General features: G+C 53.6%; 5 protein-coding genes across 8 annotated transcripts; 3 read left to right on the top strand and 2 right to left on the bottom strand.

The window, feature by feature from the left end:
• Positions 1-15,656: 15,656 nt before the first annotated feature.
• Positions 15,657-43,229, bottom strand: CHST3 (carbohydrate sulfotransferase 3). The gene is made up of 3 exons (XM_040975906.1): positions 42,779-43,229; positions 20,676-20,875; positions 15,657-20,451 (listed from the first exon to the last, which is right to left on the bottom strand). The coding sequence occupies exons 2-3, from the start codon at positions 20,813-20,815 to the stop codon at positions 19,176-19,178; spliced, it is 1,416 nt and encodes a 471-aa protein (XP_040831840.1). The 5' UTR covers positions 20,816-20,875; positions 42,779-43,229; the 3' UTR covers positions 15,657-19,175.
• A 50,049-nt stretch (positions 43,230-93,278) lies between these two features.
• On the top strand, positions 93,279-119,353 carry LOC121153389 (prosaposin). Of its 2 annotated transcripts, XM_040975901.1 has the most exons (15): positions 93,279-93,381; positions 105,944-106,077; positions 107,486-107,560; positions 108,101-108,226; positions 109,249-109,449; positions 109,774-109,917; positions 111,184-111,240; positions 112,806-112,814; positions 115,360-115,488; positions 116,504-116,599; positions 116,781-116,979; positions 117,060-117,214; positions 117,397-117,477; positions 117,701-117,808; positions 118,604-119,353. In XM_040975901.1, the coding sequence occupies exons 1-15, from the start codon at positions 93,342-93,344 to the stop codon at positions 118,637-118,639; spliced, it is 1,590 nt and encodes a 529-aa protein (XP_040831835.1). In that variant the 5' UTR covers positions 93,279-93,341; the 3' UTR covers positions 118,640-119,353. The 2 variants fall into 2 exon arrangements, with proteins under 2 accessions (XP_040831835.1, XP_040831836.1); XM_040975902.1 differs by lacking the exon at positions 112,806-112,814.
• A 70-nt stretch (positions 119,354-119,423) lies between these two features.
• Positions 119,424-427,240, bottom strand: CDH23 (cadherin related 23). 2 transcript variants are annotated; one of them, XM_040975899.1, is made up of 69 exons: positions 427,174-427,240; positions 417,978-418,055; positions 368,368-368,510; positions 367,618-367,665; positions 367,390-367,482; positions 316,824-317,018; positions 313,474-313,602; positions 308,541-308,619; positions 273,845-273,957; positions 272,204-272,392; positions 253,989-253,994; positions 252,373-252,522; positions 251,763-251,921; positions 232,454-232,518; positions 229,648-229,885; positions 228,155-228,260; positions 226,573-226,700; positions 222,202-222,274; positions 220,378-220,494; positions 215,548-215,660; positions 214,373-214,480; positions 208,578-208,767; positions 208,204-208,349; positions 205,274-205,493; positions 204,015-204,167; positions 202,303-202,416; positions 199,941-200,089; positions 191,701-191,761; positions 190,908-191,056; positions 187,177-187,312; positions 185,449-185,837; positions 183,618-183,719; positions 183,338-183,340; positions 179,834-179,983; positions 178,847-178,975; positions 177,952-178,080; positions 177,062-177,289; positions 149,436-149,657; positions 149,145-149,264; positions 148,387-148,567; positions 146,341-146,474; positions 145,786-145,995; positions 144,920-145,027; positions 143,628-143,730; positions 142,509-142,634; positions 141,824-142,027; positions 138,390-138,848; positions 135,506-135,622; positions 134,417-134,641; positions 133,765-133,934; positions 133,401-133,538; positions 132,384-132,503; positions 130,597-130,774; positions 130,225-130,436; positions 128,414-128,605; positions 127,844-127,957; positions 127,111-127,240; positions 126,768-127,019; positions 126,528-126,689; positions 123,137-123,393; positions 122,732-122,829; positions 122,267-122,387; positions 122,110-122,189; positions 121,978-122,018; positions 121,819-121,879; positions 121,388-121,517; positions 121,141-121,263; positions 120,873-120,977; positions 119,424-120,357 (listed from the first exon to the last, which is right to left on the bottom strand). In XM_040975899.1, exons 1-69 carry the CDS (start codon positions 427,238-427,240, stop codon positions 120,031-120,033), a joined length of 10,065 nt encoding a protein of 3,354 aa, XP_040831833.1. In that variant the 3' UTR covers positions 119,424-120,030. The 2 variants fall into 2 exon arrangements, with proteins under 2 accessions (XP_040831833.1, XP_040831834.1); XM_040975900.1 differs by lacking the exon at positions 253,989-253,994.
• On the top strand, positions 151,961-173,963 carry VSIR (V-set immunoregulatory receptor). Of its 2 annotated transcripts, none has more exons than XM_040975903.1 (8): positions 151,961-152,448; positions 160,638-161,066; positions 161,705-161,761; positions 166,608-166,715; positions 168,770-168,797; positions 169,679-169,878; positions 170,024-170,669; positions 171,021-173,963. In XM_040975903.1, the coding sequence occupies exons 1-7, from the start codon at positions 152,367-152,369 to the stop codon at positions 170,059-170,061; spliced, it is 942 nt and encodes a 313-aa protein (XP_040831837.1). In that variant the 5' UTR covers positions 151,961-152,366; the 3' UTR covers positions 170,062-170,669; positions 171,021-173,963. The 2 variants fall into 2 exon arrangements, with proteins under 2 accessions (XP_040831837.1, XP_040831838.1); XM_040975904.1 differs by having other exon boundaries at positions 151,962-152,448; positions 169,682-169,878.
• CUNH10orf105 (chromosome unknown C10orf105 homolog) lies at positions 196,884-197,331 on the top strand. The gene has a single exon (XM_040976033.1). It carries the CDS (start codon positions 196,897-196,899, stop codon positions 197,329-197,331), a length of 435 nt encoding a protein of 144 aa, XP_040831967.1. The 5' UTR covers positions 196,884-196,896.
• Positions 427,241-479,850: the final 52,610 nt, after the last annotated feature.

Raw genomic sequence — 479,850 nt, 5'->3', positions numbered from 1 at the left:
GACAGCTTTGGCTCTGGGCTATCCAGTCAAGGACGTTTACATAGCAAATAGCAGAAGATGGGCACCGTGTGTTCTTCCAGGGCTGCCAGAGGTAGTGTCTTCCCTCCAGGGCAAACACTGGGCAGGTTGGCTGGGAATCCCCTTGTAAGACTGGGACTGTCCCAAGCCTAGAGTTGCTTGGCTGTGACAGATGCTGGCCAGGAGCACAGCCTCCGCCTGGGCCCATCTCCAGATCTGGCACAGGAGCCAAAGGGGAATGTGCTTGTGCTAACATCCTCCAAAGCCCTTTGTCTCAGACTCAGGGTTCCAGATCTTCTGCCAGCGTCTGTGCAGCGGTGTCAGGCAAGGAGGGAGTAGATACAGGCTCAGAGCCCTGCAAAGCTGGCAACACTCACCTCATGCTGTGTCTGGCCCCTGGAGGGCAGTTAGCAGAAGGAACTTCTAACAGTTTTATTGTCCTTGTCCGGGAAGCTGGTTATTTACAAGACCCTAAGAACTCCCACCCTGGCTGCTGGGTGGCACAGCCAGCCTTGGCCCTGGGAGGAGGAATTCCACTGCTGCTGGGAGCTGTGGGGACTGCAAAGACCTCCCAGGCTGGGATGAGGACACTAGGAGGGGAGATGGGAACTCTCCTTGGCCACCCTGTAGCCCCAGATTCAGAGGCAGCCATGATAGCCACTTTAAAATATGGTTGGGGGGCTTCAAAAAGCTTATGAAAAATGCTTATTACAAGTCAATATGCATACATTGTAATAATATTTGCACCAAAAAAAACCCTTAGTCTTTCATTCTATTTTCCTGGGAACCTCTGAAGCCACTTTGTATATTTCTAGAACTTCCTGAACCTATATGTTCAGAGGATATAAAATTTACTTTTATCTGAATGGTTCATCAGACTGTTTTGTACTTTTCATTTTTCATTTATAAATATGTCCTGGATACTTTTAAGATTGATTTAATTTATTTGAAAGGCAAAGGACAAAAATGAAGAGCGGGGAGGGATCTTTCATCCACTGGTGCACTCCTCAAATGGCTGCAGTAGCCAGAGCTGAGCTTGGCTAAAGCTATGAGCCAGGAGCTGCTTCTGTGTCTTCTATGTGGGTGCATGGGCCCAAGTGCTTGTTCCATACTCTGCTGCCTTTCCAAGGCTCATTAACAGGGAGCTGGATCAGAAAAACCAGTGGCCAGGTAGGATGTTGGCACAGCGGGTGACAGTTTAACCGGCTACACCATGTGCCAGTCCCTACTCAGGTTTTAAGGAGTGCTGCCTGTGATTTGGCATGTGACTGTCCACTGTCTGTCTGCCCTCCCTTCCCAATGGACAGCCTGCATTTTCCCTCAGTACAAAGATGTTCTTATTCATGTTAAAAAAGACCCTTGGGTTTGCAGCCTAGGGAGAGCTCCATGAAGACAGACACCGAGCTGCCCACCTGCGTGTTACTGTTGCAGAAATCTGCACCTGTGAACTTGCCTGAGGTCCTGTGAGGCTCATGGCTCCTGCTCCCAGACCCCAGAGCCTGCCCATGGCACATACCTCCTCCCCCACCCCACCAGCTAGGAGTCCCTGAGAAGACCCACCAGAGGCCACAGGGAGGCAAGGACACTTGGCCTCTTCACCCTGTCATACCAGCAGGCCCAGTGGGGACACCTGGGAGGACACCTCCCCACCCAGCCCAGGGAGCTAGTGCGTGGGAGTGGGGTAAGTGGGAGCCACACAGTGGTTTGAACAGGATTCAGCTCTCAACTTGTGTGGGTGCTAAATCCCAGAGTCCTAAACTGAGGGTGCTAGGAGCTTGGAAACAGTCCAGTTCAGTTAGGCTGCCTCAGGGGCAGGGTAGGGAAGGTCCATGGGTCGCCATCAGTGTGCTCTGGTAAGCAGTACTCACAAAAGGGTGGCTGTACAGCTCTCAACTCTACCTCTCCCTCTGTGTCTGGACTTGCCATGTGTGGTCCTCCCTGCACACACACGTGTGCTCCACTCTCCATCACCCGCTCCAGATGTCACCCCAACAGGGATGTCAAAACTAAGAGCCCAGGTAAACGTCCTCCTGTGTTAGTAGCTTTGCTTAAGCAGGTAGTGACAACATTGACTCCCATGGGCCACCAAGGGCCACCAAGGGCCACCAGGCCCCAGGACTCCCAAGAGCCCTCTCTTGGATGCCTTATGATACAGAGAGACTGTGTCCTGAGTGATCTTGGCCATGGACATTATGAGGTCCCCTTGAGGGCCCAGCCCCTTCTGACTGCAGCCTGCAGGCTTCTGCCCACCAGCCCCCAGGGCTCTGCAGTTGCTGCTGCCTGTTCCAAACTACTGTGTTGGGCCCAGTGGTCTGTTGGCCAAAGTCCTTGCCTTGAACACGCCAGGATCCCATATGGACACAGGTTCTAATCCCAGCAGCTCCACTTCCCATCCAGCTCCCTGCTTGTGGCCTGGGAAAGCAGTTGAGGACGGCCCAAAGCCTTGGGACCCTGCACCCGTGTGGGAGACCTGGAAGAAGTTCCTGGTTCCCGGCTTTGGATTGGCACAGTACTGGCCATTGTGGTCACTTGGGGAATGAATCATCGGATGAAAGATCTTCCTCTCTATCTCTCCACCTCTCTGTATATCTGACTTTGCAATAATAAATAAATAAATCTAAAAAAACCCACAACACTAAACAACTGTGTTCCAGGTAGCGTGGGTCACAGCAGTGAGGTCACACCCACAGGCAAGGCTCGAGAGGCTGGGCAGCCATGCCCCCCAGGCTCACGCCTTCTGACGTCAGGTCGGTTGTCAGAAACAGCAGCATATGTCCCCAGGTGCCCGGGATGACGAGACTCTTCAATGACCTCAGACAGAAGCAAGGGGTCAAGATCCAGTATCTCTTGGGCACTCTGCTGGTGGCGATAGGTCCTGCGTGAGAAACTATGTTACTACAACCCATTGTACAGATGAGGAAGGAACTGACCCAGAAGAAGGGGTCTGACTCAGATACCACAAGTGGTAAACAACACACTGTGTGCCCTAACCCAGGCTGCCACTTCAGTTCCTGGCCTTCTTCTCCTAAACTTAATCTTTGCGAAGTCACAGACCTCAGAGAGCCTTGTGAAAGCCAGAGCCCTCCACGCAGCGAAGTGCCCACGGTAGGCACCCACAGTGTATGTTGTATGTGTGGAGCCCGTGTCCTGGGCATGCTGGGCGGTGGCTCCGTGCTCATAGCTCGGAAAGCTTTGCATCCCCAGAGGCCTGGCACCTGCTTCAGTGCTCTGCCATTGCCCTCGGGGATCCTTAGTCATTTTTGCACAAGGAAGTCCACCTTGTATGTTGTACCAGGTCCCTGAGATTATGTACACACATGCCTGTACCTCACTCACATGTGTACACACACACACACATACACTTTAACATCACAAGTGACCTTAGCTATGTAGAACTCCCATGAAGCCGTTGATGAACTCATGAAATACCCATTTTTCCTTTTGCCTGTTTTTTTAGAGGATTGTGAATATATGTGTGTGTTTGTGCCTGTGTGTGCGTGTTCGCGTGTTCAGGTGTTCAGGTGGCAGGTGTTCAGGTGGGATTGGGTGCTTGGGCAGGGAGCAGCCAGGCTGGCCTGGGTGTCCACATTGTGGGGACAACACCTCCTCCTCTTCAGAGACAGGGAACATAGTCCTGGGAGTAAACAACCCTGGTCCTAAACCCATGTCCTTAAAACCCTGCCTGTCCCTGGACCAGACAAGGAGGCTTTGTTGGCGTGGCAGCCACAGGGTAAACATGGGCTCGCCATCCGGGCAGGGTTTTCTAAGCCAGGATTGGCATCTGCTCAGAAGCTTCCACCTGTGGCCAGCTGGAGGGCTCCATGTGCACCCTGGAACTTCTAACTAACCTCCAGGCAGGGATGGGCACAGAGATGGGTACCCCAGCCCTTGCAGAGGCACAGGAAGCCTGAGCAGGCAGGAGGTGGAACACAGGGGCTTTGTACAACCTTGGCCCAAGCTTGGAGGCCTTGGGTAAGTGCATATCTGCTCCTAGAGTTGGTTTCCCCATCTGTAAGTTGCAGACACTGACAGCCCTTGCTCCAGGGGTGGTGTGCTTGCTGATTTGTTATTATCCTCACCATTATCTAAAATAAGATCAGCAGGCAGAGCTTCCAGCACAACAGTGCTTTATAGTGTTAGGTTGGTTTGCTTATTTTCAGTCCTTTAAAGCTCAGATGAGAGACCATTTGAGGGGAGGAGGGGAGGATTGATGCCCTGGAGGGAGATGCTGGGCTGAGAGAGGGTGATATGCAGGGACAGAGTCTGGAAGCTGAAAAATCAGACCCTGGTGCCTGCATCATGGTGCAGCAGGTTAAAGTACCAGGTGGGACACTGGTGTCCCATGTGAGAGAATGGGGTTGAGTCCCAGCTGCTGTGTTTTTATTCAGTTCACAAAGACACCTGGGAAAACAGTCATTGATGGTCCAAGTGCTTAGACTCCTGCCACCCTAGTGGAGATCCAGATGGAGTGCTGGCTGCAGGTGTCCACCTGGCCCAGCCCTAGCTGTTGCACTCATTTAATGGGGAATAAACTAGCAGTTAGAAGAGCTTTCTCTCTGTCTCTCTGTCACTGTGAGCATCAAATAGATAAATCATTTAAAAAGAATTAGAGGGCCCAGTGGCATGGCCTAACAGCTAAAGTCCTTGCCTTGAACATGCCAGAATCCCATATGGACGCTGGTTCTAATCCCAGCAGCTCCACTTCCCATCCAGCTCCCTGCTTGTGGCCTGGGAAGGCAATCGAGGACGGCCAAGGCCTTGGGACCCTGCACCCATGTGGGAGACCTGGAAGAAGTTCCTGGCTCCTGGCTTCGCACTGGCACAGCACTGGCCATTGTGGTCACTTGGGGAATGAATCATTGGATGGAAGATCTTCCTCTCTATCTCTCCACCTCTCTGTATATCTGACTTTGCAATAAAAATAAGTAAATCTTAAAAAAAAAAAGGGGGGGGGGCCCGGCGCGGTGGCGCAGTGGTTAAGGTCCTCGCCTTGCACACCCAGGATCCCATATGGGCGCCGGTTCTATCCCGGCAGCCCCACTTCCCTTCCAGCAGCCCCACTTCCCTTCCAGCTCCCCGCCTGTGGCCTGGGAAAGAAGTCGAGGACGGCCCAAAGCTTTGGGACCCTGCACCCGCGTGGGAGACCTGGAAGAGGCTCCTGGCTTCGGATCGGCATAGCATCGGCCGTTGCGCTCACTTGGGGAGTGAATCATCGGATGAAAGATCTTCCTCTCTGTCTCTCCTCTCTGTATATCCGCCTTACCAATAAAAAAATAATAATAGTAATTTTAATAATAATAATAGTAATAATAATAATTTTTTTTTCTTAAAAAAAAAAAGATTAGAGGCCAGTGCCATGGCATTGTAGGCTAAGCCTCTGCCTGTGGTGCTGGCATCCCACACAGAACTGGTTCCTATCCAACTCCCTGCTTATGGCCTGGATAAGCAGTAGAGGATGGCTCAAGTCCTTGGGCCCCTGCACCCATGTGGGAGACCCAGAGGAAGCTCTTGGCTTTGGACTGGCTCAGCTCCATTGTGCCCATTTCAGGAATGAACCAGCAGATGAAAGAACTCTGTCCCTCCTCTCTGTTACTCTGCCTTTCAAACAAAATTTTCAAAATCTAAAATATTAAATACTGTATTGCAAGGGATGTAGGGAAGAGTATCGCTACAACATTAATGTAATATTTTGCATTTCATTTTTTGAAAGGTTTATTTGAATGGCAAAGTTACAGAAAGAGAGGGACAGACAGAAAGATCTTCTGTCCTCTGGTTCATCCCTCAGTTGACTGCAACAGCCAGGACTGTTCCAGATGGAAGCAAGTAGCTAGGAGCCCAAGCCCAGTCACGTGAGCAGGGAGCTGTTTGGGAAGTGGAACAGCTGGGTGGAAGCGGTGCCCATATGGGATGCTGGTGTTCCAGGAGGGGCCTAGCCGGCTATGTCACAGTGTCAGACCCTGAAGTTCACTTTAACTTTTCATTACAGAGAATTACTAATGTATGTGGAAGCAGAGAAATGATTTGAAAAACTGCCACTAACTAGATTCAAAAATTGTTGATTCATGGCCAATATAATTTTGTTTATCCTGTTCTTATGCACTAATGCAGAAGCGGATCCTCAACTTTGCATGATTTCATCGATGAATATTTTAGTAGATATCTAATGATCAATACTCTTGAAAAAAATCACAATGATAATATCACATTATCACATATAAATGTGACTATCAAATATCAAGTTGATATTATAATTTTTCTATTGTTTGCCATTGTGTCTACCATTTATGTAAATCAGGATACAAATGATGTCCATATATTTAATTTATGTGCAGTTTAGTTTATCAGTATTTTCTGTCTTATGCTTTCTTTTTTTTTAAATATTTATTTTTGTTGGAAAAGGCAGTTTTACAGAGAGAAACAAAAAGAAAGGTCTTCTGCCATCTGGTTCACTCCCCAAGTGGCCACAACAGCCGGAGTTGAGCTGATCTAAAGCCAGGAGTCTTGCAGGTCTCCCATGTGGATGCAAGGTCCCAAAGCTTTGGGCCATTCTCCACTGATTTTCTAGGCCACAAGCAAGAAGTTGGATAGAAGTGGAGCAGCCAGGATATGAACCAGCACCTGTATGAGATCCCAGTGCACACAAGGTGAAGTTTAGCCACTGAGCCATTGTGCTGGGCCCCGTCTTGTGCTTTCAATGTCAAGTGTAAGAAGATGCTGGTTACCCATGGATTCTTAAGGTTGTCTCCTGCACGGTTGGTAAAAGTCCTAGAGTGTTGTGTTTGACACTGAAGTCCACAACCTACTGTGAGTTCTTTGTGGGGTGAGATAACAGATCGAGGTTCATCTTTTGGTCTGCAGATGTCAGCCTTGGCAGCCACTGATTTAAAAGGCCATCTTCTCACCGAGCTGCTTTATAAAATGTTGGCTTGGCATATTCACATGGATCTATTTTTTTGAGTCTGGTGTTTTGTACATCTGTACCTGTTTATTGATAGATACATGTCTGTCCATTTGCTCATATCACACCATGTTTTTAAAGATCTGTCTATTTGGGCCCCGGCGCGGTGGCGCAAGTGGTTAAGGTCCTCACCTTCACGCCCGGGATCCCATATGGGCGCCGGTTCTAATCCTGGCAGCCCCGCTTCCCTTCCAGCTCCCTGCCTGTGGCCCAGGAAAGCAGTCGAGGACGGCCCAAAGCTTTGGGACCCTGCACCCGCGTGGGAGACCCGGAAGAGGCTCCTGGCTTCGGATCGGCATAGCATCGGCCATTGCGCTTACTTGGGAAGTGAATCATCGGACGGAAGATCTTCCTCTCTGTCTCTCCTCTCTGTATATCTGCCTTTCCAATGAGAAAATAATAAAAAATAAATCTTTAAAAAAAAAAAAGATCTATTTATTTGAAAGACAGAGTTACAGAGAAGGGAGGTAAAAATAGAGGTCTTCTCTCTACTGGCTCACTCCCCAGTGACCACAGCAGCCGGGGCTGAAGCCAGCAGCCTGGAACCTGTCCAGGTGTCCTGTGCCATCTCGTGCCACCCTGTTTTCATTTCTATAGATGGATTGGAAAGCCTAAGCCTTGGCAGAGTACTTCTTCCTACTTTATTCTTTGTCAAGACTATGTAAGTTATTTTTCTCAAAGATATTTATTTATTTGAAAGGCAGAGTTGGAGAGGGAGAAGCAGAGAGATCTTCTACCCACTGGTTCACTTCCCAAATGACTGCAATGGCTGGAAGCAGGCTAGAAGATTCTTCTGGGTTGTCCACATGCTTTCCCAGGCATATTAGCAGAGAGCTGGATCCCATGAAGAGCAGCTGAGACTCAAACTGTTGTCCATATAGGATGTCTGTGTTACAGGTGGCGGCTTTACCTGTTCAGCCACAATACTGTCCCTGTTTTAGCTATTCTGAAACCTAGGTTTGTTTTTTTAAAGATTTATTTTATTTTTATTGGAAATTCAGATATACAGAGAGGAGAGGAGGGGAGTGGATCAGCGGACAGAAGATCTTTCTCTCTGCCTCTCCTTCTGTCTGCAAATCTGCCTTTCCAGTAAAAATAAATAAATATTAAAAAAGGAAAGAAAGAATAAAGGAAGGAAGGAAAGAAAGAGAAAGTTGAATCCTCAGTTGATCTCCAAGAAGCAAGGACATACTTCTTTTAAAGTTTTTTTTAATATGCAATGAATTAATATTTTTAAAAACTTATGTATATTTATTTGAAAGGCAGAATGCGAGAGACAGGGAGGGAGAAAGAGAGAGATTTTCCATACTCTGGTCCACACCTCAAATGTCCATGCTAACCAGAGCTGGTCATCAGCCATCATGTCCCAACAGGTGGGATTTACATGTGCCGAGGGCCGAGCCGTGCACCCCAGATCCTTATGTGAGTGCCCCAGAGTGTGGCTGCATGGAAGCAGAGGCCATGTGCACATGTGGGTGAGATGAGCTCATCCTGACCTCTGACCCAGTATGACTGGGGTCCTCATGGGAGGAGGGTGTGTAGCAGATGCTATGCATGTGCAGTGCAGGGAGGAGCCCTGTCTTGGTGGAGGCTGGAACCAGAGGGGCACCCACCACGCTGGCAAACCCCAGAAGCAAGGAGACAGGCCTGGGAATCCATTGTGTCTCAGAACCCCAGGTGTCACACCATCCAATTTGTGGTTGTTGGTTATGACAGCCCAAGTTGCCACATTTCCCTGTCCTGATTTTCTTGTCTGTAAAATGGATATAATAAAAGGATTTACCTGTTGCTGAGATAGTCAGGACCCAAACATTCCATCTGTTCCCCCACATGTCCCCACCTCCTGCAACTGGACCATGTGACTAGCACTGGCCAAAGACCGGCAGGCTGAGCCCTTAGACCAAAGCTGCCCTGGCTCACTGCAAGAAGGGAAGTGGTTGTGGAATGCCCCTTGTATCCCCAGCCGACTTGTGCAGGTGAGGGATCAGCCTGAGACCAGGGAGTGTGCATTACCAAAGCACAGCCTGCTAGTGCCAACTACTTGATTACTTTGGGACACCCATATGTGTAAAGCAGTTAAAGTGGTACCTGGCATGCAGTAAGCACCCAGTACACATTAGCTGTCAAACCAGCTGTGTGACTTTAAGCAGGAGGCTTGACCTCTCTGAATTCCTTTCCTGGTCTCCCAATTAGGATCATTCATAGCGGAGTTGTTACAAGACAACTGCTTGTGTATCCTGGCTCAGCAGAGTGTGTGCTTGAAAGACAGTTATAGAGAGAGGGCAAGACACACACACAAAGAGAGAGGGAGAGGGAGAGAGACCTTCCCTCTGCTGGTTCACTGCCCAAATGGCCACATCAGCTAGTTCAAAGCCAGGAGCTTCAGCTGGGTCTCCCACACAGGAGAATGGGCCCAAGCACTTGGACCATCCTGCACTGTTTTCATAGACACATTAACAGGCAGTTTGATGGAAAGTGGCGCAGCCAGGACTAGAACTGATGCCCATATAGGACACTGGCTTTCCCTGCTGTGTCAGTGCCAGCTCCTATTTCTCATTTGAGGCTGCTCTGAGCAGGTCTGAGTCAACATCCACTGACCCTTCCCTTCTGCTGTGGATGTGCAGGAGGGTGGGAAGGGGCCTCTGCACTGAGGTTTTCATTTAATTGCCTGCCCTTTGTTTCATAAATCTTCCCATGGTGAGGCTGGGGGCCAGACTGCAGGGGGGAGGTGGCGCTCAGACATCCACCATGGCTTCCTTGTGACTGATACCCATGCAGACCCAGGGCCTGCCCCTCCCAGGCCAACGTCCCTCTGTCCAGACAAGAGCAACTTTCTTTGTGGTGGGACTTTGATGGGATGCATCCGATAAGGGGCCATTCCTCGCAGGACAAAAGGAAGGGGCAGAGAAAACTCAGACACGATGACAGTGGTCAGCAGGCACATGGAGGGCCAAGAGCTGGGACTGAGTGTTCATGACCCCAGTGTCCCAGAGCTCCACCTGGCCCTGGAGTGAGCAGGTACCTGAGACGGCCCCTGCACAACCGCAGATAGGCCCATCCAAGCTCTGTGTGGTGGCAGAGGAGAGGAGCATGACGAGGCAGTGCGGAGATCAGTGGGTGCTAGCCGACAGCTGGACACACCTGCACATGTTTGCCCAGTGTCTCTCACAGAGCATACCTCAGCTGGCCTAGGTGGTATCACCTGTGCCCCTCCCAGGATTACCTGAGTCCATTAGGCACCTAATACCCCAGGCCCCACTGCACACTGAGAATAGAGAGATGATTTCAGTGCTGGACATGGAACCAGCAGCATGGGCATCCTCATGGCACTTGCTCACATGTCCACCCTCAGTACCCTGAAGCAGAGACCTCTGAGGTAGAGCCCAAGCAGCTGTGTCTTGAGCAAGCCTCTTGGAAACACAGGCCCGTGAGAGAGTCTGACCCGTGTCCAAGGACGGCATTTGCTCTAGCCTTTCCTTTTCTTTTCTGCTCTTTTTCTTTCAGCTTACTTTGCTTGAAACTCAGAGTTGGGGAGATGTACAGAGATAAGGTCTTCTGTCTGTTGCTTTACTCCCCAAATGGCCATAACAGCCAGAGTTGAACCCATCCAAAGCCAAGAGCCAGGAGATTCTTCTGGGTCTCCCACATGGTGGGTGCAGGGGGCCCAAAGACTTGGGCCACGTGTGCTACTTTCCCAGGCCATAAGCAGGGAGCTGGATCAGAAGTGGAGCGGCCAGGACGTGATCAGATGCCCATATGGGATGCCAGTGCCTCAGGCAGAGGATGGTTAGCCTGCTATGTAGTAGCACCAGCCTGCTCCAGATTATTAAGATGTTCCCTGGGACACCCCATCCCAAATCAGAGCGCCTGGATTTGAGTTCCAGCTCTGCTCCCTGCTCCCTCTTCCTGCAGTGCACACTCTGGGAGGTAGCAAGCGATGGCTCAGGGGCCTGCCTCCCCTGAGTGCCTCCCACCCAGGGGGACCAGGATTGACTCCTGGCTTTGACTTTGCCTGGACCCAGCTGTTGGAGGCATTAGGTTTAGGAAGCAAACCAGCCAATGGAAGACGTCTGTCTTTCTCTGCCTCTCAAACCAAGTGAAATTTCTTGAAATGCTGTATTTTGGGAAGCACAGATGAATTGGCAGAATGCCTTTCACTGCTCTTGCTTTTGACTGAGCAGTGGAGGGTTGAGTGCTGTTAGTGTGTGGGGTGCCTGGCTCAGCATCCCAGATCTGTGCCCTTCAAGGCCCAGGGCTCAGCTAAGGAGAGCACGTGGGGAGAGTCAGCTGGTGGGAGCAGTAGCCCAGAATGAGGAGAATGGGCCTCTACTCCCTGCTCTGGCTAGAAGGCCACCTTCTTTCCATGCTTTCTACACACCTAAGTGAGAATAAGACCAAGCCATTGTCACAGTCCCTGCTCCTGACCACTTCCGTTCCTGCCTCGCACCAGGAACAGATGGGGCAGCCCCACCCTGATGGGTCTCTGTTCATGGAGCCCCCACTAAGCCAAGTCCATAGCCTGCAAACATAAAGCCATTTTTGGGGAGCTTAGTGGCATCTTTGTCATTCTGATCCTAGAGGGCTGAATTGCTTGATCGCTAGAAATAGCTGTGGGTGGGTGGGGTGGGAATTTCTAGGAATCACAGCTTTCTTTTCATTCATTTTTTTCTCTCATTTGCAATCTGCTGTTCCTGTCTTCCTGTCTTCCTTTCCTGGTGCTCTAGCTAGCTACCAGCAGCAATTCCTGGATCAATAGAATTTAACGTCTGCCTGTGGGGTGGTGGGGTGGAGCAGTGCTGTGGCACAGCAGGTGCAGCTGCCACCTGCAACACAAGCCTCCTATATGGGTGCTGGTTCATGTCCTGGCTGCTCCATTTCTGATCCAGCTCCCTGATGATAGCTTGGGAAAACCACCAGAGGGTGGGTGACCCAAGTGCTTGGGCCCCTGTACCCACATGGAAGACCGGGATGAAGTTCTGGGCTCCTGGTTTTGATCAGACCCAGCCCTGGCTGTCGCACGCATTTGGGGAATAGATCAGTGTATAGAAAATTTTCTCCCCCGCCCCCCGTGCTCCTTCTCTGTCTTCCCCTCTCTGTACTGTCCTTTCCTTCTCCCTCTCTCCCTTTCTCTTTCCTTTGATCTGTGTCTCCTCTGTCATTCTGTCTTTTACATAAATAAAAGACCAATAGATATATTTTTTAAAGTAAGACATGCATGCATGGGAGGTTTTCAAGCAGAGGGGCCAGGAACCAGAGAGAGGTGTCCATCGGACCCTCTACAGCTTCTCTGCCTTCCCAGGCTGGAGGAAGGGCAGCTCTGTGTGTGGAGAGGGGAGGGTATGTGCACACACCCGTGCGTGTGTCAGGAACAACTTCTGTGTGTCTTCTCTCACATCCAGAGGCATCTGGGACCCATACACGCCTAAGCTCCTGCCTAGTGAGGGGCAACAGGAAAGGAGAGAGACCAGGGACAGGCAGGTGGAGGTTTGCAAGGCTGCCAAGGTGTGCCCACCTTTGTTATTGAGGATGTGGGTCCTGCCCCAGCCATCCCCAAGGCAGGTCCTGTTGCTCCATGGTTACAAAGCTCCTTCCTCTTTCCTGTCCCCCTTCCTGCCTCTTGGGGATCCTGCTGGCACACCACAGGATTTCTCCTTGGCTTCTTCCAAGTCCGGCAGGGCTAAGAGGGGTGTCTTGGTTTTATTGAAATCAGCCCCATATTGGGACCAGATGTTCCACCACAGATGAAGTGATGGGGATGAGGTGAAGAGACAAAGTGGGAGGACCGGAGGTCCTGTGGTGAGTGAGTGCCTCCTGGCCTTGTGAAGAGTCCCTTTCTGTCCTGGCTTCTCCCAGGGCACCCCTGCCTGCGTCTCTCCTCCCAAATCAAACATTTGGTTTGGTGTTTTGTTAACTTCCTGGGGCCTTATTGGGGCGGGGGGGGGGGGGTTGGCAGGGAGAGCGCAGGGCGGTGGAGGGAGGGAGCGCCGTGGGGAGGGCAGCAGACCTGGCTTGTTGGGCTGCTTCTTCCAGACTGTCTCCAGGGAAAGAGAGAGGAGGTGAGGACTTGGCACCTGAGTGTGAATGGTGGCTGGCCTGGCAGCCTCCTGCGAGGCCAGGTGGGCAGAGGGTATGGGCACAGGCCTAGGCTTTCCTCTCTCCTGAGTGGTTGTGGCAGGGACAGCAGTGAGAGCAGCAACCAGCGGCTGTGCCACCTGGGTCCCTCTGCTAAGAGCCTGTCCGCTCCTCTCCAGCCTGGGCTCTCTGACTTTTCTCCCTTATTATTCCCATGCCGTGTTTGAAGACAGAAACCCAGAGAGGTCTCAACTGCCCCAGGGTTTGAACCAGAGCCATCTGATTTTAGAAGCTAAGTTCAAACATACCCACTACACAGTGACTGCAGAAAATACATACACGCTCTCTGCCTCTCTGTGGTTTCCTGCAGCTCTCAGGATCACATGATCCAAGCCATAGCATAGGCAGGCCCCAGTTCCCATCCCTACTCCTATTTTATCACTGCCCTAGCCACAGCAAACTGCTCCGTCTCAGAACTTCCCACGGCCCGTTCATCCCCCAGGTCTTTGCACATGCTGCCTGGTCTCTCTGCAGCTTTCTTGGTGGGGAGAGGATCAGGCACCAGACAGTGCCCAGTACCATGCTGAGCCCAGGAAGAGCAGGCTGGAAGCACAGGTGAGATCCCTGTTACGTGCACGGGGCAGCTCTGGCACGTGTGGGAGGCGCACCTGGCCCCACTTGCTCCCTAGGTTTCTGCTGCTCCTGTAGGAACTACCCCATCCCCCTACATCCACAGCATCAGGAGGAAGGCTCTGCCAAGGACTATGGCAGGTGAATTCAATCGGGCTGATGGTGGAGTAGGAGAGGGGTTGGTTTAAAAGGCAGAGCTCTGCGGCAAGCGGTCTTCTGCTCGTGAGTGCCTTGAAGACTCGGCAGCAGGGCCCTCACCCGAGGGAACCACGAGCTGAAGGTGTCCCCATCACGGGTGCTCCTTTACAGCCCCCCAAAACAGGGAGGCACTCGGCGCTCCCGGCAGCGACTCAGTGGCTGCCAAGGCAGCAGGTCTGGATGTTCAGACCAGGCAAGTCCAGGCAGCGCCCAATTCCTGAAACCTAAACGTTAAGGAGCCCAGGTGGGCCTTGTTGGGAAAGCCAAAGCACGGCCTCAACTTGGCTCCCCGGGCTTGAGGCTGCTGTGGCAGTGGCACAAGTTTTCTTGGAAGAGCCACAGGGTGCTCCTGGAACATCAGAGGGGGGGAAGGAGAAGAAGGAAGAGAGGAAGGAGAGGGAAGAAGAGAGGGGAGAGGTGGGGAGGGAAGAAGGAAGAGAAACAGGGGGTGTTCATACCGGTGCAGAGGAAGACTCCAAGTTACTGAAGAGCACCTGGGTGACATCCACAGCCAAGGTGCCCAGGAATACAGGGACACTGGGCTCAGGCCGAGTCCAAGCACTCACAGCACCGTGTTGCTGCTGGCCAGGAACACATCTGAGCGTGTGTGTGTGACACACAATGTTTGTTTATGTTCCCAGCAGTTGGCAGTAGAAGCCAACACTTGGGAAAATGAGGCTTTATACAAAATCTACATTTGAGTCCTTTTGAAAATTAGGTGTGGCTGTGACTTCAAACGCTGATGCTGGGGGGGTTTGAGGGTACGCGGCTCGGGAGGCAGGGGCAGGCAGCCCAGCCCAGGTGAGGAAGGGGGATGGAATGGTAGTGCCTGGCTAAGCTAGCAGCTGCCATGGGAGACGGGGCCGAGGCTACGAACCCCTGTTACTTTTGACTGTGGCTGGTTCCCCAGCTCACCCCAGAAGCAGATGGGTGGCTGCCAGTTTTCAGGACACAGTGGAAGGAAGAGAGCAAGGACGGGGAGGCAGTCGGACAGCCTCTGCTAGCTGGGGCAATGTGGTTATTTGTGCTCCTTCCCGCTGCCTGGCCTGCGGACGGTGGCTGTGGCCTACTGAGGTGTGCTTCTGTCCACGGACTCCTTATGGACATGGATTGCTCTGTAGGATTCCCAGGAGCTGGAGATACATGTGTCCCATTCAGGGCAGGTCTTCAGCCTAGCTGATGAGAGAGCCTGTGTTCCATACCCAACTGCTTGGGAGGCCGTGATGACGGCTCAGGTACTCAGGTCCCTGCTGAACACATGGCAGACCCGCAACAAGTTCCTGCTCCTAGTTCTGACCCCAGGCAGCTATTGTTAGGTGCATCTGCAGAGTGAACCAGCAAAGGAGAGCTTACTTGCTCTGTCTCCCAAGGAAGCAGGCTGCTCACAGCTGCTCCTGTGCCCACCACAGCACGTCCATACTTGCCAGGCAGCCTGCTGCAGGTGCTGGGGCCCAGAAACTGTCATTTGGCCACAGCCTGAGTGGGGAGTATGTCCAGCTGCTCCCCTGGGGCTAGGCAAATTGGGGTTAGCAGGGGATGATTCTGGAGCCCAGAGGGAGGAAGTGGCTTCTGACTTGTGTGGGTGGGTGATAGACGACGGGGTCTTGTGCCTCTGATTCACCCATGTTACTCTTGTGCCTGTCACCCCTTTGGACAGACAGGGCTTTGCCCTGTCCCCACTAGGTGCAGGATGTCCCATCTCCCACTGAGGCTAATGGGCTTTCAGCTCATTCTTAGCACCCAGTGCACTGAGAACAAAAGACAGACACAAGGCAGATTCTGCTTATTGCATCTTTCTGTGTTTAATTAAATAAGTAAGCCCTTAGGCGTGGGGTTCACATTCTATTTCTCAGGCAGCCCCGGGCCGCCAGTCCTCTGAGGGGCAGCCCCAGCATTTCCAGGACATGGCAGGTTGTGGCTACAGCAAGGACATCTGGGACAATAAGGGGGAGGCGGTGGGGAGCACCAGAGGGCAGGCAGAATGAGCTGTATGCTACACCAGCACGTGTGTAGACACACATGTACATGTCACACCCATGTGTGCCATGCAAAGGGTGTCCTGTTGCTTGTAGCCACAAACCCTGGCCTTGACAAAGAAGAGTCTGCAGGACCCAGAACGGAGTAGGGGGCCAGGCAGATGGCCTGGAGTATAGAGATGAGCTGGAGATGTCAGGGGTGCCTGAAGCCAGGCCAGTGTTAGGGGCAAGGATGAGCAGTGCCTGGCTCACAGGTGGTGCCATGCCTTGGACACACAGGAATTCACACCCCAGCCCTGCCCCCCGGCGATATACAGTCAGTCACAGAACTGAAGGATCAAGAAGCTCCTACAGCACATGCAGTTGCCAATTCTGCTTCTTTTGAGGTAAAGAGTAGCTTCTGCTATTTTGGAAACTTTGGCTCACACAGGAGCCCTCTGGGACACCTTCTCCCTGCCACCTAGCCAGACCTCTCACTGGGACTCTCCGTAAATGCTCCTCTCCCCATCCCCAGAGCACCTGACCTTGCCAGACATTTCTTGGTGTTTTTGTGTAGATCATGGACACCTCATGGCTTCCGCAGGCACCTGTACCTCTTCTCCTTTCTTGGAGATGTCCTTCACCTTGGGGGTAGGGTGGGGGGAAGCTGTGCTGGGGCCGCAGCTGTCTCGGCTTCTGCTCCTGTCCTCAAACTCCAGGGGGTCTTGAGGGACAAGCCCTGTGGTCAACCACAGTGGGCCCTGGGGTGGGGAGATCACCCAGGCCTGACAAAGAATTCTAGTTTTGGGGTCAGATTATGCTCTGGTCTTCTCTACAACCCAGGCTGTCAGTCCTCTGGGGTCAGGGGGTCTCACCATCTCTGGCCAGAGCCCCCTCCATGGCTACACAGATGGTAAGGGGAGGGGCAGGTGTCCCAGGGGGCTCCCTGGGTGCCCTCTACTCCGTGGAGTTTGGTTAACAGCTGCCCCATTGCACTGGTTTGGAGGTGGGGGAGGGGGCAGGGACCACCTCCTCCCTTCTGGCTCCATTCAGAGAGCCCCGAATGCATGCCTTGGTCAGGCTTGCAGTGAAGCCAGCTGGGCTGAGCCCCAGGGGGCACATGCCAACATCCTACTGCCTGCTTAGGCTATGCCTGCCTTAGACTCCCAGGCACCTGCTGGGGCTCCCAACTCCCCACACCGTGTTTGGCACTCCAGTCATCGCTTTCAGGTGTCCTTATAGGAACAGCTTCTATTCTTCGTCTTGGTATAGTTTGGGGTCCTCACAAATCAGAAGGTATTTTTTTGTCTCTTCGCAAAATAAATAAATAAAGTCCACTTGCAGCAGACACATTGTCAATGTCCTGAGAAGTCCCAAGGGTGGCAACTGTAGAGGGATGCAGGGTCCGTGCCCACGCCCAACACCCCCATGTAGGAGAGGGCAGCAGGTGAGGGTTCAGAGAAAAGGGGTCTGCACTTTTAGGCCTGCCTAAGACATCCTGACCCCATGGCCAGTGTCTGAAATGAGACCCCTGCTTAGAGCCAGTTCCCCACCACAACTTAGCTTTTCACTGTTAGACTAAGGTTCCTCCTGCAGGGCTCCAGCACCTGGTACTGGGGGTGGGGGCCCTTCGGGCAGCGCTCCTTGCCTTTTTCAAACTGCGGCTTCTTGCCTGGACATGCCTTTCTTCCCCACAGTCAGACACACTAGACTCGGATCCCATACTTCCCCAGTGCCCCCATTACACCGAGAGCAGGCCACCCCAAGGCTGCCCAGGAAACCAGGGGCAAAGCTGGGAAGCCTGTCCTGGGAGCACCAGGCAGACTGCAGTGCCCGCTCCTAGGATGGGGGCAGCAGCAGGGTCCCCAGGCCCCTGCCCCGCTGTGAGGCTGATCTTGTCTGGCTTTCTCAGGAAGGAGGGCAGAGGGGCCCTGGAGGTATGCTGCTTCTAGACAGGCAGCCAGAGCACCAGGGGCCCTGGACTCGGAGAGAAAGGGCTGCTGGGGCCATGGCTCGGATCCTGGGGTGAAGCCCCCCCTCCACCTCCTCCCTCCTCTGTGCTGCTTTTCCCAGCCTCCACCAGGCCCTGGCTGGGCTGCAGAAACAAACCCAAGACCCAGCCACAGAATACAAGGGCCAGCAAGCCATAAATAACTTCAAACATCCACATAAAACACGTCGCGGCCCATTCTAAGTTGAGCAATGTGCGTCTCAGAGCCTTAAAAGAAATTTCCTCTGGGCACTAACAATGTTTGCGGTGACCTGTGGCTGAACTCTGACCCAGAGTGGAAGGCAGACTGATGTGACTACCCGCCAGCCCCCTCTGCCACCTCACCCTCTCAACTTTCTTTTTGGCTCTGTACCACAGGAGGCTTGGCTGGAAGGGATGGGACTTGCAGGCTGCCTGGCCTCTTGCCTCCAGGGACCAAAGATGCTTCTGGTCGGGGCCCAGGCAGCTTCCAAATACGGACATGCTCTTTGGAAGCTAGTGAGCTGGATGGGCCGTGGAGCTGAGCTACAGGAGTATGGGGCACATCCTCTCGAGACATCCTGCCTGCCAGCTGCAAGGATGTAAAGGCCCAGAGGGGCTGGCGGGTTTGGCAGCTTTGCATCCACCACTCAGCCCCAGGTCTGGGTAGGTGGTCACGTCAGGCCTTGTGGCCCTGAGCAAGTCTTCTCCCCTCCCCACTCCCACCCATGCCAAGTGATCCCAAAGTAATTAGGGTGTGGGCAAACTGGCGTGACAGTTCATGTGAACACCTGTACCCTTACACCATTACATTTTTGTACGCATGTCTACACAGCCACTTGTGTGTTCTGGGCCAGGTCGACATTCCCCCCCACACAGCACAGTCCCCCACCTCCCAAGCTCCCAGTATTTGTGCACTGGCTGGGAAAGAGCCTGCCAAGACCCCAGACTTCTCTACACCCAGTGCAGAAATGCCAAGGTGAACCCTGAGTGGCACAGGAGGGCTGGCTGTGAGCGCTCACTGCCCAGGCCACCTTCTGCTCCTTCAGTGGCTGGACTCTAAACTGCAGCCCAGGCAGTAACTGACAGGAATCTCAAGTCTGTTCCTATGTGAGAGGGAGGGAGGGAGGCTGACGCTAGGCCTGTTCAGGGGGTGGTCCCTCTAGGGGACCACACGCTGTCCCCTGGCTTCCGCAGGGCTGCAGCGGCAGTGGGGAAGCTAGCTTGACTGCGGGGGGCCACTGCTACAGCAAGGGGCTGCCAGCTCCCACACCTGGAGCCAGAGCTGCGGCTCACCCCCGGTCTGTATGGGCAGAAAGGCAAGGCGGGCCTTACCACCAGGAGGCGTCCTTGGCGCCCCAGGTGCCGCCCTTCCCTACGTGACCCAGAAGGTTCCCCGGTCCTCCAGCAGGCTAATGGAGCGGTTGGCGAGGGCGGCGGCGTCAGGGGCCAGCTTGTAGCCGAAGAGGCGCATGGCAGGTTCGCAGGCGGTTTGCACCACCTGCGCCAGCTTGAAGGGCATGCTGAAGCGCCACTTGTTGAACTGCTCCGAGGAGTTTCTCTGCGTGGAGTAGATGCCGCTGCCGTGCGCCACCTGTGTGTTCTTCTGGATCCAGTCCTCCACCTGTGGCGTCAGGGGGATGCCGGCGAAGCGGTACATCTCACGCGCTTTCTGCAGCGGGCTACGCGCCACATCCTCGTAGCGCACGAGCATATAACGGCCACGCAGCCACGCAGGCTGCTGCAGGCCCAGCTCTGCCGACAGGCGGATGCTCTCACAGTTGCCCCGCAGCCGCTGCACCTCTTCCTCGTGCAGCTGGTCCTGGCCCGCTGCCAACCACTTATTCCAAGTCTCATACTTGCCTGCGAAGGCCACCATGCGCGAGGCCATCACAGCCCGTGGGTCGCGCACCAGCTGGATGACGCGCAGGTCCAGCCTGGGATCTTCTGCTAGCGGCTGCAGGAACTCGAGCTGGCGGATGCGCACGGCCTTGAGGGCCATGTGCTGCTTGCGGCGGCAGGCCTCGGCGGCCAGGGTCACGTTAAGCGGGCCGCAGCGGCGGTTCTTGCAGTGGTACTTCTCAAAGGCCTTCTTGACCAAGGGCGTGCACACAGGTTCCTCGCACAGCGAGCGGCTGGAGCCGCGGCGGAACATGGAGTCAGTCATGTGGTCCTCTGGCAGAGGCGTGATGAAGGGCTCCAGCACGTAGAGGTCGCACAGGAACAGCTGCTGGAGCACGTCGCGGTACACGAGTGCTGAGCCCGCCGCGTTGGCACCTCCAGGCTCGAAGGCCACCGTGCGCTCGATGTGCCACAGTGGCTCGAAGAGGTAGAAGATATTGCCCTGCTGGTTGAAGAACTCGCCCACGAACGACGAGCCCGTGCGCGTGGTGGCCATGAGCAGCACGTGGCGCCGTGGCCCCGCCCCGGCCGGCGAGAGTGGCACCTGGTCAGTGTGCGCCTCGGCCTCCCCGGGCTGCTCCACGCCCAGTTGCAGGCTGAGGTTATGCAGGCGGCTCCGCAGCTGCGAGAAGGCAGAATCGAGCTCGCTCAAAGACACGAGGGACGCGTTTTCCGCCAAGAGCAGCTCCGGGTCGGTGCTGTTGGCCTCTGCCAGGGCCTGCGGGATCTGCCTCAGCTTGTCCGAGACCCTGTTGAGGGGGCAGAGGGAGAGGGTGAGTGACTAGGCAAGGCCAAGCCATCTTGCAAGCGGTTCCCCCATGCCTGTCTGGGAGAGGTGGGCTCGGAGGTGAGGATGTGTGTGGAAAGGGTTCATGGGGAGCTGGGTGGACAGCTGTGGGCCCCTGGGGTGGGTGGAGTGGCACAGAGCCCCACAGGTGGGCCTTGGCCACAGTCACCCCGCCCCGCCCCTCACCTGGATATGATCTTATTCTCCTTCTCGATGAAGACGAACACCACCACCACAAATGCGAGAAACAAGGCATATCTGCTTCTCATCCTCAGGCTGTGCACGAAGTCCCGGCGCTCCTGGGGCAAGGCCAGGGCCGTCTCCATGAGCTCCCGGTAAGCCACAGCTGCTCAGCTCTGGGACTTCAGGTGGGGGACACCCTCATCCTGGGGGCAGGGCAGGAGAGAGGAATGGGCAGTCAGGACACCTCCACAGGACCCGCCAAGGGCCCCGTCCTGTGTCTCCAAACAGACCAGGCCCCAAAGCCACTGCAGGTCTTCCCCTTCCCCCATCGGTTTCTCTCCTGCCCTCCAGATGACAGGCATCCATGTATGCCCAGGCAAGAAGGTTCCTCCCAGTGACAAAACACCTGGTGGCAAGAAATTGAATACCTAAAGAAAAATCCGTGGTTGCTACATAGCAAGGGAGGGGGATTGGGCAGCTGGCACCTGTATCCATGCTTCAAGTCCCAGCTCCGCTTCCTGTTTGTGTATACCCGAGAGGCAGCAGGGGATGGTCCAAGTACTTAGCTCCCTGCCACCCATCCTGGTGACCTGGATTGAGTTTCCAGCTCCTGGTCCTGTGGTCATCTGGGGAGGGAACCAGTGGATGGCAGGTCTGTTGGGGCTGCTGCCTGGCAGGCCACTGGCATGGGCAGGACGAGTGACAGGCCATGTTTAAGCCTGCTGTCCCACCAATGGGGTCTAACCCAACATCCTGTCTTTGTCGCACAAGGTGCTGCACCCTGACTTCTCTCCTCCCACCTCCATTCCTGGGCGCTCGGATGCTGGAGATGCAGGAGATGGGACTGCAAGTTGCAGGTTCTGGCCCTTGCTGTGTCTCTTACCATGCAATGCAAACTTGTACAAGAGACTTCACCTCTCTGGGCTTGCTGCTTCCCCTATAGCATGGAAGGTCCCTCCCACATAAGGTTGCTAAGAGGAAATTACCTGATGTGTGGAGTTCAGTGTTCATTAACTGGGAGAGGAGAGCAGAAACCAGGGTGTGTGTGTGGGGTGGGAGCACAGCACCCTCCTTTGTGGGAGGGTCTAATGCCTTTGCTGAGTGGTGTTGCCTGGGCCACAAGTTCCTCCACCCTTCCCAAAATACCACCCACTATTTCTGCATTGCCGTGGCAGCCTCCCCACGATCAGAACCACACGGGGCTCCAGAGACTATGCCTAGCACTACCTTAAAAGGAAGCAGCCAGGCGCCAAGGCCCGGGGCCACCCCTCTGTTCAGCTCTGGAAGCCCCATGGATAACCCTCCCACCCCAAGTCAGAGAAAGGCTTAGAGGCTCTGCAGAAGATGGGGGAGGTGTCTGGGCCAGGGGAGGGTCATAGTGTTCGGGGTCAGAGGGTTGCAAAGGAGGGTCACAGGATCTGGATGAGGGTCGGCAGGAGGCCTCCCCTGCCCCCTACAGGACCTGACAAGGCCCCGTGCCCCCTCTGTCTCATGCCTTCCGGTGAAAGGGGCTGCTCCCACTTCCCCGGCCTGGCTCACCGAAGGAACCAAAAAGCCCTCCCCGTCCTCCTGCTCCCAGCTGCTGTGCCTCACCTTTCACCTCCCCCCACGCCCCACGCTCCAGCAACCACTCAGCAAAGCAGGAGGTGATGTTGCCACACATTGCACCCCCCACCCTGGCATTTTTTCCTGTCCTTGGTAGGCACGGGTCCACTTTTCCCCTTCCCGCCCCCCTCCCAGGCAGCACCAGGGAGCCCCTGGCCACAGCAGGCGTGGGGTCAATTCCTGCAGCTCGCACACCCCAAGGCATCACTCAGAGCAGAGCTCAGGCTACCCGGGCCCTCTGGACACAGACCCTGCTCCCTACTCCCCCACCCCTCCTCCAAACCCCATCCCATCCTACCCCTCCCTCCCCCAGCCATACCCCTTCAGCCCCACTTGGGGGCTCTGTGTGAGCTGGGTCCTTAGCCCAAGGCCCTTCTAGACCTTCTGTGGGCATTCAGGATTCAGCTTGGATGTCCCCTCCTCAGGCTTCCCCCAGACTCCAGTGTCCGTCCCCTTCCCTCTCAGCACCCCTGCATGTCCTCCTGGGTGAACCATGCCTTCTTCACGCACTGCAGTGGCAGCTCCATGCAAGGAGCTCCACCTTTGATCAAGACCACAACTGGACAGAGCAGGGGTTCCAGGAAACCTCGGGTGAATGACTGGCTAGGTACTGATTCCCGCTTAGTGGCCGCACATTAGGAAGCAGCGGCTGCTCTGTCTACAGGTGAGTCACCTGTGTGTTCATGCTGCAAGTATGCGCTGGGAACTGGCGCTAGGGACACAGGCATCACTGGGGACACGCCATGCAAGCACACCCCCGCTCCAGGGACCTCCCATACTGTGACTGCAAGTCTCCTAGCAATCCCAGCCGTCTTCCAGGACTAAGCCTCTCACAGCTGTGAGCAGACCTGGCAAGGGGCCTCACCAGAGAACCAGTTTACACTCTGATGGCCCCCAGCCAGGCCCCAAATGGACAGCAGCCCAGCCCTGCCTCCGCCTGGGGGGAGGTGGGGTCCAGCCAGCCCAGCCACGAACGGTGCTCTGATAAGGGAGGCTAGGGCCTTGCCAGACATTGCATCAGGCTGCAAAACTCCGTTCCCCTCATTTGTTGGGGCTGGGGCCTCAGTCAGCTGCTACAGGCCCCGCACACAGGCTATGCCAGGGCAGGAGGAGGGAGAGTGACAGCTGGTATGTGTGTGTGTGTGGGGGGGAGGGTGCTCTGTGGGAAGAAATGTGAGTATAACCCTGTACCCACTGCAGGACACGCAAGGAGCTCAGAGTCACCCATTGGAGGTCACCTGCCTCTGAGTCCCCAGGGAAGGGGACATGGAATGGGCAAGGAAGCCCCTAGGTCCCTGGCAGATAAGTTATGGTCTGGGGAAGCAGCAGCTAGGAGGGCAGCCTATCCAGGCTGGGGACATCTAGACATGGTGTGGGGAAGGTCGAGGATGCCCGGATCTGGAGCTTAGTGTGTGTGAGCCAATGAGCCACGGGAGAAGCGAAGCCATGGATGGGGTAGCAGAGGCGGCTGCAGCCGGGGTTCACACAGACAGCAAGGTAGCCATGCAGGATGAGTGCACAGGTCAGACGGAGCCGGCGATCTGGGAAAGGGCTGCACCCCGCCATCTGCATCCAGACTAGGGCTTTTATGGGCATGAGGAAGGGTCCCCTGCCTTTCTTCCCGCTCCTCCCTCCACTGGGAAGTTTCAGGTTGGAGTGTTCAGGATGTAGAATTCCCAGAAATCCTAGGAGGGTCTTATCTGTGGTTGTGGGGCCTGAACACCTCCTTGGCACAGGGCCGGGGCCTGCTGCACCACAGCAGTTGCTTTCAGAGCCTGCTTCTGATTTTCTCTAGAAATTCTATTTTGGGGCTGATTTTCTCTAGAAATTTCTATTTTGGAGCTCGGCACAACGGCTCAATGGTTAAATCCTCTCCCTGTAAGCACCAGGATCCCATATGGGTACCATTTCATGTCTCAGCTGCTCTGCTTCCGATCCAGCTTCCTGCTTGTGGCCTGAGAAAGCAATAGAGGATGGTCCAAAGCCTTGGGACCCTGCACATGTGTGGAAGACCCACAAGAAGCTTCTGGCTTCTGATTGGCTCAGCTCTGGCCATTGTAGTCATTTGGGGAGTGAACCAGCAGACAAAAGATCTTTCTGACTCTTCTTTCTGTAAATTTGATCTTTCCAATAAAAATAAATCTTAAAAAAAAAAAAAAAGAAAAGGATGGCCTAACGTGGTAGCCTAGTGGCTAAATCCTTTGCATGTTACCAGGATCCCATATGGGTGCTGGTTTGTGTCCCTGCTGCTCCACTTCCCTTCCAGCTCCCTGCTTGTGGCCTGGGAGAGCAGTCGAGGACGGCCCAAGGCCATGGGACCCTATGCCTGTGTGGAAGACCCGGAGTAGGCTGCTGGCTTTGGATCAGCTCAGCTCCATTCCAGACACTTGGGGAGTGAACCAGCAGGCAGATGATTTTTCTGTCTCCTCTGTGTAAATCTGACTTTCCAATAAAAATAAATAAATTAATCTAAAAAAAAACCCCTGTTTTCTTCAGCCCTCTCTTTTACACCTAGCTCATGTCTACTTAGCTACCTTATGGGGCTGGGGGGCAAGGCTACATACCCTTTCTCTCCTGAGCGACTTTCTCTCCTGAGCTTGGGCCCACCTAGCCTCAGCTCCCACAGCGCACAGGCATCCAAGCTGGTGGGGTTGGGGGGCGGGTTGCGGTCAACCAGCACCCCGGACATCCATTTATTTGCAGAGGGTCAGAGAGGCAGGACTAGGAATGCCACCGACCCCGCACTGGCCAGGACGCAGGCCCGTGTGAGGACACAGCACACTCTTCCTCCATCCCCCCAGGCCTGGGGTCAGAGGAGAGCGGACCTTCCCCCACCCCATCACAGCGCTTGCCCAGTTACTGGTTGCAGCAGGGATGGGGGCTGCCCAGGAGCACCCACCAGGCTGGCTCACTCAAAACTGACCTGAACATGACCCAGGAAGTGCACCCAGCCCTGGAAATTCCATGTGTGGCAAGTTCTCAAATGTCTTACCAGGAGCATGGACAGGTGAGCAGGTGGGAACTACATGACTAATACAGAGCTCAGCAAATAGACCAGCACGTGGGGACTCAGCGGACATCCTTGCCCACTGCTTGTCCTTGGCTGCAGCACTTCAGCACTCTTCCAAATCTCATCGGAGGTTTCAAAAGGGGGAAGCGCGCCCATCTGGGAAATGGTGCGAGCAGGGCACCAAACAGGGCAGGACCCAGGCTGGATCCAGCAGAGGAGGTGGCAGAGCAAGGAGGAGGCAGAGGAGTCAAGAGAGAGGGCAGAGTGTGTGAGGTGTTCTCAAGCCCGGCACCGCCTCCGAAACACCCACCGCGGGCGTCACGCTGGGAGCACAGACCGGTCACAGAAGCACAAGCTCCGTTATGAGTCAGCCCATGCATGCCGTGAGCAGTCACGGGCACAGAAGGCAGAGTGGGCGTGCGGGCGCTGAGGGAGTAGTTGCTTCAAGGGGGTAGGGAGGGGTTGTGTAAGGTGAGGTGGCAATAATCAGCAACATAGCCTGGGGGTTACAATATGCCCTGCACCCCCTCCTGGGGCAGACAGGGCGCAAAGACCGTCTACTTAGCTGGGATGGAACACACCGCCTGCTAATCGCGTATGCGCTCACAGCCGCGCTGGAGAATCAGCGGGAAGACGGCACGGAGGTCACGGTGGTTCTAGCCACAGCTAGCACTGCCCTTCCTGTCTCGGAGCCCCGAAACCTTCGCCAGGCACTTAAATCTTCTCTAAGCACAGTTGTGTCATCCGGGGGATGACGACATTTCCATGTCATCAGTGGGGTGAGGCCGGTGAGGTGCTGCCAAGGTCCCCCACTGTGGGCAGGGCACTTGAGGGTGGAGACTGCACCTGAGGGAGGGCACTGGGATGGGGACATCTCAGGTGCCCACCTCCCATACTCACCCAAAAATTCCAACTCTCCTCTCACTTAAGCCCTTCAGGTGGATGCTGGCGCACAGAGGGGTAAACCTCAGCTAGCAGGCCAGCAGCCCATACCATGATACTGATTCAAGTCCTGACTACTTCACTTCCAGTCCGGCTCCCTCTGAATACTTGTGGAAAAGCAACACAAACCCGCCTAAGGGTCTGGGTCCCTGCCACCCATGTGGGAGACCCAGAGGGTGTTTCAGGTTCCTGGCTTCAGGCAGGAGTAGTCCTAGCCATGGTGGCCACCTGGGGTGTGAAGCAGAGAAGAGGAGGTCTCCCTCTTTCTCGCTTAAAGGGCCAGCACTGTGGCTCAGCAGCTAAAGCCATTTTCTTTAAATCCCATATGAGCACCAGTTCAGTTCCTGCTGGCTTCACTTCCAATCCAGCTCCCTGCTGATGTGCCTGGGAAAAGCAGAGGAAGACAGCCCAAGTGCATGGGCCCCTGATATCCATGTGGGAGAACTGGAAGAAGCACCCTACTCCTGGCTCTGGTCTGATCCAGTCCTGGCTGGCAGCCATCTGGAGAGTGAACCAGTGGATAGATCTCTCTCACTCCCTCTTTCCCTTTCTCTGTAACTCTGACTTTCAAAATAAAAGAAATCTTAACAGACATACACACTCCCTCCATCCAAGCAGTATTGCTTGAGTGCGTTCAACCTTCAAGCCTTCAGCTCACAACATAACTCACAGGATGCATCAATTGTGAAGTTATTAAGAATGTCTAAAAACAAGGTTCACAGAAGACTTGCTTTTTTGCAAAGACCTAAGGTGGATGCAAGGGTCTCTTTGTAACTTCTCCTTTGCGCCCTACTTTTGCCATGTGTTTTCCTGAACGAGAGAGAAGCTGGAGATACTGTGAGCCCAGGAGACTGAGCAGAAGGCTGCGAATCTACACCGCTGGCAGGGAGCTTGACATGGCTAATTTTATACTATTACTCACCCGCCTTTATATGTTTTCATGAAAAAGAACCAACATTTAAAAATCAAGGGCATCCCCACAAAAGGTCTTTAGGTTTGGGGGAAAATCAGGGCAAGGCGACGGGAGCGTGCGCCCTGAGTGTGAACAGAACATGCTGATGGTGAGTGCATAGGAGAGTGAGTGAGGCAGGTCGGGAGCATATGCAGGAGCAAGCCGTGCCTGAATAAAGCTATGGTCTTCCTGTGTCCCCCTGAGGTCCACGGTCCCCCAAGGTGGCCATGCGAGAGGCCTGTTGCTTCTAAGAGATAGAAGGTAACTGTCCCTTGGCACCCCCGCCTTGGCTCTCTGTGTTGCCACCATCTCCTCGGCACACACACTTCCATGGCCGAGATGCCGTCAGCCACAAGGTGAGGCTGTGTCCTGGTGCCTTGGGACCAGAGCGTCACGTGAAGCCCTTTCCTTTCAGAAACACCCAGCAGCAGGTGCTTCCTTATTGCTAGGGACACACAGCAGAAGAGGTACTCAGCTGGACACACTCCTGGATGACTGCACAGCTGAGCCATGGCCCGGCCTCTTCCTCACACCCTGGGTTCACTGGCAGCCCGGTTGAGACTAGGGGAGGGGGGTGTGAAAGGGAGAAGCGTCTCAAGGCCTGGGCCTTGGAGGATCCGGGACCCTGCAAGGGACCTCCCTTCCCTTGCTATGGTGACCCTGCAGGCGGCAGGGTCCAGCTGGCTTAGCCCCAAGTAGAAGCAGCTGCATCCTGACATGCTCCTCGCCCAACCTGCCCCAGATACCACAGCCCCAAAGCCTGCCCCATCCTGTCTGGTCTTGCACACAGCACTCTCTCACATGTCAGGGGAGGAGATTTTTTAAAGTCACAGTCTGAACCATCACGATTTCCAATTTGCATTTTTCAACCCAGCAACTCTGCTTCTAGGAGTCAGAGTCACGGCTACGCGGTTGTCCCTCTACAGGTAACAAGACCTGCACGTGTGCAGGTCCCTCATGCCAAGGGGCACAAGGAGCCTTCACACATCCTCTGGCAGACTTCAAAGCATTTCTAGGTTAGTTATCATCTCTATTAAAATGTAAATGCTACGTAAATAGTCATTACCATATTGTTTAGGGAATATTGACCAGAAAAAGTCTGCACGCCTTCAGAACAGATGCACTTTTTTTGTGAATATTCTTTTGAGCATTGTACGAAGGGCAGCCAGGCTCTGCCCAGGCCAATGGCATCACATTCTTTGCCCCTCTCTCTCCCGGTATGGGTGCAGGATAACTTCAGAGGAGGGACTCCAGCTGAGTTGATTTGGCTTTTCCAAGGGAAGCAGTCCAGATGGGTCCAGGCTCCCTCCATGCCCATCACCCAGGGTCGGAGACTGGCCTTTCTGCCATCAGTTTTGGGGACATCCACCTAGTGCCAGGCCTCAGGCCAGCTCCAGACCTGGCCACAGACAAGCAGCTAGAAGCTTCTCAGCTAGCGGGGCATCTCTGGTGTCAACTGCACCTTGACAGCAGCGGAGAGGCCAGGAGGGGCAGAATCTGGGGTCAATGGACGCAGCAGGTACCGAGCCAGCATGGGACCTGGTGAGCATGCTGTACAGGTGCACAGCCCAGAAATCCCAGGAGACCTCGGCTTTGGAGGGAGAGTGTGCAGGCAGCCCAGCCCAATCGACAAACTTGCTGCTCAGTGCTGGGGACAGTCGAGAACTTTGACTTACCAAGACACTGAGCCAGCCTCTGCTGCCCCATGGCAAATCGGCAGCTCTCTGGTGGAAAGAAGAGAGGGGCTAGAAGAACAAAGGGAGGTATTTTGAAAGTGAAAGCAGTAGAGAGAGAGCAAATGTGGTGGTGCTAAATGATAAAAGCTCACTGGAGGCAAGCATAGGCATTTGCCTGCATGTGTGGTTCCCTGGCTCTGGCCAAGCATGGAACCAGAAACTGGAAGCAGGAGGAGGGGCTGGTATAGCTCCTGGGCAGGCTGATAACAACAGACCTAAGGCCAACTCCTGCATGGCATGCATCCACCCCTCTGGACACGCCAAGGTGAGAGGATATCACCATCCCGGGCTAAGGCAAGGAGAGGCAAACACCGTGCTCTCCTTTAATCAGTGAAGCTGGGAGTTAACCTTGATATGTGAACTTGACCATCATGCTCTATGGGTGGATCCAACCAAAGGTCAAGAGGTGGCCTTTAGGAGATCTGTCCCTAGTTCATTGAGAAACATCAGACTCTTTGCTTCTCACATTCCTTCTCTGATACATGGCCCCAAGAGCACGGAAAGGAAGCTGCTCCAGAGGCACCAGGTCATTGCTGACCTCCCAGGAGAGCAGAGCCTGCAGGCCATCCCAGAGGAGGGTCTGTTACCAGCTGGGTAACCAGGAAGGGAAAGCCACCAACCCCTGCCCAGCCCTGACTGGGAGCTGGGCTGCTACGCAGAACGGATCACAGTGACTGAGCAGGCCTGGAGGCACAACTAGTGGATGCAGCCGGGTGAGACCAGGATGGCGGCATTGGGGGACCCCTTGCCTGAAAAGTCAAGTCCAACTCTTCCTGGGGGAGACATCCTGGCTCTTGCTGGCTGGCCAGCTGGCTTCCCTGGGTACACAGCCCTCACCATTAGCCAAGGACATAGAGTAGAATTGAGCTGGAACATGAACCCGTACCTGTCTAGCTGCAAGGAGGGGCAAGTGTAGTGAGCCAGCAACACAGAACGGGCTCAGCCACTTATAGCTGTGTGACTCCAGAACCTCATCCACCCAGCTCACACACTGCCTCCGTTTCCTGAGACTGTATCAGCCATGCCCAAAAACATAAGGACTGAAATAACACCTGCCATCTTCCAGTTCTTAATGTCCTTAGTTCAGGTCAGGTGCATAACTTAGAATCAAGGAGGCTGCCAACTTGTATTTGTGGAAACCCAAAGCCAGCAAAGGCTAAATAAGCCTGACCCGACCCTCCTCTGGTCCTCCAGTACGTAGTTCATATATGCACCTTAGAGCATTGCTCCCTCCCCAAACCCGAGCCTGCATGCTGACGATGTGGTAGTGTGGCCTCTAAATGGTAGGACCTGGTGGAAGGGTGTCTGCTCTCACATGTGCACAGGATCGGTCTCCACAGTCGGACTTTCTGAGAGCTAATTGTTAGCCTGTGAGCTGCTGCCCCTTCGCCTCTCTGCTATGCTGGGAGGGAGCCCAGAGGCCCTCACGGGACGGGCCAGACGTGGACCTCTCCCTGAATTCCCCATCACCGGGTACCTTGCAGCCACATCAACACACACAACCCTCCCAGGCCAGTCTCCCACCCCATCTCAGACAGGCCCTAGTGACTGCAACCAGGGTTGTCTTAAACTCCTGAATGTGGGCGCTCCTCTGCAGGGCGGGAAGGTGGGGAGGAGCCGGAGAGGAGGGCAACATTCAGACTTCTGCAGGTTCCCGCTCCTTAAAGGAGGTGGTGACGGGGAGGCCAGGGTTGCCTGATCCCAGCTGGTATGAGAGCCACTTGTGGAGCTTAAAAAACACCAATGCCTGGCTCATCCCTTCAAGATTGGGAGGAGGGAATCTGTGCACAGGCGTGTCTCTGCACTCCCTGGGAACTGGAGTGGCGGCCAGGCACACTGAGATGAGTCCCCACTGGCTGCTCAGTGACAAGTCCCAGTGCCCAGGAGCTGCTCGACCCTGGAGAGGAGAGAGAGAGAGAGAGAGTGCTTGCTAATGCAGCAGGGCCTGAAGAATGAGGTCTGTGGGTATGCCGAGGGCCCGGAGTCCAGCGCACGGGGAGCCTGCTGCCTGGGAGGCTGTGGGTCCTTCTCCTCCCCGAAGTCCGGCCGGGAGCCCAGCCCAGGCAGAATCCAGCCATCAAGGGGCCATTGTTACTGGAACACAGGGGGCTCTGTGCCCCTCCACGCTGCCCCCCTCCTCAGCCCAGCCCCCGAAGCTGCAGGAGGGCTGCGAGGCTGAGGAGGGGGCTGCCCCAATCCTAGAGCGCAGAGAGGAGGGGTTGGGAGAGGGAGGCTGTCAGCCCCCGGGCTGGAGGGGCAGAGGCAGTGCGGGATAGAGGCCACTCTCTGAACTTGGCAGCAGGAGGAAAAGGCTCCAGTTCAAACTGGGGATCTAGGGGCAGCTGGTGAGAGCCCCCAGACTCCAATCAGAGACATGGGGACCATTTCGGGGAAGCGAGGGGGAGCAGTTATGCTCGACCTACCGTCTTCCCTGTATAAACACAGAAAGTTGCAATCAGCGTGGTAAATGGCGCCTTTCATTGCCTTTCAGAACAACTCAAAAGGGCTGGAGGTTTTATGCTGTGTGAGTTTGGGATTTGAGAGGCAGGTCATTCAACTAGGGCTGGGCATAAATGTCCCTTTGCTTAGTAGATCCTTGCTGCGTGTAGCCTTTCACACACACACACACACACACACACACACACACACGGTCGTAGCTGGAGGTCTGGAGGGTAGTACTAAATCTCACAATGACAGCGCCTTCCCGGCACCCTCAGGAGCCTCATGCCTGCACCCCACATCAGTCCTGGCTCCAAGTTCCAGCTTCCTGCCAGTGCAGACCCTGGCACGCAGCAGTGATGGCTCAAGAAGCTAGGTTCTTGTCACCTACGTGGGAGACCTGGATTGAGTTCCTAGCTCCTGGCTCTGGCCCCAGCCTGATCTCTATTGTTTTGGGCATTTAAAAAGTAAAAACTAGGGTTTAGCGCAGTAGCCTACAGACTAAAGTCCTCACCTTGCATGCACTGGGATACCATATGTGTGCTGGTTCTAATCCCAGTGGCCCTCACTTCCCATCCAGCTCCCTACCTGTGGCCTGGGAAAGCAGTCGAGAACAGCCCAAAGCTTTGGGACCCTGCACCTCTGTGAGAGATCCAGAAGAGGCTCCTGGCTCCTGTCTTTGGATCAGCTCAGCTCCAGCCATTGTGGCTGCTTGGTGAGTAAAGATCTTCCTCTGTCTCTCCTTCTCTCTGTATGTCTGACTTTCCAATAAAAATAAATCTTAAAAATAGAGTGAAAACTAGAGGATAAGAACGATAGTTTCTAAATAAATAAAATTAAATTAAAACGAGCATAAAGCCCTCCAGAGGACCACAGGAGCAAAAGTATTGAAGGAAGGTGGAACCAGACGTGGGGTTCCCAGGCCAGCAACCTCCATTTCTGCCGAGAACTTGGTGGCATTGCACAGTCTCAGGTCACCCCTGCCCAGATGGAGTGGGAACCTGGGGAGGGCAGGGCAGCAAGTGTTTCAGCAGTGCGGGAGGTGGGTCCCATGCACCCCAGCTGTGGAACTTCGCTGTGTGAGTGACAGTATTTCCAAGTTCCTTCAGCAACAGCACAGCAAACCCCGTGTCACAGTGACAAAAGTGGCTTCCAGAAAGCTTCTGTTTCAGAATGCTTGTGTGTGTCTGGGGTTTTGGTCCAAAAAAAAAAGTGCAAAAACCACTGTCTGAGGCTAACCCCCAGGCTGGGAGCATCACTGTAACCACGTCCCTGGCAAGCGGTGACCACACAGCCGTGCTCTTCTCAGGCAGACACCTCTCCCTGGTGCCTGTCTGAAGGTTAAGAAAGTGGGTAGGCACCTTCCCGCCACCAGCAAGGCGGCTGCCGGGCTGTGTACCGAGTCCCCAAACAGCCACCCTGGGTGACGGATCCCAGGCTGATCTGGTGCCTTCTCTTGTGTGTTGATTCACAGTACTAAGTGTCTACTGCCATCACATAAACAAGACAGAGAGGCGGGGGTCCCTCCCTGCCTGCAATTTGAGAAAAGGGGCCGGCATAGCTAGCCCATCCAGCAGTCCCAACCTGCTCTCAGTCAAATCCCACACAGCCTACAAGACCAAGCCAAGGCCCCAGACACCCCCCCACCCAGAGCACCCCTTGGTCCTGCCCCACACCATGGCCCACTTGTCACCCCCCCTCCTGGGCCTGCTCAACACTCTCCCAACATCACCCCTCCCTGCCCCCATCACCTGTCTCCTCACAAAGCCCTCTTGTGCCTCCCCAGTCTCGTGCCAGGGGACAGGCAGGCTGGATCCTTGCCACCACCCCGCCTCCATCATCCCCCTCAGAAGCCAAGTGGCCGGCCTCAGGTGCCCAGCTGAGGGGACAGGGTCTCCTTGCCTGCACACCTGCTCCACCCACCTCTGCCCCACACCTCTGCACACATCCCACCTTACACAAGAAGTGACGTGTGCATATTGTCACTGCTCCACACTGGAAAAACCCACATGCAGAGAAGGCAGGGAGGATGGGCATGGCGGGGGGCAACAAAGGAAGAGAAGAAACCTCTTCCAGGGCCAAGGGCCAACCCAGATGCTGTGAATTTCCCCTTGACACTGGGTCCCTGAGGTCAGAGGCAGTCACCTGTCACTGAGCTGAGCCTGACACTCCTGCTTGTGGTACAGGACGCTATGCTGTACAGCAGCTGGTCTGGCCTGGTGCCCAAGGCTGGCGGGCCTTTGGGCGCAGACAGAGCTTTTCGCACTCCTCGGTCACAGCCTGCTCGCCACACAGGCCCTCATGCCTCAATCTTTTCATCTGTACACAGCACTCAGTGACAGCACTGGCTACACAGGAGCACTGAGAACCGAACACCCAGCACGGAAGCTCCATGCACACAGGAGGGATGCAGAGGGCACCATGCCATGCTTACTGGTCTTGTGCCTAGGGCAGCTGTGGGCAAGGAGCTCACTTGTTGCTTGCTGAGCCTTAGGGTATGCTGTTCCCAGCCCGCCGGGGCCAGGCGTGTGTGTGTGTGTGTGTGTGTGTGTGTGTGTATGTGTGTGTGTGTTCCAGTCAAGGACAGACCCCTCGCTCTGTCAAAGGGGGCAGCAACACAACATGGAGCTCCAGTGTCTTTAAGACCCAGTGGGATGAGGCCTATGGGTGCAGGCACTGGGCAAGTGGTGGTGTCACTGCTGGCTAACAGGTGGCTCGGGGCTTGGAGGATAAAAAAAAAAATCAAGCGAAGGGGACTCTGCAGAAACACAGGTTGGCCCAAGGCAGCACGGTCTGGTCAGACTCCCCACAGCCAAGCCTGAGTCCCAGCTGGGGTCCCCTCCCCTGCAGGGCAAGAGGAGGAAACAGAGAAGGGACAGGTGGAGAGTGAGGCACAGAGGGAGGCTGAGGTCTCCATGTGTGCCACAGAGGCAGTCAGGAGGACTACCTGGGGCTGGGAGCCAGGACTGTGGGCAGCCCAGGCAGCTCAGGGAAGAGCGGCCATTGGCCAAGACTCCAAACAGCAATCCCCTGGCGGAGCTGGACTCCGCAGGGGGTCCCGGGATATTTCCAGAGCTGGTTAATAGCCTGGGTTGTGGCTTAGCTTACCCAAGGATAGAACAGGGAGTCTAGCTGGGTAAGGATTTCAATTGCTTTATAAGTAGACAACTGGGGCAGGCATTTGGCCAAGTAGTTGACACTGGTTGGGCTGGCTACCACATCCCTTAGCAGAGAGTCTGGGTGTAAGTTCCAACCTCCACTCGCATCCCAGAAGTTCTGATGCACATCCTGGGAGGCAGAGGGGGTCGGGAGGAGAGGATGGGTATGGCTCATGTCCCTACCTATTGCCTGTCCACCGGTGTGGGAAAGGCCTTAAGCTGCCTGGACCTGGGGAGGGCGGAACCAGGAGGAGCTGCCCTGCCTGTGGGCTGAGAACTTAGCTGTATGCCTGGGGGCTTCCCAGAAATCCTTAGGGGAGGAGGGAAAAGGGGAAGCTGGTTTTGTCCAAACCACCCAGGATTGGAGGGCCTGAGGTTCGGAGACCTGGGCCTTAAAAGGAAAGGAAACCCTGTGGGCTGCAGATTGAGTCTTTTGGGTGTTTGTGCGGCACCTGTCAGTTGGTGGGCAGCGCCAACAGTGCTGGCTCTGAGATGGAGTGGGGCACCTGCCCTGGATGCTGGAGGAGAGACCCAGGGCTTCAGACATGTCCCAGGGAAAGGGGTTGACTCACTGTCCCCAGGAAATGACATCTCCCACCCCAGCCAATAACGCAGACACTGGGTAACTATGGAGTGAATCAGACTAGATCAGCCAGGAAGGAAGTGGCCAGGCGGTGCTGCTCAGGGTCAGGGGGCAGGCTGGCTCCTCCTCCAGCAAGTCTGCTCCACGACCTAAGCAACCTAAGTGTCTAGGCCTCCTCTGGCTGGTGGGGAATGCTCCTTGAAGCATCAATATGCTCACCTGGCAAAACCAGACTAACGTTGCCTTCTTTGCGAAGCTCCGGGCAGGCTGGGAGGGCAGCACTCTCCTGTCCACCAGCCTGGCTATGGGCAGCCCTGGCACTGGAACCGGGCAGCAGCTACAGCAGCCTGGGCCGAGGAAGCTGGCATGTAGCTCCCAGCCTGACTCACACTCCCTTTCTGGGACTGGCCCAGCAGAACCAGGCAGACCGCCCTTGGGTCTCCATGCTCCACCCAGGGCAGAGTCTCTGGGGCTTAGAGAAACCTCTCACCCTCAGGGTGTCTCCTGCCAAAAGGGTTGGACACTCTCTGGCACCTCCAAGTGGACAAACAAGCTTCACCCAGCTCTGAGGAACATCCCTTATGGGCAGCTGGCGAAGGCCCTGGCACTTCTTGCCAGTAGTGTCCAATTTCTTGGGCATATCTCACATCCCATGGGTTTCCGATGGCTGCATTTGGGGCTGATGGCACGGTAGGTTAGCTAGGAGCACACCAGGACATGGGGCAGCTCTAAGTTTACCTCCTGGCTACATAGCCCCACAGTGACAGTATCTGTAGGATGAATGAGGCTGCCTGTGCAGTCGGCTCGACACAAGCAAAGCCCTGAGTGGGGATGCAAAGTTCCTAAACCAGTGGAATACTTACCACCTGCGCCCTCGAGGGGCCTGGGTTTCAGTCTGTGACACTGCTCAGGACAGGGCACAGCCTGGGCACACAGCTGTCCCAAGGCCCCACTTTTCAAACATCAATTTCCAATTGATTAAGCAGGCGCCTCTTGAAGGAAATTCAAGTCTAAAAATGACCGTCTCCACCAGAATTCCAAACGAGGGCTGGGCACAGAGGCACACCCCCCCCTCCCCAAGCACATCCTCATTTCCAGAATCTTCTGCCTAGACAGTACACACGCCTGTGGGAGAGGGTGAAGGGTGCTCTCTGGGGCAGGAAGCAGGGGAGAGGATCTCAGGCAGAGTCCCATCACGAGGGCCTGCGAGCAGAGGTCACCGGAGAACCACAGCAGCAGGCAGTGGCAGACCAGCAGAGCAGCAGGTGGGCGGCAGGCGCCTGCGGGTGAAGTCATGTTTTCCCCCAGCGGCTCCAGGGCCGCCCCAGGGCTATGAATGCAAAGCTGTGTGCTGCGGCCTCCCCTCCAGTCACCTCTCCCCTGTCAGCTCCAGTCCTCCCTGCCCCAGGGACCACGCTCAGCTCCTGGCTGCAGCCCCAGGCCAGCACACAGCTTTAAGCTTCCCTTGCTACTTTCCCTAGCCCCCCACCCCTTTGAGGAATGACCAAGTGCCAGGCAGACCTGGCTGATGCTATGTCCTCCAGCCAGCCCCTTCCTCCAGCTGAGTAACTGTGGGGAGGTTACCCTACTTCCTTGATGCAAGATCTCTCTCTCTGTGTCTCTCAAGTCAAATGAAGACACATTACAAATTTTTGAAGTCAGTGCTAAAGAAACCAAAAACAAAACACATCTTCTCAGGCCTGGTATAATAGTGTAGTGGTTAAAGTCCTCGCCTTGCAAGCACTGGGATCCCATATGGTCGCCGGTTCTAATCCCGGCAGCCCTATTTCCCTTCCAACTCCCTGTTTGTGGCCTGGGAAAGCAGTCGAGGACAGCCCAAAGCTTTGGGACCCTGCACCTGTGTGGGAGACCTGGAAGATGTTCCTGGATCCTGGCTTCGGATCGGCACAGCACCGATCGGCCGTTGTGCTCACTTGGGGAGTGAATCCTCAGACGGAAGATCTTCCTCTCTGTCTCTCCTCCTCTCTGTATATCTGACTTTCCAATAAATAAAATAAATCTTAAAACAAAACAAAACAAAAAAACCACATCTTCTCTCATCACCCGCAGGTGTCCTGTTCTCCACCACCCACACGTAGCATCAGGCACAAGCAGGTGTGCTGCACCTGCACAGGTGATGCAGCACTCGGAGGCCCACTTCTAGGCAGACAATCTAAGCAGCCAGAATTGGCACTGCAGGGGACCCCACCTGTGCCCATGGCTCCTTCTCTGTTCAAGGCCAGCGAGTCAGCCACAGGGGGTGTCTCTGGCCCTGGGTGTCAGAACTGGATCATGGAGAGAAGTTAAATGACATCTCCAAAGAGGACAAGAATAGGAACCACTTAAGGGTGGAACTTGGTAGTGGACCCCAAATGCAACTGTCCGCATAGCCCATAACTCAAAGGGATACCTGTGGGCAGGTGGGGCAGCAAGGCTTCTAGAACAGTCTCAGGCACAAGTTCAGGGTCCCAGCCTGATGCCCACAGGGTAATAATTTCCACAGGCCATGCCCTTCCCCTGGGACTCGCGCCACTCTCCCCAGCACTGACTGCTTCCTCACAGCACAGTTCTCTCCTCCCAGCCAGCAGCTCCTCACATGCCCTGTATCACGTTTGTCACTCATTGACGCCACAGGTAAGGGATGGCCACTTAGTGCACACCGTGGAAGGCGCAATGGGAAGCAAGGAGGACGTGGTGCTGCCTGGCAGAGCTCAGCACACAGTGGGGACCACAGGAGCAAGTATCAATCCCCAAGCGGTGAGCTCACTTGCAGATAGGCCCTTACCCAGTACCAGGAGTGATGAAGGGAAAGGCTGCACAAGGCAGGGTGGGGGGGCATCCAGGAAGCCAGGGCCCGTGAAATACGTGTTCTGGAAGCTCGCAGGGCCTGGGGAAGCCAGCATTGTGCTCAGGCAGCTCCAAGCTACCTCCTGGAGGGGACGGGGAAACGGCAAGGGGGAAAGAGGACGAAGTCTCCCTGGAACATCCATGGAGCAGAGACCCCCAATCTGCCAGTCCACCCTACCCCATGGCTGCCCCCTGCCACCACATCTTGAGACCAGGACCCAGAGGCAGGGGACAGCTGAACAGAAAGCTGGGCCTTGCCAAGGGGGCTGCTCATGGCACTGTGCATGCCAGGGTCAGACCTAGGGTGGGTCCCAAGGTACATATGTCCTCATGTGGCCTCCCCAGTGGCCCACCCAGCCATGGCTAGGTGACAATGCTCTTGCGGGCCCAGCAGGACACACACACACAGGTGGTTTCCAGGCTGGCTGCACTCAAACCCACTTCTGCTGCAGCCACTGTAGAGGGACGCAACGTATCCTGTCTTGGTGCTCCCATCTGTGAAATGGTCAGCAACCCAGCAGCCCACAGGGCACACAAGCTGTCTGTCCTGTGTGCCCTCCCCCCGACAGGGTGGCAAGAAGAGGGAAAGAGAAGGAGCATCTCAGACTGCGCCCAGCACTGGTCACAGGTCTGTTAGTGAGAACACCCCCTTGTGACTCACAGGTTCTCATCTCCAGACCTCTTCAGCCCCGTCTGTCCCTGGGCCTCCCCTCTGTCTCCCAAAGAAGGCTCTGCATGTCTCCAGAAGAGAGTTGGGGCCTGGGCCAGTGTGACCAGAGTTGTGAAATTCTTTGCTGAAAACTAGTACAGTCTTAGGCAGGGGGTGGCCCAAGTTCGTTTGCAAAATATTTCCCCAGATAGTGCTGCTTTGGACTCAGACACGTTAGCACTTTCCAGAAGCCTGCAAATGGTGAGGCAGCCGGAGAGGAAGGGAGAAGAGGGGACAAGGGGGAGAGCAGAGGGCCCGGGCCAAATCCCAGGTAGCTGAGTGAGCTGGCACAGGCACCAAGTGGCAGCGTGGCACGTCAGAGGCTCACAGCTAAGCTCTTGGAGCCTTCTTGTGAACCAGAATTTTCCTTGGAAGCCCAGTAACGTGGAGCAGATCAGAGAAAGGTGAGCCCCAGCCACCCCTCCTATCAGGTTTCTAAGTGCCCGCTGGGACTCTAGGCCTCCAGGGAACCTAGTTTGAAAACCCCTGTTGCCAAAGGGGAACAGGGACACATGGCTTCTGGACAATGCACTCTGGAGAGGAGCTAGTTCAACAGGGAGACAGAGAGAAACTCGCTGGGATCGCAAACTGCAGTGTAAGGGCGCAGGTTTTAAAGCCAAGAACCGTTTTTCTTGCTGGGCTGTCGACATCCCGTAGCTGAGCCCCACCTGCTCTGCTTCCAGTCCTGCTTCCTGCTGACATCCTGGGCCCCACCGTTCTGGACCAATAAAGTCAGACTCACCCAACTACCAAGAGAGCCGCGTTCAGCTATGAGTCCCCGGGGCGGGGTGTAGAGAAAGGCAGCTCTTTCCTCACACAGGATCCTCCTGCGCCAGCCTCCTGCATCCTGCAATGGCTGGTGAAGGGCTTGCTTCCTGGCTTTTGAGGCTCCCGAAGCTGAGAGGGCGTGGCGGGCGGGGTGGGAGGGGCAGGTGTAACCACAGGAAGCCAAATAAGACCCTGGAAGCTTGCCTCCCCGGGGCGGGTGTGGTTGGCCCGTGGCATCAGGACAGGCCTGAGTTAGGAACCAGCTTGTTTGCTTTCCACACCTTCCCTCCGGATGCCTCTCAGAGTCCTCCCAGTCAGTCCCCAGTGGATGTATTTTCTCAACACAAAGCCATCTTTGCGAGCAGGCGGGGACACAGAAGGGATGGAGGGCAGGGGCAGACAGAGCCTGGCAGCGACCCCCTCCCTCCACGCTGGCAGCCAGATTTGGGATGTTGGAGACAGATGCCCAAAGTGTATCCAGCCTGCCAGGGCAGGCCCACACCCGTCTCAGGACACAACAGAGAGATAAGGTGGCAGCTCCTGCTTCTGCCCCAGGACTATGTCCTGCTACGTACTACCTCAGAGTCTTCCTGGAGGGCCTCCTCCCATCCAAGACATCCTGGGCTGCCCTATGTGGGGACAGTGGCTTCCTGCACTGCACCTGACAACCTCCCCAAGCATATCTGTGTGACAGGCAGTGAGCCAGAGTCGGGGTACAATGGTCTGGGCCCCTCAGGTATGACAGCTCCTGGGTGCCACTGGCCCAGGCAGAGCAGTCCAGCAGCTCTGTGGCTTGGTGCTGCAAGAGCTCTGGGACTCACGCAGGTTGGCTTCCCATGAGAGAGGAGCAGAGGTGAGCTGGGCAGTGCTCATCCAATACCCCTAGTTTCCCCATCCAAGAGACACCTGCACCGCAGGCTCCAGTGCTGGATTGAGCCAGCAGACCTCTTAGCCCCAGAAGGAAATGGCAGCTAGACTGCGCATTCAGTCGCCCCAGGCATGGCTGCTCCTAGCTCCAGGTCCTGGTACAGGCACCACAGTTCTCCCAGCCTCAGCTCATCTGCAAGGTGGGGCCGACAGAGAGCTTTCGTCCCTCCTCGGGGCGTGTGTGAACACACAAGCCAGGGACCAGGTTACCACACTGTCACCCCCTTCCCGACTGCCCAGCTTGGTCTGATCCATCTCGTCTGGTGACCCAACTTTGCCACAGAGTTCAGCTTCCCTCCACATAATAGGTGGTCTGTGAGGACCAATTTCCCAGGTAACAGACAACTCCACTTTAGGCCACAGGGGACAGGAACATGTGAACCCACCAGAATCGGAACCACAGTCATTCGTACAACCAGGCTTCCCCTCACCTGGCCATTTCTTCCCTAACGTATGGTCACATATGGCAGCACTGTCCCCAGTTCTCAGATAAGCAGCGAATCATTTCTTCGCGGAATTACTGCCTGCTCCGCCTGCCAAATCCACCCCCAAGCCCCTGACCATCCCAGCAGCCTGGGACCACCCGGCCTTTGATTCCCATAGTCCACGGTCTAGCCCAGGCCTGGCAGAGGATGTCTGGAAAGAGGGCCACCTTAGCAAGCAGCCTCAACTTGGTTTCCTGGTTGTCATGGAGAACCAGTAGAAATCTACAAACAGCCCAGCCCAGTGGACGTGGCACCAGTTCTGGAGTCAGACTTTCCAGGTTCAAATCCTGACTTTGCTTTTCACCAGCTGGGTAACCCACCTCTTCTGAGTCCGTTTCCTAACCTGCACAAAATGGGGTGAGATGTTATTGCAGAGCGCTGTAACGGCTTCAGCAGACCCTAACAGGTGCACAGCACCTCAATGACAAGGTGGAACGGTAACGGTGTGACCGGATGCAGTCTTACAGTGCCATGTGAAATCAGGGCTGGCCAAGCACACCTCGCCTTCTCTCTCCTTCAGGACTGGTGTCACCCACACAGCTTACTAATTCCAGCCTCGGGGAGGGAAGCCCTCACGCACAGCCAAGGCACAGTGCTGCCCTAGGGGGTGCAAATGACAGGCCTCTGTGGTGACCTGTCCTGGCTCCATCCCAGAGGCAGGCACAAGAGATGTGTCTGCTCCTCTGGAAGCTTGCACCAGCTGGCCAGCGAACCCAATGGACACCCGGTGCAAGCACGGCCACTGCCCTGCCACCCTGGAGCCAAATCACTGCCATAGGAGGATTGAGCCCCTTGCACTTCATGAGACCCACCTCCAGCCAGGTTGTGGAGAGCTGGGTCTGAGCGCAGACACCAGTGCGGTTCCAGGGGTCCCTCTGCCTCCCCCCACCACCCGTAGCCTGGCACTTACCTAGGCCCTGCTTCACTCCTTCCTCTGCTACAAACTGAAAACCATCTCCTCCTACTGAGACCCCCCAGTGAACCTGCAAAACCGCACACTACTCCCACTGCACCAGCCATGGTCACAAAAGTCCCTGCTGCCCTCTTGGGCCACTTGAGTCCATATCAAATACTAATTACTGGCATCACGGCTTCTCAGTGGAACATCCACCAGGTTGGGCACTAGCCCCGGAAAACCCTTAGAATATTCTCAGGCCCCAGGTCCCTGCGCACCAGACCCCAAAGGCAATCTCAGGTGCAAGGAAAAGCAGCCCTCCTAACAGGGCCGGCCTCTTGCTGACCTTCCAGTCTTCATCTTCCCACAGGCTCTTTACACACACTACCCAGGGCCGGAATCTCCTAGACCCTTCCCCGTGAAAGCCCTGGGAGGAAGTACATCCGCTGGGGGAAGGGTCTCCACTTCCCTCTGGAGCCTGTCACCGCCGGAGTCCAGCTGGCCCAAAGCAGGGGCCCCGTCTGCTTTCCCCACGCGGCTCCCCAGGCCTGAGTTTCTGAATCACTTGCTCCTGTCCCCGAGCCTCGCCCCCGGAAGGGCTGCGCACGCCCAGACACATCACCCAGAGTTACAGTCCAAGCCCGCTCCTGTGGAGCCCAAGGACCGCCCGCAACGTCGATTTCCTCTGGGGAACCCCCAACTCCTTGGGCCCTGGCTCTCCTTGGGGACTGCGCGTTCACGAAGTAGCCAGAGGATGTGTCTGGTTTAAAAGTCCAGACTCCGCGCTTGCAGGAACTTGCTCTGAGTCCCGCGACACGCGTGGTGCGTGCGCCCAGAGCGGTGAGGATCCAGGGGTACCCGGTGAATGGCACCCGGTGCCGCAGCTGGGGACAGCCTCATGGGTTTCGCCCCGCGCCAGGAGTTTTCTCCTCTCCCATCCTCTGCATCTTGAAAAGTTTGGCGCTTGCGGGACACGAAAGGTTGGAGGCGCTTGTCTAGGCGGCCTCCCCGCTCCGGCTGGCGGTTCCCGGACCCTGGCGCCCCACTTACCGCGGCTGCCCCGCCGCCTCTGGCGCGGGCGGATCGGTGTCTCCGCGGCTGCGGTCCGGGGCGGGCAGCATCCGTTCACAACTTCTCCGTTCTCTCGGAAGATCGCAGCCGGAGGGGCCTCGGCGCCCGCAGCGCCGGGGTCCTGCGCCTCCCCGCAGAGGGCGACGGCGGGCTGCGAACGAGGGCCGGTCCGCAAGCCCGGCGGGAAGCGGCGCCAGGCGGGCGCCGTCCCGCGCAGCAAGCGGGCGAGCGAGTGGTCCTGCCCCGAACCCTCCCGGCTCCGGCCACGGCGGCGGTAGCGGCGGATTCCTGAACCACGTCCAAGGCGTCCGGGAGCCCTCCTCCTCCTCTTCTTCCTCACCCCACCCAGCTCCCACCCCTGCACGCCCGACTACTTGGAAATCGTTGGAGTAGTTGACGCTGCCGGGGCTGCGCGCGGGCCTGGCCTCTCCGGGGAGGAAGAGGAGGCGAGGGAGGAGCTGGCGGAGAGGGGACCCGCCCCTGCCCCGGCCCCCGGGGAGCCGCCTCTCCCGGACCCCTCTGCGGGCCTTTGTTCCGGGCACGGTGCCTGGGCCCCGCGTCCCTGGGGATTGGCCTGGGGGCCTCTCGGATCCCCCCCACGCCTCCCGGCGAGGCTGGGAGGAGCTCAGGGCCCGGGCGGCCGCGGCTTCCCGCCGCCCAAGCCGCCTCCCCAGGGACCCACGGGCTGCGCGGCTGGTCTGCGCTCTTTACGCCGGCCAGGATTTCCCCGAGCCGCCCCCATCCCGGGGACAGGAGTACATATGACGGACTTCCCTGCCCCTCCTGGCTTCCAGACACTTTAGGAGACAACAGGTCACCCCAAAACCCTTTCGTGGTTTTTTGCTACATCAGCACAGGGCTCTCCGAATGACAAGACCCAGGGAGCGGGAAGGCAGTGGAGTCCACTTGATGTTCCCTTGGGACCCTCCAGGCAGCTGTGGCCCGGGCTGGCTGCGGTCCTGGCTGCTCCCCGTGTGTGAGGCAGCAACCCCTGGGCACAAACGGTGTTCTGTTGGGACACAGTGCAGGGCTCAGGATTGGGACGCAAACCTGGCCTCCTTCTGTGGCTGATCCTAGAAGGTCTGATGCTAGGCACGTCTCCGCCAGAACTTCCTATTATGGGGCCTCCTGGAAACAGCATTCTGACTTAGTGGAGTGGCATAAATTTTGTTAGACACAATAAGTTAACTCCTGGGAAAGAGAATTAGGATCTTCCAGAGAAGAAAAAAACCTGGCCATCCTGCTTAGCCTGCCCCTGCCACTTGCAGAAGGAGGTAATGGGGAGAACTGAGCATCAGGGTCCATGCTGGGCATCAGAGGTCCCTTCCTACCTGGTCTACCAAGGCAGCCTGGGCCAAGCACATGACCGGAGAGCTGAGAATCCTCCTCTAGCAGAAAAACCCGATGGGATGCCTTGGTTCTATTAGTAGCAGTTCTGTGACCTGTTATGGAGAACTGGAGACCAGGAGAATCCATGCCCAGGCTGACCTCCCGGCTGCTGGAAGCAGCACCTTTCCGTGTTGCCTCTAGGCTCCTGCAGGTATTTCTGCCTCTTCTGGAGGGGGGCAGTGCAGGAGCCACTATTTCTGCCCTACAGGGCTGTAGAGGGGCTGTCCCAGAGTGCACCTGCTGGCCTGCCAGGGAGGCCTTCCCACTGGGACTCAGGAACAAGCAGTTGGATTTTATTGCTGCTGCTTTGTGGTGCACTGCGGGGGGGATAAAAGGCCACAAACTAAAACCACGTGACTCTCAAGTCACAGACAGTGGGACTGTGTGCGGCTGGGCAGTGAGGTTTCACAGAGAGGTTCCTGCATTCTCTCAACCCTTACTGAGCATGCATAGGGTGCTGGAGTCCAAAGAGGTGAGCTAGTGGCAGTCCCACCTTCTGTCTAGTGAAGATGGATGGCAGGGACTTGGGGAGCTGGCTGAGGAGAGGGGCTGCAGATGTTCAGTCTGTGGGCCTTGGAGATGCAGCTGGAGCTTGTCCCTAGTGGAGAAATAGCCCTGCAGAGGTGAGCGAGTGTGTGCTCGGGCACTCACATGGAGAGCTGGACATGGAGGACACCTGTGGTGCCAACGGGAGTTCCAGGGAAGGTCTGAGCCAGGGCGTCCCAAAGTTGCATCCTAAAGGAGATTTCAGGTTCAACATCTTCCCTCAATTTCTGAGCCAAACCAATCAGTTCCTTTTTAAAATTTTATTCTAAATTTGATTTTTAAAAATTAGTTAATAAAAAAGTAATTTGATTTTACCGATTTTCATCTCATTTGAAAATCAGGATGACACAGAGAGAAGAGAGATCTTCCATCCTCTGATTTACTCCCCAGATGCTCCAGGAATCCAGGAGTCTCCCACATGGATGGCAGGGATCCACGTACTTGAGCCATCCATCCTGCACATCAGCAAGCAGCTGGAGCCAAAGCAGAGCAGCCAGGACTTAGGTTAGGCGTTCTGCTATGAGCTGCTAGCACATCCCAACTGGTGACTTTAACGTCCAGCCACAGGTGTAATTTTTCCCTGTTTGAAAGAACTTTCCAGGCCCAGGTAGAACTGCAGAGCGGTGAGAGTGCAGTGCACGCATGCCACTAGTCACCTGGTGAATGTCATCCTTGACAAAGGGGACAGCCCCCTCACAGAGGCACCTTGAGGTCCCAAGGCTGAGCATGAGCGTGCCTGCTGAAAAATACATCCCCTGGGTTTATGAGGACACAGCCCACAGACCCAAACCAAATACTTACATGTTGAAACCAAGAATAAGGCCTGTTCTACACAGAAGGCATGGGAAAGACGAATTCGCTTCACTGCTGGGTACCATTTATGGGATCTAAAGACCTGAATCTTGCTCGGGTTCTCTCTGTGGTCCACCTCAGCTTGTGAGCTGGTGAGCAAGCAAAGGAGAGGCCTGGCTTCTGGGAACCCAGGCAAGCCTCTCAGGGCCAAAGGGCAACAAAGAGCCACGGCTGCAAGCCCGGGGACCAGTGGTGGCCAGCCTCCCCTGGAGCTGAGTGACAGCTGACACCAGACTCCCTCCACTCAGGAGCTCAGGGGAAGAGTATCACTTTTTAAAAAAGGGTTTTAGGGCCTTTTGCAATGGCTCAGTGGCTAAACCTTGCCTTGCACATGCCGGAATCCCATATGGGTGCCAATTCGTGTCTCAGCTACTTCATTTCCCATCCAGCTCCCTGCTTGTGGCCTGGGAAAGCAGTTGAGGACGGCCCAAAGCCTTGGGACCCTGCACCCGCATGGGAGACCCAGAAGAAGCTCCAGGCCCCTGGCTTCAGATCAACTCAGCTCTGGCTTTGTGGCCACTTAGGAAGCGATCCAACAGACAGAAGATCTTTCTCTCTGTCTCTTCTTCCTTTTCAATAAAAATAAATAAATCTGTAAAAAGTTTTAAATTTATCTTCATTTTATTTGAGAGACAAAGACACAGAGAGATCTTCCATCCATGGCTTCACTCCAAGTGCCTGCAGCAACCAGGCCCCAGCTTTAGCTGCCACATGGGTGCAGGGACCCAAGCACTCCTGCCTCCCAGGGCGTGCGCTGGCCGGAGCCAGGAGCAGAACCCAGATCCACCTGGCATCCTAACCCCTACTTGGAGCACCCAGCACCTAAGTACTATTTTAAGTCTCTGAGCCTGGGGGCACTTGTTACATAATGTTTGAAACTCATATACCCACCTCAGGGAGAGTGTCTTCCTCAACTGGATCCTGAAACTGGAGAAGAAAGAAAGGAAGAAAGAAAGAGAAAAGGAAAGAAAAAGAACAGAAAAGAAAGATTGTTAGGTTCCATCTCCAGGGTTATAACTGCACCGTGGTGGTGTGAAAGGCTCTTCCACTCATTTGAGCCACATGCTCACTGTCCCTGTCCACTCCCTCTCAAACTGTTCAAGAATAAAAATAATAATTAATAACAATCATACACTTGACATATTTATAAAGAGTTTCATTGATATAGTGGTTTATCTTGTATGACAAGCCACCTGCACAACTGAATGACTTAAGACAAATGCATCATTTCCTCACGAGACTGACTTGGTTCAGCTAGAACATTCTTTTGTGCATTCAGGCATCAGCTAAGATAACTTAGGCTGTTGCATGCAGCCGGCAGCAGGGCTGGCTGCGCAGCTCCATCCCCTCCTCCATGTGGCACATTTGTGACTGCATGTGACCTTCCTCCCAGCAAGGCGGTTTCACGGAGAGGGACTCGCCCACACAGCAACAAACCTCCAAGGGTCCCCCACCAGCCCGGCTCCACATGGGCCAGGAAGCCAGTGAGCTGTGGACCAGAGATTTCACAGCCTAAATTTGCATTTCCTCTCCGTGCCGGTCCCATCTCAACTTCCTTTTCCTCTAACCATTTTAGCAGAGCTTTGACACAGTGCACCCAGGAGGGCAGATGCATGCTGTCCATGGGTTGGTTCAAAGACTTGACTTGCATCCTTGGCGTTCCACCCAAGCCAGCGGCAAGCTTGGGAGCACAGGGATGAAGGAGGTCTTAGCTGTCATGGCAGGGCACTACCTAACAAGCATGCTCCTCAGCTTGGTGGCTTATAAAGCCAAGGAAAATGTCTGCTTTCCTCATTCAAAATGGGGGTTTTCAGGTGAATTCATATCAGGCCATAAGGGTTGGCAGCACCAAGGACCAGGGTGGGTTATTGTCTAGACCCGAGGGCTCTACCGTTTCCTTTCCTTGGACCAGTGCTACCCTGGGATATGTTCCTCTGAGGGTAAGTCACATGCACCCAAGGAGACAAGCCAAGCCACACAAGCACATTGAAAACTTCTGCCTCTGTCACCAGCCAAAGTAAACCCCATGCCCAAACTCAAAGTCACTGAGGCAAAGAAATGTGTTCTGCCTGCTGTGAAGCAAAGGGGAGGGTGCTGACGGAAACAGAGCAGTGGGCTGGGGAATGAGGGCCTGAGAGCCGCCACGCAGTGCACTGAAGCTGATGGCCCCCACGGGCCTCCTTGGCTACTGAGAGACTCCTGCAGTAGATGCAAGCAGGAGGTGTGGGTGGGTGGCATGATGGTATCTGTGGGTGTTGCATGCACACGTGTGTACGGCGCATCCCACCGGTCAGCCATCCCATGTGGGAAAACTTTCTAGAGCAAGTATGAAAGGATAAAATAAACAAGCAAGCTTGACAGAAATAGAGAGAAACAGCATTCATTACAAGACACTACAGGCAGTCGGAGCTGTGTGTGCCAAAGCACGGAGGCCAGAGACAGTGTGGTGTGTACAGAGGAAAGAAGGAGCTGTATGCTGTTCCTGGGCCATGAAGGAGGAGGCAGCAGGTGTGACAGTAGAAGCAGGGCAGACGTGGGGGCAGAACAGGCACTGGGTACCCTCCTTTCGGCCTCCCAGAGCTCGCATCGCTCGCTGCCTGCATCCCAGATCAGCTGACCTGGGTGGACTGTGGCCATCACCTCCCTTGTTGGCAGAATGTTCTTGTTATTCCATTCAGACTCCCCTGTACAGAGAAAGTTGTGCCCCTGATGACCTCAACTCAAATGGCGCAGCCCAAACGACCCCATACTCCCCACAGCCTGATGAGGCCTGGGGGGGGTCTGCCTCATGGAGGAGGTATGAGAAGCCCCCAAGGGCTGCGGGCTCCTCCACATTTCCGTCATGTGCTACCCACTGGGCACCTTGCTGCTCACAGTAAACTGCACACGTCAGGACCTGCTCTCAGCAGCTCAGCTGGTCACGCCCTTTTATTCTGGAGCTCACTAAAACTACCGGAGGCCAAACGGCAGTCCCCTAAACCAACAAGGGCGGTGTCCCTTGTGAAAGACGCACCGGCCAGCTCAGAGGACTGGCCAGGAGGAGCCACGACCACCGCGTGATCTAACGTCTGTGGGCCAGACAGGCCTGGTTTGTCAGAGATCAGCCTCACAGGCCTCTGGGCTCAGACTTCCAGCCACCAGAGCTATGATCTGGTTTAGGTTTCTGTTGTTTGGGGGCCATTGCGAGGCCTGTGGCATTCTGATTTTGCCTTGACCGAGTAGAACAATACACATCCAGTGATAACAGAACCAGGAAGGGGGGAAAAAAAAAAAACAAAACAAAACTCCACCAGAAGAGCTACTGCAAAACTAGATGACGAGTTAAACCCACAAGGCTGAAACACAGCTTCAGGGGGATGAAGCCCCATGGTTAGACGCCTCATGTGATGCCGAGCCATGTAGGGAGGTAGTCCTGGGCAGTTCAGAGCCAGATGAGGCAGTAAGGGAGCCTCCAGGTCATTTTACTTAGTCTTGCAGTCTTGCAGGCATCGTGGGTGGGGACTTGCTATCCTCTCACCACCACGCTGAACCCTTTGCTGAATTCCTGACCCAGGCAACATAGGCTTGTGATAGGAATGGCAGCTGTCTCATGTACCAAGTTCCCTGCGGTTCTTTACGCAGCAACAGCAACTGTAATGACCATATGTGCATGCCTTAGGACAAGAGGCTCAGGAGCCATGACAGTGTGGGCTCGTGTGGGAGTGAGTCCCCAGAGGCTTCATGTGCTGGAAGCTGTGTCCCCAGGAGAATAACGTTGGGTGATGGAGCCTTTAAGAGGCGGGGCTGGGGGAGATGATTAAGATGGCTGGACACCAATCTCGGAGCAGGCCAGTGCTGGTCTTGCGCAGAGGGTGGGGGCTCTTAGGAGGGGATTAGTTTCCATGGGAGTGAGTTGTTAGAAAACAGCAGGCCTGGCCCTGCCTAGGTCTCTTGCTTGCTTCCCCTCTCTTGCCCTTTGAAAGTCCTGCTGGCCATTTTTGTGAGCCGTCCCACCCACGGAGACCCCAGCAAGGAGGCTCTAGCAGAGGCCGTATGATGGCGGGACTGAAGGGGGAACGGGCACCTGGCCTGCAGTGTGAACTAATCCCTCTCTTTTCTCCATAACTCACCCAGCACACGTGTTCTATTACAGCACACACTGCTTGCTAGGAGCATAGGCACACACGTTTGATGTAGCGCTTAGCTTGGGATGCCCACATCTCCCCTTGGAGCTGGGGGGCAAGTCCTGGCTCTGCTCTGGACTCCAGCTGCCTGCTAATGTCCACCCTGGGAAGCAGTAATGATGGCTCGGGTGGTCGGCTTCCTGCCACTCACAGGGGAGACCTGGATTGAGTTCTGGGCTCCCAGCTTCTGCCTGGCCCAAATTCTGCTATTGTAGGGAGTAAACAGCACATGAAAGATCTCTTTCACACTCTGTCTTTCAAAGGAATAAAAGAAATAATGAAAAACTTTTTTAGGGGCCAGTGTGATAACTGGCTAATCCTCTGATAGCAAGAATCAGCATCCCATATGCACTGGGATGTCCCAGCTGTTCCACCTCCCACCCAGCTCCCTGTTTATGGCCTGGGAAAGCAGTTAAAGATGACCAAAGCCTTGGAACCCTGTATTCACATGGGAGACCTGCAAGAAGCTCCTGGCTTCTCATCAGCTCAGCTCTGGCTGTTGCAGCCATTTAGGGAGTGAATCAGTGGATGAAGAACTTCTGTCTCTGTCTCTACTCTCTATAAATATGCCTTTCCAATAAAAATAAATAAGTCTTAAAAAAAGAAAAGCTTTTTTAAAAAGGAGAACCAAGGAACTATCCAGAGAACACAAAGTTAAAAAAAATGAAAATTCATTTTTCTTAAAAAAATATAGTATTAGAAAATCAAGATTGAATCCCTTGTAAAATAAAAATAACTAATAACATGTCTACAAATAAACACATGTCAGAAAAGCCAGATGAAGATCCTAACCCAGCACTGCAACATGAAGTTTTTGAATGGCAGAATTTTTGAAATCACCTAAATCAAAACTAGATAAGAAACTAGATAAGCTCAGAAGTGAGGTGATTGGGGCAGAGGGGCGGGTGGAGAGGAGATTTTGAAAAGAATCATGATAAAGGTCAGAAAATAACTACATAGAAAAGGACCAACAATCACTTCAGAAAAACGTAAGCAAGAACAACCACAACAGGTAACACTTTAGTTGAAAAAGAAGAAAAAGGAAGGCATTTGAAAATAAAATACCTAAAAGGGGTTGTACAGATGTGAGGCAGTTTTCAGAGCTCACAGAAAACGCATAAGAAGACGGTCCCACAATTACAACAGATATGTTTCCCATGAAGATTATTTTTTCATTTCTTCATGGAAAATAATTTTTGAATGTAAGAAGCAGAAGGAGAGACACAGGTAGAGAGAGGAAGAGCTCTCCCCTGCGGGGTCACCCTCTAAATTCCCACAGCACTCAGGGCTGGGCCAGGCGGAAGCCAGGAGCTGGGGACTCCAGCCGGGGCTCCCATGTGCATGGCAGGTTCCTAGGCATCGCGCCACCACTGCTTGCTCCCAGGGGCTGGGAGACACCCAGTAGGTACGTGCAAGGTTGGCATACTACCTGCTTCATGGCTTCTGTGCCAGACACCCACCCCTCCATGAGCTTTCTGAGGTATGTGCCTACAGCAAGCAGGAAAAGAAGCTTCAACACACCCAGGACAGGTGCCCAGGAAGAGGCCAGCAGAAAGCCAAACCAGTAAGACGAGCAAAACCCCACAACTATAATTTCAGTTGAAAGGACATATCGAAGAATTACTCTGAGATTTATGTCTAAGAAAACAACTGGGCTTTAAAGAAGAAAGAAAAAGATGGGTGGGATCCTAGCAAAAAGCCCAAGGCACTTAGGAGAAAAGAAAAGTCAACCTTTGGGGCTGACAATGTAGAATGAAGAGTTAAGCTGCTGCGGGGACACCAGCATCCCATATCAAAGTGCCCGTTTCGGGCCTGCTGTTCTGCTCCCCGGTTATCCACCTGGGAAAGCAGAAGAGAGCCCACACGCTTGGGTCCCTACCACCCACAGGACACACCGGATGGAGTTCCTGGATCCTGGCTTCAACCTGGCCCAGCCCTTGCTTTTGTGGCCATTTGGGGTAGTGAAGCAGCAGATGGAAGATCTCTCTATCTTTTGTGTGTCTCCCCATACACTCCATAACTCTGTCTTTCAAATAATAAATCTTTATAGAAGACAACTGTCATCTGACTTGTCCACATGATTTGTGGCAGAAGGAGATCGGCCACATCTTCAGGAAATGCAAACTCCAGGATATGGTACTAGTGACCTTGGGCTTCAGTATAAAAGCTGCTTAGCAGCTGTCTTGACAATAAATGCCCTAAGGACTGTTACTCCCTGGGACCCTCTGGATCAGCAGATGGCCAAGTTGGCAATGCTTTCCAGAAAATCTCGGGAGGACTCCAGAACACAGAGGGAATCCTGGGATCAGGACATCACCACATCCTGGTGCCCCAGGAGTCACAGGACCACGGGAAGATCAGCAGTGGCTGCCAACAACACAGGACAGGGAGATCTTGGAAAGGAGAAGGGAGAATAGAGAAAGCTGACATTTAGCCCACTGGATGGCTCACTGAAGCAGACAGCCAGGGCTCCTGCCAAGTCCTGGGCTTGGGGTCCGGCTCTGTTTCAGGACTCCAGGTTCATGTCAGTGCAGAATCTGGGAGGTGGCAAGAGGAGGCAGCTGCTCTGGTAGCTGGGCCCCTGCTACCCAAGTGGGAAGCCTGGGCTGGCCCTATCCATTGTGGATGTTTGTGGGGTGAATGAACCAATGGAGGGGAGATTTGTTTCACTATTTTTGTGCATTATGTATTTTTATTGGAAAGGCAGATTTACAGAGCGAAGGAGAGATAGAAAGATGTTCCATCTGCTAATTTACTCCATAAATGGTCACACTAGTCGGGGATGAGCTCATCCAAAGCCTGGAAGTTCTTCTGGATCTGCCATGTGGGTGCAGCGTCCCAAGGCTTTGGGCCATCCTCCGTTGCTTTCCCAGGCCATCAACAGGGAGCTGGATGGGAAGTGGAGTAGCTGGGACCTGAACCAGCACCCATATGGGGTGCTAGCCATGGCATCAGTCCCCCAGCACATTCGTTCTTGCTCTATCTTTATTATTTCTTTCTCTGATACAGATACTTTTTTTAATGTTAAAGAAATTGGCATGAGAAAGCTTCACAAACTTGCAACAGAAGAAGGAAGAGGGCGAAAAAAGGGGAAGAAAAGGAGGGAGAACACTGAAGGTGAATCCTACGGCACCTGTAGCCCAGCTTTAGGAAACACTAGGGCTGGGGCAGATTAAAATGGTGCCATCCAGCACACCATCAGACCTGAGCATGAGAAGGTCTACAGAGAAATAACCCGAATTGTCAGTAACAACTATCAAAACGTGCAAGGGAAAACAACAAGCATAAGGGAAATTATAGACTCAGCATTTGAAGGCAAAAAAGGAAACTTGAAAGAAACCGCTGTAAATTTGAGAAACTTCTGGTTTCCATGAGTCCGAGACGCATCTCTCCAGGCGAGCAGGTGCGCTGCGTGACAAGCTGCTTCCTGCTGCAGAGTTCCCTGTCTTGCCCCATCCCCAGCTCACCCTGGCTGTGACCTACTGCCGGCCGCTACACTCAGGTTTCTCCCTTGATCCCTCAGTCCCACCTGCTAAGGAGACCCCCGGGGAATACCTCAGCCCTCTGCTGTCCCTGGACTCAGAGGGTATAACAACTCCTTTTAGCTCCCCAGCCTGTCTCAATGTGACTTCCTAGTTCAGAAAGACCCCCATAGATTCAGCAGGAGGGGTTTGCTCCCCATGCATGATAGAAGCTCGGGCAAACGGATTTTATCAAATCTTTACCCTAGCCAACAGCCATCTTTTTAGAAGAATTAGACAACTATTTGGCAAGGGGTGAACTTGGATATCATGTGCGGTATTGGTTCAGTCCCACAGTGGTGCTGGTGGCCATGCATTAGGCATTTCTCTTACTGAGCAACAGGCTACCAAGCATATGTGACTGAGGCAAGCAAGGTGTGTGCGAGGCTGGGGCACAGGCGGGAGGGTGGATGTGTCTACCACTGAGCAGTGGCAGTTGTGGAAGCGGGTGAGGCTGGATGAGGTGGGTTCTCACTGTGCCGTTGGTTAAAAACCGCCTTTAGTAAACAGGCAAAGGCTCCCTGTGCTGACACTTGAAATCAGCCAGATGACGATGTCCGGGGTATGCTCCCCTGGGGGAGAGTGAGCCAGGTGCAGGCTGCAGTGGAGCACCCATGGGAGGCTGGGTGTGGCTAGACAATCAGGCCTCGTTCCTGGGGAGCCATGAAGGAAGTTAGAGCAGAGTGGGGTGCATCCTTAGAAGGCTGCTGTGACTGCAGAGCCGGGCGGTGGGGAGAGGCTGGCAAGAAGAGCTGGAGTGAGGACCCAGTTCGGGTCTGGGGAGGAGCTGCCGCGACATGGGCAAGGCAGTGGCAGTGGGTGAGGGGGGCTTGGGTGGAGATGTCCTTTTGGTTAGCTCAGGATGTGGTGAGGTCAGCATGGGGGGAGGGGGAGAAACTGGGGCCCTGACCCAGGCCCTCTGTTCTCATAACCCTAGCTCCCTTCTTCCAGAGCCTTCGAGAATGTGCCTGCTTGTCTTGATCCAGAGGAAAGAAAACAAGGGAGGAGGCGAGGGAGCCCTCCTGCCACCCTGGGAAGGAGTAGATGGCCAAGGAGTAGGGGCTGGGGACAGCAGGAAAGCATGGCCTCCCAGTGGCTCTGTCCCATGGGACAGCCTTCAAGAAAGAATGCTGGGTCAGGGGAGCCGCAGCAAAAACGGATCTGACAACTCCTGCTTCCCACAGCCCCGAGTTCAGCCCAGGGCTCAGAGTCCCAGGCTCAGTGACAACGGCTGTGCAGGAAATCACATCAGAAAAGACCCAGGTCAGAAGGTGTATGGCCAGCGCGGCAGGCGGCACCTAACAAGACTGCCCATAGTTCCTGTAGAGTTCATCACCATGCAAGGGGGCAGAAACGGATGTTCTTAACCCACCTCCACCCAGAGCCAGTGTCTGGCCCAATGGTTAAGACACTGATGGAAACAGCCACACCCAGTCCCAAGGGCCTGGGTCAGCTCTCTCGGTTCCAGCTTCCTGTCATGCACTCACAGGAGGCAGTGGTAGTGGGTCCCTGACTCCCACACAGGAGACCTGGACTGTGTTCCCCGCTCCTGGCTTCGGCCTCGCCCTGTGCAGGTTCTTGTGTGTGTCTGAGGAGTAGCATTACAAGCTTACACTTTCTGTTCATGGTCTCCATCCTGCCAGACGCCGATTCTGTGTCCAGCTCTGTACCAGGAGCTGGAGAGACACAGGTAAGATTACCACATTGCCCCTGCCGCCAGGACACTGGCAGGCCGGCAAGCAAGAGATGGACAGTTAGTGTGCAGGTCAAAGCAACGGGCCCATCACAGGAGCTGGGAACTTGGGCTCCAGGACAGGCAACCACTTCTGCCACCTGCTGGCTAAACCCTATTTGAGTCCAAGTTTTTTAGGATCGCAGCACAGGTACTTAGTGCAGTGCCCAGCATAGACAATGCTTACACTATCCTTGGTGTGTGAGAGACAGGGAAGGGAACACCTTTGTGCCCCCTGTCACCCCACAAAAGACTCTGCAGGGGAAAGGCGGTTGACTAGGCGCCCACTGACCCCATCCACACTCCTCATTGGCTCCCAGGGTGCACACCTTTACAGACTGCGCCACCTTCACCCTTGCCCCCACCCCACTCCCAGCAGGGGGTCTCTCTTCAAATTCCTCAGGCCTGGAAGATTCCTGCCCAGTGCGACTTGGATGTTTCCTATCCAAAGTGGCACACCCCTAACTGGCCCAGATGTCTGCCCCCTGTCCTCCCACAACAGCCTTTTCGGTGAGAGGTATCCTGGGGGTGAGGCATATAAGACACAGAGGCATTCATTCATTCATTCATTCATTCATTCATCGGAGACTGGCTGGGTCTTTGGTGGCGCTTCGGGACAAACTCTGAGTGCAGGTGCGGGTCCAGGCAATGGCAGCCAAGACTAACTCAAGCGAGGTACCCTATGGAGCCCCGGGGCATTGGACCGCTGCACGCTCAGGAAATTGGTCCAGCATTCATTTGCTGTTGGATGAGGGTCCCCTGCCTGTCCAGTGCTGGACTGGGTAACTGGGAATAGCCTGGAAACAGGACAGACAAGATCAGGGACCTTGGAGCTGGCAGCCTGGTAAGCAGTAAAGCAATACTACTGGGCAAACTCTAATAAGAGTTTTGGGGAGAGCAGAATATAAGGTGTGAGATGGCCCAAGAGACAGAGCCTGGGTGCTCTAGGGAGACACACACCCTAAAGGAGCCTGTACGGTATTAACCTACCCCACCCCCAGGGTGGGGAGGGAGGCAACACGGGCAATTGTGTGGGCAGTGATGTGGAGGACTCGAGGACCCTCAGGACTCTGCGACGCTCCTGAAGGAAGATGGAGAAAGCTTGAGCAAAGCCAGGCAGAAAAGGGAGAGACATGGGTCATATTCAATTAGAGAACTACTCAGCAGGTGTGTGACCTGGGAACCGAGGGGAAGGGGAACCACACAGGATGTCACAGACCAGGCTCTGCCTCTGTCACCATCAGTGATAGTCTTGGATGTTGATGACCTTTCTTTTTTAATTGGACAATCAGATTTACAGAGAGAAAGATGATCCATCCACTGGTTCACTCCCCAAATGGCTGCAATGGTCGGAGCTGAACTGATCTGAAGCTAAGAGCCAGGAGTCTCCTCTGGGTCTCCCACGCGGGTGCAGGGAGTCCCAAGGCTTTAGGCCATCCTCAACTGCTTTCCCAGGCCACAAGCAAAGAGTTAGAAGGGAAGTGGAGCAGCCTGGATATGAACCTGTGCTCATATGGCATCCCAGCACATGCAAAGTGAGGACTTTAGTCATTAGGCTACCACATTGGGCCCTGCTCATGAACTCTTAAGCCTCAGTTTCCCTTTCCACAGACCAGTGCATGGGTGCCATGCCCCACTCACCCTCCCAGCGCTGGGAGTCTAAAGCCAGGAGCAACACCCCTTACTCTGGGCTCCGTTCCTGCGACTGCCTCTGCGACTTCAATGCATCAGTCTGTGGATCCAGAAAAGACCCATGTCCACCCACATCCAGCCCACATGCAGTCCACATCTTCCCACGTTCTCTGAGTGTTTCTGGGGTCTGTCTCAACTGCAAGCCGCTGAGGGTTTGTAGCCCAAAGTGCCGATGGCTTATCTAGGCCCTGCCCGGCTCCTCCTGGCTTCCCAGTCTCCCCTTCCCACCTTCTTGTCTGGAGGCCTTGTTTCCAGCACGTGATGAGCAACAGATGAGTCAAGTGGGGACTTGGTTGGACTTGGAGCCAGGCCGGTGGGTCCCGGTCCTGCCAGGGACTGGCTGTGTGGCTGGAGCAGGCTACTTGGCTCTTCTGTGTGATGAGGAGGATCTGGTTGTCTTTGCAGCAGATCGTTAATGCCACTGCCCTCCTTGGTCATTCCTGGAGGACTCCCCTCGGGCCACCCTCCGCTTAGCCACACTTGGTAACAGAACCTGCTGGCCTAGGCTCACTAGGGCCCTGGAAGTGCCCAGGGCTTCACTGTCCACCGGAGAGACCCCTCATCAGCATCCAATGGCCCCTTGTCACCCAGCTGGAGCAGCTCTGAGATGAGCTTCTGACAGGGTTCCCACCCCACCAAGGGAACTTGGCGACCTCACCTCCTTTTTTAGTGCCTGTGCCCCTCCACACCACCCTGACCACCCATTTCCCCACTCCCTACCCGGCAGACCCAAATAATTGCTTTCACAGAAGCGGCAGGCCCAGCTTGAGGCATCAGAAATGCTGGGAGATGGAGGACAATGCCATGCTTAGGGCACAGAATAGAGGGGCTTCTGGAGGGAGTAGGGGGTTCCTTATCTGCATCTCAGAGTAAACAGTGCTTACTTCTCAACCATGCTGTGAGGGAGGACTGACTTGTATCCTAGAGCCCTAACTTGCCAGAGTAAATGACATCCATAGAAGTGGCCATTTGGTGGGCAGGTGCAGGGCCTAGTGGTTAAGTGGCCGTTTGAGACACCTGCAGCCCATGTTGGACTGCCTGCCCACCTGGGTCCCAGTTCTGCTTCAGACTCCAGCTTCCTGCCCATGCTCACCCTGGAAGGCGGCAGGTGGTACCCAGGCCTCTGCTACACGCAGAGGTTGATCAGTTGCTGGCTTTGGAGTGGCCCAGCTGCAGCTGTTGTGGGTATCTGAGGGGTGAGCCAGGAGATGGGAGGTGTGTCTATATCTATTCCTGTCTTTCAAATAATCTATTTTTAAAATTTATTTAAATTATTTAAATAAATCTTTGGTGGGAGACCTACTATCACGGAGTATGACATTGTAGCCAGTCCATCCAGTTCCTGATTTCATTTTATGAAGATTTCTTCTTTTTCTTTTGTTAAAGTTTTCTGCATGTTACACAGTCATACACCTAAAACAGATGAAAATATTGATATTGAAACAAAATAGTATGAATGTTCAATAATGAAAACAACTTCATCAAAAGTTAAGCCACTTTTAAGTAAAAAGGGAATTTAAAATACTGAACTCAATTCATTGCAGGAAATAAATGAAAATCTACAAAAGTGACACCCAAAGCCCCTGCCCCACAGCAGTCCCCCTGGGAGCACAGCTGAGGGCCCCAGTGGAGGGCAGGAACAACAGGAGGTGAAACAGCCCTGGCTGCGGGAGGCCTGGAAAGTCCCCTGGGGGCTCTGGTGCACTCCCCAAGGCAGGCTGCAGCATCCACAGCTGCTGTACATGAGGCAGCAGGGGTCACGGATGCCCTTGTCCACCCCCCTGCCCCGAGCAGCCCTACCTGCACCACTGCAGCCTCACAGTCCCCTTCTGCTTGGCGCACCTGTCCCCTTGCAGAAGCCATGGCGGCATGCTCCTGTCACCAAGACCACGTGCAATCTGATGGTGGAGGTGAAGGGGCATGCTGCTTTGAGAGCCAACGTGAGCTTGGAGTGTCTGCAAGGAATTACAATGCGGGGTCCCAAATGACAGGGCTGCCCAGGTCACTGGAGGTTGGCATAGACAGAAATAACCCCCAGCCAAGAGGAGGAAGTGAGGGCAGTGGTGTTGCCTTGAAGAGCTGGACCAGCAACAGATGTGGCCTGGGCCGGGGCCTGGGGACACATCTGGGCTTCCTTCTGCACCAGCCTGCCAGGAGGTTACAAAGCTACTCCCTGTGCCTGAAGATCCTGCCACATGACAGCCACTGTCCCAGCACCCACGGAGCAAGAAAGACGGTGTCAACCCTTGAGTGTGGCTGCTCTCCTGTGTGGGGCCTGCTTTAGATAAACACAAAGTGGATCTGGGGAGAACAGCTGGCAGCCCGTGCATAAGGCTCACAGTGCTGTGTTTCATTTTTCCTCGAGGATTTTTGCTTTTACAGCATGCTAAAGGGACAGAAAGTATACATAATCAACTATCAAGAATTCTCTAGAAACCAATCATGTTAGCTGCTTCCAGAAGGGAGCTGGGTGCCTGGGCCCCCAGGTGGTTAAAGAACCTGTATGTTTTTTTCTTACGCTTGGTATCGTAGGACTCAGAAGACAACAAGCATGAGAAAGCGGATGCCACGAAGCAGGCCTGGTACCCAACAATTCCAGTGCTAGGAATTTGTTCCGAGAAATAAGTGGTGATGTGACAGTCTTGTCTGCACAAGGGTTTCACAGAGAACTCAGTGTGTGCTGAGCCGGGACTGGGGCATAGCGCACTCTGGGAGACCATGTGGCTGCTGAAAGGACAGTGTGGACATCGACCTGGGAAGACGGCCATGAGACCCAGGAGGGGAAAGGCCCCTTGGGTCTCAGCTTGAGGCAAGCTGGGAAAGCAGCAGAGAATGGCTCCAAGCCTTGGGACCCTCTTGTGCATGGGAGACCTGAAGGAAGCTCCTGTCTTCAGATCAGCTCTGCTTGCTGCAGCTGTTGGGGAGTGAACTTGCTCCTCTTGTTTCTATCTCTCCTCTCTGTAAATCCACCTTTCCAGTAAAAATAAAGAGATCTTAACAGCGGTCGTTCTGGTGGCCTAGCAAGTGGCTAAATCCCTCGCCTTGAACTGACAGGATCCCAGATGGGCGCTGGTTCTAATCCTGGCAGACCTGGTTCCCATCCAGCTCCTTGTTTGTGGCCTGGGAAAGCAACCGAGGACGGCCTAAAGTCTTGGGATCCTGCTCCTGCATGGGAGACCCGGGGGAGACTCCTGGTTCCTGGCTTCAGATTGGCTCAGCTATGGTTGTTGCGGTTACTTGGGGAAGATCTTCCTCTCCGTATATCTGACTTTGCAATAAAAATAAATAAATGTCTAAAAAATTAAAAATAAACAAGTCTTTAAAACAACAGCAACAACAACAAAAAGAGAACTGCTAAGAAATATATTTCACAATTCTTCTAGGGTTCTCTCTCTAGAATGAGGCCGAGGCCAGCGACATTTCCTCATTTCCTTCTCTGGTTTCTCAACCACCTGATCTCAACAGCCACTGGGCTGTCGCGCTGGGAAACCTTGCGAGGAGCTTGTGGACAGGAGGTGGAAAGGCTAATGCGGGGTAACGGCCACGCGCTGCAGCCTGCGCTCACATGGCCTCGAAGCAGCCGCTGCAGCGGCAAATGAGGAAACAGCTGCCAGGGCGTTGGAAGGGTTTGCCAGGGCAGTTGTTGGAGTCCTGGGGGAACTTGGGGTATCTGAGTTCAAGCCCTGGCACATCTCCTGATTCCAGCCCCCCGCTGCTGCTGAGCAGCCTTGGGAGCCCTGGAGGATGGCTCAAGTATGCGGGTCTCCACCACCCCTGCCGGAGACCTGGGCTGAGGTCCTGGCCCCTAGCTTTGGCCAGGACCTCAGCCCCAGCTGTTGTGAGCATCTGGGGCAGGAACCAGTGGATGCAAGATGTATCCACTGTATTCCCTCCCTCCTTCCCTGTCTTGCTGCCTATTAAAGAAATTGAATAGATAACAAAATTTTATCTTATTTTTTAAACAGACCCCAAAGTTTCTTGTATAAGGATACTCCTTTTTAAAAAAAGATTGCTACTTTTATTGGAAAGACAGATTTACAGAGAGGAGAGACAGATCTTCCATCTGCTGATTCACTCTCTAAGTGGCTGCAACAGCAGAGCTGAGCCGATCCAAAGCCAGGAGCTAGGAGCTTTTTTGGAGGGGAGGGGTCGCCCACGCACGTGCAGGGTCCCAAGGCTTTGCTCTGTACTCTGCTACTTTCCCAGGCCACAAGCAGGGAGCTGGACGGGAAGTAGTGTAGCTGGGATATGAACTGGCTCACATACGGAATCCTGGCAATGCAAGGCGAGAATTTAGCCACTAGGCTATGGTGCAGGGCCCATAAAATTTAATTTTAAAAAGAGAAATTGGTAACCAGGGACAGAAGGTATCTGGTCTCTTCTCTGCCCAGGCCAGCCCTGCCCACCCAGCACTCCGAGCCCTGCAGCCACAGCAGGCAAGGGCCGCGAGCCATGGCAGCCAGGGTGTGGGTAGGGCTGAGTCCCCTGCAGCTTGGCTTGCATGCAAGTTCAGGTCCTCCGAGAACATCAGGGGCCCTGCTTCAACCTCAGATCTGAGCGTGCATCTGGAGGCAGCAGGCTGCTGTCCCTGCAGGTGCACAAGCCAGGGTGTGCTCTGTAGTGAAACGGATGAACGCGTGGGTCTTGCCTATAGCCAGCAGGACCTACCCCCACTGTAGGAGCGGGCAGCACAGCTGTCAGCTGCACTGCGGCTCAGCCATCTCCTGCCTCTCCATGCCCCTGGGGACCTTCATGACCTCTCCTTGCCTCCCCCCGCCCCATCCCTGCCTCCATCTGCCCCCACCTTCAACGCCGTCCATGTTGGATCCAGCAGTCCCACCCCAGGGTCTGCGTTCACAGCAGAGGAGAGCAGCACGTGGTAGACACCTGCCGTCCCTGGTGACCGCAGTGCAGGTGTCCTGGTGTGGACAGGCGTGTCCCAAGCCTGGATCACGAATGCCTGGGCTACGATTCAGTCATGCAGCAAAATCTGCCTTCCGAGCTGGCCCATGGGCCTGGAGGGGGTGAAGTGTGCGGGGGTGGCTAATGGGCTGGGAGGAATGGGGGGAAGGAGGGCAGAGGCTGACCACCAGGTGGGTAGTGCCCGTGATGTGGGAGGATTGGGTTCTGCTGATGTGTGGTGTGGCAGGGCAACCGCAGGGAGCCTGTATGGCTGGTGAGTTTCAAAACAGCCAAAGGGTTTGGGACATTTAGCCATGGAGTTGTGAGAAATGGTCATGGCGACACTCGTGCCCTAACTCGCTCCCCACATGTTCCTAAGCACCCCGTGTCCCCATGCCTGCAAAGACGCATGCTCAGGAGCTGCTGAAGCATCCCCTCCCAGCCCTGGAACGGGGCATCGCTAAATTCCACACTCCGAGTTCTTGCTTTCCTGCAGAGAAAGGTCACATCGATTGATCACTACTCTTTTTCTTCTTCTTTATATAATACGTATGTAGTACGTAATATATAATACATATATATTACTTTCTTTCTTTATTGGAAAGTTAGATTTACAGAGAGAAGGAGTGACAGAAAGAAAGGTCTTCCATCTGCTAGTTCACTCCCCAAGTGGCCGCAATGGCCAGAGCTGAGCTGACCCAAAGCCAGGAGCCAGGAGCTTCTTCCAGGTCTCCCACGCGGGTGCAGGGTTCCAAGGCTTAGGGACGTACTCGACTGCCTTCCCAGGCCACAAGCAGGGAGCTGGATGGGAAGTGGGGCTGCCAGGATTAGAACCGGCGCCTATATGGGATCCCAGCGTGTACCAGGCGGGGACTTCAGCCCTACTGCACTGAGCCCAGTCACTGCTCTTTTTAAGGAGAAAAGTTTCTTGCCTTCATTGATCAGTTTGAAGAGCAGAGAGAAGAGGAAGTGCCGCCCCCCACCCACAGTGGGCAGCTCAGAGCTCCATCTGGGTCTCCCACGTGGGTGTCAGGGACCCAAACACCGATCCGTCACCTGCTGCCCCCCGGGGTGTACTCCCCCTGGAAGCTGCTCCAGGGTTAAATGAACGCAATCTGTCACCTACAGTTCAACAGCGTCTTACACAGTCAGTGGTGTGCCACCATCACCTCCGCTTCTGGCTTCTCCACCCTGAAAGGAAACCCCAGTCCCCCACCCCACTGCCCTGCTTCGCCCACTGCCCTGCCCCTGGTGCACCCCGGCCCCACCCCCAGCGCTGGCAGCTCCCAGCCAGCATTCTGTCTCCAGGCACTTGCTTCTACATGTTTCTGGCTCCTTTTGTCTGCTGCTCTGCATGCCGGTCCATGTTCATGGTCACAACCCCCTCTCCATCTCCATTGCCAAAGGAGCCCCACCCACCTCAGCTCGATCAGCGCCCAGCAGGTACCAGGCTTGTCCCTCCCTGGCACTGGCTCAGGCTGTCCTTGACCCCCAGTGTCCCCAGCTGTCACCTGATGAACCTTCCTCGCCTGCTGCTGGACTCCCAGGGACAAAGAGAGTTCCTGTCACGGGGCAGGAGTCTTTGAACCCGTATCTCCCTGCACAGCCACACTAAACTCTCCTTTTTTGGAAATAATCGTCCAGGCCTGTGGAGGGCCTGGGTCCCCGTCCCCACATCATATCCTCAGAGACTGCAGCACACGAACGAGTAAACAGTGCGTCTAGGAATCACATCTACCTAGTCACATCTTCGCAGTGCCGGGAGCCGGCATTGAGCCTAGCCGAGAAAACGCCCACAACCCACGTCCAAGTGCTTGGGCTTGCTCCCTGCCTCCTGCCCCTGACGCCAGCTTTCTACTGGTGCGGATGTCAGGAGGAAGTAGGGAGGGTGAGCAGTGGGGTCTCTGCCACCCACGTGGGAGACCTTGACTGAGTTCCAGCTGACAGTGTTGGCCTGGGCCAGCCTTGGCTGCTGCGGATATTTGGGCAGCAAACCAGCACAGTGGAGAATTCTGAGTTCGCTCTCTTACCACCTGCCTCCAAGAAAGGAACAACGAAGAAAAAAATACAAGTTTTTCCAGAGCCCCAGAATGGTCATGACTGGTGTTGGTGCCCAGATCTGCCTCCTCTGCCACTGTGGGTTTAAGGCTCAGGGGCAGCTGCTGCAGCCAGTCCTGCCACAGCCTGGCTCTTTTTCACTCCTTCCTCAGTCTCTGGACGCCTACACCTGCACCTGCGTGGATGTGAAGGGAATGAGGACCAGTCAGCGTTTCGTCCCCAGAGGGTGGCCGAACTCAAGGAACAGCGTAAGGAACTCCTGTGTTGTTCTGCCCTCTTGTGGAAAGTGCTGGGATAGCAAGGCACCGGCTTCCTCGGCTGCCTACTGCTATATTGAGAATAACCACCAGAGGGCGGTGTTCCCAACACTTTTCAGCCCAGCAAGATTTCCTCCACCTACGCTCTGTAGGTTATTATTATTATTATTTTTAAATAAATTCCTTTGCTGGGATATATTTCATATACTAAGCCCTTCACGCACTTAAAATGCATATTCAGCGTTTTAGTGTATTAGCAGAGTTGTGCAACCATCACCACAACCTAGTATTAACACAGTCGCATCATTCCATCATTTGTTAACCCCCTTGCCACGCTCCAAGCCCCAGCCCTTGGCTAGTGTGGCTCTTCGCCTTCTGCTGCGGGTCTGTCCTTCAACTGCGTTGCATTCAGGTTTGGGCAGATCATGTAACAAAATCGCACACTATGTGGCAAATCTGCCTAGGCCACCTGGCCTCCTGCTGTCAGCAGTTCCTCCCCCTTGCCATTGCAAAGGCAAACCCTGCTGGATGGATGAAAACCACATGGGATTTGTGCATGCATGAGCTGATGGACATTCAAGTTGCTTCTAGTTTTTTTTTTCAAGATTTATTTATTTATTCATTGCAAAGTCAGATATACAGAGAGGAAGATCTTTGGTCTGATGGTTCACTCCCCAAGTGACCGCAATGGTCGGTGCTGCACCAATCCAAAGCCAGGAGTCTGGAGCCTCTTCCAGGTCTCCCACGCGGGTGCAGGGTCCCAAGGCTTAGGGCTGTGCTGGACTGCTTTCCCAGGCCATAAGCAGGGAGCTGGGTGGGAAGTGGAGCTGCCGGGATTAGAACCAGCGCCCATATGGGATTCAGGCGCTAAAGGTGAGGACTTTAGCTGCTTAGGCCATCGTGCCGGGCCCAAGTTGCTTCTACTTTTAACTATCTTAAACTGTGCTGCTTTGAACACTTAGATATGTCTTCTTGTTGGATTATAGGGCTTTTAAAAAGATTTATTTATTTGAAAGGCAGAACATACAGAGAGATCCTCCACATGCTGGTTCACTCCCTGAATGCCTGCAGATCTCGGCCAGGCGAAGCCGCGAGCCTAGCACGTCATCCAAGTCTCCCACGTGGGTGGCAGGGCCCACGCGTAGGGCTGTCTTCTGCTTCCAGGTACATGAGCAGGGAGCTGGGCCTCGAACCCAGGCACTGTGCTGTGGGAATGTGGGCAGTGTGACTGCTGGCTGTCACAGGCCCACTCCGGAGTCATTGTTCCTCCTTCTTCAAGGCCACGGTCCCATGGCACATGTTGTCCTTGTAGTAATAGTATGGAAACAAAGCACAGCGTGCTCACTGTTCCCTTCCGTTGTCAAAGCGAGACTGAAGGTATGTAAGAATAAACAGGATGCCCAGGTGGGAGACGGCTTGGGTTTTTACTAACATGAATTTCTGAAGAGACATTTGGGAATCAGGATAGGATACTTGGACATTTATTTCCTTTCTTTCTTGCTCTTTCTTTTTCAGCTTTATTCATTTTTGTTAAAAAGCAGAGTTACATAGAAAAGATGAGGTCTTTGAACCATTGGTTCACTTCCCAAATGGCTGCAATGGTCAGAGTTGAACCAACTGGAAGGCAGGAGCCAGGAGCATCCTCTGGGTCTCCCACGTGGGTACAGGGTCCCAAGGCTTTGCACCATCTATCACTGCTTTCCCAGGCCACAAGCAGGGAGCTGGAAGGGAAGTGGAGCAGCTGGGCTATGAACCGATGTCCATATGGGATCCTAGCATGTGCAAGGTGAGGACTTTAATTACTAGGCTACCATATTGGGCCTCCCAAATGGTTTCAATGGCCACAGCTGGCCAGGCTGAAGCCAGGAGCCTGGAAGTGAATCCAGGTATCCCACATGGGTGACAGGGCCCCAGGCTATTTTCAGCTATCCCCTGCTGCCCCCCAGGGTGTGCGTTAGCAGGAAGCTGGGCTCAGCACAGACCCAGGACTGAAGCCCTGCACTCCCATGGGGGCTGGGATGCCCCCTGCTGTGGCATCTTCATTGCTGTCACAGATGCCTGCCCTTGACAGTGACCCCCACGGCAGCCCGCAGCCCCAGTGGAGGTGCAGCCTCTAACCCTGATGCCCCAGGTAGCCCCCATGAGTCCAGAGGGCCCCAAGAGGCTGCTCTGCCTGGGGGAGCTCCACAGACCCAACCTCTCTGCACCCCAGGACTTCTCGGGGGTGGGGCAGAAGGCTGGGAGCAGGGCAGGGCAGCCACCCTTGTGATCCTGGCTGTGTCAGCGGCCTGGCTAGGAGGGGACTGGCCTAGAGCTGGGCACCAGCTGACAACACCTGACATGTTCTGTAAGGTCTGTCTTCAGGAAGCTGTGGAAGGCCGGGGTCTGGTTCCTGCCTCCAGGGCCCTGGGCGCTGGCGATTTCCCCTCTCCAGGGCCTTCGCACAAGGTGTTCCCTAGTCTGGAACCTTCCCCCAGCCACTGTGTTCACTGGGTCAAGCCTCACCCAGCTTCTCAAGGGAGACACTCCTTCCTCCAGGGTCGCCCTGCCCCGGACTCATTAAGGCTGAGTTCTGAGCCCTTGCAGACTCCTCAGCCACCCACCAGGGCATCCACTACCCTCTGGTTTTCCTCCCAGGGGTGTCCACAGGGAACAGGCCAGTCCTAGTTCTCTCCAAGTCCCCCGAGGCAGGGCACCTGGCTGGTGGGAGATGTGGGAGGTATGGGTGGCTTGGAGAACAGCTCCAGGGGGTGGGGAAGCTGTGGGATGCTAGGGGGATGCACTCATTATGAAGAAAGAGGAAGAGTGTAAAGAAAAAAAAAAAACGTGTCCCGTGGGGAAGGTGTTCAGGGAAGTGGGATTCCTGGGGGTGGGTGCCGGGCATGCAGAGGAAGGAGCTGCCCCTGGAAGGGGATCTGAGCCAGAAGAAGCAGGCCTGGCATCCTGCAGGGGTTCCAGGGGTGGGGAGGGGTGCAGTCAGGGCAGGGTTAGCCCCCAGGGCTCCAGGGCCACGCCTGCACCACTGGCTTGAGGGCACGGATGCTGCCTCCTGCGGGCAGGCCCAGCAGCGACAAGATGTGGTGCAGAGCCGCAGGGCATCCACCCAGGGCCCACAGACACCTCCAAGGCCGCCAGGTGTGGCTGCCCGTTGTCTGGATGGGGAAGCCAAGGCCCTAAATGCCACCCGAAACCCTTCCAGCGGTCCATGGAGGTAACATTTCTTCAGCATTAAGCCCTTGAAAACCAGGTCTCCCAAGGCCAAAGTGACTCCTGGGGCGGAGGCGGGGAGGGTGGAAGCGGAGAGGGCAGGGAAGGGCAGGGAAGGGCAGGGAAGGGCAGGGAAGGGCGGGACCCAGCCCCACTCCCCAGCCCCACTCCCCAGCCCCACTCCCCAGCGGGAAGCAGCCGCCATTTCTCCAAGACATCATTGACAAAAGTCGTTTCTGAATCCCGCATGCCCCGGACCGTGCGCACAACCCAGATGCCTCCGGGGACGCACGCTGAGGTGGACATGTCCCCCTGCCCTGTAGCCCCCCACGCCTCGGGAACATCATGGGAGTGGTCCTCTAGGAGAGGCGCTCACAGGCAGCAGGTGGGGTAAGGGCTGCTCCCTTCTAACGAGGTTGTTAACATTCTTAACAGAAAACCCCTGAACTTCGCCACACCTGACTCGCCCTCCGGCCGGTGGCGAATGAGCGGGCTGGGCGTGGGGGCGTGGGGGCGGCGCCTGCCCGGGACCCACCCTGCCTGGGGCGCAGGGGGCGAGGGAATCCTCTTTCTGCACGGCCAGAGGTAGAGTACGCCTATAGTCCCAGGCAAGGAGCCCGAGGCCCCAAAAGGAACTCCTCCAAGGTACGCAGTCTGGCTCACGCAGAGGCCGCCCGGGGAGGGGGCGCATTTCGGGAAGGTGGTCCCAGCCTGCGGGCAGCGTGGGCGTGTGTGTGTGAGGTGGTCACACTCGGAAAAGATGCAAAGTTGCAGCCCCCCTGGGCAGGCGCCCTGCAAGGCGCGCAGGTGTGGATGTGTCGTCCGCACCACCCACACCCCTGCTTCCCCAACTGGGGGTGCTTTCCCTGCGTTGTGTCCAACCTCTGGCTCTCCACCAGGCCCTGACCCCCCACGCGCTCCGCTGGGCCAGTCGGGACCTCCCCTCCGCCCCCGCTCCTGAAATCACTCAGCTTGTGGTTCCTCATCCTTTTTTCGTTTCTCTGTCTTGCGATTGTAAGGCTCAGCCTGCTGGGGTTGCAAAAATGACTTTTCAAAAAAAGCGGATGAAGTTGTGAGCCCACAGTTCCTTGTGCAACTCAGGGACTGGGAAGAGGGCTTGGGAGGGAGGGCAGACTCCAGCTGGCAGTTTCATAGTTTCACGTGCCCTTTTGTCGGGTGTGTCCTGGAGGAGGGAGGGCGGGGAGGGGTGGCAGGGCTCTCTTGCAGGGCCCCAGCCCACTGGAATTGCAGGAGTTGGTTCAGCCGTGCATGTTCTGAATCTGTATGCAGCTCCATGGGTGTGGCGCCCAATGCCAGCTGCTTTACTCAAAACTGCCTGATTGTTTTTTAATTTGAGACAGAGAACCCCCATCCATTGTGCCATGTTGAAGCTGAGAGCTGGGATCTCCAGCCAGGTCCCCAGATGGGTGACGATGACCTTGCTCCTGCCCACCCTGTATTTGCAGGCTCTGAATTAGCAGGAAGTTAGAACTGGCAGCCACGCTAGAACCTGCATGGGCTGCAGGCATTCTGACGGTGTCTTGCACCTAGGTCAAACATGGACCTTCGCGTTGGTTTTGATAGCTGTGTGACATTCTGGCCTACAAGGGTGTCATTGTAGCTTCCCAGGACCTCAGGGATTCCTGGAACGCCTGGTGCCAGGCAACCCTTAGGGGACAGCTGGGGAGTAGGCTGAGGGGCTGGGTGTGGCCTGTAGCTTTGCCTGTCCTCCATCAGGGTGGTGCGGAGCCAAGCGTACCAGAACCTCCCTCCTACCCCTGCTCCCCAAGCAGCCTTCTAAACCATTGGCACAGGATCTCTGCAGACCGGGAATGGGTGGGTGTATGAAGGTCCTCCAGTCTGTTTCTCTAGCAGGTCACCAAGGGCTGAGACGCTGCTTGTCATGATGACAGGCCACGTTGAGATGTTTTTAAAAAGACACAGCTCCCATGTGCTGGCCTACACCCCAAACATCCACAGGGAAGGCAGGGGCAAGGCACTCGTGTGATTTGAACTCTCACCTGTGGCCACCCAGGTTTCCTGCATGTTAGCAGGCTGCTGGAGTGGGCAATGGAGCCGGGATGAGGACCTAGCCCCTCCCTTCTAAGAGTTACTCCAACCTGTGTCTCAACCTCTAGGGTAAACCCTGATGTTGAGGGAGGAAGGAGAAGCCCTCAGAACCTCATGATGTGATGTAAGGGACCCTAGAGGCAGCATCAAACCAGCCCGCAGCCAGGACACAGCAGAGCACCCCAAGTGTGTGTCTTCATGCGTACTTCTCTGCCTTTCCATTTGGAAGGGTAAAGCTGATATTTATATACACATATCTAACCTACACAGAGTCACCTGTATAGGTTTATCTTACCTATGTAACTGTATCTTTTTAAATTAAGATTTGCATTACTCTTCCAGTTACTAAGGGTGTATAGCTCTAGTAAATAGCAGTCCAAGATGTGAAAAGGAACGTAGCCCTGTGTAAGAGAAACAGAGTAAGCCAGCTATGAAACTTCCCTGCACCTGCACTGCTGGCAAAGATGAAACGTGTACCGTTGCAGCAATGTGGGGCAGTGTTGGGCAGTGGGTGCACCTGCGCAGCCTTCTAAGGGAACCCAGCACCCCAGGGCACATGCAGAAAACACAGGATGAGCTTTTGTGTCAAGATATGTTTAGAGCTGTCACTTTGGCCTGCACAATGTCCAGAAAGAAAGGATTTGTCTCTGTGTGTCCCGCTGTGGAGCACGAGTCGAGTCGTCAGCACAAGGGAGAAGCTGATCTTATGTGTGGCCCTGTTTTGTACATATAAGGTTCCTTCAAAGAAAGACATGGAAAATTGCCTTAAGAGAGAAGTTAGGGCAAGCATTTGACCTTGTGCATAAGCTGCTGATTGGGAAACTCATGCTGCCTATTGGAGTTCTGGTTCTAGCCTCCTACTGTATACATCGCCAGAGGTTGTACGACCAAGTAGTTGGGCACCTGCCATGCACCTGGGGAACCAGAATGGAGTTTCCAGTTGTCCTGGCTTCCACCTGGCTCTGCCCCGGTCATTGTGGGTGTTTGGGTTTTGGGTCAGCAGATTCTATCTGTATCTCCTTGTACCTCTCAATTAGATAAATATATACCTTTTTTTTAAAAATGAGCTTATTTGGTGCAAAAAAGTTTTTGAGGTCCATATGTACATATTCATGTATATATACACAAGCATGTTTGTGTCTTCATGTATGCGCATTCTACATGGATGTTATTAGCTATCAACACCAGTTGCCTCTGGATGGTATAGTTCTAGAAGTTCTTTCACTTAAAAAAAAAAAAGATTTATTTATTTATTTTTATTCGAAAGGCAGATATTATAGACAGGAGAGACAGAGAGAGATCCTCCATCTGTTGGTTCACTCCCCCAAATGGCCAGAACTGGGCTGATCCAAAGCTGACACCAGGAGCGTTCTCCCTGTCTCCCACAGGGTGCAGGAGCCCGAGGCTTTGGCCCATCCTCTGCTGCTCTCCTAGGCCACAAGCAGGGAGCTGGATCGGAAGTGGAGTAGCTGGGACACGAACTGGTGCCCATATGGGATGGCAGCACTAGCAAGTGGAACATTAGCCTGCTTGGCTACAGCACCGGTCCTGATATTCTACTTTTTACTTTTCCATGTACCTGCATTTTTAAAAACAGCCTAATGTATTGATTTTATTACCAGTAAAAGCACTGAAAATATTTTTTCATTTTTTAAGGAGAGAGACAGGCAGAAGGGGAAAATAAAAACAAAACAAAACAAAAAAACAAATACAAGAAAGCGAGAATAAGGTGGGTTGGGGAGGTATCTGCCATTTCACTTACTGAATGCTGGAGAATAAAGCAAGGAGCCAGGAGCTCTATCCAGGTCTCCCACGTGGGTGGCACAGACCTACTTCCTGGGCCACCGCAGCCTCCAAGCGTGTGTATTAGCAGGACGCTGGAGTTGGGCCAGAGGTGGCCAGTGCACTCGGGCATTCTGAAGCAACCTCTGGGCCAGACCGCAGCCCCACCTGACCCTTGGTTCCCCTCTGCCTGCCCTTGAAGAAACACTCAAAAGACTACTGCTGCTGGGTGCTGTGTAATACTCTAGCACTATCTCCATTTGCTAAATGACTTTATTGTCTGGCGCCTCTTTCACTGTTCTGACTAATGATGTGATAAGGCATTTTTGTGCTTGAGTGCACCTCTGGCCATGGGCCCTGGGGCTTGTTCCCAGCAGCTGAATCACTGAGCTAAAGGAAAACACCGTGCCAGGCTCTGCCAGCCTGGGGCCACCTCCTCCAGCCAGTGCCCTGCCTCTGTCTCCATGAGGGGTTTTCTAGCTGAGCACTTGTCTTGCCTTAGGCTCTTTCAGTAACAGATCTTACTTCTCTTTGGCCTGGACTGGATCCTAGTCATAATCAAGAATCCTGTCCCCAAAGGTCCCCATTCCAAGTTGTTCCAAACCTAGAGTGGAGGCGGGTCATGTGGTGCTGTGCCATGGCGTGATGTCTACTGGAGCATCCTTTGAGAGGCATAAAGGAAGAATACGTTTTGATGGGCCGACTGTGTAAGCAAAAAGATAGGAAGGATGAGAATGGTTTTGCGTCACAGGGCCTGGAGTCTGGAGTACTGGGCCTGGCACACAGGAGGGGCCCAAGCTGCCAACTGAACAGGTCACGGAGAAGGGGTGCTCTGTCGCCCCTGTTTCACAACTCCCCCTTAGCGTGTGCTGAGGATCTGCTATGCACAGGTATCCTGGGACAGGGATGACTGGCTCCAGGCGGTGTGGAGGATCCAGGTGCACTGCCGGGACACACTGCCCGTGGGATGGAGGACCCCTCCATGCAGAAGAGGTGCTGCCCAGCAGTCAGGCAGGGCAAGAAGCCTGGTAACTGGGAGGGGGTGCAGGGGTTCCAGGCCATGCGTCCATGTTCCTTTGCTCCTTGATTCACTCAAGTCAGTTTACAGGTAACGCTCACCTGCAGCCCACACTGGCAGCTCCCTCTCTCCAATTCCTCTCAGCTTCTGGAGTTTTCCAGTGTACCTACCATGTGCTGGGAAAGCCCAACATACTACTTTCATCACACATTTTTTTTTTTTTTTGAAAGTTTTACTATTACTGTTACTACTTGAGAGACATAGAGAACCTATCCTTCTAATACATCCACCAAGGCTGCTGACTGGGAAGCCCAGCTCAGGTTTCCTATGAGGGTGCCAGCGCCCCAAGTCCTTGAGCCAGCACCACTGCCCCGGGATCTGCATTAGTCGGGAGCCGGACCTGGGACTTGCACCAATCACTCCAATGAGGGATATTTAGTGCAAACTCGCAGCCGCAAACACTGATGTGTGAGCATGTTACACTTGTAAGGAAAGCACAGTTTGATGGCAAGAATAACACCAAGGGAAAAAGGTGGCTAGCGACAGCAAAGAGAGGAGGAGGCAGAGATAGTCTTGGTTGGGTGTCTGGGAATGAAACCAGAACAAGGTGAGGGTGTGGGATGACCTGGGGGTGTTGCAGGAATGCAAAAAGCAGTCTTTGGGGACTTGAAAACTGGGAACTGTGCGGTCGGACTGGCATTTGAAAAGAACATGGTAGGGCAGGCCTTGGCACAGTGTGTGGGAGGCCTGTGTCCTGTAGAAGTGCTTCAAGAGCTAGCTTTGCTTGCCATCCAGCTGCCTGCTGAAGCACACACCCTGAGAGGCGGCAGGTGACAGCTCGCCTGCTTGGGTCCCTGCCACCCACGTGGGAGCTAGAGGAAGTTCTAGGCCCATGGCTTTGGCCTGACCATGTCCTGCCATCGCACATTTGGGGAATGAACTGGTGGATAAATCATTTCTCTGTTTCTCTGTCCCTTCATTCAAGGTGTCTTTTTCCATTACTTGAAGCTTGCAAGGGATGCACTTGGTAGCTTGCTGTCTATCGGATGTTTTCTTTAAATATTTTTTCCTGTACAGACTTGAAACTACAGACCCAGTTTCTCTGACTTCAGAAGAATGCCTGACAGCACGCCCTGTCACACAGTCAGCCAAGACACAGCTTGGCTTCCATCAGAAAATGACTTTTTTTTTTTTTAATATTCAGATCAGCACTGGCTTCCATGACAACCTCTTCTCTTGAGTGCCTTGCCTGGGCTCGTGAGCATTGCTCTCCTCTCTGTTCTCATAGATGCATAGGGCAGTGGGGGAGGTGCAGGGTTGGGGAGAGGCTAGGTCTGGAGGTCCCCCTCCTAACAGCCCCTGTTGGGATCAGGGAGGTTTTATACAGGGAGGGGGGCCCTTTAAGGTCCTGTTGGGTGGGAGTTGTGCCTTTTCCTGCGTCCGGTGGGAGGATGCCAGGAAAGGGGGTATGGGACAACCAGGAGGACCAACCATGAGGAAAGACTTGCACATCCCAGGACTTCAGCCCAGGGAGCATGAAGGGTGAATTGTAAGGTGCCAGCCCTCGCTAGGTTGCCAAGAAGCTGCCAGGACCAGCAGTAAGAGGTGGCCATGGTGGCAGCGGTGGCAGTGGCTTGGTTCCTCGTACGCCTGCTTCTCCCTGGGTTCTGGAGCCTGCCAAGATGCAACAACTGACTTTAGGCTTGGTGCTGAGAGCAAAGGCTGAGGAAGACCAGAACAGCCCCAGCCTTAAGCAGCTACAGGACCATGAAAAGGCCCTGTGCCTCTCCAGGCAGCCAAGTCTGAGGGTCAGGCCAGCCGGCTCATGCCTGCTGCTCCTGGAACCATGTGAACAGCCCACAGCCCACACCTGTCACTCCAGCCATTCCCCCAACAGTGACCTCCCTTGATTATGCTTGGCCCCACCTGCTGCACAGTCAGAGGAGAGACACAGCAGGCTCACAGGCCAGGGCAGCCTGTCTCTCCCTCACAGTGACACCTTTGCCTCGGTTTCCCCATTGGAGGTCCAGCTGTGTTCTAGGCTGGCTTCTGAAAGCCTGATGCCACAGAACTCAAGGGGAAGGTGTAGACCTGTGTGGACTGCTACTGCAAGCAAGGACCTCTGCCTATAGGACCGGGCAGCCAAGTGCACACACACATACATACACACAAGCACATATACAATCTCACATACACACAGTCTCACGTGGTCATATACCAGTCAGGTAAGACACACTTCAGAAGCCAGCAGTGAGTGGCAAGTCCTGGGATGGATACAGTGGCTTGTGGCCAGGCATGTGTTTGGGGCTAGGGGTGGCAGATGTATGGGTGAGCCTGAGCCAGTGGAGCAGTACACATTGTACTGAAATGTGAGAATCCCATTGAATCACCTTCCAGGGCTGTGACCTTGGGTACCTTAGAGCCACTGGTTCCCATTGGCAGAAAGGCAAGAGCTAGATGCACCTGCAGGTGGGCCTGGGGGTCAGCTCTGCTCTCCCTGGCCACATGGACTGACTGTGCTTGCTCCCTGATGGACTGCCGTTCTGCAATCTGGGTGAAGGAATTGGTCTTTATTTTTGAAGATGGGTTTATCTGAAAGTCAGTCCATCCAGGGCTTCATTCCCCAAATGACTGTATGGCTATAGCAGCCAAGTGCTTGGAACTCCATCCAGGTCTCCCACATAGGTAGCCAGGGTCCTAGCATCTGGGCCATCTTCTGCTGCCCTCCCAGACATGTCAGCAGGAAGCTGGGACTAGAAGCAGTGTTCATATGGGATGCTGGCAGCACAGGCAATGCTTATCAGGCTGCACCACCAGACTGGCCCAGGCTCTTTTCTTCTCATCAGATGTGGGCCCCATGCTCAGTGAGTCCTTAGCCTCTGTGTTCACAGGTGTGGGTGTGTGGGCCAGGTGGCTTTTGGGGTGTCTGGGTGAAGATGCCCATTCAGAAGGTTGCCATCCCCCCAGCCTGCAGTTGCCTTCTATCGGGGTGGAGAGGGGCAGGAAGGGAAGCGCACACATCTCAGCTTGCAGCCCTGAGTTGGGAACCCACAGTGGTAGGAACCAGAAACTCGGGCTCTATTTCCACTTCTCCCTAGAGGACTCTCTTCCCACTCAAATTCCCTTCCTGGAAGAGAAAGCCACTACTGGGAGGCTCTTGGGGGACGGTAACTTCTCACTGAATGGTATTCATACCTCAGGGTTGGCTTTGCTCAGCCCAGCCCATTCTATGAAAGTGGTGACATTTGGCACATAGACCTCTGGCCATCTGTGTCCCAGCTCATGACACCCCACCTCCCCCAGCATCCCTGTCACATGGCTCCCGCGGGGCTTTCTCAGTGACCTGCACTGTTCTGGGGGAGAGCTAAGTCCTGTGGCTCACAGCATCCCACCATGTGACCCTGACAGCTGCGAGACTGTGGCTTCCTCAGGGTGGTGACCTCCTGTAGTGGAGAGGTGCAAGGGGCCACGTGTGCTGGTCAGAGTGCACACCAGCAGTGTCCCCCTCTGGGCTCTGATAAGGAAAGCTTTGCATGTAGTAGCAGTCTCCTCCCTTCTTAAGCCCTCACAAGGCCAAGGAAACAAAGCATTGTGTGGAGGGGAAAGGTTTCTGTTAGGTTAAGTGGCAACTTGGGAGAGAGAGGCTTTTAGTTTAGGCAGAGTTTATTAGGAGAAGTGTCTGATGGACCACTCCCTGGCAGGAGACAACCCGGGCCCACTTCCACTTGGCAGAGGTGACCATGCAAGGGAAACAGCTGCCCAAGGTACTGGGCACTGGGTTTTATACATCTCAGGCACAGGACATGGAGAAGGGAGCAGCTCCATGGTTTTCACATGCTTGTAGCCTGTAGCAAGGGACCTGTAGCACAGGTGGTGGGCAGACATGGTCCAAGTGGTTCCTGCAGGGCATTCCAGATGTTCCAAAGGAGCTGAAGCTGGGATGATTTGTTGTGGACTCTCTGCCTCAGACCAGCATCCTGCTCTGTTCAACTTAACGGTTTCTACTTCCTCTTTGCTTGGCTCCACATTTCTCAGCTGTTGACAATGAGCCTGGACTGTTTTGGTAATCAAGAAAAAGACAAACTGAGTTTGTTTTCTTAAGAGAATAATTTTATTTATTCAAAATCTGAAGTTACGGTAAGAGCAGGGAGAGAGAGAGAATATCTTCCGTCTACTGGTTCACTCCCAGATGGCTGCAACAGCCAGGGCCGTATTATGCCAAAGCCAGGAGCCAAGAGCTTCTTCTGGGTCTCCCACTTGGATGCAGAGGGCCAAACCCTTGGATCATCCTAAGCTGCTTTGCCCAGGCCATTAACAGGGAGCTAAACTAGCATGCATATGGGATGCTGATGTTACAGGAGGTGGCTTCACCAGCTATGCCACAAGGCTACCCTGTAAACCTGGCTTTATTCCTGATAGTGCTATTCCTGAGACACTCTGCTCTTCTCGGGTGTCTGTGGAGACCCAGTGCTGGGGCTGCTGTTGTACAGTAGGTGAGGCTGATGCTTAGAATACTGGCACCCCACATCAGCTGGTTTGAGTTCTGGCTGCTCCACTTATGATCCAGCTTCCTGCTCATATACAATCTACTCACAGCGGATTGACGGTCCAAGTTCTTGGGCCCCTGCCACCCATGTGGGAGGTCCAGACAGCATCTCAGTTTCCTGGCTTCAACCTGGCCCTTTTCTAGCTATTGCGGCTATTCAGGGAGTGAGTTGGGGAATGGAAGATTCTTCCTCTCCCACCCACCTCCCTGTCATTTTGCTTTTCAAATAGACACACTTTTCTTTTCTTTTCCCTTCTTTTCTTTTCTCTTTTCTTTTTCTTCCTTCTCTTCTTTCAAGAACCAGTGCTAAGTGATGGGAGGAACGTGGGCTCCAGAGTCAGACCTGGGCTGAGAGCTTGGCTCTGCCCTTTCTTAGCTAGGTGTCCCTGGGCGACTCAACCTGCTTCTCTGACCCCTGGATCTATTCGTCCATTTGTCCGTCCTTCCTTCCTTCCTTCCCTCCCTCCTTCCTTCCCTCCCTCCCCCCCTCCCTCTTTTGTTTTGAAAGATTTATATTTTTATTGCAAAGTCAGATCTTCATCTGCTGGCTTGCTCCCCAAGTGCAGTGGCTGGAGTTGAGCTGATCCAAAGGCAGGAACCTGGAGCTTCTTCCCAGTCTCGGCACCCAGACTCTTCCCAGGTGCAGTCTCAAGGTTTTAGGCTGTCCTTGACTGCTTTCCCAGGCCACAGGTAGGGAGCTCGATGGGAAATGGAGCAGCTGGAATACAAACCAACGGCCATATGGGAACCCAGCACATGCAAGGCGAGGACTTTAGCCTCTTGCCTACCATGCAGGGCCTGACTCCTGGGTTTCTTACAAGATCAGAAAAATAACAGCACTTCTTCACACATGCCAGGAAGCATTCTTTCCGCTCTACATGGATTAGCTTGTTGAATCTCTCCTGACAGCTCTGTGATGACAGGATTTTCATTTTACAGATGAGGATGAGGAGATGCAGATGTTAGCTGACTAGCTAGGATATAAGCCCAAATGATCTGACCTCAGGGTCTGGAAGATCCCCCACATTATTATACAGGTCATGGGCTCAACCACGTGAGAAGCTCATAGCCCTCTTCCCCACTCTTGCTAAGCTCACAGGGAGCCATGTAATTGTGCGGCCACATTGCATACATTCCTCCCTGGAGCCACTGTATCACATTGGATGGCCAGCTTTTCCCTTTGCCACTGGTGATCAGGCCGTGCTGTGTGAAAAGTCCTATAAGACCTTGGTGGTCAGCAGGGGCCAGGCATCAGGGCTGACTCTCCTCATAAACCACGGAGAGCCCCACAGGAATGTGGCGAATGGACATGTTCCTCCACTTTGAGTCTGGATGTTTTCAGACACTCCCTTAGTGAGGCTGGGCAGGCTGTGTGTGTGGGGGGAGGTGTGTGTGGGGGTGTGGGGGGGTGGGAGGGTGGTGGGGGGCAATGAGAGCAGAGCAGAGCAGTGTGTCACAGCAGCTGGTGCTGGGTTTGTGGCCCGGGTTGGGGGTGTGACCCTGGCAGGGAACCTTCCATGTGGTGGGCACAGGGTTCTGGTTGTCAGGTGTGACGCCCACATTGGGCAGGGGGCAGGAGGAGAAGGGTCACCCAGGGCAGTTTGCTTTCTTTTCTTTCTCCACTTGAAGAAAGATTTATTTTTATTTATATTGGAAAGGCGGATATACAGAGAGGATGATTCACTCCCCAAGTGAGTGATGCTATGCTGATCCGAAGCCAGGAGCCTCTTCCAGGTCTCCCATGCAGGTGCAGGGTTCCAAAGCTTTGGGCCGTCTTGTCTGCTTTCCCGGGCCACAGGCAGGGAGCTGGATGGGAAGCAGGGCTGCCGGGATTAGAACCGGCGCCCATATGGGATCCTGGGCGTGCAAGACGAGGACCTTAACCACTTGCGCCACCGCGCCGGCCTGAAGAAGCCCCTTTCTCAGCAAATCAGGATGACCCCACCCCCTACTCCCTGGAGCCCCCTGTTGGGTTGCTGTTCATGCATATGCATGGGCGTGGAGTGGTCCTGCACCAGCGGCATCCCGCAGCTGCCTTCACCTGTTCTCACGCCCCTGAGATGTGGGTGCAGTTGTTCCTATGTCTCTTGGATAAGGGTGTAGAGACTTGGGTGTGCGTGCACAATCTCGGGCAGCACAGCAAGCAAGCCACACAGCTGTGATTGGGGACCCACAAACCTGATTGTTTCTAGGAGATGCTTTCTGGCTTCTTTAAAACTTGCAAGGCTCCGGGGTGGTAGCCTAGCAGCTAAAGTCCTTGCCTTGGCTGGGATCCCATATGGGCCCCATTTGTATCCCAGCAGTCTCGCTTCCCATCCAACTCCCTGCTTTTTGGGAGGACAATTGAGAACCGCCCAAAGCCTTTGGATCCTGTACTCTTGTGGGAGACTGGGAAGAAGTTCCTGACTCCTGGCTTTGGATCAGTTCAGCTCTGGCCATTGTGACCACTTGGGGAGTGAATCAACGGATGAAAGATTTTTCTGTCTCTTCTCTTTTCTGTATATCTGCTTTTCCAATAAAAATTAAAAACAAAATCTTGAGAAAAAAAATGCTACTTGAGAGGCAGATGCGGGGGCGGGGTGGTAAAAGGACTGCTGGTTTACCCTACAGGTGGTTACAATGGCCAGTGCTGGGCCAGGCTAAAGCCAGGAGCCAGATCCACCATCCAGCTTCATGCAGGTTTCCGCCTTCCGTCTGGGCCCGGGAGCCCAAGGACATGAGCCGTTCTCCACTGCTTTCCTGGTTGCATTAGCAGGCAACTGGCTCAGAAGTGGAGCAGCCAGGTCATGAATTGGTGCTTCCATGGGATGCTAGTGTTGTAGCTGTGGCTCAACCCACCATGTCAGAACGCTTTCTGAAATGGTTTTGATTGGCATTTCCCTGATGACAGATGATGTAGAGCCTTTTCCACATGCTTATGGGCCACTTCTTCTTTTTAAAGTAAAACAATTTTGAAAATTTTGAGATGGTGAGAAAGTGAGCTCCCATCTTCTACTTCTTCATTCTGCAGAAACAGCTGATCTTGGCCAAGGATGAAGTTGGGAGCCAGAAATGCAGACAAAGGTCTCCCATATGGGTAGTAAGAACCCAGTTCCATGGCCGGCACAATAGCCTAGTGGCTTAATCCTCACCTTGCATGCTCCACGATCCCATATCGGCAGCAGTTCACATCCTAGCTGTTCCACTTCCCTTTCAGCTCCCTGCTGTGGCCTGGGAAAGCAATGAAGGATGGTCCAAAGCCTTGAGACCCTGCACCTGCGTGGGAGACCCAGAGGAGGCTCCTGGCTCCAGATTTTGGGTTAGCTCAGCTCTGGTCATTGCTGCTACTTGGGGAGCAAACCAGTAAATGGAAGATCTTTCTCTCTGCCTCTCCTCCTCTCTGTACATCTGCCTTTCCAATAAAAAAAAATAATAAAAGAGTACACAATATGAATTTTTCTTTTTAAAGAACCTAGTCCCTTGAGCCATCACCTGTGCGTCCCAGGTCAGCACTGGCTAGAAGCTGGAGGTAGTGAGACTAAGTCTCTGCTCTAGGTTTTACTTCTAAGAGCTGCTTTTTTCCCCTTGGATGACATGTATTTAAAAGGCGAGGAAATCACAGACAGGCATTGAGGGATGGAGTGGGCAGGCGGGGAGAAGAGAGATGTTTCTACTTTAATCGTGTATCCATGGGGATAGGGAGAACCCCTCTGTGTTGCCTGGATTCTGGTAAGCCTAGGAAGGGGAGTGGTTACTTGACACACTCCCCACCCCCCACCCAAGTCCCAGGAGAGAAGGAACTTATTCTGGGGAAGGGCTCATTTGATTGACAGGTGGGCAGACTGTATTGTATAGGGCAGGGGAGGAATGGCTTCCAATTTGTGACTTAGGCTAGCTGCCTGCCTATACCATTTCATGTCCCTCTCAGATTTCCAACCCCTATTCTTAAGTGTTGAAGGATGTGGAGTCATCTTCTGTTGCTACTTCCTGCTGGTTAGGGTCATAGGCCTTGCATATCTTGGGCTCCATGTCTCTCCTATCCCATCTAATGAATCCATCTCACAATCCATAGAAAGTCTAGCAGGTGCCAATGGTTGTACCCCCCACATCATCATTGCCACTCCTAGAAGCTGATGGTTTTTTCTTGTCTTTTAAAGTGGTAGCTGAGGGCCTTGACTTGTTCGCAGGAGCAGGCTGACTCCTCATTCACGTGTACCTGACCATGATCCTCCCCTCTGCATAGGAGTCAGTGTGGGAGATGGCATAATATGCCAGGATACACACCCTGGTCTCTGGTCTTTGAGCTGGGAGCTCTGTCATGTCTGGGACCAATTGGATATGAAAACACAGGTTTCTTGATGATACCAAAGAGCACCAAATGGGGGGGTCCCCTGACTAGGACCCCAGCCTCAGGCCCCTGGCTCAGTGGGATTGTGTGCTACCTAGAACTCGTAGCCCCTGGCCTGCTGTTCCCAGATTGGTATGGGATTCAGCAAGAGATGCAGCTTGCCTGGAACCCATTACACACCTGGCCTGCCAAAACCATCAGTGGTCCCCCTGCCCCTACCCCAGGATCTTGGCCTCAGGCACCTGGCCTGTCTGCTCCAAGACTAGTGCAGTGACACGCCATGTTGGCAGCCTTATTCTAGGACCCCAGAGTCAGGTCCCTGGTCTGCTGCTCCCAGATGGGAGAAGGCCTGTCAGTTTTCCATAGCTGCTTTAGACAGAGTGTCTACATACTTGGGGACTATCTGTAGAAGTTGGCCTGAAGTGTAAGCCAAACTGCCTAAAGCAAGATTAACACCATGTAACAAGCTGAGACCTTCTACTACTACAATAGAACTGAGTTCTCCCGCCACTAACAGCTTCTAGAGAACAAGGCAAGAAATTAGGGAAATGGGCCCGGCGCAGTGGTTAAGGTCCTCACCTTGAACGCCCAGGATCCCATATGGGCGCCGGTTCTAATCCCGGCAGCCCCGCTTCCCATCCAGCTCCCTGCTTGTGGCCTGGGAAAGCAGTCGAGGACGGCCCAAAGCTTTGGGACCGTGCACCTGCATGGGAGACCTGGAAGAAGTTCCTGGCTTCAGATTGGCTCGGCTCCAGCCATTACAGCCGCCTGGGGAATGAATCATCAGACGGAGGATCTTCCTCTCTGTCTCTCCTCTCTGTGTATCCACCTTTCCAATAAAAATAATAAAAATAAATCTTAAAAAAAGAAATTAGGGAAACATGGTTGCTTTGAAGTACTGCAACCTTAATATGGAGAAAGCAAAGAATATACTTATCTTTTTGAGTTCTTTGATTGGCTCAGTGCCATAGGCAGCTTATCTTTCATATGTATCCAGTCCTGCATGGTGTGGCTCCAACCCCAGGCTCCCAGGCTCCCACCTGCCAGGCCAGGCCACCATCCCAGCTCATGTGCTTCTGTTCTGGCCTTGGGTCCCCTTGTAGGGACCACAGTCTGCATGGGGCCACTCAGGCCATAGGCCCTCTCCAAGCCAGGCCAGGGCAAGTACTTTGGCCCATGTAGTCCAGACTTTTTCTAGGGAAAGAAAGGAGAGAGAGAGGAGGGGAAAGAAGGGGAAAGAAGGGAAGGGAAGAAGAAGCTAGAGCTGTTTTGTAAGTTCCCAGAAAACTGAGTGAACAGGACCGAGATGCTGCCAACCCCTCCCTCCCCTTCAGTTTCCCCTGTCAGTATTGTATCAGTTTGGTTCCTTTATGACACATGATGAGTCAAGGAGAAATGTTACCATCAAGGACACAGTTCACATTCTGACTCTTGTGCTGGACTTCCTATGGGTTTTGACCCAAGTGTGAGGTCAGGCCTGGTCTCTGGCATCTCAGAGTCAGGTAGAACAGTTTCACTGCCCTGAGCATCCCCTGGGTGCCACCTGTCCACCCTTACTGCTCAGGCCACTCTGCTGTTTCTCTGCTTGTGGTGGCAGGGTTTCATGAACCAAGCCTACCTTGTCTAGGAAACACTAAGGGCTTTCTAGAGAGGGGCTAAAAGCTGCTCGAAGGGAGGGAGGTGGAGGCTGTTGAAAATTGACCTTCTTATACCCTTGCAGAAGGAGTCAGGTGCAGGACTTGAGACTCCTTCTAAAGAGTGGCAGGGAGCCTGGCACAATGGCTCAATAGCTAAATCCTCACCTTGCATGCACCATGACCCTATATGGGCACTGGTTTATGTCCTGACTATTCCATTTCCCAGCCAGCTTCCTGCTTGTAGCCTGGGAAGGATGGCTAAGTTCTTGGGACCCTGTACCGACCTGTGTGAGAGGCCCAGGGGAGTCTCCTGGCTTCTGATTGACTTACCAGAAAGGACATTACAGACACTTGGGGAATGAACCTGTGGATGGAAGATCTTTCTGTAAATCTGATCTGCATTTCTAATATAATAATTTTAAAAAATGACAGGAGATACACACTTCACTGGAGGACAAGAGATCAGCCAGAAGGGCTGGTGTACATCCCTCTGGACTGAGGACAGGAACATCCCAGCCAGCGTAAGCCCAGCTCATGACTGGGGGCTGGCCCTGAACACCATTGGATTCATAGTTGAAACATGAATTTTTTTTTTTTTTTTTTTTTTTTTTTTTGTATCTTAGGAGGTTTATTGCAGCGGGGCAGGAACAGGACGGGCGGTGGTGGAGATCCACAGGAAAAGGGGAAGATGGATGAAACGTGAATTTGAATTTGGGTGCTGAGATGGGCTTCTGCACCTGCCATCACAGGCATTCCTTTGTAAGCACAGCTCACTTTGTAGTGGGAGAAATATGTCAAGGGGCAGAAATTGGGGTGGGGAGGAGGGTGTCCCCAGAGAGTTACTCAGCCAGCAGGAGGACTTGCCATACAAGCATAGCTGTCAGGTTTGGGTTTGTGGTTACTGTCTTGGGGGAGCCACTGGTATTTTCAAGTCACTCTGAAAGTCAAGTCACTCTGAAGGTGTGCTCGTGTGTTATCATAGAAGTCTCTAAAGGGTCCAGTGTGATAGCCTAGTGGCTAAATCCTCACAATGCTTGTGCCAGGATCCTATGTGGGCACTAGTTCATATCTTGGTTGCTCCACTTTCCATTAGAAAAGCAGGAGAGAATGGCCCAAAGTCTTGGGAGCCGGCACCCAGGTGGGAGACCTGGAAGAAGCTCTTGGCTTCTGGCTATGGATCAGCTCAGCTCTGGCCATTGTGGCTACTTGGGGAGTGAATCAGTGGATGGAAGATCTTTTTCTCTGTATTTCCTTCTCTGTATATCTGCCTTTCCAATAAAAATATGTTTATCTTTTATTTATTATTGTTATTATTATTATTATTATATGGTACAGTTCCACAGGCTCCTGGGATTTCCCTTATCCCCTCCCCAGAGCCCCCACCACTGAGTTCCCCTATATCATTTCTAAAGTAGAGTTCTTTGTACACAATCATATGTCCATTATTGTGGGCATGGACAATGGCAAAGAGTCAGTCATTCTACTGTCATATAGTAAACAGTTTCATTGGGAGTCCATCTTTAGTTGGAAGTAGAGATGTACACTGCATTGTATCCTCACATCTGGATATGTCAGTCTCCATTCCACAGTTACTGTACATCCCCTTAAATGAAAAGCCACAAAACAAAGTCAACAACAGGAAGAAAAAAAAAATAATCAACACCATGAAGTTAAATAACATGCTGCTGAATGACTAATGTGTTGCTGAAGAAATGCAAAATAAATCATTTCTACAAAAAAACCCACAAAACCCTGATTCCTTCCCAGCCCTCTTGTTTCTAAACACATTGAAGGTACAAACTCCCAGTCTCAGATGCTGCCCTGAGGCCTGGGACAGGTGTCCTCGTTACAAGCGTTTGGCACACAGAGTTGAAGTAATTCTGGAGTCTGATATATTTCCCTCCTGCCAGGCCTTTATCAAGGGGAGTGGTCCTGGCACCTGAACGCCATTGTCTGGAAATAGCATAGCATGTACCTGTGATATCAGCTGGGTCACCTGCTCAAGGCTGTGTAACCTCACCTAGATGGCCACGGCCACCCCATACACTGCTACAGTCATCTGCCTGCCTTAGGCACTAGGGCAAGCCTGGTTCTGAGTGGAGATCATATAGTCACCGTTCAGCCCTACACCAGAACCGGGGATAGTCCAGGCAAGTCAGCTTCCTTCAGACTCTGCCCTTGTCTATGTAATTATAATAATCTAACTTTAACATCCATATCAAAGTGTCTGGATTGGATATTTTGGGAGACTGAAGGCCTAGGGTCCATAATGTCCATGGTGGAGACTCCAAATGAATTCCAGGTTCCCAGCTTGGGCCTGGCTTGGCCCGGCCCTGGTAGTGGAGGATATTTGCGGGGAGGGGTGGTGAACTGGTTGCTAGGGCCTTTGTCTCCATGTCAGTGTCTCAAATACATAGGATAAATAAAACCCAAAAAAGATCCAAAATCCAGTATGCAGAGTGGTCAGTGGTGAGCCTGGCATGCTAACAACCAGTCATGATGGAGCCAAAGGGCAAATGCAACAGTTTATTGTAAAGGTCTTTGCTGGTAGGGCCTGACCCTAATGGCTAAATTTTTGCCTTATACAAGCTGGGATTGCATTTGGGTACCAGTTCTAATCCCAGCTGTTCCACGTCCCTTCCAGCTCCCTACTTGTGACTTGGGAAATCAGTGGAGGATGACCCAAAGCCTCTGGGACCCTGCACCCATGGGGGGCACCCAGAAGAAGCTCCTGGCTCCTCCTGACTTCGGATCAACTCAGCTCCTGCCATTGTGGCCACCCGGGGAGTGAACCAATCAATGGAAGATCTTTCTCTTTATCTCTCTGTAAATCTGCCTTTCCAGTAAAATCAATCAATCAAGCAAGCAAGCTTAGGGGGGAAAAAAGGTCTTTGCTTTCTTTGTGTCCGTTTTACAATCAGGCAAGTCACCACGCCACCGCCAAGGGAGGGTTTTGATGGGCTGAAGAGCTGGGTTTTACAGAGAGGCTGGAACACGCAGCCACAAAGAACAAAAGCAGACAGATTTTTCAAATGACTTTCCCTGTAAGGCAGGGAAAGAGAAGCAGAGCAGCAGAACAGTGAGTTACTTAATCCATGGTCACTCCGGGTTACTTTGCACAAAGGACAGAGCAGCAGGAACTTTGTTTTCTGAATGACTGCACTGAGCCGGTCTGGGAAGTGCAACTAGCACTTAGCCATAGGCAAGCTAGCAGGGGTGATACAGCTGTGATTTCCCGTCTAGCTTCTCAGAGCTTGGTCCAAACTGGTGGCCTCTTGAGATTTCTACTTAGCAGCCAAATGCTGTTTCCTTTTTGACTTTTCTTGGGCTTTCTGCCATCTTGTCTGCTCTCCCCATTCCCAGATCTTGGAAAGCCTTAATCATCTTTTTTTTTTTTTTTTTATAATTTACTTATTTGTATTGAGAAGTCAGATATACAGAGGAGGAGAGACAGAGAGGAAGATCTTCCATCTGCTGGTTCACTCCCCTAGTGGCCACAACCTCCAGAGCTGAGCTGATTCAAAGCCAGGAGCCAGGACCTTCTTCTGGGTCTCCCACCCAGGAGCCATGTCCCAAGACTTTGGGCCATCCCTGACTGCTTTCCTAGGCCACAGGCAGGGAGCTGGATGGGAAATGGAGCAGCCTGGATTAGAACTGGTGCCCACATGGGATCCCAGCACATGCAAGACGAGGATTTTAGCCACTGGGCTGCCACACTGGGCCTGAAAATCTTCAATCTTTAAACCCATGCTGATGTTCTCCTCTCCCTTTCCTCTCAGACGCTTGAATTTCCTCTTCCTTATTCACCCTGCAAGCTTGACGAGGAGTAAGATGTGTGGGAACCAGGTGCTCTGAAAACTGGAGGGAAACCGTGATCCCTGGGACTAGAGGGTAAGAGGCAGCAGCCTGAGCCGATGGGAGCTGAGGTTCAGCTCATCCCTGGGGTGGCTGGGGCTCAGGGGCGCTGGATCTGATGCAGCTCTGGAGCTAGTGTTGGGAGCCATTAAATCACTTCCCCTTTTTGCCTGTGCTGAGGTTGCCAATCTAAAGTTCACAGACATGCCACAGGGCCCGGGAGCCTCCTGCAATCCATGCAAAGTGCTGGGTCTAGGTGTTTCTCAGGCGGCATTCACAACTCCCACTGACTCTCACGAGGGCTCTGACCTCATCCGCTGGCAGACTTGTGGAGGGTGACTCAGCAGCTCCCTGCCGCCGCTGATTCATGGACCTGACCCTTCCCTCCATCCTGGCCAGCCTAAGTGCCCCAAGAGCAGCTGAAGGCCTTCGCAGGTGCAATGTTAGAGCATCTGTGGGCGGAGCTCTGGGGTGTACCCACATCCGGGCACTGGCTGGCCCCCTGGAGAGCACAGGGAACTGCAGCATGATTGGTTCCTGCAGGGAGAATCTCTTCCTTGTCTGGGCTTTCTTAAAAAAAAAAAAAAAAAAGATTTATTTTTATTTTCATTGGAAAGTCAGCTATACAGAAAATAGGAAAGACAGCAAGGAAGATCTTCCATCCACTGACTCACTCTAAGAGGCCACAACAACCAGAGCTGTACTGATCCAAAGCCAAGAGTCTGGAGCTTCTTCCAAGTCTCCCATGTGGGTTGCATGGTCCCAAGGCCTTGGGCCGATTTCAGCTGCTTTCAGACCACAGGCAGGGAAGAAGGGCTGCTGGGATTAGAAACAGCACCCAAATGGGAGCCCCACTGCGTGCAAGGCGAAGACTTTAGCCGCTAGGCTACTGTGCCAGGCCCCTTTGTATGGACTTTCTGTTCAGCCTGTAGAAGACTAAGTGTCTGGTGTGTGTGTGTGTGTGTAGGCACTTCTGAAGATTCATGGAAAAATGGACTTAAAAGATATTCTTACTGTGTGACAATTACAAAATTGGAGCATGATCTTCTTGAGACAAGCATTTCCTGTGAGCTTTTAGAATACCCTGTGTACTAGGTGCTCAGTACATGTGTAGGACAAAAGGATAGGGGTGGCACAGCACATTAGCCTGCTACCTGCAATGCTGACATGCTGGATCCCTGGTTAAGTCCCAGGTGCTCTGCTTCTGGCACAGCTCCCTGCCAACGCATCTAGGAAAGCAGCAGAGGATGTCTGAGTGCTTAGACTCCTGCCGCCCATGCGGAGACCCAGATGGGGGGTTCGTACTCCTGGCTCAGACCTGGCTGTTGTGGGCACGTGGATGGGGGAAGGGAGTGTGATGAACCAGTGGGTGAGATTCCCCGCTCCTGCCCCCACTCTTTCTCTGACAGTGTCTTTCAAATAAGATAAATAATTTTTAAAAAGTGATAACTGCTACTTGAGAACAAAGGTCAGTGGGGACAGTGAGCAGGAAGCAATGACCATGAAAAGCACAGAAAAGATACTCTACCCTTCAATCCATAACATCTTTATTTTTGAAGATTTATTTATCTGACAGGCAGAGTACAGGTTTAGAGGAAGAGACAGAGATCCTCCATCTGCTGGTTTACTCCCCAAATGGCCTCAACAGCCAGAGCTTGGCATGTTTTGAGCCAGGAGCCAGGAGATTCCTTTGGGTCTCCCACATGGGTACAGGGTCCCAAACCATTGGGCATTCCTGTGATGTTTTTCCAGGCAATTAGATGGGAACAGCTGGAACTTGAATCAGTGCTCATGTGGGATGCTGGCACTGCAGTGTGGCAGCTTTACTTGCTATACCACAATGTCTGCTTCCCCTAGTGCCCCACACCCCACAGCACCATCTTACCAGGGTTCTGACAGTTGAGTAAGAGCTCATCAGTCAAAGAGGCAGGGAAGAAAGTTCAAGGCGGGGGAAGGGAGTGCTTACAGGGAACATGGATGGGAAGCTGCATGGCTTATGTAGCCTTCACAAAGAACGTGGAGCAAAGGGGATGGAGGAGGAGGCTGGGAGTCTGAGATTGCAAAGGTGGTTTACAGCCAAGTCCTCAGATCCTGAAAGGCAGTGGGAGACTGTCAGGAGCAGGCAGTGCACAGTAGTGCAGCTTACTGCCTGTATTATTCTCTCAGGGTCAAGCCACTCATGCCCCTGCCAGTGTACCTGCTGGGGGCACATGGTCATGCCACTCTCCAGCAGCTGCCTCTGCCAGTGTGCTGTGCATTCTTAACCCAGGGTTGCACCCCTCATGGGACAGTATTGTTTTGAAGTCCTCAGTTGAGGATGGTTCTACTGAACCCTCCCTGCAGCATGGTGTGGGCTGAGGCCTTGGCAGTACCTTCACCACAGTCCAGTGTCCCTCCACCGCAGCTTGAGGCCCTCACTGCCTCACAGATGCCATCCTCAGAGTATACTCCAGTAAGTTCCTGCCCATATCTCAGCCCCACAGGAGTCATCCCGAAGACAGATGCATGTAAAGCCAAGAGCCATCTTTGACCCATCCATAAAAGTAGCCAGAGTACTGTGAGTTGAAAAAGCCTCATAAATCAAGTTTGATGAACAGTGATGTTGGGATATGGGCAGAAAAGGCTTGTGGGGCACATATCTGGTGCCCCTGCAGGGCAGTGTGTATCTCTGATGCCAAGCCAAAGCTGGAGGGAGCAGGTGTAGGAAGATAAAGCAGACCAAGGAAGCAGAGGCCCATGGGAACAAGGAAGAGTGATCTAACCACAGTTCACTGCCAAATTCTCAGCCTCTCTATCTGTGGGCTTAACCTCCTATGGATGAAAGATGATACCCATCCCCCAAATTAAAGAAGGTTCCACAAAGTCACGCATCAATTGCCCATGCACTAGATACTGACTAAAGTCATGGGTAGGCATAGCGTAAGGTCTAAGTAGCCTAGAGATGACCAAAGTGTGCAGGAGGATGCATGTGGTGCATAGGTAAATGCCACACCATTCCATCTAAGGGACTCAAACCACTGGATTTTAGTATCCACAGGGGAATCCCAGACCCACTGTCTTCCAGATGGCTGGACTATTTGGGTGTGGACGTTTGCCCCAGCGGTTGACTCCTGTGCCTTGTATTTGAGTGCCTGGCTTGACTCCCCAAGCCCAGATGAGTTCAGTGGTTAGGTCCCCATCACTCACATGGGTGATCTGGATAGAGAACTTGGCCCCCAACTTTTGGCTGACCTAGTTCCTGGACAGTAAGCCAGCGCATAGAAGATTGATCTCTTTGCAATAAAAATAAATTTTAATAATAAAAATAAACTTTGCAATAAAAATAAATCTTAAAAAATGTTGTCCAATCAATTGTAATCCTGTGCTTGCTGACCTTTTAGGGTCACAATGTCCTTCTACAATGGTACAGTAGGCTAAGTCTCTGCTTGAGGTGCTTGCATCCCATATGAGGACCAGTTTAAGTTCTGGCTGTTCCACACTTTTTATTTTAAATATTTATTTATTTTTTTTGTAAAGTCAGTTATACAGAGAGGAGGAGAACCTTGGGCTCCAAGTAGGGGATCCAGAAGAAGCTCCTGGCTCCTGATTGACTCTGGCCATTGTGTCCATTTGGGGAGTTGACCATTTGATGGAAAACCTCTCTCTTTAACTCTGCCTTTCAAATAAAAATAAAATAAATCTTAGGAAAAAAAGAACAATAGCTGGAAGTCAAAAAGAGGACACTGGTTTTTTTTTTAAGATTGATTGATTTATCTTTTAATTACAAAGTCAGATTTGCAGAGAGAAGGACAGACAGAGAGGAAGATCTTCTATTCGCTGGTTCACTTGCCAAGTGGCTGCAGCGGCCAGAGCTGCGCTGAACCAAAGCTGGGAGCCTGGAGCTTCTTCAAGTCTCCTATGAGGGTGCAGGGTCCCAAAGGTTTGGGCCATCCTTGACTGCTTTCCCTGGCCACAAGTAGGGAGCTGGATGGGAAGTGGGGCCGCTGGAACACAAACCAGCACCCATATGGGATCCTGGAAAGTGCAAGGTGAGGACTTTGGCTGCTAAGCTATTGTGCTGGGATGTACACTGGTTCTTTTATGTCTTGGGTCAGGATGAAGTTCTGTGGTTGCAAGGGTGGCTGGGAGATGGTGCCTTTATTTTAGGTGGCCGCGGCTCCAGCTAGAAATGAAAGAGTTTCCTTTTACAATGTTGTGCAATGTTTATTTGAGAGGCAGATGAAGACAGAGATCCCATCCACTAGTTCATTCCCCAAACACCTGAAAGGCCAGGGAGTGGGCCAAAGCCAGGTGAGGACTAGGAGCACAGCCCAGGGCTCCCTTGTGGTACACGGACCCCCTTCTTGAACCATTATCACTGGGGGCAGGCTGGAGTCAGGAGCCAGAGACGAGCATCAAAATCAGGCACTGTGATAGAGGCCATGGGAATCTCAATCCACATTGTTGTGATGCCAGGCCAGCTGCTTATTTGGGAAAGGCAGGTCCGATGAGGATACTGAGACACAGCAGCAGACCCGGCCCCCAAGTGCAGGCTCAGCAGGTGCCAGTGCTGAGGAGCCCAGCACTGGGGATGTGACTGGACTATGAGCTTCCTGGGGAGCCCTGGGAGGTGGACTCTGAGACTGGGAATTGGGAGATGGGTGACGGAGGAGGGGTCCTAGGGGAGCGAGGTTCAGGTGGCTTCCAGTGACACCTGAGATCTCCAGAGTCGGCCAGGAGAGACCGAGGCCAGAGGTTGTAGGGTTGGGGTGTCAGAGCTGAGGAGGCCCCTGAGGAGGTCACGCTAAGGAGCCCAACCAGAGTTCTGGGGTCCAAGGTGTGGCCTTTCCAGTGGACACCCCTGTGGCCTGGCCACAGCAGCAGGAAGTGGCAGTCTTCTACACCATAGGGGGTTATTAAATGGCTTGGGCAGGTGAGAGCCTCATGCACTTCCTAGGGCCCAGAAATGGGGGTGACTGATAAGGTCAACAGCCACCGCTGTGGGGGGTCCCAGGTGAGGGGACGAAGGGCAGGGAGCTGGGGCTGGGAAACACTGTGGCATTCCCCAGTTCCTACAATGACAGTGGGCAGTGGTTAACAAGGCCAGGGTTCTGCGCCCAGCCAGACAGCTGATGCGCAGGGCCCCTGGGCTTCCTGCAAGTTTCCCAGGCAGCTCTGCGAAGGTTTTCTTTGCTGCACCAACCAGGGGCGGGGGAGAGGCAAGAAGGAGGCTCTGTCCTGATGCATCTCCCTCTCGCTGACCCAGCACCCGGAGGTGTCTGCTCGCACAGGTACTGCTCTGAATGTGGCATGGCTGCCAAGCCACCCTCTGGTCACAGAGGCCACTTGGTGAGGCATCCAGCTTAGACCAGTTCCTGCCCCAGCTCCACTCAATGGCTTCAGGTGACACATCGCCCCCACTTCCCAGTGGTGGTGGGAACTTACCCATCAGGGTGCCCAGGGTAGGGATGGGGGAGCTGCAGTTCCGCAGGGACAGGCTGTGGAAGCCTCAGAGGTCTCCCCCACCCCATCCGTGGGCTATTCCTCAGAGGGGACTGCAGACTGTGGGAGGCAGGAGGGAGACCCAAGGGAGACAGGATTCCACTCTCACCTGCTGGGCGACCTTAGGCATTGTTATCAGAAAAGCCCGGTGGGTTCTTTCCTCAGCTTATTATACAAAAAAAAGCCAGGAATCTGTTGCAGACAGAAAAGTTTTCGCAAGGACCAGGTGAGCAGGGAAGGGACAGGGAAGGGGAAGCACCTCCGGAGAGAAAGCCGGGAGGTGGGGTGTCTATCAAAAAGGGGGAGAGAGAGAGAGACACCAAAGGTTTGAGGAAGGGTCTTGGGATTTTAAGCATTCCCTGACCCCTCCTTGTTGGGCTGGAACCTACAGGTAAGATGTTCCTCATTGGTGGTCTCAACCAGTTAGGACATGGATGGGTAATGGTGGTGCCGTCCACCTGAAGGAGTGGCCAAGACCTCAGCAGGCCTGGATGGTCTCAGGCAAGTGCCTTTCTCTTCCCCAAGGCCTCAGTTTCCCCATTAGCACGACGGCTACCTTACCTCTCAGGGCCTGCCCTTGTGGCCTGAGCCCCTCCGCCCACCCCTTCCATGGGGGCTGGCAGGTGCTTGATATGGTCATGTCAGCCCCGCAGCCTGTGGTTTCCTTACTTAAGCTGGCATGAGGGGAGGGTTGGGTGCTGGATGGGCACGGTGGCTTCCGCATCCCCAGCTTGGCTGGGTTCTCCAGTACTGCCTCCGCTTCCCCTTCTGCCAGGGCTCCCCCAGGGCCTTGCTTCCATTCCAGCACCCCAGACAAGCCATGTCTGCCTGAGCTGCGGGTGGTGTGGGTCCTGTCCTGGGATCTAGACTCTCAGGAAACTGATGGTGCCCACAGCGCTGCAGACAAGCTAACACTTGGGAACACTGAAGGGAAAGGAGTTTCCAAAATGGAGCCGGGAGGCCCACAGAGGAAAAGCGCCTCGGCCACATTGAGGCCTGGGAACCCTGGGCCCTGCTTATCTCTGGGCCGCAGGCGCCAGTGCCCAGGGTGCCCGTTCCAGCCTGGGTGTTCCCTCCGCCGCTTCCTCTGGCCACCCGGCCTCCAAGTACAGCAGGTGCTTCTCCAGGGTTCTGTGGGTTTCTCCTTGCCGCACTCCCCCTCCCGGGCCCCCAGGCTGTGGCTTCCCTGGCCCCGCGTCACGCCCCCGTGTATTTGTGCGGTTTCTGACTTTGAGTGCGGGCGAGGTGAAGTGGAGAGTTCGAATCTCCCTGTAACCGCCTGGACCAGCTGTAGGTGCCTGAGATGGGACTAACCCTAGAGGAAACGGAAGGGGCTGAAGCCGCCCGGCCTCTCCCCGCCCCCCTGGGCGCCGCGCTGAGTCAGGCCGGGGCGGGGCTGCGCCTGCGCAGTGCGCGCCCGGAGGCGGGGCGCGCTGCAGAGCGCAGGTTTATATCCTCGGGCATCAGCTGACGCTCCGCATTGCAGACTGCGGGGTCGAGTGTTGCCATGTACGCTCTCGTCTTCCTGGCCGGCCTCCTGGGCACGGGTGAGCCTGGGGACCCCCGGTCTTGGGAGAAAGAGGTTCCCTTGCCCACGCCGCCCCTCTCCCAGCGCCCTGTTGGACCGGGCCTTACCGGGCAGCTCCCCGTAGCCGGGGGTGGCGAGGAGGCGCGCACGGCGCAGGCGCCTGGGCAAGGCCGGTACCTGCGTGTGTGAGGAGGGCGGCGGGCGGGGAGAGCGGACAGCCTTGGCGTCCGCCGGAGTCCTGGGTGGGAGCGTGAGTGGGCGGCTCCGGGGCGCGGGTGGACGTTGCGGGGGCCTTCCCTCGGGTCCTCCTGCTGTGGGGTGACCCCGCCCGCAGCTGTTGTTGCTCCAGAGCTGAGCGAGGCGCGGGCGCCCCTTCCCGGGGAGGACGGGAAGCTGTCGCCTGACTGGCATCGGTGTTGAAGCGGGCGGAAGGGCGCGCCGGTCGTCCGTGGGGATGTTTATGCTAGCGTGTTCTGGATCCTACCTCGGGAAAGTGCTTTTGCTTTTAGCAGCCGCTGAAGGAACTATGGGTCGCACCCAGCCTTAAAGCTCCTGTGGTCTGTGGAGTAAACTGCCGGCTGGGGGCTTGCGGCGGCGGGGTGGGGGGTTGGCTTCATTGTTTTGCTTTGAAAGGTTTTGCCCCGCCCTTGGCCTTGGAGCGACGCCCGAAGCGCACCTGTTTACTTATCCTGATGGGGTAGTGGAGGATGTTGAAGATCACTGCAAGTTAGGACAACACCTGGGGACCTGCCGGCAGCTCCCCCCCTGCTGTGTTTACTGCCTGGCTTTTTGTTTTGTTTTTCCTTCACTTTTTTTTTTTTTAAAGTTATTTATTTATTGGAAAGTCAGATATACAGAGAGGAGGAGAGACAGAGAGGAAGATCTTCGTCCGATGATTCACTCCCCAACTCAGCACAATGGCCGATGCTATGCAGATCCAAAGCCAGGATCCAGGAACTTCCAGGTCTCCCACACGGGTGCAGGGTCAAAGCTTTGGGCCGTACTCGCCTGCTTTCCCAGGCCACAAGTAGGGAGCTGGATGGGAAGTGGAGCTGCCGGCATTAGAACTGGCGCCCATATGGGATCCCAGGCGTGCAAGGCCGCTAGGCCACGCCGCCAGGAGAAAGGCCCGAGGCGGAGTCGTTGCCTTAAGGCCGAAGCTGTGTGGTGGCCCGTCCCCAACCTCAATTTCTGATTTTTTGCAATTGTATGTAGTTTAGGGAGTAACTTCCACTTCACTCAACTCCAATTATTGATGTATTTGAAGGGCAGAGGTGGGAGACCTTCCATCCCAGAGCTCACTCCAACAGCTGGCTAAGTTGAGGTTGTCTAAGCTGGAAGCCTGGGACTCAAGGTTTGCCTTGAGCCTGCCTGGGGCCAACCATGTGAGCCCTCAGCTACCTGCGAGGTGTGCATTGGCAGGAAGCTGGAATTGGAGATAGAGAAGCCAGGAATTGAACCCAGGTACTCTGATATGGGGATGCAGGTGTCTCAAGTGGATTTTGTTTAAAAGATACTTTACTTTGAAAGGCAGTTACAGAGAGGAAGAAGCAAGGAGGGGGAGCTCTTCCCAAATGGCCACAGTGGCCAGAGCTGAACTGATCCGAAGCCAGGAGCTTCCTCTGAGTCCTGCATGAGTACAGTGGCCCAAGGATTTGGGCTATCCTTGGCTGCTTTCCCAGGTGCATTAGCAGGGAGCTGGACCTCGAGTGGAACAGCTGGGACTCGACTCAGTGCCCATATAGGATGCCAGCCCTGCAGACAGCAGCTCCACAAGTCCCTCAAGTGGCAACTCAGCTGCTGTGCCAAATGCCCACGAATTTAATGAACAGTACTAAAGGGGCTACCCAGCTAACAGCAGAAGAAATGAGGCATTGTTACGGGTGCACTGGATCTAGGGTGTTTTGTTAATGTTGGGCAGCCTTCTTAACTTTTACGTCAAGCTCTTAGATTTGCAGTTTGTCAGCTAGGAAAGGTGATCTGGCTGATGGAATGAGGGTTTTGGTTTCTAGTCACTGGAGGAGCTGTGTTTCTCCAACGCTCAGCTGCAGCCTTGCCACTGTCCGAGCGAATCAGTGCTCTTCGCTGCAGTGTCTGTCCGGGACAGCAAGCGGCAGCAGTTGTCATTGGCTTGAGTCACCTTGCATGAGTCCCCTAGAAGCCTGATGCACCCAAACTCTCCCTTGTTTCTCTGGGAGTGTGAGATCCGCCTCTGGCATATATGGGAGTGCCTTTTACTAGAATGTTCCATCGAGGAACCTTCTTCCTGGAATATCTGAGGTCGGTCTTGATGGTGGCCTTGGTCTAACCTTGCTGTTCAGCCTTGGGAGTGGCTGCCAAGGTCGTGCTGAAAGCTGAGTGCCAGCTTGCCTTCACAGCACTGGCCTGTCTGTGGCTTTTTTGGAAGTGTTACTCCTAACATTTCTAAGATTGAGTCCCGAGGGAAGCAACCTGTTGAGCCAGCAGAGGGGAGTGAGCGGTAGGAGACTGAGGGTGCATGCTGCCCGAAAGCAGCAGTTGTTGTTTTGTTTTGTTTTTTGTAAAAAGTGAACTGCAGTTTCAGAAACATACATGTCATTGCAGAAGTCTTCTGTGTGGTCTGTTTTCTGCGGTAGGTGATTTGCATCTCTGGACACTGCTGAGGAGTTGGTATCCCCCTTCATCTAAAGGGACGCCACCAAAAGCCAGTCCCTGCCCCCTTCTGGGCCCTGGTGACTGCAGCCATTGTCTGCTCCCTGGGAGGCCCTCAGAACTTGGCCTGTGTGGATGGACTGGTGCCTGCACGCTGCTGAGTTACTTGCTCCAGCTGTCCTCTTTTTTTTTCCCCCCAACCTGAGAAGGTGAGAAGGAATGAACAGGGATCCCTGATCCACCCTCAAAGGATGAGGTTACAGAGTCACCAGATGTGACTTTGGCAAATCCTAGGCCATTTGCTGGGGATGCCAGGCCCAGAATTTGTTTCTTGTCCTCTGTATTTGCCTTCAAAAAATGTGTGCATCTACGTGTTATAAAAACTTAGTGGCATAGTTGGTGTACATGAGCATAGGTAAGATAGGTCACTGAAGGATGTTACCTGGAGTGAGCGGCAAAGGCAAGGTGCTGGCTGATTGTGCAGGAGGCCCATGAAGGTGAACGCCTAGGCAGGGCTCCCGGAAGCTGGGCGCCCTCCTGCTGCCGCCCCTGGTACCAGGCAGAGCACTGTTGTTGGCTCGCTGCATCAGGGCAGGTGTTCCCTCTCGGGAACGTGTGTGCATTGGGTCACTGCTTTAACTTCCTTTGTACCCTCCCCTGCTGAATATCTGCCAGGACTCCCAAGTCTCCCTGCCAGGAGCTGTGCTCAGCCTTGTTTTTCATCCCTAGTAAATCCATCTGTATTCCCAGAAGGTGCTACTGATGCTTGGAATTCCTGCTGTGAGAGTTGGAGTGTTTTATTGGTGTGGCAGTTTGTAGATCACAAGAAGAGCTTGGTCTTCTTTTGTCCTGTGTAACTGGACTGTCCCAGTAGCTGGCTGGAGCTCAGATGGACGAGGCAGGGAGGCGGTTGGTGGCAGGGGCAGTGCCTCTGGGCCTGCTTGGGAAGCTCTCCAGGCTGTGGGCACAGGTACGCACTGGGCAGCCTCCTGAGGCCAGACTGGCTTCTAGCCTGGATTCTGGTGCACAGCCTGCCAGGCCCCGAAGCTTGCACTCTGGCCCAGCTTAGGTGTTCCCTGCGGGAGGCAGGGATGTTATCCTGCTTGCTGCTGTAGAACTGTAATAGATTGGGATGAAGAATTTAGCTGTTGGAACTTACCCTTTTTTTTTAACCCATGAAGTTCCTTTTTAAAAATTTTAACTCTTAAAGATTTGTGCATGTCTTTTGAAAAGCAGGGTGACTGGGAGGGAGAAAGATAACTTGTCTCTGCTAGGTCACTCCCCAAATGGCCACTGTCAGTGGGGCTGAGCCAGGCCAAAGCCAGGAGCAGAAACTCCGTACGGTGTCTCCTTTGAGGGTACAGGGGCCTGCGTGCTTGGGACATCACTGATGCTTTTCTAAGTGCACCAGCAGGGACTCTTAGGGAATTCTGGTTGTCATAGATCAGTCCACTATGCCACAATACCTGACCCCAAACCCATCAAGTCCTAAGAAATTATTTTTTATTTTTTAAATTTTCTGGCTTAGCGGCTGAGAGTACATGTCTGTGTGCTATGCTAGGCTGCATCGGAGATACCGTCTGCATGTCAGATGCCTGGGGCAGAGTGGGCAGCTGGTTCTGGGGCTGGCAAGGTGGGACTCCGGCGTCCTGGTGATCCGTGGGCAGTGACGGCCCAGAGTCTCCGTGGCGGGCAGGCAGCAGTGCGGCGCCATTCCTGCGTCTCTCCTCCTGTCCCCGTGGCCGTTTCCTTGGACCTCCGCCGTGTTTTCATTTGCGCTTCAGCCTGCACATCGGCCTCTTCCTTCACTTGGCTTGCATGGCATGGAGGTAGCCACGAAGATGACGTTAAAGCCAAGACCTGTGAAATGATCTTTAAGAATTTGTAATTCTTGGGGCCCTGGCATATTAGTAGGCTAAGCCTCTGTTTGGGGTACCATATGATTTCCATATGCTGATTTATGTCCCAGCTGCTCCACTTTTCAATCCAGCTCCCTGCTGATGGCCTGGGAAAGCAGAAGAGCATGATCCAGGGCCTTGGGCCCCTGTACCCACACAGGAGACCGGAGGAAACTCCTGGCTTTGGATCAGCCCAACTCCAGCTTTCATAGCCAAATGGGGAGTGAACCAGCAGATGTAGGGTCTCTGTTTTCTTCTAACTTTGCCTTTTAAAAAAATGTTCATTTCTTTATATCAGGACTGGGAAGGTCCATGGAGTAGAAATATGTTCTCTTCAGGGTTGCCACAGGAGCTGTGTGACCTTGGGCATATGACTTTCTCATCTTGTTCCTATCTGATTGGGCTAATTAACATGTGAAAGGGCTTAGTTAAGTACTGTTTCGGTATTTAACAACCTGTGCCACCAGCATGGTCACCACCCCTCCTTGATTTTGTGACCCTTCCGCCCCACCACCTCCGATATCTAATCGAGTTATTCACGGAGGGCACCATTACTGAATTAGGAAAGTCCCCAGGTGGGGGTGGGGGAGACATGGGGAGTTGGCAGTCTGTTAGCTCCCGGGTCAGTCCTGGCGCCAGAGTAGCCGTTCCTGGCAACATGAGTACTGGTCTCAGAGGTGTTGCTGCTAGTGCTGGGACAGGGGAAGTTCATTCCTCAGTGAACTGCTGAGAGCCAAGCAGATGCAAGGATGGCTGGCGTGCGGAGTGGGTAGGCATGGCGACCTGGTGGTGCTGCTGCCCTGGCTTTCCCCTGGTCTTGTGGAGCGAGTGCGAAGCCACTGCTGCTGGAAGCATCTAGAGGACTCATTGCAGTGCCACCTCCTCCTCTTTAACCATTAGGCTGACTGATCTATTTCTGGAACATTCTAGGCTTCCAGAAAAGGGGAAACGTAGTTAGAATGAGCACCATGCCTGAGGCACCCAGGTTCAGAACTGAAACCCAGCACCTTGGCCTTCCTCTGTAGCAGTCATCTCACTGGGCTTGGTGTCATCACCAACTGCAGGTCCTTATATGAGTTGAGAGTGACCTTTAACATGTATGGCATTGCCTGCATACTTCCAACATTTTACAAGTGTTGACTGTGTGCATGGGTTTGTTTGTTTCTCTGGTAAGGTTTAGCCATAATGCATAGATCTGTTTTCGTTCATCTTCGTTACAGTGTAGTATTCCACAGTCTTTCCTGTTCTCCATTCTGTCAGTAGACGTTTAGATTATTTCAGTCTTCCTTTTCTGCTACAAATTGCTTCCATAGAAATTCCTCTGCTGGTCTCCTTGTGTGGAGACACATCTCTAGGGATACGCTCAGAGCAGAGTTGCTGAGTTGTGAAATACAGATTTTCACTATCATGACAAGTTGCTGAATTGCTCTCCAAAATGATTGTAGCAGTTTACGTTCTATTTTCAGTTACTGCCTGTCCTCGTTAGCATGTGATTGCTGTTTATGCTTTTCATTTTGCCAGTTAGTAGTAAAGTGGTGAAGTGATGTCATTTTGCACTAGTTACACCTGCTTTACAGAAAAGTTACAGATCTGGTAGAGCGAGTTCCTGCGTAGTATCTCCGCGTGATTTGGTCTAACACCTATAAGCAAGGGGCTTTGTCCAGAGCAAGGGGTGGTGGAGAGGGATTTGGGGACAACTTGGGATGCCTGCGTCCGGGATCAGAGTGTCCACTTAGGTCCAGCCCCTCTGCTTCTGATACAGTTTCCTGTAAATGCACCTTGCACAGCAGATGATGGCTTCAGTGTTAGGTCCCTGCCAACCCTGGGGGAGTCTGGGAATGAAGCTCCTGGTTTTGCTCTGGCCCAGCCTGTTACAGGTAATCAGGGAGTGAACCAGTGGGATCTTAGCTGTGTTGATTCACCTGTTGTGTCAAGTATATTGGAAGGAGAGCTTTGTCAGCGTTGGGACTGGATGCCAGCACTCTGGGTTTCCCAAATTCAGCTCTCATTACATCACTCTTGCACCATCCAAGATGACTGCACTCTCCCCCTCCAGTCTCTTGGTTGTTAATGAACTGACCACTACTCTAGTCTTCTAGGGGGAGTGAACTAGTTTCCTGGGGGAGGCTGTTGCCGTCCCCATGTGGGTAGATTTCCTGCTGTGAAATGAAGCAGCTTAAAAGGAAAAAGTGAGGTCAGTGGTGGGAGAGGAGAAGTCGAGAAGAAAGTGCCTTTGTCTCAGCACCAGCTGATCCAGGTCGGAGGTGAAGAGCTTAAGTGCCACTGATGGCTTAGGCAGGCGATATGGGGAGCTTAGCCAATGGGCTGTTGCACATGATTGAATGGGCAATGCTCTTACCCTGCTGGGCAGGTTTTTTCCAAAAGCAGGGCCAGGTGAAGGAGGGACAAGTGCTGTCTGCCAGCAGTTCTATCCAGTGGTTAGTGTTAAGTGCCTCGTGTGACCAGCTCTCGGGGAAGCTAGTGCATGAATTCCTCCGAGAAATGTCTTGAGTGCTGGGCACTGGAGGCTGCCACTGCCCCTCCTGGGGGTAGAGTCTCTTAGTCTCCTAGCAACCCACCCGTTGCCATGGTGACACATTACCCAGGCAGCAGTTCCACTGCTCTGTGGAATGTGTGCTCTGAATATCAGCACTGGGAGCTGGGTTTTCTGTGTTTTTTTTTTTTTAAAACTCATGGTGTTTCACATAGGCCACCTGAAGTGTTTAAAAGGAGGCGCACACGTTGTGCCACTTAGAGAGGTAAACTGGTTATCGGGTATGCATTCCAGGAAGGGAAGTCCTTCATTCTGAAGTGGTTTTTGAAAATCTGTGGTGGTGGGTCCGGCACTGTAGTACAGCAGATAACTTGCTGTGTCACATCCCATATGGGCTCTAGTTCGAGTCCCGGCTGCTCCTGCTAATGGTCTGGAAAGCAGTGAAAGACACCCCAAGTCCTTGGGACTTTGTATCCATGTGGGAGATCCAGAAGAAGCTCCTGCCTTCAGGCTGACCCAGCCTTGGGCTGTTGTGGCTATTTGCGGGCCAGAGCTAGTGGATGGAAGATCTCTTTGTAACTGCTTTTGAAATAATTAAAATTTTAAAGAAAGATTTATTTTTGTTTGAAAGACAGATACTGCAACGAGAGGAGAGGAGAAGTGATGTTCCATTCACTCTCCAAATGGTCACAATGGCCAGAGTGAGCTGGTCTGGATCCAAGAGCTTCTTTTGAGTCTCGCATATATGGGTGCGAGGACCCAAGGTCTGGAACCATCTCCTGCTGCTTTCCTAGGCCATAAGTAGGGGGTTGGATTGGAAGTGGAGCAGCTGGAACAGCAGCTGGCACCCACATGGGCTGCTGGCACTGCAGGTGGAGTCTCTTAGCATGCTATATCATTTACCAACTCTCACATCTGAGTTTAAAAACGGCATGCTGATAGCTTCTTACACCCTGTTGGCTGCAGGGTCTCACAACCAGACCCTGCTGTGGGGGAGACCAAGAAATGGGGTCTCCAACCTTGGCAACTCCATGTTTGGCTCAAGGTCTCCAGTGCTGTTGTGATGGAAGGGAGGAAAGGTACAGGGAGCGGCTGGCTGTCTCAGCCACACTGTGGTGCTGCTGTTCCCTGACTGGTTGTGAAGTTTAGGGCTTTTTTCTTATTTTAAAGTTAGCATAGGAGAACATGTACATGCTGAGATACAGGGACTAGAACACCTCTCCAGTCTTCCCCCTGCAGTCAGTCATGAGAGCTTCCTAGATACCGGGGACCACTGAAGGCTTTCTTCGCTTCCCTGTGCGTTTTTCACACAATCCTGTCTTAAGAAGCACAATTACGGGAAGGTAATGGGAACATTTTGCAGGCCACATGGTCTGAGTCGTCCAGGGGCAGTGGACTCGGGTGTTTAGCCCAGTAGTATCCGCCCCTAGTGCAGAGGAACAATTGATTGGCCAGGCAAGGATGCATAAATAATTGATGGGTTCTATAGACAGGCTTATGGGAACTCCTGTAATCCCAAGTCAGCTCCCTGTTGATAATGTTAATTCCTCAACCCCCTCTCTCTTATTCTATGTGACCTTCAGTCCATGAAAGCCCGATGCCACTAATAAACTTGGCCTATTGACTATCGGTACACGCATGTCCATCGCTGCTGGACAGCAAACAAGTGGCGCCCAAATTTACATATCAATAACAGCTTCCATCAGTTGTCATCTTACAAATATCCAATCCATTGTCCTACTACACCCCAGCACTCAGACTAATAACGTGTTGCCATATGCTTCCTTGCCTGCCCCCCTCCTTTTTTTGGTAACGTTGATTTGAAATATGAGGCGGACACTCCTGCACCATTTTCAGGGCCGGAGTGGGCAGGCAGGGGAACGGTGGGAGGGAGAGTGGGCAGGCAGGGGAACGGTGGGAGAGGTTTCTGACTCTTGTCTTGGGTGAGTTGCCCTCCCCTTTTTAGGAGGGGTATGAGAGGTTCTGGGGCGACTCTTAGGAAGCCTGGGTTCTAGAAATGCTTCGAACAACGAGGCCTGCACTGGGCTGGGTAATCAGCTTGCAGCTCCAGTCAGGTGAGCTTCAGAACGCAGCTCAATTGTGGCATCTGTGTGTATGTAGAGTTTAGTCAGCTCTTGGAAGCTCTGGTGCCCCTGTGTCGCTTTCCTGCCACTCCCAGGTCAGGATCCGGACTGAGCTGCCGGTCAACAACCTGATACGTGCAGAGCGAGCATATGGAACAGCCTGGACTCCGTGCTCAGTGCAGCACCTGTTCCTGGCCAGAGTGCATCAGAGCAAGCCCCCCGAGTGGCTACTACTGTGCATGACAGCACCTGCTGGTCTTCAGTAGGGCGCTAGTGTCACGTGCACTTGGTGTGTAGAGGTTCATTTTAGAAACATGGTGGAGTGGCCACCACTGCTAAGCTGGGCCCAGCTTAGGACAGAGTTAAGGCCGTGGTTTGACATCCAGTCATTTGAGTTGCAGGGAGATGAAGGGCAGGGTATGCTGGATGCAGGCAGCACCCGGCCCATCATCTTTCTTTATACATGTGATTATATGATCTTGACAACAATTTATTTCTGTGTAGGACAAGATCTGGAGAGCAGAGATCTGCCCCCGGTTATTTGGACAGGAAGTCCCAGTTAGACTTGGAGGCAGGTTAGCTTTGTGGTCACTGTGCCATGAATTGCTAAAAGCATTAGATGGTGGTAAATGGCCTTAGCAGTGCCAGGCTGGGGCTTAGTCTCATCTCAAGGAAGTCTCAAAAACACCTGACCTGGCATGGCTCCTGTGAGCTCTCTTTACCTCTCAGCCTAGCTGCCAGCGCTACGTCTGCCTCCTCAGCAAACCCAGCTTCCAGTGGTTATTCTCAGTATAGTAAGTAAAGTTCCAAGGAAACCTGCCTTTTCCAAAAAAAGAGTTATGTCGGGGTGGGAAAGTGAAGTGAGAGAGAGCAAGTGAGGGGGCTTCCGTCCGCTGGTTCACTCCCTAAATGGCAAGGAGCGTCCTCCAAGTCGGACCCAAGCACCGGGACCATCTCTCGCTGCTCTCTCAGGGCCGATAGCAGGAGCCAGCCAAGTGGGTAGAGGTTTATTTTGCTATGCCACACATGGCTGGCAGAGACCTGTTTCTGATTCAGTGTACCTGTCAGGTGATTTAGAACAAGGTTAGTTTCTTCTGGAATGTTTCTGTTTATTCTTGGCCTGGAGGCCAGAAGGCAGCACACCAGTCACTGATTTCCTAAGGAAGTATAATTGAAGTCTGTGACTGCCCGAGTGAGGCCTGTGAGGCTGGCCCTCACGCGGGCCCTTGAGCCACAAGTGTCGTGCTTGGTTCACCTGGAGTGGTGTTCATGTGTTCAGCAACACACTTGATCAGAAGGCTCCCGGGGCCAGGCACACCTTCTAAGAACTTTTCCTAGAGTTTAGGTTACCTCGAGAAGGAAGTTGGCCTTCGGGGGCAGGATGTGGGAGGGTGGGCTTTCCTGGGGCCATGTGTTGAAATAACTTACCAGAAAGTGGTTTGGGGTGATATTTAATTTGAAAGCCCAATATGTTTATATATATATAGAGATCTCATTCTTGATTCATTGTAGCACATGGGGCTGAGCCAGTTTGAAACTAGGAGCTGAAAACTCATTTACCCAAGTGGGTAGGAGGGACTCCAAGTACTTGAGCCGTCATCACTGATTTTCATTCCACAGAAGTTAAAAAATCTGTATTTAAATCATCAGTCTCCTTTGTGGTTGCTTTCATTACATAGAGTGGTTTATTTATAGTTTTTTAAGATTTGCTAATTTGAAAGTAAAAATCGGCCCCGTGGCGTGGCCTAGCAGCTAAAGTCCTCGCTTTGAATGCGCCGGGATCCCATATGGGCGCCGGTTCTAATCCTGGCAGCTCCACTTCCCATCCAGCTCCCTGCCTGTGGTCCGGGAAAGCAGTCGAGTACGGCCCAAGGCTTTGGGACCCTGCACCCGCATGGGAGACCTGGAGAAAGTAACTGGCTCCTGGCTTTGGATCGGCATAGCATCGGCTGTTGCGCTCACTTGGGGAGTGAATCATCAGACGGAAGATCTTCCTCTCTGTCTCTCCTCCTCTCTGTGTATCTGACTTTGTAATAAAAATAAACAAATCTTTAAAAAAAAAAGGTGAAAGAGAGTGATATCTTCCATTTATTAGTTCACTTCCCAGCAGCAGCTTGGGCCATCTGCTACTGCTTTCCCAAGTGTGTTAGCAGGGAGCTGGATCAGAAGTGGAATAGCTGGGGACCCAGTGCTGTAGCCCAGTGGCTCTAGTCCTTGTTTTACATATACCGGGATCCCATATAGGCACTGGTTCATATCCTGGCTGCCCCACTTTTCATCCAGCACTCTGCTTGTGGCCTGAGAAAGCAGTCGAGGTCAGCCCAAAGCCTCAGGACCCTGCACCTGCTTGGGAGACCCGGAAGAAGCTCCTGGCTCCTGGCTTTGGATTGGCTCGGCACCGGCTATTGCCGCCACTTCGGGAGTGAACCATTGTATGGAAGATCTTTCTCTGTGTCTCTCCTTTTGTATGTAAATCTGCCTTTCCAAGTAAAAAATAAAATCCTTTTTTTTTCTTGATTTTTTTAAATTGGAAAGTCAACTATACGGAGAGGATAAGAGACGGAGAGGTAGATCTTCTATCTGCTGGGTCACTCCAAGCAACTGCAACAGTCAGCGCTGAGCTGATCTGAAGCCAGGAGCCTAGAGCCTCTTCCGAGTCTCCCACGTGGGTGTTGTAGGGTCCCAAGGCTTTGGGCCGTCCTCGACTGTTTTCCCAGGTCACAAGCAGCGAGGCGGATGGGAAGTTGGGCTGCGGGGGACACGAACCAGTGCCCATATAGGATCCCAGCGCATGGAAGGCAAGGATATTAGCTGCTAGGTTACCGCATTGACCCCTAAATAAATACTTAAAAAAAAGAAGTGGTATAGCTGGTGTCCATCAGAATTCTGGCCCCACAGAAAAATTGTAACATTTTAACAGTAGGTTTGTTTCTTTGTTTATTTAGCTATCTTATTTTGGGGGAGGGCAAGCGAGGCTGAATATTTAAGATTGTGAAGAGCTGATACTTGCTAGCACTGGCCAGTGAGTCAGCTGGGGAAGGGCACGTGGCCGAGTGATGCAGCTCCAGTGGAGATGTCCACAACCCGTGAGGAAGTGCCTGGGTTCCCGTCCCAACTCCTGCTTCTGACTCTGCCTTCATGCTGTCGCAGACCCCAGGAAGCAGCTGTGAGGGCTGGGTTCCTGCTGCCCCGTAACCAGACCTGGGCTGAATCCTCAGCTTCTAGCTTTGGTCCTGGCTGCTGTGGGAGTGAACTAGCAGCTGGGAGCTCATTTTCTATTGGTGTCTTAGAAAGGTGAATGCCTTGCAGCCCCGTGGCCAGGGATGGCCTAGCAGTGCTTAGGGCTGTCAGCTGTGTGCAGTGTGTTTCGTAGGCTGGTGAGATCCCAGAGTGAGAAACCAGGCAGGTGGCCAGGACCACCTGACCCCGGGCTGGTGAAGCTGGCTGTTCTCACCCTGGTTTTTTCCCCTCCAGGTCTAGCCAGCCCGGTCCTGGGCCTGAAAGAATGCACGAGAGGCTCAGCGGTGTGGTGCCAGAACTTGAAAACGGCCTCTGACTGCGGCGCCGTGAAGCACTGTCTGCAGACCGTGTGGAGCAAGCCCACCGTGGTGAGCACCTGCCCTTGCTGCAGCACCCCGTCCCCTCATGTCCTCTCTAGTTCTGGCCCTTTGTCCTGCCCTGGCTTGGTTTGCTCCTGGTGTGTCCCTGCATCCTTGCCTGCACTTCTACCTGCTCAGGCTAGGAGTCCTCTCCCCTGAGGTCATCTCGTCTCCTGGCAGAGAGGCCCAGGCTCTCTGCTGTGCTGCCCACTCTGGCTAAGGGGTCCCCGCCTGCAGTGCCACCGCCAGCATTGCGCACACAGCTCAGCCCTGTCTTGGGTCACAGACGTTAAAGCGTGTGTGCTGACCTTCTCCGGTCTCTTTCCCTGAGCTGATGTTTTGTCCTCCTCCCCTCACCCCTCTCAGAAGAACCATTGGTTGAGACCCTAGAGACTAATGTTACTTCTATCCATGACCACATTGGGAAGGAAAGCTGTGACTCATCCTCAGGGACATGGGCCCTCGGGGGAGCCAGCTGTCGTGCAGCCCTGGCCATGTTTAATGAGTGGAGTTTAGTGACCCTGGACAAGTCTCAGAGCTCGGTTTGAAAAGAGGAAAGCTCAGTACCATTGCTGTGTTAGAAATCATTTCTGAATTATTTACTGGGAGCCCCCCACTGTGGCCACAACTTTCAGATTTGGTTCCTCTTTGGCTGCGGTCTCGATTTCAGTACCACTTCCTCTTTCTGTGTTTGCGGGGTGAGGTCTTGGTGGGAAGATGTCCGGGGTTGCCCAGCTGGTACGCTGTGCCAGCCTGACCGGGTCCCAGGGCTCTCAGCGGTTGGTTGGCTTGGTGTCTCTAAATGCAGGTAACATTCACAGGCTCCTTTATGCTCACTGAGCTGTGCTGGGTCCTTGGGCCCTGCTCCAGGGGCCCAGAGCCAGTTGACATCAGGTGCATTCCTAAATGCTGTGAACCCAGCCAGGGTTTGTTGGCCTCTGGGCTGAGTGGGGCCCTGACGCGCAGGCTTATCAGGAAGTTGGCTTTTTAGCACTTGGAGAGTCCAGCTACAGCTTCAGCCGCAGCCTTTCTGGAAGGTTGATGGGACCAGTAGGATGAACAGACATGCAGACCACTGGCTGCCCCACCCTAGCCATGCTCTGTAACTGCGCCTCAAGTTTTTGGGGAGTGTTCATGTGACTTGACCTGTGTCACGTGCACTCAGGAGGGTGTGGGAGGCACCAGCGAGAGTGCCGAATGCTAAGGAAGCAGAGTGTTGCAGTAAATCACATTCCTTCTCTCCCCCATGGTATCCTGGTGGGCAGGGAGGCTTCTCATGGAGGCTGGGAGCCAGGAAGCCACAGCCAGGGATGCATGGTGACTGCATCCCCTGCTGGGTAGAACAGGAAGGGAGCCACGGTGCTCCAGAGCTGTGTGGTGGTGACCACTCTCTCTCCCTCGTGTGCCTTCCACCTAGAAATCCCTTCCCTGCCGCTTGTGCAAAGATGTGATCTCTGCGGCTGGCGAGATGTTGAAGGACAACACTACCGAGGTGAGTGGCTGCTGGTGGGCACATTCCAAAGACGAAGGGTCTAGGTGGGCCCAGGGGCGACAGGTGTCTGTAAAGGGCAAGGGAGGGGCACCCATGGCATGGCAGGACCTGTGTTGGACACCCTTATTGCTCCTTTTGTCTGTTCAGCACTTTGAAAAGGTGTACACTGTTTTTGACACTGGGCTGTACAAAACAGACTGGTATTTGCTCACTGCTTGGCTCCATGCTCAAGGTCCAAGGTTATTGGAATTTTGTATGGATGCCATTAGCATCCAGGTGCAGTTTGGCTTTCTGCTTAGAAGGCCCTGTGTGGGACTTGAGATCGGGGTCTTTGTTCTGGGTTTCTGTCTGGGCCTGCTCTTGTGTGGTTGAGTCGACAGCCATGGGTAATTACCAACTCTCTCTACCAAAGTCCTGCTCCCAAAGACCTGGCTGTTTGTAGGCCTGCTTTTCCTGAGGGCAGTTAAAGGTGTCTGGGTTGGAACCCTTCTGCAGGGAGGAAGCCCCCTTGGGCCTTAACCTCTGTTGTTCCCCTCACAGGAGGAGATCCTCGGCTACCTGGAGAAGACCTGCGACTGGCTTTCGAACCCCAACCTATCTGCCTCGTGCAAGGAGATTGTGGACTCCTATCTGCCCGTAATCCTGGATCTCATTAAAGGAGAAATGGTACATGGGGGGTTGTTTCCAGAACCCAGGCTGGAGGGCCTGACGCTGGAAACTTGTGTGATGGCGGCTGGTGGTGGAGCAGGTGGGATCATACGTGATGCTGAAGGAGTGTGAGCCAGGATGCCGTGGAGAGTTGCCAGTTGGCGAGCTCAGGACTAATCCAGGTGACCCTTTGAGCAGGCAGGTGATATCATCTCTGTGAATGTAGAAGTAAGGAGTAACCCAGGGACTGAGCTTGTGGGCTCATCTTTACCTTGACTTGCTTTTATTTTAGCAAGCATACAAGGATATTGTATACCAGCTATGTGCCAGAGGCTGGGTTTCCAGCCAGGAGCCAGTGCTAGCTCTGGAGTTTGGAAAGGGAGTGGGGACAAAAGTAAGAGGGTGGCAGAGCAGGGGCGTCCTGAGACAGGGCCAAGGTCCTGGCGAGGGAAGTTGGGGTCATGCTGTGCAAGGCCTGCTGGGCCGAGTTCAGTGGGAAGTCCTTGGAGCAGCAGGGAGGGCAGGATGGAAGGAGTGACGAGTGCTACAGATGGCAGGGGGTGTAGGAGGCTGTCGTGAGATGAGTGGATGTCATCAGGGCCTCCCCTCTCTGGGAAGATGGTGGTGGAGGCTAGCAGATTGGGTGGGATGGAGGTGAGAGTAACTCCAGATGTCTGGTGGGCATAGTGTGCGTGTGAGGCATGGGAAGAGATGAGTACTTAGGAGCCGGCATCTGATGGGAGCCAGTGCATTGTAGTTGCTGGCTTGGGCAGTGGCTCTGAGCTACTGTGCCTCCTCTAGCCTGTTCTCTTGCTCCCAGCTGCAGGTGAGCACGGGGGACATATAGGAAGTTTGGAGGCTGCTGGGTAGTCAGGCACCCGGGCTGTAGGAGGAGCTCAGGGAGTCTGAGCCATCTGCATCTGGCCAGCAGGCCATTGCATTTTTTGGTCCCAGGTTTGGGGAGATGGGCATACTCCCACAGCCTGTCTAGTGCTCCCAGGTGGGATGAGGCTTTCAGCTGCTCCTCTGTCCTCTTCCAGAGCCGGCCTGGGGAGGTGTGCTCCGCTCTCAACCTCTGCCAGTCCCTGCAGAAGCACCTGGCTGAGCTGAACCACCGCCGACAGCTTGAGTCCAATAAGATTCCAGGGTTTGACATGACGGAGGTGGTGGCTCCCTTCATGGCCAATATCCCCCTGCTGCTCTACCCTCAGGACGGCCCCCGCAGCAAGCCGCAGCCAAAGGTGAGGCAGGGGGCCCAGCCTCCTGGGTTGGAGATGAGCCACCAAAGGGCAGCATGTGTGGTTCTGATGGTGCCTTCCCCTGCCAGCCTTTGCATGGTCATTTATGTGGTTTCAGAAGAACAAGATGTTTATGATGGGCAGGGGACCCCCACCACGCAACACCATGCCATTGCTGTCATAAATCCCCAACTAATTCAAACCAGCTATTGATTCTAGAGCTTGTTAAGGCCCTAGGTGTTATGGCCTTGGGTGGGTAAGCACCATTCCTGGGAAACTGGAACCCCTCTGTCGCACTGTTGCTATGCCCACCGCCACTGTCCGCAGGATGACGGGGACGTCTGCCAGGACTGTGTCCAGATGGTGACCGACATCCAGAATGCTGTGCGCACCAACTCCACCTTCGTCGAGGCCTTGGTGGAGCACGCCAAGGAGCAGTGTGACCGCCTGGGGCCCGGCATTGCCGACATGGTGAGCCTCATCCGTGTGCCCTGGAGGATGTTCTGGGCCCAGGAGACAAGTGTGGAGTGGGGCCACCAAGAAAATGGTGGCCCATTACCACCTGGTTCCAGCCACATCCAAAATGGTAGTTCATGAAGCACCCGTTCCCCTTTTCCCCTGCTTTCTGAGGGGCTTGAGCATCCTGTGCCTAACTGGACAGGGGACAGAATGACAGAGGACTTTCTGGGTCAGCCAGACGCGTCAGAAGCAGCACCACAACCACACATAGCCCTGCTTTTGAAGGCTTGGTTGGTGTCTCGGAAGCTCAGGCTTCTGTGTGCGTTCCCTGAAGGGGCTGAGCTTGCTTCAGTGGGCACGGGCTGGCACAAGACTCACCCAGATGAGGCCTGCCTCACCCTTGGGGTTGGGCACCTACTCTGTGGGGCTGTGAGGCTATTGTGCCGGTTGAAGAGTCTGTCCTGTTATTAGTCACATTTGGGAAGTGGGTGTGTCAGGCTAAAGTATCAGCACTGGAAAACCTGTTGGACGGGTTCAGGGTGGGGGTGGGGAGCTGGGCTGAGAGATGCCCAGGAGGATAAGGCTGCTGTGGGTGCCAGGGCTTCCACCTGGAAATCATAGGGATGTCTTCACGTGGCGGTTGCAGTCGCTTTCCCAGCTGCGTCCTCTCTGAGGGCTGTTCTTGGCTCCCTCACCGTCCAAGCGCTCTGTCACACCAAGTTGACATGTGGGTCTGCCACAAACCCTGAGATGTGGGTGAAAGCTGGCAGTTATGGCTCCTTAGTGCTTAATTTGACTGTTTCCTTGGAGAACCCAGTCCAGCAGGGTCAGTGGCCTTGGGATTGTTCACCTTGGGTTCCTGGGCAATGATTGGCAGCTGCTCTGTGCCCCTGGGTGTTTGAGCCAGAAGGAAAGCAATGGGAAAAAGGGCTCCTGGGGCCTGGCATACATACACCTGACCCTCATGCTTCCCTTAAGATGTGCAGTCACCAGACTGTTGTTTTTTTCTTAGCAGAATTTTCCGGGAGCAGTCATTTATAGACCTCTGTGTAGGGCCATTACTTGATAGTCACCTGGTGCTGACTGGCCAGACTGGGTGTGTATGTGTGTGTGTGCTTGTGTCTGGCCAGCTGTCTAGCTTGGGGTGTGTGTGTTGGGAGTGGACTGGCTGGCCTCTGTGTGTGTGTGTGTGTCTGGCCGGCCGGCTTGGAGTGGGGGAGTTGGAGAGGGGAGTGTGCGCTGTCACAGTCAAGGTGCTGACGGTCTCTCTTCCTGCAGTGCAAGAACTACATCAGTCAGTACTCGCAGATTGCCGTCCAGATGATGATGCACATGGTAGGTGGCGGGAAGGCCCCTTGGGCGTCCTTGTTTGAATTTTTGTGCTTCCAGGAATTCCAAAATGTGACCTTGGGGTCCCGAGAGGGGCCCCGACGCACCACCAGGCCATCCCCTTGTAGTGGCAGTACCTCCCCCTAACAGGGAAGCAGCTGGTCCCCAGGATGGCCCTGGCCACATGCTGTCGCCTCGTTGGCCTGTGCAGTGGCGAGCTGACCATCAGCTTTCCCCGCTGCAACCCGTGGACATAGTCTGCTGCGTAACCAAGCCTGAATCTGGGAGGAGTGCTTCCTCAGGAGTCAGCCTTGTGCACTGTGTCGGGGGCTGCTGCTTGAGCCTGAAGCTCCTGTTCCTGGTGCCTGGCGCCTCCCGCTGGGAGGAGCTCAGGTTGTTAGCTGCGGCAGGAGGGGAAGGTAGCTGGCTGGCCCAGCAGCAGGCTTGTGCAGAGCAGGGTGGACTGTGGGTGTCCTTCCGCTGGGAACAGGCTCCTGGTCTCCTAGAACGACCTGCACCTGGAGGGAAGGAGGTTGTGCTGTGTCGTCCTGGCTCACACAGTCTCTGGCTAGGTTGAGCTCTGGAGTTTGTTCTTACTGCAGGGCTTAGGAAGTTACACTCAGCTACCCACTTTGTACACAGTGTCACCTTCCAGCCTGCAGAACCTACAGTGCTGGCTCTGTGGTCCCACTGGCACCACCCGGATGTCCACCTAGGCACTGAGCTAGCTGCCCAGCCCTCCTGTGCCACGGCAGCTGACAGCAGCACGGCCCTGACGTGCCTCTGATGGGACTTTGGGGAATGCTTCCTTATTGCTCATGGAAGTATTTTTCTGACAGCATATAGGATTGTTTGGAAAATACGGATAATATTATTTCTCATTGCAAACATCATTCAGGGTTTTGTAACCAGTCACTGAGGCAACATTTCATGGTGCTTGGTACTTGGCAGGGGATTTGGGGGCACATACATGTAAATACTGACTGTGAGATACACTGGTTCAGACAATGAAGTGGCTGCTCCAGTCACCTGCTACGTGGGTGGGAATTACTGACATAACCCATCAGCCCGGGGCTGGATGGTGATGTGTTTTGGTTTGCCCTTAGGAGGGTGACCATCCTTAGAGCAAATGGGGGTGTCCGTATCATACCAGGAACCCCCACCCCCAGCAGGGAGAACTGAAGCTGGAGCCGCTGAGCCGTAGTTCCGGGCTTTGAGTGCTGTGGCAATGGAGAGCGTGTGGGGTACCACAGTGCCTCCTGTGGCAGCCCTGCCTTCCCATGGGGACCTGCGGGTGGGGAATTCTGGAGTCATCGTGGGGCCCAAGCAGGACGGAGTATGCTGGCAACGCCTTCTCTGCTGGGTCAGGGACTGGTCCCTTGAGGGTTTTCACAGCCTCCTGCCCACAGGGTAGGAAGAAAGGAGACTGCTTGACCCCTGCCTGTGCCCTTAAACTTCCTGTGACCTCCCTGCACCGGTTAACTGATGGTTGTTTTTAAGTTTTCTTAACTGTTGTGTCCTTTCCTTTCTCTTTATTTTCATCTCCGATTTCCCGTTTTTTTGTTCAACAGCAGGATCAGGTATGTGATGGGGAATTTGCTTGTAGTGGTGGCTGCTTTCCTAGTTGGCGCTTTCTTTTTTTGGTATGGCATGATCAGCTCTGACAGATGCAAGGAATGATTGCAAAAGGCAGGGTCCCTCTCTGTGAGTATGCTGGACACAGCTTCTATAGCCCTTCCCCGAGACTGAGCATGCGCTGTAGGTGCCGGAAAACAAGGCCAGCAGTGTCCTGGGCTCCAGTCAGAATGGCCACACTGGCCCCATGTGCTGACCCCCAGTGGGATGCTGGGGAGCTGTGGGTTTCCCCAGAAATGTCCCAGCTTCCTTCAAGGGAGGCCTGGCTTCCGGCAAGATACCTTGTGTCTGTCATGTCATGAATGGGCATTGCATGTCTAGTGCTTCCGCTGCATGAGTGAGTCATGTGCGCAGAGCCAGCGGCTGTTCCCCCGGCTGTCGGGCCCAGCGAGTGGGAACCAGGCTCTCAGTCGTGGCTTTTGCCCCTCTAGGTGATGGGGTGCTATAGGCCGTTAGTGCCTTGAGCCAGTGCACGTTGGGAGCCACTCTGAATCTCGCCCCCATATCCACATTGGCATCTAGCTCAGAGATTAGAGATCAGTTTTTTTAAATTTTTATTTATTTCAAAAGGAGAAAGACTGACATGCAGGCATCGCCCATTCCCTGATTTACTTGCACGAAAGCTGCTCTTGGCCAAAGCCAGGAGCCTGGAACTCGGTCTGGTCTTTTGTGTGAGGGGCAGGTCCCAGCAGGAGCCATCTGCTCCCTCCCTGGGTGTGCCTTTGCAGGAAGTTGAGTGGGAAGCACAGCCTCAGTTAGAACGCAGGGTCCGTGATAGGGGATGCAGGCATCCCAAGCCACATCTAGTCTGTGATAGACTTTGCTTGAAGGCGTTTTGCCGTGGCTTTGGTGGAAACACGTGACTTTTCATCTTGGCCTCCTCGAGGAATTAGAACAAAGCTAATCCTGAAATCAAAGTGACTGTGCACCTTCTAAGCCCTGGCACCTTTTTTTCCCCTTGAAAAGCCTGTGCTTCATCTTCAGCCTGGTTCTCGCTTTCTTCCCCTTTGTAAGATGTGCCAAAAGCAGGGTCTGTGAGCTGTGCTCACATTTCAGGGTGCCCACTCTGAGCTAGTGCTGGATCCCTCTGCTAATGAGCTCAGGGAGCACCGTAGCTAAGGCCCCGCTCTCCTCCTGTAATGGGCCCATCTTCCGTGATCTCGCTCCCATGGCTTTGGTGATGGAAGGCAAAGGTACAGAGTATACGGTGCGCGTGAAGCGCGTATACTTGTCTAACCCTGGCTACTGTAGGGCAGCGGTCGAGGTCTCCGAGCTGGCTGGGTCTCTGTGGTCTGCTGTCCAGATGGTGGAGGGAAGTGACTCATTTTGGGGGTTGGGAACTTGGGGCACTTGGTTGTGGACATGCAGTGTGGGGGTTTTTTTGGTTTTTGTTTTTTAAGATTTATTTATTGGGCCTGGCGCAATAGCATAGTGGTTAAGACCTTGTTTTGCACACACCGGGATCCCATATGGTCATCACTTCTAATCCCAGCAGCCCTGCTTCCCATCCAGCTTGTGGCCTGGGAAAGCAGTCGAGGACGGCCCAAAGCCTTGGGACCCTGTACCTGCGTGGGAGACCTGGAAGAGGCTCCTGGCTTTGTATTGGTTCAACTCCAGCCATTGCGGTCACTTGGGGAGTGAACCATTGTACGGAAGATTTTCCTCTGTCTTTCCTCCTGTCTGTACATTTGCCTTTTCCAATTAAAAAAGTTTAAAAAAAAATTATTTTTGTTGGAAAGTCAGATATAACAGAGAAGATCTTTCATCCATTGGTTCACTCCCCAGGCAGTTGCAACGGCCGGAGCTGAGCTGATCTGGAGCCAGGAGTTTCTTCCGGGTGTCCCACGTGGGTGCAGGATCCCAAGGCTTTTTAGGCCATCCTTGTCTGCTTTCCCAGGCCACAGGCAGGGAGTTAGATGGGAAGCGGGGCAGTCGGGATACAAACTGGCACTCATGGGATCCTGGCACATGCAAGGCGAGGACTTTAGCTGCTCAGCTACCTCCCGCACCGGGCCTGCAGTGTGGTTTCTAAAGGAGCTGTTCCCTCCCGGGCGTCGTTCAGTGCTCCTGCCATGCAAGATCTGTATGGTTTTATTTCTAACATGTCTGGCTTTACGTTTGTGCGGGGCTGGGCCATTCCCCTTCCAGAACAAAACTGGAACTTGCCTCTCCAGAGGATGAATGTCCTTGGAGAAGCAGGGGTGTCACGGGCAGCCCTGGCTGTGACCGCAGGGGAACCACCAAGCCCTTCGGTCTCCAGGGCTTTGCGTGTGCCCATCTCCCCGCAGCCAGCTCATGTGAACATGAACCCTTTGTGGTGGAACCTGGGATCTCGGCCTGGCTGCAGGTGTCTGGTGGAGGTGGGGCTGGAGCAGGCCCTGAGCAGGAGCCCAGGGTGCTCCCGGCAGCGCAGCCTTCCCGTGGAGAGAGTGGGCTGTGGGCCGGTGGGCTCAGGCCCGTGACTGACGGCTGGTTCTGTGTTCTCTTCAGCAACCCAAGGAGATCTGTGGGCTGGTTGGCTTCTGCGACGAGGTGAAGGAGCTGCCACTGCAGGCCCTGGTGCCCGCCAAGGCCGCTGAGAACATCATCCCCGCCCTGGAGCTGGTGGAGCCCGTCAAGGTAGCTGGTGTCCCCGGCCGCACGTGGGCCATGTCCTGGGGGTCCTGCCCTGTGTGGTTCCCACCTGGCTCCTGCAGAGACCGAGGTCTGGGACCACTAGGTGCAGTTTAGGTGGCCCCTGTACTAATGCAGCCCCCTGGCCCAAGGGCTTCAGGAAATGCCCCTTTTCCCTGACTTCACAAGCCCCGGCATGCCCGTAGGGTACAGGTGTGTTTTCTTGCCCTGCTGTGGTTTCAGCCTGATGTTGTGAGTTAGAGTTGGCATTCTTACAAGGCCTGTACCTTCCAGCCCTCAGCCAGGGGCTGCCCCAACTCTGTTCTTGGGGTGCTGGGTGTGCCTTGCTCTGGGTCACGAGCCTACCTCTCCATGCTTCCACCTGTTTGTGTGTGGTGCTCAGTGTGGTGCACACTTGCCACATCCAGGGCCTTCTAGAAGTTCTGTGAGAGTTCTGTGAGACCCAAGCAACGTGTGTTGCTTCCAGAATGTCCCCTGGCACTTTCGATGCCAGCTGTTCCATCGTCTCCTCCCGTGTGTGTGTCTGTGTGCCCTCGACGGTGGGTTCAGGGAAGCCAAAGGAGGGAGACTTTGGCACTCACTCTGACCACACACGGCTGTGTAGACATAATACAGTTCCACTGGAGGCATACTCGGTGCTCTGCCTGTCAGCTGTGCTTCCTGCACCCTGGAGGTAGATGGCGCTGGCACCACAGGGCCGAGACCCATCCTTGCAGGCAGTGAGGGAGTCGCCCCCAGGCCCAAGTGCTGACAGCCCAGGGCATCCTGAAGTGGGGGCCCCAGCTCCTTTCTTCAGGTAGGGGAGCAAGCCTAGGCTAGGGGGGCGGGTAAGGACAGAGGACGATAGGTCAGAACAGAAACTTGAATGTGGATGGTGGGAGGAAGCCGAGGCTGCACTCATTTTGCATTCAGTAGGCTGTGCCCCTGCCCTGTCTGTCCTGTGAGGGAGCAGGGCCAAGGCGTGTAGGTGTTGGCCTGAAGGTGCCCTGTCTCCCCGCAGGAGGCACCGGTCCAGGTGCGCTCTGACCTCTTGTGCAAGGCCTGTGAGCTCGTGGTGCAGAAGGTGATGGACCTGATTGACAACAACAAGACCGAGGTATGGCACCTGTGCCCCCCACCCCTGCACCCTAGACCCTCGTGGTGGGCGGGAGGTTGTTGCATAGCCACATCCGCCGTGGCACCCTATAGAGTGGGCAGGGTTCCCTACTCTTGCTCCTGGCTGCTTTTGGGGGTCCTTGTCTGCTACCTGCCCCCTCATTGTCTTGCGTGTGCTTCAGGAGGAGATCATCCACGGTCTGGACAAGGTGTGCTCGGAGCTGCCCACCTCCCTCGCACAGGAGTGCCAGGAGGTGGTGGACACGTACGGCAGTGCCATCCTGTCCATGCTGCGGGAAGAGGTGAGCCCCGAGGTCGTGTGCAGCCTCCTCCGCATCTGCTCCAGCAGCAGCACGCCACCCAGACTGCCCGTCATGCCTGGTGAGCCATGGGGTGATGGGGAGGCTGGGCCCCGTCCTGGGGAGGGCTGCTGGCGCTGAACCCTGTGCCCTCTGCTCCAGCGCGCACGGGCCCAGTGAAGGACGGCTTCTGTGAGGTGTGCAAGAAGCTGGTCGGCTACCTGGAGCACAACCTCGAAAAGAACAGCACCAAGCAGGAGATCCTGACAGCCCTGGAGAAAGGCTGCAGCTTCCTGCCTGAGCCCTACCAGAAGCAGGTATGCCTGGCGCCCCGGCAGCTTGAGGAGGGGACCCCCACAGCCACAGAGTGCGGAGGCTTGAGGGGTGAGGAGGTGATGTGTTGGCTTACAGGAGCCGTGAAGGGAGAGTGGAGGGTGTGAGAGGGAGAGCTTTGCCGTCTCTTGGGCACCCCTGGACCTGTGTTCCCTTTGCTTGACAGTGTGACCAGTTTGTGGCTGAGTACGAACCCGTGCTGATAGAGATCTTGGTGGAGGTGATGGACCCTGGCTTCGTGTGCCTGGTAAGCATTTCTATGCTGCCCTGCCCTCCAGGGGCTACAGCGTCCGGGCAGCTCCTCTGAGGCTTGTGCTCCTGAAATGGTGTGTGGGCGATGTGCCCGCAGTTGGGCAGACCAGCAAGCGTGCAGCCTGAGGCCCTCGCCGGCGTCCCTCCCACGTGTGCGCTTTCATCTTGAAAGGGCTGAGTAGGGCTGCTCTCCATCTGACCCTCTTCTCACTGTGCAGAAAATTGGAGCCTGCCCTTCAGGCCGGAAGCCTGTCTTGGGAACTGAGAAGTGTGTCTGGGGCCCCAGCTACTGGTGCCAGAACTCGGAGACAGCTGCCCAGTGCAACGTGAGTAACTGGTGGACCCCAGGGCACCTCTCAGGAGGGACTTCCTGTACTGGGGGACCACTCTGTCCCTTGCCTGCCTCTCAGCAGAATGGCGAGCCTTCAGCCCCTGCTGGGGTAGGGCTGGCCAACTCTCCTGCTTCAGGGAGTAAGGTGGAAATCTTTTGTTTTTTTGCTTCTGCTTTCTCATTTTCGGTTCCCTCGTGACATGGCTGCTGCAGGGGTTGCACAAGTCCCCCTGCACCCCCTCCCGACCCTGACAGGCACAGTCACCCTTGCTGGGGCCTGACCAGGCAGGGCTGCAGGTGCCCAGCCATGCAGCATTGGCCATGACCTGTGCTGCTCCTTTGGGTGGGAGGAGTCTAGGTGTGGCCTGATCTGTTACATCATGTTGCTCTTTGCCACTTTTTCCTCCTCCCTGGGGTGTCCTGTGGCCAGGTCACAAGCAGTTGTGTCACCGTTGAAGGGAGGGGCAGAGAGGCCCACTGCACTGCCAGTGGTGGAACTGGCTTCTGCTGCCAGCATGGCCAGGGCCTAGGGAGAAGATACGCTCCTGGCAGTGCGAGTGGAACCCCATGCTCCCACCAGAGGGCCATGCACCTGCTGCCCAGGGCTTGGACCCTACAGGTCCCTAACATTCTAATGACCATCCTCTCTGGGTGTTCAGCATGTGCTGTCCAGTCAGCCCATAATGGGACCTGTTCTGACCAGGTTTGGTGCGTGAAGGGGCTGGGTGCGGGATGGAGGATGTTGTCTAAAACCTAAGCCCACTCCCTTCTTCCCCCCATCCCACCCCAGGCTGTGGAGCACTGCAAACGTCATGTGTGGAACTAGGCCACGTACCTGGTCCCTCTGGCAGAGAGAAGCTGTGGTAACACATCCTAGTTGACTTTGTTATAAAATAGGACCCCCCTCCCCCTCCGCTCCTCCAGTCTCCCTCCTGTTGTAACGTAGCTTCCGCATGGGGGTTGTGCGCGCCCCAGAGGTTGGACCTGCCTTCCGTGTGGACTTACTAGAGGAGGAGAAGGTCACGCCAGAGCCCCTTGACAGGATCAGAGCTGTCCCTGGGCTGGGGCCTTGCCGAACCTGGGTGGGAGGGAGTGGGAAGGAATAACCGTCTCCTTCCTGCTAGCAGACAGCGCCACAAAGGCAGGGTCCTGAGGGTGAAGGCGCTGCTGTGGCCAGCCCGGCTGCTCTGGGCGCACGAGTTACCCTGATTTTAGCTTTCCTGTCATGGGCGGGGGAATCGCCTGACTACGCTGCTAGCTCTGTGGCCAGCCTTGCCCATGCCCCCAGGTGCCCACTGCATCCCCGCCTCTGTACCTCCCCCCCTGCCCGCCCATGGATGTTGATTTATGTTTCCCCCAGTCAGTGTAGAGGACGAGCTCCTGACCTGCTGGCCGCTTGGAGCGGGGCAAGCTGCGGGGCCTCCTGGCTTCTGCTGCTCCTCAGGCTGCCAGTGAGCCGGGCAGGCGCTGAGATGAACCTAAATGAGTGGTCTGTTTTGCACTAAAATTTGTGTGATTTAATAAAGTTCTGTTAACCAGATGGAGCCCAGAATCGTTTCTTCAGCCCCATGGCCGGAAGGATAAGGTCTCTCCTTAGGTTGCAGACAGCAAAGTGGACTGGAAAACGTAACTGTCCCTCATCCCCCAAAAGCACACGGACAGGTGACCAGAGCGAGTTCCTTGTGAGTTACTTTTCTCTTTAAACAGACCATTCCAGAAACTCTCAACGCGTACCAGTGCAACAAAAGTGGGAGCACATTGAGGAATAACTTAAAAATACACACACACTACGTTCAAGACCCAAGGGTGCCACGGTCACGTCCTTGTGAGCTCAAGCGGGGAGGATGCTCTTTCCTGGGTGCTCATCTCAGGCGGCCTATAGGGTCATGGCAGAATTGGTGTGGGGCCAGCAGGGGGCGCTCACTGTCCTCCGGCTCCCCCAGTGCAGGGTTCCTGGGGTGTGGGGTTGGCAGAGTGCAGAGTGGCCGCCCAGCCCAGCCTGGGTCACACTGGTCCCCAGACTCCCACCCCCTACTGACCCTTGGTACCTCGTCCTTAGATGCTGAGCATTTTTGTTTGGTTTTCTTAAAAAAATAACAAATCTTATGAAGGTAGAGATCAGATGCTGATGGAGGACACCAGGGCCAACCCAAGGCCACTGTCCACCGGAGCAGGCCTGGGCAGTGTCCCATCCGCCGGTAAGGCTTCCGAGCCTGGTCAGAGCTCTGTGATCTCCAGGGGGCTCTCCATGATGACGTCACGCAGCTTGTGCAGGGGCGTGGACTTGGCGGACTCGGTGCGGGCGTTGCGCTCCAAGGCAGCGGCCTCCGAGGCCATGAGCGTCTCCAGCGAGCGGCCCAGGCCCTTCTGGTCGTCTTCGGGCAGGCTGTTGAGGTCGGTGGCCAGCAATGTGCCGGTGCTGCCGTGGACCACGTGGATCCCGTCCGGCCCCTTGAGCTCCATGGGCGGCTTGTGGCGGAAGCGCAGGCTGCCCTGGCTAGGGCTCTGCTCCCCGAGCTCCTCCTCCAGCTCCGTCTGGATAAGCTGCAAGAGCCCGGAGCCCCCCACCCCGCCCATTGCTTAGGGACCTGCACTTCTGCACTTGCTGGGAGTGGGGGCAAGTGCACGGCCTAGAGGTGACCTGCTGTGTGCACGGGGAGTCCTGGAATGCTGTAGGGAACCCTGGCCACGTACTTGCAAGGGCTGGCTTGGTTGCCCAGTTGGCTCTAAGCAGGGCCACCTGCAGGTGCACCCAGGTGCAGTGTCCCCAGGAAAGTTTGGAAAAGGAGGAGCACTTTGTTCCTGTGAGGGCCATGCCCAGCTAGGAAGCTCTAGCCAGCTAAAAGTCCAGCAATGGCACTGCGATCACACCTCATGTTCTCTGGCACCCTAAGAGCCAGTGAATGTCACCCCTCAAACCATCCTGAGAAACACACCTGTCCTGTGGACCCTTTCCCCCTGCACCCCGAACCAGAGGTGCCGAGAAAGGCAGCAGAGAGCAGGAAAGTGAGCACCCCCAGGCATGGGGCACAGCACACAACTCAGAGCCGCCCGGCTACCTCAGACATGGAGGAGTGGCAGGAAGAGGCTTTTTGCACCATCCGCTGTGCAAAGAGCTTTTTGAGACGCAGGTAATCCTCCAGGACCACCTTCAGCAACGAGCCCTGGGAGAGGGAGACGGTTAACCCTCCCCACCAAGGCCCACCCTGCCAGCCCCACCCCTCACACTGTCCCAGGCATGTAGGGATCCTGGTGCTCGGTGCCCAGGCCTCTCACTGGGCCCTGTGTTGGTGCTGCACCTGGAGAGGGGGCACAGGGCGGGCCTACCTGGATGGGTCCCTCCCGGATGATCTGGCCCAGCTTGGCAATGTTGTCGTACTCCTGGATGGCTGCCCGCAGGTACCGGTCATCAGCAGGCTTGACGGCTGTTGGTTCTCGCCCGAAGGTTCCCTGGAGAGGGAATGGTGGTGGCTGGATCACTGGTAGATGTCACAGACACAGGTCAGGGGACTATCCGCTGCAGAGCTCAGCTCCTAGGCCCATCCCTCACGGCCACCTGCCGGCCCCTGCTCACATGGGTGCGGGTAGGGCTGTTCCACAGGTCAGCGATCTCGCTCAGGTTCTCAGGGAGGTCGTCTTCGTGTTCGGCTTGGGCGGCCAGCTCCAGGTTCCGGCAGAAGGGGTCCAGCCACACGGGGTTGGCTCTGGGTGGGACAGAAACCCTGCCTGCTGCAGCCTGCCCACTTCCCTGGGGTAGGGGAAGGAGACATCTGGCCAGGGCACCTATGTGTGCACCTGCCTCGCTCTGAGAGCCTGCCATAGCCAGCACAACAAGCCCATCTGGGGCAGCCAGGGGCTGAGGGCTCATCCTGTACCTGCTCCTGGTGCCCCAGCCCTGTGCCTGCTGGAACCTGGGGACTGATCAGTGGTTCCCTAGGGTGGCACAAGAGGGCAGGTAGCCCAATGGGGCAGTCCAGGTTTCAGTCAGTCCCGACCCCTACTCACCCGTCGAAGGAATACTTGTTGGTGTTGGGCATGTCCATGATGTCCACGAAGCCACGATGCCCTGCGGGGAGAGGACAGGCGTGCGGAAGGGAGGGGCTCCGCTAGCAGGGCCCCTCTGGGGTGGGCAGCCAGAGTCCTTTCCATTGCCACAGCCCTCACCTGCTGAGCCAGCCACAATGGCCTTGAGCTTCCTCTTGTGTCTGGAGAGAGTAAGTGAGAGGCCAGTGAGGGAGGCTGGACCAAATTCGCAGGCTGACCCCAACCCTGGGTTGGGGCGGGGCACACACTCACACAGTCCTGTAGTACCAGTTCATGAGGATGAAGAGCATGGCTGCCAGGAAGAGGAGGATGGCCAGGACGATGATTGCCATCTGTGGGGACAGAAGGCCTGGCTTGAGCGCGCAGGGCACGGCAGCCATGGCAGGGATGGTGGAGCCCTGCTGGTTACCTGCAGGACAGACATGTCATCGGGTAGCCGCATGGAGATGGCAGGCTGCACGTCCAGCACGTTGTAGTTCCGGAAGAGGTTGCGCAGTTGTTCCTTGTTCTCATCGATCATTTGGATCACCCTGCGTGCAGGGCACGGGGCTCGGCTCCTGTCCTCAGACCTCCCTGAAGGCCTGCATCGCCGGTGCCCACCCCTGGCCCCCAGCGCTCTGGTGTGTCCAGGAGCCTTGCAAATGGTTCAGGGCCACCTGCTCAGAACCCTGTGTGCCCTACAGGCTTCCCTATGGGATCTCTTGCCATCCTTAGAAGAACTGCAGTGCCCCCATGTTACGGAGAGGGAGGGAGGGAGGCACATGGGGTACTTCCAAACTGTGTCCTCTCTAACCCTGCCCACCCCAAAGCAGGCCTGTCTGCCGCCGGACAAAGGAGGTAGACAAGACGCCCCCAGCCCAAGGTCCCTGCCCACCGGTCCACATCCAGGATGCGATTGGTGTCACGGTTCACCACGTGGATGAGCAGCTCCGTCTGTGCAAAGTTCACCCTTCCCTTCTTGTCCACGTGGAACTAGGCGAGAAGGGGTATTGTGGGGTATGGCCTCCACAGCAGGCCCAGGGGCTGGGCGGCTCTCTCCCATACCCCCAGTAACAGGCTCATCAGGCATGGTTCCCATCATTTCCCCTATACTAGGCCAAGTGCTGCCTGTCGCTATAGGCCCATTGTGTGGGATGAACAAACTGAGGCCCAGAGGCTTGGGAGGACTTCCTCAAAGCCACGCTGCTAGGCCATGACCCCACTTCTGTACTCTTGCCTCCCCAAGGTCTGGCTTCCTTCCCTGGCATGAGCCTTGTATAGGAGGGGTCTGGGAAGGCACCTGCACATCATCAGTGTTGACAATTGCTCCCGTGATGTTGGACAGCAGGCGGATGAACTCTTCCTCAAAGCTGCGCACACGGTCTGGGATCTCATTAATGACGATCTTGACACGCTGATCATCCCTCAGGATGTAGATGCCGATGATGGCCGTGTCGTTGTGGCCTGCCAGGTCCCGGGCCATGATGTCCACCACGAAGTAGCCAGGGCTGTAGGCCATGAATAGGTCGAATGTGCGCAGGATGCCATCCACATGCCCTGTGGGGAGAGCCAAGAGCAGGGCACAGCTGAGGGATGGTCCAGTGACCTCAGGAGGCAGCACACAGGCCCAGCAGGGAACAGGTGATGGGGACATGGGAGCCACAGGTATCCAGGTGAGGAGGCAGCAGCTCTGGCGTCAGCTTGGCTGTCATGGGAGAAGGCCATCCGTGCAGCCAGGACTCTGGTCAAACCGGGTCTCCCTATTCTGATGTGCAGTCCTCTCGTCCACCTGTCACCAGGGCTGCCACACCCCCGTGGGCTGCATGGGCTCCCGCTGTGGTGCAGGTGACTGCTTGCCACCCTCTCTGTCACCTGTTACTCCCCACATAGGACTGACACCGAGTTCAAACCTGTTTCTCCCTAGAACGTGACCTGAGCAACCTTTATTCAGATAAGAGCAGACAGTTCAGAAGGCCAAGAGATAGCATGTGGATAGGTAACTAAGAGAGACAACACATGAACTTGAGCTTGAAGGACAGGGTTTGGGTGGCACCCCAGGAACCACAGGTGGAAGGACTAAGAGCTGCAAGGGAGGGCACGTTGAGCAACTCAGCCAGTCACAGCACCCTCTAGGGTAGAAGAGAGCTGCATTGCCAGCACCCAGAGTGAACAACAAAACAGTGGACCCAAGGGCTAGGCCAACAGCCAGGACATGGGGAAAGAGGTTGGGGTTGAGAGTAAGGGAATGGACACCCATAGGGGCACATTTTAGAACCTGACTCAGGCAAACTGCTGTGTGACAGGCAGGTGCGCCGCTTGAGTTTCAGCTCCTTATGCTGTGTCTGACCTTGGAAGGTGACATTCGGAATTGGAGAAATAGATGCCATGGGAGTGTTGAAGAAATAGATAATGGATAGCAAATAATGAAGGTGTACTGCCCAATGCTCTAAGTCCTGTATAAAATACCACTGGCATACTGGGTAGAAATCAGAAACAATCCTAACGTTCACATGGAATCACAAAGGACCTGAGCAAAGCAGTGATGGATCCTAAGAACAATGCTGGAGACCTGAAAAGAACCTGCAAAGCTGTTGTAACCAGCATGGCATGGCACCCACATGAAAGCTGGCATATAGACCAAGCAAACAGAACACCCAAAGTAAGCGCAAGCATCTTCGATCAGCAGGTCTTCCACAAAGGTGCCACTCATACACACTGGAGAAAGAACAATTTCTTCAACAAATGCTGCAGGAGGTTGCCACTAGAAAGCCCATTCATACCATGTACAAAACTCACAGTGGACCAAAGACCAGAATGGAAGACTGGAAACTATGAGGCTACCAAAATAAAACACTTCAGGACATGGATGGAGATTCTGTTGTGGAGTGGACCCAAAAGCCTCCGAAGCAAATGTAGATTACATCAAACAGCACAGCAAAGGAAACCAGCAACAGAGCAGAGACGACCACAGAGTGGGAGGAAGCATTTGCAGATGATTTATCGGACACGGCATGAATATTCAGAATGTTCAAAATTGTGCAAACGCTCTGGGTAGAGGTTTCTCAAGATGCACAAATAGCAGGTGTATGAGAAAGTGCTCACTAATCATCAGGGAAATTAAAATGGTAACATTGTCATCTTGTTTCAGTTAGCGTGGCTATAACCGAAGACACAAAAATAAATGCTGGGGCAGGTGCTGTGGTGGGGTTCAACTGTTGCTTGGGAGCCCCTCATCCCATTCTGGAGCAGCCATTTGGATCCCAGCTACTCTGCTCCCCCTCCAGCTGCCTGCTAATGCACCTAGAAAGGTATCCGATGCTGGCCTGTCTACCTGGAACCCTGTCACTTATAGGGGTGAGAGGGTCCTGGCTGGAGCTCCTGAATCACCACTTTGGTCTGGTCCAGTCTCTGGTGCAGGTGTTTGAGGAGTGAACTGGCAGACAGGAGATCTTGGTTTCTCCCCTTCTGTCACTATGCCTTTTAAATCAATCAGCCAATCTTCAAATAACAAATTTAGAGAAAAGCACAATTCTTACATCATCACTAGGAATGTAAATGATACTCTTATTATGGAAAACAGGTATGAGTTTTTAAAAACACTAAAAATAGGAACCCCAGAACTGGGGCTGTGATACAGTGGATTAAACTGCTGCCTATACTGCCAGCACTCCCATATGTAAAACCAGTTTGAGTCCTAGTTGCTCCAATTCTAATATAGCCCCCTACTAATATACGAGAAAGCAGTAGAAAATAGTCCAAGGATGGACCCAGATGAAGCTCCTGGCTCCTGACTTCCACCTGGCCCAGCTATGGCTGTTGCAGCCGTTTGGGAAATGAACCAGCTGATGGTAGATCTTAACTCTAATTCTGCCTTTTAAATAAACAGAATTAGGATTTGCAGACAAACTCTCAACCCCGGTCCTAGGCATGTACTCTAATCAGCGAATTGCAGGCTCTTGCCCTCCCTCCCTTGTCACTCATGGCACTAGTCATCACAGCCAAGGCTTGGGATCAACTGCCACTCCCCGCAACAGAAAGCAGATGAAGGAAGCATGGTGCACACACCATGGAGGAATCCTAAGAGGACACAATCCAGCTGCAAGGGGCAGCCTGGGAGCGACTGGGGAGATGATGTGAAATGGGTTTGATTCCACCTGCTCTGCTCCTGCCCAAGTGTGGAAGCTCAAACAGCTCACGTCATCGAGTAATGATAGTTCCTGGGGGTTAGGAGTGTGGGTGGGGTGTGGTGGGGGGCAGAGTGAGTGCAGCTGATGTGGAGGAACCCTTTCTGGTGTCCCCCAGCACTGAGGGGGAGTAGAAAGCAACAATGAACTCTGTCAACAGTGACGAGGACAGAGGTGTTTGGGTTCCCACTCCAAAACAGCCCACGCTGGGGGAGAGGTGGTGCTGATTACACAGCATAGACCGGCACCCAATTACCAACCTGCAGCCCCAACAGGCACATTTAGTGTGACAATTAAATGTTGAAGAGCTAAACCATGGGTGGGCGTGGGGCGAAGCAGACAGATGAGAGCAGGTGGGCAGGTGCACCGGGAGGCACAGGGAGGGAGAAGGACAGGCTTGGCTGGCGGGAGACCACTTGTGCCCCTGACTGTTCCTTCAGACCTCAGTTCCTCTGCTCTATGGTCCATGCAATAGAGGCGGCCAGCCCTGGATGGCCAGGCTCCTACCCAAGGTGAAAACCTGGCCCACGTCCTCAGAGTCGTTGGCTAGGGCCCGGAAGTAGTGGATGGCCAGAATGCTATAGAAGACGAGGCTGTTGTTGCCGATGTCTGCGTCCAGGGCCAGCACTTGAATCAGCTCCGAGCCCACCTTGGCGTCAGTGGCCACCCCTGTGGGGCACAGATGACACTGTGAGAGGTGGGGCCGTGGCCGCCCCACACCCCGGGCCCAGGCGCTAGCCCCTGCACCTGCAGTGTACTCGGCCTTGGTGAAGCGTGGTGGCTGGTCGTTGATGTCCTCCAGCACAACGCGCACCTCCTGCAGGGTGAGGTCGGCCACTGGGTCAAGGGCCAGGGATGGACCACGGGGAGGGGTCCAGCTGCGGTTGCTCGAGGCCTTGACAATGAAGGAGAAGATGGCCTCCTGCTCCCGATCCAAATCCTGCAGCACCAGCAGGCATCCGTTGGGCTGCAGGTGGAAGTTCTTGTCTTCATTGCCAGCTGAAGAGGGAGGAGCATAATCCAGGGTCAGGGCACCTTTGGGTCCTCAATAGCCCCAGGGCAGGCAGGGCAGCAGCCCCACGGGTCTTACCTGCGATGAAGTAGTAGACAATGGCATTGGGGCCTTCATCTGCATCCACGGCGCCTGTCACATTGCCCACCAGAGTGCCACGTGGTGCATGCTCAGGCACTGTCAGCAGCTGGTACTGGGGGCTGCCTTTCTGCAGAAGGTGGTGGGCATTGAGTGAGGCCCAAGGGAGACTTGCACCTTGGGGCCTGGCTAGTGGCAGTGGTGCTGTCACCTAGGGAAGTTGGGACTGTGCCGGGGCACCCCGGCTCTGCTCCTGGGGAGCCAACACCCAGGGCTGTCCTCTTAATGGACCTCAGCAGCTGAGCGTTTGAACAGAGGGGCACGGTGTGCTCTGGCATGCACGTGCATGTGTGTGCGCAGTCTCTGGGAACCTCCCCTCTCCATGTGCCCACAGAAGGGAAAAACAGCTCCAGCAGGAGATGGAGTCTGCATGAGAGCCCCCTCAGTCCCAACTCAGAGTTGGTGTTCGTGTGCATGCATGAGCACATGTGGGCACATGTGTAAGTGTGCACAGCAAGCCTACGTGCTGAGGCAGTGTTTCCTGTCTGCTGTTCGCACTGGGCAGTGCGTGACATCACTCAGTACAACGGCTCCGAGCTGCTCCTGTGTGCCATGTGTGCATGCAGCCAAGCAGACAACTGGGCACCTTACACACAGGGCCATGTGTACATGTGTGTACTTGCAGGCAGGTGTAGCCCTGTGTGAGTGGGACCTGTGGGGGGGGCAGGCTCACTGGAGGCCTCACGAAGAGGGGTTCGTTGTCATCGATGTCTTCCAGGGCCACCTGCAGTGGCTGCATGGTCTCGTATGGCACCGGCTGGCCCAGGTCACTGGCCACCAGGATGAGCTGTGGGTGGAGCAGCATAGTCAGAAGCGAATGTGGGTGGAGGTTGGTACTGTCACATAGTGAGTTTTACTGCTACCTGCAGGGCTGACATTCCACCATGGGCACCAGTTTGAGTTCCAGCTGCTCTAATTCTGATCCAGTTCCCTACTAATGGGCCTGGGAAAGTGGAAGATGGCCCAAGTGCTTTGGTCCCTGCACCCATGTGGGAGATGTGGATGGGTCTCCTTGCTTTGGCCTGACCCAGTCTTGGCTGTTGTGGCCATTTGGGAAGTGAAGCAACAGGTGAAGATCTTTATCTTTGCTTTTCAAATAAATCTTGAGGTGTGTGTGGGGGGGGAGACAGGGAAAGGAGTTGGCTTAAGGCTGCAAGTGAGCACCCTCCCTGGGGCCAGGTATTGAGGTGGGGGTCCAGGGCCCAGAGGAAGGACTCCTGCTTTCCAGTCCCCACATTCTTACGCTGTACAAAGCCTGCTTCTCCCGGTCCAGGCGCTGTGCAGTCTGGATGAGGCCGCTGATGGGGTCAATGGTGAAGTACTCCCAGTCCCGGTTGCCCGTCGTCTTCAGGAAGCTGTAGCGCACCGCCCCGTTGAGGCCCTCATCCTTGTCAGTGGCGTAGACCTCATACACATTGGAGCGCAGCGGGATCTCCTGAAAGTGGCCCAGGGAAGGGGGGCTCCTGGACATCTCAGAGACCCCAGCTCCCAGGCCTGCAGAGGTACCTGCTCTCCCTGCTGTCTTGCAAAGGGCGTTGCCTTCATGGCTGGTCTCTCCTGGATTCTACCCAGCTGCAAGCTGTCCTTCCCTGCCTCTCCAGACCTCAAGCCAAGGCCACTGTCTACGGAGAGTCTAGCCTGTGCCCAACCTTCTGGATGCCCACTGCACACTGAGGGTTCTAGGGTAGAAAAGTCAGCATTTCTCCATCCTAGAAATGCTGGGTGACATCTTCAATCCCTTAAGAATGGGGGACAAGTGGGCAAAGTGACATGGTGTCCAGTCTGTTACTGCCAGATTCACTGTGCAGCCTGGATTGGCACCCTTCTCTAAGTCTACATCTCCTCTGCACCCTTGAACTTGGTCTAAGGTACTGACCACCTGACACCTCACACTGACCCATGACAAGGCTGCCAGAGGCAAAAGCAAAAAGAAGTGCATTGCTTTGCTTGTAGGTGAAAAATTCAGTTGAGCATGGCTTTGCTGGAGTCATTGATCATGAAAACCACGAGTTCCGAGTGGCACTTCTGTCTCATCAATAAAACGTGGAATGACAAGTAGTTACTTTATAAATGCTGACTGTCCAGGAGACATCCATCTTTTCCAAATTGGGAGCCCTTTGAGGGAAAAACTTGGTACATGGGACCTTCAGTGTGAAGAGATGTAGCTTATTAATTCATGCCCTGCTTCATTCCATGAAAAAGGATTGGAAGTGGCTGGCTTGAGTGTGTGAATCATAATGAGATGGAGAACATTACAAATTAGGATAAAGGGGGAGGTAACAGTTGACAAGAGGACAGAGATAGAGAGGAGGCGAGGTGTGTGCCCTAAATGTCTGCAAGCCACCCAATTGAGCTGAGTGCTCTAAACTCCTGAGCAGGTCAAGCTGAGTGCAGCCTGTTCCTGTGCACATGCCAGGGCACCCAGACAAGCCCTGGGAGCATTCATGACTGTGGGACCTCAGAGAAGAGACAGAGCAGCAGCATGGTCTTAGTACCCATCTTCAGTGCTGTGCGAGGGAGACCCACGGAAACCAGGAGGGAGAACAGAGAATGAACGGACACCTCCCTGCCTCAATGGCCAACGAGCATCTGGGGCCCTGGGTGCTCGAGAGAGGGAAGGGAGCAGCAAGACATAGTGCACTTCCCCTGTCTGTCTACAGCGATTTAGACCAAGGAGCAAAAAGAGAACTGGAGAGAGTCCAGGACCTCCGCCACTTCCGCTCATCCCCAGTGCGGGTGCTCACTGGGCACATCCTGGGCTGTGTCTGTGCCAGTAATCAGTGGGCAGGAACGTGGGGGCTATTTTCAGGCAAGCATGACTGGAGCTAGAGAGGGGGTGCTTTCTGTTACCAGTCCCATTTTACAGATGTCAAAATGGCATCCCAGGAGCCACTTGCTCAAGGTCATTTGGCTGATAACTAACAGCTCTTTTGCTAGCACAGTCCCGGCTACCAGCCCCTGTGGCACTGGAGGAGGTCTGCTCCCTTGTCTAGTCTCAGTTCCCCACCCTGGGCCATGACTGCAGGGGCAGGGCAGGAGGGGCTGTCGGAGTACCTCTCGGATGTGGAGGACGGTGCCATTGGGTGGGCGCACGAACACTGGCCGGTTGTCGTTGACGTCGATGACCTCCACCAGCAGCATGGTGGTGCCCCAGAGTGGAGGCTGGCCACCATCCGTGGCCACCACAGTCAGGTTGAACCTCTCGTAGGATTGCAATGGCCGCTGTGTGGTCACCAGGCCTGAGTCCATGTCCACATGGAAGGCCTCTGGCAGGTGGGGCAGGAAAATGGGGCCTTGGCTCTGGTGGCAGCTTCTTCCCATCCCCCTTCTCTTCTTCCTCCACCCTCTTGGCTTGGGCTCCAGGAGTGGCAGCCTTCCCTCCCCAACTCCCCAAGGCATCATGGACATCCAGGGCAGGCTACACACCTGCACCGGGGCCCTCAAGTGAGTAGGCCAGTTCTCCATTGGAGCCCTCATCCTGGTCAGTGGCCATCATGGTGATCACTGAGGTGCCCGCTGGCTCATTCTCATACACGCTGGTGCTGAACTGGAGCTTGGAGAACTGTGGCCGGCAGTCGTTGACATCCAGCACTTGGATCACCACCTGGATGGGAAGAGAGAAGTAGTACCACGGGGGCTGGAGGGACCTGGTCACTGAAGTGAGCTAGGGTAGAGGAAGGAAATGTGTCACCTAGGGAGGTAGGCAGGCACTGTCTTCTAATGCATTGGCTCTGACTCGGCAGGACAACAGTGTCACCATGGTGTATTCTAGACCCTTGGCGAATAGCATGTGGCTTGGGCAACAGAACTGTGAGTAGCAGGCTACCTGCACCCACCTACACACTGAGGCAGAAATTCCTTTATCACCCCCACTGTCTATTTTGTCCTTTGCCACTCTGTACAGAGGCCTTAAGAATTTAGCGTGAGTCTCTGGACTTGAATGCCTGGTCTTCCACTCCCAAGGGCTCCCTCTTGACTTGGATTTGTGCCTGGTTTGGGACTTGGTTTCCCTTACTCATTCCATAGCCTGGGAGTCTCCTGCAGACACAACCAACCAGGAGGCCTTTTATACCCAGCTGCTGTAACCCAATTGCTTTGTCATCCAAGTCTTCACAGCAGTGACATGATACCCTCCTTTTTAGGGCACAAAGTACTTGTCCAGGACCTCAGTCCTGTGAATGATCACAAATCCTACAGATTTGACTGCAAGATGCTCACAGAGGTCTGTTGATAAATACAGGGTGCTTTGCAAGTAGTCTTGGTACCCTGATTATGTATGTCCCAACATGGCCCACGCAGGAATGATGAGGGCAAGGGTCGAGTGCTCTCAGCATTGCCTGCTCATGAGGCAATGTTTGTTTCCACCCACTTAGTGTCCCAACAACTGCCCCCATCAGGAGAGTTTCCATTGGTTAATTAAGTCATTGTGGGGCTCTACGGAAGATGAGGCAGACAAAGGCCTACAGAAGACAGAAAAATGGCCAAGAATAAGGATAAAGCATTCTTATAACTCAGGCCTCTGGATAGAAAAGGGGGCAGATGGGCAGGGGCTTTGTGCAAGAGTGTTGCTTAGGATGCACATGCCCCATATCACAGCACCTAGATTGGTGTTCTAGTTCCACTTCCTACTCCAGCTGCCTGCTCAAGCCCATGCTGATGATGGCTTAAGTAGCTGGGTTCTTGCTACTCATTTGGGCATCTGAGATGGAGTTCATAGCACCTGTGTTCTGCCTGGCTGAGCTCCACCTGCTGTGGGCCTTTGGGGAGTACCCCAGCAGATGGAATGTCTCTGCCTTTCAGGTAAAACACACTTTAAAGAGGGAAAGGGTGACAGAGGCTATAGGAAGCAAGATGTTGTGTAGACACTGGGACTAGAACGGGACTATGAATTCAACTTGATGAGCGTGTGTTTAAGATGCACAAGGAAGAGGACTAGTTCATGACTGTTAGGTTGTGGGGCTGTGTGCTGTTTAATGGACTATTGTGGACACACTGGCCCAAAGTCCCCAGTGTGGGGTTGCCTCAGCAGCAGGTTAGCACATGAGAGTTCTCTGAAGGACTGCCTGTCTTCCTGTGCCCCTGCCGTGGCAGTCCACAGCCAGATGCCTGCCTCCTCCTGCCTGCCCCTGGGCCTTTGACAGTTCCCTTCTATAGAGGCCACACTCACTGACTGCACATCCCAGTCCCCAGCATCCCTGGCCACCACACTTCACCTGCACCGAGTTTTCCCGACGGTTGCTGGCCACATCCCCAGGGTTGTCTTTGGCCAAGGCGGTCAGGATATAGTGATCCTTCTTCTCTCGGTCCAGAGATGACAGCACGTAGATGTCACCCTGGTGGGGAGGTGGGACTTCAAATACTTTATCCAGTCAACAGGTATTGACTGAACATCTACTGGGGCAGACACTGCTCTGGGTTTGGGGAGACGGAGCACTGAACAACACATGCGGCAGCTCCCACCCCATGAACTTCCATTCTATAGGCTTTCCCTGGCCTTCACTACTTCAGGAACACTCGGGACAGGGGGATGAGAGCAGGTGCCCACTGCAGGGCTAAGGCTGGCATACAGGCAGAGCTCCATGCTTGCTCTTCCTAACGCCTGGCTGGGACAGGTCTGATTGCTTATACCAAGTCCTGTGGACAGGGCAGAGAAGGGCAGTAGGAAGTCAAGTCCAGTCTAGCCTCAGCCACCATGGGAGGTCCTGTTGACAACACCCCCCAGGCCACAGAGCTCCCTGCCGCATCTGCAGCTTCAACTCAATGAGCAGACACCTGGAGTCATTACTGTTTTTCCCCTGAATCTCTGCTCCTCCCCAGGTCTGTGACTCAAACAAACACAGGGGATCCACCTTTGGGGTGCACCTTCCCTCCCCCAGCACTGAGTCAAGGATCATATATACAGTTGGTGCTCCAACACTGGATCTCTTCTGACAGTGTCAAAAGGCCATGCCAAGGACCCTGGAATTGGGTGTGTAGTCTTGTGGGGGGGCACATCTCAACAGTTCTTGTCCCACAGAGTTCTGGTTACAACAGACAGAGCCACTTCCTTCCATGTCTGCTCAATGTCTGGGTGGCTCAGCATGGGGTGTGCTGACTTGGCTAAAGTCATCCCCTTCCCCTAAGGCCAGAGAGGGCCAGGTGGCAGAACCAGAAAACTGGGGGTGACAGCAGCATGTCTGGCCCTGGGCCCTTCCCATCCCCAGAACCCAGCATCCCCACCGCCCACTCACCGTGCTGGGGTTGATGGCAAACTTGCCCTCTCCATCCCCAAGGCTATACTCGATGAGGGCAAAGTTGCCCGAGTCGGCGTCAGTGGCAGTGACCGTCAGGATGACTGTGCCTACTGGCACATCCTCAAAGATGGCCTCCTGGAGTCCAGCAGGATGGGAAGAGAGGAGACCCAGGTTATCCCCAGAGCCTACCCCTGGCTTAGAAACTTCTGGAGGAGAGCAACCCAGGGTGCACCGCAGCTCACGTGCCAGCCCCTTGCATGGGCTTAGGAGCTGGCATGGTGGGAGTGGAAAAAGTTCCCAAGCAGCCACTTTGGGAAAGGGCTCAGGTCCTGGCTACCACCCTGTCGGCCTAGCCACCCACCTGGTAGTAGGGTTGGTCAAAGATGGGGTTGTTGTCATTGATGTCCACGACCTCCAGGAAGACGGGGATATCAGCCGCCCGGGGCGGGGACCCATTGTCGGAGGCTCTTACAGTGAAGTTGACCCAGTGTACCTCCTCATAGTCCACTGTCCGGTTTGCAATGACCTTCCCTGAGGCACAGGAGCATCTGTTGCCATTTTGACCACCCCCTCCCCAACTCCCTGCCCATGGCAGCTCTCCAAACAGAAGGCTCTAGTGTGCTTAGAGACTGGGAAGGGGGTTGTCCCTTTAACAAGGAGAATGGCCAGGGAGCGCTGCCCAGGAACAGGGCAGAAGGCAGTGAGTTGGGGGCAGGCAAGCTTCTTACAGGCAGAGGGGCACCCAGTAGGCTAGGTTTGCAGCCACTATGGCCTTCCTGCCCCAAATGACCTAGATCAGCAGAGCTGGGACTGGGGAGATGCGTGACCAGGACAGGGCGGCCTCCGAGCTTAACTCTGTTCTGGGGCCCAGGGCAGAGGAGGAGGTATCGGCTATCTGAGATCCAGTCCTGTTCATAGAGGGGATGGAGTGAGAGGCAGGCTGTGGCCCCACATCAGGCCCAGCAGGTAGAGACACATGGCCCCCAACCTTCTGCCAACAGGGATCCCTTTACCCGCGGAGGAGTCCTCCAGCTGCACGTAGCCCGGGGGTGTCAGGTCCAGCAGGGTGTAGGTAATGAGTCCATTGAGGCCCTTGTCAGGGTCCACAGCTGCCACGGCAATGAGCGTGGTGCCGGGGGTGGCCCCCTCCAGGATCCGCTCTGTGTAGTAGGTGATCCCAAAAGGCTTGAACTGAGGCGTGTTGTCGTTCACATCCAAGATGTTGACCGTCAGCTTGGCTGGGGTGACGGTGGGGGAAAAAGCGAGGGGTGAAGTGACAGCAGGGTGGCTGGACTAAGTCCTCCCAAGACTCCTTGAGGACCAACCTGGCCCTTTCTGTACCATGTGGCACCTTGCTCTCGTCTGCTCCCTTATCCTCCAGAAGCAGGAGTAGCTTGGGTCCTGCCAACCGGCTGGGTGACCACAGGAGCCCTCAGCCCCCAAGCTGGGAACAGCGAGCCTGTACCTCCTGAGAACTGTGCACCTAAGCAGCTGATGTCTACCAGGCCCAACTCCCTGCCCTGGCAGCTGTCTTTGCATCACAGCAGAGGTCACCCCAACCCCACTCCCAACCTTTCCCCCAGCAGGAAACTCAGCCCCTCTGGCTGCCCGGTCCCCACCCACCTCCCAGCTCCTCTCAGGTAGGGCTTCAGCCTGAAGGCAGAGAGGCCTTAGCCTGACCAGCAGGAGGCAGCACTGAGTCTCAAACGTGGCATCTAGCTGATTTCCAAGGCTTCCTAACTGACCTTGAAGTTTCAGCACAGTCTGGCTGCATGCTGGTTAGCAGTACGACAGCTGGGTCTTCACCTATGTCTCCTTCCTGTCTACCCACTCTTATCTCAATCTCCATTCCAGCCTCTTCCAAGCCTCCTCCCCAGTGTGAGTCAGGGGACCAGATCAGGCACAACCAGGCACCTGCAGCCCTGGAACTCACTCCACTCCCTCCTCACGCCCAGTGCTGCCTGTTTCCCAGCAGCCCTTGCAGCTGGGTCCTGTTACTCCCTCCCACAGTCAGGATGGGCCTGATTCTGGCTGTTCCCATACCTGCCCTGTCCCAGTTGGTTCTGAACAACTAATGAGAGATGTCAGCAGGAGAATCTTACCATTTGGCACGCTGACAGAACGTTCTGGTAGGTCGCTGGCATTGTCAATCACAGAGAGAGTGACCTCATAGGTGGCAACTAGCTCCCGGTTCAGGGGGGATTTCACCATGACAGAGCCTGTGGATCAGACCAGGGCAGGTTTAGATTCAGGAGAGACCCCCTCAAAGAGAGGCCTCCCGGGGCAGGGGTAGCCTGGCCAACACTCCCAATCCCCACAGAGGACAGCAGTCCCCAGCTGACCCTGGGACTCATGGCAAGGGTGGGACTCCAGCCACCTTCTGCATGGGCTGTGGGTGCATGTCATTGTTCCCCACTCAACACTTACTCGCTGGGTGGCCTTGGGTGCGGCCCCTATCCCTATTCATTTGTGCGATAACTGCAGCACCCACTGCACAGGATTCTTCCCAGGCATGAAGGGTCTAGAACAGTGCCTGACTCAGGAAGTGCCATGTAACTTTGCTTGAAAGATGGTCAGAATCCACACAGTGGGAAGCTACTTCCACCGCCTCTGAAGAGGACACTGCAACTCGGGCGAGGGGCTGATTGTATGCTGAGTATTTTGTCACCATTTCAAGAAATGCTTGTGTTCCAGAAAGGTCAAGTATAAAGGCAGGTCATTGCCACTGAGATGCTGTCCAAGGGTCTCGGGAAGGCAGTCTTAGATGAAGTGGTGAGTGAGGGGCCTGGCTGATCCTGGGGCCTAGGTTGGTGTCAGCGAGCAGTGTCAGTCTCCGAAGGTCCTGCCTGCCCCAGGGTCAGGGAGGAGCCCTCAGAGACCTGGGCGCAGACTGGGCAGACCTGGCTGGGCCAGCCTCAGGGCTTTGTCTCCGGGGTTTGTTTCCTGCCTAGCGGCTACTGTGCCTATTAACCTAGTTCTAGAGCCACATCTCCTCTCCTTGTTGGTCACTGGAGAGGTGGGTAATCTCTGGGACTTCCTTCCCTTGGAACAGACCCCTCCCTGCCTAAGCATCTGGCCTCTGCAGGTCCCAAGCCATGGGGTGGTCACTTACCCTGGGTGGCCGCCTCCTCCTCCTCCTCTTCCTACTCTCGCTCCCTGTCCCCCAGGCTGGGGAGCGAGGATGGGGAGAGGGCGGCTGCATTCAGTCTGCAAAGGCTGGGCCACGGCCTTGGCCGGGGCCCCACAGGACTGGGAGGGTGAGGGGGCAGTGGGCATGGAGGAAGGCAATGGGGTGAAGCAGAAGAGATGAGGTGGCAAGTGACAGAAACAGAGCTCAAACCTGTGGGCCTGCCAGCCGTGAGGAGGAGAGAAGAGGTTAACATTGGTTAGTTCAGGGGGCAGTGGGCAGGGGCCCGAGCAGGGTGCGGGAGGATGGGAGGATGGAGGAAGGGGGAGGCTGGAGGTGGGCAGGGAGAGGAGAAGGAGAGCAAGGGGGAGCCCGTTGGAGTGGAGTGCACAGGGGCAGGATGGGGTCTCCAGTGAGAGGAGAGGGCGGGAAGGTGGGCAGAGCGAGAAGGGACGGGCAGAGAAGACACTGGAAAGAAAAAAAGAGAGAAAACAGAGTCAGTGGCAGGCAGGGAGGGAGGAGTAGAGAGCCAAGTTCTGAGGTACCAGGTGGGCAAGAGCTGGGAGCAGCTCCCCAGTGTCCTGACAGACCAAGGCTGCTAGCAACGCTGGCTCACCCCGGCCAAGGTGGATTTCACGTACCTTCTCCCAGCACCCAAGGTTTGTATCCATGAGCACAAGGCCCAGATGCGGCGAGTGGCACAGCTCACAGACACTGCTCTGGTTCTGTGCGTGTCCTCACTCCCTCTTCTGGACCCAGTGCTCTCCTCTTCCCCCCACCTTGGGCAAACATCCTGATGTGCTGGGGTGTATTTCTCATGTAACGATGTTCCTGCTGGTCATGCATTGTGTGCATTTCACACCAGCGTAAGTGGCACTGTGGTAGAGCTCACTCTATTCCTCACATGCCTGACGACCTGCCTCTGTTCTAGAACCATCTATACTGCCACTGTGTATGGGTTTCCTCTACCGCCCAGAGCTGCTGACTGCTCACCTATGGCGTGCACCTATGCATCACTCTCCAGTCCTGGAGTTGGACGCCCGGGTGACCTCCAGTGCCCACCACCTCCTAGTAACATCGCTGTAGACACACACTCGGCCAGCCGTGGGATGAGCTGGGCTGCTGTCTAGGATGGTGGGGGGGGGGGGGAGTTGGTCCTTACAGCAGCACATGAGGGCTCCATGTTCCCACTGCCATCAGTAGTGACACTCCCACATCCTCACATCTGTTAATTACACATGGGAAACAGATCTCCTTGCATTTCTTTGAGTAACGGCAATGTTTAATTTCTTACCATAACTGGGTTAATTTTCTGACACTGTTTGAAGTCCTCCAAAAAAGTACAGCAATAAGAGCTTATGTTCCTACTCTCATTCCCCAGGGGAGTGAACACACTGAACTTCTAGGGAAAGTGCTAAGCCCAATCCAGGTTACAGCACACTGTGTACATTGCACAAGCCAAGCCACGGTTTTCTTCCTCTTGTAATAGACTGAGAAAGTCAAGGCAATTCCTGATTTCAATGGTAAGATGGGGGCTGTGCTTGGCCGAGTCAGTTAAGAAATACATATTGAAACACAGCATGGTTTCCTTCTAAAACTACCAATGTGGGAACTACCATACTTAACACACATGAGTGTGGTGAACTGGCCACTCCCACACAGGGGAAGTAGGGCAAGGGAATAAGAAGGGCCAGAGGAGCTGGTCAAGGGCAGAGGAGGTAGAGAAAGGAGAGAGGGAAGGAGTGAGGGCAGAGATAAGAGAGGGACCGGTATGGTGTCAGTAGGGGAGAGGAGAGCAGGGAAGAAAGGAAGCAAGGAAGTTGGAGTCGGGAAGGGCAGCAGGGAGCAGGCCCTTATACCTGTGTTGACATTCACAGCAAAGGTGTCCTCCTGGTCAGGCACCAGGCGGTCTGTGTCATCCTTGGCCACGATGCTGATGATGTGGTATTCCAGCTTTGGGTTGAGGTCACGGTCAATGGCAGTGACATTGGCAATGACCGTGCCTGGCTTGGCCGACTCCAGCACACTCACTGTCTGGATGGGGTTAAGGAATTCGGGGCGGGAGTCATTGATGTCATCAATCAGCACAGTGACGACAGCTGTGCCCGAGAGCGGGCTGGTGCCCCGGTCAGTGGCCACCACAGTCAGCCTGTAAGAGTCCTGCTCCTCCCTGTCAATGGTGGCATTGCCTACGCGGATGATGCCGGTGAGTGGGTGGATGAGGAAGCGGTCTTGGGCTCCAGCTTCTATGCGGTACACCAGTTCCCCGTTAAGGCCGCTGTCCTCGTCAGTGGCTGTGATCTGAAGGACTGAGAATCCTGCAGGGCAAAGAATGAAGGGCTGCTGGGCACAGTGGCCGCTGTCACAAAGACTGCATCTAGACCCCTTGTCAGGGACACATTAGAGGGCACTTTTAATATTTTTCTTCTTTGTAATTTTATAGGAAAACTACCTTATTTTCTTTATACTCTAAATATCATTTAATAGTTATGTGTTAGGCCCAGTGCAGTAGCCTAGCAGCAGCTAAAGCCCCCATCTTGCATGTGCTGGGATCCCACATGGGCGCCGGTTCCAGTCCTGGCTGCTCTACTTCCCCTTCCAGTTCCCTACTTGTGGCCTGGAAAAGCAATCAAGAACAGCCCAAAGCCTCAGGACCCTGCACCCATGTGGGAGACCCAGAAGCAGCTCCTGGCTTTGGATAGGCTCAGCTCCGGCTATTGTGGCCACCTGGGGAGTCGACCAGTGGATGGAAGATCTTTCACGCCTCTCTATAAATCTAACTTTCCAATAAAAAAATAAATCTTTTTTTTTTAAGTCATGTATCTTCTGTAACTTACACTTTTGTCGTATGCCCTTTCAGTCTGTAACAAGTTGAATCAAATTTCTTTTCCCTTGTTTACCTTTATCTTCAGAATTTGATGTGAGGAAGCTGACATTTATATGCATTGAAATCTCATGTTTTCTATTTTTTGAATTTTCTTTATGCTTAGAACTTCCTTATTCAGAATTCAGATAGTAAGCCAAATCTTTAAATTTTTAAAATTCTATTTCAAAGACAGAGAAATAGATGGAGATAAAGGTTTTTTCCATACACTGGTTTATTATCCCAGAAGCTTCCAACAGCTAGGGCTGAAGCTCAGAGCTGGGAATTCAATCCAGGTCTCTCATTTGAGCCACAGGGACCTGACTATGTAAGCCGTAACTGTTGTCTCCCATAGTGTGCAGTAGCAGAAGGTGGGATGGAGACCAGAGCTGGGACTTGAACCTGGGATGTGGCTAAGTGGTGGCTTTACCACCATGCCCAACATCTAAACTTTATATATAATATATATTACATATGATCACACACACTTATATTTTTCTATGATATATTTGATAGTTACATGTCCACATATATTTTAAAAGTTCATTCATTTGAAATGCAGAGGGAAAGAGAAGGAATGAATGTATCTTCCAACTGCTGATTCATCTTCCAGATGGCTGATGCTTTTGCCCAGGTCCAATCCAGGTATCTGAACTCCACCCAGGTCTCCCACGCAGGTGGCAAGGGCCTAAGTACTTGGGCTCTCACCCAAGGGAGGGAGACAGAATGGAAGCAGAGAAGCTGGGGATTCGAATCTGTGTTCCAACAAGGAATACCAGTGTCATGGGCTGCAGATTAACCTGCTACATTACAACAATGGCTCACAAACCCTCTTGTTTTTAAAAGGTATTTTCGAATATTGCACATTTCTTTAGCATGTCTAGGATATGGAGACTACATGTTAGATTATATCATTTAAATATACATTTTCTGGATGTTGAATATACTTTTTATGATTAAGTAGTTTTATTTTTGTTCACTTCCTGTGATCTTTAAGCATAGCACCCAATCCAGTGCTTTTATTGCAGGGTTCAAACACTGGCATTAGGGTGGGGACCTGGCCTAGTTAAGACACTGGCATCCCATATCAGAGTACTCAGGTTCACAAAAGGCTGCCAACTCTGGCTCCCTACTGATACACTCCCTGGGAAGCAGATGTGTGGGCTCATGCTTGGGTCCCAACTACCCATGTGGGGGACCTGACTTGGGCTCTGATCTCCCAATTTCAGCCAGGACCAGTCCTGGTTCTTGTGGCCATTTCAGGAATGAATAGATGGGAGCCTTCGTCTGCTTCTCACACTACTGCAGCTTTGAAATACTAGGGGGCTTCCAATACAAAACTTACTGAAAAAATGGAATTAAGTGAAAGAAAACCTGGGATCCATGTATAGTTTTTTTGTCATATGCATTTCCACAAGCTTTTTGGAGACCTTACATGTACTGTCCTGGTTTGGTAAGGCAACTCTAACTTCATCACCCTTTTTAAAAGCTTTATTACAGAGAGGAGACACACAGTCTTCCATCCATTGGTTGTTCACTCCCCAAACAGCAGCAATGGCCAGAGCTGAGCTGAGCTTGATCTGAAGTTGGGATCCAGAAGCCTCTTCCCAACCTCCCACTGGGGCCCAGGGGCCCTGGGACTTCAGCCATCTTTTGCTGCTTTCCCAGACCATAAGCAAAGAACCGAATTGGAAGAGGAGCAGCTAAGATGTGAACTAATGCCCATATGGGATGATGGCTATTCCAAGCAGAAAATTAGCCTGTTATATCCACTGCACTGGATTCCCCACCCCACCCCTTTCAACATGTTTCTTTTCCAAGATTTTTTTTTATTCTTTCAGATGACATTTGGAGCTAAGTTTATCTCCCCAGATCACTTTGATGAGACTCATGTTGTTCCTATTTTAATTTTAAAACAGATTTTTTGGGGCCTATTTGGCACAATGTGTAAAGTCATCAACCATGACATTAGCACCCCATTCGAATGCTGGTCCAAGCTTTGCTGCTCCTCCAATCCAGCTCCCTGCTCATGTGCCTGGGAGAGCACCAGAGGATGCCCTCCGCACCCACAAGGGAGACCCAGAAATGGATCTTGGCTTTGGATGGCTCAGCGCAGGTCCTTGCAGCCATGTGAGGAGTGAACCAGCAGATAAGTTTTCTATCCAAGCCTCTCTATAAATATGGTTTTCAGATAAAGAAGATAAATCTCTAAATAATGCTTCCATCAGGTTCATACTTTAGTAAGCTTATTGTTATAGATAAGTTGCTGGGTTCAGGGAAGTAGGGGGCCAGCCCTCCTAACTTCCACTTAGTGCTCTCCCATTCACTCCATTGCTTCTCTTCCCCTCCCATGCAGGTGAATTCTGCCTCCAATTGGAGGCTATAGCAGCCACAGGCAACCACACGGCTCCTGGCCCGAGCCCTGCTTACCTGGTGGGCAGTTCTCCAGCAGATGAACAGTGAGGGCAGCAGGGCTGAAGGTGGGCCAGTTGTCATTGTCATCCAGGATGGTGATGTACAGGTAGGCCGTGCCATTGAGTAGCCCAATGTCCTCAGCCAGCAGCAACAGCTCCAGGACAGGAGGCGAGAAGGCTTCCCGGTCCAGAATGATGCCTGACGCTACTGTCAGCATACCTGGCACCACATGTTGCCAGCCGGGGAGACAAAGAGGAACAGGCAGGCAGTTAGGAGACCCCTGGGTACCCTCCTATGACTCTCCCAGTTCCTGCTGGAAAAGAGTGGCCTGGGGAGGAGGATGAGCTATTCCACTGACACAGATGTGTCCCTGCTGACACCTGCCCCCACATCAGCCTGCTCTCTGAGACCAGATCCATGTGACATAGTTCCTGGGAAACTGGGTTCTGTGCCATGAGGTCAGGAAAGTTGTTGGGGCTGCTGGTCCCCAGGGACTTGGGGAGAAGCAGGGTATGAGCTGGGAAGCTCTCCATACAGGCTCAGAGTTGGGGCTTCCATGGCACTCTGTGTCAACCCAAGCTTCCACCTGGCTCTTTCCACCTGGCCCCTCTGCACGGTCTCCTCTGGCTGTAAGTGGGGTCCTCACAGAGTGTGGAGCCAGCCAGGTGCCCAGTGCCACCCAAAGCAGCAGAGGCCTCACCTGTGCTGTTGTCAATGTCAAAAAGGCTGGAGTGGGCACCCAGCAGCCGGTAGGTGACCACAGCATAGATGTCCTGGTCTGCGTCCAGGGCCAGGATGGGCCCATTGAGCACCGTGAGGGGGGTCCCTAGGCCGGAAAGAGAGGGGTCATCTCAGGGCCAAGCAGAAACCCCCCCAGCCCTCCCTCCACCCCACCCTGCCCAGTGAACTATGGCTGACGGATGGATGAGAGGAGGAGGAGGGGAGGCGGGTGGATGGGGGTGGGGAGGCCCCCGGGTGGGCTTGCGGCAGCCTCAGCAGACTGAACGCAGATGCCTGGGAGCGGCCTCAAAGCCCTGCTGGGGAGAAAACACGAGAGTGAGCCACACCCACTTCCCAGCAGCCTTTGAGGCTGGCCCCTCACAGGAGGGTCTGGGGTTCCCTGATACTTCCTCCAGCCATGAGCCTCATCTGTCCACCCCTGTGCAGGTGCTCTGTGCTCCCTACAGGTTGGCGGTTTGTGACCAACAACCTCTGTGTGTGTGCGCGCACACACACATCTCACGCCCACGGGGCTGCCAACACACCTTGCAACACTCCTAGGCAGATGTGGATGCACAGGCATGTGCGCCATGTGTCATGCATACATGTCCCTCTATGCTTCACTGTGGCTGTGCACTGGCACTTGTGTGAGCACAACTGAGCATGCCTAGCTGAGGGATGAAGAGTCCCAGGCATGGGGTCATGGCACCTGGAGAAGTGAGGGCAGTGGCCAGGGACAGTGAGGAGGCTGTTCTAGCCTTTATCCTATGCACATGTCTAGCGATCTACCATGCTGGCCTCCTCAAAACTCCTGATCCCCAACCTCTTCTGGGAGCTCCTGGGGTGGATTCAGCTCCTTCCATGTAACCCTCACTCCTGACCTGTACCCCCTGGGTAAGGCAGTATTGTTTTCAGGTCACCCTGGGGGACCAGTGACCATCAACTGTCCCTTCCATGCTAGCCCTGAGTGCTTTTGGAGGACTCACAAGGGGCCTAGTGACACTTGGAGCCATGCCTTGGGCTCCCCCGTGCTCCTAGCATCTATTTGGTCAGGCCATCAGGTGGGGCCTGGCCACAGCAGGTGAGGCCCAGCACCTACCAGCAGGAGAGTTTTCCATCACCTCGGCCTGGTAGGTGCTCTCGGTGAAGAGGGGGTGGTTGTCATTCTCATCCGCCAGGAATATCATCAGCACATCAAAGTCCTGGGGGCCAAATGGGGGCAGGCTGCAGGTCTCGCTCCAGCAAAGGGACCCGGGAGAAGGAGGAAGGGCAGGAGGAGGACTGAGGGCAGGGTGCTCTGCAAAGCCCACGCTTTGCAGAGTTCAGAGTCCTGGACTTCAGTCCCTGCTTGAGCAGCCCCTCGCTGAGTGACCTTTAGCAACCCACTCCTCCTGCATGGGCCTCAGTTTTCAAGTCTGGCTAATGAGGAACTAAACTCCTTCATACGGTATGGATGAGTGGCACCGTGCCACACTGCAGCTCTCCAGCCAGCAAGAACTTCAGGCCAGAGAATGAATCCAGCTTCCCAGGCATTTAAGCCTTGCCCAGTTCCAGGATCAGAGTTCACCTATACCCTACCCTGTACTGTCTAGCAGACCTTAGCACCTCCCGTGGCTCAGGGTGCTATCCCTACATCAGGGATGAGGGAAGCAGGGCCCAGAGGGAACACAGCGGCCACTCAAGGTCACACAGCAGAGAACAGTCCCATAGGTTCATGAATCCCAGCATTCCATGCACCTGCTTTCCAGGAGGACTTGGACCTTCCTGGAAGTGCAAGTGGAAGAGAAGAGGAGAGAAAGGCAGGGAGGCACCAGAGTAACACCATGTGGGCCCTGAACACCTCTAGCCTCAGGTCTGCTCTGCCAAGGAAGATGCAGAAATGGAGGCCCACAAGGAGTAGAAAACCCAAGCAGGCAGGAACAGAGCTAAGCCAGATGAAAGGACTCCTGGCCAGGTCTGTGGCCCAGAGGACAGGGGCTGAGAACAGGCCCCAAGCCCCACAGGGGCTGTGGGCTTGGCTACCTTCACCCTCCAATGTCTTGGTATTTTGAGGAAGAAATCTATTTAGAAGTGGCAGTCCAAGCGTGTGCGCCTGGGTCTGTGGGCCCAGGAGCTGCTGGCTTGGGGAGAGAGAACAGCAGTTTTTGTTTGCTGCAGGCTTGCAGAGTATTGCACTATGGCTTTGCATGCAAGGGTGTTTTCATGCTCTCCCCAGTTCAGGAGCAGGGTGACTTCTGTTTTTCACAAGCAGGGATGGAGGCCAGAGGATAGTTCAATGGTTAGCAGCATGCACCTGCTGATACCGTCATGTGCCTACCCTTCAACTTCTCCCTCCCAGCTCCCCGCAACTCCAACACCCAGCCGTGCCCATAGGAAGCCCACCAGCCTCACCCTCCTGGCTATGCGTGGGTTCTCTGGGTTGTCCTTCACAGAGACGGTCAACTTGTACTCAGGGATCCGCTCCCGGTCCAGGGGCCGGTTCACTGTCACAATCCCTGTCTGGGGGATGGGGGAGCAGTGCGGGTGAGCTGAACGTTGACCCACACAGGACTCACTGCTCTGCCTGCAGCTCCATGGGCGGCTGTGACATCACTCTCCCTTCCAATCAGGCTTAAGTCAGGGCTGCTTGAGGAGGCCAAATTTGGGTCAGCTGGGGCATGCCGGGGGTTGGGGGGTGAGAAGGGAGTGTTTTATCCCAGAGGACAGCCCTATGGTGTCTGTAGACCACAGCTATCCAAGGAGTAAGGGCTTTGTGTGCCCATGGCAAGCCTCAGGGGCAGCTCTAGATGGACATCAGACACAGCTGCTAAGCGAGTCGCAAGGGCTTCGTGCTTTGAACACATCACAACGGAGCTCATCCAGGGCCTGAGCTGGGGCTGGCACCAGCAGGCCCTGTAGCCAGTTAACAGATTAGACTTCAAATGATTAACTCAGATACTGGCTGATAAAGCTGAAGCCAATTAAGCTGCTTTCTATGCCTCTCTTCTATTTAAACTATTACTGTCTGCTGAGCCTGGGCTCTAACTGCCAAAACCTGCTGTTTTGGAGCTGCCCCATTTGCAAGCTGTTCCACTTGATTTTATTTGTTTGTCTTCCCTCAAATCCACTCAGCTTGCTATCACCAGCATAAGCAATGTTCCCTTTTAACAGAGAAAATCCCAAAGTCCCACGCTGCTCTCAGGGACACCTGGTCTGATGGTAGAGTCAGCAAGCACGCAGGACAGGGTCCTGTGTTCTGGAAGGGGTGGCGGTCCTACCGTGGTATTGATGAGGAAGGCCCGCTCACGGTTGCCCGCCGTGATGTTGAAGGTGAGTAACGCATTGCAGCCGCTGTCGGCGTCACTTGCCAAGACATGAGCCACAAAGCTGGAGACAGGGCTGTTCTCGCTGATGGTAACATTCATGGGCAGGTTCAAGAGCACGGGGTCATTGTCGTTGATGTCCAGCACCCTGATCCCCACCAGCATCTGGACCGGCCGGGTGGAAGGGGAAAAGAGGGGAGACGTGGTGGATACAGCCAGCAAGATGAGATGGAGCAGGACAGTGAAGTTGCGGCACGCAAAGTGGGAGGGCACAGATGATGATGAAGACCAAATGAGAGGCAGAAGGATGAGAAGGGCAGGGGGCAGAGGAAGGGCAGTGTAGGGGAGAGCTCTGAGTAGCCACAGATGCCAGGTCCGGCCTGCATGGGGTGAGCCTGACTGAACCCTTGCAGGCCAGTGCTGGCTCCTCAGCAGCCTGTGGCCCCTCTGAGCAGAAGAGTCATTATGTTCATGGGAATCTCTGGGGACAGCGTGGGTCCCCAGCCTCACCGTGGAGCTGAGCGGGGGCACGCCCCTGTCACGAGCACAGATGGTCAGGTTGTAGAAGGCAACGGTCTCGCGGTCCAGCTCCACATCCTTGCGTACCCGCAGCACCCCTTCCACGGGAGAGATCACAAACTCCCCTGCACGCCACCCGGGACAGGCCTGAATTAGATGAAGTGTAGGTGGCCGTGGGCAGTCCTCTTCCCATGTGCCTCTCAGCCCCAGTTAGTTTCCTCCCAGCCTCTGGCAGGTCAAGGACTGACTGGCACCTTTTTCTACCAGCAAAACCCTCTTGCTCACCAACCATAGCTGATGAGAAATTGATTCATAATGTCTCGTGAAAGAGACCTGGGGTGGGATGCAGAGGGCAACGCTGCCCACAAAGGAATGTGGTCAGCTCACAGTCCCGGGACATGTGGGATGGGAGGGATGAGGGGCAGAGAAGCTGTCCTGCCTCTCTGGGTCCTTGCACTGAGCCACAGCTGAGGGCGGACAGGGTCCTCCTGGACCTGTCACAACCCCGATCTTCCTAACATTTCCGAGAGCTCTCAGCTGGTCCTAGTCTTGTTTTGGCTCAGAGATCGGATGTAAGAACTTGACTCTCAGACTGTGACCTGGAAGGGACCCCACGGCCATGTAACCGCTCATATGTCTTGGCAAACAAGTCCAGGGGCCTGGAAAAACAGCTTGTCCACATCATGGTAATGACAGAATTGAGACCCGAACCCAGAGCGGCGGGTCTTGTGATCTTTCCAGGAAGCACCCGCTCAGAGCTGATCAGGGAGGGAGGGGTTTGGGGAAGTGGCCGCCCACTGGAGTGAAGATGACAATGTTACTGCTGTGTCCACCCTGGGATCCAGAGCAGGGGAAAGTGATGCTTTCATTTTCCCTCTTGACATAGGCACACCTGCTCTGAGCCACACAGCATGCAGAGGCCAGCTACAGGAGCAGCCCCCAGCCCTCCAAGTCCACTCCCCGCCTGCCTTTTCCCCCCTCACAGTCTCTGCTGGCCGCAGCAGTGCCCATGGTCATTGACACCAACAGTCCCTGTAGTTGCACCTGCAGTTGGGATTTCCCAGACTGCTCCCTTGGCCCCCAGCCTCCCTGCCTGAGGATTCGGAAGCTGCCTCAGCAGGATTTCAAGAGCCTGCTCTGCCAGTGTCTCCAAAGAAAACTGGAGATTCCCTTCCCAGGGGTTTCCAGCCCTGCCCCAGGCTCTGGCCACACACAGGAAGATGGCTTTTCTGCCTGCTCACCAAAGCTAGACGCCAGTCGGCAACCCCTGAAGGAGCAGGGAAGGCAGGCTTGGTCAGCTGGGGCGGGGCCTCTGTGTTGCCTCCTCACCCAGGAGCTCTCTCCCATCCCAGCACCACATCTAAAATCACTGCTGTCACCATCCTCTGGCTTGGTTCTATTTTCCTCTGTAGCACTCAGCACTAATTCATTACATCAGCTTGACACCTATGTCCTTCCAGCAGGCATGTATGTTCTGAAGGGCTGTGGTTTGCATCTGTTTGGAATCCTCAATACCTGTACGTGGCCAGCACCTGGCTGCTGCCCAGCACACACTTATTGAATGATGCATGGAAAAATCTGGATGATTCAGAGAGGTTTCCACTGCTGCTGCATGCTGACATGGCTACAGCTGCTGGGAGTTGGGCTGGGGCTGCCAAAGCTCCCCGACCCATTGTTCTCCTGGTACCTCTTTTTCAGCACCTATTCCCTCCCTTCCCACCCCCACCACAAGGAAGGATGCATGCCCTTCCCCTACCCTTGGGATGATGCAGGGCATTTTCTAGCATGTTCTCAAAGGGGTTCTGTCATTGACCCTCCAAGACCCTCAGCTGTTCTAGGCTTCCCAAGTGCTTTTATTGTATCCCCAGGAGTAAATGGTGGAGTAGCTGGTGCCCATCCTCTTAGGAATGGGGCAATTGAGGCCTGGGAGAGAGCAAGAACACACCAGGTGGGGACAGCAGTCTGCAGACTCCAAAAAGGGTGAGGAGGACCTATGGGTTGTGCCCGTTCCCCCTGCCCGGCATGGACCCCACTCACCCAGGGGGTCTCCATCCACAACGCTGTACTCCACCTGCCCGTTGGGACCCGAATCTCGGTCGTGGGCCAGGAAGGTCCACACTCTGGGCCCCGGTTGGCCCTCGGTGACATCAAACGGTCCTTCGTAGTCCCGAGGGAAGGTGGGCACATTGTCATTGATGTCATTCACGTTGATGAACACCTGAAGTGGTGACCAAGCTTAGCCAGGGCCTCACCCAGCCAGCCTTGCCCTAGGCCTAGCCACTCACTGGACCTTGGCTCCTTTACTTGTAAACTGGACCTGATAACCCTGCCACGTGGTGTCAACACCAAACCCTAGGGCAAAAGGGCAGGCCTTTGAAGCTATGTGAACAATAGTGTTGTGAAACTTTCATTTGTGACCACCACCATGGTCTCATTTACTCCCACTGCCCAGGCACAGTTTGTCATTCCCTTTCACAAACAGAAGCTTCAGAGATCTGTCTGGGCACATGGCTGTGGGTCTGAGCACAGCTGGTGGCTCTCCCACGGAGGGGAGGGAAAACAGGTGTCGTCACCTGTCTGACAGGTATAGCCATCCAGAGAGGTTCAAGGACCTTGTAGTCACACAGCACGTGGGCGTGAACTGCTAAGATGGAGACCACGCTCCTTTGTTGATGTCTTTACCCTGGACAGTGTTCGTCCCCCCACATTCTCCCTTTGCAGTGCTCAGAGCCCTGTCCCCCTCTCCTACTCCCACCCCACATCCACACAGGGACTGTGCTGACCCATCCACCCACCGTGGTAGTGGAGGTGAGGCGGTGTGACAGGATGGGGCACTGGTCCGTGGCAGTCACAGTCAGGGTATAGCGGCCATGGCTGATCTCGTAGTCCAGCTCCTTGGCAGCACGGATGACACCCTGATGATGCAGGCAGGAAATAAGGGTAGATTGCTGGGCAGGGGTTGGGGGAGTCTAGGATATCCTCTGGCCAGCCCAGAGGGCAGGCTCCAGTTCCTCTCCAGACTCCAACTTTGTCCCCCTCCCCTGTGATGCCACTGACCACACCCCCCACCTGCCGTCACTGCTGACCGTATGTCTGTTGATTCGGAAGGTGTTGATGATGTTGCCAGCCACGATGGCGTAGGTAACGGTTCCATTGGGGCCCTCATCTGGGTCCTGTGCCTGGACGGTGATGAGGCTGGCATTGATGGTATCTGGGCCCTCGTCCAATGACACCTCATAATGGGGCTGCTGGAATTTGGGTGCATTGTCATTCTCGTCCACGATGGTCACGTACACATGGGTGGTGGCCTGTGGATAAGAGCATGACCTTGGTCAAGGATAGAGGCACTGAAGGGGATGCAGAGAAGGCAAGGCAGAAGAAAACAAGGTAGGGGAGTGAGTCACTGCCTAATAAGGAAGAACATACAAAGGTGCCATCAAAAGTCAAGGTGGTAACATTTTAGGTCCAAGACAGTGCTTGCATCACCACCACTCCTAACTCTGTACCCATTGCAGACATAACTAATCAATTATGGCACTGCTGAACCCAGATGCTAACCTTCCTCTCCTCCCAGCTCCTAATCACTATTCTATGGGTGTCTGCCTTTGTCCTGTTGTCCCCTGCTCAACTCTATGGCTCCAAAAACACCATCTTCTTGTCTCCCGAATAATGCATGTGGGTGGGCACAGCAGTCTGCAATGGCTAGCCTCTATGTACCTAGGTAGCCTTGTCCTTCAACTGTTTGGGCCACTTGGGGAGTGAACCAGCAAATGGAAGATCTTTCCTTCTGTCTCTCCTCTCTAAATCTGCCATTCCAACAAGACATAAATTAAAACATTTTTTAAAAATAGAACAAAAAAGGATATAGTAGGGAAAGTGTGTTACATGAACCCTCTTCCAATGTGTGCACGGAAGTGGAGGCAAACTTGCACTGAGCCCCTGTCTTAGGTGTGAGGTACATGGGGATCTGACATCTTTGTTGGCCATGGTGTGTTCCTTTTTGATTTCATGACAGGGAGTGGCAAGGTCCTAAACAAACGAGCAAACACAGCTGATCAGGGATGCCCCTGAGTTTTCCTCATGGTTTGCAGGGTCCTGGGCACAGTTAAGTATGCTGGCAGGGACACAAGGACACCACCTGCAGGGAGCAGGGGTTGGCATGCCCCACCTGAAGACTCACCTCCTGGACCCCCTGGAAGCAGGTCTGAGCCCCCCTTCCCCCTCCCTGTGCAGGCTGCAGGGCTGCAAGTGGGGTTTCTGATGGAGTTGTCATTCATGGCACTGTGCTCTGTGCCCAGGCCTGAACCCAGCAGCTTCCTTCTGGCATCTGGAGTGAGGAGGAAGCAAGCACCTCTGAGACCCTCTTGGCAGAGTCCTTCCTTCCCTGCCCTGGTGGTGAGGAAATCGCTTGAGGTTTTTGACTGTGCCCACACCTTGGGCAATGCCACCTTTGGTCTTACTATGGTGCAATCTGGGGAGGTTTTGTGGTGGGGAAGGAGGAAGTCAAGGAATGGGGGGTCCCCGGGGCTCACCCTAGAGTGACCCTAGGTGGAAAGAGGGCCTGCTCAGTGCCTGGGTCAGTTGGCTTTATTCCTTCCCTCTGCCAAGTGGGGGCCTGAGGCCAGGATGGTGACCCAGGACCTGACCTATGTTCTGGCAGCCCCAGGGGATGCTCATCCTCTATGGCATGGGGTTCCCTGGCTCCAGGACCATGAGGTCACTGTGACAACACACCCCTCTCCCCTCCTGCCCCAGGAAGCCTATGACTGGTTATCAGCCCTCCTCCCCACCCCTCTGCACCCATTCCTGGCTCCTATTCAGTCCGACACCTTGGGATCCTGACCCAGCCAGACTCTGGTTGCGCTCTGTTCTTTAGCCAAGGGTCACCCTTGAGCTCAAGGTCCCCAAGGAACTAGCTGAATCCCTGGGAACTTAAGTCAGGCTGCAGTAGTCACAACAGGGGTGCCTCCCTGTCCCTGGACCCTGTCCCCAGCCACAGTCATCTCTGCCCCTGCATCTAGGCAGTCACGTATGCACTCACTGGCTTGTTCATTCTGATAAGAGCGTAGTAAATACCTTCTCCATGCCACACCTGTGCTAGGCACTCCAAACACCAAGGAGAGGCTGAGGTTTCCACTTGGGCAGAGAAGTCAAAGCCTGGGGTGGTAGCAGGAGGGTGGGGTGTGGACAGTGAGGCCTGTAGGGAGCCTTGGGGAGTAGCTAGGAACTTGGAGAAAAGACTGTGGGGCCGCGGTCACTGACTGGGGGTGTGTGACAGTCGGGGGCATTAGAAGAGCAGGTGATTATGTGAGCTGTGGATATCCAAGGCTGGTGTAGAAGAACCCACAGGGCAGCTTGGATGGGGATCTGTGGGCCACACAATGGTTGTTACACACACATATGGCAACATGCACACTCCTGCACCTGTCCCACATCTGTGCATGTGTGTGTAAGCTGAATCTTGGCCTCCACCTCAGTAGTGAAGCAGCTCCACCTTGCTTCTCTATATCAGCATCAAATTTTGGGCGTGGCTAGCACACACACACACACACACCCATGCCCTGTATTGGCTGGAAGCTTTAGGGGTCATGCCAGTTCCCAAACTGTGGTAATTTTGCATCATACCGATTTGGACTTACAACTGCCTTCTTGGGTGTGTAATCTAGAGATCCTCCTCTCCAAAAGGCCTGAACGAAAAGTTAGCTTTGGCCCAGGAGCGGACTAAATGGAGCACGTGCTGGGAACCCGTGGACTTCCCTGCCCGGCAGTCAGCTGGAAGCTCCTCCCGCCGGGGAAAGCAGCACCGGCCTCGGCCCCCCGGGGGCGCTGACGGGCCCCAGGAGCAGCCCAGCTCCAACCGGCCGCCCGCCACGCTTGCCCGCTTGCTCCGCACTTGCTCGCGGGAGCTTCCCTTGAGTGGCGGTGTCCCGCCGCGGCCAGCTCACCCGGAGTCTCCCCTGCGCCCGCAGCTCCACTCGGGTCCCACCACACCACACACGGCCCGGCCCGACGGCGACATGGGCGTCCCCGGGGTCGCCGCCGCCTGCGCCCGGCGCTGGGGACCCGTGTTTGTAGCTGTCTTCCTGGCTGCGTCCCGAGGTAAGGTCGGCACTGGGGCAGAGCCCAGACGGGCAGGATGGGAAACATGGGCGGGCTGGAGGCCCCATAAGTTTTCTTCTGGGTATGCTGTGCCTCTCAGCTCCTACTCCGAAAGCTGCTGGGGCCATTGGGCTGGGTGCACCAGGAGCCTCCAAGAGCAGCACACACATCTGTAAATTCTGACAGCTGCCCTGGGGTAGGCTGGATGCCTCGTGGCCTGCCCAGGGGTCCCAGGGCCTGGCAGCTCTGCAGGGTAGGGGCAGTGCCCCCACCCCACACCCTTTTCCTGCAGGTGGTAGCAGCTTTTCACAGCTGGGGCAACACCTACCCCTGAGCCTTGGTGGGTGCCTGGCTGTTGTGGGCAGTGCAGCTCAGTAGCAAATGGATAAGGCTGCAGCTCAGGGCCAGCATGAAGCCTGGAGGTGGGGGTGGGTCGGTGGGCATTCTCCCAGCTCCACCACCTCCCCCTGTGGGTCCTGGGGTGATGAGGCCATCTCTCCAGCCTCAGCTTTCTCAACTCAAGCCCCACACAATCAGGTATCCCTTTGCTATTGTGACTACCCAGGGCATTCTCATGGTGGAAGGGGGGGGAGGGGAGGGACAGGGACAGCAAGAGACCCTGGTATCCTGGTTCTTGCCTGGCTGAACCCATGGAGTTTGCATTGCAAGAGAAGACAGAGCCAGAGGGCAGCCTGCAGCACCAGACTGTGCAAGGAAGGCCGAGAGAAAGTGTAAGACACACAGGGAGCGCGAGGGAGCAGGCAGGGAGAGAAGGGCAGGTCAGAAGTGGGATAGGGTGGTGTAAGAGGGCAAGGAGGAGCTTGATCGGACCTGGAAAACAACTGAGAAGCAAGTCAGGTGTCTGCGAGCAGTGTGTTGTCTCAGCACCCAGCTGCAGCTTGGGGTAGGGGAGAGCAGTGGCCATACTCCATGGCCTGGCTGGGACAGTGGAGCAAGGGACCCGGGCAGCAGCAAAGCCAGTGCTGCCTTCTGCAGGGCCACCTGCTCTGCACTGTCTCCTGCCCAGATGAGCCCACGAGGCTCTCCTTGCCTGGCCTCACTGAGCTGGGCTGATCTTGGTTCAGAGATCCAGGGCAGCTTGCAGAGCATTCAGGAGCTCAGAACCCCTTGCCTCCATCCCCAGCATGACCAGGAGCCCCGATGCTGCCAGGGTCTGGGCTAGTCTGTCTCCTGGTGCACCCAAGGGTCCATTCTTGCTGGGTTTGGCTCAGGAAAGTCATTAGGGCTCCATGTGGCTCTATTCTATCAGAACTTATGGAATGCTAGCTTTGAATAGCTCAGGACTCAGCAATTCCAACTGTAACACAGGTGCACTGACAGGGACTAATCCTATTCACCCATTACAGAATGCAACATCTGGGCAGACTTGGGAGCACATGTGGCCAGGAAGGTTTGAGAGCAGAGAACATTCCCCAGTCAGGTGAGGGGCTGGGTTGCCCCCAGCAGGACTGCTCAAGGTCAAAGCCTTTCAAGTCTGCCTGGGAAGGTAGGATGGAGTAGGTGGGTCAGGTCTCTTTTCTAGCTCCTGGGTTGGCACAGACTGAGATGGGTGGAGGAGGCCAAGACCACATATACCCTGAGGTGTCCCCAAGACCTGTGCAAAGTTACTATCCTTGCCCTGTCCTTACAGGCTGACTCTGGAGCCCCAGAATCTGGCACGAGCACTGACAAGTTTATGGGGTACAATATAGCTAGTGAGGAGGCCTCTTGTTCCCCTTCTTGGTGGACAAGGCTGTGGGCCCTGGTGGAGTAATTCAGTGCTGCAAGTTTATGACGCAGCAGCGGTCAATTCTTGGGAAATGCATGACCCACTGCCCAGAGGTCCCGGAGTCTGAGAGGCAGCCAGGGCCCTGAGCTTGGATGGTTGCTCCATTCCCATCCCTACCTGTACCTGTCACCCCAAATAGGACTGGGTCTCCCCTCTGGGACTAGCCCCCCAGGGCAAGGGTAGTCCAGGGGTGGCATGCCTTGCTGAGAGTGAAAGGGGCCACATTCCCTTCTTTGCACTCTGTGTAGGGGGTCTTGGGCTTGAGCAGAAGGAAGGAAGAAAGCAGCCCCTGGGGCCCATCTAGCCTGTTGGTCTTGACTGAACCCAAGCCCCAGGTTCTAGGCCAACTCTTAATGCAGGGACCCTGTGGCTATGCCAGAGGAGGGATGCCAGGGATCCATGCTGGCGCTGGAGATGTCCCTGGACTCCTCTGCAGCAATGCTAATAACCCCTGGTCCTATAGACTGTCCAGTGAGGCCAGGGTCCTGCAAAAGCAGGCAGGCCACCTCAGACGCAAGCTTGGAATGTGGCCCTGCATCCCCGAGCCACTCCCTCCATGGCTGAAAGAGGGGTGACACAAGCAAGTCTCTCCTGGGCTGCTGTGAACACTTTCCACAGTGCTGGCTCCTCACCCATGCTGTATTTCTATGCATCCAGAACTCCTGTGCCAATTCATCCCTTTTGTTTTGGCTAGCCACCCCTTTGTCCACCCAGGACTCAGTCAACAAACAGTCTTCTCAACAAGCAAGTCCAGCTCCTTTAAGCTGTCCTGTCTCCCACCACGACCTAGGATCAAGTCCTGCCTCTGTCATTTACTTGTCGTGAGTTCCCGCCTGGCCACATCACGTTGTATCTGTGCAGTGGCTGGCTGTGTGCTTCTCCAGGGAAATTCCAAAGCAGGGAACCCCAAGCTTTAATCATTTACTCATCAACTTTGATGCTTTTTTTTTCTTTAAATCTACCCATTCTTTCATTTGACCAGATTGTAAGAGGAAACTTTAAGTCACTAAGTGGAAAGCTAGTATCACTTGCCATAAATAGAACAAAATCAAAATAGGAAAAAAAAAAAAAAAACAACCAAATTAGGGTATTTGGTTCTAGTTGGAAACTTTAGCCTGGGGAAGGCCATGAACCTAAAATCAGCTACCTCTTGCCAAAGTAATAATAATTGTTGAATCAATAAGGAGACTGGCAAGAGACAGGGATGTTGTGAACATGTTGTGATCAAACTAGGACTTTCCCTTTGATGTAACTACGGCTGAAAGAGAATTGAAAAAGGAATAACCTTTTCTCTATATGATTCAATGTTATTTACTGCTTAAAACCAAAAGTAAAACTACTCAAGCTAAAGAGGCCACAGGCAGGCTGGACTCTCATTGGCTAGGCCATCTGTCCATCTGCAGGAAGAGGGAGGGGCCTCCTCCAAGCAGTCCCTGGTTCCCTCCTAGTATAGCAATCAGCCTGCACTAGAGCCCTGCAGGCTGCCTACCTGGACTCCCAGCACCACCATTTGCGGGCCTGGTTTGCTTGTCTGTACTATAGAGATGATTCTAGCACCTGCCGTGCAGGTGAGGGGACTGGAGCCAGAGAAACCACCAGACAGTCCTTAGTGAATGCAGGACGCAGAACACAGCCCACACATCTGTCTGCTGGAGGGAGCTGCAAGAAGACCTGCATGGAAACCTGGGGATGTCTTCCCAAAAAAGGGGCCTGAGCAGGGCAGCCAGTCTGTAGGGTGGGGGCAGTCTTGGGAAGCGGTAGTGGAGGGGCCCTCCTCTCCTGGGTAGCAGACACACTTGCCAGCAGCCTCCAGCCCCGGATGCCCAGGCGCTTTCCCGAGGTGCTGGAAGCGCGGCTTCCTCCTATAGAGCCCAGCTTCCCTTTCCCGGCCCCCTCAGTGGGCTGTGAATGGACACTTCCTGCAGGGGCAGGTATCAACACACACATCTGAGGTGCCCTTTGTCTTGCATGCCAGCACCCCTAGGCAGATGGGCTGGCTTTGGGTTCCCTGCCCCTGCCTTCACCCCCATTCTCTTCTTTCTTTGCTCCCTGCCTGTTTCTCTTTGCACCCTGGGGACCATCCTGGGGGCCGCGTCTGTTTGTTGCCAGCCATAGCAGGCAGTTAGTCAGTGTTTACTCCACAGCCTTTTGCAGCTGGACAGAGTCCGGCTGCTTGGGTGGGGCCTCCTAGGCCTGACTAATCAAGCCTGGGACCCACCTCTGAAGGCTGGGGCGTTGCCTTGGTAACTGCAGGCTAAGGTCACGGCTGTCAGGGAAAACACAGGCCTGTGCACATCCACACACAGCCTTGCTGGGTGGGAAGAGCTGAGGGTCCCCTAAGAGCAGCCAAGTAGGAGCACCAGAAACTTCACACAGAGGTTGCCCCCTCCTCAAGGGGGCACAGATGCCACAGATGCAGGGTTGAATCCCCAGCCTTGTCATCCCTCTGTAGCACTCTGGATGCCCCCAAGCTCCTTGCCCTGGGCTGGGCTCATGTCAGGGCCTGGCTGAGTATCTGTGGGATGACGATGATGTTTTTTCAGTTTGAGTCTGAATAGTGCGGTAGCCAGCACTGGGGCAGAGTGTCCCATCTAAACAGCTGAAGGAGGAGGGGGCAAAGTGGCTTGCTCAGAGGCCAGGCGCCCTTCCTGGTACTCAAGCTGTGACCACACAGGGTTGTGCTGCCTAGGGCATGTTGTCTGATTTCTCTGTGTCCTTGTCTGAACTAGGGACAAAGTGGAGGGAGATGGCAGAGCGCTCAGCAGATGCCTCACATGGAAATGGCCCCTCTTCCTACCCCTGGAGGGGCTTCCAGCAGGGTTCTAGAAGCAAGCAAGGTATACCCAAGGCTGCACAGCAGCTGGGACCCTGGAGTCGTGCTTCCTAGACCTGAGACCTCACCCTGATGCCTAGAGTCTCCCCGGTTCTAAGTGCCCCTGCCTCTTTACCCAGTTGGCAGGTGGGTGACTGGGTCAGGCAGCAGGGGCCTGGGCCTCAGGAGGAGCTTGGGGGACTGGCTTTTTCTGGCTGGCACATGCTCAGGGCCAGCTCCTGCTCCTTTTCCTGTCCCACATGCTCTTGGCCACCCTGGAGCCAGGGACCTTCCTCCCCACCCACTTTCCCCCGGTCTCCCACAATGACCCAGGTGTCGGAAAGCATCTGCTCCAGACAATGAGCGACATCCTCCTGCACATAATTAAGATCCCAGCCGGAGCTCGCTCCGGGTCACCACTGGTGCTTGCCCTGGTGCAGGGCCCCTGTGCCTGCACCTTTTCTCCTGTAGCACCATGACCCTGCACATCCTCTGGAGGATAAGAGGCTGCCCTAGGCCTTGTGCCAGCAGCACATGGTTGCTTGCTGGCTTGCTTTCCCTGGGGTTCCTTCTCTTCTGGGCCTGATGCTTGCTCCTGAACTCTTGGCCCCAAGCCTGAATCCTAGCATAGCTTCTCCTTTTTTTCTAAAAGGGGAAGAGGTGTTTTGGAGACCTCAGGGGTGGGTGGTGTGCACTGGATATTGAGCAATGCCCTTCCCCGCTTTATCCTGCTTTGCCTGAGCCCCACTTCTCTCTGATGCTCTTTGTGGGTTTTTAAGGAAATTGCCCTCAGGGCTGAAGCTTGCCTCCCAGCTAGGTGGCACACCCCTGGGGTCACTGCCACCATGACTTGGCCCCTGGGGGTCTCAGCCTGGCACTCTGCCCTCTCCAACCAGCTCCACTTCTGGCTTTGCTTTGACCCAGGCCTCTGGGGTCCCCACCCTGCCTCTGCTGGACAGCACACCCTGCTGTCTCAAGTACAAGCACTGCCAGTTAATGCTGCCAGGGTTGACCTCAGCGCCAAGCTGCAGGGTGACTTTGGGGCTGCAGATGGCATTAGCAAAGGGCAGGGGATGGCAGCTGAGAGATGTGCTGCTGGCAGCTGCCATGTGGCCTACCATGATGAGGGGCTAAGTTTTAGTTCTTTGGGGGAACTTCTGGGAGAACCCCCAAAGTCTTGCCACCATCCGCTCCCCAGGCTTCACACAGCCATGGTTTGTAGCCACCACCACTCTCTGCCAGTCTATGGGGTGAAAATCTCATGCCAGCATGGACAAAGCTATGGGCTCCCCTTCCACTGAGCCTGTAGCAACAGGGTGTGGAGTTGGTTAGCCCCTGTTCAGCCAGGTTTTCCCTGGTATACCACCTCTTTGAGCCCAAGGGTCACATCTATAGGACATAGGACTTGGGCTATAGAGCCAGATTCTGGCTTTTCCAGGGAGCTACATTCATGCATCACAGAACTGCAGTATTCATGTGTCTGAGCAGCTATGGTGAGAGCATGAGGCAGGTCAGGTGAAGACATTAGGGAGTAGTGAGGCCTGTGGCAAATTGAAATGCCAGTACCCACTCTTAGGGGAGGCTACTCTTTAGCTCCAGCTGACAGTTGCCTTGTGGGGAAGCTAGAAGTCAGAATTCTCATTTTTGAAGTCCTAGCTTTTAAAGGTTGGCAGTCCCAAAATAACTTTGAGAAACTTTAGAGTCAAATAAAATCTTCCTGGAGGCTGGAGGTGGTCTGTGGGCTTCCAGTGCTGAATTTTACATCTAAGCCCCTGGATTCAACTCCAGTACCTACTTGCTACTCCAGCCACCTACCCCCTCTCAGCCTCAGCTTTCCTACCAGGGAGCTAGGACTAGAAACACCACCACTACCTTAAAGTGCCACAAAGCCTGGAGTGTAGTACATGGCACCTCTGCTTCTCATGGTTACAGCTCTAATCCAGTGCCTTTCCTAATGCCCCCATGCTCCAAGCTAAGTTCTCTTGGGGTAGGGCTGTAGGCTAAGGACTTTCTCTCTCTGGGGCCTCTGTGTGTTGGCCTGTAAAGGTCACTCATTTCCCAAAAGTTCACACTCCCAGACCTGGCTCCCACTCACACATGGCAACAGAATGCAGGGGAGGCCAGGGTGCATGCCTGTCCTCCTTCCTGTCCACGACCTGAAGGTCCACTCCTGGAGATGCATGTAGTACTGCCTCCAAGTCTCTTTACACAGGTGGGCACTTGGGCCAGGGTGACAAGCTGTGCCAGCCTGGAACCAGGAACACTGAGCTACTGTCACGTCCGTACGTGATTGCTAATCCTTCCGGGGAGATGTTTTCATGTATTCTATGGAAGAGGAAGCCAAGTGACTCACAGTGATTAAATTGCAAAAGCCTCTCTCTCACTTGGGTCAGGCCCACCATATCTGGGGTGTAGGCGATGCTGTTGGTGGGGGGCAGGGTGGGAATGTGTGTGTGTGTGTCTGGGTAGGTGGGTGGGTGGGGATGTCCATCCATCCATCTGTCTGTCCCAGCCTCCCTATAACAGCCCAGCACAGAGCATGCACAGCCTTCTCAGGGGTCTCTAGAGGGGATATCGGCACTCACTCCTCGGTCTCTCCTCAATCCCCCAGTCACTCCTCTCAGAACCTCATGTTCCAGTTGTCATTCTCCTCACAGAGACAAGGAAACAGACTTATACAGCTAGAGAATGTAGGGACTCCATTGCCGTGCCTAGAGGGATGGGGAGTGGTCAGTACGGCTGATTGCTGGAAGATCGGGGTGATTGCTCTGTTCACTAGGGTCTGTCCCTGAGGCCAGGTGGGACGAGACCTCCTGCCGTGTAGTCCTCCCCTGCCCCTCAGACCCTCTGCCTTTTGCTTCTCCACCACCTTGCCTGAGATACCCTCTTCCTTTACTGAAATCCCACCTGCTATCAAGGTCAAAGACACCTCCTCCTTCCCTAAGTCCCCTGACTGTCTAGGCCCAGTGTTCTTGTTCCTCCAAGTGCCCTAAAGATTGGCACTGGCTGGTCCGCCTCTGCCCTGGGGAGGGGGGTCCTTTGTCATGTATGTGAGCTCTTCTTCCCATTTAGCACATCAGCTCTCAGGGAAGCCCCAATTTTTGGCATCCAAGTGAGACATAACACCTGCCACAGGCCTGGCAGGTGCAGGTGTCCCACTGGTACCGAATGATGAGGAGATGGGAAGGCACAGCTAGCTCCAAGGTGCTGAGGCCCCCAGCGGGGGTCCCAGGGCCCAGAGTTGCTGTCACAAACGTCCTTTCTGCTCTCAGCCCACCCCGCACCCAGCAAGGTGGATGTGGAAGCCAGGCAATGAAGGGCCTAGGCAATGTCACCCTTCTTCACTGGGTGAGAGGCCATGGAGGTGAATACACCTGCGCTAAGCCAGTCACAGTCCCTCTTCACCTCGTCCCCGATTTCGGGACACCCCTGAGTGGGGAAGCTCCTGGGGTGCCCTGTGTCAATGAAGAAGCTGAGGCCTGTGGCCAGGGTGTTGCCAAGGCCAAGGCTCTTGCCTCCTCTGGGTGTACCGTGAGTAGTGTGTGCTCATGGGCTGGCAGGTAAGAGCTGTCTTCTCTCTCTCTACAGGTCTGGTGGCCGCTTTCAAAGTTGCTACACCCTACTCCCTGTACGTGTGTCCTGAGGGGTACAACGTCACTCTCACCTGTAGGCTCTTGGGCCCCCTGACCAGGGGGCATGATGTGACCTTCTACAAGACGTGGTACCGCAGCTCTCGGGGTGAGGTGCAGTCGTGCTCTGAGCGCCAGCCCATCCGCAACATCACGTTCCAGAACCTTCACCTGCACCACACAAGCCACCAGTCTGCTAACTCCAGCCAGAACCTGGCCCAGAGTCACGGGCTGGAGCTGGCTACCGATCACCATGGCAACTTCTCTATCACCATGCGCAACCTGACCCTGTGGGATGGTGGCCTTTACTGCTGCCTTGTGGTAGAGCTACGGGGCCGCCACTCGGAGCACAGGGTCCACGGGGCCATGGAACTGCAGGTGCAGAGAGGTGAGGGTCCCCTGCAGGGGACAGCCCCAGGAGCAGGTGTCAGAGTGTGATGAGGCAAGGCCCTGGGCTAGATGGGGGTGACAGTGGCACTGTGTGTGAGGAGTGGCTGTGGGTGTGTGGGGCGTGAACAGGTGGTTAGCTGGTGTGATAGAGAGGGAGGGTGTGTTTGAGGCTGTTTGTGACAGGGACCTTTTCATCTGAGAGGTGCCGAGTCTGGGCTGGACTGCTGAGTCTGCTGGCTGAGCAGTTGTGAATCTGCTCTTGACAGCCCTGAGGCTATGCTGGGGACAGAGGACAGGGTAACTGATGGGTGCTCTGGGATGGTACACCACGGTAGCTGGTGGTTGGTGGCACAATGGCTGCTGGTGTATGTGTGTGTCCACCCTAGCAGTGGTGAACTGGGCAAAGGTGATGGACTGGACAAAGGTGTGACCAGGCAGGTATTTGCATGCCCCTAAGGGTGGCGTGAGAAAGCAGTGAGAACAGGCTGGGGGGTGGGTGTGTCTGTGTGTGCATGTGTATAAGCATGGGCAGGCTGTCATGTTAGGTAGTAGACCCCAGTCTGAACAAGCCCTGCCCTCTCCTGTCAAACCCTGGCCTCATGAACCACTTAACTGCCCTTCCGTTTGCTCCTGCAGGCAAAGACGCACCATCCAAATGCATCACCTACCCATCCTCACCCCAGGAGAGTGAAAGTAAGGCACCATTCTTTTCCTCCTCTGGGGTCTTTGCTCTTCTCTGCCTGCACCCTGAACCCATGCCCCCTGCTGGACTCTGATGCCATTGCCCCATACCCACAGACTCACCATCTCCCCCTTGGGACTACTCCCATCCCTCCTGCTTTGATCATTTCCTCTTTTTTTTTTTTTTTTTGTAGCACCCCAAAGCTCATTTCCTCTTCCGACTCTGGAGACCCTTAGAGGCTGCCCCTGGCTAGGACCTGCAGCCCCAGAACATGCCCCACCCCTCTGGCTGCTGCAGGTTGCTGAGCTGGTTTTCAGGGAGGGCTGTCCTTTGAGAAGGCTGCAGCTGTGGGGGTCCTCTTGGCTTGGGGTTCAACTGCTTCACACATTGAAGGGCAAGGGAGTGGCTCAGGAAGGGTGCTACAACTAGCTTTCCTGGCACTCTCTCCTAGATGCTGGACTCTGGTCTAAGTCCTTACAGGTCCCATTGTCTTGAGGAACTCATTCCCCCGTCTTCCCAGCTCAGGGAAGGAGATGAGAGAGCAGTGTGGTGGGTGGGCAGTGAGGCTCAGCTTTCAGGGGTGCCTGGACACTCACAGGTCAGCCAGAAACCTCTGTAAGCAACAGGAAGACACCTGAGGGGCTCCTCACTCTTCTAACAGGAGAGAGCTTGGCTCTCAGATCCTTCCAGCCCCCCAGTACAGGGGGACTTCACAAAGTTCATGGAAAACATAATTAGATGATATGTTTATTTTAATGCAAAACATTTTTGCTCTACTCATGCCTTGTTCTTTTGTAAAGACACATCTCCCATGAACTTTTGGAAGTGCACTGTGTCTGCCAGGCATCCAGTGTGGACTAGTCCCTGGTCTCCAGAGGCCAAGGAACTTTGGCTTTACCAAGGCCCCAGCCAAACCCCAGCTCAAGGACAGCCCTGGTCATTCACTCCAGCCACCTGTTAGTGGAGCTACCAGCCAGCTGGCAAGGGGATGAATTAAAACACACACTGTGGTCAGAGCCAGATCCATACCACTAAGACAGCCCTGAGTCCAGGCCACTGTCCCTGCACTCATAGAACTCCAGCGAGCCAGCACTACCCTCACTTCCCCTCTGAATGCACCCCCATCCTCCCATGCAGTGGGGGCTAATAACTGTGTGAGCCCACACATGCGCCTGCACAGGGCTGCATGGCTAGCCTGGATGAGTGGGCGTGCACCATGGCTGCTTCCCCATGGCTGTTTTGTTGGGAATGGCAGCCTCATCCTACTTCTTCCTTCATAAACTCTCACGCTAGGCCCTAGAGGTGGTCACCTGGGGTATGGGGCGACGGGAGGGGATGGGGACAATCCAGGATCAGGCAGGTGAAGGGATTTGCTCCCAAAGCCCATGGGAGATGCTGGAGCATCCCACTGATTTCCTAAAACTAGTCGGAAGACTGAAGCCTGGGGGTTAGAGCCAGGAGATGCCCGAGGGGCAGTGCTTGAGAGCTGGCCCATTCCTCCAGATCTAGAGGAGCTGCTCCTGGAATTCAGAAAACACCAAGCATCTGGACTCTCTCAGGGCTCAGCCTGAAAAGAGCCCAAAGGCAAGGCAGAGACATTGAACTTAACTCTGAAGATGAGGCCAAACTCTTTTGTTGCATGTTTCACCCCTTTTATTTCTCCTGTGGCCTCTGCTATCCTCAGTGGCTGGCTTAGCTGGTGAGGGCACGGGGATGATTCTAACAACTTCTGGAGCCGTGGTACTTTGTGAGCCCAGGTGAGAAGAAACCCAGGTGTCTCAGGGAAGCATGGACAACTCTGCACACTCCCTGTTCCACTGGGAAACGGGAACCAGTGTGTCCTTCCTCATGGAGGCCACTAACCTGCGGCAGGGATGGAAAGCTTGTTGTGTCCCAGGCCATTAGAACACCAGGGAGGGGCAGAGATGGAGGTGAGCTCCCAGCACCCCATCTGTAGGGGCAGTGCCTGTGCTGTGTGTCAGGATGGAGCCCCAGTGAGGGCGGAGCTACTCAGTTTCACAGAGTCCCATCTGACATGCATGTTCTCCATCTGCATATGTGGGTGACTAGTAAGGAAAGCCAGGTTCCGTGTAGATCATGGTTGTACCTGCACTTTTGCAGGTGTGACTTCCAGGCTGCCCTGCCTACTCTGCATGCTAAGGCTGCCTGAGGGCCTGGCCCTGTTCTACCCTGGCTCTATAATGTTTGCTTGGGGACCTCAGGGCTACCAGCTGGATGCTGCTCCCTACTGTTTCTTCGTTTTGGAAAGACCTTAGCCTATGCTCTAAGAAAGGTGCCTGGTCATGACAGTCATTAGCCCTTAGCCAATAAGTCTTTAGAGCTTTTCTTCTCTGACTTCAGCCCAAGCCCTCTCATGCTATCCTTGGACAGCCAAAGTGAGGGCCTGAGATGAGATGTTATGGGGAGAGGCAAAAGGGTGGAGCCACACTGGGGCAATTGATGCCCAAGCAGCTCTATCTCAGGGACCCTGCTCCCTGCAACCCCCTGCCTCCTCCCTCCCTAGAGGACCAGGCTGCCTGGGCCTCATAAGCTCAAATCCTTCCTCCGCAGGTGCCTACAGGGCACCTGGCATGCATTGGACAAAGACCAACAGAACCAGCTGGGCTCCTCCCCTGCCCTCCCACGCTGCTGGGTAAGGGCCTGGCACAACCATCCTCAGCCCTCCCTGGCGGGTGCCAGCTCAGGCACTGTCCACACTTTGGGGGAGTGGTGGAGAACTGCAGCCAACCTGGCTTATGCCAGGCTGGCAGAAGTGCCTAGAGCTTCAGGGGACAGCTGGATTGGCAGGCCTGCTCCCAGTGCTCTGCCTCCTGCCCAGCCCAGGACAATATGGAAACCTCAGGTTCTGCAAGCAAAGAGAGAGGCTGTGGTGCAGGACTCTCCACCTGGGGAGAGGCAGGCAGGAAGATCCTGCCAAGCCCCTAAGGCAGACAGGAACAGGCTGTCATGCACCTGGCCTCCATCAAGTCACTGTTGCTTAGTAACTGTGGGACCAGTCCTGCTCTGCTGCCTAGGACTTTGTGCCATGGTGCAGCCTGACTCTCAGATACTGCCTGCAGTCAGGTCTTTGAAGGAGCTTAGATGCACGAAGCATTTGAGTTATTGCCTGTTTTTACTTTCACTATTCCACGCCTTGCTGAGAGCTGCAGGGAACTGCTTTCATGTGGAGTGGTGCTTGCTTGGTAATTAGCACAGCAGCTGTTCTGGTACCAGCGGGTACTTGTAAAGTGCTCAAAACAATTTGTTCTCTTCTGTGTGGCATGCGACCCAACCCCTGCGAGCTTGTTTACACCCCTGGGCTGGTAAGCAAGACAGTGCGACCCAAGTGGCCTTGATTCCCAAGCAAAGAGTGCCAGGGCAGCGCTTGAGCCCACAGCCTGTCCACTGCCTCCAACAGTTCCAAGCCCAGCTCTTGGTAGGGGAAGGACTCAAATTGAGAAGGAAACGCATTTACGCTGGTTGTGGTTCCAGGGGCATGGCTGTTCCCAGCTAAACTCCTAGAGTCAGCAAATGAACTAAAATAGATCAAGCCTCCCCGTGCTCATGAAACTGGGAGATGTACAAGCTTTTAGGAGGAAAATTGTACAATAGCTGAGAAGAAAATGCACATACAGTATACTCTGGCTCAGCACTTGGGACCGTCAGGAATTTATGCACAGATGTACCTGGGAATTTCAGGAAATGCATGGAAGATGGAGTTAAAAGAGAAGTTAATTTTGGTGTAATTTTTTTGAAAATGCAGTTTTTCTTTTTCAAAATATACATTTTCTTGTACTTTTGAGGAACCCTGATACGTGCAGATTTCAAATTTTTTACACTGATAAACATCTTTTAATCCCAGTTTTCCACACTCTTTGGAAACACCCAAGTGAACAATGCTGTACACACGAGGTGCTCGTTGCTCCAGCATTAGCTTTGTGGAAAATGGAAGCAAACACGTCTGCTAACAGGGAATGTTTCGACAAGTCTGGGCTGAGCTGTGCGATAAAGCCTGGAGACACCTGACCATGCTTGATGCACACAGCACTTTTCACAGGGTCGTACATCAGCTGTCTATGCAGGGGCAGGTCAGAATGCATACCAAAGAGCCTAGGGAACAGGGGTGAGATCTTTGTAGGGGAGCCTGGGTGGAGAGGGAGGAGGAGACTTCTGAATGCTTTTAAAACTTGTGCATTTTATAGTTTAGTAATTTTAACAGTTTAAAAGCATCAGACAAGGACTGACCTGTCTCTAGTCTGGGGGGTGTCAGTTTTCCTCCGTCACTTAAGTGTCTGAGGCCAAGAGTAGGGGCTTGCAGGGGTAGGGGCTGGGGTGAGCTGTTTCTTGCTGGTATAAAACACACATGTGCAACATGGGACTTGCCTTTTCAGCTCATAGCAAGTGTGCAGGTCAGTGGCGTTGATTACAAATCTCTGGGCAGTGCCATCATCACCATAGTCTGTTTCTAACACCCTTCTAGCTCTTGGACTGCTTTGGACCTTAAATTCTGTGGCTTGGGGTTTGCCAAGGGCCTATGCTCCCATTGTAGGGGGCAGTCTGTAGCCCAGGTCTTCCAGCTGGGATGAAGAGCATGTTCACCCTGTTTATTCCCTTGTCTGAAGATGCTGCTTCTGCTGCTGCCAGGGACCCCAGCTCTGGACCTACGTGTGTGCGTTTGAGGCAAAAATGGGTGAGAGCTTAGAGCTCTCTTTAAAAGGAACCAGACCTCTTTGCCTGTGGAGGTCACTGAGGGTCCAGTGTGAGGCCCTGCCCAGGCTTACCCTCCTGGAGCCCCTGTTTCCCAGAAAGCGGGGCAGTGGGCATGAGCCTTCACTCGCTGCCCTTCTGCTCTCACAGACATCACGGCTGCGGCCCTGGCCACAGGCGCTTGCATCGTGGGGATTCTCTGTCTCCCGCTCATCCTGCTCCTGGTCTACAAGCAAAGGCAGGCAGCCTCCAACCACCGTGAGTAGCCCTGCCCGTGGGTGGGTAGGGGTGTGAGGGAGCTGCTCCCGCCCCCAGCCCAGCACCTGTGATCACCTGTGCCTGGTAGGCAATGTCCCTCTGGCTTCCTGGCAGTACCTGCTGGGCCCTCAGTGGTTTATGAAAACACTGCTGCTGGGCGATCCTTTGGGGACCTGCTGTGAGCGATCATTGGGATAAAAATGACCTTGCAATGGAAAATATCTTAGAGATAACTTAGCTATTGACTCTTTCCTCTAGCTGACAAGAAACTAAAAACCAGCAGGACTCAGATGTCACCAAATGTTAGGGAATTAAGTGGCAGGGACTGCATCCCACTCTCTCTCCCCCTAAAATGGACATCACTACAGGGCGTGGGAGCCAGCCACTCCACGCCCAGTGCCTTGGTACCTGTCCTACAATCCATCCCTATGTCACAGACACACATACTAAGACAAAGAGAGGTGAAGCCACACAATGAATCAGAGGTGGGACAGGGCTTCAGGGCATTGCCACACACACATACTCTGGTGACCTTGCCCTTGAGCCTTGCTTAGTCCGAGTCCTTTGAGAACAGGATGGGGTGATCCTCCAGGCATGTGTGGCCTCCTTGGTTGCGTGTCCCTTGCTTGGCTACAGCAGGTAAGTAAGGGAGGTCTGCTGCTACCGGATGACTGCTGTTCACCCCCAGGCCTCACACCAACCTGACGTCCTGCCTCCCTATCTCCAGAGCGGCCAGTGGGCCAGTGGCTGCCTTGCACCAATCCACCACAGCCCAGCCCCAGGAATGTTCTGAGGTTGGGTCAAAAGGTTGGGAACAGAGCCTCCCCATGTGTTTCAGGCCTGGTGAACATGTAGGGCGACAGCTAGAGGACAGTGAGAATGGAAACAGTCCCAGGATAGAATGTTGGGGACCCTGGAGCCAGCTCCATGGGGTTTCTCAGAGAAAGGGGTAACTGAACCAACCTGAAAGAGTGGACGTGTGGGTAGAGGGGCTGGTAGACTGATGCTGAGGACAAGCTGGTAAGTCTCAACCAACCCCAATCTGCAGTGGTGAGTGGCCCCTGCCTGGAACCCCAGCCGCAGACTCACTATGTGCTTGAGGGAAGTCTCTTTCAACAGGACTAGGTTCAAGGCTAATTCACGCCCCACACCCCTTGTCTCCAAGACAAATCAGTTGCCTGCTTAACATCTTAGGGGTAGACATGAGAAACGCCAGCAGGGCCAAACTGCAGAGAAACCAGGTGCAAGCTGGAGAGTGTGGGGAGATTGAGTTTGTGTCCCTTGATGGAGCTGCTGGAGAAGCAACTGCTGGGAGGCAGGGGAGAGAGGGCATGTGGGGAGTCCTGGTGTCTGGCACAGGGATAGAAGTAGGCGTCACCACTAAGGAAAGCAGACAGAACAAGGAGCAGGAGTGCCAGCCAGGAGCTCTGGCCTGCAGGCCAGTGGCTGTAGACACCCATGCAGCATTTGACAGTGGCTCAGCTTCCCCACTCTGAAACAGGAACCAAGCCTGCCCCCAGCAGATGAGTGACAGGCGAGATGGTGAATATGTGCTGTGTGCCCCACCTGGTGTCTGCCTCATGGGGGAGTCACCCCATCAGCAGCTGTCACAATTCTAAGAGGTTTCAGGAACTTTTGGGTCACCCACCTGCATCTGTGTTGGTGTTGCACCTGCCCCTTCCCCTGCCACAGTCAGATGGGAAAGCACTGCAGGAGGACCTTGGGAGCTTCAAGAAAAGGGGAACTTGGAGACCTGCATCTGGTTGGTGATGAGTGGGGTGTGCAGGCACGGAGAACCACTGGGATTTTGGCAGGTACCGTGTCGGTCAGGCAATAGAGAAGGTGCTGGCTATCCTGGCTTCCTGATGGCCAATATTCTACACACCTAAACTTGGCAGGCTGAGTTCCATTTATGAGCAGTCACAACCAGCCCCTCCTTGCTAGACACGCTGGACTGGCCTGAGGAGCAGTGGCAGACAGGTCTCCCTGCAGGGCACCTGCAAGATGCTGCCTGTGGAAGTGCTCCCTTCTGTTACATGCTCCTTTGTCTGCAGGTGCCCAGGAGTTGGTGCGGATGGACAGGTAAGACCCATGGGTCCCATCAAGAACAAGCTTCCCCACTGCTGTGTCAGAGTGCCCCTGGGTAGCTTCTTGGTATAGCTGATCCCAAGAGCATCTGCCCTGTGCATCTGACGCCATCACACCCATGGCCCTTCACCCAGCAGGCTGAGCCCTGATTCTGCAGGGATGTGCCATGTGCCCACTCTGGGGTCTCTGTGGTCAGCCTGAGTCGCTAGGAGGGGAGAGAGCTTCTGACCTGGAGCAGACACTGAAACATGCCAAGGAGCTGGGGATCAGCCCTGGCTATACCTTGGAAATGTGGTTCCTCCAGGTAGGGCAGGCCAGGAAAAAACAGCTAGACTGGGCCCCAGAGCAGGCTGCAGCAGGCCAGATGGAGTGAATAGGTATATGGGCTGGTTTGTTTCAGGTGGGAAACTGGCTGGCATCCTGGCCCACTGGGGCACTCAGGGTGTGAGCCATACTTAGGTTCTGCACAACCAAGTCCAGTACTTCTTGAAGGGTCTGGAAGGGATGATTTTGCAGACAGGTCCCAGGAAGTCTTGTTTCCCCATTCCCCTCAGCTCAAGACAGTTTCCAGTATGTACGTATGTGGAAGGGATCCAGTCCTAACGCCATAAACTCTAATGATTAAAGAGAAACCTGGCCCCAAAGTTTTATGACTGGTATCCTAGAAGTGCCATTGACCCTAGGCTTCATGGTTGGGGCTGAAGGTCAGACAAGAGCAGGTACTGGAGCCAGTTCTCACAGCCACTCTGACACCCCAATGGCAGTGGGTACACTATGGCTAGGCTGCTCCCTTCCTGCTGGGAGAGGTTTTGAGGGGAGGGAGAGGGGGCTGGTGGGGAGGTCGGAGACACTGATGATCTTCCCATCTGTTTCAGCAGCAGCCAAGTTCAAGGAATCGAAAACCCAGGCTTTGAGGTCTCTCCACCCTCCCAGGGGATGCCTGAAGGCAAGACCAGATCCCCACTGTATTATGTAGCCCAGCGACAACCTTCTGAGTCCGGCAGGCACCTGCTCTCAGAGCCCAGCACACCTCTGTCCCCTCCAGGTCCTGGGGATGTCTTCTTCCCATCCCTGGGTGAGTGCCTCCTGAATCCCCCAGCATCTCAGCCTCAAATCTTGTCCAGAGGGGGCACCCCAGCCTGTGGGGGTAGGGTAATGCCAGGGGTTGGGGGGAGAGAGCCCAGGCCCTGCCCATTTACTACATTTCTTTTGTTTGGCAGATCCTGTTCCTGATTCCCCAAACGCTGAGGTCATCTAAAGCACCTGGGGGGGACAGTGGGCAGCTGTGGGCACATCTGGAGCAGGTACACTGGGAGCCAGACTACCCCTGCTGTGACATCCGTTTGCTTCCTGTGGCTCTGAGCCCAGACCTTTGCTCCCTCTGGATGCTGCAGGGCAAGAAAGGAGAAGCTGGATTCCTCAGTCTCCTTCAGAAGATGTTGGGGTGCTGGGGTCCCCCTAAGAGACTTAAAATTTAGCAGCTACAGATGCCAAATGGCCTACATCCTAACAAGTCCTGGAACATCCAGCTGTGCAGCAGCTGGTCTCTGGGACATGAGCCAAAGGGCCTGGCAGCACACACAGAAAACACATGGAGGGACTCCTGCCACCTGTGCCAGATACAACCCTGCTCCACTTCACCTAAGGCTGTTGCATTCCCTCCATGTATGCTAGTGGGTCTCAGAGCCTGGGTAAGCCTGGGCTTGGGCGATTGGAGCTTGCTCTGTGCTTCTGAGCAGCCATCTCTCTGAGGGTCTGTAAGTTGGTAAGCCTGGGGCTCTGCTGCTTGCATTCTGTCCCCCAGAGGCTCCCAAACAGCAAGTACATACTTGGGGCAAACTGGAATCCTGAGTCATGCAAGACCAGGTCAGGGCCCGGCCGTGTGGCCTAGCAGCTAAAGTCCTCGCCTTGAATGCACCGGGATCCCATATGGGCACTGGTTCTAATCCCGGCAGCTCCACCTCCTATCCAGCTCCCTGCTTGTGGCCTGGGAAAGCAGTTGAGGACAGCCCAGAGCCTTGGGACTCTGCACCCGTGTGGGATACCCGGAAGAAGTTCCTGGTACCCAGCTTCAGATCGGCATAGCATCGGCCATTGTGCTCACTTGGGGAGTGAATCATCGGATGGAAGATCTTCTGTCTCTCCTTCTCTCTGTAAATCTGCCTTTCCAATAAATAAATAAATCTTTTTTTTTTAAAAAAAAAAAAAAAAGACCAGGCCAGAGATCAAACCAGCCAGCACCTGTAGCTGGGCAGTCAGCTGGGAAGGTGTGCGTTAGGGGCCCCTCTCTCTTGCTCTCGCCATTCGGGCTGCCTGCTGCTCATCATGACAGTGGCCAGGCCCACCACACGATGTCTGGATGCTCCCAAGAGTGAAAGGGGAAGGGGGTACCATTAAAACCACATGGAAGGCAGATGCTGTGGATGTATTGTGTCCAATATAAGGTTCCTGCTTCTGAAGCACCTGAGGCTGAGGGGGACCTCCGCCCCACCTCTTGTAGAAGAATTTGCTTCTGTTCCTGCTTCCAGGCTGACCTGCATTTGTTGTGATGAGTGTGTCCCAGGGCATCCTGTACCTAGAGCACAGAGACAGGAAGGGGTGTATCGTGCCTGAGAGTGAGCAGGGGTATGGCTGTGCTGCACAGAGCTGTTCACAGGGGACAAGACCATAGCTCTGACTTGGGTATTCACCTTCTAGCAGCCCACAGTGCTGAGCTGAGCCTGGGGGACCAGGAAACCAGGACATGGGGTGAGACAAGGAACCCAGCAGGCAGGGCAAGATCCACTCCATCCCCTGGAGAACAGCTCTGGGCTGCCTGGCAGCAGTGAGTATATATAAACCACAGCGGGAGCCATCTGGACCACATCTGGCCCTGCACCCAAGCTCCCATGCCAGGTTCAACGACTCTGTCCCTGTGGGCTTCCTGCTGGGCTTGTTGGAGCGTAGGGCCTGGCCCCTGCTGTGTTCCCTCCCTACACCACACCAGCTGCCCTAGAAACAGGGTTTCATCCTCACAGCTCACAGAGCCCCCAGCACAGGAGTGTGTGTACAGGGGTGTGACACCTGCTCTGGGTTGCTGGTCACAGATCTGACTGCCTTCCCTCTGGCTTAGCCAAGACACACCCTCCCCACCACTGCCCATTGCTGTGGTGGCCTCAGCTTCCGGCCTCAGGTCTCGAGGCTGAGATGACTTCTAAGAACATCACCTGCTAGAATCCAGGCCGGGGAGACAGGGAGGAGGCCCCCTGGGGCACAGCCACCCTACTTCCTCCCCACACTCTCCTGTCCTCCGGACCCTCCCAAGTGAATGTACCTCAGCTTCGTGGTTTCCTGTTTTTACGACTTTACTCTGAGCTCCAGGCTCTGTTCCGTCCCTGGCCATAGACACTGACTGCAGTGGCTCTGGGCCCCACTGCTATTCCTCCTCCTCCTGCTGCCCCCTGCACAGGGGCAGGAGGCAGGGCACTGAGGGCTGGGTGCCTGAGAGAGAGCCGGGGTGGGAGGCACCTGCAGGACTGCATGCCTGGCACTGGTTGAAGTCCAGGGACAGAAGCTGAGCCTCAGAGAACATATTCACTATCAGACACTTGCCAGGAAGGAGTGTTCTTCCCCAACCCCTGTGCTCTCTGCCTCCTCCAGCTTAGGAAAGCCGTCCAGTGAGAGGCAGGGTGGCCACCCCTGAGGCACTTAGAGGTACTGAGAGGATGGGCTTGCACCTCTTGGTCAGGCTGGCCCTACTTCAGACAGGGTTTGCGAGAAACTCAGGGCCTGCCCTTGTACCTGCCAAGCCAGCGTTCCCCACCACCTGGGCATGGGCACTAAAGCCTGACCTTTCAGGGAAGGGGCCTTTCCCCATTCCCTGCCCCTAGGCTGTCCAGGGGGTCCCTGGAAGAGCACCAAAGGGTTTCCCAGCTGTGCAGGAAACAACCAAAGGCAAAAGAGGAAGAGCCGCTAAGGTGTAGGTGCAGAGGTCTCCTGAAAAACTGACACAGCCCGATTGAGCAGCTGTGCTGGGTACAGAGGGCACTGCCCACCAGGCCTACTCCTTGGTTAGCATAGTTCGTTCCTCTCCCTTGTGGACATGCTGTCTCCCTGACTGTTTTTGGTGGGCAGAGTCCTTGGACCTGGCTGCATCAGGGCTCCTGGGAGATGTGCTGGTCCCCTGGACCACGTGAGCCGGGCAGGGCCCCCTCTTGTCCCCAGTTGCAACCCTGGGCCAAGCTTATACAGGCCAGAGCACAGGTTCTTTTGGCTTTGACATTCTAATTGGTTGGTATCACCTTTTGGAAGAGAAGTTGAGAGGATACTCCAAACTGTCGATAAAAACTTACTGAGGCACGCCAAGATCAGCTAGCAATGTCTGCCTTGGGAGGGGGAAGGGAAGTGGTGTGCGTGTGCGTGTATGTGTGTTGTATCTTTATCTTTACTGTTAAAATGGCCTTTGCTGTTGAAACATTTTCATGTGTGCTGCCCTTTGTTTTGAGTCATCAAGTCATGGAAGACTTTGTTGTCCTGCATTCAGAAAACTGAGTTTCTGAAAGGTTTGTTCTTTAGCAAAACAACCATTTGGCAAAAACAGAATCCAATGCCTGGGTCTCCTGCTTCACCAAGTCTGCACTGCTGCTTGTCACAGAACTGAATGATGGCATCAGCCAGGGTTGGCCTTCACATTGGACTTGACCACAAATACCTGTCAGAGCACACATGACGGGGAAGGCCTGGGAAATAAACCTGTGCCTACATGCCCATAGCTCCACCTGGATCCTGCCCAGACCTTCTTTTGGGTCCAGAGTCCCTGCTGCTGCTGCTGATATGGGGGCCCCAGAACCTGTGGTGGACACAGTGACTGGTCTGTGTGTTCCACCCTTGGCCTATGTTAGGACAGGGAAGGCAGACACACTCAGCCAATGCTGAGCCCAAGGGGCTCTTAGAGGAGCCAAGCTGGTGGCCTGTGTGATATCTCAGAAGCTGCAAAACATCCCTCCAGAAGCAGGGCCCAGAGAAGGGTCCAGATGAACTCATGTTGGGCCAAAGAGGGCGGGCCTCGAGTGGATAGCTCAAGGAGCGAGCCAGGCTGGGGCTTCTCGAGCCTCGCCAGGGGAAGCAGGCTGTGCTAAAACGCACACCCAAAGAGACCTTTGCCCTACAGCCAGAAGGCAAGCAGCCAGGTTCAGCATCCCCACTCCCAGGCCACCAGCCAGGCCCTGCTGGGCACATTTGCCTGAGTGGGGAGTGCATGAGTTGGGAGCTGGGAGACTTTAGGTGCTCTCCTGCCTATTCCCCACCAGTTGCAGCTGAGCATCTCCCTGTGGGGGCTTATCTCTTGACCTCCTAGTTGCCTTTCACCCTGGGCCTGGCCCTTCCTCCAGCAGGGAGTGGGGGTGGCCTTCCTGATTCCGATCCCTCCACCAAGCCTGGCCTTCTTGACCACAGCCTGGACCTGGATGGAGGGCAGAGGCTTCCCTGGCCAGTTGGCACACGTGTGGGGAAGGCCTGGGACTGGCTCCCATGGCTTTGGCATGCTCAGCTTACTCTGAGCCTGTGGAACAAGGGCTGGGCAGAGGTGGCCCAGGCTGTTTGCTGGAATGTCCGGTAGAGCTCAGGAAGCTGCTGGAGGGGACTTGGAGGAAAGTGGAGCTGTGGCGGGGGCGGGGAGGAGGGAGGGTGGCTCAGATGTGGGGGTTTCCTAGGCTTTGAGGAAGCTGTTGGCAGCAGAGTGCTAGGCACTGCTTTTAGAAAGCTGCATCCTTTAAGACAGGGACATACAGGATTCTTTCTTTGAAGAGCCACCCCAAGTCCTGGTACCCAGCATCTGTGGCATGGCAGTTAGAACTCTCAGGTCCCTGCCTGCTCTCCCACCCTAGCACACCTGCTACAGAGGTGGTATTGAGTGGATGAACCCCTCTTAGACACACCCCTGTCCTCCAGCCAGGTTAGGCATGGGTATGAGAGCAGCTGGGATGCAGAGGACAGCCAGGGGGCCTGCCCTGGCTCCTGCTAACCATCCCGGCTCCTCAGGAGGGATGGCCGTGTGCTGCTTGGGACTCTACTCGCTCCTACAGGGCTGGCAGTGTCTTCTCCTTTTGCACACCCATCCCATGATTTGCAGGAGTCCCCTGAATGGTGGCCCCTATTCCTGGTGGTTCTTGTGGCCACAGTGACTTCCTGTTTCTCCCAGGGACCCAAAAGGAGGCCCAGTTTTGCTTCTACACCTCAGCATGTTGGAAGGTCACAGAGCCCACTGTCCCCTTGGCTGCCTCCCTGCAAAATGAGGGAACGTGAGAACGTGTGGAGGGGAAGGAAAGATGTGCTGACTGGCCCAGGTTGGGATGCAGAAGGGCAGGTGCCAAATGCTGGCAGATGGTCCCTCAAAACCTATTCCCTACCTCTTCCTTTACCTACAGAGTACTGATTCTGCCTGTGGGCAGTGACAGAGCACCCTCCACCCATTGAGGAATAAGCCAAAGGTGACAAACCTGCACCTCATTTTTCTCTCACCTCCCTGTAGCTAGGGGTGCCCACATGATTCACTTCTGACCAATGAGACACAGTAAAGTGCTGGAGGGGGAAAAGCTTTCTGGAAAAGCTTTCACCTTCCTGCTCAGGACGCAGAAGTTCTGGCAAAGGATCCAAGGCTGACTTGACGGCCGTAGCCATAGCAGCTCTCTTGTAGCCATGAAGGGAAGGCCGAGACACTCAAATTCTGACATCACTGAGCATGACACTAACATTTGTAATTCCCTCCAGAATTTGTTATGCAAAAAAGTTCACTCTGATTTATATATGACTCCACAGTTAAGTTTACTTGTAACCAAACACATTTTTAAATGCTCTCAGAGGGATGACCAGGAAGATGAATCATCTGAGGTTAGGAACGGCGGAGGAAGGGTGATGTTCAGGCTGAGTTCCACTGTGGTACCACTGTACATGTCACCTCTACTTCCCCGCCCCACTCCCAGCTTGTTCCATATCACCTGTAAATGCTCATTTGGCTAGCTCCACTGGTATGAATGGCCATTTCCTAAGTTCCTGGGAGTACTGGCCCAGATTCCACCACATTCCCCAGGGATGCCCTGCCTGCATCTCCCACAGTGCCCCTGCTGAGGGGGAGGGCAGGGCTGAGGCCTTCTTTGCCATGAGAGCCCTGGCAGGGGAGAGACTGCGAGGGTGTCGTTGCTCCTCTCCCCCTCTGTGGAGCCACACTCTTTCCAATATTCTGCCCCTTTTTTCTTTTAAACAGTGGTATTTATGTTCCTGTATCTTGAACCTGGGGTAGCCTTAATGTTTGCTTTGATCAAGAGAATGCTATGGAAGTCATGCCTTGCCTGCTTCTTCTGTCTCCCACTGTACCCTCTCCAGTGCCATGGGAACAGGCATGGAACTACCCTGGCATACTAGCTGATGACCCAGCAACTCCCAGAGGCACAGCCCTCAGTCAACACACAGTTACCCACAGGTGCAGGAAAGCACCCTGGGGGGACTACAAGAACACCCAGCTAAGTCCAGTCAGTCACCAGCCCACCGGGCCAGACCCTCTGCAGCATTTGGTTTAGTGATGCAGTGCAATGGTGGTGATAAAGAACAGACATAGCCCCCTTCCTCTGGTTTACCAAAGGTTCCCCCAGCTGATACCTGAGCAGTAAATACTCTTTCCCTCTTGCAGATGACAAAACTGGTATTGTGAGATTGGCTTAAAATTGAGCCAGTTGGCTCACTAGCCATGCACCCAGCCCACAGGGCTCTCAGCACCACTTCCTCACTCTCAGTTTATCAATGACTCCCACTGTAGCCTGGCATGCCCTGCACTGTCACCATCCAAGCCCTTATACCCACACCTTATCCAAAACTCAAACCTTGCTGGGAACAGTGGCCCCATTCATTCGAACATCAAACTCCACCATAGGCATCAGTTCCTCCCAGCCCTAATGTGCTGTACTGACATGCCACAGTGTAGGGGAAGGGGGCGAGAGCATCAGCATAGGGAGCAGCACTGCCCAGCACCAACCTTGGCTGAATTCAACTTCTGTCTGCTCCTTGGGCCACACCCAGACATACCACCTCATACGGCTGTGCTGCAACAGTCAATGGGACTGTACAGAGATTCAGAATGGTTGAAGACCCTGATGCACGCACAACAGGGTGGCAGACTCGTGGCACAGCTCAGGAATCGCTGCTACATGCAATTCCCTCCCTGTCCGCACGGAAGTCGGAGCTGCCTCGGCCCATCCTGGCCCCTCAGTGACTGCCCCCACACTCACCGACAGGGTGGGGGTGCCCTCATCCTCCACAGTGATCACCAGGTGGTAGAAGCTTTGGCGTTCACGGTCTGGAGGGGCAGGCCGGGTGGCAATTTCACCGCTGATGCGGTCTATGCGGAAGGTCATGTCCTCGTTGCCCTCAGTGATGTAGTAAGACAGGACGCTGTTGATACCGATGTCACGGTCAGTGGCTCTCACCTGGACCACGGCGGTACCCCCGCCCACGTTCTGTGAGGATAGTACGAAAAGAGGTCAGCTGGGATTCAGAACCTTTGGGGCCCAGGTTAGCTTCAGTCCCTGACAGCCCAAAGACTGCATTTGTACTCCCTGACAGCCTTGTTCCAGAGCAACAGTGAGGACACCAAGCATGGATGTGGTGGGTTCTGTAGGCATCTACCATGTGGACTGGAGCCTGTATTGGCTCATCAGCCCCTCACTGACCTGGCATCAATCCCACCGGCAGATGTGAAAACTGAGGCACAGGAAAGGAAGGCCTGCAAGTCTACATGGCCCAATGGATTCTGCCCCAAGCTACACTGCCCTCGTTAGCTTTCACCCTGATGTGTGGCCCCAGTGAAGCTGGGGTGGATGCCTTCCCAGCATCTCCCAGGATGCCTCAAGCTCAGGACTGAGAAATAAATAGATTTCTTCATATACCAGTCTCTGGAGGCAAGGTTTGGTCCACAGCCTGGCAGGAGACCTTCCTTACCCCCTCCTCTGAATATCTACCCTGGAATTCCAGGATACAGGGGGTAGGGAGCTTTGGGCTATGATTAGGAGGGAGTCATTCCCCCACTTCTGGTTCTGAGGGGTCAGTGGGCAAGACACAGGTGTCAGCAGGTGCTCAGGAACGGCTCAGAGCTCTAGTGTGCAGATGTGGGAGCCCTCACCTCATTCACGCTGACATTATAGCCGGAAGGGCTCTCGATCACTGGTGGGTTGTCGTTCACATCCAAGATGGTCACCTGCAGGATGTGGTCCTTCTTCTGTGGAGGAGTGCCCCGGTCAGAAGCTACAACCTGCGAGGAGGAGGAAGGGGATGGGAAGGACTGAGTCAGTTGCAGGCTGGGGACAGGACTGGGTCTGTGTAGCTCACAGGATTCCCTCCCTGCCCTCGGAGGGGTGTGTGTGTGTGTGTGTGTGTGTGTGTGTAATCCTCCTGAAACTCTCCCCTCCTGCCCATGCTGTATATCATCCTGGCCCCATCCTCATGGTATGCCTGAGTCTTTGTCTTCTGACTGTTCCTGACCATGACTTTGGGCCTGAACCTGGCCTAAGGTTCCTGCCTATACTAAGCTCTATTTGGTCCTTGGCAAGGGAGGATGGAGCTCTAATCAGTTTTTCAGTAATGAGCGCAGAGACCCTCGTTAGAGGCTGAGGCTATTCCTAGGAGGTCTGGCTTAGGGGCACCAGCAGTTACATTGAAGCCCACATACCCAGAGACACCTCAGCAAACACTGGCCACTGTGACCAGCAGCATATGCAGGCCAGGTTGGAACTTTGGGCCCATGGAACAGGTAAGGAAACTGAGGCCCAGGCAGGGTCAGTCAGTGGCCCAACATCACATAGGATTCAGGGGCAGCATGGGGATCTGCCAGGCTTCTCTCCCATCAGCAGGAGCAGGTGCCTGGCCACTTCCTCCCAGGGTCCAGTGGCCTCTGTCTGGTCACCTTCCAGTGTGCCCTGTGTGTGCCCTAGGCCCTGAAGGGTACAGCTTGTCCCAGGTCAGTGGTGGCAACAGGCTGATGGGCAGTCAGCAATAAGCAGTCCAGGGTCTGTCCCCACCTTGAGGATGTAGTGGTCCAATTCTTCTCTGTCCAAGGGCCTGGCCACAAACACTTCGCCAATGGAGTCATTGGTGGTGATAATCTCAAAGGCCCTGCCGACATTGCCCGAGGCCAGGGAGAAGACCACCTGAGAGGGAGGAGGGAGGAAGAGAAGTAGACAGGTCAGACTAAGTGGCAGGTCTGGTTGCCATGTACTCACCAGGCCTGGGCTGTGTGTTTAGCAGGGGCACTGTGCAACAGTAGGGAGTGGGATCATGAGGGAGTTTGGGCTGTGGCAGATGCCTGAGCTGGGGGATCAGGGAGTGGGCCAGGGGTAGTCTCTGGCAGAGGGGACAGCACTTAAGCTCCAAAAATAGACACATGCTGTGGAATCATGGGGGTGCTAGTGGATATGGCTCTGCCACATCCCTGCCACGAGGGCAGTGCCCCATAGTTTCCAGAGGGGGGTTGGCTACATACAACAGCTGGCCAGGGCCATGGACTTGTCAGTGCTAAAGACTCAGACCCTTGTTCTTCTGACCCAAAGCCAGGATCCCCTGCCACCCCCTTCCCACCCAGTTCCCAGAACAGGTGAAAGTGGTGTGGGCACCAATGAGAATCCACCCCCCACATCCTGTGTGCCCAAATGAGGAGGGTAGGACCACATGGGGATTTGGAATACAGGGGCAGGAGTGGCCTAGAAGGTGCCAGGTGCCCTGTGGGTTGTAGACATGGGGATGGCAACGCCTAGAAAAGTCAGGCCCTCACTTTGCCTTTCTGTAGGGTTGGGCAGTGATCATCCTGGACTCATTTGCACTGGCTGGACTCATTTGCACTGGCTGCAGACAGGGTTGCACAACTTCACAGGGCAGCTATGCCTCACCCTCCTCCCTCATGATGGTCCTGACTGACGGCGGGGCATGGACAGCTCAGATGTCTCATTCATGGGAGCAGCCACAGCAGCCCCACAGACAGGCAGATCCTGGCCGGGCCACTGAGCACCTACCTGTCCATTGCTGCCAGCATCGGGGTCACGGGCCTTGACGGTGGCTACACGCTGACCCACGGGACAGTCCTCGAATACACTGACAGCCGAGTCAGAGGTGACGTCGAAGCGGGGACTGTTGTCATTCTCATCTAGCACTGTGATGTAGACCTGGGAGCAAATAAACACACCACAGCCTACTGGTCCCTCCTCCTCCCCAGGCCTAGCGTGGCCAGTGCTTGGCTCCCAAGCTCAGAGGCTTCACAAAGGATGCCCAAGCTCTGTTCCTGCCTTGGGCTGGGAGTGGGGATCGTGCACACGCCAGGACAGCACACGGAAGGTGTGAGGGGAGATGCTAGGAGGTGGTGGGCCTGGGATTGGTGGAAAGCCTAGCCCTAGCTCTACCTATGCAGGAGGGGCTGGTGTCATGGCACAATGGATTAGCTCACTGCCTAAGACAGTGGCATCCTCTATAAAAGTGCCAGTTCTAGTCCTGGCTGCTCCATTTCTGATCCATTTCCCTGCTAACGTGCCTGGGAAAGCAGCAGAGGATGCCCCAAATGCTTGGGTCCGTGTACTGATATGAAAAGAAGCTTCTGGCTTCAGCCTGGCCCAGCCCTGGCCATTGTGATTACTTGGTAGAGGGGTTAACCAGCGGATAGTAGATCTCTTTCTCTGTTTTCAATTAAATAAAACAAATCTTAAACACAAAACCTAAACAAAGTGGGAGGAGGCTGGGAATGGCAGCTGCCATCACATGGTTCCCTATCTTTCAGGAGAAACCAGGTCTTTGGAATTCCAAGTGGAATCGGTCAGCAGGTAATAGAGTCAGGTGGCAGGTGTGAGTAGGTAAGTGATATGGCTGGCACTGAGCTTGTCCAAAGGCCTGTCTGCCACCTCTACCTTGAAGGGAAGGGAAGCCTAGGGCTGGGGGCAGGTGGGAACCACAGGTGACTTGGTGCTCCTGGGTGACCAGTGGGGAAGGGAGGTACAATTCCAGTGGTCAGGTGACAATCAGACACTGTACACACTGCATCCAAGCAGCATGGCTTCTGTGTTCCCATGATTCAGGCTTCCTGTGGCCCATAGAGATCAGGCCCCTGGTGGTGAGGGCTCAGGCCTGCAGATGGCCACAGGCCACAGAGGCTCAGCCCGCGGGGGTCCTTCTATCTGCTGGTGAGGGGATGGGAGCAGGTAAGGGTGCAGGTTTCAGAAACCCCAGGTGTGTCCTGCCTTCTGGCAGGGGCTACCAGGCCTGTCCAGGACCCAAGGCCACACTGTGTGCATGGGTGAGCAAGACGTGCTCATCTCCCCACCTCGTTAGCTGGCCCACCTCTGGGGGCTGTTAGGAACGTGGGGTGGGGAATGGCAGGGTGCAGCAGGAGGCAGTTCCTGCAACCACTCACTGGCTACAGGAGTCTGCAGGATCAACTTCTCTAGTTGAAAACCAAAACAGGAACCCCCAGTGGTGCCCTGGGATGGTAACAGTTCAGGCTTATCTCTGCTTCTCACCTGGAAGGCAGATACGATTTCCTGTTTGTCTACCAGGAATTCTGCTCAGGGAATTCCTGGAAGTCCCAGAGTCCCAGGCTGCTCAGTGGGAAGATGGGGACAGCAGCACCTGCTATGCTGTTCTCAGGATGACAACAAACCAGGCCTCTGGGACCAGGCCCCTCCTGAATGCCTGGACTCTGGTCAAGGCTTCCCCTATGCTGTCTGCTCACAGCACAGAACCTTTGCACACAATGTTCCCTCCACCTGAGACCCTCTTCCTCCCTCACTGTGGCATTCCTCTGCATTCTGTAGATCATGGTCTGAATCACCTCCCAAGGGGAACCCTCCTAGATTTCCTGGGATCCTTTTGCAGGCGTGCTTTTGGGGCAAGCATTCCCTATCATGTAATAACTGGATCAGGTTCTCTCCTCTGTTTGCTGCTTGGGAGGACTGTGCTGTATCTGGGTTTGGAATAGAGCTTGGCCCTGATGAGGATGTGGAAGAAGGACAAGTGCCAAGGTGAGCAGGGTTTCCCCAGGGGTCTCAGTTCTTGGAAGGTCCAAGGATGCCACCCAGGGCTCCCCTACACCCTGCACCCTGGCTGCCCCTTCTCTGCTTTGCTACCCTCTGGGTTGCAGGGGCTGCTGGGACGGGGGGAGCCAGGTGGAGGTGAGCTGTGGTTTGCGGAGGAAATGGTGTCACCCCTTTGAGGGGACCCATCCCTGTAGGGTCTGGTGCCTGTAGGGCAGCAGGCAGGGGAAGCTGAGGCAGAGTATGGGGGATGGGTCCTGCTTCCTGGTGGCAATGGGACTTCCCCAGGACTGCGTAAGTGGTGGGCCCTGGTTAGGGCTATGTGCTTTGATGCTCCTACTGGCCACACAGAGGACGTGACTGCCAGGATTGCAGTGAGGGGGTTGGTCTCAGTGGGCATCGCCCACCCAAGGACTGACCACCAGCTGGGCCCATTCTGTAGATGTAACCTTGGAGGCTGGGACAAGGACTCCACTAACCTCTCTCAGGCTCAGATCCCCTAGTTGGGAGCTGCAGGCCACAGGTTACACTACTTGTCATCCAGGTCCCTCTCCGCCAGCTGCCTTCTGGAGTCTCTGGGGTTTACTGGTCCCCACAGCCTCCTGCATCCCAGCTGGCCCCAGGGATGGAGGAGACCTCTGGGTTTGGCTTGGCTGTGGGGCCCAGGTCTTCCGGGAGGTTGAGTTTGACTTTGGTCTGGACACCAGGTTGGCCTTTCTCCCCATGGCTCAGTGAAAGGTTTTGGCAGGGAGAGAAGTGTGGCTGACAGCAGGCAGGACACCCTCATGGACTACAGAGGGTGTCCGGCCTACCAGGCTGTGTCCAGGTTTCTGATGGCTGAATGAGCTTGTGATCGCAACAGGGGCCCCTGACCCCATCTGCAGCCTACCTTCCCTGCTGAGGACCACCCCAGTCATCCTTGCCCCAGCACACCACCTTCTCCTGGGGGCCCCAGCTGCCTTCTCTGAGTACTCCCCAGGCCCTAGCACCATGCACCCCATCACATGCACCCTGGTACAACCCTCAGGGAGCTTTTATAGATTTGGCAGCCAAGGCCCCTCAGGGGACCGAGTACACTTGGATCACACTGTGTCCAGGACTTCCTAGCTGCTGGCTCCACCCTCATTTCAGATCCACCGGAAGGGAAGCCCAGAGAAATCAAGCAGCTTGCCCACTTCACCCAGGCAGGCAGAAACGGAGCTGGGTTGGGGTCTCAGGGTTCCTTCCATTGTCGCAGCTGCTCTTTTGTTAAGGCACCTCCTACCCTGGGACCCTACGAAGACTGAGCAGGATGCAGAGGGACCAGCCAGGGGTAAGGGGCCTGCACTGCAGGCATAGAACGGACAGCCTGGGGCTATCATCCAGGGTGGATGTAGGGATGTGCCATTGGCACCCACATTCTCTCCAGAGGAGCAGAGGAAAAGCCCAGGCCATCTGCAGCCAAGCCAGCACTAGCCACAGCTGCTGGCTCAGGGCAACCTCACCTTGCAGGCCACTCACCTTCTGTAGGCAGCATCAACAGGAGGGGCAGCAGACAAAAAAAGAAGAAAGCAGACGGTCAACAGTGTGGACCCCTTGGCCCTACTCCTCCCAGGTGGACTGCCCGGGCTGCCACCCCATGGGTGGTAGCCTCACCTAGCCTACTTGGCGGCTGTGATGGAGCCATATGTGACACTGTTCTCCCTGCCGACTGCCAGGATCCTATGTTCCTGTGAGTCTGGGAGCATCCTGGGGTGGGCATGGACTGCAACAACGGGGCTTCCACGGGGCACCCACTCACCACAGTGGAGTCCATTTTGGGGCTACCGTCATCTGCTACCACTGTCAAAGTGTAGAAGTCACCCTTCTCACGGTCCACCAGGCCCTTGACGGTGATCACGCCCTGCAGAGAATGGCCCATGTGGCTAAGTGACAGAAGTCTCTACCAGGTCACCTCTGTCCCATTCCTACAGGCCCCTACTGTAGCCTTACCTGCCCCTGCCCACCTCCCACCTCCACGCCACCCCCTCTGCCTGGCACAACTTCTGTATGAGCCAAAGTTTATGCAATTCGACTTTCCTCTCAAAGCCCACTTGGACGTCACCTCTTCCAGGAACACTTCCTGCTTTCCAACCAGGGATGGCTGCTCTCCTATCTGTCATAGTTCTTTCCCCCAACTTCTCCGAGATGCTTGGATTCACTCCCTTGATGAATCCACTTTAACTCCTAGCCCAAAGCCTCTTAGAACACCAGGAAAGGTCTTGCCCATGCTTAAATTCCATATGTTCCCAAGGGCAAGGCTGGGCACACTGCAGGGACCTGTGCCTGCCTTGCCTATTCACAAGGAAAGGCTTCTGGCAAAAGACACACTCAGCAAGGACAGGGGAGTATGAGCCAGACTAGAGATAGCTGTGCCAGTCACCATGCCACATGATGCACAGATTCACATAGGAGCTTCCCAACAGCTAAGGTAAAAAGGGAAATAGGATGCCTTACATAGCTTCCTGTGATGGTGTCATAAGAACCAAGTATTTGGTCTTTGGCCCCAATGCCTAGCAGAGTCCCTCCAAACAGGTGCAATGTCCCCAGTAACAGGGGTCCTAGAGACTCTTCTGCTCTCAGGGGCAGTCTCTGACCCCAGTTCCTGACCTAGCTTTGCATAGTTTGGAACCTATGGGTGACAGGATTGTTTTTGTCCCAGTGAGGCAGCTCCTGGTAGGAACAGAAGGAGTTAGAAGCTTGGCCCTCAGCCTCATCCCAGCCTCCTGGGAAGGGAGCGGGCCTGAAGGCTAAGTTCATATCAGCTGCTCTTGCATGGGGCAGGGAGAGAGCATTTCACAAAGCTCTCTGCTCAGAAGATGCTGGAAAGCTGAGCACATGGAGGCCCTTGGAGGCTGCGGAGGTGGCTCACACTTGTTCCCAGCCTAGCCCATGCTTCTTAGCAACAGGTTGTAGGTATTCTCCAGGATGGGCCTTGGCAAGAAACTGACCGTGCTGACCCCAGTGTTGTCTTGTGTCCCAGAAGATGATCCAGCAGTTACAGCAACCAGGGATGTATCCACAGGAGGCATCCTGGAGCTGGGTGGTCAGAGGCACAAGGCAAACTGCCAGAGGCTTGGGATGGATGCTGGAATGGGGGCAGTCCCATGGGACAGAGCCTTGTACCTGGGGCTCTCCCAATGGCCAGTGTTGGGTTGGAGCCCCCATGGGACATCAGGTTCCCCCAGCGTCAGGCCAGCTCTAACCCGACATTGGCCATTGAGAAGCTCCCCTGTGGAACACTCAGTCCCCTAGCATTAGGCTGGGGCCCCTCTGCAGGACACTTGGTCTCCTGGTGTCTTCTGTGGAGCTATTTGCGGGCATGGGAGTGACCATGCCCTTCACCGTTTACACGGACTCTGGGCACAGGGCTCAGGAGCCAGCTGGGTGGCAAAATACTTGGCTGGTGTCCATAGAGCCCCACCCCCATGACATTTGGTGACCAGACCTCAGTCTGTAGTGGTGTGACCACAGTAGGACCATAGTCGGCCTCAGCTGTCAGGCACTTGCACTTTTGGTAGCAAGGACAGCATTGAGTGTGTGTGTCAGGGATGGGTGGTAGTGAGCAGGCAGTGCCTGCTCCGGGCCCTCACCGTGACAGCATCGATCTTAAAGAGGGCCTTGGCCTGGGCACTGGTGTGCGCGTCAAAGCGGTAGCCAATCTGGTTGAGGTTGTCAATAGAGAAGGCTTGCACACGCACGATCTCTGTGCCCAGGGCCACGTTCTCCCAGATGACAGCCTCATAGGAGGCGTTGGTGAACTGCACAGCCTCATCCAGCTCATTGAGCAGAGTGACGTAGACGGTGCAGAAGCCCCGGTGGAAGGGGGGTGCCTGGTCGGTGGCGGATACATTCATCAGGTAGCTGGTTTTGGTCTCGTAGTCCAAATAGTCCACTGTGACGATGAGCCCCGTACTCTCATCAATCTCGAACTTGCCTTCTGCGCCCGACAGGATGTGGTAATTCACCAGGCCGCCAGCTCCTGCAGAGTGCACATACACACACAGGCTGGGCTGTGTGGTCCTAATGAGGTGGGAGACAGCTCCAGGACTGCTCCAGCTACCAGCACTACACTTGGTGCTGTCCCTGAGGGCCAAGGCCAGGGGCCAGTCTGCACTGCACTCCCCTGGGGCCAGATCCTCCCAAGGGGTATGGCAGAGGATGAGGTCAAGGATGATTTGGGCAGCAGATCCCAGGCCTTACAGACTAGGCTCTGTGGAGTCTGGCCTAGGCACCTCTCTTGGGCATTTGGATAAGCAGAAGAGGAGGGGATTAAGGGTCTCTTGTAGAGGGGCTTTGAGCTACAAGCATTAGAAGCAGCATCCTGAGAGGAGACCCAGCCCTCACCTATCTCTCTGAACAAAGGGTTTCAGTGTCCTCTGCTCCCCACTTCCTACACCCTAATCGCTATGCTATGCTGCACCTTTCACCTGGAGCTGGTGCTGGGACACAGCTCAAGTCCACAGGCTTTGAGAGAATGGCTGTAATTGAGAGCTTCTTGAAAGTGTTTGCAAAACACTGAGAGGCAAGCATTTTTCTGGGGGAGATCAGTAACTTTATCGAGTTTCTCAAAGGCTTGCATGACCCAAACCAAAGCTATGTGCCATGAGGCCATGGTACCAGATGGGACCTACACTGTGGAAACCCTCTGCTGAGAAAGAACCCGGTGCTAGAGAAAGTTCAAATACATCCTTCCCTCCCTCCCTCCCTCCCCTGCCCTCTGGCCTGGCCACAGGTGAGCTGGGAACTGGGAAATGGGGTGGGAGCAGCCAGAGGCAGCTGACATGAGGTAAGGCAATTTCTAGGGAAAGCAGGAGGAGCCTAGGGTGCCTCTGCGTGGACCCCAAGAAAAAGCTGCTCTCTGGCCATGTCCTGGACTGGGGGCTGCACCCTGTGCAGAGGCTGTACCTGCTGGTTGTGACCGCTGCTGGGGCACAGGGGCCTCAGCAGGCTCAGGCGGCCTTTAGGGCAGACCACTGCCCCTCGGGAGGCCTGCTTGTACCCGGCTCTGAGTCAGCCTTCTCACAAAGGCCCTTGGTCTTTCTCAGTCCTGGCCTGCCCACAGCTGTACGCTAGCCAATATACCTGGGCTTCTCAAGTTTGTCACATGGACAACTCCCTGGACTCCCAGCTCTATGGGCTTGGGCATCTGGTGGGGGTAATCAAGACAGTCCTACAACCCCCGCTCCCTGGCTTGGGAGCAGCTGAATGGCGGAAGACAGAGGCACAGAGGATGACAGCCCATCCCCCAACCAGGGACAAGCTTAGGCAGGGGACATTCTGAGCAGTGGGACACTGCTACCTTCCACTGCCCAACTCACCAGTGTCTCGGTCTGTGGCTCGGACGACAGTAACAGAAGTGCCAATGCCCGCGGTCTCGCGAAGCCCCAGGCGGCTGTACTGTTGCTGCGTGAACACCGGGGCCTCATCATTGACGTCTTCCACGTACACAATCACCTGTGGGGATGGAGCCAGGTGTGCAGTGTTAGGTGGGTGAGGAGCCTAGATGCCCAGGGTGTGGCCTTAGACTTTCCCGGACTAGCTGGGGACAACCTTTCAGTGGAGGTGGTAGTCCTAGGGCTGTCCTGCTGGGCACTGTGTTTTCATAGCTTGCACAGTACCTGGCATGTGACAGTGCATAAACATTACCTGATGAGGAATGATTCTCATCTAGCTCTCTACTATGAACCTCGTGGAAACTCAGGGCTTATTAGTGACTCCTGGGCAAATAAGTGATCTTGTCAACAACTTAAGCCTCCTAACATCTGAGGGTTGTTAAGAAGACTAAATGAGGCAGGGTATGTGGAGGAGGTATGAAGTGACCCCATTCACACACCAGAACATATCTCAGATAGGGGAAGTTAAGCTGTTAGAAACCAAACAACTGAACACAGCCATGCCTGGGAAATTCAGGTCCCCTGGGGCAGTGTTTCATTGCTGACAGATCCGCATAGAGCTCAGGTATCCCAGCTTGCCTGACCCTGATGTGAGCTCCCTGTGGGATACAGGACAGGTCCTATTGCCCTCTGCACTGGCTGCTGTTCCTTCCTGTCTCATACCCCTTCCATCTGTGGAAGCATTAAGGGGACACTTCCTCACTACTTTCACAGCAATCCTTGTTGCAGGGCTTGCCTCTGGGGTCCCCACCCAAGACAGTGGCATTTTCTGAACTGTGTAACCAGCTGTAATTCCTATGCTGTCAGCTCAACTTTGAAAGTGCTCTGGGATGACCATGCATGCAGACATAACACGAGCAAAAGGCCCAAACACTGTCCATGCAGAGATAGGGCCACACCTCAGAGCACCAACAGGCAGCGTTTGGTGGCTGCTGGGACAGAGTTGCCCTGGAAAGAGAGAGGAAGGAGTTCCAGGATTAGAGCTGCAGGGTGCAGAGGGCCAGGGCTTGGACCTCTTTATACAGTTAGTGAGGAAAGGACCAGAGAGGGCAAATAACTTGCCCAAGGCCTCACAGCACCTGAGAGGGCTGGAAAGAGGATGGGGGTGTCCAGTCTACTCTCTGCTAGAGGTGAACTGGTCCCAGAACAACAGGAGGGGCCCCTTCCTCCTGCCCCCAGAGGAGCCAGAGTGAAGCCCAAGAAGCTGGGTGCAACCTTCACCTGTGCACATCGCTTACATGGATACAAATGCAAGGAGTCTTTGCAAAGTTCATGGAAAGTACATATCGTGTGTGCATGGATCTGACACCCTACTCATCAAATGAACCACTCTGTGGGTTTCCTTTTCCCATTAACTTGTCCAATCCCCTTTGTATTTGGCTCTTAGGACACCCCACCTCTGTAAGCAACCCTGGGGTTCTTTCCAGGTTTAGGTGGGAGTTCACTGCAAGAACGACTCTCTAGTTTCCTGACCTGGGACACGGGCTGGCAGAGCAGTCTGTGGACCTGCCACGTCAGCACAACGCTCCTGTCCCCCACCACTGAGATCACACTATGCAAATAGCAGTGCCCATCCTGTGCACAGCTGCTTGCCCAGGCTGCAGCCTTCTACAGTTGGCCTCACCCAGACCTTGGCCAGAGAGATCCTGGGTGGGGCGGGTGAGTGTCGGAATTTGCATGGATGTATTTTGGGAACTCTCTGTAAACAGAAACTAACCATCTATCTTTCAAAACCATGACCTCTCCCCTTCCTGAATCGGCATGCCCAGGCACTCTCAACTCCAAAGAGGTCATCGGGAAGAAGCTGGAGCCTGACAATCAGAAAGACAGAGGGGGAGGTGGCGCAGGGCCAGGGTGCTGAGTGAGCCTGGCCGCACACCACCATCTTCCTCCTGTCAGGTTCAGCCTTGTTTTGTAGCAGCAGTGACTGAGGCAGCCCCTGTGTGGTTTGCAGACCTGAGAGCAGCATATGCACAGGAAGCACAGCGGCTGCCAGTTTGCACTGAGTGGGACAGAGCTACTGGCTCCTGGGAGAAGCAGGTGCGCATTCTGAACAGTGTCATGCCCACCAATGGGGAAGGGAGAGGGTGTGTGTGCTTGCGCACACACACGTGCAAGCCTATCTAGGCTCTGCAAGAACCTTTCCTTCCACGCCCCCACTCCTCCGCCCTCCCTGGGTTGTCCCTGGTTGTGGAAGCAGGAACTACAGAACAAGATGGTTTGGGCCATTGCTTCCACTGCTGGGAAATGGAACCAGGGGCTAGGATGCAGCCCCTGCTCTGTCTTGGAGATCCTGGCTTTGATGTCATTCGGAAGGCTGTGCAGGCAGTGTCCTCAGTCACCAGAGCTATATAGCTCCTGGCCCGAGGGCCAGCCTCCAACTTCTCGCCTGGAAACCCTTCTTTGGGAGCTGAGCTAGTGGTCTCCAACTGCACTTTCCTCCTAAAGCTCTGGGGAGCAGCGGTGAGAGCCCAGGTCTGAGCTGACTGCCTGTGGGTGACACCTGGCTCTACCCTTTCCGTTGGGTCAACAAATAGGTTGATGCCTCTTTGCCTCAACCTCATCTGTGAAATGAACTGTTCATTTCAGGATTCAGCACATTCAAGTACATGAAACACACAAAGACCAGATACTGGTATAAATTCTATATGAGGGTTTCCTATGCCTCAAGTCCATTGAGGGAGAGGCATAAGGAGGAGGGTGTCCTCCACCCTTGTACACATTGACATACCCACGGGTTACTGCCTACCATGTGCTGCATACCACACAGGTTAGCAAGGTCTGCAGCCAGGGAGTTGGCCCTGGAGACAGGAGCCAAGCTGAGTCCCATACCCAGTAGCAGCTGTCACCACCGCCGCTACCCCCTCTGGAGTACTGTGCTGTGCTACGGACAGAGCAGTGCTCATTGTTTCCAGCCGGGGAAAGCAGCAGCGGTAGAGATGGGGCTGATAAGAATAGCTGATTCTGCCCTGCTGCATTCTGGGGAAAAGTCCCGTCCTGCTCTCTCCCCCCAACTCCCCCTGCCTGCCTCCCACTCGCAGTGACTCACTTCCCACCAGTTTAGGGGAGTGGGCTGTGAACTGCTGAGTGTGTGTGGGGGTGGCCTTGGGGAAGCTCTTCATGTTCCCCTCTGTCAGCCCTGCTGCTGGCAGGAGGGGGTTTCAGCAGCTGGACTGGGGGTGCCGGTGTGCACATGTGCAGCTGATCGGGAAGGAGTAGGTTGCTCTGCTGTTAGCCGCACAGGTGAGGGTGGGCAGCCGAGATGGAGACCGGAACACTCTAGGGACTTTCCAATGCAAAGAGCCCTGTGACCTGGTTCTGTCACACATGATTTCCCCATGCCTCAGTTTCCCTAACTATGTGGCAAGGCCAGCTGAGGTCATCTCAATGGTATCTCCTCAGCTCACCCTGTGGGCTGTGTGGATCCAGGGTCAGGTGGCTAGGGTACCTCTTCCTTCCCTTAGGACAGACATCAGTGCCATTGATCCCCTTTCACAGGTGGACAAACTGAGGCTCAGACAAAACAAGTCCAAGATCCCAGGGTGCATTCAGCCACTTGGGACCCTCCTGGCCTAGTCCCACCCCACGGTCCTTTAACATCCTTCAGCATCTAATGCAGTGCTAGGCCCTATGTGGCGGCCCACCCTACTCCTCACCCGGACAGAGCTCCTCATGGGGCCCAGGTCATGGTTGTACGCCTCCACCACCAGCACGTGCGACGAGTTCGTCTCCCGGTCCAGGGCCCGGGGCCCTCGCATCAGGAGCCCACTGCTCACATGGATCCGGAAGTTGTTGCCATGGTTACCTGTGGGCAGGCAGATGAGGGGGTCTTGGGCACTTTTTTGAAGCCCACACTTGGCATGGAGTCCTTTCATGCTTCATGCTGCCCCGGTTGGGGGTGGTAGCAGAGGTTCACCTGTACTCTCTTTGGGAGGGTGATATAGGGGTCTCCCTTGGCCCTCCACACTCACAGGTGTGGGTACAATGGGGCCTTTTGCATGTTCAGAAGTATCTGGGGCCAGAACCAGCTTCTGTGCAGGTGGCTGAACCTGGAATTGGGCAGATGTAGCTGGGTAGCCAGACACCTCCACCTTTACTTTGTGAGAGCGGCAACCCCAGCTTTTACCCCGGAACCCGCCCTCCTCCACACACTGTTCAGTGATTAGGTCAGGGCCAGGTTTGTGATTCTAGTTGACCAAAGATATTCTGTCTCTGAGAGTGCATGGGCTGTGCCAGGGCGATGGCTTTGGGAAGCTTGTAGTACCCGAGAGACTTGGGGAGCATAGCAAAGGCAGCACCTCCAGAAACAACCACCTGGTGCCAGTCACCACAACATTCCCTGCATCCCCGTCCACCCCTATCTTGGCTATGGAGTACAGAGGCCTCCTTGGCCCCCTTCCCTGGGGTAGCCAAGATATATGCTCATCTGCCCAGGGTAGCTCCACTCACCATGCAGGATGCGGTACCACACGCGCCCGAATTCGCCCTCATCCGCATCTGTGGCTCTCAGCTGAGGGAGGATGAGACCTGTTATTATGCCTCCCCAAGACCCGCAGCAAGGAGACAGGGTGTTGAGGGGCCACTTCCTCTTCCACACATTGCACCACATCCAACCTAGGCCCTGACTTCCCGTGGAGGCTGGGGGTGTGCAGACCAGGGGGCCATGTGTCCTTCTCACTCCTGAGGACAGCTGAGTGTTGACGCTCCCAGGCCATCCTGGTCATGTTCCCAGGCAATCACCTAGCCTGAGCCACGTGATTACACTTAACCAGGAGCCAGTGCCCTGCCTCCAAACTTCAGAGGCCCAGGGGTACGGGGACAGCCTGGCTGCTTCTTGCCCACACTTGCACAGAACCTGGAGTCATTCTGGTCATGCTGGGTCCCAGCTGGGAACTGAGTTACACAGTAAGAGCCCCTCTGTGGCAACCCAGCCATCCTTTCTAACAATGATCCCCAATGCATTTATGTACACAATGACTAGCTGCAACCACAGGGTTCTCTCTGCTGGACCTGGGGCTTATGAGGTCTGCCCAGGAGAAAGCACTAAACCCCACCCCCCAAAGTTGCTGGGTGACTCTGGGCAGGCCACACCTCTCTGAATCTCAGTTTTGGCCATGGGATAGGGGATGGACCAGAACAATCCTAAAGGTCTCTCTGGCTGTGCCAGGCCATGCGAAGGTCCCTTGGGGAATGGCAGTCACTGCCTCGTCTTGTGCTTGAGGGCTAAAGGTGGGAGAGGAAAAGCTCAGGACTGAAATGGAGGCTCCAGGGGACAGGACTTTGATATGGCAGTTAAGTCACTGATCAGGGCATCTGCCTCCCTTTGTCAGACTGTCCGGTTCGAGTCCTGGCTGTTCTACTTTCAGTCGAGCTTCCTGCTGATGAACACCCTGAGAAACAGCAGATGATGGCTCATCCCTGCCAGGTGCTGGGGAAACTCAGGTTGGATTCTGGGTTCCTGACTTTGACCTGGCTGTTGCGTGAGTTACTTGGGGTGGGGGAAGCAAATCAGTGGACAGAAACTTCATCTACCTGTTAACCTTTCAAATAAAGGAATATATATAAATAAAAGGTTTGGAGGTAATAAAGCATGAAATTGGGGCTTGAAAGCAGTGGGGTTGGTCCTGGCTCATAGGTCTTAGGTAGAGCTCTAAGCTCCCCACCCCATACTGGGCTGGAGGTCTCTGAGCAGCAACTGGTTGCTAGGGACGCGCTGGTTTCCAGGAGGAGAGGAGGTGGGAGGCGGTGCTGTGTGGCTGGGGTTAGCAGAGGGTCGCAGGTTGCCACTCAAGCTATGCCAAGCTGGGGTCACTGTTGTCCCTCTCCACATCCTTGGGGTGGTGGTGTGGGGGGTGGTCCCTCGACTACCCACCCCACTAAAGCTACACTCTTTCAGAGGAAAATGCTTGACTGAAAAGCCTCAAGCCAAGTCAGAAAGGAGAGGGGCCCAGGGACACTGCAGGCGGGGCCTCCCAGGCCGACAGGGCCGTCCCTCCACCCCTCCGCCCGTCCCCTTGTGAGGTGGAGTCCCTCTCCCCGGGAACCTGGGGGCTGGCAGCCCCTGAATAGCGGCCCTGCTGGCTGCTGCCCGACCATACCATTCACGCTGGCAACGGGGGAAGGTAGCAGCCCTGGGGCTCCGAGGGGCAGCACAATCTTGTGCCTGTGTCCCCTGCAGGGTCTCCAGGCCCTGAAAAGATTCCTGGAGGACAAGGCAGAGCTGCAGGAAGCCCCAAGGGTGCTGGCCCTTCAGGGGACGGGGGTTTGGGATCCCTGCTCCCTCTTCCCAGCCTGGTTGCCATCCCTACCCTGTCAGCTGGGGCCTCCCCTTAAGGCAGGGCCCAGAGTCTTCCAGACAAAGCCAGATCCTGGAGGACAGTAAAGGTACCAGGACTGCTTGGCTGTGAGCACTGGAGCACTACACGGAGCTCCTGGGGGGTGGGGGCTGGGAGAGACAGCCAGAGCGACCTTCTCACCAAGCTGGACCTGCTCAGGGCTAGCTCTGAGGTCAGTGCTGGGGCAGGGGTAGGGGGTGAGGAGGGGAGAGCTCAGGCGAGGCCTCGGGGAGGAAGGAATTGGAAAGGGGGAGGGCTCTGGGAAGGTGTGAGGGTGTACTCAGATCCTACTCTGCACAGAGAGGTCCTAGGATCTAGGCTGAACCTGCAGAGCAGGGCCTGCTGCTGGATCTGACTCCAATGGGAAAGGTGAGGCTCCCACGGCCCTCACCCAACACGTGCCCTCATGCAGCGGGATGGCCTGGCCTGCCAGGGAGGGAGGGGACTCGGGTCTTTTCCCCCCTCTCACTGCCACAGGAGCCACCTGGATGCTCCTTAACATTTTTTTTTTTAATGATGAAAGGCAGAGATAGAGTCAGAAGGACACAGAAAGGCGTACAGAGACTTTCCATCTACTGGTTCACTCCCCCAAGAGCCTGAAACTTCATCCCGGTCTCTCACGTGGGTGCTAGGGACCCATGCACTTGACCCATCATTGCCTGCTTGCTCCCAGGGTGTGCGTTAGCAAGAAGCTGGATCGGAAGTGGAAGCAGGACTCAAACCCAGGAGCGCCAAGGGGAATGGGGCACCCCAACAGCTGGGCTACGTACCCACTCAACTGCTTTTCACATGGACCCCAAGACCTGCAGCCAGGACCCTCATGGATCCCCACACCTATTGAAGGTCATGAAATGACACCAGAGCTGGTTGGATGGGGGCTTTTCTCCCAGATCACACTGCTCTGTCCTTGCTCCTCACCCAAGTATCGCCCAGGGCGGGAGGGAGGGCAGCTGGCTTCCTCCCTGTGGGAGGCAGCAGTGGGTACACCCGTCCCCTCCTCCTGAGCACTCAGGGAAGGGTCATCCTGCGTAGGACTGCCCCGTTAGTGCATTCTCCAGGCAGGACGTGTGGGAGGCAGGAGCTCCGGCAGCTAGACAGGCATCAGAATTTCCAGCTGTGAGTTGGGCAGCCTTGGCTGTTTCTGGAGGGTGGTGGCAAAAGATGGGCATGGGGGGTTGCCCAGGATGCACGGAGGGTGGATAACAGCACGGCTGCATCCTGGGAGCTGGATGTCGGGTGAGTGCCTGGAACAGGGCTGGGAGCCAGGCTTTACTCTATACCTGTTGCTACTATAGGGAGCACTGGCCGGGCCCCTGCTATGGGCTACAGAAACCAGCTCCCAGCTGGGAGGGAAGGACAGCTATTCTCCCCCAGCCTTGGGAAAGATCCCAGTGTCAAAGAAATGGCCTTTTTCTTTTTTTTAATGGGACCCTCTTGGGTCTGTTCTGTTCTATGCATGGAGAACTTAAAGATCGCAATTGTTGACCTGCAAGCTAGAGGGAGCCGGCTTCTGTGTGCTGCTTAGCTGTGTGACTGTTTCAAATACCTGCCAATGCATTTCATTTTCTCTATGATCAAGTTCTCTCTCTCCTTTCTCTTTCTCTCTCCTTTCTAGCCTTACACAAACCTGAATCCACTGCCATCATTTAAACATGAGGAATGTTTGCCTAAGAAAATCCAGATTTCTGGTTTCTCTGGGGAAATGGGAAAAGCTGACCAGACTGCATCTGTTTTCTCACACTGACCCATCAACCTGGGCTCGAAAGGGTTCAGCTGTGTGCTCCAAGTAGCCCTGCCTGCATGGCCTCTTTGGTCTGTAGGCACTTAAAAAATATATATATATTATTTATATATATAATGTTATATTATATATAATTCATATAATAAAATATTATATATTTTATATAACATTTATATGTAAATATTATTTCCAATAATAAATATATTATTGGAAAGGCGGATTTATAGAGAGAAGGAGAGGGAGAAAGAAAGATCTTCCATTTGCTGGTCCATTTCCCAAGTGCCTCCAATGGCCAGAGCTGAGCTGATCCAAAGCTAGGGGCCAGGAGCTTCTTCCAGATCTCCCACGTGGGGACAGGGTCCCAAGACCTCAGGTCATTCTCCTCTGCTCTTCCAGGCCATCAGCAGGGAGCTGGATCGGAAGTGGAGCAGCCAGGACATAAACTGGAGCCCATATGGGATCCTGGTGATGGCAAAATGAGGATTTAGCTGCTGAACCATTGTGCCAGGAACTCTGTAAGCATTTCTGTTTGCAGCCCCAGAGATTTCCAGCAGTTTATCCTATTTTTCGGCCTGTAAGGCCCACCTCTCATGGGTGATAGAGACGATGATGGGACTCAAGCCAGGTCTTCACGTGGGTGGCAGGGACCCAAGTGCCTCAGCCATCACTTGCTGCTTTCCAGCGATTTAGCAGGAAACTGGATTGGTAGCAGAGGCAGGGCTTGATCCAGGGCACTGCCATGTGGGATGCAGGCTTCCCAAGACACAGGCTTACCCCAAAATATTTTAAATTATAACTAGGGCTGGCATTGTGAGAGAGTTGGCAAAGCTGTCATCTGAGACACCAGCATTCTACATGGGCACTGGTTCATCCTGGATGCTCCATGCTAATGGCCTCAGTATGCAGTGGAAGATGGTTCAAGTACCTGGCTCCCTACCATCCACATAGGAAACTTGGATGACGCTTCTGTCTTCCACCTGACTCAGCCCCGGCTGTTACAGCTGCTTTGGAAATGAACAGCCAAGAGAAGATCTCCTGCTCTCTTTCCCTCTCCCTCTGTAACTCCGGAAGAGGGTAGGGACTTGGCAGAGTGGTTGCAAGACCACAGGGTATGCCTGCACCCCATACTGGATTGGAGTCTCAGCCCTGTTTCAAGCTTCCTACTAACGCTTACCCCCAAGAACGCTGGATTGCCATTGGTGATAGCCCAAGAATGTGGGGGTCCTGACACCCACATGGCTTCAGCCTGGCCTAGCCTGGACTGTTGTCAAGGCTAGTGAGCCAGTACGTGGAAGATCTCTGCCTCTTTTTGAAATAACAGTAAGCTACATAAAAATACCAAGAGGCATTACCCACTTGTCCCCTGTATGGCAGCTTGGTATGGGGTAGGGTGTACGGGACAGAGGGTCAGGTGAGCTGAGGCTCAGCTCTGTTCAATGTCAGCTGCACGTCCTGTCCTCTGGGCCTCATTTTCTTAGCCTGTGATGTGGCCAGACTACTACCTATATTAATGGGCTCAGTCTCCATGGGTGTCCCCGGCAAGCTCTCCCCCCGACCCTGGTGTGGCCCATGGCTCTGAACTCCTGCTCCCTTTCTGTTGCAGCGGCCATGAGCACAGAGGGACCCAGGTTCACCGGCTCTGCGGCCACCAGCCCCCTTGCCTTTCTCACAGCTCCAGGCGCTGCTGCGGGGACCGCGGCAGAGGCAGCCAGCCCCGTCCCGGTGCTGGTGGTCCTGGCCTGCATCTTCCTCGTGCTGGCCACCTGTCTGCTGTTCATGGTGCTCTGCAAGCCGGCCGCGCTGGATCCACGCCGCCGCGGCGCCCGCGAGTGCATGCCCCACCACCCCGGGAGCCCCAGCGAGCCCCAGCTGCGCCTCTGGAGGCGTCTGGGATCCCTGCGCCGCTCTCTGCGCACCTTCAGCTTCCGCCGGGGCCGGCCCGCCGCCCCTCGACGTCCCCTGCCGGCCTGCGACTGGGGCTGCAAGGAATCCACCAAGATGTGATTGGTGTACACACGGAAGTCCCTTCTCTACAGGTTCACCTGCCCTGGTCACAGCCTGGCCCCAAAGCAGCCCAGACAACTTAAACCCTACAACTGTGCCCGATCCCAGCCTGACCTCCTAGCAGCGCACCTTCCGCAGCTCTGCGGCGCACCTGCTGCTGCTACTTGCTAAAGGATCATGGGGAGCACCTGCTGTCACTTGCATCCATGGTCTGAGCTGAGATGTGCCACCTGGGACTCCCCAGACACCATTTGCCTCTGGGAAGGAGCAATCCTGCTGGACCACAAAGCCTCATCTGCACTCTAGGCTGTAAGACTGGCTCGAGGGGCTGCTGAGTGGCCACAGACAACACCTAGCTCATACTGGGGCAAGCTTCGGCCCTGCCACCTATGCCCTCTCAGGGACCAAGGCAAGAAGGAATCCAAGGACTCTCCTATCTAGGGTTCCCTTGGATCCTGCCAGTTCCCTCCTGGGAGATCTGAGGCCTGGCTGCCGGTTGGCAGGAGACAAGCTGGAGGCTGTCACATTGTCTACAGAATCATGGTCCTGGAGGGTGCCATCCCCTTTCAGTGCACCCACATCAGGATCGATCAAGATGGGCTGATGGTGGGGGCAGAGGCCAGAGAGTAAGCAGACAGCGGCCTGTGCTGCCTTGTTCCTGTCTCAGAGTCAGCTAGCTCCAGCATGGGGCAGCCCCACTCTATCTTGCTGTGACCCCCAATGCAGCCAGCCAAGGCTTCTGATCTGCCGCCTCCCAGCTCTAGAACCTTCACTGGCCCCCTACTTCCCATTGACCAAAACTCACCACTGCTTATTAGCCTGGCGTGCAGTGACCTCTGGAACTGGCTCCAGTTTTATTTTCTAGCCTCATCTGGGCCCAAGGCACAATCCTCTTGCTCTCCTCTCTTAAGGGAGGGGACCAGGCACACCTCCTGCTGGCAGAGTTCTTGTTTGCATCCTCTCCTCCTATCAGTTTGAGAAGCTTGGGTTGGGCTGTGCGTGTCCACACCCTAAGGCAGCAGTCCTCCTGGGGCTTGCAGGACCCAGAGCCTTAGCCTTTGCCTGAATAAACCTCAGACAGCTCTCTCTGCAAACAGGCTGTGTAGGGGAAGCCCCTGCACCCTCTTCCGGGTCTGCCTGACTTTACAGATCCAGTCTTGCCAGAAATTAAGCACAAACCACAGGAGGTAACCTCTGAGATCCTAAACTTCCCTATGAGACACAGGGGAGAACAGGCGCCAGGAGTTCAGCACGGCAGGTGGTACTGTGCTGCGGGGGGACCCACACCTCCATAACAGAATGTGTGTGGGTTTGAGTCACATCTCCACTTTAGATCCAGCTTCCTGTTTCTGCCACACCCTAGGAGGCAGGAGGTCATGGCCCAAGTACTTGGGTCCCTGGGACCCACTTGAGAGACCAGAATGAAGTTCTGGGCCTGGTCCAGTCCCAATTGCTGTGGACATCTGGGGGAGCAAACTCACTGATGGAGTTATCCATCAGCCTTTTAAATACAATGAAAATAAAATAAAATAAGGAAGTGGGGATTATGTGTGGCTTGCCCTGTGCTGCAGGCTGCAGGATTTCAGCTGGAGTGGTGTTGTGTAAAGAGAAACCAACTGTGCTTTAGCAAGCAGGGCCAGCCTCCTCCCCACAACTTTGTTCCTCCTTTCCCTTGGGGTTTGCTCTCTTCCTCCTCATCCACTTCCCCTGGGGCCTCCATGATACTCCCCAGGCTGTGGTCATCCATCCACACTCGGCCCTGGCCAGAAACAGAGGAAATGAGCCTGCCTGGAGACCTCCAGGAAAGCTCTAGCTGGGCAGGTCCCCATCCTGCGACACCTGCTGATGAACCAGGGGCGTGCGCCCATAGCTTTGTGCAGAGGGGCCCTTCAATACTCCAGCAGCTGAGGCCAGGGCAGACAGTGCCCCTCTCTCTCCTTCCCTGAGTCAGCCAGCACACTCGACCCAGTCTTTGGGCTTTCCGGAAGCCTCTAGGCCCCAACTCTGTGGGCCCTAGTCCCAGTCCCAGTTCGGGCACACTCCCAGCTGCCTACTCTCTGCTCCTCCCAAGGTCGGCAGCTGGTGCCAGAGGCAGGCTCAGATTTGCTGCGTTTGGCCCAGGCTCTGGGCTGGAAAGTCCCAGCTAGTGCTGGTGAAGGGAGCGATTCATTTCAGCCAGCAGTCTGTCCGCCCCCTTAGCAACCCAGGCCTCCCAGGCAGAGCTGGGAGGAGGGGCCCACACCAGATCTCAGCGTTCTCCCCGCTCCTCCTGCTCCCTAGGCCAAGAAACTCTTTCTTCTTGTGCCTGTTAGTGCTGGAGAGAGGGGCTTGGCCAAAGGCCTGGCTCTGGCCTCAGCCCCTCCTGGGAAAATGTCTTTCAACTGGGAGGGGTGGGGGATGTGGAAGAGGCTGTGCAGGAGGGAGGCCAGAGCCTTTCTCTTGTGGGTAGGGAGAGCAGGGGCCTGTCCTCAGCTAACCCAGCCCCAGGAGCCCCCTTGCTCCAGAGCAGTGGGCCCACCTGGACCCCTGTTTCCATCTGCCAGTATGCCATCAAGCAGGTGCACCTGAGCAGAGGAGAGCGCAGCCTGCTCACATAGCCCACCACCTGCCTGTACAATGCTGTGGCCCTCCGCAATGTCCTCGGGCACGCTGGCCTCATAGCTGCTCTGCAGGAAAATGGGTCGGTTGTCATTCACATCCAGGACAGTGACAAACACGGTGGCAGTGCCTGTGCGTCGCTTGCCTACTGGACCGTTGTCTGTGGGTTGAAGGGAGACAGGTGTCAGTGGCGGCACTGGTCTAGGGCTGGCCTTTGAAGTGGGTGACTCTTCCTTTCCCAATCACACAAGACACAGAGGATGGTTGGCATGTACAGCATGCCACATTCCTGGCTTTGCTCTGACTCGCCAGCCATGTTGCAGGGGCACCATTATGATCCTGACTCTACAGATGCACCGGGGGCAGGCCAAACAGTGGCTTCTGGAAGATGCACCTGCCTCGGGTCCCCGGGAATCTTTGCAGGCTGACTCTCCTGGGGGAGATGTCACCCAGTGACTAAGGATTGTGACTCCATCCAGTGACCAGCGTCCTTCCCAGAGAAGGCCCAGGGAGGGTGGCACACAGAGGAGAGGGCCTAGGGAAGATGCAGGCAGAGGCTGGGTCCTGAAGCCACAGGGGACTGAAGAAGTCTGGAAGGCACCTTACCTTGACTTTGCACCAGCTTCCAGAACCATGAAAGAGGTTGCTATGGCTGGGCGGGCACAGGTCAGGGCTAAAAGCCCCGAAGGGCCTGCTCTGCTCCAGCCTACAGTACTGGATAGCAGTGCGTGGGGCTGGGGCCAGCTGAGTTCTCAAGAGGAATGGAGTATCAGACCTTTCAATAAAATTGGCTTTAAAGTGATCACAGCTGATGGTCATTTTTAATAATGTGAAGCATGAAGCATGGTCACACAAATACAGCTGTAGGCTTGGCTCCAACTCCAAACCCAAGATGCCCAGGACCTCCGGGCAGGAGAGGCTCCTGGGGCTAGAAGAAGGAGAGGCCCGCCCCAGGGGAAAGTGGCCAGGCTGTCATCCCTGGAGGAGGGCACCTGCTACTATGTTCAAGGCTGTGTATGAGGAGTCCCCAGGGAGGGTTGTAGGCAGCTGGGGATCTGAGGTCACTCCTTGCTTCTCCAGAATGGGGAAGCCCCCTCCTCCACCCAAATGGTCCCTCTTCCTAGTCTCAGCTGAAGGGCCCCTCTGTGGAAGTCCCAAGCCCATGCCTGCTGCTAGACCATACCTGGAACAAATGCTGAATTGGGAGGAGGATGACGGGGCTGGAGCTGCAGAGGGTGGGGACGGGAGAAGGGCCAGGTGTGGCGGCTGGTTGGGAAGGAGAGCTGGAGAGCTGGCTCCCTCTCACCTGGAGTTAAGCTTCACCACAGCCTTCTCCCTTCCAGATACCTGGAGACCAAAGACTAAACCTCCAGCCACCACGTGGGCTCCAAGGTCCACTTTGCCTGATGGTAGCCGCCTCCTCTCCAGCGCTACTCACACACACTCACACAGACATATGCATACTCACCTATATATGTACTCTGCAGCTCTTGCCCACCACCAGGCCCCTGCACTGGCTGGCTCCCAGCCTGCAGCACTTTCTGCTTCCTTACTGGCTGCAGCTGCCTTCCAGAACAGCGTGGTGTGCTGTGCAGGGCACAGTGGCGCCTACCGATGGCCTCCAGAATGAGGGTGCCTTCCACAGCTGCCTTCCAGGCTGCCTAGCAGCACCACCTGCTCCTCCCTGGGGAAACCTCACCCTGATAGTCCCCCTGAGGACCGTTCCCCACTTCCTGACTTCAAGGTCTGGAATGCCAGGCACATGAGCAAGCCCAGCTCCCATGATGGGCATATTGACTTAGGCCCAATGAGCAGGCACATCTCACACCTGGGGCAGAAGGGAGCAGATTAGAGCCAGTGTGGGGCTAGGGACTAGGCAAGAGCTGGTTCTGACCCTGGAGTGTGGGAAGGTGCAGGGATTGCCTTCCGTGAGGCAGAGAACGTTGCCAGCACCCAGGAGGCCAGCCGCCATGAGCACCTGGACCTCGAATCTGGTCAGACCCGAAGAGGATCTCCCAGCAGACAGGCTTTGCTCACACACACTGCTGAAGTCAGTTCATCCGGTTGTTCAATTTACAATCCAAAGAATCCTGACTCAAAGAGAGTCTCAGATAACACTTCTAGGAAGCCTTCTTTGACCTGCCCCCACTCCACACTCCCAACACCCTCTTCCCTTCCTGCTTGCTGTGTCTGGCAGTGTAATGATCGGTCTCCGGGTCTCCATGGAGCTACTGCCCCCACCACCCTGGCGCATCAGTGTCGCCTACAACTCGGGGCTATCTGCTGGGCTCCAGGCCTGGCCCCTGCAGGGTTGCCTGTGTGAACTCTGCCAGGAACAGTGTGGTGTGCTGTTCAGGGCACAGTGAAGCCTACCGATGGCCTCCAGAACGAGCGTGTATGCGGCCGTGGTCTCGCGGTCCAGGCCCACCACTGTCCTCACGACAGCATCACGGTAGCCCACGCTGAACTTCCCGTCCACATTTCCACCTGTGGGTGAAAAGGAGTGAGGCTTGGTGTGCCAGAGCTGAGCTTCTAGGCGGGGCAAGGGAGTGGCACCTAACTCCACTCTCAGAAGTGGACAGCTGGGTTGTAACTCAGGGCTTTGGGGACACGTGGCCTGTGCAGGCATGAGGCCGGGAATCACAAGGCTCCAGTACCTGCCGAGCACCTGCTATGCTTCATCTAGGCTCTTAGGGTACTTGTGGGTATGTGTGTGTGCTGGCCTGTGAGACAATCTCTGGGCTGGTTCCAGGCCTGTGCCCATCCCCACTGTGCACCTGTGTGCCCTGCATCAGTGTCTGAGCAGTTAACCTGCACAGGGATCTTTGCGTATGGCTGAGTGTTGCGTGAGGCCCTCTTCTCAGCTGTGCAGTAGCATTGGGTTGGAGTCAGCTCTCCTGGGAGGGCATGTATGGAGGTCACACTGACTGAAGACCAGGGGCAGATGCCCAGGGACAGTTCTGGGCTCTGAGGGAAGCAGGAGAGCCTCCTCTGTGTGTGGACAGGAGCCAGGTTCTGGCAGAACAGTATGGGAAACCCCTTCCCTGCCAGCTGGCTCTCCAGCAGCAGAGGGCGCCTCTGAGCCAGGTTTGGAGCAGATCTAGTCTAGGACTTTGCTGGGTTCTCAGCAGGTCTCCAGAACCCATGCCTCTAGGTGCTGGGAAGTGGTCCTGGCACTGTGGGTTGCACTTCCTTGTCCTTCCTGCTTTGTCCCTGGGCACAGCCCTTGGCCACCAAACTCCAGGGCTTCCCAGTTCTGAAGTCCTCTCTGCAGGGGCACCACCTGGCTTCCAGCACAGCATGGGAGGAATCACCTTGTGTAGGGGGGTGGGAGGGGAAGGGTCCTGATGGCTGCCTTTCCTGGAGGTAACCTCAGGGACCAGGCCAAGATAAATGCAGAGAGGAAGGGGCCTGCAAAAGAGAGGTCGAGGGCTGGGAAGTCACTTTGGTAGTAGCAAACTGTGGAACAGGGAGAGGCCCTGGGAGGTGGGAGGAAGCTGTTTTATACCCGTGGACAGGTGCACATTCAACTTGTGGGCAACAGGGCTGCAGGTAGATGATAAAAAGATGGCAGAGCTGGGCAAATGGTCATGGGAGGACTGGAGAACATGAGAGGATGGGCCAGGCCCTGAAGAATGCCAAGCAGCTATTCTCATCCAGGAATGACGTGACACATGCACCATGACCTACCCACCCCACTACTGGGCAGACATCACTGATCAATGATGCTCACTTTCCTCCGTGGTCCAGGCCACAGCCTCGAACTCTACTGCTCTACAGGTGGTAGCTACTGGACATTCTGGAGACAAACCAATCCATCCAGGGAGATGTAAATCACTGGGCTCTGAGCAGGTGGGGATCCCCTTCGTGAGCAGAGGATCTCCAGGGGAGGACCAGGCCCCTGGGACCTTCTACAGCCCCTTTCCTGCAACAGCTTCATTAAGTCCCTAGGGAGCCAGGCCAGCAAGCCCCACTGCACCCCAGGGAGGGGCCAAAAGCAAGTCCTCAGGCTGGTGCTGGCAGGGGCTGAACCCTGCTGGTGGGGACTCGAGCTTCCCTCCCACTCACCTAGTCTAGCCTCCCACCTGTGATGAAGTAGCTGAGCTCGGCGTTGAGGCCCACATCATTGTCCGTGCAGTTCAGCCAGACCACACGGAACTCGCGCGGCACGTCCTCCGAAACCGACACGTTGTACACGGCCGGAAAGAAGGTGGGCGTCTCATCATTCACATCCAGCACTGAGGAGGGAAGCAGATGCAGTGGGCAGGGTCCAGCTTCTGCCCCGGACGACCCCACAGCCCCAACCCCAGACCACATAGGACAGGAGGCTCTGGGAGAGACACAGGCTCCAGGTGGCATCTGTGCCAAGACCTCCAAGTCCTAAGCCCAGGGCCCTCTGTGCTTGCAGAGACCGGGATAAGTTGCTTGGAGGGTCAGGGCCTCCTAAAGTCCCCTTGTGGCTTGCTGTTATCCGTGGGGAGTGAGACTGTAAGGGCCCAATACAGATGACAGTGACCACATGCCAATCTCATGCCAAGTGTGTCCCATACAAGATGACAATACTCCTCCTGGAACTTCATGAGACAGGCGTCACTAGACATTGTCCAGACAGCAATGGGCACTCAGAGCTGCTGAGTGACTGGTTCCAGGCCACACAGCGAGGAGTGCAGAGTGGGGGCACCCTTGTAAGGGAACTGACTCTGAGGTTCTCTCTCCCCGCAAGGTCTGATGTTTCATGCTCTCCAGCTGTAGATGGGGACCCCAGTCCAGGTGGGCTGCTCCACATGGCACTGCGCAGAGAAAGGGTGGGCCACTGGATGGCCAGGCTGCTGCAGAGCCCTGAACACCTGTCCTCCAAGTGTCTTCTCCGGCTTGCTAAACTCACCCTAATTTCCCCCAGGGTTACTCCTGGCCATTAGGCAGCAGTTCATGTCAGCGACCTGCCCCATGTCGGAATTAAAGACATATCCATGGAGCGTAGGAGATGGGGCTTTGCTCCCTGATCTGCGCGTGAGCCCCAGGCCATGAGGAATATTGGGGAATCTGGGAAACACAGCCCCTGGGAGGGGCTCCATGTCTGTAAAACACCCCACCTTCTGGAGCTGGCAAAGGGTGCTATAGCCTCTCCTGTCTGCTCTATACCCCACAGCTTCCACCACCTGCTCTGTTGGCACAGCAGGTCCAAGTCACTGCCCTCAGGCCCTAGGGCATGAAGGTGGGGGTCAGGGAAGGACGAAGCTCGGCTGTGTGGCAGAGACCAGCTGAGAAGGGGATCCCATTAGCAACAGTGGGCAGTGGTGGTCACTACACCTGGCATGGCCCCCAAGGCACCAAGTCCTCTCACCTCGGATGGTGAGTGTGCTGGTGGAACTCTTAGTGGGCGTGCCCGCGTCGCTGGCCACCACCCGCAGCTGGTACTCGGCGATGCGTTCACGGTCCAGCTCGGCTGTGGTCATCACCACGCCACTGCTGCTGTCGATGACAAAGTCTAGGCGGGGCATGCCCACCTGCATGCGGTAGGACACCAGCCCGTTCAGGCCCTCGTCCAGGTCGATGGCCACCACCTGAGGGACAGCAGGGGCTGTGTGAAGGGTGGCCAGACCAGAGCTATGCTTCTCCTCTCCTCCCTGTTGGCCTAGGCTTGGTTGCAGCTGGATGTACCTGCCCCTCTGAGCCCCAGACCACCCATGGTCCCCCTGCACCCTCCAGGACGCTTTCCAAGGAGCAGCGTGTCAGCTGAGATGTCCAGACACACCCTCTGGTTCAGGTGCACTAAGTGAGGCTGGGGTTGCCGTAGGAAAGGACATTTCTGGAGCACAATCCTTGAGCCCCGCGGCCTTCCCCCTTTGGCCATGTTCTCTCTCTCAGGAAGCCCTCCAGGATTCACTTCAGCAGTCTCGGGGCCTCTATACTGTCCAGCCTCCCTTGTCTTCCAAGATCTTGTACCCTGGTGTGTAGCATTTCTTAGAGCCTCCCGACCCTTCCATTACTCAACTACATGATCATTTAATCAATAGGCTTCCTCGCCTGCCTCTGGATTTGTAAGATGAGAAAGATAAATGCATCCAGAACGATTTCTGGGGTTGGCTGAAAGCCACTGGCTCTGACACCAGCATCCTGGATCAGGGTGTCAGTTCCAGTCCCAGCTGTCCCGCCTTTGATCCAGCTCCCTGCTGAGGCACCCAGGAAGGCAGAGAAGGATGGCCCAGGTGTTGGGCTTTGGCACCCATGAGGGGGACCAGGATAGAGTTCCCGGGTCTGGGAAGTCTGGCCATTGCAGCCACCTGGGGAGTAAGCCAGTATACAGATATCTTCTCTGTAACTCCTTCAAAACAATCAATTACTCTTTTTTAAAAAAAAAATTTAAAAAAATTCACTGACAATCTCACCACTGTTTATAAAGCTGTGTTCCTGGGCCCAGTGTGATAGCCTAGTAGCTAAATCCTAGTCTTACATACCTGGGATCCTATATGGGCACCAGTTCATGTCCTGGTTGCTCCACTTCCCATCCAGCTCCCTGCTTGTGGCCTGGGAAAGCAGTTATGGATGGCCCAAAGCCTTGGGACCCTGCACCCACATAGGAGACCTAGAGGAGGCTCCTGGCTTTGGATAGGCTCAGATTACAGTCACTTGGGGAGTGAACCAACAGACAGAAGATCTTTCTCTGTCTCTCCTTCTGCTTATAAATCTGACTTTCCAATAAAAATAAAACAAGTCTCAAAAAAAAAAAAAAAAAAAAGACTGTCCCCATGGGCATGGCTTGTCCCGAGTCCTTCTGTCTGCATCAGAATGATGCTGACCCAAGCCCCCCCCCCCCACACACACCGAGAGTTTCACAAAAGAGGGCTCAGGCACTTGAAAAACAGTAGTTCAAATAAGAGCTGTGGGTGAAGCGAAGGCTTTCAGATTGAAAGATGTCACACTCATCTTGGTCTCATCCTCACTAGACAAGGGAGAAGTCCAACTTAGCCTGGATGCATTCTAGGCTGAGGGTGCCCTTGGCTTCAAGCTCTGAGAAAGTTCTGCATGCCAGACAGGAGTCTTTATTGCCATCTACTCGAAAGGCAGGCAGGGAGAGGGAGGGGGAGAAGGAAAGGGAGGAGAATCTTTTATCTGTTGGCTCACTCCCCAAATGGTTGCAACAGCCAGGGCTGGACCAGGCGGAGGGCACGAGCAAGGCACTCTCCCAGCAATCTTATCTGCAGAGGTCCCAGGTAGGACCACAGAGGCACACAACTCCTGCCAGAACCTCTTCCTGGATCTGGAGACAGTTTCTGGATGACACCTTCCCAACGACTCCAACCACATCCCAGGAGCCCAGCCCCCTCCTCTGGGAATTCAGATGCGGGCTGATGGGCAACATTTTCCTCTACTGAGATCTGGGTCTTGGGCTTCCCGGAGCCCTCTTGGGACTTTTCTTCAGGCACTAGCAGCCATGTCTGGGGCTATAGCTCCCCCTGCTGGGGGCCAGGTGCTAGCAGCCAGGGCAAACTATGAACCTCCTACACAGACCTGGCTGCAGGCCCAGGGTCACGTGCTGGGGTGTCCTGCCAAGAAGCCCTGGGTTCTTCCAGGCTGGCTCAGTCACGCCCTCTTGAGGACAACCCATGGTAGCAAACACCGAGGGCTCCAGTGTGTTTACAGCAGTCTGGGAAGTAGGTAACCTGCAGCCCAGCCAGCTCCTGGGTGCTGTGACCTCTGTGTTACAGGAAGGCACAATGGGGCTCAGGGGAAGGTGGAAACTTGCTCTGAATCTCACAGCACAATGAAAGACCTATATATTTCAAAGCCCATGATTTTAACCACGTGTTTAAATGGTACCTGCTTTGGCATTGGAACTTTAGGGGCTCCCTAACCAGGCTGGTGGAATAGGATGCTAGTAGGGGTAGAGCCTAACCCTGCACAGAACTGCCTGGAGCTCACTGGAAGACAGGAGAGGAGGTGCCCATGCCACAAGGGTCAAGGCTACCTCAACTTTGTGTTCTAGAACCTCTTCTAGTTTGGGGCTGCACCTCCATAGTTAAGCCATGAGGACACTCCATCTTGGCCTTCCCAGAATTTTGCCCTTGCTTCTCTCCTGCCTCCTTCCCCCTCCCCTAAGCTACCTGGCCTCCTCATTCAAGCTCTAGACCCTCCTCCTCCAGGAAGCCTTCCCAGCCACCTCAGCCATTGCCTATCTCTCACAGTGCTGACTCTCCAGGCCCAGTACAGCTCCTGTGCTGTGTGGTGGCCTTAGCTTGGCACCCCTTCCCCTCCAGAAGTGGGGCACCTCACCTGGTACACAGAGACACTGGCAGCGGTGCCCTCCAGGACCTCAGCCACAAAGGGCAGGTTCTGAAAGGTGGGGTCGTTGTCATTGAGGTCCAGGAGGTTCACGAACACAGTGGCACTGCTGGTGGCCCTCAGAGGGGGTATGCCACCTGTGGGAGGAGTCAGGTGCCAGGGAAAAGGGACAGGGAGAAACAGAGTGGGAAGGGGGCAGGGCAGTAGCTCCAGAACCCTCTGGCCCAGTATGGTAGGCAGAGGGCCTGGGCCCTGTCCTCCATAGCTCCCTCCGCCCCTCCCCTCTCCCTGCTCTGGATGGCCCCAGGAGCCCCAGGGATGACCCATCTCTACAGGGTGACCACAGGCTCAGGGCGTGGGCGTACAATCGGTGACAGAGATGATGATCCGGCGCATGAGCTCTGCCTCCTCGGGGTCGGGGTTCTCACGGTCCAGCATGACATGCGTGGTACGGATCTTGCCCGTGGTGCTGTTGAGGCTGTAGAACTTGTTGGGTGGCTGGATGCTGTACACCAGGGTGCCATTCTCCCCCAGGTCTGGGTCCACGGCCACCACCTGCGGAGCAGACCCCATGCCCTGAGTCCAGCCCTGGGTTGTCCCTGTTCACACACTGGTCCTGGGGCATGGGAGGTCAGGCACGCATGTGGTTCCAGCCCCAGGTAAGGGGGACTCTCATTTTTCCCCCAGAAGTGGATTCTGGCAGTTTCTGCTAGATGCGGGATTCAGAGCTTGGGTCTCTCTGACTTCTTCACCTGCCAGCTTTGAGCTTGGGGAATGTCTGTCCCTACTGGGCCTCTCAGGTCTGTAGAAGTGAGGGCAGCTACCTTGCTTCACGTTGGGACCCCGCACGACCTGTTGCACCTGACAGATCTCAGCACACACCTGTGTGCAGCAGGCCTGTCCCTGTCCTGTAGCTCTCTATAGTGCTGCCCATTTCACAGATGAGGCACAACGAGGCCCCCAAGCTTTCAACACCAAGAAGTGGAAGGGATGGGATTTCTACCCCAGTTCTGGGTCCTTCTAGAACTGACACTGATAGCAGGTCACACCGCCAGCACATCCTTGCATCATTCCTGTATAAACACATAGGGTGACCCTGTGTGGGCAGATAGCATGAGACCACAACAGGCCCCTATCATGAACTTCCCTGCAGTGGGTAGCGGGAAGCCTGGGTTCTTTGCACAGCCCTTGGAAGGACTGGCAACCCTGGAGCTTAGAAAACAACTGTTCACCCCCAAACACTCTTCCTTCCTTTGCTGTTTCCACCTGTGGGTGATTTTACAGAGAACTGAACTTCTATGACACCGATCACAGGCAGGGGAGGGAGCCAAAGGCTGGGTCCACGTGGAGGATGAGACCCAGCAAGTTGGGGCAGTCCCAGGGCTTGGGAAAGGTGAAGTTTGAGAAGGAGGGGATTGAGCCCCCATGGAAAATGCAATGCCACCCCTAATAAGGGGAAGGATCCTAGATCAGGGGCCATGGGGACTCCCCAGCCACCACTCTGGTCCCACCCCACAAAGGGATTAAGGACTAAATCATCCAACCTAACAGTGCCTGTTTGCTGCCTGTGGGATCCCTGCCCCTTGCATGGCAGGCTGTGAACAGGAGGCCAGGGGCCAGGTGAGATGGATGCGAGCCAGCGAAGAGGGACTGCAGTTCCAGCACCATGCCAGGACAGCCCATCCTTCAGGCACTGGGCGGTGACAGTCAGGCCATATAGGTCCTCCATCTTACTTGTCGGGGGGACTTTGCGCTTTGGCAGCAGAATCTGTCCCTGCCCTGGCTTCATCTCCGGCCAGAGATGTCTCTGAGACCACCAGACCAGAACAAACAGATGGCCTGCCCTGGCTAAGGGCTCCCAGCTGCCTCTGTCCCCAGGGGTGGGAAGTGCCCCTGGCGTGTCACAGGGGAGAGAGGCACCCCTCCCTGCCAAGCCTTGTTGCACCAAGGTTGGGCGTGTGGGAGAAGGGGCTGGTAACTCCACATGCATCTCACTGTAAGGAAACTTCACTGCCAGTTTTCTGCATGAGGAAACTGAGGCACAGGGCTGGAGAATGGATTGCCCCAGGCCAGTAGGTGACCTCCGTTTCACACAGGGAAGTCCTTCTTCCCCAGCAGGGACAGAGAATGTCTGGGGTGGGTGCCAAGGCCACTAGGCCCCCTTCCTGGGTGGGTGGGGCACAGGAGAGCACTGTGGGCTCTGGCCCTCCCTGCAGGCTCCCTGCTGGGCAGTTCTGTCAAATCTCTCCACTTTCCCCTCATTTATTTCCCATTCACGCTCGTCATTTTTCTCCTGGCCTGACGGGGAATAATTCTCCCCTTCTCCCCTCTCTTTTCTTCTGTTAGAGGGCTTTGAAAGGCTCTAAATCAATGCCCATCAGCAGGGCCTTGAGGAGGCTGCAGGAGCCCGCAGGGAGAGTGACTGATAACCTCCTGGCAGATGGACACGTGTGTGCAGGTGGACACAGTGTCTGGCCACACCCGCACCCCAACTGAATGCATATGGGGGCCCACACTGGTTCATCCACACACAGGCTTTGCAAGCCAGGGTGACTTACCTGCCCCAGGCGTCTACCCCTGCAAGGCAGCCCAGGGCTGGGGTGCACACATAGGTGGGGCAGGTCAGCTCTGCAGCAGTGTTCTGACCAACTGCCATGCATTCATGCTGTGCCTGGGGTTCAACAGTGAGGAGCACGGCAGTGGGGATTTGGTGGGGGGGACAAAGATGATGAGAGCAGATGTTCTTCACCATGGGCCATGCACCTGTACCCATTCTTGTGTGCTGGTATCTGACAGCTCCTTACAGCTCAGCCATGACTTCACAAAGTGGACACTGCCCAGCCCCAATAGGTAGGGGAGAAGACGGGCACAGGATGGTTAAGCAAATCCCTCCAGATCACATAGCTGGGACCAGAGCCTAGGCCTGTGTGATTGATGAGGGGCCGAGGCTACCCACTTAGGTACTGGGTCATTTGCTTCTCAATAAGCACCAAGTGTAGGCAACAAATATGCACAGGCTGCGGGCCCAGTTCGGGAGGAGACAGATTGATGAGAGGGCACTCCAGGGAACAGGGGGCACTCTGAAAGACACAGCATTGTCAGTTGGGGCAGGTGGAGAAGGGGCAGAGAGAGGAGGGAGAAGAGAATTTGGTGGGGGTGGGGCAGGGAAGGAAGGACTAGTGTGAGGGCCCTGAGGTGGGCAAGAGTTCCTGGGTGCAGGAGGGGGAGGGCCCGTGTTGTGTGCATGTGTGTACACATGTGTGAGCATGTGTGTGTGCTTGTATACTGGGCATGCAGTGAGCAGATTCATCATGTGTGGGCCAGCCCCGGTTTGACTATTTCCTCCTCTTTGCTATCACTTGGGGTTCCTACCCCTCTCTCCCACACAGACCGCTGCAGCCCTGGATGCCACTGTGAGGTCTGCCAAGACTCCAGGGGCCTCCCACAGTTCCTTTGGATACATAAAGCTACATGGGTCTTTAGTAAGTTCACAGAAAATGGGATCAAAAAATAAAATGTATTTTGGTGTGAAAATATTTTTGAATTCATGCACATCAGGGTTCTTCAAAGAGATCGGTGGCAATGTGTGTCACAAAAATTATACACAAGTTTCAAGAATTCTAGGTAAGCAAAATAAACTTACCTTCCAAGTTCATTTACAATAACTTTTTGAAGTACCTTCATGTGTGTGCAAATGCACATGTATGGCTACAAAATTTGAACTTACGGGCCTGGTGCCCATGGTGTAGTAAGTTTCATCTCTGTCTCTGGGGCCAGCATCCCTTATGAGTGCTGGTTCAAGTCCCAGGCTGCTGCTTCACCTATTATCCAGCTTCCTACTTGCGGCCTGGGAAAAGCAACAGAGGACAGCCCAAAGCCTTGGGACCCTGCACCCATGTGGGAGATCCAGAAGCAGCTCTGGCTCCTGGCTTCAGATTGGCCCAGCTCTAGCCATTGTGGCCATTTGAGGAGTGAATCAGTAGATTGAAAATCTCTCTTTCTCTTTCCCCCTCTCTATAAATCTGTGCTTCGAATAAAAATACATATCTTTTTTAAAATCTGAATTTTTATCATTGTTCATTTTGAAATTACTTTGCCACATCAAATTTGATGACTGTAATGACTTCCTGACAATCATCAAATGTAACTGGGAATTCCAGAGACTTCCAGAAAATTCTCAAGACTTCTAGAAATTCTAGCCATTCCCTAAGCTGCTATATTACACATGGTAAACACTGACTACAGCAAGTGCTCATCTTGATTTTGCTCTTATAAATTTTAGACTCCCTTGGGCACTGAGAAGTTTCAGAGCTCCAGCTTTGTGCCTGCCCCAGAGGAAGGAGTAACTATGCCTGCTCTGCCCAAGGGGGATGGGGTGGATGCGCAGACTGAGAAGTTGGCTGAAGGCTCTTGGCTTTGTCCCTGGAGAGACAGGAGGTGTGGGGCACCTGAATAGGAATGTTATGATGCCCCCTGAAGACAGGGCTGGGCACTGCTACTTCCTATATCTTAGCTCTGCCAAGCACATGACAGGGCACACAGTAGATGCTTATGGGAGTCTGGTGGGGTATTCCTGCAGAGGGCGGAGCCTTGGGCAGCTGGCCCCTGACTCATTGTCCCTTGCTCATGGCTCAGACACAGGGAATGTGGGAGACCCAGACAAGGCCACCAGGCACCAGAGCTGGAAAAGACCCAAGGTCAAGTGTAGTTCCCACCAGGCCAACCATCTCTGCCGAGCAGGTAAAATCTTTGACATCCCTGATTGGTATCCTCCAAAGCTGCCTTCCCCTGGAGCTACACATCCCTTACTGGCCTTTCAACTCCCAAGGAATATTTTAGAAACATAAGGTGCTGCAAAGAAGTTAACCAGGGGTTCAGAGGCGGGCTTCAAGCCCCAGCTCTTCAGGTCCCTCTCTGTACCAACCTCCAAGTGCCCACAAGGTGGTAGCAGAGAGGCCCAGCCAGACTTGGAGCAAGGCAGCGCTGGCTTTCCCAGAGTTGGAACTGGCCAGGGAGGAATCCACTGACCTGGGGCTTGGAAAATCACACGTCCCAGCTCTCTCACCTCTGCCTCACCCCTGGGATGGCAGGGACACACACACACACTGGCTGAGTGCCTCCTGGAGAGTAGGATGGGTCAGTGTGAGGGCTAAACCCATGTTCTTATCCATCCTTCCGGGGGGGAACACCTCTCTCACCTGGATGCAGGAGGACTATGCCTCTCCAGGGCATGGCTGATGGTGGAAGAGGCCAAGGCTGCTTGGGACCCCAGCCGATCCCTCCTCCTGTCCTGTCCCAGATTCTTCGTTCCTCAGGACCTGGGCCACTTGCCAGGGTAACACATGAGCCAGCAGAGGGATAAGGACTGGGCCAGGTGGTTCCTTGCCACAAAGTCAGACAGACCTATGTCTTGAGGGAGGGCAGCGCTGTAGCCCATAGAGTTAAGCTACTGTCTGAAGTTCGGGCAGCCCAGGGCTGCAGCATGTGGGGCTGCCACAAGGCAGGCCAGGAAGAAATGAGGCTGTGCAGCAAGTTCACCAGCGTGCTTCTCAGAGCAGAGAACGAAAGATGTAGGGGGCTCGGCCTTGACTCTCCAGGCCACAGGTCTTCAGTCTGGGTACCCTATGGCTTGGCTGTGTGTTCTTCCCCACCTGGTCATTCCCTACAGTCAGACCTCAGCGCACGAAGTTCAGAAATTCACGGTTCACGGCAATGCAGCTGCTCAATCCTGGGCCAGAAACCCCTGCAGTGCACTTTACCCCCTGCTGGGCCAGCCCTGGGAGCCAGGGGTGGAGGCCTGAGTCAACAGAAGACAGCAGGGATGGAAATAGTAAAGAGCTCTGTTGGAGCAGAGCTGGAGAGTGCTGGTTGACAGTCCCACCCCTGCCCCCCAGAGAGAGTGGCCAGAGTTTGGGGGTCTCAGGCAGGTGTGACTTCTGGGCAGCACCAGCCCCTGGCTGCCCTGTCACTGTGCCTGGGTTGTCAGTAGCTTCCTGTGACGCCAGTAGCTGCCTCCACCAGCCAAGAAGCACTCAGAACTCAGTTCCCAAAGCTGTTCCAGAGGCCACCATGAAGTCAGCCAGCCCCACATGGGCAACCTCTAAGGGTCATGCACCTCTGGCAAGGCAGCCTGGTAGGTTGCCATCCCACTGCCACCTACCGTGGTCACGTCTGAGTCTGGAGGCGTCATCTCCACCAGGTTGATGTAGTATGGGGCATCCTTCCAGGTGGGGTGGTTGTCATTGATGTCCAGGAGGGTGATGTTCACCTGTGTAGTCACAAGGAGGAGCTGTGGCCACACACTTTGGTCTCCCAGAGACCACCAGAGAGATCCACTTAATTCCACTAGCATCATCCACAATGGGAGCCTGGAGCACAGCCTGGCCTCTGGAATCTGAGAGGGAGCCGGGCTCTTTTGGGGAGCATGGGGAGGCAGAAGAATGTATGTGTGAGATGACCTTGGAAACTGGTGATCCCTCCTGCCCTGTCCGTGGTCTTGCTGCAGGTGACTGGCAGGGTGGGGAATCTGAGGATGAAGCGCCCCCATCTTCACGCTGAGGCCAGCAATTTCCCTGCTCACCTACCATAGGCACGTTATTTATAGGGGCCAAGTCCTGTTAGCTGGGGTCTCCCTAGCCGGGGAAAGGCACTGGGTTTATTTTTTGCTCTGGAGTTCTGGCCAAGTCTGGCTGGACAGGGATGGGGCAGCTGCTAGCAGAGGGGCACCTGGGAAAGAAAGAGAGCAGACAGGGGACAGAGGTGGTAGGCAGGATGCCCGGTCACTGGTCCTCCTCCTCCTCTGCCATGCAGGGTCTGCTTCTCACCTTCCCCATTCTCTCCTGCAGGCAACCCTTCCCCAATCCTTTCCTCTAGCTTTCTACTCCCTGAGGTGCCATGAGGGGAGGTGATGTGGCCATGGCTCAGGGCTATAGGCCTTTGCTGGCCCTGCTGGCTCCTGGTGTCACTGCCCCACTTCACCCAGGTTGGGGTGGTGGTGAGGAAGCCACAAGTCCCCCTGCCCAGAATCCCACTTCCCACTCCGAGCTACCTTTCCTGCCAGAAACACTGCCTGTTTCTGGATTTTGGGCGGGTACGCCAGGAGAGATAGGCCTGTGGGCTTGGGCCTCCTGCCCCCTGCCCTGCTGGCTTCCTCTCTCATGTGGCAGGATCATGCTTCCCCCTTGTTGATATGGCCCAGGGCCATGCTCCATCAGCGGCAGGCTAGCACCTGCTGCTGCACCCCTCTCACACTGGCCCAAAGGACTAAGGACAACAGCCCAAGGACGGGGCAGTGAGCAGCCACCTGACCAATCGAGGGGAGCCATGGGCACTCACAGTGGCAATGCCGGTTTTCTGGTTGTGGCCCACACCTCCGTCCAGTGCGCGGACGATGAGGATGTACTCAGACTTGGCCTCCCGGTCCAGCAGAGACGTGGTGGTGATTTCACCTGCCGGAGAGACAGATGGCAGTGAGCTGCAAGGAGCTGGCGCTGTGGGCAAGGAGGGGTGCATGCCTGAGCCCTGGGAACTGCCCCACTTCCCTAGCCATGGGCCGCACGCTGCCACCTGGAGACTTCTGATATTGTCCTCGCCACCCAAACCCTGCATACCTCAGTTTCCTCGTCTGGCCAAAAAGGAGCAATCAGGACCCGTATCCCAGGGCTGCTGTGGAGTTCACTGAGCCCATGGCATGGAGGCCCCTGGGTGTTCACTCACGGGAAAACAAGAGGCTCACAAGGAGACATGGGAAAGGCATGCTAAGGAAAAGCTAGGCATGAATTATGCCAGAATCCATTTATCTCGTAATCCTACTCCCATGGACTCAGAGCAGCTCAGGATGGGAACAGGCAGGAAGCGCTGTAAGGGTTTCACACAGATATGACATGTGATGTGTTAGTGGACAGTTGAACCTGCGCTGGCTGGAGCAGGTGTGTGTGTGTCCACCGTTTGTGACTGGCATTCCCTTTGGACTGCCAAGCTGCCCCACTCCTGATCCAGCTCCCTGCTAATGCTCCTGGGAAAGCAGTGCAGGATAGTCCAAATGCTTGGGGCCCTGCCACCCACGTGGGAGCTCCAGATGGAGTCCCAGGCTCCCGAGTTTGGCCTGGCCCAGCTCCAGCTGTCGAGGCCATTTGGGGAGTGAAGCAACAGATGGATGGCCTCTTTCTTCACCCCACCCCCACACTCCCTCTGCTTTTTAAGTAAATAAATGAATACATAAATAAAAGAATGCAGTTTTATACCCATTTCTTAATTACCTTGTAGTAGTACAATTACACTGCCTTTTAAGTGTATAGACAAATTATTGGCAAATATAAACATTAAAAATAAGAAGTAATTGTTGTCAAGGCTTTTTTTTTTCAATTTGAATTTTGGTATAACTGAAATACAGAAGTCATCCTGTTGGTAAATGTTTGGTAACCACCTCTTCAGAATCAGGTTTTCACTCATTTTCATGATTTAATTTTCCCCAATCAGGACCTTTTTATAATTTTTTTTTCTTTTTAATTTGAGAGGCAGAGACAGGTAGAGCTCCCCTTTGCTGGTTCAATTTTCAAATTTTCCACAATGGCAATGGAGCGGGGGTGAGGCTGGAACCCAGGAATTCGATCCAGCGCTCCCACAGGGGTGGCAGAGACCCAGCTGCTGCAGCCCTCATGTGCTGCCTTAGTAGCAGGGAGCCAGGACTTGAACCCGGAACCTGGGCACTCTGGGACGGTGGTGTCTCCGGTGGCATCTTAGCTGCAGTGCTGGCACCATGGCCTGGTTTGAGCTCCCAGCTCGCTGGCACTGAACTCTTGAACACCTGCTCTTGGGAGCCAGGCAGTCCTCAGTGTCCCCAAGGCCCGGCCTCCTTACTACCTGGCCTGGGCAGAGGGAGAGGGTGAGTACACTGAGGACAAAGGGACTTGCTCTGAACTCTGGTTATGCCCTTTGCTGGAGGCTTGACCTTAGCAAAATAATCTCTTTGAGCCTCAGTTTTCTCAACTGTAAAATGGAGATGGGTATGCTTCTAATCAGATGCTGGGTGAGGGGTACAAGGGAGTCATAGGGGAAGCCTCTACATTCCGACACCGACTGCTTTTTCTGTGGACACGAGAGTCCCCCAGACCTGGGATGGTCCCTAGGAACTTTCTCATCTCAACCCTTGCCTTCTTGGCCAGCTGGCCAGTCCTCTGGCCTGTGAGGGGCTGGCCTGGGTGCTGGGGCTGGAGGACGAGGTGGTAGAGATGCTGAAGCCAGGAATAGAGAGAGGCCAAGACCTGTCCCAGCAGAGCCACGCTCCTGGCCCTGGGGGTGGTGTCAATTAATTGGCAGGGTAAGGAAGAAATTAATCTCATAAAAGTTTTGAACATGAATTTGTCGGCATGATAGATGGCCTCTTCAGTGTGGGAAATTAGATCCCATTAAGACCCCCGTCAGGGAGCAGGCCAGGCTAATGTGACCCAGGGGTTGACGGAGCAGGCTTCCACTTTGGAAGCTAAAGGACCTGTGTTGGGCAGCAGGTGGAGTCCCTGGCATTAGTCCTCAGGGGAGAAGCAGGGGCTGTGCTGTGCTAGACTGGCCTGGGCTGAGGTGGGGTGGGATGGGGTGGGATGGGGCTGGGATTGGGCTGAGGTTTGGCTGAGGCTTGGCTGGGGCTTGACTGGGGCTTGGCTGGGGCTTGGCTGGGGCTTGGCTGGGGCTAGGCAGGCCTAGGCTGGGTTGGGCTGGGACTGGGACCGGGCTGAGGCTTAGCTGGGGCTTGTCTGGGTCTAGGTGGGGCTGGGCTGGGCTGGGGCAGGGCTGGAGTTGGGACTGGGCTAGGACTGGGATTGGGCTGGGACTAGGCTTGGCTGGGCTGGGGCTGGAGCTGGGCCAGGCGGGCGGGCCTGTGCTGGGCCAGGCCTGGACTGGCTGGGCAGCAGGTGGCAGCAGGTGTTTCCTGTGGGGTCGTTGTGGGTTCTGCAAGCAGGAGCTCAGACTCTGGGAGTCCTCTGTTAAGGCCTTGATCTTTTTTGTGCCTCGGTTTCCTCATAATGCTGGCACCTGTCCCTTCCAGAGTGGAGGAAATGAGGCAATGACAGTTGGAGTGTGTGGCACTTTGTATTCATGCATATTAATAATTACTTCATATAATTAATAATACCATTAACCCACCAGAGCCATGAGTCTTCAGTCCTCGGATGCAACCAAGCACACATGGAAAATATGCAATATACTGATGCCCAGACTTTTCCCCTTTGTCATTCACTATCTCCTAAGCAACTCAGGATGACATCTACTTATGCAGCGTTTGCATTGTATCAGCCAGGATAAGTAATCAAGTGTTGATTTAAAAAACGGGAGGACTTTGGTTGGTGTGAGAACAACAGTATTTTACGGAAGGGACTCGCGGCCTCCGTGTCTGTGGGGTTCCTGGGGCGATGGAGCCTGAGGGTGACCCTGACCAGGGAGCCCCTTGGGAAGTGAGGGTAGTGGCTGCATTGCTGGCCCTGGGCAATGCAGTGCTGCTTTGTAGGACTGTCCTAGGAGCCGGTGAGCTGATGATTTAAAAAAAAAAATTGTTTAACAGGCAAATAGAGAGATTTATCTTCCGTACATTGGTGCACATGGCAAGCGCTCCCAACTGCCAGGTTGGGCCAGTTCACAGCCAAGAGGAGCCAGGACCTGAGTGCATGAGCTGTTACCTGCTGCCTCCCAAGTGTGTGTCAGCAGGAAGCAGGCTCAGAAGAGGATTCAGAATTTGGATGTGGGCCTCCCGGCTCGCAGCAGCAGCAGCCATGAGCTCCCCAAGCTTGTAGGAGGGGAGCAGGTCAAGGGCAGGTCAAGAGCCAGCACCATGTCAGCCATTGGACATTGGGAGGGTTGCCTCACTCTTGGATCAGTGAAATCAACAGCATTTCAGAACTAACCAAACCACTTGGTCAGAACCCTCAGAACAGGCACCACATCAGGATCCTGGGTTGATATTGGGTGGTGGTTCCCTACCCCTGGGTACTGGGACATTTGGGAAGCTGGATGCGGCGTCCCCTTTATTTCTTCCCTCCTTCCAGAGACAATAAGAAACAGAGAATTTGGAAACAATGAGTTCATTTCAATGACTTCACTTTTCCCTAACCCTCAATCTTTCCCACTCTGATCAACCATGTAATCATCATCAAAAATAAAAATTAAAAAAAAAAGAGTCAGCTCCAACCAGAGAGGTATGGCAAGAGGAAGACCTGATGGTCTGCCTGGCTCCTGACCACGTGTGCCAGGGAAGTTCAGTGTCCCCCAGAAGTCTTTCTGTATGGAAAGGGCAGTACTTGGTTCAATCAATGGGAGGTGGACACAGGTGACAGACCTCAGTTCCAAACCTGGCCTGTAAACCCCTCCTGGCACAAGATGGGGCTGGGGTCTGGGCCCAGCACTGCCTGGGGAAGACTGACAATTGGACATCTACCTTACTTTAAGCCACTGACAAATCAGGTTAGCTGTCTGGTGTCTGGAATTCCCCTACCTCACACAGAAATGGATGCTTGAAGTGGGATACCCCCCATGTCCAAAAGCTTGACCTGAATGTCATACAGATCAGGACCCACTCCTTCTGGCACCCCAGCCCTTAGCACAGCACCTGGCTCAGAGCAGGTCCCATGCAAGGGCCCAGTTTCCTCCTGGGTTGGCAGGAAAGCCTGGAGTCTCCTCTTGCTTGTTTCTGCTCCCCTCCCCTCCCTGCTTCAAGGAGGAGGGGAAGCTGCTGGGAGGCAGGGGGAGAGGAAGATGATGGGGCAGGGAGCTGGGACGGGAGAAGCATGGACAGTCCCTTTGGTGCTTTCAGCCTTTTGAGACTGTTCTTAGCCCATCTCATCCATACCACAGGCTCCTATACACACAATCACCCTAACTTTGCAAGTGGGGAAACTGAGGCATATGCTGATGTGAGAAGAGCCAGCCTGAGGTCAGTAGTGGAGAGAGGGGCACACAAGGGCTTGTGGTAAGGCATCTGTGCAGTATGGATGGAGCCAACCACTGTCCGAGCAGGACCAACTGCTCGCCCTGGAGGACACAGCTGGTGTGGGGATGTTTGGGTGAGGCTCACTGTGGTGAGATCAACAATTCCACTCAGCGATACTGCCAGCAGCTCACAGCTGGCTGGAAGGGGAGAGGACCTGGCCCTAAGGCCCGGATGGGTGCAGGGCTCACCAGAGCGGGCATTGATCCGGAACTGGGTGGAGCCCTCCAAGGAGTAGATGATGGACTCCTGGCCGTACTCGCGGGAGCGGTCAAGGTCAGTGGCATTCACGAACAGCACCGTGGCTCCTACCAAGAGACAAAAGTGGGGTGGGGGCTGCTCATCCAGGACACACAGCCCAAGGGGTCCCCATGACTTAGGAGCCTCCAAGTGACTGGCCCTGGGGAAGACAGGGGAGGCAGGGGAGTCTCCCCCGCACCTTACTGGGGCATCCCTGGCCTGACAGTCACTCAGCTACCAGATCCCTGGACAGATTCAGGGGTAGGGCTCTATGGGACCATGAGACCTGCAGCCTGGGAAGGACCTGGTCCCCACCTGTTGTCCCTTCTACTGCTCCAACTTTAGCCTTCATTTGGCTACCTTGGTTGCCCCTGTGCTAAAAGTGCACTCAGCTTGGCCAGCTTCTACATGGAGTGAGAAGAGAAACTTTATGTACAGTGATTTGGCATTGACTGTGGCTGATCCCCCTCAGTTTCCATCCTGAAGGGCAAGGGTTCAAATTTCTGTGTGAACATCCAGGTAAGACTTCCATCTGCATTTCCATGACTGTGAAATCCTGGCGCTGCAGCTCAGCTCTACCTGCTGTCCTGGCCACTGGCTTTTTTCCAGTCCATGGCCACCAGGGCTGGTGGCTACAGGCCCCTCCTGTCATTCAACCTGGCAGTACAGGCAGAGAGCAGGAGGGAGCTTGGCCTGTCGGCTCCTAGGGTCTCCTTAGCCAGGCTAAGCCTGAGTTTCCTTCTTGGCTGTGGCTCTGATGTCACTGCCAGGTTGTGAGGTATATGCTGTGGGTCGGGGTGGGCAGGGTGTGGCATCACTCACACTTAGCCTTCACCAGTTGCCGTACCCAGGGCTGACATAGCCTTGCGGGTCCTTAGTCCCTAGGGGTCATAATGGCCCCTTCCAGGTGGCCATGGGGCATCTCTTTGACTTAGCTGCCCCTGAGCAGGAGCCAGGAGCAGGGACACAGGAACCTGAGCAAGCCCTTTCTGCCAGCACATCCATCTTGGAAGGGAACTGGGTATTCTGGGGTGGGCTCCACCCCAGGCTGGGTGTTTACCAGCAGAATGCAGGCTGGCTCCCAACCTGCTCAGTGCTACACATCAGAATAGCAGGAGAGGCCCTCCCTAGCAGGGTGCCCAGGGCCAGGAAGGCCACCCTGACTCAAGCTGTCCCTTGCTCCAATTGTGCCAATGCTAACTTCTAACAATTCCAGCTGTTTACAGTTTCATCTGTTCCTACTCCAGATGTCCACTGAACTAGCTGTTACTAACTGCATGTGTCCCTTGATGCCACCTTTCCTGGGCTCCTCCAGCAACTGAGCTGCTCCACACAGGGATGCTCTCCTATTAGGCCAGGCTACTCTGGGCATAAGGACAAAGCTGCTAGCCTGCCCGCAGGATGGAGCAGACAACCCACTCCACCCCAGAATCTGACTGTGGAGCAGTTGGGTCTGAGCCTCCCATTCCCGCCCTTGCACAGAAGCAAGGCCCTCCTTCAAGGTCATGGGTGCTGCTCACAGCGCCAGTCTCCAAGCACCCTGCACCTTGCAGACTGCTGCATCTCCATCTCTTGCTTCATTACCAAGGTGTGCTGCTCTTCCTGCTGGACCTTAGCTGTAGGAGTACAGTCCCCTCTGTGCATAGGAGGTGCTCTGGAAGCAGCTCTAACTGTCCCCAAAGCCCCTCTGGATTTTTACACATGTCTGCTGGAGCCTCCCTGAACTCACATGCCTAGCCGGGCCCTGTGCAGGGAGCAGAAGATAGGGACTGTACCTGCCATGATGTTCTCCACCACAGAGACAAAGTAGGCAGGCTTGCTGAAAGTGGGAGGGTTGTCGTTCTCATCCTGGAAGGAGAAGATGCAGGCTCAGGAGTGAGGCAGTGCCAGGGTTGGCAGCCAGGCTGAGACCAGGCATGCCCAGCAATGAGTGCGGCATCACAAGGGGCACAGGTGTCCTCCCAGGTGGGATAGCCGAAGGCAGTGGCCAAAAGCAGCATCTCCATCTCTCAGCTTTCTCCTCCCTGCTCACCAGCCTCTTCGCTGAGCAGGCCCACTCACACTTTCCCTCTCAGCTCAGCCAGGATGACTGTGGATATTTTGGAATCCTCTGTAGAATGCACGGTGGAAGGAAGATCCCAACTCAGACACTGAAGTGTGCAGAGACAGCCCAGAGACCTCACCCCCCCATATGGGCACACCTTCGTTCCGCCCTGCCTGGCCAGGGGCCTTAGTAGGCAGAATGAGGTAGGCAGCTTGGCCTCCTCCTGCCTCAGATGCTGCTCTCCAATTAGAGAAGGTGTTCCTACCTGTAAGACCCCATCCTCAGTCACATGGCAGGAAGCTCTTCCTGGAGCAGGAGTTGGGCACAGTGAGCCAAGCCACCAGTAGGGACACTGACTGCACTGTATGGTTTCTCTACTTGATACACATAGAGAAATCCATCTTTCATCTGCTGTTCATTTCTCAAATGGTTGCAATAACCAGTGCTGAGCCAGGAGCTTCTCTCAGGTCTCCTAGGTTGGTGGCAGGGGTCTAAGGCCTTGGGCCATCCCCAGGCCCATGATCAGGGAGCTGGACTGGAAGCAGCATTGCTGGGTCTCAAACAAGGTCCCTTTCCATTTCTTCTTTTTTTTTTAATTTATTTTTTTTATTACAAAGTCAGTTATACAGAGAGGAGGAGACAGAGAGGAAGATCTTTCGTCCGATGATTCACTCCCTAAGTGAGCGCAGCGGCCGGTGCTGTGCCAATCCGGAGCCAGGAGCCAGGAACTTTCTCCAGGTTTCCCACACGGGTGCAGGGTCCCAAAGCATGGGGCTGTCCTCGACTGCTTTCCCAGGCCACAAGTAGGAAGCTGGATGGGAAGTGGAGCTGCCAGGATTAGAACCGGCACCCGTATGGGATCCTGGCATGTTCAAGGTGAGGACTTTAGCCACTAGGCCATGCCGCCGGACCCCCCTTTCCACTTCTGATCCCTACTAATGTGACTGGGAAGGCAGCAGGTGATGACTGGCTTTGTTTGACTTCCTGCCACCCATGAAGGAAAACCCAGATCAAGTTCCGGGCTCCAGGCTTCAGCCTGGTTCAGCCTCAGCTCAACCCCGGCTCAGGCCCCAGCGCTCCACATAAGCATACACACCCGAGCTTCTGCTTGGCTGCACCAAACGGCGCCGAGAATGTCAGCGACAGAGCATGAGGCAGAAACTTATTAGTGGTGATATTTCCTCAGATCCTGGCAGTGTATTCGCTATTAGTTCTAATTCAGCAGCTCCCTCTACAAAAGCTTATTGTCCCCTAATGGGAAATCTACAAACTGAGTTTGACTTCTTTATTAAAAACCAACAGGCAGTAGATGGAAAGGAATCACTAGGCCTGGCTCACCACTTGGCCTGGCCGAGTCCCTAAGCACCTGTCCACGGCTGTGATCCATCCCTTCCCACCAGCACCCTGACCTGGATATGCAACCTGCTGCCGCCACTGCCTCTGGCCCACAGTCCTACTGGTCCGTGGCTTTATCTTGAGGGACTCACTCGAGAGGGAGGCAGCTGCGGGAGGAGGCAGCAGCGCTGATTGACAGCTACTTGAAAATCACCCACGTGCAAAATCAGCCTGTAGGCGGTGACCTTTTCAAGTGCAGTCCTTAGACATAAGTGACTGCGCTGTCCAGAGGCTCTGCTCCAGCGATGGGCTCCCTCCCAGCCACTATGGCACCTGCTGTCAGTGCCTCTTTCCACCAGGGAGCAAGGCTGGTCTGGGATGGGAAGACATGCAGGGCCCTTACTGCACCCCCCCCCGCCCCCCGCCCCCCCCCCCCCCCGCAGGACGGTGCTAGGGGATATAGAAAACGGTGCTCCTTGTACCAGGTCATTGCGGTCCGTGCCCTGGGGTATATGGTCCCTGTTCCTGCACAGCTTGGCACTTAAGGAGGGAAGCTGAGCTCAGTCCTTGCACTTGCTTTCCCCGTGTGGTCCCGCAGTTTGGGAAGTGGCCAGAGCTGGTCTCCGGGTTCCAGAACCTCCTATTTCAAGCTACTAAAGGTAGGGTAGTACGACCCATGTCACGTGTGTGATTAGGAATGCAGAAACTTGGGCCTGCCTCATAGCCATCAGATTAGAATCCACCTTTGAATGTGGTACCCAGGTAGCCCTATACACAAGGAAATTCTGTCACACGTGAATGAGGATGACCACAGGGCCGGACAGGCTATGGTGGACAGAACGCAAACTCAGGTTCAAATCCCAGGTCTGCCACATATGAGCAATAAATGAGAAAGGAGAATACCTTGGGCCAGCTGTATTTTTTTTTTCCCAAGTCTTGGCTATCTCTTCTATAAAATGGGATGGCATGGGACTGGGCAATGTGAAACCATCTGGCTTACTGAAGGAGCATAGCTAGCTTTAATGTCCATTTGGCTGGGTATGTCTGCCCAGCCCTGGCTGTTATGCCATACTTCAGCCTATTTCGCCACCTTCTACTCCTTTGCCCTTCATCTGCCTCACCCAAGCCCAAAGGGAGCTCTCTGGAACTTTTGCAGGGATGGTGACCCCGCAGGGGCCAGGCATCATCCACAGTCTCAGTTCATCCTCACAACAGCATGAGGCAGGAAATGTGACTCTCCCCATTTTGTAGGTGGGTTCAAGGAGGAAGAGCTGAGGCTGCCGACCCCCAGGCCTCTGAATGCACAGCTCTTCCCAGGTAGGACCTTGTGGGTTGTGCAGCAGGCTTCAGATTCACCTGAACAACACAGTATCCCTAGGCCTGCCACTGGCCTTGCACACAGGAATTCACTGTCTGCTGGAACAGAGCAGGATCCTGGCTGGTTGAAAGGGATAGGCAGCTTGGTCAGGGATATGTGTGTGACCAGGCCACACTGGGATAGGGAGCACGTGGTGGAGCCTGCCAGGGGTTAGGCACGGTCGGCAACATTTAAAGGCACGAAGTTGTGGATTCAAGTCTGTAGGCTTCTGTGAGTCTCTTCCTCGCTGTCCTTCTTCCCCTGGTCCACTGCCTGAAGCCCTAGGGTCCAGACATATGGGCGGGCTCCAGAAGCAAGTCCCCAGCTCTGTTTTCCCTTTGCTGCCCCCTGACTCTGTGCAGATTCATTTCCCCCCAACCTGAGCCATCCTGAAATCCAGCTCCCACCTGCATACCTGGAGGGCTCTCCCAAGGTACCACCTCAACTTCCCCATCACTTCCAGCTCCAGTGATCAACAAGCACCTGAAGTCCCCTGCCCAAAAAGGACCTGGCTGCTCGGGAGCTGGCCTTGGGGATTCAGCTTCTGGGAAGAGGACAAGGTTGTGTTAGAGCCAGGTACAGGGTGGCCCAGAGGCTGTGACAGTGAGCCTGTTGGGAGGAGCTTTCCTGGCTGAAGTCACAGCTTGGCACATTTCCTAACCTGACCTCCTGGTCTCAACTGTGGAAGCCAGAAACATACTCACTTTTCATCAATACCTAATCACCCTCTCTAGAAGACAGAGGGCAGGGCAGGTCTGTGCAGGTGGGAGTGTGTGTGTGGGGCTCACGAGGGACAGGCCTGGTGGCTCTGCTGTCAGACCACTCTACGTTCCCACAATCGCTGCAGGAGTGGCACGGGATAAATGAACCAGTGTAGAGATGGATCCCATGGCTGATAATCCCAGACACCGAAGGCACTAAGGCACGCTTGATATTCATGTCAGATAAGCCACAGCTGGGCTTCAGGCCCCTTTGCAGGAGTAAGAAAGATGAAAAGAAAGAAAGAGGGAGGAAGAGAGAGAAAAGAAAGATGACTTGCTGGTGGTCCCCTTGGCCCTTGCAGAGCATGGCCACAGAGGAGGGACTCTCATGTCATGTCCTCCTTACCTGACCCCCAGCTCCTGGTCACCCTTGAGGTGTCTGTCCTGGGGGCCATGAAGCAGCCACAGCAGGGCCCCGGTCTCTTCTTGAGCTCCAAGCTCCTTGGCCTCTCCTGCCCACACTGCGAAGTAGCCTCGTCACTGCAGCTGTGGCAGAGGCTAATGGGGCAGCCAAGGTCACAGCCTGAGCTAAGGGGACAGCTGAGAACATGGGGAATCCAGTACCACACCCAGGCAGGGACCTGACACCCTGGGAGGTATTCTTTACCCTAATTCTGGCAGGGCAAAGCCCACAGTCCCAGATACTTACAAACACCTCAATAATGACTGGCACAGTACTATTGAGAGGGGGATTGCCAGCGTCCTTGGCCATGACCGTCAGGTAGATGAGCCCATTAGGTATCTGCTCATAATCCAGGGGGCGGCTCACGCTGATCACTGGAACGACAGGAACATACCCAGTGCCCTCCTGTGAGGCGGCTTCACTGCATGGCCAGCCGGGTTCATGCATGGGTGCAGCTGGCACGGCTGATGCTTCATTTCCTGTGTTTGAACCTACAGCCTTGTGGTGGAGATGTGGGTGCATGGAGGGCCTGGTTTGTACCAGGCCCTGAGCTTAGCTCCCTGGGATGAACCTGCTTTGAGCTTAAAGAAGGAGCCAGGCTCTGAAAGGTACAGCCATGTGTTTAAGGTCCCTTTCCCGGGACCCCTGTCTGCTTGTCAGTCTGTCTTGCCGTGGGTCTCCCTGCTGCAGTCCGAAAGCTGCTCAGGCCTGCAGGGTGACACACCTCGGCCTCTTGAACCTAGTCTCCTTCTGGACACCCACAGATTCACTGTTCATTTCCCAGGGAGGGCCCATCAGTGTGGCAGAGGTGGGCATACCCTCTGGCCCCATCTATTTCTCTCCTACTCTGCCACTTTTGGCCCTCCAGGCCTTTCCTGCCAGTTCCCAGGCCTCTGGAGCAGTGTGTTGATTCCTAGGGGGTGTGGGGGGGCTTGGATTAGGGGCTGCAGGCCTCAGCTTCAGCAGTGCTCTGCATGCCTCAGAGTAAAGAACTCCAAAGCTGAGAGGCAGGACTGGTAGGACTGGCAGGGAGCTCAGGGAGAGGCCTGGGGTCTCTGACTTCCTCTCCTGCTGTCCACACTGGGTGTCTTCACGTCAGTTGGTCCTATTCTGTGTTCACACAGGCATGGGGAGGCGTTGGGGGAACCCTCTGTGCTCACCAGAGGTGATGGTCACTCTCCCTAGGGAGCAATGTCAAGGGCATAAAACCCGGCTTTCCTGGCCAAAGGAATAGATGAGTTGAGCCTTGACGGCAAACAGCATGCAGGGGTGCAAAGGGGTTGGACTCTGGGGGCAGATCGCACAAGACTGGGCATCTTTGCTGGGTGACCTCAAGCAAGCTGCTTCCCATCTCTGGGTCTTAGCTCCTTGTCTGAGAAGTACAGGGGGAGGGGGTGGTCTCTATTGGGATCCTGAAGTTTAAGGTCGCTGCTGCTACTGTGCTATTTCCTGCCAGGGCCATGGGCAGGGGCCAGGACTCACAGTGAGGCTGGCTGGTAGAGTAAGGTGCAGAATGAGAAATCACATGTGGGTCAGGGAGAGACATGCCATGACCTGGGAAGACCTGCCTGGGCAGTGTAACAAGAAGCAGGGACCCCACCGATTCTGGAAAGATCTAGAATCCTGCTTTCTTGTGGTACTGGCTATGGCCTAAAGTAAGGATCAAGCTGACATGAGACTGTTAAAGACCCTAAGGTAAGCTGACCCAGTCCTTAAGGGCAGGAGCTCATCTGGGCGAGAGAAGCACTGGCCCCCAGACCACCAGCCAGCACTCAGAGGTGTGCCGCCCCCTCCCCAGGCCATGCTGTGGCTGCCATAACCCACCTACCTCCATAGCCCTCATACACGCTGATGTCGAAGTAGCTGCCAAAGGCGGAGGCGTTGACGATGCTGTAGGTAATCTGATTGTTGGGAGGTGAGTCCTCATCTGTAGCCTGGAAGGGAGAGGGCAGACACAGCCCCATGAGCCTGTAGAACATGAGGGTTCAAGGGATGGGGCAGGCGCGAGCCAAGGGCAGCTGCTTCTCAACCTCTTCAAGTCTGGGAAAGGTCCTGGCAGGTGCAAGGCTCTCTCTCACACCCTCCACCCCAGCTTCAGATCCCAAGCCATAGAAACCCTCCCTGAGTTATATGTCAAGTGAGGGCCTGAGATGGTTTGGATGTGGCTTGTCCTCTAAGGGTGCAGGAGCTGGAGGCCTGGTTCCCAGTGCCCAGAGGCATTAAGAGTGGTGGATGTCTAGTGGAAGGGGACTGGGCTCCCTGGGGAAACCATCCTGGGTTGGGATCAGCGTAGCTCTTGAGCCCCTGGGTAGTTCCTGCAGCAATAGGCAGCAACACTAGAGTAAGCCTGGCTTGCCTTGCATCCCTGACTTGCCGCCTTGCTCTGTGGCCTTTCTTCCTTGAATTCCTGCTGTGGAGCCTCCTGACATGTTGTGATGGAGCCAGGAGGACCTCACCCTCAGGGCTTCCCAGTTGTAGAACTGGTAGCCTCTCCACTTGGGAACTAAGTGAGCAGACTTCTTTGTAACGGGCCAGGCCTCAAATATTTGGCTTTGACAATAGAAATATATTCAGATGGGGGCAACCTGCTGTGCGCCCACCCAGTTACCCAAATAACCTCTTATTTGTTTTCTGCCTGTCTTGCTTAGGCCTTTAGCAGGACCCTGCAGCTTTTCACTTCCTGTTGCATCCCAGAGTCTGTCACAGTGTTGGTCACTCTGTTTGATCACTGCCCAGGGCACGAAGACCACACAGTCCCTGGGAGCTGGGACAGGAACCAGACAACCCTCCGGCTATCTTCTAGGGCAGCTGAACTGCTTAGCTTCTTCTCAGGTTGTCCTTGATGCCTCAGGGCCTCTGGGGGTTCCTACCACTCTGGGTGTGCTAGAGCTGGGCCGGGAGGGGAGCACAGGGTCCCAGTGGAGAGGTCACCCCTGGCCTGCCTCTTCCCTTGTATACCCCTTCCGTAAGACAGGACCAGACCCCAGGATTCCCATGGCTCCTGGCAGCAGCAGCTGGTTCTGAATTCTAAGCAGACCTCAGTGGGCTCAGGTGGGGACTGCCATCCACTCAATGTTCTTGCCACAAGAGGTGGGGGTGAGGGACAACTTTTTGCTACACAGTGACCTGAAGCATGAGCTGACTATGTATGCACCTCAGCTCGGTCACCGGGATACAAAGTGGGGTTCAGGGGGATTTGGCATGGCCTGAGAATCAACTCCCAGCTCTGGGCAGCAGCTTTAGGGATGGGAGGTAGACCCCTCTTAGGTGGCTACCCAAGGGGGAAGTGAAGGGCACAGGACAAGGTGGGCAGCCTCTTACCCGGAGTCGCACCAGCTGTGTGACAGAAGGCTCATTCTCTCTCAAAGCACCCACGTAGGTGTCCTTTTGGAAGGTGGGCACGTTGTCGTTGACATCCAGCACATTGACCCTGACCCGGCCTGTGGTCTCCTCCCCTCCTCCATCTCGAGCAATGATGGTCAAAGTGAAGCGCTGGATGAGCTCAAAGTCCAGTCTTGCAATTAACATGATGAGCCCAGTGTCCTTGTCCAGGGAGAACCTGCGTCAGGAGGAGGACAAAGAGGCCACCCTGAGCAAGGCAGGCTGACTATGGGTCTGTCCTTGCCAAGCGGAAGAACAGCAATGCATGGAGTCTGAAATCTGCCTTCTCTTCCATTTTTCTTTCATAAGAGCAGCTACTTCTTTTATTATTTTTTTAAAGATTTATTTACTTCTCTGAAACTCAGTGCAGGAAGCTGGTGCTTTGGTACACTGAGTAAAGCTGCAGTGCTGGCATCTATATGGGCATTGTTTTGAGTCCTGGATGCCTCACTTCTGATCTAGCTCCCTGCTAATGCACCTGGAAAAGAAACAGCAGATGGTCCAAGTGTGTGAGCCCTTGGATGCATGTGGGTGATCCAAAAGAAGTTCCTAGCCTCAGACTGGCTGAGCTCTGGCCCCATGGCTGCTTAGGAGGGGGCACTGATCAGCAGATGGAAGACTGATCCTGTTTCTTTCTGTGTAACTTGATTTTCAACTCAGAAAGAAAGGAAGGAAGGAAGGAAGGAAGAGAGAGAGAGAGAAAGAAAAGAATGAAGGAAGAGAGAAAGAAAGAAAGAAAGAAAGAAAGAAAGAAAGAAAGAAAGAAAGAAAGAAAGAAAGAAAGAAAGAAAGAAAGAAAGAAGGAGGGAGAAGAGAGGGAAGGAGGGAGGGAGGGAGGAAGGAGGGAGGGAGGGAGGGAGGGAGGGAGGAAAGAAGGAGAGAGACAGTCAGACTTTCCATCTTGCATCCACTGATTCACTCCCCAAATGGCTGCAATGGCTAGGGCTGGCACAGGCCAAAGCTAGGAGCCAGGAGCTTCACCCAGATCTCCTATGAGGGTGCTGGGGTGCAGGGAATTAGGTCATCTTTTACTATTTTCCTGAATGCATAAGCAGGGAGCTGAATCAGAAGTGCAACAGCTGGGTCTCAAACCAGCATCCAAATGGGATGCAGGCAGCACAGGCAGCATCTTAACCCACAGAGCCACAATGCTGGCCCTAAGAGCATCTTCTTCTGCAGGAAGTGGGTAGGGATTGGAATCAGGAGGTGAAGTGGGGTGGATTGGGTCCTGAGTGCAGAAGCTGATTTAACCAAGGGGGCACAGTGACCATCTTCTTAGAGCCATCGGGTACCTCCACCTACTGCCACCCCAGATGGCTTTGCACATGCCTGCTCTGAATAGGCACCACAGACTCAGCAAGGGAAAGGTGCTGGGTCCTCCCTCAAGCATTTAGCTCTTGGGACTCAGGATCAGGTGGGAGGCTGGCAAATGTCTCTGGGGAGGAGCAAGGTGCAGCAAAACTCTGAGCTGTCTGTGGATATCTGTACATTCATGCCTGGTCCCCCCAGAGCCAGCCGTCCAGCCTGGAAGGTGCTGGTTCAGAGGTGGGGAAGGCCACAGATCCAAAAGGTGGGAAGTGATGAGGAGACCCAAGATGATCAGACTGGAGAACCTGGGCATGTGTTCCCTAAGAACCCTGGGTATGCTCCTGGGCAGTCAGCCACTGCTGACACCTTCCATCCATTTTGAAACATCTGCTGTGAAAGACAGACAGAGATGGTTCACTCTCCAAATGTCCATTGCAGGTGCAGCCGGGCAAGGCCAAAGGCAGGTGCCTAAAACTCAGTCGGGGTCTCCCACAACCTGCTGCCTCCCTGAGTACATCAGCAGGGACAGGAGCTGACACTGGGAGCCAGCGCCAGGCACTGTGACATGGGGTGCTGGTGTCCTAGGCCAAATGCCCATCTCTCTCCTCCCCCTTTGAGGCACCTCACAGAGTGGCTGAGGATGCCACATTATCTGCCAGTCTCCAGTCTAGACTATCCACCTAGGGGACAGGGTCAGTGACACACACTGATGCTGCTAGCTTGCTGTCTTGGGCTCCCACAGCAGTAGATCCTCCATGCTTAGACGCTGACCTGCCCCTGTGCATTCAACTTGGCCTTTAACCAAGTTAAACATGAAAGAGAGGCTTTTCCTTGAGCTTAGGTGGACTGAAGATCAAGGAGAAAGGTGGCCAGGTCTTACCCAGGACCACATCCCCCTGGTGGTGGGGCCAGAGCCAGGCTGGCACAGCTAACAGCTACTGTACCTCGGGCACCCCTCCTGCTGGGAGCTGCAGGTCTTAGGGGTGCAGCCAACATTCTAAAGTTTCATTGTGGCACTCAACAGCTGAGTGACTTTGGACAAAAGCGTCTTAGCTTCTCTGAGCTGTAACAGGAGACGGTGACAATGGCCAGCTCTGCATACCTCCAGCATTCGGTATAGGCATAGTATAAGTCAGCATGCCTGAAACTCTTGGTCAAGTGCCAACTACACAAACAACTGTGGCTTCAGGCTGCAGTGGGAAGACCCTGGCAGTGCCTGCAGAGACATGGACTGATCTATGCCCGAGGCCAGGGTTGTCTTTGGAGGGTTGGAGAAAGTAGGCCTGGAGAACTCAGAGGATAGAGGATTTGGATGAAGGCTGGACTACAGTTGGGGTCAAAGCAACAGTAGTGCCAGTGGGGTCTGATCCCCAGTCCCATGCTCCGGAAGCAGGCCCAGCACCTGAAGCCCCTGAGCTGGAGCTGGGGAAGTTCTTACCTGTCAGGGTCATCACTGAAGAAGTAGTTGACTTCCCCAAAGGTGCCCACGTCATTGTCTGTGGCCTGCAACAGTAAGAACGGTAAGCCATTATGGCCAGGCCCCATGGAAGCTCCCCAGGCTTTCAGCAGAGGGCCCCAGGAACCTCTATACTCTCCCCCAACCCTGTCAATTCCTCCAGCCCAGGATGGATTTTCTACAGCCATGCTGCCCAGTGGCCCTGGGTGGCCCCAGGTGGGCTGTGCCCAGTGAGAGAGACCCCAGTAAGGGATTCTAGGTCTTTCCTTCAATTTTATTTTTTCATGCTTTAAGAGGCAGAGAAAGAGAGGATGCTTCCATCTCTTCATTCATTCCCTAAAAGCCTCTAACAGCCAGGACTGGGCCAAGCTGAAGCCAGGAGCCACACACTCCATCCAAGTCTCCCATGTGGATGACCGGCACTGAAGGACTTGGGCCATCCCTGTTGTCTCCAGGGTCTGCATCAGCCGGCAGCTGGCATCAGGAGCTGCAGCTGGGACTCAAACCCAGGTCTTCGGGTGCAGGACACAGATCTCAACTGCGACCCAAATACCCACCCCAATTCTCTGCCCGGAGAACCAGCCCTCTGCAGGCATGGGGCTGACAGACCCTGCAGGGCAGCCTCTTCTAGATGCAGGCTGCTGCTGTCTCCACCTGTCCTCCTTACTCCTCTCCCTGCAGAAACAGGTAGCAGGAGTGGGAGCCGCCTGCCCTGACGCTGGCCACCTATAGTGCCTGGGGTAAGAGATTTCTTCTCAGAGTACGGCTGGGACACCGTGGGCAAGGGCAGAGCTACCAGGCCCTGGTGGTTTCAGGTTGTGACTCCGACTTCCCTGCCTGCCCTTGCCTGCTCGTAACACAGTATGATGGTGACCACGGACGACCCACATGGCTGTCACACCCTTGACATCACAGGACATACATGTTTACTGCAACTTCATTTTATCCTCATTGCCATCTAGGTGATGGGAAGACAGACACTTCTACCCATCTCACAGATTATAAAACTGAGGCCCAGAACTCAGCAAAGAATGGGGTAGCCCTGTTGCCACTCCAGGGCTCAAACGCAGAGTGGGGTTCTGTTGACCTCCCTGCCCCTTGCCCAGTGCTCTTTCCTTTAGGCCACCCCAGGACAGCCCCTCTCCACTCCCACCCCTCCCTTCGCCAAGACAAGGTGGTTATCACAGGGGTTGGCTTCTGTAACAAGCCTGTCGCTCATTCAGTGTCAAGCACAGCTTTGTGGATGCTGTCCCCGACAGAATTAGTCCTGATTCCTGTACCCTATCTAGGTCACTGTCCACCCACCTGTGCCAGGAGGGGGGACTTCAGGCTGGCTTTGGGACTACGTCTTTTTTTTTTTTTAATGATTTATTTATTTTTATTGCAAAGTCAGACATACAAAGAGAAGAGGAGAGACAGAGAGGAAGATCCTCTGTCTACTGATTCACTCCCCAGGCGACTGAATTGGCTGGTGCTGTGCCGATCCGAAGCCAAGAGTCAGGAACATGGGTGCAGGGTCCCAAAGCTTTGGGCCATCCTCGACTGATTTCCCAGGCCACAAGCAGGGAGCTGGATGGGAAGTGAAGCTGCTGGGATTAGAACCAGTACCCATATGGGATCCCGGAGTGTTCAAGGCGAGGACTTTAGCCGCTAGGCCATCAAGCTTGGGGCCACTTCTGTCTGCTTCACAGTGGAGGAAGGCTCTGCTTACAAACATGCGTCTGGATGCCTTTGCTGCAAGCCTTTTCTGAGATGCTTTTTCAAGCTCCCTGATTCTGTGCAATCCACTAAACTCTGTTCCTTATCATCAGTCTGAATTCTTCGAGAAAAACCTAATCTGTGTTCAATCGGTTCACTTTGAGCAGTCAGGTCCATAACTGAACGGAACAATGCCCGTACTCAGACTCAAGGTCTCAGCTGCTTGGAAGACATGGTTCTGTTAGGAGGTGATGCCTGGGCCTCTGGGCTGCCTGCTCTTGCAAGACCACCTCTGTGCCACTGGCCAGCTAGTGCCCCCACCACTGACACCCCTGGGAGTGTGTTCCTGCCTCTGGCCCTGCCACTGGCTGGTGCTTAAGGGAATGTGTGTGAACAGGTGCAAAGCATGGTACTGAGTGACACGACCTGCCTTCTGAGCGGGCACTGACTGCCCATTCCCTGCCCTAAGCCTCCATCTTACCTAGCACCTTGTACGCATCAGCCTCTCACCTCCCTCACAAGCAGCCCTGTTCCGTGGGTACCATTATTAGTGCCATGTCTACTTTACAGCTGGGGAAACCAAGGCCAAGGAGGAACTAGTGTGCTGATGTGTCACAGCTAAAAATAGGACAGTGCTGCAGCCCAGAGGCCCAGGCATCACCTCCTAAAGGCATCTTGCCTACACTCAGGCACCAGCAGGGATTGCCTTGAATCAGGCGGGCACTCATTCTCAGGGACAGGGGAGCCTGCTTACCCAAGAGGAGAGGAGAGAAACTCAAGCTCTGCCTAACAGTTGCTCCCACAGACCCAGAACCACTGGTGTGCTCAGTCCTCCAAGTGATACTAGGTACCATGCTTGCATTAGCTGTCAGCTAACCGGGACTCAGGGAGGTGGGCAAGGATCTGTGATGCCAGCCAGCCCCTTGGCAAGGGGCTGGTATGGGCTGAAGACCCCAGTTCCAGGACAATACCAACAACCAAGGCCACTGAGTGACTCAACAGTGCCTCTGGGGTCTGAGGCAGGCAGAGGGCAGGACCGGCACCAGCTGGGCTCAGTGTTTGGCACAGACAGGAGCTAGCATACACAAGACACTTCTCAGTGTTTGGAAATAGACAGCCAACTCCAGGGAGGAGGACAGGGGAGGGGAGGAGGAAGAGAGGGGCAGATAGAGGAAGCATATGAGTCCTTCAGAGCTGTGAGTCCTACAGTATGCCCTTGGGCCGTTGGAGAGGAACCTCCTCCCCAAGTCTTGGCAGTCAGTCCCCTTGACCTTGAGGACAGGGCCCACCATCATGGTAGAATCAGCTCCACTAGCAGCCCCCAAGCTATTATGCCTTCTTCAGACAGAGCTGGGCATGGTCACAGCTCCTGGTTTCCCAGCACCTCTCTTGGCCTGCCTGGCTCACCCCTGCTGACCAAGGATGGTTCCAGAGTCCTTTGGTGCAGCTGCCATACAATGAAATCTGCATGCTCTCCTGGGAGGGGAGGGGAGTTTAATTCTTCAAATGCATGAGGTAGAGGAGGACAAAAAGCTGAGCCTGGGGGCCCGGCGCGGTGGCGCAAGTGGTTAAAGGTCCTCGCCTTGCATGCCCGGGATCCCATATGGGCGCCGGTTCTAATCCTGGCGGCCCCGCTTCCCTTCCAGCTCCCTGCCCGTGGCTGGGGAAGGCAGTCGAGGACGGCCCAAAGCTTTGGGACCCTGCACCCGCGTGGGAGACCCAGAAGAGGCTCCTGGCTTCGGATTGGCATAGTATCGGCCCGTTGTGCTCACTTGGGGAGTGAATCATCGGACGGAAGATCTTCCTCTCTGTCTCTCCTCTCTGTATATCCGCCTTTCCAATAAAAAAATAATAAAAAATAAATCTTTAAAAAAAAAAAAAGCTGAGCCTGGGCCCTGGCCAGGGGTGGGGCAACCTGGCTCAAGGAGAGGGCAACAAGACTGGCCACAGGGAAAGCCCCCCTCTTCTACACATGTATCCAGCCTCACCTCTGACCCTGACTGACGCATGTGCAGTTCCTGACACCTGGCTCTGCCTGGAGGGTGACCCTCCCCTTATCCCCACAACTCTAGGGGCACTCACTCAGATTCTCAACTTGACAATACAGGGACGCAGGAGCTGGGCCTGTATATGACTCAAACATGGGTGGTGGAGCCCAGACATGCCCAGAGAGCCAGACATAGGGCCAGGACATAGCAGCCGCTCAGGGAAGGCACTTACTTCACCATGTGTCACCTCCTCTGTGCCTCCACATATGTGTGAAACACATTGTAGGTAAATGCATTCACCTTCCAGGTGAGTGCTGGAACACCCCCTCCCCCTCACATCTTACTAACTAGAAAACTGGGTCATAATGATGCTCAGTACCTGGCCAAGGCCTCACAGCTGCCCTCAGGTGCCCATGGTAAAGGCCATCTGGTACCCATGGGACACGCAGCCCCTGAGTGTCTGCCACCTGCTTTGTGCTCTTGAATTCTTCCTCAATGCACTCCAAAGCGTTCTCTCACTGTTGATTCATTATTGCTTCCACCCATCATTGCTGTCCCAATTCTGATCCACCCAAGGGTCCATGCCAAATGCCCCCTCCTCTAGAGAGTGTCCTGTCCACTCATGGGTTCTAATTCCAGCCCCCACCCCAGCAATACCTGCCTAGGCACACACAGCAGGGCCCATGGCCACTGAGAACTGCGAGCCCATTTTCCTCCCTATACATCCTATGTTGTGCCCTGCACAGGGGTTCAACATCTTTGCCAAACGAAGCAAAATCTGTGTTTCCTAGTCCCAGTGTGACCTTCCTCTGCAGACACCACAGTGGGCAATGGGCCACTCAGACGCCGAGGTTTCTAGAGTATTCCCAAAGTTCTGTTCTCCTGCTAGAGCAGGAGGCATGGGTAACTCACAGAATGGTCCTGCATGTGGTCGAGTAGCAACCACTGGGAAGGACCAGGTGGGAGATGCCTGCCAGCTTCCAGGAGACATGGCTGGATACTCACTCAGTCCCCTCAGGCAGTTCCACTGCTTTGAGCTCTTGCAAACTGCTATGATAGGCACCAAAGTCATAGCCAGAAGCATGACAAGGCCCTCACTGGAATGTGACTTAGGATCGGAATAGTAAGAGACCCAAACAGTCCAAGTGCAGACAAGGATAAGAACTCGAAGAGGGGGGAATTTTAAATACATTCAGGTTGTGGATGGGGAGGGGACAGTTCCTAAGATTAAGACAAGTTGAGTGGAGGTGATGGCCACATTCCCAGATTGGCCACATTTTGTCCTGGCTGCAGTGTGGGGAGGGGGCGAGGGGGTGACCCTGCCTCTTTGTTATGGGCATTAACCTGTGGCCATGGCATTTGCCAAGTGTTTCCTGCTCTTGACTCCATCTTCCCAGTACCAGCACCTGCACCACCCACATGTCACACAGAGAGGAAGCTAAGGCTCACAGAGATCAACCAGCTCGCCCAAGGTCCATCTACTGCTGTGCTAGACCAGGAGGGCGTGCAGCCTCTCCTCTGCTCCTCTCTTTGGTGAAGCTGGGTCTCTCTTGTCAGAAGTGGCTCCACCCACAGCCTTGCTGCAGCTCCAGCCACAGCCCTCAACGAAGTGGCTGGATCTCTGCCTTCCCAGCACTCAACCCCTCCCTTCTTCAGTTGAGACACTCACCTGCCCAAAAACAGGCTCCCACAGACCCTTAACTAAGGACTCCTGCCCTGTCCCCAGGGCTTGGCCTCAGTCTATGCTCAGTCAGGGAAGCTGCTGGTGCAAGCTGGTGTCACCTGCTGAAGAGGCTAAAGGTGTTTTCCTGCCCCAGGCCCCTAGACTCTTCCCCCGGCACCCTTATGGGGAGGCTTCTCCCAGGCTGCCAACCCTGTCTTCTGATGCCCTCTCCCAGGGCAGCCAGGCAGTGGGCAGGTCCTCCTGTCCTCTCCAGGTCACCTTCCTTCCCAGGAGTGGCCCTCTAACCAACCTGTCTGCAATGAGCAGTCACCATCTCTTGCCCTCATCCACTCATCTGCTCAGAACAAGGGCCACTCTGGGTACCAACACTTTCCATGCACCTGCTGTGGCCCCTCCTTGTGACTCTGCAGATTTTCATCTGGAGATGCCAGGCCTGCCCCACAGCCCCTGTATGTCACACCTGCTCCTCTGGCCTCAACCCTCCATCCTTCTCCTGGATCTCCCCCTGACTGTAGCCCCTCCTTCAGCTGTGGCTGAACACTGAGGTCACCCATGTGGGATAGCATGAACACCTTCTTATCTCTCAGCACAAACTCCCCACCCGTTCGTAGGGCATGGGTGTTCTCCGCGCGTCCTCTGTCTTCTCCCTTCTTCCCTCCTGTGCTTTTACACTTCTCTCTCACACACACACCCTCAATCTCTGTGATCCCCTCCTCCCTCTCCCCAGCCACCTGTGTATCTCCCCATAGGCAAGGCCAGCTGGTAGGTACCCACTCAATCACTCCCTGCCAGCCCCACATTGCCGTCACGCTCGCGTGATCGGGTGCCCCGCACGGGGCTTCTGCTCTGAAGCAAGGCAGACCCAGCTGCCACCCAGCAGCTCTGGGTACCAGCCATGGCGGCAGGCGGCTGTGCTGGCGTGCAGTTCTGCTCCCGTGCACAGATCTGCAGAGAAGGGCACGCGGTACAATTTGTTCAGGAAACAATGGCGATGTTTGACATGTCATCGGGATTGATGGAGCAGAAATTTACATGGGAGAATGCATTTTTAAACAGCTCCGCAAGCCCCGGTGCTGCGCTGGGCATGCCTTTCCCATTCATCATGCGCCGAGCCCCCTGGATAACTCTCTGAACTACGGCAGATTAACTGCACTCCTGCAAGCTCTGGGCACTGGAGTAGCTACAGAGCAGGAGGCAGCGGGACTCAGCTGTGAGCACCTGCCTATCCAGAACCCTGGTAACCTCAACACGGCCCCGTGCTAGACACCAGGATGACAGCCTTGCTCCGGGAGGCCAGGAAATAGCACCCAGTCTCCCCTGTTTCCCTAGTTGTATTGATTCCCCCCTCTCAACTCAGAAGGGAGCCAGGACTGGCAGATGATGGTCTAGCAGGTAGGCACTGGGGGCAAGGGGCAAGTTTGGCTGCTGCTTTGAGCACCACCATGGGCCTTCCTTAGAGTGGCCACACTCCAAAGGAGAGGAGGACATTATGGGACTCCAAGAAAAATGTCTCCTGTTGGGCTTTGTGTATGAGATAAGGTGAATGTTCTGGGTGAGCAACAAGTGCAGGGAAGGTGATGAGGGGAGAGGTGCTGTGGATCATGGAAACCTGATATATTTAGGCAAGTGCCTGGTGTCTGCTCTGAGCCTACTAAGCTTGTGAGAGGCCTTACAACAAGAGAAAGCTGAGCCTGGAGACAGAATGTGCGGTAGAGTGGGAAGAGGGAGGGACCTAGAATGGGCGAGGGCTGCAGAGAAAAGGAAAAGGAGCCACTGTGAATCACTCTACCTGCTACCTGTGCCCAAGGCAGACATTACGAGTTGATCCTGGCACCAACACAGAGAAGGTGTCCAGATTTCTCAGTTTGGTTTTCCTGAGAGCAGCAAACAGCCAGGGTGCTTTCCTAAGCAGGAGGGGAGGGGGACATTGCAAGGAGACACACAGCAGCCTCAACAAAATCAGGGAACATGTATTTGGTGCTGTGGCTTGAGTCTGGCTCGAGTCTGGCTCGAGTCCTGCCTTGTCTTTGAGTCCAGATTTCTGCTAATGTGCATCCCAGAAGGCAGGGGTGATGGCCCAAACACTTGAGCACCTCCTACACACATGGGTGACTTGGATGGAGCTCCTAGCTCCTGGCTTCAGCTTGGCCCAGCCCTGGCTGTTGCAGACATCTGGACAGTGACCCAGTGGATGGAACATCTCTGTCTCTTTCTGCCTGTCCATCTCTCTTTCAAAAAAATTTTTTTTTAAATGCAGAGTCATGAACTTCTGCCCTAAGCCCAAGTGAGACATGGGGCTGGGTGTGTGTGTGTGCTGCTCACCTCCTGAGTAGTGTGCCCATCCCCATCAGCCCTGCCCGGCAGCCCTCCCCCTGCCAACCTCTGCTCCTAAGTCTTCCTCATTCTGCTATGCTCCTTCCCAAGCCTGTGCTCAGCAGGCACCACCTGTGTCACGTGTAGAGCCACCTGCATTTGCAAATGCTACTCTGCTGCTGGGACAGAGCCCTGGGTGGCAGCAGAAAGACACTCATAGAGGAGGCACAAAGGCAGGTGCACAGACACTGGGGGAGGCAGGAAGGCATGGACCAGGTAGCTGGGGTACACCAGGGTGGCTTTAGAATCTGGGGCTGATGTGTCTTACTGGACAGTTAGGGGGACAAAGTCAGGCTTATGACAGGCAAATGCGGGCTGGCCTTCTCCCCCACCAGAACAGAAGCTCTGAGAGGGTGGGATCCAAATCTGCGTCAGTCCCCAGGGTTCCTCAGTTTCCATCCAAGGTCTGGGAGTCAGAAGGCATCCAACAAACACCAGCCAAATGAGCAGAGAAGGAATGGGATTGCTCTTAAATGATTCAGCTGAGAAAGGTCTGAGGTAGACAAGTTCCCTAAGGAGGGAAGAGAATCTGATAGCACAGGAGAAGAGGGAGGGCAGACAGGGAGGGAAGAGCGAGAAAGACTAACAGAGGTTAAGCAGGGGTAGGCAGCAGAGCTCAGAGGGAAAGGAGGTCCATGGTAAGTCACTTGAGCCTCAACTTGCTCACCTGTAAAATGGAGCTAAAATAGTAGCTGCTTTGTGGGACAGCTGCGAGGATGAAAGGGAGGACATGCACGAGGGGCCTCAGCTCTGTGCCTGGAGAACAGGGGCACTTCCACCTGCGACGACTTTTGTCACTCCCATCCCCCTAATTTTAAGTATTCTTCCTATAGCCCCAGGTCTCCCGCTGCAGCTCTGCTCGCCCAGGACTCCCTCTGTCAGCCAGCAGGAGGCGCTGTGAGCCCTGTGGGAGGGCTGCTCCCGTGACTGTTGACCCCCCAGAGTCCACCCTGGGAGGAGAGCTGGCAGGTGTTCTCCTGCTGTGTTACCATCACAGGTGTCGTGCTCTCCTGAGCTCCTCTGACCCCTTCTTTATTTTGTTTTAACCTCTAGAAATATAAAATGATGGGGAGCAAATTGCAGGGGCCAGCTGCTCGTGCCTGAAGGAATCATTAAGGGAAAAATTACGGCACATCCAATATGAGCACGATGGCCAGCAGCTCCTACACCAAATGCCTGGCCCTGTTTGGCAGTCCCCAGGTCTCCTGCTTAGAAATGCCAGAGGAGGGGTGTGGAAGCCCCCAGGGACAGGGATATACTCAAGATTGCACCCTTACTGAGCACTGGCTGTGGGCTGGCATTGTGCAGGCCATCTGACACACTGACCCTTAATTCTGAAACTACTCAGGAAGGCGGGGTATTCGACAGATAAAGAGCCTAACTGGGTACAGCTGCAGAACAGTATCTGTGGGGGAAGGTGCTGGCATCTCACATGGATGCCAGTTCTAGTCCCAGCTGTTTCACTGTGGATCTAGCTCCACGCTTATGACCTGTGAAAGCAACAGAGGATGGCTGAAGTCTTTGGGCCCCTGCACCAAAGTTGGGGAACTGGAAGACGCTCCTAACTTCAGATTGGCCCAGCTCCAGCCATTGTGGCAGTTTGGGGGAAGTGAATCAGCAGATGGCAGATCCTTTCTCTCTGTCTCTCCTCTCTGTAAATCTGTGATTCAAACAATAAAATAATAATACAAATAGTAACTGCAGCCCCCTCCATCTGTCCTCACTGGGTTTTAGGAGGTCTTGCAGGGAAGGTACTGTACTTATGCCTAGAGTCTATATTCTGGACTTGTGACATGAGCGGTAGCACTATCCCTCATTTTACAGACAAGGAAAGTGAGGCTCGGAGAGGGTACACAAGAGGCAGGAAGTCACTCAGCAGTTCTGAATCAGACACTGAGCTCAAGTGGCAGAGGCTGGATTCGAACTTGGGTCTGACTCCAAAGCTGGGCACACAACTGGATGTCAGGAGCCCTGTTGCTGGCTGGCCATGTGGGTTGAATTAGTTATTCCATTGCCTCAGGCCTCAGTTTCCCTGACAGGCCCGAGGTTCTGCTTCTGCTGGGCTGGGCAAGCCAGCCCTACCCTCAGGTTCTCTGTGACTCAGCCTGGTCATTCACAGGCTAGGTCACCCCAGCATTCCTTGAACACTAACCCCACCCTCGACTAAGGGAGCCTTCTGCCCCACTGGGGAGACACAGGGCCAGAGCTTAAGAATCAGAGGATGGTACAGATAGTAAGTGGTGAGGGAGCCAAGGACCAGAGGAAGGCTGGGGAGCAGGAATCAGAAAGGGCTTCCTGGAGAATAGGATGCCACAGGCAGGACGAGGGTGGGAGATGGGGAGGGGTATGAGGCAGGAGAAGAAAGCAGGCCAGGAAGCCAGAAGCCCCACAGCACAGGGAGTGGGCCCACTGGAAGGACAGTTTCCCTGCAGGTACTTGCTTTCTGGACCCCTGATCTCAGGTACATTAAGAGAATCCTTTCTGTTGCTTAAGTCACCACATGTTGGCTTGTGACAATGGATTGTAGCACCTCAGGAAGCCAACACCAGGGCGAGTGGAGGAGGGGTGCTTCTCACATCCCAAATGATGGCTGTGAAAGCCTGTGGGAGGGGCACATTCTCCTACTGGGCAGATGAGGAAGTGAAGGCCCAGAGAGGGCCAGGCACCTGCTCAGGGCCCCACAGCAGCTGGGCAGCAGAGTTGAGGGTCCAGCCGGAGCCTGTGGGTGCCAGGCCTTTCAGGAGCCCATCTTGAGTGCTTTCCTGGTTGGGCACCTCCTCAGGGGCAAGGTATGAATCGCAGCCTGGCAAAGCCGCCTCGTCCAAGGTCAGAGCCCAGACTGGAAGTTCTGGCTGTGCCAGTAAGCACCACATAGAGGGCTTCAGTGTCTCCAGACATGGAGCAGCACTCCTCCCTCACCCCTCCCAGTGGTCGTCATGCATGGCATTGTGACCATGGCTGTGGCACGCCTTCATCCAGGAGCCTCTTGAGTTCCCACAGTGTGGTTACCAGCATGGTTACTGGGTTTATATCCGACCTTCAGCAACTTCATTTCACAGTCCCACCCCTGCAGTGTCAGAGACCAAGCATCTCTGGGGCCAGGAGTGATGGGGTAGAGAGGGGGGGACAGTGTCAGAGAGATGATAGCAGGAGAGGCAGGGCCACCATACCAGGCCCGTTCTTCCTCCCTTGCCCTTATGGGATACACGGGGGACAGCAGCTCCCAGCCTTAACGGGAAGGTGAAGGGAGGCATCTGGGCACAGGCTGGAGACTCCCCTTCCTACCCCACCCCCACTGCAGGGACATGTCCTCCCACCAAGGTGACTGGGCCCCCGTGTCTGCTGTCGTTGGCAGGCGCTGATTGGGCTGCCATGTGCCACCCATTAATGAACCATATTGATCCCACATTCTCTTGATGTCTCCCTAAATGGCAAGCCACACATCTGATAGATTAAACACCCACATGATTTGCCCACTGACATCTCCATCACTCCGCCCGCGGGGCCCTAATGAATTTTACAGCCCCACACTGCCAAAAGAGATTAAGGTCAAAGTCCCTTGTAGGAAACCTGAATCACCCAGGATCACCCAGAGCAGCTGAGACCCATGGCCACACTCACATGGGTCATGCAAGTCCAGGCGAGGGGCTCCAGGATGTGACACATACTGGGTCTGCATGTGCAACAGGACAGGAGGAGGCAGGCATGCTGGGAGCCCTCACTCCCTTGGCAACAGCCCCCACCCTGGGCTTCCCCGCCTCACTTCTGTAACCTCCCGAGCCTCTGTTCCAAAGACATCCCCTGTACTCGGTGACATTCTCCCCCTGTAGCACACAGGGACACTGGGGCTTACAGAGGGAAGGGGGATCCCACAGTCAGGCAGCAGGCCTGCATGACCTCCATGAGTATGCAAGTGTTATCCAGTGGGGGCTTGCAGGCTCCTTTTGTCTTGCTTTTATTTCTTCTCTGAGTGGGGAGATTGGGGGACCTCCTGCAAGTAGATGGGGAGACTGGGGGAGCCCTGGAACTGTGGCCAGCCTGCATTTTAAGAAAAGGTTCGGCCTCTGTAAGGAAGTTGCGCAAAGAGAAAGGATTCTAATGTCTGCAACACAAGTGCCAGTGCCTCAGGTGTGTCCTTCCCCACGGTATGACCCCATACACTGCTAACTCCTCTGACCTCAGTGCTGTCTCTTACCTGTCACACTGGGAGCCCACCTGGATCCCCAGCAGGCCGTCCCAGAGATTCAATGACCTGATGCATCCCCAAGGTGCCCAGTTTGGTGCCAGGCACACTGAATCATAATATCTGTCTTTAGTGTCTGTTGCATAAGGCATGGCACTAAGCGGTTTATATGATAATCACATTGATTCCCACAACAGATCTATAGGGAAACATCATCATCGTCATGTTTAAGAAGAGCAAATGGAGACAGAGACAAGAGAGAAAGACTAAACTTCCAAGCTTTCTTGCAACCTCCACTTCACTAAAATTGTGACTTTCAGGTGGGCACAACATTACCTGCCCCAAGCATGACATTTCCCAGCCTTTTTTGCTGATAAGCATAGCCACATGGCCTAAGTTCTGGCCAATGGCACAAGGGCAGAAGTTTGCAAGGCACTTTCAGGAAGTCTCCTTAAAGGGAGGGGAAGTACCCTTCTTTACTTCCTCTGTGTGCAGCCTGAATGTGGGGGTGATGGCTGGGGTTCCTGCCACCACACTGGATCACACAGCCGAGGGACATGGCCTAGGAATGGTACACAAGAGAGCTTGAAGGAGTTGCCCAAGGCTCCTCACTGCTCTAATGCTTTTATAAAGGCAAGAAATACATTTCAATCTTATTCAGGCAGCTGTAGGGAGCTAAGGGTTCTCTGCTGGTCACTGCCATAGACACACATGACCGAGTTGGTCATGTAGCTCAGAAATGGCTGAGTCATGAGAAGCCTGGGGGTCCAAGTGTGGGACTGGGGGTCTTTCCCACTCTGTCCCTTGTAGTCAGCATGTGAGAAACATGAGATGATATCACAGTTTTTACCATCACCACCACAATCAACACTGTCATCATCATCATTATCATCACCAACACCATCACTATCACCATCATCACTACCATGATCACCATTGCTACTATCTTCAGTACTATCACCATCAACACCATCATTTTGCCATTATCATCACCAACATCATCACCTCATTGCTGTCAGATAGTGAAATGGAGAAGGCTCCTTCTACAGATGTTCAAACTTAGGTCACAAAATCAATCTAGTACATCACAAACAGCATTTTAGAAAGTGAAATCTAGTAGAACAAAATGGGAACCACTCGGGTGAATGATTGCATTGTTTTATTGTGGATGTATGTGCCCGTGAGTGCTGTCCTGGGTCACACAGATAAATGAAGTTTTTACTGTGGGTCATGGTTAAAATGGAAAAATATCAGCAACCTCATGGGCACAGGGGACTCAACTGTTCCAGCAATGCCCTAGCAGGAATCCCAACTACATTTCCTCTTGCAAACATCGTGCAGAAAAACAAAGCCATCCCACAGGCCCAGCTCTGCTTCTCTCTACTGCCCTGTAGACCCCCTGCCTTTCTCTAGTTGCTCCCTGGATACACTCTCAAGCCAGGGCCCCGGTGGCTACTCCTTGCCCAGCCCTCCTAGCACCTGGCTCAGGCCGACTTCACACAGGCAGCAGCTAAGTACTCGCTCTGGTCCTGGTCAATCACAGGGATACTATTGTCCCTTGGTCCAGGGGGTTGGGCTTCGTCTTCACTTTAGCATCCTCTGAGCACTCACCTGAGTGGGAGCAATCAGCAGCTAAGCTACTGCTGGGTGATCTGTGACAGGCACGAAGGCTGGGAGCCTTGGGTTCTCAGCCCAGGACGGGACTTTCTGGGGTAGACAGTCACATGCTGTTAGCACAGACAGAGGGCTTGGAAGGCATTCAGCGCAAACTGTTCATTTTCCAGATGAGGATGCTGAGGCACCTGGTGCCAGGCACCTGCTCAAGGTCACCCAATGAGGGGATGGCTCCTGCCCTGCAGGTTCGCTCACCCGGGACTATGGGGAAGAGCCAAATTCCTGCTGGTGATCAGCAAATGTGAGGGGAACATCTAGGAGCTGTGCAGTGGGTTTGCACTGCCCACTGGCTGATGGTGCTGGGGCAGGCAACTGAGCCTCTGGGCCAGGTGTGTTACACATAGGAGAGGAGTGACAGGTTGTGAAGTGTGTGGTGTCTCCCAACCTCTCCAGGCCCTCGACCTGGTCATGTGAGAGTGACCAGATCCTCACTGGGCAAAGGCTGGTGGCAGCAGCAGATCTCCTGGTCAAGGACAGGGTGGTTTTCAGGGCACTGGGGCAGAGGCTGCAGGGTGCTTCAAACCCCAACAGGCAACAAGGCCCCTGCTCCAGATGCCGTAAGTCCATGAATCGAATGATAGATCTGTTGAGCCTGTCACATCTTCCCCAGGACCAGGACCAGAACCAGGCACCTCGGGGTTGGATGTGCAGGAAGCTTGGCTCCAACACCCTGTCTAGCCTCTCCCAGAAGCCTAGGCTGCTGGTAGGGAGAACAGCCTCTCTTTAGCGCCTGTTCTGCCTTTCATTCCATCCTATTTCAGTTTTACGGATTGATATTTAGATTAAGAAGATCAACACAGGCTAGGAGCACTGAGGCCTGACAGAGCAACTCCCGGCTGTCAATCTTTGCCAGTTCAGCCTCCTCCCAGCCCTGGCCACACTGCACCCCAGCCCCTCAGGCTGGAAAGGAACTGAGAGAGGATTAAAGGGACCCAGGATATAGACCCAGACACCCCCCCTCACCCCAGTCAGGGAAGGCATGCAGGGCAGTTTGGGAGCAGGACTGGGGTGACCCATGGTTTCGATTCTCTCTCTTTTTCTCTCTGGCCTCCTCTTCCCCTCCCCAGACTGCAGATAAAGAATTCAATTTTCTTTTAAACGGTGGGGAAATTGGAAGAGATTTTGTTCTGTTTAAGCACAGCTGGAGTCTCAGGTCTCAAGGGGCTTGAGAACAATGAGATCAATTAAGATGCCAACGGTGAGGGGTGTCAGGAGGAAGGGTCGGGAGAGCTCACCAGGTGGGGGGCTGGGAAGGGTAGCTGAGGGAGGATTGGACCTATGGGGAGGTCTTGCTTCCCATGTACAAGGGCTGTCTTCCCCAAGCACAGTCTGCCTCTCCTCTCTGGGTTTTGCTGGGGTATCCAGATGGGGCCTACTCATTGGGCCATGTTCTCATCTCTCAGACTCACTAATAATTCATGGTGGCAATTGCTGTCAGAAGTTTTATGCAATGGTAGAGACAAGTGGAGCCAATGCTAACAGCAGCAGGGAGAGTCCGTTCCAGGAACAACACGGCTTCCATGAATGCTTAGGCAAATGACAAGTTGCGACCCCACTGTGCACACGCCTGACTTTGACTCAATCTGACTTTGACTCAATACTGCTGAAACTCCTCTTTGTGTGGCCAAGGGAGTGGAGAGCTTTCTTGGCCAGGGATCAGCAATGACCAGCCCAAGTCCATCTGCTGGAGGGAAGCTGGGCAGGCCTACAGAGGCCAGGGGTCCACCTGGCCAGTCAGCGGAGCTGCAGGGTGAGGCACCTCGCTGGCCTCAGTGGCTTGAGCTTGAGTGTGAGCTGGAAGGAGTCACTCCTCACCTCTCCTCACCTGTGGGGCTTGAGCCATTGTCTCTCAGCCAGCTTCTGGACATAGCCTCAGTGCTGAACCTACCCCCCCCCCCCCGCCTACTTCTCTGGAGCCCCTCTGTCCCCTGCCCTCCTCTCACACTATCCATCAGCACACTGTTATCTGGCTCCCTGCTCCCTCTGCTGGGCTTCATCCACTCCTGACCTCCTGGCTCCCTCTGCTGGGCTTCATCCACTCCTGACCTCGTGTCCCACCTGCTCGCTGTGTGCCTGCCTCCTGCTATGCTCTGGCCTTATACCCTTTCATCCGTGGCTTCCTGACCTGGGCAGGCACCTTTCTGGATTTTCAACACAAAATTCTTCACCTGGATCCCCTGACCACTCCAGGGAGTGTCCTGTCACTGCCCGACCTTGGCCAGCTGGTTTCTCCTTCAGGAAGCACTTCCTTGGTGAGACTCTCTGACGTGTACCAACTGACTCCTGCCCCCATCACCACAGAGCCTCCAGCAGAGGGCAACAATCAGGTCCTCTGCCCCACACAGCACAGAGCTCCATACAGAACAGGTATGGGATGGCCCAGTGTGACTGTGGGAGACACAGGGGTTAACAGAGGGCCAACATGGCCCCAGGGACTAGTCCTCAAAACCAGGCAAGGGGCTGGGCAGCTTTCAGCCTTGATCTTGGATCCACACATCTTAATGAAGAGGACCCTCTGGTCTGGTGGCTGTCATTCTATCCTAGTCATGCTTTGCTTCCTGTGCTGGGGTCTGTATCCTCTGAACCTCTGACCAAGGACAGGCATTTGGAAGGCATTCAACCTGTCCTTTCCTGGGACTGAACCATAGGTTGACGCCTGCAGAGGCGACGAGATCACTGACGGTCATGTAGCAAGCCAGTGGCCAGGAGCTCCCTTTCTATATACTCTTCCCCAGAGAAGACTCACAGGGAGCCTGGCAGAGATGTGAAATGTGGGACTACAAGGCATTGGACTTGGAGATGCATCTTTGCCATTGGGGAATCTTGGCTGTCTGATCTGTCCTCTCCATGCCTCAGTTTCCCCAGGAGGTCTCTGGCCACACCCCTTCCTCCAAGGAAGCCACCCTGAAGTCCAGACTATGAGAATCAAACCAGCTCTGGGCAGTAGGGTGGGAGGCAGAGGCGGAGGGAGCCCGCCTGGGGAGGGATGTCAGATAGACGGTGGGAGAGCAGTAGGGAGACTCCAGGCAGGGTATACTGGGCCCCAGGAGGGAGTTCCAGGACTAGGTAAGGTGCATACGGATTCCCCAGGGGCAGCACTTTTGATGCCCCAGGCTGCTCCTGAGGCTTAGCAAGACAGTCTCCAGCAGCAGGAAGGGATAGCCAGGCGCAGGCAGGAGGAGGTATGAGCAGAAACTCTGGGAGGAGATGCTGAGCTGCTGAACATAAGCAGCTTCAGGGCTGGGCTGCAATGTCTGGCTGGAATGCCAGCTCAGGCTTCAGAGGGCATGAACACCACTAGCAACTGGCTTGGGAGTGCTGGGGAGCAGCTAGATCCACGGTCTTCCTCCACCCCCAACCCTGATCAGGACAGTTTTCCATCCACTGAGAGTCCATCCCTCCCCCAGGTTGAGAGCAGCAGGGAAACCACTGTCTGCCAGGTATGAGTGCACACATAGCCTTGCTGTGATGGCATTATGCACTGGAGGGAGCTCCAAGGTGCTGAGACCTCACATCAGTCCATGCCCCACTTCCCCTTAAACCTTAAGCCTTAGTGACCTAAAGCTGCTAGAATTCAGCTTTAGAAACGGTGAAGGGTGATTTGAAGGCCAGGTTAGAAAAAGCCAAAAGGGGAAGTCTCTGGGGAATTCCCACTCAGAATCCCCTGCTGAGACAGGCCCCATGAGCAGGTGCTCAGGCAGCAGTCTAGCCAAGCCCAGGAGCGAGGGGCCCTGCTGACCCAGTCTCCAGCTAGCAGTCACTGGAGCTGAGGCTGCGGGAGCAGAGTCTCCCCTGCTAGGCTCTGGCCATGGTTCTGACTCCAGTGTCACAAGAGGCAACAGCAAGAGAATGAAGCATTATAAGAACACAGCCGGAACAAAGTAAACAGTAACCCAGAGTCTGCTGTCAGAGTGGATGGAAGCTGTCCTGACCCCCCCGCCCCGGCCCCCAATGCTCCTTACAGCCAGGACAAGCTGCAATCGGCAGGGTCTGGTGCAACACGCACAGGTGCAGTCCAAGTGTGGTCACCTCCAGGGCATTGGCTGCCACTGATGCTCACCCAGTACCCTACCCCAACTCCCGAGGAGCATGCCCTGAGCTGAGAGCTCCTGATTCTGGCCTGGTTTCTGGTGGGTTGGGCATCTACTGACTTTATCGTCTCTACCTTCCCCTCCACTGGTGGAAACTCATTGTGCCATGTTCACACCTCAAAGACTATGCTAGGGTTGTCCAAGGACATGGGACTGAGAAGGGCCAGCTCTCCACCTCTAACCCGATGCCCAGGCTGGCAGCACAGCCCCTCTTAGCCCAGAGTGCCACCCAGGGCCAGCCTTCGCCTCGGCACACACAGAAGCAGGGCCATGCTGGGAGGGGAAGGCTCCTCTCCTGCCTACGGTGCAAATTAAAACATTTTCCTTTTCCTCGTAAATTTTTCCCTGACACAGCTGCCCATGAAATGCTTTAATAACATCCCGGGAAAGGTCAGGAGGAAGGAGCTGAGTCCCTGAGCAGGCAGCTCTCCCTCCAGCTCCTCTGGTGCAGAGGAAAGTGGGAAGAAGAAGCTGGCCCTGGGGTGTAAGTGGGGGAAGGTACGGGGCAGAGCAGGGAGACTAGGGCAGGGCAGGGCAGCAGGTGTGTCTGTGTTGCTGGGAAACCTGCTACCTGCTGTGGACCCAAAAAGCTTCGTAGAGAGGCCTGGGCAAATGCAGGTTATCCAGGGATGCTTTCATACCCTTCCCATGGCAAACTTGGGAGGTCACAGGCCCATTTTACAGGTGAGTAAATAAAAGCTCCTGAGCCACATGCATGGGCTAGCAAGTGGCAAAGGCAAGGAGACCAGGGTCCATGCAGGCTCATTTGAAGTCATGGGCCAAACTAAGCCCAAGGTCCTGCTGCAGAACATTCCTGTGCATGACACGGCCCCTGGGTGTCTTAGCAGTCCTACAGACCCTGGGATTGTGAGCATGAGAAGGAAGTAGGCGGGGCTTGTGTGGGCCATCCCAGCAGGCACAGAGGAGGCTCAGCTCACCTGCTCTACAACTGGGGCCCCAGTGAGAGCCAGCTCTGGGACCTGGGCTGGTAATCTGAGGGAGAATTTTGTTTCTCTCCACCAGAGCTGATAAATCGGTAAGGCAAGAACTAGAAGTGCTAGTGCACCCATCTGCTAATGGAGAAAGCAGAGCCCAGTGCTCAAAATAGATTCCTGCTCAATCGAGGGACTGGATGCAGCCATGCCTGAAATCACCTCATACTTTTGAGTTACATGAGCTGAGGGTTTTTTTGTTTTGTTTTGTTTTGTTTTCAGCCTGAACCACTCAACAGTTTCTGTCCCTTGCCACCAAGATGGACCTAAAATGGACCCTGGGAGGGGACCCTTGTTAAAGAGCAGGTGATCCAAGGGCAGCTGGGCACCTAGGTACCCTTACAGAACTTTCTTCTCTGGGCCTCTGCTCGGATCCAGAAGGTCACCTTCCCCAGAGAAGGAGGCATCTGCCCCACACATTACAGGGTGTTCGCAGCAACCAAAGACAAGACAGAAAACCCACATATCCTTGCTCTAAGTCCTTCCCCAGGCTGGCCTCTTCCATTCCCAACAAAGGGGCACCACTACGAAGAGCCCAGAGACTTCTTGCACCTGGGGGACAGCTCTGTGGCCTGTCAGGGCCTGCCCTGCAGGTTGTGGGTACTTACCAGCACTGTCAGCACGGAGGTGCCCACGGTGACGTTCTCATACAAGCTGACGTTGTACAGGGGCTGGCTGAAGACAGGTCGGTTGTCATTCTCATTGATGAGGGTGATCTTCACCTTGGCGTAGCCCACATGGTCAGGGACACTCTCGTTGGCAAAGAGCTGCAGATGAGGGAGCGGCAGAGCAGGGCTGGGTGAGCTCCTACATGCGCCTGTGCAGTCCTAACCCTGAAAGTCCTCCTGGGGCCTTGGCTGTCCCAATCTGGGATACCTGTCACAGTCACGTCCACCCTGTTCAAGTCACCAAGCAGCCATGATCTCCCCATTCTCCAACTGCTCCAGAGGGCTGAGGCAGCCCCCAATTCTGCAGTGCATAGTGGGGATGCTTAGGGTGCTGGGCTGGCAGGTAAAGGGCAGGGGAGGCCTCTTGGGGTCAAGGGCGCTCTGGAGCTGGTAAAATCCTACTCGGTTCCTGCACATGTCCTCATGTCCTGTGCACAGGGCCAGCCCTACTGTCTCTCAGGCTCCACAGGGGAAGGTGAGATTTAAGGGAATGGTATTCACTTCGCCCTGTCCCTGCCCAGCAGTCCCAGGAGAGGAGGGGGAGCCTTACATCGAAGTCGTAGCGGTCCACGGTCTCATAGTCCAGCGGGATAGCCACACGGATGCGGATGTCGGCTTTTCCTTGCACGGAGGTCGGAGAGATGATGAAATGGTGTGAGTTGTTGCCCACCAGGTATACCTCAAACATGCTGTTCAGGCCCTGGTGCAGGAACACAAAGCAGCAGGTCAGGCAGGACACGGGAGGGCGGGACCCAGAGCCTGGAGTGGGTGCAGAGGGGAGTCCTGAGAGACTAGCTTGCCTCTTTGCTCACAGCAGGAGCTGGCATGGTCCCCCAGCCCCTGCTGCTGCCCATGTCCAGGCTGTCTGGAAGTCTCCTCCCCCTCTTTCTGCCTGTATCACCCTTCTGCATGCCCACAACATTCCTTCTATGGGGCCTGTGTCACTCATCACCTCCACTTCCCACTCTACCCCAGTGGCCCCCTAAAGGGGGAGGAACCTGCCAGCCACAGATGGAGGAAGCAGCAGGGATGAGCTCAGGGGGAGCCGAGAGCAGAGAAGCAGCTAAGTGGCTACCAGAGGAGAGAGGCTAAGGCGGTGGGGGGAGGGAGGCTGCTCCCCTTCTTCCCTCTGAACCATTTCCTTGGGGAGCACTCAGGGAGCACTTCACAGCCTCATGCTGACCCTGGTGGGGGTCACAGACCTGAGCTCTGGGGGTCATGGGACAGATATTCTCACTCTTGTGCCCAGCCCACGCCAGGGGACACTCAGGTGCTTCCTTCTGGAAGCTGTTCCTGGTAAGGGGAGTGGCAACCAGGCAACCTGAGCAAGGGCAGGTCCTTCCCCCTTCAGGAAGTTCCTGGGAAGCTCCCAGGATTTTTAGGCCTCTGGAGTGGACCCATAGGTACTTCCGCACATGTGTGGGCTGAAGTAGGGTTAGGATTTACCAAGTAGTTTCTTGGATTTTTTAAAGATTTATTTTTATTGCAAAGCCAGATATACAGAGAGGAGGAGAGACAGGGAGGAAGATCTTCCGTCCAATGATTCACTCCCCAAGTGAGTGCAACAGCCGATGCTGTGCCGATCCAAAGCCAGGAGCCAGGAACTTCCTACAGGTCTCCCACACGGGTGCAGGGTCCCAAGGCTTTGGGCCATCCTCGAATGTTTTCCCAGGCCACAAGCAGGGAGCTGGATGGGAAGCGGGGCTGCCAGGATTAGAATCGGCGCCCATATGGGATCCTGGTGCATTCAAGGCAAGGACTTTAACCACTAGGCCACTGCGCTGGGCCCAGTTTCTGGGATTTTTACAATAAGCACGTTTGCTGTTATATAGCAGGTCTGTGGGTTAGGGTGAGGAAGAGATGGCATGCTGTGTGTACGGGGCCCAAGAATCCCCAGCTATCCCCAGATGGCATCCGTCCCATCAGATGCAGGGGACCAATTACACATCCCCAGGACATGAATAGCCAGAGGTAGTGAAGCGTGACAGCTGAGAGCATGTGACACCAACACATCTCCCTCCCCAGGCCATGGCCCAGTGAACCACAGGCTTGAGAGGGGAGCTGGGCTGGGTCTGGGTCAGGATGGAGCAAGGGTGAAGCATCCCCTCCAGCCCCCCAGGGCACCTGCTTCCCTGCTCACAGCCCTGCCTCCCGAGGTTCACTTACCAAGTTCTAGCAGAGGGAGCCGGTCAGTCAGAGGACACGGAGACAGAGAGGAGGGACCAGCCGGAGAGAAGGAGCCAGAGAAGTACGAAGAGGAGGAAGGAAGTAGAAAGAAAACCTGTGAGACCCTGGATCAGCAAGTGGGAGGGGCTACCCCATCCAAGACTGCTCCCTGTAGCCCCGTGCACAGCCTGGGGGTGCTGACAGAGGCGAGTGTGCCTGCAGGATAGGCGAGGGCACAGAGGGGAGGAGGTGGGAGGAGGCAGGGCTGCTGTCTCCCTGCTCTCCAGCCCCTCATCCCATGTCCACAGCTGGGAGGGCTGGGGCCAGGGCTACGGCATCCCAACCCCAGGGTTCCCAAATAATGCCCCTGCAAGGAAGAGCTCCCAGCACTGTCCAGGTTTACTTTGAGAACATGATAGCAACATGATATGCAGGCACAGAACATCCTATACTAATTCAGGAGCATAAGAGGCACGCACACGGCCCCCTGTGCCTGCCACCAGACACTTGAGAGCCTTCCGCAGGGCAGGGCTACATATCCCAATCTCTGCCCTGTGTTTTTCTCAGGAAAGCCAGGTTTTGTGAGTGCACTGTGAGCGTATGCTCTGCATGGTACTTTTCCCCTTAGAACCACACCCTACTCACTGCCCCATCGCTGGACACACCGATGTCCACATTGGTGAGGACAAGGGCCACGGAGCAGAGCACAGCAAACACCTGCTCTTCACCAAGTACTGCTCTGAATGCTAGAAACCAGCTGTGCCGCCTCATCCTACAGCTGCAGAGCACTTCTCTCGCCGGTGCCAGTGCGATCTGTGGTAATCCAGGGAACTCCGAGAGGCCAGAGAATGGGTGGGAGTTGTGCACATCCTACCTCTGGGTGTTACACAGGCAGTGCCCCAGACAGGCCCTCACCAGTCACCCCATGCCCTCTTCTTTCCATGACCAGGAGGTGGGGCACATCCCTTGGGTAACAGACTTGTGGGAGGTTGAGTGAGTCCCTAGGGACATGGAGGGAGCCAACTGCACAGTGATGAGTGGGCTATGCCCTCATGTCTTCCCACCATCTCACATTTCCTTCCAGATTATAGGAAACAGAGTCCAAGTCCATCATAGGTGGTCTGAGTGCAGGTCCATGGGCATAGAGAGGCAAGATTGGACACCAGGGCAAACAAGACCCTAGGGTGAGGCCAAATAGAACCTCAGAACGGGAGCTTTGAATCACTGTTAGGAAAAAAAGGAGGAATCACTTCTCCCATGCCCTCAGTAGTTGCTCCCTTGTGATTTCTGTTCTCTAAGTCTGGGCAGGGACTTGTGAGCCAAATTCCAGTCATTATCAACGTTGTCCGGGGACTACCTTGTGAGAAACATCAGCCTATTTCAGAGTATGGCATGGAGAATCACTATGGTTGTCACAGAGCCTGTGTGATTGAGAACCTTGAGAAGTTGCTGGCCTATGGAAGGGCCTGGTTACACACAGGTCCCACCTGGGCACCCTTCAGAGGACTTCAGCATTGCTCCCACGGGCAATGGGAAGCCACTCAAAGTTCTGGGGCAGGGAAAGACCTGGAGGTTGTGCAAAACAGCAAAGTGACCTTGGCAAACACCTGGGCCTTCCCCTGGATAGACAGAACTGCCAGAGATATCTAAAACCCAATGCAGAAGCCGAGAGCCATGGCGACAGAATCACCTGTGAGTGGGGCCTGGCGGTATGGTCCTTGAACATGCCTCAGGAACCAAGCTGCATGGCTAGGGTTTTAAAGCCTGCAATGGCACAGGGAAAATGGCTCAGAGGCATGCACACGGGTCCAGAAGACGCCAGCAGGTGAGAGGCATAGAGAGGCAGCTGTCTTCCATTACACACCATATTTGCATACTCTAGAACAAGGAAAGTCCACAGGGGAAGGAGTGCATGCCCAGCCCAGGGAGTCTGCAGAGGCCTCAGGTTAGTTACTCCAATGGGCACCTAACATGGGCAGTTGCTCAGAGGCAGCACTGGGACTCAGGGCATCTGAGATCCCCAGGAACCTTTCGCAGATGCAAGCCTAGGGCCACAGCCACATCTGCCAAATGAAACACCCTGAGGGTAGGGTCCCTCATGGTGCTTGAACCATCTCTCCTGGCTAGTCTTTTTTTTTTTTTTTATGCCTCTTTATTTGCTGCAATTTTAAAGATTTATTTATTTTTATTGCAAAGTCAGATATACAGAGAGGAGGAGAGATAGAGAGGAAGATCTTCCGTCCAATGATTCACTCCCCAAGTGAGCGCAACGGCCGATGCTATGCCGATCCAAAGCCGGGATCCAGGAACTTCTTCCGGGTATCCCACACGGGTGCAGGGTTCCAAGGCTTTGGGCCATCCTCAACTGCTTTCCCAGGCCACAAGCAGGGAGCTAGATGGGAAGTAGAGCTGCCAGGATTAGAACCGGCGCCCATATGGGATCCCGGGTGTTTAGGGCGAGGACTTTAACTGCTAGGCTACACCGCTGGGCCCTTTGCTGCAGTTTTAGACAGAGAATGAACGAGAGATCTTCCATCCACTGGGTCAACCCCCAAACACCCACAACGACCAGGAGCCTGGAACTCAATCTAGGGCTTCAGATATGGGATGCTGGCACCCCAAACAGTGGTGCCTTAATCACTGCGCCCAGAGCCTGCCTCTTCCAGACACCCTGACACTAAGATTTGAGAAACATTGCATAGGGCAATGAAACGGAGAGTGCCAGCCTGAGACTCGACCTGAAGGAGGTGGTGGATGTGCAGAGGAGGCTTAGAGTGGCTGGTGTGGGGCTGACAGTTCCATGCTGTCAAGGCCTGAGACACCCTGACAGATTCATCAGCTAAGTTGGCACAATCCCCTTTACAACACAGTCCTCAGCCTGGGGCCTTTTTCAGGGGTCTCGATGTGTCACACTGCAACTTAAACCTAACCTTCACAGGAGGGAGCCCAGGGTCGCCAGCACCTGCCCACCCCGTTTACAAGTCAAGGGAACTGGGGTCCGAGGATGCTTTCCAGCCGCACAGCTGCCTAGGGAGGGGCCCGTGCTAGGTGCGCTGGCCACCCGCCTGCCGACACTTCCACTACAGAGATGCTTGCTGCAAGCCACGTCACAGCCCGCATGAGGCAGCGCTGGTGCCGCTGGTGCCAGATCCCAGGCTCGGCTCAGGTCGACGAGGGTGGCACCGGGCCTACGCAGGCTACTCCAAGACGGCTGGCCTGGTCTCTTCCCGTGCACCGGCCCGTGCGCCACTGGGGGGAGGGGGCGGATGGGAGGAGGGCAGAAGTGGCGCGGGAGCCGTACGCTTTTGGGGCTGTGGAGGGGGGATTTTGTTGGGAAAGGAGATAAAGAGGAACATCAAACGGAGCCCCCATGTGTATGTGTGGAGAGGAGCCCGCGGATTAAATTCTGCTCCAGCTGCGAAAGGCGATGAGAAGGCTGATTGGCGGCAGCCGCGGGTCCCAGGCGCAGCGCAGCAGGCTGGGAGCTGGCGGCGGCCCGCGGGAGGCAGCGAGGGGCTCAGCTTTATTTATTTACCAGGAGGGGGCAGGATGTGTGCAATCTCGTCCCCCACCACGTCGTCCCTGCCTGGCCTGAGGCCGCTGGGCTACTGCAAGTGATGGAGGCTGCCAACCCCCCACCCAGGCCCTCTCCTTATCAGCTGGCTGCCAGAAGGGGCTGCCTCTTCAGTGACCTGCACCTGCGTCTCCACCTGCCTCCTGCTCATGGGGTGCCTGGCTGGCTCAGGGGGTGCCAGACACCGCCTCCCCATCTCCTGGCCCGAGCGTGTCCCAGGGGTCTTCTGGCATGGTCAGCAGACCCAGTAATGTCTCCGCAGCTATTTATTTGGTTGATTATGTGCCAGCCCCTCTACAGGCATTTGCTCACACAGCCCTGGGAGGAGCCCCAACCCAGGAACTCACTCACTGTTTGCAGTGGAACCTGGCTAGGCCAGCTGCTGGGTAGGGCTGGGCCACCTGACTTCCCAGCCGGGCTTCTCTCTGTCCTGCTCCCCCAGCGGGGAGGGGGGCTGCCTGCACCCCACACTCCACTGCGGACTCCCATCTCCGTGCTATTTCATCTCCCTACCCCTTGTCTGTGTATCCCCATCCTGACTCCTAGACCTGCTCTGCTGGTGGCAACACCTCTCTGACTCCCTCTCTGGCATCCTCAGAAGGAGTGCCGGGGTTAGACCCAGCACTGAGATGGTTGCTGAGAGAGCAGGCTCTGTCACTGCCCAGACACAGGACCTTAAGTCATTTCTACCTCCTGAACCTCTGTATTCTCAGCTGTGAAGATGGGAGAGGGAAGCAACCCTCCCAGCGTGCTCTCTCCCCACATGCTCTGTGAACAGGTACACTGTGTTTTGTTGCATAAAACAGGAAGTCCCTGACAGCAGGGACCTTGTCTGCTCCTTTTATGGGACCCCAAATGCTAGGGGGTCCTCACCTGTTTTGTGAACAACAGCACGCCTCTGGTGGGGTCCTCACTCCCTTTCAATTGCAGAGCAAGAAGCAGGGTCCTGCAAATGCCAGGAGTACTAGGGAGGGGATAGCAAGTAAGGTAGTGGCTGGGGTAGGAAACAGGTGGGGGTCATGCACCAAGGGCCTCAACAGGCACCAGGGAGCTGTGTGGGCTGGTGGGACTTTTGAGTTCCCAGTTGGTGTCTACCTTACAGAAACCCTGTGCACAATCAGGCCTGCCAGGGCTGAATCCCCCAGCTCCCCAGCCTGGTGGGGCCATGGCGGGGGAACCATGAGATCACAGCCAGGAGCCTGGAGCAGAGGAGGTGCTCTGTTAGGATGGCAGTGGAAGGGGATTCCAGAGCGGGGCAGCAGAGGAGGGAGAGTGCTGGACATGTGCAAGGGTGAAGGGCACACCACATCTGTTCCCCGTGGCGTGACTGAAGCTTTCCTTCCCTCCCCCTTGCCCGTGCTTTCCACAGCTCTGATCCATGCTATTGAGCAGCAGAAAAATCAAAGTCCACCGAAGATATCTTCTTTATCACTCCTTTGTCCATCCTTCCGCTTAATTAACCCCAATCAGGCACGGCCAAGCCAAGTGGACCTCGGTGGGGGACAGTCTCTCCTGGTCCCTTCACCTCAGAGCTGGCTGCCTCTCCCTCCTGAGGGGGAGGGGCACCGGCTGCCAGCTGCAGGGTCATGGAAGGAGCCCTGCATAGATGAGGTTCAGTGCTCCCCACCAGCATCTGGCAAAGCCCTTCTATCCCTTTCTCTTCCACACTCTGGGCTTGTCCAGCCCCCAGCAGCTCTGAGCCTCAGTTGCCCTTTCTGATGTGTGTTTGTGTCGGGGAGGGGGCACCTCTCTGCCCTTGTCTTTGGCTCTTACACTCCTCTGTGATTTGGGCTCTTGTGCAATGTAGGCCTGAGGTCAGGAAATACTAGTTTCTCTGCAGCTGCCACTCATTGCTATGTGACTGGGGAAGTTCCCCCCCACCCCGTCTGAGGCTTTAGTTTCTGGACCTGCAGAATGGGAAGCTTGGGCTCTGAGCTCATTAACACCCACCGTGCCTTTCCGGCTTTGCACCTCTTTGCCTAAGCCTTCCCCCCACCAGCCCCACTTCCCAGACTGAATTTGTGTGCCTTACCCAAAATTCATACGTGAATCCTAATCCTTGCAGACGTGGGGCCTTTGGGAGGGGCTTGGGAATGGGGAGGTAAAGGCAGGGTCCCCATGACTGAGATCAGCACCTTTATGAAAGCGACCCAGTGCGACCCCTGCCCCTACGTTGCGGGGACAGTGTCAGATAACAGCCTGCAGGTGCCACGCAGCAGCTCCCAGTATATGCTGACTCCATGGCCTGTGGACTGAGAGGGATGGTTTCCCCGGGCTAAGGGCTACTTATCCACAGTCAGGCCCCAAGTGAACCAAGACTTCTCTTTCCTTCTTCAACCCTTCTTCCTCCTACTCTTCTCCATTTCCCCCCTCTCTCCTCTCCCCTTCCTTCTCCTCCTCTCCTTTTTCCTTTCCTCCTCCTTCTCAGTCCCTCCCTCTCCCCAGGTTATCTGTTGCATTCCACACACGCCTGTACAAACGGATCAATCCGAGACTGCCTTGCCTTCAGCTTATCTCTGCTCCAAATGATTGATTTTCCCTCTTTAAGAGTAATTTGCTGGTGAATTCCATGTATTGCAAAAGCCCCTGTGAAATCGAATTCAATCCGATTGGCAGCTGGCACTTCGGGGGAGGCATGCAAGAGTGCTGTCGTTTTCACCGGAGACACGTGTATCAGGTGGCTACAGAAGAGCCCAGGCCAGCAGGTGCTCTTCACCTGCATGCGCACACGCCCCCTCCCTCCCTGTAGAGGGGATCTCCTAGGCTGGCCCCGAAGCCAGCCCCAGCTCTGCTGGGAAATGAATTACAATGTGCAATGGGTACTTGCATTAAGGTAAATGAGGGACAGGTGCTTGCAAAATCTCTTTTCCTAATTTGTAACTGGCAGCCTTAGTGCACCATGGGAATGCCAGGCTGCCAGAGCCAGCAACACCTGGCCACTTGTCTCCTGTGCCCCCCTCCGTCCTATGATTGGGTACAGAATCCCAGCCGTGCAGGGACTGGCAAAGTCCCCGTCACACCATTGTTAGCTCAGCCCTGCTGTCTTTCTCTCCTGCATCCATGTCTGCTGGGCTCCAAGTCTCAGTTTTCCTGCCCTGGGTAGGGATCTCTCAGGCTTAAGTCATTTAGAGATGATGGGGCGCACACACACACACACACACACACACACACACACACACACACACCCCACCCCCCCACCCCCCACCCCGTCCCGTGAGTGACCAGCTGGCCTGGTGTGCCCAGGACTGAGGGGCCTGTCAGGTTGGCAAATTCAGAGAGCTCAAAGTCACAGGCCAGCTCAGACTGCTGGTCCCAACCCCAGCTGGATGAGGCTGGCCTGTGAAAGGCCAGCAGGGGGCGTCAGTGCTACTGTCCAGCTATGGACAGTGTGGGAGGACCAGGCTACAGGACCTTGCCCTTGGTGTGGACAGCAGGGGTCTGCACATCTGGTTTCAGCCATACTGCCTCCCCACCCTAGGCTGCCTGGGCATCTGCTTTCTTCCTACCCCCCATTTGGCACACACACAGAAGAGCCATCCTCTGCCAAAGAGAAAGGTCCGTGGTGAGCTGGGTGGCCAGTGCTGTGGTCAGCATCTGGACTCATTTTTATTCACCAAGCAGATCCCTGTCCCAGGTAGGTGTAACCCTTTAGGCAACCCTGGGTTCAAGAGCCCAGAGAAATCCGCCCAATGGGATTTCCTGGAAGGAAGTGGCTTTAGGGGGCTCCCATGAAGAATGCCTAGACCAGGGGCCACAGAGACCGTTTCAGCCCCTGCTACAGGGGCTACCACTGTAGGCACCCAACTGGTGATTCAAGTGCCGAGACAGGGCCACAGTTCTTAACTCTAGGAACCCTGTTCTCTGCTTCAGGCTCCCCTAAAACTCTAGGAGCAGCCCCACCTGTCTAGGTCAGGATCCTGTGTAAAAATGCACCTGACATACACTAGAAGCTCATCAACTCCCTGGCCACAGCCCTGCCTTACACCTGGGTCACCCTCCGGGACAGGCCGCCTCCTTTCCTACTCTGAGTTCCACTGCCCAACCCAGAATCTGCCAGTTTGAGCTGCACCCTTCTACACAGCCAGAAAGCTCTATGCTCAAATTCAGGCTAGAGCTGGGGCTAGGGCTCCAGTGGGGAGTGTGTTCTCGGTGGTGCGGCAAAGGGAGTCCAAGGAAGGCTCTGTGGTCTCTGGCCTGGGGCCCACATGTCCTCTCCCTCCCTGGGCCCCATCTGGGAAAAGAACCGGAGGGGAAGGGTGGCATAGGCAAAGGACCACCTCTGCTGGCTGCCCTGGGCTGGGGGTGCTTTCCTGCCTTCTGCTGTCTGACTAGGACCTGTAAGGATCTCGGGGGGGAGTGGGGTGCTGGGCCCTAGGCAGAGGATGACCAGGGAGGTGATAATCCCACATGTCATATGGCTTCCCAGGTCTGCAAAGGGTCCCTCTGCTGATACCTTCCATGCATCCATATGTTGACCACATGGTGCTGCAGCTCAATGGACCAAGCAACAGATGTGTGAGTGAATATTTGTCTGTGAGTGTGCAGGGTGGGGCAGCTCAGAAGACACAGACAGAGGAAAAAGGGTGGGAGGGAGAGCAAGGCCACAGTCCCTCTGAGACAGGCTTACAGAACCTGGAGGGGGAGCTGCCTGGGTGGGTGGAGGTGGTCAGGTGAATTCACCAAGCAGACCTGGCCCTGCCCTTGGCGCAGTGGCTGAGGATGGCCAATGGTGGCAGCTTTTGTCTTTCCTTTATCTCACTTTCCCAGCCTGCCCCTCAGAGTGTCTAGTCTCCCACTGCCCAGACTCCAAGCCAACCTCTGCACATACAGGCTTGACCGCTGACCCCCGCCCTTCTGTGCTATCATCATGCTCAGCCACAGTCCCCATTCTCCGTGTGGGCTCTGAGGATGTCACTCATACTCAAGGCTCATCGATGGCTCCCCCTGGTGGGCTGCCTGCTTCCGGTTCACACCCAAAGCAGCATGCCAGGTCCCTGGGGGGTGTGGAGGGGTGCTATCTTTGTGGCTGTCCAGCAGGGTGTGTGCCACACACCTGCTGACTTAAGGAATACAGAAAGAAAGACATACCACCTGAGTGGCAGGTCTTTTCTAGCACTCTCGATTTGGGTAGGCATTGAGAGGGGCTCCAGTAATCCGTAACTTCTTAATTGACAGGCACATTTTGGATATAGAGTTCTCCTAATTTCCATATGTATAGATACTTGTTTTCCACCTTCTCAGCCAGAATACAGAACACTCCAGCCCCAAACTGCTCAACCCTGGACACTGTCTCTGAGGCTGCCAGGAATCATGTAAGCTGTGGTGTTTGATTTTTTTAAATTCTTCTGTACATAAAAAGATGATTTATTTTTCACTTGAAACGCAGACAGAGATCTTTCATCCATTGGGGTTCACACCCTGAATGGACATAAAAGTCAGGGCTGGGCCAGTGAAAGCCAGGGGCCTGGAATTCCATCTGGATATCCCACAAGGATGGCTAGGACAGAAGTTGAGCCATCACTTACTACTTCCCAGGGCATGTATGAGCAGGAAGCTGGAATTGGAAGCTGAACCTGACTGAACCCAGGCCCTCCCATCTGCTGTACAGGCGTGAACTCACGCCCAGGTTATAGTATTTGAGACCAGTCACTTTGGCCCAGTACACTGCCTCTGATAGCCCTGTGATCCTCACTGTGCCTTAGGGCTCTGTGGATTCAGTACCTATAGGACTAGTCAGGATCCACAGAGCTGGGGAGGGAAGATTCTGCTGCACTGTAAGGTTAGCCCTCCAGGGTACAGAAGGAGAACAGGGCTGCCTCTGTGAATGCTAGCATGTTTGAACATCCCCTAATGAGGACAATTACCACGGTCATCATGGTGAAAACAGAAACATAAACACAGCCGGGCATGCTAATTTGCAGAATAGTGATAGACAGGGACACTGCCGCCCATATGCTCCCAGCCTACCCCTCTTCCTGCTGACTCCACCCTCTCTGTGCCCAGAAAATTCCGCTTTTGGTCCTCCTACCCCTCTCCTAGGGGCAGCCCCTCATCTCCCTTAAGATGTTAGGGTGCTCTGGCGCTCCCCACCCACTACCCTGGCAAGCTCCACTAGACCCAGGTGATGTCCAAAGCCTTCATTTCCATCTGCAGCCTGGTCTACACAGAGATGACTGCTGGATTTCTAGGGTCTGGGCCAGCCTGGTGTGGCCCTGCAGGTGAAACCAGCCTAGAGGACCATTTGCACCCAGGGAATGGAAAATACTACAGATATGGCCCCACTTGCAGCCATCTGTTGGACAGCTACCAGCACACCCTGGCTGCTGTTTAGCACTTGCCTTGGGATGGCCAACAGCTTGCTACCTGAGTGCTCACAGCTAGCTGCAGTCCCAGACACCATCATTCCCTGGTCTGGCAGATGATCCTCCCCAATGCTACTGCTTGAATGTGGGGCCCCTGTCTATCATTAGACAAGGCTGCACAGGGAGTAGCCCTCATGACTGATTCACGCTCATGGATGCACACACATATGTACCCTGTGCCTTGTGTCACTCTGTGTTCTGCCAGCAAGAAGGCCATTCCAGTTTCAATTCCTACACCCCATCAAATCCTTCCAAATAGTCCCTCCCTGGCCCAAGCCACTGGGGTGCCCTGTGGGAATTACAGTAACCTCCCAGTGACAGTCCCTGTCCCTCCCTGTGTGTCCACTGCTCCCCCCAGGCCTGGACACCAGACCCTTCTTCCACAACACTTTCTTAGAAATAGAGGCACTGTCCGCACAGAACAAGAGTCTGCCTTTTAACCACTTTAAAGTGTTCCATCTGTCACTGGTGGTACAAGCATGATCTCTCCCCAGTTTCCCAACATACTCATCTTTGCTGTCAGTTAAGCAGTCACCCCCATGACACTGCCCTGGTGCCTGGCAACCACTGCCAGTTTCCAGGGTTTACCTCCTAGGGACACTGGCTGTCAACAGACCGGTGGGACGAACAACCTTTGTGTCTGGCTTCCCCCTGGCAGGGGGGTGTTTTCTAGGTGCTTCCTGACTGAGAGTGGATCAATACCATGCTCCCTGGAGGGCCAGACATCGCTACACCATGTCAGCAGGGATGTTTGGGAGGTTTCCTCAGCGACCTTGTGAAACATCAGTCACCTCTAGTCACTCCCTGAGCAGGATACAGCCTCATTCGGGAACCCAGAGACCCTCACTGTGGCCTTGGCTCTCTGATGGCCTCCCTAATCAGTAGGCCTTCGTAACTCTGCCTTTCAAGTGAAAACAAAACACAAAAAACACCTGTCTAAAACCCACATTAGAACATTTTCCAGTTGTTGATCATGGGAGGGAGTGAGGCATACAGGCACAGCTCCCAGCAGAGCTGTATCCACCCTACCTTAAAGGTGGGATAAACAAGAGACTCCACCCAGGGAGTCGGGGAGGATGAGAACATGTTGGGGTGAAGCTGGGCTGTCTGTTGTCCACAGGGAAGGGGCCCCAAGGTGGTGCAGGCAAGTGGCACCTGGGGCAAGTGGAGGTGCAGAGAGCAAGGTTTGCTGGCTCAGCTTCTAACTCCAAGTGGGTGTTGGGAAGAACAGCCACGGTTCCAGACAAGTGTGGCTTCCAGGGTGAAATATTTCTCATGACTTCCCACCATCCCCAGCCCTGTGAACACATAGAGTAGGGCTGGGTAGAGACACTCCTGGAGGTGGACAAAAGAGGAGCAGCCTCCCACCCCAGGTCCAACAAGAAAGATGAAGCCCAAAGGCTGGGTTGGTGGCAGCCATGTTCCCATGGCTGAAAGGGCAGAAAGGGTGAGGGCTGGCTGCCAAGTGGCCCTGTGTTCCAGCCCTGCCAGGCTGGGTGTGCGTGCGTGGGTAAAGAGCATGCTAATTAGATTTGCGGATGAGACTAAATTAGGAGGCGCCTGAGTCATCTCGAGGACACCCTCTGGTCCCCAGAGAGCTGGAGCTTAGCTGGCCGGGAGGAATCACACCATGGGGCACAGCCGGGGACAGAAAAATCCCAGCAATCATTGGCGCCATCTGAGGAGCTATACAAGGCAACCAGGGAGAAGTTAATGGAAAAATCACGTGGGTCCAGGGCTGTCCTGCTCCCCCACCCAGTTCCCTTCCAGGGTGGCTCTGCTTTGCAATCAGCAGTGAAGTTTCCTGGTGCGCATGGGGGTGTGTGGCCAGGCTGGAATTCTGGGCACGGGCCTTGACAAGTGGACCCCTGCTAGCTGCTAGGGTGGAAGGTGGGGGAGCAAAGATGCCAAGAGATGCTCTGCAGACCCCGGGAAGCCCAGGTGCTGTGTGCAAGCTGATCTGGGTTTGGGTGTCCAATTCTGCCAAAGGGTCAGTGTCTCAGAGGGCCATGGGCATGTAGGGAGTGAGCCAGTGGCCAACAGAACTTTCTGTGTCTCCCTCTCCATTCCTCCCAGGGCATGGTACATGGCATGTTGACCTCCACTCCCCATAAACCTTGCCTTGGTTGCTCCTTGGACAAAAGCTGTCACCCTCTATCCTCTCTTGGATTCACTTCACTACTGAGGTCACTGCTGAGTGACAGGTGCCAAGTGCAGGATGCATTCCACCCTTCTTTTTTTTGTTCCCTGGGAGAAGTCAGTGAGTGGTGGGCAATTTCCAATCAGATCCCAGCTGTCTTCCTTAGGGACTGGTAAGGAGGGTCCCATTCTGGGACATCTCTATATTCAGAGTATGTCAACCTTCCTCCTGCCTCAATGGGACACTGGCACCCAGCCCACCCTTGATCTCCCACCTTTTTTCATTGCTTCTAGCATGTTTCATTGCTTCTAGAGTTTGGGTTGTAATTCTGTTTAGGAACATGGGAATAGAGGTTCAACTCTGATTACATTAGAAGGTGGGGCAACTGTGACTGCCCTGTAGGTGGCAAGGCTATCTTTGGTTGAATTGGTGCCAGGGATGCATTTGCATTATTGGTGCTTGGATGAATAGTGGCCTGGAAGAGACAGAGGTGGAAAACAGATACTCAGCTGGACATGCCTCTTGGGGTTCAGGGTGCCAATTCTAAGGTTAGCTTCAAAGCAAAAACTGAGGGAGTGGGAGCTGAGGGGTTGGGGGTATGCTGGCCACAGACAGCAGGGATGGGGTTAGGGAAAGAGCTGTCAGCTTTTTGTGCTCAGACCTCTCAGACAGCGTGGTATAGTTACGGTCCCTCCTTCTCAGAATAGGCCTGCTAATTGCATAAAATGAAATACAAGGGTTACAACGCCAGCTAATTACTTTGGAACACAATTATCAGAGTATTTTGAAAAGACGTTAAAGTTGCACAGGTGCTTCTGGGACATGTTCAACAATGAGCTTTAGCAGGTCTGAGGCACACTGTAATTTCAAGGTCGTAGAACTGCATGCGGGGCCCTGAGGTTCCTGGGGCACCCATAAATGCAGCATGAAAAGATGGGCAATTTCTGAGGGTCAGAGTCATCACCACAGTACACATTGCTGTGGTTCATTCCTACAGACAGAGCTGAAAGGGCTGAGCTCTCAGTGCAAACCAGGAGGCCCCCGCCTCTCCATCCAGGGTCCTGGCAGGGAGCCCCAGGAGAGTGGCAGCGTGGAACGTGCCTCTGCCCAACCAGCAAGGAGGGGCTGGAGTGAGCACAGTCCGGACAAACCGACTAATAGGAACAAATGTGCAAACGGATTCCAATAAATGCAAGGTTGCTAGCTGTGGCTCCCTGACAGGCTTGGGACACATGTGGAATGGGAAATGAGGGTGATGGATAAAAACAAAGACAGAGACAGGCAGCAGAGTAGGGCCAGTCTCCCACGGCCCCCTCCTCACCCATCTCACACAAATGAACTAGGCGCTATGGATGAAGCTGCTTCTCTCCGCTCTTTGCTTTCTTTTATTTATTTATTTGGCGGTGTCTTCTCCTTAGGGAGGTGGGTAATTCTGTTCGTTCTTTTTTCCCAAGCCCCTCAAACAAATGAATCGTGTCATCTGCCTGGAACAGGAACGAGCTTTTGCCAGATGTGTCCCCAGTCACCTCTGTGGCGCAGGCCACCACCCACCCCTTTCCACTGGAGGTTGATGGAGCCACCACACGGTGCCATCCATATCCATGGGTGTCATCCAGCGAACCCCAAACTTTGCCATTGAATTCTCAAACCTGTACCCCAAGGTACCCCAGAGGGGACATGCCTCCTGCCCCATGGACAGAGCCCTCTTAGTTCTTTGGAGTGGTCCAAGCTGAGTCACCAATTCCAGTTTTCAGCAGCCCTTCCATATGTGCCCACGCATGCCAGGCTATTGCTTAAGCTCACTTCCTCAACAGTTGGGAAGTTAGAGTCAGCTGGGTGTGGAGGGATGAGATGGGAGAGAAGGGGAAGCTGTGTCCTCCAACAGGGAGCCTTATGGCACAGGCCAGATGCCCAGGATGTAATGTTCAACGCCAACGGCTGGGATCCACTGGCTGTGTAACTGAAGGCAGGCCCCTTAACCTCTCTGTACCATCTTCCTCTTTGCAAAGAACAAAGTTAACCATGTGTCCAGGGCTGGCCTGATCATGGCCATGGTCGATCCTCACCACACTGTGAGAGGCAGGGGACACCAATGTCCCTCCTTTACAAAAGAGAAAAGAGAATCTGAGGATAAATAAGTCCCCTGAGGTCACACACATTGAAAACGATGTAGCCAGATATGAACTCGAGCAGTCTGCCTTCAAAGCCCTCATCTATATTTTTAAACCCTCTGGCTGTCTCTCTTATCCTCGCCTGTCCTTACCATCTCCAGGTGGTACCAAGCACACGGAGGCCTGGATAGGCTGGACAGGACGGGAGATGGAGTTGAAGGTCACAGAGTGTCCTGTCCTATCTGCCCCAGGGAGTAGGGGACAGGCTTCCAGGGTCCCCTGCTTCCCTACTCCCCTGCCAAGCTCTGATTCTAGGCTCAATTAGAAAGACTGACGGGTCCAACTGTGGTTTTTCTGGAGGCACTCAGCAGGGACCGGGTTGGCTGGAATCTGCAGGAGAGGGAAGTAGATCTGACAGCCAATGCTCCTCCTACCACATGTTGTGGACACCTGCAGGAGGTTCTCACTTCACAACTCTGAGCTGAGTTGTGAAAAGCCCCCATCACTGAGATGGCAGCGGGTTCTGAAGGCGGTCCCTGCTGGCCTTGCAGGGCTTCCAGGGGTCCTGGGCCTCTGGCAAGCCCCTTAGGAGGCCATGGTGGGAAAGCCTCCTGACAGATTCAGACACACCTGTTCTCAGAGCAGGTGTTTGAAGGACTAGGGCAGTTGCCTATGTGGAGACCTTGCACTCTAGTTGCCACAGTCCACCATCAACTCAGTAATGAGCACGCTCCTTAAGACACGATTTAGGGGCCCACTCTGTGGTGCAGTGGATTAAGCTGCTGCATACAATTCCATATGGGTGTTGGTTCAAGTTCCAGCTGCTCCATTTCCCATCTAGGTCCCTGGGAAAGCAGTGGAAGACAGCCCAAGTGCTGAGGCCCCTGCTGCTCACGTGGGTGACCTAAAAACACTCATAGTTTCTCAGCCTGTCTCAGCCCTGGACATTGCAGCCCTGGAGAGGAGAGACTGGAGAGGATCATGAGGTGGGTGGGAATGGCAGTGACCGCTGCCCAGGCAGCATGAGTTACAAGCAGTACATACACACCAAATCCCAACTGCAACCTTGAGGTTCAGCTGCTTCCTCCTGTCCAACCTGTTTCCCATCAGGGCCTTCTGCCTGCCCTGCAGGGCTTCTGGAGTCATTCTACCCACACAGGCTCAGATGGACTCCATCTAGAAGGAGCCCCCAGCTTCCTCATGCAGTCATGGAGTTAGTGCTTACTCCTGGAGGATCCCCCACTCATTTCTAGCAGCAGGAGGAGCCCTGAGCCACATTGTGTGTAGGGGGGGCATATGCAGACTTGGGGAGGATTGAAGCAGACAGCAGGGAGAGCATCACACTGACCCCCGGGGAGTCAAAGGCACGGGGATTTCAGGAGCTGTCTGCGACACAGGGGTCAGGCTTCCCTGGCCCCTGCTGGCCTGATGGCTGCCTTCCCACATGCTCTGTGGACACATTTTTCTACTAAGCTGAATATATCTAATCACCTCTGACCCAGACACAAACCCTAACAGGCATATTCTCCCCACGAAAAGAGAACTGCAAGAAATGACAATTCAAAAACAAACAAACAAGTCCCCAAACATCTGCTTTATAATGGTTGCTTGGTTTCCTTTGAAAATTGCTGGCTTGTCCTAGGTTCTGGGCACTCAGCAGTTTCCAAGTGCCTGGGGCCTGTGCAGTGGCTGGAATACTCCATGCATGGTACCCTGGGCCTCCTGCAACACCAGCACTAGGCTTTGGGAACTCATTTCTGGGTGGTTCTGAATCTCTGGATGGCACAGCAGGGCCAGCACACAGAGCGACACCCTCCCTCCTACTGAGGGTGAGGCCAGGGCTTCAGGGAGGCAGTTTGAGGGCAGACTCCATCCACCCAGGGGGCTGGAAGATGGCTCAGATGGCCTTAGTAGGGCATGGCCAGGGCCCCTGGGATGCTTTCCTGATCAGAGCTCTATCTGTGTGTCACTGCACCCTGGCAGAGGGGGCCGTGGGGAGAAAAGATTGGCCATCTACTGTCAGAGACCCCAGCGTATGCCCTGGGGGACAGCAGCCAGGGTGTGCAGTGAGCGGTCCCTGGAGGTGGTGGGCACACAGGTGGTGGTGGGTTGGGCAGGGTGCTGTTCGGTCACTAGCAGCTAGACTAGGCACCCCTCAGCTTTCTTGCACAAGCTGCCTCCTTCCTGGGTTGCCCTGAGATCAAGTCCAAGTTCCCTGGCTTGGCATTCAAGGTCTCCAAGCTCCATGTCCAGCCCATCAGCCCAGGTCACAAACTCCGCAGTGTGTTCACATGCCACAGCCTGCTCCCATGGGCTCCTCAGGAGGTATCTGCCCTGGACCCAGCTGAAGACCTCTGCCTGGCCTGCCTGCTTGTGCTGTGTGTACCAAAACCTGGTCCTTTACCTCTCTTGCCACAAAGCCCTTCTCGATCCTCCCAGGCCCTGTGGTCCCCTTCTTGCCTGCCCCTCCCTGGCACTGCCCACAGAACTCGCCCTTGCAATGCCATCCTTGGCTGTGTTTCTCTCCCTTCCCCTAGGGTGCTATGATTTTCCTAAAGAATGTGCCTTTCTGCCTCACAAACTCACATGTAATGGGGTACTGGCACTTAGGGGATCCTGGTGTTTCTCCATCTTCAAGAGCTCCCACATTTTCAAAGGAAGTCCCAGAGTCTGGTTGCATAGCTGAGCCCCTTTTGCAATACCCAAGTCCCATATCTTGGGTTTCAGTCGCAGCTCAGGCTCTTCCTCCTGGTTTCCTCATAACAGCACCTTAGGAGGCAACAGATGATGGCCCAGTACTTGGGTCCCTCCCACCCATGTGGCAGACCTACATTGAGCTGCCAGCTCCCTATGTTGGCCTGGCCCAGCCCTGGTCATTGTGGGCATCTGGGGAGCGAAGCAGAGGATGAGAGCTCTCTAAGTCTGACTCTCTAAACCCCCAACTCTGCCCCGCTTGCAAATAAAAAGCAAAGTACAAGGTCTCTGTTTCTGTGTAGCTTTAAAATGTCTGTGCTGTACTGGCCTAAGCATGCTGTTGACCCCCTGGGACAAGGACCATGGCTGATACCCCACTCACAGCACAGAGCAGGTGTTTTGGGCATCCCTGTGTCATCCAAGACTTAGGCAAGGGATGCCAGCAAGAAGTGGAGTCAAGCATGTACACACACAGAGAGGAACCTGCTGCTCATTTAGCTTGAGGCTGTGGGGAACCATGTCCAGTTGTGAGAAGTCGACAGGAAATAAGGATGGGGAAGGTGGGTCTCTGGCTGGCATGGTGCACAGCTACCAGAAGCCCAGCCTAGAGCCAGGCCCACATGGGGGAATAACAGAGAAGAAGCATCTCAGGCTGGGAAAGCTGATGGAACTCCTATAGCTGCCCAGGCTGGGCGCAGCGGGGTTACATGGGAGTCCTGCTAATGACTGCAGTAGCGGCAGTGGTGGGGTCAAGGGTGATGGGGAGGGAGCCAGGGAGGTCTGGAAGGGGCAGGAATATGTCCCACTCCAGGAGTGGCTATTGCAGAGCTCATGGACAGGGAAGGGAGAGGTGCCTCACCTCTCCTGCCCTCTCCAGCTCTGGAACTGGGGCAGGGAAGACCACTTGGGACAAGGTGTTACAGGTGGATTGGAAGCTTTCATCACCTTCACTGGGACCCACAAAGTAGGACTCGGCTTGCCACTGAGGTCATCCTGCACAGGGGAGCCTTGGGCCCAGAGAGGCCATGAGATGGCTTGGCGGGTGTGGGAAGGCAGGAGGGGGCTCTTTCTCACCCTTCCATGCTGTTAATGCACAGACTTTTACCACACAGATGAGCTGAACTCCACAATGCTACACACAGCTTCTAAACAATAATTACACTTGGGGGCACTGAAGGGAACCCACACCGCATGCTCCTAGGAATACAACAGGGCAGAACGCAGCGATGCTTGTACCCATGATCCAACTGGGGTCCTGGAAGCCCAGAGACATTTCCCATGGGTGCCCATCCCAGACAGCGGGCCTGGAAGAACCATAGGTGCCAGAGACTCACCTCATCCTTGTCCACCACCTGGATGAAGAGTGGGAGGGCAAAGCCCACCTGTGCCAGCTCGGTGATGGCCACACTATACTCAGAGCTGTTGAATTCGGGTGCGTTGTCATTGATGTCAATGACCAGAATGTTGAAGGTCGTGGTGACAGTGGCATCAGATGGGGTGCGGTCATCATTCAGCTCCGTGCCCTGCAGACAGAGGACAGTTGCCCTGCAGGTGACTACTGCTTCCTGGGGACTTTCTCAGTGTTGGCTTCCCACTCATTCTCACCTCGACCCCAGGAGGAAGTCTCCATCATTGTTACCCCATGTTACTGACAAAGAGACTGAGGCTCAAAGGGGCTAAGAAACGTGTACAATGACAACCAGCCAGAGCAGGTGTAGTGAAATTCTAGAATGGCTTAGGAGATGTGATGGGCAGGGAGCATAAGGCAGGTGTAGGGACTCAATGACAGTTTTTGAGACTCAGAGCAAGAATTTCTGTGCCAGTGGTTACTCAAGACCTAACTGAGCATCATGTGAGGACCAAACATGATGCCAGGCACCAGAAGGAACTGAGCGGGCCTCAGGAGTAGATGGATTGATGCTGGTATCTGGGTACCTAGGATGTGGACCAGAGGCCTGGGCCTGGAAGTAGCCTTTGAAGTCAGAGCTCTATGTCTGGGACATGGCAGCAGATTCACAGCCAAGGTCATTTCCAAACCCAGGAACATGGAGCCCAGGGATGGATGGTGGGCTGGTGGCAGTGCTGGGCAAGGGGGTAGTCATTGGTCTTCAGAGCTGATTGCCTCGTCTCAGCAGTAGGAGAGGGCTGAGAGACTCCTGGCCTTGGGGCTGAGTGGGAGGGACACTCTAAGCATGACTGAACACCAGGTGTTCACATCTGAACAGCAGGTGAAAAGGAGCCAATGGGCAGCTGATAACACAGTCATCACTGCCACTGGCCTGGTGGGGAGGTGGGGGATTCCAGGGATTCAGTGAGGGCAGGTCTAGGCTACCCTATCCTGCCCAAGCCAGCGAAGGAGCACCCACCTAGGTCCTCTCACTTCAGTTTCTGAGCTGCCCCCTCCTCCAAATCGATGGCTGACGTCCAGGCAGGATCCATGCCCCTAAATGTGTTTCCTAGGGAATGGCTCAGCAAGTCATTGATTTTAGTTAAAATCATCCATGAGTGGCAGGTGGCTGCAAAGGGTGGGTGGGGCCTCTGGCTCCCCACACCTTGTGGGATGGGACTGCCAGGAGCTCCCCTCCCCATCTGCTGGGTTTCCTAGCCTGGGAAAGTAATGGGTCTTAGAAACAGAATGAAGTCCTGGAAATGGGATTACCTTAAGGATGGCTCCAGGTGGCTGAAGTGGAGGGCTTGGGATGAGGGGAGGGATTGGGATGAGGGGACAGCAGAGGGACGGCAAGTTGGACACTTGCTGTGAGTTCTTCATGTTTTAGGGGGAGACAAAAGTTCTGATCCTGTGTGGTTGTTGCTAATGGCCTTGAGGCAGCCAGCAGTCCTGCACCTCATGGCAGTCTGTCTCTTCCTGACAGTCTTGGGACTGAGCTCTGGAGCCAGGGCAAGTGCAAGAGCAGCTTTAGCAGCACTGACCTCCCCCGCCCCTAGGCACTGCTGGAGCCAGCATCAGTCCTTACCTTCACAGTCAGGATGAAGCCATGGCTGTACAGGGGGTTCTCCCGGTCCAGCAGGCCATTCAAAGTCAGTGCTCCACTGATGTAATCCAGGGCAAAGATGCTGTTGGTATTCCCTGCAAGAGAGAGGAGTATTTCAGATGTGGTGAGCTCAGGGTAGGTGGATGTGGAGCTGTGACCAGCACATGTCTTTGAACATGAAAGGTTTAACTACTGGTTCAAATTCAACAACAATGGAAAGAGCACTGGAATACACAGAAGTCCACAGGGAGGGGACACTAAATCACACAGCAAGAATGCCATGCCCTTTATAATCGCTCCCAAGCCATGGAGAAGGTCTTGGTTTGGGGCTAATGTGTTATGTGAGAGACACACTTGTTCACTCCCCAAACAGTGTCACAGCCAGGGCTGGGCCAGACCCAAGCCACAAGCCAACAACTCCATCCTTCATCCAGGCTTCCCACACGGGTGGCAGAAGCCCAAGTACTGGGCCGTCTACTGCTACCTGTCAGGTGCATCAGCAGGAGGCTGGATCAGCAGCAGAGCGGCAGGACTTGGACCAGTGCTCTGATGTGGGATGCCAGCATCACAAGTGGAGGCTTAGCCTGCAGCACCACATGCCAGCCCCTGCTTATTCCCCTTCTCCACAGAGGGGAGCCAACAGCTCAGGGCCTCTCCTGCAGTGGTCCCCGGCAAGGAGACAGTCGCCACATTCTGCTGCTCTTGTTTTAACATTTATGGTCACATTCTCTTATACTCTTCTAATTATCTATTTGTGGTAGTGACATAAAGTTTTCTGTTCTGATCCATACGCTAAAACATTTTCCAATTTAGAAAATAAGTATTCTATGTAGTGACTCGACATCAAAGCCCACATTTAAAGAACCACAGAAAGGACAAACAAGCCAGCCTGCCCTCAACTGTGGCCTCTGGTGCCCCCTCCGCTATCACCACAGGCACCCCATTCTCACCAGGCACCTCACCCCATCCTTGCCAGGCACCCTGTGCCACCATGCTCCTTCCTGCCTCCTCTCTTGCCTTCACCTCCTGTTCTTTCAGCCCAGAGTCAGCCTCTCCTCCTCCAGGGAGGCTGCCTTTATCTGAGCAATGCCTCTGCAACCACCACACGCAGGCATGGGCTCAGCCTCCTACCCCCACATCCAGCATCTCATCATCCCGTCTATCTTCCCAGCAGAGGAACCTACAGACATTTAAGTGGATGTGACTATATTTTGTTTTTTGATGAGATTTCTCCTATGAATTCTTCACCAACCAGGAGGCGACACCTTGGTGAAGTACATGCTTCCATTTTGGGTTTGGAGAGTAGGGTAACCAGCTACAATGCCCTCAGCTGTGTCTCTACTCACATGCCCCAATCACAGGCACACTGCCCACCCTAGCCCAGTCACCAGCCCTTCCCCCACTGAGGCACCTCCTCCCACAAGTCTGCAGGCTCACCTGCCCCTCTTGGTGCGCACTCAAACTGGGGAACCCTCCCCATCCCCACACACACAATGTTCCCTAGCCAAGCAGAAGCCACAAACTCCTAGGATCCACAGCCTGGAAGGATTCAATCTAGGGAGCTGACAAGGCCCTGTGGGAGGTACCACCTGATGCTCTCGTCATCATCATGACAATGCCAGCACTCACTGGGAACCTAATGGGCTCAAGAAGGGGTAGGAGATGAGCCCAGTGGCCTGAGCAGGGACTTACATGAGAGACTGACTGGGCCTCTCACTTCACCTTTGAAGCTCATACTGAGGACCCACTCTATGTGCAAGGTGCCAGGCTCTGACCTCCCCACCCTCCACCCCTACTTGTCCCCCCATAAGCCACCACCTGCTCCACCTCGCCTCCATCCCCATCTCCCATCTCATCCCTCTCCAGAGGGTTGTAGGCTTGGCAGCCACACACACACACACACACACACACACACGCTCACCTGCTTTCCTTGAAACTGATATGCCCATGACATTCTTTACCCAGGTCCCAGGAGGGCCTTGGGAACTGGGGGGAGGTGACCAGTGATGCTTTTCACCTGTTCAGATCTCACTGCTGTGCCATGTCATAGGACAGGTGTTCTCCTACTCAAGATGCTTTGTGTGTGTGTGTGTGTGTGTGTGTGTGTGTGTAGGTAGCACCTGGCAGGGAATGACTACCAGGGTGAGGAAAGGGGCAGCATTGGTGCCCTGTGGGCTCTAGGAAGTAGGGACTGGAAGCATCCCAGAGAAGACAGTGGGGGCAGGGAGCCCTGCCTTCTGCCCCCACCCCGGCAGCAGGAATCAGAGAGCTCTGCAGATTTTTGCAAGAGAAGTTCAGAAAGATATGAATCAGGGCTATGCAAACAGGGAAGAGGAGAGAAGAGCCGTCACAGGTCTTCTTTCCCTACGTATTAAGAAGTTGTAGCTGCTGCCTACTGCTCACCTGCCACGTGCAAGCAGACACTGACATGATTTATTCCGCACAATCACCATCTCTCTGTGGGAGGAGGCCAGCACAGAGAAGATAAAGAACTGGTCAAGGTCACCGGATCCATGGGGGACAGGCTGGGACTTGGAGTGATATCTCCTTTTTTTCCCTCAGGCATCTGCCCTTACACACCTGTCCCCAGTCTTGGCCCAACTTTGTGCTAGGCTACACAAGGTGGAAACACTACAAGGCAAGGAGGAGAGTTTCATCCAGCAGAGTGAGGTGTCCAGGAAGCTGCTTTTGGGAGTCTTCACGGTGTACATTTCCATTTCCTGGGTTATAACAGGGACCTGAGGACAATGTCCAGCAGCTCAGATCATGACGGAGACACAGGCTGATCGATTCCACAAGCACACAATGACCCAGGATGGCACACCTGTTAGAACCAAGGTGCTGCGAGGATGTGGAGGGGACCCTGTGAGATGTGAGCAGTCATCGTGAAAACCAGTCTACAGGCTCAGAGGAAATCCAAGTGAGGACCAGGTGCTGCACAGACAAGGAAACTCTAAACAGCTCATGGAAGATAGAATCAAAAGATAATTCACTGTGGTGCAAGAAAAAAAAATCTGAAATCCATACATAGTCTTTTCCTAACATCCATTTCCCACAAACTTTCTGAAGACTGCCTCATGTATCTGAGGGGGTGACACAAGGGTGTGGATGAGCTGTCTGCATGCCCACGTCACAGTAATATGCCATGGGCCCGGTGTCCCTTGTCTGATGGGCCGAGCAGGCAGACAGGCTACAAACGCAAAGCAGGACACAGCCAGCTGCAAAGAAGCGGAGTCCCAGCATATGTGACACATGGATGAACGCGGGTACCACGCGACGTGGAATAAGCCAGACACGGGCAGACAAGGCCGTGTGCTCTCTCTCCTAAGAAGGCTGCTGTCACAGAAGTGGAGAGCAGGCAAGTGACTGCCAGAGGCTGGGGACAGCCAATCAGATGTCACAGTGACACGAGAGGGGGACAACACCAACAACCCTGCACTGTACACGCGCAAACAGCTGGAAGAACAGACCCCATCCACATCACAAAGAAATGACTGAGGTTACGGATATGCTAAATGCTCCAACTCTATCACCACCCAACAGACACATGCTGTGTCTCACATAAAATTGTGTGTCAAAAGCAAAACACAAAGAGGACATCTGAGGAGAAAAAAAATGCATTCTGGAGAGTTCTAGATAAATCCCTCCACGATAGAGTTTTACACAGCAGAATAATGTCCATGTAGCGACATCTTTCAGGGAACAGGTGGGGTGGCCTGCAGCGGGAACAAAGGAGCCGACAGGGCCGGACACAAGAGCCAAGGGTGCCAAGGGGCCCAAGTAAGGCTGGGCTCTGTGCAGAGCTGTGGTCATTCAAAGAGGAACAAGAGTATTTATTTTCATCTATTTGTGAAGACTTATTTTTATTTGTAATGCAGAAGGGGGTGTAGAGAGAGGAAAAAAAAAAAAAACAGAGAGAGAGGGAGAGATCCTCCATCTGCTGGTTCACTCCCCAAACAAATGGCCGCAACAGCTCTGGCTGACCCTGGCTTAAGCAAGGAACCAGGATTCCTCTGGGTCTCTCACATGGATGGAGGTGCATTAGCATGGAGCTGGATTTGGAAGTGGAGTCAAGACTGGAACCTAACCTTTGATATGGAATGTACTGTCCCAGGGGAAGGCTTAATTCACTGTGCCGCAACGGGCCTAGTACAACAGGGGTATGTAGGAGGCAGTAAAGGGACATGGTCCTCCTTTCCAGGCTATCTGTGATCACAGGCGGGAGGGAAAGCAGCAGGGGCCAGGGGCTTGGTGCAGGATAGTAAGTGGCGGTGAGAGGGGTCAGAGTGGTCAGACAAGGTATAGGGCTCCAGAGGGCAGGGATCTGACAGGGGCCACTGATTGGATCTTTTGAGGCAAACCTTCCTTTGGAAAACAGGACCTAAAGGAAGGGTGGGTATGGCAGTGGGATGGGGGCGCAGGTGCTGCTGGGGTGTTTGGGAGAAGTCAGTGGAGTGGCCACTAGAGGGCGCAGCAGAGTCAAGCAGAGGGCTTCAAGCAATTCATGGGGACCAAGGTACAGAGAAAAGGTGAGGAGCTGCTTGGGTACGGGTGGGGATACGGGGTCAGACTTGCATAAGGCTTTCTTCCGGGCTGTGGGGGCCAGAGGAGCACAGGTCCATCCTGTCACCTCCCAGTCCTAAGGCTGGTGCTCCTGATCTGCTCTTGCTGCCAAATCTCATTACTCTGCATCTTGTCCCCTTGTCAAGTCACCAGCAGTGACATCCAGGGTTAAAAAGTGCCTAGCAAGCAGCTGGCAGTTTTGTGGGAATGCAGCTGATGCCTTCCAATGGTCCTGCTTGCTCTGAGTGGCCACTGCACCAGCCTCTGCTCTGGCCGTCCAGACAGGAGAACCCAAGGCTGGACCTGGGCATTAATGCCCTGAGAACCCAGCGTCGCCTGCTGCAGGGGACTCAGGAGGCTCACAGCCACAGCCTCTGCTGCCGCATTTGGAGCTCCCAAGCCAGCTGCCTGGGTTGCGGCATCCTGGCCCTCACACCCAGCCCCCAGCTTGGCCTTGAGGATCAGGGCCGCCCCGCACACCCACCTCCAGTGCCGGCCCCAGGGGTTTCTGTAATGTGTTCAGAATTCCTCCCTGACACACACATTTTCCATGACTTTAGGAGCCCCCAGATATACATGGATTTCATTTTTTTTGTACCCAAAAGAATGAATCTTTAAATTCCACTTTGCATGAACTCCTTCTAGTACCCTTGTGTGACTTTGTTGGATGGCTGGAAGCCTTGCTTCCTCCTTTAGCAACCAGAAGTGATCATCCGGCACACACGAGGTGGCGGCACACCTAAGCCACCCCGGGCGGGGCTCTGGGAGAGACGAAACAACCAAAAAGCCAAGGCTTATGAGCCGCTTGCAATCTTCTGGGGTGAGGCACTGCTCCCTCCAAATGCCAGTCCCTGAGTGGGGGCAGGAGGCTGGACCGGATGACCATGGAGCCCGATGCTTCACCCGGCCTCTGATGTAGTCCCCGGCCCACCCAGGTGCAGGGGAGGTGAGCAGAATGGGCAAGCACACCTGCCTCCCTCCTACGGTCTCTAACTCATGGTCTGCGGGTGGGGTCGATGCCAGCGACACCCGAGCGCAGACCGCCCACTGAGCACGACCTAGGTGCCAACAAAGGTGGTGGGACCATCTGCAGGCACTTAGATTTCTCTGGGAAGTGTGGCCACAGCTCCCATTTGCGGGCCGCAAGAGGAGGGTGGGGTGTGAGCACCCACAGAGAGCACTTGCAGGGGTGCCTGGGAACAGCAGGCAGATGTGTTGGCTTCCTGTCTTCTTTTTCTGCTTTAGCCTTTTCTGCTCTAGCCGTCTTTTGACTTGGCAAGATGAGGTCAGGTGAATCCCCATGCTGGTCCATCTTGTCCTGAGCTGGCAGGGGCCTCCCCACAGCAGCCAACAGGGTCCAGTCTCTGTGCAGAACTTCACAAACCCCATGAGACAGGGTGGTGACAGGTGCAGCCACCCCCACTTTACAGATGGGTAAATTAAGACAAGAGAAGTGGAGAATGACAGGCTCTCCGTCATACAGGCAGTGAGGGGGAGGCTAGGGGTGAAGCAGCTCCCTCAGTGCTGAAGTGTTCCTGTCCTACCCACAGGTCTCTGGGGTTTTCCTCCTACCCTGTCCCAGGCTACCTGGGGCACTGGGGCAACCTACATCCCACCCTGCCCAATGGAGCTCTTTCATCCCACCAGGGATAGAATTTTATCGCCACATAATGAAAACTGTGAGTCAGGTATGGGCTTTGGGCAAGGTATCTTATGAATTAAAAATTGTTAACTTAGCTGCCTGCTGACAAAAGGGGCTCGCAACCTAGGTGGCATCTGGGCTGGGCTGATGAGACTAGCATATGGTAACCAGACGGGAGGGCTGTCTTGGCTTTCAACCCTGGGGAGGGGGCAGAGTGTTCACTTACTCCTCATAAAGCCCCTCGCAGGTTGATAGGGGGTGCCCAGCCTGCTCCCTTCCCTGCTGCCCTCCCCTGGGTTCATCTGCTTCAGGTTCCTGCTCAAATGTCACACAGCAGAGGGGTCTGACCCTACCCTCTGTCCCGTTCCCACTTTCACCCTCCTCACACTCCACTGTCCTCCCTTCTCTGTTCATCAGTTAATGTGTCTCCTATGGTTGGCTGTCCCTACGGGAATGTGAGCCCCAGGGAGAGGAGTCTGCCCCGCAAGGGCCCAGCTGACCCACAGTAGGCTGTCAGTGAACACTGTTGTGGACCAATGGGCAGGCCAAAAGCAGACATGTCTGGGGTCACACCAAGGCTAGTCTCAAAGGCTGCAGTAAAGAATGACACTGTGTGATTCACCACATCACACGATACTGCCATCCGTGCTGGAGGCTGAGGGGGAACACCAGCTAGTGAGCAGCAGTAGCTGGGTGACCAGGTCCTCGGGGACAGCCGGAGCCACACACCGGTGTGAGCAGAGCCATCATGTCGGTCAGGGGAAGTCAGCCTTTCAGGGCCATCCAGGAGGTGTGCCCTGCAGCCTGCTCACCTTCCAGACACTTCACCCAACAGTGGCAGTTTTCATCAGTCTCACTTAAACCAACAAATGATTACCTCTTCTAATAAGACTACAAGTCCCACTCAGCTTAATTTGCTAATAACTGGCTCTAATTTATGAGACATTAACCCGAGTGGCCAAGGCAGTCAAGCCCATTACACTAAGGACCATGGAGAGTGGAGCCTGCCTCTCGCCCTCACACAGCAGGTGCTCTGGGCAAGGTGGGGCACCTCAGGAGGGTGGCCTCTGGTCCTCTGGGGATGCTTCCATGCGACCAGGGAGACATCCTCACTGGAGACCATATCTGGAGCCAGAATCTGTTCACATTTCCAGAGAAATTTTTCCTTTCCAGCTGAGAACATTTTTTTGCAAAGGGAAATATTCGCGAAGGTGCCTGTAGCTGCCACCACCTGTGGTTCAGTGAGGGAAAGGAGACAACCTAAGTGCCCCATGGGAGGGAACTGGGTAGATCAGTGCCAACGTGGAACACAGCAGCTGCTGAACAGCTCAGGAAGCTTAGGACTTGAAAAGACAGATGGGTTAAACAAGAACGCATCACAAAATGGCATAGCACCTTAAGACACACTTTTCTGGCTTAAAAATAAAATGCAGAGAAAGGAAAGAAAAGCTAGCAAGGCATTAAGCAGATTTTGCCCGAGTGGGGTGGCCACAAGAGGGTTTCTCAGCCTTGGTGTGGCTGATGTGGCAAGCAGGGTCTCCCTTTCAGCAGGCACTGTCATGGGCCCAGGGCTGGGGCTGGGGGTCAGCAGCCCTTCGGCCTCCTCCCCCCACACAGAGAGGTGCTCTTTCCGCCAGGCACAACCCACCCAGAACTCCCAGGGGGCCAAGTCAGCCCTGGCTAAGAGCCACTATTCCAAAGTCATTTCAGCTTTTTACTTCTTACTCAGTGGAATTTGTTTTAAAAATAAATAAAGAAAAGTGGTGTTAGGCAGAGTGGCTAGGACACCAGTTAGAGCAAGGACTCCTGGCACATGTGATGTGCCAGTTCTGCTCCTGACTCCTGACACCGTTCACCCTGGGAGGCAGCAGTAATGGCTCAAGCACTTGGGTCTCTGCCACCAACATGGGAGTCCCAGGTTGGATTCCAGGCTCCCAGCTTCTTCCTGGCCTATCCTTGGCTGTTCCAATATAAGTTCCTTTAAAAATCATCCCCAAGCACCTGTAATTGATGAGTGGCAATCTCTCATGGTACTATGAGTGTGATGGGTGCAGCTGAGCTATATGCAATGATGCACACTGCACCATATGTAGTCCTGCTCACAATGAGATCTCCAGCACATGATGACCGACTATGTGCTCTAAGCAGCGTGGGGTGCAGGTCCTCAGATTAACAAGAGCCTCTTCTTCTACCTGGGTGATCACTGTTACTGACCATGCTCTATGCTCTACGCTCTGCTCTACATATACACTGTATCCACTCCCTGCCCTCTCTCCCTCCCTACTAGGCAGGTACCTTTGCTGCCTGGCTCACTGCTAAGCTGGCCAGAGAAGAGGGAAGGCATTGAAGAGGTGAGGTCCCTGCCCCTAAGCAGGATCCAGTCTAGGCCAGCAAACAAATCAGCCTGTGTCCCACAGGGGCCAGCCCTACTGTGGGCAACTCACTGAGTCCCGGAAGATTCCCACTGGGGCCTTGGCAGCCTTTGGAGAAGGCTAGAGAGAGGAGTGGGATTTGCTGCCCTGGGGGCCAGCCTGAGTGGCAGGCTGCAGGTGCAGTAGGGGGCAGGATCAGGAGAGCCTGTAGGGTGACGTCAGCAGCGGGACTCTGGTTTGGCAGTGCTGAGGAGTGCCTGCAGGGGGTGCTGGAAACAGGAGCCCCGCAAGTGACAAGCGCAAGTGCTAGGCGAATGAGCAGTGCCCAAGGTCAGGGTTTGCTGTGTCCTCATTGTGCACCAGGCAAGATTCTGAGCACATCCTTCCCCCCCACCCCCAACTAATCTGTTGCTCTCTATGGCCACTGTGTCTGTGGAGGTAGCATCATCATTGTCACCCCCAGAGTTACTGCTCTCCCCATTTTATAGGGCAGGATACCAAGGCATTGAGAAGGGAAGTGATTTTTCACTGAGCTGCACTGTGAGTGTGCAGCAGAGCTGGGGAATCTGCCCCAGAGCCCGCAGGCTGAGCCCCTCCTGCAACCTGGTTTCTGTCTGCTGACAAAACGCTTTGGTCGTTTGCTCCTGCATGCTGTCCCCAGACTCCTGGGATTGCACTGTCACCTTGGGGAGCAGATGAGGAACCTGAGGCCCAGGCAGGAGAAATGACACATCCAAGGATGCATCACGGCTTAGTGACCATACTGGGATTAGAACCTGGGTTGTCTGGGTCTCAGGGATGCTCCTGATTATCAGGGGCCTGGTCTCCTCTGTGTGGGACTGGGGCTTCCCAGGGTCCCGAGATGGGTCATGGGATGAGCCTCCTGGGGAGCGTGGAATTGTGACTATGGATCCCGCTGCCCTCCCCCTCTCATTTGCCAGGCACCTGCTTCCCTTCTGGGCCTGCGGCAGGTGGGCCCAGAAGCCTACCACCCACCCTCAGCTGGGGTCTTCCTTGGGCTCAGGCGGGGAGCTGGGGGCACCATGCTGTTGGGAGGGCTGCCTGTGCTGCTGGCCCACATAACTCAGGGAGGCTTGGCACTCCCGAGAGGTCAGGGCGTAGGAAGATTTATGACCCCGATAAAGCCATCTCAGGGCTCACATAAGCAGCATTTGATATTTGATGATCTGAAAGGCCTTGTCCCGGAGGCGGAGGCAAGGAGAGGAGGAAGGGGGGGAGACACTTAAGAAAACAAAGAGGACAGCGATCAGTTGCCCAAGGAGAGGAAAACGCAGGGTAGGGTGGAGTGCTGTCCATCATCCTGGCCGTGCCGTCACCCCTCCTCTGGCACCTGGTGCTGATCTTGCAATAGGACACAGCAAAGGCAAGTCTGGGACACAGAGCTCCAGGAATGTGGGTACTGGAGACACACCACCACCACCACCCCTGGGTCTCCCCTGGGTCTCTGTACCTGGCACAGGGGAGGTGGGGTGGGCAATGCTCAGGGCACAACTGTCCCCTCCTCATACCTATGCTGGGAGAGGACAAAGCAGCCCACTGAGGGCTTCAGACAGGTTTGGCTGCAAAGCTCAGGTCCTGGCTTTGTGCCTTGGGGTTTGTGGATTTCTCTGAACCCCAACTCCCTCCTTTGGGGTGAGAGTCCCTGCTCACAGGGCAATTGGGAGGTTCCCTGAACTCAGGGACCTGAAGTGCACCCACTGCCAAGGGCTCAGCTGAGTCCAGATGCATAGCAAGGATGGTGAGCCAGGGGCATACAGAATCATAAAGCACTGGGTCTAGGTATATGACATAAGCCAGGAAAGACGGTAGTATAGTGGGGCTGGGCGGGGTTGTGGGAGCAGGGGCTGGGGTATGTGCTGAAGTTTGCTCGGTGCTTCCTGCTCTAAATGCCACCTGTTCAGGTCATTATCTGGCTGTCCTTGTGGTCATGTGCAAGAAGCCTTGGCATCAGAAGCCACTGAGTTTGAATCCTTCCTCTGCCACAGCTGGTGAGTGACGCGGCTTTGGACCATGACTGCCCGCCAACCCCCGAGGTCTGTTGTGCTCACTTGCCAAGCAGGTGGAGAAGGGGATGGACTGCCTGCGTTACAGGGAGAGTGCAGCCCATATGGAGTAGAGCTTCTCGGGGCTGCCAACCCCATGCTCACAGGTGCTGGTCTTGGTCCAGGCAGGCCTGCAGTCGGCTCATGTGTGTGCCCCAAGTGTGGCCAGTTCTGAAGGGAATGACTTTCAAATCTTGGGAAGGACAGCGCGGCATGCACACCTTCAGCTGAGTAATTTATGAATCAAATTGTGCTCCGTCAGGGCTCTGCGGCCCTGAAATAGATGCGGTCGGACGAGGTTCAGGGAGCCAGCCTCTAGCACAGTTATCTTCATAGAATCCAGCCGCCCACTGGCGGGAGCCACCCTGGCCACTGACCTTGAGGGCCCCCTCTCAGCCTGAATAGGAGACAGAGATCTGCCCAGAACACAGGACAGCTAGGGACCTGGGGTGCTAGCTCACCATCTCTGGGCAGCCAGGCCTTCCTGTGCCACGAAGGAGGCTTCTCTGTGGCAGTGGCTCAGCACACAGCACATAGCACACAATGTTGCTTAGACATTTGGTGGACAACAGCAGCTCAAACCGGAGCAGGACGCCTTGGCCTCTTCTATCCCTCCCTGGAGACACTGCTTCTAGAAGATTCCATCAGGAAGACTGAATTATGCCAGGCCCGGCTTCTTGGTTGGGGTGTTTCCTAGGGTCTGGTTGGTGACTCAGAGCAGAACATCACTGCAGATGGTTGTGGTCAGGGAAGGGCTGGTGAGGGGAAAGCTGCAGACAGAGTTTAGGGCAAACATACCCAACAGTTTAGGGACATCAAAAACAGGCAGTTCTACCAGAAATAAGCCAGGCTCAGTATGCTCACTAGAAGAGATAGACTTGTATTGTGCGCAGGAACCCCCAATCTGAAAACAGAAAGATCCTTTAGAAAAGTGTCGTGAGGGGCTGGGGTTATAGCACAGTGAATTAACCTGCTACCTGAGGCACTGGCATCTGCTCCTGCAGTGTTGGCTCAAGTCTTGGCTGCTTCATTTTCAATCCAGCCCCCTGCCAATGTGCCTGGAAAAGCAGCTGATGATAGCCCAAGCACTTGGGTCCCTGCCACCTGTGGGGGGGACTTGGATGGAGTTCTGGCTTTGGCCTGGTCTTGCCCCAGCTATCATGTCCATTTGGGGAATGAACCAGTGAAAGGAAGATCTCTCTTTCTTTGTACCTCTCTGTCTGTCTGTCTGTCTCTATCTCTAACACTCTGCCTATGAAATAAATATATAATAGATTTACAAAAAAGTTCTGTGCTCAAGTAAATCTGGGAAATGTCAAACAGGTTTCTTTACTGAAGGACTTGTCAGAGCCTTTGAGTGTGCTAACAAGCACAGAGATGAACCAGGACAAAGATGGCTGTGGAGAATGTCTGTCCACCTCACCTGGCCACAGAACCTCCTTCAAAGACTGTCAGCAGAAGCAGCTGGCTAGGGAAAGCCCATGAAGAGGCTATGATATAAAGGAGCCACTCCTGCAGCTGGCCTCCATGGGACATGTCCAGCATCAAAGATGGAGAGGTGACAGTGCCAAGAACCCATCAGATGCATCCTTTTCCTTCTACTGCTGGAGAGCTGGGAGACAGGGAGGGACTCGCCCGCCTCTGCCACCCTCCATCCACGTTAAGTCTCTGCAGAGATGCTAGCAAACCAGTTGCTGCCAAGTCAGCCTTGAGGTTGGGTGCTGCCCTCAGTCCCAGGGCAGATGAGGAGCTGCTTGCCACCACAATCTTTGGGGAACACATCTTTAAAAAGCCCATTGTCTTGGAAAAATTTATATGCATACAAATACAGAGATAAGAGCCCAACAGAATCCCACCAGGTAAAAGTTCACAGTACCTGCTCAGTACTTTCTTAGTTGTCCAGGGACTGCATGAAGTGCTTTGGGATGCACCCATCACCCAGATTCCACTGTCATCAACAACTTTTGTGTGTCTCACTTCATCATCACCCCACCCACACACATACACACCAAGCTTTTCATCAGCTTGGCAGAAAATGTTCTAATTGCTTTAAACATGCGATCTCCAGGGACAGACATTCAGTCAAGATCCTGCTTGGGATGCCTGCATCCCATATTGAAGTATCTGGGTTTGCACCCTGGTTCTGCTTCCAAGTCCAGGTTCCTGGTTAGGCTCACCCTAGAAGGCAGCAGGCAACAGCTCAAGTCCTTGGGTCCCTGTCACTTAAAGGGAGACCCAGATTGAATTTCTGGCTCCTGGTTTGGCCTGGCCCTGGCTGCCATGAGGATTTAGAGGGTGAGCCAGTGGATAAAAGCTCTTGTTCTGTTTCTACTTTCTCTGAATGTCAAATAAGTAAACATTTCAAAAAAATTTAAGGGGAAAGGTATATCAGGTTAAGCCTCTACCTATGGAGCTGACATCCCATATGGGTGCTGATTTGAGACCCAGCTGTTCCACTTCCTATCCAGCTCCATCCTGATGATCTGGGAAAGCAGTGGAGGATGGCCCAAGTGTTTGGGCCCCTTTACCCATCTGGGAGACCCGGAAGAAGCTCTTGGTTCATGGTTTTGGGCTAACCCAACTCATTGTTGAGGCCATTTGGGGAGTGAATTGGGGAATGGAAGGTCTCCTACTCTCTTTTTTTCTCTCCTCTCTAACTCTGACCTTCAAATAAAATAAATTTAAAAAATTTTTAAATGTGCATTTCTCATAAAGACTTTTAAAAATACAACCAAGCAGTCCCCTATAATGTTACCACACTAAACAAAATAAATGATTCTTCAACCTCACCTAAGATGCAGTTCACATTTGTTTTTCATTTTATTTGAGAAATACATTGATGAGGAGAGATGTCCAATTTGCTGGCTCATTTCCCAAATGTCAGGCCTGAGCCATGACAAGGCCAGGAACCAGGAATTTGATCCAGCTCTCCCACAGGGACAGAAAGGATCCAAGTGCCTGAACCGCCACCTGTCACCTCTCAGAGTGAGCACTGGCAGGAAGCAGAGACTGGAAGTGGAGGAGTTGGAACTCAGGCAAGTGAGGACTCAGTCACTGCCCCAGGTGTCTGCCCCGAGGATGCTGGTTTCGAAGCCAGTGTCTGCTGTGTCAGATACTCAGCACTACTGAGTCTGTCTACAGTCCCCACCTTCAAGGAGATGAAAGACCAGGCATTGCCAACAATGTCTGCAGGGAGTGCATATAACACAGTGGCAACCAGTACATGAGGGTGCTGTGTCAGTTTCTGCTCTTCTCCAAGGTTTAAGAGTTCACGTTTGGGGCCTGGCACAATGGATCAGTATCTAAACCCTTGTCTTGCAAGCGCCTGGATCCCATATGGCTGCTGGTTCATGTCCCTGTTACCCTACTTCCCATCCAGCTCCCTGCTTGTGGCCTGGGAAAGCAGTTGGGGACGGCCCAATGCCTTGGGACCATGCATCCACGTGGGAGGCCTGGAAAAAGCTCCTGGCTTCTGGTTTCAGATCAACTCAGCTCTAGCCATTGTGGTCACTTGTGGAGTAAACCAGCAGATGGAAGATCTTTCAGAAAATCTGATCTGCCTTTCCAATAAAATAAATAAATAAATCTTTAAAAAAAATCAACTTTGTCAGTGAATTTTCCCTGGCTTTTCTGATGAGAACCAGGGATCCTGGGCTGGTATGAGATGGGTGGGAGCACTGACCATTTACTTCTTGGCAGAATGGCCTCCTGCATGCCTACATCCCTCCAGCTGGACCTCCTGGCTCAGTGCCCATACACAGGGGGTGTTCAGAGGATGATCAATTAACAAAAAGCCCCCAAGTCACTCCCAGTCCCCGGCACCCCAGGGCCAGGCTCTAGCTGAGCCAGCAAGAGCCAGGATGGAGCCAGGCAGTTTGGCCTTCTAAGCCAGGGAAGACAAAGTTAAGCAACCACAATCCTTCCAGAGCCGCTGACCAACTTTTGGGGGCATACCAGTCACAGGGGAGAGTTCAGGACAGGGCCTGCTTCTTACTTCCTGCATGGCCTGGACCAATAGGGCCTCAGTGGGGTCCTGGCACAATGGGGTCCTCACTGTACCCTGGCTCCCAGCTTGGTGCTCAAGTGGCCCAAGAGGAGTAGGGGGAGCCCAGGATCATGCTGGGACAGACAGCATGCTTTGTGAGCTGGAGATCCTGGGTGCCAGTTGGAGAGTAAGCTGTTTCCTGGCAGGGGAAGCTCCCAGTATGGCCCTGGCATAGAGCAGAGACCACCTGCACCCAGGCCAGAATGCAAAGTGATCTTTGCTCTTCAATTCAGCACCCGCTCAGCACCAGACTCCCACATTGTGGGCTGTCCATAACGGGTGGGTGATGCACAACTCTTTTTTTTTTTTTAATTACTGAGGACTAGGTGAGAGCCTTGGATAGAGGCCAGCCCTATGTGCTTGGGGTCCGTGGATAGGGGCCCACCATGCTGGCCAGTGTGACGCTTGTGGCTACTGCACACTGCCAAGCCATGCCTAGCTCCCTGCACGGTGACCAGGCCCTCTCCCCCAACCCCCAGGGTGCTCAGAGTTTCGCCTTTCCTGGCCTTTCAGGTGGTGCATGCTGGAAGAAAAGCTCAGAGCCAGGCCAGGAGACAGCCTGGTGCTGGGTATTCTGAGGACGACATAGAAGGGCTATTTGGGCAGCAAGAGTGGGTGAGGCCTGCTGACCTTCCAGCAGCAAGCAGGTGCCATCAAAGGAGAAGCGTGGGTGTCTGGAAAACAGGGAGTGGCCAGGAAAGGTGAACCACTGGACAGACATAGGTGGGAAAAGGTGGGCACTGTGGACATGCCAGATCTCTGTGCTGGCCACCAAGACGGCTCCTCAGCCAGGCTGCCAGCCCTGTCCTGCCCCTTCTGCAGCCCACAAAGATGACCTCCTAACAACCCAACACAGATCACTGCCTCCCCAGTGCCAGCTGAATCAACTCTCAGTCCCCATTCTGGTCTGCAGGACCCTAAGTGGTCAGTCCTGTTCCTGCTCTTTGATCTCACTTTCTGTTCCTAGTTGCCTATTCCCTAATGCAAGACAGTCTCATAAAAAAAAAAAATGTTTTCTTGGGCCCAGCAGCATGGCCTAGCGGCTAAAGTCCTCGCTTTGAACGCGCCGGGATCCCATATGGGCACCAGTTCTAATCCTGGCAGCTCTACTTCCCATCTGGCTCCCTGCTTGTGGCCTGGGAAAGCAGTCAAGGAAGGCCCAAAGCCTTGGGACCCTGCACCCGCGTGGGATACCCGGAAGAAGTTCCTGGCTCCTGGCTTTGGATCAGCACAGCATCGGCCATTGCGTTCACTTGGCGAGTGGCTCATCGGATGGAAGATCTTCCTCTCTGTCTCTCTTCCACTCTGTATATCTGACTTCCAATAAATAAATAAATCTTTAAAAAAAATGTTTTCTTATAATTTTCTGTTTCTTGAATACTGCCCTGGCTCATCCTTTCCCCAGGACCTTAGCATGTATTGTGTCTCCTGCCCAGAGCTTTCCTTCCCCTGCCCTACAAGGCCACCTGCTGCACGGAGGTCCCCTTGCCAGCCTAGTAGGTCTGGCTCAGCCATCCCATCAGACTCTCATGTGATTTTCCCACAAGCAGCTGTCACTCTGCAAAATTACCTCACGCATGCATCTACATGATTATTCATTCTCTGTCATCCTCACTCAACTGTAAGTTCCTCAAGGGCAACAGCCTTGGCTGTCTGGTTCATGGCTACATTCCCAACAGCCGGTACATGCAAAGTAGCTGATAAATATTCATGATAACCAAATGAACCGAAACTCATGGTGACGGTGTTACAAAGGATAAACCACCTGCTGCCTGAAGAACTGCAGGCAGGGCAGCTAGGCCAGGAGCAGCTACTCTGACCTCCAGGCCAAGCCTTTCTCTCTCACTCCCTGCTAGATGAGTTGTAGGTCTCTACCACCCTTCCCCACTGGAAGGAGTCCCCTTGGAAGGCAGGCTCCGGACCACCACAGGGATGGGTCTCATGAGCCCCTTCCACTGACAGCTTCCTATGGGGCAGGGATTGGGGGGGGTGCCTGGGGAGGAGGGCATTATCAACACGGGACCAGGTGGGACAGAGTAGCCTGGGCCCCCTTCACTACCCTGGCCTCTGTCTTCTCCTCTGTGACTTGGGAGGATTGGGCTGGATGACTCCTGGATGCCCATGGCCTGCAGCAGGTGAGCCCCAGGACACTGAGCCTTTTTGGGCAGGGAGGGGAAGCTAGTGACCAGCCAGGGGGCCCAGGGATCAGGGAGGTCTGACAGTGCCACTGTACTCCTACCCACTTCATGGCATCTCGCCTGGGACCTGGGTTATCAATCTTCTGCTACCTGGAGAACTCCCTAAATGAAATTCCGTGTGGCATGAGGCCTAGGATATAACGAGTCACTCACTCACTTGGCCTGGAGAATGAAAGATGATCAGACCGAGTTCCTGGGACAGCAGGGATCTCCATAAATCTGCCAGAGTGTGCGGGGATTACTTTGTGGGATTAATTATCTGTCCTTCAAACAAAGACCTGACCTAGCGGCCCCACGTCCCTTGGGCGGAGAGGGAGGGAACATGGGCGGAGGGGCGGGCAGGGCTGGGAGGCAGGTGTCGGGGCAGGCTGGGCTGGCAGTACACTGGAAAGTGCCAGTTCATCACCTCATTTCCCTCTAGGGACCTGCATGGCTCCTTCCTGCCCACACCTGAAGTCTGCTGGCCTCCAGGGCTGTCTATACCTGACCCTTCCTGGCACAGCTATACCTGATCCTCTCTCCCCTCCTCATGGCACTTCCAACCTCTGCTACCACTATAGGAAAGAACCTGTTATTGATAGAAGATAGAACAAGAGTGGACTAGGAGCCAGTTCAGCATCTACCACTGCATCCATTGAGTGTCTTGGGCTCTCCGAGCCTCAGTTTACCCTCCTGCAAAATGGGAATTCTACATAGGGTCTGCACATGACAGGGCTGTCACAATGACCCAGTAAGGCACAGCAGTTCTAGAGAAACAACATGAACCTCAGACTCACACAGACTCGGGTCTGAATCCTGGCTCTGCTACCTCTCTGCCCAGAGCAACCCTAATGTTACATAAACTTTCCAGTCTCAGTTTTCCTTATCTGTGAAATGCAGCATCAACAGTATTTACCGGAAACATAACTCTTGTAGAGGGCCTTAGGAGCCGGGGCCCTGCCTCCTGCTCTCGCTCAAGGCCAGCCCCTCCTCCCTGTTGGCCTCTCCCCTGAGCACAGCCCCGCTCTCAGTGTCAGAGAAAACCAGTGCTGATCTCAGAGGAGCTGTTCTGAGCAGGACTTGGAGGCAGCCAAGCCCCAGTGCATGGCTCTGAACTACGCAGCCCATACAGAACACTTGAGTTTTGGTTTCTCAGTAGGGGGAGGAAAGACATGGGGCTCCTGGTAGCCACACAGGGCCCAGCTGGGGAGTGATACAAAGGCCTTGATTGTGGACACAGGGCTTTGGGTTGGTGGGGGATTGCAGTCAATGCCAGCCATACCACACAGTGCAGGTAGTCATGGACAAGCCTCACTCTGTGAGCTTCTGAGTCCACACAGATACAATGGGAAAACAGCCCCTGCCTCACCTGGGGAGAGCCTGGCAGCAGCCCCAGCTCCCAGGAGTCCCTTGGAACAACTCCCTTTGCTGCATCAGTGCGATATATTTGGGGATGGCATGGGCCTGCAGGGTTCAGAAGCTCCCACCCCAGGATGCCACAGACCTGGGCATCCCCAGGGATTCAGGGATCCTAGGAATGGAAGGAAGAAAGAGGACAAAGGACACAGATGGCTGTGGATGTCCAAGACCACTGGACAGCTGTGCCAGAGGTGGTAGTGGCCTGGATGGGGGCCTGGGGATGGTAGGTCAGGGAGAAAAGGAAGCCAAGCTGCTGGGTGGGGGCGTGAGTCTCCCCACTAGGAATACAGCAGGAAGGGGACCGCGAGGCTGCTCCCATCATCCCTGCAGAGATGCATGTGGACAGACAGGGGAGGCTTCCTGGAGGAGGTAAGTAAGATCAGTTTTAAAGGAGGGAAAGATGTGGAAAGATGGACACTGATGGGATAAGGAACAAATAGAACAGGCTCTTTCCCATTCTTCCCAACTGCCCCTGCTTCCCAGGACACACAAGGAGTGGTGTCATGAAGTTTGTGCAAAGATGGAATGTACACAAGGGATGTGCTGAGGTTCCATTGACAGTTGAACTCAAGAGTTGGGACTTGAACTTGAATCTACTGGACCAAAGCATTGAGATGCTCCCTCCATGTCATGGCTAAGCCATTTCTAAGCTTGAAGGAGGCCTGTCACTTTGTCTGGAGGTGACATACCCCATCCCTCCAGCAGACCCAATGCCTGGGGGAGTTCAGCAGTTCGGGCACGAGCTCTGCCTGGGGTAGGGGCAAAACAAGGAGTCACACAGGCCAGCTTCCTGGGAGGGCAGGCTGCAGGAATCAGTTCCAAGAAGTTTGCTTTGTCAGGTACTTGGGGGTGCACCTTCACCTCTTCATGGGACTCAGCCCCCACTCTGGGTGGATTTGGCAAGGTAACGCTCCACAGCAGTGAGCCAGGAGATGCAGGCCATAGTCACCAATCCTCCATCCGCCCCAGCTCCTCTAAAATAAGCCCCGCATCCAGGAAAGTGCTGTATGGCCTGGAGCATGCACACTTCTTGTAGAGAATCCACAGCAACGACTGCTCCAGCTCCTCTTCTTTTTATCTTTCAGAAATGATACTATACTATCTGGTACACTTCCAAAAGGTGGCAACAGTTAAGTCTGGGCCAAATCAAAGCCAGGGGCTCCAACCCGATCTCCCACATGACTGACCGGGACCTATGTGCTTGTGCTTTCCCAGGCATATTCACAAGAAGGTGGCTCAGAAGTAGAGTAGCTGGGACTTGAACCCAACACTCTGATGTGGCCTGCTGGTATTGCAGGCAGCTACTTAGCCCTATGCACCATAGTGCTGGCCCTTGTTAGCTCCTGCTGTGTATTTTATAACTCAAGACTTATTTTTAAATAATTATCCATTTTGTTAGACCAAAATGGCTGACATCCAGCCATTTTTGATTTACAAAACTGGTGACTTTGTGTGATTCAGCCTAACAGCTCATGGCTTCTCATAGATTACAGAATGTTCTTTACTTGGGGTCAGGAAACTTCCTCTGTAAGAGGCCACAGTGGAGATTCTGGACTTGTAGTCCAAGAGGCATATATCAAGGACATCATGTTGGTATTCTTCTAGCAGAGAGAAATGCATTTTCACAAAAATGACTTGAGTTTGAAATACAGTAATAATTCAGTATGACTTATTTTATGCCAAGCCAATCTGAAACCAAAAGCTTTTTCTGAGTCTTCCACATGGGTGCAGGGGTTCACGTATTTGAGGGATCCTCTACTACTTTTCCAGGCCACAAGCAGGGAGCTAGATCAGAAGTGGAACAGCCGGGACTCAAACTGGTGTTCATATGGGAGTCAAGTGCACAAGTGAATGGAGGCTTAGCCTACTATGCCATGGCCCCAGTCCCAAATATAAGTTTTTACAACCCAGGTCTTAATGAGAAGAAGAGAACTGGCAGAAGAGGTGGGGAGCTACAGGAAGGGGTAAGTTTTACCTAATTGGAGTTAGTTCTCAGACAGTATTTCCAATCTTCAGATCTATGGAGAAGAAACAGCAATTTATACCTTTGCCAATATAGCTGGCATCACTGATCCAGCTCCCTGTTAATGTGCCTGGGAAAGGAAATGAAGATGGCCCAGGGCCTCAGCTCCCAGGTGGGAGACTTAGATGGAGTTCCAGGCTACTGGTTTTGTCCTGTCCAGACCTGGTTGCTATGATTATTTAGGGAGTGAAGCAGCAGGTGGAAATTTTCCTTTCTCTCTCCCTTTCTTTCTTTCTCTCTCCAACACTTTGCCTTTCAAATAGACAGAATATTTAAAAAAAAAATTCTTAGCTTGCATATAAAGACAGACTGAATGGGGACTGAGCTACTAAACGGATGTGGGTGGGACATACAAGGTTGGCCACTACAGTTCCTGCTTGTGTCTGATTTCTAATCAGTTCCATCCTTTGTCCACCAGCCCTGGAATTCCCATGCTGTAAGCACCCTTTGCTCACTGTTCTAGTGGTTCTGCCAACTTTTCCCTATGGATGTGCAGAAATGTCTTATGCAAGGGGACCTCCAAAGTTTGTAGAGCAGTGACACTAAAAGCTGGGTTTGTGCTGTGCAAACAATTCTTGCAATCTCTGCACAGTTATCCTTATAACACACATTCCTCGTACTTCTTGGCATCCCCTGCCCTCTGAGTCCCTGCAGACTCTCCTTCTGTCGATATATTCCCAGGGAACTGGAGCTCCTCTGACGCAGCTCAATTTTTCTTCTCTGGCTGGTACGCTATGGGTGCTAAGAAGTCCTTTTCTGCTACAAGGTCACGGAGATATACCCCCACCCCTGTTTCCCTTTATGAGGGTTCTATATTTTACTTCTCACATACAGGTCTTCAATCCATCTGGAGTCCACCTTGCTATATGGGGTATGGGAGGGATCTAGCTTTATTTTTCTCCACAGGGTGAGCCAGTTTTCCCAGCACCAGCCACTAAACAAGTCATCCTTTCTCATTGATTTGTGGGGCCACCTTTATCATATATCAAGCACTTTATATTTATCCACTAGTCTGGTACAAAGAGCTCTATTCTGCCCCACTGGCCTATCTTTAAAACTGTCAAAGATGTATTTAGAGCCCAATCCCCTATGGCCTATACCAGCCATCCGGGGTGATGCCACCCTCTGGCTGCCAGCTCCCTGTTGACCTGCAGTTGCTGTTCATAGTGATGAACCAAACTGGTCAAATAGGGCCCCTCCAGGAAACCTGGAATTGGAACGCTTGAATGCAGAGATGGCAATAACTAATAGCAGCTGAGAGGATGTTCAAGGGCAGGCCCGGTGGAGAAGAGGCTGTGTGGCCATTGCAGGTGGTGAAGATGATGACAAAATCCAATGAGGGGCAGCTGGGAAAAGACTAAGAGTAAAGATGTCTGGCAGGCCAAAGACCAGTCATCAAAATGGGTCTGAATCCCAGGGTCTGTGCATGGTACCCTACCTGGTTCAGGGCCTGGCAGGTGCAATTCTATAATAAAGGAACCTTAGGCAGGAGGCCAACCTAAATGACCACAAGCATTCTCCTGGGAGAATGATTCAGGGAGCATTAGCTCCCAGAAAGGACAGGTCATGTGACCTGCTTGGGCTGAAGACAGGGGAATGACATGGCCACAGGATAAGAAACGCCAGCAGATCCCAGAAGCTGACAGCAAAGTAGGGATTGCATCCCCCACCCTCAGCCCCATGCCCACCCTGGGGCTTCTAAGAAGAAGCAGCCCTGTGTATGCCTAGTTTTATCTCCCTAAGCTTCACACCAGATTTCTGTTCTCCAGAATGCAAGAGAACAAACTTCCCCTGCTTGGTCATAGCTTTGTATTGGTTTGTGCAGGCAGAACTGCTTCAATGAAGGAGGCAGTGCTGGGGCCTGACATCTCAGCTCCCAATGCCAGCAGGCGGGCTCAGAGTGGGGCTCGAGAACCCTGAGCTGGAGCTTCCTGCGAGCTCTGATTCTTGTCACTGGGGATGTCCTGGGGGAGTTGCAGCCATGCTGTCAACCCTTAGCTTGGCCTGCAAGACTCTTCAGGCCTCATTGGCTTAGCCACTGCCTTTTAACTGTTCCTTCATGCACTCTGTTCCCTCCTACTCAGAGCAGGGCTGTCCCCCAACCTACTCAGAGCATACTTCAGGCCTGGCAGGGAAAGCCAGAGAACCATGCAGGGGTGCCAGTGCTCCCCATTTGCAGGGTGGTCTCACAGGTGGGAGCTGGCCTAGTATGTGCCTCACACATTGGAGGTGACTTCAAGAGCTCCATCACCCTCCCTGTCTCCAGGGGGACAAGCCCATGTCTATTCCCACACCAGGTCTTGAAAGCTCTGCTCCCAATTCTTACTCCAGCAGCATGTGAACTGCAATACAGTTTATTTCATATTTTTCTTTAATTGGACTTAATTTTCCCTCTTTAAAAGTCACTCTCATATGATGGAAGTGCCTGACAAACAGAGAGCCAGGTCAGGGGCCATGCACATAGGGCGGCTTTGCAACAGGGTGGCCAGCATACTTCTACTCCTGCTGGAGGCTGAGCTTCTTGTTCCAGGAGACATGAGCCGAGGGCTTGAGAGGGGTTAATGCCGTGAGCACCCGACCAGACTCTCTCCTGGACTAAACTGAAATAGAAATTGGGAGTGGGAACGCAGAAGGGAATGATGGTCTCACTGTGTGATTCCATGTCATTTCACGCCCCACCCATGCGGCTCCAGAGAGCACCATGTCACAGCCGGGGGCACAGTGCTATGCTGTGCTGGGCAGGGGTGGGAGGTGGTGTGGGCACATGCCACTGGCCTGCCCTGCCCCCTACCCTGCTCTGAACACACAAGTCATCCAGCAAGCACTGTGCAGACAAATGAGTAACCTAATATGTTAGTTTCCTTGCCTAGCTACAGGCTTCTGGAAAGCATGGTTGTCCATTTACCATCTCTACTCCACAACCCAGTCACCCAGAACAGCCAGGAGGGGAGGCTGGCTTGTTGAGCCCCAGCAACTATCTGCAGAGTTGGTCAAGAGCTCAATGCTCTTGTCCCTGCTGACTTCTAAAGAGGCCTGGGAGCTCCTCTGTGTCTGTGCTACATTGCTCTTGCTATCACCTAACACGCCCAGCATGGGAATGCAGACACTGGCCACAGCTCCTGCATAAGGACCCTTGGGTTTCCAGCCACTGTTAGCCAGGGCCCTTCAGGCTACCTGCTCCTGGGCTCAGAAGCATTTCACCATGAGGGTCCTCCAGGCTGTGGGAGAAAGGGGTGTGGTCCCAGCCCACCTACCTGCCAGGAATTCTTCAGGATGGGTTTGGGCGGCGGTGGGAAGCAGGGCCTAGCAGAGCGAGCTGTGAAATGGTGAATTCACATTGTTCCAGAGTTTATTCATGTCCATCAACATCCAAAATATCTGCTTTGAAATATCAGTTTCCAGGATATTGGTCAAATATTTGAAAGAGGAACTGCCTGCTAATTGACTCAGAGCACTTGTGTGTGTGTGTGTGTGTATGTGTGTGTGTGTGTGTGTGTGTGAGAGAGAGAGAGAGAGAGAGAGAGAGAGAGAGAGAGAGAGAGAGAGAAACCACACAGGAGCATAGTACAGGATCTCTGAGAGTTCAGCCAGCTCTGAGGCAGGCCTGGTAATTCCCTAAAGCTGGGCAGCCAGATCAGGGATCTAGGAGGGTGGGGAGATGCCCCAGGGCCAGTGGGGTTCAGTTCCTGGCCTTTCCACCCCTCTAGCTCTGTGGTCTGTGGCAACCTGGCTTCAGTGCCCCCCTCTGTAAGATGGGGGTAACAAATGTGTCTTCTCAGGGTTATAGGGAGCTGGTACAGGGAAAGCCTTCAGCTCTGTTCCTCAGCACTCAGAAAGTGGTAGCTGTCCTACTGTGGCAGCATGGTGGAGCAGAGGAGCAGCCCCAGCCCTTCCAGAGATCCCACTATCTCCAGGGTTCAGGGATTCCTGGGGACACCAGGTTGGCCAGCCAGCAGTGAGGCAGCCAGCAGAGGCCTGGGAGTCAGCTACGAGCTTCAAGTGACCCTGTACCCGGGGCACCTGCCAGGAGATTGGCAGAAGGCACACAACAGATCAGACTGAACGTATAGCCACCCCCCTTCAACACACACACACACACACACACACACACACACACACACACACACACACACCCTGTGGCTGCCTCTGGACCCTTAGCTATGCTTTCTTAGGGAGAGGTATGGGGCTGGCAAGCCAATGGACACTCACTTGCTCAGCATACAGGTATTTTTTTCTTGCACGTTTGTCATCAGTCGGATAATGATTGTCTTGACGTCATTTCTCGAGTGTCCATGCTGTATGGCAAGATTTGCCATGTACCTCATCTAACCCTCCATGTTACCCTATGATGCTCCCATTTCACAGGTGAGGAAGCTGAGATGCACACAGGAGAACAAGGTTACTCAAGGTCACCTGACAGCTGAGGCTAGGCTGACTGCCGGAAGGGATGGTGACTAAGGCTTCTGACCAATCCATTCCTCCCCAGTGCCTTGCCCATAGCTGGCACAAAATTAATAAACACGGATGATAGGGGTGCAAAGACAGGAAGGTAGGTTACAGATGTCACTGTCTCCGAGAAAGTCATGAATCATAGCTATGTGCGAGTGGGAGGTGGCTGACAGCTGAGACGCTAGGGCTCCATCTGGCCTCTCGGCTTCTGTGGGGGTACCTCAGGGCGTCTCCCCTGCCATCCCACCCGCTCCTTCTTCCCCTCCCTCCAGCTCCTACTAAGACAAGCGGGAATGGCATGGGGGTTGTGAGTGACTCCCAGCTTAATATCTTTGTCACCACATTGCAAAAGGGCATGCCTAAGACGGTGCCTTATGCTTAATCTTTCTCTTTTATTGCTTTTTCTCTTGTATGATTTAACCTTGCACCAGGTATCAAGCTAGATAAATACAAACTTTTATTTCAGATTAGCCCCAGCTGGGGGCTGCCTCGAATGCTGAGCAGTCATCCAGGGAGTCCAGAGCAAAGGAAATTGGGGTGTGAGCTGCTGAGGGGGCATTCCGCTCTGGAACAAAGCCCCTGGAGACCTTTCCTGGGTGGGAATAATGAGGGTCTCATTCTGTGTTCATGGCCTGGGCAGGTGGAGGCAGGCAGTCGAGGTCCCCTCAACACCTCTTCCTAATAATGCCCTCCCTAAGCGCTACCTGATCTGGGGCTATCTCTAGCCTTGGTGTTTTCCTCCACAGTGACCAACACAGCTGGGAAATGCCCCACGCCCCACGATACTCCTTTATCTGCTACTGCCTCCTTTTCTTGAATGGGGTCCATGATGGCAGGAGGGAGGCTGGTTCTCACTCTGCAGGTGGTCTCCAGGGTGCAGCATGGAGCCTGGCACCCAGCACCCACTCGGTTAACTGAGGGAAGGAATGGATCCCACTATTCAGATCTACACAAGGACTAGCAGGTTGACAGGAGAATCTTGGTGTTGGGCAGAACAGGGACCAGTGGCAGAGGGAATACAGGCTTTGGGGGCAGGATGACCTGGATTGAATCCTGGCACTGCCTGCCATTCCTGTCTTGGCCACCCCAGCCAACATTCTGGGACTTGGGGGGAGTACAGGGATGGGGAGAAGGGACATGAATGGAGAGTAAAGGCAAATTCTTGCATGATTCATATATATAGTGGTACAAGTTGTAAGAACAAAAATTAGCCCACGTCCCTACAGACAGGGACACAGGCCAGGAAACTGCTGCATCCTCACATGCTGGAGTTGCAAACAGTCGTATAACCAAACCAGTAACACCAATGTGCCTCACACGCTGGGTACAAAACACAATGTCCCAGCAGGACACTTTAAAAATAAAGTTCAAAGTCATCTAAGGGCAAACAGCAAGTGGTCCACAGACAAGAAAGGACTGGAACACACTCATTGGAAAATGCAACAAAAAGACAAGTTTATTCTGATAAATAAAAAAAAAAGTATAAGCCTTGTCTTTAAAATAATAAGCATTTTCATGGATGATTGGAAGATCCTTTGTGTATGTAACAAGACATTTTCCAAAAGCAAGGGAACAGAAGGTGCAGGGGTCAATGATACAGCTAAGGGGGCTAGGAGTGGATAGGACTGACAGGTAGGAGGGTGGAAGGGTGGCCGTCTGCCTCTGGGTGGCTAATGGGTTCCCATGTGGCCAAAACTTTAGGACAAGTTAAGAAGGAAGCAAAGGGGGATCCTGCCAGGCCCGATGTGGGTTAGAAGCCAAGAATCCAGGGTACAGACATGCCCCAGGGTGAGATATACAGAGGGTGCCAACCCAGCAGGGATTGGTTCCAGAGACCTCCCACCTCTTATAAATGAGCAGAACACAGCCATCCTAGAGAGAAGAACGAGGCAGAAAAGAGCCAATGAAGACAAGAGACTGTGACAACGGGGACATGGGAGAATTCTTCCTGCCCTGTACCACTTTGGCCACCGCCCCATGGCTGTTTGCACTGGTGCCCAAGGACTCCTGCAAGCACTGGCACCCTTAGCAAAGCTGATCACTTAAACGTATGTGTGCCCGCTGCCAGCCTCACCAGGGTGGGAAGCTGAAGACCCAGCTGCAGGGTGAGGACTTGAGGATGTCTCATGGAGCAGCTGGCAGCAGGAGGCCTTGGGTCCCAGTGAGGGACAGAAGGTCCTGGCCACAGGGAGGGTATAGGGTGGAGAAGAGGAATGAAGTGGGTCTCAGGCTACCAGCTGTGAAATCTCTTCAAGTTCACGGCCCCAGGGGCTGGCACTGGGCTTAGCACGTAAAGCCTCTGCATGCAGTGCTGGCACCCATTTGAGTGCTGGGTCAAGTTCTGGCTGCTCTACTTCCTATTCAGATCCCTGTTTATGGCCTGAGAAAGTAACTGTTGCAGCTATTTGTGGAGTAAACCAGCAGATGGAAGATCTCTGTTTCTCTCTGTCTCCCTGCCCCTTACCCTCCATCCTGTAACACAGCTTTTCTAAATCCGTAAAAAACAGAAAGACCACAGCCCAGTGTAGTTTGTGAGACAGAAGCCAGGCCAGCCATGACTGCTCAACCAAGTGCATTCAGGACCTCATTTAGAGAGAGAAAGGACTGAGAGCCAGGGGCACTCAGGCTGTCACACAGAGTGCCAAGAGAGGCTGCTGGTAGGAGGCACACTCCTGGGGTGAGGTCCCAGAGAGGCACTAGCTGTGGGTTGGCCTGGGTGGTCGTGGGTGTGATGCTGGGCACTGCTTCCTTGTGCTGGTGGAAGAAAACTGTCAATAAACCTGTGTGTTTAGATAATTGAATTAAGATCCCTCCAGGGAAGAACACTGGGAATCAACAGGCGAAACCTTGGACAGTTTCTTCATTCCTGCTGGAGAGGACTGCTCCTCAACACTGCCAGAGGGCAGGGCGGCTCAGGGGCCTGTGTGAGGGCTGGCATTAATCAGTGATGTCTGCCTTGGGTAAGGGAAGGGCTCTTCTGTTCTATGTGTTGATGTGGGTTGAGGGTGACATTCAGAGGGCATTCATAAATGGGCATTCCTTGAAAATACAAGCTTTTCTACCCTGGCTGCCACCAGGGACCCCCGAAAGCTGGATTCACTAGTTTCTTTTCCTGCATTATCTACAGGCAGCACCTCCCCGAGCCTGCTAACTCTCGCCCTGCACACCTCCTCAATCACCCCTCTGCCTCCCTAGACAGCAGCCAGTGGGCGGGTCAACCTCCCTGCAATGTTCTGACCAGGTCACATTCACCCCCTCCCTGCTGTGCTCAAGATCCCACCCCTTTTTCCTTCTATGCCCTCTCCCAATGCCCAGCCTCCCACCGCCCCCAGTCCCTCCCTCCCAGGCCTGGCCAGATGTTTCTAGAGCTACCAGACACCCACTGCGCTGCCCCAGGCTGGGGGCTGTGGCGTGCAGCTCCGGATTTCCACAGCAATTCTGCTTCGGTTGAACTCTTGCTTCCCAGGGGGAGAAAAAGGCCAAGCGGCTTAATCACAAGGGCTTTGATGTGCATCGGGTGATGGCCTCCTGATAGCAGCCCCCTAGGTCCTGGCTGGGGCATGCTGGGGGGATGGGCGGTGCTGCCTGACAGCAACAAGCTGGACTCCCTGTGCACACACACACAGCCTCCCCTTCCCAGCACAGAAACCTCTCAGGGGCATTCAAATCATGCATAGCCCTTTACGTTGGGTCACCACTTCACCTTCTCCCCATTGCCTACCACCAGAGCTAATTTAGACATTTTTTAGTCTAATTTTCCCCTCCCCTTAGAAGAAATTTTACTATTGCATCTTCTCCCCCACCTTGTCTTTCCCCTCATCCCCACATCAGGCTCCAATTAAACAGGTTTAGAAAGGGGTGTAAATTTGGTTCTTCTGATCATTCCTAGGTAGTGCTGACACTGCTAATCTGGAGACCACACTTTGAGCATCTCTGTTGTCAAGGAAACTGGGTATGTTCTGGAGCCAAGTTCACACCGCTTTGTCACTTAACAGCGGGGACCCCAGACCAGTCCACGTAGACTCTCTGGGCCGTGGTTTCTTGTCTATGGAACCAGGGACATTAACTCCCCTGGCGGCTTCCTCACTCATGGCTCAGTTCAAACTCAACAGTGCATGGGGCTCCCACCCTCTAGAAACTGCAGAATTCAGAGACAGGGAGAGGGACAAGCAGAGAAGCAGCCTCTTCGGCCTGGAGAAGGACTAACACAGTGGTCTGGTCCCAGGTTAAGGCTGAGGGCAGGAAGCAGCAGGAGGCTCTGGCATGATCTTATTCTCCCAGTTGCACATCCCAGGTTGACAAGGGCCCTTGCGAGAATCTAATGCCAGACTCCATCAGTCAGTATGTATGGGGTGCGCCAGGATTCATGTAACATCAGACGGCAAGGTTGGGGAAGGAATGGGCACTGGCTCTCACCGCCAGGTACTAACCTGCACTGTGACCTGAGAATCTGTAGTATGGCCTGAGAATCTGCAGACTGGGCAGGTTTGCAGGGAAGGGGGACTTTGCCTTGGGAACCCCCGGCTTTCAGTCCCTCTGCAGTGGGCTCCCTGTGCCAGGGGTCAGAAACAGGTGAGGGCCAGGCCTCTTGGAAGACAACAGCCAGTCAGGGCCCCTGGGCTCCTGCTGCACTAGATGAGCATGGTTGGGGAGCAGAAGAAGGGTTATGGCCAGTAGCTGTATGTGGCTACTACATGCTGCCAAGTAACAGGAACAGGGAAGTGGCCTGCTGAATGGCAGGCACCTGCCTGTGCCAGGCCCCTCGTGAACACTGTTGTTGATGCCTACACCTAGCTCCTTCAGGTGGGGCTGACAAACACAAACCGCTGTATTGAAGGCAGGCAACAAGGAGCTTCAGTGAAGGTGTATGCTGTGAGTGATGGCTGTTATTCAGCTAACATGCCTGTGGTTTCATGCAGCTGCCATCTCTCTTGGGTGTGGGTAAGAACTGGGGATCTATGCACTTAGCGAGATTCACATGCACCTGCCTTGTGAGCTATAGTCACTGTGCTGCACCGGGGTAGGGAACCCCAGAACTTGCTCATCCTATGGCTGCAAGTGTGTGTCCTTTGCCCAACATCTCCTCAACCTCCCACCACTTCCAGGCTCCAGAGATCACTGCCCTACTCTCTCTTACTGTGCATGTGGCTTTTTCCCTGATCCCACGTGTAGGTGACACACAGACATAGTATTTTCTGTGTCACTTAGTATGAGATGTCCATCTATGTTGTCAGGAGTTCATTCTTATTTTTTAAGGTTGAACAATATTATAGACACACATATATCTTCATGTATATATGTAGCATGTTTGGTAGTTTACATGTCCTGGCTGATGTGAACAGCACTAAAACAATCATGAGGCATTCACCTTGCTTTTTCACTACTAGATGAGAAAGACACCACTGGCCCCAGTTAAACAGTGGGGAAATGCCTGCTTTGCAAGGGTAACCCACTCAGGGTCACTCAGCTCACTCAAGGTCAGGGGAGACAAAGCAACTATTCTTTCCAAGGGGACTCTGAAGGGACCTCACAGGCTCCCCTCTTGCCTACACCAATTGTCCTATCCACCACCTGCTGCCAACCCCGCCCCTTCACACCTGCTTACTCCAGCCTACTCTCCCCTAACCCAGCCAGGATGCCTGCCCGTGCAAGCATGCTCAGCCTCTCATGCGCACTGGGTCTTTGCCTGCCTACCTGCCTATTACCCTTCCCCACTAGGCTCCCTACTGTGCCTGATTGGTATGAACTTCCCTTGGTGGTGCCCCTCCCATGGATGTGTTCTGCTCCTCACTGTGGACATTTCTGAATGTACAAGAGAGGAACAGGACAGACTCATGGGACCAGCAGGGGGTCAACACTCCTGTCAACATCACCATTTCCTGGGTTTCCTCTCCTTAGCAGCCTGTGTGGGGCTTGAAGCTGCCGCTCATGGGTCTGACTCCCCAACTAAGTGACAAGCCTGACTTTCTAACCAAGTTCTTTCTGACTCAAGGCATCCTTAGAGAAGACCCTGATGTTGTGGCCAGTCACTTCTCCCAAGGCTCACTTGTTTCAGCTAATACTGTCCCTGGAAGGCTCAAGTTACTATCTTCAGCTTGTGGCCTAGAGGACTGATGCCTAGTGGGTTGCATGGCTGGTCTGTGGTAGAAGCCACAGTGAAGTAAGTTATGCTAGAATGAAGTTGCCCACTTGCAGGGAAGAGCAGCACATGCAAATAAAACTCTCTCATGGGTACAGAAAGTTGAAAACAGGCAAATTTGACCTTGATAATATATGAGGATCCAAGCTGTGGTGCAGAGGGTTAAGCTACCATCTGTAATGCAGTATCCCATATAGAAGTGCTGGTTCAAGTCCTGGCCACTCTGCTTTCAATCCAGCTCCCAGTTAAGGTGCCTGGGAAGGAAGCAGATGATGGCCCAAGAACTTGGGTTCCTGCTACCTACTTAAAAGACCCGGATGGAATTCCTGGCCTCTGGCTTTGGCCTGTGCTAACTTTGGCTATTATGGCTATGTGTGGAGTGAACCAACAGATGGGAAGATCTCTATCTCTGTGTAGTTCTGTCTTTCAAATAATTAATTATTTTTAAAAGAATGTGATTTGTGACCCAGTGTATACACAATACACCCTCTTCAGTTTGGCATCGATATGACAGACTATTGGAATGGCTGCTCATCATTCTGGTACCCAGAACCTTCCAAACTCTATATCTGCAGTGCCTCTGGCTCAGAGCAGCCACGCTCCAAGGGCGGATCTGTTGGCCAGCTCAGCTGGAGACCACTACCATGGACAGCGGCTCTCAACATGACTAGGATAAATGAATGGAGGAGGAAATGAATGAAGGTGTCCTGGGGACCTTCAGGTCCTGATCCTACCTGCCAATAACTCATTCTTAATATTCTGCATCCCTTACGAGCCTCCCCAGCACCATCCTCTCCACCGAGGGGACTGCTGACCCCAGGCCACAAAGGAGGTAGATGCTCAGCATGGACAAGAGGAGCTGTCCCTGAAGCTCACAACTTTGGGCTTGGTGCTCTGTAGTGGGACAGGCACAGCTGCCCTGAATGGCAGGTCTCTGTCAGGGAGGGAGGGATGAGGCCAGAGGGGCCATTGGGATAGGAGTCCACTGAACCCACTCTGGTGTGCCCTGGTGGGTGGCAGGGCCAATGCCTGGGGCCTGAGCCAGGTACTCTAGGGAAAGGCACCTGCCTTTCCACAGACTCAGTTTAGTCACGTAGGGCTGCAAACAAATTGATGGTGATGGAGCCATAACTTACTGCTGAAGGCCTTTTTGTTCTTGGCAAAACAGTGGGGTCGTTAGTAATGGCCAAAGCACTGTGTGTGGACATAAATCCCCATGGCTGCAGGGCTGAGAAACAGCCAGAGGGCCGGGTCAGGATACCTGGGGCAGGTTAACCACATGCTGCAGATCACAGTGGGCTCAGCGTGTGCCTGCCCACTGGGGCCAGACCTCTGCTAGGTGTAGAGAGAGCAGCCATGCAACCCAGCAACCCAGGCCAGGACAGACACAGGCAGGGGCCAGCCCAGCAGAGCCAGCTGCGGGGAAGGAGTAAGTAGGGAGGGAAAACAAGGAATGCTTTCCCCAGGCTTCCCGTGGTTAGAGGCGGTAGTAACAGATGCCAAGAGGGGACAACCAGGAGCCACCCTACGAAGCGACGAGAGTGTTCACTTGTCAGGGATGCACGTGTGTGGCACAGCTGCTGCCTACTCCCTTCCCACACCCAGAGTAGACTCTACTAGCTGAAGACACACTCATTCATTTCTCCACCCTGAGCCTGTTTGCCTCCATAATCTTCTTCACACAGCCATTACCAATCAATCAAAGATGGTGCAGGAGAGGAAACCCATTGGTCATCCTTTCCAAAAGCCCTCAAGGCTCATCTGTGCCGACAGTGGGAATCCTATCACATCATGCTAAGTGTCTCGCCTTCTAGAAGTTTCTGTCCTTTGCCCCTACTTCTACACAAGCCTTCCTCCACCTCCACAGCTTTATATCCTGGGTCTCCCTTCTCATCCTTGGGGACCCCGCCCAGGGGATTCTGCCCCTGGGGCATTCCGCATTTGTTGTGCCCAAGCCCCAGGCCCCAGACTGCAAGCCCTGGAACTGCAAGCCCAGCTTTGAAACCAGGGGCACCATGGCTTGGCCCTGCTCCCCCCACTCCAGGGAGTGGGGAGTGCTGGCTGGAGCTGTGTTTGAAGGCTGGAGGGGAACAGAGGATTGGGCTGCTGGCCTTCAGTGAGCAGGTGTCTTGGAGGACAGGCTTCCAGGGTCACCATGCTGTTCCCAGTCTGGACATGTCCTGGGGCTGGGTCCTGACTCTCTGCCCTCTCAACCCCACGCCGAGCTGTGGGACACCCAGAACCAGCCCAGAGGTAATTCTCTTCTGGCTGTGTCTGCTTGGTACTGCCCTCCTAACCACTACCCGCTCCAGCATCATTCAAGGCTCACTGTTGTCCACTCCATCCCAGCACAAATCCCTGTTTCCAGGAGACTTATATTTTGCCTTGTAATTTGCACTGCTCACTTGCACAGGCCCCACCTCCCAACACCTCTGCCCACATGGAAAGAAACCCTTTCCCAAGGGGACCCTGTCTTCCTGCAGTGATTTTCCCACACCTAGCCTTAGGACCATGCTTAGCAGAAGTGCTCGTGATGCCATGAGAAAGCGCCAGTTTCCAGTCTCATCCCTCACCCACAAAATGAGGACTACTGGGAATGCCCAGGACTCTGCATCTAGGTCATAGGAACTCCAGGTGATTCCTGGGCTTCCCGGGATTTGAAAATTCCTCCTTGCCCTTCAGTGCCTCATTTATTCACTTCTCATGCATTGGTACATTGTGAGCTTTTACTCTGGATCCTGATCGGGGAAGGGATGGAAGTGTGTGAGGGGTGCTGAGTGGCACAGATGGGATTGGGCTGTGCTGGCATTTGCTCTGGGTCCTAGGGTACCCTAGGCTTAGAGGCATAGGATCATTCTGCCAGCAGCTACAGTTCCTGTGTTCCTTGAGACATGGGTGACACCCAGCTCCTGAAGGAATGATTTGCTTCCATCAGAAAGTATAACAGCAGCCAGTACTTCGCACATACCAGTGAAGCTCTGTGCATACGGTAAGTCATTAGACACTAAACCACCTTGAGGTAGGCACTCGCTGTTCCCATTTCACAGGTGACAAATCAAGGTATAGAGATGCACCCAGAACAACCTGACTCAACAGACTCCATCCTCTGTGCTCCAGACTGTTATCCCTTGTCCCACCAGGGCAAGACCCTGTTCTCAGGGGTTTAGGGTAGGGCAGAGGGTTGGGAGCAGTCTGGTGGCCAGTGTGGGGCTGAGCATCCTCTCTCCTGCATCTCTCCCCAGCAACCTTGCTCCCCAGCCACCCAATCCCAGGGCAGCCAACGGGGTCACTTGCACAGTGAGCTGCTGTCTGGGGACGCATGACAGGGAGCCATCACCCATCACCACCTCTGTAGTCAGTTACTGTCCTGCTAAACCAAAGGACAGAGGGAGGGGAGGGGCTCATGCACCTGCCCCGGCACCCTCCCCAGTATGCAGGAACTCCTCCTGTGACACAAATATGAGATCAACTGGAGATGCAGCTCTGTTCTAAAGCCACGTAAACAGTCCCCTTCTCACAAAGCAAGAAAAGAGCCAGAGCACAAAGGAGGCTGGGAGGAGGCACAGCGCCCCTGACCGGAGCTCCCAGGTGTATGATGCTACACACGCTCTGACCCCATTACCACTCAGCAGCCTACACACCCAGCCTCCTCTCCTCTCCAGGAGCTGGACCAGGACTAGTCCAGCGGCAGGACTCATGTGCTGTCTCTCAGGCCCTAATGTTCCCCTGAGCCCCGATGGGGGCTGCTCTAAGGTGGAGAGGGGAGCAGATGTCCCTGTGCCTTACCTGACACAATGGTGTAGCCAATCCCCCGGGGACGCCCTTTGTCCTGGTCCACGGCAGTGATGATGCGCACCGTTGTGCCCTGGTGGGACAGACAAGGAACTCAGTCTGGTCACCCAGGTTGTGGCCTTTGCACCTGTCTTGGCACCCACATGCCCCCTCTCCCAGACTGACTTGCTGTTGTAAGGGCAACCTAGGAAGTAGTGGCCATGTACTCAGGCCTCGGCTCATCCCCAGCGCCCTTGGAACATAACTGAGGCTCCCAGACAGATATCTCATGGTCTTTTGGGGATGCTTAAGCATGGCGCCTCCTTCCCTTCCCCATTTGCTGCATCTGGCGGGGCTAAGCCACAGGAGAATGTTCAATAAAAGAGAGACCTGGTCTCTATCTGAACCACCCATTGGCTTGCTGTGTGATCTCAGCAAGGCTGCTTATCTCTTTGACCTGTTTGTCCACCCTAATGTGAGGGTGTCTAGACTGCTCTTGGAGGGAGGGCTGGGGGGTCACAGTCACTGAGCACAGCGCTCATATAGTTCCTCTCTGGAGTCACCAAGCAGCACTCTCCAGGGTCGCCTCAACACCCAGGAAAGTTCCTGGGTCCTCAGAGGCCTGCAAGCATCTCCCCCTGGGCCAAGAAGGCACCCAGAGAAGTCACAGGTGGGCAGGGCTCACAGCAGGCCCTCAGCTGCCTAGGGACAGGGAACATGGAGAACAATTCTCAACAAGGGTCACAGGTATGTGGAAATCCCCACCCCACCCCCACCCCAACTATGCAAGCTCTGACAGGTTCCTGACAAAGTTTGGGGTTTCATCTCTTTTTGGGTGAATAAATCCACTTTTAATAAAACTCTGAGCTTTTAATACAAGTGCAGACAGAAAGACTGTAGATGTTATGAGAAGGAATTAACAGGGAGGAATGGGGGCTCCTGGGACCCACGGTGCTTGTTGCCAGTCTCCATGATTACATTTTCAATCCACTGCAACTTATTTCTGCAGATGGGTGGCCAGGGGCAGCCCTGCCCACTGCCCAGGGCACTCTGTCTGTGTTGGCCCCGGGGAAGGGCACCAGGAGAACACAGGGTGGGGTGGGAGATGGGCCCAGCCTCCGTCTTCCCTGGAAGGAGCCTTCTCTTTGTGATGAGCTGCCATCCCCTGCGGAGACCAAAGGGGTGATATGACAGGGTGGCTAATGGTCTGATTCTCTGGTCAGAGGCCTGCATGCGGATCCTTTGAGTGAGAGACTTTTTACCTATGCCTCATTTTCCCATGTATAAAATGGGTATAACAACAACAGTTCCACACTCCACAGCAACCAATCTTTAAAAAAGTATGTGGAGATTGGAATGAAAAAGTGTGAACCTGATACAAAAACAATTATGAAATTCATGTAGTTTTTTCACAGTCTGCATGTATCATGGAAAAGAATACTTTTTGGATACTGACATAAACCTTTACTTTTAATTCTATTTTAATTCTGCTTCCTATTCCCTGAAGTGCTCTTGGGCATAGAGACTTCTGAGTAATGCCTGGTGCGCAATGAATGCAGTCAGTTTGTTTGTGACAGTCCACGGGGTCCTGGCAAGGCCACACACCTCAGCCAGCCACCAGCAGCTTCCTCTCAGAGGTCGCAGGTACACATGACACTTTCAGTTTCAGGACATTTGGACTCCCTAATGGTGTACCTCAGGACCTTCCACCCAAGGGCAGCCAACAGGCTGTGAGGGACCAGCATTGACCAAGCACCTGTTAGTGTCAACTCCAGAGTGGAATCTCACAGCCCTGTGGGGTCAAGATTTGGGGTGAGAAGGGTAGTGTGATAGTAGTGGAGGTGAGGGGAAATGAGGGCTGCATTAGGGTGGGTTTTGGGGGGATCACTCTCCAATGGAGGTGTCAGGACTCAGGCTTCTGCAGCCAGTGGGGTGGGGGACAGCAGGTTCTTCTCTGGGGAGGGGAACCTTGGATGAGTGTCCCCTTTGAGGCCCATCCCCTCTGCAGCAGCCAGGGGCAGGAGAGTAGCTGAGACAGGGCCCACTGCGCTGGGGCCAGAGTCCACCTCCTTCCCAGCAGGCTCAGTGAGGACGCCGGCTCCTCTGTTCCCAGGACAGGATTTGGGTTGGAAAGGGGACACTCTGGTTTGCGTGGGAAGTGGGAGGCGCCCTTGGAAGGCTGCGCTGAGTGTCGGGGGGAGGCCAGCAGGGCGGAGGGGACATGGGATGGGAGCTGCCACAGCAGATTCTGAGGCAGAAAATCCTATTTCTCAGTCCTTAATTCCAGTCAATTCCAGTCAAAGGGCTGATAGGCATCGACTGGCAGTAATTTGTGCAGTTTATCCGCTCTCTCCCCGTCTATCGGCCCTTCACTGACGGGCAGGCGACATGCTGCCGCTCGAGTGAGGAAATTAAAATGTGATGCAATAATCCCCAATAAGAAGGATTTTATTAGGTAATATATACACTTGGGATGAGGCGTGCCAGCCCGATACACTGATAGACGGGGCACACATGCTGTGAGCCACAGATAAAGAGAGGTGGTGGCAAGGGGGACAGGGGAGAGTCCAATGAGAGTCCCCAGGGACAGTGGAGGCAGGGCTTGGGAGCTCGGGGCTGCCTGGGGTTTTGGGTCTAGGAGGCTCAGCAGGCCCTGACCCAGCCCGAGAATGGCTCAGTGTAGGGAATATGGTGGCACCTGATTAATGTGTGGAAACCGATCAGAGAGAGGCCTGGAAGAACAGGCCTGGAGTGGACATAAACTGGCCAGAGGGAGAGACAGGGAACCTGAAAGTTCACTCAGATGTGCAGCCCACATGAGGGGCACAAGACTGCACACGGGGCTGGAGGAGCCAGGTCAGCTCCTAGCAAGTCAACAGGCCCTTGGAGAATACACACACACACACACACACACGTGTATGTGACAAGTGCCACCACACTGAGAGGGTGAATTGGCAGCAGAGTCAACCGTACAGGAGCTGGGTGGGGAAAAGTGGTTATGTCTAAGGCTGAGGGGGGTAGGCAGAACAGCCAGGAGACAGGGCTATCTGTGCAAAGAGGTACGTGAGCTGGGGCCAACATGGAGCTGGTGATGAGAGTCAATGTGAGGTGGAGAAAAGGCTCTCTGTTCAGGCATTTGCTCACTCATTCCGTAGCTGCTTCCTGCTATGGCTTAGGTATTGGGCCATGGACCGAGGCAGGGGGTCGGTCCATGCCTTAGTGAGTCATGCCTTCGTGGCACTAAAAGGGTATGTGGAGGTGCGGCCTTTGATGATGACTGGCTGGGACTGAGTCAGCATGGAGCCCCATGGCTGAATCCTGGGGGTTTGATAAGGCACCATGTGGACATGGAAGCACGCTCACTGCCTCTTGCCATGGGTTATCCTGTGCCACATCATCACAGCTGTGTCAACAAGGACACTATCACTAGAGGCCAAACCCCTGGGGCCTCTCTGTCAAAGTGGGCCTCCAAAGCCCTGAGCCACAAGGAATCATTCTTCATTTCATCCTCATATGTCCCTAGAACTGCACCACAGCAATGAGTAGGTGGACTGACAGGGTCTCCTGATCAGGGATGGTGCTGACGGACGCCGTCCGTGCCAAGCCATGCCTCCAGCCCCTCAGGGAGACAGAGGTTGGATGAGTTGACTCAAGAGCACCAGCATTCGGAAAGATGTGCCTGCTGGAGGCCCAGGAGGAGAACAGTTCTGGCCTCATGTGGAAACAGCAGTCAGGGCTGGCTTGATGTTCTCTCAAACATCCCTGGTAGAAGCTAGATGGGGCAGAGCCAAGACAGCCTGGCAAGTCCCAAGAATTGGGTCTGGGCTGGGCAATCCCAAGACAGCCTTTGAGCTCAGAGGCTGGGATTCCCGTTGCCTGCAGAATGCAAAGCCAAGTAGGGCAAGGCAGGGAGTAGTGAGAGGACAATTCTGCCCTCTAAGTGGCTGTCCCTACCTGAACAGCCCAGCTCCCTGGCCCCTCCTGCCTCTCCTGGCCCTGAGGCAGAATTGGCCAGATGATAGCCCATACTTTTGAAGACTGGAGCTAGGGCTTGCAAAGAACCTGGTTTAGGGGACCAGGGTCTAAAAGAGCTTTCCCAGCTGGTGCTGGCCTAGGAGCATCCTCTGCACCTGCTGCAGGGAAGCTGCCCTCATGTATGCTCAGTGCTAGGAGCCTGTGCAGATATGTAGGGCACCCTGAGGCCCGCTGTGCCTTGGTAGAACAACGCTGGACTCCCCAGGAGATGAGTTTTTCCTCTAAGCACACCAAGATCTCTGAAACGAGGGGGTTCATGTCTCCTCGAAAGCCACTGCATTCGAGGCTGCATGTGCAGGGCTTGTGGCTGCTCAGAGGAGGCACCACGCTTCATTCAGGGGCCTCCAGTGCACACATCCCTCTAGCTACACAGAAGCCTGGTGTCTTCCAGACCAAGGACGCCTGTCCTTGCCTACCTGGCCTCTTGCTGAACACGGCTGCACTGTCACAGACTCCCATGGTGTTGCACTGAGAGACCCCTCCCCAAGTCACAGCTGAGTGATCCAGGGTACAGACATTCGCCCTGGGGACCACAGATCTGTGACATATTGCAGACTCAGGAGCCTCTCTTGGGGAAACCAAGTCCTGAGTGGGTTCAGGGATCCCTGCGAGCAGAGGCCAGGCCTCTAACACCTTAGGCAGTGCCAACTGGCCAGGAGGTAGACAGAACCATAGAATATTAGTGGCTGAGCCATGCTGACATGCTATGGGAATGCCCATACCCAGCTCCATTCTCCAACCCAAGACAAATCTCATGGAACTATTCTCCTTTCCTTGCCCTCTCAAGCCTTGAGGGTGAGAGAGGAGCTCAGAGGAGAAGAGGTGGGATTGTGTTGGGTCTTCACTGCCAGGACAGCCATGGTTGCCACACCCAGGCAGGGCGGGGTTCAACCAGGGACCAGGACTGGCATACCGGGGGAGAGTGCTCGTAGATGTTGGTGCTGTACGGCAGGTTGATAAAGATGGGGTCCATGTCTTGCACATCGGTGATGATGATGGCCAAGTTGGCTAGGGTGGACAGAGGTCTGGTCTTGTCTTGGTCCTGAAAGAAACACAGTGCACATCCCTGGGTTAGATGAGGCCACAGACATGCATACACCCTTGCACACAGACCTGTAATATATGGCATACAAATGTGTCCGCACATACTCATGCTTGCACAACCCTGTACTCCTGCAGGGAACGGCTTAGTTCGAAAGCTCAAGTATGATAAGAATCCATGTGAGTACTGACGTGTGCAGGGAAACAAAACCAAGGGCTCCAGAGTCCCAAGCAGGGTTGTGCTAGAACCAGGTTTACTGCATCCTCTGCCTGCCCCAGCTCTGTGTACACTGGTCATCTGGCGGATGGGATGACCCGCGTAGGGAAGAGATGCTTCCATTTACAGCTTCTTCTCTGTTTCCAGCAGGGGCCACTGCCCCTTCCATGCCCAGTTTCGGTCCCCCTCCTCCTAGGACAGCAGGGGATTAAGTAGGACCAGGGGCTCCCTAGAGAGCACCACAGGCCTGCATTCCAGCTCTAGGCTCTGGGTCAAGTGACTTTACCACAAGTACCAGCAGGGGGCGCTCCAGGGTCTGTGACATCTTGGGGCAGGGGAAGGAATCCTGAGGGACCAGGGAGAACACCTGCTGTGACCAGGCTGGCAACACTAAACCCTCTTAGTCAGTTGGGAACTGAGTCCTACAAAAACTTGCCAGGAAAGGAAACCTGAGAGCTGCCTCCCAGGGCCCTAAAAGATGTGACCACGGTGGTGGTGGGGGGTGCGGTTGGCTAAAACAATAGCCCGCTACTGTGGCAGATATTCTCAGCACTTCCTTTGTACCTGCCCTACTATGGGCCTATTCCTCAGGTGCATTAACAGAGATCAGAGACAAGTAAGTCACTGCCCAGATCCACCCAGCAGGTGAGTGGGTAATCGGGACTCAAAACTCAGGTCGGCTGTCTAAGAGTGTCTGCTTTCAACAGTCCTGACTGGGCCCCCCCCCCCCCCCAGCTTCAGCTCAGCCGCCCACCTGCTGGGTGACTTCCAGTGAGTTCTTCTCCCTCCTCAGACTCTTAGTGTTTGCTCTGTGGAATGAAGGAACTCAGCTGAATGGTCTCTGTGCTTCCCAGTTTAGGGCACCCTTGATTGTTAGGGTGGTCTGCATGGCACTGAGTGTGACTCACATTATCACAAACTTGGTACCTGCTCCAGATGGTGGAGGGAGGCCAGTGGTCTTTAGAAGGCCTCAGAGGCACCCAAAGGAAGGGTAGGGTTCCTTCAGGATGGAGAGAGGGTACATCTGGGGAAAGAATCTTCAAGTAGGAGGGATTAGGCAGAGGGGCCCAAGGACAGGGGCAGAGGGGAGAGCCCTCTAGGCCCCAAGACTATGGGGCCCACAGGGAGAGCTCCCAGCCCCAGTCACAAATGTCCACCAGGTGGAGAGGTCTTGCAGGAGTTCACTGAGTTTTGGGCAGGAGCCACCAATTATTCTAACATGACATGACCAGGTTTTTGTGGGCAATCGCCTCTTTGCAACCTGGCACCTGCCCTCCTGGTCCTGCTGTTAAGTGACCTCCCGCCTCCCCATTAACCCCTGCCTGCAGCCCAGCATGCATTCCAAGGCTGGGGAAATGGGACAGCAGGGGCACATCTGAAGGGACAGGCTCCCTGTCAGGTCCCAGCTGGGACTCTGGGGCTTGGTCCTTTCCCCATGGGTAACCCAGGTGGGAAACTCCCTGGGGATATATCAGCATGAGGGCACAGCACCATCCTGGAGCAAGCCCCAGGAATCATCCACCAGAAAGATCTAGTGCTCCTCTGGTCTGCTGCCTCAGGCCTGATTGTGGAGAGATTAAGAGCAATTTCACTGTGTTTCTCTTCCCAGCGTGATCCGAGGCCTTTCGAATGGTTGGGCCACCCAGATTCCTGCCTGTCCCCAGAGTCATTTTTATGGTGGATAGAAATTATACTGAAGAGCCAGTTGCACAGTGAAAGACAGCAAGAATCTGCATGTTACTGAGCCCAGGCATGTGCAAACGGCAGGTGGTGGAAGGCAGTGTAGGTATGTGGGTGCCAGGAAGGAAAGATGTGCAGGTGAAGGTATGAGTGGCAGCACACATCTGCTCCCTGACAACTGGTGATGAAGGATGGGTGGGGAGGGATAGCAGTTACTTTCTCATAGGCAGTGGCCATAGGCCAGGGTCCAGTGAGCTGTTTGCATTTCCTGGCTCCTAAGGCCTCTTGGGTCTTGGAAAGGCCTGGGGGAACCTGGTTTTTCAAAAGCAGACCCTCAGGATAGCCCAGACCCAAAGCTTGAGTTCTGGGCTCTGTGGTCTGCCACGTGATCTGCCGCCCAATGCCGCAATGTGAGGCCTGGAATAGGCACGGTGAGTCAGGCCAGTGGGTCCTGGCGGGATTCCACACTTTGCTCTTGGCTTGAGCTTTACAAACACAAGCCCAAGGATGCTCAGCCTTCCTGCCAGTGGGTCTCCAGCTGCAGCCTGGGACAGCAGCTGGGAGCAGAGGGGAGAGGAATCAGGACCCTGTGCAAGGCATGACTTACCTGTCCCCAGGTCCTTGCACACACAGCTTGCCACAGAGGCCCGGCAGCTTGTGCTAAGTGAGCAGACACTTCCCGCTCTGGGAGTCAGACAAGCTCGCTTGCTCCCCTACTACTTTTAGGCTATATAACTCTCAACAGTGCTGGCCATACAATGGGATGTCCCCTGCCTTTGACTCATTCACCCTGGCATTGCTGGGGGTCAGCAGGGAGCTTGGCACACAGGTGCCAAGGGAACAGGGCAACAGGCTTAGGGGAACAGACCAGAGCTGGGCATGGGCAGGAATCTGGGTGGTCCAACCATTCCTATCCACCACTGGAAGAAGTGGTTCCCAGGATGCCTGGATGCTCTGGGGCCTACATGTTGGCTAGAGTCAGGATGCTGCTGGGTTAGCAGCTCCGTCCTGTGTCATAGCGAGCAGGAAAACAGTGCTCTACGAATGTCCTGAAAGGTTACCAGTGCAGCCTTTGGACTCAGGCTCTTTAAGTGACAGAGGGTAAGTCACTGAATTCCTTCTAAGTTTCAGTCTCCCCACCTGTAAAGTAGGTGTGGGACTGCGTGAGGCACAGCACCAGGAGCCAGGCAGGAATGTTGGTCATACTGGCTGTCATGTTCACTTCTCCTATGGCCAACAGCATCAGCACGGACCCCCAGGGAACATCATCCAGGGTGGGAAGAGGCAGCCCTCTAGATGCTGGGACCCGAGGCATGGTGGCTCACCGTGGCATTAACTGTGAGCTGGTAGGCCTGCGTCGTCTCATAGTCCAGCTCCCGGATCACAGTGACGATGCCGCGGGCACTGTCGATAGCGAAGAACTGGGAGGGGGGCTGGAAGGAGTAGAGGACACTGCCGCCCGCACCCAGGTCAGGGTCTGTGGCGTTCACGATGAAGATGGGCGTCCCCACCGGCGTGTTCTGGGGATGAAAGCGAGGCCAGGGAGAGGGTGAGTGGAGCTCAAAGCGGTCATTCCCCAGAGCCCATTAACCGCATCCCTGCAGATAGCCAGCCCGGGCCTCGGTCATTCTCATTCCAGAAGGGTTCCCAGCAATTTAACATCACGTAGCAGCTTGCTCTTTTTCCTGTTTGATAGCCTCCCAGTGGTCATAAGAACACTGCTCCAGAGCTCATCTGTTCCTCCCGGAGTCCGGGATGAGGGGTCTCTGAGGCCTGAAACCCATTTCTTGGTGGTTGCGCTTCCTCTGACCAACTCCCCTTGGTTGCCCATGCTGCAGGCCTGGGCTGTGGGAGGAAGGCCGAAGAGGATTCAAGGGTGGGAGAAGCAAGGTGAGTGTCCTGCTATACAGTCACGCCAGCCCCTTGCTTTGCCCTGAGCATTCATTTACCTCCCCTGCCTAGACGCTAATTTACATCTTGGCAGAAACTGGCATAGGGTCTGAAACTTAGGTCATGTCCACTGAATCTAGGTTGAGTGGATTTATTTGTAATTCAGTGTATTCTGGACAAGCCAGAGGATAGGCATCTGGTGAAGTTCTTCATGGAGACAGAAATGTGAAACCCACCACTGAGTGCTGTGTGGCAGCCCTGTGCTTCTGGCTGCACCTGTCACCCGTGTCACAGTGGCTATCTGGGAGGCAGCTCTGACCCAGGAAAAGAAAGCTGAGGCTCAAAGAGGTTGAGTGATTTTCCCCAAAGTCACACAGAGAGAAAGTGGTAATACAAGACCTAGAGTCCAGTTCTAGCTAATTCCAAGTTCATGATCTTGAGCCCTCCACTTTACCACTTCTCTAAGACACAAGTGACAGTTATTTCCCTAACTCCTCTATGATACCCACCTGGTTGGCACCTCCTAGCCAAGAGTATGGGGCTGGCAGGTAAGTCCCCCTAGGACATAGACATATCCTCTGTGTTCTCTTTACACTGGGATGGAGACCAGGTCCCCTGACACCTGCAGAGCTCCATTCCAGGTTAGCTTGCACCTTTCCGCCTCCTGCAGGCTGCATGTTCAGTTCAGGACATGCTCTTGATCCAGCACTCTGTCCACTGGGGACAAGAGGAAGTGGGAGGACTATCCCAGACTCCCTAGTGTCCTTGCACATTACTCTCATGGTGGAGCTCTGTCTGGTCCCTCACAGTGTTGACTACTGGTGGTGTGACACTGTTTGCATTCCCTAGACCTAGCTGGCCCCTTTGCACCTCAGCACCATGAACATGCTTTTCCCCTGCTGGGTCTGCCTTCTATAGCTCCATATCTGGGGAGGCAGGTAGATCGACCCACCACCACCCCTCCGCCCCCACCTGCCGCAGAAGCAAATACACAGGGCCTAGACTTCCAGAGACCCCCAGAGCCATCACCTGTTGGATTCCCAACCTCTCCAGGTATTTTTACGTTAGTCACTTCATCCCTCCGATCTGTGGTCCCTGATCAGTGTACTGCAATTAATCATCACTCATCCAGTTAGTGTGAAGAGGATGTAAGCTCAGCAGTGTAAATCTGACAACAGGCAGCCCACAGCCACTGGGACTTTAGCCTCTGGATGCCCTCAGAGCAATGCAGGCAAGAGCACCTTTGAGAGTAAGCGGTGGGGTGGTGGGGGAGTGGGGCGGGGGCGGTGCATGGGAAGGGCTCAAGTCGGAGAAGTGCAGTGTCCCCAACCATCCACCAGATCTTCCCTAACCCCAGCGCCCCAGCACAGGTTCTGCCTGGATCTCAAGGGGCAGGGGCGGAAGGGCTTAGGGTATGACAGCCCACTTGCTCCAGCTCCAGCCATCTAGAGCTCTTAGCCAACCCCTGGGTGCCTCCACATTCCCCAAACCCTGCCTACCCCTCTGTAAGCAGGCTCATCCCAGACATGCCTTTATGGGAACTGCCAGAGATGCCCTATTTCTGGGTGGCACCCTGCAAGCATGCACCTTGAGGTGCCCTATATGTCCTGGCCAGGGCTCCCCGGCATGCCCACAGGAAGACTCTGGCCTTGAGAGCATCCTGAAGTTCTAGACTATGAGGTTCTCTTTTGTTCTCCCCTACCACTATCACACAAGAGTGCCAGAGCTGGTCCTACAAATCCAGAACAAATCACACCATGCAAGTCTGCACTCACACCCATGGGAGGGGATGTGCCTATGCACTCAGAGTGGCAGCAGGAGAACCCACTTGGGGGCGTATCCAACCATCTAGCCACATGTCCACCTCCTCTAGCAGGTGCCCAGAGGAGAGGAACAGCTCACCGGGGCTGTGAGCTTCCCAGCTCAGGCCTCAGGCAGGAGAGGGTATAGCATCTGTCTACAGGGTGTGGTCTGTGCAAAGGCTCCCAGAGGGCCTGATCAGACGATTTAAGAGCAAAATTCATGCACGGTGGGAAAGAGGGGAAGAAGCAACAGTCCCACTTTCTTACCTTCTTAGATTCGGTCTCATCTTATGCCCTGCAGTGAAACCCATTTTGTTTCTGCATAACTTAGGAAAGGCTTGAATCATGCCTGACCAGCCAGCAGAGAGAAAAAGCTGATAGCCTGCTTTCCAGGTTCTGGGTGCTGTGCTCCAGCAGGGACACCTGGGGATAGGGTGGGGTGGGGTGGGGTGGGTCAGCTCACCAACACACCTGCTGGGGACTGATCCAAGCACTCAGAGGAGGCACAGACAGACACACAGCTCTAAGACCTTGACACAGATCTCCTCATAGGCCAGCAGCACATGGGTTTCTCAGCATCCTGAAGGCATAAATCTTGCCAGCTCAGAGCTCGACCTCTGAGACACCTTCCCTTTAATCCTGTGGTCCACTTGGTGGCAGATGAGACCTCAGACACACGCAGGCAAGTTTCTGTGGGCCCCTACTTTCTTATCTGTAAAGTGGAGCTGCGACCAGTACCTTCCTGCTGGTGATGTGTGGGAGCATTATGTGAGAGCTGGTGAAGAAAGAAAAGAAAAGAAAGGAGAGGAGAGGAGAAGAGGGGTAGGAAATGGGAGGACAAGAGAGGAGTGGGGAGGAGAGCGGAGGAGGAAAAAAAGAAAAGAGAAAGAGGAAGGAAGGAAAAAGAAAAAGCGATTTGCTCACTGGGCCAAGGACAGTAACTCAATAACTGGGTATAATGTATCAGATAGGCAAAGCCAGAGGAGCCCTTGTTAAAGGGGGAGACACCAGAAAGTCTCTCTCCTCCATTTGAATCTGGATACCTTAAATGGGCACCTACAATTTCAGAAATAGAACACCTCTACCACTTGTTGCTGCAGACCAATTCTGTGGATCAGAGCCCCAGAGAGGAAAGGAGGGACCCAAGGGGTGGGGGGACACCTGAGGCCAGGAGTCTCCCAACGCTTCCAGTTGTGATCCACACACTGCTCTGAGACAGATGGAATGCAGGAGCTGCAAGGAGGCTCAGGCATCTGCTACTAGAACCTTCCCAGTACACACAGATGGGGAAAGTGAGTGCAGAAGAGACCATGCCTCGCTCCTCCCCTTGCAGCTAGTTGAGGCAGAGCCAGGGTTAGAAATTGGACACTTTGACTCAGATTTCAGTGTTCCTTCCACCTCACCCACCCAGATGCCTTCAGCTGCCTCTCCTTCTAAAAAAGGAGGCCCTCTGCAGCCCAACACCTGCTCAAGAAAATGGACCAGGCAGCCATGTTTGTTCCTACTGACAACAGACCCTCATCACATTGGATTGGTCCAGCGAAAGGTGAGCAAGGGGGAGTGCCAGCCTATGCACCCCATCTGCCCAGGCCCCTCTGGACATGGTTTCTGTCCTTGGCTGCACTACCGTGACTCTGTGCTGGCTTGTCAGCTCCCTGTTCTCACCCAGCGCCCTCACATCACGGCAGCCACAGGCAAGGGCTCCTCATACCTGAAGCCCTGCCTCAGGCTGTCCCAACCCTGGTCTCTGCACTTCTGTCCCCTCAATGCCTATAGCAAGGGACACAGAAAGCAAAGCTTCAAGCCAGTGTCCAGGGCCTGCTAATGAGGGCCCAATGCCCACTGTCTCCAAGGTCAGGAGGGAATTAGGGGAGAATAAAAGGGCTTAGGATAGCGAAAGAGGGAGGGCTCTTCTGCTTTTCAAGTGTCTCCAGGCACTCCTTTTCATATGCAAATATACCAAGGTCCCAACAATTAGCATCCTCCTGGGGAAGTATCTGTGTGGGCAGAGGATGGACAGGGTTCAACCAGATCTGTGGATTGGACATGGTTAGGCAAGAGCCAACAGAACCAGGCTCTGCCATCTGCAGGCAAGACCAAAGGGAAAGGGGCCCTCTAGTGTCTTGGGGCACAGGGATCTGCAGGACCCTGGCTAGTCTGGGGAGGCAAAGCCAAAGAGCTGGCCCTTCCTGCTTCTAAGGGACCCTTTCTCCTTGCATCTCTTGTAGCAGCTGGCTCTGGGCCTGTTCTCGTTGCATGGGGGCAGCCACAGTTCATCTTTGAAGCCAGGGCCCTTGGAGGCATGACCTTCTAATTGATTCTGTGCCCCTTCCTCCAAGGCACCTCCACCCTAGGCTGTGGGACCACTTGATTGACAGCTCCCCTCTTCCCCCTCAAAACTTGCACCACCAGTTCCCTGGGGCACTGGTGAGCCTGTTGAGGCATCTCTCCTGCATGGCCCTTGCACCTGCAAGCGGCCCACACCACACAGGTCGCAGACAGGGCAGGCTCTGCCTCTCCCAGTTCCCATTTCAGCTCTGCATCACTTCTGATGGACCTGCTGTAAATGGGCCACCCTGTGCAATTCAGAGACAAATAAATCTTTTGGCTGCTCCTGGGGTGACAAAAGAATAGACTCGGGGAAAGTTCTGCCGTGCAAGGGATCTTGTTCGTTAATAATCATGATAAATAGCTCACTTCTCCTGTGCAGGCTTGGTTACATTCCACTCCGGGCTGCTCCAAAGGGGGCTCGGGGTGCTCACTGGAATGGGGCGGCGGCGGGGGGGGGCGGAGATGGAGGAGAGCCTGGGAGGAAATGCGGCCAGGGAGAGGAGATGCCACAAGACCACGTGGAGAGAAAGGGAGTTCAGGAAGAGGATGGAGAGAGGAGGGAGGGAGAGGGGTACACAAGAAGCCAAGATTGCAGCGGTGAGGGGAATGGAAAAAGAGGTGTGGAGGGAAGTTGTGGACAGAGGAAAAGCAGCAGGAACATCAGGCTGCAAAGAAAGGAAGATGGGCAGGCAAGGTTGGCCACACTCTTGCTGACATGTGGGGCACGAAGTGCACCTTCCCGATATGGGATTTATTTTTATACCCTTGGTCAAACCTCAGCCAAAAAGCCCTCTGTTTCCACCATAGGTGCCATCTCTAAAGGCACTATTAATATTTATGGAATGCTTGTGAGATGCTGCTACAGCCTTTAATATCTTATTATAGAGCCTGTTATAAAATGCATTAGTAATAAATTCCTGACAGATGGAGTTCTGACAAGGTGCAGGGACCTGAGCTGGGAACAGACACTGCTGGACCACACAGGTGCTGCTCAGAGGCCAGTGCCCATGGGCAGGTGGGGGAGAAGGGAGAGACACTACAAGGACTCAGCCCCTCCCATCCCAGCTATTGTCTTGGATATACCAGACAGGCTCAGAGAAATGTAGTCCCCATAGCTTCTCCACAGGAAACAGATTTGAATTCAGACCATCTTTCTGACCTCAGGGTGGAGCATGGGCTTAGGACCCTTCTGCAAGGGTGACTGTCACACTCTGCTCCACAAGGACTGAAGGGGGACTGAGGTGGTCCTGCTGAGAGAGGAGGGGGTCTGTGGGAAGCTTTGAATCTGCACAAAATTCAGAAGGAAGAGGTTACTTCAAGACTGCATTCTTCACTGTAAACAAGGAAATGGGCTCCCACATAACTAGAACTACAAGTGAAAGTAAAGGCACCTCTCTCATGTCACAAGTGTGTACTGCTCTTTCTCATGTTGCAGGTATATGTTCTCACATCACAGGTGTGCTCTCATGTCATAGGTGAGCTCTCACACCACAGGTGAGCTCTCACATCATAGGTGTGCTGTCTCTCACATTACAGGTGAATGCTCTACATCACAGGTGAGCTCTCGGACATCACAGGTGTGCTCTCATGTCATAGGTGAGCTCTCACACCACAGGTGAGCTCTCACATCACAGGTGAGCTCTCACACCACAGGTGAGCTCTCACATCACAGGTGTGCTGTCTCTCACATTACAGGTGAATGCTCTACATCACAGGTGAGCTCTCGGACATCACAGGTGTGCTCTCATGTCATAGGTGAGCTCTCACATCACAGGTGAGCTCTCTCACATCACAGATTCACTGTCACCACAGAGGATGTGGGAAGCCATAACCTTCTGTCTCTTGTATCAGTGTCTGTTCTCAGATGAGCTCTGTTGGATCTCAAAGGTGTGAGGTATGTGCTGGTATTGCCAGATTGAAGTGCTAGCTCTGGGGGCAGAAGAAGTCCCTGAGGGTTTTGCCCTGTGTCACTGCTCTGCTCTGTTCTGGGGCCAACTCCACTCTCCCATCTCTGTCTTTCCTGAACTTCCAGAAGGAATCCAACCAAGTGCTGACCGAGTGGCCCACCTGACTTCCTAATTTCAGCCCTGCTGACCTTGGCCACTCTGTCCCTCTTCACTGCCCCCTCTCCCTCCCTAAGGACTCCTTACCCTTCTCATTCTTATTTGCCTGGGCCAGCTTGTCGGTTCCAGCACTGTCAGTTGCCCATGGAGGGCATTCAGTGAATGTTTGAAAAGAATCAAGACTTCCCAGAAACATGGCAGATTGAACACATTCATCCCATTCTCTTTTGTCTCAACTGCCTTCCACCACCAAAATGATAATAAGGAAATTAAAAATGCATAAATCCACCAAGGACACAGAGAAGACGAGAGGACACATGCTGGCTAAGTTCTGGAACCTCTTGCTAGGACCTCCACCCATTAGCTGGCAAGTAGCCACCCATACTAAACCTGTCCTAGTACCTCTAGGGAGTACCAGGCCGCCAAGTGTGAATTCACTCTCAAATAGGAAGATACAATTGAGGCTCACAAAATGTGTAAAAACAGCTTCCACTGGGACAGAAGAGAACAGTAAGAAGGAGCAACAGCAACACACATTTCTGACATCCTTAAATAAGATGTGGCACCCTTCAACGAGGGCATGCTCCTGGAAAGGGAGGAGAACAAAATTCAGATGCACACTAGGCAGAGGGTGAAAGGAGCAAAGCAGTGAAGGAACAGTTCCAAAGGTACAGCCCCAGCTAGTGGGATTCCAGACAGAAAACAGCACTGAGAGGGAGAACATAGCTATCCAAGCAGTGATGTAGAATCATGCAAATCTGAAGGACCTGTTTCCAGAGTGAAAGAGACCACAATGTGCCCAGAAAACACACATGTTCTAAAGCCAGGAAGTTTCACAGATTAGTACACACACATCCTAGAGACTTTCAGAGAGAAAACAAGAAGCTGATACAAAATCAACTGACATCACAGCTCTGTGAGCAGAAACAAAGGAGGATATAACATCACCCATTAAGGGAAACAATCTCCATTCTAGAATTTTGTACCCAGCTCAGATATAAACAAAGTTGTTTGAAAGCCAAACTCCCAGCACAACTGTCTTTTCTTCCTTCTTGTTCTCCTTCCCCCACACATCAGGCCTGTAGCGATTCAGCCTCCAGGTGAGGCAAAGACAGCCTGTCCAGACTGGGACAGGAGAAAGATGTCTCTGGGCAGAATGTTGCCAAGAAAAATACAAACTCAAGTTTACAAATCAGTCTTCTGGGACAGGTGTTCAACCATATCAGGATACTTAGGATGGGTGTGTGGTGGGCTCATCACACTCCACACAGTAAGGTGGGCTTCTAGGGAAAGCAAAGGACCACGTGCATACCCATTACCATTACCATTGCCACTCAGTGGTAGATAAAAGAGTGATTTAGCCATGTTGGGAGGACAGGTGCAGGGGACAGAAATGATGGAGGGTGTGGCAGAGGTTGGGAGGGGGACTTCAGCTCCCAGGGAGGGAAGTGAGTAACGGCAAAGCATCTAGGACTGTAGAGAAGGTGAAGGGAGCTGAGTGAAGAGCTGAGCTGCACTCTGCAGCTATTAGGCTCACACATATACCACCTGGATCACCACGTTCCCTAAAGGGAGAGGACGATGATCCTCCTCCAGGCAACACATGTTCCTATGTCTATACCACTGAGCACCCCTCTTTGCCAACCTGGGGAAAGTCCCTGCTTGCTTCCTCATCCCTGACCCCCAAGGCCTAATCTCCCAGGCCTCCAATACCACCAAGTTCGCCCTTCCCTGTTTCCCAAGACCTCGGCTTCCTTCACACCGTTATCTGTGCCAGCCACTAGGCGTGCTGCCCCTTTTGGCTCCCAGAATCACTTCTCTTTCCTCCTTCCTTAGGAAAGGCTCCTGGTTATACTCCATTTCTAGTACACAAGCCCTGGCTCAGCAGCAATGTTGCTTCCTCCCAGTCAGGCACATACCTGCTGGCTTCACACAGTCTCACACAGCCTTCACACAGTCTCCCACTGTACAAGGCTGGATATGGCCTCACCAGAGTATGTCTGATGCTCCTCACCCTCCCTCTCGGAGGCTTTATCTTCAAAGTCAAGATTGCTACTTGGTGTGAAATGGCCACGTCTCTTTTCCAGTTAGAAGCTAAAAGGATCCCAAGCAGTTTTCCTCAGCCCCATAGCAGCCCAGTGGTCCTCCTGAGGAACGAGTGAGATGGAATTAGATTTTCCCAGAGCTGCCTCCCCTGAGTGCCCACTCTTCAGGGCTGCTCAAGCACCTGCCTCCTCCAGGCATCCTCCTTGTGGACTAGAAGGTGCAGAGGGCAGCAGCATGGTACAGCATAGGGACACAACCCTGCTGACAGACTGCCTGGCTGATGGCTGTGTACACAAGTCTCCTGCCATCATGACTCACTGCAACACCAGACCCACTGTTGGTTGGGGGCAGGGATTCCATTTCCTCTCTGGGGAGCAGGAGCAGTAACTGGGAGTGCAGGCATGAACTGGGCGGTGGAGAGGAGGAAACCCAATCCTTGGTACTCTCCCACTGGGTTTCCAACCTGAGAGATCAGTCTGAGCAGCCACTGCCATTTCTTCCCTTCCTCTTTTTAGCAAGGACTTGCAAACCAACTTCTGCCAGCCAGGAGAGATCAGTGGTTACTACCCTTATGTCCACTGGTCCATTTGGGAAAACCTCAGAAACAAAACACCTTGGGTCACAGTCTATTTCACTTCCTTCTCTGTCACTGGGTTAATGCCTGGTGCCTCTGCTACCATTCAGGAAATGGCACAGCAATCCCTATCCTGCCTTCTGCATGGAGGTGGGGTGAATATAAAATGAGGTAATGCAGGTTGAGCTGTCTTACCTTATTCAATCATCTAAATCCAAAATGCCCCAAAATCTATGAAATGTTTAAAAAGTTTAATTTTCTGATGTGAAAGGAAGAGCCAGAGCCAGCTCACTCCCTGAATGCCTGCCTGCAACAACCAGGGCTGGGCCAGCCTACAGCCAGAAACCTGGAACTCCATCCTCATCTCCCAAGTGGGTGGCAAGGACTCAACACTTAAGCCATCCCCTGCTGGATGGGAAGAAAAACAGGGATTTAAACCCAGGAGTTTCAATATGGGATGCAGGTAACTATTACAGCACTGCCTCCTCCCAGTCATGCACACATATACCTGTTGCCTGCCCCCAAACTTCATGAGCACTAATATAACACTCAAAAATCTGGATTAGAGATCCTCGGCTGGAGAAGCCATGAACATGTTTGTAAATCTGGAACCCTCTGGGATGGGAAGCACTTCTGGCCCTGTGCACTTGGACAAAGGGATCCTAAGAGCACTCGACAGGAGGGAGAGCCCAGGGAGGGTCTGATGTGACCATAGCAGATTCCTCTCCGACAAGCCAGTGCCTGGGGCACCTGTGTCGAGGATGCTATCTCTGTGCTCAGGACCGCAGGGAGCCCTGGGACTTGGCAGGTTTTGGAAAGCATTGACTGAGAGCAGTATGGGGACTCGTGGGAATTAAAAAAAAAAAAAGCAAAAGACATTTTGGATTCAAGGGAAATAACTCACACTTAGGACTTGCTGCACACCAGACTGGTTCAAGCACTTTACATGCGTTATCGGCTACAATCTGCACAGCAGTGTGCCAAGTAGATGCTGAATGTCCTAGCTTCCAAATGCCCCAGGCCATGTGACCAAGAGTAAGAGTGCTAGATTCACACACAGGTGGGCTGCCCCGGAACCCCCATAACACTCTTAACATTACCTGCCCCTTTCTCAGTGATTGGTGAGCACAGAGTGGGGAGATTGCCAAGGTGACCCTAAGAAGCTAGGATGCTAGCATTCCAGCCAAGTGTTGTGGACTACTCTGATGCTTCTGGGTACTGATGGGTGGCTGAAGTCATGCAGCGAACCAACAGTTTGTAGGTGACAGACATCAGGCACCTGCAGGCTCATGCTGGAAGTGGACCTGTCAAGGCTTCAAGCATCTGTCCCTAGCATGTTCTTGGAGGCACACAGTATGGAACTGTCCTGGCCATACTCACCCTCCTTGTCTTTACAGCAGAGAAATGGCTCAGAGTAATCACCAGAGGTCCATCCGCAGGAGAACAGACACCATAAAGGAGAAAACTGGAGGGAGCAAAAGCTTCAGAGAATTTGAAATCAGAATCCCAAGGGCATCCCTGATGTGCTGTGTGACTTTAGGGAAGTTAAGCAGCCTCTTTGAGCCTCAGCTTTTGCACAAGGAGACAAACATAACAGGACAACTTGCTCGGTGAGGTTACTGTGAGACTTGAGCAAGAATACAAGGTCATGTGCAGAGTTTTCATACCAGGTACCCAATAAACCCTGAGTTCTGTCACCATGCCATGACCCAGAGAGGCAAACACAGAGGCTGGGGACAGGTGTGGTCAGATAAGGGTATGTAAACTGAGGTTCCTGGCAAGTGACTTACAGTGGGAAGGTCTGGGAGCAGAGGGTGGGCTGTGAAAGTGGAGGTCCTTGCTGTGCTCTCAGCAGGGACTGCTCTGGGCAACCTATGCCATCCACTCCCCAAATCCCAGGGTCCCTGCTCTGAGTACACAGCAGCCGCCAATGCTGCCCCAAGCTCTCTGTACCCAGACCCATCGCTCACAAGTGGGGTTCCATCTCCCAACCCCCAAATTCATTCCCCCTGCATGATAATGAATCACATTAAACACAATGAATATGCAAGTTAATGAATATGCAACTCTCCCTTGGGCGGGCCTTACATCTAAGGGAAGCTGTGGTTAACAAATGGATTCTGAATGAAAAGACAGCTTAGGCGGCTTCTCTTCTACTATCTCCCCTCCGTGCCCCGGGCTCCTCCCACGCATGTGCCCAGCCAGGTGTGCATTCTGAAGGGGCAGATAAAGTGGACAGAGAAGGCCTGGGTTAGACCTGCTGTGGGTTTTTGCTGCCAGCCCTCCAGGCGGTGTGATGGCCCTTCAGGCGGTGTGACAGGATAAGTGGAACTTGTCACTTGGTGCCCCAGGGCTTATGGCAGACAGAGCTGGGGGGAGGTGTGACACTGGGCTGCAGGGAAGCAAGGGTTGAGGGAGGCAAGGGTCTTGGGCCAAGGTGCACCCAGCTCTGTTGCCAAGACCAACTAGGCTGTGGCATCTTGGGAGATAATTTTGGTTTCAGTAGGTTGAGCAACACTTAGACCCAAGCAGCACAACCAACTCACTCCATAAACTTCCATGGTGCTGTAGATATCCAGCTTTGACATCCCCAAGTGTCCCAGCCATAATGGAGGGAGGCTGCCCTCGCAGCCCATGTGGGGAACTGAATCTGGATGATGAGGGTGATGGGACTGAGATCACACCCAGGGTCACAGCAGCAGAATTCCTAACTGCAGGCACTCACTCCCTGTTCAGCCCTGACACCCCCCACTTTATCCTAATAAGACCAGTAGGTGCTGCCTCTGGGGCATCATCCCAGGGTGTTGGAAAGCATCTGGAATGGAGAGACAGAAGATCTGTATCAATGTGGCCTGTGTGTGTGAGACACTAGACAAGGTACAAACCCATGTGGCCTTCAGGTCCTTGTCTAGACAATGAGTGAGCTAAGCCACCAGTACTCTCTGAGGGCGCAGCTCTAAATTCTTCCAGAAGTTTAACCAAAGGCTCTCTGGCTGCACAGCCAGCCCCCCTTGCTTTTGGACAGTTCTCTGTATGTATGAAGGTGGAAGTAAACATCAGCAAAGACACTTTTCTCTCTGCCTGCTTTGCTCCCCATAGCTCTGCTCTCCACCGAGACACCCAGCACTCCTGAGGACAAAGCAGCACTTACAATGCTCCTGGCCAGCCATGAGTGCCCACCCATGCTGCGACTGCAGGGCACAGCTCCCCGCTTGTGGGTCATAGGAAGACACAAGGACTTCCCCAGGAGAGCACAAGGCCCCTGTGAGCCTGCCGTACCAGCTTTCAGATGAATCCCCAGATCCAAACGGATGGCTCATACTGAGACATCAGTGTGACAATCCCAGATGCCCATCTCACTGCCGTCTTCCAATTCTGTGTGACCTTGGGCAGGTCTGGAAGCTCTCAGAGCTTGTTTCCTAATCTGTAAGCTGCCAATACAAGCACCAGTACTGGATGACCTGCATTGAGCCCTGGCTGCTCCCCTCCTGGGTTCCAGCTGCTGCACACTCCTGGTGGAGTCCCTGCCACCAAGGGGAGCCCTGGGGGGCGGGGTAGTTCCAGACTCTTGGCATTGGCCTGGTCCAGCCCTGGTGAGTGCAGGCATTTGGGGAGTGAACCAGTGGATGTGATCTTCTCTCTTTCTCCATTTCTGTTGCTGTCTCAAAAGATTTTTTTCTCTTAAATAAATACAAATTTAGAATCTGTGGCTCTTAGGGAGAAAATGATTCAAGCTCTTAGTCCAGGGCCTGGCCCCAGGAACAGTGGTTACTGACGTCATCACTCAAGGGATTTCACTGTTGCCAGGAAGGGCAGCCTGTCCTGCTTCTACCAGGGAGAAGCGCCCCTGTGCAGAACACTGCTTGGGGTCGGGGAGGACACCATGTTGTCCTTGGGACGTGCCATGCTGAGGGGATGATCGGGAGCTTGAGAGAGCCTTGGGCACTCTGGGAAGGGGGCAGGAGTCTGAGTGCTGGGTCTACTGTGCCAGGTAAACCAAGCCCCAGTCCTGGTTTCACAGCCTGGCATCCTGACATGGAGACCATGGAGAGGCCATCAGATGACCCCAAGAAAACACGGAGAGCCGGGGTCCCCATTGTGCCTTGCACAGCCATGTCCTCGCCTGTCAGGACAATGCTGAACTGGCTGGGTTTGATGCCTGGCTTCACCCTGCACTCCATGTCCCTGCAGTGCAGACCCTGGCAGGCAGGAGGGATAGCTCAAGTAACACTAGGGTTCCTGTTATTCATGTGGGAGACATAGATTATGTTCCTGGATCCCCATTTTGGCTCCAGCCACAGACTAGCTGCCAATAACTTGGGAGTGAACCAGCGGTATGGGGGGCTCTTTCCATCTCTCCACCTCTCAAATATACTGTTAATAATGAAGACACCAGACTTGAAACAAACCAGCCCCTAATGGAACCCACAACAGGTGGCTTTCCTGTGATTCAAACTGATGGACAACCTGATCAGGAAGTTCCAAGGACTCCCCCTCACCCCCTCCTGCAATTAAGAACACAGAAATCAATTCCCAACCAGAAACAAAGTCATCCCCACCCTCCTGCGGGTTCAACCCCTGCTCCCCACCCAGGGGAGGGTGGGCAGCTCCTGGGGCACCCAACTCACTGCCCCCACAAAAGAAGAGAGACAGGGGTGGGAATTGCAAATGCCTTTTATGATGCTGGGGTGCTAACACCATGAATTACAAATGAAACCCAGAGGAAGGGGACCCTGGCAGCCTTACCTCCGTTTGATATTAATTGGGCGACACTTTGTTTTAATGGTACATTAATTAATGCGGAATTTCGACGGAAGTCCGCGTGACACTCACATTAATACAAATGAATTCATTACCATCGGTGTTATTACAAGAAATGACAAATAAATCTGTAACAGTGGGACCCTTCAAATAATAATCACGAATCATTAGGTTTGCCGCTCTCGCTTGTACTGTAGCTGGCAAATATGTGTGTTTGCTTTCTGCTGCAAGGGTGCCTTTGACGGGTTATCAGCTGGGGGAGGCCGACCATGGGCTAGCTCTGCTGCAGGAAAGGGATGCCTCTTCCAGACTTTTCTGCATCTGCTGTGCCCACACCAAGGCACCCTTTTTCTTCTCAGATCCCTCCCCTAGACTCGGTGATCCCCATGGCAGGAGCATGCTTAGGATGTTGCCGCCCCCAGGATCCAGCACTCCATTGCATGCTGTCTGGCCCTATAGATGAGACGGTGCAAGCAGGGATCGTGGTAGTGAGGGCTCTGTGTGGACCTTGGTTGGAGGAAGGTGGAAAGGGCATGGTTCCAGCAACCAATTGTTCCTAAGAAGTAGGTTACACTGGGACAGGTCCTGGTGTTTCACCCCAAGCCCCAGCATGACTTGGGAGGGGGGGTTTTTGGGTACAAGAACAAGACCTAGATGCTTGAGGGACAATCCTCTTAATGTCCTCAGACTTGGTCCCTAAAGACAAGAGGAAACAGGAAAAAGCATCAAATGACATAAAGGAGAGAGGTGGACATGGGACTCCCCGATAACAGCCCCTTCCCAGGAGGAGCAGTGCCCTGCCCAGCAGGATCGCCATTCTCAGCCCAGTGCTTCTCACTGGCGCCTTGCTTTAGTGGGGTTTTTTTTTTTAATGTATTTCTGAAACAGAACGACGCTGCCATTTACCCACTCAGATTCCAAGTGCCCTCAAGGGCAGATACTGGGTGGAGCCAAAGCATGGAGCTGGGAACTCCCAGAGCTCCCACCTGGGTGGCAGGGCCACCCCACTGCCCCTTGAGCCATTCCTACTGCCTCCCAGGGTGTACATAAGGAAGAAGCCGGAGTCAGGTGTCACGCCCATGATATTCCCCAGGTTCTCCCACACGAGGTGTGGGTGTTGTAACTGTGAGTACAATCCCTGCAAAAACACACTCAGATCTTGAGAAGTGGTAAGGGACTGCAAGATGCTGGCTTCACAGTTGGCTTCCTGGTGTGCCTCCCACACTGTCCCAGCACCTACAGCGGAAGTCAAGGAACAATGAAATTCTAGGAAACCACACTGAAGAAAAACAGGAGGCCACCCACGACCCTATGAACAGCTCAGGTGGGTTTAAGATCCACAATGGCTAGCATACAAGTTGCCTAACCTACCTTCTGTGCTGAGGGCAGACAGTGCCAATCAAGCACAGTGCTGGTCCCAGGCACGGTCTCAGGAGTCCCAGCCCAGCACACCTTTGGGATTTAAAGGCTAGATGCTGCCTTGATCAGAGCATCTTTCCCTGGAGAACTTCCCAATGGGATCCGGTCTCCTCTGTGCCCAGTGCTTCCTGCCCCCACTGCCTGGGCACCCCAACTTGTCTTCTCTTGCACCCACAGCAGCCTTCTGTAACAGGGAACACCAGGTGGAGGCCAAACATGGGTCTTTCCACCACGAGTTCTCTGTTTAGGAGCTTGTATTATGGGCCCTGTCCTCCCCCCAGGAGCCCCTTGCTCTCCATGTGGTCCATGTAGTCTGGTGCAGTTTCAGAGGCCCAATGCTGACTGCCGCTCACAGTGGGTGTCAGTGGGACTCCAGCATCTTCTCCCGCTCACCTTCCCCCACACTCACTCCGGTCCTGAGCACACCAATTAATCACCCATCGTTGTTAACAGCACTAATTACCCTCGCTCTTGGAACTCCTGGGACAATCATTTACTGTCTGCCCCATAGGTCATCAATCACAGCAACTGCAGTCAGGATGGCACTTGTCAGAGCCACGATGGCTCCAAGCAAGGGCCTGGAGAACTCATGGAGGGCTGTGCCTGAGCTGGGGCTGTGCTGGGCACAAGAGGCAAAGCAAGCAGCCTTGCCATGGGATGCACCTGGCAATCTCATCAGGGGCAGCTAGACACTGGTCTGGGATGAAGCCTTCTCCTGAAAGATGCAACAACAACCACTCAGTACTACCCTAACTGTACTATCTCCTTCTTCCTGGTGTCCGTAAGTGCAGACACAGTACCCTGCCTATCTAGGTTCCCCACATCAGCCACTCTGGATCGCCTCTTTGCAGCCCTACCCACTGTACTTGCCCCAGGTTTTGCTTACCATTGCCTAGTTGCCTCCCCTTGGAAGAGACCAGGTGCCTTTACTAAAATCTTTGCTAATGAAAAAGATAAAGATGACACTGGGGGAAGGGAGTAGGGGAGAGGAGAACTGGGGGTGCAGGGGAGAGGTAGGGAAGCAGCTGTCAGACTCCATCACACCCCCTCTGGGACTTCAGCTGGTGCTACCCTCCCAAGCCACTAGATTTGGAACACAACAGGTCAGTCAGTCCTCTAACCTCCCACTCCCTCCCCCCCCACTCACCCACAAGACCACGCCCTCCTGTCTGGGCCCTCTAGCCACCTCCCCCTCACTTCCCTGGGTGACAGCAGGGATTCAGGGATTCAGCAATTCCCAGCAGGCTGGGGCTCCTCCGCCCTGCCCCCCCCCCCATCTCAGCCCTCCTGCAGCCCCAGGTGTTTGTCAGGGCAGAAAGCACTTAGAGCCAACTGCTGAGTCCAAATCTCCGACGGCGCTGAGAATTGCACTCTGTCACTGTGGGCTGACAGGCTCCTGGCTGGTGGACGCCACCCCACCACTGGTGGTGGTGCTGGGGCTGGCCTCAGGCAGGCAGGTCCAGGGGCTCGCTGTTCCTGATCCCCTTGTGCATCACCAAGGCCACTCTGTGTGCTGAACAAACCACTACCCAGGTGATTGCTGCACACGATTGACTCAAGGAAGCTTTAGACTCAACACATCCAAGGACAAACCCGATCTGACCGTGCAGCTATGCCCTCCACTTCATCCTGTCTTCCAGGTCGGCCCCTGCTCTGCAGTCTGCTGGCCTGGGTCCAGCTCCCTGGCCACCCTGCCTGCACACAACATGATCCAGTCACGCTGGCTTCGTGTGGAACAGGCACCTGGCTGCCTCCTAGATGAGGCCTGGGCTGTACACCTGTCTCGCCCCCACGTGATACCTCCTCATCTGGGGAGAGGCATAACTCAGAAACAGCCGCCCTGGAACTTCTTCCCCAGGTGTTCCCATAGCACTTGCTCTGTCCATGGTGCTAATGGGCAGGGGAGAGCAGCAGCTGGCCCTACCCTGTTGGAATGCTTTGCAGGAGGCGTCAGTGACAGCAGCGTTCCTTCCCCCGCATCAGGAGGTCTAGCAGGAAGGAGTCTGAGCCCTCACTGTCTCCTGATGGCCCATATCAGTACCAGTGGGTGTTTTTGCTTACACTGCTCTCTCGGCCTGAAACATGTACCCTCATTCATTCATTTATTCATTCAAGCACCCAAAGCATGCTAAGCAATGTCCTAGATGCAAGGGACAAAGGCCTATGCACTTTTCAGTCTCACATGATTACCACTTCCCTTAGGAAGTTCTGCTACCTCCCTGAACCTGGCTGGGGCCCATTCAGAGGGTTCCTAGAGTCATGGCTGCATCCTTCATGGTGTTGATCACATCACATCAATGCCACTACATTTCCCATAGGGTTCCTCTGCCTGGTACATGACAAACACTTAAGACATATCTTCCCCACAGATAGTCGCTGCGTTTTCAACTCTGTCTGCATATGTTCTGCAGGTGGACAAGAACATCTGGGCATATGGATGGACGTGGGCAAGGGGCATTCGTAGGAGAGGCTGTGGCAGGTAAAGAGAACTGATATAGGTGCAGCAACCATGATTTTCCTTGTCTGAGTGTGAGATCCTGTGGCTGTCAAGTCACTAGGAGATGGGGCTACAGACAGAGCAGTGTGGACACCAAAGTCTGCGAGAGGCTCCCCAACCCTTAGCTCTCAACCTTACCTGGGCTTGGCCCTGGTGCTTCCCTGGATGTCCTCCTGGCATTGCTGCCCCTCTGCAGGGGGCAGAGTTGCTCTTGGCCTGGAGGGTTGCTACCCCAAGAACACAAGCACAGGGCCACATTCCCTTAGCCATGTCCTTGGGAACTATCCCAGCCCCAGTCCCCAACTGGTGCAGATGTAGAGGCTGGTCCAGCTGCTGCTGCAGTCAGGGACCCAGGTGGCACCTGTTAGCTCTGCAATCCATGGCTAAAACTCCAGAGCAAGTGAGAATCCACAGCAAGATGGCAGCTGGCATCTAAAGCTCTCCCGGCTGAACAGGCAGATTTTCCAACAGGTAACACTATTGAGTAAACAGCAAGCAGCAAACAGCCCCCATCAGGGGACACATCTGACAACATGAGAACATGGAAGATGCAAATCGTCTTGTTTGAGTGAAACAAGACACAAGACCAATGTGATGAACTTGTCAGAAAGTCATTTCCTCTTAGCCAGGGACAATGACTCCCTTAGCGCCTCCCCAAGGCTGGGAGTACCTGGACCTGTTTCTGGTTCACCCCAATTCTCTCTCAGCAGGAACTAAAGAGATTAAATGATCTGCTGCTGGGAAAGACTGGGACACATAAGGCTGTGTTATGCAGTTTCCTGCAGCCTGGGCTCCCGACCTGGGAGCCTGTTCAATACATGCAGATCTCTCCTTCCTGGTAACTCATGGGGAGCACAAGGCTGTCCTCACCCATTGCGGTAGCTGGACAGGAGGCAGCCCTGACCCCAGTCCTGGAAGGATGCTAGATCATCCTCAACACTGAGGAGGAGCAGGCCCTGACCCCTAAATCTAAATGTGGTTGTAAAACGATTCCCTCACTGTGAAGAGATTGAAACATCCTTCACGGGCTCCCAAGGGATGGAACCGTGGTTTCCTTTGAAGGCTCAGCCCTATCGCTTGGCCCACACGGCCGTGGCCAATGCTCTTTGCCTTGTGGAGCTTGCCTTGGAACTGGTGGCTTCCAATTCATGCCTGACCATGGTGGCGGGGGTGGGGAGTGTTGCACTGTAGCCCCAGGATGGCCAGTCCCTCCTGGACTCCCAGCTACACACTGGCTAACCTCTGCTCACATTCTCACTACTGCAGCCAGAATACAGAGGAGAGGTGGGAGTGGGGTGTGGGGCTGCTCTGATTGCCCGTCCAGAGGCCCGGCCTGCCCCCTTTTCCGTGCTTCCTCCACTCGGCCTTCCTCTTGGCTGGGCCGGGTGATTGGCACCCCTCCTGCTAGGCCTGATTAGGCCTGATTTTGTCCGCCTGCTCCCGCCTCTGGAACCTTCCCCTGTTATTAGAGCTGTTTTCTGTCCACTCTCAGTCCGCTGGCTGAGAGGAGTTGATTCAATTTGATTTCTCCCCCCCGCCCCCCCCCCCCAGCATTCCTGTGTTTCCTCTACTCCCATTCACCCCGCACCCATGACTCAGGCAGCCCAGAGTTCAGTAAAAACCCAGGAAAATTAACTTCTAACCTCAGGGTAAAAATAGCTATAATAAAGCCAGGTGAATAATAAGAGCTTCATCTAATGTCGCTTTGATTAAAAGCCGAATGCTGCCTCCTCACCTGCCCCTCCACCCCAGTCCACAGGGTGAAGCTGGCCCTTTAAATTAGAAGGGTGGGGAGCCACAGCCTGCTTTCTTGTCTAGTTTGCTTTTCCTCACTTATTCCCCGCCTTCTCAGGTTGTGTCCAAATTCAGGCAGCCCTGCGCCCCACCCAGGTCCAGGGACCCACCTGCCAGTCCATCCCCTCCCCTCCAGCACAAACCTAGAAGAACCAAACCGCTTGGCAGCAGTGGCTCCTCCCACATGGGGTAAGGGACAGCTGATCATAACGTGCTGGGAGGGTCGGCTCTAGACACAGTACCCATCTGGGCTCAGCTGTTTCAACTGCCAACTGGGAAGAGAACCACTTCCCTGGCTGGAGGGGTGAGAAGAAGTAGGAGCACTTGTGAAATGATTCTGAGGAGGACCGGCTGAAGGAGATGTAGCCGATTCCCATCCTGTGTACTCAGCGGATAACCAGTCATCTAGAAGGACCTGGGGGTTGTACGCAAAATCACCCAGCATGGATGACATCTGCAGTGGGCTGGCTGTCCCTGGACAGGGCACAGCTAACATCTCCCCCTCCTTCTATCCTTTTCCTTCCTTCTCAACTGCTGTAACTCCACCTTTCAAATAAGTATATAAATTTTAGAAAAACAAACTAACATGGAGTTTTCTTACTGGAGTACATTCATCTTTTAATTCCACACTCCACGAAGGATTTTAAGGAGTCCCCTACTGCCAGGTTGGCTGGGCAGTTCTGGACACACCAGCCACGCATGACACGGATGCCAGAGGTCTACTGTGATGCAGGCCTCTGGATGGGTGTTAAACCATGAGGGCATGTCTGCATACATACTCCTCCACCAGCCAAGGGCCCCCCAGGCCCACAGAGGCCCCTTCTGACACTCAGCAGAGAGGATTTCTGCGCATAGTCCCCAGCATTTTTGAAGAAGCTGAACTTACGCACGTGATTCTCCTTGCCAGGGGTGGAGGGGGAGTGGGTAGAAGGAGGGCAAAGTGGGAGTTGAAGTGCAGCAGCCTGGAGCTCTGCCCAGTATTGGCCCTCATGTTCAGCTCCATCCACCACTCCCAGCAGCTCCCACTCAGGCCATTGGTCGCTGACACAGAAGTCTGGCGCTTTTCAATTTCACGCCAGGTATCAGTGGCCAGACCTTGGCCAGCCTTATCTTCTCGGCCTCCTGCCCAGGTGGGCGCCTGCAGTGTGCAGTTTCCCTGCCAGGTATGCCTGGGGCCAGACTCGCAAGTGGGCTGGGGACTGGGGTGGAGGAGGTGGTAGTCCGGAGGCCTGACATAGGCATCAGCTGCACAGGCAGGGAGTTGAGGACTGGGTGTCACTGTGGGAAGTGGGGGCTCATGACCCAGTATCACTGAATACCCAAAGACCCTGAAGACAGGCATGCACTTCAGAGCTGCAGGGAAGTTGTCACTCTAAGAGACTGATGATCTTTAGGGGTTATTTCTACCCTATGCCACTTGTCCCCAGCATCCCTAAAAGAAAAAGGATTCTCCTGGAAAATGAATGGTGCCCAAGGAACGAGGTGGTAGCCCTCACGCTCCTGTTGTCACCTTGGCATCCCCTAGCACACTGTACCCAAGCTCCTAGCAGCCCTAGTTAGCGCTCCTGTGGCTCCCTACTGAGGGAAGCCAGGTACTTTTGCCCAGGTACTTTTTCCTCCTTGTCAGGAAAATGCAGAGCATCAAGCCAGACTCATGGTCCTTCTTGGATCTAAACAAGAAGTCAGCAAGCCACAGTCAGTCCTTTGCCTGAGTTTGTTCAGACCACTAGCCAAGAGTAACTTCTAGAGGTTGGTGTAGTGGCACTGCAAGTTAAGCCTCCACCTGTGATGTTGGCAACCTATATGGGCGCAGGATGCCCCACTTCTGATCCAGCTCCCTGCTTATGGCCTGGGAAAGCACAAAAGACAGCTTGAGTCCCAGCATCCATGTGGGAGAAGCTCAGGGCCCCACGGGGAATGAACCAGTGGATGGAAGATCTCCTTTCTAAACAAACTTGCCAGTGAAATTTTTTTTAAAAAGGAAAGTGAATTTTAGATTTTTGACTAATTAGTGGGAAATTTTTTCGTTCCAATTTTAATATATGTGCTGCCAAAGCAAGCACAGGGAAATTTTTTTAAAAGACCATTTATGACAACTTAAATAAAATTCAGAGCTCAGCACCTACGTATCTGTACTAGGACACAGCCACCCTTGTTTGGTCACATGTTGCCTATGAATGCTTTTGTTCCACAAGAAAGTTGAGCAGCAAAACTCTGCAGTTTCATACAGTAAAGACTGGGCTGGGCCAGGTACACTACCATGCAGTATACTGGGCAGGGAACACATGAGAAGGGAGCCTGGGGAAACAGCTCTGGGTCCAGCTCCCTCTGTACAGTTGTGCCCATGCAAATGACACATGGGGCTGGGAGTGGCACGTGCACATTTCCCAATGCCCATTCAGTGTCTGTAGTGACAAGGTTTCCTTGCCCCACCCGCCCCTCCACACACAGCCAGGGCTACTGTCCACTTCTTATGCCTCACAGGTACACGGGCACCCAGCCCAGTTGGGCCAAGGCCCGAGTGTGTTGTCAACAAGAAGCGGGTGGTCATGGCTGGCTCAGGGGCCAGGAGGAGAGGAATCAGAGCAGGTAATTGCTGCATGAAAATGACAGCACAGCGATTTATCCACCCCAGACCGGGCTCCAGCATACCAAGAGGCAGCCGGCGGCCAGGAATCGATGCGGCCCCAGAGGGGGGATTATTAGGAAGAGAGGGGTCTGAAAGATCCAGAAGTGCCTGATGACTGTCTGCTTCCAAGGGGTTGTCTGCTGCATGCGAATTTGGGACTTAGGCTGGGCTCTCTGGCAGCCTGTGCTGGGGAGGCGAGGGCCTGTGGCACACGTGGCCCCTTCCTCTTTAGCTACTTGGCCCGCCAGAGAGACCTGCAGCATACCAAGAGGCAGCCTGCAATGGAAATGGGGAATCATGTACAAAAGCCCATGTAGCTCTGACCTTGGTCCCAGGCCTGGGCTGATTTGTGACGCTGTGGTGGGCAAGTTGTGACACCATCACCACCACCACCATCACCTTCCCTGCCCCCCGCAAGGGCTGCCATCACAAGATGGGGCTCCAGGGGGACAGGAAGTCATGGGAACATGGGGTTAGCTCAGAGCTGGGCTGCTGGGAACTCCAAGCTGGGGCTTCAGTCAGCACAGCTTGGAGAAGACAGGAGGAGCTCGACGGGCCCACCAGGGGGTCTTCTCCAGCCCCTTATCTCTTGAGAGAACATGCAGACCATGTCATGTTCAGAAGCACCAGTGAGTCCCACTCCTCTGTCAGTTCCCAAAGACAGCAGCTTGGAGGCTGAGGAGGGGAGGACACCCCATGACCACAGCCTAGCGAGTGCCAAAGCAGCATTGGCCCAGCAGCCCCAGGCACCTGGTCCCAGGCACACTACACCTGCCAAGTGACAGGTGGAGAAGACAGAGGGAAACAAGCCATTTTTTTGGATCAGGTTGTGCTGGGGGAGGGAAGACCTAGGAGGTTATGGATTCTGGTTCCCTCTGAAGCATTGTGCTGGGAGCATGGCATTGGCACCCCGGTCACAGAACACCTAAGGTGGCCTGAGACACCTCACCCTTTATGAGCAGGAAGTGTTGTTCCCCAATCCCCCATCCCAGGAAAGGGTTCATCTCCAGAACCCTAGAGCATTCCTGGGAAGACAGAGGCCTCCAACTTCCAACCAGGGGCAAGGCAGCCAAGAAAGTGTCCTAAAGCCAGCCTGGTCCCTGTCAAGCCCCCATGTTAGCTGGGATACCTGCTCTTCCCCATGCAAGAGCATGACAGCAAACTCAGCCCTGACTGCACACACCATGTGGGAGCCGCTGGGTCTGTAGCGCAGCTCTCAGGAGTTGGCAGGAACAAGCTGGGTTTTGAAATGGGAGATGGAAGGAGCAGCTTGCTCTTCAGTTTTGCATCATTTATTTCATGGGGCTTGGCATGTGTCTAACAAACACAGCCAGGACAGAAAGACACGGCATGGGGGATGGAGAGAGGAGTGGGAGGGGACATCTGGGAGAGTGTCCTCCCTGGTCTTGAGCACTGAGCTTTCTTTTGAGGTATTAGGGGCCCGAGCCAAGGAGGAAGAGGCAACAGGTGGGCAGGGGCCTAGGAGCAGTGCGTGCTGGTGTAGGAATGGGCACCACAGCTGCTGACTGCAGCGTGCTTGAGGGTGGGAGAGGAGACTGTCACTCTGCATCCTTTTGCTAAACAGCAATGTCACCACCTGCCCCCACCCCAATCTGGGAGCAGACTTGGGAGCGCTGAGCTGCTGGGATGTGGGGTCACCAGGACACAGGTAGAGCCATCTTCCCAGGGTCTAGCTCAGGGAAAAGAGCAGCCACAGAGCCCTGAGCTTTTGCTCTTCAAATCCGACTGAGCATTGACTCAGCCCATATAGGAAACACCTCGCCTCCCACAGCTCCACCTTGCTTATCTGCCCAGACAACCTAGAAGCCTCAGTGAGGTTTAATCAAGTAGAGCCAGCAAAAGCTCCTGGGCCCCTTTTGGAACTCCTGTGCTCTCACTGCAAGAAAGGAAAAAGCAAAGGCTTGGGACCAATGCGAACTCCTGAGAGTGAGTCACAACGAGAAGGCAGTTCCCGTAGTTGCATGTCATCTGCCAAAACATATTTGCCTCAACATCAAACAGTCTTGATGCACTTGTCTTGTATGATGTTTGGCTAAAATCAGATTAATCCTGGGACAAACAAAAGATGTTAGAGGCCAGCATTTGGGGTAGCATTGAGGATGTTGGTTGGGATGCCTGCCTAGGTGTAAATGCTGGCTCCACTCCTGTTTTTCAGCTGCCCAGGAGCATGCTCCCTGGGAGATAGCACATAATGGCTAAGTGGGAGCCACCCATGTGGGACACCTAGACAGAGTTCCTGTCTCTTGGCACTGGCCTGGCCCAACCATCTGAGGAGTAAGTCAGAAGAGAGCTCTGTCTCTTTGGCTCTCACTGAGAGTCAAGGTCCTGGACTTTGGGGAAATGGACAGTGGTTGCTCTCTAAGCCAAGCCCAAGGCTGACATAATTTTCCACACTGTTATGGCCCTTAGGGGACCTTCATGCACCCTGAAAGATGTGACATTCACAGCTTAAGATCAACCTTTAGTATATGGCTTAAGGTTTATTTATTATTCAAATAGAAGAATTAGAGAGAGACGGGGAGAGAGAGAGAGAAATCTTTAATATTCTGCTTCATTCCCCAAGTTGATACAACAGCCAGGGCTGGGCCAGTATGAAGCTAAGATCCTGGAATTCTGCGCAGTACACTCACTCTCATGTGGGTAGCAGGGCCCTAAGCACTTGAGGCATCCTCCCCTGCCTTCCCAGTTACATCAGTAGGGAGCTGGACTGGAAATGAAGCAGTCCAAACTAGCACTCAATGGAAGCACTCAAACTAGCACTCCTATGGTTTGCTGCCATTTCAGATGGTAACTAAAAACCTGCTATGCCACAACACCGGCCCTGCCCTTAGCGTATCTAGAAGTATACTAATTGATCTCCTTCCGATTGCCCTTCTCTGGGCCACATGGCCTGTGGAAATCTTGTGGGGGTGGGTGGGGGATAGGGGAAATGCAGACTTCTTTTCCCCTATCTTGCTGTGTAACAGCAGCCTGACTTTGCACACACTATAAAACGGGCTCCAGGCTACTGGAACATGCCGTGGAAGAAATTCACTGGTGTCTTTGTAGGATGCCTGCTTGCTCATAATACAGTGTGACTCCCAGCTCCACCTTCCACGGCTGCATGAAGCTAAGTGGTGAATTCAGTTTCTCTTGACTTCAATCTCCTGTTTCTGTGAAATGGGTCAACAGCTACATCATCATCTCAGAGGAGAATGGGTTTGCAATGAGTTGGTACCATACTTGTCCTTGGTAAGACACCTCTGACAACAGTGGTGGCTACACAACCAGCATGGGCCCCAGTGTGAAACTGAGGACTCACCCAGCTGGATCTCCCTGGGGGTAGGCAGGAAGAAGGGAAAGGCAGGCTGATAGGCAGGCTGGCAGGCAGCAGAGGCTGAGCACACAAGCCGGGGCAGGCATGTACATGTGCCCAGGGGCTCCTGTGAGACACGCAGAATGGAACCAAGATGAGAAGTAGAACCTGCCTTGATAAGCTTTCGTGTCTAAGGAAGTATCAGATAGCGCTTGGCAGAGGCAGAGCCACCATGGCTGTGCCACCCTCCACATGATGATACCAGAGAAAAGATCTCACTTGCCTATATGTTTTCGTGGTTCCCCTGTTTGGAAGAAAAGGGGAGTGACATTCTGCTAGCTAACAGAAATGCAAATGGGCTGTCTTCCCCCCTCTCTTGCCAGCCCCCACCCCGGGTGGGCCGTCAGGGCCCTGACGGATCGTGTCCCCGGCTCTCTGCTGTGTTTATTACTACTAATGACTTTCTCGTTATGATCCAGCTCCCAAATATAAGCGATGGTTCTGGGAGAAATCCCATTATTTCCACACATTATTCAATTAGAGAGCCAAGCTGCTCTTCTGCTTGGGGATCAGGGGCTGCCAGCCCCATGCAGGGGGGAGAGAGGGAACAGGAGGAGGAGGGTGCTCTTGCTTTTTGCTCCCACCCCGGCCCTCAACCAAACATACAGCAGACGCTGGAAAGGCAGGGGTACAGGGTTGGCAGTATGGGTCTGGCCAGGCATTTGTCCCACATCCATCAGGAGGTGTTGAAAGCCACATCCAAGAGCAGCTCGGTAAACAGATGTCCAGGTGGCCTTTGGCTGGGCCCTGTTACGGGCCAGATGGCCTCCAACCTTCCAGGATCTGGGGCCTCCTGTAGCAGAGATGCCCACACCCTGCCACATCCGATGCTCTCCCTGCTACCCCAGTTGACCCACCATGTGCTGCTGGGTCCTGCCCCTCCCACATGGGCTCCAGGCCGTGCAAGTCTACTACAACCCTTCCCTGCCATGGCACATGTCCAGGCTTCCCTCACACGCCCCTTTGAGGCAGCACAGGACAGGCAGCCAGCACCGTGGTTATCAGCCACGGGTCTCCAAGCCTCAGCATCTTCAGCTCCACATTACCCCAAAGCAAGTGTCCAGCCGACAGCCCAGAAGCCTGCAGCCCCACCCACTCATCTTCCGGTGGCTTGATTGCCTCTCTCCTAGCCCACGCTGGAGTGTTACGCTGTCTCTCTAAAATCTGCAAGCCTCACTGCTTCCATTCTATCAGAAGCAAAGCTACCTCATCCCCTCCCTCCTAGCCATGAGTCCTTCCCTTCACCTCTAGCCCATTTCATCCTGCCCCTTAGAACTCTCTCTCCTACACGGGCCCCACCTCTGCTTCTCTGTCTCGTCCTAAATATGTTGCTTCCATTGCCTCCTCTTTCTGGGCCCCAGTTATAGCCAGGGCACCTCAAGAGCTCTTTCCATAGAGATCCAATTGCCACCCATCAGCACCCACACATTGGCCTCCCCCCCATATCTTCTGGTCCCCAGGAAGTCCCCACCCCAGTGTCCGGCCCAGTGTCCCTTGACAGGATGGAGGACAGGGACATGCTCCCTTCATGTGTGCTGACACCCCCAAGCACGCCTCCAGTCTGGGGCAGCCAGCCTTGGACATGGAGATCGAGGGCCTCTGTCAAAAGCGTGCATCCCCAGCCATCTGTCTTGGTTGACAATGTCTGTTCCACTTATGAGAACTTTCCAATCTCAGTGCCACAGGGAGAGAGCCGCTTACTCAGCACCTCTGGGTGTTTAGGAGAAAAATAGGGAGGGTGTGTGATGTCACTTGCCTGGCAAAAACTGTCATGGCCCCAGGGCTCCTTGCTGAGAGAGGGACTGCAAGGGTCTCAGCTGTGCCCTGGCAGAGTGAACTGAGTCCCTGTCCCAGGAGGGGGAGTTCACATGAAGGGGTCAGTCTCCTTCAGCCAATGAACCCCAGGCTGATGCCCCTGGTCTGGGAACATTGAAGCCCTGCCACAGGCTGGTTAATCAGAAAGTTGCATGCAGGCAGAGACCATTATGATGGCTGGGACCTCTCAGTGAGGCTTCGGTCCTTCTTCCTTTTTGAAAAAATATATTTTATTTCTTTGAAAGGCAGAATGACAGAGAGAAGGAGGGAGACTTCCATCTGCCGGTTTAGTCCCCAAATGATCACAATTGGAGTTGTACTGTGTTGAAGCCAGGAGCCTAGATACCTTCCAGGTCTCATACATGGGTAACAGGGATTCAAGTACTTAGGCCGCCACCTGCTGCTTTCCCAGGCACACGAACAGAGAGTTGGATCAGAAATGAAGCAGCTTGGACTTGAACCAATGCCCGTAGGGAATGTTGGCATTGAGGGCAGGGCTTAAACCACTACACCACAATACCAGACCTTCTTCCTGCTTATGACTCACTGTGGGTGGGTGTCCAGTGGAGTGCCACATGGAACACCTAAGTCCCCTGTGTCCCATTTTGCAGTGCTTACTTCAAATTCCAGCTTGGTTTCCAATTCCAGTTTCCTACTAGTGCATACCCTGGAGGCACCAGTAGGTGAAAGCTCAAGCACTTGGATCCCTGTTACCCACATGGGAGACCTAGACTGGATTCCAAGTTCCTGGTTTCAGCCTGACCCTGTTCTGGTTGTTGCAGGCATCTGGGTGAGTGAACATGTGGGTGGACGATCTCTGTTTCTCTGCCTTATAAACAAAACTTATAAAAAGGCACATTGAAGGGGGTTCTACAGGGGGCAGCTTTCTTGAGTTCCCAGATCACCTGTGAGAAGACTTGGTGTCAGTAGATTTGGAGGCTCCTTGGCACTGGAGCAGCCCCAGGAAGGAGGGGGAGGAGCCCCAGCGGGGCCCAGGCTCACCTTGATTCCAGCAGAAAGAGTGATCTGATCAAGAATGCAAAGTGAGGGCGAAGGAAGACACGGACCATAATTCACACTGTGTCTTTGGGCCTCACCAGAGGTTAGAAGCTCCATCCACCCTCACCCCCAGGCAGCCTGTCTTTCCTCTGGTTCTATCGCTGTCTTTCTCCTGCTCCATAAACCGCGGCTCTAAGCCATAAAAAGTGCAATGAGCAGTAGTGGATGTGAGAGATTGGGCATGGGGCAGGCAGTCAGCCATGCTGCCCAGAGGCGCCTCAGAGGATGTGGTAGAGGAAGCCCAGGCTGGAGGGGCTTCTCCTGTTCTGCACAGAGTGCGGGGACAAACAGGGTTCTTCAGTCACCAGACCGGAAGCCACTGACTCCCTTGGCCAAAGGGACCTCTTTTCTCTGTCCAGGTTGGGTGAAGCCTCCGAGATGCCAGAGATTAGAATAACAGCAAACCCCATGATGCTAGAACCTTATTCCTTAGTCTCAAGCAATATTTGGGGTCCCCTACCCTGTACACAGTGTCCTGTACAGGTGGCGACTGCCACCCTCAGAATGGAAATGATGGACAGCGCGTGGAAGGCTGTGCAGCGTGAAGAGCCTTGCCTGTCTCAGGGGTCCAGCATTCAGGTGACACACTGGGAGTGTAAAGCGCTGCTTCTGTCACCAGTGAGGGTGGCAGAATTAAGCTGGTGACACAGGTGCATATACTTGGCAGGCAGGTAGGTATCTTCTGGCTTTGGGGATCACAGGTAATTCAGAAAAGCACCAGACGGTTTTAAATAAAATTATTTCATTTTTGTCTCAGCGATAAAAGGTTTGATTGGGTCAGGGCTGAGAAAATGGCTGAGTGATGGGTTGGCAGGATGAGGGGCAGCTTCTGCTGCAGGAGAAGTGGGAGCAGGGTGCTTCAGGGCTGGCCCGCAGGCAGCTGTGCTCCCAGATGTGAGTGTGGCAGGTAGATGGCAAGACATCAGCATGGACACCCCTGGGTGAAGCTGAAGATTGCTCCATAGGCCGGCGCACAAGCCAGAGTGACCCAGATTCCACTTGAGAGGGCCACACTGATCCCCCAACTTCTCTGGATGGGGGGTGAGCTGGAAATGTGCCAACCACCTGGCAGGAAACTGGGGACAGTCACACGCCCCTGTGGGGATGGGATTGGACATGTCGCTGTGAAGGGACACAGCAGTGCCTCAAGGGACAGCCTGACACACTTAGCAAAGACCTGGAAACACCAGGGCTGTTTATCAGCAAATCGGTAAAGAAAATAGGATGGTTAAAATTCAGACCCTGGTTGGGACCGAGGAGGGGGGTGTGGAAGGAGATGCTTTCTGAAGCCTCAGGACAAAATGATGCAGGAAGTGGGACAAGATGCACTCACAGGCATGGGCGGTGGGGGCTGAGTCCATCTTTGCACACCTTGCTGCACCAACCCCAATGCACAGCAGCAGAGATCCCCAAAAGGCACTGCACCCTCTACCCACCCCTCACCAAAAGGAGAAAGTCTGAAGCTGAGACTGGGCTGTGCTAGGTCCTTTCTGACGCAGCTCTACCTGACCTCAGCTTTGCACTCCTGCTAACCAAGTGCCGTCTGGTCTCTACAACCTCAGTCAGCATATGTCTATGTTGTATCCAGCCAGCCCCGTTTCATAATGATACTGGTTTCTAGTTGCCTTGCCCATTAGACTGGAGGCTCCTGGAGCACAGGGATCAATAAGCAGGGGTCAGGAAGTATGTGCTGTATCTATTATCCATGTAACTGGTAGTTGAGTTTAGCCTGACAGGATGGTACCACACCCTCATGGTGCAGGAGGGGAAGCAGAGGGTCACACATAGGAGATGCTCATGGAAAATTGCCTGGGGGCAGCTTACTACCCGAATGCAGCAGGCACTCACTGGGGGCCAGCATTCTGGGTTTTACAAATATGCAGACTTCATCCAGGGGACACCAGAACATAAGGGGCATCACACTGTGGTGGCAGACATAGCACCGGGCACCTACAGCAGTGAAGTCTAGCACTACAGGTTGGAAAAAGCCAGTCTGTGTAAGGCTCCATCCAGCTCCCCAGGGAGCCCAAAGTGGGTCTCACAAAAGGCCCACAGCAGTGCTGCCTCCATGGGGTGTGCCCGGCCATGTCCCTGCCTCTGGATCTGAACGCAAAGGGTTAACTCGCCTCCTCCAGACCTGCCCTCAGGGATCCCCAGGGTCTCTGTCCTGACTTTCAGCTCTCCAGAAGTGGCTATTACTCTGATTGGACTCTTTCCAGGTCCTCCTGGGCCTTGGCCCCCCAGCGGCTAATGCTGCAGGCTTGCTCCCCTACATACAGCCAGGGGGCTGGCAGGAGAGTAGCCTCGGAGACAGGAAGATGGGGCTGTAATGAGCTGAAGACATGTGACAGCTATCGAGGAACAAGTTCATCAATTACAGACTCTCACTGAGGGCTGCTGGAAAGGGCTGTGGTGGTGAGGGGATCCTCAAGCCTCACACTGATCCTGGGACCCAGGCTCTCCTTTGCTGGGGAAACCTGGGGTCTCTCAGAGGGAGGTGCTGGCTTCTATTTTCCCTGATGACCTAGGGTCTATTGAACAAAAATGGAAAATACTCAGTCCTTCCAACCTCAAACTCTTCATGAGCACAATGGAATAATGAACACAACTGCCACCCATCTTTGGCTCTGGAAAGCACACCTCCAGGCCAGAGGACCAAGTCCAAAAAAGACTAAGCTGGAGGGATCACGCTGATAGTGAACCCAGAGGAGTGCAGCAATAAAATACAGTGGCACTTCTGGTCTGCACAGGAAGTGCCGACTGTGAGTGTTGTCCATGGCTAGGAGTCAGGCAAGGACAGCTTCTGAGGCTCCTGTGTCCTCTGCCCCAGCTCCACACTTTTGCCCATCCTGCTTCTACTTCCAGGGCTACAAGGGGTGACCCACGCCCACTTTCCCAAGAGAGCAGAGCAGTCACATTTTACAGGGGCAGCTGTGTGTGTGTCTGTTTCTGTACAAGCCAAGACCGGACACATCTCAGTTTCACACACTGTGAACTGAGGGGCAAATGGGCATCCAAGAATTGATGCCCTGCAATGCTTTGGGGCCAAGTGAGTGCCCAAATGGGGTCTGAAAACCCTTCACAAAGGGGACTCAGACTCCTAAACAAGGAATGCTAAGATTGTTTTTGCCTGGTCAAAATCCCAAAATGAATGCCAAGAGCCTGGAGCTGAGGCAGTCCTGGAGAAGGGATGACTTGAAGGTCTCCTTGCTCTTCATTGGCACTTATAAACCAATTCCAAGCTGGCCAGTGGGTCACACAGTAGCCCTAATGGGTCTACCCCCAGGCAGCTTCCGGCAGCTACACAACAACAGCCTGAGCACAATCCCAGCCAGTAAACATAGACTGGTTGGGTGGGCAGGGTGGGCAAAGGGCAGGAACACACAGCACGAAGAGTATCTTTATTGTGTAGGGATGCCTGAACAACAAGCACAACCTTCTGAGCCAGAAGTAGCATGCCCCAGCCAAATGTCCTACCATAAGCACCATCAACATGTATCTTCTGGGGTTTGCTAGCCAGCTGTGTAACCCTTCACACCTGCACAATAACAAGAGCAAATATATCCTCCTCGCACATAGATGAAGGAAATGAGACTTAGAAAGTTGCCATACAGGAGCACCTTTGCTAAGCATTGACCATGCACAGTACTCTGCTCATTGCTGGTGCAGAATAAGCTGCCTGACCCTTCCCTCTTCTGCTAGCTGTGTATGGCTGGAAAGTCTGGCCCTAGACTGCATCATGTGAGAATAGAGGCTCTCCCAATGGCAGGTGCATGGGAAAGAGGGAGGAAAGGATGCAATGGCTGTGCTCCCTTGCAGGACGACAACCTTAACTTCACATTCCAGCCTTTAAGGACATACTAGCCAGGCAGGCAGAATGACAAGGCTCCCCCACCCCCACCCTTGGCAGAGCAGCACCAAGTGGAAAGGGACACTGCAGGTGCCATGTGGGGTTGGAGAATGGGCTCAGCATCCCACACCGGTCTATGAACCTGTCTTGTGGGCACCAAGGGACAAGAGGAAGAGTGTGCCTGTGCTTAGCTGGACCATGCCATGAGAAATGGACCTGTCTCCCCTCACTGGGTCTGCTATGTGGGCCCCAAAGGCCCAGAGGAGGGTACATGATCTGCCAGGGGAGTTCTGTGCCAGGAAAGTCTGGCTGGCAGAGATAAGGGCCTCTCAGCACAGCCCGGGGCGTCACAGCTGCTGAAGCCCATATTAATGGGACCCGTTAAGCTCAGCCTGTGTGGCCATTAATAACTCTTGGGCAGAGTGCCTAGGCTTGGTATGTCCTGTATCCAGGCACCGGGGGATAGGCACAGGCAGGGGTTGGATGGGCCTGAAGATCTTTTATTAAGGATACCCCTTCCTAGATCTCTATCCCTGGTCTGGGAAGAGGGTCCAGCCTTGGCCTGATTACTTCAAATGAGCAATTCTGGCAAGGAGAGGCAGGAGGCAGGAGAGTGCCTGTGTTTTGGGCTTCTGGGGCTCACATAGCCCAATCAGGTGGGAGCCGTAGGGACCAAGTGAGAAACAGTCTGGCAATATGAGCATTATGTACCCAAGTCTCCCTTTTCTTTGGGCTTCCTTTGAACTATGTGGGGGACATATGAACCCCAATATGAGAAAGCATGCAGCTCAGAGTATACCCAGAGCGACAGCTTTACATGTGGAAACTCAACCTGTATTTCCGTACAGAATTAGAGAAACACAGCTCGGGCAGCAGATGGTCACCCCCACATGAAGAAAACCTAATTCTTTCTCCAGGATGTTCCCCCAGCTTCAGGGTGCACACATCATGAGCAATACTTGGATGCCTTTTGCCAGCATTGTCCACCTTGCTCAGTGCACCCACACATGACCCTGGGGGTAGCCCTGCTGGGGAACCAGCTGCCAGCACCCTGGGAGGCTCCCTCTCAGCTGACCCTATGCTGAACATCTGGATCCCTCTACTTTGGCCCATAGCCCTGACTTTTCCCACAGCCTTAGTCCTCAAAGGTAGATGGGAGGACCTGCTGAACTGGCATCACATGGGAGCTTGGCTGAAATGCAGAGTCTCAGGCCCTGGCCTAGACCCACTGAATCAGGTCCTGCATTTTACCAAGAAGGCCAGGTAATTCAAATGCATGTTATCATCTGGCTTAGAAACACCAGAGCTGTTCAGACACCAAGAAGTCAGACTATGGAGGTCGGGGGGTGGGGGGCAACCTACAGTCAGTAGAGACCCTGCAGTGGGGAGAAGCTGGGTACCCAGGCAGGAATTGTCCAGCCCTCTTCCCTGAGACCCACTGCTAGAAGACACCCCACCTGTCCCCAGCACCCCAAGGGTCTCAGCTATGCAGATGTCAGCCTGGCAGCCTAGACTCACAGGGAGTATGTATTGTGGGGCAGGTCTGCTTTCCTTCTGTCCCCATCCCTAGATTAAGAATGGGGAGACAGCCAGTCAAGCCCCTTTCTGCAGACCTTGCATCAGGATGCCCAGGCTGGTGTGGAGGCCTGGGCAACTCAATCACTCCTATCGCGCCAGTCGCAGGAAGAGAATAGCTTTCAGCTCAATTACCCTTCACATTCCAATATCATAACGCTCCAATGAGGCTTTTTAACCAAAAACAAAAGAGCCGTGTCTGCTGCAAGCTGGCTGCAACGCCAGCCGTGCAGAAGGGACTGGCCTGCCCGCTTGCAAGCCCCTGCCTAGCCTACCAGGTGAGACTGCAGGAAGCAACCTACCCTGAGGCACTAAGGTGCCCAACCCCTCTGGGCCCACGGTTGCCCAGAGCCCAGGCATCAGCTGTTGGAACTGCATTGACCTACAACCTGCCTAGTGCACATAACATGCAGACCAAGTTCCAACACATTCCATGTAGTGACCTAACCCAGGATGGTGCTCCTTGTACCACTTCTATCCCTACCTTGGCTCCTTGTGCTAGAAATGCCACCCAAGCCCCTCCTGGTACCATAGCATCCTGGCAGGTTTTGGGGCTCTAGGCTTTTGGTTGACATGGCATTGTATATCCATCAGCATTTCTGTTTCTTAGAACAATTCTAACTAACCAGGAGCTGCCAGGGCCAAGGTTATGAGACCCATGGCTCTCATGGGCAAACTGAGGCCCAGAGAGCTGAGAGGGGAGACCCAAAGATACATGACAGAATCCCAACATGAGGTTCCAGAAAGATATACTGCAGCATGATGGGCAAGGTGGCAAGATCATCCTCAGTCCAGAGTTGGGGTGGGAACAAGCACATCTGGCTCTTCCCTACACCATTAGGGACTTAGAGGAGTCCAGGGGACCCTTCTCCCTGCCATGTGCCAGGGCAGGCCCATTCCTGAGTGCTCCAGGTGCACTGCACAGGCTTCTAGAGTAGCTCTGTGACTGTCCCCGTTTCACACAGAAGAAAGCAGAGAGAGGGTTAAACCACCCGCCCAAGGTCAGAGTCCGGTCCCACATTTAAGTCTGGAGGCTCATTCTTGTTTCTCTGCTGTGTTTGAGACAAAACACCCCTAAGCTACCTCAGGGAGGGGAGGAACTGTTCCATCTGAGCCCAGTTTTCACAGAGCAGGGAAGGGCAGAGTCACACATCCGAACCACGATCCAGTATGCTCAGAGGACCACTTAGCCCTCTTATGTCACACCCTGGAGGGCCACAGACAGTGCCAGGGAGGAAGGCTGGGTGCTCTCTCCCAATCAACTGAGTTTCATCCGCCTGGCCAGCTCACTAATGGCCTTGATGGCAGTGTCTCCTCCCTGTGTCCTCCTGGTCTCCCGCTGGTGCTAGCTGTGGCCGATTTGCTCATGATTTAGCACTCTAGGGCACTGACCCGTGAGGGAGACACTGGGACAGAAGGAGGCAGGGCAGACGCAGTAGCGGACACTGTAGCTGAGGGTGTGCACGCCTGTAGGTGCCTGTGCAGGGGGAAGGAACAACTGCCTAGCCTGGCTCTCGAGGACTGGGCCACCTATCTGGCACCCCTGCTCCTGTTCTGTCCCATGCTGGCCCAGACACTAGCACTGTGTTGGTCAGGAGGAGATAGGGAGAGACCTCAGGAGCAACATGCCTAGGAGCCGGGTGTCACCTGTTGGGTTCTTCAGGAACTTCAGGCACATTCAGCTGATGCCCAGGGGCTACCCCTGGAGCCATGGTCAAGGGAATGCACAGGAGCAGAAGTCAACAAAGTGAGCTACCTGCCAGGCCCACAGCATTGCTCTTTAATGTGGGCAATGGCTTGACTGTGGTCAGCACTCATGTATCCTTTCTATCTCAGCAGTCTTCCCTACCCCAGAGATAGAGAAGGAGATGGAGAGCCCTGCGGCAGGCAAGGGGGCCCTGCTCACTTCAGACCCAAGTAGATCCTGTAAGCTCTGTGCCTGGGCCCTATGGGACAGCAAGCACGTGATCCCAGGTAGTGGAGAACTATGGGAAACAGAGAGTGCTACTAGCAGGAAGTGGTGCTCCACATGGGACCTGCCCACTGGCTTTCCCAGAGCTGTGGGTGCTCCATGTATACAGGGCATCCCTATGGTACAGGTGAATGGTGGCCCAGCCAGCACCTGCTGGAGGTCATGCTCACGTCTCCTCCCACTGTGCCCTGGCTCCCAGCAGACTTCTAGCTGATAGTTGATGAAGAGATGAGTGAACGGATGAAGGAGGGGCTGGGCAGCCCCATGTCCCACTGCCACTGTTACAGCCAACACGCTGTAACCTGTGAGTCCCTTCCCTATGTTCCTATTAGATGCTGCCCTTCACAGCACCCTCACCTGCCAGCTACCTCTCCCCACATTCTCTGTCTACACTGCAGTAGGCAGCTCTCAGATCCTCGCCACTCCTCTCCTGCCTTCTGTAGCCCTGGAGGCCCCTATTGATTCCCAGCAAGCCCCAGCCTCATACCCATGTTCAGATAACCCAACCACAGGGCCCTCATTCTCTTGTCTGTGGGGCCCTAGAGATTGGAGTGCTGGAGGGGTACACAGCCTGCTTCTGAGCACCCTTACACCTAATCACCAGGAACAGAGAGACTTCAAACACCAGCAATCTCTCATCTGGCAGTGGCGGAGCCTCGGTCACAGTCAAGGTGCTGCAGGGGCTGCGCTCCCTCCAGGTGCTCAGAGGAGAAGCCACCTTGGGCTGCTCTGGATTCCAGAGGCTACTCCGCCCCTCAGTTCCTGTGCTCTCCCCTGGGAGGCATGGGCATCAGATCCACACTTGCCTTTATCTCTCATCTCTGCCTCCATACCCTGTCTTCTCTGACTTCCTCCTCCTTCCCTGAGGACTCCGGGGGTTATACCCAGCTCATGCAGGTGAGTCTGCAAATCGTCCCAGGCTGTCAAAATCAGGACGTGGACCTCTTTCAGAGTACCAGGGGATCACACAGTATCCTTAGCCTAGATCCCTGAACCAAGCAGCCTCCTTTTCCTGCTGCCCTTGAACCTTGGTGACATGGAAGGGGCCCTGTGAGTTGCCTTCAGCACTGGGCTAGGAGTAGAGGGCTATGAAGACTGGGCCAGGAAAGGTCTCTCTTCTTTTTTTTTTTTTTTTTTTTTTTAAAGATTTATTTTTATTATTTTTTCATTGGAAAGGCGGATATACAGAGAGGAGAGACAGAGAGGAAGATCTTCCGTCCGATGATTCACTCCCCAAGTGAGTGCAACGGGCCGATACTATGCCGATCCGAAGCCAGGAGCCTCTTCCGGGTCTCCCACGCGGGTGCAGGGTCCCAAAGCTTTGGGCCGTCCTCGACTGCTTTCCCAGGCCACAGGCAGGGAGCTGGAAGGGAAGCGGGGCTGCCGGGATTAGAACCGGCGCCCATATGGGATCCCGGGCGTGCAAGGCGAGGACTTAACCACTTGCGCCACCGCGCCGGGCCCAAGGTCTCTCTTCTTAGAGGAGGTGAGACTTCCCAGTGCTACTAATGTAGCAAACTACTACTGGGTACCTGGTCCTGAGGGTGTAAACTGCTCTCGCTCTCATGGACATCAACAGTGATCAAACAGCTCTGCAGCTGGAATTACACCCCACAACCCAGTAAGCTCTGATGCTCCAAAGGCCCAGGACACAAGAACCTGCTCTGTTCTGGGAGGAGACCCCATCAGGGATCAGAAAGCTCAGAGGAAGCCAGGAGCTCACACCAAGACAGGAGAATGATGGAGACAAGACAGCTACAAAGTGTGTGCAAAGGCCCTGTGGCATAGCACTTTCAGGAACTGGAAAGGAAACGGAGATACAAGAAGACAGAAGAGCAAGTGGCAGAATGTCTAAGGTGAGCTTGGGAGGGGCCCCAGTGATTCTGGTCATCACCCATGGAACACAATGGAAAGGGATTTTGGAATCCCTCTGGGACTCAACAAAGCTGGAAGACTGGAGGGACAGACGCATCTCTGCCCACCCCACACCTCGTTCCTGCACGACAACGGTTAACCAAGATTACGAGGCTGCTCCCTAATTTATTTATTTATTTTCCCGCAGCAGCTGACACTGCCCCAAGCGCCTGCGTGCGGCTCCCGTGGAAATGGCTGTAATCGCCAGCACACTTTAGGCATTACTTCCACACCATTTAGGGCTTTCCGCCCCAGTAGCTGCTGCAGCATTTCCCCCATCTCCATCTTTGGGGCTGGGTCGGCGGGATTTTCTTTTCAAGGTGTGGTAGTCCCTAAATTCCGTGGATCTGATGGGAGGGAAGTTGGGTGAGGGTGGTGGCATAGAGAGGAGGAAAAAGCAAAGGCTTTGCTAGAATTTCTTTGTTGTTTTCTCTCTCTGCCCTGCCCAGGAAAGCAGAAAAGTAAAGCAGAAATCCGCTCAAGCAGCTAAGAAGCCTTGAAAGGTTGTTGTGTTTTCTGAGCAGGCCTGAGATGGGGTTGCTGATACGGGCCACAGCGTGGCAGGAGGCTGAAAGCGCCAGAACACAATAAAGGTCACTTTGGAGGGATGGCCCTCCCCCAGCCACCTGCTCCTTCCTCCTTCCCTGGACCCAAGCTGCTCCTCTAAACCCCGAGGTGCGAGGCGTGGTGCATCTGCCCTTGCTGTGGGAGCAGAGCAGAGAAGAAGCCCACATCTTGCTGTGTGGCCCTGGATGGATTGTTTGCCCTCACTGGGCCTATCTCCCCAGCTGTCCCATGAGGGCCAGTGGACTTGAAAGACCACTCCGAGCACCAAAGGAGACAGCCCAAGAGAGAGCAGTCCCCTGCTTTTGCACCCTTCCTTCCTCCAGCTTCCTCTATTCGATATCAGTGCCCCCAGGCAGCTCCATATGCACCCCTGACAGGATAGAAATATTTGTACCCCCAGAACTCAGCAGTTCAGTCCCCAAAGTCTGATCTTACTGGTACTAGGGGTCTGAACTTTATCTGGCTATGGTGCTGACGAGAGATCTATTGAGAGTAAGGGAAATGGATTTAGTTGGTGGGATAGGGCATCCCAAGTAACCAGAATGCACACACACACTCATATGTGAACACATACACACACACATATGTACACACATACCAACTCTCACCATGTGACATCCTCTGCCCACTGCGACTCTGTCAGCAAAAACACCACTATCAAAGGCTGATTAATGCACCCCCCTTACCTTGGGGTGTGACGTATCACCACTGTGAGCCGATATCAACCTCTCCTCTTAAAACACTAGGCTGTTGCAAGTATCTCACTATATTCAGCAAAAGCTGGCTAACGCCACCTCTGACCTAGCAGAAGGTGTCTATATGTAACGCCTGTAGGGGACAGGCCTCCCATCTATGCCGTGTGCAAGCTCTGGGTGCCAGGTAGCCTATACCATGGGAGCTCTGTGTCAGCTCCACACTTACTTTCTCAGGGCAAGCCAGGATTCAAACTCTGGTCTGTAGGACTCATTAAAAAATGCTCTTGACTACTGTGGGAGCAGACTCCTTGAAGAAGCCAGATGCTGGTTTCCATGGGTTCAAAAAACAAGAGCCTAATGGGACAATGGGCATATTTAGAGGAGGCAAGGGGCTTGGGTGAACACACAGCCTACAGGCACTGCCAAGGCTGTGTCTGGGAGTCCAGAGTGTATACATTACTACAATGCACGAAGCTGAAGTCTCACATTTTGTCGCCTTTCCACATGTGTGAATAAGTAATATGTTTACTCAGAAACAAAGGGCTTGGTGCTGTGGCATAGCAAGCAAAGCTGGCACCTGCAGTGCTGGCATTTCCATACCACTGCCAGTGCAAGTCTCAGGTATCCTACTTCTGATCCAGCTTCTTGCTAACATTCCTGGGGCCCTATAACCACAGGAGAAACCTGGAAGAAATCCTGGACTTTCCAGGCTATTGTGACCATTTAGAGTGAAGCAGCAGATGGAAAACCCTTTTCTCTCTCTTTTTCTTCTTCAATCTGTAAACTGCCTTTCAAATAAGTAGAATGTTTAAAAAAAAAAAAAGGAGACAAAGACGAGAGCTAGCATTGTCACACAGTGAGTTAAACCATGCATGGTCTGTGATGCTGGCATCCCATATGGAGTGCCAGTTTGAGTCCCAGCTGCTCCACTTTCTGATTTAACTGTCTGCTAATGCAGAAGGTCTCCTACACTCATGTGGAAGACCCAGATGGAGCTCCTGGTTTCCAGCTTCACCCTAGGCCATCGTTGGCTCTTGCCATCATTTGGGGAGTGAACCAGTAGATGGAAGATCTCTCTGCCTCTCCCTCTCTCTATAACTCTGCCTTTCAAATAAATACATCATTTATAAAAAGACAAACACTAAACCCTATGAACTCTGTGGGAGCCACTGGAGACAACACCCTACGGATAATCGTGTCAGTTGCATGAATGTATTTCCTGTGCTTCTGGTCCTCCATCTCCCAGTGGGAAAAGACAGTCCAGGACAGTCCCATTCTACAGAGCAGCAAACTGAGCCCTTGAAGGGGAACTGACTTGCACAGGTCTCCCAAGTTCCCCCACCCTGTTCGGAGCTCTCCTCACTCTAATTCACTGAGTTGTATCCACCTTAGTGTGCAGGTACTGCTGCCTGAGTTGGAACGGGCTGACCACCTGCATGAGCGGGGCTGAGCTCCAGGGCCTGGCCACTGCCAGCCAGCAGGCAGAGGGTCTGCCCAGCAGTGGGGTTGAGCAGCTGGGGAGGGGAAGGTAGAAGGAGCCACTCCCAAGATAAGACTTGGGCATCTTCCAGTACAGAGAAGGGAAAGGCCCGTGAACTCCAGACAGTCATGTGTGAAGTGAGCAGTGTGGGCAAGCCTGCAGCTTCTCCAACACCTGGTCTGCTCATCTGTAAGATGGATATGGTATGAGGGGTGAAGAGAACCAACCCGACTCCTCTCCTACCAGATGGCTCTAAGCAAAGAAGAGCTGAGCTCGGCTGAGTGGTAAAAAGGAAGAGTGAGCCGTGAGCTGAGGAAGGGGGGACGTGGTGCAGAAAGGCATCTGTGGGGGTGGGGGGATGGCACACAGCAAAGCAGGCACCCCAGAATAGGTACTGAGCATAGCAAGGACAACCATACCTGCAGCGCCATGCCTCTGGAAAGGCAGGGCTCAGGTCGGGCATGGTGGGGATGTGGCTGGGTGTAGGAATCAGCAGGATAAGCAGTGGGCAGAGGTATGCTGCACCATCTTCTGGGAGAGTGGGGCCGGCCTGAATCCCTGACCCTTGAGACAAGGACGTGACCAGGCATTCAGCGGTTGGTGGCAGCCAGTCTCCAGCACCCGGGAGGTGGGCTGGGCCGACTGATGACAAAGACAGCGAGTGGGAACGATTACATGGTACCTAGTGATTACACCCCGGGCGAAATCCCTCAGTGGCATTATCTCATCCGAGAGACAGGCGGGCTTTTGAATGGTCGGACAGGCGGGTTCCACTTAAGGTTATTACTGAGAGGGAGGGCCCAGCCAGCGCCACAAAGTTGCAAAGTAATTAAAGGCTGCTAAGGACTTGGAGAAATTATAATAATTCCATCAAGCTCTCTCTCTCTCTCTCTCTCTCTAGCTCTTCCCCTCCTGGTAGAAAACAAGGTGGGTCAGGCAGCTGGCAAACACATCAAAACAGGCCTATTGTGCGGCAGGCCTCAATGTCACGGGCAGCTGCCCGCCCTGTGCTGTTATGACAATACTCGTGCTGCTTAGGGGAAGCGGAGGAGCCGGTACAAAAGCCAGCACCCCCAGGAAGAGGAACCAGGGCGTTGTCCAACACTCAGGGGCGCCAGGAGTGCAAGCATGGCCACATCCCACCATTTCCTCTTCCTCTTCTCTCTGGGAACTGGGAGGGTTGCCATAGATGGACTGGGTGTCTGTGAGCAAGGCTTGGTCTTCCCTGTATGTTAGGACCCTGCCTAGAGGACAGGTGTCTGGACCACTCTGCTGGCTTTGAGGTGTCTAAGTGGCCCCCTTGTTTGTCCTGAGATGTTACTGGTGGTCATTTCCATTTGCCCTGCCATGTATGCACTGCACTATCACCCATATTTCCTGTCTCCCGTCACACTACTAGCTTCTTGATCACTATATCCTGCAAACCTGCAAGTCTACATGATGGTACCTGCCTGGTGACCCACTTTGACCCTAAGGAACTTAACAATGGCCATCGCAGTGGGTCCCCCAGGCTGTGCTTCCTACATGTGCCTCCATTGACCTTACACAGCGCCACCTGCTTCTGGCTTGCTGATGAAGATACTGAGGCCCAGCACAGCCAACACCTCAGTTAGCCTCCCCCATGTGTGAGGATCCAACATGACGTGCACAGGAGGTACCCAGGTCCCAGGTAGGACAAAGCAGCTTCCACAGCCCACCCAACTGTGCCCCCCATAATGGCCATCAGACTGCATACACAAACCCCGCCCTCATTTTAAGAGACAGCAGCCAGTTGAGAGTACCACTTAAGAGACCGGCTGCTGTGAGATAGCAGATGGACCCAAAGCACGTGGCGATATAGCTGAATATCGGTGGGCAGCTGCGCCCTCCTCCCATTGCCAGTTTCCAGCTTTAAAGGGAAGGAGCCCAATAAGGGAATCCCGGCGGGTGTCAGAGAGCCCCCAGTGCCCATGCGCTGGGGGCTCTGCATACTCCCCTGCTTCGTATTCACGGCAGGGGGTCCTACAGTCACCACAATAGAATTCTATGGGCCCCCAGAGACCCTGGCAGGCATCAGCAAGAAAATTGATGTAATTAGGATTTATCACCATGAAAACAAAATAATAATCGTAATTACATCTGACTCCCTCCGGGCTCCTACCCCCTCTCTGTCCTCTTCCTTGGTGCTGGGGGTGGTGGAGGTATCCACAGCCCAAGCCACACCCCCATGGGGATAACAGGAGATGCCACAAGGTCATGGGAGACAAGGGATCCTCAGCTTCATCCCACTGGATGGAGAAAGGAGTGGGATACCTTGGAGCAGAGGTTGGGCCGAGCTCTCAGGTCCTGCATTGCTCCCCACTGGGCACCCAAGAACCAGGAAGAGGTAGCAGAAAGGCATGGAATATCCCCTGTGGGCAAGGAAGAAGCTGGTGTCCTGCTTATGTATACATTGAACACTGTGAGAGTGGAGGTCACCTTCAGGCACACTCAGGCTACGGGCTGGGTCCCATGCTATATGGTCATACTCAGTGGTGACAAAGTAGACATTATGTTTTTTGTTTGTTTGTTTGCTTGTTTTAGATTTGTTTTATTTTTATCGAAAAGTCAGAAATACAGAGAGGAGGAGAGACAGAGAGAAAGATCTTCCATCCAACGATTCACTCCGCAAGTGACCACAACAGCCAGTGCTACACTGATCCAAAGCCAGGATCCAGGAACTACTTCCAGGTCTCCCACATGGGTGCAGGGTCCCAAGGCTTTGGGCCATCCTCGACTGCTTTCCCAGTCCACAGTCAGGGAGCTGGATGGGATTAGAACCGGCGCTCATATGGGATCCTGGAACGTACAAGGCGAGGACTTCAGCCACTAGGCATCGCGCCGGACCAAGGCAGTATGTTCTAACTGAAGCCACTCCCCTGAGCTCCTTAGCCTGTGCACGAGCTCCCCAAGTCTGTGCAGAGGTGGCAAATGTCACTTTTAAACGTCCAGCAGCTAAGATGCCCATGTTCCCATCAGGGAACCAGATTCCAGTCCTCACTCCACTCTAAGTTCCAGCTCTCACTCAGGTGAACCCTGGGAGGCAGCCATGATAGTTCTGGTGGTGGAGGCCCTGCCACCCACATGGGGGAGCCAGTCATGTTCAGGCTTGGCTGGTCCGGCCCAATTTTGACTGTTGGGGGCATCTGGGGAATGAACTAGCTGGTAGGGACTCTCTCTCTCTGCTTCTCAAGTTTTGGGATCTTTTTGTTTTGTTGGTTGTTTTGTTTGTTTGTTTAAAGGCACAAGACTCTGAGTAATGACACTGAGTAGACAGGGCCACAGGATGCTGGATCCTGGGTGGAGAATGATGGATCTAGGTGCCAGTGTTTTAGACCTGGGAGATGTACAGAAGTTAGTGAACTTGTCCTGGCCTCAGCTTCTCTCCTCTGTAAGAGGGAAAACATTATTCTCCCCTAGCTTATGAAGTTGTCACATGGATAAATGGAATATAGTGAAAACATGGGGCGCTGAGAGGATGATGCCATTGAAATAATTATAGCATGGTGAGTTATCTACTGACTTCAACACCAGCGTCCCATAGGAGTGCTGGTTCAAGTCCCAGCTGCACCACTTTCAATTTGGTTCCCCTGCTAATGCACTTGGGAAGGCAGCAGGAAAGGACCCAAGCACTTTTGACCCTGCCACTCACATGGGAGACCCAGATGGAGTTTCAGGCTCCTGGCTTTGATCTGACCTGGTCCTGGCCACTGCAGTCAGTTGGGCAGTGAACCACAGAGGGAAGGTTCTTGCTCTAGCTCTGCGTTTTGGGTTAAATGGATATAATGAAGAGAGAAGTAGCTCTCTACTTGAGAACTGTGTGGGAATAGGTAATCATTGCCCTGTCCACAGCAGGTACTGTCACCCTAGCAGGATCAGGGCTTGCTGTCCCACCTGTCGAGGGCAGTAGTACATGTCTACTGTAACAGACTGGGTCCCAGGTCACCCTGCTAGCAAAGGAAGATGAGTAGAGAAGGGAAAGGTGCCCGAGGATGGTCACTGAGGGGTTATAGACATTGTCTGGGGCTGCTAGCCAGCAAGAACAAACCCCTGTGGCTGCGCTACCACAAGCCCAGGCCCCTGTGATGATCTATCGGCTCCTTCTCCTGGATCAATAGGCAGGTGATGATAAATGCAGAGGGGGCCATGGGCACTGTGGCCCAAGGTATAAATTAATAGAGCCAGTCAAGGGGCTGCCTCTGCTGGCATGCTGAGGGGCTGGCACTCTTGTAAGTGGGAGCTGACACCTTAGTGGGCACAAGTCAGAGGGAGTCCCTTCCCTGCCACCTCTAGCTATAACCCGAGGCTGCAGTTTATAAATCATTCAGTACCCAATGAGCACACCATGTTGCTGTGGGACTGGAAGTGTGGGTGCTAAGAAGTTGGCTTCTTCAGCTAAATCCACCCCATACTTCAAGGCTCATTTGGCCCCAGCCCTGGGGCTCCCCATGTGCAACTGCACAGGGGATGGGCAGCTGAGATCCACAACCCTGTGATGGTGCCCCCAGGGGTCACAGAAGTGTGCACCTGCCTGGTTTCGCACAGCTCCAGCCTTGGCTGCTGCTCACTCCTGCCACACTGTGTGCGACCAGGGAGGCCCTGTCTCAAAAGACAAGCTGACCAGACAACACCCTTCATCACCATAGTCACCCCATAGGCAGGCAGAGCAACACAGCTCTGTCTGTGATACCCAGTCACGGGGAAGTGTTTCCTGGACCCTGGGGCTGGGCGACTGCTTCTCCACTGACCTGGTCAGAGACATATAGTGCTGAGCAAGCACCCAGAGCATGGTCCTTTCCCAGACACCAATTCACCGAGCCCAGCACCCAGGGACCTTGTCCTTCTCATTACCCTGTGTATCCAGGCCATCTTAGACACCTTGGCCCCTTTCAGCAAGTGTTTGCTGTGTTCATTTACAGAAGACAAACCCCACAGCCAGAAAGAGGTCAGAGAACAGAGGGCAGGTGTGAGAGCTGAGAGCTTAGCTTTCACAGGGAAGGGCAGCCACTAGCCACTTGCCTGCACCCAGGCCTGTCTCCTCGCCCTAGCTCCATCCAGCCTCATGTTAGCTTTGAACAAGTTCACACCCATGGCAGCAGCATGGGAATGGCAGAGGGCCGGTCCCATAGGATGGCAGCACAGACTTGCTGGCAGCCCGCAGGGAAGACACAGCATGGAGCATGAAGGAAATTCACAACACCAGCCTCACTTTCCCCAGGCAGCACAGGAAGGAGCCAGGGCTGCCTGGCTCTGCCCCTTTCCCACCATTGGTAAGGCAGTCCAGCCAATGAGCAACCCCACCTAACCTTAGGGAGCAACAGCCAGGCTGACAGACAAGGCTTCTGGCTCTGCCCCGCCCTGGCTGCAGAGGCCTAGCTCCAGCTCTTCCCTCACAAGCAGCCTATCCCCACCCTACAGCTGGTCACCTGAAGCCACAGGTGAAGAGATCTGACTGGGGACACAGGGGACCCACTGGCAGCCTGGCCTTGTTTCCATGAGGTGACAGCAGGGACCTGGAGGAAAACGTATGTATATAACCACTGTCCCTCTCTAGCAAGGTCTTGGATAGAGAATCAGCATCCGTCTTCCTTTTCTGGAAATTCCAACATATGCAAAGAGACTCAAACAAAGGATTCCCAGAGACATTCTCCTACTCTAACAACCTCCTACTCATCCCACAACGCCTCAAACAGTCCCTCTGCAGAACCCAGTGTTCCTTCAAATCAAGCACTCACAGAACCACTGCAGCGTGGGACACACTGAAGTGTGGTCACACACCTACTTCCCTGCCACGCTCTTTGCAAAATTCCTCCTCCATGAAAACAAAGACCTTGGTCCCAAGCCCCTGCATCTTACTAACCAGACTTTGAGCCACTCACTGAACGGAGGACTCCTCCTGTCTCCCTTCTCAGAGTTCACCACCAGCCTGCAAGACCAAGCCTGCCGCCCAGCTTTTCAATGAGCATCAAGGACCAGAGCAGAGTCCTAACACACATGGCCAGTAGACAGCCACATCCTTCTCATTACCCGGTGTATCCAGGTCATCTTAAGTGCCCTGGCCCCATTCAGCAAGTGTTTGCTGTGTATGTGAGAGAGAGAGCGTGAGTGCACACGCAATCCTCAGGCTGACAGAATTCCTGTGCAGGAATGAGAAGGTAAGTTGGGACAGGCAGGCTGAGGACAGACAGATAAAAGCCTATCCTGCCCAGCTAACAAGGCTGACCTTGTCAGAAGTTCAAGGACAAGGTCACCCCTGAAACCAGAAAGCCCCCTTGACTCCCAGAGCCCCAGACCCTTGGTACCATCAGACTTTTAATCCCCTCCCACCTCTACACCCAAGCTTTGGGGGTCACCTCCCCAGGATAAATGTGAGTCCTGATGGGACGGCTCTGAGAGCAGTCACGGCCGGGCAGGTGGGACAGGGGCAGCGCTGAAGGTCAGCGAGGCAGGCACGCGCCCCTCACGGAGGTAGTGGAGCAGCACCGCTGGGCACAGACACAGGCAAACACGTTTGAGCAAATTGGCACACCATAAAAGTCTATTACAGCAAATCAAACAGCAGTCAGCATGACAGCCATTAGCCTGAAATGAATACACGGGGGCTTAATGAGGTCTGTCGAGGCTGGCTTGGTGAATTAAGTTGCCAATTCTAGCAGGATTTCCCTTTTCTTTACAGACTTGAAAGCATCCACACTGCCTCGTTAGGGCTTCGACAAGTGAATGGAGGGTCTTTCACCCTGAGAAAATGGATAATTACATGGAGAACAGCTCAGCGAGGGGAGAAGGGTAGGCAGGAGGGGACGGAGAACAAACAAACCCAAACACATACCTGCCCTGCTTTTTTGGATCAGGGGCTGCACTGGGGCAGGGCCTGCAGAGGAAGTGGGATTCCTAGTTGGGTGGACAGGGGCAGCACTTAGCTTTGAGCCATTTCCCTACCCTCTGCTATTCCTGGCCTGGGGATAGGGTCCCTCTGGGTAATGTTTCCAGGAGGCCAGGGATGGGCCAGAAGCTCTAGTCCCAGAAGGTTCACCTTGGAGTCATTATTCCCAAACCTGGCCAGTCTCAATGTTCTCAAGGGAATTTGGTGAACATGCAGATTTCCAGGCTGGCACCTACTGAAGCAGAATTGCAGGAGACACTGCAATGGTACAAGCCCCATGTTTGGAAATGGGGCACATTTTGGGGGATGTCTTGGCCTCATCACTTTTCCAGCATGTGGTGATTATTGGCTTCTGCGATTAAGAGCATCCCTGCTTCTATTAGCACAGACCCCGTGAACAAGGAGTTTCTCTGGCACCATCAGATTACAGGTGTTGGCCCTGGAAGGGGCCTGGCTGATGGGCCCAAAGCCAGCACAGGAACAGTTGACAGGTCTAAAGTCCTACCCAGCTAGTAGTTGGTACAGCTAGGACCAGAGCGCAGGTGTCTTGGTTCTAGTCTCCCTCTTCCATGGAGCACACGCTGTTTACCTCCCCAGCTTCTGCAGGAAAATGCCTCCTCTAGGAAGCCTGCTGAAATTTCTTTGATCACTCTGACAGTCCCTTGACACACTTGGTAGTGCTTCTGTCTGTCGTCCCCTATTTCTAGATTCACATCCTCAGGGCCTCTACCAGTGAGTCATACTTCCCAGGGGCAGGTGCCTAGGGTTTCCAAGATGACCTCAATGTAGCCTGCCAGGGAGAGCAGGCCCCGTGCTGGTCTTGCCGGCTGGGGCCAGAGCTCAGTTCCAGCTGAGTTCCAGCTCAGGTGACCACAAAGGGCCAGGGCTGGGCAGGGCCAAGTCACAATAAGTCTTGAGTGGATGAGCCTTCGTCCAGTTGACACCCCCTCCCCACTGGTCACTCAGAGCAGCCCTGAGCTGGGCATCGGGTATCAGGCCACTCAAGTGACTTATTCTGTTTAAACCTGAGCCAGTCAACCACATGGACCCTTCTCCAAGGACACAGTGTCCTTCACTGCTACAGCCCCAGTCCACCCTATCCTCACCAGATGAGCAGGAGGCAGTCCACCTTAGCTCACCTGGCCAGAGAGCTTAAGAGACCTGGCCAAAGAGACCCAGCCAGCAGGGACCAGGGCTGGCTGGGCCCGTCTCCAGCCTTAGGGCCCTTTGCATTCATACTTCTTCCCCTGCCTCTGCAGCAAAATGACAGTCTGGCCCAGCGCCAAGTCCCTGGCAGACACTCACTAAATATTTGTTAAATAATAAGTGACTGAAGAGGCCCTCTCCTCAGAGGCAGGGGCCAGGTGGGGGGCTCAGGGGCTGCTAACAGGACCAGGTGTTGGAGGTCACATCTGGAGGAGCAGATAGGAAAAGTCTGGCTCCAGCCCAGCAGCTGGGGAGGAGGGGTATGCCTCCTTGTCCCCTTGCTGCTACTGCCCCCACCCATGAGGGAAGTCGGGGGGCAGCCATGCCTGCCAGGACAGCAGCTGAGCAATGGGTCCAAGGCTCATTAACTCTGAGCCGTGCCCTTGGTCTCCGAGCCCTGGACCCGCAGTGCAGGCTGGCACGTAGAGACCCTTAATTAAATTAGGGAGCTTTCCAAATGCCAGGGTACCTGAAGCCCAGCTGTAGTCCCCAGCACAGCAGCCACAGCCTCAGAGCAGTAGGCAGCATGGAGCAGGACACCGGGGCCCCATGCTCTTCTTTCCACCTCTGCCTGGTACAGGTATATATCTCTGGCTCATAGCCACATAACAAGGATTGGGATCTCAGGCCAAGAGACAGGCTCTCTCCATCCTCAAGGGAGGCTGAGCCCACCCTGGGAGTCAAGAGGCTCATGGTCAAAGCTGTGTGACCCTGTGTAAGTCCATGCCCTCCACGGACCTTGATATATAAATGGAATCCGATATTCTCTAAAGATTCATGGTTCTCTGGCCCAATGACTGACAGCTAAAGGGGGTTAGAACACCAATGCCGCCACACCAGCCTGTCTTTCCAGAAGATTCCATCCCTCTGCTTCCATCCCAACCCTTGGTGGCTATAAGAGTCCTAATCCAGAACCCCAAGGGTAATCCCTAGGGTCACCCAGCTAGAAGCTTTTGTTCCCAGAACCTTCAGGCTCTCCACATGGTTAAATGCCTGCCAGTCCAAGTGGCTGCCATAAGCTACCCAGGTGAAAGCCAGTAAGCCAATGGGAACCCTAGTGCCAGGGGGAGCCAGCAGCCAGCTTATTAATGAACCGTTTGTAATGCAATAATTTGTACTTCTCAGTTACCAGCAGCGCTTGATTCTCCACATCCATGCTCAGGCAAACATACTGAGACACACAGTTGGAGGCCAGGCCAGCAGAGCAGGGTGCAGCGCAGGAAGAATGACCTTCCTGACCACATGCTCCTCAGGTCTCGGCGAGACCTAATCCTGTCCAAAGTCAGGAGGCCTAGGTGGAGGTCTGTACCTCCACCCAGGCTGAGGCCCACCTTTGGCCCTGAAAGGAACAAGGGAGGATACAACTTCTGTCCCAGGTGGTGTTGTGGGGCTCCCCAAGGCAGACCGCCCCCCTTCCCAGACCTGTTGCTCCTGTCACCCATCATCATAGCCAGTCTTCCTGAACTGAACACCAGACTGCCCTCCCAAACCCTGGTCCACAGCACGTCCAGCACAGCCACCATCCTGCCTGGAATGGATTCCTGGGCACAGGCAGGGACAGGTGCAGAACAATGTAGCCCTTTCCATGGCTAACTTTCAGCCCACACCACCCAAGAGGGTCGCAAACAGCAGCCTTCCTGTTACCCTTCTGCCCACCAGGGCCAGGGGCTCCTACCTCTGGGATGCGGACGCTGTATGGCTGGTTGTGGAACGTGGGAGCGTTGTCATTCACATCTCCAACCTGGATGTTCACCTTGCGCGTGATCACCTGGCCAGAGAAAGGTGGGACTTAGCCCTGCCACATGCCCCGGCCTCCCCTCTCCCATCCCCAGGATGAGATGTGGTAGGAGGTCCATGGATCCTGCCACATTCGGGGCCCATGGGAGCTTCAGGGAACACTCACCCCTTGGTGGTCACTGACGGAGAACTCCACTGTGAACTCGGACTTGGTCTGAAAGATAAACAATGGCAGGAGGAGGGCAGCATTAGAAAGGTTTGATAATGCATTGCTGGGTGCAGGGGTGTCAGGCCCCAGGAGAGCCTGGAGGGGGAATCCCATAATCCCAAGAGTGGTCATCCAGGGCCCAGGAGCCAGAGGCTTCCCTACAAAGCAGATATTGCATTTGTTTTCGGGAGCCAATGTGTGAGAGAAAATCATGCCCCTTCAAAGAGAGACATCCAAGAACCTTGGGTACCAGCCTTGGCCTTGCTCCTAAGAGTCTCTGACACTGAGCAAGGCCCCAGACACTTGTGTGACCACATCTTTCAGGGTAAGAACAGGGCAAGCTTGAGGTTCTACCCAAACCCTTCTCTTCATTTGTCAAGGGTTATTGAGCCATGAAATCCTCCCTTGGAAAATGCCCTTTGAGGCAATACTTGCTGGGAGTAGGGTGGACTTGAGCCCCTGGGGAGCCCCTCTATCCAAGGATGAACATAGGACCACTGCTCCTTGTGCCTACCCAGCATTGGGCCTGGCTTGAGGATACCCCTCATAACCCTATCCCAGCCCATGCCATGCATGAGCACTGCCTTAAACAGAAACGAGCCACTACAAATCAGAAGGATGTCTCGGAGGAGGGTCATGGAGAGATGATGAGCCCTCCTCCCCCAGATGCCCCAGGGAAGGCCTGGGCAGGGCCTGGGCCAGCCATACCTCTCTGTCCAGTGGCTGCCGGAGCCACACCACGCCAGTGTCAGGCTCCACGGCAAAGAAGCGGGAGGCTTCCTCCCCAGACACACCAAACACCAGTGGGTCATTGTCCATGTCCCGGGCCAGCAGCTGAGTCACAGAGGAGCCTGGAAGAGCCGGGGGTAGGGGGGCGGGAAGAGCAATATAGGAGGTCAGGTTGGCTCCTCATCACCTTGCCCAGGTCCCCAGACACTTGGCAAGGAACAGTCACCTAGCACATCTGTGCTGGATCAGTATAGGACCCCTGTATGTTTCTGGGCCCTCACCTAGTTAGTGCCTTTCACTGTCCATGTCACAGTGTGGGCATGGATACACCAAGAGCCATCATTTGCCATGCTTAGGTGTGTAACGGGCAGCGGCAGCTTCTCCTGTCCCCATTAATGTGATTTTAAATCTAAGACTCCCTTCTCCAAGTGATACAGAGAACAGGCCCCCAAACTGCAATGCGCCTATGTTCCCAGGTGGACAGAAAACCCAGCCCTAACCAATCAGGGCATTCCATCTCCCTGGTTGCTAGGATTGGTTCAGCAATGAGCTGGTGACCCAAACTAGCCAATCAAAGCCAGCCCTGGGTCTTTGGCTGGAAGGATTGGAGAAGAGGAGCTCTTTCCGCCAGGGTTTGCTGACACAACTTTTGGCACTCTGTAGGAAGAGTTGGCCTAAGAATGTTGCCACAAAGTCAAACATTGCATGGAGAGGCAGGTGCCTTCTGGTCTGAATGTCTATGGCCAATGGTGCCTGATACCAGATCCCCACCACTGGGACTTGTTGGCTCTGGGAGCTCAGTGCAGCCCTCCCCACGCCTTTTGGGGGTCCACATCGGTGAAATTGAATTTCTGTCTTTTGCAGCTAGAAGCAGCCTTTCCAATTAACATTCACTCCAGAATGAGCAGGGTTCCATTCTCACAATAGGCACCACAGGGCACAGAGATCTTGGAGGCTCAGTCACAGAAAATTCTTCCAGAACTGAGTGACAGGTGTCATTGCTCACCAGGAAGTAAACTGCCTTCCAGAGACCACCCACACATTGGGAGGCCCCACACTCTGCCCAAGAAGCCTCAGAGTGCGACATCTCTGGGGGTCACAGCTCCCCCTGGATCACTTTCACACAGGGTGGCTCAGTGACCTATAACCCTGGGACAAGGCATTTATAGCATACCTGCTAAAATCAGGGTGCCCTGGTACCCCAGTTTGTACTAGGACAATTGGTCACTTGAGCATGGTAGGTGGGTGGGTGGGTGGGTAGGTGGGGGTGTTGCAATAACATCAGGAACCACACCCAGCATGTTTTGAATGTGCAGCATGCCCTTTCTTGAAACAGGGCCTGCAGCCATCATCTGGTTCTCAAGTGGCAGCGAGGTCTCAACCACGTCCTTGGGCTATGGCCACCAGAGCTGATGGAACATATTATGCATTTCAAATTAGCTCACACAGTCTTCACCTGTCTCCATGCCAAAAATGGTGTTTGAAGTGACGGATATGCTAATTATCCTAATTTGATCATTATACAACATATATGCACGCTATGTATCAAACTCATATATCATATCTACACATTGTACAATTATTGCATGTCAATTTAAAAATCAAATAAATAAATAAATCTTTTTTTTTTAAAAAAAGAGATTTATTTATTTTCATTGGAAAGTCAGATATACAGAGAGAAGGAGAGACAGAGAGGAAGACCTTCTGCCCACTGGTTCATTCTCTAAATGTCTGCAACGGCCGGAGCTAAGCCAATCCCAACCCAGGAGCCAGGAGCTTCTCTCAAGTCTCCCATGTGGGTGCAGGGTCCCAAGACTTTGGGTCATTCACGACTTCTTTCCCAGGCCAAGAGCAGGGAGCTGGATGGGAAGCAGGGCTGTCAGGATTAGAACCAGCGCCTATATGGGGTCCTGGCCCATGCAAAGTGAAGACTTTAGCCACTAGGCTACTGCATTTAGAGCTTTAAAAAAATGAACATTCTTTCCCAAATGCTGCCTCATGTTTAGCAGCCAACTCTGAAGATCTAGTGAAGATCTAGTGAAGGAAGAATTCCAAATTCAGAGAACTGCATCAGAAGAGAATGCTAATGGGTCTTCACAAGGGAACATCTTAAAGGACACTTCTAACATGACCACAACAGCTAATATCTTTGAGCCCTCATTGTACACCACACAGGCATCTAAGTGATTTCCACGTATTATCTCATTCAATCCTTGCTGCTACTCTTGCTGCTGGACAAGATAAGGCCACAAAGAGGGATGAAGCCATTGACCGTGGCCTCCCAGGCAGCACATGGCAGAGCTAGAGTCCCTGCCAGCCACCCCAGGCCTGGAGCCTACCTTTGCTCCCTGAACCTGATCTGTGACCTTGAGGCCTGAGGCTTCCCTAGACAGTGCCCAATCAGAGCCCTAGGAGGGGCCCACATGCAGAAAAGGAAGATTCCGGCTCCTCTAATATTCCAGAAACTAATATGAGACACATGACTTCTCTCAGTGAATCATCCCAGTAGCTTTACCTAGGTCACACAGTGGAAGCTCAGAGATACCAAGATCAAACAGTAGAATTGCAGAGGCAGCAACAACGGCGAGTGGAGGAGGGAAACCCCATGTAACAAAGTGGGAACAACCTCAGAACCCAATCTTGCCATCTTAGAGATGGGGAAGCTGAAAGCCTTCAGCAAGTGGTCCAAAGTCAGATGGGGAGCAATAAAGTCAACTCTCCAACCCAAGTTTCCAGACTCATCACACTCTTTCAAGATGGGGGAGAAGGTATGTGAGCGGCATGGACCGTACACATCTTCTCAGAGGCCTGCAGCACTCAATGACCAGCAGTGATTACATACTGAAACACAGGAAGGCAGCCAGGGTGGAATGCAATGCTTAATGGCTCCTCTGAGGCACATCCCCAAGCCATCAACGGATTCCCAGGTCTGCCACCACTTCCAGGAACACACATTTCCTTCTGACAACCCACTAGGGTCCTTCAATGGCAATGCTGAAACAGCACTGAGCTACTCCCCAGTGCCCTGGGCAGGTCCCACCTGGGGAAACAGAGGTCCCTAGGCACTTGCTTGTTCACAGTAGGACAGTGAGTTCCCAGTAGCCTGCAGCCCCAGCCCCTGAATGCCCACCTCCCTCAGAGCCCAGTCCAACGTGTGGGGTATGCGCATGCCCAGATCCCAGCTGGGCCAGAATATCCTAGACAGGATACATTGACCCTCCATCTAAGGTCACCCAGCATGGCCCAACATCCCAAACGGCTTCTTATGAGGCCCAATGCTCAGGTCCTCCCAAGAAGCTGGGTGCTGGGCAGGACAGGGATGGGGCCATCATCTGCTGTCACCCAGCCTGTAATTTCCTGGACTTTTATCCATTTTCCCCTCAATTATGTGCAGCTCAAAATGCTCCTTGTTGGCTTCCTCACGGGTCTTGCCTGCTCACGCCTTCTTTGTGTCCCAGGTAATTGCTAGTGACCTTTTCTAAGTGTACTAATTAAAGGTGCCGATTTAATATTATATTTAAGACAAGACGCCCCGCAATTTTCCAGCTGGGCATGTCCTCCCCCACCCTGCCTGGCATTGGGCTGCCACTCGGCTGAAGCCGGGCCCAGCCTGGCTTCTCCAAGAACTGAGACTCACCATTCTACCAGGGAAGGTGTCCAGTGGCCCCAGCACCACCCCTGAGGGCAAAGGCCACCAGAGCCACCTGCAGCAGCTGCTCAGGTGACTGAGCCCTGGCCGGGAGACGCTGGAGTGCACATCCCATATCTGAAACACAGCATATGCACCTGCACCTCAGGGCTGCAGAATGCCCAGAGCTATTTCAGAGAGGGTGAGAAAAAAATAGTAATGTATACATCCCCTGAAATTTACAAATTTTAAAAATTTAGTTGTTCTGAATTTCAAATGTATTTGAAAGGCAGAAAGCCAGATACAGATGTTCTATTTGCTGGCTTACTTCCCAAATGCCCCCAGCAGCTGAGGCCAAAGCCAAAATCTGGGAATTTGATTTGGATCTCTCATATGGGTGTCAAGGACCCAGATAGCAGAGCCATCACCTGCTGCTTCCCATTATTAGGAAGCTGGAACCAGGTGTGGGGCTGGGATTTGAACCAAGGCACTTCAGTATGGAACGTGGGTACCCCAAGCAACCTCTTAACCACCACGCTAAATGACCACCCCTACTCAAATGAATTAAAACGTGAACTTGGACAGACTTGTATGCATTCACAGAGTTGTGCATCATCACTACTGGCCAAGGGCCTCCTTGGTGATGGAGAGAGGGGAGCCTTAATCGAGGGGCTTTCATGACAGATGTGGTGGGTACTGTGGGCACCCACTGTTGGCACAAACCATCTCCATCCAAGCCAGCCCCAGGTCTTTGCCTGAGGAGTTGTGCCCCTCAGAGACTAGGGACACCCACTTAGGGACAACACCACTGGTGGAATGCTCAATGGAAAATGGCAGAAAAAGACCAGACTGGGTAGAGAAGCAGAGCTCAGAGCACAAGCTCTGTATCTTGGGATCCCCATGGAAATTCAGCTCCAGGGGCCCACAGCACTGCAGCTTGTTTGATGCTGCAGTTTAAATGTGTGCCCGGAAAGCTCATGGGTCAGAGAACTAATCCCCCAGTTCAGTGGTTATTTGCAGGTCCTTGGGAGGTGAGCAAGTTTAGATGTAGTCACAATAGTGGGCTCCCTCGATGCCTAAGAGCAAGAGTGTTTACAGCTTACATCTGGCTGTGTCTTGCCATGTGGAGGTACAGCCAGGGGCCCTCACAGAGGCCAGCCCCAGGCACACTGCCCCCGACCCCCTGACTCCTGAGCCTCCAGAAAGGAAAGCTACACACACCTCTGCCCTCTGGCAAGGACTCGGTCTGCAGTGTTCAGTTACAGAGACAGGGACTACTGTGCATCCCAGGCACGGCATCCCTCTAGCTTCCTTCCCTTCCATGCTGCAAGTCCTCTGTCCCCTACCCACTGCCCAGAGCCTACATGCCCTTCAGTCTCCACTGTCAGACCCACTCTGGGGGCACCCAAATAAGAACCACTTATCAGGACCACTCAGCAGGTGTGGCAATGCTGATTTCCAGGCTTCTCTGACTCAGGGGGCTAATACAGAGCCCTGAGTGTGAACTTCTGAATAGCAGCCATCCCCACCTTTGCAGGAGTCCTCGGGCTGCCTTACAGCAGGGTGATATTCAAATATTTAGCCACAGGCTCCATGTAGCCATCAACCAATCAGAAGGGATGCCAACCATAAACCATGGGACCTGTAAGTGCTTCAGGGGAGTCAGCCTAGTTTATGGCTCACATTTCAAATGCAGGAAAAGTTCCTCCAGTCCCAGAATGATTTAAAGGCTCTGTCTTAGGGTGCCTGGCTCTGTCTGTGCAGCTCTAGGATTCTCCACACTTGGCCTTCCTGATCCCTATGCCAAAGGGTCACCCCCTTGCCCAGCCCCCAAGACTGAGCATCCTCCACTGTGCACCAACCCAACAGGGCCCCGCCTGTCCTCACAGGTGAGAAACAGAATGTAGACGAGCTCCAGTCATGTAGCTACACATATGTTCACAGCCACATACTGCACCAGAGGCAACAGGTGGGAAGGATCCAAGTGTGTATCCCTGGGTGAGTAAATCCCACAGAGCAGCACTCAGCTTTGCGAGGGAAGGAAAAGTGTGCACATGCCACTGCATTGGAGAACCTGGAGGACATGAGGCCCCAGAGAGTGAGGTAGTCACAAAGCGGACCAGGAGGTTCCACTTTTATAAGGGCCCTACGGCAGTCGCAGAAAGTAGAACGGGCACCTGCCATGGCCGGGGGAGGCAGAGAGGACGATGACAGTTCAAGTGGGTTCGGAATTTCATTTTTCAGGATAAAAAGTGCTCTGGAGACAGCTTATACAACACAGCAACCATACATAACTGAACTATAGACTTAGAAAATGGTTACAAGCATTGTAGCTGATGCTGTGTGCACTTGCCCATTACTGAAAAAAAAAAAAGCTCAAATTAGACCCTAAAAAGGCCTGAGTGGCCCAGTGCAAGGCAACTCATCCAGTTGCATTCACAGGCTCCCCAGGCTTACCCTCCCCTGGCCCCGCGGACCTTCTTTCTGCCCTTGAACAAGTCTGGTGTTCAGTGGCTGCCCCAAGACCTTTGCCCAGACTGCACTTTCTATTGCACCCTGCATCACCACCTGCTGGCTTCCTGCACATTCACCTGCAGCATCTCCAGTACTCCATCAGACAGTCTACCTAAAGATGCACTTGGTCGGGCCCGGTGCGGTGGCGCAGTGGTTAGGGTCCTCGCCTTGCACGCCCGGGATCCCATATGGGTGCCGGTTCTAATCCCAGCAGCCCCACTTCCCATCCGGCTCCCTGCCTGTGGCCCGGGAAAGCAGTTGAGGACAGCCCAAGGCTTTGGGACCCTGCATCCGCGTGGGAGACCTGGAAGAGGCTCCTGGCTTCGGATCGGCATAGCATCAGCCGTTGCGCTCACTTGGGGAGTGAATCATCAGACAGAAGATCTTCCTCTCTGTCTCTCCTCTCTGTATATCCACCTTTCCAATAAAAATAAATAAATAAATAAATAAGTAAATCTTAAAAAAAAAGTAAATACAAAAAAAAAAAGATGCACTTGGTCACTCACATCTCCACACCATCAATGTCTTCACAGTTATGTCCCTGAAGTTATCTGTTTATTTGCTTGAGTTGATGACTCCCTAGGCAAACCCCTGCCCTTCACACAAGCACACTTACTCAGGCTCCCTGAGAGCAGCCTAGCTCCTAGTGGTTCCTACCCACTAACACAGGGGCCAGCATCCCAGAGGTATCCAACCATGATTGGGCAAATTGGGGCATCAGAAGATGGATCCAGAAGTCATGAAAACCCCTGAGCCATGCTGTGAGAGCACTACAGATTCTTTTTTTTAAAAAAGATTCATTTTTAAAAAAAATTTTGTTATTGGAAAGTCAGATATACAGAGAGGAGGAGAGACAGAGGAAGATCTTCCATCCATTGAGTCACTCCCCAAGCAGCTGCAACAGCCGAGGCTGTGCCAATCAAGCCAGGAGCCTCTTCTGGGTCTCCCATGTGGGTGCAGGGCCCCAAGGCTTTGGGCCGTCCTTGATTGCTTTCCCAGACCACAAGCAGGGAGCTAAATAGGAAGCAGAACTGCCAAGACACAAACCGACACCCATATGGGATCCCGGCATGTGCAAGGCAAGGACTTCAGCCACTAGGCTACCGTGCTGGGCCTAGATTAATTCTTAATCATGTACACTAATGCACAGGTGACAAACACGGCTCATCAAAATCCACTATCGCCCAGGTCAGGGGCACTTGGCTCAGGATGCAGGTGGAACCACAGGTGGACACTGGCTGAGGGTCCAGTCTCTCAGGAATTGGCCCTGAATCCTGTCTCAGGGGCTGTGTTCCCTCTCCTGACAGTGAAGTACCCTGTGTTGCACAGGTCAGGAGCCCTAGAGGAGTTGGGGATCTGCTCAGCCGGCTGGGGAGGCAGCCCTGCCAGGTGCACAGCCGGGCTATGTGTTCCATCATGGTGGCTTAGCCCTGAGCAGCAGGCCACGTCTGCCCTCCACACATGGTAGGAGGACAATCATAGCTTCCCTGAGGCCCTGCTGGGGCAGAGATGACTGTTATTACTATTATTGTTGTTATTCGCAGCGAGAGCAGGGGCTGAGAGCAGTGCATTCTGCTGCCCCTGGAGAGCCCGGGGCTCTGCCTGTCAGACAAGGAAAGGCTGAAAGTAGCAGGCTGCAGGGAGAAGGACGAAGGCTGTGTGTGTTCCCTGGACATAGAGGGTGTCACAGAGGGAACAGGGTAGCAGGAGCAGAGGATCCCCATGCTCGTTCCTGCAGTACTAACCTTCCTTGTTCACACTCCTCCTGGGTTCCCTCAGAATGGATACCCTCCCATGACATTCCACTTGCTCTGCATGTGCCCAGCCAGTCACACTTCCTACCGCACTCCTGGCCTGTCTGTGCCCTCCCTCCAGTGCCACACCTGCTCCTCCTGCCAGGAAGCTCCTTCCCCCTCACGTCTCTTCTATCCTCAGCCAACCTCAAGCACTATCTCTGTCCTCAAGTTCTCTCTCCTCTGCACCATTACTGAGAGGCCATCATATCCTGATGGTGGAGGCTCTGTTCTGGGACCCATTTGGCAAGTCTCTCTCCCATCCCTACATGATGCTTGACTGATTGCTCCTCTAGAGGTCAAAGACCTTGCCAGACACAGGTGTCACTCACACAGGTATTACCAATTCATCAAGCACCCTTTCCTGTTGAGTCCATATTAAACTTCAGCATCCTTCACAACACCAGATTCCATGCAGCCACTCATATCAATCCTAAAAGGCATGGGGCAACAAACCCCCTTGGCCTTTTACGACATAAAAGGACTTTACACCAGTTGTGATCTACTCTGTGTTCCCATTCAGGGAGGTGAGGATCCAGTAGCTATCTCCCACCCAGTTCAGGGTATCATGGGGCAGAGAATCAGGCTTGGGGTGTACAGGCTGGCTCAGAAACAAGGCCTACTTACAGCTGAAATGAGAACCAGCAGACGGAGCCCCCTGGCCATTGTTCAGAATGGGCAGCAAAGTCTTAGCTGCGAAGAAATTTTCCAGGATGGGGCCAAGTCAAACAGAAGTAGATGGCAAGCCCTTAACCTCAAATCCAAGGCTCAGGGCTTTCTGAGATTTACCACCCTCACCGTTCATCCCCCAGGCCATCACACTGAGGAGAAGAGCCCCCCTTTCTGGTCTGGCTTTAGTCTCTGCCAGAGCTGGGGATCCCCTGCTGGCCCCCTCCCTGGGCTGGGCCCTGGAACCTGGCTGGCCTTGAGCCTGCAGTCCCATCTGTCTCCCCTGCGGGATAAGACAGGCCAGTTAAGCGCCTTGATTCCTGGGGATAAGCTCATTTGTCTTACCTTCCCCTCCTGCTCTCCTGCCTTTGCTCAGGTCAGGCTCCTACTTTCTCTTTCCTGCTGGGTCTTGAACTTGGTTTAACCTCAAGGGAGCTGATTTTTTTTTCCTGTCCAAGATTCTGCCTACTCCTACCTTGGGGAAGCCAGGGGCAGACCAAGAGCTGACATTGGTCCCATCGCTCTCAAGAGGCAGGTGGCCTCCACACCTGCCCTTGCTTCTGTTTCCAGAGCTCACAGGCCTGCATAACACCTGCCTGCCTCCACCCTTCACTCCTCCAATAGCCTGCATGGGCCATACAGGGAAGCCAACTCCTTCAGAAAGCACCATGAGTACCAGGCACCCCATGCACCAGCTTTCATCCATTTGCTCTGCTACTGCTCAGCTTGGCCTCAGGTGCAGCTCTTACCCTGCCTGCTGAGGTGAGAAACCAGAGGCTTGGAGGCAAAGTGACCTGAGGAAGGTCATAGGGCAGGTGGCCATGTGCAGCAGTAGGGCCAGGATTCTCCCCCAAGTCTGTCTGGCCACATTGTGCTTGGCTCTTCTCGCCAGGCCTTACTCCCTGCCTGAAACCCAGCCCTCCTCTCACCTCCACATGCTACCCAGGGCATCCACAAGGTAGACAGTAGCATGAAGGGAGACCTGCACAGCCTGCTCACCACCTGCATACCATTCCTTCCCCAGAGTCAGAAAAGGGGCTACCAGCTCACTTGGGCACATAGAGGTCTGGATACTCAAGGGGGTTGCCTTATCTGGGGAAAAGACATCAAACACAACAGGGAAACACTAACTCAGGAGGAGGAATAGGAAGTAAAGCATTACACACACATACACATATGAACATGTTAGAATTAACACATCAAAGAGGAAGGACCAGCAATGGAATACCACTATTTGCAGGACTGAGTCTTGACTGTTAGAAATCCAAGGACCCCATGGCAGGTTAGGAGGTGTCATCTGCTATGGGTTGCCAGTCCCAGTTATAGGAACCTGTTCTAAGCCCCCTCACCCTAACGGTTTTAGTGAGGTTAAGTTATTCAACTGAAGTCATCCAGCTAGCCCATGGTAGTGCTGGACTTGTTCCCCAACTTGTCAATTCTGATTCTACATTCAGTCACTCCCCAAACATCACCTGAGCACCTACTGTGCACAGCCCTGCTCTGGATGCTGGCAAAGTCACAGGGACCACAGCAGCAGAGTCAGGACTTCCAAGGCACAGCCATGATGAGAATGTAGGACTGCATTTTACCTGTCACTAGGTTCATGGGCTATGGCTGCATGGGCGAGCACTCCACCAGGTCTGAGGGCAGAGGCTGTGGGCTTGGAACATAGGACTGAAGGATGGGGGAGAAGCCTGGGGATGAGGGTGCCTCAGGGCTAGCCAGCTACAAGAGAAATCAGCCTAGCATAGAACTACTGTGGCTGGCCCCAGTGTTGTCTCAGTTGGAACTGCCAAGTGTCTCTGGGTGAATTACAAGCTGGTCTGAGCATCCCTTTTCCCATTACCATGGTGAAGCTGGGGCCAGTGGCCAAGGCACAGCCACTCGACATAGGAGTGGAGGTTCCTGTGCCCATGCCAGTGCCCGGATCAGGTCTCATGGGAAACATGTAGAAGATGGCCAGGAGCCCCGGGATCTTCAGTGGCACCTGCTATGGCTTGGCACTCCTGAGGGGGACAAGTCCCTGGCCCAAACACAGGGAAATTCAGTGGCAAGACTAGCGTCACCCAGTTGGACAGCAGCTGGAGGTGGAGTGGACACTCATATTGTTCCCTGGGGTCCTGTCTGGGAAAGCGTCACAATCTGAGGGTCCCCTTGTCATAGCTGTGTATAAGGCAGGGCTGTATCCAGAGGCTGGGGGCCTAAGCAGCCAAGCCTGGCCTTAGGGGCCATGAGAGACTGGACATTTCATTCAACCCAGAGATAGCAGCCTGAGCAGGAAGCAGCTATGACTAGAGGCACTATGGAATGTTCGATCTGACCTTCCTGAGTCCTTGCTGCAGCTCTTGAGCCTCCAGTGGGCAGCTGAGGTTCTCTCTCTGTCCACAAAGCCAGGCTGTCCTTACCAGATTGAACCACAGAGATAAGAGTGGGGTGGGCATTTCTTCTCTTTGCCTGAAACTTTTCAATTCATTGAACTGTTCAATTAGCTTTACAAAAGGAAATGTGGAAAAATGACAGCAAATTGAACTTGACATTATCATTAAAATAAACACAGCACTACAGGCTGTTAAAGGCTCAGAGCAGAATGCCCAAACACAGGCGGGCACCTGCTGGCTTCTGCACATTCAGAGGTCATCCTGATGCTCTCCTGCCCTGAGTCATGGCCACAGCCACACTGCTTAGGGCTCAGGACCAGGCTTGCGCTCACAGCACCTGTATCAATCCCTGGCACGTGACTATGGGAAGATGGTAAGGCTCAAGGCCACCTGCCAGACATCACTTCGCTCTCAGGGTCCCCTCCCTGTAGTGCAGGGCTGTCTCAGTCCAACTTGTCCATAGGAAATCTCTGTGCCTGGCTCTGCTCCAAGCCAAGGATGGCAGAATCTCCAACAAAAACTCAAGGATCTGAGTTTAGAAAAAAGACTACAGAGTGATTCCTACGGGTCTAGATGGCTTAGGATAATATCCTGGGGTTCCTTCAACCTGGCCTAGGAAAACGGCCTGCAGATTAGAACTCCCAAACCAGCCTGTCAGCTGTAACTCCCTTCCCTCTGGACCTATGTCTGTATCCCACACCCCATGTGGTGGTCAGTGACCTGGTGTATGGTTTAGAATGAAGAATGTTCTAAATCCCAGGTGTTTTTTCCGTGCAGGTGAGGCCTGGAATTATAGCTAAGGTTTTCACCAGCTCCCAAGGGAGCTCCCAAGGGAGCCTTATAAAGCCTAGGGCAAGCCTCCAGACAAGGCAAACCAACAAAGAAGCACCCCCCCCAAAAAAAGTGTTCTATGGTCCTTTCTGTGTTGAAAACTTGCCAAAACCCAGCCCAAAAAAAGAAACTAAGTCAGAGCTTTAACACAGTGACTCATTTCCTGTCAGCATCACCTGAGTTTTTAAAATGAGGGCCACCAGTCTCCAGCCATTGTACCTCTGTGCGGAAGAACCAGGCTAGTACAGGGCCCAGGAATCAGCATTTTGTCATAACACCTGTGCACAGCTGAGCAAGGAGCACGAGGCATGAGGAGTGATAATCAAACCTGAGTGTGCATGAGAGGGCATCTTGAAAATGCAGATGTATGGGCTCAGCCCAGAGTTTCTAAGGCAGAATCTGCTGTTCTAAGAAGCTCCCTGGAAATCCTGATGCTGCCTCTCCAGGTCCATGTTTATTTTTAAGATTTATTTATTTGAAAGTCAGAGTCACACACACATACACACACACACACACACACACACACACACACACACACACACACACACAGATTCTCTATTCATTGGTTCACTATTCCAAATGGCTTCAAAGGCTGGGGCTGGGCCAAAGCAAGGAAGGAGGAGTGAGGAGCCAGGAGCTTCATCTAGATCTCGCACATGGTTAGCAGGGACCCGATTACTTGAGCCATCTTCTACTGCTCTCCCAGGCACATCAGCAGGGAGCTGGACGAGAAGCAGAGCAGCCTGAACTCGAACCAACACAAGGGGTGGCATAATTCCCTGTGCCACATGGCCACCAGGTTAATTTCTTTTTATGAACCTGGATTCCAGCTTCTGTGGGTCCAGGTCCCAACCACTGAAAATTCCTTTCCAAGGTGACTCTGCACCAGGGATTGTGCTGCCCTCTGCGTCTCCACTGTCCAGCGCCTAGGCAGAGGCCTGACCCAGCAGGCAAGGAACCTGAGAAAGCTGCCAGCAGCACACAGTGTGGGTGAAAATGACAGCCCCTGCTCCCCAAGCCTTGCTGGCCTCCTATTTTCCCACCACCACTGAGGAGGCCAGCCATGGCCCTCCAGAAATCACCTCCTTTTTGAGGAGACTCATAATTACCCACAATGATCATAACAACATTCATTTTGCCCTAAAATTAATACATCACGTTGAGAATGATATCGCACTAATTTATCACAAGATTTATGAAACTTGCACTTTTTCTAATGAGATTTATGCAAATGCTGCTCTCGCCCTTGTTTGTGTTTTTAAAAAGTTCTGACAGAGAAGCCTAGTTTGCAGAGGCCCCCTCTCCAACTTGGGGGCCCTGGCATGAGGGTGGGGCTCCACCTTGGAAGATCCCAACTGAACTGAGCTCTCCTCAGTTCAGTTCCCAGTCCCACCTCTGCTCAGGCACATGCTTTCTCCATCAGTGGGCGGTCCTCGCCCTGGGCTCACCTGCTGATTCCCAGAAGCAGGTAGGTGCAGGTGGCGAGGCTGGGGCTCTGTCACATAAGCACAAGCCTTCCAGGCTCCGGGTCTCTAAGAACCACTATGGAGGGGAGGAGGGACTAGCATTGACTAGTCAAGATATAGACAAGTGGGAGGTAAAGGGAGACCCTCAGGACGAGGAATTTCCGTGGTGTTGACTCAGCTTGCACCAGGCTTAAGGTGCTGGGACAATTTATGCCCAAGGCTCCTCCCTTGTCTCATCCTGGGCTCAGTCTAGTCATCATTTCTCAAGCACCTGCCCCATGACAGGCACTCAACTAAGCACTTTACACACACATCGCCTCACTGAAGATTCACCCAAGCACGTGCAGGAAGTACTCCCACATGCAAAGCAGGAGCCTAAGTCTTGGCTTGTCCAAGATCACACAGCCAGGAAGAAGCTAGGAGCAAGGATTCAAAGAGGTGACCGTCTGACCCTGAAGACAGTGTTCCCAACCCCTAGGATTGACACAGGCCTTTCCTTCCACTGGGGGTACTAATAGTCACTCTACCTAGCTGAGAGCCAGACCCCACATTCTCAGTTATCCAGAATGTAGACAGAAATGCAAGAATGTTGCCACAAAAGCTTCAGCGCCGCACGATGTCTTGGCACTACACACACACACACCTGCAAGCCCATCAGGGTAAACAGGAGGCAGCTGGATCCCCCTTATCCCCCTTAGCACCCATCTGCTCCTCCTGGGGACACAATCATCATGAGCTCACTCACCTCCACCTCCCAATGCCCAGCAGTCTATTTTCAGGAGTAGCAGGACCACCAACTGATACTGCTCAACGAAAGGGAAGATCACAAATTGTGCAAAACTAGCTGAAAATACTTTTCATTGGTGATAATGCATCATCACAGAGCATCGCAGAATGTAGCCCAGAGGAATATGCCCTGTGTGCTAGGAAGGGCCTGGGTGAGGAGGCACCCCTTCCCCCCAGAAGAGAGGGACACACAGAATCGATCTTATGAATATTCCATGCAAGTCATTATAATTAAAAGAAGATTTTGCACTAAAAGGAATGCTTCCCAAAGTGTATTTCATGAATCATTAACTCCCAGGGAGCGAGCAGGTATTCCATGAAAACGTGGTCTCTGGCCAGCAAGGTCTGGAGAATAATGCATTAGAATAACATTGGCCCAGACCTCTCTCCTGCAGGATCGCTCAGAGCCTTTGTTACAGAGCAAGATGCTGTGTCTGAGTCAGCTACATCCCCATTAATGGGGCCAGGAAACTCTTTCTTCCAGGGGGTATCTTGAAGGGCATTGGAGATTCAAGAAACAGCAGCCAGGGAGGCACTGGGCTGGAGGATTTTCTGACTGTTTTAGCTGCAGGTGTATCTTTGCTTGGCTGGGGGTGGGAAGAGTTGAGAGGGGTGGATGGGTGGATGGATGGGCTGATGCGTGGATGGTGGGTAGGTGGGTAGATGGATGGATAGAAGGGGAGGTGGGCAGAAAGGTGGGCAGGTGGAAAGTTGGGTAAATGGACAGAGAGGTGGTTGAGTGGGTGGATAGGCAGGTGGGAAGATGGGTGGGTGAATACCTGAGTACAGGAACATACAACAAAGCTCTCTTCACCATGAGATCACATTGGGATCTCTGCTGTGCAGGGGAGCATGGGAGCAGTCTGACTTTGGCTCATCTACCTGTCAGACTTGTTGGTCACTGCTTCATTCATGGGGAGCCTCCACAGCTGAGGCAGAGTCTTGGGCATGTGGGACTCTAAGCACACACTAACATGTGGACAGTACTTGAGGCATGAGTACACGGCACTATCGGGTCTGGTGCCACCACACGCACCAGCGAATGTCTGGGGAGATGAAATGATGGTTTAGCACAGTGAGCCACACCCAGAGTGGCCAGTGGGGCTCTGAAACCTTGCTCCACCAGAGGCTTCCAGAGCCCGTGGCAGACCCTGGCTTGTCTCAGTGCTTCCCATGCTGCAGCCTGAGAATTTGGGGAACCCTCTTCCCCCAACCCTGCCACCCCCTGTGATGCCCTGCTGCACCTGCAAAATCTCAGGCAGTGACAGGTCCCTAGGCAGCATTTACTGAACAGTGAATGAACAAATGAATCACCATGCAAGCACCAGATGATGTGTTCTATGCTTGCAGGTGTGTGCGTCTTATGAGGCTAAAAGCCACTCTGAGGGCTCCGCCCTCATCCCAGCCTCTACTAGGAAAGCCCAAGGAACCGACTCAGGGACTGAGAGACAAGCAGGAGGCACACAGTTTTCCTGAGTGCCCAGCCCACCTGGTGTCCGCCTAATTGGGAGAGTTGTTCTCTAATTGGTGTGTCTAGTATTTAATCAGACAGAGGGAAAACTTCTGGAACCATGGGAAGTCAGCTTTCCACTAGGACGAGTCCCCTTCGTCCAATGCACAGAGTCCAAGCTTGGAGCGGCAGGCCTTCACCATGCAAGCCAATGGTGGTATGGCAAGTTGGCGTGTGTGGGGGGGTGCTGCAGAGAGGTCCAGGAAACAGGGTCCCCACCTTGGCCCTCACACTCATTACCCCCTGCATCAGAGCCCTTATTCTCTGAACCCTAAGTAGTTCTCTCCTGGAGCCTCCTGGGCAAGATCGTGGACCCCATCTGCTTGTTCACTTGCTCATGCTTCCTCCCTTTTAAGTTGTCCCCCAAGACTTGCAGGTGCCTGAGAGGCTGGGAAAGAAGGCTGAAGACTATCTCCGACTCCTCTATCTCTCATCACAGCTGGCAGCCAGGGGTCGGGTGGCTGGCGCTACAAGGAACACTGTCTCATATGGGCAGGTGCACATGACACGGCAGGTGGCAGTCCCAACCTTCAACCCTCTGAAAGGAAGTGGAAGCTGCCTTCCACTCTCACTCCCCAAGGGTGGGCACAGCCCCTGGAGGGGTGACCATGGTGGGGTAGACTGCCAGAGTGGGGAGTGTGTCCTCTGGCTCCAGTGAGAACCACACCACTCAGGAGCTGCCCAAGGTCTCACGCCTCATCGAGTGCTCTGCAGCCACTTACAAGAATGCACACCCCACTCTCCTACTCCTGTTTAAATGCTTTCTGATCTCATCCTTCTCAGACATGTCTCCTTTTACAGGTAATCCTTATTGATGCCCTTGTTCCTACTGGTCCTAGAGAACATGGCAAGGCAACCTAGGAGAACCAAGGCTTGATTGTCACACACAGAGGGGAAAGGCTGTGACTTTGGTTGAGCTGACCTGAGAGTACAACCAACAGCCTACCCCTCTGAGAGTAAGTCACACTCACCCCTGCTATGGTGGATCAACCAAAGCCCTCCCTTAGTGAGCAGGTGCATAGCAGGGGAAATAGGAAGAGGAGAGCTTGTTTCATGCTGACTACATGTCTATGCTGGGTAAGTTGGCTTGCCTGGGCATCTCAAGGTCCTCTTAGGGTAACTGAGTGTTCCCAGCGCCATGCCATGGGTGGGGACCTGAGCTGGTGGGTCAGTCATGTGGGACAGGGACTGTACATGGCAATGTCCCAGGAGCCACAGACAGCTGGTGGATAGCATGTACAACAGCACTCTCCTGAGCTTCCTCATACCTGAGACACCCTGCCAGCAGCCTGACTCCTCCCTCCAAGACCATGTTTCTCTCCTTAACCCCAGTGGGAGTCAAGGCCCAAGGAAGCACTATCAGGTGAATGAGCTTGTGGGGCCGCCAAAGAGAGCATAACCAAGTCTGGTGTGGGCAAAAGGATCTTACAACAGACATGTCTGTCAGCTGCCTAGGTTTCCCATGAGGCTGGCAGCCTCCCACACACAGAGACCATCCAAGCACCTGACACCTGGCCTCCCACACACACACAGACCTACCCAAGCACCTGGTACCCTGCCTCCTATGCACACAGACCTACCCAATGCACCTGGCACCTAGCCTGCCTCCCATGCACACAGACCTATCCAAGCACCTGGCGCTTAGCCTGCCTCCCATGCACACAGACCTACCCAATGCACTTAGCACCTGGCCTCCCATGTGCACAGACCTACCTAATACACCTGGCAGCTGGGGCTTCCTGGACCCTTCCACAGCACCAGAAGTCTAGGCTGATGGGTGGAGGATATGCCTGGCCATGGCCACACAACACAGCAGAAAGCCACCTGCACCTGCAGTCATGTGCTGCAAGCCTCTACTCTCATTTCTTGTCTCAATGGTATTCTGTGGCAGGTAATCAGTGTAGGGAGGGGGCCAGAGGGGACCTTTGGGTGAGAAACAACCGAGAGACCCGAGCCAGCTTCTTCATCCTATACATGGGGTGCTTCAAGGGGGACCCTGACCAGCTGCAGACCCTCCACCTCAAAAGCCCTGGCTTCCAGAGGTAAGAGCAGTAAGTGTGCTTTCCTTCTCAAGGACCCAGGCTTGGGTATTCTGTTGTAGCAATGCAGAACAGACCGAGAGAGTGAGTGACCTTGGCAAGAGTAAGACTTTGCCTCCCTGGGCCTCAGTTTCCTCATCTGTAAAATGAAAGTAATAGTAACACCCATCACATAAGCCTGTGAGAATCGAGCTACCATGGTTAGACACTTAGACAGTATCTGCCACACAAACATGCTCAGTAAACATTGGTTGTCAACATCGTTTCCCAAGCTGTTCCTAGAGTTCCCAGTTGCCCGTTCTGGGTCAGGCCTTGGCTGTCCTTCACCTGTCCAACAGCTCTGAAGAATCCTGGCTCAGCACTTAGTTACTGCACAGCTACTCTGCTCCCTGTACAGTGGAGAAGTGGAACTGCTGGCTGCTTTAGGCCACAGTTTCCTCCCTTGTAACACTGACTTTTCATTTTACCAATTCACTACTCTTTTACTATTATCTGAATTGCAGATTTGGGGGTGAGGTAGGAATAGAGAAAAAAGATCAGCCTTCTATCCATTGGTTCACTCCCCCAAAAGCCCCAAAGGCCAGGGCTAAGCCAAACTGAAGCCAGGAACCAAGAGCTTCTTCCGGGTCTCCCACATGGGTGCAGGGGCTCAAGTACTTGGGCCATCTTTCCCTGTTTGGATTAGCAGGGAGTTGGATTAGAGGTTGAACAGCCAGGACTCCAGCTGATGCTCATATGGGTTGCCAGTGTTGCTGATGAGGCTTAATCTGTAAAGCCACAGTGCCACCCCAAAGTCATTCATTCTTCAGTTACCATGTCTGGAGGGGCTACCATGACGCCTTAGGATGTGTCCCAGGCACAAAACAAGGCAGTAAAAATTACTAAATCACCACACAGACAGGAAGAAAAGAGTCTTGTCTCAAAATGTTCACATTTAAATGCTCTTGATTTTTAAAAAATGGTTTCTTTATTTATTCGAGAAACTTTTTACCAGCTGGTCTATACCCCAGATGGCTGTAACACCCAAGGCTGGACCGAACCAGGCCAAAGCCAGGAGCCAGGGACTTCTTCCAAGTCCCCTATGTAAGTGGCGTGGGTCCAAACACCTGGGCCATCCCTATTGCTTTTCCCAGGCTATCAGCAGAGAGTTAGATGGGAAGTGGAGCAGCCAGCATATGAACAGGAACCCATTTGGGATGCTGGTGTTGTAGATGGCAGCTTAACCTGCTACACTACAAACGCCGGCCCCAGATCTTGATTTCTGATTGTGACAAGATGGGGTGGGAACCTGGATGGAGCTCAAAGTAGCAAGCAAAAGTATAAGACAACATCGTTTTAAACTTACCAAGTGGAAAAATGAGTTGGTAGGAAAATAAGGAACAATCAGATCCAATACCAAGTGAAGCAAGAAACACAGGGAGGCTAGGCCTTCCCATGGCCCAAGGGATTCTGGATGCTCATGTTCACAGCACTCAGGGACCTCTCCTGCCCACCAAGATAGTAGGTCTACAGGAAAACACCTCCAGCCAGGAAGGTGCCCCATCAGCCTGACAGGGCAGAGCAGGAATAAACCCCCACTCCCACACAGCAAACCAGGAGCTCATCTCTTAGATACTGGTGCTGAGCACAGGGTCCCAGCTCTCCAGAGTCCTCACTTGCAGACTCACATTTGCAGGCCCAGAATGGTAGGCTAGTGGCTAAAGTCCTTGCCTTGCATCTTCCAGAATCCTATATGAGCACCAGTCCGTGTCCCAGTTGCTCCTATTCCCTTTCAGCTCCCTGCTTGTGGCCTGGGAAGGTGGTTGAGGATGGCCCAAAGCCTTGGGACCCTGTACCTGCATGGGAGACCTGGAAGAAGCTCCTGGCTCCTGGCTTTTGCTCAGCTCCAGCTGTTGTGGCCACTTGTGGAGTAAACCAGTGGATGAACAGTTTTTCTCTTTGTCTCTCCTTCCCTCTGTATATCTGTCTTTCCAATAAGAATAAATAAATCTTTAAATAAAATAGACTAACAACTGGAGAAATGCCTGATTCTAAGGTGGGACAACTGCCTACATTGCTCTCCTGAATGTTTAAAAATAAAAGACTCACATTCGCAGCTCAAATTCATATTGCTTGGTGTCTAAAGATTCTCAAGTGAAAAAACTAGATTTAAAGCAGCCCAAGACAACCTGCCTACTTCATGCAAACAATGCAAATACTACCTGGAAGAATACACTTACATCTCTTTTTCTCAGGCTTCAAAGAACCACTGTCCCTATTGGCCTTATAAGGAGCTCGTAGGCACAGCTTTCACTTGCTTGCTCTCTTTTTCTCTCTCTCTCTCTGGCTCTCACTCTCTTTCATATGTACATATCCTCTCACTCCACTCTCTTTCTCTTTTTCAGTAAGGCACTATGAAAAAAATCCACGAAGAAAAAGATAGCACACTCAGATACTCAATTATTTCAAACTTGGAAATGACTAAGCACAGGATATAAAATATGTTTACTGTTTTTCCAGTAGCTCAAAGAGAAGTTTGAGAAAGTTTGAGAAAAGCAAAGAAATTTTTAGAAGGGACAAATGAAGCACTAGCAATCAAAATCTGATCACTAGAATCTCAGATGTATCAGCCTCACAGACAAGGCTGGAAAGAGAACTAGGAAACTGAAAAACATCATTGAAAAGGTTATCCAGATCACAGCACAGAGAAGCGAGGCTAGTGAACAGAGCTGAGAGGCAAAGAAGCACAGTGGATGAAATTAAAGGTCTTGTGTATACTTGACAGAGATTAGAGGAGCAAGGAAAGCGACAGGGGCCATGGCTGAAGAAACAGCAGAGAATGTTCCAGAACTGATTCAAAATTCCAAAGCTTCAGGCTTCAATGAGACTCACGTAGAGTAAATAGAAATTCACTCCTGGACAGGTCAGGCAGGACTGCAGAACACTGAAGGAAACACAGCTCAAGAAGGAGGATGGGTGAAGGAGTCAAGTCTGAAGCTGAAAACTATTCTTTTTTCTTTTTGGGAAAAGATTAATTTATTTATTTCACACTCAAGGTTACAGATAGAAAAGGGCAGAGAGAAAGATCTTCCTTTCACTGATTCATTCTACAGGTGACTGCAATGGCCAGGACCAGACCAGATCAAAAGCCAAGAGCTTCTCCTAGGTCTCCTACATGGATACAAGGGTCTAAGAATGTGGGCTATTTTCTACTATTTTCCCAGATGCATTAGCAGGGAGCTGAACCAGAAGTGGAACAGCTAAGACATGAACCAGCACCCACATGAGACTCTAGTGTTGAAGGCCGCTCTACTTCACATCAATGCTGGCCCTATGGGAGCTCATTTATCAATGACAAAAGTAGACACGTAGACACCGAAATCTATAGATTGAGGTTTTCAAGGTACTGAGAGAAAGTACCTTGAAAGCAAAAAAAAAAAAAAAAATCTTTCAGTGATGAAACAAAGGTCTGTCTGTTCAGGCTGATCTTGTTAGGAATCACTGGGGTCATGAGCTCAAGGCTGCAAGGACTGCAGGGCACAGGGGCTTTCCGAGGTAAGGCGACTGGTACTCAATGTGATCCTCTCAACTGGACACTGGTGGAGTAGTGAGGGGCCCAAGAAAAGCAGCCCTCTGAAATGCTGGCCATCTCAAATGATGCTCCAGCTGCTCCACTATCAATCCAGCTCCCTGTTAGAGCACTCGAGAAAGCAGCAGGAGATGGCACAAGTGCTTGGGCCCCTGCAGCCATGTGGGAGACCCAGGTGAAACTCTTTGTTCCTGGTTTTGTGCTGCACCACAACTGCTGCCCAATAAACTTTCTTTTAATTCCCTTTTCCACAAATCTTTGGAAGCACTCTTACACACACACACAGACACACACATTCCACATATGCATAGATAAAGCTATACAGACTTTGTAACACAGGTGGTAGTCTGCTCCCTCAAGGCAGGCTGTGTCAGCAGATTCAGAGATAAAGCAAGACGGTCTGAACTTGACTTGGTGGGTGGCTGAGGGGAGGACAGACCATAGCACTCCCTCTAACTGCTGCCCCACTTGCCTGTGCACAGCCCACCCTTTCCCTCACAAAGATCTGTAGCTAAGAGTCAGCTCCACAGAGTCTGGCGATAACTAGGCCTGGCCCAAGAGTATGAGTACTGACATTTGACCAGCCATGCCATGGGACTGCGGTAGCTGTCCTGCTCTGCTTCATGACCTGTGCTTGAGCCCCTGCCCATTGCAATCCCCTCTTTTTGCCCTCAGTGCTAGGCTAGCCCATGACAAAAAGCATCACACTCCCCCTTCCTCTCATCTCAAAGCTTCCATCCACAGGAAGCCTTTCCTGATGTTCACATGCTCTGCCGCCTATCTCTGCTCTCAGAAGTCCTTGAGATCTCCACCAAATCACCTGTTCATTCAGCAGACCCACCAAAATATCCCTAGAAATAGTGAAGGGAACATGTATCTCCGGAAATGAAATAGATCCCAGGGAAGTAATAAATGCAAAGTCTTGGGATCTCCATTTTACTTGTTCTCCTCTTCACTCCCCATATTTGCATTTAAAAGAGTCCCTCAAACATATACACGACAATTGCTCAGGGCTTCAAGGAACCTGGGGCATGTCAGCTAGCCTAGATGTTCAGGTATACTCTGTGTTCCATCCCTAGCTCACTCCTGCTCATTTTATCAGAAAAGGCTTTCTTCCTCCACATACTGGCAAATGCAGTCAATCCCCCCAGGAAGAGGAGGCAGGCTTGTCTGAGGTTTCCCGAGTTTCAGCTGGGTCCCATGAACTCCTGTGGGAGAAGGCCAGACACCTCCTCTTCATGCCAACTTTTGTCATGGCACCTGAACGTCCTGTTGGTCAGACATTAGCCAAGAGTCCTGACCACAAACCAGCCTGATGCCACAACAGCCCTGTGCCTGTGTGGCAGCCTTGCCCACCACCCCCATGCTGCTCCTCTGCTGTTATACAACCTCAACCAGCTCTGCCAGCCAGGACACGGTCCCCACATAGTCAGTGCCTGTCTGCTGGCTGACAGAGCAGGTGTCTCTCCCCTTGCTCCTGCCTGCCTGTAAGGTCCAGCCAGAAAGGGAGGTGACAGACAGGTTTAGCCAGAGTCCCTGATGGAGTCATCTGTCCTCAAAATCAACCAAGTCTGCCAGCCCCGACCTTTGGACCTCTTTTAATAAGGAAGAACGTGCAAGCCCCATTTCCTGATACCACTGCTGGCCCAATTGCCTGGGACTTGCAACCAGAGAGAGCTAAAGGATGCTGTTCTTCAGAGTGAGCATGGCACAAATGACACATTCCATCCTTGCAGTGGCTACTGGGGAGACAAGGAGTCCATCAGTGCAGATGATAAGGTTGAATCCTGTGTGTGATCAAACCCTAGCAAGCTATAAACAGTAAGGAACTGCCTTAATGCCACAGCACTCACACTCTGCCTCCCGCCCTGCAAAACCCACAGCACGTCCTCCATTCAATGCTAGCTGCCACTCAAGATCAGAAACCACACCAAGATGCTACTGTCACCACTAATGACTGCAGATGACACCCAGGGCGTTCCCAAGGTCACTGCCTGCCCCGAGGTGACAGCAGGCTAAACTCTGACCTCCTGTCCCTCAACCCTGTGCTCAGTGGAAGTAACTGTCAGGGTGCCACCCAGGCCCAAGGGTACCAGGAGGGCCAGGGCCTCTCCAATGGCCACTCCTGCCCAGTACCGGATGGCTCCCCTGTGTTGGGAAGAAGAGATGATCCAGAGAGCCCAGTTCTGCACTAGAATAAAAGCCTCGCTCCACTCCCTGCCCATTCCCCCGGGAGATGGAGGAGGAGAGGGGCAGATACTTGGCAGGTGTCTTGCAAGCACCTCGGCCCCGTCTGCTTATCTGCGTCCCTGCCACCTCGCCACGGCAAATTGCTTGTTGATGAATGAGGCTATTTAAGAGCGAGTGATGCCGGTGTTACAGTTATTAATGAGGACGACGTGGAGAGACGTCTAAGAATGGCCTTTCTGCTCCCACATTCTCCCACCTGCAGAGAGCAGGGCCCTCATCCCACAAGCCCAGGGACTGCCCTGGGACAACTGGAGCTGTATGCAGGAAGGGGGAGGCGTGGGAGGCCAAGAGAAGGCCAGGGCCATGAGTGCCAGAGCCTTGGTTTGCCAACTCCGGCAGAGGGAACAGCATGCAATGCAAAAGAGAGGACATGTGTTTGTGCACACACGAGTGTGCTGGAGAGTGACTGGAAGCACAGCTGCTTATAAGAGATGCATCCCAGATGATGGTGACTTCACCCAGGTCCAGCACGCCTCAACATCCTCACCTGCATACAGACCCCTGGGAGGACTAAGTCAGCCAACCACATACAGAGCTAAGGACAGGGCCTTCTCCCTCTCCCCATCCTCATGGGTATTAAAGCAACTGTACCTGCTGGGGAGCAGTGGCCAGGGAGAATGTCAGGGGGGAAGGCAGAGGGATAAGAAAGACAGAGGACCATGAGGAGACAGGGCTGAGGTTCGGCTGGATGCAACATGCAGTGCAACAGTAGCCAGGTGGGTATGTATTTACCACCAGGAGCAGGCTGATAAACAGCCACTCCCCACCCCCTTCTATCCCACTGCACCACCCCCTCCATCAGAGGGTATGAGGGACATGCTCTAGACATGGCAGGGCCAGCATCAGCCCAGTAGGGACACTCCAGGCCAAGAGCAGCAGCAGCTCAAGCATCACCTGTAGACCTGAGTGACAGTGCCAGGCATGTGTGCAGTTCTGCCAGGGCAAGCCATCAAGTCTTCAGGGAGCAACCCAGACCACAGAGCCTAGCACTGGACTCCTGCCTCCCTGCCTCCCTGTATGGCCAGTGCCAGGGTGTTGCTAAGCAGTACTTCCCCATCTTCTGCCAGGTGTCTCTGCTTACTTTGTGCTGAGCCCACAGAAGCCACCTCCCTGAGCTGTTTCTCCCACCACCAGCCTGTCAACCAGCACTGGCAGGTCCCCGCCCCCATCCATTCCATCCAAGTCCTTCTCTCCTGACCACCTGTCATCCACCTGGTCTCCCTGTACTCATCCCAGCACCCCCAACCTTCCCTCTGTGCTCAGTGCTTTCCAACCCCATCCTTCCTTGCATGGCAGCCGTCAGTGGCTTCTAAGATGCCCGTGGCTACCCTGTCCCATGCAGGCTCTCTCCCTGCCCTGTACCTCCACTGCTCCTCTCGCTCTCCCCACTGGAAAGCTTCCTACCTCCAGGTTGGCCCTCAAGTCTCATCTGCAATATCGCCTCCTCCTTGGAGTCTCCCCTGATTTTCCAGCCCAGAAAAGACCTTTGGGACAACACAAGCCTCACTCTCACTGGCAATGAAGTGGCTTGGTTGAAAGGGCAACAGCCATGTGTTGCTGTCCCTTGGCATATCATGTGATTTCATAAGTGTTGTCTGGTTAATAAACTCAGCCAAAGCAATGCAGTGTGAGCGGGGCAGCACAAAGGCTCTCAGAAGCCCCCAGTGCTGACTGTGTGTCACCTCCCCAATATGCTCAAGCAACCCCCAGGCACTCAGTGGGGCCAGATATGAAGTCTGCCTGATGAGTGACCAGTGTGGCCTTTCAGCCAAGGCATGAAGGGGACCTTCTCACTCCCTCCCCTGCAGTACACGCTAAGGGTGCAGGGCTGAGATAATGTCAGAGGCCCAAGACAAAGCCCCAGGTGGCAAGCAGTTGCTCAGAGCCACCCAGCTTGCACTTTTGTGTGCATGACAAGGAAACCTTCTTCTGCCAAGCCTAACTTCTCTGTAGTTCAGCCACATCCCTGCATCCGGCCCCCTCACAGATATACATACAGTTCACAATGCTGTGTGCTTCCGGTGCATTCCGTCCCTAGACCCCAACCCCGGAGACGAGCTCTGCCCACCCCATGCCCAGCTCCCTATCTTCCTGAAACTCGGTAGGCCCTCACAAGATTACGAGGTCGAGGCATCCCAGGAGCACCATGTGTTTGCGAGAATCTGAAATCAAAAGATGCAGAGCAATGGCTTTCTAACAGTGGACGTTCCACTGCCAACCAAAGGGGGAACTTTGTTGGATTTTACTCCCCCGCCCTGCCCCACCCCACATCATTCCTTGTCAGGATCCCTCTCAATCTACTGCTGCCCCTCACCAAAGTGCGCTGGAGAAGGACATGTCCCCCATCCGCTCCCGGCCCCAGCACCTGCCCCACCCACTCTTACTCTCATACATCCAGTCCTCCCTCTCCCTACTCCAAGAGAGGAGGGAAAGGATGCAAGAGCACAGGATGCCCACAGTGGCAGCCTGTCCTACCCTCCCTGCACGGGGGTAGCCGAGAGACAAGTCCTGGCAAGAGACTGGTTGGGACTCTGCACCCACATGAGACACACCAATGAAACTCCTGGCTTTGGCTTGGACCAGCCCTGGCATTTATGGGCATTTGGGTAGTAAACCAGCTGATAGAAGAGCTCTGTCTCTCCTTTGTGCAACTCTTTGTAACTCTGCCTTTCAGGTAAATAATTAAATCTTAAAACTAGGAGCACATGAACTCTGCCTGGCTGGCCTCTCCCCATCTGAGAAAGAGGAGAGGAAAGGAAGCCAGGGCTCTTGGCCCAGGCATTACTGAGGGATCTTGAGAATACAAGAGTATCATCCATGTATTACTGGTCTGGGGAGTGGACTATTCAAATTTCCCACACCACTAATGTGACCAATGTACCACCAAACCTGGCAGAGGAGACCATCAGCTGTGGGAGCAGCCCCTGAGGTTAGCACAGAATGGGATGGCAGTGGCAGGGCATGGCAGCCAGAGTCGGCCCCAGCAGCCCCCTGGCGTACCAGTTGAGGAGCAGGAGAAGTGGTGCCAGGTAGACACAGCAGGGTCCACAAACAGACCCTGGCTGCCAAGCTCTGCCCTGCTAGCCTGCTCCCACCAACAGGAAGATGACTCACAGTGGGGTGGCACTGGACTGCAGGCAGCCAGACCTTGAAGGATGAAAGCAGTGGCTGAGGTGAAGCAGGCTGCTTGCGGCAACGAAAATTGAGGTGCAAAGGCCCTGAGGGGATATAGAATGATATGTGATATGTCATAAGGGCATGTAACATTCATGTGACATGCTATGAAGGCATGTGACACACTGTGAGAATGTGTGTATGCAATGAAGGTGTGAGATGTGTGTGGTACATCATGAGGGTTGTGATAAGTATGGAACATGTTGTGAAGGTGTGTGACATGCTGAGAGGGCATGTGACATGATGGCAGGTCTGTGAACTCCGTGCATGGTGGCAGTGCAACGACATAGTGGTGGGTGTGGAGGCCGAGCAAGCAAGAAAGGGTGGCAGGTCTGGATCTCGGGGGTCTATGTCCTTGACTAAGGAACTGCCACCTTACCCTGTTAACAACAGAGAACTAGGGAAGAATTTAACATGGAAGGGTCACCTGACCTCATCTCTACTTTCCAATAACTTCCAGTGCCAGCCATAATGAAGACAGATCTGTGTGGACAGACTCCAAAGGCAAGGAGACAGTGGAAGGGTTAGTACAGAAGGAAGGTTGTGCAAAGCAAGTTCCTTTCCCCTTACTGCCATTTCTGATGGGTTGGCTGTGGCTGCCTGCAACACTGTGTGGAGAAGCAGGAAAGCATGATTGACTTGTGATGTCTGACCTGGCCATGGGACAAGAAAAACGTGGTACAAGTGCTAGGGATTTTCCAGTTCTGGCCTCAGCAAAGATGCTGAACCTGGCACAGAAAGACAGGACCAGACGGTGTGAGAGACACTGCCAGAACAGGAATAGCAAGACATAGTGACTTAGGAAATGGGCTCCAGGACAAGCAGGCTGATGGTGCAATGTCCCGGCTTGGGCAACTGCAGTGGTCACTCAATTTCAGAAGACACAGAGACAGCTGGGTCTAGTGTGGGTCTGTGCCTGAGAAGCCTGGTGAAAGACTCCAGCAGGGCCCAGGAACCAGGATGCACACAAACAGAGCTGCAGGACACGGGAGGAGAAGGAGGTTTATCAGCCTGGACTTACATGTGGCAGCTGAAGCCACCCGGGGACAAAGTTCCAGGGGAAAAGGGTACTCAGGAAGAGGCTGAAAAGAGAAGCCTGAGGAAGCCTAGCATTTGAGGAGAGCCCAGATGAAGGCTAAGAAGGAATGGGCAGAGGGACCACCAGGATGCTGCATGGATGCCAGGCAGTGGCTATGGCAGGGTGGTTACCTTGGAGGTCTCCTTTAAGGGCAAGCATAAAGCAGTCCAGGCAGGGCTCCTGCCTGTTGAAACACTCATTCCCCTTCTCCCCCTGTCACCAAGGAATGTTCTTGTTCTATAGAAGCCAAGAGACTATGAGCAGCTCCAAGGAGCAGGAAGCAGTGCCCACAAGCACAAGAGGGAGGTGCCAAGAAGTCTCTGGCAACATTTGGGGTGCAACCCACACAGGAGTGCTTCCTAATGGCCCCCTGAGCCAGAAGGCCAAGTGCTGCCCATGTACCTGCCCATGTGATGCATTTCACATCCAAACAAAAAATCCAAAACGTTGATCAGGAGCAAGGGAGGGCCTGGCTGCCCTACACCACCTGGCCTTCCCCATCCTCTGACCCTTGGCCACATTCACAGACTTCCATTTGGACCCAAAGACTGAGTTCCAGTTGCCAGTCCTCCCATAGGACCCTAAGAACTCAGAGAACTGGAAGCATGTCCTCCCTAGACACCTACTAGGTGACCTTGGTACATCACTTCCCTTCTCTGAGTGGCAGCGAGAAGACCAGCCTAGGGATACTAAAAGATCCTCAAACACCCACCTCTTACAAGCGCAGTGTGCACATACTGCCCTCAAGACCCTGTCCTGGTAGAACACGAGCAGCACAGCAGGCTAAGCCCCCACTTGAAACACCTACATCCAGATTAGAGGTGCTGGGCTCATGTCTTGGCTGTGGGTCTGACTCCAGCTTCCTGCTAACGTACACTCTGGGAGGCAGCAGCAATGGCTCAAATTCTTAGGTCTCTGCTACCCACATGGGAGACCCGGATTACTCTGGCTGTCTGGGGAGTATTTAGGGAGTGAACCAGCACTTGGAGGATCTACTTGTCTCTGTTGCTCTTTCGAACAAAATGAAAGCAAATAGATGAAAAGTTCATGATAAATAACATCATGGCCACAAACACCAGCACAGTGTGCCTTTCTTAAGGGAGGGTCTGTGAAGTGTCAGTCTCATAGCGACACCCTAACTACAGCATCCTGTCAACACCAACAAATAATTTTTGGTGTCCAAATGGCTCAATCTCCTTGTGCCTCAGTGTTCCTCATTTGTGAAACAGAGATGGCCAAATGTTTCACTCCTAGGGTTCTAGGGCATTAAATATATGCATTTGCTCCCCCACCCCCCGGGCATTAGCAGAGACTGGTAATATTGCTGATGACTGGTGCAGTCTGAGCAGCTGCCTGCAGCCGTGGGGAGGGCGGACCCTCATCTACCCCATGCACAAGTTTGGGGGCCATCTCAAATCTTATACATTCATTTTTAAAAACGGAAACCAAGGGCCAGCCCACCTGCCTAGACCACACAGAGCTAGAGCTAACCTAGCCCCCCATTCACAGGCTGATGTGCACTCACATCCCAGGCACAGAGTCAGCCTGTCACCTGTGGAATCACCGGCTATTGCCGTGGAATCCCACACCTATAGCATCGCCATTGCCATCCCCCTGTGCACATTGGTCAAACCTTTCCTTCCTGCTCCTTCCCTTCTCCCCCTGTGCCCCAGGTTGCCAGTCCTCCCCAGGCCAAGCCAGCAGGAGGTGGGACGACTGAGTGACGGATGGGCAGTGCACGGCTTCCGTGGGTCACGTGGGCACACAGGATGACAGACCTTGGGAACTGGGCATTAATACCAAAGATTTATAGTCAAATCTGTCACGCCTGAAGGCACTTCCCCCCAAACTTGGCTCGGTCTGAAGGTCGCTTTTCCAAGGAAAGAAGTGTAAAAAGATGTCCTCGCCCGCACTCTTGGGCCCTCCCCAGGGGAGCCCAGAGCTCAGCTGGCACAGCACAAGATAGCACAGCAGGAACAGGGACAATGAGCAGAGGGTGCAACCCTCCCAGCACCACCACACCGCCTTCCTTCCCATCCCCATGACCTTCCAACAGGTTCAGATGTGGCAGGCAGGTGGCAGGCAGGTGCAGGGATGAGGGAGGCAGAGCTAGGGTTGCTAGCATGTACCCGAGAGCACAGCCAGGTGAACATGTCTATGTGTGTTGGCTGGGGAGGTGCAGGAGAAGAGGAGAGGGCCCAGGCACAGCAGCCTAGCTCCAAGGTCACCCAGCTCAGACTAGCAACATCAGATCTCGGCCTCACTTGAGACCTGCGAGCCACCATCTGCAATCTGGAGGGGCAAATAAGTCACTGCCCTGTGCTTCAGGTGAGTGAGAAAAGCCATATCACAGCGGCATAGGCTCATGCTGCCTCTAGCAGTCAGACGTTGTTCCCTCCCTTTTGCCCAGAGAGGAAACTGAGGTAGAGCTCTAAATGGCCATCAGGTACTAGGATCCAGAACCACCTTCCACCCACCCAGCTTCCTGGGAGAAAGCAACCAGGCAAGCACCAAAATGGACAGATGATGATGATCTGGTGATTTGGCAAGGCCAGGCCCGCAGAGAAAGGTCTGAGGGCATCCTGGAGGTGGCAGCAGCATCACTAAAATACAGTGTGAGCCTAAGCAGGGACACTGACAGGAAAGAAGCCTCCTATGGCCACCTCTGGATACCCTGAGGCCAGCCTGTGAGGCCTGCCCTGCTGGTCCCGCCATGGGGGCTTCCTAGAGGTAGAGGCTGCCGGGCTCTCTGCAAAGCACAGGCCACTTGGTATGCAGGGCAGGTTGCACTGGCAGCTGGTGTCCCTGGCACTGCGGCATGGGGGCAAAGGGGGGGAACCGGTATCCTGGATTCAGAAGTCTGGCCCAAGAGCAGTGCCATTCCTGGGTTATAGATGAGCTAAATTAGCTGTGACGTTCATTAGCGGCAGCTCCTAATTAGTGAAAATTAATATTGGCTTTGATAAAGACGTCGGCTCCAGCTCTCCAAGGCACAGGCATTATCGACCTTGTCAACCACAGGAACAAATGGGTAAGCAGTGGTGCCGGGGGGGCCCAGGAGTGAGCAGAGGCTTGCGGGGAGTGGGGACAAGGGGAGTCTCCCAGGCTCCCACCCACAGCTACCAGGCCCTGCAGTGACTGTTCTATAAGGTCCAACCCTGCACAGGCAGGATCCCCTGTAGGGTCAGTCCTCCCCACGGCTGCAGGCAGCTGCTCAGACTGTATCAGTCATCAGCAATATTACCAGTCTCTGCTAATGCCCGGGGGGTGGGGGAGCAAATGCATATATTTAATGCCCTAGAACCCTAGGAGTGAAACATTTGACCATCTCTGTTTCACAAATGAGGAACACTGAGGCACAGAAGGTTGAGCCATTTGGACACCAAAAATTATCCTAACCCTCCCCTTGGGCTCCTAGGAGGCCACATTCAGGCTTGCACACCACAGCCTAACCAGTCTATAGCTCTAGATCCGGCCTGTGGTTGGGGAGTGGTGAAGGCTTACACAGGAGTGAAGGCATGAGCTTTGAACTTGTCCTGTGTACACAAGAGGGGAATTAAAAAAGCATGTGGGTAATGCAATTCAAAGATCAGCTCCATTTGGCACAAAACACGTGGTACCACTTAAAGAATTGTTCATAGTAGGCATTTCCCATGGGCCCTTAGGAGGACTCAGGTACTTCCACTTGCGTGTTCCTCACAGAACCTGTGCTGCTGTGGGGAGCCACAGAGTCAGTCATTTCTCCAAATGCCACCCAAACAAGGTCTCCAGACCTTGTATTCCAGGACGCTGCCTCTCTGCCTGCCCTGCCAGGAAACGTAGGCCTGGATGCTTCTGCCTGCCTGGGCCTCGGCTGTGCTGTTGCCAAGTGACCAGCCTAGAGTCTTGGTCCCCTGGGCCACCTGGGAAGGGACTGGGCGGATGTGGCTCCCTAGGCAGGGCCCCAGAGTCCCAACCTGGGGTAATGAGGGGAAGTAACAGATATATCTATTTTTAATCTAAATAAAGGGGGAATGTTTGCCACCACCAGGTTTATAAAAATAACAATGCATTATTCGGATATTAATCACAATAAAGATGTCAAACTGTCAGATAAGAAGTTAATTTCATTGCGAGCCCAATTAAAGGTGCTATTATCCCACCACCTGGGGCCACTTTGGCTTTTACCACTCAGCAGGCTTAACAGATAAAGGGGCCACACATGGAGCATGGGGAGTCCTTGGCACGCCCCCATACCAGCCTGCCACTCATGGCCATGTCAGGACTCCCTCCCTCGGTGACCACAGCGCAAGGACTCAGGCCCCGCTTCGTGACAGAGTAGCTGGCAGGACCTTCACAGCCAAAGGGCAAAGACAGAGTGAGCTGGGGCCAGGCCTGTGTCTGCCATTAGCTCATGCATTCCCAGGGAGCGGGGCCAGGGCATTTGGCCTAGTGCTTTAGGCACCAACCAAGCAGAGCCTGGCAGGGTCAGTGTGTGAGGGGCCAGCCAGCCAGGAACGACAGGAACACCACCCAACAAGGGAACTGAATGCAAGGAGGCTGAGCAGGGGGTGTGGCAACCACAGCCAGCTCTATGCTGAAGGAATGTGGAACGAGGCATGTGAGCAACAGTCCTGAAGACAGCCCTGGGGGTCACCGCTCAGGGAGAAGGCGAGGGGAGAACTGTCCTGGAGCCCACCTTCCTCCTGCCATGCTGTTGTCTACTGCCCAGGTTCATGCTGATCTGATCCAGATGGAGGCCAGCTGGCCAGGGGTATGAGACGGCTCCCTGCCACACAGCACAGAGCCAGAGCTGGCTTGGAATACATCCCAGGGCAGCCCAGTCCAGGTCTGGCCCTGGGTATGGTCCTGAAACTGAACCAGCACCATTTGCTGAGCCCAGCCTGCGTTCCAGGCACACCTGTAAACAGGGACAGGGAGTCAGAGACAAAACCATGAACCAGAAGTGAATCTGCCACTCCAGCTGGCCACAGCCTGCTGAGGCAGGGAAAACATGCACAAGGATCACTGCTGTGTCACACAGTAGGTGCCACATGCTGTTGCAGGCTACGAGAGGACAGAACTGAGCATGGGATCCCAGGAGGACTTCCTGGAGGAGAGATAGTATGACATAAGTGAAGGAAAAGAGGAACGGCAGTGGACACTGAACAAATGAGGCACTGGGGTAGGTGGTAGCAAGATATGGGTGGGGTTAGAGAAGGGAGGTCACAGGGGGCAGTGCACTGGGGGCATAAGAGATGGAGGTGTCTCTGGCCCTCCTGGTGCAGCCACCTGTGGCCTGGTCAGTGATCTGGCCATCCCTGGTGGTGATCGCAAAGCCAGTGGAGGAGGAGCTGTCCCTTGGACATGCATGTACAAATGGAGGGAAGGGAAGTGGGAAGGAACAAACTCAGGGGCCAGGCAGAAGCAGGAGAGGCCTGAGAGGCCCGTGTTCCAGGCTATAGGTGCCCTGTAGAATTGGATAGGCCAAAATAGCCTGGAAACAAGTATGCACCATGTCCACAGTCCTGGCATGCTATGGGCACCTGGGTGCCAGGTCAGGTACATGGTAGGGGTAGGAGTTCAGCTGCCCACAGTGACACAGTATACCAGGATCTGAGGATAAAGGAAAGGCAGAGTAGACCAAAAAATCTGGCTGCACAAGCCAGTCCATAAAACGAGTTAACCCACATACATGTGACACAGTCACCCACACCCAGCACCATTCCCAAGAGAAGGCAGTGTGTTCAGACAAAGCATACCCGTCTTCACAGTGGCACTCTCAGAACCACCCACCTGCACCAGCCCCAGAGCGAGGGATCTCTGCCTGGCTTCAAGGGTAAATTTCTTTCATGGTAAACTGGCTTCAAGGGTACTAGTGGGGGATCTTCACAAGTGGGTAGAACATCACTAGAAGAAGCATGGAGCTGATTCTGTTCACAGCAAGGTGGGGGGAGCGCATCATAATGCCACGCAGATAAAGACAAGAAGAGGACCCAGGGTCTTGGGCCCATTGTGTGCCATTCTGGGGAGATGCCAACACTGTACAAAGTAGATGGCTGGCTATCTGGAGTACAAAGAAACTTCTGGGACTGAGGGGTCCTTCTCTGACTTGACACAGGGGAGGTGTGGTTTCAAATGTACACATGCACGTCAAAACCTACCCCTTAGAAGCTGTAAGTGTTACAGACCGTCACACGTCAATTATACCTCAAGACTGAAGGAGAAGGGTAGCCACAACTGCAGGGGCCCAGACTACCAAGCTAAGAAGTCTCAAACCAACATGTGGACAGCAGGTGCTACCGAGACACCACAAGAGCAATGCTCCAAAGGCCCACACAGCCCATGCCCTGGCACCTGCTGCGACGCACCATTACCTGAGCTCATGTCCAGGGGTAAGGTTGTAGCTCTTCACACCATCCCTTTGACCGCGACTTTTCCAATCCTCCTCCTTCCTTGGGACACACGAGATCCCTCTCTCTGCTTACAGTTTTTCCAATCAAATATTGGCATTTGCCTCTAGGCTAAATATCTATCCATTCATTCACTCAGTAAACATCAAGGAAACTGTATGCATGCCCAGGCCTCAGCAAGGTGCCAGGAGCACCACATCAGAAAGACAAAGTCCTCCCACCTCAGGGAGCGGAGTGTGAGGGTGAGGGAGGGTGGGAGATCACAGCCACATAAATAATCCTTCCAATGGACAGCTCCCTTCAATACTCAGAATAAACACATGCCCAGGGTGCCAGGCCCAGAGTTAAGTCCATGACCTTTGCTGCATGTTGGGGGAAAGAGGGGAAAGAGGAGGGTGAGAGCAGGAAGGGGGCCTCTGCAGGGACTGGGACAGGGTGTAAGACTCAGAGCATAAGGGAGACAATGGAGTTCCAGGCCACAGCACCCAATCGGGCAACAGTGGCCCCTGCAGCCCCCGAGTCTTTGTCTATCCTGATCACTCTGCCTCTGTGGACATCTGTCTTGAGCCTCTCCCACTTGCAGGGAGGTCTGACCACACACAGCGCTGCTTCAAGGGCAAGAGCACATGCCCTACCCTGATCTTTGACAAAGATCAGCAAGGTGAGTCTGGGGACCCTGACTCTAGCAAGCTCTTGGGACCACACACGTGGGTGTTGAAGCAGAGCTGCAAGATGGCTCTTGCTCCCTCCCTGCATGCCCCTATACCTGCTATGTTTGGGCTTCTTGCTTGCCCCAACTCATGGCCTTGACTCTCTCCTTGCCACCTTGTCCAGCCTGGATGGTCACAGTCAGCCCAGAGCTGCAGGATCTGCCAAATGCTCCCCCGACAGTGCCCTATGTATCCACAGGGACTCCGGAGCCCCTGGAACACAAAAGGAAGCCCACCCCTCCTGGCTGTGCTCCTCTGGGAGTTTCAGGTTCCCCCAGCGGAACCGCCCAAGTGCTCAGCAGCATTGCCCAAGAACCACTCCTACTGTCCCACATTCAGGGTTGGCTAGCCCTGGTGATTGGGAATCCCTAGGCCTCATACAAACTCAACCTTGGGGTTATCGCTACTTTCAGGCCCCAGCTACTCACATGAGCGCCCTGGGGGGGCTTTAGAGAGGTGGGTTGCAGAGGCTGGGGCAGAGGGGACCTTTGATCTACAGCAGCTGATAGCCCCTACAAACCACTCCTCTCCTCAGGAGATCAAGACTTCAGGCCTGTAGCAGTGTGCATGTGTGTATGTGTGCACAGGGTGTGCCCTGCATTCATACACACATACACATCTGTGTATACGTGCATGTATATGCACCTGTGCCTTTGTGTATGAATTCCTCTTGCACTCGTGACCTTTTACCAGGGTTTTCTCTCCCAACAAAGCCTCCAGGATCCTGAGCAGGCCCCAAATCCTAAGGGAGTGTAGGGTTCATCTATCCTGCCACGCAGCTGAGCTTCTGAGGGAGACTGAGAGGGGTGGCAGTGGTGGATGACAGGGGCCCAGGCCATAGGTGAGCGATGGAAGGACCATCAGGTTTCTTTGCGCTCCCCTCTCATCACATAGTGGGGCTCATGGAACAAATGGCTAGGAGAGGACTTGGGACCTGTGGGTCTCAAGGCTGCAGGTAAAAATGACTCAGGCTGAGAGTGCCAGGGTGGATGCACTGGCTGGGCGCTAAGAGGCCATGGCTTTCATCCTATCTGGACTTGCATTTGCAGAGTGATCTTGCGATGCCGCTTATCCTCCAGTATGCTGGGCTGCTGAGCAGGGATGACATCAGCAGCCCATCCACAAGGGCAGGCCACCGGGGAGTAGGGACTCTTAAAAGGGTTTTCCTCTAGGTTCTCACAGAGAGCTACCAGCCTCACCTCCACCTCATGGCTGAGGAGGCCAAAGTAGAGTACCTGGCCTACAAGCACACAGGTGGTAGAAACTGGCTTTGAACTCCAGCAGTCAACACATGCTCCATGAGAGACCCTGGGAGCAGGACCCACTACCTTGCCTTGTCTTTCCAGAGGGTTCTGACAAGCACTGAAGTCAGATCACAGTTAGGTGAGGGTTAGAGTCAGGGGTCTCTGAAGGGGCTCGCAGACCCATCCTACTTTGTGCCCAGTCCTTCCTCATGGTAACGTCTGTTCAAAGTTACAGTAATCTTGCACACACATCCTGCACAGCTCACAAACTGGTCAGTGGATCCCACCCACACTCCTCTGCCAGGTAGAGCTAGGACCTCCCAGGCGGCCTGTCACACAACACCACACCTCTTTTGGTGGTCACTTTCCCAGGCGGGCTCAGCCATGTCAGGTGAGTCATTACAAAGAGCAAAGCGCAAGGTGAAGGTAAGTCGCCCACTCTTGCAGACCGAGTGTTCTGAAGCACAGATCACCTGCCAAGACATCAGCACAGGCACACATGCTGGGGACAGGGAGTCCCGCACACTCACACATGCACACACTCTGGCAGACACACTTGGGTACTCTCACACATGTGGCCAGGGACACACTGATGTGTATGCAGACATGACAGAACGGACACATCACATGCACACACACAGGCAGATGCACACACAAGAACAGCGAGATACACTCAAACACATCCAGAGGGACATGGATCTGGCGTGGACTTCCATCTCGGGGCATGACATGTGAGCCATGGGCGAGGAGGGGCTGTGGGACAGGCCCTCTGGGGACCTCCCTTCCCCACACTCTGCTCCTCCCACCCCAGGAGGAAAATTACAATTTGCCTGGGAGGAGGAGTTTTGGTTTTTTTATTTTTTTCCTTTTCTGTGTTTTTCCCTCTTCCCTCGCTCAGCAGCCGGCACTAATTTATGACTATTTTTCCAAGTCCACGGAAGTAAGAGGGTAATGGCTTTCAACCGCTTGCTTTCTCTCACCTGTCACTCACTGCAGCTACCTGACAGGACTGCAGACAATGTTCCAATCACGGGCGCTGTTTTTGTCCCAGGGAAGCGGAGAATTCATAGTGGCCGTGGGGAGAGTTATTTCATTCCTGGATGGAACAGCGTTGGGTAAACAGCTGTAAAAATTCATAACCAGCAGGGCTGCCTCTGGCCCACGGCCCCGGCACTGAGCCGGCCCGGCTGGGGGTCGGGCAGCTGGGTGGCACCAGAGGTATTTTGCATTTCCCTGGCACTCCAGCCCTTGACCTTGGGGAGGTCACACCCCCTCCCAACCTGTGCCGCAAGTGTCTCTACGCACACACGTGGCTGCCTGGACAGAATGTTCTTTGTCCTTCCAACCCGACTTGAGAACAGTGGTCAAGAGCCCAGCCATGCCCTGAGGAAGCTGCCTGTCCCTGGCTGCGTGACCCTGAGCAGGATGTGCACAGTCTCAGTCGCTTGCTCAAGAAATAGAGCTGCTGGGCCCGGCAGCGTGGCCTAGTGGCTAAAGTCCTTGCCTTAAACACCTGGGATCCCATATGGGCGCCGGTTCTAATCTCGGCAGCTCCACTTCCCATCCAGCTCCCTGCTTGTGGCCTGGAAAAGCAGTCGAGGACAGCCCAAAGCTTTGGGACTCTGCACCCGCGTGGGATATCCAGAAGAAGTTCCTGGCCTCTGACTCCGGATTGGCATAGCATCGGCCGTTGCGCTCACTTGGGGAGTGAATCATCGGACGGAAGATCTTCCTCTCTGTCTCTCCTCCTCTCTGTATATCTGACTTTGTAATAAAATAAATAAATCTTAAAGAAAGAAAGAAAGAAAGAAAGAAAGAAAGAAAGAAAGAAAGAAAGAAAGAAAGAAAGAAAGCAAGCAAGCAAGCAATAGAGCTGCTCCCTGCTGGTGAGGTCCATGCCATCTGCCTTCATTGCTAGACACCGTTCCATGGCTATGGACAGTTTGGAAGTGGCCAGTGTACATGAGCAGGGGACATGATCATTTTGTGCTGACCGGCGGTCTGTGAGTATTTAAATAGTTGCATGTACCTGGCAACTATGGTATTGGATGACGCAGCGCTGTGTTTTGCCCTATGTTTGGAAGATCTCTCACTTGAAACAAATGGAGACAGAATCGTGGTGGCTTCATCCTGGTGGCAGAAAGGAGAAGGGTGCAGCTAAAGCCTCCTTTAGTAACTTGACAGGCTGCAGTCTCCAGACAGCCGGGTGGTGGGGGAAAGAGGGTGACACACTTCTCCTGGCTTGCTTTCTTGTTAGTATTGACATCACTAGGAGGGAGGGCTTTCTGCTGGCAGGGAGGGGCACAGTGGCCGTCATCACCCCCTGACCCCACCATCCTTGAGTCCTGCCCCACACGCTCAGAACCTCCAAGAAGTGCAAAGATGTGCCAATTACCCAGTTCTCGGACCCAGCGAGTACTCACAGCTGGGTCTTTTGTCACAGGTAACAGGGTCCCAGCATTCAGGGGATGCTAGGGAATGGCTGCTGGTCACCCTCTGGGTCCCTGCAAAAGACACAAAGGCTGCCCAAGGACAGAGGTCGCTCTGTGTGCTTGCTCCTGGACCATGCCAAGTTCAAGCTCTTCTGAGCTCTGGCTCTCCACCTGCCATTGAGCGACAGAAACACCTGCCTGAATGGAGAGTTCCATGAAATGCTGTGCACAATTCCGAGGTGCTTCACAAAATTCATGCAAAAACAGAATTAAAAGATTTGATTATTTTGGTACCAAAATTGTTTTAAATCTATACATAGTGGGTTTTAAGCATTACAGAGATGAGAGAAAGAGGGTGAAACAGAGAGCTAGATCTTCCATCTGCTGGATTCATTCCCCCAACAGCCACAAGAGCTGGAGCTGAGCCAATCTGAAGCTAGGAGCCAAAAGCTTCCTCCAGGCCTCCTACTTGGGTTGTTTTCCCAGATCATTAGCAAAGAACAGAACTGGAAATGGAGCAGCCAGGACTTGAACTGGTAGCCATATGGGATGCTGGCACAGCAGGTGGAGGTTTAACTTGTTATGCCATGACACCACCTTCTCCCCATGCATAGCTTTTTTTATAGCAGTATGTTTTCATGAATTTCTGAAGACCCTTTGTTCATACGGATTTCAATTTTTCTTTGCTCACAGACATCTTTTACCTTCATGTCCATGAACTTTTTGAAGCACCCTCAAGCCTGACACTTCCTGGGTTCTCAGTTAGTTGAAGCCATGACTGCAACAGCCACTACTGCTTCAGGATGGAGCAAGGCACGTGGGCAGGTGCTGACTGCCTGCCAGTCTAAGTTCAAATCCCAGTTCCATCTTCATCCACCAGCTGTAAGATCTTGGGCAAGTCACTTCTACTCTGTCAGCCTCAGTTTCTCAATCTATACACTGGAAATTCTCACAACTTCATCACAGGATCGCTTCAAGGGTTGTAAGAGCTGATGGCTGTTACTACCAGAAACGTTATTAAGGACTCCAAAGGTGGGAAAGAGGTGGACAACATCTACTACTGCGTCTTCGAAGAGAGATGGCCAATGCAAGTCTGACACTGCCCAGACCAAGGGAAGGACAGAGAAGGAAAGCAATGACAGGCAAACTTCTGTGCAGCAGAGCGACACAGACACCCTAGTTGGTGCAGGGTATATGCAAGTCAGCATGCTATGACATGCACAAAGGAATTCTGGCCACAGAGCAGAGGTCAGCAGGCTCCTGGCTGGCCACCCTGCTCTCAGCCCTCCCTGACACATAGCCCTAGCCCAGATCTGGGTGCAGAGAAGGGAGTCTCACAGGTGAGGGGTGGGAAACATGGCAGGGGTTTTAGGGGTGGCCCTGGTCCCTCCCTCACTGTGTCTGGTAGAAAATCCTTGGACTTGAGGGAAGGAGAAGACAAAGCTTTCTGGGCGAGGGCAAACTGGGGTTTCCCAGCCTTGACAGTGTGCCAGGTTCTGTTCTGTATGCTGCAGGTCATGTGTTAAGGCCCATATGCCATCTCCTGGAGTGAGGCTCCAGGATTTGGGGACTTCAGGTTATAAGTGGTGATGCCTCCTCATTGCCACTTCTCAAATGGGTACAGATATTTATATGTTTGGAGCTAAAGAGCAGTGCCAGCTTTCTCATCAATGTGTTTCCAACAAAGGTAGGCATCTATGCTATAAAAATATCATGCCCACCACTCCTAACCATGGCATCTGATACAGCTACTGCCATCTGGGTTTTAATCTTTCTAGGTTTGCCTTTAGGCCCAAGAAGGGGCTATTCACCTTCATATCCCAGGTGAAGGTCACAGCCCGAACCAGGCCCAATGCAGCACTCCCCCACTGGATGCTCACGCCCAAGGCATGAGGGAGGGCCTGTGCCAGGCTCCGGCGGGCCTCAGGCTCTCAATACCTGGGTAGCCTTTTGGTATTAGGAAGTACTTGTGCTGAGTAGAGCAGGGCTCACCTTCCCCGTCCCTGGGCTCAGCACATTCCCATTTACAGGAGCTCCACAACAGTCTGCAGAATGTACTGTACCAGTCCATTTTACAGATGCAAAAACTGACACCCTGAGAGGTCCCCTACAGGCACCAGCACGGAGCCAGCCCCTGGATGTGATTCCGAGCACAGCTCTCTGCTTTTCCCTGCTCCACAGCTTCCACAGCACCCCCTCTTGCGCAGCTGGGAGGAGCGCTCCTGAGGAGGGATGCAGCTGCCTTCTTAATTGACTGTCAATTGCTCCCAAGCTCTTAATGAAGGCCGTCAGGAGTGATTATGTCTGTTGTGCGTGGCCACTGTGTGTACACAAGGAGGGTGGGTGGCAAGTGAGAATGTCACTCTCCCTGCCAGGCCCCTCCTAATTCACATCTGTGGTCTGACAAGCAACCCTCACTGAGGCACAGACGCATTGACCCATCTCAAGCAGGTCCGCACAAGCCCAGTGCCAAGCCCCAAGGCAGACCCTGCCAGAGGCTGCAGTAGTGACCTTGTCTGAACAATGCAGGACATTGGGTTCATGTTGGACTCAGGCTGCCACTGCCACCAGCCTTACCCAATTGCTTGCTTGGGAATGCAAATGTTTAAGCCTGCCCTGCACCTGCTGAAACACACCCAGGAGCATGGCTGGCATTTGTTGCAAGTGGCTTGCCAGGGAGTGAGACACTTGCTGGAGAGAGAAGGTTGCTGGCGGGCGGGGGAGAAAGGGTCTGAGTGGGAAAGGCTCTGAGTGGGACAGGCCTGGCACCCTTGGGTTTGATGATGGGAAAGCTGAGGTGGCAAAGCCAGGGTAGCCTCCCTCTGCAACAACCCTGCTCCCTGACCTCGAGTCCCAACTGGTCCCTTGTGGGCAATCACTTTAGGCCCCTGCCCTGCTGCCTATTGGGCATGGTATAAGCTTGCTTCCCCATGGCCTGAGGTACAACTCCCAGACCTACACGTGGAGTGTGACCTCCAATATGGCCAGAAGATCAAGGGGAGTAGACATGGAACATGACCTCTGACATGATAGGAAGATCTAGGGAAACAGTCAAGTCATACAGCCAATTACTGTGTCTTTGGTGGGCGTGGTGTCTGCCAGAAGGCTCCCTCCTGCCCCGCCCCCTTCCTTATTCTTTAAATCTGTAACCTGTGCATAATAATAAAGTGGACATTCCTCACCAGCTTGTCTCAGGTGCTTCTTATGGCCAATGAGTACCATCGCACGCTCAGTGACCCCAGGGCCTACTGCCAGACCTAAATCTCAAGAGTCCCTGGCCAGTACTGTTCCAACTGCCCACGTGGTGATTTCTTGGAGAGTGCAGCAACCTGTACAGGTGGCATCCCTGGTGGTGAGGTTGGGCAGTCCATGGGACAACAGGTGTCTAAAATCAAAGAGCTGTATTCACAAGCTCTGCCCACTCAGCACTACACACCTGGGGCAGAATCCACTCTGTGTGGCCTAGCATGCGGACACCCTCTCTCAAGCATACTTTCTGGGGTAGTATGGGGCAAAAATGGGATCTGGGAGGATCAGGCTGGGAGGGATGACAGTGGACACAGTGCTGTGGCCAAGAGCTGCTTCTTGCCCAGGATGCACAGGGTTCAGGATTCTGGGCTCTGGACACAAGTTAGGGACGGCGTTTACCAGGGAACATGCTTCATTGTGTGAGCTAGAGGGACACACACCATGGTGGGCAGAGCCTGTGTCAGGTTCAGCACGGCCACCAGTATATTCATTCTGCATTGTCCTTTGCAAAGGTAAACCAATCCCGGAATTTCAGTCCTGCTATCAAGAGAACCTAGATCAGCAGGGCCCATGGGTGGCACTGTGATGCTGGGGCAGGCTCCCTCAAGCAGCCAAGGGCAGGGAGCCTTAGGGGACTGAAGTTGGAGGTGTGTCCCCTCTGTCCTTGGTGGCATGGAATCAGGCAGGGGGAAAAGGAGAGGCCAGGCATGCGGGGAAGGGCCTACAGCGACAGCTGGGACAGAAGGGGTTCTGTCTACTCAGACCTGCACCCAAGAACCACCAGATATGCAGGGAGGAACCTGAGTCCAGCTCAGTAATGGCTGAGAGTGCCTAGACAAGGATGCCTCTCTCAGCCTCAACTTCCTTATCTGTTAAATGGACTTTATAACCAGGGCATAGCTGGCTAAGACTTCGCCTTTGGCACCAGCATCATATATGGACACCAGTTTGAGCCCCAACTGCTCCACTGCCAGTCCAGCTCCCATTAGCTGTTCCTGGGAAAGTAGCAGAAGCTAGCACCACATCCTTGGGTCTCTACACCCATGTGGGAGACCTGGAAGAATCTCCAGGCTCCCAGCTTTGGACCAGCCCAGCTCCAGCCACTGTAGCCATTTGGGGAGTGAGCCAGAGGATGAAAGATATTTCTTTCCGTCTTACCTTCTCTCACATGACTCTGCCTTACTACTACTAATAATAATAACAAAAAATATTTTCTTAATGGACTTCATAACCACTTCCTTTACAGGGTGTGAGGGAAAATGAATTAACAAAGTGTGCCAAGAGACCTGAGTGCAGCTCCTAGTGCACCAGAAGGTAGCCAGGAGTGGGAGTGGGGCTGAGTCTGTCCTGGGTGCCAGTGCTGGCCCCAAGAGCAGGGCAATTCCAAAGAAAGGCAGAGCAGATACAGGGAGCATTCTGTCTGTGGGCCCTGAACAGCTACCATGTAAAGAAGGGGCAGCAGATTCCGGAGCACCCTTGAGCAGAACAGGCCTACTGGGTGGGGTGACAGGAGGCAGCTAGCCCAGGAACTAACAAGCAGGGGTGGCACCCACAGCCCAATGAGTTCTGGGACAGCCCACCCTGCAAAGGCCCCCCACAGCATTCATCCCACTCCCCAGCAGGCCACTGCCCCAGGCCCAGTCCCTGGTTGGGTGAGGAGGTAGGCTATGCCTTCAAGCCTCAGCCATGGGGAAGAGAGAACATATTCCTGGACATGGGAGAAAGAATATATTCTCTGAATGGCTGTTGCATGAAACCACACCAAATATTTAGTTTGTGGAAGAGGGTTTCAGCCACAGGGGACATGCCTCCTGCCCCTGGCCAGCATAGTAGCCAGCCCCCACCCGTGCTCACAGAGTGCCCCCCCCTCCTCCCAACACCTGACTATCATGAATTATTCAACCCTCACTGCAACCCTAGGAGCACACACCATGTGATCACTACTCCAGTTTTCTAACTGAGGCAGTGTGGGGGAGGGGGTTGAGTGGGTGGTGAAGATGAAAAGGAGGGCTTCTCAGAACAGGTGGCAATGGAAGACATCACTCAGTGAAAACAATACCCACCATCTGCATAGTCATTTCCGCATCAGAGCTCCCCCTAAGGTCCCTGTGAGGTCCCGTACCCAACAGGAGAAAATGAGGCTCCAAAAGGTACAGCGGCTTGCCTATGGTCCCACAGCTAACCCATGCTAGAGCTGGAGTTAGAACCCACTCCTGGAGGTTCTCTCCCAGGGTTGAGGGAGAGGAAGCAGAGAAGCCATGTGGAAGAGGAAATCTTCCAGGAGACCCTTGCCCTTGCCATAGAAGAACTTGACAGGTCTCCTGGGGCATGTAAGGAGTTGTTGGACTAGGGCAGTGATACAGCTCCAAAGTGTTGGCTCTGCCTGTCTCTTGCCTCCCCACCAGCTCCTATAAATGACACCTCTGATGGCAGTGTCCCTCACAGCCCCAGTGTTGCCTCTATCCAGCACCTGCTCCTCCCAACAGCAAGGCTGAGCCAGACTCTCCTTCCAGCCCCCAGATCCCTCTCCCATTCCAAGGGGCTCCCCATGCACAGCAGACCGGGATCCCACTGACTCCCCACTACTGATCACTAGAAGGCCACAAACCATCAAGTGAGCAAGCTGTCTGACTTCCTTTGATTTCCCATAAAGTCACTGATCAACTGTGACCTTGGGCTCAGGGGAAGAGCAAGGCCTGGACAAGGACTCAGACCTGCCCAAGCTCACACAACAGTGTGGAGCAGAGCCAGGCTCCCAGCACCTATTAGCAAGACCCCTTGGCCAGAGAGACACTCGCTCATATATTGAGGAGGGATCCTGCATAGCAGGGTGGGTCAGAGTGTGTGTGGTAGAGATTCTGCACTTAGAACTTTGGTCCTGACTCTGCTGCATATGAGCTGGGGGCCATGGGCAGCTGGCTGGATGGTGTCAAGCCTATGGCACAGAGATCCTAACAGAACAGATCTTACACTGTCACCATAAGCAGTAAACCAAATCCAGCAGGCACCTGAACTAGTAAAACGCAAGGACTCAATAATTATTATTATTTTTATTTTAAACTACAATAGTCCATTTCTACCTCCCAAGATAAATCACAACCTGCTTACCCCATAGCCAGCCAGTCTGTCCCAGAAACTTCTTTTGGATGCTACCCTGTGGCTTTGGCTTGCCAAAACCCAGCTGCTTGGGGCCACCTCCACCCCAAAGCCTCCCGTGGGCTGGGCCCTGACTGCGGCACCAACAGCATCTGCAGCTCACACCTCTCACTTGCTGGGATGACCTGATCATTTACAGGGGTCTCTTTCTCCCCTGTGGATGGAAGCTCCTTCAGAGCAAAGATCCCACCCTCATGCCAGAGCTCTGGTCCAGGGCAAAGGCTGTGCAGTCAGGCAACACTCTGCCAGCTGTTGGACCCAGAGCCAGTTCATGGACCTCTCCGAACCCCTGCTCATTTGGGAGCTGTGATACCCACTTTCTCCAGTGGCTAAAAGGATTAATAAGGAAATTTGCATGGGGAGCTGATCTAGACCCTGAGTGGGTCTGGGACCCAAGGTTGTGCTATTTCCCCAGTCATCCTTCAAGAGCCAGCCTGGCACAGCTCTCCAGTGCACGTCATAAACAGCATGCTCACTGTACAGGGACCAAAGCACTGTGTTACTGTCACTGCTGCCACCATGCCTGTGTCACTCCAGGCCCCCACAGGGGCCCCACATAACCCTCAGAGAGAGTGGTGGGTTATCCTATTAACCCCTTGGAGGGCCCATGTTTCCCTTGAGAAAAAAAGAAGGCAAGTAGCCCAAAGTGGCCAGACCCATGGAGTCCTGCAATTTATCCCCACCCATCTCCAAAGGAAGAGAAGTCTGGCTCTGTGAAGGCACCAGGACCCAGGCCCTGGGCTGGGCAGACCCTGATCAATCCTCACGTATGCTGAGCCACCAAGCACCTGGCTCCTCTGCTCCACTGGTCAAGCACTCACCCTACCGCAGTCCTGGACTGTGGCTCCTGTTCCACTTCCTCCCTGATCCAGGGTGTACCCTTGCAACTGCAGCTGTAGTTAGTGAGTGACATCATAGCAGGCTGCTGCCTGGAGTCCAACGGTAACGTCATAGTGCCTCAGCTTCTCTATCTGGAAAATGTGGTTGCTGACCAGAACAAGGGTCACCAAACTGTCCCACAGGGACACCTACAGGCACCTTCAGGATCCCCCAGGTTGGGTATGAAAGCAGAGGGAGCCTGCAGGACCCTGTGCTCATTGACAGCGCCTCACTGATGGGCAGTACAAAACCAGAGCCAATCTGACTACCCTGCCCTCCTGCACTGCATAGACTTCAAGTTGCTTGCTGGAATATCTCTGTCAATCACATTTGTAAACAAAAAGGGTCAGCCCAGTGTGGGGTGGGGGTATCCAACACAAATAACTGTGTGTGACCTGTGCTCTCCCAAAAGCAACAAGCAAGCCCACGGAAGGGTAGTGTGAGGCAGCCAGGTCATGTAAAGGGAGCTGAGCAGAAGCTCACCACATAGGAAGAGAGAAAAAGGAACAGAACACACAAAGATACCATCGCAAAGGTACCGTTGCCAGCTGGGGGTGAGCTGCCAGGGGAAGGAGTTGTCAGCAGGGCTCGAGAGCTGGGCTCCCCTCCTCCCTGCTGGTACTGCATTCTCCAGGGCCCCAGGTCTGAGGCTGGCAGCTCCTCACCCACAGGTCGGCTCCTGGAGCTCCCTGGCTCCAAGCATGGCACCTGCATCCTCTAGGGAGAGTGTTCTCCTGGGCCAGCACCCCATCCTCAGTAGCATGGACCTTGTGAGGAAGCACCTGGCTTGAGGGATGGTAGGTGGGCCGGGAGAGTCCCCTGCATTCTCCCCTGAGTCATATAAAACATGCTGTCACTGTGGTGTAGTACATAAAACTACCATCTGCAACACTGGTATTCCATATGGGTGCTGGTTCAAGCCCTGATTACTCTAGTTCCAATCCAACTCCCCCCTAATGTGCCTGGGAAAGCTGCAGGAGACAGCCCAAGTGCTTGTGTTCCCACCACCCCTGTTGGAGACCCACAAGAAACTCCTGGCTTCTGTCTGGCTCCCAGCCCTGACCAACCATTGTGCTCATTCGGGGAATGAGCCAGCAGATAGAAGATCTTTCTATCTCTATCTCTTTCTGTAACTTTCTATAACTGAAAGCCAATTTTAAATATATATGTATATACATATATATTTTAAATTCCCAGATGTACAGGCTCTGGAGTTTATGGAACTGTGTGGAAACTTCCAGCCAATCCACTGAGGGGACTAGTCCATGCCCACTCTGCAGAGTGGAAGACTGAGACTCAGAAAGCAAATGGCTGGTGGGACCCAGAACCCCAGGTTATTTCCAGATCACCTCATCCCACACAGCAGACAGAGGGCCAGTCCCTGGGCCTCCTCTACCCTCACCTTCCCACTGAGCACTGCCAGGAGGGACCTGCACACACACAGCCTGTCCCGATCACCTAGGGCACATCTACCCTCTGTATGGCCCAAAGCCACATAGGTACTAGTACCCAGTGGAGGGTTCCAGGCCTGGCTCACCCATGCCAGGCCTTCCACGTGCCTGTGGGGTCTGTCCTTCCAATGTCCTCTCATTGGTAAGATGGGGAAAAGGGTGGCATTGTGCTCAAGACCACACAGTGAAGAATCACACAGCATCCAGACCTCTTCCCATGCTACTTTCATCCTGATGCAAAACAAGGCAGGTAAGAAATCAGGAGGAGGAGGTTAGGAGGATGCTGAGCTGGCTGGGAATGCACCTCTGTCTGAAGAGGTGTGCAGAGATATCTTCCAGCTCATTGAGCCTCCCCCTGCCCCCACTTTCCAGCCCCTCCAGAGCCAGGGATCAATCCCAAAGGCACTAGACAGATGCCTTGCTGTGACTGCCAAGTGCAGTCTTAACAGAGCCTGGTCCTGGCCGCTGCTCCCGGAAGCCAATCAATGCTGGCGTGAGCAGAAGACAACCAGCAGTCAGAGTCAAGCTAATGGCACAGGGGCTGCTAGGGGTTGCTGGAGGGCTCGTTGGGTGGGCACCTGGCCCAGGACTTGTCACCATCACCACCAGCCAAGCTGTACCCATGCACCATTACCCACTGCACCGCAGCCATCTACAGACCCCAGGCTCAGGGCTGTGCTGTATGCTGCAGGGTCACGGATGGGGTCCTCACTTGCCTGAGAGGGGCCTTCCCCTTTGCCAGCCAGTCCAGGGTCAGTGAGTGGCTGGCCATACCTCTGCCTTGGCAACCCACCTGTTCCGCAACCAGTCCTTCCCCTACACAGGTGTCTCTGCCAATGGATGAGGCATGAATGGAAATCAAACAATTCAAGCTCATGGAATAGCAGGTGAACAAATGGCAAGGCACTCTGGCAGGACCCTATTCAAGAGTAACCATTTTCCAAAAACCTCTCTGTCTTCGGCCTTGGTCCAGGCCTCTGGGAGGTGCTCTCTCCCTGATATCCCGCCAGACTTAACTATACACCTAACTCAGTTTGCATCAGCTAGTACCCCCAGGGCTTTTTACTCATCTGTCCAGTTGCTCCAGTGTCCACGATCCCTGGGCCTGGAGCATCTATGCCTGGTGACAGATGAATGAACAGCTCAAGTACAGTCCCTGTCTGTGATGAGGGCAGCTCTCAGTTCATTTGTTCAGGTACACACCCATAAGCCAGACCATGCTCTGCCAGCTCCATGCCTGGTCTGCATAGGGGAGGAGCCATGGATAAACCCCAGCCAAGGAACACACCCAGGACCCCTACCCAACAGAGGATGGCGTGTATGGCTCTGTAGATTCTCCCACGAGATTTGCCAGGACACTCCCTGCCAATAGTGGCTAGGTCTTCAGAAGCATTCTGAGGAGGTGACCACTTCCTTCCTGGCTGGCTTTGGACACCCAGATCCCAGTCCCACCCCAAATCCAGCTACAGTCCGCGGATCTATCATCCTTGCCACCAGAGTGCCTAGACACACAACACTAGCAGGCCATAGGGACAGTCCCACAAACACACGCCTGTTGTGCCCAGCACCTCTGCAGAACAGCTTCCCCCAGGAGGAGTGAGGGCACTGCTGTAGTGGCCTCCACAAACAGCAGGTCAAAGGGCCCAGGCCACCTGAGGCCGCCATGGCAGCAGAGATCTGCTTAAAACAGTTGTGCGTGCACCCCAGCAGCACCTACATGTGCTCCCACAGGAAGAGCCTTTGAGTTGACCTGTCAGTCACAGATCTCATTCCCCCGCCATTCTTCAAGCCACTGGGTCTTACTTTTACGTACAAACACAGCTCCAAGATGATGCACCACATGGTTCCTGATGCATGTAGCCCTGGGGCACATAACTTTCACCCTGTACCTGTAGAGAGGGCAGACTGGAGTGTAAGGAGCACCCCAGAAAGCAGGGGCTTCCACCACAGTGACACCACAAGAACAAGAGGGCAGGAATTTGTGTCAATGGGGTTGCTGCTTGCCTAGGCACAGGTATCGGCAGGGGGTCAGACGGGAGGACAGATCTGGTGTCTTGAGCCAGGAAGGGAGTGTGACAACAAAAGCACTACACTCAGTGCAGACCACATAATGATTACAGAGAAGTCACAGAGCCACAAAAAAAGCTTTCGGTGACAATACCCTCAGATAGCACGTGGACTGGGAGGGGAACGAAGCCCCGCCAAGCTCTATCTGAAAAGTCTTTTGACATTCAAACACTCCTCTGCGAGGGGAACAGCTATACCAGGAGGTGCCCTGCAACTCATCCTTGGAGGCATCCCACCCAGCATGGGCCCATGGAGCACCATGGAAGAGAGTTCAGTGACATCACCCCATGCCACCCCGCATGACTGCCAGGCTGTGCCAACTCACCAACAGGCGTGTCCTCACTGATGAGCAGATATGTGTCAAAGAAGTGGTTGATGAAGAAGGGCAGCTGGTTCATCTGGCCTGGGAAAGGGAAGACAAGGCCGTCATGAGTACCTGCATGCCAACTGCACATGTGCTACATGGCAGCTCCCCAGCCCAGAGGCTGCATCAAGCACTGAGCCTGTGGCCAGGACCAAGGCCCACTTCCCAGCTTACCGTCCTACTCCAAGCAAACAGGGCACAATGCCAGGAGGCAAGGAGGCAGCTGTCAGGTTGCAGGTCAGCGAGCTCGCTAGGCAGAGGGGGCTCTGGGTCCCGGCCCACAAGGACAGGTTCTAAGTGCCCCATGGAAGACTGTGCAAAACCAGTGTGAAATCTCTTACTGACTGACTGCATGGTGAGATGACAAGACCAGGACAATAATCATACTAAAAAGCTGCCGCCTTGGGGACCTGTCAAGTGCACTAGCCCCTTCAGTTGCCTCACTCAAGCCCCTTGGCCAAGCAGAGGCTGGCGCAGCCCCAGCACATGGAGTGGAACAAAAATCCGGCAACTTGCCTTATGGACAAAGGGATATCCAAAAGCCCATGGAAAGTGGAACGGAACGATAAGGTTAGCTGGGCACAAAGTGACTTTGAAACCTGTGTTTGATTTTTCGCATGTTGCCCCTTTCCTGTGAACTCTCACACATGGGCTCTTGTAAACGTGTCTGCAGCTGGCAGGAAGCATAGGCTGCACTCGGGAGCCAACTCTCAGTGCATAGGCTGTGAGCCATGTGCCACCCTGACAGCCTCATGCTGGGGGACCAGAGTGATGGGTGCAGGGGCAAAGGGACTGCACATCCCCAAGAAGCTCCACACCACCCCCGCTCGACCTCAGGGGCTGGACTTTCTGTCTCCTGGCTCCTCCTAGGGACCTTCAGTGCTGTCAAGCAAGGGCATTTTTGGGAAAAGCTGATCCACCCAATGGTGTGTGTCCTTGGGCCCTGGGACCCAAGCAGAGGGCAGCCCTCCCTTCCCACATTTTTACTGACCACAGCTGCCTTGGGCTTGTGCCAAGTTCCCAGAGAGGCATGGCCGGAGCCAGGAGGAACACCTCCTCCTCCCTCCCAAGATGCTCCTACTGGGGACAGGGAAGGACAAGGAGCCCCTAGCACCCTCCACACACACACACACACACACACACACACACACACACACACTCCCTCTGCCCCCACCACCAACTTATCTAACCAGGCTGATGCTATTTTTGGTCCTTCTCTCGCTTCCTGGCCAGTACTGCTGGTCCCTCTGCCTTTGCTTGCCAAACTCCTACTCATCCTTCAACTCTCATTCCAGATGTGCCTTCTTCCAGGAAGCCCTCCCTGACTACCTCTTATATGAAGATGCATCTGTGTTCACCTCGCCCTCCTCCTCTCAATTCAGGAACATGACTGCCTCAGGAATGCAGTCATCCAAGGGACTGGTGAACCAGGACCACTCATTTTTGTTTTTTTGACACCTTCCTGAACGATTTTTTTTAAGCCATGTGATCTGCCTATGCCTCAGTTTACTCAAGTATAAAATAAAGATAGAAGTAAGACTTGCTTCACGGCCAGCCTGAGGATTAAATAAGATTACATACATAAAGTGCTTAGCACCATGCCCCAGAACACAGCAAGCACTGGATAAATGCTAGCTACTCTTAATACCAGAATGAATAAAGGAGCCTCCTCCGAAGCCAGGGGCAAAGGCTTCTGATCCCTGCTGGGGGCCTCAAGCTCTGGGTGTTGGAAGGCTAAGGCGAGGGGGTGGGACTCAAGGGCCCCCCTTCCCCCCCCAGAACTCAGCAGTAGTCTGGAGCTGTGGGGGAGGTGACCAGCAAGGCAGGAAGTGAGAAAGTACCACATTGCCTGCAGGAGCATCGTTCATTTTTAAATGCTATTTTCCAGGACCTACCAAGACAGAACCCTGCCTGGGCAGCTATGCTTAGGGACGTGTGAGTCACTGACCACATACTAAGTGGGAATGAGCTCTCAGAAGCAGCAGGGAGCACAGGAAGTCTCAGTTGGGGCACGGGGCAGGGGGCAGGGCAGATGGGGGCTTTCTTCTCTTCAAAACCTTCAGCAAAGTGTGGGGTCTGCATGTGCATAGCAAGCTGGGTTCAAGCCTTCTTCCACCCTGCCCTCCCCCGTCCTGCCCTCTCACCCTGGAGGGTGCCCACAGGGGCAGGGAGGGAGCTGGCCAGCTTTTAGTATCCAGACCCTTTGGCAGACCTGAAGACAGGAGGGCAAGGGGAGGGGAGGATGCTGAGCAGCGAGAAATTCCACCCTGGTAGGCAAGGAGGGAACAGATCTAGAGTATGCAGTTGTCCAGGGACACTGACCCAGGAGTAGCCAAACACCTGCAGTGTCACAGAACACACAGCATCACCAGGTAGGGGAGTCTGCCAGGGCTTGAAGAACAGGCCTCCCTCCCCAGGCTCCAGAGCAGCCATGAGGATGTGGGAACAGGGGCTTACGGCACGAGTGGCTCCCACCCAGATGCATGCCAGGGAGCACATGTGTCCTCCACTGCCACCACCCTCCCCTTAATAGTGGGGAAAGAGGGAAACAAAGGCCAGGGGTATTATCTTAACTGTCTCCATTGAACCTATGCTAATCAAGGGACCTGTATTTAGGCTTTCATTCTTTCCTTGACCTTTAAGTTCTCCTTTTCTTTGTGATACAAGATTGAGTTATAGGATAAGAATCCTAGCAGGAACTTCTATTGTTTCTAAGTAAAACTAATGGCAGAATTATCCTTAGAAATATCCATTTGTTCATGACGTAAAAAGTCTGAGCCAGAATTTGACTGATTTTGTATAAATAAAGCGGACAGCTTTCCTGCATTGTCCATTATGATCATGAAGTCCTAGTGGTCCGTCTCTTTCTTTCCTCTTTACGCCTCGTCCACGCACCCTTCGCGAGTTCCGAACTCAGCTGGAGCTGGACTCCGGCAAGTGGCGCCCAACGTGAGGGCTCGACGAAGGTAAGTCTTTTCTTTCTCTTTGCGGCGTGGATAGGACTTCACCCAGGGTGCTGCAGGCCCCCTGACAGAAGATCAGGTTAGGAGGGGTGAATAGTCAGAACTTATATTGACTTATATTGAGAAGTTGTGTACCCTCTGTGCTGTAAAAATGGGCCAGAGCGATTCTAGTGAAAGAAGTTTATATGCTGATATTATTAAACATACCTTACATAGGAAGGGCATTAAAGTTAGCAAGAAGCAATTATTAGAATTTTTACAATTTGTACAAAAAGTTAGCCCGTGGTTCATTGAGCAGGGCACTTTAGAATTAAACACATGGGACCAGGTAGGAAATGATATGAAAAGGTGGTATAGGAGTAATGGACGAGTGGGCATGCCATCCTCGGCATATGCCATTTGGAATGTTTTACGGCAGGCACTAGATGTGGGACCTGAGCCTTATCCCGCGCCTTCAGCTCAGCAGGGAGAACATACTCCCCTTCTTGATCCTCAGAAGGGAGGCTTAGGCCTTAGTTATAGCTCAATGGAAAGTGTCTGTCCTGAAGATAATGTAAAATATTGTAAAACTGATCAGGAAAGTTTAACAGATGAGGAAGAAGATTTTTTAAAACCAGAAATATTCAGATCAGGAGTTAGAGATTGTGAAAAGGGGCAAATGGCTGAGTTACATGATAAGCCTTCAAGGTATTCTGCTAAGCCTTGTGAGCCCCTTCCAGCAAGACCAGATCCAGCAAAGGTTGGCTTTAGAGGGGCAATGCAGCAGGCGCATAAGGAAGGTGATTTTTTCTGTTTTCCTGTTGTTTATGAATGGGATGAACCTGAATGGGAGCCGTTGCCTTATAAGCTTATTAAAGAACTTAAGCATGCTGTCTCTGACTACGGGCCAAACTCCCCGTACACTATGGCAATAGTGGAGAGACTAGCAGCAAAGTGGATGACTCCATATGATTGGTTTCAGATTGCCAAGGCTTGCCTCACAGGAGGAAACTTCCTTTTGTGGAAAATGGAATATGAGGAATTAGCTAAGGCAGAAGTAAAGTCTCAGGGATCTGTGAGGTGTGGCAAACCTTCTTTTACCCTAGACATGCTTTTAGGACAGGGCACTCATCTTGGCGTTTCAGAACAACTTACTCTGCCTAAGGAGACCTTACAGCTTATCTCCTCCCTGGCACTAGGAGCATGGAGACGCCTGCCATCTCCAGATCAAAAGTCTTCAAATTTTGTAAATGTTAAGCAGAAGCCTGAGGAGCCTTTTGAAGAGTTTGTAGCTAGACTCACCGAGGCAGTGAGCCGGACAGTAATTAACAATACAGCTACAGATCTCATAGTTAAACAGCTAGCTTTTGAAAATGCTACTCCAACTTGCCAGACCTTAATTCAGCCAGTGAGAAGGACAGGAGATTTGTCAGACTATGTTCGAGCTTGTGCTGAAGTAACTCCATCTTACATACAAGGGTTAACTATTGCTGCAGCTCTTCAAGGTCAAACTGCCACTCAGATTTTAAAGAACATAAGAGGCAATCAAAGAAATAGAAAAAGAAACAATTGCTATTCTTGTGGTGGAGTAGGGCATTTCAGCCACAGCTGTCCTGTCAGAAAATCATCCCAAAATTTCAAACAGGATAAAACTTATATGGACACTCCTAACCCTAATTTAAATATTCCTCGCACTGTCTGTCCACGGTGTGAGAAGGGATTTCATTGGCAAAAGGCTTGTCAGTCTAAATTCCACAAGAATGGAACAGTTCTATTGCCTCAAAGTCGATCTAGATTGAGTAATCAGTCTGTACAGGGTCAGATGCAGGGAAACGGGAGGCGGACCCTGTCCTGGGCCCCCCAAGTAATGGGGTCATGTATGGATATTGTCTCTGAAAGGTACAAAACTAAAATATCAAGCGCTGCATTAAGCAATGGGTTAAAGCAAAATAGATTTAAATGTCATGCTAAATGTTTTAATGGTGGGAAGCCCAGACACCTTCCAAAATCATGCCGAGCAGCAGCATCTCTTTTAGCTCAAAAATGTGGCACTAATACTGCTAAGGATCAATGCCCTAAGATAAATTCTAAATGTCACAGAGGTGTACATTGGGCAAAAGTATGTAAATGTAAATCTAAAATTGATCATGATGGCCAGCAGCTGTGGTCAGGAAACTCCTGGCGGGGCCAGTCTCGGGCCCTAAAGAATCAGAGATTTAAAAGACAGCAATATTTTACCCAAGCTGTGCCTATAGAAGAGTAACAGACTTAAAACCTGATATTGATTGTGGAAATGCTAATTAAAAGTTGGTATCTTCCTTGGCAATTAATTATTCTACCTACTGTTCATATCCCAACTGTATGTTTGTGACAACAAGGGCCTTTAGAGTGGCTGCATCTCCTTTCCATGTATAAAAAGGTTATTACTCCTTATTGTGCTTTGGTCTCCACCTTAATTATTAAGAGATATCATAGGAATAGGAGCCTTTTTGCAAAGATGTAAATTAAATAATTGTTCCTTATAGCTTTTAACAGCTTAGTTATCTAATATCCAAGGATGAGACCTGACAAATAGCACTCTTCACCCTTGTAGGTACAATTTGATACCATTTAGCTAAAAATCTCCTTCTTGTTAGGTCATCCAGTTATATTTCAAAAGATTTGTTCCTTAACTTTTTCCTTAACCTGCTTCTTTAGTCTTTACAGATGGGTCATCTAACAAAATAGTTTCTCTAATCAGATTTTGAAGATATCCTTACTGGCCAATGGAAAGGACCCAATTTCCTCTTAAAATTTGGAGGAGGGAGTGCTTTCATTTTTCCATAGGTCATGGACTTGCTCACGTGGATTCCAGATTGACTGATTAGGCATCCTTGTCCAGTTTACATTTTCCACCCACCTGCCATTTCGCAGCTGCAAGCATCCTCTACTGAAGTTCCTCCTCCTGCCCAGCAATTTTAGGGTTAAACTCTCTTCTCTCCAGCAGGTACAATCACTCCCTGACCTCCTCCCCCTCCTCTCTGTTAGGATACTCAGCCCACAGGTGCAGTTTCTCCAGCATGTTTTACTTTTTTCCCCCTTTGTCAAGCCTGGTACCCCCAATCTTTTTTAGCCAAGAGCAGAGTGGTAGGAGATAAACTAAACTGGGTCCACAGAAGAATACCTAGCCTCTTGTACTTTATAAAACAATGTTTTTTTCATAATTGACATCTCTCTTTTAACTCTAGTAAGTTTTTATTTGGAATTTTTGAATTTTATGAATATAACTCTTAGGGTATTGTTTAAGGCATTCCTTTAAATGTGTAACATTTACACCAACATAAACTGGAATCAAAGCAACATCTAATCCACTGTTAAATTTTTTCCAGGTATGGGATGCACCTATGCTTTTATCTGCTAGTCTTTATATTTAGATATATCTTCTTTAAAAACTGTTTGCAGCGGTTTCTAAAATGTCCATCATTGCTTTATGGAATTAAAATCTGATCTTCTGTTATAACAACAAAGTTTTAAAAGCACATATTATTATAACATCTCCTCTTAATTGTTTTTTTTTTAAATCTAATTAACGATTAAATCTTTCTAGTTGGCTCCAGTGAACTCCAGACCTGGCTTTGTTGAAGTGTCTCAGAATATAAGATTCTATGTTGAAGTGATCTTTGTGTTTTCTGCCTTTCAGTATGTTCACTTCGCTTAAGATTGATAAAAGTTATGTACTTATTTTATAGGTATTTAAAATAATCACTTAATGCCAATAATTACATCTCATCTACATTGTGTTTTATAAAGAGATTCTATTTCAATTAGATATTATAAATCTTGACATCCTTGATATGCATTTTAAAAATTTGAAAGTTTTATTTAGTAGATACCACTGAGTAGGCATTTGGATTGTATTAAAGATACTGTGAGATGCTAAGTGGAACATAATTCTGTCATATCAAAATACTATTACTATAAAAAAAATTTTTTTTTCACAGAAGACTAATTCAAATTTCTGCATTTCCAAAAGTTCCAGGACAGGTAATGCTTAACAGCAAAAAAGCCAGATACAGATAAATGTTTACAGTTTTGCAAATATGTCTAGGCTGCTGACTGTATATCTCATCTCTTGGGTTAATCTATATTGCTAAGATAACTAAAATCAGGGTCTTCAATAATGACCAATTTTTTCTCTCAGGGTTTCATGGTGGATTAGCCTAGGGGACAGGTAGAGGAAGAGGGGTTGGGGCAGGTGTCAGGTTAGGGACCAGGGGTGCATGTCTGGAGGTTGGCTCAGGGAGATAACATGGGAAGCCACTTACCCTTCAGTCCCTAAGGCAGCCATTGCCCCAACATGTGAAAGAAATAAGACTGGCTACTTCAGCTGGGGACCAAGAAGTATGGGCCATGCCCAGCAATGACAGAGAGGGACATGGTGTACATGGCAAAGCATGCTGATCCACAGGTGCAAGATGGCTCACATTTTGTCAAAGAATTACTGGACAGTCTCAGGTAATTTGCTTAGCCTCTCCGGTTTCTGTGCCCCATTTGGCTCCCTTGAGAGGAAAGTCACTGCTGCTAATCAAAAACCTAACAGCAAGTTCAAGCACTGAAGGACCTAGTTTGTGCTAGGTGCTGTTTCATAGGTCTTTCTTCTCCAACTCGGGATGGACAGTCCCATCTCTTTCCTACTTAGAGCCACAGGACATGAACATAGAGATTAAGACACTTGCCCAAGGGACCCCTCAGCATGTGGGCCTTGGGTCTGGAAGCCTGGATTTCTGCTCCTCTCACACAGCCACATTCCAGACCTAGAGTGCAAGGAGAGATGCTCCTCCTGGATGGAGGCAGGCAGCTGAGGACCCAGCACCTGCTCTCTGCTTGCGCACATGTTGCTTTGTGACAGGTGAGAGGAACAGAACAGGGAAGGGCATAGATGTCCAAGGTCCCCAGGTCCCTGGGGAAGCGGACAAGGCAAGGGCTCCAACTCCCATTGTCTGACAAACCCAGAGGCCAGAGCTGCCTGCACGTGCCCTGGCTGAAGCCTCCCACATAGGACAGGTGGCAGTGGTGGACAGGCTGGGATGTAATCCCGCAGATATCCCCAGGGAGGATCCACAACCCCTGCTTGGGCCAACGGCTTCTGCCAGCTTCCAGTTCTCCTCTGGTCAAAGGTGTCAGAGGTGGAAAAGGTCTGAGGCTCCTGCTTACCTAACAGTCTATGCCAGGATCCTGGGCTGCCCGAATGGAAGCGAGTTCCCCAAACTAGGAGCATTCAGGAACCCAGGCAAGGAGAGTGAGGGTCAGGCAGCAAGCAGCTAACTACAAGGTTGCCATTTCCTCCAGGGACTCAGCCTGGCTCCCCTCAGAGGGAGAAGGAACTGCCTCACAGGAATGTGTCTCTGTGTGTCGCCTGGCACACCATACCCATGGCTCTTCCCTGAGGACACTGTGTCCCTGAGAGACACTGTGCCTGGCATGCCTGCAGTCCTGGCCTTTACATAGTGCAGCCCAGAACAGGCTTGATCTTTGCTACCTGCTGGCCAGGGGCCAAGAGAAAAAAATCTCCTGGGCCTCCCTCAGTCCCCTCTGCAGAGCCAGAGGTGTCCATGAGCTCAGAGCTGGCCATGCAAGTTGCCCCCTCTGCAGAGTGTGTCTTCCTGCTCCCCTTGGTCAATCTGCTTTGGCAATCTGGAAAGTAGCCCAAGGAAACCACTCCCCCTTGGCTGGTCATCTCCTGTCCCTCACAGAGGTCACTGAGTCCTTTCCTCCCTGCAGCTGGGGGATGCCCTTTAGTACCACACCTGCTGCATGACAGCCAGCGGTGTGTCTCTCCTTCAGCTGCACCTGAACTCCAGAGCATCGTTAGCTTCTCCACCCACCTTGCAGAGAAGGACACACAGCATTACACAGTAGGCACCCAAAGGCAGCTGGGAAACTGAACAGAGCTGCAGCCATCCCTGCAACCCCGGGTGAAGGACAGTTCACCATGACAGGTTGCTCCTCCTCTCCCTGCTCAAGTGTGTCTCAAGTTCCTCCAGAGCCCTCCTGTGGGCAGTGCCCTGGGGACCACTAGTATTTTCAGCACCGAGAGGACTTTGGATGGCCATGGAGGCCCAGAGAGGAAGGTGTGCACTCCAATCACACCCAGCAAGATGGGGGCTATGGGGTCCCTGTGCACCCAGTGCAAACACCAGCAGAACGGCCATCAGTCTCTGGGAGAGCAGACTTACCCCAGCATCCAGGGAGAATTACACAAAGCCAAACTGCACAGCAGACACTGGAGATGTGACCCCACATGGCTCCTAGAGACACAAAGAAAGAGAAGGGGGTGAGAAGGCTCCTATTGTTGCAAGGGGGTGCACTCTTCAGCATTCCCAGCCCTTCCCACAATCTGTAACAGCATGGACACCAGGGTTTGAAAAGGGAGCAGAACAATCAACTCCAACGGGCAGGGATGGGAAGAAGGCGGGTCTGGCACACCAGGTGTGACCTCATCCCCTCCTGCCCACCACACAGAGCAAACTCAAGGCCACTGGGCTGGGCCGACTGCCCCATGAGGAATTCCAGGCAAGGCCTAGTGGCAGGCACAAACTGCAGGTGGTGGCTACGGGAAGGGCCTCCAGCTCCAACAACCCATAGTCTGATCTGCCGGGGTCAGGATGAAAGAGTTGCTGCCAGCCAAGAAGACCTGGGTCTGGGAGGGGCTGTGAAGTCCCACAAACCCACTAGTCAATGAGTCTATATCACGAGGGGTGTGCAAAGAGGCAAGAGGATACTCTGCCCAAACAGGATCTGAAGGGGAGATGACTGGTCTCTCCAAGCAAGTCTGTGGCTGGTGGCAGCCGAATCTTGGGGAATTCAAAGCCAAGTTCTAGATCAGGGCCCCAGGGACGAGGCCAGATAAGGCCAGATCCCATCCCCCCAAGGGACCAGGGCTGCTGCCTCTGCTGCTGGCAGGGCTGGAGACCTCTGCCTCCCTCTTGACCCACAGGGGACCTGGGCTGACCAGAGGGTGACCTGGTGCTCCCACAAGACCATCAGGTGTGTCAAGGCAAGGTCATGGCCACAGCTCAGGTACATGCACTCTGCTGTGCATCTTGCCTGGGAGTTCCCCTGTCCACAAGGGAGAGTCTAGGGCCTGGAGCTTTCAGACATGCCCAACAGTGAGTGGAACAAACACCCAGACCCAACAGAATGTGCCACAGCCACTGTCAGGACATGGTCAAAAGAGACACTGGGCAGGCATGGGTCCAGGGGACAAGGACTTGCCAGGGAGAGTTCCTTCTTGCCTCTGTGTAACCTGGGTTAGGGCAGGAGGAGGGATGAAGAGAGCGCTGAGGCAAAAGGTCCCCAAGCTCCACACCCATATAGTCTTTATGCCCTGCCCTGAGTACACAGGGAGGTGACCCCAAGGTCATGTGTAACCCACACAACCCTATAGTAATGCCTACACTCTTCCCGAGGCAGCAGCTGCTGGTATGGTTCCAGCAAAGTGGAGCTCTCACTCTTCTCAATGAAGAAAGCTGGACATGTGGCTGTTTAGATCCACTGAATTTTTAAATGGTGACAGATACTTCACTGAGTCCCATTCTACAAGCCAAGTATGCCCTGCCTGTGCAGGTGCCAGTGTAGACAGGTGAGCATCTATGGCCCCATCACACACGGGCACAGGCACAGGCATGAAAGGGTCCCCTCACCATCCAAGCAACTGGCTTTCCCACTGGCCTGGCACTGTACAGAAAACCCTCCATCGCAGCCTGCTGGAGGAGCATTGCTTTCCTTATTGCAGTTTTTACTGAGAGATTACTTCAATGGGAGAGGCAGACCTATGGAAGAGAGAGGACAGACATAGCTCCTATCTGCCAGGTCACTTCTCCAACACACACAAGCAGGCCCCTGGCTGGGGACAAACCCCAGAACCAGACATTCCATGCAGATCTCTCACGTGGACAGCAGAGACCCAATCTTGTAAACTATCACTGCTGTCTCCCAGGCTCCAACTGGAATCCAGAGGTGAGCTGGGACTCAAATCCAGAACTGTTCACTTGGATGGTGGATCATGCCTGCCCCACCTGCTCCCCATTAAGACTTCTCTGCATTTAAGATTACGATGTCTCACCCTCTCCTGACTGACAAGGAGCATTACCAGGCTCCTCTTGCCACAGGCCATGCCACCAGGTGGGGAGAGGGGTATGTCTGCACAATAAGACACTGAGATCTTATTCTACAGTGGGGTTCTGCAACTGTGGGACCACTAAGTTGAAGCATGCAGGTGAACACTGACAGGACACTGCCATGACCTTTTGGAGAGAGCTGTGACAAGTCATAGTCCCTGAGTCCTGCCCATGTGCTACCTGGAAGTGATCCCTCTCCCATGCCCACCCATGGGAGTTATGTAGCTCTTGCTTGCATATCCCTAAGTATCAGGAAGGTTCAACAAGATGACTTCCTCTTCACAGCCTCATGACCTCAGACACACCAGTCACACCCCATACAGGAGCTAGCCAGTGTCACCGGCCCCAGCCCTGACTTCTATATGGAGAAGCCAAGGCACACAGCCGCTCAGCAATGGCCTGCTCTATCCCAGGGAGACAGCATCCTCAGGAAGAGCGTTCGGCAGCCCTCCACCTTTCCCAAGCAGATGCTAGGGTCATTAGACATCTGGTAAGATCATCATCTATCAATAAGCAAAAAGCAAGGTGAGTACACCCTGGTGCTGGGAAGGGCAGGAAGCTTGCAAGGGGAAGGGAGGAACTCCCGGTCTTGCAAAGGATTTGCATGAGTTGTATTTCTACTCAAGTCTCCCACCACGGCTCTTGTCCCATTTCACAGATGTCTGAAAGTGGCAGGCAAGGCCACCTCCCTCAGACAGTACACCACATACACACCTAAGCCTGTGGCTGATGCCTGTTGAGCAGGGAGCACCTGCAGCCAACACCCAGGCCCCCACGGTGCTGACTCGGGCTCAGCCTCAACAGGCACCCTGGCCCTGCCTCTCTCCTTGGATGTCTGCTTTCCCCCTCAGGGTCTACCTCATTGCCTGTGTCCACATCTGTCAAGGGAGGCCCAGCATGACCCAGCTTCTGTGAGACAGCAGGGGCCATCTCCAGGAGCAGGGATGAGCTGAGCTGCCTGCTCACTGCTTGCATCCTCACCTTGGGGCACATGCATGGCAGGCTCCCAAGTGGGCAGCAAGTAGGGAGGCCTGGAAGGCTCTATCCTGTCACTGTGGAAGGTCTCTTTGGCTACAGGGAAGAAAGGCCCCAAAAGGACACCGCTCTGACTTCTGGCCAGGATGTCGCCTTTGCCTGCTGGCACTGCCCAGACCCTGGAGGGCCTGGCACTAGCATGGATCCTCTGGCAGAACCTGACCTTGTTCTGCCTTGTGTCACAGTTACTCCTTGCTCTCCAACTCCCGTACAAACACACACGTGTGGCTTCCTCCACCCTATGAGTCTGCAGTGCCCTTGGGACCACCCACTCTGGCTCCCACCCACTCTGGCCTCTCTCTCCTGGACATACTCTTATGTGCTGGGCTTCCTGGGCTGTGTGCAGAGACCTAACACAGAACTGCAGAGCAAGGGCCACAGCTGGCTGCCCCCACTCTTTCAGGGAACTGGTTCGGAGCCTCCTCTTCCAGGAAGCCCTCTAGAAACCTTTCTTGAATACCCACTGCCAAAGAAGGTCACAGCCAGCCCTTCAAGCTGTCAAGGTCCAACATCCAGGCCAAACCCTGTGCCAGATGAGAATGGGCAGACACAGGTTCTAGAAAACAGGCAGGTAATGTAGACTCAGAAGAGAGAACTGTCAGGGCTTCTAGGGGCACAAGACTGGAACAAGATGTCAACAATTTTGAATGCTAACACAGAGCCCATGTTGTATGTCACTGGGAGTAACACTGTGCTGCTCTGTCTCCAAGATCACACAGCCAAGAGGCAGGCCTGGACTTGAACTCCATGGTGATGGCCACCAACCATGGCCAGGTTCCCAGGCTCAGCCTCTACCCTTGCTGAGCTCAGATGTGTGCTTCAAGGGACAGCCTGGACTGAGGAGTCTTGGGAGTGCTGAGCACCCTGAGCCAGACCCCACATCCACTCCAAGAGGCCAGGACACCCAGCAATCCCACCTCCAGAACCTCAGCAGAGCACATGAGTATGGCTGTACTTGGTCAGGAAGCCACAGAGAGGTGTGACCCTGAATAATCCAGAGATCCCAAGGGCACAGGCTCAAGTGGGAAATACACCAGGGACTATGTGTGGGTATCTGTGGTCATGTGTGGATACTGTGTGTAGGTGGACATGTGTGAACTTGCACAGGCATGCATAGATGCATGTAATATATATATGGACACGTGTGGACATAGGGAGAACATGTAGACGTGTGGATTTTGTAAATAGGTGTGAATATGTGTGAACATGTATGGATACAGGAGGGCACATATAGACATATGTGGATGTGTGTGAATTTTGTAAACGCATGTGGACATGTATGAATGTGTATAAATCATAAACATGTGTGGGCACTGTAGCTGTGTGTGATATATGTAGGCATGAGTGGATGTGTGTGAATGAATCCAGAAGCGTGCCCACAGGCTGTTGGTGTAAGTGGTAAGATTGTGAGTGGTTTTCCTTTCATTTACCTGCTTTCAGCTTTTGCACATTTTCTATAATAAACAAGCACTGCCTTCATAATCAGTGGTCTCCTTATCTTCTCCCTACCATGCCAGCCAGAGAACAGACCATTCTGATTAACAGGCTCCTTCTTACACTCTCAGAGCCTCACCAAGGCCACAGCCCAGACAAGCAGCTAGCTGGACACATCCAAGGCCATGGAGCTTCCTCTGTCCTGGGCAGCAAGTGCCAGCTCAGAAGTCCTGCCTCTCTCCAACTGCAACACCTAAGGATCAACCATTCCCATCATCAGGTGGGCCTCCCAAGCCCCAGCTGCTACACCCACGAGAGACAGAATGGGCTCAAACTGGGCTGTGGTCTGAAATGTGGTCTGATCCGAGGCCATCCTGTCCCTGGCTAACAGGGTAACACATGCCTGAGTGTATGCATATGTACATATGCATACATATACACATGGTTCTGCAGGTGTGCCCCCAAGAATCCCTCTGCCCAGCTGGAGTCCCTGGGCAAACCACAGAGGCCCCTTCTCCCCATCCCACTAGCTCCTCACCAAGGTCCCCAGCTGTCCCGGCCTTCCACTAAACACTTCTGGATCCTCCCACAATATCTGAGACAAAGCCCTACACAGCCTGGTTCCCTAGACAAAAGTGGAAGCCACGTGCCATGTGGCTGTGGGAGCAGAGCACATCCTATCTTCTAAGAAACAGATCTGTCCTGGCCCTCACCCCCTGTGAGCTCTCCTCCACCCCCAGCCAGGCCAGGAGGTGCCTGGGCAAAAAGCCCCGCTGCCTAGCAAGCGGCCACGCCCCAGGCCCCACAAGCAGGGGGAAGGGACAGGCCAGGAGAGACATTTGAGCAGCATTTCTATTTCCCAGGAGTGAGCGATTTTCACAGCAGGGTGCCACGATTGAGTCTGAACTGTTAGGAATTCCCATAAAATCAGATGCACTCGGCTTTGAATAGAAATACAGAAATACACTGCAGAAATCAAATACAATTTGGGGATTATTCCCCACCACTACACAGAGAGGTTTGTGCATGCAAGGAGGCACCTGCAGACGACACTCAGGTCACTTGCAAGTACCACCATCAGCAGTGATGATTACACTTCAGATCCCCCACGGCCCAGACCACAGAAGCTGCCATGACCTTGTCCTTCCCCTGGGTCCCCACATTGAGCAATGCCTGGGGCTTGGCAGGTGAACCAGGTAGGCTGGGAGGGGCACATCAGGAGGCACCTGGTTGGGGTGGAGGGTGCTATGGGCAGCCTGGTGTTGGAGCCCATTAACTTACACCTTCCAGAAACATCTGCCAGCAAGCAATAAGTTTCCTTCACTCTTCTTGGGAGCAATACATCCCCCAGGCAATAATATGCCCCCAGGGGCAGGTGTTGGACTCAGCATGCACACACCACCAGGTGCTCCGATCCCCCATGGAGCATGGGTCCATCCCTGATTCCAGCTTCCTGGACAGTCAGACATCATGGGTGATGGCTCACATTAACAGGTCCCTGCCACCTACATGGGAGCCCTGGACTGGGTTCTCAGCTCCTAGCTTCAGCTTAGCTCAGCCCCTCCATCAGCCTTTGTGGGCATTCAGGGAGAGAACCAGCACAGGGGAGTTCTCTGACTTGTCTTTCAGATAAATGACAAATTTTTTCAACCTGGCTAGACAAATGGGCACACACCTCTTTCAAATGCAGCCCTTGAAGAGGTGGACAGCACATTCTTAAAGGGGTTACAGCTAAGAGACTCAGCCCTTTCTGAAGTGCCCATTAGGGATGCTACTGGGATGCCTACACCCCACAAGGGAGTGCTTTGTCAGGTCATCACCGAGCTCCAGCTCCTGACTTCTGCTGCCAGCTAACACAGACCTCAGGCTGTGTCTCCAGCCATTACTCCAGCCCTCCAGGAGTGGAGGCAGGGAAGAGCAGCCTTCCACACAGGAGACCTGGACGAAATTCCTAGCCACAGAGGGTACATGGGGGTGAACCAGTGGATGGATGTTTTCTTGCTCTCTCTCAGTAAAGAAATCTTAAAAGTTAATAATCCAATGGCATTCACACCATCCCACTCCTAGTTTTCCACAGGACAGTATATCCAGACAGAGACAGGTGCATTTCAGTTTTGCCACTTAGCACAGGGCCTCCTTACAAAGAGCACCACGGTGAAACACAGTCCCTGTTGGTGGACACTGAGGACATTTGCCACCTTTGGCGTTGACATTGGAGCACTCTCATCCCTGAGTACATACCCCCTGCCCATTGGTGCACGTGTGAGAAGCAGGAAAGGTGCCCACTTGCACAGCTGTAGGCCAGCCTCCCTCCAGAGAGGAGGCCCCGAGGACTAACTCCCCAGCAACCAGGCAAAGGCTAGCTCTCCAGGCCTTTGGCATCCTTGGACTCTTACTCTTTTACTGAGGTCCACCAATATTGCCAAGGCCTCTGATCCTCAGACTCCCCCTCTCCCCCCCACCCCCCGGTGCATCAGGACCTGCAGGTTAGAATACAGCTGACCAAGGTCAGTTTCCCTTCCCCCACCTCACCCCATGCTCCCTGGTGTCAGCCAGTCTGTGTGCCCTTCTGCACCAGAGCTAGACTGCCCCATGTATCTGAGACACTACCTGGCTCCATCCTACATATCCTGTTTTCCCAAAGGCCACCTCTTCCATGAAGCCAACTTGAACCCCTACTGGATCCACAGCAATCACAGGCCTTTGCACACATTGGAAGGCATTGGCCCAGCTGCGATAGTCACAAATGCCATGTCCACTCCCAGCCCACAAGCTCCTCCCCTACCAGAATAGCCTCTGTTGCCTGAAGCAGAACCCATGTGAGCCTAGCTGCCATTCACCCACAGGCACAGGTGTCTGCACTTAGCAAGAATAGGGGTAGAGGGGAGGCAGGCTTCTCCAAGCAGATTCCAGTCCCTGTCTTTCCCATCTCAACAAATAGGCCTTCACCCATGCAGGCGGTCCTTGCACTATCTTTGGATGAAGTCACTAACGAATGTCTTCCCAGCATCCAGTAAATGCCTCCTTAGCCCTCCACTCAGTCCACATTTCTGACACACCAACCCTCTCTGCTTCACACCTGGCAGGGTTAACCCTGCCCCTTGGCCATACATCCCTGGCATGGATGAGATTATTGACCCAAATCTTTCTCTTCCCTGCAAACAGACTTCAGCCCTGCACTGAGCCGCATACAACTTCCCAGTGGCAGAACACACTTCTTGCCTTTGGTGCTGCACCTGGCCCTGGACACTCAGCCAACCTTTAGGCTTTAAGAAGCATGAGCCTGCACATGCTCATGTGCAGTCCAGGCAGGCCTTTGGCCTAGGGAGAGTAAGAAGAATGAACCCACATGTAGGGCAAACATGCCCAGCATAAATTTGCTACACATCCTGCTGACCCTTGGGCCAGGAACAAGATGGCAACAATCCTGGTGGTGGTTACTACACAGCTGTATCAAGGCCACAGTCAGCTGATGCCAACACTATGAAATATGTACATGCATGTGTGTCTGTATACACATATATTAATAACCACATCAAAACATAAAGGAAAATTTTCATGACATTTACTTTGACCATGATTTCCTGGACATGATGCCCAAAGAAGAAATAATAAAAGGAAAAAAATTAGATAAATTAGACTTCATCAAAATGAAGACTTTTCTGTGCATCAAAGGCCACTGTCAATAAAGCAAAAGAGTAATGCACAGAAAACATATGCAAATCACAGATCTGATGAGATATCAATATCAAAAATACATAAATAACTCCCAACAACACAGCAACAAATTACCCCAGTGTTATACAGACCAGAGCAGACATCCCTGCATGACAGGTACACACATGACGAGTGGTCACATGAGAAGGGTCTGAGCTCATTACCTCTTGGGAAACATAAAAAAGAAAACACCGTGAGATCCTGCTTCATGCCCACGAGCAAAGCTGGTAAGGTGTAGACCAATTGGACTGTGCACTGGTGGCTGGAATCCAGAATAGCTAGTATAGAAACACTATAACTGCTCTTAAACTGTCCTAGCATTGCTAGACAACCCAGGGATTTCCCTTCTGAGAAGAGACACCAGGGAACTCAGAGCAGAAGCTGTCCATCTGTCTGTACCCCAGTGTTTATAGCAGCAATGCTCTCAGCAGCCCACAGATCAAGGGCAAAATGATCACTGACCAACCGGCAACTGAGTTGCTACACAGAATGCAGTACAGCCATAAGATGGCACAGCATGCACTTTAAAAAGGGAAGGACTCAAGCTACTGGGTTCCTGTCCTCCGTGTGGCAGATCGAGATCCAGCTTGCAGCTCCTGGCTTCAGCCCCAGCCCAGCCCCCAGTTGTTGCAGACAGGTGGCGAGCACTGAGGAGTAAGCCAGCTGAAAGGAGAATTCTCTCTCAGAAAAAAATGTTTAAGTCAAACAGTAAGATATTCTACACATGCTATCACATGTGTGTGCCTTGAAAACATTCAGCTCAAGGCAAACACAACAGGGAAGGAAGTACACGAATCCACTTGGGTGAGGGACTCAGAATGGTAGCATTTGCAGGCACAGAGAAAGGCAGGGGGATGGCGAAGGGGCCGAGCTTCAGTTTCACAAGATGAGAACGACGACAAAGAAGGATGGAGTGAGGTGGCATGACGCCAATGTACCTAATGCTGCAGATCTGGATGCTCATAGCGAGCCAGGAGGGCCAACATCCTGTTAGGTGTAGTCTGCCACAATCAAGGACAGAAAACAAAAGGCTACAGCGCATCTCAAGTTATGACAGACAAAATAATTCACCTATTCCACTGGACACGTCTCTCACAGCAGGGCTAGTCCCATGGAAGTGGACTTGCAGGTGTCACCAGCTGGCTATTCCCTGGATCTCCATCCCTCAACCCTGCTTTGTTATGTCTCAGTCAGACACACTGATCCTCCCTAGCCACCTGCCACAACCCTTATTTTCTCTGTACCTTGTTCGTACTCTCATACCTCTCAGCATGGTCAGTAGGCACCTGCCAACTTGTTCAATGGCATTTGTCTCCTCTCACCCTTGCTTCAATCACAGGGAGATGGAGCAGCCCAAAGCCCCAGCTGTGAGCCCACTAAGTCAGAAGAGCATAGCAGTGAGTGTCTAACAGGGTGGGCTCCCTTCCCCAGTCTTTTGCCACCCTCTCCCCTCGTCTTCTCAAAGGAAAGGATGGGATACGTCAGTAAGGGAGAGATGCTTAAGGTCACAAACGTCCTCCTAGGGCAATTTCTTCTTGAGACTCTAGCATGAATGTAAGCAAGGTCGTTGAAACACAGCCTTAAGAACTGCCATGCCCTTTGACTAGGAAATCCCTCCCACCAGAAACTTCCCCTGGGAACCAACAGATATGGGGCTACAAAGGTTTCCCTTTGGAGGGTGTTCCTGGCTGCAGCGGTTATACCAGGAAAATCAGCTCTATAACCAGCAACAGAGGCTGACACAAGGAAATCACAGCACATTCACATGGTGACAAGGCAGTGGCCACTGCCAAGCATATTCTCAGAGAACAATTATGGACAAGAATGCTCATGACAAATCGTTAAATAGAGAAGCGAAGCGCACACCAGAAGCCTCTTCCTTGGGAGTGTTCCCGTGCTGCCTAATGCCGCAGATTATCTACACACACACATCTACTTAGCAAACCGAGAGCTCAGTTACTGTCTTTCTGAAGCCTTTGGGGTAATGTTGAGCAGTGAGATTGTTGATGGTTTTTTTCACTCTTAATGCTTCTCTGTGTTTTCCAAGCTATCTACCTGAAAGTTACCCATAGCATTTACATGGATAGATACATGGATCAAGGCAGGAGACTTCCAAGTCCAGAAACCGAGCCACATGACTAGTCAAGTGATTTTCAACAGAGCAGCCAAGGCCATTCAAGTAACTGTAGAGAAAAAGAGAAGCAATCTTTTTTTTTAAAGATTTATTTTATTTTCATTGGAAAGTGAGATATACAGAGAGGAAGATCTGTCCAATGATCTACTTCCTAAGTGGCCTCAACAGCAGGAGCTGAGCCAATCTGAAGCCAAGAGCCAAGACCCTCTTCTGGTCTCCCACATGGATGCAGGGTCCCAAGGCTTTGGGATATCCTCAACTGCTTTCACAGGCCACAAGCAGGGAGTTAGATGGGAAATGGGGCTGCCAGGATTAGAACCAACAACCCATATGGGATCCCAGTGTGTACAAGGCAAGGATTTTAAGCCGCTAGGTTACCACGCCGGGCCCAAGGAGAAGCTATTTTTTCAACAAATGGAGCTGGGTAACCAGACAGCCACATGCAAGAGAGTGATATTGGTGATATTGGATCCCTACCTCACTCCATATATAAGAAATAAACTCAAAACGGGCCAAGGACTTAACAAAAGCATTTATAAATGAAGTCTCACAGAGGCACATCTACAGAGCTGAGAAGATCAGTGGCTGCTGAGGGCTGATACAACAGGATGATAAGCACAGCAGTCCAAGAGACCAGGGCTCCTTCCTGGAACAATGAAAATGCACACAACTTGACTGTGCCATCAGCTGCACTCACCTGCAAACGTGCTAATAACCCACAAGCTGTACACGTCCTGCCAGCTGAGTGCCCTCAGCCTACCTAGTCTCCTGGAGGCAAGCATGCAGTCCCATTTTCCAGATGGCAAAAACTGGGTCTCAGGGAGGATATGAAGCAGCCCCAAACCTCGCAGCACCTGCACCCCAATATAACTGACAGAACTAGAAGCCTACAGTTTAGGGATGAGTGTTATACCTTTAGCAGAGTGCTTGGGTTCAAGTCCAAGCTCTGCTCCCAATGCCAGCTTCCTGCTAATGTACACCCCAGTAGGCAATAGGCAATGACTCAGTGCTTGGGTATCAGCCATCTACACAGGAGACCTAAGTTGAGTCTCTCAGCTCCCAGCTTCAGCCTGGCCCAGTTCTGTTATGGGCATTTGAAAAGTGAACCAGCAGATACAAGTTTTCTCTGTGTCTCATTACCTTTCAAATAAATACAATAATGCACCAAACATTAAAAAAAAAAAAAAGGACTAGCACAGAGTATGGGACAGGACATGATTTCAAACCCAGTCCTGGCTGAAATGTACAAGCTGAATTCCAGCTCTGCAGGTACACAAAATGCACAGCAAGCTTCTCCTCCTCCTTGGCAGGACTTGGCTTTCACCTCCTCCTGAAGTCCACCCTGATCTTACCAACCAGGCTTCGGCATGATTCCTGCCACCCGGGTTCCTGACACACAGACTCTCCTGACCGAACTGTGTATGTGTGTGTGTGTGTGTGTGTTCTCCAAGGGCCTACTGACTTGCTGTACTTGCCCAGAGCCTGACACAGGGCTGTCAGAAGTCAGGAGGCATCTATATTAGTGGGTGAAATGACAGAAGAACAAATGGAAGTGAGGGATGAGAGTTTAAGGGGATACCTGGGCTATTACCAACGTAAGCTCTCCCAAGATCTCAGGGAGTCAGTTTGTCTTTGCTCTGCCTTCCCCCAAGGGGGTTCTCCAGAAACAGAACCAAGATAAGGAGCCCTGTGGAGAGGCAGAGGAGCATACTATGCCGCCTTCTGAGCCTCAACTTTCCCATCTGTGAAATGGAGGTGTACTGCCATGAAGGCAAGTGGAACCCATTGGGCCCTGACAGGGTCCCTTTGACCAGAAAGTCTCCTGCATCAGCAAGGCTAGAGAAGGAGGAAGGCAGGAGTCCATGCTGGCTGAGTGTGTCTATGATCTCAAAGTAATCACCATGTCCTGTGCAGGCAGCCTGATCATCCCATGCTGCAGATAGAGACACTGAGGCTGGGAGGGAGCCTGTCATTGACAGAGATGTCACAGTAGTAAGTGGTGATAGCAGGATTTGAACCCAGCACAAAGCTCTTTCTGTGGCTCTGTATGGCAAAGGCTGGTTCAGAACCAGCAGTACCCAAGCCAAGGAGTTCAATCCTGTGCTCTCTCCTCTGGCCGCCACAAGGCAACCCCGCATCACCCCACCCCTATTTCCAACGTCTGATGCACAGAATCAGCAAGCAACAGCATGAGAAATGACTACAGTTGGCTCCTCACCTCTCAACAGACTCGGAGCTCAACTTGCACACCCCCAATGACAGCAAGTTCATCACCTGCTCAGGACATGGTCCACCTTGCAGAAAGCTTGGATACTTGGATATGTGTCTTCTTAATGAATTAAAAGCCTCTTCTTAAGATTTACACAATTATGTTAGAAGCCAGTTACAGAGAGAGGGAGACAGAGACATGGAGAGCGAGACAGAGAAAGAGGGAATCTTCAATCTACTGGTTCATTCCCCAAATGGCCAAAATGGCCAGTACTGGGCCAGGCCAAAGCCAGGAGCTGAAAACTTCTTCTGGGTCTCCCACATAAGTGCAGGGGCCCAAGCGCTTGGGCCAACTTCTGCTGCTTTCTTAGGTGCAATAGCAGGGAGCTGGATCAGAAGTGGAGCAGTCGGGACAAGAATTGTGTCCATTCAGGATGTTGACATGGCAGGTGATATGCTACAGCGCCGGCCTCAAAGACCTCTTTTAAAGACCTAAAGACCTCCCTGATTCATGGCTTGTTCTACCCTCTCTGTCCCTATCTCCCCCTCACACTACATTTCCTCCCACCCCCACCTGAGCCTCTCCTCACCTCTTTTCTGGCTCTCTCCTCTCCCTCTCCCCAAGAAGTACTTTTTAACCTTTCCTAAGGACAAGGATATCTTTTTTAAAATATTCAATTTAAGAAAAAAACCCTTTCACATCTGTATGAGCAATACACAAATCATAATTCTTAAAAATAACAAATTGCAGGCCAGAGTAATCATAAGTAAATTGATATTGATAAATAAGCCCGGCTCAGAGCAGTGGGTGGTTTATTTTAATCTAATGAGTTTTGTATTTCCCCAGCTTTCAGGTTCCATGATGAAGGGCTGTCTACAATAGAATTACGACGCTCTCCAAAATATTGTAATTTAATGCTTCATTTTGTCAAGACTTTCCTGAAAATGAGATTTGTTCCCAGTGAAGAATTTTCCTCGGCTCCTTCCCACTTGAGCCCCACCCACCTCTCCAGCACACAGGCCACGCCTTCTAAACACACACACACACACACACACACACACACACACACACAGAGGCTGGGTTGGGCTTGAGGAAAGGCTGTTAGATGTCCTGGGGCCAGAGAACTGGGTAGGGACAGGCAGGAATCATGCAAGACTCATTCCTGGCTGGATACAGCCTTGCTTGTGATGGAGCAAAGCTCACTGCCCACTCTGTGCCCATCACTGCCTCCTGCAAACAGAAAGGGCAGGGCAGATCCCATCCTTCCACATAAGGTGCTGAACAGGCTCCTAATCAGTCATTAAAGGGAGGGGGAGACAAGCCTGCAGATCCCTGAACACAGGAGGGGAGACTGGAGGTCCCCACAGGCAGGGAGCCCCAAGTGAGAGTCAGGAAACAAAGCTATCTGTGGAGGAGCCTTGGTGATGCTTGGGTAGCTCTCCAGGGGCAGGGACTCAGCATCTTCTTGGCTCTCTCCTGCTGCCCTGGAGAGAAGAAGCTAAAGAGTGCTGGGAGGAGAAGAGATAGGCCACCTCCTAACACCAGGGGCCAGGAGCATGAAGAAGCAAGCCGCCAAATGCTGAGACTCCTCTTCCCCAGGTGACCACAGTGCCTACCCACAGGGTTGTGACAAAGTCAAACATGGTGACCCATGGAAAATACATGGTCAGGGATTTCACATAGTGAGTGAGACCTCACCAGGCAAGCGCTAATAGTGGTGTCATCATCACCATCATCCTCATCAACATCACCAACATCATCCTGTGTGTGCAGGGACTACCAGAGAGAAGCCAGAAAGTGGACCCCTTCTGGAATGGAAACCCAAGTGGCTAGAGGAGGGAGGACTCAGCGATTATATCCAGGGTTTTGTTTGTTTGTTTGATTGTTTTCATTTTCCAAAAATCCTGTGTTACTGACCTAAAACTAAATTTGGAAAACAACAATCTTCCCATCCCAATAATTTGGTAGGTTGAAAAAGAAGAGGGAAGGGAGGTGGGGAGGTAGGGAGAGAGAGGAGGAGGCAAAGGTCTTTGAATAGACCACACACAGAATGCCTGTCCTGGAGCAAGTTACAGTCATTCATTCACTCTAGAAACTCCACCGGAGCACCAGCAGGAGCTGCTGGGATTCATGCACTCAGCAGGGGCCCAGACAGACCCCACCCTGCAGGTGGCCTGCAGAGAACACGGGGCCCAGGGACTCCAGGCGAAACCCTACAGTATCTCTGTCCCTTTTTGGTTCACCCGCACACAGTGTTATCCTTGTGGCTCATGCTCCAGTCCCTGCTCTGGATCTCTGAGACAGCCACTTGAGGACACCCAAGCTGAAGTACACAGGGGTGCTGTGAACTGCTGCTCGCAGCCTCCTGTGAATTCACCAAAAAATCTGGGCTCGATGGAAGGAAGCCAGGGAAGGGACAGAGAGACAGGAAAGAACCTTAACAAACTGCCAACCCTGCCACCCTGCTAGGGGGGACCAGGGGTGTTCACTGCATGAGATGTAACTTCTCTGCATGTTGGACAGCATTTGTGATGAAGGGTCAGAAGACACACAGGTAAAATCTGAAGCACACAAACCATCTCCACTTCCAGGAAGTCCTCCAATGTCCTCTTGTGGGTCGGGAACTTCCCCTGGGGGACATCTCTGTATGCAGATCAGAGGGTCTGTCTTACCCAGCTCTCATTGGGAAGGGTATGGAAATAGCCCAAGAACAGGGCATGGGTAATGAGAGCTAGGGTACCTCTTTGTTCCTCCACAAGGCCCTAGACAAGCTGTGTGGGCAGTACCAACCGCCTGGACCAGCCAGGAGAAAGCCTTGTTGATCCTAACGGTGCAGAGACAAGTGAGGAGAGCAAAAGCGGGAGGCAGGTGTACAAATGGCTATGGCAACTGGGGCAGAAGGAAGCTAAAACTGCGGGTTCTAGGGCCACAGAGACACACTGACCCTCAGTCCTAGCATTTTCTTGTACCTGATGGAACAGTGACAACAAGGACCCAAACTACCCCACTATAGTTAAGGACATGCCATGTGGCAAGTACCACATTGATTAGTTAGTTCTCATCCTCACCCGGTAAAGGCAGTCATACCCATTTCACAGATGAAGAGACTGAGATCAAGGGCGAAGGGGACATGATCCCAAAATTATTCGGCCAGAAAACAGTGAGCTGGGATTCTTATCCCAACTGGGTACTGCCAGTTTTGACACAGTAACTTGTGGCAGTTTAAAGCTTCCAATGAGACCAGAAAACCTAGATGCACTTACACACAGGCACACATACATGTATGCACACACACCATGCATCTACACACCCTTCCAAATCTGTCGGAACTACTGCCAAGCTGCCAGGATAGCCAGGATCCTCAGGTAAACACAACCTTCTATGACCTGCTTTCCACTCAGGGCTTTGGCAAGGGATGGAAACAAAGACATCAGCAAAATCTGGGCCAGCTCATCAGCTGGGGAAGATTATAGTTGAGTTTGGGGCCAACAAGGCAGCCAGGTCCCAGAGAGAAGCCAGGCAAGAAGTAAAATCAGCATTCAGTAGGGTTTTCTTCTCCGGGCATCTGCCATTGGCTCCAGCCAGAGACACTAAGGAAGGAAGCAAAACAGGAGCAGAGCTCATGGCTGATGCACGGCCAAGAAGGACTAGCTACAGCTAACGCTAGACCCTGGAGAATGACTCCAGGGACAAAGGTGAACCAGCAGTAGATGGGTTGTTAGAAAGACCTCAGCCCAGACTTGAGCAAGTTCAAGTTCTGGCTGCTGTAAGATCATCTACTGTCCCATTATATACCACGAGGTAAAGCGAGCTCTCCCTGTAACAGCGTGCACCAGAGCCCCCATCACTTACCCTGCACAAGAACAGGCATCATGATATGCTATCAAACACACCAGTAAGACAGCAATGGAAAAACAGACAACACCAAGAGCCCACTTGTGACTCAGGCACCACAGCTAGCACACATGGCCTGAAAAAAAAAATCACATTAATTTAAGGAAACAGATGATGGTCCAGAGCTGTGGCATGTCTCCTGCGACGCCAGTATCCCATGTGGCTGTCAGTTTGAATTCCAGCTGCTCTAGTTATGATCCAATTTCCAGCTGGTACACATGGGAAGGGACCAGAAGATGGTCAAAGCTATTGGGGCCTTGCACCCACAAAGCAGACATAGATGAAGCTCCTGGTCTGGCTCAGGAGCAGCCATGCTGTTGCAGCCATGTAGGGAGTGGACCAGCAGATGAAAGATTTCTCTCCCTTTTACCATCTCTCCTTCTCCCTCTATAACCCTGACTTTAAAATAAATAAATATAAAGATTTTTTTAAATAGTTGACAAAAGGATAGTTAAATAGGATAATCAGAATCTACAAAATATATGAAAAGGAAGTTTAAATGAGCAATGCAATAACTAAAGTCAAGATCTTAACATTAAATTAGATGCAGTCAAAGAAAAGAAGGGCAAATTGAAAACAGTTCAGTGGAAAATAAGAAACTTCTTAAATATGTTCATTTGCTGCATGTCAGTTAGAGACACATATATGAATATATTAAATTGGGATTAAGAAAAGACAAGACATAATGAATCATAGGGAGAAAAAAACAGCTGTGGAATTGATGGACTAGTTTAAGGGATATATAGGACACAGTGACAATATATAATATGTAATTTAAGCCCAAAGGAAAGAAGAGGCTGAATAAAAATAATAATTGAGCAAATACTGACCAAAACGCTCCTAAAACTAATTAAAAACATCAAACCATAGATTGCATAAACAGTGTATTTTGATAAAAGCCTAATTATTGAAAACCAAAGGGGGAAAAATTAAAGAAAAACATAATCAAAGGTGTGACTAAAACTCATGAACGAGTTGTTAAAAGATATTACATGTCTTAAGATTGACAAGGTGTAACAAATACATTCTAACATGAACAAAAACTGCAAAATTTCAACAGAAGTTTTACACTGGAAAGTGAGCTTTTCAGTCACTAGGAAAAGCATTCTTTTCAAAGGAAAGCAGAAGGGTTAAGAAGCAACTTCAAAAACTCAGAAAAAAATAATCATGTAAGCAAGTCAAAGGAAAAAATGGCCTGGGAAAGCAGTCAAGGACAGCCCAAAGCCTTGGGACTCTGCACCCGCATGGGAGACCTGGAAGAAGTTCCTGGATCCTGACTTCAGATCGGCATAGCACCCGCCGTTGCAGTCACTTGGGGAGTGAATCATCGGATGGAAGATCTTTCTGTCTCTCCTCCTGTCTGTATATCTGACTTTCCAATAAAAATAGATAAATAAATCTTTTTTAAAAAAAGCAAAAAAATATGTCTTGTGATACATTAATACATGGGCAATTAGAATTTCTTAAAAGATTTATTTATTTTTATGGGAAAGGCAAATTTATAGAGAAAAGGAAAGACAGAAAGATCTTCCATTTGCTGGTTCACTCCCCAAGCGGCTAGCTGAAGCTAAGCCAATATGAAACAAGGAGCCAGGAGCTTCCTCCAGGTCTCCCACTCAGGTGCAGAGTCCCAAGGCTTTGGGCCATCTTCTACTGCTCTCCCAGGCCACAGCAGGGAGCTGGATAGGAACTGGAGCAGCCAGGACATGAACCGGCACTCACATGGGATCCTGACACATGCAAGGAAAGGACTTCAGCCACTAGGCTATCATGCCAGGCCCAGGCAATTAGAATTTTAACACCAGCAGTTGAATTTATATGGAGTTACATGTTCTAACGCTGGGCTGTCTCTGAGAGAGAGTGAAAAAATAAAACTGCAATCAGTAAGGCCACAGGCTGTAATCTCTTGGGTATCCACAGCAGGATGAGTCCAGGGCTGGATAATTAACAAGCTAATAGAGGGGAAAACCAAATAATAAAAAGTACTGAAGGAATTCAAAACAAGATAAGACAGTGTGGCAAATAAAAAACAACTTTAGGGTAGTATACACAACCTAAACATAGCCATGCCATAAAGACAGAGGCATGTTCTAGAAAATGCTTCAGCAGGTAATCTCATGGTTGTGTGGGCATCCTAGGGTGTACCTACACACCAAGATGGCTATGACATCACTTGGAGGATCAGTGATATATACTACCCGTCACAGCCCAAACCACCTGTGCTGCAGGACTGTATGTAATTACATTAAATGTAAATGGAATAAATACTCAGTGGACAGACTGTCTTAAAACAACTAACTGTAAGTTGTTTACAAAAGGTAATTTTGTATATATAAAGGCACATACATTCTGAACACAAGTTATGCCATGCAATATCTAGTCAAAGGAAAACTGGCATAGCTACAAGCTACACTGCTAGAGATCAAGTCCAGTTTAAAAAATTGACCTCTCAACCTCATCAAACACATAATTCACCAGGAAAATAAGGAGAGCAGGAAGAACAAATAGCTCTAAATTTTTCTTACCTGACCCCGCCCCCCAAAATGTGAGGGAAACAGGCACATGAGAAAGAGAAGTAGGCAAATTCAGTCACAATGGGATACTTCAGCCCACCTTTCTCAGTGACCAATAAAGAAAGCTGGAAATCTAAATAAAGCCTGAACACGACTGATCTCTCTGACTCACTGACAAATCTTAATGCAGTACATGATAACAGAACAGGCGTGAGTGTTGTGGGAGGATGGAAACATTTACCAAAATTCGCCAAACTGAGCTGCAAAGCAACTGTCAGAGTATTTTCAAAAATTCACTTACAAAAACATTCCAAGTGTACTCTGTGATTATAGCACAATTAAGCTCTAAGACAATCATGAAGAAATCAGGAAATCCCCAAATGTTTGGATATGAAACAATGCAGTTCTAAAAAACCCATAATTCAAAAATATATCAGAATAAACTAAAAAAAGAATGTTTTGAACCACACAGTCATGAAAGTATAATACCATTGGGACCAGCACTGTGGCACTGCGCATTAAGCCACAGTCTGCAACGGTCACATCCTTAACAGGCATTGGTTAAAGATTTGGCTGCTCTGTTTCTGATCTAGTTCCTTGCTAACAACCTGGGAAAGCAGTGGAATATGGCTCAAGTCTTTGGGCTCGTGCACCCATGTAGCAAACCCAGAAGAAATGCCCAGCTTCTGGCCCAACCTTAGCTACTGCAGCCATTTGGGGAGTGAGTCCACAGATGGAGCATTTCTCTGTCCCTCCATCTATGCCTCTCTCTGTCATCTGCCTTTCAAATAAACAAATCTTTAAATAGCAAATTAAATAAAGTAGAAGAAAAACAGAAATTAATGAAGTAGAATTCAAAAATCAGTAAGACCAAAAGACAGTTCTTAGAAAAGATCAATTAAATTGATTAATCCAGTGATCAACAGATGCAGCAAACGAGATGGAAGGTGCACATGACCAGTGTTGTCCAGGAAAAAGGTACCGCAGGACACACAGAGGACAGTGACTATAGCAGGAAAGTTAGGGAGCAAGCATGACTAGTCAGAGGCTACTTTTGAAAATCTATAAATAAATGGATAAAGTCCTCAAAAATGCTATTGGATAACATCAACACACACACAAAAGAAACATAGAAATATAAATAGTGCTGGATCTACTGAAGAAACTGAAGCCGTAATTTATAACCTTCCTATCAGGAAATCTAAAGTCACATGGCTTCTTAGTGAATTATTCTAGAAGTTAAAGAGGGGAAAATCCACAAATCTTATTCTAACTTCTCCAGAGAAACAGAAGAGGAGAGAATACTTTCTGATGTATGACAGGAGGCCAACAGAACTTGCTAACAAGGATATTACAAGAAAGCAAAATGTCATGAACACAGACCAGAAAAAAAAAAAACAAACCTTACACTGCATATCGTCAATTTACAGATGTCATACAAAATATAGACAAAGTTGAAAAAGTGTATGATCATTTCAACAGAAGCAAGAAAAAAAACCCACTATGTAAAATGACACAGTCATTTATAATAAAAATTCTCAGCAAAAAGAAATAGAAAGGGCCATATGTGGAAAGTGGCGTAACCTCATACTCTTACCAAAGCAGTTCCCGGTAGGTCAGACATAGAACAAGCATGCCTGCTTTGCCACTTCCATTCCACAATCATGTAAGTTCTGGCTTAAATAACCAGAAAAAAATAGAAATGAATGTCATTCAAACTGGACAAAATTCTGAAGACCATGCACACTCACTCACTCCCATACAAGCAAGTCACTGACAGACTAATCAATGAATTCAGCAAAGTTGTAGGATTCATAGTCAATCATAAAAATTAGCTACACAAAGGGACTTCAAAAAGTTCATAGAAAATGAAATTTTAAAATAAGCTTATTTTTGTGTAAAAATTTTTTGAAATCTATGTATACAAAAAGTCTGCAAAGGTGTCATGAAAATTAGTATTATGAGAAAACTATGTACATCTGATCTCAGGTTTGTCACAAAAAATAAACCTGTCATTTTATATTCCAGGAACTTTGTGAAGAACCCTTATATTTCTATTGACTAGCAATGAACAACATGAAAAGAAAATGAGAAAGACAATTCAATTTTTAGTAACAAATAATCTGTACACTGACAACCATAAAATATTGCTGAAAGAAATCATGCAAAAATCAGTGTAGAGATAGGCCCAGCGCAACAGCCTAATGGCTAAAGTCCTCACCTTGCACGTATCAGGACCCCATATAGTCACCAGTTCATATCCCGGCTGCCCCACTTCCCATCCAGCTCCCTGCTTGTACCCTGGGAAAACAGCAGAAGACAGCCCAAAGCCTTGGGACCCTGCACCCACGTGGGAGACAGAGAGAAGCTCCTGGTTTAGTATTAGCTCAGCTCCTGCTGTTGCAGCCACTTGAGGAGTGCATCAGCAGACGGAAGATCTTTCTCTCTGTCTCCCCTTCTCTCATTTATCAGTCTTTCCAATAAAAATAAATAAATCTTTTTTAAAAATCAGTGTAGAGATACTCATGCACTGACAGACCTATGTTGTCAGGATAGTACAGTCAATACTGTGAAGATATTTCTCTTCAGAGACAATACTACTCACGCCAACCCACAGTCAGTTCAATCCCTATCAAAATTCCAATGATGATTTCCCCAGAGTTAGAAAAACCCATCCTAAGCTTTTGGATTTCATCAAGGACCCCAAACACCCAAGCCAATCTTGAAAAAGAATGAAGTCAGAAGATACACATATCTGGATGTCAAAACTACAACCATCAGGAGTGAACATTTAGCCTTGCGGTCAAGAGTTCACACTTCACACCAGAGTACTTGAGGGTTCATCTCTTGACTCCAGCTTCCTGCCAGTGCAGACCCTGGGGAACAGCGTGACAGCTCAAGGAACCGGGTTCATGCCACATGCTTAACAGAACCTGGATTGAGCTTCTGGCTCCTGGTCTCCATCCCTACCAAATCTCAGCTACTCACTTGAGGGCAGCTGAGGGGTGAGACACAAATGGAGGCTCTCCCCTTGTGCCCATCTCTCGCTTGGCTTCTCAAATAAAGTAACTTTTTTTAAAAATAAAATATTGACAGAAGGACTAATACACAGATCAGTGGGCTAGCACAACACCCTAGAAATGAACCATCAAGTAGATGCCCACTTGATTTCAACAAGGTGCAAAGACATTTGCTGTAGAAAAGATTGCCTTTTCAACAAATGACCCTGGAAAGACTTTTATCTGCCTGCAAAAGAATCAAGCTCAGCTGCTGACATGCTCCATACACAAAAGGTAGCTTGAAAAGGACCAAAGACCTCCACATAAGAACTAAAACTATAAACTTCTCAGAGGAAAACCTAGGAGAAATTGTCCCTGATGTCAGATTTAAAATTGGTCTGGATAGGACACCAAAAGCACAGCAAACAGGATCAATAAAAGAGATGTTTGGGCTTCCCCATGATCCAAAAACTTCCACACTCCAGGAACTTTACAGAGTGAAAGGGCAGCCCATAGAATTCATTTAATACTTGGAAATCAAAACCTGATAAGAGATTAACATCCAGAATATATAAAAAATTCCCACAACTCAACAACATGACCAACAACCCCATTCAAAAGCAGGCTAGAGACTTGAACAGACATGGCTCCACAGAAGACACACAAGGGCTTTAATATGTGCATTAAAAGTACTCAGCACCACTAGCCACTGGGGAAATGCAAATCAAAACCACACTCACGAATGTGGTCATTATCAAAAACTAAAAGTGTACAGTAAATTGGCAAAGATATGGAGAAGCTGCAAAATTGCTGTACATTATGGCAGAAATGTAAAATCCCAAGGCCTCCATGGCAAACTGCATGGCAGTTCTTCAACACATTAAGTACAGCACTCCTGTATTATCCAGCAATTCCACATCTAGCAGCACTGTCGAAATACCAGCATCATTCACAATAGTCAGAAGACAGAAACTATCCAAATGCCCAGGAGCAGGTGAGTGGAGAAATCCAAATGGCACACACATGCAACAGAATGTCGCCCAGCCTGAAAGAGAAATTCTGATACACACGACAGTGTGGATGAAGCCAGAGACTTTATGCTGAATGGAATGTACTATTCCATTTGCGCAAGATTCCTACAACTGCCACATCCATAGATAGAAAACAGAATATGTTACCAGGAGCTGGAGTAAGGGGGAACAGGCAGCTTCTGTTTAATGAGTAGGTTATTTCTGTCTGTGATGATAAAAAAGCTATGATGATGGTTGCATTATGAAGGTACTTAATGCCAGTAGACTGGACTCTTAAAATGATTTAATTGATGAATATTGTGTTTCATACAGTTTGTCACAATGTGGGAAAGAAAATGAATCAGAAAACTTTCCTAAGTTGATAGATGGCTTCAACAACCCTACAGCAAATATACTTAATGGCAAAACATTGAAAGTTTTCTCTTCGATATCACCAATAAAATAAAATGCTCAATATCACCACAGCCATTTGTTTTTAAGCTGGGAGTCCTTACCATTTCAGTAAGGCAAGAAAAAGTGTAAGTATCGGCAAGGAAAAGAAAAAGCATATGTGTATGTTAAAAATAAAAAAACTTGGGCCCCAGCACAGAAGTCTAGCAGCTAAAGCTCTCACCCAGAACAATCCAGGATCCCACATGGGTGTCAGTTCACATCCCAGCAGCCCCACTTCCCATCCAGCTCCCTGCTTGTGGCCTGGAAAGCAGCCAAGGACAGCCCAAAGCCTTGGGACCCTGCACCCATGTGGGAGACCCAGAAGAAGCTCCTAGCTCCTGGCTTTAGATCAGCTCAGCTCTGGGCACTGCAGCCACGTGGGGAGTGAATCAGCAGATAGAAAATTTTTCTGTCTCTCCTTCTCCTGTATATCTAACTTTCCAATATAAATAAATAAATCTAAGCAAATAGGTTTATTACCATAATGAATATGTAAATTTGGCATTACAGGATACAATTTTTCTAAAACAAATTGTGCTCTATATGATGATTAGAACTGAAAATATTAAATATTGCCAAGCACATTGGAATGGGTAAAATTAAAGGATTGTCAGATTGCTCTAGACAAACGAAAAGCATTCTTGAAAGAAATTTATTAAATGGAGAAGTACGAGGGGTCCTTAAGAAGTTCATGGAAAATGAAGAGTATAAAAAACTACACAGCAATTTCAGAAAATAATATTGTTTGCACCAGAATAAACACATTTTATTCCATTTTGTATGATTTCTTTGAAGACATCGCATACATCTTCCTCATGGGCTGGAAATGTCATCACTGTGGAGATGTCACTTTGCCTTCCACTGGACAAGCATGAAGTGCATGCGCAGCTGTGTGAGGCCTGGTTCTAAGGCTACAGGGCTGCAGGCAAGGCCCGGCCCCAGGACCTGGGCTCCAGGGCTTGGGAAAAGGGGCTGGGACCCCCAGAGCTTCTTTGTGACCACTCATCAGTGACAAAGGAGGAAGTGGGTATGGGGAGGCTGTTCGGTCCCAGGCACTGTTTCGCTGTCCTAGGCCACTTTGCCAGCTCCATCTCCCGAGGCAAGGAGTCAGGCGACAGGGAGGTGGGGATGAATCCCAGCCTCTCACTACAACATCCCCACCCCCGACACCCCAGCTACCCCCTGGGCCTACCTTCAGCCCTGCTGCTGAAGCTGGGAGCATGGCACCTTAGAAGTGGTCCTTGCCTCTGTCCACCTGGCAGCTGAGCAACAACTTCCTACCAGGGCAGGGGGAGAGCAGCGTGCATACAGGCTGAGAATGATGGATACACAATAGTGGGAGGCAAAGACAAGATAAAGCAGTCCTGCTCTGGAGACTTCCTGCTCAGAGAGGCAGCCACAGGTCACACAGCACACCTATGCCAGAACCTGTGCCAGAGAATGAGGATAGGCCTGCTGTCTAGACCTGGGAGTCACATCTAGCAGGGCGACACTCACAGGTGATCAAGGTCACCCAGGCCACACAGAGGAGAAGCCGCGGCCAGGTCAATGAACTTCAGAGACAAGCTGCTGAATGGACAGGGGCAGGGGAAGTGGAGGGACTGTGTCCCCACCAGGCCAATTCTGTGTCCCTCTGCCCTTGCCTCCAACACCCTCCACCACGCTGCTGGGGAAGCTGCGAAATACACAGGTTCAACGAGGTCACCTAGTTAACAGCCTCCTTCCCGCTGCATTATTCATGGGCTCGCTTCTTCCGGTCTGAGCTCCAGTTTCCAACAGCTCTGAGGCTGGCAGCAGCAGTCCAAGCCCTGCTGGTCCAGCCTATAACCACCCCAACTCCTCACACATCTCTTGACCTTCCCCTCCCCTTCCAAGGACACAGTCACCTACACGGTGCCCCAGAGGCACTGCCCAGGAAGGGGAGAACTGGGGAGAAGAGCCAAAAAGGAAAACCATGATGGGACCAGCAGACACCAGAGGCTAGCTGTCCCAAAGTCAGCCAGCTGCAGGATACTTTCCTCTTTCTCTTTTCTGAACTGACAATCCCAAACATGGCTCGCCAAGAGCTTGTAGAATACACATGGCCCACTTGTCTACTTCTGTATCTTAGTGTGCCATGTATCATGCTCTGCAAACAGCAGGTGCTCACTAATGTCTGGAGACTTATACACCGCTTCAAGAAGATGGGGGCCAGATGGACAGAGCAGGCAACAAGTCATTCCAAAGATGTGGCTCTTCAGGTGTGGAGGTTGGCACAGTATTTAAATATCTATCTGCACATATTTTGTGAGCCCTGCATAGTTTAAGTCACTAATGCATAATAATGCATAATGAAATATAACCGTATATTTAATTATCATATTATATATACACACATATATAATTTTGCAACATTCATGTATCTCATAAAAGTCTCCCAAAATGGGATGGTGGTGTGGCACAATGGGTGAAGCTGCCATCTGCAAGGTGCCACCTGGAATTCTACATCAAAGCATGGGTTCAAGCTCCACTTCCAATCCACCTCCCTGCTAATGTGCCCGGGAAAGCAACAGAACATGGCCCTGGTGCTTGGGACCCTGCACCCACATGGGAGACCCAAATGAAGTTCTTGCTCCCGGCCTGGCCTCAGCTGTTGCAGTCATTTGGGGGAATGAACCAAAAGATGAAAAATTCTTTTCCTCCCCTCCCTCTTTCAAACAAATCGGCTTTTAAAAAAAAACCCGCCCTTTCTCTATGTCCCTTGCCTGAACACTGTATGCACTTGAACATCCCTCAGCCTAGATCAATTACAGGTAAAGTCTGTAAAACACAGGTAACAGTAGACCCTGTTTCTCAGGTAGGTCACAAGACAGAATGAGATACTTTAGATAAAGTGCTAAGTGCAGAGCCTAGCATACAACAAGTGCTTACTTAATATTCCTTATTACTACTGTCAGCTCTGTCATTCTAAGTCTGGGGTAAAGGTCAAAAACTGGCAGGTGAGCCTGGTGCAGTGGCCTAGTGGCTAAAGTCTTCACCTTGCACACGCCGGGATCCCTTATGGGCACCGTTTCTAATCCTAGCAGCTCTACTTCCCATCTAGCTCCCTGCTTGTAGCCTGGGAAAGCAATCGAGAATGGCCCAAAGCCTTGGGACCCTGCACCCGTGTGGGAGACCCAGAAGAAACTCCTGGCTCCTGGCTTTGGATCGGCACAGCTTCACCCCTTCAGGTCGCTTCGGGAGTGAATCATTGGACAGAAGATCTTCCTCTCTGTCTCTCCTCTCTGTCTCTCCTGCTCTCTGCAATAACGAAATTAAATAAATCTTTAACAAAAATAAAAACAAATTGGCAGGCAGTTGGCTGAAGAGTTCCCTGTGTGATATACATGCCCAAGGGAAGGGATCCCCAAAGGACCCTGGAGCCTGGGACAGCCCGCAGCACACAGAGAAGGCTCAGGAACTAGTCCCAAATGGACAAGTGGTCTTGCAGCACTTTTAATATTTAAATTAGTTGCTAACATTTCAATTGTTGATTTGCTTTTTCTTTAAATCTAGACTTCTGAATCTTTTTGAAAACACCAAAGTGTCGGGCCAGGCAGGGAGAGTAGGTACAGCTGGTCAGTGCCTGCACCAGCAAGGAACTTGTGCCCTGGAGGTGCCCGAGTGTTCACCCTGGTGGGATCAAGCACAGAGAAACCCAGACAGCAGAGATTTGTAGGTACCTGGCCCAAGTGCATCAGTCTAGGGTAAGGAACTTGTACCAAGCCCAAGACCCCCTCCCCACCCCAAGTCCAGAAGGGGAGACTATCAGGCATCGCAGGATCCCAAATGCTCCAAGACACACCCCAACTTCCTTGACTTCCCACGCATCTCACACCATGCTGGGACACTCCAACCAAGTAATATCAGAAAAAAAAAATCTTTCTAAAATGTTGCTGGGCCCCACATCTGCACTGTCCATTTGCGGGGATCTGTGGTCTTCTGTGCAGGAGGCACAAGCTTCCCTCTGTTCAATGGCATCTGAGTCCTCCATACCCACTTCTCAGATCCAGGGGCACAGATGCCACCTCCAACAATATCCTCATCCTGTTTTCTCTGCAGCTCCAGGCCCCTCAATTTGCTGCCCATGTGTATTTAGTGCAGATTCCCCCACCAGGCTGCTTAGCATTGGAAATGGGGATGTGCTTACACGGAGATACGCCAATGTAAGACCACACAGCAGCACGCGTGAGTCCACACTGAGAGGCACTATAAATGCAAAACACCCTGCAGATCTGGCAAAGAACACACTAGAAACAACCTCCAAATACTAATAATGAGTTCTATCAATTACAGGTTGAAATAATATTTGGGGGGCCAACAGGATGGCTCAATTGGCAAATCCTTCCCATGCAAGTGCCAAGATCCCATATGGGCATTTCTTTATGCCCTGGCTGCTCCAAATTCCCATCCAGCTCCCTGCCTGTGGCCTGGGAAAGCAGTAGAGGATGGCCCAAAGCCTTGGGAGCCTACAGGTGTGTGGAAGACTCAGAGTAAGCCCCTGGACCTGGTTTTTGGCTCCTGGCTCTTGGCTTCATAACACCTCAGCTCTAGCTCTACAGCCTGTGTGGGGAGTGAACCAGTGGACAGAAGATCTTTCTCTGTCTCTCTCTGTGATTCTGCCTTTCCAACAAAAATGGGATACAATCTGGTAGATAGAGCTGATTATCAAAAATAATCTCAATGGACTGGCAGAGACCCCTCCACCCCAAGTCTCATAACATATTGCCTGGGTTCAAGTCTACTTTCCTGCCAGTGTGCTGACCCTGGAGGGTAGCAGTGATCACACAAGTCAATGGGACCCCACCACCCACCTAGGAGAGCCAGACCGACTTCCTGGCTCTCAGTTTCAACCTGACTCCCCTCTGCCTGTTGCAAGCATCTGGGGGACATGAACCAGTGCGTGAGGCTTGCTCTCTCTTTCTACCTTTCAAAAGAGTGAAATTCGAAATAATAATTTCCCTGCCTGAAGATTTTTAAGGTGGCTACTGGGAAATCTAAAGTGACACATTATCAGCATAATGTTTCCTTTATATATATATATAAGGATACTTCAAAAAGCTCATGGAAATGTAATTGGGAGTTGCTTATTTGAGGACGCGGCATGGTAGCCTAGTGGTTAGTCTTCACCTTGCATGTGCCTGAATTCCATATGGGCGCTAGTTCATGTCCCAGCTGCTCCACTTTCCTTCCAGCTCCCTGCTTATAGCCTGGGAAAGCAGTTAAGGATGGCCCAGGGTCTTGGGACCCTGTACCTGCATGGGAGACCTAGAAGAAGCTCCTGGCTTCAAATCTTAGCTCTGGCCACTGTGGCCACTTGTAAAGTAAATCAGTGGATGGAAGATCTTTATCTCTGTCTCTCCTTCTCTCTGTAAAGCCTGACTTTCCAATTAAAAAAATTTTTTGTTTGTTTATTTGGGGGCAAAGAAATCTGAAACCTGCACATGTTTTTTGTTGGACACATTCTTCATTAGTTTGCTCAAAACCTTCTGTACGCCTGCATCTTCCATTTCCTTGCATCAAAATAAACTTCTCTCTTAGGACTCGTTTCCTATTACTTCGGGAAGTTTCCTCGGATCTGACAGGGGGTGCACTCTCAGCAGGAACCCCCAGCCACAGGCAGGGGCAACACTCAATATGGTGGGCCCAAATGGCTGAATGAAGCACCTCAGTGACAGCAAACCTGCCCCTGTCCCCAGAGCCGCTGCCTGGCATGTGCCAGCAGCCTCCTCCTCTAACACCAGGCCCGAGGCCCCAGGGGAGAGACAGAGAAAGGCATGGCCTAGACATCTGTTACCCTGGTCCCTTGGAGATGACTTGAGCAATTCCAGCCCAGGACAGGCGGGCAGGATGCACCCACAGCCAGACCAGGGATGGCTCAGAGCAGAGCAGACACAGGGTGCGGGAAGAGAACCGTGTCCTGGGCAGCCTAGAGCAGGAGGTTGCAAGGAACAGGAGTGCGCAGAGCAGAAGGGTGCCCCTCAGAGGGACCCAGCCAGCACCCCCTAACCCCAGCCTGGGAAAGCCAATTGCTCCTTTTGTTTTTTCTCTTCCCTCTTCTTTCCTCCCTCCCCTCCTCCCTTCCTGGCTTTCACTGGCTCCCAAATTACAGCCTTGGTTCAGAACAGACACAATCAAGGTGGCGCGCAGGGCCCTTGTCACAAATGGCATCTCAGGCCCTCTCCAAATGCAGTGCGGCCTTTAAGGAGGAGGCCACGCTGCTAACAGCCTGTGGAGGAGGGACATGGCCGGCCGCAGAGAAAGCAGGCCGTGTGAGAATCCCCCCTCTCTCCCTCCCAGGCTGATCAGCCAGCGGGCACAGCAGGAGGCCTGATTGCAGGGCCAAACCCATGGGATCTGGGAGACAAAGGCCCTGGTGCCCTCCTCAAGCTGATGAAGGTGGGCGGAGCTGGGATATGACTGCAGGGGTCACATTCCAGGCCCAGCTTCCTCCAAAGGCCTTGAACAAGCCTCCCTCCTCACCCCCCTGCCAGCACAGATCTCAGTTTCCCTGTCTGTAAAATGGCAGGACTGGCTGTTGCCTACTAACTCCTGCGGCCCTTCAGCAGAGATCACAAATTCAAATGGCTAAAGGAGCCAGAAGGTAACACAAATGTGAGACAAGAGGGAAGGGAGGGACTATGGAGAAGTACAGCTTACAAGCACACCTGAAATCTAAAAGAGGGCAGGAGAGCAGGAGGACTGCAAGTTAGGTATCTATGGCAGAAGAGTGTCTCTGGAATAACATGAGGTGGCCTGGGATGAAGCAACAAGTGCCAGAGATGCTCTGTCCACAGAGCCCTCCACTGGAGGACGGTAACCACGCAAAGGGCAGGGGCAACTGAGCCACAGCCCATAACCCGGCAGTTGAACACACAGACCCAAGTGGCCAGAATTCTACAATTTTGTGTGAAACTGCTAGATTTTATAAAAATGTTATCAGTAATTATTTCCCAAAGGGGGGAAAAAAAAACACCATGACAGCAAACACACACATACACACACCCTACTTGTAGGTAAAAGTCAGTTTAGGAATGGATAGATCATCAAGTACTGAAAACAAGGGGCCGCCTCACCTCTTTGCTAGACCAGGATGTGTCTAACCTGACTATGTCAATGGGATGGACTACAAGCCATCGCTGTGCTTTGTATGGATACCCCATCATCAAAAATGCTGCCTAATAGACTCCAAGATGCCTTACAAACACCAGGAAGATGGGGAGAGCTAAGGTGAGAAAGACCCGCCCTTGCCTGGGGCTGGAGTCTGTGTAAATGAGAGGCCTAAACCAGAGCCCGCTGCTCCCAGTCCACAACACAGCCTGCAGCACCCCCACACACTGAGCCATGCAGACTTCTGCTGCACAGATCCCCGAAGCCCACGCACCCCAACCAACCACCCACAGATGCAGAGCTGCACAGTCCACCCAATTCCTCCTCCTCACATGGATCGCATTTCCCAATGAAACCGGAAAAGCTGTCTCCACACGGCTCCTTCTTAAACAATCAGTTTCTCAAGGATGCCCTTCTCGTCCATAAGGTGGGCATGCAGATGCATCTTTCTGCCCCATGGGATTTAGCTATTTCCATACTGAATCCAGACAAGGCCTGTTCTCACGCTTTCTGAATTGGCTCTTTTGCAAAAATATCACTCACCATGGCTGCAGATACTCAAAACAAGCTACATTCTCTGTCCCAGTCATTCATCCCCAGTCATAATCATCCCAACTTCAACTCCACAAGTGAATTCTGCTTATGGTCGCATCCTTTTTATGACACCTGTTGCTCTGCCATTCTCCACAGCCCCCACTATTCCCTACTGATCCCAGCTGCCACTGCTTTATTCCTTTGTCCTCAAACTCTAGGCATGCAAGTTTGACACTTCTCCAAAGGTACACTCCTGGAGCTGAGTGCAGCATGGGCTGGGGCGGGGTGGGGTGGGGTGGAGCTTCTGCTTAGCTGCCTGTAATGAAACTGCTTCTCAAAAGGTTAGAACTGGTTACAGGTGCAGCTAATGCTCTGTGTGTATTGGTCCCTTAACCACAGGGCTAGAGAACACAGCATCACCTGGCCACAGCCCAACCAGACAGCAGATGAAAGATCTCTCTCTGATTTTCAGATAAATAAGTCTTAAAAACCAATCTTCCCATGACCCCTTGAACTAAATCTAATTTATATTGTGTTTAAAAAAAATCTAACCCGGGCCCGGCGCGGTGGCGCAAGTGGTTAAAGGTCCTCACCTAGCACGCCCGGGATCCCATATGGGCGCCGGTTCTAATCCCGGCAGCCCCGCTTCCCTTCCAGCTCCCTGCCTGTGGCCTGGGAAAGCAGTCGAGGACGGCCCAAAGCTTTGGGACCCTGCACCCGCGCGGGAGACCCGGAAGAGGCTCCTGGCTTCGGACCGGCATAGTATCGACCCGTTGCGCTCACTTGGGGAGTGAATCATCGGACGGAAGATCTTCCTCTCTGTCTCTCCTCTCTGTATATCCGCCTTTCCAATGAAAAAATAATAAAAATAAATCTTTAAAAAAAAAAAAAAAAAAAATCTAACCCCATCCCCACTTCTTCCAGACAAGCTTCCAATGCCCTGACAAGCTCAATGGCCCTGCTTACCTATTACGGAAAAACAGCCTTGCCCATGGTTCTCGGGAACCCAAATTGAGGCTTCAATTGAATTTGAAACCAGTGAGTTCAAAGTCGATTAAGCTGACTTTTTAAGACCATTTTTATGCATTAAGACATGAAGTGTTTAAAAACCCGAGGGCTAAGGACAGCAAAACTTTCATCAACCTGTACACATTTGCACTCAAAAATTTTCAAATGGATGAAAAAACCATATAAGCATCCCCCACAGGGTCCTCTAATAGGGTCAGACCAGTCCTTGCACAGCCCCTTCCCTCCACCATGTGCCAGGCTGAGTGCCCACTTCCTAACCAGGAGGCTGGCTGAGGGGGCACAGGGAACCTCTCTGTAGGGCTGGTCCTGTGGGCCTGCATAATCACCTTGTACCTGCTGGCCCCATTATGCCTCCAACCCAAACCTCTCCCGCTGTCCTGCAGATGCCCGGCTCTCAGGCCAACCTGGACACTGATGCCCCTCCAGGAGGCAGGAAACTGACCTGTCATCACACTTCAACATCATCTTTGCTGCTTAGAGAGCAGGGGGGCTCCCCACAGCGATGGAAAGGGATGTGTGGAGTTGGGATGCGGTGCAGCCTTGACACCACCCTTCCCTTCTCTGAGCTTGGGGGCAGCCTGGGGGTGTCATCAAGGAGCCTTTCCAGCCTTGTGAGTGGGGCACAGAGAGGAGAGGTGCTGTGTGCCATCCCCCCCACCATGCCATGTCATCCTGGGCGCAGGTATCTGTACCACTCGAGGCATCCTAGAAGTCAGCTCTGCATCCCTAGCTTATAGAGACCTGATCCTGGCCCACCCCCTCTTGGCCCCGGGAAGCTCACAGCAACGTTTGCACATCACAGAAAACTGAGCTGACACTGAGCCAGCTTGAGGGACCTCAAAAACAGACACCCTTGCCACATTAGTAGGGAACAGTCCCATCCCACTCTCAGGGCCAGGGGTGGACCTTAACCCAACCCTAGCACAATGCACCCCCTAACCCTTTCGGGAAAGCCACTCCAGGCCTCTTTTCATCCATTATGCACTCTCTCCCTCTTCAGGAAGAATGAACTCTCACTCCAAGGCACCATACCAGGGCCATGGCTTGTCTCAGAGTAGCCGGCTCAAGTCCCAGTTACTCTGCTTCTACCCAAGCTTCTTGCTAATGAATCCTGGAGATAGAAAATGGTACAAGTACTGGGGCCCTTGCCACCTGCAAGGGAGATCTGGCTGGAGTTTCAGGCTTCTGGCACTAACCTGGTTCAGCCCCAGCTGACACAGGCATTTAAAGGGTCAATAGGTAGATGAAAGAGATTCTCATTCTTTCTGCCTTTGAATAGGTGAAATTAAATTTTTTTTCCTTTTTACAATTTTTACTTACTATAGAGTGAGATAACAGCCAGGGCTGGGGGCCAGACAGAAGACAGCAGCTTCTTGTGGGTCTCCCCATCGTGCAGAGGCCCATGGTCTGGGGCCATCTAGCACAGCATATATCAGGAAGCTGGATCAGAAGTGGAATCGCCAGCACTTGAACTGGTTCCTATATAGAATGCAGGTATTGCAGGCTGCGGTTTTGCCTACTATGGCACAATGCCAACACCACCACCCCCCAAAAAAAAAACTTTTTAAAAAGAAAGTCTTGGATCTGGCATGGTAGACTAGTGGCTAAAGTCCTTGCCTTGCATGCCCAGGATCTCATATGGGTGCTGTTTCATATCCCAGCTGTTCCACCTCCCTTCCAGCTCCTTGCTTGTGGCCTAGAAAAGCAGTCGAGGATGGCCCAAAGCCTTGGGACCCTGCCCCTACATGGGAGACCTGGAAGAGGCTCCTGGATCCTGGTTTCAGAGTGGCTCAGTACTGACCATTGCAGCTACTTTGGGGGGTAAGCCAGTGGATGGAAGATCTTCCTCTTTGTCTTTCCTTCTCTCTGTAAATCTGACTTTCCAATAAAAATGAATCTTAAAACAACAAAAAAAGAAAGACAGTGAAGTTGATCCCTTAGAAGGTACTGTGAGCCAGAGTGCACACACCCCTCAAAGAACTAATCCCACACAAACTCAGATTCTGAAGACCTGGGGAGGAGCCAGGGACTTGGCATTTCTGACCAGCTCTTGCAGAATGTTGATGCTACTGTGCACGGACCACATGCAGGGGAAACCAGCTTCCAGAAAAGCCTGGCCTTCTAGAAATGTACATGTTTCAGACATTCCAAGAGGCTCCTTTTAACACATTTACCTCAAAGGAATGAGTCTCATACGCCACAGCAAGCTGGACGGTGAGCTGCATGGGAGAAAACAAAAATCCTCTACCACTGTCCCCCTCCACCCAGGCCCTTAGGAGGCAGACATGCAGATTCTGCTGCCCAGAGTCAGGTGCACCTGGGCGGCAGTGTGAACAAGGCCAGCAGGACAGCTCTAGCCTCCTATCCCTGACGCTGTCGCCCAGCGCCAGCCAGAGCCTCCCCATTCACACCACCCACTTCTGTAGTGCCACCTCTCCACCCCACGGCTACTTTCTTTGCCACACAACACTCTGCTTTCCTACCATCCTCAGCCATAGGCAATAGCACCAGGCAATGCTAATCCCCCAGCCTGGGGGCTCCTGCTCAAGCCCGCCTCCTCTGCAGACTGACATCTGTTCTCCCCCACCCCCCTCCTCGCCCCTGCAGGTGCTGACCGCAGTGCGACTACCCCTGCACCATGAACCAAGCCTTAACTCCGGGCCAGCTCACTGACCGACTGCTGGCTGACTCATCCACACCTAGCACTTGGCCCTCACTGGCACTTCAAGCCCATTCTCTCTCTCTCTCTCTCTCTCTCTCTCTCTCTCTCACACACACACACACACACACACGAAATGTTCCTCTGTACAAGGGTCTATTCCCACCCAACCCAACCACTGCCTCAGGGCCTCTCCAGCTCATTTCAAAACCCCAATTGGGTTGGGGGACACCTGCTCAGGCACTGGAAGCAGAGGGCAAAGTACCCTAAGCAGAGGCAGCATCTCCACTTCCTGAATTGTCGCTGGGGGTGGGAGTCTTTACCATCCTGGACAGGCCAATGTCCTCCCAGCGGGCGGTTGACAGCGTCCAGGCAGGGACTGGGGCTGCAGTAGGGCGGTGGGTAGTGGGATGGTGGCAAATGCAGGGGACCTATGCACGGCCAAGGCAGCAGCCCTAGGCGACAGCTCCGGAAAAGCAAGGCAATGGGTGTCCGCGGGCTGGCCCCACCACCACCATGTGGAACACAAGGTCTCTGAACGCCTTCTGGCCTCACCTGCCAGAGAGCCAGGGAGACAGGGAGATGAAAGGCTAGCGCTCCCGGTGTGAGATGGGCAGCACTGCCGGTAGCAGACCAGCCTCGTGGCTGGAGAAGCCATGCGTTGACCACACGAAGCTCCCAGCTCCGCGAGGGGCGCGTTTTCCCACAGCCAAATGGGACTGGGGAGACTGCAGGAGTCCCTGGGGGGTCTTCCGCGGGTGTAGTGAAGGGAAAGGGAGAAAGCTACGTGACTTTCGGTCCCACTAGCACAGCTGCTGCCCACCCAGCCATGGGGGTGTACCCCACCCCACCTCCGTAGTCCAAACGAGGACGAAAGCTCAGAAGGGAAAGGGACCGGATTCCAACGCCCTCTTCACCCCTAAGACCCTCCCCAGGCTGCACCCTCTCAAAGGCCTGGGGAGTAAAGTGCCGGCAGGCTCAAGCTCCCAGGAACGCGGACAGGACTAGGAGAGCGTCTTCCCAAGGCCAACACGGAGGGAATGCGAGTTCCCGGGAAACAAAGTTGCCGCGCGTCTGGCCACAGCCTCGGAGCGGGGAGTAGGACGCAGGGCTGGGACCAGACGTCCCGGATAGATAGGGCCGGCCCCCGGAGAGCCCGCCTCAGGTACCGCCACGCTGGGGACAAGTGGCTCCAGGGTTGTGGTCGCGACCCCGCGGCTCCAACTTTCCCCGCGCGCGCGGAAGGCGAGGGAAGAGAGAAGGGAAGGGCGGTGTGCGGATACCGTGTGCGTGTGTGGAGCGGCGCCGCGCCGCGCCTCGGGCTCTGTTCTCCGCCGAATCGACCCCCGTGGGCCGCCTGCTTGGACCCGGACCACCACCGCGTCTCGCCGCCGCCGGTGCGAAGACTCATCCGCTGCGCACTAACCGCTCTGGGGTCCCCTTGGGCGGGCCGCCCGCTCGCCGCTCGCCTCTCACAACTTCAGGCGAGCCCGTGGCGTGCCAAAACGTCCCGAGGCTCTGTACCCACTCGCTCCATGCCCGGGGCCGGCACGCCCTGCCTCTCCCTCCCCGGCTCAGCGCCCGGCCTTCATGGGACGTGTCCTGGGGCCGAGCATCCTGCTCGTCGCGCGCCCCTCTCTCGGCTTTGCTGCTGCAGCTGCTGCCGCTCAAGTCCGCGGTCAACTTTCCCTCGCTTCCTCCGCCCCGCTCGGCCCCTCGCCACCCAGACCCCGCCTCCTGACGCTGCCCCGTTCCCCTCCGCCCCGCACGCCGCCCCCGCCCGCCGCCTGGCCTCTGCCCACCACGGCTGCCGCGACCCCCGGCTCCCGCCCCGGCCCCACCCGGACCCCCGGGAGCGGCACAGAGCCCAGCTGGGTGCTCAGAACATGAATATTTCAGTGCTGGCATAGCCTTCCTCCACCGATGTCATGGCATCGGCTGTTGTGGCAACTCGATTTCCCCAAAGGGGCTGGGAGGAAGCCCGCAGAGGCTACTCCAGGTGCGTGCCGGAACCGCGCCCCGCCGGGCCGCCCGCAGTCCCACAGAGGGGAGCAGGGAGCCGTGGGAGCCTGGCCAGCCTGCCGCCAGCAACGGGTTGTCACTCGCCTTGGGCTAAGCAAGGAAACACTCCCGGGAAGCCGAGCTAGCGAGCGGGCGCTGCGCCTAGATGAACCCGCGCCATCTGTTGGCTTTAAGCGCCCCCTCTCTGCTCCAGAGTCGCCAAGCGGTCCCTCTGGTTGTCCCTGGGGCCACTTGGCTTGTGCGCTTCACTCCCACCAGCTGCCTTCTGAGGCGCACTCTCCTGGGTTCCCACCTGTGCTCCTGCATCACCTGAGCACAAAATGCAGCCCTCCAAGCGATTGCAAAGGGGAGACCCCGGACTGGAAGAACCTCTTGCCAAAGACCCTTCGACAGAGTCCTGCGCCGTGGTTCTCTGTCGTTCACTTTGTGCCACTCCACGGCACACAACACGGTACCCACAGCCACACATCCACAGGATGCGGATCCACAGGACTGCTGGACCTGGAGAGGTTGTATTCAGGTGAGCACAGAGGGCTGCTCCCTGTCCTTGATCTTCACATCCTCAGGCTCAACATGCTCTTTTTAATGCCTTACCTGACAGGCCTTCTGGACCTGTCATCCACCCAGGTCAGCCCCCTGACAGTTGCTGCCTGGAGCTAGGCTTTGGGATGCATGTGTTCCAGTACGTTTCTGTGCTGACGATGAGGGAAGAGGCTCCAGCCATCAGTGGCTTGGCCCTGGGGTGGAGTCAGAGCTAGAACTGTGACCTGATGTGGTTCAAAAGCTGCAGTTCCTCACCATCCATCAATCATGTATTCTTTCTCAATCAGCAGTGTGCTAAGTTAGAAAAGATTCTGGAAGCATGGTTAGGGACCAGATGGACTTGGCCTTGGGGCTCCTGGGACTCCTCCAATGAAGACAGCAGACATTAGTCAATGGAACACACTGGACAGGCTACAATCACAGCCAGAATCAACCGCAGGAGACAGAGTACAGTAGTGGTCACTGCCTGGGGGATCAAGGAGGACCTCCTGGAGGAGGTGACTGAGTTGAGACCAGAAGGATGAATAATGAAGAGCATTTTACACAGGAAAAGCAGCAGGTGCCAGCCCTCCTCCCCCCACCTTGAGCTGGGAAGGAGCAAGATGAGTGTGGGGAGCACACACGGAGAGCATGACACATCTGTTGGGGGGCAGGGACCAGACTGTGCAAGGCACCTGGGTCTTCAGCAGGGCGTTGATCTTTATCCTGAAAGTGAGGGATCCTGAGCAGGTGGGAGGGGTGGAGGCAGATGGGTGGACATGTCTTCATCTGATGGGGGGTCACAGATCACCAGAAAAGGCTTCAGTTATAGGTATTTACTGGTCGTTGTGGTGTACGTGATAGTTTGGGTGTCAAAGGCTCCTGCCTTGAGGGTTAGAGCCCCAGTGTCTTAATCATCAGATTAAGGATGGACCTTCACCCAGTCAACGTCTGAGGGTGAGGCCCTTCCAAGTGGTCACACTTGATTGGATTTTGGGGCAGAAGGAGGGCTTTGTAAAGAGAAACTAACTCAAGATACATAAGTGTGCTTCCCCCTACACACACACACACACACACACACACCCCAAAGAATTGGAGACCACTGGTGATCACATGGAGTGACCCTTCATCACCACACATGTCACCATCCACCACCCTCATCAGATGCCAGGCTAATGGGGCCACCCAGTCCTGCACTGTGAACTCCTAAACCATAAACCTTTGGAAATGACTTCTCTTGGGTATTTTAGTGATGAAAAGCTAATATGCTCATCCAATTCTGACCAGGCTCAGCAACTTATTACCCACAAGAGATCTGGGTCTCACCCAGGGGCTATGGCAAAAGCTTAGTACAACACAGACCTGCCTACCATTCAGATAGCTTCACAACTCCAGACTCAGGTCCGAGACTGGAAAGATCTGCTGGCTGGCCATTTACCAACTGAGCTTACCCTGTGAATCTGCACATTTTAGCTGTGACCCATACCCCTCCCCCTACACGTTAAAATTCCTGCCCTGCCAGAACTCCCAATTCTGTAGCTGCTGTACCCATCCAGGTACATGATGGCCAGGACCAGAAACAGGAAGTGGTGGCAGAGGTGGAGAGAGGTGGCATTCAGGAGGTGCAAATCTGTAGGGTCAGGAGAGAGAGGGGTTCCACTTAAGGAGGAGGTCACATCAAGGAGCCCCTAGGCTCCTGGCTTGTGGGAACAAACAGGGAGTTGTGTTCTGAGATGGGGATGTCTGGAAGGACCCCTGGGAGTGAGATGAGCAGGTGCTCCCATGGGACAGGTGGGGTGGCTGAATGGGGGTGCCAGGCAGGCTGCTGGACAGACAAAGGCAGCGATGGTCTCAGGGTCTATAATGGTTGTGGCATTGAGACAGGGTAGGGGGCTGGGAGTCCCAGGCTCCGAGTTCTGGATGGTTCTTAGCTGGGTGGTTACATTGCTGGACACTGGTCTCTCGGCTTCCTATTCCTCATTCATAAAAGTAAAATATCAAAGTGTCTCCTGCCCTTAAACCTCTTTTTAAGACTTCACTGTCTGTATTTGTACTTCCTCTGGCTGCAGCCATTTTGGGAGCAAAGGAAGCAGCTTTGAGCTCCAGGAGTGTGCCTCCTCCCCTGACCTAGGTTCCATGCTTCTGTCCCAGGAGCCTCTCTGGCAGCCACCTGATTCCACAAGCACTTGCAAAGGACCCACTCTGTGCCCCCACTGGACCACGTGCTAGGGTGGGAGTTGGGATGCACTACTCACAGTCTACGCTGAGAGTGTGACATGGCGTGCATTTCAAGAAGGGCCTGAACTACATGGTGATGAGGTGAGCACATGAGAATTCAAGTGGAATAGTGCAATAACCCAAAGTTCCAGATGCCACCACCCTGGGCTGGAGAGACCAGAGGAGGAGGCAGGCTCTGCCAGAGAAGGTTCAGGCAGTAGGAACTCCTGGGGACCCCATCTTACGGGAGCCAAAGTCACAGAGGGGACTTGGTAGAATGTGAATTAAAGTCCTGGCTTCTCCCTCCTTTGCATATCTCCCACCAGGTACACCCACCAGCTCCCAGGCCAGCTGACCCAAATGCTTAGAAATCAAAGCCTGCAGGGAAGGGGGGGGGTGAGGTGGGAGCAGGGGGGGAGACAAGGGAGCGGCTTACTCCCTAGGGATGCACATTCCTGCAAACATCCAGCCTTATCTGAGGCACTCCTAGTCCGCAAGAGAGGCAGGCAAACAAAGCAGTTACAATCTGGCAAGCTAAGTGTGGCAAAGTGGGGAAGGGATTGGGAGAAGGGACAGACTGGACATGGGGGATTCATTCTCCAGGAAGTTGAGTCCATGAAGGCTGCCTGGACAGGGAACATGAGGGCCTGGTTGTACATGGTACAGGCATGGTAACCAAGAGGTTAGTCACAGAAGCCAAAGTGGAAGAGTGTCCCCTGTGGAGGGCACAGCATATGCCAAGGCCTGTGGGCATGCATCTAGTCCCTCCCCAGGAACTGTATATGGGGGAGGGGGAGGGTGAAAAACGCTCTACTCCGTAAAGGGCACAACAGAATGCAGGTGTCAGTGTTTGCACAAGGCTCCAAGCTGGGAAGAATACTCGGGCCTCTCTTCCCTAAGCCAGCAGCAACTCCATCTTACACATTTTAGGCTGCTGTCTCCAAGAGATTAAGCACTGACATTCTAGCTTTTCTGTCTTCATGGAGTTTCCCATTCCTCAAATTGTGTCAGAACCGCTGTCCATTTACCATGCTCTACATTCTTCCTGCTCCCTCTTCTTAGAGAGCACCCACCCCTCTCCCAGCACTGGGGTCTCCCTCCACCCTGCAGTGCAGCACCAGAGGGATGGGACTGCCCTGGGGATCCTGAGATGCTTTCTGTCCAGGACACAGCATCAGCCAGTAGGGGACGCTCCCCAACATGCAGTGGCACCTGCAAGTTTTACCAGGTCCTACTAAAGTGGTTGGTGGTCCCTGGTCCTGCCTTCTGCCTCTTGGACATGCCCTATGACCCAGGTTGGCCAATCAGAAGTTGCGCTTGACTGAGCCTTGAGGAGAGTCACAAAGTTTAGAACTGAGTAAGGACCCATGAGAAAACAATATGCAAAGTCCCAGCTCTTGGGTCATATTGTCTGCTACCAGTCTCCCTTGGTTCTCGTTGCTGTCTGGGCCTGTCCTTCAGCCCTCTGGTGGATTCTGCAGCCCCCAACCCCTTAAGTAACTAGAACAGTCATGCTCTGTCCCTGGTTGGTTGCTCTGTTACCAGCAACCATGAGGAGAACCCTCCGTGGTATGGACCATGCAGAGATTCTCCAACAATGCGATTGGGAGTCTACGTTGCTGCAGTGGGCCCTGCTACCCCCTCCAAAATGAAGAAGACAAGCGAAAGATGGAAATAAGCACTCTACAGGTGCCTTCTGTCCTAGGCCCCCTGCCCCTCTGTGCAAGTATCTCTGCCAGCACATCCCTGTTGTGGCTATCAGTTCCTCTTTAGTCCTCAGGTACCTGGGTCTGGAGATTCCTAAAAGTGGGGACTATATGTGCGAAAGCAGGCATGAGGTGAGACAGGAGGCCAGACAGGTAATGGACTCCATGAGATTTGGTGGTGGGACTGGACCAAGGAGTGCCCTGGGAAGAGGTAAGAGAGGAATGTCAGGAGGCACGGGTCTAGTGTGCCAGGCTGAGAGCCTGGGATCCAATGCAGGGACAGAAGAATGTGTGGAGCATGGCAGGGGAAGGGACTCCAAAAATGGCTTCCAGCACATCCAACTATTCACTCACCCAGCTTCTGCAGGCCCACCCCCTCCTTGGGAGGAAGGGAGGGACCAAGGGCTATAAAGCCCATCAGGCCAGCAGCAAACCTGGCCCTCAGCCACCCTATCCCAAGCCTCAGTTTTCCCAACTCCAACGGGCACAAGAGCCTGCAGCCTCCCTAGACACCTCCCAAGGCTGCCATTCAGGTAGAGAGAGAAAAACCACGCTGTCAGATGCTTTGTAAACTATGAGTGCAAAACAGCACTCCTGCTCTACCTCCGCTCCCCACAGGGATCCACTCATTTGGAGGGCTCTCTGTAGAGCATCCTTCCTCACCATCACCGTCAGCTCGTGCCGGCTCCCTTCAGCCCCCAGCCCTCAGCTGCTGCACACTGTCTGTGGTTTCCTGTTAGCGACATGTGCCCAGCTCCCTTGCCTTCTCCTGGGGTGGTGCCTACCACCGTAAACCAAGCCTGTGTGCTCCTGAGTTTGTTTTGTGAGCCTTTGGAGCCTGGCACAGCTGCAGTGGCTCTATGAGGCACATGTGGATGAGCCAAGCGGCAGAGGCTAACACAGTGGGTTGGGATCCCCACCTGCAGGGCCACAGGCTCTCCAGGAACCCCCTATGGGGCCTGGGGCTCCCCCAGGCCCAGCTGGGGAAGCTCTCTCGTCCCCCAGATGTGATTCAGAGAGCTGGGCCTGCCCCTCCTGTTCCTGCCCTGTTTCCCGCTCCCCTGGCCCATCATTTATTTATAAGGTGTTCATAGCAAAATGAATGACAAAAAAGTTAGAAGCTAATTAAAGCTGGCACAGATTGGCACACGGGGGCATGAATTATGCATGGTACAGAATGGTGCTTGGTGGCCAGGACTGGTACCAAGTGCCCTGGGCACTGGGAAGAAGTGGGCACAGCACACCCCCAAGCCCTGCCTCCCTGGGGGACCCTCTCACCTCTCTCTGGGGACAACCAGAGCCTTATCAGCCCCTGGCCCACAGGGAGCAATTCTACTTGGCACAGCCCAGCATGTTCTGGCTGCAAGAGGCATCAACACAGTAGTCACAGGCTGCCAGACATCCCCCACTGAGGCTCGTGCCTGCTGCAGCCTCCACACCCACAGGCAAGGCAGGGCTCCCAAAGTCACCAGGAGATGCTGCCAGGGCTCCTCAGAGCTAGAAGACACCTTGCAAACTATACAGTCAACCTTCTGTGATGGGAAGCTGATGGAAAAGATGAGGCCCAGACAGGGACAGCTTCTACACCAAGTCACTCAGCAAACAGTATCCACTCCCCACTCTCCCACAAGGATTTACACAAAGCTGATCTTGCTGCAAGAACTTTGCGTGGATGACCTCGGACCTCGCCTGAAGATTATGCCATCATTATCCAAACAGACAAATGAGGAAACAAATGAGAACATGAGATGTGGGGAGCACAGAAAACAATGGACAGTGAGAAGCCAAGGAGGAAGAGAGTCTGGGGGCAATTCACACCTGCTCCTGTGGATAAGGGTAGGGCAGTGGCTCTCCACCCAGACCACACTCGAGGAGCCCCTTGGGGGGGAGCAGATTCTAATACTGAGTGGCCCCATTGTGAGTCCTTGCCCTGCCACTTCCTCTGGATTTGAGCCTGTGCCTCGGTTTACTCATCTGCAAAATGAGTTTAGTGACAGTTGGGCCCTGGCATTGTTTGGCTGAGCTGGGTTTGGATCTTGGCTTAGCCTCTTGAGAAGCTTTCCTCCTGGGTAAGATGGTGACAGTGCCAGGAGGGGCTGCAATAGGGTTCGAATGAGCAGATGACATGAAGCAGCAGTAAGTGCTGGTGAAAATGGGAGTTATGGTCAGGACCTTCCCAGGATTGGCAGGGCTGCCCCTCCCAGGCTGCAGGGCTGTGGTGGGAGTCAGATGGGATGCAGGTGGCACTGGGGGGTTGTGTGCACATGGAACAGCAGGAAAGGCCATGCACCAGCTGAGCCTGGGTCTCCAAACAGCCTGGCCCTGGCTTCCTGCTTCTTTGCACAGACAGAACTGTACCATTGCTGCAGACACTTCTGACCATGTACATGAACCATGCTTCTCAGTTTGGTGCCTGTCCTCTGAGTGAATGCTCTGTGAACACATGGGAAGGTCTCGCACTTGGTTGGCGGCAGGGGCTGGGAGAAGCACCTGTCTTGGCATACCCCTGTCGTCCTGTCCTTCTGAACTGTATGAATGGCTCAACTGTCACCACGAGAGGAAGGGTACAGTTCAGGCAGACAGAGCACAGCCCTGGGTGGAAAATGGAATGTCCAAGTGGGAAAAAAGAGCAATGGAAAGGGAACCCGTAAGCACGTAGCAAAGCATCTTGTCAGGTGAAACAATCACACTTGTGTTGAAACCAGAGTTAAAAACATGAGACAATAGCGCACGAGCCAGGAGCAGGGTTAATGAGTTAGTGTCTCCCTCCTAATAATCTTACACTGTCCAATAAATGGGTGAAAATGTGGAGATAGGGGAGGGCATGATGGCTCATTGGCTAATCCTTCACCTTCCTGTGGCATCTCATATGGGCGCTGGTTTGTGTCCCAGCTACTCCACTTTCCTTCCAGCTCTCTGCTTGTGGCCTGGGAAAGCAGTCAATGATGGCCCTGCATCCAAATGGGAGACCTGGAGAAAGTTCCTGGCTCCTGGCTTTGGATTGGCCCAGCTATGGCCATTGCGGCCATTTGAGGAGTGAATCAGCGGTTGAAGGATCTTTTTCTCTGTCTTCCCTTCTCTGTGTAAATCTGCTTTTCCAATAAAAATAAATAAATCTTTATGTAAAAAAAATGTGGAGATAGGGTGAGCATAAATACATTAATGAGGTCTGCTCCATCTCTAGGCCAGCCTACAGAAGTAGCAGCCAGATGTGTTACCAGGCAGGCAGCAGAGGGAAGGGGGATAAGGCAACATTTTATTGGCAGGTACAAAATGTTAAGGAGTTACTGTTCACAAGCAGGGCCCTATTGCACATTTTGTCCTACACCTTTTTTTCTCCCCTCTCTCTCAAGACACATCCTGCAGCTCTTTCCACACCAGTGCAGAGGGTCTGTCTCCTTCTATCTGAGGCCATGTAGCCCACAGAGAGACAGAGATGGTAGGGCTCTGAACTGAGTACCGGGTGTCATGTGACTGCATAGCCTACAGAGCACAGACTACAGATCATGGTGCAGGGATAAGGCCACAGGTGTGTCAGCAGTCTCCACTGGGTAGCTCTGAGCCAGGTCTGCTCCTTTCAAGCCTCCAGCATCCCCCAGCAGACACACATCAAACCCTAATGTCTATCAACAAAAGGAGCAGCTTCCAGTCATCTGGTCTCCCTTCCAGCTCCAGGCCCTACTGCAGCTCAATCACTGCAAGAAAGCCTTCCCTGCTCCCCCCACCCCAAGACCCTCAGAAATCTAGACAACACCCTCCTCTGTGTGTAGTGTGGGATCTGCAGTAACCTTTTCAGTCTATCTTGTCCATCACACAATGCACTCCCAGAGAGCAGGACCCCAGCCCTGCCTCTCCCTACTCTGCAAGGATAACCTGGAATACCCCTCCCCCAACACCTTCACCAGCTCCATGACAATCTTATCCCCATTTCACAGATCAGATCATCGAGGCACAGGGAGCTCATGTCCACGCAGCCAAGCTAGGTCATACTGCAATATAAGCCAATTCAAAGACTGCAGCAGCAATACAGTGCACTATTTGTTGGCACATACGTCAGGGCTAGGAGGTAGCCATCCTGTAGTTGGGGCTAGGAACCCAGGGTGCTGTCCTCTCCCATCTGACCTCTTTTAAGGCACATCCCTGGGTCCATACACAGGTCAGTGAGGCAGGCCAGGAGTGACACCTGCACACGTCACCCATGTCCCCCCATTTTCCCAGCCAGAACTAGTGCGTGGCTCCAGTCTGACCCCCAGGAGGAGTTGGCCAAATGTCTGCAGCATCTAAGCTCCACACAGGAAAGGGGAGAGGCAAGGATTTGAACCCAGGTTGAAAGACACATGGCACAGCCTGGCTTGTCTCCACAGTAGCACCAGGCCAGAGGGGAGGGCAGAGGCTTATGGTATAAAATATGCTTCCATTGACTGGCATCACCACATAAGACAGACTTGGAAAAGCCAGCAGCCACAGTCTGCAGGATGACCTTAAAGGTCCCCATCGGCTGAGCACCTGCCTTGGGCCAAGTACTTTGCAAATATTCCATCAGCTACATTAGTATCCTGGAAATAAGCTACTTGTATACTGTGATGCAGAACTTAAAGGTAGACTGGCCAACAAACAGCTGGGCAGCAGCTGGGAACCCCACAATCATTAGGAGTCCCTCATCCAGAACCATTCAAGGGGCATAGCTAAGGAGGACAGAGTTAAGGTGAAGTGAGTTCCCAGTCTGGGGGAGACCAGTCCTGTTCTGCCCAAGACAGCCAGTGGGTGTCTGGGGAAAAATATAGGGGCCTGTTTCTGCATGGTGTCATCACAGATTTGACTGCCAGGAGCCAACTGCAGGAAAACTCCCCCAGGGGAGACCAGATCTGCAGTACAGGACACCACCTGCAGGCTGAGTGCCACACAACGCCTCCTGCTTTTCAGGACCAGGACACCAGCCCTGCTTCAGAGTGGAGGTTGTGGGGCCAATCCTGAACCAAAAGAGCAGTGGGGTGGTGGTGGTCCCCAGCTTCACCTGTACTTCACCACTCGCTCCACAGCTCCAGCCATCCTCACTGTGTTTTTGTCATTGACATTAAAGACTTGCTATGGGACAGATCACTCCATGAGCTCATTTTGGGGCTACGGGTCTTGCCTTTGGGGACCAGTTGTCTGTCTACCCCCTAGCTGTCTGTGAGATTCTGGGCACATCACTGGCCCCTCTTTGAGCCTCATCTACTTCCCTTGTGAGATGCAGAGTACAGGCAGGGTCAGGCAGCACCGAAGCCGAATCCCAGCCATGCCATTTCCTGAGCTGTGACTCCTTGCAAGGTAATTATCTGCCTTAGTTAACTCATCTGTAAAATAGGTTGTTGATGCCCAACTAGTTTTTTTTTTTAAAGATTTTTTTTTTCTATTGGAATGTCAAAAAGGAAGAGAGACAGAGATCTTTTGGTCTCTGATTCACTCCCCAAGTGGCAACAGCCAATCCGAAGCCAGGAGCCAGGAGCTTCCTCTGGTCTCCCATGCGGATGCAGGTCCCAAGGCTTTGGGCCATTCTTGACTGCTTTCCCAGGCCACAAGCAGGGAGCTGGATGGGAAGTGGGGCCACCAAGACTAGAACCGGCACCCATATCGGATCCCATGTTGTGGGCTAAGGAGTTGATTAGTGCTCGTTAGCCTGGAAAGGCACAGGAATGGGGCTTGTGGCTAAAAACACCTGGACTAATTGGACTCATCTGTATCCAACATGCTGCTAAATGAGCATGTGGGGGGAAGAGTATATAAAGAGAGGTGAAGGCGCAATAAAGGGAGACTTCGCAGAGACATCTACCATTACTGGTCTTCTGTCGGCTTCATCCCCAGACCCTCTCCGTGTCCATGTTACTGGTTCTGTTGGCCGGAGTAATCCCAGGAGTGCAAGGTGAGGATTTAGCCACTAGGCTACTGTGCCAGGCCCATCCAACTAGTTTTATTATCACAGATGACAGTACCCGTAGGACATGCCTAGCTCAGAGTTCTGCTCCATTGTCTCTACCTCCTTGAGTTTTAAAGCCAGGGCTCAGTTCCCAAGCCCTCCCTGCTTTTCTCCCCAGGAAACCAAAATCAGCCTCCTGACACGCACTGTGAGAACTTGAATCATGCTCACCTACCCCAGGCCAGGAAGCGTCCTGAAGCCCATACATCCTGAAGCCTTGCTCTTGCCAATTCCAGACTGGGCTTGGGCAGGTCCCCACCTATTCCTCAGCTACCTGCAGCTCTGGGGTGGGAGGCCTCCACTTTTGCCATTTCCTAGAGCAAGCACTGCAGCTGCCTTCCTGCGGGGTCCCATGGGGAATGGAATCCCTCTGGAGACCTGTAATCCGTGCGGGCACACACCTGGCTCCTCAAAAGGGCAATGCTAAGCACCTGCCTCCTGGTGCAGACACCTGGTGGGGTTGGGGATGGGAGGAGTGGGGCTCTGGCTTCCAGCACTCACAGGCATCTTACTGATCTCTTGGCCTCTGTCCGTCTGTAAGGTGTGGGTACAATCATTGGTTGGCTTACTTTCTTTGGCTATGAGCTAAAGAAAGATCAGAAGGCCCACTGCTGCAGCCCAGTCCTGGTGGGCAACTTAGGGAGTTATCACTGTCCCTGGGTCATTGGGTCCAGTAGTCGTGTTGTTCAGTCCTTTAGGGAAACTCATGTAGGCACTGTTATCCCCATTGTAGAGATGGGCAAGCTGGGTTCCAGCTCAGCTCAGCTGAGCTCTAATGGGTAGTGATTTTAAAACTGTATGTGGTACTGTGAGTGAAGTCAATGTACCTGAGGCCAGAGCCTGCATCTGAGCACTAGTTCCGGTCCCAGCAGCTCCATTTCTGAGCCAGCTCCTAACCAATGTGCCTGGGAGCTGACACATGATGGTCCAGGGCCTCAGGTCCCTGCCCCTCATTTGGGAGACTTGGATGAAGTGCTTGGTTCTCCCAGCTTGGCCTTGCCTAATTCTAGCTGTTTTTGATAATCTGGCATGGAGCAGATGAAGTTCTCTTTGTCTCCCCCCTTTTTGTCATCAAGACTTACAGATACATAAGCAATTTTTTTTAAGGCTGTCTCACCAGGGCCAGCCAAGGGACCCCCAACACAGCATGCAGCTTTGTGGAAATCCTAAATTTTTGTTTGTTTGTTGTTAAAGATTTATTTATTGTTGGGCCCACTGCAGTGGCCTAGCGGCTAAAAGTCCTCACTTTAAATGTGTCGGGAACCCATAGGGGCACCGGTTCTAATCCCGGCAGCTCCACTCCCCATCCAGCTTCCCTGCTTGTGGCCTGGGAAAGCAGTTGAGGACGGCCCAAAGCCTTGGGACTCTGCATGTGCATGGGAGACCTGGAGGAAGCGCCTGGCTCCTGGCTTCGGATGGGCGCAGCACCGGCCATTGAAGTCACTTGGGGAATGAGTCAGCGGATGGAAGATCTTCCTCTGTCTCTCGCTCTTTATATATCTGACTTTGCAATAACAATAATAAATAAATCTTTAGTTATTGCAAAGTCAGATACGCAGAGAGGAGGAGAGACAGAGAGGAAGATCTTCCGTCCACTGATTCACTCTCCAAGTGACCACAACGGCCAGAGTTGAGCTGAGCTGAACCAAAGTCAGGAGCCAGGAGCTTCTTCTGGGTCTCCCACACGGGTCCAGGATCCCAAGGCTTTGGGCCATTCTCGATTGCTTTCCCAGGCCACAAGTAGGGAGCTAGATGGGAAACAGGGCTGCCGGGGTTAGAACTGGCACCCATATTGGATCCTGGTGTGTGCAAGACAAGGACTTGAGCCACTAGTCTATTATGCTAGGTCCACATAAGTAAATCTTTAAAAACAATTTTTTTTTTAATTACACAATCCAAAGACACCTGTGACAGAATGTGTCAGGGCAGTGCCAGGCACTCCTGACAGACACTGCTCTGCTTGATCCTTTCTTCAGAACATGCCAGGTGGGTCTGTCACCCTGACTCCCCAGCAGGGGAAACTGAGTCATCAAGAGACCAGGGCACAGCTCCGCAACAACACTCCCCCTCCCAGTGCTTTCCTCACCATCCTGGTAGGTGCCTTGGGGGTCAGACAGATGACAGTAATCAGCTAAAGTCTGAGCAGGCCTCTGTTGATGCCAAGTCCTTACTGGAAGGGCTAAGTGTGATGATTACATGGGGAGGTGGAATTAGCCGTGCAGGGGAACCGGCTGTGACCATCAGGGGAGGATTAGTGTCTTGTGCCACCCACCAAGCTGAGGTGGGATGAGGGATGTGAGTGGTTGACAGATCCCTAGTCCTGTGCAGGCCTGAGAGAGCGGCTGTGGGCCTGCAGGGTAGCGTCACACCCTTGGGGTTGCTAGGAAAGCCAAGAGAGTCCCAGCTCCCCTGGCGTTCCTCTGTATCCATCCACAAACACTCAGGACCCACTAGATCTCTAGCCCTGCGCCAGATGCTGCGCACAGCCAAGAGCCCGGGAGGAAGCTCTTGCTGAGCCCCAGCCTCGCGCAAGGGGTGGGGTGTAGAGATAAACATTTAACAATTACCACTTGGCAAGGAATTACCGAATCTGTTAGGTCCAGAAACAGCATTGTGACTGTGTATTTTTAAAGACTTGAAAAGGAAAAAAAATTTTTTTAACTCACCTGGCAAGCCAAACCTGCTCCTCATAGCCTGACAAGGCCTTGTGGTCCCCTCTGGTGGGGGCCCTCCCAAGAGGGGATCCTGGGCAGAGGGGTGGACAAGGACCACAGAGGAACCTGCAAGGTGAGTAAGGGAGCTGAGATTCAACCCGATATTTGCATAATGGGACTTTTCTATATTTTGGGAATACAATCAGGTACCCCAGGGTGCTGCTTTGGGCAAGTTCAGGCCACTTATAAGAGCACAGCCCCATAGAGAACACCCAGTGACATCACAACCAGGGTGGTGACACTGCATGATAAAAAATTCATCTGACCATGCCTTTCTCAGAACCTGACCCTGTCACTGAAGCGAGTATGGTTGTATTTTTTGTATCTAATTTTATTTTTGCAACTTTAAATTCTTTTCCCTAAAGGTGTCTCCTCCTCCCCTTGTCTAAACTTCAGACTCCATAAAACCCCAAGATGGGCTCCTGGACCCAGGAAGAAGCCAGGACTGAGGACTGGTGAATTGAAATGAACGTCCATTGCTTGGCCTCGAACCTGTGCTCAGGGCCACCCAGATCCAAGTCCAGCTGGGCCACTTCCAAGCTGAGGTAGTATGGCCCCAATGCTTAAATTGTCTCATTTACAAGGTGGAGACAAGTAATTTCATAAGGAACAGATGACATACTCCCGATGAAGTGCCAAGGTCACAGTGAGTCACAGGTGACAGGGGCATCCTTCCTATCATTTGTTCCCAAATGAGTCCTTTCCATCACGTGCCTTAAGGACTTTTCTTTCAAGTCCAAGTAGAAGCCAGGGAACTGGGGGTAGCAAAAGCAGCCTTCCCCGGAGTTGGCAGGTCGCCTCCCCCTCCTGCTTCCACACCTGTTCACTCTTCCCGGCTGGCCCCACCCTCTCACCTGGGCGTTCATCCTGTTGCCAGGTAACCACCGCCTGTCCCCACACAGGGATTGGCTCTGTCACTCAGTCCCCTGGCTCCCGGAAGCTGAGTTCCACCATCTGTTCTGTGGCAGGTGGCTGTTGAGCTGCCAGGAGGCCTTGGCCTGGGAGTGCTTCCAGAGGGAGGGCCGGTGGGGCTTAGGCTCCAGAGATGTGGCCTAGGCCCCTCTCTGGACCCTGCTGAGTCTTTGGAGGCTCACGGCAGCAGCTTGGGGCATCCTCTAGGGTGTCCTCCTGTTGGCCTGAGCCCCACCCTGGCTCTGGGCCTTGATCACAGGAGCTCCCAGGCCGGCCGGTGCCACCGGCCCTAGGGGCTCCACAGTCAGCTTCAGAAGCTTTCTCTTGACAGCAATGGTTGCTTACATCAACCCTCCCTGCCCCCGCCCCCCGCCCTTTAAGGTTCTGATGTCGAGCCTGAAGCTGTGGCTGCCCAGGAGAGCCTAGTGGGTCAGTCATAGTGGTCCCAAGCTGTTGCATGGACCTGTGCTGTTCACTTAGAACAAGGGCATTCTGGGACTCGTTTTCCTCCACTCTGGGGAGTTTCAAGTCCTCAAAAATGTTGTGGCCACTCTGGCCCTGTGTCCTGTACTTCTGCTTACACTTCTGTTTTGACTTCTTCCTGTTCCTTACCCCTGCACATGCAGTTCCAGCCAGCTCCAGGGCTGGCCCCTTGACTGTGCCCAAGGTTGAGGGGGCTGTCAGTCAGCCCTAACATTCTATCCTTGGCTGAAATGAAGAGTGAACTCACCAGCCATGCAAAGAAGATTCTTGTTACTGGGGTCCTAAATGTAAAATCAGGGCAGGGAAAAACTTACCTGTGGCTGTTTTTAGGGGGTGACAGCTATCCATGTTCTTCAATATGTTACATTCACACACACTGCTCTTGGGTGTGGAGACTCCTGCCTGCACGTCCAAAGGAACTTGAAGACTAACTGCCATGTCCAAATATCTCCTGTATTTTATTTTACATTGATGATATTTTTAACTTTAGTTGCTTTCATTGTGTTTACTTTCAAAAATGAACCTGTATGAAAATGAAAAACCAATATTGCCTGTCACAAAAGAAACAACCGAAAGACATACAAATGAAAACATTGACTTCCTACACCAGCGACTAAAGTCTTCAGTAAGAAAGTGTCAAGTTTTGGAGAAGTGTTGAAGAATTCAAGTACTGAAACCATAGTTTCTCCCATGAGTCACCAGGATGGAAAGAACAATGGAGGAGGGGGTCCAGGGGCAGAAAGAGGTTCCATGTGCTGGGATTCTGTGTCATTTAATGCCCTGTGTATCCACGGTTAGCAGTCCCCATAACCCACAAGCTGCATGTAGAGAACTGGTGACTGAGGTAGGCTTGGGATCCGCCGAGCTCACATCTAAAATCCAACATTGTCTGATTCTCTTCGGAGTTCCATGGGGACACTGGCGCATGCCAGGAGCTTTCTGTGATTCCTGCTGCCCTCACAGACTTTGACACCAGGCTGCCTTGCCGCCCTGACACACAGCCATTGACACTAGGCTGTCCTGTCGCCCTGACACATGGCCTTTGACACCAGACTGCCCTGCCACCTTGACACACAGCCCTGCTGCCCTAAAACATGGCCCTTGCGCAGAAAGAGCTAGGTGTACCTGGCCACTGTGTCCGCTTGGTTCTGCCGCTTCCTGCACGTTAGGACTTCAAATTTTTTTTTGAATTTTTTTTAAAGATTTATTTTTATTATTCTTTTTATTGGAAAGGCAGATATACAGACAGGAGAGACAGAGAGGAAGATCTTCCGTCTGACGATTCACTCCCCAAGTGAGCGCAACGGGCCGATACTATGCCGATCCGAAGCCAGGAGCCTCTTCTGGGTCTCCCACGCAGGTGCAGGGTCCCAACGCTTTGGGCCGTCCTCGACTGCTTTCCTGGGCCACAGGCAGGGAGCTGGAAGGGAAGCGGGGCTGCCGGGATTAGAAC

The sequence above is a fragment of the Ochotona curzoniae genome, unplaced genomic scaffold, assembly GCF_017591425.1.
Source record: "Ochotona curzoniae isolate NIBS_2020 unplaced genomic scaffold, NIBS_Ocur_1.0 contig_2692, whole genome shotgun sequence".
Lineage (NCBI taxonomy): Eukaryota > Metazoa > Chordata > Mammalia > Lagomorpha > Ochotonidae > Ochotona > Ochotona curzoniae.
Note: the sequence above shows the minus strand (reverse complement) of the source record. Positions and strands in the feature narration are given on the sequence as shown.

Bases quoted from the DNA above. Each gene is read 5' to 3' on its own strand.
- CUNH10orf105 (XM_040976033.1), top strand. From the start codon at position 196,897: ATGGCTCTGAACTCCTGCTCCCTTTCTGTTGCAGCGGCCATGAGCACA.
- CDH23 (XM_040975899.1), bottom strand. From the start codon at position 427,240: ATGTGGGGTCACATCTCCAGTGTCTGCTGTGCAGTTTGGCTTTGTGTA. The intron at 149,658-177,061 runs GTGAGTGTGGGG...TCTTATCCACAG, and splicing joins AGGGCACCCCCACCCTGTCG to GCCACCACCCATGTGTACGT. The intron at 127,020-127,110 runs GTAAGACCCGTG...CTCCCTCTTCAG, and splicing joins TGTCTACTACTTCATCGCAG to CTGGCAATGAAGACAAGAAC.
- LOC121153389 (XM_040975901.1), top strand. From the start codon at position 93,342: ATGTACGCTCTCGTCTTCCTGGCCGGCCTCCTGGGCACGG. The intron at 107,561-108,100 runs GTGAGTGGCTGC...TTCCCCTCACAG, and splicing joins TGAAGGACAACACTACCGAG to GAGGAGATCCTCGGCTACCT. The intron at 116,980-117,059 runs GTGAGCCATGGG...CCTCTGCTCCAG, and splicing joins CAGACTGCCCGTCATGCCTG to CGCGCACGGGCCCAGTGAAG.
- CHST3 (XM_040975906.1), bottom strand. From the start codon at position 20,815: ATGGAGACGGCCCTGGCCTTGCCCCAGGAGCGCCGGGACTTCGTGCAC. The intron at 20,452-20,675 runs GTGAGGGGCGGG...CCCCCTCAACAG, and splicing joins GAGAATAAGATCATATCCAG to GGTCTCGGACAAGCTGAGGC.
- VSIR (XM_040975903.1), top strand. From the start codon at position 152,367: ATGGGCGTCCCCGGGGTCGCCGCCGCCTGCGCCCGGCGCTGGGGACCC. The intron at 152,449-160,637 runs GTAAGGTCGGCA...CTCTCTCTACAG, and splicing joins CTTCCTGGCTGCGTCCCGAG to GTCTGGTGGCCGCTTTCAAA. The intron at 169,879-170,023 runs GTGAGTGCCTCC...TTTGTTTGGCAG, and splicing joins TGTCTTCTTCCCATCCCTGG to ATCCTGTTCCTGATTCCCCA.